The sequence below is a fragment of the Pristiophorus japonicus genome, chromosome 6, assembly GCF_044704955.1.
Source record: "Pristiophorus japonicus isolate sPriJap1 chromosome 6, sPriJap1.hap1, whole genome shotgun sequence".
Taxonomy (NCBI): Eukaryota; Metazoa; Chordata; class Chondrichthyes; family Pristiophoridae; genus Pristiophorus; species Pristiophorus japonicus.
The window spans coordinates 7,993,636-8,566,865 of NC_091982.1; the positions used below are offsets into that span (position 1 = coordinate 7,993,636).

The window sequence follows — 573,230 nt, forward strand, 5'->3', positions numbered from 1 at the left end:
TCAGTCTGGTGAACCTTCGCTGCACTCCCTCAATAGCAAGAATGTCCTTCCTCAGATTAGGAGACCAAAACTGAACACAATATTTCAGATGAGGCCTCACCAAGGCCCTGTACAACTGCAGTAAGACCTCCCTGCTCCTCTACTCAAATCCCCTAACTATTAAAGCCAACATACCATTTGCCTTCTTCACCACCTGCTGTACCTGCATGCCAACTTTCAATGGCTAATGTACCATAACACCCAGGTCTCATTGCACCTCCCCTTTTCCTAATCTGCCGCCATTCAGATAATATTCTGCCTTTGTGTTTTTGCCCCCAAAATGGATAACCTCACATTTATCCACATTATACTGCATCTGCCATGCGTTTACCCACTCACCTAACCTGTCCAAGTTACCCTGCAGCCTCATAGCATCCTCCTCGCAGCTCACATTGCCACCCGACTTAGTGTCATCCGCAAATTTGGAGATATTACACTCAATTCCTTCATCTAAACCATTAATGTATATTGTAAATAGCTGGGGTCCCAGCACTGAGCCCTGCGGCACTCCACTAGTCACTGCCTGCCATTCTGAAAAGGACCCTTTTATCCCGACTCTCTGCTTCCTGTCTGCCAACCAGTTCTCTATCCACGTCAGTACGTTACCCCCAATACCATGTGCTTTGATTTTGCACACCAATCTCTTGTGTGGGACCTTGTCAAAAGCCTTTTGAACGTCCAAATACACCACATCCACTGGTTCTCCCTTGTCCACTCTATTAGTTACATCCACAAAAAATTCCAGAAGATTTGTCAAGCATGATTTCCCTTTCATAAATCCATGCTGACTTGGACCGATCCTGTCACTGCTTTCCAAATGTGCTGCTATTTCATCTTTAATAATTGGTTCCAACATTTTCCCCATTACTGATGTCAGGCTAACCGATCTATAGTTACCCATTTTCTCTCTTCCTCTTTTCTTAAAAAGTGGTGTCACATTAACTACCCTCCAGTCCATAGGAACTGATCCAGAGTCGATAGACTGTTGGAAAATGATCACCAATGCATCCATTATTTCTAGGGCCACTTCCTTAAATACTCTGCGATGCAGACTATCAGACCCCGGGGATTTATCGGTCTTCAATCCCATCAATTACCCTAACACAATTTCCCGCCTCATAAGGATATCCTTCAGTTCTTCCTTCTCACTGGACCCTCGTTCCCCTTGTATTTCTGGAAGGTTACTTGTGTCGTCCTTCGTGAAGACAGAACCAAAGTATTTGTTCAACCATCTGCCATTTCTTTGTTCCCCATTATAAATTCATCTGAATCTGACTGCAAGGGACCTACGTTTGTCTTCACTAATCTTTTTCTCTTCACATATCTATAGAAGCATTTGCAGTCAGTTTTTATGTTCCCAGCAAGCTTCCTCTCATACTCTATTTTCCTCCTCCTTATTAAACCCTTAGTCCTCCTCTACTGAATTATAAATTTCTCCCAGTTCTCAGCTTTGCTGCTTTTTCTGGCCAATTTATATGCCTCTTCCTTGGATTTAACACTATCCTTAATTTCCCTTGTTAGCCACGGTTGAGCCACCGCCCCATTTTATTTTTACTCCAGACAGGGATGTACAATTGTTGAAGTTCATCCATGTGATCTTTAAATGTTTGCCATTGCCTATCCACCGTCAACCCTTTAATTATCATTCGCCAGTCTATTCTAGCCAATTCACGTCTTATACCATCGAAGTTACCGTTCCTTAAGTTCAGGACCCTAGTCTCTGAATTAACTGTGTCACTCTCCATCTGAATAAAGAATCCTACCATATTATGGTCACTCTTCCCCAAGAGGCCTCGTACAACAAGATTGCTAATTAGTTCTTTCTCATTACACATCACCCAGTCTAGGATGGCCATCCCTCTATAGTTGATTTCTCGACATATTGGTCACGAAAACCATCCCTAATACACTCCAGGAAATCCTCCTCCACCGTATTGCTACCAGTTTGGTTAGCCCAATCAATATGTAGATTATAGTCGCCCATGATAACTGCTGCACCTTTATTGCACACATCCCTAATTTCTTGTTTGATGCTGTCCCTAACCTCACTACTACTGTTTGGTGGTTTGTACACAACTCCCACTAGCGTTTTCTGCCCTTTGGTATTCTGTAACTCCACCCATACCGATTCCACATCATCCAAACTAATGTCCTTCCTTACTATTGCGTTAATTTCCTCCTTAACCAGCAATGCCAGCCCAACTCCTTTTTCTTTCTGTCTATCCTTCCTGAATGTTGAATACCCCTTGATGTTGAGTTCCCAGCCTTGGTCACCCTGGAGCCATGTCTCCGTGATGCCAATTACATCATATCCGTTAACAGCTTTCTGCGCAGTTAATTCATCCACCTTATTACGAATACTCCTCGCTTTGAGGCACAGAGCCTTCTGGCTTGTCTTTTTAACACATTTTGTCCCTTTAGAATTTTGCTGTAATGTGGCCCTTTTCGCTTTTTGCCTTGGGTTTCTCTGCCCTCCACTTTTACTTTTCTTCTTTCTATCTTTTGCTTCTGCCCCCATTCTACTTCCCTCTGTCTCCCTGCATAGGTTCCCATCCCCCTGCCATATTAGTTTCACCACTCCGCAACAGCACTAGCAAACACTCCCCCTAGGACATTGGTTTTGGTCCTGCCCAGGTGCAGACCGTCCGGTTTGTACTGGTCCCACCTCCCCCAGAACCGGTTCCAATGTCCCAGGAATTTGAATCCCTCCCTTCTGCACCATTCCTCAAGCCATGTATTCATCTGAGCTATCCTGTGATTCCTACTCTGACTAGCACGTGGCACTGGTAGCAATCCTGAGGTTGATGCGTCCCAGGAAGGCTGGCGCAATTGTGGCTGATCTTCTACAAGCAAAGAAACACATACGTGTGCTTAGCTGCAGTAAGGGGACAGGGTGACATAAGGAACGTGGCAAAGTACATGTTTATTTGAAGGTCCCCCGTCACTTCATTAAACATCTCAGTGCAGTCTCTTCAGGCGCCCTATCCATTTACATACCCTCACTACCCAAAGGGGGCTCAGTATCACCCCTGGCAACTGCCTGAGCTGCTTCTCCAAAGAGGGCCGACTCCCATTCCTTGACATCAGTAAGTTGTAGTATTTGAGGCAGTGCCCCACCTGTACGCAGCTGCTCCCTCCTGTTGTGGGAGTGCGTCAATTGCAAAGAGAAAAATAGGGAGGGTTCAGAAAGGGTTACTCTCCTGTTGTGGCACATATGCCTACCATAGTACAATAGGTGATACTGCGTGAATGTTCTAGTTCCACTCCAGCGGGGAGCTTGTTGACTGTGAGGTGGAGCATGGCAGTGAGGAAGATTGAGAAGAGGGTTGGGGCGATGACGCAGCCCTGTTTGACCCCGGTCCAGACGTGGATTGGGTCTGTAACGGATTCGTTGATAAGGATCACGGCCTGCATGTCGTCGTGGAGTAGGCAGAGGATGTTAACGAACTTTTGGGAAAACCAGGCCAACATCCCCAGCATTGAAGCACTGACCACAGTTGATCAGCTCCGCTGGGCAGGCCACATTGTTCACATGCCAGACACTCCCAAAGCAAGTGCTCTACTCGGAGCTCCTTCATGGCAAACGAGCCAAAGGTGGGCAGCGGAAACGCTACAAGGACACCCTCAAAGCCTCCCTCATAAAGTGCAACATCCCCACTGACATCTGGGAGTCCCTGGCCCAAGACCGCCCAAAGTGGAGGAAGTGCATCCGAGAGGGTGCTGAGCACCTTGAGTTTCAACGCCGAGAGCGTGCAGAAATCAAGCGCAGACAGCGGAAAGAGCGTGCGGCAAACCAGTCCCACCCTCCCTTACCCTCAACGACTATCTGTCCCACCTGTGACAGGGATTGTGGCTCTCGTATTGGACTGTTCTGCCACCTAAGGACTCATTTTAAGAATGGCAGCAATTCTTCCTCGATTCCGAGGGACTGCTTATGATGATGATATGATGATGCTCTAGTGGCTTCCATTCAATCTGTGTGGATGTTGCATGAGCTTTGTGAGCAATTGTTTGGAGGTTAGAGGGATGTAACATAGGGGCTGCGGGTGATCGTTCTGAAAGCCATAGCAACAGTGGGAGTGTATTGCGAGGAAGGATGTAAATTATTGAATTTATGTGCATTGATCATTATAGGGCAATGGGTGCAGAAGTAAGTCTACATCTTTCTTATGCATTGTGAAACCCACCCCACAGACAGCAAAACTTTTGAGAGCGACCATAAGCATTAAAGACTTCACATAGTGTGTGAGATTCATGTTCGAAGAAAGGGAGGCATACATGTGAATGGTACTCATACTGATGGATCTGGTAAGGTTGTTGAACTTTTTTCGACACTGTGTGGCTGTTCAGGGCACAGTGTTTGCAGCAGAGACGTCCTGTGCTATATCCCTTCACAGCCTTTTAAATACAGGTGGGAGTGGTCTGGCTGCCCCAGCAAGATGGAGTGAGGACCACCTCTCTCTCCACTGCGCGGACTAAGGCCTCACTCGGCTCATTACAGAAGGGCCTGGCAACGCTGCCTTCCTTCCTGCTCCTCCACCCCTGCAGAAGTGGGGCAGTTTATACGCGCTCGCATAGAAGTCATGCAGGAAGCTACTGTGCCCTGCATTAGCGTTTGCGCACGGGAAATTTTTTTTTTTTAACTGCGCATGCGCGAAATAGCCCCCTCCTTTAACGATGCAAGTTTCAGCTCGGGCACACAAAGTCCGTTGTGCAACACCTGACTTAACGCCAATGCTCCTCCAACTTACATTTTCGCTGAAACTTGCAGTCGAAGGCGCAAACTATTTTCAGGCACTAACTTTAATGCCCCGAAATTCAAAAATCCCCAAATCCAGTCCCATGTATTTGTTTTTATTTGAATTGCTTTTCCCCCATTCTGCTGTTCTGGGTTTTTTCAATATTCTGTTGTTGATGACTTTGAGATTTCTCAGGTTTATTATTGATACAAAGTCTTATTGTGACATTCCACTAGTGTTCCTGATTCAATTAAAAAAACAAATACAAGAGCAAAATACTGCGGACACTGGAAATCTGAAATAAAAACAGCAATTTCTGTTTTTATTTCAATTTTAAAAAAAAACATTGTTCTGCTCTGTTATTTTATTGCTGCTTTCATAGGACTCAATTTTGCCCAAGCCCATTTTTTGGCATATTGCCAGAGTTATTTATCCATAGTTTCCCAATTGTATTTTTCAAATTTGGCACCGCCATGTCTGGCCAGTCGCCTCGGGGCGTGGAGCCTGCTTGCTGTGCCAAAAAAAACGATGCCACACCTTCTGCGCATGTGCAAAAAAAAAAAGAACGTTTTTGATGTGATCCCTATAGGCGTGCATGCGCAGTACGGACCTGGGTCTGCAATCGGTCATTTTTAAAGAGCCAGTTGTGTGTGTGAGAACATTGAGTGCTGTGTGAGAGCATTGGAAAAATCGGAGCTGCAATACAAGATGCAACCGATACAAGGGCCAAGAATTTCTTACAAGATGAAATGGCGGCACTAGTTACTGTGATTGAGAACAGATGGCACGAGCTGGACACCAACAGAGGTCACATTAAAGTTCCACCCAAAGAAATGAAGAAACGCTGGAACAAAGTTGCAGAAGATTACTGTATAATGGTGACCACCACAAGATCTGGAGGCTAGTGTAAAAAGAAGTGGCAGGACCTTGGTCAAGTCACTAGTGTAAGTAATATTTTCATTTATTCAATGGAATTGCAATTGTAAGTATGACCGGCTGTGTATGTCTCTCTAAAAAGTTGCATTTTCTTCATCTTTGCAGAGGAAGGTGGCACATAACAAAAGGAAAAGAACTCGAACAGGAGGAGGCCCAGCAAACCTGCACCCACTGACACTCATGGAAGAGAGGGTCGCTGCTTTGTTGGGTCCTGCCTGGAGAGAAGCAACTACCACTGCACAATTTGGGCCCACACTCGAGGGAGAGGGTAAGTCCTGCAAATTCCACAGTCTGGTTTTGTTAATGTTAAGTACTGCGCGGGCTAGCCGTGCTTTGGTTCCTGGGGATGTCTCCGTCAGCTACGCTTCAGTTGGTGCAATGTGCTATCATTCATCGTGGTCCTTCAAATCAGCCTGCTGCCTGCGCTGTGTGAGCCTACTCATGCCACCCACCCTGCCCCCCTCTTCTGCTGCTAACCATTTGTCTGTCTGTTATATGTTGCAGAGCTTGAGGCCAACCCTGACCATGCAGGAGAAGATTCAGATGAGGACGAACCTGAAGAGGAGAACATCTTCGAATCCCACCCTCCAGACCAAGAGTATGAGAGGGGGAGGGGGAGGGGGAGGGGGAGGGAGCGGGGATGGAGATGGATGAAGCCCCCACTGTTTTACTGACTTTGGAGGAGGTGCAGGTTCCACCTATTGAGGTGCCAGCCCCTTCAGTGACTAGTGGTTTGAGCATTGGTGGGATATTCCATGGTTTCCTACCGTTCGAGACTGCGGGTCCCAGTGGTGTGGTGCAGCGAGGCACACCAAGGGTGAGGAGGGGAAGGAGAGCTCTACAGCGCTCTCCTGAGGTGTAGGATCTAACAGATGTGGTTCAGATGATGGCAATGAGAGCGGAGAGCATTGACCTTACCCGATCACCCCTGGACACCATCAGTGATATAGCGGGACTATCGATAGAAGTAACAGCAATCTCATGAGAATTGGGAACGATGTTCGAGACCATGAGTGAGGGAATATCTCAGACAGCTGAAACCATGTCAGTGACCATGAGGGAGGGAATGTCACAGGTAGTGCATACACTATCAGTGAACATTAGGGAAGGAATGTTGCAGGTCATTGAGACACTGTCAGGGCGCATGAGGGATGACATGTTGGAGTTAGCTGCTGCAACAAGGGAACACGCCCAGACCCCGCGCCCATTGACAGAATCAACTGCCACTCCCACTCCAATCCCCGCACCAGCTCTGAAGAACCCCAAGCCGGGCCCTTTACATTGCCGTCTGGGCCCACCACATTGCCACCTCCCCACCCCACCCCCCCCCCCCCCCCCCATACAGGTGCACACTCCCCGAGATCTTAGAAAGAATAAGCTTGGTACCAACCCCAGAAACACTGTGCCACCGCCTGCGGGCAGGGGTGGAGTCACCAAGAACAAGCGCAGTGGGCAGTCTTAGAATAAGGTGGAGGAAAGATGGGTGCAGCCTTTCTTTGCTGCTGCTGCTGCTCTGGTTATTATTATTGTTGCTGTTGTAACTGTTGTTCTCAAATTTAAAGTTTTTTGTAAGTTATGTAAATTTACAAGTTTAAAAGTTAGTAAGTGATCTTAAAGTTTGCAAGTGATCGTAACTGAAAACTTTAAAGTTTGATACAAGAATAATTTTATTAAAGTTAAGTTACGTACAAAGAACTGTTTGCTAAACTTTTGAATAAAATATATTTTATATTAAAACTGAATCATTTACATTATTTGTTCCATTATTAACACAACTTTTGGAACTCAAGCAGAATCATTTCCATTTGAACAAAAATTCCGACGTTCCGGGCCCGTACGAAGTTTCTACGGACCCGGGAAGACATCGGAAAAGCCGGTTTTCAGCACACAATGCACATGCTGAAAACCGGCTTTTCCGATCTGTCAAGCTCCAGCTTGACAGATCGTAGCCAGATCGGGAGCGAGGACAGTTGTACGTGCAAGTTTGGGCTATTTACCCATATCTTGCACGGCAAATGTCCTCAAACTCTTGCACCTGAAAAAGCAGGCGCATAGCCTACTTTTACATGCGTAAAAGTTCAAAAACCTATAAAAAACGTGATTAAAATTAAAATTTTTTGAAACATATTTATGTTAAAACCCTGTTCACTCAGATAATGTTATTTTAAACCCTAACCCTAACTTTAATTAAAAATCGGCAATTTTTTTCTTTAAAATACATGTATAACATCTTTAATTTCTATTAGTTTATTGTGTGGGGTGTGTTTAAATGTTTTATGTATTTTTTGTGAGTTTTGGTGTTTTTCTCATTCATTGTAATAGGAGTTTCATAACTTACAAAACTCCTATTACAATGAATGAGAAAATACTTACCTGTGATTGGGTGTCCAGGCACACGTGACTCCTGCGCACGTCCCTACGAGCATGCGCTGCCCGTCGCAGGGAGAGGAGGCCTGTGGATCGGGAGTTCAAGCGGGCTCAGCAGCTTCAGGTAAGTGCGCATTTTATTTCAATTCATTATTGATTTGCCCGTGGGATGTCCTCCTCGGAATTTCTGCCCCATTTGTTCAATTATTAACACAACTTTAGAAGTAAACAAGAATCAGTTCCATTAACACAACACAACATTACTGAACAGGTCCAAACAGTAAACATGGTCCATGTGGAATAGTTGTCGCTGAGCCCTCAGGCAGCCGTAAAGTGTTCACGGATGAGCTGCTGGCACAAGGCTCAAGCAATCGTTAAAGGGGCACGACGGCCCGCCCTCCTCTGTCGTCGTGCTCCGGGTTCAGGTAGTTGCATGGCTTCCTTGTCCTCGTCCTCCTCCTCCTACTCGTCATCTGCATCTTCATCATCATCATCAGCCACTCTCACCTCAGGTGGGTCTTCTAATACCAGCTGCTGCTGCCTCATGATGGCGAAGTTATGCAGCATGCAGTATACAACAGTGAACTGACCAACAATCTCAGGGGAGTATTGCAAGTAGCCTCCAGAATGATCCAGGCATCAGAAATACTGTTTCAAGATGCCAATGGTCCACTCTATGATGCTGTGCGTCGCAATGTATATTGTATTCCCGGTCAGCTTCTGTCCGGGTTACGCATAGGGGCGTCATGAACCAGGTGGCAAGGCCGTACCCTTTGTCTTCCAGTAGCCAGCTCTGCCCTTCTGGCTGCTGCTGAAACATAGCTGATACAACGCTCTCGCAAAGGATGAACGCATCATGGGTGCTCCCAGGGTATCTTACATTGACTGACATGATGCGATGCATGTCATCACACACGAGCTGTACATTAATGGAGTGGAAGACTTTTCTGTTCGTGCACATCTCGGAATCCTCCAAAGGTGCTCGCAAGGCGATGTGGGTACAATCAATGCAGCCTTGTACCTTTGGGAAACCAGCAATCCTGGAGAAGCCCACAGCCCTGTCATGCATTGTCTGGGCGGTCATGGGGAACTTTATGTCGTCATTCCTCTGGGCATATAGTGCAGCTGTCACCTGCCGAATGCAGACATGTGTTGCATGTTGAGAAATGGTGCACACATCCCCAGTTGTAGCTTGAAACGATCCAGAGGCATAGAATGAACGTGCATCTGTAACCTTCACTTCAACTGACAAAGCAGTCCTCCTGACACTTCTAGGTTGCAGGTCTGCTTTCACCAACTCACAGATCTCAGTTACAACTTCTTTGTGGAAACGCAACCTTCTGACACAGTCTGCATCACTCAGGTGCAGGTACGAATGTCTGTTTCGATATACCCGAGGTGGGTAAGGCCTCTTCCTCAGCACCCTACAGTCTCTGAGGTCCCTCATGCGATGACGTTGAATCATTTGTCTCCTCCGTAACACTATGATGCAGAAGGCCCACACAAGGAACGGCATTGTCAGAATTGCCCCCATAGTTAAATTTGACCTTTGCAAGAAGCTCAAAATGGTAGGAGGACAGGCAGGACAGTTTCTTTGTAGTCTCTCCCCATGTTCTGTATGGACCACACCCAGGTCTCAGAGATCTTGTGACTTCCACCCCCCAGGCTCATTGCAGTCTTGTGACTTCTCCTCCCCCCCCCCCCCCCGGGCTCATTTGTTGCCTAATACAGTCTTCCGATCACCCCCAGGCTTGTTTTGTAGCTGAGCCCCGAGCCACTGTGTCCGGGTGCGGGACCGATTCTGCCAGCCATCACTGCAACCCTCCAGCACTATTTGAAGACGTGTGGTGGCGTGTGAGTAGAAAAAATGAAAACTTCAGAATTCCGTGAAACTTCCATGTACTCCATTGCTAGATAAAAAAAATGTTATCTTTATTATGGATATTTAAATTGTTCTTGACTCCCTCCAAAAACTTTGATGAAAAAGAATGGCGTCTTTCAGTGCCGATTTCTCAATGTGTGCTGCTTTCTGTTAACTCACCAGAGGGTTTTCAGGAGTGGCCAGATACGCCGACCTTGCAGAAAATGTTTTGGGGCAAACTGTGAAAAATCATCAAAACTGGCGCAGACATGACGTCAAAAAAACCAAATGTAAAAAAATCGTAACTAACTCAGTTACGCCGGCGCAGGTTCCTGCGGGAAACTTTGATTTAAATACTTAGGCCAAAAAAAACGGCGCATGCCAAAAAAACGGTGCAAATGACCCGGGAAAATTGAGCCCATGATCATTCATCTTGTGTTTGTTTTGAACCTTGCTGCCTGGACTGATATTTTCTTATTTCTGCATGCAGTAAAGCCTTGTGCTGTAAACACAGCAGTGTGTCTTTCATTTCCTCTACTGTATGAATGTTGTGCTTTTCAAGGTGAAGGATGTTAATGGTGAGAAATAGGGCACTTTCCACTGAAGGCACCTTTTGTCTGTGTCAATCACTGGGAGGTCAAATATGATCCATTGGATGTAAAGTATTCCGTCTATTCTTTCCCAACAATATGTTTCCATTTTAACCTCAGAAGACTATCCCTTGCTGCATCAATGTGACATTTTTGCCTTTCCTCCACCCTGTGGCTTATCTAAGTGAGACTGACAATTAGTGCTGATTTGGGGGCAGATTTGTAATGTGCACTCACCAAGGAGGAACTGGATTGAGATACTCTGCCTGTGGGACCTGATTAACTGGGACCTGATTAATTTATAATTATAGAGTAGCTGTGTGCTGTGTACGTGCTCACTAACAATGGAAAAGGTTGCAGCGTGGTTGGGGCCAAAGCACAGTCACCGGGTTAAGCGCTGTTCCGGCCAGATAACAGGAACATGCTGCGAAACAGTGAACGGCAGGAGGAAGGGGCATGATGTGGTAATCGCATCATGACCAAGGCGATTGCTATCTGCAATGGACAGCTGGGTCATAACCAGCGGCCAGTCCGGAGTCAACAAACTGACCCCAGTAACAGCAGGGGGGCCAATCAGGGAATGGGAAGACCCCACGTTCACAACTGTAACTGAAGCTGTAACACGCGGGAGAGCGCGCTTTGTTCTTAGTAACTGCAAGATGTAGCTGAATGTAACTGAGCCAATAAAGTTTGCCTGGATACTACCACCAGACTCGAGTCTCATCAACTGCTCAGAATAAAAGAGAACCTACACTGCCCAAATTTATTTTGCATAAATCCTTAAAGCCAGCAGAGGAAACTTTTATCCCATCAGTCTGGGCTGGAATTGAGAGAATTGAGAGATGGTGGGTTATTGTCTTAACCTATTGTAAATCACAGATTTGTAAAATTAATTTTACTTGTGCATGGATTTACAGAAGGAATAGCAACAGGAGCAGAGAGCAGGATTAACAGCTTATACCTGCAGGCTTCTGCAATCACCTTCGAGTACTTCTGCAGTTGCAGTGTTTTGATAGTCACAGCAGCAGAAGAGGCTGCATTTCACTCTGGATGTAAACAACTTTTGCTACTATGAGCTGCTTCTCAGCATCAGAATGAGTTTTACCCAAATCAGTATTCTGAGCTTAACCTTCTATCCTTCAGTACATTTGTGGGGTGGAACAAACTCATCTAACGGCAAAATCTCAATGTGCCAGGAATGTTTGAAGCCCCCGGCATTATTTCATTCATCATGATGCCACAGTTATGCTTCAACGTTATACACCACAAGATACAATGGCAAACTCCAATATTGCTCATGAATATTTAATGTTTGTGTTTAGAATTCTGCAATTGATCTTGAAGAATAAATTTTGCAAGGCAAGACCTCCAGCACAGATCCTTACTTTATTTCTCTGTACCTGAATCACGGCGCTCTTGAGTAATTTTAATAACTGGAAAATTGGGAACATCGTGTGTTGAGGGCACTATCTACCACACGAACTCTCCAATCCACTCTCCTGCTGAGCAAAGGCTCAATGCCAGGAATGGAGACTCTGTGGGCTAGACTTTCCACTTCACATTGCCCATTTATGGCCCATATAATCGCCCAAAATGGACCTCTAGCGCCCATTTTGAGGAAAAAGTGGAAACTAGGCCAGAAAGATCGCCGGAAAAATAACCCCCAAAGTTTTGTCTCACTTCACCAAACTGATCGCCGAGCTGATCGCCCACACAAGGTCCATAAGAACATAAGAGCATAAGATATAGGAGCAAGAGTAGGCCATACGGCTCCTTGAGCCTGCTCCGCCATTCAATAAAATCATGATTGATCTGATCATGGACTCAGCTCCACTTCCCCACCCGCTCCCCATAACCCCTTATTCCCTTATCGTTTAAGAAACTGTCTATTTCTGTCTTAAATTTATTCAATGTTCCAGCTTCCACAGCTCTCTGAGGCAGCAAATTCCACGGATTAACAAGCCTCTGAAAGAATAAATTTCTCCTCAACTCAGTTTTAATGGGCAGCCCCCTATTCTAAGATCACGCCCTCTAGTCCTAATCTCCCTCATCAGTGGAAACATCCTCTCTGCATCCACCTTGTCAAGCCCCCTCATAATCTTATATGTTTCAATAAGATCATCTCTCATTCTTCTGAATTCCAATGAGTAGAGGCCCAACCTACTCAACCTTTCCTCATAAGTCAACCCCCTAATCCCCGGAATCAACCTAGTGAACCTTCTCTGAACTGCCTCCAAAGCAAGTATATCCTTTCGTAAATATGGAAACCAAAACTGCACGCAGTATTCCAGGTGTGGCCTCAGTAATACCTTATATAGCTGCAGCAAGACTTCCCTGCTTTTATGCTCCATCCCCTTTGCAATAAAGGCCAAGATACCATTGGCCTTCCTGATCACTTGCTGTACCTGCATACTATCCTTTTGTGTTTCATGCACAAGTACCTCCAGGTCCCGCTGTACTGCGGCACTTTGCAATCTTTCTCCATTCAAATAATAACTTGCTCTATGAATTTTTTGTGCCAAAGTGCATGACCTCACACTTTCTAACATTATACTCCATCTGCCAAATGTTTGCCCACTCACTTAGCTTGTCTATGTCCTTTTGCAGATTTTTTGTGTCCTCCTCACACATTGCTTTTCCTCCCATCTTTGTATCATCAGCAAACTTGGCTACGTTACACTCAGTCCCTTCTTCCAAGTCATTAATATAGCTTGTAAATAGTTGGGGTCCCAGCACTGATCCCCACGGCACCCCACTAGTTACGGTTTGCCAACCAGAGAATGAACCATTTATCCTGACTCTATGTTTTCTGTTAGCCAATCCTCTATCCATGCTAATATATTACCCCCAATCCCGTGAACTTTTATCTTGTGCAGTAACCTTTTATGTGGCACCTTGTCAAATGCCTTATGGAAGTCCAAATGCACCACATCCACTGGTTCCCCTTTATCCACCCTGTTCGTTACATCCTCAAAGAACTCCAGCAAATTTGTCAAACATGACTTCCCCTTCATAAATCCATGCTCACTCTGCCTGAACGAATTTTGCTTTTCCAAATGTCCTGCTACTGCTTCTTTAATAATGGACTCCAACATTTTCCCAACCACAGATGTTGGGCTAACTGGTCTATAGTTTCCTGCTTTTTGTCTGCCTCCTTTTTTAAATAGGGGCGTTACATTTTCAGTTTTCCAATCTGCTGGGACCTCCCCCAGAATCCAGGGAATTTTGGTAAATTACAACCAATGCATCCACAATCCCTGCCGCTACTTCTCTTAAGACCCTAGGATGCAAGCCATCAGGTCCAGGGGATTTATCTGCCTTTAATCCCATTATCTTACTGAGTACCACCTCCTTAGTGATTGTGATTGTGTTAAGTTCCTCCCCCCCTATAGCCCCTTGACTATCAACTGTCGGAATATTGTTAGTGTCCTCTTCCGTAAAGACTGATACAAAATATTTGTTCAGAGTTTTTGCCATCTCCATGTTCCCCATTACTAATTCCCCGGTCTCGTCCTCTAAGGGACCAACATTTACTTTAGCCACCCTTTTCCTTTTTATATACCTATAGAAACTCTTGCTATCTGTTTTTATATTTTGTGCTAGTTTACTTTCATAGTCTATCTACCCTTTCTTAATCATTTTTTTAGTCATTCTTTGCACATCGCCATCACAAGGCCGGGCTGATCGCTCGGCAAGAACAAGGCTGGGTAATAGTTGCTTTTTCCGGGCCTTACTGAATAGCCTACGGACGCTATTTTGAAGATCAGAGGAAGGGTGGAGACAGTTAAAAAATTGTGCTAAAATAGTTGTGAGTTATGTAACGGTCCTGTATAGATAGATCTACTCAGATTATTAATGATATTTAATTTTACTAACAGTAGTCTAGTGGATTAGGCATTTTTTCATGAAAAGTGCATTTATACCAAGTAAAAATAAATATAGAAAGCGATGGGGCCTTTTAAGTGTTAGACTGGGGCTGTAATAGAGAAGAGAATATTAGACTGAGATTGTTATACAGTGTTAGACTGGGGCTTGTATAGAGAGAGTAGTTTAATAGATTAACATTCTTTAGTGAAAAGTGCATTTATAGCAAGTGAAAATAATTATTGATAATGATGGGGCCTATGCTTTCTGCACCATTACTCGTAACTGCTCACAAGCTGGTTCCTGAAAGGATCAATCGAAGAGGTGGCAGAGTAATGCATAGACAGAGGCAGAGGAGACAGAGGAGGCGAGCTCATCAAGGGGGATCTGCAGCCTTCCAGCACCATCAGAACCGCACTGTCCGTTGAGGTGAAGGTCACTGCTGCCCTAGCCTTCTACACATCGGGATCCTTTCAGGCTTCAGCTGGCGACATCTGTCGTATCTCTCAGCACGCCACACACTGCTGCATTTGGTAGGTGACTGAAGCCCTTTACACTCACAGAATGAACTTTATAAGCTTCCCGATGACCAAGGAGGCACAGACCGGCAGGGCTTTGGGTTTCTCCAGAATAGTTTATTGTGGTGTGCTGTATGCTACATAAGCTAGCAGTAAGGAGAGGACGGCAAATGCCTGATGGGGCTGCAGGCCCACCTCCAGAAGGACATGAGATGGAAGAGCCAGCCGGCAAGGAGCAAGAGGAGAAGGAGGAGGTGGAAGTGAGATGGAAAAGGAGGCTGTTGAGGACCTTGGGGAGGACCAGCCTGGCGATGTAGCCATGGTCCATGCACCAGCCCCCACCCCCTCCCCCATGAGAACAGAACCCCGTGGGAGTTACGCGGCTGCAAAGATGTTGCGTCGGCAGCTCATAAATGAACGCTTTGCATGAACTTACATTGTGGATAGTCACAGTTATGCTTAAACAAAAGTTGCATTTGCGTTGAGTTTCATTTGAGTTACGTTTTAGCCTTGCCTGCACTGGCCTGGCCATTGTAGTCCAACATTTGCATTAATGCTTAACTTAAGTAATGTGATTACAAGAGAATGAAGAACACATGTTAAATTTTCCAAAATGCCTAAGGTAACTAGCCTTACTAATGCACAACAATTGTTAAAATCAATAAAAAAATTTATTGCCAACAAACATTGTAATAAAATATGTTTAGACACCCTACTCCCCACCCACCCGCCCCCAACACCCCCACCCACCCGCCCCCACCACCCCCAACAATGAACAAACATTAACAGTAACATCAACTTTCAAAAACAAACCCTCCCTTCCTTACCTGCGGTCACATTTCCCTCCAGGTCGTTTACCCACCCCCCCCCCCTCCGTGTATTTGCACCACCCGCCCGTCTTGGTCCCCGCAATCCGAGATCCGAGACAAAGCTGGTGTGCAACGGGCGACGGAAAGACTCCCTGCCGCTGTGGGGGTGTTGGCGTGGGAGACAAAGCCGGTTGATAACACGATACCTTAGGGTGCAGCACCATGTTCCGCCAGCAGCACAGAGCTGAGGGCATTTGTTGCAGCGGGCTGTTCCCACACTCCTTTAAGAGTCTGCCGTGCTACCTCCAGTAGCTCAACTTGCACTGCAAACACCTTGGAGAAGTCTTGCGCGAATCGAGTGAACCACTGGATCAGCTCGCGACCGGTCGCGACCGCCTCCAAACACAGGGACATCAGGCCCACCAACTGATCACCCTGGGGAGGCGTTTGCTGGCCTTGCTGACCCGACCTCTGTTGGGTCGGTGTGCGCAATACCTTGCGCCTTGGCATTGCCGGCTGCACACCACTTGGTCCCGGTGCACCCTCCATCTCAATAGAGATGACCGCAGGTTTATCCCCCCCCATGCGCAATTAACGACACCTGCTGGAGCTCGAGCTCGTCATCCTCCTCCTCCTCCTCTTCTTCCTCGAGGTGATGAAAGAGCTCCTCTTCCTCCTGCTCCTCCTCCTCTTCCTCCATAGAGGATGACATTGCAGGTGCTGGTGCTGGTGTTGTTTATGCCTGCATGAGCATCTCAGGTTGACCTTAAAAACACATATGACCTTTTTACAGAGCTTATTAGAACATAACAGTAAACATTAACAAAATACGTTAAATATCAAAAGTTTTCACTACCCTAGAAAGTTGTAGCGGCTGCATCCCCTACTTCTTACGCACAAGGGCTACATACACATGTCATGACATGACATCATTAGTATATCATAAGTACATTACAAGTATATTGCATATTGCATTATAATTACGGGACATTACATTAGTTACATAGTTAAGTTTTTAATACCGTTTTTAATACTGTTTGACACATTACACATTACTCACAAGGCGTATGGCTAGACTCCGCCAGACCGCGGGTGGTGGCTGAATGGCGCTCAGGGCCAACTAACGCGGCCGCACGCTCCTCAATTTCTGTCAGGGGCTGAAGATGAGCAGAGCCGCCCCCTGTCCGCCTTTGCTCGGCCCGGTTGATAGATATCTTTTTCTGCAAATGAAAAATGGGCATAGCATAGCATAAGGTAATTGACTAGGTAGAATTATGGTCACAATGCTGCTGGTTCAGAGCACTGTCCATATCTTAACATGGTTTACGTAATAGATTTATGAATGACAAACTTAAATCCAAACCCGGAGATTCATTGTTATGATAAAAATTAGCATCAGTAAAATAGAAAATGCAACTTACTCTTGCTGCTGCTACCAAGCTATTCCAGCGTTTTCGGCACTGGTCAGATCCCCTCTCCTCGTGGGATGCCGAGGACATCACTGCAGCGATCTCCGCCCAGATTTTGCGGTAAACATGGGGTGGGGGTTCCAGTGCACACCCCGAGTCAATTCGCTCCACCGGGAATGCACCTCATTTACCGGGGCCTCATTGACCTCGTCGCTGAAAGGCTTCACCCTTTTCCTCTCTCTTTCTAGTTCCATAGATATTTTTAGTATTATATTGTATTATAATATTATGATTTATATGAATTAAATGATCTATAAGCTCTTTTATTCGATTCCCTGGTTTCCACCTCTCTCTCGATCTCTTCTCTCTCTCACTCTCTCTCTCTTCCACCCTGTAACTTCTGAGCATGTGTGATGACCCCTGACCTCCCGAAACACGGTTAACCCAGTCAGCCAGAAAAAAAAATCTCACACATGCGCACAAGGCCGTTGCTCGAGAAGCTTTTGATTTCCTCGTTCAGTGGGCAAACGTGACTTCGTCGAAAAATCAGATTGCCCATTTCACATTGCCGGCCTAAGGCCGAGTGGAAAATCGCCCCCAAAAAATGGGCCATGTTCCAGCGATCAGTAAGGCTGAGATGTCCATTTTGGGGGGCGATGACCACAAAGGAAAGTCTAGCCCACAATATTTACCTTATACTGCAATGTACAATGCAAAACAGTAAAATTGCAAAGTTTGAGAAAATGTCATAAACCATGAACAACAACAACTTGCATTTATATAACGCCTTTATCATGGAAACATCCAAAGGCATTTTGCAGAAGCGTAATCAAACAAAAATTTAACACCGTGCCAAAGATGGAGCTATTAGGAAAGGTGATCAAAAGCTTCATCAAAGAGGTGACTTTTAAGGAAGATCTTAAAGCGGGAGCAGGAAGTGCAGAGATAGAGAGGAGATTTTGGCTGTGTTTTCTAATTGGTGATTTTTGTACTCATTAAGATGATAGTTATTTGAATATCTATTCCAGGCACCCAGGGAAACAATTGGACTGAGTCACACCCATTTTCAGGCGAAAATTGAATGTTGAATGGATGAATTTTAGGTCACGATCGCCCATGCACAATCTCCTCTGGAAGTTCGGTGGCCACCATATTGTGAATGGTGGTGGTTAAATAAGCAACTAATGTAAGAAGTGATTGCATGAATGTCCTCATTCTTAATGATGGTGCAGCCCTACACATGACTGCAAAAAAAACATTTGCAACCATCTTCAGCCAGAAATACTCAGTGGATGATAGTTCTTGGTCTCCTTCTGAGATCCCCACCATCACAGATGACAGTCTTCAGCCAATTTGATTCACTCCTCATGACATCAAGAAATGGCAGAGTGCACTGGACACAGCAAAGGCTACAGGCCCCGACAAGATCCCAGCTGTAGTGATGAAGACCTGTGCTTCAGAACTAGCCACCCCTCTAGCCAAGCTATCCCAGTACAGCTACAACATTGATATCTATCCAACAATTGCCTGGGTGTATCCTGTCCACAAATCCAATGCAGAAAATTATTGCCTACTCCCAATCATCAGCAAAGTGATGTATAAAGTCATCAACAGCTCTATCAAGCAGCGCTTACTCGCCAATAACCTGCTCACTGATGCTTAGTTTAGTTTCTGCCATGCCCACTCATCCCCAGACCTCATTACAGCCTTGGTCTGAACATAGACACAAGACTTGAATTCCAGAGATGAGATTAGAGTGACTGCACTTGACATCAAGGCAGCATTTGACAACTGTGGCACCGAGGAGCCAAGTTAATTTGGATCAGGGGTAAACTCTCCAGTGGCTGGAGTCACACCTGGCACAAAGGAAGATGATTGTGGTTGCTGGAGGCCAATCATCTCAATCCCTGGACATCACTGCAGGAGTTTCTCAGGGCAGTGCCCTGGGCCTAACTATTGTAGTTGCTTCATCAATGACCTTCCCTCCATCATAACATCAGAAGTAAGACTGTTCCTGATGATTGCACAATATTCAACTCTATTTGCAATTCCTCAGATAATGAAGCAGTCCGTGTCCACATGCAACAATACCTAAACAACGTCCAGGGTTGGGCTGATAAGTCCCAAGTAACATGAGCATGACACAAATGTCAGGAAATTACCATCTCCATCAAGAAGGAGCCTAATCACCTCCTCTTGACATTCAATGGCACTACCATTGTTGAGACCAATGTTCCCGTTAATCTGCATAGCCGTGCAGTAGTCTGGAGGTCCCATGCAGGCCGCACACTGGCTTTCAAATGGAAATACCGCGCATGTGCGGAAATTTGAATGGACCGCACAGCTCATTAAAGGGGCCATGCATCCAAAAATAATTAGAGGGAACATTGGTTGGGATCCCCACCATCAACATCCAGAGGGTCACCAGTGACCAGAAACTCAACTGGACCAGCCACACAAATGCCATGGCTACTTGAACAGGTCACAGGCTGGGGATTTTGAGGTGAGTGACTTACCTCCCTGACTCCCCAAAGCCTCTCCATCACTTACAAAACAAAAGTCAGGAGTGTGATAGAATACTCTCCACTTGCCTTGATAGGCGCAGTACCAACTGCACTAAAAAAACTCAAAAACATCCAGGACATAGCAGTCCATTTGATCGGCTCTTCATCAACTAGACTAAACATCCAGCCCCTCCACCACCACATAATGTGGCTGCTGTGTGTACAACCGCCAATGCTTCTTTAGCATCATCTCTCAAAACCACGACATCCATCACCTAGAAGGGCAAGAACAGCAGAAGGATGGGAGCACCATCAACTTCAAGTTCCCCTCCAAGCCCTGACTTTGAAATATATTTCCATTCCTTTAACTTTGTTGGGTCAACATCCTGGAACTCCCTACTTCACAGCACTGTGTGAGCACGATGTGAGTTTTTGGAGCACCAGCATTGTCTATGCATTGCTTTCAGCTCCTTATTGTTGAAGATGTTTCTGCTGCTGGGTCTGCCGTTGGGGCTGGGGGAGGATAAGGAGGAGCAGCAAGAAAGACAGCAGAGACCTGCAGCTACTGACACAAGTGAGCAAAGGAGGGTAGAGCTCGGGAAACCTTACACCACACCGTTTTTCTGCAACAGAATGTTCTAACTCAACTACAGTGAGTCCAATGGCTCTATTTTACTAGGGAGACCATGACTAAGCAATGTGACCTGTATCCCAGCACCAGGTCACAAACAACAATTAAAGCCACGTCCCAACCAGAGCCCTGATAGAGCAAACCTGATAGAGCATTCTAATACAGGTGTCCGCTGCCTGGACAAGTCTTCAGTACATCCCTGAGAGGGTCTCTAGAATTGTCGTCGTCTGCTGTATTCTCCACAACTTTACCCTGCTAAGGGAACAACCTCAGGAGGAAGACGTGGAGGAACAAGATGAAGCGGATGACCAGGAAGCAGAAGATGAACAGGAAGTGCAACAGGAATCAGTACTGCCAGCTGCCAGAGCTGTGTGTCAGCAGATTATCAATGAACGGTTCCACTAAATCATCCCTCCACACCGCCCCCCCCCCCCAACCCCCCCCGGCACAAATGCACCAACAATCTCTCTTGCCATCACACCCATCCTTTATACCCATCTGATGAATGCCCTCATATTCAACTCAAACAGCAGCCCAAAGAAACTGCTGCACAAGAGCAAACTGGTTGAGAATAGTTAATTTCATGGTTCTTTACAGTGCAGTTTGAAAACTAAACATCACCCTCATGCAAATCCTTAACGCCTGTCCTCATTTTCCTATTATGGGGATCCAACTTGGCTTCCACAGTGGCAACAACATGGGACATGGGATGTGGAAGGCTGCAGAACTTCCACTGAGGGCACGAGATGGCCATGGTGGGCAATGTGAAGCTCAGGCTCTGGCGGGAGTGCAGGGATGCTATTATCCTGAGGAAGAATAGCATCAGCCTCTCCCTTGCCACTGTCATGGGGCTGTGCCTCAGCATTCGCACTGCTCTACATGAGAGCAGAGTCCAGGAATGAGATGACGCTATGTAAGCCCTTATCCATGGTCTTCTTCGTGCTTTGAAAACCAGAGGTAATGTTGGAACCCAGAACCAAGATGGCAGCAATTTGAGCTGTCACCAGAGATTCCAATAATGCGGGCCCTGAGCAGTGTTCATACAGTTGGCCACATGCTTCATGGTTGACTGTATTGTCTCTGAGCCCCACTGGAGTACCGCACAAAAGTTGGAGCTGAACTTTTCCATGCTCTTTGATGGTGTGCGCAGGCTCGCTGGCGTGCAGTCCAGTGCACTAAATAGTTTTTCATGCATAGCAATCAGTCTTCTTCTCTATGTTGGGCTTTTGCAGTCATCGTCTGTGCTCTCTGCAGCAAGGCCAGTATCCAGGATGCAAATGGCGAGCTGGTTCCTGGGCTGTTCTGTTCCTCTGCTCTTGCTCCTGCGCACTGGGCTGACCTCTGTTAAGTGAATCTCCCAGTGCAGACCCTACTAGTTGATCCTCTATATTACACGGGGTGCCAATTTCTGAGCAGTGCCTGCAAGAGTCAGGTTGAGTGCTGGTCTGCATTCTAGAAGGTTTTCCTCTTCCTTTGCAATGGAGCAGGACCGGGAAGAGAAGGACAAGGGTTAGCAAGGGTAGGCAGATGAGACCGATGAGTGTCAGCTCAAAGCACCATCAGTTTGACATTTAGAGTGTATCTAGGGAGAGATTTCAGTGAGAAGAGAAAAAGAGGGGAAAAAATTCCCAACACCCTGCAGAATTGATCCTCCAGCCTCACCAGTCACAATCCTGATGCGCCCCCCTAGCCATAATATCCATGGTGATCTCTTCAAAGAGGTAGAGGATGTGGATCAATGATGTCCCTCCTCCTGTCCATGCCTGCTCCCTGTTGTTATGTACCAGCTTCTCCTGCAAGAAGACAAAGAGCATGTTCCTGAGTGTGCTGGTGAAAAGTTGTGAGGATGTGACTTTCAGGGTAGAATAGTGTTGCTCGTGTGTTAAAGATGGCACAGGTGTGAGGAAGTGAGAGGCAAGGGGAGTAATTGTGAGGCCAAAAGCAGCACTGCTCGGATTTCTCAGGATCAAGCAATCCTAAATCAGGTACCGCACAGTAGAAACAGTAAAGCTCCCTGTACTCTCGCCCAGCAATGGGGGAAGGGTAGCTCTGGTTATTACATGTCGTGGTGTCATAACTTCATTGAGGAATATTTTCTCTGCTCAGTATTTCTATATAAATTGCAAACACTTTGTCCCGGAAATTTCCGTTGGCGGCGTAGCTTTGGAGTACACCACCGACCTGCAAAAAGAACACAAACTTACCTGATGGGGGTCCTCCTTTCATGAACTTGCTCCCTGACGCTGTGTACGGGAGGGCAGCATAAAGGCCGACGGATCCCAGGAGTGAAGCGTGTGCAGCAGCGTAACAGGGATCACGTGGGCCTGGTATACCAAAGCGAAAGTGTCTACCTCCAAAACGGGCAACTTTCTTTAAGTTGCATTTCACCCGATGTATTTTCAGAATAATTATAAGGACTAGGGAAAAAAAAATATTTGGGAATTAATTCTTAAATCTAATTTAGGAATTAAAGTTCTGATAAATTGTTGAAGCTCTGTGAAATTTCACATAAAATAACATGAACAGGTGATACAAACATAAATACAATAGGGCCCAAACAAAGATCTGAAAAATCTGTACATTAATCATTGGAAGTGTTTCGGACAGTTTTACAACAGAATGAGTAACTGTTTCTATCAATCCCCTTATGCTGATGCAAACAGACCCTGTGCCGGTTTGCATCAACTGTAAAATTTTCCTACATAATTGCTGGGTAGTTGGTGGGCAATTAGCCTAACTCTGCGTCAGCAATTGGGATTTCCAAAGCAGTGCAGATCCTCTGTCAAGGCATACATTGGCAGATCGCAAGTTCGGGACGTAGCATACGCGGAAATCCCGAGCATGCGGGCAATTTCAAAGGTGCCGTCATGCCAACCGCAAAATCTGCCCCATTAAAATGGAACACTTAAGGGCTGAAATTGTCCCTTCCAATAAGGACTCTGACCGCCTGAAAGCGGTGGCCATGGAGGTGACGCGGAATGGCCGCCAACGCTCCGAGGAGGGACCGCCATTTTTTAAATTGCCCTTCCTCAGGAGCGGAGCAGTATCCAGGACCCTGCGCCGGCCCCTTACCATCTGGCGGGGACCCTCTTGCGAAATTTCCCTACGAAAATTGCCCCTGACCAGAAATTATCCCGCAGGAGCGGCCCTGCTACTGGTCAGTGCACTCCGTGTGAAATGGCAGCATGGCCACCCTTACAGGGGAGGTGGCGCTGCTATCAGAGAGAGATGTAGTGCATGGAGAAAGAGTCAGACTGAACACTGTGAGCTCCAAGTAAAGGGTGACCTCAGTCTTTTATTGCAGGTCTCCAGAGTGCCTCTCCAACCTGTGAGGCCTCCTTAAATACCTGTGCTCCCAAGGGATTATGGGATCCCTTGGGACTCCAGGGGATGAGCCCTCAGGTGGCTGTACAGGATAAATGCAAGTATACATATATAACAACACTCCCCTCCACCACCCCCCCCACAAAGTCAATAGTGTAACTATTTACAATGTGAGTCAATCTGGGGCCCTTCTTGCCCTGGTTGATCTTCTCGGTGTGAAAGCTGGTGTTGTTGAACCATTTGTTGGGCCCTCGCTGGGCTGCTGTGCAGCTGGCCTTGCTGGGCTGCCTGGTGTGTTGGGCCCTGCAGTGCTGCTGTGGATGATGGGTTCTGCTTCGTGGTCAACCGTGGTGCTGGGTGCCACTGGTGTGTATGTTGGGGGGTCAAAAAAGGTAGGGTCCAAGATGGGTTGCTCAGGATAGTCCGTGAATCGGAGTTTGATTTGGTCCAAGTGTTTCCAGTGAATGAGTCCATTTGAAAGTTTGATCCGAAACACCCTGCTCCCCTCTTTGGCCACGACAGTGCCGGGAAGCCACTTGGGACCTTGTCCATAATTTAAGACAGATACAGGATCATTGATTTCAATCTCACGTGACACATTTGCGCTATCATGGTATGCACTTTGTTGAAGCCGCCTGCTCTCTACCTGTTCATGTAGATCAGGGTGAACTAACGAGAGCCTTGTCTTCAGTGCTCTTTTCATGAGTAGTTCAGCAGATGGGATTCCAGTGAGAGAGTGGGGTCTTGTGCAGTAGCTAAGCAGGACTCGGGATAGGCAAGTCTGCAGTGAGCCTTCAGTTACCCTCTTCAAGCCTTGCTTGAGGGTTTGCACTGTTCTCTTTGCCTGACCATTGGACGCTGGTTTAAACGGGGCAGATGTGACATGTTTGATCACGTTGTGGGTCATGAATTCTTTGAACTCAGCATTCGTGAAACATGGCCCGTTGTTGCTCACCAGGACATCGGGTAGGCCGTGTGTGGCAAACATGGCCCGCAGGCTTTCAGTAGTGGCAGCGGACGTGCTAGCCGACATTATCTCACATTCAATCCACTTGCAGTACGCGTCTGCAACCACAAGGAACATTTTACCCAAGAATGGACCTGCATAGTCGATGTGTATCCTAGGCCACGGTTTGGAGGGCCAAGACCATAAATTTAGCAGCGCCTCCCTGGGTACATTGCTTAACTGCAAGCATGTATTACATCTGTGAACGTAGGACTCTGAGTCCGCATCGATACCGGGCCACCACACGTGGGATCTGACTATCGCTTTCATCATTACGATGCCTGGGTGGGTACTGTGGAGGTCATTGATGAAGGTGTCTCTGCCCTTCTTGAGGACCACTGCTTGATTTCCCCACAGAAGGCAGTCTGCCTGCATAGACATTTCATCTTTGCGCCGCTGGAACGGCTTTATCTCTTCCTGCATTTCCACTGGGACACTGGACCAGCTTCTAGTTTAATCTCCAGCTTTTGACTAGAGATAATAAGGAGTCCTGGCTTGTCTAGGTTTTGATCTGCCGGACAGTGACTAGTGATTGTTCACTCTCAAATGCTTCCATAACCATGGCTAGATCTGCGGGCTGCGCCATTTCCACCCCCGTGGTGGGCAATGGCGGCCTGCTGAGAGCATCAGCGCAGTTTTCTGTGCCTGGCCTGTGGCGGATGACATAGTTGTATGTGGACAACATGAGCGCCCATTCCTGGATGTGGGCCGATGCGTTGGTATTGATTCCTTTACTCTCGGAAAACAGGGATATAAGTGGCTTCCGGTCAGTTTCCAATTAGAATTTTAGCCCAAACAGGTATTGAGGCATTTTCTTTACCCCATAGACACACGCTAACGCTTCTTTTTAAATCATGCTGTAGGCTCTCTCAACCTTGGACAGACTCCTGGATGCATAAGCAACTGGTTGCAGTTTCCCAAAATCATTAGCTTGTTGCAATACATACCCGACGCCATATGACGACGCAACACATGCTCGTACCAAATGCTCACATGGATCGTACAACACAAGCAATTTGTTTGAGCATAACAACTTTCTCACTTTTACAAAGGCATTTTCTTGGCTTTTGTCCCAAACCCATTTGCCCCCTTTTCGTAGTAAGACATGCAGTGGTTCTAGCAGGGTGCTGAGACCCGGTAAGAAGTTACCAAAGTAGTTCAAGAGTCCCCGAAACGACCGCAGCTCTGTTTCGTTCTGTGGCCTCGGTGCGTTCTCGATTGCCTCCGTCTTCGCATTGATGGGCCTGAGGCAGTCCGCCGCAATCCTCCTTCCCAAGAGTTCCACTTCAGGCACCAGGAAAATGCACTTCGAGCATTTTAACCTGAGCCCCACGCAGTTGAGTCGACTAAGAAACTCATCCAGGTTCTGCAGATGCTCAGCTGTGTTCCGACCTGTGACCAAGATGTCGAAAGTCTTTTTGCCCATGATGGACTGGCTCGCACCCGTGTCCAGCTCCATTGACACCGGGAGTCCATTTAGTTCAACATTCAGCATTATCGGGGGAGAATTCGTGGTGAATGTGTGCACTCCATGTGCCTCTGCCTCCTCTATTTGAGGCTCTGGTTCGTAGTGATCCTCCGTGGATCTGTCCTCCTCTGCAATGTGGTGATTTGCAGGTTTAACAGGCTTAGCAGCACGCCTGCACACTCGTTGGAGGTGTCCTATTGTTCCACAGCCCTTGCAAACGTATCCTTTGAATCGGCATGAATGGAAACGATGATCACCCCTACAGCGCCAACAAGGTGTTAATGGCCTTGCATTCATCACCCTCGATGGTGGACTCTGAGACTTCTGCGGACATGTAGCTGCAGGCATGTGTGACTTGCCCTGTATGTTACGATTCGAAAACAACATCACTTTGTTCACAGTACTTGTAGCAGCACTTGTGTGCTGAGAGATTTGCTTCGTATTGTCACTGGTGGCAATGAATGCCTGGGCTATCGCTATGGCCTTACTCAGGGTTGGGGTCTCTACAGTCAAAAGTTTGCGAAGTATGGTTTCGTGGCCAATGCCAAGTACAAAAAAGTCTCTGAGCAAGTGCACCAAATGTCCTTCAAATTCGCAATGTCCTGCAAGGCGTCTCAGCTGGACGACATAACTCGCCACTTTCTGGCCTTCAGACCTTTTGTGGGTGAAGAACCGGTACCTCGCCATCAGAACGCTTTCCTTCAGGTTCAAATGCTCTCGGACCAGTGTGCACAAATCGTCGTACGATTTCTCCGTGGTTTCACTGGAGTGAGCAGATTCTTCATGAGGCCATATGTTGGTGCCCCACAGATGGTGAGGAGGATCGCCCTGCGTTTGGCAGCGCTCTCTTCCCCATCTAGCTCGTTGGCCACGAAGTATTGGTCGAGTCGCTCCACAAAAGTTTCCCAATCATCTCCCTCCGAGAATTTCTCCAGGATGCCCACTGTTCTCTGCATCTTTGGGTTCGTTATCTGTATCTCGTCGCCAGTTATTGTGTATGGAGAAAGAGTCAGACTGAACACTGTGAGCTCAAAGTAAAGTGTGACCTTAGTCTTTTATTGCAGGTCTCCAAATTGCCTCTCCAACCTATGAAGCCTCTTTATATACCTGTGCTCCCAAGGGATTATGGGATCCCTTGGGACTCCAGGAGATGAGCCCTCTGGTGGCTGTACAGAGTAAATGCAAGTATACATATACAACAGATGACGTGTTTTTTTTTGTCGGCCGACTGCCAGGTTGGGCCGACAATTATGGCCGTGAGTTTGGCCGGGCCGCCAACAGGCAGTCTGGCACCCCCTCTTGGGTGCCAGGCCACTGGCCTGTCCAAAACCCTTCCTGGTGGCCCAGTGGACCTAACTAAAATGAATGCAGAGTTCGCAGTGGCCCTGCCCTTTAACTGAAGGGAAGAGACGTCGTGACGCGCCAGTACGATGATGTCATCAGCCCGGCGCTGATGACTGACAGCGGTGGACATTCCGCCCCGCCCCCCACTTCCGCCCAGCTACTGACAGCCACTCCGCCCCACCCCCACTTCCACCCCCATGATGATCCACTTCCGCCCCGCTGGAAACAACCCCGAGGAGCTGAATTTCGACGGATGGGCCGTCGTATCCAATGCGGCGACCAGATCACTTCAAAAACAGTAGGTCCACCCCGTTTCGGGCAGAGGTGAATTTCTCCCCCTTAGTGCCTTGACCAGTTCATACCCAATAGGTCCCAGCTGCAACCTCAGAAGAGTAACTTCTTACTGCGATAATGTGTCATTTTCCATTTCCCACAGTTGGCAGTTATTGTGGTCCCTCTTAGTGAGATTGTTAATTAGTGCTGCATGCTTACATCCACAGCTGGTTTAAAGCTCGATGTCAATTTACTCGCTATTTGTTTCCTAAATATGAGTGGGTTCAGTGCTGAATTTTGCTGATCAGGGCAGACAGAACAATTACTGTTTTGTTTGCAGTCATGGCTCCAAATTATCACCAATTGATCCCAATTTTAACTGTGGGACAGTTTTAGACCAATGGATAGCATGTGAGTTAGAAACATGAGTTATAAATGATGTCTGGGGTATTTTCACTCCCAGGCCTTATTTAAATCCCTCCAGCTGGATGCCTGCCCTTTATGGGCAAAAGGTGACACATTAGCTGCTGGTACTGAGGGGGGAGCAGTGGAAGTCTATGGCTGGGGAGGCCTCAGCTTCCCCTGTGGTGTGTGGGAATAATCCTGCTCCTCCTGGCCCCAGAAAGAAAGTTTTTTAAAAAAACTTTTGGGCCTCTTCTGGCTCCTATCCACTCTCTGCTACACCCACATGCATATGTAAAAAAGGAACCCGCCAACTTTGGGTGGAGGTTTTTGCCATCTGCTCAACTGAGCAAGTTAAAAATCCCAACCTGTCAGCTCCCGACAGTTCCAGAGTGGCAACATAAACTACCAGGCAGGTAGGATTAATATTGCAGCCCATAATTTTCCAGGAAAGTTAAATTCAGACAGAGGATTGTGCTCAGCAAATAAACAGGCAGAGACTACAGGATAAATCAACATTTACTATCCAATGCATCAAACAGTAACCTCATTAATAACCAGCGCTTACCCTGTTCCATCTGTACTGTCCATAAAGTGGCAGTGTCACCATCATTAATTTTAACTCAATCACAACATAGACACACTCTCAGTGGACTTGTGAAAAATTGCAACTTGTCACTTTGTGTTAGCTGCTGAAAATTAATAAGGGGTTTTACAAGGGCTTGTTGGTCATGAATCAGAGTGCTCGTGTTACTGTTAGGTTTGCTGTTAGGAGCTACTCCTGTCACCTTTTACCGAGTACAAAACTGTATGAGGCTGAGATGGAGGCAAGGTTCAGGATAGGTGGCGAAGTATTTGAACACTGCTTATCCTCTCTTCCCTTTTCTGTCTTTTTAAGGATTTCTCTTTTGGTCTTGGAGCTAACACCAGATACATTTGAAGTCGTGGAAACCCCATTCTCCCTTATAAAAAGAGGACTGAACCTAGTATATAATGGGCTTATCTGTCATAAAGTCAGTGAACAATTTTAAACCTGTGGACTGGTAACAATGAAAGGAGGCTCATTTCTCTGATGAAGTGCTTCACTTCTTTGATTTATTCACCATCCACAAGTTGGCTCCATTTCTATTTTCTCCTCATCGTTCGCGGGACAGAATGAGAACACTACATATGGCACTATCCCAGCATCCATAGCAGTAATGAAAGCTTTCTATTAAAACTGCCAGGCCTTTATCTCCAGTGAGTGAAGGCAAGAGAAATGCTGTAAAATAATTCCACATGCAGCTGTGAGATAATGATCCTGGGGCAAATAGGTTGGAAGGTTGCAATCTTAATTGTGAAACTCCCATTGTAGGCAAAAGTATTGAGAGGGCAGGTACAAGGTAAGGATGGATCACTAAAGGTTAAAGTTATATATTGATTGAAAGTATGGAGATTCCACCGGGTACTTTCACTCACTACCTCTCGTCTGCTTGGCACTTTAATAGGTTTCGGTCACAATAGTTCAATGCACTGCTTTAACAGTTGGCCACTTACCCCAATGGTACTGCCAGGAACTAAAAAGATGATACTCACCAGCATTACTGTCACCTGGAGTTCCCCTAGAGTGAAACAATATCAAACTCGTGGATAGAAACATAGAAAATAGGTGCAGGAGTAGGCCATTCGGCCCTTCTAGCCTGCACCGCCATTCAATGAGTTCATGGCTGAACATGCAACTTCAGTACCCCATTCCTGCTTTCTCGCCATACCCCTTGATCCCCCCCTAGTAGTAAGGACTACATCTAACTCCTTTTTGAATGTATTTAGTGAATTGGCCTCAACAACTTTAATCTAAAATTAGTTTTGTGAAAATCAAAACCTTCACATTTATCTACACCTCTCAGCTCTATCCTGTTGTACTCAATTTGCTACCAGAGATAGTCTTGGAGCTTCACAGCCCATTGAGCCATTTGAGATGTGACTGATAGGCTTGTTATCAACTGTCTCATACTTGGGCAGTTTATACCTTCCAGCCTGAAGATTAGAATTTATCGATAATGAACCTTGAGGGAGAAATTGGGCTACTTTGCGCCTCTCCTTAGCGCCCCTAGGGCAAACAAGTTTGCGACCGGACGCGACGAGAACAGCATCTCCCGCCAAATTCGGTGGGAGTTTTGTGGCAGCAGCGGCGGTAACATGTAGCGCCCCGCTCTGCTGCACATGGCGATACAGACGGTATCACCGTATACAGCGCCCCGGTAGCGCCCCTGAATAAAAATTGGCCCACGTCCCCTGGCTGCACTTAAGCAAGGACCTGATCACCAAGCTCTGCCACCTCCTGCAACCAGACTTTGAGCCTTCGATCAGGTGTGAACAGCTCTCTCAGTGGCAGTCAAGGTCACCATCGCACTCAATTTCTACACCAGTGGATCCTTCCAGTGTGCGACAGGAGACAGCTCCAACATCTCCCAATTTGCCATCAATTGCTACACCTGAACCTCGGTTCTGCCCCCTGCAGCATCGCCGGTGAACAACACCGACAGTTGCAGGAGGCATTATTCGGGAGGCTGGATGGTCTGGAGAGCTGTTTAAAGGGGATGATGGTTACGGGGGGGGAAAATTTGTTATCATGCCCAATGTTCATTTTTCAGGATTTTCTTGGGCCGCGACGGAACAGCCCTGCACTCTGCTAGAGTGATTGGGCTGATCATCGCAGATCGCGTCTGCCGTCCGCAACAAATGACCTCTTTTCGTTGCAGAGCCTGCAGCGATGGCCCTTCCCTTTAAGGGAGGGAAGGAACCTCCCATTGCCAGCAGCGCAGCCCTCGACATTGGGCAGCGCTGCTCCACTACTGCCGCTCCTGCCCTCCCAAGGGAAGTGGTAGCGCTTGATTTAGCGCTCCACTTCCTTCATAGAGCATTAAACTGGAAGTTTGAGTTGGAGTCCCTCGCGTAGCGCCCAGCGATACGTTTGCGCTAGCGCAAAAGTTATCGCTGCTAACGGGACGCTATGCAATTTCTCCCCCATACAATTCCAAATCGTAGGCGGCGATTTTGCTGACCTTGGTGGGTCCAGGCCGGGCGATGCAGTGGTGAATCCCGATCTCGTTGTTGGCTCCATCCCACTCTGTGAAATGAATTTCCCCTGATGGGGCTTGTTAAGCTGGCCCAGCGTGTTTCACGGCCAATTAGAGGAAGCGGGTCTGATGATGTCATTTGATGATGCGTCATCAGCTGGTTTCCTCAAAGGGACCATGTTCAAATGTATTTTGGCATTTGTACTGTCAGTGTTCTACAGCATTGAGGTGCTGCAAACACTGACACGCATTGCACAAAGGTGCAGAGCTGCACCCAGGCCCTCCATATGCTTATGGAGGAAGTCACAGCATTCAGGGAGGTCCTCTTCCCTTCTCATGGGCAGAAGAGACCTCCCCAGGACACCAACGCAGCCTGGTTGCACATTGCGGATGAGGGCACAAGCAGGGATGTGGTCAGAAGGCCCTGGGTACAGTGGTGCAAACCTAGCAATGATTCATTAGATCAGGTAACGTGAGTACAAAGCTACACTCAACCTCATCCTGCTGTACCTCTCATCACATCCCCATCACTCTGCCTTCCCTACCCTACTCCTGCACATTCTTACTCACATCAACTTACCTTGCACCTCCACCCATCCCTCTCTCTGTATTATCATATCCCCATCTCACTAGCCACTCCTCACACTCACCCTCATCCTAGTGCAATTATACCAACTAACAGCATACAAGGGTATGAACTTGAGTGTTTTATGTAATGTTAATGTAAAGTTTCTGTTAATGTGTTGTCAAACATTGAAAGCTTTATTTTCAACACTTTGCGTCCTTGGACAAATTTGTGTGCACCTTTGGAAGTGGCTTAATAAGTTGCAGTGAATGGTGAGACATAACAGTACCCCCTGCAATGGTGATGAGTGTGAAAGGAATGGCGTGGGCATTGTAGGGATGCTTTGTGGTGTTGGTGTGGGGTGGTACCAATGTGGCGCATCATGTGGCAGCCAGGGTGTACAGCGTCACGTGAAGTAAATCTGGCCATGGTGAGGCCATCCCTGGCGTCCCGGGCAGCAATGTGGTCGGGTGCTGATACCCTGTGTCCTGTGCAGCATCAATTGATTGAGGAGAAGGTTGGTTTTGTTGTTGGTCCTGCTGGTGTTGGGGCTAATCGTGGTGGGATTCTGAGGACCAAAATGGGAGAGTATAAAGGGCACCCATGCTGATGGAATAGATCGCAGTTGAAGTTGAGATAACAGAAGCAATCTGTCAATGGTGAGAGAGCTTGCTGCAATGAGATGACACTGGCTGGAAAGTTTGCATCAAACATTTGCAACCTGCATGAGGCTCAATCTGAGTTCCAAAGGGAGAAACCAACAGCCGCTGTGCTTGGAAAGTGAACAGGTGTGAAGTAGAAGCTTTTATAGTGCAACTCTTTTTGAGTAAACAAAACAAACATTAGATCAAGTGCCCCCCCGATCTGGGGAACACTACAAACATTTCACAAGGCCCTTTTCTTTTTTGGGGGTTTTTTTTTGTTTTTTTTGGGGTGATTTTTTGTGTTTTTTGGGGGGTTTTTTGGGCACTAAAATCAGTTTTTTTTCCAAGTGCCCCCTATAAAAGGGGAGGGGGACACTAAAAACCCCGGCAATTAAAACAAATTAAACTTTAAAACATAAAATCAAATTAAAATTTGGTTGCCGGGCGTGATGATGCACTCCAGTCCCTCCGGTGCCCACCTCTCGCGGAAGGCCGCGAGCGTACCGGTGGACACCGCGTGCTCCATCTCCAAGGACACCCTGGACCGGATGTAAGAGCGGAAGAGAGGCAGGCAGTCAGGTTGAACGACCCCCTCGACCGCCCGCTGCCTGGACCGGCTGATGGCACCCTTGGCCGTGCCCAGGAGCAGTCCTACGAGGAGGCCTTCGGACCTACCCGCTCCCCTCCGCACAGGGTGCCCAAAGATCAGGAGAGTGGGACTGAAGTGCAGCCAGAATTTCAGGAGCAGCCCCTTCAAATAATGGAACAGGGGCTGCAACCTTGTGCACTCAATAAAAACATGGAACACGGACTCCTCCAGACCGCAGAAATTGCAGGCGGCCTGGGAGTCCGTGAACCGGCTTAAAAATTTGTTGCACGGCACTGCTCCGTGCACCACCCTCCAGGCCAAGTCCCCGGCGAATAGTGGGAGGACCCCTGCGTAGAGTGCCCTCCATCGGGGACCCCCGCCTCCTCCGGACGGCAAGATGGTACGCCATGGCGTGTCCGGACAGCAGGCGAGGATGGCAAAGTTGAGAGTGTGCAGGAGCAGCCCGTACAAGAAACCCCTCCGCGCGGAACTGAAAGGCACGGAGGGGATTTCCCCGAGGCGGCTCAAGTTGTGAGGCGCCGGCCCCCGAGGGAGGTTCCGGGGTTTGGCGCTGATGAGGAATTCCGTCCGGACGGGGGTCAGTTCGGACGGGATCTCCCCACGTGCTTGAGCCTCCTCGATGCACCTAACGAAGTCAGGGCCCAGAGCTGTTTTTAGCGACTCGATGGCATCGGCCGCGTGGCGGACGTTGGCAGAATTTAGGCGCCGCGCCAGCGTGTCTGGCGCCATCCAGCCCGCTCCTCCGCCATCGAGCAGGTCCCTGACCCTGGTCACCTCACCAGCCACAGCCCTCTCTTCCGACCGCCACATAAAACCTCGGTCGTGGAGGTACAGATTCCCGAGCAGCGGCTCCTGCAGGACGGCCGCCACTCCAGCCGGCGGAGAGCTGCGCTTGGTGGAGACTTTGTTCCAGACCCTGATGAGTTCCCTGTAAAAGACAGGCAGCTCCCGGAGGGCGGTCCTAGCACCCCCCAAGTTCACAAACAGGAGCTGCGTGTCATAATTGAGGTCGCGCTGCTGGCGGAAGAAATACCTCGCCAGAGCGCACCACCTAGGAGGGGGCTCGACGTAAAGGTATCTCTGCAGGGTCTGAAGACGGAAAGTTGCGAGCTGGGCGCTGACGCACACCAACGACTGACCGCCCTCCTCAAGCGGGAGACTCAAGACCGCAGCAGAGACCCAGTGCTTCCTGTTGTTCCAGAAGAAGTCCACCAGCTTCTTCTGTATCTTGGCGACAAACGCAGGGGGCGGGGTCAAAGTGACCAGCCGGTACCACAACATTGCGGCCACCAGCTGGTTTATGACTAGCGCTCGACCCCTGTAGGACAGCACTCGGAGCAGTCCTGTCCAGCGCCCTAGGCGAGCAGCGACCTTGGCCTCCAGCTCCTGCCAGTTCGCCGGCCAGGCTCCCTCGTCGGGGCTAAGGTAGAGTCCCAGATAGAGGAGATGGGTCGTGCTCCAGGCAAAAGGCCTGAGCTCCTCCGGCAGGGAGTCCACCCGCCACTGACCCACCAGGAGTCCGGAACATTTCTCCCAGTTGATCCTGGCGGAGGACGCGGCCGAGTAAATCTCCTGGCACTCACGCATCCTCCGCAGGTCAGCGGGATCCTCTACCGCGAGGAGCACGTCATCGGCGTAAGCCGAGAGGACGACCTCCACGCCCGGCCCTTGCAGAGCCAGTCCCGTCAACCTCGTCCGCAAGAGGCGCAGGAAAGGCTCCACGCAAACGGCGTATAACTGGCCGGACATGGGGCATCCCTGGCGCACCCCTCTCCTAAAGCGAAGGGGCGCCGTCAAGGACCCATTAACCTTAATCAGACACTCCGCGGCGGCGTACAAAAGTCGGATCCGGGCGACGAAATGCGTCCCGAACCCGAAAGCGCTCAGAGTTCCGAGCAGATAGTCGTGATCCACCCTGTCGAACGCCTTCTCTTGGTCGAGGGATAGGAAGGCAACTGACAGACCAGCCTCCTGGGAACAATGGATGAGGTCCCAGACCAGATGGATGTTATCGTGGATTGTCCGGCCCGGGACCGTGTAGGACTGGTCGGGGTGGATCATGTGGTCCAGCACGGCACCAAGGCGAGCAGACATCGCCCTGGCGAAAATTTTGTAGTCCGTGCTGAGGAGGGAGACCGGGCGCCAGTTCTTAAGGAGGCGGAGATCGCCCTTCTTAGGCAGCAGGACGATGACTGCCCTGCGCCAAGAGAGGGGCATCTCCCCGGTCGCCAGACTTTCCCCCAGGACCCGCGCGTAGTCGCCCCCCAGGACGTCCCAGAACGCCCTGTGGAACTCCACGGTCAGCCCGTCCAGCCCTGGGGATTTTCCCCTCGAGAGCCGGTCGAGGGCACCGGTCAGCTCCGCCAGGCTTAGCGGAGCTTCCAGGTTTGGTGACTGAAGAATCCTGAGCCAGACCCAATGCCTGCCCCATTCATCAGTCACAAATTTCTTGTTAGGCTCCTTCAATAAGTATCAGTCTACTCTCAATCATCAGCAAATTGATGGAAGGTGTCATCAATAGTGCTAACAAGCGGCACTTACTCACCAATAACGATGCTCAGTTTGGATTCCGCAAGGACCACTCGGCTCCAGACCTCATTACAGCCTTGGTCCCATCATGGACAAAAGAGCTGAATTCCAGAGGTGAGGTGAGAGTGACTGCCCTTGACATCAAGGCAGCATTTGATTGAGTGTAGCATCAAGGAGCCCTAGCAAAACTGAAGTCAATGGGAATCGGGGAAAGCTCTCCACTGGCTGGAGTCATACCTAACACAAAGGAAGATGGCTGTGGTTGTTCGAGGTCAGTCATCACAGAGCCAGGGCATTGCTGCAGGAGTTTCTCCAGGCAGTGTCCTAGGCCCAACCATCTTCAGCTGCTTCATCAATGACCTTCCCTCTATCATAAGGTCAGAAGTGGGGAAGTTCACTGATGACTGTACAGTGCTCAGTGCCATTCACAACTCCTTGGATAATGGAGCAGCCCATGCCCGCATGCAGCAAGACATTCAGGCTTGGGCTGGTAAGTGACAAGTAATACAAGTGCCACACATGTGCCAGGCAATGACTATCTCCAACAAGTGAGAGTCTAACCACCACCCCTTGACATTCAATGGCATTACCATCACTGAATCCCCCACCAGCAACTTTCTGGGGATCACTACTGACCAGAAACTTAACTGGACCAGCCACATAAATGATTCTATGATAAATACTGTGGCAACACGAGCAGGTCAGAGGCTGGGTATTCTGTGGCGAGTGTCTCACCTCCTGACTCCTCAAAGCCTTTCCACCATCTATAAGGCACAAGTCATGAATACCCTACACTTGCCTGGATGAGGTCAGCTCCAACAACACTCAAGAAGCTCGACACCATCTAGAAAACAAAGCAACCCGCTTGATTAGCACCCCATCCACCATGCTAAACATTCACTCCCTCCACCACCGGCGCACCGTGACAGCAGTGTGTACCATCTACAAGGTACCACCTAGAAGGACAAGGGCAGCAGGTGCATGGGAACACCATCACCTCCACATTCCCCTCCAAATCACACACCATACTGACTTGGAAGTATATCGCCGTTCCTTCGTCGTCGCTGGTGAAAATCCTGGAACTCCCACCCTAACAGCACTGTGGGAGTACCTTCACCACACGGACTGCAGCAGTTCCAGAAGGTGTCTCACCACCATCTTCTCAAGGGCAATTAGGGATAGGCAATGAATGCTGGCCTTGGCAGTGATGCCCACATCCCATGAGCGATTAAAAAAACTATGCATGATCTTCCTATGGTTGCAGACCAGCTGCACATTGAGGGAGTGTAGGCCCTTGTGGTTCACAAACACTCCTGGGTGATGATGGGGTGCCCTGATGACCACATGTGTGCAGTCGATGAAGCCCTGCACTTGTGGGAAGCCAGCCAGAGCAGCAAAGCTGAGCGCCTGCTCAGTAATACTGCCAGTTGATGTAATTGGCTGACTTATCAAACAGGTCATCTGTGGGTGGCTGACTGCGAAATGCCGCAAATGTCTGCTGCACATACCTAGAAGGAGCCTGAGACGAAGAAGTTGAGGGTGGCGGTGACTTTGACAGCCACTGGTAAGGAGTGTCCAGCAGGACCTATGGGCAGCCGGACTTTCTCCAGCAAGGTGCAAATGTCTGCGACGGCCTAGCATAATCACCTGAGCCTCCTTTGGCACTGCTGCTCAGTCATGTGGAAGCTCATCTTCTGCCTGTATACCCTGTGTTGGGGGGTATCGCCTCTGGTGCGGTGCAGCCCTGGGCAGATGCCATCTATCCTGTGTAGCATCAGGTTATTGTGGAGAGGGTTGGTGGTACTGTTGTTGCTGCTACTAGTGTTCCTGGTGCTGCTGGTGTTAGGGGTCATTGTGGTCCAATTCTGAGGACCAAGGTGAAACAGTATAAACAGCACCCATGCTGATGTAATAGATGGCAGGTCAAGTAAGCATTAGAAAATTAATGGTGTGATAGGTAGGAGCAAAATTTGCAGAAAAGACTTGCAAACCCGAGAGACCTAATCTGCTGAAAATGCACTTAGCAACAACATTTCCATTAGGAAAGTAAGCAGGTGTCAGGTGTCAGTATTTATTGTGCTTTCCACGCTCTACATTAATGACCTCGATCAATGGCCACTGAACTTCCACCTCAGCTTGACAGACGTGGTTCCCAAGCTGCCTGATTCCCGTAGAAATTCAAAAGGTTTGGTTAAAAAGGCGGTTACGGGTTTGACAACAAGCTGATAATGATCTAAATTAGGTCACCTGCCTCTGCCAGTTGTGATATGTCCTTACTATACAGTACAAATGCACACGAGGCCCATACTTGAGAGAAGGTCACTCTGTGACTAGTTACCTTTATTCCAGCACTGAAGTGATGAAGGTGGGTGGAGCTTCCCCTTTCATACCTGAAAGTCCAGGTTAGGAGTGTCTCCCACAAGTCACAAGTTCACCACCTAGTGGTCAGTGTTCTCACGGTGTACAACTTAGGTAGGTTGAGACATGGATTACAATGTCAGTTGAATACATGACATCTTGGGTCTCTGCTGTGCTGGCAAACATGCTCCAGTTAAATGCGCGAGGAGGCGGGATAAGGACACGTCTCCGACTCACCTCCAATCCCGCACTCATGGAAGAATGAAAATTCCGGCCTTTGAAGCAGTGACCTGAACCAAGCAAAATATAAGGGGTGGAGGAGGAAGATCGGGAAAGCAATAGTAATAGGAGATTCAATCGTTAGGGGAACAGACAGGCGTTTCTGCAGCCGCAGACGTGATTCCAGGATGGTGTGTTGCCCCCCTGCTGCCAGAATTAAGGATGTCACTAAGCGGCTGCAGAACATTCTAAGAGGGAGAAGGTGAACAGCAGAGGTCATGGTCCATATCAGTATCAATGACTTAGCTAGAAAGAGGGATGAGGTCCTGCAAGCAGATATTAGGGAGCTAAGAGAGAGATTAAAAAACAGGACCTCAAAGACAGTAATCTCTGGATTACTCCCAGTGCTACGAGCGAGTGAGTATAGAAACAGGAGGATAGAGCAGATGAATGCGTGGCTGGAGAAATGGTGGAGGAGGGAGGGCTTTAGGCTCCTGGGATATTGGGACTAGTTCTGGGGGAGGTGGGCCCTGTACAGTCCGGACAGCTTGCACCTCAACAGAGCTGGGGCCAATGTCCTCGCGGGGAGTTTTGCTATTGCTGTTGGGGCGAGTTTAAACGAAATTGGTAGGTGGGTGTGCACCAGGATGTGGCATTGGAAAGGAGAAACAAGGTGCACAAAGGATTGGGAGAGAAAGATAGCACTAGAGTAAGAAATAGTACGGTATTAAGTGGAGTCAGACTAAGAGGGAACAAGTCGGTCTAAGATAGCTTTACAGTACTCGTGTGTAAATGCATGAAATGTAGTAAATAAGGTTGGTAAGATGCAGGCACAAATAGCCACATGGGAACATGATGTCGTGACCTGGCTCAAAAAAGGGCAGGATTGGGTACTAAATATTCCTGGATATAAGGTGTTCAGGAAGATAGGGAAGGAAAGAAAGGAGGTAGAGTGGCAGTATTGATTATGGAGAATATTACAGTGCTGGAGAGAGAGGATGCCCTGGAGCGGCCAGTGCCATAATCTATTTGGTCAGAGTTAAGAAACAATAGAGGTGTGTCATTACACTACTAGGTGGATTCTATAGGCCACCAACTAGTGGGAAAGATATAGAGGAGTAAATTGGCAGGGAAATTACAGAGAGGTGCAATAACTATAGAGTTGTGAAAATGGAGGACTTCAATATCCTAATATAGAATGGGATAGTGAAAGTGTAAAGGGCAGAGAGGGTGAAGAATTTCTGAAGTGTGTTCAGGAGAGCTTTCTTGATAGGACTTTTCCAGCCCAATGAGGAAGGAGGTGTTGCTGGATCTGATTCTGGGGAATGAGGTGGGGCAAGTGAAGCAAGTGTCAGTAGGGCAACATTTAGGGAACAGTGATCATAATGGTTTAGATTAGCTATGGAAAAGGGCAAGGAGCAATCGAGAATAAAAAATACTTAATTGGAGGAAGGCGAATGGATCTGGCCCGGGTAAATTGGAATCAAAAATTGGCACAAAAAAATGTCATCGAACAAAGGGCTGCCTTTAAAGAGGAGATGATTTGGGTACAGTCAAGGTACATTCCCACGATGGGGATAGATAGGGCAACCAAAGTTAGAGCTCACTGGATGATGAAAGAGATCGAGAGTAAAATGAAGCAGAAAAAGGGGGCTTATGACAGATGTCAAGTTGAGAATACAAGTGAGAACCTGGCTCAATATAGAAAGGTCGGAGTGAAAGTGAAAAAGGAAATAAGAGGGGCAAAGAGAGATTATGAGAATAGATTGCCAGCTAACATAAAAGGAAATCCAAACTCTTCTATAGGCATATAAATAGTAAATGGGTAACAAGAGGAGGGGTGGGGCCAATTAGGGACCAAAATGGAGACCTACACATGGAGGCAGAGAGCATGGCTCAGGTACTAAATGAATACTTTGCATCTGTCTTTACCAAGGAAGAAGATGCTGCCAAAGTCATAATGAAAGAGGAGATTTAATGTATTTGCTTCATAGGTTCTTTGCTTAAGAATTCATGGCAACACATTGCTATTAAGAATTAGTTGGTTTATTAACAAAGATTTAACAATCACACTACACATTACCAGTTCATCCATTAAGCTCACAACTGCATGCTTCACCATTGGTGACCTAGACCCAACTGACTGAGGTCTTTGAGTCTTGTGAACATCACATGACTGGCTAAGCCACTCACAATGCAACAGCTGTCCAAACCTGTGAGCATACTCACAGGTGCATACATTACAAGAGGTAGTTAAGATACCGGATGGGATTAAAATTGATAAAGAGGAGGTACTAGAAAGGCTTGGAAGAGCTGTGACATATGGAATGGATTCCTTCTAGAGGACTGCACATTACAACCTGAAGGATCAAACCTTCCTCGCCAACAGTGGACACCATCAACCACCTCAGAACCGGTCATGGTTGAAGCTACTACCTTCTCCATAGGTGGAAGATTAAAGCATCCCATCATGTGACTGTGGAGCTCCTGATCAGACCCTGGAGCACATCACTGAGCACTGCCCTCAGGGGGAATCTGCAGGCAGCCTGCAGGCTATTACACCGGAAGCTTTGGCCTGGATATCCAACTTAGATATTGACATTTGATTTGCTTTGCTACAACCATACGAAAGAAGAAGACTAGAAAGGCTGGCTGTACTTAAAATTGATAAAGAGGAGGTACTAGAAAGGCTTGGAAGAGCTGCTACATATGGATGCTGAGGGAAGTAAAGGTGGAAATTGCGGAGGTACTGGCCATAATCTTCCAATCCTCCTTAGAAACGGGAGTAGTGTCAGAGGACTGGAGAATTGCAAATGTTACACCCTTGCTCAAAAAAGGGTGTAAGGATAAACCCTCGGTAGCAGGGAAGCTTTTAGAAATGATAATCTGGGACAAAATTAACAGTCACTTGGACAAGTGTGGATTAATTAAGGAAAGCCAGCACAGATTTGTTAAAGGCAAATCGTGTTTAACTAACTTGATTGAGTTTTTGATAAGGTAACAGAGAGGGTTGATGAGGACAAAGTGATGCACATTAACTTCCTAAAGACATTTGTTAAGGTGCCACATAATAGGTTTGCCAGCAAAGCTGAAGCCTATGGAATAAAGGGCATTTGCAGCATAGATACAAAATTAGCGAAGTGACAGGAAACAGAGAGTAGTGGTGAACAGTTGTTTACCGGACTGGAGGAAGGTGTACAGTGGTGTTCCCCAGGAGTTGGTACTAGGACCACTGTTTTTCTTGAAATATATTAATGACTTGGACCTGGGTGTACAGGGCAAAATTTCAAAATTTGCAGATGACACCAAACATGGAAGTATAGTGAACAGTGAGGAGGACAGTGATAGACTTCAAAAGGACATGGACAGGCTGGTGGAGTGGGGGGAACCTGTGGCAGACGCAATTTAACACAGGAAAGTGCAAAGTGATACATTCTGGTAGGAAGAATGAGGAGAGATAATATAAACTAAAGGATATAATTCTAAAGGGGGTGCATGAACATAGAGACCTGGGGGTATATGTGCACAAATCATTAAAGGTGGCAGAGCAGGTTGAGAAAGCGGTTAATAAAGTATTAGGGATCCTGGGCTTGAAAATAGAGGCATAGAGTACAAAAGCAAGGAAGTTTTGATGACCCTTTATAAATCACTGGTTTGGCCTCAAACTAGAGTATTGTGTCCAATTCTAGGGCTCGCACCTTAGGAAGGATGTGAAGGCCTTAGAGAGGGTGCAGAAAAGATTTACAAGAATGGTTCCAGGGATGAGGGACTTCAGTTATGTGCATAGTCTGGAGAAGCTGGGGTCGTTCTTCTTAGAGCAGAGAAGATTGAGAGGAGATTTGATAAAGGTATTCAAAATCATGAGGTGTCTGGACAGAGTAGAGAGAGAGAAACTGTTCCCATTGGCAGAAGGGTCGAAAACCAGAGGACACAGATTTAAGGTGATTGGCAGAAGAACCAAAGACGACATGAGGGAAAAACTTTTTTACGCAGCGAGTGGTTAGGATCTGGAAAGCACTGCCTGAAAGGGTGGTGGAGTTAGATTCAATCGTGGCTTTCAAAAGGGAACTGGATAAGTATCTGAAGGAAAAACATTTGCAGGGCTAGGGGAAAGGACGGGGGGGTGTGGGACTAGCTGAAGTGATCTTGCAGCGAGCCGTCACAGGCTTGACAGGCTGAATGGTCTCCTGTGCTGTAACTAATCTATGATTCTAGTTGTTCAGTCTCTGTGAACACAACTACACCCTCAGTGCTCCGGCTGGAATAGTCAACATCAAACCAATGATCTAATTGATACAATGTCAGATACTGATTATCTAACTTACAAACTCTCATTGATATGAAGCTTTGACATTTACTAAAGTAAAAATAAAATTACCTAATTAATCACGCTGCATGATTATAGCTACCATCTAGTGCATTACAGTATGGATGAGGAGTCAGTCAATGAGATAAGGAGGAGATGCAGCAGGGAAGCAGACAATGAATGATTAAAGATGGAGGAGGTAAATGGACTGAAGCTACTGAGAAACAAATAATTTGCTTTTTATTGTGTATAATTTTCCATTTCTGTCGTGCTGCTGATCTCTTACTGTGACACTGGGGGTTAGATGTTAGGCTGTTTAAAGGAACATTCACCCTGTACATACAATAGGTATAATTATAGGAAAGCTTTTCCTCATGTGTGATGCTAGTTATTTGTGCTGCAACTTGTCATTGTGTTTTGAAAATGTTCGTTCTCTATAATGACTCATTTAGGATCTCTCCCTCCCCTAAACAGGGAAAAATAAATCTCTAAAACTTGCTGGGAGGTTCGTTGTGATAATAAAATGGGCCATTGTTCAAATTTTCATTTTATTGCACAATATTTCTGAATTGTCCAATACATTCATGTAACTTTCATAAAAGACTCAAGTAATTCACAGCTAAATCCATGCATTCTAAAACAAATTGAGTCCATCTGTCATTTTTCTGCTGACTGATTTGTCACTGTTTCCTGTGATCTGAGTGGTCTGCGATCTTAAAAACAATACTGAAGCCCTATAAATCTGTTAATAAACAGAAACGTCAAAATTACTGCCAGCCAAGTGGTCATGGAAATGCTTATGCTGCTCGCATCTAATTCCTCTAATTAAAAGGAGGTGTCAACAGTTGAGAATAAAATGTGTTTTATTCAGAGCCACATTGCACTGTTAAAGCCAAACCTGAGAGGATTAATAATTATGAAGAGTGATATAATGTTATTGCCTTTGAGCATCTCACCCTATCCCACCTCTCTCACTCTCATTTAAAATTCTCCTTCTCCACCGCTCACTCAAGTACCATCAAAATGTTACCGATATTTCTTCACTACTTTCCTCCCTCCGCCTTTGCACCGAACAACTTCTCATCCTCTGTGATTTCAGTCTCCATCTCAATTCATCATGCTCTCTCTCCACTGAGTTCACTAGCCTCCTATCCTCCCTTAATCTCTCCCTCCATGTAAACTCCCCAACCCATATTCACGGCCAGCCCCTCGACCTTGCCATTTCTCGTGGCCTCACTACTCCCATCGTGTCAATCGCAGATATGGCCATCTCTGACCACTTCCTCGTATCGCTCTCCGCCCACATCCCCTTTCCACCCCCCCCCCCCTCCACACACACACTCCTCCCCACAACCCTACCTCCTTCCGCCCTTGGAATAAACTCTCTCCCGACTCTCTTACAACGGCACTTATCAACTCCCAACTGTCCAGCCTTTGGCCCTCCATTCAACATGACATTCTGCAGCTATTGATCTGCTGATCTGCTTAATCACACCCTCACCACCACCTTTGATGCTCTAATCTCTATTTAAACAATTACTCTCTATCACACCTGCCATTCCCCTTCGTACAACCCTGATCTTCACTCCCTTAAGTCCAACAGACGCAGACTTGAACGGATGTGGCGGACAGCGGGTTTACCCATTCACCGCCCGATTTGGCTGGATCACATAAAGCATTATCGGGTCTTGCTCTCGTCTGCCAAAACTGCTCGCTGTTCCAGAATCATTCTGGAATGTAAAGATAAACCCTGACTTCTATTCTCCACTGCTAATCGTCTTTTTAAAACCCCTCTCCCCAGTCTCCACCCTCACCTCCGACAACAAGTGTGAGGAGCTCATGGACTTCTTTGTCTCTAAGATTGAGACCATCCGTTTGGCCGCCTCTGCCTCTTCCCTTCCTTCCCCTAGCCCACTGGGCCAAACTTCCTCCAAGGAAGCCCCCTGCCCTAGCAGTGACCTCACATCTTTCTCCAGTTTCTCTCCGATCTCCCCTTATGAACTTTCCAAGCTCATCCTGCCCTTGAAACCCACTTCCTGCTCCCTGCACCCTATTCCCACTGAACTTCTGACCACCCCGCGTCCTTTTCTGGCTCGCATTTTAGCCGACATTGTTAACGGTTCTCCTCAGGTACTGTCCCCCACTCCCTCAAATCTGCCGTCATCACCCCTCTCAAAAAAACAACCCTCAGTCATTCCGTCCTTGCAAACTACCACCCCATCTCCAACCTCCCTTTCCTCTCCAAGGTACTTGAACGTGTTGTCGTCTCCCAAATCCGGGCCCATCTTTCCCGCAATTCCATGTTTGAATCCCGCCAATCCGGTTTCTGTCCCGGCCACAGTACCGAAACGGATCTCATCAAAGTCACAAATGACATCCTTTGTGACTGTGACAAAGGCAAACTATCCCTCCTTGTCTTTCTTAACTTGACTGTAGCCTTTGACACGGTTGACCACTGCATCCTTCTCCAACGCCTCTCCACTGCGTCCAGCTGGGTGGGACTGCCCTCGCCTGGTTCCATTCTTATCTATCTATTCGTAGCCAGAGAATTATCTGCATCGGCTTCTCTTCCCACCCCCACACCGTTACCTCTGGTGTTCCCCAAGGATCTCTCCTTAGTCCCCTCCTATTTCTCATCTACATGTTACCCCTTGGCTACATCATCCAAAAACACGTCAGTTTCCACATGTACGTTGATGACACCCAGCTCTACCTCACTACCTCGTCTCTCGACTCATCCACGGGTTCTAAATTGTTAGACTGTTTGTCCGACATCCAGTTCTGGATGAGCAGAAATTTTCTCCAGTTGAATATTGGGAAGACCGAAGTAATTGTTATCGGTTCCCATCACAAACTCCATTCCCTAGCCACTGACTCCATCTCTCTTCCCAACTTCGGTCTGAGGCTGGAACAGACTGTTCACAACCTTGGTGTCATATTTGAACCTGAAATGAGCTTTTGACCGCACATCCACAGCATAACTAAGACCGCCTATTTCCACCTCCGTAACATCGCCCGTCTCCGCCCTTGCCTCAGCTTATCCGCTGCTGAAGCCCTCATCCATACCTTTGTTACCTCTAGACTTGACTATTCCTGGCCGGACTCCCACATTCTACCCTATGTAAACTAGAGGTGATCCAAAACGCGGCTGACCGTGTCCTAACTCGCACCAAGTCCCAATTACCCATCACCCCTGGGCTTGCTGACCTATATTGGCTTCCGGTTAAGCAACACCTCGATTTCAAAATTCGCATCCTTATTTTCAAATCCCTCCATGGCCTCGCCCCTCACTATCTCTGTAACCTCCTCCAGCGCAACAACCTGCCAAGATGTCTGTGCTCTTCTAATTCTGCCCTCTTGAGCATCCCTGATTATAATCACTCAACCATCGGTGGCTGTACCTTCTGTTGCCTCGGCCACAAACTCTGAAACTCCCTGCCTAAACCTCTCCGCCTCTCTACCTCTCTTTCCTCCTTCAAGATGCTCCTTAAAACATACCTCTTTGACCAAGCTTTTGGTCACCTGCGTTAACTTCTACTTATGCGGCTCGGTGTCACATTTTTTTTATCTCATACTACTCCTGTGAAGTGCCGTGGGCATTTCATTAGGTTAAAGGTGCTATATAAATACAAGTTGTTGTTGTCTGTTAATTCCATGACCTGACTCTGCCCCAGCCCTTACCTCAGCTGTCTCCACCCTCGCACTATCAATTAGTTATAGCAAACGGACTAGCGGCTAATAAACTGGCCAATGTCTGTGCTAATGCTTCACTGGAAGATCTGAAGGAGCTGATTTTAAGTACCGGCACAGTAAGGCCAGCAGGAGGAGCACTCCTGCCACCCACTCCTTGCCAGCAGGAGGCCCAAGGCAATTCCATTCAGCTGGCGAGCTCCTGGCCCCGCGGCACCTCCGGCAGTGCGGGAATTTGGCTGGCTCCCACGCTGAGCCAACGGTTAGTTGGAGCCTCGGAGGATAGGTGATCCTGGGGGAGAGAGGGTGGGCTTGGACAAGCTGGCAGTGGCCCTGAGTTTATTTGTGGACCCAGAAGAATCACTGATACACTTCCTGGCCCCACCAACAAAAATATTAGATATTTCTAGAATGTATTTGGGATAGTTTTCCTCGAACAATATAATTTTGAATCGACACTCGAGCACACCATATTTGATTTAGTAGTGAGAAACAAAAGAGAATTCGTTAATAATCTGACAGTAAGGGAACATCTTAGGAATCGTGAATTGAATTTGATATTAGGTTTGAGAGGAGAAGGGAGAGTCACAAACAAGGTTTTAAATTTAAGTAAAGCAAACTTTGAAAGGATGAGAGATAAACTGGCTGTCTTAAACTGGGCTGAACTGTTAATGCCTACACATACAGACAACAGTGGGAAGTATTCAAATACATATTTAGTAGCTTGAAAATAACAATTACACTCCCGTAATATAATCTGTAATAAACAAATAATTTCACTTTTCAATCATTGTAAAGCATTGTTCCTCATAATGTACTCTATGGATATAATTTTCACTTTTGGCAGTATGTGGATAACTGATTAAAGGTAACGGGAAATTAAGCGGGCTGTATAACGAGTGGTCAAGCCACTACGGCAGTTCTCTGCCACCATAAAAAGTGAAAATTTGCCCCTATGTTATGGGATGGCAGGACTGACTTATTAAGAAAGACTGGATCGATTAGGCTTATATTCACTGGAGTTCAGAAGAATGAGAGGGGATCTCATAGAAACATTTAAAATTCTGACGGGTTTAGACAGGTTAGATGCAGGAAGAATGTTCCCAATGTTGGGGAAGTCCAGAACCAGGGGTCACAGTCTAAGGATAAGGGGTAAGCCATCTAGGACCGAGATGAGGAGAAACTTCTTCACCCAGAGAATTGTGAACCTGTGGAATTCTTTACCACAGAAAGTTGTTGAGTCCAGTTCGTTGGATAAATTCAAGAGGGAGTTAGATGTGGCCCTTACGGCTAAAGGGATCAAGGGGTATGGAGAGAAAGCAGGAGTGGGGTACTGGAGTTGCATGATCAGCCATGATCCTATTGAATGGTGGTACAGACTCGAATGGCCTACTCCTGCATCTATTTTCTATGATTCTATGTTTCTATGTTTATATAGGATAAGATAGTGCATCTACTAACTTACCGTGAACAACACTATTAGAGATGTAATAACTTACAGACAATGTAGGCATATCTTTTAAATAAGACACTGAACCAAAGCCCCATCTGCCTATTCAGATGGATGTAAAAAATTCCATGGCACTGTTCAAGGATTGAAGAGCTCTCCTGGTGCCCTGGTCAACATTTATCCCTCCACCAATACCACTAAAAACAGATTATCTGGTCGTTCATTCATTCATTCACTATTGGTGGGATCTTGCTGGGTGCAAATGGATAGGGCAGTGTAGTATTTATTGTACTGGACTAGCAGCCTGAAGCTTGCGAGTTAAAATCTCACCTAGGCAAGCCTGCCAGCACTTTTTCATCAGGGCAACAAAACATCAGCTATGACCTTTAAAGAAAATCAGCTGATTGACTAGCGCTTATGTTTTGGCCAGCGATAAAAGTTAAAATTACCCCCAAGGGATGTTAACAATGGTGTATCCCATGGATCAGTGTTGGATCTATTGTTCTTCCCATTATATAGAATTGATCTGGGCTTATGTACAGGAGGTACAATATCAAAATTACTATACAACACATAATTAGGGAGTGTAGTTAACTGTGAAGAGGACTGTAAATAATTTCAGATGACATAGGTTAGTAGATTGAGCAGATAGATGTGAGTTGAAATGATGCAGAGAAATGTGAAATATACATTTTGGGAGAAAGACTAAAGAGAGGAGATATACACTAAGTGGTAAAAAATTCAAAAGGAGTAGAGGAACAGAAATGAGAGGTTCAGGTGCACAAATCTTTAAAAGTTGGAGGACAAGTTGATAAAGCTGTAAAAAGAAATGGGATACCAGGTTTCATAAATGGTGTCATAGGCTACGAAATTTGAAGATGTGACGGCCAGTTTTCTTGAAAAAAATGGCAGCTGCCTCGCTTCTGCCTGCTGCCAGAGCAGAACACAGCGGCCGCCGGTTTGGGGAGGTTGTTAGTGCTGCTGTGGCCTGCACTCACCTCCCACAAGTAAATATGCAGATTGTAATGTCAATCAGTGTGCAACACTTGAATTGACGCATGACTATGATTTTGGACGTCGCCACTCTGGATACCACTCTCTTCAAACCACTCACAGAAGAACATGTGTGCAGCAGTACTACTGTTTCAAGTAAGTTTAGATTTTAGCTTTTTGACTTTTTTTTACATTTTATTGGAGTAGTGGCTTGATGCAATACACTTAAACAGTTGTTAAAGTGTGCAAGGAATGCTGCTAGAAGTTTGCAAGGCTTTGAATGTTAAAGGAAGGCCTCTCAGAACATTACTTGCTCCCAGTCCTGTGGGCTTTAACTGCAGTCCCCCTTGGGTTGCAACATCACATGGAGATGAAGTAGAGGCAGCAAAGGGGTCAAGCTGCTCACAAAGGGAAGAGAAAATAGCAGAAGGGGAAGGAAGGAGACAACAGAGGCAGCCCCTTTCTGGACGGATTATGTGGTATCAAATCACCGCCTGCGGTACCAGTGAACAAAACCCCAATTCTCCTTTCAACATTTGTCCTGTATCTTACCTACCCTCTGTGACTGACCATCACAGCGTCCTCTTGGCCACAATGCTGAAATAAAAGCCACTACAAAGCAAACTTTCCAATCCAATGTTATCCATACATGCATCCAATATTACATCAAAAAATCAACTAATCGCCCTTGTGAATTACCTTAGTGAGTGTCTTGCATGTGCCTTTGTTTATCCAAGTGATGTTACACAGTGCTACCCCAGTGGCTGCAGCATGGCTGGTGGAATGCTGCTGACTTTCAGTGGGTGGCACTGTACATTGCCTTGCAGGACGACCTCAAGGAGCTGGTGCTAGAATGTAAAATCAAGTGACAGTGTTTGTTCGTCTACTTCTTTGCTGTCTTCTCCCTCTTCTTGGTCAACCACTTGCTGGGCAGACTGGATTTCTTGGGTGTCTGAAATGAGGAAGGTGCAAAAGTAGGGCTATGGTGAGGGGAGAGGGGTAAAGCAGTAGGTGCATGCTTACACCATGTGCAGCTTATACATCAGAAGAAATTGTGAGATGAGGGGGAAGTGGGATGTGAGAAGGAGGATAATGTTTGCGAATACATGCATCTTGTATTCTTTGAGCCCTATCACTGGCCAAGTGTGCAGCATGCCGTTGCCAAGAATGGCCAGCAGCGTCTTCTCCAAGGGGGTGAGATGAAGCTAGGAATGTGAGGTGTGCCTCGTTTTTGGTAGAGATTGATGGTAGGTAAGTGATGGGGGCGGGGGGGGAGCAGTCCTGCGTTGAGCAGTGTGTAAGGCTAGCGGTGCAGTTGGTATGAGACAGCTTATGAAGATGCATTCGCTGACCTTGATCACTCATCTGAGGTCATGATCGGGGGGGCAACACTGCTGTCAGTGATGGCCTCGGCAATCTGGTCCCACATCATTATTTCTGGAGGGACTCCTTGCTCCCTGTCAGTAGAGGACCTCTCTTCTACTGTTAACCCCCTGCACCAAAACTCGACTGCTGTGTCCGAGACCCTAGATGCCCTGCTGATCCATTTGTTAGTGTTGATTCACTTTCACCATTTTTTTATGTGCAGAAGGCAGTTCAGCTTTGAGGGCTAGAGGCTGTCTTGAAAACTAGCAGCCTAGCTTAAAGAAAAGGCAACCTCGCTCCAGCGACGCGAACTTGGGCAGCCTGCTGAGCGCACACCCTGTAAGCAACGCGATAGTCGCTGGGCTGTGCGCTAAAATCACTTAAATTAGCCAGCAGCATCAAATTGACATGCTGCCTGTGTTTTTTGAACGACCGCGAGCAAATCTCACATGGTGGTGCCCGTTTGAATATAAAGGGGCTGCAGGAGGGGTCAAAACTAAAAATCATGGTTTAAGAACTAGTATTAAAACACCCTACCTAAACGCACGTAACATTCGAAATAAAGTAAATGAGTTGACGGCACAAATCATTACAAATGGGTATGATTTGGTGGCCATTACAGAAGCGTGGTTGCAGGGTGGCCAAGACTGGGAATTAAACATACAGGGGTATCTGACAATTCGGAAAGATAGACAAGAAGGGAAAGGAGGTGGGGTGGCTCTGTTAATAAAGGATGATATCAGGGCAGTTGTGAGAGATGATATTGGCTCTAATGAACAAAATATTGAATCATTGTGGGTTGAGATTAGAGATAGTAAGGGGAAAAAGTCACTGGTGGGCATAGTTTATAAGCCCCCAAATAATAACTTCATGGTGGGGCGGGCAATAATCAAGGGAATAATGGAGGCATGTGAAAAAGGAACGGCAGTAGTCATGGGGGATTTTAACCTACATGTCGATTGGTCAAACAAAATTGCACGGGGTAGCCTGGAGGAGGAATTCATAGAATGCATACGGGATTGTTTCTTAGAACAGTATGTTACAGAACCTACAAGGGAGCAAGCTATCTTAGATCTGGTCCTGTGTAATGAGACAGGAGTAATAAACGATCTCCGAGTAAAAGATCCTCTCGGAATGAGTGATCACAGTATGGTTGAATTTGTAATACAGATTGAGGGTGAGGAAGTAGTGTCTCAAACGAGCGTACTATGCTTAAACAAAGGGGACTACAGTGGGATGAGGGCAGAGTTGGCTAAAGTAGACTGGAAACACAGACTAAACGGTGGCACAATTGAGGAACAGTGGAGAACGTTGAAGGAGCTCTTTCATAGTGCTCAACAAAAATATATTCCAGTGAAAAAGAAGGGCGGTAAGAGAAGGGATAACCAACCGTGGATAACCAAGGAAATAAAGGAGAGTATCAAATTAAAAACCAATGTGTATAAGGTGGCCAAGGTTAGTGGGAAACTAGCAGAATGGGAAAATTTTAAACGACAGCAAAGAATGACTAAGAAAGCAATAAAGAAAGGAAAGATAGATTACGAAAGTAAACTTTCGCAAAACATAAAAACAGATAGTAAAAGCTTTTACCGATATATAAAACGGAAAAGAATGACTAAAGTAAATGTTGGTCCCTTAGAAGATGAGAAGGGGGATTTAATAATGGGAAATGGGGAAATGGCTGAGACCTTAAACAATTATTTTGCTTCGGTCTTCACAGTGGAAGACACAAAAACCATGCCAGAAATTGCTAGTCATGGGAATGTGGGAAGGGAAGACTTTGAGATAATCACTATCACTAGGGGGATAGTGCTGGACAGTCTAATGGGACTCAAGGTAGACAAGTCTCCTGGTCCTGATGAAATGCATCCCAGGGTATTAAAAGAGATGGCGGAAGTTATAGCAGATGCATTCGTTATAATCTACCAAAATTCTCTGGACTCTGGGGAGGTACCAGTGGATTGGAAAGCAGCTAATGTAACGCCTCTGTTTAAAAAAGGGGGCAGACAAAAGGCAGGTAACTATAGGCTGGTTAGTTTAACATCTCTAGTGGGGAAAATGCTTGAAGCTATCATTAAGGAAGAAATAGCGGGACACCTAGATAGGAATAATGCAATCAAGCAGACGCAACATGGATTCATGAAGGGGAAATCATGTTTTAACTAATTTACTGGAATTCTTTGAGGATATAACGAGCATGGTGGATAGAGGTGTACCGATGGATGTGGTGTATTTAGATTTCCAAAAGGCATTCGATAAGGTGCCACACAAAAAGTTACTGCAGAAGATAAAGATACACGGAGTCAGAGGAAATGTATTAGCATGGATATTGAATTGGCTAGCTAACATAAAGCAGCGAGTCGGGATAAATGGGTCCTTTTCGGGTTGGAAATCGGTTGTTAGTGGTGTGCCACAGGGATTGGTGCTGGGACCACAACTGTTTACAATATACATAGATGACCTGGAAGAGGGGACAGAGTGCAGTGTAACAAAATTTGCAGATGACACAAAGATTACTGGGAAAGCAGGTTGTGTAGAGGACACAGAGAGGCTGCAAAGAGATTTAGATAGGTTAAGCGAATGGGCTAAGGTTTGGCAGATGGAATACAATGTTGGAAAATGTGAGGTCATCCACCTTGGAAAAAAAACAGTAAAAGGGAATATTATTTGAATGGGGAGAATTACAACATGCTGCGGTGCAGAGGAACCTTGGGGTCCTTGTGTATGAATCCCAAAAAGTTAGTTTGCAGGTGCAGCAGGTAATCAGGAAGGCGAATGGAATGTTGGCCTTCATTGCGACTGGGATGGAGTACAAAAGCAGGGAGGTCCTGCTGCAACTGTCTAGGGCATTGGTGAGGCCGCACCTGGAGTACTGCGTGCAGTTTTGGTCACCTTTCTTAAGGAAGGATATACTAACTTTGGAGGGGGTACAGAGACGATTCACTAGGCTGATTCCGGAGATGAGGGGGTTACCTTATGATGATAGATTGAGTAGACTGGGTCTTTACTCGTTGGAGTTCAGAAGGATGAGGGGTGATCTTATAGAAACATTTAAAATCATGAAAGGGATAGACAAGATAGAGGCAGAGAGGTTGTTTCCACTGGCCGGGGAGACTAGAACTAGGGGGCACAGCCTCAAAATACGGGGGAGCCAATTTAAAACTGAGTTGAGAAGGAATTTCTTCTCCCAGAGGGTTGTGAATCTGTGGAATTCTCTGCCCAAGGAAGCAGTTGAGGCTAGCTCATTGAATGTATTCAAGTCACAGATGGATAGATTTTTAACCAATAAGGGAATTAAGGGTTATGGGGAGCGGGCTGGTAAGTGGAGCTGAGTCCACGGCCAGATCAGCCATGATCTTGTTGAATGGCGGAGCAGGCTCGAGGGGCTAGATGGCCTACTCCTGTTCCTAATTATTATGTTCTTATGTTCTACTCGTGCCCGTCTTTTTTTCCGTTATTGAAATTCGTGGCCTTCGAGTACAGAAGCAAAAATGTAATGCTAATCCTAACCAATTCAATCATTAGGATGCAGTTAGAATACTGTTTCTAGTCTGTACACCTTACTTTTTGAAGGACATTATGGCCATGGACAGCATCAGAATAAGATTATACAAGTGGCTTTTGCTATAAGGAAAAGCTAGAGAAATTGGGGCTCTGTTCTTTAGAACAAAATAAGTTTAAGCAAGGTGTTCAAATTACAAAAGGATTTTCATAATGTAAATAGGGGTAAATTAATTTCTACTGGTCAGTGAGTTGATAATTAATAAGCATAAATGTAAGACCATTGCCAACAGAATAAAGGGAGAGGTTCGGAGACACTTTTTTTACACAGAGGATTGTTAGGACACGGAATACCCTGCTCGAAACATTGGAGGAAACAGAATCCATGATGGTTTTTAAAAGGAAAATGGATAAATATTTGAAGAAGTACATTTTTAAATGAAATGGGCAGGGGACTGGGTTTAAGTGGGTAGCTCTTTGATTGAACCAGTTCAGGTATGATGGGATGAATAGCCTCCTTCTCTGCTGTATGATTCTAAAAATATTATCAAAAGCAGAACACACTGAAATGGGAAGAATAGGAGGAATGAACAGAGAATTGCTTATGTTTTAAGCATTTTGCTCTATATTTTTGCAATTGATACCATTTTGTGTGAGAAAATATTGAACTTTCCCCATCCTTCAGATGGCTCAGTGACTAACTTCACTGTGTACATAATGTGGTGCAGAGCTATAAGACCAGTAGATCTCAGGGCAGTTGATCTTAGCTGAGATGTATTGGGCATTATAGTTGACTTCACAGACTCTAGATTAGGGAGGGGAAATCACCTCTGCTTCCAAATATGCAGTGATTCCTCAGAGAACTGTATATGTTGGGTGAGAACAGTTGGTTCAGCTTTGACACACCATAGTTGAACAGCCTGGTGTGACTGACTGTTCAGATTCAACCCGAAGAATGTTCTCTGAGGTAAGGAATTAAGGACACCTATGGAACTAGGCCCAGCACGAGCAACTGCCTTTAGGGCAGCAGTTGTAAAGATAGAAAACTGAAGGAAAAATGATCTGATTTACCTTGTTGTGCTCTTTTGACCCTGCCAGTTGAATGGGAGTCGCTCATTCAGAAATACTTTTGTGCAATATGTTCTCATCCTCACTGAATGGTTCACTATGTTCTGTTCCTTACTTTATGGATCAATAGTAATTTGTTAATGTGTGAATCAATATGCTTGAAGAGTTCTGTAATTATATAAAGGACTGTGAGTTTGCTGTTTCTTTCATTTAATACAAAAGTACTGCCAAAATTTTCAATGACAAATTATCTTGGACTTTGAGTTGAACATGATAGAAGTGTTCTCTGGTACTAACTTGCTGGCACTTTCAAATCCAGGCTTTGTCGACCAACAAGTACTATATTAGATATTCTTCAAGGGCAGTTTTGTGCAGCAACTTCTGTTCTGGCGATTTGCCTGTCATTCAGACTTGCCAATCTTCCCAATGCAACGTTAACCAGTTCAGGGCTGAGTTTTTAGTTGTTGCATTACATGACAAGAGAGGCTTTTATATTGAGAATGGTTAAGTGAGAGGATCAGTCTGCCCCACCCAAAAAGGCCATCTGCTGTAAGTCACTCGAGGTCTGACATTGACTATGACTCCAATGGTATCCACTAAGCTTAAATAAAGGAGACTTTGAAGGTATGAGGGCAGAGTTGGGTAAAGTGGACTGGGAAAATAGTTTAAAGTGTAGGATAGTTGAAGAACAGTGGTGTACATTTAAGGGAATATTTCACAACTCTCAAGAAAAATATATTCCACTGAGGAGGAAAGGGTGTAAGAGAAAAGATAGCCATCTGTGGCTAATTAAAGAAATAAAGGACAGTATCCAATTAAAAACAAGGGCATACAAAGTGGCCAAAACTAGTGGGTGGACAGAAGACTGGGAAGCTTTTAAAAGCCAGCAAAGAATGACTAAAAACATGGTTAAGAAAGGGAAGAGAGACTATGAAAGCAAACTAGCACAAAATATTAAAAAAAGATAGCAAGAGTTTCTATAGGTATATAAAAAGGAAAAGGGTGGCTAAAGTTGAGACTGGGAAATTATTAATGGGGAACATGGAAATGGCAGAAACTCTGAACAAATATTTTGTATCAGTCTTTACGGTAGAGGACATTAACACTATTCCGACAGTTGATAGGGGCTATAGTGGGGGAGGAACTTAACACAATCACAATCACTAAGGAGGTGGTACTCAGTAAGATCATGGGACTACAGGCAGATAAATTCCCTTGGACCTGATGGCTTGCATCCTAGGGTCTTAAGAGAAGTAGCGGCAGGGATAGTGGATGCATTGGCTGTTGTTGTGTATGGAGAAAGAGTCAGACTGAACACTGTGAGCTCAAAGTAAAGTGTGACCTTAGTCTTTTATTGCAGGTCTCCAGAGTGCCTCTCCAACCTGTGAAGCCTCCTTAAATACCTGTGCTCCCAAGGGATTATGGGATCCCTTGGGACTCCAGGGGATGAGCCCTCTGGTACCTGTACAGAGTAAATACAAGTATACATATAAAACAACACATCCCCCCGCAAAAGTGTAACTATTTACAATGTGAGTCGATCTGGGGCCCTTCTTGCCCTGGTTGATCGTCTCGGTGTGAAAACTGGTGCTGTTGAATCATTTGTTGGGCCCTCGCTGGGCTTCTGTGCAGCTGGCCTTGCTGGTCTGCCTGGTGTGTTGGGCTCTGCTGGGCTGCTGTCGATGATGGGTTCTGCTTCGTGGTCAACCGTGGTGCCGGTTGCCACTGGTGTATATGTTGGGGGATCAAAAAAGGAAGTCCGTGAATCTGAGTTTGATTTGGTCCAAGTGTTTCCGGTCAATGAGTCCATTTGAAAGTTTGACCCGAAACACCCTGCTCCCCTCTTTGGCCACGACAGTGTTGGGAAGCCACTTGAGACCTTGTCCATAATTTAATACAAATACAGGATCATTGATTTCAATTTCGCGTGACACATTTGCGCTATCATGGTATGTACTTTGTTGAAGCCGTCTGCTCTCTACCTGTTCATGTAGATCAGGGTGAACTAATGAGAGCCTTGTCTTAAGTGCTCTTTTCATGAGTAGTTCAGCAGGTGGGATCCCAGTGAGAGAGTGGGGTATTGTGTGGTATCTAAGTAGGACTTGGGATAGGCGAGTCTGCAGTGAGCCTTCAGTTACCTTCTTCAAGCCTTGCTTGATGGTTTGCACTGCTCTCTCTGCCTGATCATTGGACGCTGGTTTAAATGGGGCAGATGTGACATGTTTGATCCTGTTACGAGTCATGAATTCTTTAAACTCAGCACTGGTAAAACATGGTCCGTTGTCGCTCACCAGGACATCGGGTAGGCCGTGTGTGGCAAACATGGTCCGCAGGCTTTCAGTAGTGGCAGCAGACGTGCTAGCCGACATTATCTCACATTCAATCCACTTGGAGTACGTGTCTACAACCACAAGGAACATTTTATCCAAGAATGGGCCTGCATAGTCGACGTATACCCTAGACCACGGTTTGTAGGGCCAAGACCATAAACTTAGCGGCGCCTCCCTGAGTGCATTGCTTAACTGCGAGCATGTATTACATCTGTGAACGCAGGACTCTAAGTCCGCAACGATACCAGGCCACCACACGTGGGATCTGGTTCTCGCTTTCATCATTATGATGCCTGGGTGGATACTGTGGAGGTCATTGATGAAGGTGTCTCTGCCCTTCTTGGGGACCACTACAGAAGGCAGTCTGCCTGTGTAGACATTTCATCTTTGCGTCGCTGGAACGGCTTTATCTCTTCCTGCATTTCCACTGGGACACTGGACCAGCTCCCGTGAAGCACACAGCTTTTGACTAGAGATAATAAGGGGTCCTGGTTTTGATCTGCCGGATAGTGGCGGGTGATTGCTCACTCTCAAATGCTTCCATAACCATGGCTAGATCTGCGGGCTGCGCCATTTCCACACCCGTGGTGGGCAATGGCAACCCACTGAGAGCATCGGCACAGTTTTCTGTGCCTGGCCTGTGGCGGATGGCGTAGTTGTATGTGGGCAACGTGAGCGCCCATCTCTGGATGAGGGCCAATGCGTTGGTATTTATCCCTTTACTCTCGGAGAACAGGGATATAAGTGGTTTATGGTCAGTTTCCAATTCGAATTTTAGCCCAAACAGGTATTGATGCATTTTCTTTACCCCATAGACAAACGCTAACGCTTCTTTCTCAATCATGCTGTCGGCTCTCTCAGCCTTAGATAGAATCCTGGATGTATAAGCGACCAGTTGCAGTTTCCCAAAATCATTAGCTTGTTGCAATACACACCCGACGCTATATGACGACGCATCACATGTTAGTACCAAACGCTGACATGGATCATACAACACAAGCAATTTGTTTGAGCATAACAATTTTCTCACTTTAACAAAGGCATTTTCTTGGCTTTTGCCCCAAACCCATTCGTCCCCTTTTTGTGGTAAGACATGCAGTGGTTCTAGCAGGGTGCTGAGACCTGGTAAGAAGTTACCAAAGTAGTTCAGCAGTCCCCGAAACGACCGCAGCTCCGTCACGTTACATAAGAACATAAGAACATAAGAATTAGGAACAGGAGTAGGCCATCTAGCCCCTCGAGCCTGCTCCGCCATTCAACAAGATCATGGCTGATCTGGCCGTGGACTCAGCTCCACTTACCCGCCCGCTCCCCGTAACCCTTAATTCCCTTATTGGTTAAAAATCTATCCATCTGTGACTTGAATACATTCAATGAGCTAGCCTCAACTGCTTCCTTGGGCAGAGAATTCCACAGATTCACAACCCTCTGGGAGAAGAAATTCCTCGGCCTCAGTGCATTCTCGATTGCTTACGTCTTCGCGTTGGTGGACCTGATGCCATCCACCGCAATCCTCCTTCCCAGGAACTCCACTTCAGGTGCCAGGAAAACGCACTTCGAGCGTTTTAACCTGAGCCCCACGCGGTTGAGTCCACTAAGAACCTCCTCCAAGTTCTGCAGGTGCTCGACTGTGTTCCGACCTGTGACAAAAATGTCGTCCTGGAAGACCACGGTGTGCAGGATCGACTTCAGTAAGCTTTCCATGTTTCTCTGGAACATCGCCGCCGCCGATCGGATTCCCAACGGGCATCTGTTATAAACAAAAAGACCTTTGTGCATGTTGATGCAGTTCAAGGCCTTCGATGATTCCTTCAGTTCCTTCAGTCATGTAGGCTGAAGTCAGATCCAGCTTCGTGAACGTCTTTCCTCCCGCCAGCGTTGCAAACAAGTCATCGGCCTTTGGTAGTGGGTATTGGTCCTGCAGGGAGAAATGATTGATAGTTACTTTGTAATCTCCACAGATGATGACGGTGCCGTCTCCCTTGAGGACTGGGATAATAGGACTGGCCCACTCATTGAACTCGATCGGAGAATTGATACCCTCTCATTGCAGCCGGTCTAGCTCAAACTCCACCCTCTCTCTCATCATGTACGGTACTGCTTTCGCCTTGTGATGGATGGGTCACGCCCCCAGAATTAGGTGGATCTGCACTTTTGCTCCTTGGAATTTCCCGATGCCTGGTTTGAACAGCGAAGGAAATTTGTTTAAGACCTGGGTACACGAATTTTCGTCAGCGGACGATAGCGCTCGGACGTCGTCCCAGTTCCAGGGTATCTTTCCCAGCCAGCTCCTGCCGAGCAGCGTGGGACCATCGCCCGGTCCCACCCAGAGTGGTAGCTTGTGCACCGCTCCATCGTGAAAGACCTTTCGGTAGCACTGCCGATTACAGCAATCAATTCTTTCGTGTAAGTTCTTAGTTTCGTGTGAACTGGAGTTAAGACTGGCCTTGAGACCTTGTTGCACCACAACCTTTCGAAAGTCTTTTTGCCCATGATGGACTGGCTCGCGCCCGTGTCCACCTCCATTGACACCGGGAGTCCATTTAGTTGAACGTTCAGCATTATCGGGGGACAATGTGTGGTGAATGTGTGCACCCCATGTACCTCTGCCTCCTCGATCCGAGGTTCTGGTTCATCGTGATCCTCCGTGGATCTATCCTCCTCTGCAACGTGGTGGTTTGCAGGTTTAACAGGCTTTGCAGCTCACCTGCACACTCGTTTCAGGTGTCCCATTGTTCTACAGCCCTTGCAAACGTACTCTTTGAATCGGCATGAATGGAAACAATGATCACCCCCGCAGCGCCAACAAGGTGCTAATGGCATTGCATTCATCACCCTTGATAGTGGACTCCGAGACATCTGCGGACGTGTAGCTGCAGGTATGTGAGACCTGCCCTGTATGTTACGATTTGAAAACAGCGTTACTTTATTCACCGTACTTGTAGCAGTACTTGTGTGCTGAGAGATTTGCTTCGTATTGTCACTGGTGGCAATGAACACCTGGGCTATCGCTATGGCCTTACTCAAGGTTGGGGTCTCTACAGTCAAAAGTTTGCGAAGTATGGTTTTGTGTCCAATGCCAAGTACCAAAAAGTCTCTGATCATGTGCTCCAAATGTCCTTCAAATTCGCAATGTCCTGCAAGGCATCTTAGCTCGGCGACATAACTCGCCACTTCCTGGCCTTCAGATCTTTTGTAGGTGTAGAACCGGTACCTCGCCATCAGAACGCTTTCCTTCGGGTTCAAATGCTCTCGGACCAGTATGCACAAATCGTCGTATGATTTCTCTGTGGGTTTCGCTGGAGTGAGCAGATTCTTCATGAGGCCATACGTTGGTGCCCCACAGACGGTGAGGAGGATCGCCCTTCATTTGGCAGCGCTCTCTTCCCCATCTAGTTCGTTGGCCACGAAGTATTGGTCGAGTTGCTCCACAAAAGTTTCCCAATCATCTCCCTCCGAGAATTTCTCGAGGATGCCCACTGTTCTCTGTATCGTTGGGTTCGCTATCTGTATCTCGTCGCCAGTTATTGTGTATGGAGAAAGAGTCAAACTGAACACTGTGAGCTCAAAGTAAAGTGTGACCTTAGTCTTTTATTGCATGTCTCCAGAGTGCCTCTCCAACCTGTGAAGCCTCCTTAAATACCTGTGCTCCCAAGGGATTATGGGATCCCTTGGAACTCCAGGGGATGAGCTCTCTGGTGGCTGTACAGAGTAAATACAAGTATACATATATAACAGTTGTAATTTACCAAAATTCCCTGGACTCTGGGGAGGTCCCAGCAGATTGGAAAACTGAAAATGTAACGCCCCTATTTAAAAAAGGAGGCAGACAAAAAGAAGGAAACTATAGACAGTTACCCTAACATCTGTGGTTGGGAAAATGTTGGTGTCCATTATCAAAGATGCAGTCGCAGCACATTTAGAAAAGCAAAATTGGTCAGGCAGAGTCAGCATGGATTTATGAAGGGGAAATAATGTTTGACAAATTTGCTGGAGTTCTTTGAAGATGTAACGAACAGGGTGGATAAAGTGGGACCAGTGGATGTGATGTGTTTGGACTTCCAGAAGGCATTTGACAAGGTGCCACATAATAGGTTACTGCACAAGATAAATGTTCACGGGGTTTGGGGTAATATATTAACATGGATAGGGGATTGGCTAGCTAACAGAAAACAGAGAGTCGGGAAAAATGGTTCATTCTCTGGTTGGCAACCAGTAACTAGTGGAGTGCTGCAGGGATCAGTGCTGGGACCGCAACTATTTACAATCTATATAAATGACTTGGAAGAAGGGACTGAGTGTAACGTAGCCAAGTTTGCTGACAATAAAAGATGGGAGGAAAAGCAATGTGTGAGGTGGACACAAAAAATCTGCAAAAGGACATAGACAGGCTCAGTGAGTGGGCAAAAATTTGGCAGATGGAAGGTAATGTTGGAAAGTGTGAGGTCATGCACTTTGGCAGAAAAAATCAAAGAGCAAGTTATTATTTAAATGGAGAAATATTGCAAAGTGCCGCAGTACAGCGGAACCTGGGGGTACTTGTGCATGAAACACTAAAGGATTGTATGCAGGTACAGCAAGTGATCAGGAAGGCCAATGGTATCTTGGCCTTTATTGTAAAGGGGATGGAATATAAAAGCAGGGAAGTCTTACTACAGCTGTATAAGGTATTGGTGAGGCCATACCTGGAATACTGCGTGCAGTTTTGGTTTCCATATTTATGTAAGGATATACTGGAGGCAGTTCAGAGAAGGTTCACTGGGTTGATTCTGGAGATGAGGGGGTTGACTTATGAGGAAAGGTTAAGTAGGTTGGGCCTCTACACATTGGAATTCAGAAGAATGAGAGGTGATCTTATCGAAACATATAAGATTATGAGGGGGCTTGACAAAGTGGATGCAGAGAGGATGTTTCCATTGATGGGAGAGACTAGAACTAGAGGGCATGATCTTAGAATAAGGGGCCGCGCATTAAAACTGAGATGAGGAGAAATTTCTTCTCTCAGAAGGTTGTTAATCTGTGGAATTCACTGCCTCAGAGAGCTGTGGAAGCTGGGACATTGAATAAATTTAAGACAGAAATAGACAGTTTCTTAAATGATAAGGGTATAAGGGGTGTTGGGGAGCGGGTGGGGAAATTGAGTTGAGTCCATGATCGGATCAGCCATGATCTTATTAAATGGTGGAGCAGGCTCGAGGGCCCATATGGCCTACTCCTGCTCCTATTTCTTATGTTCTTACGTTCTTAAATATATTATACGCACACAAACTGTCAATTTCACCTCTGCTGTTTCTGAACGTTCGAATTATGAATTACTTACCTACAACTGCTGTGTCTGTGGTTATCATTGCTGCATTAACACGATCCAGCTTCAGATTGTATCCTTTTACAGACAGTTAGCATCATTTTCAACCCTCAGACAGTCAGCTGGTAGCATGTCCCTTTCTGTTAAACCCCTCACAAAGTCACTTTCACCAAGCCCTCCAACCAAGTCCTCACAAATCCAACTGTTGGACCCACACTTAGCGCCTTTTCTCATAAATTAAAATACCATCAAGTTATATCAACAAAAATATAACAAACCTAACAATAGATACAGAATAAAAAGAAATCACTCTCTGGGATCCAGGCCTCATTTACAGGCAACATCGCTTCAGATTCCCTTGCATTTAAGTAGATATTTCATAACTCTCTACAAAAATATATTCCAGTGAGAAAGAAAGATTTTAAGAGAAGGGCGAACCATCCCTTATGTATTAATGCTTGGGGGTCACCAAACACCAGAGGGCGTCATCGGGCTGTACACATGTGGCATGTGTGCTTGGTCACCTGTATATAAGCTGGGTGTCTTTGTCATGCAGGCACTCTTGGGCTGGAATAAAGAAGAATCAGGTTGCACCTGAGTGAGTTTACAGTAACCAGACTCTTACGTCATTACAATTGGCGACGAGGTAATTTAAGAACCTTCGCATGCACAATGGGCACGGTTGGAATCCTGGAGAGATTCATGGAAGGCGAGGATTGGACGGATTTTGTCGACTGCCTGGAACAATATTTTGTGGCCAACAGCATGGAGGCAGAGGCCTACGCAGTTAAGTGCAGGGCAGTTCTCCTCACTGTTTGTGGTCCGAAAATTTACGGCCTCATGAAGAATCTTCTCTCGCCTGTAGATCCGGCGGGAAAAAGGGTACGAGGAATTGTGTACGTTGGTGGTTAACCATCTGAAGCCACAAGAGGGGATATCACGCAGCATATCACACTACCATTTCTACACGCATGTTCGTGCTGAGGGCCAGGATGTGTCAGGATTTGCTGCCGACCTGCGACGTCTTGCTGAGCCGTAAAAGTTCGGGAACATACTGGAAGACATGCTGCGTGATCTTTTCATGATAGGTATCAGCAATGATGCGATCCTCAGGAAGCTGTTGACTGCAGAGATGCTGGATTTGAAAAAGGCCATCGCGACTGCCCAGGCTTGCATGACAATGGATGATAATTTGAGGCAGATATGATTGACAGTCGGAGTTCCACGGCAAGTACTGTAAACAAGATGGCGTCGTCTTCGGGCAAAGCTGCCTACATGAAACCTGCCGCTGTTCAGAGCCCGCCAACTGGTTCGAACCAGATTTCACGCTGTTGGTGTTGTGGGGGCAATCATTGGCCTCATCAGTGTTGGTTGAGACAATACTCGTGCAATGAATGTTCAAAAGTGGGGCATCTTCACAGGATGTGTCCACAACAGAGCAAGCGTGGTACGGCTCACCACATGGTTGATGAGGACCAGTTCAGTGATGGCCCGGATACGCAACCCAAGGAGGAAGTGAATGAAGTGATAGGTTAGGTGAGTGGGCAAATGCATGGCAGATGAAATATAATGCGAATAAATGTGAGGTTATCCACTTTGGTGGTAAAAACAGAGAGACAGACTATTATCTGAATGGTGACAGATTAGGAAAAGGGGAGGTGCAACGAGACCTGGGTGTCATGGTACATCAGTCATTGAAGGTTGGCATGCAGGTACAGCAGGTGGTTAAGAAAGCAAATGGCATATTGGCCTTCATAGAGAGGGGATTTGAGTACAGGGGCAGGGAGGTGTTACTACAGTTGTACAGGACCTTGGTGAGGCCACACCTGGAGTATTGTGTATAGTTTTGGTCTCCTAACTTGAGGAAGGACATTCTTGCTATTGAGGGAGTGCAGCGATTCCCGGGATGGTGGGACTGACATATCAAGAAAGATTGGATCAACTGGGCTTGTATTCACTGGAGTTCAGAAGAATGAGAGGGGATCTCATAGAAACGTTTAAAATTCTGATGGGGTTAGACAGGTTAGATGCAGGAAGAATGTTCCCAATGTTGGGGAAGTCTAGAACCAGGGGTCACAGTCGAAGGATAAGGGGTAAGCCATTTAGGACTGAGATGAGGAGAAACTTCTTCACCCAGAGAGTGGTGAACCTGTGGAATTCTCTACTACAGAAAGTTGTTGAGGCTAATTCGCTAAATATATTCAAAAAGGAGTTAGATGTAGTCCTTACTACTAGGGGGATCAAGGGGTATGGCGAGAAAGCAGGAATGGGGTACTGAAGTTGCATGTTCAGCCATGAACTCATTGAATGGCGGTGCAGGCCATTCGGCGTACTCCTGCACCTATTTTCTATGTTTCTATGTTTCTAAAAGGTCCATTACCAATCGATCGTCTCTGACTGTCTCTGTAACTGTCCTTAAATGCACCATTGACAGGTGTTGATGGCCCCATTATTGGCCGCATTGTCCCTTGCGATGGCATGAATCGCCATTCAGCTAGCCATTGTCTCTGTTGAATTCCCCCTTTGGGTTCGACTACATGCTCGGGCATGTCTGATTGTCCCTGTCTGCCTGGAGAACTGTGTGCTGCGTTAACAATGTTGACTCCCTGAACATTTGCTGCATTTAAACCAAGATTTTTGTCAAACATTATTCTGGTCCCATCCTCCCCTGAGATAAATGTCTGGGCCATCAAAGCCGCCGTTTCCAGGGTCAAGTCTTTGGTCTCAATCAGTTTCTTGAAAACCCCAGCGTGCCCGATGCCCTCAATAAAAAAGTCTCGCAGCATCTCCGCTCTGCATGCATCTGGGAACTTACATAGGCTCGCCAGTCGCCGGAGGTCTGCCACGAAGTCTGGAACGCTTTGCCCTTTTCGCCGCCGGTGCGTGTAAAACCGGTGTCTCGCCATGTGCATGCTGCTCGCCGGTTTAAGGTGTTCCCCGATCAACTTACTGAGCTCCTCAAAAGTCTTGTCTGTCGGCTTCTCTGGCGTTAGAGAGTACGTCCTGGATCCACAAACCGTCAGGAGATGAGCCCTGCGTTTGTCGGCCGAATCCTGTCCCAACCGTTCCCTAGTGATGAAACTTTGCTGTAGTCTCTCAATAAAATCGTCCCAATCATCACCAACACAGTACCTCTCGTCTGTGCAGCTAGTGATCATGCTCGCGTGGTTTAAATCCCAGTTTCTCGTCACCAATAATATGTCCTTACTATACAGTACAAATGCACACAAGGCCCATACTAGAGAGAAGGTCACTCTGTGACCAGTAACCTTTATTTGCCAGCACTGAAGTGATGAAGGTGGATGGAGCTTTCCCTTTTATACCTGAAAGTCCAGGTTAGGAGTGTCTCCCACAAGTTCACCACCCAGTGGTCAGTGTTCTCACAGTGTACAACTTAGGTCAGTTTATACATGGATTACAATGACAGTTGAATACATGACAAGCCAAGGTGCAGATTCACCTGGACTCCAATGCAAGGCCTGTCAATCACAAAGCTCGGTCTGTTCCGTACATGATGAGGGAGATGGTTGAAATTGAGCTTGACAGACTCCAGCATGAAGAGGTCATATCACCGGTCATGCTTAACGAGTGAGCTAGTCCCATTGTGTCGAAGAGTGATGGCGCTGTCAGGATTTGTGGAGACTGCAAGGTTACGATTAACCGATTTTCGCAACAGGATCAGTATCTGTTACCGAGGACTGATGACCCGTTCGCCATGCTAGCTGGTGGAAAGTCATTCACGAAACTGGACCTGATGTCAGCCTATCTGACCCAAGAGCTTGTTGACATTTTGAAGAAACTCACCTGCATCAACACCCATAAAGGACTGTTCGTCTACAACAGGTGTCCTTTTGGAATTTGTTCGGCTGCAGCCATATTTCAGAGGAATATGGAGAGTTTACTGAAGTCCGTTCCTAGAACTGACGTGTTTCAAGATGACATTCTGGTCACAGGTCGTGACACTGCTGAACATCTGAACAATCTTGAAGTCCTACAGCGTCTGGACACAGTGGGACTCGGGCTGAAACGCTCGAAGTGCGTATTCATGGCATCTAAAGTTGAATTCCTCAGGAGGAAGATTGCTGATGATGGCATCAGGCCCACTGATTCGAAAACCGAGGCCATCAAAAATACACCCAGGCCTCAGAATGTGATGGAGCTGCATTCATTCCTTGGGCTACTCAACTACTTTGGTAATTTCTCACCCAGATTGAGCACTTTACTAGAGCCACTGCATGTGTTACTAAGAAAAGACGACAACTGGTCAGGGGTGCGTCTCAAGATAGAGCCTTTGAGAAAGCCAAATATCTGCTATGTTCAAACAAGTTGCTTGTTCATTATGATCCGTGTAAGCGTCTGTGACGCTTCATCATATAGGGCAGCTGCGTACTCCAACAAGCAAATGAATTGGGCAAGCTACAAACTGTTGCGTATACTTCAAGAAGTCTGTCTAAAACAGAAAGAGCTTACAGTATGGTAGAGAAAGAAGCTTTGGTCTGTGTGTATGGGGTAAAAAAAAATGCACCAGTACCTGTTTGGTCTTCGTTTTGAACCAGAAACGGATTACAAGCCACTCATTTCATTGTTTGCGGAAAACAAAGGTATGAATACCAATGCATCATCCTGTATTCAAAAGTGAGCACTGACATAGAAACATAGAAACATAGAAAATAGGTGCAGGAGTAGGCCATTCGGCCCTTCTAGCCTGCACCGCCATTCAATGAGTTCATGGCTGAACATTCAACTTCAGTACCCCATTCCTGCTTTCTCACCATACCCCTTGATTCCCCTAGTAGTAAGGACTTCATCTAACTCCTTTTTGAATATACTGGTACTGAGAATTGTGCCGATGCACTGAGTCGTCTGCCCTTACCCACAACTGAGGTAGGTAGAGACGTCGCAACCTGCAGATCTACTGTTAGTAATGGATGCTTTTGAGAGTGAAGGAACCCCTGTCACTGCTCAACAAGTTAGGATCTGGACCAGCCATGACTCTATTTTATGGGTTGTGAAATGGTGTGTACTAAGTGGTGATTGGTCTGCCATAGCTATGGAGATGTGTGAGGAGACCAACCTTACAACCGTCGCAAGGATGAGCTGTCCATTCAGTCAGACTGTTTACTGTGGGGTAATCGTGTAATCATGCATAAGAAAGGTAGAGAAAAATTTTTACCTGAACTTCATAGCACTCATCTTGATATTGTCATGATGAAGTCCATTGCTAGGTCTCATGTATGGTGGCCTGGAATTGATTCTGATCTGGAATCATGTGTGCATCAGTGTAATACTTACATGCAGCTAAGTAAAGTACCAGTGGAATCTCCACTGAGTCTTTGGTCATGGCCATCCAAACCATGGTCGAGGATTCACATTGATTTTGCGGGCCCGTTCATAGGAAAGATGTTTTTTGTCGTAGTAGATGCATATTCTAAGTGGATAGAGTGTGATATTATATCATCCAGCACATCTACAGCTACCATTGAGGGCCTTCGTATCATGTTTGCTACTTATGGTTTGCCTGACATTGTTGTGAGCGACAACGGATCTTGCTTCACAAGTCTTGAGTTCCAGGAGTTCATGAAAGTCAATGGCATCAGACATGTGAGATCAGCTCCATTCAAGCCTGCTTCTAATGGCCAAGCAGAGCATGCCATTCAAACGATCAAGCAAAGTATGAAACATGTAACTCAGGGCTCACTGCAGAGACGGTTGTCATGTATATTGCTCAGTTACAGGTCAAGACTTCATACGCTTACTGGGGTTCCTCCTGCTGAACTACGCATGAAGAGAAATCTCAAGACCAGGCTTTCTCTTGTTCATCCTGATTTGAATGATCGTGTTGAAAACAGACGTCAAAGTCAGCAATGGTGTCATGATCGTGTTGCCGTGTCATGTGACGTCTCGGTCAACGATCCGGTTTCTGTACTGAATTATGGTCAAGGTCCAAAGTGAATCGCCGGCACTGTTACAGCCAAGGAGGGTAACAGAGTGTTTATTGTCGTGCTCAAGAATGGGCAAACATGCAGGAAACACCTTGACCAGGTTAAACTGCGGCACACGGATGAACTGGAACCGAGTGAGGAAGATGCAGTCAGTGACCAACCAACCATTGTTCACTCATCAGAGGACTCTGCTGACATTACTGACTCTGAACCTTCAGTCTCTGATGTGGTCATGACCACTCCCATCAGATCGGCTACTCAGCCCTCAGTCTCAACAGACTCAGAACCCTCGCCCAGAGCCAAAGTTGAACTGAGACGGTCAACGCATGAGAGGAAAGCCTCAGACCATCTTAATTTGTAAAAAGACTGTTGTTAAGATTTTGAAAGGAGGATGTTGTTATGTATTAATGCTTCGGGGGCACTAGACACCAGAGGGCGCCACGGTTGGAGGTCATCAGACTGTACGCATGTGACATGTGTGCTTGGTCATCTGTATATAAGCTGGGTGTTTTTGTCATGCAGGTACTCTTGGGCTGGAATAAAGATGGATCAGGTTGCACCTGAGTGAGTTTACAGTAACCAGAATCTTGAGTCATTACACATGGCTAACTAAGGAAGTAAAGGATGGTATCAAATTAATAACAATGGCATACAATGTTGCCAAGATTAGTGGGAGGCCAGAGGATTGGGAAATTAAAAAAAAAACAGCAAAGGACAACTAAAAAAATAATAAAGAGAGAGAAGATGGATTATGAGAATAAACAAGCAAGAAATATAAAAACAGATAGCAAAAGTTTCTACAGGTATATAAAAAGGAAGAGAGTAGCTAAAGTAAATTTGCTCCCTTAGAGGATGAGACTGGGGAATTAATAATGGGGAACAGGGAAATGGAAGAGACTTTGAACAAATATTTTGTATCGGTCTTCACGGTAGAACACACAAAAAACATCCCAATAATAGATTATCAAAGGCCTATTGGGAGGGGTGAACTTAAAACAATCATTATCACTAAAGAAAAACTATTTGGTAAAATAATGGGACTAAAGGTGGATAAGTCTCCTGGACCTGATGGCCTGCATCCTAGGGTCTTAAAAGAAGTGGCTGCAGAGATAGTGGATGCATTGGTTGTAATCTACCAACATTTCTGGATTCTGGAGAGGTCCCAGCAGATTGGAAAACTGCAAATGTAACATTCCTATTTAAAAAAAGAGGGAGGCAGAAAGCAGGAAATTTTGGTCAGTTAGCCTAACATCTGTTGTTGGGAAAATGCTGGAGTCCATTATTAAGGAAGCAGTAGCAGGACATTTGGAAAAGCATAATACAATCAAGCAGAGTCAGCATGGTTTTATGAAAGCGAAGTCATGTTTGATAAATCTGCTGGAGTTCTTTGAGGATGTAACAAGCAGGGTGGATAAGGGGGAACTAGTGGATGTGGTGTATTTGAATTTTCAAAAGGCATTCGATAAGGTGCCATATAAAAGGTCACTGTGCAAGATAAGAGCTTACGGGGTTAGAGGTAATATATTAGCATGGATAGAGGATTGGCTAACTAACAGAATACAGTGGGTCGGGATAAATGGGTCATTTTCTGGTTGGCAAACAGTAACTAGTTGGATACCACAGGGACCACTGGGTCCTCAACTATTTACAATCTATTTAATGACTTGATGAAGGGACTGAGTGTAATGTAGCCATGTTTGCTGATGATATAAAGATGGGTGGGATAGTAAGTTTTGAGGAGGACACAAAGAATCTGCAAAGGAGATATAGACCAGGTTAATGAGTGGGCAAACATTTGGCAGTCGGAGTATAATGTGTGAAAGTGTGAGGTTATCCACTTTGGCAGGAAAAATAAAAGAGCTAATTATTATTTAGAGATTACAAAATTCTGCAGTACAGAGGGACCTGGAGGTCCTTGTGCATGAAACACAAAGGGCCGGATTTTCGGCAGGTTTGCGACCGGGTTTTCGCCGCGATTTGACCCTCAGGTACTTCTTTGCAGCGGCTCTTCCAAGTACTGCCGGGGAGAGGTGCACCAACACGCAACGATGCAGAATATGTTTGTGTCACACTTTCGGCATCCTCCCAACCCATTCGCTGCACCCGGAATACCAACAGCCCTCCCAGCAACGGTAAGTATGAAAACCTGCAAAAATAGGTAAGTTCAAATTTTCATTTTTAAATTATTTTTTAGCGATTTAGTAGCTATGGGTTTTGTGAATGTTTTGTGAATGTTTTTTGGCTTTTTTTTCTCTCTTCCCCCCCCACCCCCCCCCCCACACCTCCCAAGGCCTTTCTCGCAGCATTCCCGGCCCCAGACTAAAGTTGCCGAAACTCGCGGTTTGCACCGCGAATCGTCATGCAACGCTTCCTGTACCTATACACCCCTAAAGGCCAAAAGTTCGGCCTAAAAACGGTAGCGCAGTGTAAAACTACCATTTTTGCCGAAAATCAAAAATCTAGCCCAAAAAGTTAGTATGCAAGTACAGCAAGTAATCAGGAAGGCAAATGGGAATGTTGCAAGGGGGATAGAGTTTAAAAGCAGGAAATTCTGCTACAAGTGAACAGGGTATTCTTGAGACCACACCTACAGTACTGTGTACAGTTTTGATCTCCTTATTTGAGGAGGGATATACTTGCATTGGAGGCAGTTCAGAGAAGATTCACTCGGTTGATTCCTGAGATGAAGGGGTTGAGTAGGTTGGGCCTATACTCATTGGAATTTAGAAGAATGAGAGATGATCTTATTGAAATATGAGATACTGAGGGGGCTTGACAAGGTAGATGCAGGGAGGATGGTTCCACTCATGACATAATCTAGAACTAGGGGGCATAGTTTAAGAATAAGGGATCACCCATTTAGAACTGAGATGAGGAGAAATTTCTTCTCTCAGAGGGTCGTAAATCTGTGGAATTCTCTGCCCCAGAGAGCTGTAGAGGCTGGGTCAATGAATATATTTAAGGTGGAGATAGACAGATTTTTGAACGACAAGGGAGTGAAGGGTTGTGGGGAGCAGGCGGGGAAGTGGAGCTGAGCCCGGGATCAGATCAGCCATGATCTTATTTAATGGCGGAGCAGGCTCGAGAAACCAAATGGCCTACTCCTGCTCTTATTTCTTATGTTCTTATCACGGAGTTTTACCTATAGCCACAGTCCAATTTGTCCCCTGCAGTAATCAATCCTTTCTTCTTCAAATGATTTACATTTGACAGTACAATGATTAAAAAAAACACAGGGCACAGTTTGTTGAGCACTCCTCAACACTACTCCACATCATTGAATCATAAAAGTTAATAGCAGAGAAACATGCTTTAGACCTATCAAGTCTGTGCTAGTGTTTTTCTCCATGGAGCTATGTAGTCGAATTCTCCCACTCACTCCGCGAACCCTTAATATTCCTTTCTTCAAGAAACAAATTCGCTTTTAAAACATTTTGTGGACTCCGCTTCAATAGTGGTCTGCAGAGAATTCCACACGCTAACTTCAAATTCTAACCAGCATGTGTATCAGGAAACCGTTTTTAACCTCTCCTTTATTTCAACTTTACCTCTCTCGACCCCTGCACTGTCTCTAAATCACCAGACTGCTTGTCCAATATCCATTACTGGATAAGCAGAAATATCCTCCAACTAAATATTGGGAAGACTGAAGCCATTGTCTTTGGTCCCTGCACAAACTCTGTTCCATAGCCATCGACTGCATCTGTCTCCTCAGCAACTGTCTGAGGCTGAACCAGACTTCGCAACCTTGGTGTCATATTTGACTCTGAGATGAGCTTCTGACTACATATCCGTGCCATCACTAAGACCGCCTATTTCCACCTCGGTAACATTGCCCGACTCTGCCCCTGCCTCAGCTCATCTGCTGCTGAAAACCTCATCCATGCCTTTGTTAGTTCTAGACTTGACTATTCAAATGCACAGCTGGCCAGCCTCTCACGTTCTACCCTCCATAAACTTGAGGTCATCCAAAACTTTGCTGCCCGTATCCTAATTCGCACTAAATCCCGTTCACCCATCACCCCTGTGCTCGCTGACCTTCATTGGCTCCCAGTTAAGCAACGCCTCAATTTTAAAAATATTATCTTGTTTTCAAATCCCCTCATGACCCCGCCTTTCACTATCTCTATAACCTCCTCCAGCCCTGCAACCCTCCAAGATACCTGCGTTGCTCCAATTCTGACCTCTTGCACATCCCCAATGTTGCCTTCAGCTGCCAAGGCCCTAAGCTCTGGAATTCTCTCCCTAAACCACTCTGCCTCACTTTCCTCTTTAAGATGCTTTTTAAAACCTACTTCTTTGATCAAGCTTTTGATTACCTGCCCTAATATCTCCTTATGTGGTTCGATGTCAAATTGTTTTATTACATTCCTGTGGAATACCTTGGGACGTTTTACTATGTTAAAGGCGCTATATAAATACAAGTTGTTGTTGGTGTTATAAACCTATTGCACATCCGCATAATGGGTCCCATCATGAAACAAGTGAAAGGGTGAGTTGGCACTCGGGATGTTAATCAATAAATTTGATGTGGCATTATAAAAATAGGGAACTTAACAACACAACATTTTGTCAAACACCCATGTGCATATCCTTGATGAATTACAATTTCTTGAATTCGGACTTCCTACTGCTTCTACCTGGTACATCCCTGACCTCACTGCTTAGATGTTTTTGACCGACACCCACTGGGTTTTGGAGCTCCTGAGGGCCCTGCCAAAGAATGCTCCTTCTGCACCCATGCAGGGGTAGACTTGGCCATCGGGACACAAGGCAGCATGTTGGGTACTGGCTGAGGAAAGGTCGGGTGGCAGCAAATGGTGAGAAGTGGGAACGCTTTGAGTGGAATTCCCACTTCCATGTCCCCTTCTGCCCTTATCCCTCTCCTGGGCCAGCACCACATCACTCCTACCACCCTGCCGCAGACCAGCTTGGTGGAGATCAGTGATGTGTTATAAGGCCACAGGTAAGGTATCTGTCATCCTGTTTAAGGCAGAAGACATTTCCTACACAGCCATGGGCATGGCCTACAAGGACTCATTTGAGAGCCGAGCTTGAAGCTCCTTGGAGGCGGCCATTCTCTCTGTGGCATTCTCTCAATCTCCTGCACCATCACTCCACGAGTGATCGAATTGGACTCCTCCATCCTCTCTGCTCTAAAGCAGAGTGTGCATGGCACGTTTGTCAGTATCTGGCTAAGTTGCTAATGCACCAATAACATTCTCCTTCTCAAAGACATGGGGATTCGACATCTGTGTCCAGCTGAGCATCGCTTGGTGAGGATTGCCCACTGACGTGGTTTCTCCATAGCTGTCCCTGCCACCAGTGTCTGCTTATGCTCACTTGTGAAGTGTGAATCGCCAAGTGAAAGCCCAACTAACTCTCTCAGTGGACCTATTGAAATGCAAGTATTTGCGCTGGTGCAGGGCTGCACGTCTTGTAACAGCACACCCTCTGAGGAATCGTCCTCGTGGATGTCAAACGACACTTGCTGTATGCATGAAGGCCCTGAAAGACAAAAAAGTGAATATGATTTAGGTGTGGCAAAGTCACAATCTTGACAATTGCCATACTCAGTCTTCTCATAGTTCAGTGATGTGGAATATTACAAAGATACTTGACACAAGTCTGTTTTGGAGAAAAGAATCGTTTATTAAGAACTCGATTGAGGGAGAGACAGCTTCTACACGAGTTCAGTAACTCGGTGACCCAAACCAGCTGTTCTCGCCGAACAATCGCTGGGTTACTGTTTTTATACAGTCAAAATACATACAAAATCATGAAGTTCCATGTGGAGGCTTTCCATTTGTTGTTTCCCTGCCTCATCACAAAATTTTCGCCTACCTACGATGATTAATTGGTTAATACAATTATATTGACAGCAAGCTTTGTTAACTCCCCTGTGCATCTTTTATCTGATAAGTTATGTGCTACATCATTCCCAGGTCTGCAAACTCTTCTCCTCTTGGCCTAACTGCTTTCAACTAGTTCAATCGTCTTTTGGTTTCCCATAATCTCTTACCATCCCATGTGACCTAGCCTTGGAGTGTATTTTTCCCAACTGTCTGCTTTATACTGTGATAAGATGATCTATCTTCCTGAGAGTCCTAATTTTATCATTTTCCCTGCGTTTGATGCACGTATTTTTCTTTTTTCTCACAGCCTTGCTTTTGGTTTTTAATTTGACTTACGTAGCTCCCCTTTGATTAATTAGTTTCCCTCTAGTTAATTTTTTTTTTCCTACATTCAGTCATTGATGAAATAAAGTCAGCGTATGTGTGTCTGGGTGATGAGGGTTGCCTGCTACTCCCATGACTCATCACCCTGCCTCATAGGACCAGCATTGCTGCACAGGAGCACCACAGTGAAACACATATGAAGACAAGTATAAGAATTGAGCAAGCCATTGCGATGCTAAAAAGACAGTTCTCATGTCTATAAAGTTTCAGGGGTGTCTTGCAGTATACAGCTGGCACTCTTGCAATTTGTGTGCTTCACAACTTAGCAATCAGGAAAAGACTGATGGTAGATTTCCCAGAGGATGCTGAACAGTCTGATGATGACACTGCTGGTGCTGTAGATTCAGCCCATGAAGAACGGGAAGCTGATGCACTGTCAACAGCAGCTAGATAGCTGAGAGACAAACTCATTCAGCAAAATTTCACAGATGAGTAGAGCACTGTTATTTGAAAGTCTCAGCTCATCAAAGATCTGTCTTCTCTCACCAACCTCTCCATGATCTAAGTAAAATCTTTGCTCCAAACAGCTAGCCATCGCATTTTAATCCTGAACCCATATCTCAGCATATTATCTGTTCCCCATTGTCCTACAAGAGAACAAACAACCCAGCAATTCTTACATCAAAAATTCCAGTGATTTATTACAACTTGTTGCAAAAACATTACTCAGTTTATAACCATGCACACACCTTCTGATCCTGTCAGCTTTTCTTTGTCATAGACTAACCAACAACCTGCATTTATATAGCACCTTTAAGTTAAAAAAAATGTCACAAGGTGCTTCAGAGGCGTAATCAGACAAAAATGAATGTTGAGCCAGAGAACGAAGGCTTGGTCAATTAGCTGGTTTTATGGAGGGTCTTAAAGGGGGAGGCGGAGAAGAAAAGGGGTTTAGGAAAGGTACTTCCCAGCTTGTGAGGCCTCGACAGTTTGAGGGCATGGCTGCCAATGGTGGGTCGATGGAGGAGAATGCACAAGAGGTCCCAGCTGGAAGAATGGCGAGGGTTGAAGAGCTGGAGGAAGTTACAGAAATGGGGGGACAAGGCCACAAAGGGATTTAAACACGAGGATGAGAATTTTAAATTGGAGGTATGAGAGACCAAGAGCCAGCATTGGTGAGCAAGGACAGGCGTAGTGCATGAGCAGTACTTGGTGCAGGATAGAGTAGAGGCAACAGGGTGGTGAATGAGCTGAAGTTTAGAGAGGGTGAAGCATGGGAGGCTGGCCAGGGCAGCATTGAAATAGTCAAGTCTGGAGGTGACAACGGTATGAATGAGAGCTCCAGCAAGAGATGAAGGCAGAGAATCTCCCACAAATCCATCGTTATCTCCAACTCCAACTGCCAGGCCAGAGTGGAAGCCAATTCTGCCTTCGCTTCCTCTTATCATGTCAAATCAGGGATGTAAACAGCCAGCGCATGGTGTGCTGTCTCTGGGGAGCCACGGAACAGGGGAAGAACATTCTGCGGGGAAGGCGAACAGCCGGAAGTCATGGTCCACATTGGAACCAATGACCTTGGAAGGAAAAGGGCTGAGGTCTTCTTTTCAGAGTTTCAGGAGCTAGGCAGGTTGTTAAAGAACAGGACCTCAAAGGTGGCATCCTCTGGATTACTCCGTGTACCACGTGCTAGTGACTATAGGAGCAGCTTAATGTGTTGCTAGAGAAATGTCGCAGGAGGGAGGGCTTCAGAGTTCTGGGGCACTGGGACCTGTCCTGGGACAGGGCTGGGATGTGTGTCCTGGCAGGGAGGTTAACTAGTGTTGTGGGGAAGGGATTAATCTAATTTAACAGGGGGACGTACACCAGGACGAAGCATTAGATAGGAGAAACAAGGTGCACAGCAGACTGGGAGAGACAAACAGCATTATAATAACGAGCAGTTCAGAAAAAGAAGGGATTGGATAATGGGAAATGCATGGCAGTCTAAGATGGATTTGGAGTACATGTGTAGAAATGCACAGAGCGTGGTAAATAAGGTTGGTGAACTGCAGGCATAAATTGCCCCATGGGTTTATGATATAGTGGCAATAATGGAGACCTGGCTCACACTAACAGAGGATTGGGAGTTACGGGGTGAAATTCCCTTGCTGTGCACCTCCCCTTCGCGCCTCCGGAAAGCACTAGTGGGCGCGGAATTGTTTCCACCCGGCAGTGGGTGGACGGGGGGGGTCGCGACCGACTCTCGTGAAATTGCGCGGGAGTTAGTAAAGACGTGAAACCCCTAGCGCCGCAACCCCACTGGTAGCACCCCGGGCCACTGCGCCTCTGGCGATTACGTCATCGCTCTGCGCGGCAACTCGTTTTCGGCCCGCGGTGGCCTGTTTTTGTCCCATGGCAGAAATTGGGCAGTGCCCCGTGAGGCTGCCACAGGCGATGTCAGCGCCAGCCTTGTGGGTCGCGAACCGGGCCGCACTCCGCTCGTAGGGCGAGATTTAAAAGGGAGGTGCGCGCCGCCATTTTGTGCTGCCCTGCGACTTGCCAGTCCAGTTCCACTGTTGATTTTCCCAGGGTCCGTGCTGCCTTCTGGTGCGGGGCTATGACCATGCCACCCCGCATCCCCAGTGGCCTAGTGTAGAACCCTGAGAACCCTGCAGAGCTCGCAGAATGCCCTCCCCTTTAACAGAAGAGGAGGGCCCTCGGAACGCGTCAGCACTACGCGGAGAGTCTGCAGACGCTTCAACTTTCACCACGGAGCCGCCCCAAGCCAGCCCCGACAGGAAGTGGAGCTCCCGACATTGTGCTCCTCTCCCTCTCATGGCCGGTAAGCCCAATTTCGCTTCCAGAGTGGGACTTCTGCGCCGGGCGCAGAATGTCCGGCCTCACAAAGACGTGATACACAATTTCGCACACTTCATATTCCTGGCTACAAGGTATTCAGGAAAGATAGGGATGGAAAATAATGAGGGGGGACTGTGGCACTCTTGGTCAAAGATACTGTTACAGCTCTGGAAAGGATGATGTACTTGAGGGTTCAAAGAAAGAATCTGTTTGGCTAGAATTCAGGATCAATCAAGGAGCTAATAGCTGCTGAGTGTATATAATAGGCCGCCAAATAGTGGTAGGGAGGTAGAGGAGCAAATCTCAGTAAGATGCAAGAACTATAGAGTAGTGATAATGGAGGACTTCAATTATCCTAATATGGACTAGGAAAATAATAGAGTTCAAGGCAAAGAGAGGGAGGAATTCCTGAAGTGTGTCCAAGAGAACTTTCTTGATCGGTATCTTTCCAGCTCAACGAGGAAGGAAGCAGGCCTGGATCTGATTCTGGAGAATGAAGTTGGTGAAGTGGATTAAGGAGGGAGCATTTGGGAAGCAGTGATCACAATGCCATTTAGGTTTAGAGTAGTTATGGAAAAGGTCAAGGAGCAATCTAACGTGAAAATACTCAACTGGTGGATGGCTAATTTCAGTGAGTTGAAAGGGGACCAGGCCCAAGTAGATTGGAATCAAAGATTGTCCAGTAAAACAGTAAATGAGCAATGGGAGGCCATCAAATGGAGATAGTTTGGGTACAGACCAGACAGGTTCCCAGGGGGAAAGGAGGAGCATCGAAAGCCAGAGCTCTCTGGATGACTAGAGATATAGGTCTGATCTTGACTGCGGTGGGTTTTGTAAGCGGAGGGGGGGAGTGGGGGTTGGAGTTTTGACTACAAGCCTGCGTCTTTTTTTCAAGCAGGCTCCCCACCCAGAAGACAGCCTGATTGATAGGCTTGGCTCACTGTCGGGCGGGGACTGCTCCGGAGGAGGCCGTAGGCCAGGAACAGGCCGTAGGCAAGGAACCTGTAGATGGGTTAGTGGGAGTATGCGGTCCAGATCTTGGGGGTGATGTTCGCTGACCCCCTGGGGAGAGGGGTGCTCATCGATCCCAGGGAGTGAGAGTGGATGCCAATCCCTGGGAGTGGGGATCCAATCTCTGACCCCTGGGGAGCTCTGATCCTGGAGATCACCACACAGCCTCGTTATAATATTTAAAGACCAACCCGCTTGCTGGGAGTGGATTGGACACCTGCTCCCACACCACCGCCCCATCCCGCCTCTGTTAAAACCGCAAGTAGACTGATTGGGGTTGGGTTTGAGACTTTTAAAATTTTAATATCCCACCTATTTTTTGTGGTTAATATTACCTGTTATGTCTTGGATAAGGAGTCAGACTAGATACTGCAAACTCAAAGTAAGCGTGACCATAGTCCTTTACTCCAGATCTCAGAGAGCCTCTCCAACCTGTGAGGCCTCCTTACATACAGGTGCTCCCAAGGGATTGTGGGATCCCTTGGGACGTCAGGGAATAAGCCCTCTGGTGGTTAGACATGGTAATTACAGGTTTACATCCACAACATTACCCATTTAGAGATTAAATTGAAATAGAAAAAAGAGGCTTATGATAAATGTTAGGTTCATAATACTGTAAAGAACCAAGCTGAATACAAAAAGTACAGAGGAGAACTGAAGAAGGAAGTAGGACAAGTACAGAGAGTGTATGAGGATCGATTAGATGGTAATATTAAAGGGAACCACAAAATCTTTTATGAACATATAAATAATCAAAGGAAGGGTGGGGCTAATTTGGGACAAAAAAGGAAATCTTCTTGAAGAGGCAGAGGGCATGGACGAGGTACTAAATGAGTACTTTGCATTTATCTTCACTAAGCAAGAGGATGCTGCCAATGTCACAGTAAAGGAGGAGATAATGGAGAAATCGGATAGGGTAAACATCGAGATACTTAAAAGTTTTGCAATGCTCAAAGTAGGAAAGTCATCTGGTCTGGATGGAATGCATCCAAGGGTACTGAGGGAAGTAAGGGTGGAGATAGGGAAGGCTTTGGCCACAATCTTCCAAACCTCCTTATATATGGTGCCAGACGATTGGAGGATTGCAAATGTTGGACACCGGTTCAAAAAAAGGGAAAGGGATAAACCCAGTCAGCCTAACATTGGTGGTGGGGGAACTTTGAGACAATAATTAATTGTCACTTGGAAAATTAAGGGTTAATAAATGACAGCCAGCATGGATTTGTTAAAGGCAAATCATGTTTGACTGACTTGATTGAGTTATTTGATGAAGTAACGAAGAGGGTGGATGGGGATAGTGTGGCTGATGTTGTGTATATGGACTTTCAAGGCCTTGGAGAAGGTACAGATGAGATTTACTTAACGGAGATAAAAGACCACGTAATATACATGAGCAAAATTGAAGCCCATGGAATTAAAGGGGCAGTGGCAGCATGGATACGAAATCGGCTAAAAGGCAGAAAGCACAAAATTGCACTAAGTGAATGTTTTTCAGACTGAACGGAATTGGTTTCCCCCAGTGGTATAAGGACCACTGCTCTATTTTATATAACTTTGGTATGCAGGGCATAATTTCAAAGTTTGCAGAGACATGAAAATAATGAAAGGGATAGACAAGATAGAGGCAGAGAGGTTGTTTCCATTGGTCGGGGAGACTAGAACTAGGGGGCACAGCTTCAAAATACGGGGGAGACAATTTAAAACCGAGTTGAGAAAGAATTTCTTCTCCCAGAGGGTTGTGAATCTGTGGACTTCTCTGCCCAGGGAAGCAGATGAGGCTAGCTCATTGAATGTATTCAAATCACAGATAGATGGATTTTTAGCCAATAAGGGAATTAAGGGTTACGGGGAGTGGGCAGGTAAGTGGAGCTGAGTCCACGGCCAGATCAGCCATGTTGAATGGCGGAGCAGGCTCGAGGGGCTAGATGGCCTACTCCTGTTCCTAATTCTTATGTTCTTATGTTCTTATGAAACTCAGAAATTAGTAAACAGTGAGGACGCTAGTAACGGACTTAAAAGGACATAGACAAACTTGTGAAATGGGCAGACACATGGCAGATGAAATTTAATACAGAGAAGTGTGAAGTGATTCATTTTGGCGGGAAGAATGAGGAGAGGCAATATGAACTAAATGGTACAATTTTAAAGGGGCTACAGGAACAGAGAGACCTGTGGACTGTACATGCACAAATCTTTGACGGTGGCAGGACAAGTTGAGAAGGCTGTTAAAAGGCATACGGTATCTGTTGTGTTCAGAATAACTCCACAAGACTGTGTGCTGTAAGCTCAAAGTGATGTGACCTTAGTCTCTTTAATCAAACTCCAGAGTGAAGAATCAGTAAGGGAGACAACCTTTTATACTCGCTTGCACGAGGTGTGGTGACCCTTGGGTCTTCAACAGTTGCTCCCCTGGTGGCAAGTCTTACACTATTAGAAGGTTTACATACATAACATCATTCCCCGCCAAAGTCTTATGAACAAGTTATTTACAAGTTGAGGCGATCAGGGGCTCTTCGTTCCTGGGTTGATCGCCTGAGTTGAAGTCCTGTCATGGGTGAGTCGGTCGGATCAGTGCTGCACTGCGGTGTGGCTGGTCTGATCGGACTGTCGGGCATGGTGGGTTCATCCTTGTGATTGACCGCGAGGTCGATTGCTGGTTGGGTGTGTGTTGGTGAATCAGTGATGGTAATGTCCTCTTCAAACTGTTCTTGGTTGTCAGTGAATCACAGTTTGGTCTGATCCAAATGCTTTCTGCACGTTTGTCCATTCAGAAGTTTGACAACAAATACACTATTCTCCTCCTTGACTAACACAGTGTCAGCAACCCATTTGGGACCATGACCGTAATTAAGAGCAAACACAGGGTCATTAACCTCAATGTCACGCGATACAGCCGCGCGATCGTGGTACATGTTATACCGGTGACGCCCGGTTTCTACATGATCATTGAGATCCGGGTGTTACATTGATATACGCATGACTCCAATTCCAAGTCAATGCCAGGCCACCAAACTTGCGACCGAGCGATAGCCTTCATCATGACTATGCCTGGGTGGGTACTGTGTAGGTCGCGTATAAATGTTTCCCTGCCTTTTTTCGGCAAAACCACGCGATTCCCCCATAGGAGACAATCCGATTGGATGGACAATTCGTCCTTGCGTTAGTTAATTTCATCTTGCATTTCCCCGGGAACCGACGACCAGCTCCCATTAAGGACGCAGTTTTTTACTAGTGATCGCACAGGGTCCTGACTAGTCCAGGTCCTGATCTGGCGAGCTGTGATGGGTGATCCCTGGCTCTCAAAAGCATCCATTACAAGAAGCAAGTCTGCGGGTTGCACCATTTCCACCCCCGGTGGTGGGCAGTGGTAGCCGACTGAGGGCATCAGCACAGTTCTCAGTGCCTGGTCTATGGCGGATTACATAGTCATATGCAGATAATGTTAGTGCCCATCTTTGGATGCGTGATGAAGCATTGGTGTCAATACCTCTGCTTTCTGAAAACAGCAAAGTGAGCGGTTTGTGGTTGGTTTCGAGCTCGAACCGGAGTCCAAATAGATATTGGTGCATTTTCTTAACCCTGTATACGCATGCTAATGCTTCTTTCTCAACCATACTGTAGGCTCTTTCAGCCTTAGATAAACTTCTGGATGCATATGCAACCAGTTGCAGTTTGCCTGACACATTGGCTTGTTGTAACACACAACCGACCCCGTACGAAGATGCATCACAAGCTAGTACTAAACGTTTACAGGGATCATACAATACAAGCAACTTGTTAGAACATAGCAGGTTTCTGGCCTTCTCAAAGGCTGTCTCTTAAGATTTACCCCAAACCCAGTCGTCGCCCTTACATAGCAATGAATGCAAAGGTTCCAGCAAAGTGCTCAATCTGGGTAGAAAGTTACCAAAATAGTTGAGGAGTACCAGGAACGAACGCAGCTCCATCACATTCTGTGGTCTGGGTGCATTCTTGATCGCCTCCGTCTTAGAGTCCATGGGTCTGATGCCATCTGCCGCAATCTTTCTCCCCAAAAATTCGACCTATGGTGCGTTTCAGCCTGAGTCCCATTCTGTCCAGTCGCTTTAGAACCTCTTCCAGGTTGTGCAAGTGTTCAGTGGTGTCACGACCAGTGATCAGGATGTTGTCTTGGAACACAACGGTGCGCGGAACCGATTTCAGCAGACTCTCCATGTTCCTCTGGAAGATGGCAGCAGCCGAACGAATCCCAAAAGGGCATCTGTGGTATATGGACAGTCCTTTGTGCGTGTTGATGCACATCAATCTTTTTGAAGATTCAGCCAGCATCTGTGTCATGTAAGCAGAGGTTAGATCCAGCTTGGTGAACGACTTCCCTCTTGCTAACGTTGCGAATAGGTCCTCCGTTTTGGGTAGTGGGTATTGGTCCTGTAACGAGACTCGGTTGATCGTTACTTTGTAGTCTCCATAGATTCTGACCGTGCCATCGCTTTTCAACACCGGAACAATTGGACTGGCCCACTCATTGAACTCGACTAGCAATATGATTCCCTCTCGTTGAAGTCTGTCCAGTTCGATCTCGACTTTCTCCCTCATCATATATGGAACCGCTCGGGCCTTGTGATGAACTGGCCTTGCATCAGGGACTAGATGGATCTGCACCTTGGCGCCTGTGAAGTTGCCGATGCCTGGTTCAAATAGCAACGGAAACTTGCTCAGCACTTGGGTGCACGAGGCATCATCCACTGAAGATAGTGCTTTGATGTCGTCCCAGTTCCATCGAATCTTTCCCAGCCAGTTTCTGCCAAATAGCGTTGGGCCATCGCCTGGTACAATCCACAGTGATAAATTATGCACAGCTCCATCATACGATACCTTAACTGCCGCACTGCCAATGACTGGTATGGGCTCTTTGGTGTAGGTGCGCAGCTTTGTCTGAATCGGGCTCAGTTTGGGCCTTTGTGCCTTGTTGCCCCACCATTTCTCAAAAGCCTTCTGGCTCATAATTGACTGACTCGCCCCTGTATCCAATTCCATGGAAACTGAAATGCCATTTAATTTGACTTTCAACATTATCGGAGGGCTTTTGGTGGTGAAGGTGTGTATCCCATACACTTCCTCTTCAGCCTGGGGTTGAGTTTGCCTCTCTTACTCGTTCAGCATGATCCGGGCCGGATCGGTCATCATCTGCCGACTCTGCCACGTGGTGAGTCGCAGCACGTCTGCACATTCGCTGGAGGTGCCCCATTGTTCCACAGCCCTTGCACACGTAGTGCTTGAATCGACATTGATGGGCTCTATGATTAGTCCTGCAGCGCCAACATGGTACTAATGGATTCGCATTCACGCCCCACGGCGGGCTCGGAGTCATCCTAGGTCTGGCCTCTGCGGGCGTGTAGACCCTGCCATGTACAGTTCTGCCTACTGAAGGCGTTATTTTATGCATAGTACTTGCCGGTGAGCTTCAATGCTGAGAAAATATCTGCTTAGTGTTATCGTTCATGGACATGAAAGCCTGGGCTACCGTGATGGTCTTGCTCAGATCTGGGGATTCAGCAGACAGCAGTTTGCGAAGAATGACCTCGTGGCCGATTCCAAGCACGAAAATGTCCCGCAACATTTCCCCCAAAAATCCGGCAAATTCACACGTGTTAGGTCGGCGACATAGCTCACCACGTCCTGGCCCTCAGAGCGATGGTGCGTATAAAAGCGATACCTGGCCATTAAGATGCTCTCCTTTGGCTTGAGGTGTTCCCGAACCAGCGTACACAACTCTGCATATGTCTTGTCCATTGGTTTCGTCGGTGCTAGCAGATTTTTGATGAGGCCGTATATCGTGGACCCACAAACAGTGAGGAGAATCGCCCTGCGCTTGACCGCGTTACTGTCCGTATCCAGCTCGTTGGCTATGAAATACTGGTCAAGGCACTCAACGAAGGCTTCCCTATCATCACCCTCAACAAATCTCTGAAAAATAACAACGGCAGCCATAACCGCGTGAAAGTTCGTGATCTGTTACTCATCACCAATTGTTATGTTCAGAATAACTCCACAAGACTGTATTCTGTAAGCTCAAACTGATGTGACCTTAGTCTCTTTAATCAAACTCCAGTGTGAAGAATCAGCATGAGAGACAACCTTTTATACTTGCTTGCACAAGGTGTGCAGGGGACCCTTGGGTCTCCAACAGGTGCTTCCCCCTGGTGGCAAGTCTTACACTATTATAAAGTTTACATACATAACAGTATCCTTGGCTTTATAAATGGAGGCATGGAGTACAAAAAGGATGTTAGGCTACACCATTATAAATCACTAGATTGGGCACAGCTGGAATATTGTGTCTAATCCTGGGCACCACACTTTAGGAAGGATGTCAAAGCCTTCAGAGAGGGTGCAGATGAGATTTACTCGAATGGTACCTGGGATGAGCGACTTCAGTTACATGGAGAGACTGGAGAAGCTGGGGTTGTTCTCCTTAAAGTAGAGAAGGCAGGACAAGTTGAGAAGAGCTTTATATGAATTAATAGCGGTGTTCAAATCATGAAGGGTTTTGATAGAGTTAATAAGGAGAAACTGTTTCTAGTGGCAGAAGGGTCGGTAACCAAAGGACACAGATTGAAAATCTTTGACAAAAGAGCCAGTGGTAAGATGAGGAGAAATTTGTTTACGTCGCGAGTTTTATGAGCAAGAATGCACTGGCTTAAAGTATAGTGGAAGCAGATTCAATCGTAACTTTCAAAGGGGAATGGGATAAATACTTGAAGTGGGAAAATTTGCAGGGCGGTGAGGGAGCAACAGGGGGATGGGACTAATTTGCTGGCTCTTTCAAACAGCCAGCACAGGCATGATAGACTGAATGGTCTCCTTCTGTACTGTATCATTCTATGATTCTAATGTGATTTGTGGTAAAGATCAATGACAACCTGACTCCAAAAGGATTAAATTCAGATTCACTGCAGCAACAATTCAAAGAAATCAATGAACAATTATTACAAGCAAAATTGAGCGGATGAGTTCAACAGAGGGCACAAAGTTTCTGTACAGTAAAGAAAAAAAATGATTAAACAATCTCTATTGCATCCCACATACTGGGAAGAGATTATTTTTTCCATGATCAGCGAGTTGACCCCTCTGCTAAGGGAAATAGGTCCTTTTTATCCACTCTAATTAGGCCCCTCATAATTTTATACACCTCAATAAGGTCTCCCCTCAGCCTCCTCTGTTCCAAAGAAAACAACCCAAGGCTATCCAATCTTTCCTCATAGCTAAAATTATCCAGTCCAGGCAACATCCTTGTAAATCTCCTCTGTACCCTCTCTAGTGCAATCATATCTTTCCTGTAATGTGGTGACCAAAACTGCACACAGTACTCTAGCTGTGGCCTAACTATTGTTTTATACAGTTCAAGCATAACCTCCCTGCTCTTGTATTCTATGCCTCGGCTAATAAAGGCAAATATTCCGTATGCCTTCTTAACCACCTTATCTACCTGGCCTGCTACCTTCAGGGATCTGTGAACATGCACTCCAAGGTCCCTTTGTTGCTCTGCACTTCTCAATATCCTACCATTTATTGTGTAGTCCCCTGCTTTGTTAGCCCTCGCCAAATGCATTACCTCAGACTTCTCCGGAGTGAAATCCATTTGCCACTGTTCTGCCCACCTGACCAGTTCATTGATATTATCCTGCAGTCTGCAGCTTGCTTCATTATCAACCACAGAGCCAATTCTTGTATCATCTGCAAACGTCTTAATCATAACCCCTATAATCAAGTCTAAATCGTTGATTATATACCACAAAAAGCAAGGAACCCAGTACTGAGCCCTGCAGAACCCCACTGGAAACAGCCTTCCAGTCACAAAGACGTCCATCAACCATTACCGTTTGCTTCCTTCTTCTGAGCCAATTTGGGCTCCAACTTGCCACTTTGCATTGGATTCCATGGGCTTTTACTTTCGTGATCACTAGTTAAACTTGCAGTCAGGGCCCCATGAGGTCATGGGACCCCGATGGTCTCAGACAGGTGTACCTACCATCTGTTCAGGAGAGCAGGTTAAGCTGGATGACAGCGGGAAGGGAGTGGAATTTTGGCGGGTGAATCTCCAGGGTCAATCTTAACCCAGGTTCCACCAGATGGACAGGGTCAAAATCGGCCAGTACGTCTTTGTGTGATGGTTCATCTCTGACCCTGAGCCCCTGAGATTCAAATGACTCTATAGCCACATTCTAGTTTGAAGCGGGACTTGGCTGGATGGCTGTCAAGGCATGTCCCCGATCAACTTAGCCTGTCGAGACATGTCCCCGATCAGCTTCCCACCCAAATCTGGCGGGAGGCGTTACCTGGCTGGTGGGCAGAAAAGCAGCATCGGGGGGGGGGGGGTGTAGGAGTCCTCTGCCGGGGACCAAAGGAATAGGCTCGCCACTCAGTTAAGTCACAGCGATGGGGTTTCAGGAGGGCCTCCCGATTGGGGAAGGGGGCCCAGGACAAGAGTATCTTCTGGCCCTGGCTCCTCTTCCTGCTAGGGTGACTGGGCGAGGAAGCCACAACCACTTCCCTGCTCAGGCCCATAGTTTAAAAATAATCATTGTAACCCAACCTGCATACTTAGAGAAGGACCATGCCAGTTTCCAGCAGATGCCCACCTCGCTTATCCAGAAGAGCAGGTTAAAAATTAATCCTGTGAGAAGAGAGTAGGTGGGTGAGCCCCCGAGGTGATTTTAGCTGCCCAGCCGCCCAGTTTCCTCCCGGTGAGCAGGGTTAAAATTGGTCTTCATTCGTCTTAATTCACCCAGGCAATTTAAAAAAAAAATTTATTGAGAAATCAAGGTAAGGGGACAGGTCCAAGTTGAAAAGGATTACCAAAAAGAAAAAAATGGGTAAATCAGGAAATAATTATTTAAGTATTCAAGTTTGACTTTTAAAAGTGTGAAGTTTGTGAATGGAAGGCAAAACTGAGGAAAATTTTGAAAAAAAATCAGACGTTAGAGGTTTTGGAAGTTCCAGTTTTGAAGGTCCTGATTGGCCAGGAATTGGCAACACTCACATCACTGAGGCAAGTGGACTTGAAGAGAAGGCAGCCCTTGGGTTTAAATCTGTTTTGCAGCAGAAGTTCCATGTTCTCTGTTCCAGGGCTGCCCTCTGTAGGAGAGCTTCATGATATTTCATGTTGACTTTTGGGTAAAGTCTTAAAACTGTAAAGAACACAACTGATGGATCTTCATTTGTTTTAATAAACCTTAAGTACAAGTGGTGCAGTAATTTTCTTAAACAAATTTCAGTCCCAGAGCAAGGCAAGTGCTAAATGTGACCAGGTGCAAATTGAACTTCTACAGAACTTCTACAGATTACAGAAATTTGGATAACATTTTAGATACTTATTGTTGTGTTTGCATGCCTGTTTACTGTGTGATGTCTGTAACACTGTTATGCCACATTGAATGTACTCTTATACTGTACACACCCTACCGGTACACCAGAGGGTGCTGCTGCTGGAGACCTAGGGGTTGCCTGCACACGGCAGGTAACCCAGTATAAAAGGGAACTCACGGCTTGTTGTCGTCACTCAGGAGCTGCAAATAAAGGACTGCAGGTCTGCACAGTTTAAGTATCATACCCTGTCTCGTGGAGTCATTACGAAAGGTGCCTACATATACTACAACTGGCGATGGGGTCATGCTCAACTCACGAGGTCACGCTCAACATGTCTAACCTCAGCAACTTTCAGCAATTTACAGAGGGGGAAGATTGGGATGTTTTTGTGGAAAGATTGGAACACTTCTTCATAGCCAACGACCTGTCTGGGGATACACCGGCTACACTACCGAACAAACGCAGGGCCATCCTGCTTAGCAGTTGTGGGCCCACCATCTACGGTCTCGTCAGGGACTTACTAGCCCTGGAGAAGACAACCACCAAGAGCTATGAGCAACTTGTAACAATCATACAGGAACAACTAAAACCGAAAGAAAGCATCCTCACAGCCAGGCACCGGTTCTACACTGACCGGCGACCTGAGGGCCAAGAAATTGCCAAGTATGCTGCACACTTAAGAAGACAAGCTGCACCGTGTGATTTTGGCGACCACCTTAATGAAGCACTAAGGGACATGTTTGTCATCGGAATCAACCACGAAGGCCTCCTACACAAATTGCTCTTGGCTGACATCACGGTTACCCTGCAGAAAGCAATTCAAGTGAGCCAGGCCTACATGGTTTCGGCCAGCGATCCCAGGCGAATACTGACCCAGGACTAAACCGGCGAGCACAGTGCACCGCATGGATACTTCTCAAGGCAGAAATGCTGCCCCGAGTCCCACAACCCTGAGTCCGCCACATGGGGCAAACCGGATGGCCCCGTGCTGGCGCTGTGGAGGAAACCACAGGGCCCACCAGTGCCACTACAAAGACTATGCATGCAAAGGCTGCAAAGACAAAGGGCACCTTCAGAGAGTGTGCAGAAAAGGCTGTACTCACTGTGTCTCTGATGAGTTGGCTGATCACCGGGGCTCCGACACAGATGAAGATGAAGCTGCTCAAACCCTGGAAGAAGATTATGGAATCTTTACCTGCTCCACCGGAAGTTCTCCATGGATGATGGAAGTGGACATCGACGGGGTCCCAGTCTCCATGGAGATTGACACAGGGGCAAGCCAGTCTGTGATGAGCCAAATGACCTTTGAAAAAATTTGGATGAATCCTGCCACTCGACCAAAACTGCTTACCTATACCAAAGGTAAAATCCAAATCATTGGCAGTAGACGTCCAGGTCGCCCAGGGCGGCGTGTTGCACAAACTCCCCCTGTGGATTGTAGCTGGTGACGGTCCCACGCTGCTGGGCAGGAATTGGATGAACCGGGTCCACATCAGGCGAAGTGGTCCTGTGAAAGAAAAGAGCACCACAGCCTCCCTGCAGCAAGACCAGAAAATGGTTGCCGCACCACAAGCAGCAGAACCTGTAATCAAAACGGCCTCCGCCATGCCACGAGTGAACATGGAGGAGCATCATGTGACATCAAGCGGCCAATTGGATTTGAAGGCTCCCTTAAAGGAGACCGGTAACCAAAAGAATTTAAAGGGGAAGTTTCAACTATTTGAGTACACGGACTTTAAAGCTAAAGATGCAATTAAAGGGTGCAAGTGTGAAAATGTATGCAATGTTACCATGAATTGTGATGCTGGTTTAACTAATGTGACTAATGAGATGAATGCAGGTGTCGGTAAGGTTAAGAACAAGTTTATTATGCTTAACAATAATGATAGAGAATGTGAAATGCCTAATGTAACCATGTCTGTTGAAACCAGGACACCCAAAAGTGACGCAAATGCTAGAATGTATAATGCAGGCTCGACTATGTGTGATCGGAGCCAAGGTGTCATGTATACCAGTAGGACACTGCCAAAGGACATCGGGTCCTACAGGGACCATGCTGATGCCAATGGAATCTGCCTGTGGGAGACCCCCAGGTCCAGCAGGCTACCTGATCATGTAGCCTGGACCCTTGGAATGAATGTGATGCCCCTTGCAGGACACACACACAGGCAGCGGGAGCAGACCCACTACAGGGACAGTGGTCAATGGGCAGCCCAGCCACCACCAATGGCAACCTGCACCAGACCAGCCCTGGCCACCAGGGCCAACACCAGAAGCATGCGACCAATACCCTCCAGCTTCCCTGGCAAATCCTGGGATGACCTGATCCTCATCCCAATTGGTGGACAAGGAGTCCACCCAGCCTTGTGGCCCGGCCCACCACCCCACAACTACCCACATCACAGTGTATACACACCACCCACTGCTGCCGTGGCTACCTCCCCGAGGGAATCCCACAACAGTGACACCCACATGGTTTGTGGGTGAGGGGGGGGAAATGTACGAGGCCAGCCTCAAGCACAGGGGCCACACCTGGCAACCACACACCCCTCACCACAAACCCCCATAGCCCACCACTGATCACCTCCCCTGGTCATGACTATAAGAATATGAAAAATGCTCAGGGGGGAGTATTGTTGTGTATGAATGCCTGTTTCCTGTGTGATGTCTGTAACACTGCTATGCCACATTGAATGTACCCTTATACTGCACACACCCTACCGGTACACCAGAGGGTGCTGCTGCTGGAGACCTAGGGGTTGCCTGCACACGGCAGGTAACCCAGTATAAAAGGGAACTCACGGCTTGTTGTCGTCACTCAGGAGCTGCAAATAATGCCTGCAGGTCTGCACAGTTTAAGTATCATACCCTGCCTCGTGGAGTCATTACTAAAGGTGCCTACATATACTACACTTATCCCTTTAGATAAAATATCAGCACATGAGGTTGGAGAATCTGTTCTCCTTCAGGCCTTGCCAATAAGTGATTCCTTTTGGGAATGTGTTTGAACTTTATTCAATGAAGATGGCGACCTAATGGCTGTGCATTAGCGAGAATGGTGCTGGGCCATATGGTGATGATACAGCTATCTGTTTCCTGTTTAGTGTGTGTTGTGGTAGATATGTGTCAATCTTATTATTGTTACCGTTTTATTACTGTTGCTTAATTAGGAATGGCTTATTTGAGTTACAATTCCAGGTATGGTCAAACTTTTGGATAAATTTAGACTTTAGCCGGTGTTACAAGTTTAGAGTCTGCCATGGATACCTTTCTGCATTCAGTGGCATCAATTACTTCCCGAAGCAGCTCCCACATCCTTTATGTTGTGGAATTGACTCACATTGCGCTATACCTACTTATACAATAAAGTAACTTGTACGATGTAACAATGCTTTCGCCTTGACATTCAAACTGGATATCATAAATTTACACGGGCCCCGCATGTACTTCTCCAATCATTCAAATAGTAAGCGAGTAGTCAAAGGAAAGGTGGGGCCAATTAGGGACAAAACAGGAGATATTCCTGTGGAGGCAGAGAGCATGACTGGGGTATTAAATGAGTACTTTGCATCTGTCTTCACTAGAGAAGAGACTGTCAATGTAGTGGTAAAGGAGGAACAAGTAGTGATATTGGAAAGGATAAAAATAAATAAAGAGGAAGAGGAGGTACTGAATAGGATTCTACTTTCTAAAAGTAGAAAAGCCACCCAGTTCGCATGGAATACATCCTAGGTTACTGAGGGAAGTAAGGGCGGAAATTGCAGAGGCTTCCTTGGATATGGGGATAGTGCCAGAGGACTGGAGGATGGCAAATGTTACATCCCTGCTTAAAAAAGGGGAGAGGGACAGATGCTAAATCAGTTAGTTGGCTGTACAAAGATGAATCAGCAAGCGATGGAAGCCTTGGTTGCAAGGGATAACATGTTCACCGCGTTTTCTGTGGAAAGAAGGTATCAGCTTGACAGAGTATTTTGCTGGTGTCAGGGCTCCAAGGAGTGCAGAGCTTGATAGAATGCGTCGATATACTGTGCAAACCATCGAGCCTGGCTCAAACCTCTCGACAGGCAAGCTACACTGCTGTCTCTGGGGTGAATGCTCTGAAGTGCCAGACAGGACAACCCTCCTGACACTCACCTCATGCAGCATCACATCTAACATGCCAGCCCTCAATCAGAGGATGCCACCCACTTGTCCCCAGACTCTGTTTTATATATTCACATTAGGTTTTCTGTCAGTTTATTCTTATCTGGCACTTCTCTTTCCCCATTCCACCCCCCTCACCCTGCCTTAGCAAATGCTGACACATATTGAACATTCATAACCCTGTTCAAAAAAGGGGAGAGGGATAAACCCAGTAGCTACAGGCCAGTCAGCTTAACGTCAGTGGTGGGAAAAGTATTAGAGACAATAACCTGGGACCAAGTTAATTGACATTTGGAAAAATATGAGCTAATAAATGTAAGTCAACAAGGAATTGTTGAAGGTAAATTGTTTTTACGAACGTGGTGGAGATCTTTGATGAAGTAACGGAGGGGGTTGATGAGGGTAATGCAGTTGATGTGTATATGGACTTTCAAAAGGCGGTTGACAAAGTACCACATAATAGATTTGTTAGCAAAATTAAAGCCCATGAGATTAAAGAGACAATGGCAGTATGGATACAAAACTGACTAAGGGACAGAATGCAGAGAGTAGTGGTGATTGGTTGTTTTTCAGCGGTCGGTATTAGGACCACTTTTCTTTTTGATATATGTTAGTGACCTGGTATTGGGTATACAGGGCATAATTTCAAAGTTTGCAACTAATAGAAAACTCAGAAGTGCAGTAAACAATGAGAAGGATAATAACAGACTTCAGGAGGTCATAGACTGGTAAAATGGGCAGACACATGGCGGATAATATTTAACGCAGAAAAGTGTGAAGTGATACATGTTGGTAGGAAGACTGAGGAGAGGCAATCTGAACTAAATGGTATCCTTTTAAAGAGGGTGCAGGAACAGAGAGACCTGGGGGTGTATGTACACAAATCTTTGAAGGTGACAGGACAATTTGAGAAGGCTGTTAGAAAAGAATATGCGATCCTTGGCTTTATTCTGATTATAATCGCGTAACTATTGGTGGCTGTGCCTCCTGTTGCTTAGGCCCCAAGCTCTGGAATTCCCTGCCTAAACCTCTTCGCCTCTCTACCTCTCTTTCCTCCTTTAAGACGCTCCTCAAAACCTACCTCTTTGACCAAGCTTTTGACCACCTGCCCTAATTTCTCCTTGTGTAGCTCGGTATCAGCTTTTTCTTGTCTCACAATACTCCTGTAAAGCGCCTTGGGATGTTTCACTACGTTAAAGGCGCTATATAAATACAAGTTGTTATTAATAGAGGGATACAGTACAAAAGCAGAGAAGTTATGCTAAACCTTTATGAAACACCGGTTCGGCCTCAGCTGAAGAATTGTGTTCAATTCTGGGCACCACATTTTAAGTCAAGGCCTCGGAGAGGGCGCAGAAGAGATTTACTAGAATGGTACCAGGGATGAGGGACTTCAGGGACTGAAGAAGCTGGGGTTGTTCTCGTTAGTGCAGAGAAGGTTAAGAGGAGATTTGATAGAGGTGTTCAAAGTCACGAATGGTTTTGATAGAGTAAATTAGGAGAAACTGATTCCAGTGGCAGAAGGATCGATAACTAGAGGGCATAGATTTAAGGTCATTGGCAAAAGAACCAGAGGCGACATGAGAAAATCTTTTTTTACACAGTTGTTGTGATCTGGAATTCACAGCCTGAAAGGGCGGTGGAAGTAGATTCAATAGTAACATTCAAAGGAGAATTGGATAAATACTTGAAGAGAAAAAATTTACAGTGCACGGGGAAAGAGCGGGGGAGTGGGATTAATTGGATAGCGGAAAGAGCCAGCACAGGCACGATGGGCTGAATAGCCTCCTTCTGTTGGGCTGCATCATTTTATGAATCTATGATGAATACTCCAGTAACATAAGGTCAATGACAAATGACAATGAAGAAGTTGTGGGGTTTTTTTGCAGAATACACATAACTGAGCAAAAGTAGCAATGCCAGAGTTCTCCTACAGCATTTACCAAAACAATACAACAACAAAACATGCTACCTTATCCCAAATAGTGGGTGGATATTCAGATATTAATTTTGTTTTCTTTCGAGTCAGCTTCTAGCTGGGCAAATTTGACATTCAATGAATTGAATATTTCACCCGCTTGTTAACCAATTATGCTAAATCACTTAGGATGTTTGTGAACACGTCCTTTCTCAGCTATCCAGTAGGTCACGGATCTACATTGGCTCCCAGTCATGCAACACCTTGATTTTAAAATTCTCATTCTTGTTTTCAAATCCCTTCATGGCCTCACCCTTCTCTATCTCTGTAACCTCCTCCAGTCCTACAGCCTTCCGAGATCTCTGCGGTCCTCCAATTCTGACCTCTTATGCATCGACAAGTTTTTATTGTTTCAACATTGGCGGCCGTGCCTTCAGCTGTCTAGGACCTAAACCCTGGAATTCCCTACTTAAACCTCTCCACCTCTCTGCACCTCTCTCCTCCTTTAAGCTGCTCCTTAAAACCTACCTCTTTGACCAAGCTTTTGGTTATCTGTGCTAATATCTCCTTATGTGGCTCGTGGTCTAATTTTGTTTGATAACCCTCCTATGAAGTGCCTTGGGACATTTTATTACATTTAAGGTGCGATATAAATACACGTTTGCATAGTTGTTTTGCTGAATATGAGGAGATTGCAAGAAAAATTAAACCAGAGAAATAATCTGAAAATAAGATGAAAGTAAATGATCAGCTTGTCCAATCCAGGCAGGTCTGTATCTTGTCCATTAAGTCCACCTGCCAACTCCTCAGAATTTTATTCTTTATCATTTCAGCTTCCTTTTCTGGATCTCAGGGATACTTTTTTAAAAATCTGCTTTCCAGCTGGAAAGACTGAAAGGAAAATCAGTCCAGCTGACCGTTAATTTTACTCAAGCACAATAAAATCAAATGTACTTGCATAAGCACTACATTTTCATCCTCTTTAAGAATGTATATAGATTATACAGGACTGACCAATCCCTGATGCTATTCTCTATGTCTTACTCAGAATCACTTTTTACCCAAAAAACCAAACAACTCCTTTTTGAATTTACAAAAACGTAGGGGCCGAAATTGCCACTTTTTTAAAGTGCCGTTAACACCTCAAAGAGGCAGAAAGGAACCACCGCTCACTCGGGGCAGAGGGGCCGACAATCGGTACATTGCTCTCGTCCCTTTTTCTGGTGGAGAAGGTTACCGCTCCATCGTGTTCCCGGCCCGTCGGTCACGCGCTGACCCCTTACCATCTGGTGGCGACCACTTTCCGCCCCGCGAGGGAAATTGCCCCACAGGAACGGAGCGGCCACCAGTCGGTGCTCCCAACAGCTTTCCCCGGTGGGAAGCTGCCAGTGGCTGGGCGACGCATCCGCTCTTAAAGGGGAGGGCGCTCCACCACGGCTGCCATTAATTGTTGGCCAACTTTGAAGTCAGCCCGACAATGGCAGCCATGGGTGTGGCTGGGCTACCAACAGGCAGCACACGCTCTTGGGTGCTGGACCGCTGGCCCAGCTGAAGCCCTCCCTGGAGCTCGCAGCAGCCCTCTCCTTTAACTGAAGGGGAGGGAGGTTGACTGTTATATCTTCAGTACAACTCACAAACACACACACAACCTTAAGATGGCAGAACACTCCGGAACTCTAGTCAGGTGACCTGTTCCCTCTTTATTTGTACACAGCACTGGCTGCAGTGCCACAGTAGTCCACAGGTGGAGCTATATATAATTACTTATCTCCCTCCTTAATGAAGAAGTAATTATAACAAAATAATCATCATACATAACTTGTATGGTTATACATAACAAAAGATATGGACTTATTTTGCCATATTTACAAATCAAGCTTAACCACTTGTTTTCTGTTTCGAAGAGGATACCTTCGCTCTCGAACAGAATCTTCCAAACATGGTGTCGAATTTAAACTCATTTGAGGCTGATCCTGAGGAAAGTTTTCCTCCAAGGGATGCCCTTGATTTCCATTTGAACTCTCTCTATTTTACTCTACTTCTACGTCTACGATGGCATATGGCATCAAGTGTGTATTGCAACAAGCTAATGATTTCGGGAAACTGCAACCGATGGCTTATGCATCCAGGAGTCTGTCTAAGGCTGAGAGAGCCTACAGCATGATTGAGAAAGAAGCGTTAGCATGTGTCTATGGGGTAAAGAAAATGCATCAATACCTGTTTGGGCTAAAATTCGAATTGGAAACTGACCATAAGCCATTTATATCCCTGTTCTCCGAGAGTAAAGGGATAAATATCAACGCATCGACCCGCATCCAGGGATGGGCGCTCACATTGTCCTCATACAACTACACCATCCGCCACAGGCCAGGCACAGAAAACTGCGCCGATGCTCTCAGTAGGCTGCCATTGCCCACCACGGGTGTGGAAATGGTGCAGCCCGCAGATCTAGCCATGGTTATGGAAGCATTTGAAAGTGAGCAATCACCCGTCACTGCCCGGCAGATCAAAACCTGGACAGGCCAGGACCCCTTATTATCTCTAGTCAAAAGCTGTGTGCTTCACGAGAGCTGGTCCAGTGTCCCAGTGGAAATGCAGGAAGAGATAAAGCCGTTCCAGTGGCGCAAAGATGAAAAGTCTATACAGGCAGACTGCCTTCTGTGGGGCAATCGAGTAGCGGTCCCCAAGAAGGGCAGAGACACCTTCATCAATGACCTCCACAGTACCCACCCAGGCATCGTAATGATGAAAGCGATAGCCAGATCCCACGTGTGGTGGCCCGGTATCGATGCAGACTTAGAGTCCTGCGTTCACAGATCTAATACAAGCGAGGATCCAACAAATGATTCAACAACACCAGCTTTCACTCCGAGACGATCAAGCAGGGCAAGAAGGGCCCCAGATCGACTCACATTGTAAATAGTTACACTATTGACTTTGGGGAGGGGGGCTGGGGGTGTGTTGTTATATATGTATACTTCTATTTACTCTGTACAGTCACCAGAGAGCTCATCACCTGGAATACCAAGGAATCCCATAATCCCTTGGGAGCACAGATATTTAAGGAGGCTTCACAGATTGGAGAGGCACTCTGGAGACCTGCAATAAAAGACTAAAGTCACACTTTACTTTGAGCTCATAGTGTTCAGTCTGACTCTTTCTCCATACACAACAAAAGCAATAGCCAGATCCCACGTGTGGTGGCCCAGTATCAATGCGGACTTAGAGTCCTGCGTTCACAGATTTAATACATGCTCGCAGTTAAGCAATGTACCCAGGGAGGCGCCGCTAAGTTTATGTTCTTGGCCCTCCAAGCCATGGTCTAGGGTACACGTCGACTATGCAGGCCCGTTCTTGGGTAAAATGTTCCTTGTGGTTGTAGACGCATACTCCAAGTGGATTGAATGTAAGATAATGTCGGCTAGCACGTCCGCTGCCACTACTGAAAGCCTGCGGGCGATGTTTGCAACACACGGCCTGCACGATGTCCTGGTGAGCAACAACGGGCCATGTTTTACCAGTGCTGAGTTCAAAGAATTCATGACCCGTAACGGGATCAAACATGTCACATCTGCCCCGTTTAAACTAGCGTCCAATGGTCAGGCAGAGAGAGCAGTGCAAATCATCAAGTAAGGCTTGAAGAGGGTAACTGAAGGCTCACTGCAGACTCGCCTATCCCGAGTCCTGCTTAGCGACCGCACGAGACCCCACTCACTCAGTGGGATCCCACCTGCTGAACTGCTCATGAAAAGAGCACTAAGACAAGGCTCTCGTTAGTTCACCCTGATCTACATGAACAGGTAGAGAGCAGGCAGCTTCAACAAAGTACATACCATGATAGCGCAAATGTGTCAAGCGAGATTGAAATCACTGATCCTGTATTTGTATTAAATTATGGACAAGGTCCCAAGTGGCTTCCCGGCACGTTCATGGCCAAAGAAGGGAGCAAGGTGTTTCGGGACAAACTTTCAAATGGACTCATTCACCGGAAACACTTGGTCCAAATCAAACTCAGATTCACGGACTATCGAGAGCAACCCACCTTGGACCCTAACTTTTTTGATCCCCCAACATACACAACAGTGGCAACCGACACCACGGTTGACCATGAAGCGGAACCCATCATCCACAGCAGCCCAGCAAGGCCAGCTGCACAGAAGCCCAGCGAGGGCCCAACAATTGATTCAACAACACCAGCTTTCACATCGAGACGATCAACCAGGGCAAGAAGGGCCCCAGATCGACTCACATTGTAAATAGTTATACTATTGACTTTGGGGAGGGAGGGTGGGGGTGTGTTGTTATATAGGTTAAGCGAATGGGCTAAGGTTTGACAGATGGAATACAATGTCGGAAAGTGTGAGATCATCCACCTTGGGAAAAAAAACAGTAAAAGGGAATATTATTTGAATGGGGAGAAATTACAACATGCTGAGGTGCAGAGGGACCTGGGGGTCCTTGTGCATGAATCCCAAAAAGTTAGTTTGCAGGTGCAGCAGGTAATCAGGAAGGCGAATGGAATGTTGGCCTTCATTGCGAGAGGGATGGAGCACAAAAGCAGGGAGGTCCTGCTGCAACTGTATAGGGTATTGGTAAGGCCACACCTGGAGTACTGCGTGCAGTTTTGGTCACCTTACTTAAGGAAGGATATACTGGCTTTGGAGTGGGTACAGAGACGATTCACTAGGCTGATTCTGGAGATGAGGGGGTTACCTTATGATGATAGATTGAGTAGACTGGGTCTTTACTCATTGGAGTTCAGAAGGATAAGGGGTGATCTTATAGAAACATTTAAAATCATGAAAAGGATAGACAAGATAGAGCAGAGAGGTTGTTTCCACTGGTAGGGGAGACTAGAACTAGGGGGCACAGCCTCAAAATATGGGGGAGCCAATTTAAAACCGAATTGAGAAGGAATTTCTTCTCCCAGAGGGTTGTGAATCTGTGGAATTCTCTGCCCAAGGAAGCAGTTGAGGCTAGCTCATTGAATGTATTCAAGTCACAGATATATAGATTTTTAACCAAAAAGGGAATTAAGGGTTACGGGGAGAGAGCGGGTAAGTGGAGCTGAGTCCACGGCCAGATCAGCCATGATCTTATTGAATGGCGGAGCAGGCTCGAGGGCCTAGATGGCCTACTCCTGTTCCTAATTCTTATGTTCTTATGTTCTTATATGTATACTTCTATTTACTCTGTACAGCCACCAGAGGGCTCATCCCCTGGAATCCCAAGGGATCCCATAATCCCTTGGGAGCACAGATATTTAAGGAGGCTTCCCAGACTAAGATCACACTTTACTTTGAGCTCACATTGTTCAGTCTGGCTCCTTCTCCATATACAACAGTTAGTATGCAGGTACTGCTGGTGATCAGGAAGGCCAATAAAATCTTGTCCTTTATTGCAAAGGGGATGGAGTATAAAAGCAGGGAAGTCTTGCTGCAGTTGTACAGGGTATTGCTGAGGCCACACCTGGAATACTGCGTGCAGTTTTAGTTTCCATATTAATGAAAGGATATACTTGCTTTGGAGGCAGTTCAGAGAAGGTTCACAAGGTTGATTCCAGGGATGAGGGGATTGAGTAATGAGGAAAGGTTGAGTAGTTTGGGCCTCTACCCATTGGAATTCAGAAGAATGAGAGGTGATCTATTGAAACATATAAGATTATGAAGGGGCTTAACAAGGTGGATGCAGAGAGGATGTTTCCACTGATCGGGGAGACTAGAACACGAGGGCATAATAGAATAAGGGGCCGCCCATTTAAAACTGAAACTCTCAGAAGTTGTGGATCTGTGGAATTCGCTGCCTCAGAGAGCTGTGGAAGCTGGGACATTGAATAAATTTAAGACAGAAATAGACCGTTTCTTAAACGATAAGGGAATAAGGGGTTATGGAGAGCAGGCAGGGAAGTGGACCTGAGTCCATGGTCGGATCAGCCATGATCGTATTAAATGGCGGAGCAGGCTCGAGGGGCCGTATGGCCTTCTCCTGCTCCTATTTCTTATGTTCTTATGTTCTTATAACTGGGTCACGTTTGGTTGCTCTACCAATCTCTTCAGCTGTGTATGAAAAATAGAACACTTCTTTCCTATCCGGTGTAACTTGTGATGGGGAAGGCAATCGAGACATAGCATCAGCATTACTGTGATCAGCTGATCGTCTGTATTCAATATCATATGTATATGCTGACAAAAATCAAAGCCCATTTCTGCATTCAGGCTGCAGCTAATATTGGAACTGGGGACTTTGGATGGAGGCTTGTTGTCAGGGGCTTATGGTCCGTAATGATGGTAAACTTATGACTATACAAGTATTTGTGGAACTTCTTGACCCCAAAAATTAATGCCAAAGCTTCCCTTTCGATTTGCGCATAATTATGCTCACTGGCACTGAGAGTGCGTGAAATAAAAGCAATTGGTCTCTGCTCCCCACTATGTAGTACTTGAGAGATTACTGCCCCAAATCCATATGGAGAGGCATCACATGCTAGCTTGATCTCCTTCAATACGTCATAGTGAACTGACATGGTGCTCTCTAACAATTTGCTTTTACACTCCTTGAATGCTGTATCGCATTCTTTTGACCACTTCCAATGGACCTGTTTTTTCAATAGTTAATTCAGTGGATGTAATACTGTAGCCAAGTTTGGTAGGAACTTCCCATAATAGTTCAAAAGACCCAAAAATGATCAAAGTTCAGTGAGATTCGTGGGAGTGGGTGCATTTCTGATTGCATGCAGCTTTCCCTTGGTTGGATGTAAACCATCTTTGTCTACTCTGTACCCTAAGTACTCCACTGAGTTTTGAAATAACTCACACTTGCGAGCAGGCACTCGTACTCTGTGCTTCTCTAGCTATTTGGGGACTTTATTCAATATGTTATTATGAATTTGCTTATTTGGTGCTGAAATTAGTATGTCATCTAAATAACATACTACCCCTTCAATACCTTGCAAAATCTGGTTCATCACCCATTGGAATATGGCAGGGGCAGAAGACACTCCAAATGGTAGCCTATTAAATTGATGTAGGTTTAGATGAGTATTTATAGTCAAGCATGACTTGGACTCCTCATCTAGTTCAAGTTGTAAGTAGGCATTTGTAGGATCCAACTTTGAGAAGATCTGACCTGTTAGTGTTGTGAACAAATCTTCTATATTCAGCAATGTATTGGGGACATTACCCTCTAGAACCTGGTTACTTTATAATCACCACACAATCTTACCTTACCATCGGACTTAGGTACAACTAGAATGGGTGTAGGCCAATTACATCAATCTATCTTAGAAATAATGTTCTCAGTCTCTAGTCTTTTGAGTTCTTGCTCAACTTTCTCCTTCAGTGCATCTGGTACGGGACATGGATTGCAGTAAACCGGTCTAGTGTTCTTCTGTACCCTGACACTCACCTTGAAGCCTTAGATCGAACTGCCTGTTTCGCAGAGCTCCTTCAGATAATTCTTGATGACATCATGCTTTGATGCAAATCTCGTTTCAACATGAAAAACTTTGAAAGCTGGTTTACCCTTCAGTCAGCACGCCTTCGCAAGATGCCCAGTTTTCCTGCAGATAAAACACTCTGTCTTCACATATGGACAACTTTTGAGCAGTATGTTGACCCAGGCACCGATAGTAGGACTTCAATGCTCTGTTACCATTGCCAGTTTCTGAGACCTTGGAGCCCAATTGCCTTTTACTTTTAACCTGCAGGCGATTCACCGCGGTTGTCTGACGACTGGAAATAGTATAAAATTCTCGGGAATATTGGTCGGCCATGTCCATTGACATAGCTGTCTGAAAGCTAAATCAAAAGTCAAGTTAGGAGTTGTCAATAACTTTTTTCTGATCGCATCATTTTTCATCCCACAAACAAAGCGGTCACACAATGCTCGGTCCTGAAAGTTTCTGAAATTACAGGAATAGATAGCTTTTTTAATGCTACAATGTACTCACTGATATTTTCTTTGGTTAACTGATCTCCTATTCTGAAACAATAACTTTCAGCAATTTCCAGGGGCTCAGGATTGTAGTGCTGAATCTGCTTAAGAGATGCGTCCTTTGACTTGACAGGCACAAACAAATTTTTCAGGGTTTCATACACCTCGGGCCCTGCTTCAGTTAAGAAAATAGCCCTTTGTCTTTTCAACACCACCCGGTTAAGGTTTTCATCATTGGGGACTTCAATGTTATTATTTGCGGTGAAAAACATTTCTAGCCTCTCAACATGCACTCCGAAACTTTCACGGTCATGTTGAAACTCCCCCAAACGCGCTATTATTCCCATAAGCATGGCCATCTGGACTCTGGCAGTTCAGACAAGTGTGCTTGTAATTTACCTTGGATTTGTAGCTGTCAAGCTCTCAAAGTCTCTCCGTCGGTTGGCTGAATCTTCCACCAACAAAAATTGCAATTTTGTTTTCCCGATCATCCCATTTTCATCGCCATTGTTATATCTTCAGTACAACTCAAAAACACACGCACACTACCTTAAGATGGAAGAACACTCCGGAACTCTAGTCAGATGACCTGTTCCCTCTTTATTTGTACACAGCACTGGCAGCAGTGACACAGTAGTCCACAGGTGGAGCTATGAGCAGCTGCCGGTCGGTGCCCTCGACAACTTTCCCTGGTGGGTCGCTGCCAGTGGCTGGGCGATGCATCCGCTCTTAAAGTGGAGGGCACTCCACCGTGGCTGCCATTAATTGTTGGCCGACTCTGAAGTCAGCCCGACAATGGCAACCATGGGTTCGGCCGGGCTACCAACAGATAGCCCAGCACCCCCTCTTGGGTGTTGGACCGCTGGCCGGCTGAAGCCCTTCCTGGAGCTCGCAATGGCCCTCCTCTTCAACTGAAGGGGAGGGAGGTTGACATCATCAGCATTGCGCTGATGTGCTCGGCGCAGCTCTGATGACACCGCCTGCCATCCACCTCGTTCCTGACCCACTTCTGCCCCACTGCCGGCCGAAACACTGCACCAACGGAATCGCTCCAAAAATAGAGGGCAAAATTGCAATAATCACCGCCCCATCGATTGGGGTGGTAAATCAACAACTGAATTATTAAGTGCGCCCCATTTGGGGTGGAGGGTAATTTCAGCACCTTCCTGATTTATTTTGCAAGTTAACAGTACTGGCATCGCATTGTCATGTACATTACCAACCATCATAGTGATTTGAAAATTGGGTTGGAAGTAACAGTCAAAAGCTAGTTTTGAAGTTTAGTTATTCAACCGTTCTATATTATTTCTGATCCTTGTTGCATATAATAAATAATCAAGTACAGTAAATTGCTAATTTCATTTCCATCTGCAAAGTCCTGTTTAATAAAATGATACACCTACCAAGGTTTGCATGATGCCATCAATGTGGAAACATTGCATTCTTGTCAAAATACTCATACAAGATTGATACCAATCAGCTTATTCCTGCAATCTACTTTATTGTAAGCATTCACTGAAACTAGAAACTTGGTCAGCACATTCCCTTTCTACCTGTTTGGCCTTGAGTTCAGCTTTCAAATTCCACATCGAGTCCATTAGTAACACTGTCTTTTCCCTGCTTGCAGGATAACAGCCTTTGCCTCTGCCTCCATCTCGAATCAGTGAAACTCTCATCCACACCTTTTTCATCTCAAAGCTTCACTTCTCCAGCCTGTACGTCTCCACCATACACAAATTGCAACTCATCAAGAACTCTGAGGTCCATATGCTGTGCACAAAGTCCTGCACAATAAACAACCTATCCTTGCTAACCTCCACTGATATTCTGTCCCACAACATTGCAGTTTCCAAATTCCCCACAGTATCACCTTACTATCTCCGCAATATTCTCTACCCCTATGTCCTCGTATGCAGTCACCACTCTTCTGAGCTTACCTACTGATTGCTTGTCCTCCTCCACCATTGATAGTAGGACTTTCAGCCACAATGGCTCAACACTGTAATTTTCTTCAAAAACTAATTTTGTGTTGCTACCTCTCACCCCAGTTTCAAAAGCGAATTCAGACCTTACCTCTTTGACTGTGCTTTTGGTCACCTCTCCTAACTTCTTTCCCACTTCCTGTTTCATGTTTACCACTCCTCCTTTAAAGCTCCTTGAGAATGTTCTGCTACATGTTATAGAAATGTAAAATGTTGTTGTTGTTGTTGAACCTCTGGGATGTGGGTTCAAACACAGCCCAAAGTAGTGGGATGAAATTATCTTTATTGGCCTTGAATCTGCGGTAGTACTGGCAGCAACGTCTGGCGTACACACATGCGCAGATAAATGCAGAAATCCGGAAATTGTATCAGAAATACTTTGCTCCTCCACAGAGTGCACTGTTGCAGTCTTCACAAATGGAATCAAAATAGAAATCACTGATTTGTCATGAACGCAAACTATTTACCCATTATTCTCACAGTAAGGACCAATGAAAAAATTATGCCTTGTTCAACAGAGTTTTTAATGGCGTACTAAATCATAATTATGGGTGAACAACTTCTCTGGCCCTGAAAAGCTAATTTTACAAATGTGGAGTCTCGTTCCCTCAGAAGAACATTTAAAAATTGCTGATTTTTTAAAAAGTTAAAGTTTGTGTTCTGATATTTGCATTTCTCCCTTAATCCCATGTTTATTGTCCCAATTTTTATTTTGCTTTCTGTACAATGATTTAAATGTGATTTAATTTCCATGCTTTTTACTTCCTGCTTTGCCATCTGTGAGAATTCTTCAATCTGATTGGCTGATCAGCTTACTGCCTGTCTGTGTCCTTCATAGAGCACAGCACACACAGCTTCCTAAGATGGCAGGCTACTCTCTTGGAACTCTCCGGAAAGTGCCTGTTCTGTTTAATGATTAACTATACAGTTGCAGTACACAATACGTCCACATCCACAGTGTGGAGTTACAAGCATTACAAGCTTACAGACATTACACTTCTCCCTCCTTAATGAAAAAGCCATCATAGCAAACATCATAAATAACTTTCATTTTTATATATATTTACAAATTTAACTTTACCACTTGTTTTCTGTTTCGAAGAGGATACCTTCGCTCTCGAACAGAACCTTCCAAACATGGTGTTGATTTCACACTCATTTGAGGCTCATCCTGAAGAACATTTTCCTCCATGGAATTTCCTTGATTTTCATTTGCACTCACTCTAACTTCAAGCTCTTTGTTTTCCCTGACTCGGGCTCAGACTTTCATTCTGATTCTCTCCTGGATTTGTTTCCAGTACATTGGATTTAGGATTTGCTACTAGTATATCAAAACTATCTGAAAAGTCAGAAATAATTGAATCATTCCCTTCTTCAACTCCTTCCATGTCTGTAGGTAAAATATGATCAATATGGACAAACCTAACCTGTCCATTATCAAACATCTTTACCAAATATGTGCGAGGACCACATATCTTCACCACTCTTCCGGGTAACCACTTTAACCAGTTATGGTGATGGTTCTTCACTCTCACCTTCTGGTTTAATTTCACTCTTCTCTCTTTTACTCTACCTTTATCAAGACCTGGCCACCATAAATAACTGCGTGCAAAACTCTTGGTCAAACACATTCCCAGGTGCTGGTCATGGAGGTCTCCTAATAATTTGGACCTGAATTTATTTGGTATAACCACTCTTGCACCCCACATGATACAATCTTTATCGACTGATAATTCATTCCTACGAATGAAGAATGGATGTGTATCTTTGTCTGTTACCTGGTTTGGCCATCCATTTGCAATATAATCATACACCTTTGACATCACTGGGTCACGTTTGGTTGCTCTACCAATCTCTTCAGCTGTGACTGGCAGTTCATCAATGTATGAAAAATAAAACACTTCTTCCCTGTCGGATGTAACTTGTGATGGGGAAGGCAATATAGACATTACATCAGCATTACTGTGATCAGCTGATCGTCTGTATTCAATATCATATGTGTATGCTGACAAAATCAAAGCCCATCTCTGCATTCGGGCTGCAGCTAATGTTGGAACTGGGGACTTTGGATGGAGGATTGCTGTTAGGGGCTTATGGTCCGTAACAATGGTAAACTTACGAACATACAAGTATTTGTGAAACTTCTTGACCCCAAAAATTAATGCCCTTTCAATTTGAGCATAATCGCTCTCACGGGCACTGAGAGTGCGTGAAGCAAAAGCAATTGGTCTCTCCTCCCCAACTACTTAATACATGAGAGATCACTGCCCCAACTCCATACGGAGAGGCATCACATGCTAGTTTAATCTCCTTAGATATGTCATAGTGAACTAACATGGTGCTCTCTAACAATTTGCTTTTACATTCCTTGAATGCTGTATCGCATTCTTTTGACCACTTGCACTGGACCTGCTTTTTCAAAAGTTCATTCAGTGGATGTAATACTGTAGCCAAATTTGGTAGGAACTTCCCATAATAGTTCAAAAGACCCAAGAATGAACGAAGTTCAGTGACATTCCTGGGAGTGGGTGCATTTCTAATTGCATCCAATTTTTCCATGGTTAGATATAAACCACCTTTGTCTACTCTGTACCCTAAGTACTCCACTGAGTTTTTAAATAACTCACACTTACGAGCAGACACTCGTACTCTGTGCTTCTCTAGCCATTTGAGGACTTCATTCAATATTTTATTATGAATTTGCCTATTTGGTGCTGAAATTAGTATGTCATCCAAATAACATACTACCCCTTCAATACCTTGCAAAATCTGGTTCATCACCCCTTGGAATATGGCAGGGGTGGAAGACACTCCAAACGGTAGCCTATTAAATTGATATAGGCCTAGATGAGTATTTATAGTCAAACATAACTTGGACTCCTCATCTAGTTCAAGCTGCAAATAGGCATTCGTAACATCCGGACTTGAGAAGATCTGACCACCTGTCAGTGTTGTGAACAAATCTTCTATATTCGGCAATGTATTGGGTACATTACCCTCTAGAACCTGGTTTACGGTTACCTTATAATCACCACACAATCTTACTTTACCATCAGACTTTGGTACAACAACAATGGGTGTAGCCCAATTACATCGATCTATCTTACAAATAATGGTCTCGGTCTCGAGTCTTTTGAGTTCTTGCTCAACTTTCTCCTTGAGTGCATATGGTACTGAACGTGGCTTGCAGTAAACCGATCTAGCATCCTTCTGTACCCTGACACTTGCCTTGAAGCCTTGGATCGGACTGCCCGTTTCACAGAACACCTTCAGATAATGCTTGATAACTTCATCTGTTGATGAAAATCTCGCTTCCACAGAGAAAATCTTACTCCAATCCAGCTTCAGTGAGCTCAACCAATTTCTTCCTTGTAAGGCTCCTTTCACTACTATTAGAGGCAAGTTCTGAAATTGATCTTTATATTTCACCGGTACGGTGATTCGGCCTACTAAAGGAATTTTCTCTCCCGAGTAACCTTGCAGCTCTATCTTGGATTTCTCCAGTTGGAAATCACGCAATTTGTCACGGTACAGCGACTCCGGTACTACACTCACGGAGGCACCCGTGTCAATTTCCATTGGCATCTTCAATCCCGCAACATCTATGTGGATTTTGATGCTTTCCGAATCGTTATCCGTTAACCTCGTGCTCCTGATGACGTGTAACTCTTAACATCTCCTTGTCCTGTTGTTGTTCTTCCATGCTATGAAGTCTCTTTGGATTTCGACTCCTAGCTTTGAATGCTGGACTCATAGCTTTAAAAACTGGTTTACCCTTCAGTCGGCATGCCCTCACAAGATGCCCAGTCTTTCTGCAGAAGAAACACTCTGCCTTCACGTATGAACAACTTTGAGCAATGTGTTGTCCCAGGCACCTATAGCACAACTTCGACGCTCTGGTAGAATTTCCAGTTTCTGAGACTTTCGGCCCTGGCCGTCTTTTACTTTGAACCTGCAGGTGATTTACCTCGGTTGACTGACGACCGTAATCATTATTTAATTCTCGGGAATATTGTTCAGTCATGCTCATCGACCTCGCTGTCTGACAAGCAATCTCAAAAGTTAAGTCATCCGTCATCAATAACTTCCTTCTGATCGCATCATTTTTTACCCCACAAACAAAACGATCCCGTAATGCTCGGTTTTGAAAGTTTCCAAAATTACAGTGCGTCGATAGCTTTTTTAATGCTATGATGTAATCAGCAATACTTTCATCAATCTTTTGATTCCGAATCCCAAAACGATAGCTTTCAGCAATTTCTAATGGTTTGGGGTTATAGTGCTGCTCCAGCTTCGTTAAAATCTCTTTAAGCGTTGTGTCCTTTGGCTCGTCAGGCACAAGCAGATTTACAAGGGTTTCATATAATGCTGGACCTGCCACTGATAAGTAGATCGCTTTCTCACGTTCCAACACAGCCTGTTTCTGGACTGCATTGTCTGGAACTTCAATTATGTTATTTGCAGTGAAATACAATTCTAGCCGATCCACATATGCTTTAAACGTTGTGGTCGTGTCTATGTTCTCCCAAATGTCCGATTACACCTGCCAGTTTAACCTCTAGCTGTTCACACCGTGTGCTGCATTTTACCTTGGATTTTGTAGCTTTTTTTCAAAGAAAGAAACTTCCAAAGTCTTCTGTCGGCTGGCTGAATCCTTCACCAACAAAATTTAAGCTTTAAACATCCGAAAAATCCCATCTTCCGTCGCCAACTGTGATATCTTCACAGAGCACAGCACACACAGCTTCCGAAGATGGCAGGCTGCTCTCTCGGAATTCTCCAGAAAGTGCCTGTTCTGTTTAATGATTAACTTTCCAGTTGCAGTACACAATACATCCACATCCACAGTGTGGAGCTACAAGCGTTACAAGCTTACAGACATTACACCGTCCTGTTGCTGGATGCCACAATCCACTGTAGAAGGTGCCAAATTGAAACTGACATTGGAATAGAGGAAGTCTGAAAGAAAAGAAAGAAAGACTTGCATTAGATAGCGTCTTTCATGACCATCGGTGTCTCAAAGCACTTTACAGTCAATGAAGTACTTTTGGAATGTAGTCACTGTTGTAATGTGGGAAATGCGGCAGCCACACACAGCAATGTGATAATGACCAGATAATCTATTTTTATGTTGATTGAGGGATAAATATTGGCTAGGACACCATGGATAACTCCCCTGCTCTTCTTCAAAATAATGCCATGGGATGTTTATGTCTCATCCAAAAGACACTTCTGGTCTTGAACAAAAGCAACTTCTGGTCACCAGTGAGCCATTGAACTTTGAACAAATTGATACATGTCCCTATTATGAAAATAGTACAAGAAAAATTTGCAAGTAGGCCATTTTTGTTCACCAATCTGAGCTATGTTCCTGGCATAAAACCAATGTGGCTAATTAGAGATGGTCCCATTCAAAACAGCCCCATTATCTCAACCCAAGATGTGTTAAGTCCTTTAAAATTACTCCAGCCTATGTGTGCTTGAGCATATATACCTATTGGTAGAGATGGTGGGTGTTTTCTGCATTCTTTTGGCAGGTAGCATTTATGGTGGACAGCACTCTACTGCAATTGAACCATTTAATTTAGTAAACACTAACATTTACCCAATTTCAATTATTTATTGAACGTCAATAAAAAAACTTGAACTATCACCTGTGGAAATTTTTCAGTGAACAAGTTCTATAACTCTGGAGATTTAACAACTTGCAAGTAATTGTACACGGCCTTCAGTTTAAGCATTTTATAAAATGAGGAATACAGATGATGTCTTGGGATATCCAAAAGATTTCAATTTTGTTTGAGAATAAAACTTGGTAGAACCTGCAGAAATCCACAATTGTTCTTATACAAATATGATTTATTGCAAATACGTTTTCAGGTTTGTGAGAAGAATTACATATGAAAAGTATAATAGTTTGCCGCATGTTGACAGGAACGATGCTGCCCTCCGTTGATTGGGCAGCCAGAACATATACATTCACTGCATAAAATAACAAAGAAATCTGAGTAAGGAGCTTCCTCATGCAGTTTCCCTCTCATACTTGCAAACAGAAACCACATAATTGAAGGAAAGAGCGGTGCGATCTCTCGGTCTCTCTCCTCCCCACTGCCTCACCCCCCCCCCCCCACACCCCACTCACTCCATACCTCCTTGGTCTCTCTCCCCCCAACCACACCACACCTCCTCGGTCTCGCTCCTCTCCCCCCTCCCCCCCCCCCCCACTCACCCCATACCTCTCTCTACCCCCATCCCACCTCCTCAGTCTCTCTCCCTCCCCCACCCCCACCCCACCCCCATGCTGAACTTTGTGGGCAACTTTTCTCAAGGTCAACGATAAACGCTGTTCCTTCGCCGCTGGCCACAGAATCCAGGCCATTGTGTTAGAATCATCAACAAGTAATGTCTGGGTGGCCCCAGCTGAGTTCCAATGGGACCAGTGAGTGTGGGTCCTTACTGCAAAAACTGTCACTACTTTGGCATGAACTGAATTGGCAATCGTTCTCAGAGAGGCCACAAGAATGGCTGGGATGGAAAATTGAAATCCATACTGGAGCAATGTCGAATGTTATTTTCTGAGTTTGCAGAGTAGGGAGAGCTCTACTCTGTATCTAATGAGGTATCACAGGAAGATTGAGTACTTTGGCTTTCCATTATGAATCTGACCAGTTCTAATGGATAATCTGCATTGTATTTCTGCATTCATTTCCTTTCCTTCCTCTGCAGTTTCTCTCTATCTCAATTAAGTATAGGTGTCAGTCGAGTGTGGTTAGAAACAGCTTTTGTTCACCCCAGAACTGATTTCATCAAGTTAGCCGTGCCCTTTATCTGAATGTACGCAGAATTCGTAACAAAATAGATGAGTTGATGGCACAAATAAATATAAATGGGTATGATTGATAGTCATTTCAAAGACGTGGTTGCAAGATGACCAAGGCTGGGAACTAAATATTCAGGGGTATTTGACAATTTGGAAGGAGAGACAGAAAGGAAAAGGAGGTGGGGGAGCTCTGTTAATAAAGCTGAGATCAGTGTAGTAATGAGAAATGATATTGGCTCAGAAGATCATGATGTAAAATCAGTTTGGATTAAGGAATAATAAGGGGAAGAAGTCACCAGTGGGCGTAGTCTATAGGCCCCCTAACAGTAGCTACAGTAACAGTAGTTGGACGGAGTATAAATCAAGAAATAATGGAGGCTTGTAAAATAGGAACGGCAATAATCATGGGCGATTTTAAACTTCGTATTGATTGGACAAATCAAATTGGCCAAGGTAGTCTTGAGGAAGAGTTCACAGTGTGTATCCGGGATAGTTTCCTTGAACAGTACAATGCAGAACCAACCAGGGTGCAGGCTAACTTAGGTTTGCTACTGTGTAATGAGCCAGGATTAATAAATGATCTCCTAGTAAAGGATCCTCTAGGAAAGACTGATCATACCATGGCTGAATTTCAAATTCAGTTGGAGGGTGAGAGAGTTGGATCTCAAACCAGAGTCCTAAGCTTAAATAAAGGAGAGTACAAAGGTATGAAAGGCAGAGTTGGCTAAAGTGAACTGGGAAAATAGATTAAAGTGTAAGATGGTTGACGGTTAAGAAGATATTTCATAACTCTCCACAAAAATATATTCCAATGAGAAGGAAAGACTTTAAGAGAAGGGATAACCATCCGTGGCTAACTAAGGAAATAAAGGATGGTATCAAATTGAAAACAATGGCATACAAAATGGCAAAGACAAATGGAAGGCCTGAGGATTGGGAAACTTTTAAAAACCAGCAAAAAAATAATAAAGCGAGAGAAGATAGATTATGAAAGAAAACTAGCAAAAAATATAAAAACTGATAGTAAGAGTTTCTGCAGGAATATAGGGCCCAATTTTGGCCATGACTTGCTCCAATTTTTTTGGAGTAAGTTGGTTTTTCTGGCGTAAGTTGAAAAACGCCATTTTTCCCAATAAACTTGCTCCAGAGTAACTTAGTTAGGTACGATTTTTTTTAGTTCAGTTTTTTTTTCAAAAGGGAGCGTTCCCAGCCACTTACGTCAGTTTTGGCCATTTCTGCCACTTTGGCCAGCTAAAACTTACACCAAATCGACTTAGGTCAGCGTATGTGGCCAGCTCTGAAAAACATTGAGGCCAGCGAAGAATGCGGCGCACATTAGTACATCAGCAGACATTAGGGCAGGGATAGGGAAGGGAAGGGAACCGGAGAGGACCTCAAACTAAACAACCAAACACTAAACATTGCTAGGAAAAGCACAAACAAGTAACATGCGAATAGAAATGAAGTAAATTCTACCTTAATCTTTAAAGTCGGCCCGGGAAGTCAGGGGGCCGGCCTGTGCATGAGGCCATTCGGCCTGGGATAGGGAAGGGAACACGTGCACCGGGAGTCCAGTCGTCCCGGGCTAGGGCTGCAAATGAACGCGGGGATGGGGAGGTGCGGAAGCAGAGCGACCGAACGCAGCATCGGTAGGTGGGGCCAGGGTGGGGTGGTAACGAGAGAGAGAGGGATACTGGCCTCTATATCAGCGGGGAGGCTGGGAGGGGTGGGAGTGGGGAGAGGAGGGAGGCAGGACCCAGGTGGGGGGGGCGGAGGGAGAGGTCACAAGACCCAAGGGGGGGGCGGTGGGGTGGAGAGGAGAGGACAAAAGGACTTTTGGGTGTGGTCCATCTGGAGAGAGAGAGAGAACTGCAAACCTGTGCTGTGCTGCCTGCTTTGACCTTCTTTGAAAGTTTAACTTTGAGTTTGGGGGGAATACTCACAATGCCATACCTTTTGCGAGCGTTCTGCATCATTGTGCTACGTAGGAGACAATTGATTAGAGCTCATCACATCAGGAACATCAGAGCCCATTGGCTACTGGGCAGGAGGGCTTACCCAGCTCGGCAATTTCGAGTGAGGCGTTCTTACCTGCACCTGAGTGATGCAGAGTGTGTCAGAAGGCTGCGTTTCCAAACAGAAGTTATCCGTGAGATCTGTGACTTGCTGAGACCAGACCTACAGCCGAGAAGCAACAGGTGGACTGCTTTGTCAGTTGAAGTGAAGGTTACAGCTGCACTTTCATTCTATGCCTCCGGATCGTTTCAAGCTACAACTGGAGATGTGTGCGCCATTTCTCAACATGCAATACATGTCTCCATTCACCAAGTCTCGGCTGCACTGTATGCATGGAGGAATGACTTCATCAAGTTCCCAATGACCACCCAAGCAATGTATGAGCAGACTGTGGGGTTCTCAAGGATTGCTGGCTTCCCAAAGGTACAGGGCTGCATTGATTGTACCCACGTCACCTTGCGAGCACCTTTGGAGGATGCCGAGATGTACAGGAAGAGAAAAGGCCTCCACTCCATTAATGTGCAGTTCGTGTGTGACGAAATGCATTGCATCATGTCAGTCGATGCAAGATACCCTGGCAGCACCCATGATGCTTTCATCCTACGCGACAGCATTGTATCTGAAATGTTTGAGCAGCAGTCATAAGGGAAGAACTGGCTACTGGGAGACAAAGGGTACGGCCTGGCCACCTGGCTCATGACACCCCTACGTGTAACCTGGACGGAAGCTGACCATCAATACAACATGTCGCACATTGCGACGCGCAGCATCATAGAGAGGACCATTGTAATGTTGCCTGGACCATTCCAGAGGCTACTTGCAATACTCCCCTGAGATTGTCGGTCAGTTCACTATTATGTGCTGAATGCTGCATAACTTAGCCATCATGAGGCAGCAGCACCTGTAGTGGAAGACCCACCTGAGGTGAGAGTGGCTCATGATGATGTGGAAGATGCAGGGGGCGAGCTGGAGGGTGATGATGAGGATGTGGATGAGGACGAGGATGATGATGACGAGGATGAGGAAACCATGCAAGTGTCTGAGGCAGGAGCAGGACGTCGGAGGCGGGCGAGCCGTCGTGCCCCCTTAACGATTGCTTGAGCCTTGCGCCAGCAGCTCATCCGTGAACGCTTTACTGATGACAGGGCTCAGCGACAACTATTCCGCATGGACATGTTTATTTTTAGGAGCTGTTCCTAATCTTGTGTTGTGTTAATGGAACATGATTCAGATTTAATGTAAAATATATTTTATTCTAAACTTTTCAATGTACTTAACTTTAGTGTAATAAAACTATTCTTGTATCAAACTTTACTCTTTAAGATCACTTAAACGTTAAGATCACTTATAAACTTGTAACGTTACATAACTTATAAGAAAAATCCAATGTGAGAACATTTATACTGTAAGATCACTTAATCGTTAAGATCACTTATAAACTTGTAAAGTTACATAAGTTACAAGAAAAATCCAATGTGAGAACATTTATACTGTAAGATCACTTAATCGTTAAGATCACTTATAAACTTGTAAAGTTACATAAGTTACAAAAAACATCCAATGTGAGAACAGTTAGTGAAGTGACATAAACAACAAAAAGAAAAACAACAGCAGCAAAGAAAGGCTGCACCTATCTCTCATCCCCCTTCGTCTAAGGCCGCCCGCTGCACTAGGTCTTGAGCTCTCCACCACCCCTGCCCGCAGGCGGTGGCGCAGTGTTTCTGGGGTACACACCAAGATTCTTCTTTCTAACATCTCGGCCACTGGGCACCTCTTGAGGGTGGGGGGCATCAACGTCACGTGGAAAGTTGGAGGGCCCAGGCGGCAAGTTGGAGGGCGCGGCCTTGGCCTGTTCAGAGCTTGGTGCGGGGATTGGAGTAGGAGTGGCAGTTGATTCTGTCAATGGGTGCGGGGTCTGGGTGTGTTCCCTTATTGCAGCAGCTAATTCACACATGCCCTCCCTCATGCACCCTGACATTGTCTCAGCGGTCTGAAACATTCCCTCCCTTGGTCATTGTAACTGTCGTCCTTTCCACGACCTCTGACATTCCATCCCTCATAGCCACCATTCCCTCACTGATGTTAGCGGACATGGTTCCCATTTCCCATGCCATTGCTCTCCTCCCGGCAGTCCCGCTACCTCCTCACTCACCCCAGTTATAGTATCCAGGAGGGATCGGGTAAGGTCAACGCTCATCCCACCCAATGCCATGATCTGAACCACATCTGTTGCATCCTGCATCTCAGGAGAGCGTGGTCCATGTCTCCTTCCCCTCCCCCCTGGATCTGGCTCGCGGCATCCCACTGGGAGGCGCAGGCTGGGACCTTGGGACCCTGGGTGTTCCCTGCTGATTTGCACCAGTACCACCACCACCGCCACCACCACCACTGCTGGGACCTGTAACCTCGGAAGGTGAGGCCACGGGTGTGCAATGCTGCGGCACAACACCACCACCGCCACCACTGGAACCCACACCCTCGGAGAGTGGGAAACCATAGCATGTCGAACCACTAATCACGGAAGAGCCTGGCAAGTGAGATATGTTGACCTCCTCAAGATTCAGTAGAACACTCCTGTCATCGAACCCCTCCCGCATCCACTCAAAGTGCCCCTCGCGCCCATGTTGTCCTGGAGGGTTGATCTCCTCTTCAGGCTCGTCCACGTCTGAATCTTGATTTGGATCATCAGGAGGATTGTCCTCAAGTTCTGCAACATAGAACAGAACAGTCAAATGGTCAGCAGCAGAGGAGGGGGCAGGATGGCTGGCATGACTAGGCTCACACAGCGCAGGCCAGGCAGCAGGTTGATTTGAAGGGCCACCATGACTTTTCATGACTAATCCACTCCCTCACCTGCGGGCCCAGCTTGTGCAGTACTGATGGTTTTTCTCCAGGCAGGACCCATCAAAGCAGCGACCCTCTCTTCCGAGGGTGTCAGTGGGTGCAGATTTGCCGGCCCTCCTCCTGTTCGAGTTCTTTCCCTTTTGTTGTGGGACAGTTTCTTCTGCAAAGATTAAAATGCAACTTTTGAGAGAGGGTGTCTTTCTGCTGGGTGGGACACATACAGATGGTCACATTTACAATTGAAATTACATTGAATAAATGGAAATATTACTGACACTAACTACTTGACCAAGGTCCTGCCACTTCTTTTTACACTGCCTTCCAGATCTCTTGGTGTTCACCAATCCGCAGAATTCTTCTGCAACTTGGTTCCAGCGTTTCTGCATCTCTTTGGTTGGCACTTTTGTGTGACCTCTGCTGGTATCCAGGTGCTGCCATCTGTTCTCAATGACAGTAACTAGTGACTCGACTTTGTCATGCAAGAAATTCTTTGTTCTTGGTGGGCATTGCTGCATTATTGCTGCAGTTGCTCGGAGACACTAACAGCAGTTTAGCAATGCTCTGAGACACTTGTCCACTGCACTTAGTCAAACTGTGATTTACAAAACACACTGTCCTCTGAGACACTAACAGCACTTTTGCAATGCTCTGAGACACTTAACAGCGCTTTTGCAATGATCCCAAACACAGTCCTTAATTTGCATACAAACAGCACCTCTGTCACTTTTCCAGGCATGCAGCAGTTAATTTCAGGAAACAACACAGGCAGGACACTGCTGCTTGTATTCAGCAGTTAATTCAGTTCAGAGCTCTCCTTCTGGCACGAAACCAAAAGCAGCTGCGATGAACTGAAAAAATGGCCGATTGTCACGTTTCGGTGCTACTGAGCATGAGCGCACATCGGACCCGACACCACTGCGCATGCACACAGCTGCCGGCACTGGTTTCTGCGCTGGGCTGTTGCTCCGCCCCCCCATTGCACAATAAGAACATAAGAACAGAAGAATTAGGAACAGGAGTAGGCCATCTAGCCCCTCGAGCCTGCTCCGCCATTCAACAAGATCATGGCTGATCTGGCCGTGGACTCAGCTCCACTTACCCGCCCGCTCCCCGTAACCCCTAATTCCCTTATTGGTTAAAAATCTATCTATCTGTGATTTGAATACATTCAATGAGCTAGCCTCAACTGCTTCCTTGGGCAGAGAATTCCACAGATTCACAACCCTCTGGGAGAAGAAATTCCTTCTCAACTCAGTATTAAATTGGCTCCCCCGTATTTTGAGGCTGTGCCCCCGAGTTCTAGAGACCCCAACCAGTGGAAACAACCTCTCTGCCTCTATCTTGTCTATCCCTTTCATTATTTTAAATGTTTCTATAAGATCACCCCCCATCCTTCTGAACTCCAACGAGTAAAGACCCAGTCTACTCAATCTATCATCATAAGGTAACCCCCTCATCTCCAGAATCAGCCTAGTGAATCACCTCTGTACCCCATCCAAAGCTCGTATATCCTTCCTTAAGTAAGGTGACCAAAACTGCACGCAGTACTCCAGGTACGGCATCACCAATACCCTATACAGTTGCAGCAAGACCTCCCTGCTTTTGTATTCCATCCCTCTCGCAATGAAGGCCAACATTTCATTCGCCTTCCTGATTACCTGCTGCACCTGCAAACTAACTTTTTGGGATTCATGCACAAGGACCCCCAGGTCCCTCTGCACCGCAGCATGTTATAATTTCTCCCCATTCAAATAATAGTCCCTTTTACTGTTTTTTTTTCCAAGGTGGATGACCTCACATTTTCCGACATTGTATTCCATCTGCCAAAACTTAGCCCATTCGCTTAACCTATCTAAATCTCTTTGCAGTCTCTCTGTGTCCTCGACACAACCCGCTTTCCCACTAATCTTTGTGTCATCTGCAAATGTTGTTACACTACACTCTGTCCCCTCTTCCAGGTCATCTATGTATATTGTAAACAGTTGTGGTCCCAGCACCGATCCCTGTGGCACACCACTAACCACCGATTTCCAACCCGAAAAGGACCCATTTATCCCGACTCTCTGCTTTCTGTTAGCCAGCCAATTCTTTATCCATGCTAATACATTTCCTCTGACTCCGCGTACCTTTATCTTCTGCAGTAACCTTTTGTGTGGCACCTTATCGAATGCCTTTTGGAAATCTAAATACACCACATCCATCGGTACACCTCTATCCACCATGCTCGTTATATCCTCAAAGAATTCCAGTAAATTAGTTAAACATGATTTCCCCTTCATGAATCCATGTTGTGTCTGCTTGATTGCACTATTCCTATCTAGATGTCCCGCTATTTCTACCTTAATGATAGCTTCAAGCATTTTCCCCAATACAGATGCTAAACTAACCGGCCTATAGTTACCTGCCTTTTGTCTACCCCCTTTTTTAAACAGAGGCGTTACATTAGCTGCTTTCCAATCCGCTGGTACCTCCCCAGAGTCCAGAGAATTTTGGTAGATTATAACGAATGAATCTGCTATAACTTCCACCATCTCTTTTAATACCCTGGGATGCATTTCATCAGGACCAGGCGACTTGTCTACCTTGAGTCCCATTAGCCTGTCCAGCACTACCCCGCTAGTGATAGTGATTATCTCAAGGTCCTCCCTTCCCACATTCCCGTGACCAGCAATTTTTGGCATGGTTTTTGTGTCTTCCACTGTGAAGACCGAAGCAAAATAATTGTTTAAGGTCTCAGCCATTTCCACATTTCCCATTATTAAATCCCCCTTCTCATCTTCTAAGGGACCAACATTTACTTTAGTCACTCTTTTCCGGTTTATATATCGGTAAAAGCTTTTACTATCTGTTTTTATGTTTTGCGCAAGTTTACTTTCGTAATCTATCTTTCCTTTCTTTATTGCTTTCTTAGTCATTCTTTGCTGTCGTTTAAAATTTTCCCAATCTTCTAGTTTCCCACTAACCTTGGCCACCTTATACGCATTGGTTTTTAATTTGATACTCTCCTTTATTTCCTTGGTTATCCACGGCTGGTTATCCCTTCTCTTACCGCCCTTCTTTTTCACTGGAATATATTTTTGTTGAGCACTATGAAAGAGCTCCTTAAAAGTCCTCCACTGTTCCTCAATTGTGCCACTATTTAGTCTGTGTTTCCAGTCTACTTTAGCCAATTCTGTCCTCATCCCACTGTAGTCCCCTTTATTTAAGCATAGTATGCTCGTTTGAGACACTACTTCCTCAGCCTCAATCTGTATTACAAATTCAACCATACTGTGATCACTCATTCCGAGAGGATCTTTTACTAGGAGATCATTTATTATTCCTGTCTCATTACACAGGACCAGATCTAAGATAGCTTGCTCCCTTGTAGGTTCTGTAACATACTGTTCTAAGAAACAATCCCGTATGCATTCTATGAATTCCTCCTCAAGGCTACCCCATGCGATTTGATTTGACCAATCGATATGTAGGTTAAAATCCCCCATGATTACTGCCATTCCTTTTTCACATGCCTCCATTATTCCCTTGATTATTGCCCGCCGCACCGTGAAGTTATTCTTTGGGGGCCTATAAACTACGCCCACCAATGACTTTTTCCCCTTACTATCTCTAATCTCCACCCACAATGATTCAACATTTTGTTCATTAGAGCCAATATCGTCTCTCACAACTGCCCTGATATCATCCTTTATTATCCCTTGTCTATCTTTCCGAATTGTCAGATACCCCTGTATGTTTAATTCCCAGTCTTGGCCACCCTGCAACCACGTTTCTGTAATGGCCACCAAATCATACCCATTTGTAATGATTTGTGCCGTCAACTCATTTACTTTATTTTGAATGCTGCGTGCGTTTAGGTAGAGTGTTTTAGTACTAGTTTTTAAACCAAGATTTTCAGTTTTGACCCCTCCTGCAGCTCCTTTATATTCATACATATTGTCCCTTCCTATCACCTTGTGGTTTACCCTTACCCCAGTGCTACTCTGCTCTGTTGCCTCCTGCCTTTTGCATTCTTTCTTGGGGTCCTGTTCATCTGAGCTCTCACCCACTCTAACTAGCTCAGAGCCCTCTCCTGGGTTCTGAATACTCCTTGCATTGAGGCACCGAGCTTTCAGGCTTGCCTTTTTATTACACTTTGACCCTTTAGAATTTTGCTGTACAGTGGCCCTTTTTGTTTTTTGCCTTGGGTTTCTCTGCCCTCCACTTTTACTCATCTCCTTTCTGTCTTTTGCTTCTGTCTCCCTGCATTGGTTCCCATCCCCCTGCCATATTAGTTTAACTCCTCCCCAACAGCACTAGCAAGCACTCCCCCTAGGACATTGTTTCCAGTCCTGCCCAGGTGCAGACCGTCCGGTTTGTACTGGTCCCACCTCCCCCAGAACCGGTTCCAATGCCCCAGGAATTTGAATCCCTCCCTGCTGCACCACTACTCAAGCAATGTATTCATCTGAGTATCCTGCGATTCCTAATCTGACTAGCATGTGGCACTGGTAGCAATCCCGAGATTACTACTTTTGAGGTCCTACGTTTTAATTTAGCTCCTAGCTCCTTAAATTCGTCTCATAGGACCTCATCCCTTTTTTTTACCTATATTGTTGGTACCAATGTGCACCACGACAACTGGCTGTTCTCCCTCCCTTTTCAGAATGTCCTGCACCTGCTCTGAGACATCCTTGACCCTTGCACCAGGGAGGCAACATACCATCCCGGAGTCTCGGTTGCGGCCGCAGAAACGCCTATCTATTCCCCTTACAATTGAATCCCCTATCACTATCACTCTCCCACTCTTTTTCCTGTCCTCCTGTGCAGCAGAGCCAGCCACGGTGCCATGAACTTGGCTGCTGCTGCACTCCCCTGATGAGCCATCCCCCTCAACAGTACTCAAAGCGGTGTATCTGTTTTGCAGGGGGATGACCGCAGGGGACCCCTGCACTACCTTCCTTGCATTGCTCTTCCTGCTGGTCTTCCATTCCCTATCTGGCTGTGGACCCTTCACCTGAAGTAAGACCAACTTGCTACACATGGTACCCACATCATTCTCAGCATCATGGATGCTCCAGAGTAAATCCACCCTCAGCTCCAATTCCGCAACGCGGACCGTCAGGAGCTGGAGGCAGATACACTCACGTAGTCGTCCGGTGTCCCTGAGTTCCCACATGGTACAGGAGGAGCATATCACGTGACCGAGCTCTCCTGCCATGACTTAACCCTTAGATGCACTTAAATTGGCAACAACAATGCTAAAGTTTCTCACTGTTATAGAAGAGAAAAAAGAAAACTACTCACCAATCACCAGCTATTCACTTACCCCCTTGGCTGTGACGTCACCTTTCTGTTTCTTTCTACTTCTTTTTTGCCTTCTCCCTGTAGCTGCACAAGCTCCGCCTTTATAGGCCTCTCGCCGACCCCGAACCAGAGTGAGTGAGGGAGAGAAGGGGGAAGGGGAAGGTAATCCTAGACACTGAGACATTGTGGTGGGAGGGGCAGGTGAGACCGCAGTCACTCGGCGGGGGGAAGGTCAGGTGTGACCTCAGTCACTGGGGGAGGGGTCAGGTGTGACCTCAGTCACTGGGGAGGGGTCATGTGTGACCTCAGTCACTGGGGAGTGGTCAGGTGTGACCTCAGTCACTGGGGCAGGGCCAGGTGTGACCTCAGTCACTGGGGAGGGGTCAGGTGTGACCTCAGTCACTGGGGAGGGGTCAGGTGTGACCTCAGTCACTGGGGCAGGGCCAGGTGTGACCTCAGTCACTGGGGGAGGGGTCAAGTGTGACCTCAGTCACTGGGGAGGGGTCAGGTGTGACCTCAGTCACTGGGGGAGGGGTCAGGTGTGACCTCAGTCACTGGGGGAGGGGTCAGGTGTGACCTCAGTCACTGGGGAGGGGTCAGGTGTGACTTCAGTCACTGGGGAGGGGTCAGGTGTGATCTCAGTCACTGGGGGAGGGGTCAGATGTGATTTCAGTCACTGGGGGAGGGGTCAGCTGTGACCTCAGTCACTGGGGGAGGGGTCAGCTGTGACCTCAGACACTGGGGGAGGGGTCAGGTGTGACCTCAGTCACTGGGGAAGGGTCAGGTGTGACCTCAGTCACTGGGCGAGGGGTCAGATGTGATTTCAGTCACTGGGGGAGGGGTCAGCTGTGACCTCAGACACTGGGGGAGGGGCCAGGTGTGACCTCAGTCACTGGAGGGGGAGGGACAGTTGTCTGAATGCGCTTCAATAGTGTGATATCTCATCCGCAGTGATTGTTTTGCATCTGTAGTGTATATGTACAACTGTTGCACTGTAGGCTGCTAAAAAGAATTGTCTCGCTACGCTGCACTACCTACATTTTCCATCCTGCCTACTTTGCTGTGCTCCCCAGATTCGGTTTAAAAGATGTGGTCACCCTAATTTAGTTATAAATACTCTGTACACCAATTGTCCTGAAGATAAACATTTTTCTGTTAAATACGGTCCATTAATGGTTTGTCAGGTCGTTTTTTTAAATCTATTTTTGGAAATGCTTTTAAGTCTTTCAATTGAAACAATTCCAAACACATCCATTAGCTAAAATTGATTTTTTTTTGGCAGTTAAAAATGCTCACAGTTTCATTTAAAATTTAAGGAATAATTGGAAATGAAGCATTATATTTTATAACCTCTCAGGGTCTATAACGGCTTTGCTAATGGACCCAGTTCTGCGCAAGTGGTATTGTACCGTGTGCATATTTAGCAGAAAAGCAAATAGGCAGCTACAGGTATACTTGCCACTGATACTGCTTTTAAGTGGGGAAGGCAGAACCTCATGGGCTGCATTTTCGGTTCTGCTCATTTCGGGGCGGTAAAGTTTTCGCCCGGGAACAGTTTGCGCCTCAATCAGCAAAATTCGGCAGCTGGGCCCTGAGTGCGGGGCGGAGCCCTAAGGGAGGCCCTCTCTTAGGGCACCAGGCCGGTTGAGCAAGTGAAAATCCCAATCTATACAGCCAGCCTCGGAGCACTCTAGGAGAGGCCTGGGGAGGGGGGGATAAAAACCTGGAAAAAAAACATTCCCAATAAATAACTCACGGCATCATAACATAAATCACAAAAAGAAAATGTTTTAAAACAATCACACAAACCTGAGGTGGACATTACTTATCTCACTGCAACCGCTACAGCTTGAACAGCCCACTTTCACAGGCGATCCCCGCACAGCGCTCTACGGACCGCTATGGATCGGGCAAGAGCCAAAAATCGAGCCGGTGTCACAACCAGGGGCACAGCGGTTCACCTCTTCCGGGCGGTAATGCTCCGCGGCACGCCAGAAACAGCAGCGAAAATCCCAGCAGGGCACGGGAAGCTGGTCCTCTATCTGGAAAAGCTTACCATTGCATTTGCCGCCCCTCTTGGGGTGAAAACAAAGGCAGCGTCAAGCCAAAAATCCAGCCCCATATGTGTGTCCACTGAAACACATAGAAACATAGAAAATAGGTGCAGGAGTAGGCCATTCGGCCCTTCTAGCCTGCACCGCCATTCAATGAGTTCATGGCTGAACGTGCAACTTCAGTACCCCATTCCTGCTTTCTCACCATACCCCTTGATCCCCCGAGTAGTAAGGACTACATCGAGCTCCTTTTTGAATATATTTAGTGAATGCATGGAATTCTATTTACTGGCCTGATTGTTGATGACATTTCGAATGATGGACAGGAGTTGGTACAGGGGGAAGAGTTAACTATCAATCAGAGTTGACAGGGGTGTTACAGTGGGTAGGCCATGGCCTAGAAATTTGGGCGTGACCTGGTGAGGCGTAGGGTTCATTCCCTGTGCCTGAATGGTGAGGCCGAGGATCCCCGTTATTGGGCCTCAGGTAAGTGAGGAAGGGGGTGTGACCGGGGGTGGGAGGGGAGATTGGGTAGCTGGAACGGCGGTGGCTTGATTTCTTTTAATGTGGGGTTGGGAGGAGCACTCCTGCTCCTCCCTGCTTGACATAGTTTAAAAGCTAACTTTGTTGGTTTCGACATAACAAGGAGTTTATCAGGGCCAAGCAATCTTGTAGTGGGGACTGAAACATATGCAAAACATTTTTTGGCCTTTATCAATATGGCGGCCGGCACACGTTTGGCTCACAATCAGTGTGCACTTCCTGCATGCCATATTAGAGGCTTAAGAGGCCCTTTAGTGCCCGAAAATCAATTTTTTTTCACTGTCTCTATCACTGAAACACAGTCAATGAAAAACCAGCACCCATCAAAAAAGCAATGTATGAAATTGTTACTTCCCCATGAGCCCTAGTATCAAAACTTGAAAATTAAATTTGTAACAAATTCATTAAAAGAAACACATAATTCTGGTGGGATAACTGCTAAACTTAGCCATAAATATATCAATTGCCAGTCAGAAATGTTGGCAGTAACTTTCCTTTTCACAGGCCTGTCCTTCTTACTGGGGCTTGAGTTCTGCTTCATTCCCAGAGATTTCATCATTAACCTGAAGCTTCCTTGCCGACTGACTCAGGCGTGGGAGTCACTACCCCTTTTGAGCCCTTTCTGCCTGCTTAGAAACATAGAAACATAGAAAGTAAGTGCAGGAGTAGGCCATTTGGCCCTTCGAGCCTGCACCAACATTCAATAGGATCATGGCTGATCATGCAACTTCAGTACCCCATTCCTGCTTTCTCTCCATACCCTTTGATCCCTTTAGCCGTAAGGGTCACATCTAACTCCCTTTTGAATATATCTAACGAACTGGTCTCGACAACCTTCTGTGGTAGAGAATTCCACAGGTTCACAATTCTCTGAGTGAAGAAATTTATCCTCATCTCGGTCCTAAATGGCTTACCCCTTATCCTTAGACTGTGACCCCTGGTTCTGGAACATCGGGAACATTCTTCCTGCATCTAACCTGTCAATCCCATCAGAATTTTATATGTTTCTATGAGATCCCCTCTCATTCTTCTAAATTCCAGTGAATATAAGTCCAGTCGATCCAATCTTTCTTCATATGTCAGTCCTGCCATCCTGGGAATCAGTCTGGTGAACCTTCGCTGCACTCCCTCAATAGCAAGAATGTCCTTCTTCAGATTAGGAGACCAAAACTGGACACAATACTCAAGGTGTGGTCTCACCAAGGCCCTGTACAATTGCAGTAAGACCTCTCTACTCCTATACTCAAATCCCCTCACTATGAAGGATAGCATGCCATTTGCCTTCTTTACTGCCTGCTGTACCTGCAAGACTACCTTCAATGACTGATGTACTCAGATCTCGTTGCAACTCCCCTTTTACTAATCTGTCACCATTCAGATAATAATCTGTCTTCCTGTTTTTGCAACTAAAGTGGATAACCTCACACTTATCCACATTATACTGCATCTGCCATGCATTTGCCCACTCCCCTAACCTGTCCAAGTCACCCTGCAGCCTCTTAGCATCCTCCTCACAGCTCACACTGCCACCCAGCTTAGTGTCATCTGAAAACTTGGAGATATTACATTCAATTCCTTCATCTAAATCATTAATGTATATTGTAAATAGCTGGGGTCCCAGCACTGAACTCTGCGGCACCCCACTAGTCACTGCCTGCTATTCTGAAAAGGACCCATTTATTCCCACTCTTTGCTTCCTGTCTGCCAACCAGTTCTCTATCCACATCAGTACATTACCCCCAATACCATGTACTTTAATTTTGCACACCAATCTCTTGTGTGGGACCTTGTCAAAAGCCTTTTGAAAGTCCAAATACACCACATCCACTGGTTCCCCCTTGTCCACTCTACTAGGCTTAGGACATTCCCTCAGTGGCGGACTGTGGATGCATGGCCTCAGCTCTCTTCTGTGCTCCTTATACCTGACATAGCTACCCTTCAATAGTGCATTGCATTTACAGCTTCTTTTCCAGCACTTTGAACGTGACTAACAGGAGATGAGACAAGTCATAAGACACCAGCCACACTCAGCCCCAAAGATACAGAATGAGAACACTATCGAAGAAAGAAGAAGTGATGCACAGGAAACAAATAAATAGTAGGTACTCAAACCGGGAATAAAAACACAGTAGATAAGGCCAAGATAAAAACTAAAGGGCAGTAAGGACATGAGAATGATAAAGAGGGGGTGGGGGGGCGGTGGGGGGGGCGGTGGGGGAGAGCTTGTGAAAAGGATAAGGAAGGATAAAGCAACCAGGAGAAAGGGAAAAATCTTTAAGACAAAACAAAAAGTGGAAGGCAACATTTTTATTAAAAAGGAACTGTATGGGCGATAGCATGTGCCTGTGATGCATCCTCCATCTGACTTCACTGAGTACCAAACAGTGAATGTATTGACACATTCTACATGTGCGATAAGTGGTAAAAAACTGTGTCAATGGGTCTGTGTGGACTCAACCCAACTAAATGCTACTTGAAAGGAAGGGGAGGATTTGGGTACAAACATATTGTCACCAAATAAAAAGTAATAATGAGGAAGATTTGCATTAACTTTCTCGAACAGACCTGGAGATGTGACAGCTTATATCTGAGTATGATATAGGTTAACTACTGGATTCAGTGCTTGAAGTCTGTTTTTACTGGCTGCTATTTTGTCCTGTTAAAAAAAATTTATTGATTTTTGTTTACCTCCTCGGGCATTCACAAATCAGTTTGTAAAACTGAACCATATATTTCATTTATTCGAAACTTCAAGAGCTCAGGATCGTTGTACTGGTCAGTAATTGTGATATCTCTTCTGTCGATTCATTTCCGTAATGTAATATAGAGAAAACCATTATCTCAAATGCTTGGAGCTATTGCAACTGACTTTGTCGTGGTACAGCGATTCCTACAACTGTCTGTGTTTGCTGTGCAAAAGCTTTATTACAGATTGTGCATTTTATATGGAAACTATAAATAACAGAAGCCACAACCTGTCAAAGTGTGCTATACTGAGAGAAGGATACAGTGAGGGAGTTTTATGCAGATTGTTTATTAATAAATAAGGCCTAAACTATAGGAGTCATGACAAAGGTCATGGTACATTAGAACCACACTTTATAAAGAATGTTTTTTTTTCTATAAACATGAGGCTTTGAATAAATTTGAACTTAAATTTCAAAGGATATCTGAAATTTGTGCTCTCAGAAATCCACCTTCTCAATTTAAAATACCCCTAGTGTACAAATAGGAAGACTATCAAGTGTAAAGTACCTTGAGATTACCAGGGAGTCAGAGATGAAGCCATTATGAAGTCATCATGGACTGGATGCAGATTCATGGCTAATCAGGTAATAAGATGTTCAACCATGACTTAACACCCTAGGAGTTGACAATACACATTGAACTATCACAAAAATAACTTAAAACGGAAGACTACTGTGATAAATTGGCCCTGAAATTCCGATGTCCCGGGTCCGGAGGAACTTCTTACGGAAGGCATCGGAAAAGCCTGTTTCCAGCACACAATGCACATGCGCTGGCAACCGACATTTCCGATCTGTCAGGTTTTTGGTCTTGACAAGTGGCCACATCTCGGGAGTGAGGACACTTGCAGGGTAAGATTTCCGATATTTACGAATATCTTCCTCTGCAAATGTCCTTTAAAATCCTGTGCCTGAAAAAGCAGGCGTATAGCCTACTTTTACAGGCGCAAGTGGTTAAAAATACACATACAAATAAAAAATAAAGTTATAAAAGCACTTTTTATGTTTAACAACCCTCCCCACTACGGTAAGTTTATTTTAAGTGTTAATAAAGAAAAATGTTTTAAAAGTCGGAAAACTATTTTTTTAATAACAACTTTAATTTAAATGCATGTTGATTGTGTACTTTATTTTCTATTTTTTATTGGTTTTTAAGTATTTGGGGGCGGTGGGGAGGTTCTCATTCATAGCAATAGGAGTTCCGTACTTACGAGACTCCTATTGCGATGAATGAGAAACTATACTGTACCTGATTGGCTGCTGTCACTAGATCCCTGCCTGCGCACGTCTCTACGTGCACGAGTTGCGCACGCAGTCACCTCTGGGCCTCAGGCTCAATATTTACGACATCACAAATACACACATACTAAATGGCTCTACAGGAACTTGTCAGGTAACCTTGTCACGATGCTTTTATAATATTTATATGAGTAGCTATGTTACCACAGTAGTCCACTAGGTGGAGCAGTAGTCCACTAGGTGGAGCTCTATATTACACTTCTCCATCCTAATGAAGAAGTAATCATAACAAATAATCATCATTCATAACTTGTATGGTTATACACAACAAAAGATAATGGATTTATTTTGCCATATTTACAAATCAAACTTAACTACTGGTTTTCTGTTTTGAAGAGGATACCTTCGCTCTCAAACAGAATCTTCCAAACAAGGTGTCGAACATAGACTTATTCTAGGCTGAGCCTGAGGAGAGTTTTTCTCCAAGGGCAATCCTTGATCTACATTTGCACTTTCTATAGCTTCAGACGGTTTGTCTGCCTGACTCGGACTCAGACTTAAATTCTGACATTCACTTGGACTTGTTTCTAGTACATCTATAATGGGGTACTGAAGTTGCATGTTCAGCCATGAACTCATTGAATGGCGTTGCAGGCTCGAAGGGCCGAATGGCCTACTCCTGCACCTATTTTCTATGTTTCTATGTTTCTATCTGATGTAGGATGTGTTACTGGCAGTCTACTTGTAACAAGACTATCTGATGAGTCAGAAATAATCAAATCATTCCTACTTTCAACTCCTTCCGCATCTGTAGGTAAAATATGATCAATGTGAACAAACCTAACCATTCCATGATCAAACATCGTGACCAAATATGTGCGAGGACCACATATCTTCACTACTCTTCCTGGTAACCACTAATCGTTTATGGTGATGGTTCTTCACTCTCACCTTCTGATTCAATTTCACATTTTTCTCTCTTACTCTACCTTTATCATGATTCTCTTTCTGTTTTAATTGTCTCTCTTCTACTGACTATGCCAAGTTTGGCTTTAGCAATGAGAACCTGGTTCATAGCTGTCATGGCTCCCAAGGAAGAATGCAAAAGGCAGGAGGCAACAGAGCAGAGTAGCACTGGGGTAAGTGTAAACCACAAGGTGATAGGAAGGGTACAATATGTATGAATATAAAGGGGCTGCAGGAGGGGTCAAAACTAAAAATCATGGTTTAAAAACTAGTATTAAAACACTCTACCTGAAGGCACACAGTTGACTGCACAAATCATTACAAATGGGTATGATTTGGTGGCCATTACAGAAACGTGGTTGAAGGGTGGCCAAGACTGGGAATTAAACATACAGGGGTATCTGACAATTTGGAAGGATAGACAAGAAGGGAAAGGAGGTGGGGTAGCTCTGTTAATAAAGGATGATATCAGGACAGTTGTGAAAGATGATATTGGCTCGAATGAACAAAATGTTGAATCATTGTGGGTGGAGATTAGAGATACTAAGTGGAAAAAGTCACTGGTGGGCGTAGTTTATAGGCCCCCAAATAATAACTTCACGGTGGGGCGGGCAATAATCAAGGGAATAATGGAGGCATGTGAAAAAAGAATGGCAGTAATCATGGGGGATTTTAACCTACATATCGATTGGTCAAATCAAATTGCACAGGATAGCCTGGAGGAGGAATTCATACGGGATTGTTTCTTAGAACAGTATGTTACAGAACCTACAAGGGAGCAAGCTATCTTAGATCTGGTCCTGTGTAGTGAGACAGGAATAATAAATGATTATAATAAACGAATAAATAATAGTAAAAGATCCTCTCAGAATGAGTGATCACAGTATGGTTGAATTTGTAATACAGATTGAGGCTGAGGAAGTAGTGTCTCAAACGAGCATACTATGCTTAAACAAAGGAGACTACAGTGGGATGAGGGCAGAGTTAGCTAAAGTAGACTGGAAACACAGACTAAACGGTGGCACAATTGAGGAACAGTGGAGGACTTTTAAGGAGCTCTTTCATAGTGCTCAACAAAAATATATTCCAGTGAAAAAGAAGGGCGGTAAGAGAAGGGATAACCAGCCGTGGATAACCAAGGAAATAAAGGAGAGTATCAAATTAAAAACCAATGCGTATAAGGTGGCCAAGGTTAGTGGGAAACTAGAAGATTGGGAACATTTTAAACAAGAGCAAAGAATGACTAAGAAACCAATAAATAAAGGAAAGATAGATTACGAAAGTAAACTTGTGCAAAACATAAAAACAGATAGTAAAAGCTTTTACCGATATATAAAACAGAAGAGAGTGACTAAAGTAAATGTTGGTCCCTTAGAAGATAAGAAGGGGGATTTAATAATGGGAAATGTGGAAATGGCTGAGACCTTAAACAATTATTTTGCTTCGGTCTTCACAGTGGAAGACACAAAAACCATGCCAAAAATTGCTGGTCACGGGAATGTGGGAAGGGAGGACCTTGAGACAATCACTATCACTAGGGAGGTAATGCTGGACAGGCTAATGGGACTCAAGGTAGACAAGTCCCCTGGTCCTGATGAAATGCATCCCAGGGTATTAAAAGAGATGGCGGAAGTTATAGCAGATGCATTCGTTATAATCTACCAAAATTCTCTGGGGAGGTACCAGCGGATTGGAAAGCAGCTAATGTAACGCCTCTGTTTAAAAAAGGGGGCCGACAAAAGGCAGGTAACTATAGGCTGGTTAGTTTAACATCTGTAGTGGAGAAAATGCTTGAAGCTATCATTAAGGTAGAAATAGCGGGACATCTAGATAGGAACAGTGCAATCAAGCAGACGCAACATGGATTCATGAAGGGGAAATCATGTTTCAGTAATTTACTGGAATTCTTTGAGGATATAACGAGCATGGTGGATAGAGATGTTCCGATGGATGTGCTGTATTTAGATTTCCAAAAGGCATTCAATAAGGTGCCATACAAAAGGTTACTGCAGAAGATAAAGATACGCGGAGTCAGAGGAAATGTATTAGCATGGATCGATAATTGGCTGGCTAACAGAAAGCAGAGAGTCGGGATAAATGGGTCCTTTTCAGGTTAGTGGTGTGCCACAGGGATCGGTGCTGGGACCACAACTGTTTACAATATACATAGATGACCTGGAAGAGGGGACAGAGTGTAGTGTAACAAAATTTGCAGATGACACAAAGATTAGTGGGAAAGCGGGTTGTGTAGAGGACACAGCGAGGCTGCAAAGAGATTTAGATAGATTAAGCGAATGGGCTAAGGTTTGGCAGATGGAATACAATGTCGGAAAATGTGAGGTCGTCCACCTTGGAAAAAAACAGTAAAAGGGAATATTATTTGAATGGGGAGAAATTACAACATGCTGCGATGCAGAGAGACCTGGGGGTCCTTGTGCATGAATCACAAAAGGTTAGTTTGCAGGTGCAGCAGGTAATCAGGAAGGTGAACGGAATGTTGGCCTTCATTGCGAGAGGGATGGAATACAAAAGCAGGGAGGTCCTGCTCCAACTGTATAGGGTATTGGTGAGGCCGTACCTGGAGTACTGCGTGCAGTTTTGGTCACCTTACTTAAGGAAGAATATACTAGCTTTGGAGGGGGTGCAGAGACGATTCACCAGGCTGATTCCGGAGATGAGGAGGTTACCTTATGATGATAGATTGAGTAGACTGGGTCTTTACTCGTTGGAGTTCAGAAGGATGAGGGGTGATCTTATAGAAACATTTAAAATCATGAAAGGGATAGACAAGATAGAGGCCGAGAAGTTGTTTCCACTGGTCGGGGAGACTAGAACTAGGGGGCACAGCCTCAAAATACGGGGGAGCCAATTTAAAACCGAGTTGAGAAGGAATTTCTTCTCCCAGAGGGTTGTGAATCTGTGGAATTCTCTGCCCAAGGAAGCAGTTGAGGCTAGCTCATTGAATGTATTCAAGTCACAGATAGATAGATTTTTAACCAATAAGGGAATTAAGGGTTATGGGGAGCGGGCGGGTAAGTGGAGCTGAGTCCATGGCCAGATCAGCCATGATCTTGTTGAATGGCGGAGCAGGCTCGAGGGGCTAGATGGCCTACTCCTGTTCCTAATCCTGATGTTCTTATGTATTTGAGAAACAACTCTGCTGGTGTTCTACCAGTCGTTGTATGAGGAGTATTATGATAAGTAATCAGAAAATTTGCTAATTTCTGGTCCAACGACAACTGCCATTTCTTTGGATTTGAATCCAACATTTGCTTGATGAGGGCACGATTTACAATTTGTACTGTGCACTCTGCTGTACCATTTGAAGCAGGGTGGTACTGTGGGACGTTGGTATGTTTCACACCATTTCTGCTCATGAAATGTACAAATTCTTCTGAACAAAATTGGGGCCCATTATCAGACGCAATTTCTTCTGGGAGGCCATATGAAGAAAATGATCTTCTCAAATTTTCTTGTGTTTTACTTGTTATTTTCCGCATCGGAAACATCTGTACCCACTTCGAATGGCTATCAATCACAATGAACAATTGCTGTCCTTCTAGCTCAGCAAAATCTGCATGTAACCTTTGCCACACCCTGGGAGGCTATTTCCATGGCTGTAATGGTACTGATGGTGATTTCTTGCTTACCGATTGACATGTTGTACACTGACTAACAATGTACTCTATACCTTGATCTAAACCTGGTTTCGCAGCCATTTGCTATGTAATCATACACCTGTGATATAACTGGGTCACATTTGATTGCTCTACTAATCTCTTCAGCTGTGACTGGCAGTTCATCAATGTATGAAAAATAGAACATTTTTCCCTATTAGGTGTAACTAGTGATGGGGATGGCAACCTGGACATAGCATCAGCATTACTATGATCAGCTGATCATCTGTACTCAATGTCATATGTATATGCTGACAAAATCAAAGCCCATCTCTGCATTTGGGCTGCAGCTAAGGTTGGAACTAGGGACTTTGAATGGAGGATTGCTGCTAGGGGCTTATGGTCAGTAACAATGGTGAACTTACGACCATACAAGTATTTGTCGAACTTCTTGACCCCAAAAATGAATGCCAAAGCTTCTTCGTCGATCTGCGCATAATTACACTCACTGGCACTGAGAGCACGTGAAGCAAAAGCTATTGGTCTCTCCTCCCCACTATGTAGTACATGAAATATCACTGCCCCAACTCTAAATGGAGAGGTGCCACATGCTAGCTTGATCTCCTTAATACATCATAGTGAACGGACATGTTACTCTCTACCAATTGGCTTTTACACTCCTTGAATGCTGTGTCGCATTCTTCTGATCACTTCCAATGGACCTGGATGTAACACTGTAGCCAAATTTGGTCGGAACTTCCCACAATAGTTCAAAAGACCCAATAATAATCGAAGTTCAGTGACATTCTTGGGAGTGGGTGCATTTCTGATTGCATCCAGCTTTCCTTTGGTTGGATGTAAACCATCTTTGTCTACTCTGTACCCTAAATATTCCACTGAGTTTTGAAATAACTCACACTTGGGAACAGTCACTTGTACTTTGTTCTTCTCTAACCATTTGAGCATTTCATTCAATACGTTATAATGAATTTGCCTATTTGGTGCTGAAATTAGTATGTCATCTAAATAACATACTATCCCTTCAATGCCTTGAAAAATCCAGTTCATCACCCTTTGGAATATGACGGAAGTGGAAAACACTCCAAATAGTAGCCTATTAAATTGATATCGGCCTAGATGAGTATTTATAGTCAAGCATGACTCGGGCTCCTCATCTAGTTCATGTTGTAAGTAGGCATTTGGCAGATCTAACTTTGAGAAGATCAGATCACCTGTCAGTGTTATGAACAAATCTTCTACATTTGGCAATGTATTGGGTTACGATGTACACTCTTGAACTTCGTTTACGATTACTTTATAATCATCTCACAACCTTACCATCTGACTTAGGTACAACAACAATGGTACAACAGGTACAACGACAATGCGTCAAGGATGTCTGAGAGTGGCTGCAGAGCATTCTGGAGGGGGAGGGGGAACAGCCAGCTGTCATGGTGCATATAGGTACCAACGATACAGGTAAAAAAATGGGATGAGGTCCTACAAGCTGAATTTAGGGAAATAAATTAAAAAGTAGGACCTCAAAAGTAGTAATCTCAGGATTGCTACCAGTGCCACGTGCTAGTCAGAGTAGGAATTGCAGGATAGTTCAGATGAATACGTGGCTTGAGGAATGGTGCAAGGAGGAGGGATTCAAATTCCTGGGGCATTGGAACCGGTTCTGGGGGAGGTGGGACCAGTACAAAATGGATGGTCTGTACCTAGGCATGACCGGAACCAATGTCCTGGGTGGACTGTTTGCTAGTACTGTTGGGGAGGGGTTAAACTAATACGGCAGGGGGGTGGGAACCTATGCAGGGAGACAGAGGGAAGTAAAAAGGGGGCAGAAGCAAAAGGTAGGAAGGAAAAAAGCAAAAGTGGAGGGCAGAGAAATCAAGGGCAAAAATTAAAAAGGGCCACATTACAATATAATTCTAAAAGGACAAAGAGTGTTAAAAAAACAAGCCTGAAGGCTCTGAGTCTCAATGCGAGGAGCATTTGTAATAAGGTGGATGAATTAACTGCGCAGATAGCTGTTAACGGATATGATGTAATTGGGATTACGGAGATATGGCTCCAGGGCAACCAAGGCTGGGAACTCAACATCCAGAGGTATTCAATATTCAGGAAGGATAGACAGAAAGGAAAAGAAGGTGGGGTAGTGTTAATGGTTAAAGAGGAGGTTAACGCAATAATAAGGAAGGACATTCTTGGATGATGTGGAATCTATATGGGTAGAGCTGCGAAACACCAAAGGGCAGAAAACATTAGTTGGCGTTGTGTACAGACCACCAAACAGTAGTGGGGAGGTTGGGGATGGCATCAAACAGGAAATTAGGGACGTGTGCAATAAGGGTACGGCAGTTATCATGGGTGACTTTAATCTACATATTGATTGGACTAACCAAACTGGTAGCAGTACTGTGGAGGAGGATTTCCTGGAATGTATAAGGGATGGTTTTCTAGACCAATATGTCGAGGAACCAACTAGAAAGCAGGCCATCCTAGACTGGGTCTTGTGTAATGAGAGAGGAATAATTAGCAATCTGGTCATGCGTGGCCCCTTGGGGAAGAGTGACCATAATATGGTAGAATTCTTCATTACAATGGAGAGCATCACAGTTAACTCAGAGACCAGGGTGCTGAATTTAAAGAAAGGAAACTTCGATGGTATGAGACGTGATTTGGCTAGGACTGGCAAATGATACTTAAAGGGTTGACGGTGGATAGGCAATGGCAAACATTTAAAGATCACATGGATGAATTGCAACCCTGTCTGGTGTAAAAATAAAACAGGAAAGGAGGTTCAACCGTGGCTAACAAGGGAAATTAGGGATAGTGTTAAATACAAGGAAGAGGCATATAAATTGGTCAGAAAAAGCAGCAAACCTGAGGACTGGGAGAAATTTAGAATTCAGCAGAGGAGGACTAAGGGTCTAATTAGGAGGGGGAAAATAGAATATGAGAGGAAGCTTGCAGGGAACATAAAAACTGACTGCAAAAGCTTCTATAGATATGTGAAGAGAAAAAGATTAGTGAAGACTAATATAGACGCCTTGCAGTCAGAATCAGATGAATTCATAATGGGGAACAAGGAAATGGCAGACCAATTGAACAAATACTTTGGTTCTGTCTTCACTAAGGAAGACACGAATAACCTCCTGAAAGTACCAGGGATCGAGGGTCTAGCGGGAAGGAGGAACTGAGGGAAATCCTTATTAGTCAGGAAATGGTGTTAGGGAAACTGATGGGACTGAAGGCCGATAAATCCCCAGGGCCTGATAGTCTACATCCCAGAATACTTAAGGAAGTGACCCTAGAAATAGTAGATACAATGGTGGTCATTTTCCAACATTCCATGGACTCTGGATCAGTACCTATGGATTAGAGGGTAGCTAATGTAACCCAACTTCTTAAAAAAGGAGGGAGAGAGAAAACAAGTAATTATCAACTGGTTAGCCTGACATCGGTGATGGGGAAAATGCTGGAATCAATTATTAAAGATGCAATAGCAGAGCATTTGGAAAGCAGTGACAGGATTGGTCCAAGTCAGCATGGATTTATGAAAGGGAAATCATGTTTGACAAATCTTATAGAGTTTTTTGAGGATGTAACTAGTAGAGTGGATAAGGGAGAACCAGCGGATATGGTGTATTTGGACTTTGAAAAGGCTTTTGACAAGGTCCCACACAAGAGATTAGTGTGCAAAATTAAGGCACATGGTATTGAGAGTAATGTACTGACGTGGATAGAGAACTGGTTGACAGACAGGAAGCAAAGAGTGGGAATAAATGGGACCTTTGCAGAATGGCAGGCACTAACTAGTGTAGTGCCACAAGGTTCAGTGCTGGGACCCCAGTTATTTACAATATGCATTAATGATTTACACGAAGGAATTGAAGGTAATTATTGTGTTCCTAACACAGATGAGACTGCACACAGGGAGGTTAAAGTAACAGTGACCTCAGTCTTTAATAAGACACTCCAGAGTGAGGAACAAGCCTTAGGGGCCGGCTTATATACAGTGCTCCCAAGGGATGCTGGGATCCCTTTGGACTTCAGGGGATGAGCTCCCTGGTGGCAGAACATGGGAGTGCATGCTTTACAGATACACAACATCACTCCCCCCCCCCCCCCCGCCCCAAAGTCAAAGTGAAAACTATTTACAAGGTGAGGCGGTCGGGAGCCTTTCTTTCCCTGGTGGACTGCCTCGGTACAAATGTCTGTTCTGGTGCGTTGGCTGTGCCCTCGCTGGGCTGGCGTGTTGTTGGCCCTGCATGGCAGCTAGGTGAGCCTGGCCTTGCTGGGCTGTTGGGCGTGATGGGTTCGATTTCCTGGCCTGGCGTGGTGTCGTTGATCCTTTGGGTGTGTGTTGTGAATTCAAAAAAGGTGGTGTCTGCTGTGGGTTGTTCAGGGCAGTCTGTGAACCGCAGCCTCGTTTGGTCCAGGTGCTTTCTGCAAATTTGCCCATTGTCTAGTTTGACTACAAACACCCTACTCCCATCTTTAGCTATCACCGTGCCCGCGATCCACTTGGGACCATATCCATAGTTTAGCACATACACAGGGTCATTCAGATCAATTTCCCGTGACACAGTGGCACGAACATCGTTTACATTTTGTTGCTGCCGCCTGTTCTCTACCTGATCATGCAGGTTGGGGTGAACCAGCGAGAGTCTGGTTTTAAGTGTCCTTTTCATGAGTAGCTCAGCCGGGGGCACCCCTGTGAGCGAGAGAGCTCTCGTGCAGTAGCTGAGCAGTACTCGGGACAGGCGGGTTTGGAGTGAACCTTCTGTGACTCATTTAAGGCTCTGTTTGATGGTTTTTACTGCCCGCTCTGCCTGCCCATTGGAGACTGGTTTAAACGGGGCCGAGGTGACATGTTTGAACCCTTCGCGGGTCATGAATTCTTTAAATTAGGCACTGGTGAACCATGGTCCGTTGTCACTGACCAGTATGTCAGGCAGGCCGTGGGTGGCAAACTGGCCCTCAGGTGGCAGTGGCAGTGCTTCCCAACATTATTTCACATTCAATCCATTTTGAAAAAGCATCCACCACCACCAGAAACATTTTACTGAGAAACGGGCCCGCCTAGTCGACATGGATCCTCGACCATGGTCTGGAGGGCCAGGACCACAAACTTAGTGGTGCCTCTCTGGGCGTGTTGCTCAACTGAGCACATACACTGCATTGCCGTACACAGGACTCTAAGTCAGAGCCGATACCGGGCTACCACATGTGGGATTTGGCTATCGCTTTCATCGTTACTATACCTAGGTGTGTGCTGTGGAGATCCGAGATAAAAGTCTCCCTGCCTTTTTTTGGTTACACTACATAGTTACCCCACAACAGGCAGTCTGCCTGAATGGACAGCTGATCCTTTCACCACTGGAATGGCTTGATTAGCTCTTGCATTTCAACAGGGATGCTGGCCCAGCTCCCATGCAGTACACAGTTTTTTACTCGGGACAGCAGAGGATCTTGGCTGGTCCAAGTCCTAATCTGGTGGGCCGTGACAGGTGATTTATCATTTTCAAACGCTTCCATGACCATCAACAAGTCTGCGGGCTGCGCCACCATCAACAAGTTTGCAGGCTGCGCCATTTCCACCCCCTTGGTGGGCAATGGTAGCCGACTGGGAGCATCCGCACAGTTCTCGGTGCCTGGCCTGTGGCGGATGGTATAGTTATACGCTGATAGTGCGAGTGCCCACCTTTGTATGCGGGCTGAGGCATTAGTATTTATCCCCTTGTTTTCAACGAACAAGGATGTGAGTGGCTTGTGATCGGTTTCCAGCTCAAATTTGAGGCCAAACTGGTACTGATGCATTTTCTTTACCCCAAACACACACGCTAATGCCTCTTTCTCAATCATGCTGTAGGCCCTCTCGGCCTTAGACAAGCTCCTGGAAGCATAGGTGACAGGTTGCAACTTCCCCGCAATGTTAGCTTGTTGTAATACACACCCGACTCTGTACGACGATGCATCACATGCTAGCACAAGTCTTTTACACGGGTTATACAATACAAGCAGCTTGTTGGAGTATAAAATGTTTCTGGCTTTCTCAAAAGCAATTACTTGGTTTTTTCCCCATACCCAGTTCTCACCTTTACGCAATAACACATGTAGGGGCTCTAAGAGGGTACTTAACCCTGGTAGGAAGTTACCAAAATAGTTGAGGAGTCCCAGGAATGACCGCAGCTCCATGATGTTCTGTGGCCTGGGCACGTTCCTGATAGCCTCTGTCTTGGCGTCTGTGGGCGGAATGCCGTCCGCCGCGATCTTTCTCCACAAAAACTTCACTTCTGTTGCCATGAAGACGCATTTCCACCTCTTCAGCTGCAGCCCTACGCGTTCCAGTGGCTGGAGGACCTCCTCCAGGTTTTGTAGGTGCTCGGCCGTGTCCCGACCTGTGACCAAAATGTCATCCTCAAAGACCACCGTGCGTGGTACCGACTTGAGTAGGCTTTCCATGTTTCTCTGAAAGATCGCTGCAGCCGACCGAATTCCAAACGGGCATCTGTTGTAGATGAACAGTCCCTTGTGCGTGTTGATGCAGGTGGGGCCCTTCGAAGACTCCTCCAGCTCCTGCATCATGTAGGCCGAAGTCAGGTCGAGCTTGGTGAACGTCTTGCCTCCTGCCAGCGTCGCAAAAACGTTGTTTGCCTTTGGTAGCGGGTATTGGTCCTGTCGCGAGAAACGATTAATAGTTACTTTATAATCGCCGCAAATCCTGACCGTGTCATCACTTTTGAGTACTGGAACAATCGGGCTGGCCCACTCGCTGAATTCCACTGGGGAGATGATGCCCTCGCGTTGCAGCCTGTCCAGCTCGATTTCCACTCTCTCCCTCATCATGTGAGGTACCGCTCGCGCCTTGTGGTGAATGGGTCGTGCCTCTGGGACCAAGTGGATTCGCACCTTTGCCCCGGAAAAGTTTCCAAAGTTTCCAAAATGGGAAAGAAATTTGTTCAGAACCTGGGTACGTGAGGCCTCATCGACATGTGATAGTGCTCGGATGTCATCCCAGTTCCAGCGGATTTTGCCCAGCCAGCTCCTTCCAAGCAGTGTGGGGCCATCGCCCGGGACAATCCAGAGTGGCAGTTCGTGCCCTCGTAGGTGACCTTGACCATGGCGCTGCCCAGGACAGTGATGAGCTCTTTGATGTTTGTTCTCAGTTTCATGTGGATGGAGCTCAGGGCTGGTCTGAATGCCTTGTTGCACCACAGTCTCTCAAACATCTTTTTACTCATGGTGGATTGGCTAGCGCCAGTGTCCAGTTCCATGGCTGCGGGTAAGCCATTCAATTTTACGCTTAGCATTATAGGTGGGCATTTCGTCGAAAATGTGTACACCCAGTGTACTTCAGCATCTGCCTCCTCTCTCTGAGTCTCGAAATTGCTTTGATCCACCATGGACCGATCTTCCTCTGCCACGTGGTGGTTGGCAGGTTTTGCAGAGCTTGCAGCTCGTTTGCAAGCTCGTTGGAGGTGCCCCATTGTTCCACAGCTCTTGCAAACATACCCTTTGAAGCGGCATGAATAGGCTGAATGGAAGCCTCCACAACGCCAACAAGGTGTGAATTGCCTTGCATTCATCCTTTGTTGGGGACTTTGGGTCACCTGAGGCCTGCTGGCAGTTGCAGACTCATGGTTTCTGCCCTGCAAACAGAGTTCCAGTTAATTTATGAACATTGCTAGCACTTGTGTGCTGAGAGATTTGTTTGGTGTTATCACTGGTGGACATAAACGCATGTGCTATCACAATGGCCTTACTGCGGGTCGGTGTCTCTACAGTCAAAGGTTTTCGTAGAATGGTCTCGTGGCCAATGCCCAGTACAAAAAAGTCTCTGAGCATTTGCTCCAGGTAGCCATCAAACTCACATTGTCCTGCAAGTCGCCTTAGCTCGGCGACATAGCTCGCCACTTCCTGACCTTCAGAACGCTGGCACGTGTAGAACCGATAACCTGCCATCAGCACGCTCTCCCTCGAACCAATGTACACAGCTCCTCATACGACTTATCTATGGGTTTCACCAGAGCCAGAGATTCTTCATGAGGCTGTCGGTCGGTCGGTGACTCGCAGACCGTAAGGAGGACCGCTCTCCTTTTTGCAGCGCTTCCTTCTCCATCCAGCTCGTTGGCTACAAAGTACTGGTCTAGCCATTCGACATAGGCTTCCCAGTCCTCACCCTCCGAGAACTTCTCCAGGATGCCCACAGTTTGCTGCATCATTGCATTGGATTCGTATTCTCGTCGCCAGTTATTGTGTTCCTAACACAGATGAGGCTGCACACAGGGAGGTTAAAGTAACAGTGACCTCAGTCTTTAATAAGACACCAAAGTGAGGAACAGGCCTTAGAGGCCGGCTTATATATAGTGCTCCCAAGGGATGCTGGGATTCCTTGGGACTTCAGGGGATGAGCTCCCTGGTGGCGGAACATGGGAGTGCATGCTTTACAGATACACAACAGTAATATCTCCAAGTTTGCAGATGACACTAAGCTGGGCGGCAGTGTGAGCTGTAAGAAGGATGCTAAGAGGCTGCAGGGTGACTTGGACAGGTTAGGTGAATGGGTAAATGCATGGCAGATGCAGTATAATGTGGATAAATGTGAGGTTATCCACTTTGGTGGCAAAAACATGAAGACAGATTATTATCTGAATGGTGACAGATTAGTAAAAGGGGGGGATGCAAAGTGACTTGGGTTTCATGGTACATCAGTCACTGAAGGTAGGCATGCAGGTACAGCAGGCAGTAAAGAAAGCAAATGGCAAGCTGGCCTTCATAGTGAGAGGATTTGAGTAAAAGGAGCAGGGAGATCTTACTGCAATTGTACAGGGTCTTGGTGAGACCACGCCTTGAGTATTGTGTGCAGTTTTGGTCTTCTTATCTGAGGAAGGACATGCTTGCTATTGAGGGAGTGCTTGCTATTGAGGTTCACCAGACTAATTCCCGGGATGGCAGGACTGACATATGAAGAAAGATTGGATCGGCTAGGCTTATACGCACTGGAATTTCGAAGAATGAGAGGGGATCTCATAGAAACGTATACAATTCTGACAGGATTGGACAGGTTAGATGCAGGAGAAGTCCAGATTCAGGGGTCACAGTCTAAGGATAAGAGGTAAGCCATAAAAGACCGAGATGAGGAGAAACTTTTTCACCAAGAGAGTGATGAACCTGTGGAATTGTCTGCCACAGAAAGTTGTGGAGTCTAGTTCGTTGGATATATTCAAGAGGTAGTTAGATGTGGCCCTTATGGCTAAGGGGATCAGGGGGTATGGAGAGAAAGCGGGAGTGGGGTACTGAAGTTGCATGATCAGCCATGATCATATTGAATGGTGGTGCAGGCTCAAAGGACCGAATGGCCTGCTCCTGCAACTATTTTCTATGTTTTCTATGTTTCTATGTGTAGCTCAATTACTTAGATCTATCTTAGAGATAATCTTCTCAGTTTCTAGTCTTTTGAATTCTTGCTCAACTTTCTCCTTGAGTGTGTATGGTATGGGACGTGGCTTCTAATAAACTGGTCTAGCGTCTTCTGTACCCTGACACTCATCTTGAAGCCTTGGATTTGACTGCCTGTTTCACGGGAGGCAGAGAGGTTGTTTCCACTGGTCGGGGAGACTAGAACTAGGGGGCACAGCCTCAAAATATGGGGGAGTCAATTTAAAACCGAGTTGAGAAGGAATTTCTTCTCCCAGAGGGTTGTGAATCTGTGGAATTCTCTGCCCAAGGAAACAGTTGAGTCTAGCTCATTGAATGTATTCAAATCACAGATAGATAGATTTTTAACCAATAAGGGAATTAAGGGTTACGGGGAGCGGGCAGGTAAGTGGAGCTGAGTCCACGGCCAGATCAGCCATGATCTTTTTGAATGGTGGAGCAGGCTCGAGGGGCTAGATGGCCTACTCCTGTTCCTAATTCTTATGTTCTTATGTTCTTATGGGATACCTTTGAATACTGTTTGATGACATCATCCTTCAATGCAAATCTCATTTCAACACGAAAAATCTCATTCCAATCCAGCTTCAGTGATCCCAAACAATTTTTACCTATTAAGGCTGGCTTGTCGCCTGGCGTTACTAAGAGAGGCAAGCACTGAAACTGATCCTTGTGTTTCACTGGTACGGTGATTTGTCCTACCACAGGGATTTGCTCTCTTGAGTAGCCTCTCAGCTCTAACTTTGACTTCTCCATCAGAAAATTCACGCAACTTGTCGAGATATAGCAATTCCGGTACTATGCTCACTGATGTACTAGTGTCAATTTCCATGGGTGTCCTGGTTCCTGCAACGTCTACTTAGATGACGATACATCGTGAATTGTTGTTAGGTACCCTTGTGCTCCTGATGCTGTATATCACCAGAACCTCCTTGTTCTGTTGTTTCTCTTCAATGCTATGTAGTCTCTGGTGATTTCTACTATAGGTTTACCCTTCAGTCGGCATGCCTTCGCAAGATGCCCTGTTTTCTTGCAGAAGAAACACTCTGCCTTCACATATGGACAGCTTTGAGCAATGTGTTGACCCAGGCACCGATAGCGTGACTTCAATGTATTGTTACCTTGGCCAGTTGCTGAGACCTTGGGGCCCAACTGCCATTTACTTTTAACCTGCAGACGATTCACCTCAGTTGTCTGATGACTGGAAATGGTGCAAAATTCTCAGGAGTATTGGTTGGCCATATCCATCGACATAGCAGTCTGACAAGCTAAATCAAAAGTCAAGTTAGGGGTTGTCAAAAACTTTCTTCTGATTGCTTCATTTTTCATCCCACAAACAAAGCGGTCACACAATACTTGGTCCTGAAAGTTTCCAAAATTACAGTGAATGCATAGCTTTTTTAATGCTACAATGTACTCACTGATATTCTCGTCATTTAACTGTTCTCATATTCCAAAACGATAACTTTCAGCAATTTCCAGGGGCTCAGGACTGTAATGCAGAATCACCGTGAGTGATGTATCCTTTGGCTTGAAAGGAACAAGCAAATTTTTCAGGGTTTCATACACCTCGGGGCCTGCTTCAGTCAGGGAAATGTCTGATTTCTTTCTAACACCACCCGGTTATGGTTTTCATCATTGGTGACTTCGACGATATTATTTGTGGTGAAAAACATTTCCAGCCACTCCACATGCGCTCCAAAAGTCCCTCGGTTGCAATGGAACTCACCCAAACACCCTATTATTCCCATAGGCGTGGCTATCTGGACTATTCAGTTCTGCCAAGTGTACTTGAAATTTACCTTGGATTTTTAGCTGTTCTGCAAAACAAATAACCTCTCACCATCTCTCTGTTGGTTGGTTGTATCATCCACCAACAAAAATTTCAGCTAAGGAATCCAATTACCTTATCCTCATTCACCAATGTGATATATTCATTACGATATCACAAACACACACATACAAGATGGCTCTACAGTAACTTGTCAGGTGACTTTGTCACATGATGCTTTTAATGTATTTTCATCAGTAGTTGCATTACATAGTAGTCCACTAGGTGGAGCAATAGTCCACTAGATGGAGCTCTATATTACAACTACCCACTTGATCCTGCCAATAGCCTATAGTAGTGGCAATTCAGAAAAAACTTATACTTTGTATGTATGCTTATTTTAAGGGACACCACTCTCCTTATGCATCCTCCTTCAACATCCTGCTCCAACGCTTCCTCCTCAGGAAGCATCAAGGCAACTCCCCTTGGCATTGCAAGATTGTGGAGTATGCAGAAAACAATAATGAAACTTGTGGCTCACTCTGGACTTTACTGGGGCTCTGATGATAGCTACACATCTGATGCCTTAGCATTTTCACAAAGCTTTTCTTGTTAAAAGCCTTCAGTCTCAATTCATAAGAATTCACAGGATATACGGCACAGAAACAATCCATGCCAGCATTTATGCTCCACTTGAGCCTCCTCCCGTCTTTCCTTATCTAAATCTATCGACATAACCCTCTATTCCCTTCTCCCTCACATGCTTGTCTAGCCTCACCTTAAATGCATCAATACTATTCGCTTCAACTACTCCCTGTGGCAGCGAGTTCCACATTCTCACCAATGTTTGGGTAAAGAAGTTTCTTCTGAATTCCCCATTGGATTTCTTGGTGACTATCTTATATTGATGGCCTCTAGTTATGCTCTTCCCCACAAGTGGAAACATTCTCTCTATCCACTCTATCAAAACCTTTCATAAAATATATAAGACCTCTATTAGGTCACCCTTCGGCCTTTATTCAAAAGAAAAAAGACCCAGCCTGTTCATCCTTTCATGATTATGTATACCCTCACATTTCTGGTATCATCCTTGTAAATCTTCTCTGCACCCTCTCGAGTGCCTCTATATCCTTTTTAGAATATGGCGACCAGAACAGTACTGAGTACTTCCGCTCTCCCAATGGGCTCTGCTGCACTGCCGCCGAGTTCCTGCGCTGTTTAAAAATAATTCTGATCAAGAAGGAGTTAATCAATACAGCATGAATTAATTTTGTTAGGAGTTTTGTTTACTATTCTATGGGGAAAAAACCGTTAATCTGTAGACTCGCTTGCTGCTTGTTAGCTCTATCCTTATACGTTCGAGACTTTGTATCCACAGCATGAAACACAAGAAGTTTGTATGCAGGTACAGCAAGTAATCAGGAAGGCCAATGGAATCTTGGCCTTTATTGCAAGGGGTAGAGAGTATAAAAGCAGAGAAGTCCTGCTATAACTGTACAGGGTATTGGTGAGGCCACACCTAGAGTACTGCATACAGTTTTGGTCTCCGTATTTAAGGAAGGATATACTTGCATTGGAAGTTGTTCAGAGAAGGTTCACTAGGTTGATTCCTGAGATGAGGAGGTTGACTTATGAAGATAGGTTGAGTGGTTTGGGCCTATACACATTGGAGTTCAGAAGAATGAGAGGTGATCTTATCGAAACATATAACATAATGAGGGGGCTCGACAAGGTGGATGCAGAAAAGATATTTCCACTCATAGCAGAAACTAAAACTAGGGAACATAGTCTCAGAGTAAGGGGCCGCCTATTTAAAACTGAGATGAGGAGGAATTTCTTCTCTCAGAGGGTTATAAATCTATGGAATTCTCTGCCCCAGAGAGCTGTGGAGGTTGGGTCATTGAATATATTTAAGGTGGAGGTAGACAGATTTTTGAGCGATAGGGGAGTACACGGTTATGGGGAGTGGGCAGGGAAGTGGAGATGAGTCCATGATCAGATCAGCCATGATCTTATTAAATGACGGAGCAGGCTCGAGGGGCCTAATGGCCTAATCCTGCTCCTATTTCTTATGTTCTTATGTCCAAGTTAAATAGCCTGTTTGCATTTACATTATCAATTTTCTGCTATTTTTCTGTTGGAGAATCATAAGCTGAGTTTGATGTAAGAAAAGCAGTGGTACTATAAATTACAGTCAGTTATAGTGAGGCTCCTGTGTAAGAACATTTTAGACGAATGGGAACTGCACACTCTTGAATTGTTGCATATGGAGATATCTGGATACCTAAAGGTGTCTCTGTCAACCTACTGTTGATGCCTCCAAATAGGCAAGCTGCTAATGAAAAGCATGAAAAGTGCTGGTAGCCTGCCTATTTTGTTTAAATTAATGAGGGGGATAAATTTGGAGCCTGCTTTGCAACCACATGATTGGGCAAACGGTTCAAGCACAGTGCGCATTCTGCGCATGAAGAAGCACTAAAAGCAAAACCTACCCCTCGGTGTAGGTACTCTGAGATATGCATTGAAACATATTGAAAACGTTATATGTGTACCTCAGCTTTGTTTGTAATTCACCAGACTTTGCTCTATTATAGCTATCTTAATGTCTGTTTAAATCCTGGTTTTAGTGTACTTTTTGTAAAATTGTTTGTGAACTGTTAAAACACTAGCATCTTCCATAGAAACAAAATACCAAGGATGCTGGAATCTGAAATAAAAATAGAAAATGCTGGAAATCTCAGCGGGCAGTGACCCGCTAAGATTTCCAGCATTTTCAGCATCTTCTACAATTGCTTTTTGAGGTAAAATTGGTACTTTAAAATAAATAAGGTGTTGACAAAAAATTGCTCTGCTGTAATCAGTCGTGGGTGTCCCTGTTCTATAACCGTAATCTTGAATTATTCGACCTAGATTTTCCAATTATTTTAACATGGGTGATACCCCATTCGGCTTAATAGTAGATAAAGTAATATTGTTATGGAAAATCAAGGCTTTTTTGTAATATTTCAATAATGGAAGTGCCACAAGGGATGTGGGGCTAGACTTTCCATTTATACCATTACCCGCCCGTATCTCAGCAGTATTCGGGTTGTATGCACTTCTTGACTTTTCAATACCGCCCGAATACTGCTAAGATCCAAAGCCGCTAGTTTGGGCTTTTTTCCCCCGGCAGTAGCGGTAGCGGGCGGGAGCGGTATTTTTTCCTCATGTATGGCCAGCGTCCTTGGCAACGGCCTTACTGCGCATGCGCGCTTTTTTTTCCTTCTTTTTCCCGCACATGCGCAGATGAGGAAGGGAGCGGGAGAGAGAGGAAGAAAAAATTGTCTTGTTTGAAAATCTTATATTTGCAGTTCTTGTGTGCCTATATCTTTGATTCTATACAATACCGTACTATACTATACGTACTATTACACATAAAAAATATTATTATTATCAAAAAATATTATAAAGTGGATATTGAAGATCAGTTGATGGTCGAGGCAAAGGTAGGAGGGAGGAAGAGGGCAAAGAGATTTACCACGGACATGCAAGCTGCCTTGGTCCACAAAGTGGAGGCACGGTGGGACCAGTTGACCTGGGGTGGTCGTGGAAAACCCACCCTGCCTGTGTACCAGCGAATATAGGCAGAGATTGCCGAGGTGGTGTCCTCAGTTGGCCAGCTCCATCGGGGGCCAGTCTAGTGCTATAAGTGCTGGAACGACCTTGTTTCGGCTGCAAGAGTAAGTAATAACTTTAATAACTTTAATCATGCACTGACTCATTACTTAAAATGTAAAACTGCCATATTGTGATTTTGGTAATCTTGGTAAACTTGGTGTTACACATTTTAACTATCAACGATGTTATTATTTTGTTTTCCTGTAATTAATAAAGATGTGTTCATCATGCATCACTTGCATGCTAACGGTGCATTAATGGGACAGTGTTGAAAGGCATTGGGGGTGGGTTATTGTGGCTGTCTATCAGTGTGCTGCACACTAGTACCTGGGCAATTATCTTATACCATGCTATCGTCATCTTTTCAGAAAAAAATCTCTTTCAATCGCGATGAGCGTCGGCACACTGGAGGAGAGCCGGCAGAGCTGGAAGAGCTCACGGATCTGGAAGAGCAGACTGCAGCCCTCACATGATCGCTCGGCCACCCATGGGGGTGCAGATCCAGTGTTGGCATCATGTAAGTCATGCATAATCCCTGGTCCGTGCGGCATTCATGCAATATAGGCATGTGAACATAATGTATAAATGATGCCAAGTGATGTAATGTAATGCTAGAACCATGAAATCTTATTATAATGGCATGCAGTCTCTGTAAATCCTGTTCGTGTTCATTGCATGTAATGTCTCTTGGTGATATATAATGCAGTAATGTTGCTCCTCTACAAATGTCTGCGCAACGTAAGTGTTAAAATGTCACCCTGACCCTCCCTCTCTTCTCCTTCTGCTTACCTCTTCTGTTATGTTTTCTAGCTGACCAGGAGCATCAGCATGTAGAGCCGATTGTAAAGCAACTACTTTTGACCGGAGAGGACACCGAAGAGGAGGAGGAGATTGATGGTGACAAAACCATCTGACTTTCCGAGCCCCCCTAAGATGCACCGTTGGATGTTGAAGAAGGGGAGGCGGCAGCAACTGAAGGGTCCGTAATACCTGCGATCGCTTCTTTCTCAGCCGAATCCACATTTCATGGATTCGGCCCCCAAGGGAGTGGCGGGACCAAGCGCTGTGCAGCCCCCTGATTCGGCAAGGGAGGCGTGCTCGAAGACAGGCAGACGTTGACCTGGACGTGGTTGCACGCGTCGAGGGCGAGCGTTGACATTGGTCGAGAACTCCTCCAGGCTATTGGTGGACGAGCTGGAAACATTGCAACGCAGTCAGCGCGCCAATCGGAGGACACGGTGGCGCTGATTGCGGAGATGCGGCGAACCGCCGATTCTGTTGATGCCATGCGGCAGATGCTGGAATCGGTCTCCGACACTGAACCCCCAAGGTGTCGTACCACCACTGCCGACAGCACATGGGAGTCAGGAGCATGGCAATACTTCTGACTCCGAAGACAGATCGCCCTCTTCTCCAGATTCCCCACACATGGGGCTTCTACCCCCCCCCCCCACACACAGCAGCAGCGCTCGAAGCGCCCTGCTGCACAACGCACTGGCCCCAAATCGGACAGGGGCAGGGGTAGGGGTGATGCCAAAAACTAATTGGGGGTGAGGTGGAGAGGGGGGGAGGGGAGAGACGGTGGGAATGGTGGTCGCAAGTAGATTTGTTGGCAGGTTGGGAGGAGCGGATCTTTATTCAAAAAATGTTAACTTTCAATGAAAAATTCTTTAGTGTTTGGGGTGGGGCATTGTGGGCGTTGTGGGTTTAATGTTTAAAGTTTAATGTTTAATTTTTTCATTTTTGTTGCTTTGTTTACATTTTGTTGCAAATTTACTTGAAAAAGATTTATTTATTCTTTATTAATTTATCTCACAAAAATCATTTTTCATAATTTATAAAATTTTATTCAACTTCACAATTATTGTACAGTGTCTCACTCACTTTTACAAAACGAGGGGTTAACAATCAATACATGGGTTGCAAACAATGGCCAGGCAAGGTTTAAACGTAACTCTCACCGTTCAAGCAAGGCATTCATTAATGAGCTGCTGACGTAACAGTTTTGCTGCTGCGTTATTACCACGGGGCTTCTCCTGCGGTGTAGGGGTGGGTGGTGTCATGGGTTCATCGCCAGACTCCTCCTCATCCTCCTCAACCTCCTCTTCCTCCCCTTCCTCTGCCTCGTCCTCTCTGTCCAGAGGTGGTCCTGCAGTCACCCCGTGGCAATTCCTGATTGATAAGTTGTGCAACATGCAACACACCACAATGAACTCCACGACCTGCTCAGGGTGGTATGATAGGCTGCCTCCAGAGTGGTCCAGGCATCTGAAGCGCTGCTTCAGCACTCCAATTGCCTGTCCAACGCAATTGCCTGTCCAACGCAATTGTGTGTGAATATGTGGCTGTTATTCTATTGATGCTTGACATCTGTCTGAGGCTTATGGAAGGGGGTCAAGAGCCAGGTGGCGAGGCCGTATCCTTTGTCACCAAGCGTCCAGCATTGACCTTGTGGCTGACTTTTAAAAAGATCAGAGAAAGTGCTCTCACGCAAGATGTGCGCATCATGAATGCTCCCTGGAAAATTGGCATTTACTGCCATGATTATTTGTGGTCGACAACGAGCTGCACGTTCAGGGAGTGGAATCCCTTTGGTTCTGAAACACCTCTGCATCCTCTAAAGGTGCACGCAGGATGATGTGCGTACAGTCTATTGCACCCTGGACCTTATGGAAGTTCGCTATTCTCCAGAAACCCAAAGCACTCTCACTCTGTGCCCCCCTGGTCATTGGGAAGTTTATAAAGTCAAACCTTCGTGCGTAAACATAGAACCATAGAAACATAGAAAATAGTTGCAGGAGTAGGCCATTCGACCCTTCAAGCCTGCACCACCATTCAATAAGATCATGGCTGATCATTCCCTCAGTGCCCCTTTCCTGGTTTCTCTCCATACTCCTTGATCCCTTCAGCCGTAAGGGCCATATCTAACTCTCTCTTGAATATAACAATGAACTGGCATCAACAACTCTTTGCGGTAGAGAATTCCACAGGTTAACAACTCTCTGAGTGAAGAAGTTGCTTCTCATCTCAGTCCTAAATGGCCTACCCTTATCCTAAGATTGTGTCCCCTGGTTCTGGACTTCCCCAACATTGGGAACATTCTTCCCGCATCTAACCTGTCCAGTCCTCTCAGAATCTTATATGTTTCTATGAGATCCCCTCTCATCCTTCTAAACGCCAGTGAATACAGGCCCAGTCAATCCAGTCACTCCTCATATGTCAGTCCTGCCATCCCGGGAATCAGTCTGGTGAATCTTCGCTGCACTCCCTCAATAGCAAGAACGTCCTTCCTCAGATTAGGAGACCAAAACTGAACACAATATTCCAGGTGATACCTCACCAAGGCCCTGTACAACGGCAGTAAGACCTCCCTGCTCCTATACTCAAATCCCCTAGCTATGAAGGGCAACATACCATTTGCCTTCTTCACTGCCTGCTGTACCTGCATGCCAACTTTCAATGACTGATGAACCATGACACCCAGGTCTCCTTGCACTTCCTCTTTTCCTAATCTGCCACCATTCAGATAATATTCTGCCTTTGTGTTTTTGCCACCAAAGTGGATAACCTCACATTTATCCACATTATACTGCATCTGCCATGCATTTGCCCACTCACCTAACCTGTCCAAGTCACCCTGCAGCCTCATAGCATCCTCCTCACGGCTCACACCACCACCCAGTTTAGTGTCATCTGCAAACTTGGAGATATTACACTCAATTCCTTCATCTAAATCATTGATGTATATTGTAAATAGCTGGGATCCCAGCACTGAGCCCTGCGGCACCCCACTAGTCACTGCCTGCCATTCTGAAAAGGACCCGTTTATCTCGACTCTCTGCATCCTGCCTGCCAACCAGTTCTCTATCCACGTCAGTACATTACCCCCAATACCATGTGCTTTAATTTTGCACACCAATCTCTTGTGTGGGACCTTGTCAAAAGCCTTTTCAAAGTCCAAATCCACCACATCCACTGGTTCTCCCTTGTCCACTCTACTAGTTACATCCTCAAAAAATTCTAGACGATTTATCAAGCATGATTTCCCTTTCATAAATCCATGGTGACTTGGACCGATCCTGTCACTGCTTTCCAAATGCGTTGTTATTTCATCTTTAATAATTGATTCTAACATTTTCCCCACTACTGATGTCAGGCTAACCGGTTTATAATTGCCCCTTTTCTCTCTCCCTCCTTTTTTAAAAAGTGGTGTTACATTAGCTGCCCTCCAGTCCGTAGGAACTGATCTAGAGTCGATAGACTGTTGGAAAATGATCACCAATGCATCCACTACTTCTATTGCTACTTCCTTAAGTACTCTGGAATGCAGACTATCAGGCCCCAGGGATTTATCGGCCTTCAATCCCATCAATTTCCCTAACACAATTTCCCGCCTAATAAGGATATCCTTCAGTTCCTCCTTCTCACTAGACCCTCGGTCCCCTCGTACTTCCGGAAGGTTATTTGTGTCTTTCTTTGTGAAGACAGAACCAAAGTATTTGTTCAACTATTTGTCATTTCTTTGTTCCCCATTATAAATTCACCTGAATCTGACTGCAAAGGACCTTCTCTAACCTTTTTCTCTTCACATATCTATAGAAGCTTTTGCAGTCAGTCTTTATGTTCCCAGCAAGCTTCCTCTCATATTCTATTTTCCCCCTCCTAATTAAACCCTTTGTTCTCCTCTGCTGAATTCTAAATTTCTCCGAGTCCTCAGGATTGCTGCTTTTTCTGGCCAATTTATATGCCTCTTCCTTGGATTTAACACTATCCTTAATTTCCCTTGTTAGCCACGGTTGAGCCACCTTCCCCGTTTTATTTTGACTCCAGACAGGGATGTACAAGTTCATCCATGTGATCTTTAACTGTCTGCCATTGCCTATCCACCGTCAACCCTCTAAGTATCATTTGCCAGTCTATTCTAGCCAATTCACATCTCATACCATCAAAGTTACCTTTTCTTAAGTTCAGGACCCTAGTCTCTGAATTAACTGTGTCACTCTCCATCTTAATAAAGAATTCTACCATATTATGGTCACTCTTCCCCAAGGCACCTCGCACAACAAGATTGCTAATTAGTCCTTTCTCATTACACATCACCAAGTCTAGGATGGCCATCCCTCTAGTTGGTTCCTCGACATATTGGTCAAGAAAACCATCCCTAATACACTCCAGGAAATCCTCCTCCACCGTATTGCTACCAGTTTTTTTTGCCCAATCTATATGTAGATTAAAGTCGCCCATGATAACTGCTGTACCTTTATTGCACGCATCCCTAATTTTTTGTTTGGTGCTGTCCCCAACCTCATTACTACTGTTTGGTGATCTGTACACAACTCCCACTAGCGTTTCCTGCCCTTTGGTGTTCCGCAGCTCCACCCATACAGATTCCATATCATCCAAGCTAATGTCCTTCCTTACTATTGCATTAATTTCCTCTTTAACCAGCAACGCTACCCCACTTCCTGCTTCTTTCTATCTATTCTTCCTGAATGTTGAATACGCCTGGATGTTGAGTCCCAGCCTTGGTCACCCTGGAGCCATGTCTCCGTGATGCCAATTATATCATATTCAATAATTGCCGCCTGTGCAGTTAATTCGTCCACGTTATTACGAATACTCCTCGCATTGAGGCACAGAGCCTTCAGGCTTGTCTTTTTAACACACTTTGCCCTTTTGGAATTTTGCTTGTGGCCCTTTTTGATGTTTGCCTTGGGTTTTTCTGCCCTCCACTTTTACTTTTCTTCTTTCTATCTTTTACTTCTGTTGCCATTCTACTTCCTTCTGTCTCCCTGCATAGGTTCCCACCCCCCTGACATATTAGTTTAACTCCTCCCCAACAACACTAGCAAACACTCCCCCTAGGACATTGGTTCCGGTCCTGCCCAGGTGCAGACCGTCCGGTTTGTACTGGTCCCACCTCCCCCAGAACCGGTTCCAATGTCCCAGGAATTTGAATCCCTCCCTTCTGCACCACTCCTCAAACCACGTATTCATCTGAGCTATCCTGCGATTCCTACTCTGACTAGCACGTGGCATTGGTAGCAATCCTGAGATTACTACCTTTGAGGACCTACTTTTTAATTTAACTCCTAGCTCCCTAAATTCATCGTGTTGGACCTCATCCCATTTTTTACCTATATCATTAGTACCTATATGCACCACGACAACTGGCTGTTCACCCTCCCACTCCAAAATGTCCGGCAACTGCTCCGAGACATCCTTGACCCTTGCACCAAGGAGGCAACATACCATCCTGGAGTCTCGATTGCGGCCGCAGAAATGTCTATCAATTCCCCTTACAATAGAATCCCTTCTGTCACCTGCCAAATGCAACAATGTGTGGCATGCTGAGAGATGCAGCAAATGTTGCCAGTTGATGCCTGAAAGTAGCCCGATGCATAGAATGAAAGTGCCGCAGTCACCTTAACCTCAACGGGTAGTGCTGTCCTGATGGTGCTGGTAGGCTGCAGGTCTTCCTTAATGAGCTGGCATATCTCACTGATGACCTCCTTTCGGAAGCGCAGCCTTCTGACGCACGCTTTATCAGAAAGGTCCAGGTATGACCGCTTATCCTTGTAAATGCGTTGGGGGTAAGATCTCCTCCTCCTCAGCAGTCTGCCACCTCTTTGATTAGGCACATAATGCTCTTCAATGAACCTTCTTCCAGCTCTATTCCGCAATTAGTTAGTAATATTGGCAGAGAAATTGCAGGCCCCATTCCAGTAAACTGTCAAAAATTATTCAATTTTCCTTAAGCAACCAAAAAATTAATCCAGATAGATTACTATACCATTAGATTCTGAATATTGATTTCAAACATCCTTAAAATCCACTCACACATGATTTTAATGCTCCCTTCAACTTGAAGCAGCCTTTTCTTCAAGTTCATCTATTTTAAAATATGGCGTCCATACCATTGGGTTAAGGTCAGGTAATTGCAGCATTTTCAGGGTGCTACATTATGCCGGCGGTAATTTGGGTGGTATTTGGGCGAATTGCCGAATTTAGTGCCTGGCGATAATCTCGGCGATATTTGGGCAGTGCACGTTGAAGTGCTGGGAAAATCACCGAAAACAGATTGGCGAGCAGTTCCATTTACCACCGGCGGTAATAGACTGCCGAAATTTACCGACGGCGCTATATGGGCAGTAAGTGGGCGCTAGTTTCCACTTTAAGCAATTAATGGGCGGTAATGGCTTACAAAACGGAAAATGGCTGGTAATGTGGGTGGTAAATGGGTGGAATGTTGCCAAAAGTTTAGCCCCATGGTAGCATAATGGATCTGTTACTGGACTAGTAATGCAGAAGACTGGACTAATGATCCAGAGGAATGAGTTCAAATTCCACCATGGCAGCTGGGGAATTTAAATTCAGTTAATTAAATAAATCTGAAATAAAAAGCTAATGTGGTTATGGTGACCATGAAACTACTGGATTGTCATAAAAACCCATCTGGTTCACTAATGTCCTTTAGGGAAGGAAATTTGCCCTCCTTACCTGGTCTGATCTATATGTGACTCCAGACCCACAGTGGTTGACTTTTAACTGCCCTCTACAGTTCGAGAAGGTGGCTCACCACCACCATCTCGAGGGCAATTAGGGATGTGCAATAAATGCTGGCCTTGCCACCGACGTCCACACCTCATGAACAAATCTTTTTTAATGCACGGCAGGATTCCTGCCACCAAGAGGAAACCCAGCAAAGCCACTGAGGAAACTTCAACAGCACCATTGCAGCAGCACAAGAGGTGATAAGGGATCTTGGAGAGTCCCAAAGATCTCAGTGGAAATCAAGGCCTGCAGAGTGTGGTCCAAATTGGAAGGACAGGAGGGCTCAGATAGACTCATTCCCTCTGCTGCACACTGGGGCCATTACTTCAGTCCTACCACCACTTTCTACCAGGGGGAGAGGGAAATTAGTTGAAAGGCTGAGCTCTGCACCGCTACCGACAGACATGTCAATGCAACAGGTGGGGAAGGGACAGCCAGGGGGATGGGTGGAGGCAAATTGAGGTTGAGCTGCAGAGGTGATAGCGAGGCCCACTGTCCCATTTTCCCACCTTTTCCATTGCTATCCCATCACAACATGGACAAGAGACTGAATGCACAAACACAAGCATGTTATTAGAAAGATGGATGTGTTGGAGACTTCTTCCCATAGTTTTGTAGAATGCAAGACAGCTGTCGACCCCTGCCATGATCCACAACTAATTTCCTTTGATAAATGCTGCCAAGTAACCCCAGGAAATAGCCTGTCGGGATTACTATGTGACAAGCCATGTTTGGCATCTAGGGTTTTATGATGCATTCAAGAAATGCCGGTTGAATAAGGCAAGGTCAGAGATTACCTCAGAACCATTTGTAGGTATTTGTAACAGAATTAATCCAGAGATAATTTGTAGTCGAAAAGCACAAGAGTATTGAAATGGCATAAATCAACAGAAATAAGGATTAACTGCAGAGCATGCCAAGGAAGTTTAAATATTTCATTGATTTTTTTTTTCCTTGTGATACACTAAATTGTCAAGAATGGATGGGCATAACAGATTGAGTAGCTAAGAATGAATAATTATGCACTATGTTTTTCTAAATCTTGCTCTCAGAACCAGAATGCTTCCATCAGATGATTGTAACAGTGCAAACTTCCAGCTCTTGTTATCAAACACGCTCAGGCTGGTCATGTTCTTGTTTTCTAAAACTCAGTGCAATTTAAAAGGGAAATGCCTTCATGAGAAAAAGTATTTTGGCAACCATTTCTTCACACAACGCAGAGACATAAATCACATTGAAATAGGTCATTGCCAATCATTCTAATTTGCATACAATGAGTATGATGCACAACTTTTCTGGCTCTTTGTCCTGTTGAAACAAAACCAAACTAGAAATTATTGTTGTCAATATTAGCCGTTCATCTGTCTGCGACTTTGATGGAGGTTTTAATCTATTTAATTTAAACAGATTTAGCATTCATCTACTAATATCGACAGAATCCTTTCTAACCTGAAACATATTTTGATGATAGTGCTACTACTTTAAATTATAGCTTTCAGGCGTCATGGTCTCTCAAGTACTGATATAAACCACTGACTAAATGATCTATGGCCATTATAACTAGAAATATTTACATCTGTAAAGGAAGACTTAGGAATTTAATTTTTTGTTGTGCATTGAGTTTTATTCATGTTTAGGGAATTTCCTTTTGATACCCTTTGTCGTGTTAGCTTGCGTGCTGGGCTTGTTTGCACTAATATCTTCTCCCTGCCTTCCATTACTGGTAGTGCGCGATCAATGTACAGGTGTGGATCCATGGGGCATGAGGGCTTTTTCCTTTGCCTTTCATCATCATCATAGGCAGTCCCTCGGAATCGAGGAAGATTTGCTTCCACTCTTAAAAATGAGTCCTTACGTGGCTGACCAGTCCAATACAAGAACCACAGTCCCTGTCACAGGTGGGGCAGATAGTCGTTGAGGGAAGGGGTGGGTGGGACAGGTTTGCCCCTCACTCTTTCCGCTGCCTGCGCTTGATTTCTGCATGCTCTCGGCAATGAGACTCGAGGTGCTCGGCGCCCTCCCGGATGCACTTCCTCCACTTAGGGCGGTCTTTGGCCAGGGACTCCCAGGTGTCGGTGGGGATGTTGCACTTTATCAGGGAGGCTTTGAGGGTGTTCCTGTAACGATTCCTCTGCCCACCTTTGGCTTGTTTGCCGTGAAAGAGTTCCAAGTGTAGCACTTGCTTTGGGAGTCTCGTGTCTGGCATGCGAACGATGTGGTCTGCCCAGCGGAGCTGATCAAGTGTGGTCAGTGCTTCAATGCTGGGGATGTTGGCCTGGTCGAGGACGCTAATGTTGGTGCGTCTGTCCTCCCAAAGAATTTTTAGGATCTTGCGGAGGCATCGTTGGTGGTATTTCACCAGCGACTTGAGGTGTCTACTGTACATGTTCCATGTCTCTGAGCCATACAGGAGGCCTTTGCCTCTAGAAAAGATAAGGACCCAGAAATTCCTGTTTCTTCTTCCCACGGGCGTTCGACTAGAAGTAAGAGAAAAGATGCGCACTTACCTTTTGGCCGAATGCCCGCCCGAGATCCCACACTTGAGGCCACCTCTTCTTGTGCAACGGAGCGCGTTCACATTGGGACTTCCGCAGGAGTCACGTGGGCCTGGACACCCAATCACAGGTAAGTATTTTCTCATTCATAGTAATGGGAGTTTTGTAAATCTGAAACTCCTATTACTATGAATGAGAAACACCCCCAAACACACAAACACTACATAAAACATTAAAAAAACACCTCACATGAATGCACTAATAGAAATTAAAGTTGTTAGAAATGTTCTTTAAAGAAAAAAAATTTGACGATTTTGTTTTACATTTTAATTATGGTTAAAAATAAATGTAACCTATTGGGCAGGGTTTTTAAAAATAATGTGTTTTTTTACCTTAATTTATTTATATTTTTGTATGTTTTTAAACTCTTATGCTTGTAAAAGTAGACTATGCGCCTGCTTTTATCAGGCGCAAGAGTTTTGAGGACATTTGCTGGACAAGATATGCATAAATACCGCAATCTTGCCTCGCAAAATGTCCTCGCTCCCGAGATACAGAGGATCTGTCAAGCCAGAAACTTGACAGATCGGAAAAGCCGGTTTTCAGCACATGCGCATTGCACGTTGAAAACCGGCTTTTCCGATGCCTTCCCGGGTCCGTAGGCACACTGTACGGACCTGGGAGGCAGGAATTTCTGGGCCATTATGGTCCTTTATCTACAGTATGAGGTACTCTACATTCAACTGGCCAACTCTACTCTGATCTTCAATGTTCTTTCCATGTTTTGAGAGTGACTTTATATTCTGAAATACCATGATTCCTGTGTTGCTAGGACAATGGGAATCCCATCCATGAAATAATCGACGAATGTAGATTGTAAGGATTGATATCCTGGCATTGAGTAAGAGATGTGAGATATAGCTGGAAAATGCTGAGTTCATAAAGGTGAGAAATTTTAGAAAGAAAGATGGGAGAGACTATTGTATGTTGACATTTTGGTCTGTAATTATATTGGGCATTTTGCATCACCCATCGTCAAATAATGATTCAGTTTGAATGTACGTAGTGATATAGAATCATGATGCATGTGACAAATGAACGTACATTTGTTGTGGTTCAGAGAGGAGACTTCTAAACTGACTTGTTTAAAATTACTTCGGGACCAAAATTCAGGGTCTGGATAAGGCCCGTTACCACCATTTGGCAATGGCCGTGCGGCGGAATTGAATGGACACCGCAGCGCAGTCAACTGGCCGCCACAATCCAAATTCACCTCGGGGATTTATTGGCCTATCTCCACGCCGCAAGCGCGTCATCAAAGCGTGCACCGCCAATCTCCCGCACCTACATCCCACTCCGCACGAAATTTACCTGAAAAAATCCACGATCCGCCGCGTGGTGCCCCTTCAAGGGGAGGGCGCATTGCCATGGCCGCCACGATTTTTTTTTTTGCCAGCCGACTTCCTGATCGGCCGGACAATTATTGCCCCGGGTTCGGCCGGGCCGCCAACAGGCTGCCTGGCACCCCCTCTTGGGTGCCAGGCCGCTGGCCCAACCAAAGCCCTCCCTGATGGCCCAGCGGCTGAACCTACAAAATCGCAGCTTCTCTCCCCTTTAAATGAGGGGAGGGACTTGGTGACGCACACACCCACTGACCTCACCACCGCTCCATCGCTAAGGTCCCGCCCTAACTTCCGCCTCTCACCAGCACTTGCCGCTGCACTTCTGCCCCTATTGTGACCAACTTCCAGTCTAGTCGAAAAAAAAGGACAAAGACCTGAATATCGATCAAGAGTCAACCACTTCCCATACGGCGTAAGAACAGATAAAAAATTGGAGGTGCACCAGGTTTCTGGCGGGCCTGAATTTCGGCCCCTTCAACTCCTAACCTAATTGTTCATATAAGTTGATTATTGTTGAATTTTCTTTTTGTCTTCCATTATAATGGTTTTGTTGTGTATATAATGAGACATTAAGCTTTCTTGTCTGCCCAGAGGCCAATTCCCATGTTGAGAGTAAATGCCAACACAGATTGGCTGGGTGGAATGGCCTGTTTCCATGTTCTAACTTCGAGGTATTTCCAGGTATAATTCACAATTTTAACTTATGTACCTGGGGGTCAGGTGCCTCTCCACATCAAGCTCGTCTAAAAACTAGTTCCAAAGAGTCACTGACATCGAGAGCAGGGAATTGCAAACCCGAATCAGAGGAGGTACAGGAAGTGGGGGAACCGGGACAGGAGAAAGGAAGGTATATAACATTATCTGAATAAGTCACAAATGGAAGGTAATTGCACAGCCCATATGTAAGCTGATTAAATAATGGTGTGATAACGAAGTCAAATGCCAACATTGAAAAGCAGAGCTACATAATGTACTTTATTTTAAAGCATTTTTGCTTCCGAGTTGCTTTATTAAAAAAAATGCACAAACATGATACAAATATTGCTGCAGTGGCATTTTTTCCTTTGGATACTTAATTTGACATAAGAACATAAGAATTAGGAACAGGAGTAGGCCATCTAGCCCCTCGAGCCTGCTCCGCCATTCAAAAAGATCATGGCTGATCTGGCCGTGGACTCAGCTCCACTTACCCGCCCGCTCCCCGTAACCCTTAATTCCCTTATTGGTTAAAAATCTGTCTATCTGTGATTTGAATACATTCAATGAGCTAGCCTCAACTGCTTCCTTGGGCAGAGAATTCCACAGATTCACAATCCTCTGGGTGAAGAAATTCCTTCTCAACTCGGTTTTAAATTTGGCTCCCCAGTATTTTGAGGTTGTGCCCCCTAGTTCTAGTCTCCACGACCAGTGGAAACAACCTCTCTGCCTCTATCTTGTCTATCCCTTTCATTATTTTAAATGTTTCTATAAGACCACTCCTCATCCTTCTGAACTCCAAGTAAAGACCCAGTCTACTCAATCTATCATCATAAGGTAACCCCCTCATCTCCGGAATCAGCCTAGTGAATCGTCTCTGTACCCCCTCCAAAGCCAGTATATCCTTCCTTAAGTAAGGTGACCAAAACTGCACGCAGTACTCCAGGTGCGGCCTCACCAATACCCTGTACAGTTGCAGCAGGACCTCCCTGCTTTTGTACTCCATCCTTCTCGCAATGAAGACCAGCATTCCATTCGCCTTCCTGATTACCTGCTGCACCTGCAAACTAACTTTTTGGGATTCATGCACAAGGACTCCCAGGTCCCTCTGCATCGCAGCATGTTGTAATTTCTCCCCATTCAAATAATATTCCCTTTTACTGTTTTTTATTCCAAGGTGGATGACCTCACACTTTCCGACATTGTATTCCATCTGCCAAACCTTAGCCCATTCGCTTAACCTATCTAAATCTCTTTGCAGCCTCTCTGTGTCCTCTACACAACACGCTTTCCCACTAATCTTTGTGTCATCTGCAAATTTTGTTACACTACACTCTGTCCCCTCTTCCAGGTCATCGATGTATATTGTAAACAGTTGTGGTCCCAGCACCGATCCCTGTGGCACACCACTAACCACCGATTTCCAACCCGAAAAGGACCCATTTATCCCGACTCGCTGCTTTCTGTTCGCCAGCCAATTCTCGATCCATGCTAATACATTTCCTCTGATTCCACGTACCTTTATCTTCTGCAGTAACCTTTTGTGTGGCACGTTATCGAATGTCTTTTGGAAATCTAAATACACCACATCCATCGGTACACCTCTATCCACCATGCTCAATATCCTCAAAGAATTCTAGTAAATTAGTTAAACATGATTTCCCCTTCATGAATCCATGTTGCATCTGCTTGATTGCACTATTCCTATCTAGATGTCCCGCTATTTCTTCCTTAATGATAGCTTCAAGCATTTTCCCCACTACAGATGTTAAACTAACCGGCCTATAGTTACCTGCCTTTTGTCTGCCCCCTTTTTTAAACAGAGGCGTTACATTAGCTGCTTTCCAATCCACTGGTACCTCCCCAGAGTCCAGACAATTTTGGTAGATTATAACGAATGCATCTGCTATAACTTCCGCCATCTCTTTTAATACCCTGGGATGCATTTCATCAGGACCAGGGGACTTGTCTACCTTGAGTCCCATTAGCCTATCCAGCACTACCCCCCGAGTGATAGTGATTGTCTCAAGGACCTCCCTTCCCACATTCCCGTGACCAGCAATTTTTGGCATGGTTTTTGTGTCTTCCACTGTGAAGACCGAAGCAAAATAATTGTTTAAGGTCTCGGCCATTTCCACATTTCCCATTACTAAATCCCCCTTCTGATCTTCTAAAGGACCAACATTTACTTTAGTCACTCTTTTCCGTTTTATATATCGGTAAAAGTTTTTACTATCTGTTTTTATGTTTTGCGCAAGTTTACTTTCGTAATCTATCTTTCCTTTCTTTATTGCTTTCTTAGTCATTCTTTGCTGTCGTTTAAAATTTTCCCAATCTTCTAGTTTCCCACTCACCTTGGCCACCTTATACGCATTGGTTTTTAATTTGATACTCTCCTTTATTTCCATGGTTATCTACAGCTGGTTATCCCTTCTCTTACCGCCCTTCTTTTTCACTGGAATATATTTTTGTTGAGCACTATGAAAGAGCTCCTTAAAAGTCCTCCACTGTTCCTCAATTGTGCCACCGTTTAGTCTGTGTTCCCAGTCTACTTTAACTAACTCTGCTCTCATCCCACTGTAGTCCCCTTTGTTTAAGCATAGTATGCTCGTTTGAGACACTACTTCCTCACCCATACAAATTCAACCATACTGTGATCACTCATTCCGAGAGGATCTTTTACTCGGAGATCGTTTATTATTCCTGTCTCATTACACAGGACCAGATCTAAGATAGCTTGCTCCCTTGTAGGTTCTGTAACATACTGTTCTAAGAAACAATCCCGTATGCATTCTATGAATTCCTCCTCCAGGCTACCCCGTGCGATTTGATTTGACCAATCGATATGTCGGTTAAAATCCTCCATGATCACGGCCATTCCTTTTTCACATGCCTCTATTATTCTCTTGATTATTGCCCGCCCCACCGTGAAGTTATTATTTGGGGCCTATAAACTACGCCCACCAGTGACTTTTTCCCCTTACTATCTCTAATCTCCACCCATAATGATTCAACATTTTGTTCATTAGAGCCAATATCGTCTCTCACAACTGCCCTGATATCATCCTTTATTAACAGAGCTACCCCACCTCCTTTCCCTTCTTGTCTATCCTTCCGAATTGTCCGATACCCCTGTATGTTTAATTCCCAGTCTTGGCCACCCTGCAACCACGTTTCTGTAATGGCCACCAAATCATACCCATTTGTAATGATTTGTGCCGTCAACTCATTTACTTTATTTCGAATGCTGCGTACATTTAGGTAGAATGTTTTAATACTAGCTTTTAAACCATGATTTTTAGTTTTGACCCCTCCTGCAGCCCCTTTATCTTCATACATATTGTCCCTTCCTATCACCTTGTGGTTTACACTTACCCCAGTGCTACTCTGCTCTGTTGCCTCCTGCCTTTTGCATTCTTTCTTGGGGTCCAGTTCATCTGCGCTCTCACCCACTCTAACTAGCTCAGAGCCCTCTCCTGGGTTCCGAATACTTCTCGCATTGAGGCACCGAGCTTTCAGGCTTGTCTTTTTATTACACTTTGACCCTTTAGAATTTTGCTGTACATTGGCCCTTTTTGTTTTTTGCCTTGGGTTTCTCTGCCCTCCACTTTTACTCATCTCCTTTCTGTCTTTTGCTTCTGTCTCCATTTTGTTTCCCTCTGTCTCTCTGCATTGGTTCCCATCCCCCTGCCATATTAGTTTAACATGATTGTATTAAAAGGCCTGCAGCCTTGAAACTGACATTGGCGTTAAGCCGAATGCTGTGACACTTGTGCAATAGTAATCGATTGTCAGAACTGTCGCACAGCACTCGCTGACAAGTTGTTCCTGTGCAAAGAATTTTTGGGTTGTGCAAATATGGGCCTCTTCACTATTTAATGACCAAGTTACTTAATTGGCCTTTCACACGAAGGCGAATTGGAAGCAGATTCAATAGTATCTTTCAAAAGGGAATTGGATATACATTTGAAAAGGAAACATCTGTACTGCTATGGGGAAAAGAGCAGATGATTGGGAGTAATTAGCTGACACTGGCTCGATGGGCTGAATGACTTCCTTCTATGTTGTATAATTCTATGATTCTATGACTGATGTATACTTCCATTGTTCCATATTCCTTGATACCTTTAGCTAATATAAATCTAAGGATCTTAGTCTTGAAAATTTCAATTGACCTAGCTTCCATAGCTTTATGGGCAGCGAGTTCCAGATTTCCACTACCCTTTGTGTGAATAAGTGCTTTCTGATTTCACTCCTAAATGACCTCGCTCTAATTTTAAGATTATGCCCCCTTGTTCATTTTAAATACCGTAATTATAGAGAGGTTTAGGCAGGGAATTCCAGAGCTTAGGGCCTAGGCAATAGAAGGCATGGCCACCAATGGTTGAGCGATTATAATCAGGGATGTTCAAGAGGGCAGAATTAGATGGGTGCAGATATTTCGGGGGGGGGAGGCGGTGGTGGAGCTGAAGGAGGTTACAGAGATAGGGAGGGGCGAGGCCATGGAGGGATTTGAAAACAAGGATGAACATTTTGAAATCGAGGCGTTGCTTAACCGGGAACCAATGTAGGTCAGCGAACACAGAGGTGATTGTGCAAGTTAGGACACGGGCAGCCGAGTTTTGGATGACCTCAAGTTTACATAGGGTAGAATGTAGGAGGTCAGTCAAGAGAGTGTTGGAATAGTCAAGTCTAGAGGTAACGAAGGCATGGATGAGGGCTTCAACAGTGGATGAGCTGAGGCAAGGGCGGAGAAGGGTGATGTTACAGGGGTGGAAACAGCCGGTCTTGGTTATGCTGCGGATATGTGGTCAATAGCTCATTGCAGGGTCAAATATGACACCAAGGTTGCGAAAAGTGCGGTTCAGCATCAGACAGAAGTTGAGCAGAGGGTTGGAGTCAGTGGCTAGGGAATGGAGTTTGTGTAACACATACCTCCTGGATTTGGGTCATTGCCTTACTCAGCCCCTGTGATCGGAGACCCCCAACAAGAGGCAGCTGATCCACTCAGGGCTGTGATCCTCCCACGAGGCCTGCCCACAGTCCTCCAGCCCCCCACCCCTCCCCACCCCAAAGCCTCCCCCTCTAATGGCCTCCGATTGCCCCCCCCCCCCACCCCTGCCCAACGAGGCCTTTCCCCGCCCAGGCCTCCGGTCCATTCCCACCCCGTGCTCTTCCGACCACCACCCCTCCCTTCCAATCCCTGATCCTCTTCCAACTACCAGCGTTTCCCCCCCCCCCCCCACCATGCTCCTCCGGCCCCAACACACCCCCCACCCCCCACCCAGACCTCACGCGATCCCTCCTATCTGCGGCATATTATAGTAGGTCTACCTGCTGAGAGCCAGCCAGCTTCTCAATCTGGCTGGCTGCGCATGGGAAACAGAGGCTTCCCATGCAAATCAGGCCCTTACAGATTTCCCAACCATTTCCGAGCCACCCCACCATCCCATTCCCAACCCGTCTTCCAGATAAAATTCAGCCCTCTATCTCTGATGATAGATTCCAGTAACTTCCCCAAAATTAATCCTAAATCTTCAGGTTTATAGTTCCCTAGTTTCTCGTTCCCTCCCTTCCTCAATAATGGAGTGACATTTGCAGTTATCTAATTCAAAGGCACAATTTCTGAATCTAGAGAGCTTTGTAAAATTATGATTAATGTATCTGCAATTTCCTCACCTACCTTAGGTCCTGGAAATGTATCTGTATCTTAAGTCCCATTATTTTCTACGTTACCATATTTTTTGCTTTGGCCCAGAAATCCCGGTCGGCTGCTTCCCGCGGGCGATCGGGTAAAAAACTTTAAAAAGAAGCGCACTTACCTGAAGCTGCTGCACCCACACGAATTCCCGGACCTAAGGCCTCCACTGACTGTGTGTCGTAGCGCGTGCACATCAGGACGTGCGCAGGGCTGGAGTTGCAGTCACATGGCTCTGCGCAGCCAATCAGGTAAAGTATGTTCTCATTCATAATAATGAAAACTCCGTTAGAGTTCCCATTATTATGAATGAGAACCCCCCAAACCTACAAAACATTAATAAAAAATAGAAAAAATAGACATTAATTTAAATTAAACTTATGTATTATTAAAAATATATATTTTTCTGATTTTTAAAAAAGTTTTTTTAATTATGCTTTAAAATAAATTTAATGTAGTGGGCAGGGTTTTTAAAAATAAAATGTGTTTTTTTAATTTTATTTTTTATGTTTTAAGTGCGTTTTAAAACTCTTGCACCTGTAAAAGTAGGCTATGCGCTTGCTTTTATCAGGCGCAAAAGTTTTCAATCAGTTGCTGGGCAAGATATGGGTAAATACCGCAATCTTGCCCATGCAAATGTCCTGGCTACCGAGATATGGAAGATCTATCAAGCTCCAGCCTGACAGATCGGAAAAGCCGGCTTTCAGCTCATGCGCATTGTGCGCTGAAAACCAGTTTTTGCGATGCCTTCCCGGGTCCGTACACACTCAGTATGGACCCGGCAGGCTGGAATTTCAGACCCTTTATTAAATCTACTAAATTACTCCCTATGACTTATTTTTAGGATCCCCTGTACCACTTGTAGCCTGTCCTCTTCCTCCACTGTGGAAAAAAATACCAAGTACTCATTGAACATGTGTCATTACTGGGCTTCAATCTTATGGGAGGAATTTTAACCCCTCCCTCCCATCCCTAGGACAGGTGAGAGATGGCAGGGCTGGGACTAGATTCTTAAAAATGGGAAACCTGACTCCAACCCATCGTGAATACGCCCACTTCTGGTTTGACCTTCTCAGTGATCTCCAGACCCATGCCACACAATGTCATCTCCACCCCGCGATCTCCAGATCCCCAGACCCCCGCAATCTCCAAACCACCCCCCGCGATCTTTTCCCCTCCCTGCTATCATTTCCTCTCCCCGTGATCTCCAAACCCCTCCCTGTGATTTCTTCGCTTCCCCGTAACCTGTTACCTTCCCCGCTTCCTCATCCCTTCCCCACGACCTCTGTCCCTCTCCAAGACCTCTTTCCCCCGCCACTACCTCTTTCCCCCGCTGTGACCTCTTGCCCTCATCGCGATCTCCTGACCCCCTCCCCGTGATCTTCAGACCCCCTCCCTGCTATCTCTTCCCCCCCAGCGATCTCTACCATTACGATTTTCTTTTACTTTATTAAACCTACTAAATTGCTCTCCGTTACTTATTTTTAGGTTCCCCTCTACCACTTGTATTTTGTCCTCTTCCTCCATTTTGAAAATTAATACAAAGTACTCATTGAACATGTGTCATTACTGGTATTCTATTCTATAGGATGATTTCTGGTTTGACCTTCCTCGCGATCTCCAGACCCAAGCCCCACAATCGCTTCCCCTCCCCGCAATCTCCATACCCCTCCCGTGATCTTCCCCCCCCCCCCCCCACCGTGATCTCTTCTCCCTCACTTTGTTCCAACCCCTCACTAGTTGCATTGCTTACATCGATTGTACTTCACTCCTTAATCCTGCTGCTTTCTGCAGCCAGCTTTAGAAAGGGACCACGATAAAAATTGTAAACATCCTTTAGATCCCATATTAATGCAGAACAAAGCCACAGGAGATTAGCTAAGGATTATTAAGTTTGCAAACACATGCATAGTTGTTTAAATTGTACTTAGTGTCCAGGTTAATATTGAGCTAAAGCAGCATAAATAAAATATATTTAGCTCAATAAAAGGCAAAATGCGCCCCCCCTCCACCCCCCCCCCCCATTCACTCATGTGGCAGTTTCTGTCGCTAAGGTGTATAATTTCGTACTTGGAACACATAATGCTTGTTCAGTCAGCAAAGAATCTGCTACGTCTCACTTTTGCAAAAGCACTAAAATGTTCTCCTTAATAGTTTATCTCATCATCTAATTATTCACTGCTATAACTCCCGCATCACTATAATGTCATCGCTCTGAGCACTTCCAGCTGCCTTCGACTGCCCTACTGCTGACAATCTGCAACAGCAATTTTCCAGATGGATTGATTTTTGTACCTCCATACTTGTTGCATCTTTTTTTTCTGCATTTATACTCCATCACTCTTCCACTCATGAAAGCACTGACTCCTTGATGGGTAGAGTTCACAGGCTATTGCATTTTGAGCTGTGCATTTTTTTTTTAATGACAGAAATCAAATACCACAATCAGAATCATTTGGTCTCTGGTCACATCTGCATTGTTCTTCACCGAGTATTTATCTTAGAAGTAATTTTAACCTTACCTGCATGTTGGGAAACTGACAGGATCGGTTTGCATGCCCTGTCTGATTTTACTTTCCATTGAAGTCAAGCTATTGTTCGTTTCTCTCTGGACAAGTTAGATTAAAATGACCCCAATTGATTTCAGTCAGCTAGATGTCGATTGGCATAAAACCCATCTCTTCTTCTTCTTAGGCAGTCCCCCGGAGTTGAGGATGACTTGCTGCCACACTAATATGAGTTCTAAGGTGACTGATGAGACAATGCGGGATCTGCAGTCTCTGTCACAGGTGGGGCAGGTGGTGGTTGAAGGGACGGGTAGGTGGGGTGCTTGATTTGTCGTACGCTCCTTCCGCTATTTGTACTTGGCTTCCATGTCCTCCCTATGAAGAGACTCAAAGTGTTCGGCGCCTTCTCGGATGCTTCTCCTCCACTTTGAGCGGTCTTGGAGTCAGTGGAGATGTTACATTTTGTTCAAGAATGCTTTGAAGGTGTCCTTGAAGCGTTTTCTCTGCCCACCTGGAACTCACTTGCCGTGACGTAGCTCGGAGTAAAGTGCTTGTTTCGGGACTCTAGTGTTGGGCATGCAGACAATGTGGCCAGTCCATCGGAGCTGATCGAGCCTGGTCAATGCTGGAGATGTTGGCCTGAGAGAGAACACTGATGTTGGTGCACCTATCCTGCCAATGAATTTGCAGGATTTTACAGAGGCAGTGTTGGTGGTACTTCTTCAGTGCTTTGAGCTGCCTACTGTACATAGTCCATATCTCTGAAGCATATAGGAGGGCGGGTATCACTACTGCTCTGTAGACCATGAGCTTAGTGCCGAGTTTGAGATCCTGGTCATAAAACCTTCTGAGAAATCTACATGTAGAATTTCTGCTTTCCTCATATGGTATGCACATTCACTCCCCATAGGAACCCATCCCACTGACCTAAATCCAGAAGGTTTAGGATTTGTTTGGTACAGCCAAGACTTCGGGTTCTCCAAGTGCAAGCAAGGTCACTGCTGGAGGTTAACCACCTAAAACCCCACAGCTTACAAGTAGAGTATTGGTAAATTCCTCTCTGTTCAACTAGGACCACCGTACCCTTTAGGGCTATCTAGAGCTGAATGGAAAGTATCCCAACTCCTCACAACCAATCTATCCATTCAATTTTCACTGGTGAGCCGGGCTGGCTGGTCAATCATCAACGATAACCTATAAGAACATAAGAACAGAAGAATTAGGAACAGGAGTAGGCCATCTAGCCCCTCGAGCCTGCTCCGCCATTCAACAAGATCATGGCTGATCTGGCCGTGGACTGAGCTCCACTTACCCGCCCGCTCCCCATAATTCCCTTATTGGTTAAAAATCTATCTATCTGTGACTTGAATACATTCAATGAGCTAGCCTCAACTGCTTCCTTGGGCAGAGAATTCCACAGATTCACAACCCTCTGGGAGAAGAAATTCCTTCTCAACTCAGTTTTAAATTGGCTCCCCCGTATTTTGAGACTGTGCCCCCTAGTTCTCGTCTCCCCGACCAGTGGAAACAACCTCTCTGCCTCTATCTTGTCTATCCCTTTCATTATTTTAAATGTTTCTATAAGATCACCCCTCATCCTTCTGAACTCCAACGAGTAAAGACCCAGTCTACTCAATCTATCATCATAAGGTAACCCCCTCATCTCCGGAATCAGCCTAGTGAATCGTCTCTGTACCCCCTCCAAAGCTATTATACCCTTCCTTAAGAAAGGTGACCAAAACTGCACACAGTACTCCAGGTGCGGCCTCACCAATACCCTATACAGTTGCAGCAGGACCTCCCTGTTTTTGTACTCCATCCATCTCGCAATGAAGGCCAACATTCCATTCGCCTTCCTGATTACCTACTGCACCTGCAAACTAACTTTTTGGGATTCATGCACAAGTACCCCCAGGTCCCTCTGCACCGCAGCATGTTGTAATTTCTCCCCATTCAAATAATATTCCCTTTTACTGTTTTTTTTTCCAAGGTGGATGAGCTCACATTTTCCAACATTGTATTCCATCTGCCAAACCTTAGCCCATTCGCTTAACCTATCCAAATCTCTTTGCAGCCTCTCTGTGTCCTCTACACAACCCGCTTTCCCCCTAATCTTTGTGTCATCTGCAAATTTTGTTACACTACACTCTGTCCTCTCTTCCAGGTTATCTATGTATGTTGTAAACAGTTGTGGTCCCAGCACCGATCCCTGTGGCACACCACTAACCACCGATTTCCAACCCGAAAAGGACCCATTTATTCCGACTCTCTGCTTTCTGTTAGCCAGCCAATTCTCTATCCATGCTAATACATTTCCTCTGACTCCGCGTACCTTTATCTTCTGCAGTAACCTTTTGTGTGGCACTTAATCGAATGCCTTTTGGAAATCTAAATACACCACATCCATCGGTACACCTCTATCCACCATGCTCGTTATATCCTCAAAGAATTCCAGTAAATTAGTTAAACATGATTTCCCCTTCATGAATCCATGTTGCGTCTGCTTGATTGCACTATTCCTATCTAGATGTCCCGCTATTTCTTCCTTAATGATAGTTTCAAGCATTATCCCCACTACAGATGTTAAACTAACCGGCCTGTAGTTACCTGCCTTTTGTCTGCCCTCTTTTTTAAACAGAGGCATTACATTAGCTGCTTTCCAATCCACTGGTACCTCCCCAGAGTCCAGACAATTTTGGTAGATTATAACGAATGCATCTGCTATAACTTCCGCCATCTCTTTTAATACCCTGGGATGCATTTCATCAGGACCAGGGGACTTGTCTACCTTGAGTCCCATTAGCCTGTCCAGCACTACCCCCCTAGTGATAGTGATTAACTCAAGGTCCTCCCTTCCCATATTCCCGTGACCAGCAACCTAGAGTATTACAAATCTTCCTGGTTTAGGTATTGGGTTAGAGTCAACCATAGCAGATTGATTAGTTCCAAACCTCCATTGTTAAACATGTAATCCTGGAGTCACCTTACTTCTAAAACATAGGAACAGCAATTCAGCCCCTCAAGCCTATTCCGCCATTCAATGAGATCATGGCTGATCTGCGATCTAACTCGATATATCCGCCCCTTTGGCCCATATGCCTTAACACCTTTGGTTAACAAAAATCTATCAACAATCTTGAAAGGTCTGGCTCTAATTTTTAGACTATGCCCCCTAGACCGAGAATCCCCCAACCAGCGGAAATAGTTTCTCTCTATCTATCCTATCTGTTCCCCTTAATATTCTGAAAACTTCAATCAGATCACCCCTTAACCTTAATTTGTGTAGTCTCTCCTCATAACTTAACCCTTGAAGTCCATTCATTCTGTTAAACCTATGCTGCACTCCCTCCAAGGCCAACATATCTGTCCTAGCATGTGGTGCCCAGAACTGTTCACAGTACTCCAGGTGTGGTCCAAACAGCTACAACATAACTTCTACCCCCTTGTATTCTAGTCCTCTAGATATAAAGACCAGCATTCCATTAGCCTTTTTGATTATGTTCTGTACCTGTTCATGATATTTATTGATTCATGTACCTGAATCCCCAAGCCTCTTTGGACCTCCACTGTTTTTAGGCTTTCACCATTTAGAAAGTATCCTGTTCTCTCCTTTTTAGGTCCAAAGTGCTTATATTTGAAATCCATTTGCCACAGCTTTGCCCAATCACTTAATCTATCAATATCCCTTTGTTATTTTATGCTTTCATCTACTCTGCCTACAATGCCGCCTATCTTTGTGTCATCGGCAAATTTGGATCTGTGGCTTTCTATGCATCTAAGTCGTTAATAAATACTGCGAATAGTTGAGGCCCCAACACACATCCCTGTGGGACACCAGTAGTCATATCCTGCTAATTTCAGAACCTATGCATTATCCCTACTCTCTGATATCAGTAAAAAAAAATTCAATTCCCTCTCCCACAAACAAGATATTGTCACCAATTGGTGATTTGATCGCTGATATGTGCGTATATTAAAATGCTTCTCTTTGCTTTTTGCATGGTAATTTATTCCTAATAGTAAGTTAAGCCATCAGACAAAACTTGTTTTAATAAGTATTTTAATTAAATGAACTAGCCAGAAATCATGACTTTGATCTCTTCAGTTTACAGATGGTACCAGCAGCAGAATAATAGTTCACAAAATGCCATTTTTCGCTGACAAATTAGCTAAAACTAATGAAGAATTGGTTTGAATTTACAGTTTACTAGTAGTTACGTTACTGAACTAATAATCCACAGAATGTGAGTTCACACCTACCATGGCAGTTTGAGAGTTTGAATTCAGTTACAAAAAATGGAAATAAAAAGCTGATATCAGTAAAAAAAAAGTGTCCATGAAGCTGTCAGATTGTTGTAAAAACCCAACTGGTTCACTAATGTCCATTATGGAAGGAAACCTGCAAACCTTACCTAGTGCGGCCTATATGTGACTCCAGTCCCACACCAACCTGTTTGAAACATAGAAACATAGAACCATAGAAAATAGCTGCAGGAGCAGGCCATTCGACCCTTCAAGCCTGCACCGCCATTCAATATGATCATGGTTGATCATTCAACGTCAATACCCCACCCCAGCCTTCTCTCCATATCCCCGATCCCTTTAGCCATAAGGGCCACATCTAATTTCCTTTTGAATATGTCCAACGAACTAGACTCAACAACTTTCTGTGGCAGAGAATTCCACAGGTTTACAATTCTCTGGGTGAAAAAGTTTCTCCTCATCTCGGTCCTATATGGCGTACCCCTTATCCTTAGACTGTGTCCCCTGGTTCTGGACTTCCCCAACATCGGGAACATTCTTCCTGCATCTAACCTGTCCAGTCCCGTCAGAATTTTATACGTTTCTATAAGATCTTCTCTCATTCTTCTAAATTCCAGTGAGTATAAGCCTAGCTGATCCAGTCTTTCCACATATGTCAGGCGTGCGATCCCGGAAATCAGTCTGGTGAACCTTCGCTGTACTCCCTCAATAGCAAGCACGTCCTTCCTCAGATTAGGAGACCAAAACTGCACACAATACTCAAGGTGTGGTCTCACCAAGGCCCTGTATAACTGCAGCAAAATCTCCCTGCTCCTATACTCAAATCCCATCGCTATGAAGGCCAGCATGCCATTTGCTTTCTTTACTGCCTGCTGTACCTGCATGCCTACCTTCAATGACTGATGTACCATGACACCCAGGTCTCGTTGCACCTCCCCTTTTACTAACCTGCCGCCATTCAGATAATATTCTGTCTTTGTGTTTTTGCCACCAAAGTGGATAAGCTCACATTTATCCACATTATACTGCATCTGCCATGCATTTGCCCACTCACCTAACCTGTCCAAGTCCCCCTGCAGCCTCTTAGCATCCTCCTCACAGCTCACACCGCCACCCAGCTTAGTGTCACTGAACCCTGCGGCACCTCACTAGTCACTGCCTGCCATTCTGAAAAGGACCCGTTTATTCCCACTCTTTGCTTCCTGTCTGCAAACCATTTATCTATCAATGTCAATACATTACCCCCAATACCATGTGCCTTAATTTTGCACACCAATCTCTTGTGTGGGACCTTGTCAAAAGTCTTTTGAAAGTCCAAATACATCACATCTACTGGTTCTCCCTTATCCACTCTACTAGTTACATCCTCAAAAAACTCTAGATGATTTGTCAAGCATGATTTCCCTTTCATAAATCCATGCTGACTTGGACCGATCCTGACACTGCTTTCCAAATGCACTGCTATTACATCTTTAATAATTGACTCCAGCATTTTCCCCACCACAGATGTCAGGCTAACCGGTCTATAATTCGCTGTTTTCTCTCTCCCTCCTTTTTTAAAAAGTGGAGTGTAGCTACCCTCTAATCCATAGGAACTGATCCAGGGTCCATGGAATGTTGGAAAATGACCATCAATGCATCTACTATTTCTATGGCCACTTCCTTAAGTACTCTGGGATGCAGACTATCAGGCCCTGGGGATTTAGCGGCCTTCAGTCCCTTCAATTTCCCTAACACCATTTACTGACTAATAAGAATTTCCCTCAGTTCCCCCTTCTCGCTAAACCCTCGGTCCCCTAGTATTTTCGGGAGGTTATTCGTGTCTTCCTTAATGAAGACAGAACCAAAGTATTTGTTCAATTGGTCTGCCATTTCCTTGTTCCCCATTATGAATTCACCTGATTCTGACTGCAAGGGACCGACATTAGTCTTCACTAATCTTTTTTTCTTCACATATCTATAGAAGCTTTTGCAGTCAGTTTTTATGTTCCCTGCAAACTTACTCTCATACTCTATTTTCCCACTCCTAATTTAATCCTTAGTCCTCCTCTGCTGAATTCTAAATTTCTCCCAGTCCTCAGGTTTGCTGCTTTTTCTGGCCAATTTATATGCCTCTTCCTTAGATTTAACACTTTCCCTAATTTCCCTTGTTAGCCACAGTTGAGTCACCTTCCCTTTTTTATTTTTACACCACACAGGGATATACAATTGTTGTAGTTCATCCATGTGATCTTTAAATGTCTGCCATTGCCTATCCACCATCAACCCTTTAAGTATCATTCGCCAGTCTATCCTAGTCAATTCACGTTTCATACCATCGAAGTTTCCTTTCTTTAAGTTCAGGACCCTAGTCTGTTAATTAACTGTGTCACTCTCCATCTGAAAGAAGAATTCTACCATATTATGGTCACTCTTCCCCAAGGGGCCTCGCATGACCAGATTGCTAATTAACCCTCTCTCGTTACACAAGACCTAGTCTAGGATGGCCTGCTCTCTATTTGGTTCCTCGACATATTGGTCTAGAAAACCATCCCTTATACATTCCAGGAACTCTTCCTCCACAATATTGCTACCAGTTTGGTTAGCCCAATCAATATGTAGATTAAAGTCACCTATGATAACTGCTGTACCCTTATTGCACGCGTCCCTAATTTCCTGTTTGATGCCATCCCCAACCTCACTACTACTGTTTGATGGTCTGTACACAACTCCTACTAATGTTTTCTGCCCTTTCGTGTTTCACAGCTCTACCCATATAGATTCCACATCATCCATGCTAATGTCCTTCCTTACTATTGCATTAATTTCCTCTTTAACCAACAACGCCTCCCCGCCTCCTTTTCCTCTCTGTCTATCCTTCCTAAATATTGAATACCTCTGGATGTTGAGTTCCCAGGCTTGGTCACCCTGGAGCCATGTCTCCGTAATCCCAATTACATTATATCCGTTAACAGCTATCTGCGCAGTGAATTCATCCACCTTATTACGAATGCTCCTCGCATTGAGACTCAGAGCCTTCAGGCTTGTTTTTTTAACACTCTTTGTCCTTTTAGAATTTTGTTCTAATGTGGCCCTTTTTGATTTTTGCCCTTGATTTCTCTGCTCTCCACTCTTGTTTTTCTCCTTCCTACCTTTTGCTTCTGCCACCTTTTTACTTCCCTCTGCCTCCCTGCATTGTTCCCATCCCCCTGCCGTATTAGTTTAAACCCTCCCCAACAGCACTAGCAAACACTCTGAACTCTTAACTGCCCTCTGAAGTGACCGAGCAAACCACTCAGTCGTATAAAACCACTACAAAGAATAGCAAGAATAAAACCATGTGGCACTTGCACCACACGGACTGCAGTCGTTCCAGAAGTTAGTCCATCAGCACTTTCTCAGAGCTAGTAGCAATGGACAATAAATATCAGTCTTGCCAGTGATGCCCGCATCCCGAGGATTAATTTTTAAAACGCCATTGATGAGTAAGTATTCAATCTTTAGTACTGCTATCAGTTCACCAAAACCTATTTCTTGTAGATTGGCCTGAGAAGAGGAGAAAAGTCACTGAACCCAATCTCTTACAATAAAAAAAAGCTTACTGGATGTCTGAAAGCAATTCAGTGATATCAAGAAGTTTGTGCTCAAGCATTGAGCTCATAATACTTTTCACATTCTAAGACCCCTGAAACCCAGGGTGGCAGAACATTTAGCAAAAAATTCTTCAAAGAAAGTTGGTGGGTTTAAGTTGTTGATAACAGCACTGTGCCTGTTCGCAACCTAGGTGTCATATTTAACCTGAAATGAGCTTCCGGCCACATATCCACAGCATAACTAAAACCGCCATTTTCCATCTCCGTAACATTGCGGTCTCCGGCCCTACCTCAGCTCACCTGCTGCTGAAACCCTCATCCATGCCTTTGTTACCTCTAGACTTGAGTACTCAAATGCACTCCTGGCTGGCCTCCCCCATTCTGCCCTATGTAAACTTAAGGTCACCCAAAACTCGGCAATCCATGTCCTAACTCGCACCAAGGTCCACTCACCCATCACCCCTGTGCTCGCTGACCTACATCGGCTCCTGGTTAAGCAACACCTCGATTTCAAGATTCTCATCCTTGTTTACAAATCCCTGCATGGCCTCGCCCCTCCCTATCTCTGCAATCTCCTCCAGCCTCACAACTCCCCCCCCAAGATGTCTGCGCTCCTCTAACTCTGCCCTCTTGAGCATCCCTGATTATAATCGCTCAACCATTGTTGGCCGTGCCTTCTGTTTCCTAAGCCCCAAGCTCTGGAACTCCCTGCCTAAACCTCTCTGACTCTCTCCCTCTCTTTCCTCCTTCAAGACGATCCTTAAAACACATCTCTTTGACCAAGCTTTTGCTCACCTGTGCTAATTTCTACTTATGTGGCTCGGTGTCAAATTTTTTATCCAACAATACTCCTGTGAAGCGCCTTGGGACATTTTACTCTGTTAAAGGCACTATATAAACATAAGTTGTAGTTGTTGTTTTCTGGTAACCTATCGTATTATAATATTAAAACATGCATTGAGCTTTCTTAAATAGAGGAACTAAATGAAGAGCCATCGGCTGTAGTGCTGGATACTAACAAGTTTGAAGGGAATGTGAGACAAGACTAGATACATTAAAGAATTAGTAATTAAAGGGATATTTTAGGAACCGGAAAATGCCATTCAGCCCCTCGTGCTGATCTGTACCTCAACTCCATTTACCCGCTTTTGATCCTTATCCGTTGATGCCTTTCCTTACCTAACAAAAATCTATCGATCTCAGCCTTGAAAATTCCAATTGACCCCCCCAGCATGCACAGCCTTTTGGATGAGAGTGATGCAGATTTCCGCTACCCATTGTATGAGAAAGTGCCTCCAGATCTCACTCCTGAATGACTTAGCTCTCATTTTAAGATTCTGCCCCCTTGTTCTAGATTTTCTTACCAGAGGAAACAGTTGCTCTCTCTCTCAAATCTGTTAGTCGTTGTAAACACCTGGATTAGAGACCCCCTCAAGCTTCTATAGTCGGGAATAAAAGCCAAGTTTATGCAACCTGTCCTCATAATTTATACCTTTAAGCACCGGTTTTCTTCTGCATGTTAATTGTAACAAAACGCTAGGTTGTGAGTAATCAGAGTGCATGGCGGGTAGCCAGCAGCAACAGTTTTTGTTTGTCTGTACATTGTACTTTGCTCCCACCTTAAAATATGGAAGAGAACATTATCTTAAAAAGTTGCTTGTTAATGAGTTTTCAAAGGGAAATCAAAAGCAAATTTGTGCAGAATTCTGCGAGAAAGAATGTAAATATGAAGTGAGTCCTGAATTTCATTTGAGAACATATATTAGTCAGCTAAATGAATGGGAAGCATTCCAATTATCATCACACAATTCTCTACAATCTTATGCTAAACATCTGCAGCATAATTTATCATTTTGGTTAGATGGTATGAATATGGATGTATATATAAATCTGTCTTCAACTCAGTTAGCTATCAGTAATTTTGTTGTGTAAAAAGATAGATTGGATGCATGCAATAGGAAAAGGGAATTTGGGCTGGTCATGCTGCAAGTGGAATGGAAGAAATGACCTTTGCAATTTATCACAGTAGTCTGTGACATGAGCTGACAGTTGGTATGTAGACATTTGTTCAGACTGATTAGATAGTTCAGGCTTAGATTTGTTTCTTTGTGGAAGGAATGAACTGCTTAGAAGAAATGAACAAAAGCTAAACATTCATGGCAAGAGGAAAAATTCCAATTTATTTTGATTGTGAAATAATTAAAGTGACAGCTGGGGAGAGTGGGAAAGATAAGCTTGAAGAATGGGAATGGGAATCTTAAAATAAACAGGGATGAGGAGAAAAATGAAATATTAAGGGCCTGAACTTGGTCAGAGTTCCGCCCACAGCCGCTGAATTCCGCCCGGAAAAACCATTTCGCTCAGATTCCTCGTGTGTTGCCCATCTGTTGCCCAGGTCCCGCCCGGCGGGAGATTCCTCGGTGAAGTACCGCTGGCGCAGCTTTCTGCCACCCGCCCATGCCGGAGGCTCAAAAACAAGGATTTTCCTCGCGCACGATCCTCCAAGATCATGCTGCCGCCCGCCAGAAGGACCGCTGGCAAAAAGGTGGTGTGAGCTGGCCTGCAAATCGGGCGGCAGGGAGAATCGCTCAGAGTGCTGCAGCGCTGCACGTCCCAGGGAGCGTTCTCCTGCTGCACCATTATCAGAGGCTCAGAATTAGTTATCTGGTCGGCCTTAAGCTGCACAGAGTGAGCTCAGACCTGTAAATGAAAAGTAATCCGTTGAAGGGAAGGTGTGGTGGAGGAAGCAGCAATGAGTTCCAAAAGATGATAAAGGCTCAGTGGAGATGCCCTACCGAGAGTTTGTAGACCATTGCAGGCAGAACAGAGTTATTGACAGAATGTATGCACAAATGGTATGAGTTTCTGTCAGAGTAAATAGACCAAAATGAGAACATGTAATGCTCTGGCAGGTCGCAGCATGTGATAGTGAGAACAGCATGACCTGAAGTATAGGAGACGGAAAAAGAGATATAATGGGCTGCAGGGTCACTGAGGAACATATATCAGGAGTGGGACTCCGCGATGGTGGACCGAAGAAAAGAGTGCACTGAAGTTCAAGCCTTAATGTGTGCCCTGCAAGTAGTGCAACTGTCTCTCATTGAATGGCAACCTTCCTGCATTGGTGACCCTTGCTTGTCGTATCGCAATCACCTGGTGACAGGACCCATTAAACAGTCGCATCAAATGTGGAGGGCAAGAGATTCCTCATACAGCAGTACACCTGAAGGAGATTTGTCTTTTTCTCAGAAAGCACTTCAGATAATGTAAAATGAGACATTGACCAAGAGTGGGTGAACGATGTGACTGTATTGAATAGTGCAGCATGCCAAAGCGGCAGAACATGCAAACAATTGAATCCAACATATGTACAGTTGTTCTGAGACCAGTCAAGTGACATTGACAACGACCCATGTGAAACAACAGCCACAACTTAATGAGGAGTAAAGAACATATCCACCACCAACACCCAACCCTCTACCCCTTACCACCACCTCTCTCCCTACCCCCCCCCCACCCCTCGATGTGAGGCCCATCATGGGTCCACCTTCACCACAGCGAGCCGCAGCCCTGCCCCTCACCACCTCTGGTCCATGATGTGCAGGAGGGCAGCCAGAGCGCTACTGACGTATTCATCTTGGAAAGAATGTAGGGGATGTGATAGAAGGCGCCGGCATCTCCGGCTCCTCGGAATCTGTCGGCCTCCATGGTGTGGGCCCGGTGGGGGGGGGGGGTTGCATAACATGGCCAGAAGCCATCGCTTGCCTCATCGCCTCAACAGAGTCGGTGTTGCACTCCACCGCACTAATGAGCCACTCCATACTGGCAGTATGTTGCTGAGCAAAGGTGGCGATGCTGGCAGCTATGCCAGCCATGGTCTACAGCACATCTCGAGCTAGGTCCACGCTCGTCCTCGACAGCTGGACCATTTCTTCAATTGCTGCGTCCTCCATCCTCATTGGATTGTTGCATCGTTCTGGGTGCATGCGGCTTGGTGGATTTTCCACTCAACAGGTCTCCGAATTCATTGTCGCGTGTTGCATGCTGCCATCATGAGGGGCTGGGCATTGCCACGGGTATTGCAGGACCACCTCAGGAGGAGGAGGAGGACGAGGAAGATGAGCCTGGCGAGGAACCCATTGCAGAGCCACCACAAACGCACAGGAGGCAGCTTGGAGATGCGTCCGCAGCAAGAGCCTTACGTCGCCAACTCATCGTTGAGCGGTTTGCTTGGATGGCGAAGGTGGGGATGCAGCTTTGACCCGCGACTCTGTGCCATCATAAAGGCTCATCTATATTGAATTCTGCAATGAGGCACAAGACACCAATGGCAACGGTCAAAGAAACATTTTTATAAAGATTAATAATAATATATACCCAACAACCCCAAATGATACAATGATGAAACAAAACCTAACTAAACATAAAACTGCTTCCTACAGCAAGTCAATGCAAAAGCTGTCATTTGTTCACATACAACTATTTACACTTTTAATCATTCAACAGAAATGCCCCAACACAACCTTGTGTCACCCTTTAATGGCTCTTAGCCGCACTGCCGCCCCCCCCACCCCCTTCCCTTCATCCCCCTCCCTTGCCTGCTGCTCATCCTCAATTCAATGTGGCCTCAGGGCGTACAGCAAAGCTGCTGGAGGGCTGCTGTGTTGGGGGCGGGGGGGACGGGGTATGAGAACACCCTGGACCAGCTCTTGGCCTGGAAGGCCCGGCTGCGGACTGCTGTGCCTCATCATCGGCAGAAGCAGTCACTGGTGGCTCGATGTGAACCGTGTATGGTGCATGGTTGGCGAATCAGTGGTGGGAGCCGGAATGCTGTCATCCTGAAGAAGGAAAGCACCTCTCATTTCCTGGGAGTCACTGACTCTCCGATAGGGCTGGGCCTCAGCATCCGAAGCACGACGTGTCTCCACAACTTGCTGGTCTATTTTGGCACCGTCACTTCCCCGTTGGACAGTGAGGAACGCAGAGAGGAAGGCAGCAGTCATCGAATGCATCACATCACCAAGCTGCAGTGTAGCTTGTGCCTGCGATGTGCCCGAGGCTGCGATGTGATCAATGGCACACATCACACACTCTGCAACACCACTGTTGCTGCCCGAGGCCACCAGCGCCTCGCTGGAGTCCCGAGTTGCAACGACAATCCGTGACGTTGTCTCCGCAACAGTCGCAAAAAGCTTGTTGATGTTCTCGGGGATCCGCCCCAGTGCATCCATAAGCTCAAGGTGCATGCCTGAGCTTTCCGTGGACATTTCCACCCTGCAGTTCCATGTCTGCCTGTCGTTGAGCAGACCGACTTTGCCGACCCACCCTCCAGAGAGCTGGCCTGTGAGATTCCCCTGTCGCACTGCGTTGCTATAGGCGACTGGGGCCAGGAGCCTCCGAAGACTCAAACTCCGCAAAATTGTCTGTCGCCAGATGTGGTCTCTTGAGTCGGGGCAACTGGTGGGCTCTGCGGCTCAGTCATCGGTGTTGTGTCCACAGCCTCGTCATCACCGCCATGGCCAGAGGTGGAGGCGTCCCGGGAAGGCTGCTGTCATTGTGGCTGTTCTTCTGCAATCACAAAAACCATATGTGTGGTTAGCAGCAGGGGAGGGGGCAGGGTGACGGGAGGAAGATGGCATTGCACATGTTCATTTGAAAGCCCGTTGCCACTTCATTATACGTCTCAATGCAGTCTCTTCAGTCGTCCTATCCATTTACATACCCTCACTACCTGAAGGGGGCTCAGCATCGCCCCCGGCAATTGCCCAAGCTGGTATTCCAATGAGTACCGACACCCGTTCCTCTATATCCATTAAGTGATATAGTTGAGGCAGAACCCCAGCTGCGCACAGCTGTTCCCTCCTGTTGTGAGAGTGCTTTGACTGCAAAGAGAAAAATAGGAAGATTTCAGAAAGGATTTATCTCCTGTTGTGCCACATATGCCTACCGTACTACAATAGGTGAGACTGTGTGGATGTTCTAATTGCTTGTTCAATCTGTGTGGATGTTGCATGAGCTTTGTGAGCGATTGTTAGGAGTTGAGAGGGATGTAACATAGAGGCTGCAGGTGATTTTTATGAAACCCATAGCAGCAGTGGGAGTGTATTGTGAGGAAGGATCTAAATGATTGAGTTCATGTGCATCGATCATTAGGAGGCAATGGGTAGACAAATCATCCGTCATCTTTCTTGTAAATTGTGGAAGCCACCCCACAGGCTGCTTTTGAGAGGGACCATATGCATGAAAGACTTCACATAGTATCTGAGATTCATGTTAGAAGGATAGGAGGCATACATAAATGCGAATAGTATTCACCCTGATGATGCTGGTAAGGTCATTGAACTTTTTTCTACATTGTGTCCCAGTTCTGGGCACGGTGTCTGCAGCAGAGACCTCCTGTGCAATCTCCCTCCACAGCCTCTTAAATACAGGTGGGAGTGGTCTCCTTCCCCCAGCAAGATAGAGTGAGGACCACCTCCTCTCCACTGCGTGGAGTAATGTCTCACTTGACTCATTAGGGAAGTGCTGACACGCTGCCTTCCATTCTGCTCCTCCATCTCTGCAGAAGTGGCTAAAGGGGGGTGGTTTATATGCGCATGCACGCAGGAAGCTGCCATGCCCTGAATTAGCGTTTGCATTCAGGAAAAAAAAATTGACTGCGCATGTGCAAAATGGCCGCCTCCTTCTCCATCTCCAGTTTCAGCACGGGTGCACAAAGTCTGTTGTGCAACGCCTGAGTTAACGTCAACGCATCTCCAACTTACATTTTTGCCGAAACTTACAGTCGAAGGCGCTAACTATTTAACACATTAACGTCCCGAAATCGCAAAAGTCCAAATTCCAGCTCTTAACATTGTCTGACACACTGATCTTGCAACCATGGCAGACCTAGATAAATGTGCAGGGCACTCAACCTGACAACCCTGTGATGGCAAAATTAGAGTTGAGGGTTAATATGTGTTAATACGATGTGGATCTTACAAAATCCTACAATCTGCTTTTACAATAATTATTTAAACTATTTATGAATAAGAACATGGATGTGTTTTTTAGGGGGCAGGGAGTAGAAAAGATAAAAATATTTTGTTATTTCTTTTCATTACTGATCAGTTCTGAGGTAAAATAAGAATTCTGGTGTGTATTATTTTATCTTGTTACATATATTTTCTTCTGTGTCCAGTTTTTGTTTCTATGCGCTCTCTCTCTGGGTACTCTGATGGGGAAACAAATGGTACAGAGAGTATAACAGGCAGCAGATCTATTATTACCTGTTTTGTCCCTAACCCCGCCAATGAAATTGAAATTAGGGGTACTGAAGTTGCATGTTCAGCCATGAACTCATTGAATGGTGGTGCAGGCTTGAAGGGCCGAATGGCCTACTCCTGCACCTATTTTCTATGTTTCTATGAATTTCACCCCCAAGAATCTGAATTGAGGCATAGTAAAGGTAATAACAAAGAGCTCATAGAAGCCATTGAATTAATAACAAAACTGCTTCAGCAAAACAATTGAGACTTTTTTTACCATTTATTCCCACCTTGAATTTATCCCTAAGATATCCTCACTTCTTTCTTCCCTCTGTACTGAGCCACACCTCATCCCAAGTGATTTCAATCTGCATCTCAGGTCCCCTTGATCCCTCTCCTCTGAAATCAATGTCCTCCTTTCTAAACATATCGCTCCTTATTTGCTCTCCGACCTATATTCTCAACCATACCACCTCTCCTGGCTCCTTCATTACTGTAGATTTGATCGCTGATCAGGCTGTCTCCGACCACTTTCTTGTATCCGTCACTACTCATATCCTTGTACTCTCCTTCAACAACACGGCATCTCTCCCAGGAAACAACTGTCCCACAAGTCTGTTAGCACCATACTGTTAAACGCTATGCTGTCTACTCTTTGGCCCTCCATTTGCTCAACCATTCCTCCACCTGCATCTTTGATGCCTTTGTCTTGAAATCCAGACCATGCAGTTATCCATCGATGTGAGTGATAAGCTCTATGAACACTAGATTGGGACCCAGAATAACGGAGCCTCCGGTGGCAGCTCTGACAGTTTTGATAGAATCCCAGACTGCTGCCATCCTGTCTCTAGACTCCAGCATGTCCTCCGGCTTGCAAAGCACGATTGAGGCTTTGAGAGTGTCTCATCACTCCTGAACTCTGTTCTCGCACAGAGCAATAGGACTGCTCAGGCGCAGTCCCATAAGAGTGACATTGGTTCCAAGGGAGGGGCAAATGCTGCCTTCTCTCATGAAGATTGTATGCCTGCATCCCCTGCACACTCTCAACCAATGCCCTTGTTGGTGCCAGAAAGCCAGCTGGGTCTGACTGGCCTGGCCACCAGCAAGATACTGCAGTCTGGAGCTGGGCCCTTTACGACCCGAATTAACATAAGAACATAATAATTAGGAGCAGGAGTAGGCTATATGGCCCATCGAGCCTGCTCCGCCATTCAACAAGATTATGGCTGGCTTCCACCTGAACAACACCTTCCCACACTATCCCCATATCCCTTGATTCCCTTAGTGCACAAAAATCTATCAATATACTCATCGACGGAGCATCCACAACCCTCTGGGATAGAGAATTTCAAAGATTCACAACCCACTGAGTGAAGAAATTTCTCCTCATCTCAATCCTAAATGGCCGATCCCTTATCCTATGACCCCTAGTTCTAGACAATCCAGCCAGGGGAACAGGCTATTAGCATCTACCCTGTCAAGCCCTCTAAGAATGTTATATATTTCAATGAGATTACCTCTCATTCTCCTTAATTCCAGAGAATATAGGCCCATTCTACTCAATCTCTCCTGATATGATAGCCCTCTCATCCCAGGAATCAGTCTAGTGAACCTTTGTTGCACTCCCTCCAAGGCAAGTATATCCTTAAGGAGACCAAAATTGTACACAGTTCTCTGGCTGTGGTCTCACCAAAGCCTTAGATAATTGCAGCAAAAAGTCCTTACTCTTATACTCCAACCCCCTTGCAATAAAGGCTATTCATATCATTTACCTTCCTAATTGTGCCAGTGGTTAACTTTCTGTGATTCGTGTGCAAGGATCCCCAAATCCCTCTGAATACCAACATTTGCTAGTGTCTGACCTTTTAAAACATATTCTACTTTTCCATTCTTCATACCAAAGTCGATAATTTCAAACTTCCCCACATTATATTCCATCTGCCACCTTCTTGCCCAATCACTTCACTGGTCTATATCCCTTTGCAGCCTCTCTGCATCCTTCTCACAGTTTACTTTTCCACCTAGCTTTGTATCGTCAGCAAACTTGGCTATATTACACTTAATCCCATCATCCAAAAATGACCCGTTTATTCCTAATCTCTGTTTTCTGTCCGTTAACCAATCCTCAATCCATGCAAATATATTACCCCCAATCCCATGATCCATGTTCCTGTGTAACAACCTCTTGTGTGGCACCTTATCGAATGCCTTCTGAAAATCCAAATATACTACATCCAACTTATCTACCGTGCTAGTTACACTCACAAAAACTCAAAATTAGATTTGTCAAACACAATTTCCATTTCATAAAACCATGTTGACTCTGCCTAATCATATTGTGATTTCCCAAGTGCCCTGTTACCATGTCCTTAATAATAGATTCTAGTATTTTCCCTACTACTGACGTCAGGCTAACTGGCCTATAGTTCCCTATTTTCTCTCTCCCTCCTTTCTTGAAGATCAGGGTTACATTTGCTACCTTCCAATCCACGGGGACTGTTTTAGAATCCAGGGAATCTAGATCAAAACCAATGCAACCACTATCTCTACAACCACCTGATTTAAAAGCCTAGGATGTAAGCCATCAGGTCCAGGGGATTTATTGGCTTTTAGTCCTATTAATTTCTCCAGTACTTCTTTACTAATATTAATTACTTTAGGTTCCTCTCTCTCATTAGTCCCTCAGTTCCCCACAATTTCCAGTATGTTCTTTGCGTCTCCTACAGTGAAGACAGACACAAAATATGTGTTTAATGTCTCTGCCATTTACTTATTCCCCATTATAATTTCTCATGTCTCTGCCTCCAAGCGATCCATGATACTTTTGATACTCACTTCCTTTTTACATACTTGTAAAAGCCCTTACAATCTGTTTTTATATTTCTTGCTAGTTTAATCTGATATTCTATTTTCTCCATCTTCATCAATTTTTTGGTCATCCTTTGCTGATTTTTAAAACCCTCCCAATCCTAAGCCTTACTGCTCTTTTTTATTAACATTGTAGGGCTCTTTTAATCAAATACTATCCTTAAGATCTGTAGTTAGCCATGGCTGTGCTACTTTACCAGTGGAGTTTTTATTTCTAAAGGGAATGTATATTCATTGAGTATCATAAATTGTTTCTTTAAATGTTTGTCATTGCTAATCTACCATCATATCTTTGAATATAATTTCCCAATCTACCTCAGCCAACTCGCCCCTCGTACATCCATAATTGGCTTTGTTTAAATTTAAAATCCCAGTTGCAGACTTAACCACATCACTCACAAACTCACTATGAAATTCTATCATAATGGCCCAGAAATCCTGGTCGGCTGCTTCCCGCGGGCAATCGGGTAAAAAACTTAAAAAAGAAGCGCACTTACCTGAAGCTGCTGCACCCACACGAATTCCCGGTCCTGAGGCCTCCACTGGCTGTGGATCGCAGCGCGTGCACATCAGGACGTGCGCAGTCATATGCCAATCAGGTAAAGTATGTTCTCATTCATAATAATGGGAACTCCGTAAGTTGGAGTTCCCATTATTATGAATGAGAAACCCCCCCAAAACACACAAAACATTAATAAAAAAATAGAAAAAATACACTACCTATTTAACATTAATTTAAATTAAAGTTATGTATTATTAAAAAATATATTTTTCTGATTTTTTAAAAAAGTTTTTTAATTATGCTTTAAAATAAATTTAACATACTGGGCAGGGTTTTAAAAAATAAAATGTGTTTTTTTAATTTTATTTTTTATGTTTTAAGTGTGTTTTAAAACTCTTACACCTGTAAAAGTAGGCTATGCGCTTGCTTTTATCAGGCGCAAAAGTTTTCAGGACATTTGCTGGGCAAGATATGGGTAAATATGGGTAAATACCGCAATCTTGCCCATGCAAATGTCCTGGCTGCCGAGATACGGAAGATCTGTCAAGCTCCAGCTTGACAGATCGGAAAAGCCATTTTTTGCGATGCCTTCCCAGGTCCGTACACACTCAGTCCAGACCTGGGAGGCCGAATTTCTGCCTCATTATGATCACTTTTCCCTAAAGGATCCTTAACTATAAGATTACTAATTAACCCTGTCTCATTACACAATACTAGATCTGAAATTGCCTGTCCCCTGGTTGGTCGCTTAAGATATTGTTCTAATTGTTCTTATGTTGCCCACCATGACCATCTCAGGAGTCTTCAATAGGCATCCAGCTCCCTTGTAGCATGTTGGAGCACTTGAATAGGTAAGCAAGTATACAAGACAAGCTCTAGGGCTTTGCTCAAGGATGATTTCTAGTTCTTTATGTTCAGTATAAGCAATTGTCAAATGAAGAGTGATGAAGTATTTTTGTAAAGAAAACATTTTTTTCTTGATATTCTTAGTCCTGCAAGGGCAACACCCATGAAGTCGGACTGCATGAGGGCATTCAGATGGTAATAGTGAGGACTGGGTTAGGTGGATGGAGGGTCAATTAGTGCATTGGGGAGGGGAGGAGAGGGGAGCGAACATTCAGCAGTTAGTGGCTGAGAAGACTGGCAGCACTGCTGGACCTTGCTCTTCCTCTAAAGCGTGAACTTCCTGAACCCCTTCTCCCTCTTCCTCCTCAACTTCTTCCTCCTTTCGCGGCTGCAACACTTGGCTGCCTTCCAAGGCGATGTTATGCAGCATGCAGCACACAACAAATCTTGACACTCGCCTCAAGGCTATAATTGATGCTGCCTCCAGATCTGTTGAGGCATTGTAACCTTTGCTTGAGGAACTGGATGGTCTGATTCATGAGATCCCTGGTTCTGGCATGACTCTCACTGTATGCATGCCCAGGTTACTAATGAATCAGGTGATCAGGAGATAGCTCTTAGTCCCCAAGCACCCATCCTGGCACCCAACTGTCTGCATGGTAGACTGGGGGTATTGAGGACTGTCACAGAATGAAGGCATCATGACTACTGCCAGGAATGGAATCTCTTCCTGTAGTTATAGAGGGTTTGGTCTTGTAAGAGAGCACACAGGGTCATGTGAGTGCAGTCGATGACCCCTGCTCCCGAGGAAATCAAGCAACCCTTGCAAAGCGCACCACGCTCTCCTCCTGCTTGACAGCCTCAATTGGGAAGATGATGAATTCATGGTACCTTGCAAATGGCGCTTCTGTGGCCTCCTTCATTGTAGTGTGCATAGCAAACTGAGAGAAGTTACTTATGTCACCAGCTGGATGTTGGAAGGAGCCACAGTGACATTCACAACCGCAGGCAATGCGGTGGATGCCCTGGTGCTGAGCTGAAATTCTTGGTTGAGCAGGTGGCAGAGCTCAGTTGTTGCCTTATTAGTTTTTAGGCTCACTAAGATCTACCATTTTTTGTGGATAGGAACCACAGCTATGCTTTGGAATACCAAGGTTAGACATGTCTCAGATAGAGTCCTGTTCACTATCCTCAGAAGGGTAACTCCAAGGCGGGTTGACAGTTCTCCAATACCATTGCCATTTCACCTCCTCCTTACATCCTCTCTTCCTGTTTGGAGCAACTTTAAAAAATTCACCATAACTACCATCCACACCAGCTGTTGTACTGTTAGTTAGTTGGTGCAGTACAGTCTAATTCCTCCCATCAAACTGTTTCCTTAAGGCCATTGATCTGTGCAACACACTCCACCACCTTATCCAACCTCCATGCAGACGCATCATTATTACAACCTGTGTCCTGACCAATATTTATCCCTCAATCAACATAACAAAGAAACTGGTCATTATCACATTGCTGTTTGTGGGAGCTTGCTTGTGCGCAAATTGGCTGTCATGGTTTCTACATTACAACAGTGACTACACTCCAAAAATAATTCATTGGCTGTAAAGTGCTTTGAGACATACGGTGGTCGTGAAAGGCACTATATAAATTCAAGTCTTTCTTTCTTTCTGCTGAGTCAGATGTCAAGCGTTCTCCTCAGATACCAAGAATGCACCCAAGGATCTGTTGGAAAGCACTGGACTCATCAGACGTTGGCACTAGACTACAGGGAAACTGTGCCTGAATGTGGATAGACTGTAGCCAATGGAAAAATTATCCAGAATAATTTTTATTTAATTACACAACCTTATGCATTAAAAAACCTGCTGTTCTCATTTCATATCTGCGATAGCCCTCCTGGCCTCACAATGTGCTGCATCATAATCTATTTTGCATCAGTTCCTGATTGCTATTAACAGGATCTAAGAACCACTTTCAAGGTATTCTGTTTTTACATAGCAGCTCTCCTTTCATTTATAGTTATCTCGGCAGAAACTTGCATAATGATGAGAAGCTAGCACGCTTGGGTGTTACATTGCTTGTGACTTCACCTGCTGAGCTAAAGAAAAGCTAGATTTTTCTCCTGCACATTAGCCTTAAACTCACAATCCTGTATTCTGTACACATGCTTGGTGTTGACCATACACACATGCATAACATTACATTTATCTATATTAAATGGCATCTGCCAGACAAGGGCCCATTCTCCCATTATATTTAGATCTACCTATAATCTATATTTCTCTTCTAAGTTCCTAATAACTTGACAAATATTTGTACCATCTTTCAACTTTCGAACAATTCTCCCGATGCATTGATCCAGATAATTGATAAAGGGCATGAAGAGCAACGGTCCTAACACTAATCCCTGAAGGACTCCACTAGTAACTAATCCCTACTCAAAACAATTAGCATTAATATCAACCTTCTGTCTATAAGAATGTTACCAATTCCTGATCCAACATAATATCTGCCCACTAATCCCACACAACTCTGTTTTATTACATAGCCTATTGTGTGGTACTTTATGCACACTTTCATTTTCCAACAGTCTATCGACTCGGGATCATTTTCCAACAGTCTATCGACTCGGGATCAGTTCCTATGGACTGGAGGGTAGCTAATGTAGCACCACTTTTTAAAAAGGGAGGGAGCGAGAAAGTGGGTAATTATAGAGCGGTTAGCCTGACATCAGTAGTGGGGAAAATGTTGGAATCAATTATTAAGGATGAAATAGCAGCACATTTGGAAAGTAGTGACAGGATCGGTCCAAGTCACCATGGATTTATGAAGGGGAAATCAGGCTTGACAAATCTGGAATTTTTTGAGGATGTAACTAGTAGAGTGGACAAGGGTGAACCAGTGGATGTGGTGGATTTGGACTTTCAAAAGGCTTTTGACAAGGTCCCACACAAGAGATTGGTGTGCAAAATCAAAGCACATGGTATTGGGGGTAATATACTGACGTGGATAGAGAACTGGTTGGCAGACAGGAAGCAGAGAGTCGGGATAAACGGGTCCTTTTCAGAATGGCAGACAGTGACTAGTGGAGTGCCGCAGGGCTCAATGCTGGGACCCCAGCTCTTTACAATATACATCAATGATTTGGATGAAGGAATTGAGTGTAATATCTCCAAGTTTGCAGATGACACTAAACTGGGTGGTGGTGTGAGCTGTGAGGGGGACGCTAAGAGGCTGCAGGGTGACTTAGGCAGGTTAGGTGAGTGGGCAAATGCATGGCAGATGCAGTATAATGTGGATAAATGTGAGGTTATCCACTTTGGGGGCAAAAACGTGAAGACAGAATATTATCTGAATGGTGACAGATTAGAGAAAGGGGAGGTGCAATGAGACCTGGGTGTCATGGTACATCAGTCATTGAAAGTTGGCATGCAGGTACAGCAGGCGGTAAAGAAGGCAAATGGTATGTTGTCCTTCATAGCTAGGGGATTTGAGTACAGGAGCAGGGAGGTCTTACTGCAGTTGTACAGGGCCTTGGTGAGGCCACACCTGGAATATTGTGTTCAATTTTAGTCTCCTAATCTGAGGAAGGACATTCTTGCTATTGAGGGAGTGCAGTGAAGGTTCACCAGACTGATTCCCGGGATGGCAGGACTGACATATGAGGAGAGACTGGATCAACTGGGCTTTTATACATTGGAGTTTAGAAGGATGAGAGGGGATCTCATAGAAACATACAAGATTCTGACGGGACGGGACAGGTTAGATGCGGGTAGATTGTTCCCGATGTTGGGGAAGTCCAGAACCAGGGGACACAGTCTTAGGATAAGGGGTAGGCCATTTAGGACTGAGATGAGGAGAAACTTCTTCACTCAGAGAGTTGTTAACCTGTGGAATTCCCTGCCGCAGAGAATTGTTGATGCCAGTTCATTGGATATATTCAAGAGGGAGTTAGATATGGCCCTTATGGCTAAAGGGATCAAGGGGTATGGAGAAAAAGCAGGAAAGGGGTACTGAGGGAATGATCGGCCATGATCTTATCGAATGATGGTGCAGGCTCGAAGGGCCGATGGCCTACTCCTGCACCTATTTTCTATGTTTCTATGTTTTTCAAAGGCTTTTTGAAAATCAAAGTTGACAATGTCGACTCGATTACCAACCTATAACTTCCTCAGAAAATCTAACCAGGTTGGTGAGACATGATATTCTTTCTCAGAAGCCACATTGAAACTCCCCAATAACCCCTTTCTGCAAGATTATCATACCTTTAATGATTCTTTCTAGCAACTTGCCTATAACTGAAGTCAAGCTAATGACCCTATAATTTCCTGATTCTGACTTATTGCCTTTTAAAATATTGGCACCACATGAGCCAAATGCCAATCCATGGGAACAATCCCAGACCCCAGTGAGCTGTTAAATATATGGGGAAGGGGAATTGAGCACATTGTCATTTATTTGAGCACCTTCGAATGATGCCAGCAGCTCAATCTTTTTTGAGATCCTTTATTCTAGCCAAGATTATATCTGCACCATTTTGACAGTTACAACTTTAACATCAATCCTGTAATGTATTATTGGTAACTCTGCGGTGAAGATTGACATGAAGTAGACATTGACAACCTCAACCATATCCTGGATCTTCCCTGAGGATTATTCAATGATTATATACAATCCTTGATGATCCACTGACTCCAAAGGTAGCTGAAAAATACCTTGCTATTGCTACCACAGTTATCTACTATCTTCTTCAATGTCCTTTTGGCTGTTCTTATAGTAGCTTTTCTAGCCTTAACTGTGATCAATAACCATCCCTGTTCTCCTGAGAAGTATTTCTGCTTAAGTCCAATTTTTTCTTGAACATGACATTCTAGCTAAGTTGGCTTTTATTTACCATGTGCCCGTTTAACATATATGGCTTGCAGTATCTATTGTTATCCAAGAAAACATGGCAACCATTTTGCACGCAACAATGAAATGAATAACCAGTGGTGGTGTTGGTTAATGGCGGAATGTTGGCCAGGACATCAGGAAATTCCCTGCTCTTCAACTAATACCATGGGATGTTTAACATCCATCTGAGCCACTGAAACTGGCAGATAGAGCTTTTGTCTTGTATCTCATTACAAGGATGGCACATCTAACAATGTAGTGCTGCCTTAGTACTGTACTGGAGTGCTATTTTAGATTATAAACTCAGATCATGACCAAGAGTGGGGCTTAAAACCACAACCTCTACCTCTGCAGCAAGACTGCTACCGATTTGGCACAATAAACCGTACAAGCTTATCGGAAAATGTAAGCAACAGTGAGTGGAAATTTCCAATTTACTGATAAATGAAAAACATACTTTAAATTTAAAGTAAACCTTGCATTTGGCTTCTTATTACATTTGTTAAACTTCATTCCCTGTCAGTTTTACAGCTGCCTCGAGGAATAAAGAAAGACCAACACAGCATATATAATACAGTTGTTTATCAACATCTTCATTGCAATCTGACATACATCAAAGGTTTAGAACAATGATGAAAATAGTTAACGTTCACTTTCTATCCTCTTTGGGGAACATTCCTGATAAATAAATAACATTTTATAACAAATAAATCAATCAGAGAACAGAAATTGACAATGAAAGGAATTATGTGATGAGGTTGGCGTTTGCTGTCCAGGTCTAATTTGTGATCACTTTAAAATAAGGTCTCAACAAGCTAACACAATAGCATTGAAACTCTTTTAGTACCCAGGTAGAGAAATGTTGCTTGGTGACCATTACCAAGCCATTTGAACTCTGGCCCTCCGTGAAAAGGGTTTGAAATTGCATCTCCAGTCTTGCAATGCAAGTGCCTGAGGGACAGATGATAGTTTAATTTTGTATCAAGACTTATTAATGAAGATGCATGAGTTGTAGCAGAGTGCATGTAAGCAGATCTAAATGAGGTGCGAATATTGTTGTGCTGTCAACTTGACATTTTTGTTAATATGACATAAACTGTGGTATTTGACAAGACGCATGTTGAAAGTAATTGTCCGCGACAGATGATGCTGAATGTTGCTATACGACAGAAAGAATTGTTTCTTCCAGTTTCTGTTGCACTCCAGCATATCTGTTCCATAGTATAAGATTGAGAGCTTATGTACCAGTCTTCATTATGCAGTCTGAACCATGAGCTGCTTTCTGGAGTACGTGGCTCTCTGCCGTCCCTGCTCCTCTCTGCATCGATGTCAGTGTGAGAGAAGCTTGCAAGGATTGTAGCAAGTTAATATATGGCATTATAAAAGGTCAGTGAAGCTTTGAATGTGACTCTTTGTCCAAAACGATATCACAAATCATTTTGGGATACTGAACGTGGAACATCAAAGCTGTGGAACTAGTGAATTGACGAGTGTGGAGGTACCTTAGATTGGGGCAGGAATTCGTCAGTGAAGGTCACAGAACCTGATGCTTGTGAGGTTAGTTGCATAGCTTGCATACTATTTTTATCATAAATTCAGTATTTCCAGAGTCTTCATCGTCACCATTTTGTGTCAGTTTTGAAGCATTTCATCATCGAGAAATTATACAATATTGGAAGTTTGAATGAGGGATAGCATCTGTCAGTTTTATTTTGCAGCCTGTTACCTGATAATCATCACTTTGTTTTTAGCTAACCTGACAGTATGTTGGTGGTAGTGCTATTGTGATCTGCTCTGTAATTTGCTGTAATATTAACCTCTTCAGGCCCAAGCCTTTAACCTCTTTTTACACTTCCTTCTCCTGCTTTTTCTCTTTCCCTCAATGATCAATATCTAACCTGTTGTAAAATTGTTGTGAAGCACCTTGGGACATTTTACTACATTAAAGGTACTATGTAAATAAAAGTTATTATTATTATTATCTTACAGAACTCATCCCTTGCTCAGCATTGAATATTTTTCTCTATGTATCGTTACTGAGTTTGCATCAATATAGTTAGCCAATGGCTTGCCTAAATTTCACATCATCAGTATTTGAAACTAGTAACCCATACTTAGAATTCACAAAATATTTTATTCACTAACTGAGCAGCAACTACATATTTTGGAAGAACCCCCGAGTTGATGACTATTTCCACTGTTAGCAGCCAGCCAGGAAAGCAGCTTACAGCATTTGGTAGCCTGGCAACACTTCCACCGGCTTGAGCGAAATGTAACCTTTCAGTCCCACACCTCTTAATGCCTATGGTATCGTGTTCAGGAATGCTTTTACTTTCCATTTCTTTCCTGAAGTCAAAGCCTTATGCTGGGTACAGTTCCATGCGCACTGACCACACTTGGTAAGTGGCCAGTCTTCACATGTAAACATAGATGGCAAGTGTGCATGAGTTATTGAACCATGAGGAGCATCATAAGCCAGGCCTGATGTTGTCCTCACCATATATTCATACATATGCATTTTTTACCGGATTCATTGAATAACAAATAGAAACCCTCGTAGATTATTTTCTTTTCCAAGTCCCAAGGACAATGAGGCCAATTGTGACATTTCTATTGCTGTCACTGCTTGGGATAAGCTAACTCAGCACAGACTGGGAATCAAACCTAGGACTTTTCTTACTTTGTATGGCTCCGCTCAGCACATTTACCCACTGAGCAATAGTGCTGATTTTTTAACATGCTTGTATTGGGAGAAGGAGAAGGTAACACAAGGGGCTGAATTTTCCGTGGTGGTAGCGGGCATAATCGATGGTGAGTCAGGTGGGAAAGTTGTTTTTTTTTTAAACAGCAGGTTGGGAACCTGCTGTCAACTCACTCCCACACACCTTTCCCACAGGTGCATCTGTCATCGCGAAGCCGACCCAACCTACAGTGTCAGGGAACCCAATTGAAATCACTATGAGAGACTTTACAGGCCTTTTCTCCCTTACCTTTTTAATTTCCCTGCATGGCCACAGGATTCACACAGCTCGGGAACCACATCTGTCAACCTGAAGCATGAGTTCCATGGCCATTGCTCCAGCTGATTACTTGACAGCTTGAAAAACAAACCAAAATAAAAATGTGTTGATTACATCAACTAACAGATTGGTGGAGATTCTGTACTACTTGAAAAGTTACTGGTACATATTAATTCAGAAATTCCTGAAGGGATTTAAATGGTGAGGGAAATATATTTTTCACTAGCCATTCTCGGCTGTTGCCTTCCAGTAATTGCAGTGAATTGATCTGCACTATAAAAAGTGGTTTATACCATTTAATGGTGTTTCTGGTCAGGTTTTTCTCAAAGTAGACTGTGATTGCTCAGTTACACATGAAATCAAGTCATCAATCGTAACAGTTTCGTTCTCATCACTCATTTCACTGGTTCATTTTGCTTTCAGTCCCTGAATATGATTAATTTAATTTTTCAGTCTGAGACTTTAGGGTGAATTTCTGAGGAGGTTCTCTCACTTGTCCATTGTTAACTTCAACGGAAGAACTGCAGAAATCCCAGAAACACATTGTAAGCATCATTTACACTGTTTGTCAGGTATTCCGCAGCTCTTCTGCTGAACTTGCATAAGTTTGTAAATCCACCCCTTGACAATAACATTTAAAATCTGCTTAATTTTATACATTACCTATACACGCACATCTTTTATTTTTACCAGTTACTGATACAAAAGTCTATAGATTTGTGACTACAGCACCAATGACTTCCCAATGAATGTACTTTTTAAATTATGTTCTTGATCATATTTGTAGATGTTACTTAATGATATTATTTAAATATTTCATTGTCACTCATATTATATTGTACAGTAACGATTCAGCACCCATTATGTTAGATTAAACTTAAAATGTAATGTGACCATGGTCCATTTAAGGATCCTGACTTAAAACACGTTATGAATGATGTCACTAGACCCACTTCATCTAATTAAGAACATAAGAACATAAGAAATAGGAGCAGGATTTGGCCCCTCGAGCCTGCTCCATCATTCAATAAGATCATGGCTGATCTGATCATGGACTCAGCTCCACTTTCCTGCCCGTTCCCCATAACCCTTTAACTCCCTTATCATTCAAAAATCTATCTATCTCCACCTTAAATATATTCAGTGACCCAGCCTCCGCACCTCTCTGGGGCAGAGAATTCCATAGAATTACAACCCTCCGATAGAAGAAATTCCTCCTCATCTAAGTTTTAAATGTTCCCTCGTTTTAGTTTCCCCTATGAGTGGAAATAGCCTCTCTGCATCCGCCTTGTCGAGCCCCCTCATAATCTTATATGTTTCAATAAGATCACCTCTCATTCTTCTGAACTCCAATGTGTATAGGACCAACCTACTCAACCTATCTTCATAAGTCAACCCCCTCATCTCCGGAATCAACCTAGTGAACCTTCTCTGCACAGCCTCCAATGCAAGTATATCCTTCCTTAAATACGGAGACCCAAACTAATTGGGCCGGGTTACAAGCTGGCGGGCTTAAGAGGCCCCATTAAGGTAAGTTCATTTTCTACAGCAGGATGGAGCCAGCAGCAGGGTCGCGACCCGCCACGGACATCGGCTGCACCGGACCTGCCAAGGTAAGGAAAATTCCGGCGAATACTGCCAGTGATAATTAAAGGTAAAGTATTATCAAATTTAAGTACTTAACCGAAGATGACGACTATGAGTTACTGCTGAGTATTTGCCAGTGTAATTTTACGATTGAGTGCAAGTATAACCAGAAGTGGAATGTGAGAATCGCACTGACTCAACAATCATGCATTGAGCCTGGACATATTTCTGGGATCAGTGTAATTTGAATAATGTTGGTGAGTTCCAGACATGCAAATTCACTGAGATTGGGAGCTCATTTATTAGTAGATAAATTGTATGCTGCAGTAGGATTTGAAGACCTTCAGCAGCGTCAAGGCGCAGGCTTCATGATTTATCAAATTTGGACAACAGTATCAAGAAAATATCTTATGTGGAAGAAGTCCCCCAGAGCAGAGTGCCCCATTTTCATGATGGAGCCATAAACGTTCTCTTGGAGGAATTCTCATGGTGAAACTCATTGTGGCACTATTGCAGCTATTGGCAAAAATAGTTGTGTCACAACACGATCAAAGGCTCCTGAAAACCTCTGTGACAACAGCAACAAAGAAACAATGATTGAGAAAAAGAGCTTCCATGTATATCTCAGTCCCTAGCAACCCTGTAGTTATTGGGTTATCATAGTATAGGGCATCCTCTTGATTTACATTACCTCACCACAACTGCTTTGCATTTTTGGCACCCATATAACTGTCTTTAAAAGTGAAGGACATAATGAATGAGAAATCAGGCCAGAAATACTCTTGCAAAAATGTACCAATGGTCAAAATTTTAAATAGAATTATGAAGAAACTAATGCGAAGGTTCAAAGCCCACAGTGGTGGACAGTGCGATGGTTGAAGAGAGTAAACTAGAAGATGAGGCAAATCAGAAATCTGTCTTTCAATGACATCATGCTTCGGTTTTAAAAGCCTGAAGATTATGCTGGAGGAAAGTAAGGAGTTCTACCGCTTTGGTGTCTGGGAAAGAGTTAATTAAGAGCAGAAAACTGTAAAATGAACCTTAATTTCAACTTAAACAGTGAAGATATACGAGTAATTCATACAAGACCTGGATGATTGTGAACTCAAGTAAATCCTATTCAAAGACTTGAAAAAAAAAGGCTGGGAATTACTGTTTGCAATATTAGTGTAGGGATTTAATACGTTATTGACATTCTTCTATTTCCTATTACAATGGAGACACCCCATTTATTTTGAATAGATTAGCATCTCCAAAGTAACACGATCACCAACAGTAGCCTCATGTTTTATGGGGTCGATTTTAAGTCCCGGGTGGAAACGAGGCCTAGGGAGCAGCAGCTGGAAGGCCCAGGCAATTTTAACAGCCAGGCCTCATTAGCATACCAATGGCTGTCTTCCTGATAAAAATGGTCTGAAAGTTGGTGGGAAGGAGCCGTAAATAGGGCAGCAGAAAGCAACCACCAGGGACCAGAAGGAATGGTCCCCAACACATGGTAAGTGATCAAATGTGGGTTTCAATAGGGATCACATTTGGGACAGAAAGGAGGGAAGCCTGGGGCAGTGGAGGCTTCAGGTTAAGATTGCAGTTGGTCCCTGATAACATAATTGGGGCCCGATCTGCATATTTAAACAGGCAACTTGCTCCTTATTTGCATATGCAAAGGGACGAATACCTGCTTCAGGAGTGGGTAAAGGACACATTTATTTTTGTCCTTGCCTGATATGGCAGACAACTCACTTCCAGCCAGAAATGTGCACACTAGCTGCTTTTATTTCCAAACCCTTTGGAGTATTCTCATCAAAGAATAACAAAAGCAATACAAGAGGGACCTTGGTGTGTAATTGCTACAATGTGGTTACTCCCATTAGGGGGCCATCTGGTGTTCAGTTAACAATATGCAAGTACCATACATATCATTTTGTCTAGCCTGAGGTATGTTTGCACACTGGCTTCCACATTTAATGTTGGAGGAAAACTAAACAGTTTGTTCATCAGTGGCAATGCCTTACTTGAGCTAATGACCGGTTCATGTGAATCACTGTTATTCTGCTCACTTTCCTCCTTTCAATCCACTCTGCAGTGACAGCATGCATGATTTCTGTATCTATAACTTCAGTACACATTACAATATCATCATCCACGTTTACATACCTGTCAAAGTCAAATGTTTACTGCAATAACTCCCCAGAGTATTATGTCTTAATTTCTGTGGGAGTGTTAAAAAAATGGAGTTTTGGTGTTATTCAACAGAAGATTGGAGCTGTTCCATTTTTAGTTTTGGTAGATGTTTTGCTGTGGAAGCATTATAAGGATCAATTACTGTATCGATCGACTGCCTTTGATGTATCAAATGATAACATGGCATGTGACCTACCACCAATGCCTATCCCACCTAAGGAAGTAACTGTTACAGTTCCTCAGAAATCATTGGATGTTTGACCTATTCCCGTGGGTAACGAACCAAATGCCTCCCAAGACGTGGTTCATGCTCTTGATTCTGGTGCATACTCTCCAGGATGGTCTCACAAAGAATGTTGTGAAATCCGAGTGTTAAAACCAAACTTGAGCAGTTACCATCTTCTACTCCTGTTATTAGTCCTAGTGTGCCCATTGCCAATCTTACTCTAAGATATCCATAAAATTCAAGGAAACCTCCAAATCATTTGGACTTGTAGATAATTCTGAGGGTAGTGGTTCTACTTTATGGTTCTACTGTTAGCATAATCCATCTTTCCTGCTTGGGAGAGTGCTAGGGTTTATTTTTAATCATCTTATTGTGAAATATTGGCCACGTTTTCACCTACCAAGGTGGGTTCGGTGTGGCCGGGGTCAGTAGCACAGTCCTAACCCGCTGCTGGCTCTATCCCTAGCTGTTGAAGTGATTTTACATTTGTTGGGCTTGTATAACCCATCCAGCAAGGTTCCCATCCAATTAAAAGAAAGCGAGTCTGATTATATTATTTGATGACGTATCATCAGTCGGTTTCCTTAAAGGGACCTTGTCCAAATTGATTTTGACAGTTGTTCTGTCAGTGTTCTACAGCATTGAGGTGCTGTAAGCACTGACAAGCACTGCACAGAGGTGCATGGCTGCACCCAGGCTCTCCCATGACTCCCTCCATATGCGGAAGAGACCTCCCCAGGAGACCAACGCAGCCTGGTTGCACTTTGCACAGGAGGACACAAGCAGAAATGTCATTAGGAAGGCCTGACTGCAGTGGCACAAACGTTTCAATGATCTCAGTAGATCACGAAACGTTACTGCAAAGCCACACTCAACCTCATCCTGCTGTGCCACTCATCACATCCCCATCACTCTGCCTTCCCTACCCTACTCCTACACATCCTTACTCACACCAACTTACCTTGTGTCTCCACCCATCCCTCACTATCTACTTGATCACTTCCCCATCTCACTAGCCATTCTTCACCCTCATCCTTATCCTAGTCCAATCATACTGACTAACAACACACAAGGGTCGGCACTTGGGTGTTTTAACCAATGCTCATGTAAAGTTTCTGTTACTGTATTGTCAAACATTGAAATTGAAATCTTTATTTTCAACACTTTGCCTTCTTGGACAAATTTGTGTGCACCTTTGGAAGTGGCTTAGTGAGTTGTTGGGAATGGTGAGACATGAGTTTGAAAGAAATGGCTTGGTCATTGTAGGGATGCGTTATGATGTTGGTGTGGTGCGGTGCCAACCTAGCACATCATGTGGAAGCCAGGGTGTACAGTATCAAGTGAAGTAAATCTGGCCATGGTGAGGTCACCCTAATGTTCTGGGTAGCAATGTGGTCGGATGCTGATACCCTCTGTCCTGTGCAGCATCAGTTGATTGTTAGCGAAGGTTGGTGTTGTTGTTGGTGCTGCTGGTGTGCCTGGTGCCACTGGTGTTGGGGCTGATCGTGGTGGGATTCTGAAGATCAAGATGAGATAGTTTGAAGGACACCGGTGCTGATATCCAGAACAAGGGGACATAACCTCAAAATGAGAGCTAGGCTGTTCAGGGTGATGTGGGAAAGCATTTCTTCACAAAAAAGAAGTCTGGAACTCTCTCTCACAAAAGGCTGTAGATGCTAGGTTAATTGAAAATGTCAAAACTGTGATGTAATTGAATGGTGGAACAGGCTCAAGGAGCTGAATGGCCCAGTCCTGTTCTTATAATGTATCTTAGCATATTCAATACAAAGAAGTTTACTGGAAAATATTTGTTTGTGAAAAGTTTGATCCAGACCCATTGTGAAAAAAGGCTGTTAGCAGGCTCCACTTGCATGGTTTTCGTTCTTAAAACTGCCAGTTCCAGACAGTAGGAGGATGATGAGAAGCTCCAGGCTAGAGCATATCCGACAGTTCCAATTTGCACAAGTTGAATGTGGCGTGACAAAACCTCACTGAAGCATCCCAAATTAAACTGAAAAGAAATACAATATGAACATTGACAAGCTTGGCATTTCAGTTCTGGTGTTGTATTTTATATTTACTGAATGTAAATAGATTGTTAAGTGAGGCATTGAGGTATTGTAAGAAGATGTATATATACATGCAGGTGGAAGATGCAGTCACTATTATCTCCACCCTAACTTTTTATTCTCCGTGTGACACTACTCATAAGTGACCTGGAGGAAATTGCATCATGTAATATTATAAAAGTTATAAGACTAGGTAACAAATATAAGAGAGATAAATAGCAAATGGAATACAATGTGGGGAAGTGTGACGTTATCCATTGGTAGGAAAAACAACAAAACTGAATATTTGTTGATGATGACAGACTAGGAAATGTTTGCATTCAGGAGGGGCCTGTGTGTCCGAGTCAATGAATCACTAAAAGTTAACATGCAGGTTCAGCAAGCAATTAGGAAAGCAAATGGTATGTTAGCTTTTGTTACAAAGGGATTAGATTATAAGAGTAAGTCTTACTACAATTACAAAGGGCGTTGGTGAGGCCACACCTGGAATACTGTGTACAGTTCTGGTCTCTTTACCTAAGGAAAGGCATAATTGCCTCAGAGGGAGTGCAACGAAGGTTCACTAGACTGGTTCCCGGGATGAGGGGATTGCCCTATGAGGAAATATTGAGGGGACTAAGGGGTAAAAATGTATCTCTGCCTGAAACGGGGTGCACCTTCCATTTTTTAAAGTTTTTTTCTGCGGCATGGGTTGCAGCGGAGGTGCCATCGATATTCGGCACTTGGATGGTTTTTTTTGCTCAGGGTGGATGTAGTTGCAGCTGAGGGGCGGAAGTGCCCTTGCAATGGATCACCCGCCCTGATCACTCACCAGCGCTGTGATAATGACCTCAGCACAACGCGGACGTGCTGCATCACGCTGATGCTTCACAACGTCCCTCGCCTCCAGTTAAAGGGGAGAGACGCTGCGAGTTCTGCATGTGGATGTTTAAGTTAGGTCCACTGGACCCCCAGGGAGGGTTTCGGCATCCAAGAGGGGGTGCCAGGCTGCCTGATGGCGGCCCAGCCGAACCCGCGGGCATAATTGTCGGGCCGACCTGACAGTCGGCCAACAGCAAAAAATAAAATGGTGTCATCAGCAGCGCCACCCCCTCCCCCCTTTAAGGGCGGCCGTGCTGCCAACCAATAAGGACCGACAAGGAGTGCAATGATACAAAAAGCTGGTGCTGCTCGCCGGGGCAATTCCTCAAAAGGGGTATTTCCCGCGGGGCAATTTCGGGAAGCAGGTGCCGCTGGTCGGCAAGGGGTCGGCACGGCGAGAAAATGGGCGGAACGGTCCCCTACAATGCTCCGCCCCCGAATGAAGGGCAATTTGCAAAATGGCAGCCCCTCCGCAGAGAGTCGGCGGCCATTCTGCGCCCCCTCATGGCCACCACTTTCAGGTGGCCAGAGGCCTTATCGGGAGGGGTAATTTTGGCTCCGAAGCCTATATTCCACAGAGTTTAGAAGAATGAGAGATGACCTAATTGAAACATATAAAATTCTTAAGGGGCTTGAAAGGGTTAATGCAGAGAAAATGTTTTCCCTGGCTGGGGAGTCTAGAACACGGGCTCACAGTCTCAGAATAAGGGGTCGGCCATTTAGGACTGAGATGAGGAGAAATTTCTTCACTCAGAGGGTTGTGAATCTTTGGAATTCTCTGCCCTCGAGAACTGTCGATGCTCAGTCGTTGAGTATATTCAAGACAGAGGTCGATACATTTTTTGGGAACTAAGGGAATTAAAGGATCTGGGAATAGTGAAGGAAGGTGAAGTTAAGATAGAAGATCAGCCATGATCTTGTTGAATGGTGGAGCAGGTTCGAAGGGCCAAATGGCCTACTCCTGCTCCTATTTCTTATGTTCTTATATTAAAGACCTGGACCAATTAAACAAATGGGTGTATTTTTATGTAAATAAATGTAAAGCAATGCACTGGAACAGCAAACAGCAAATGTGTATATCATGAAGGAATCTTATTTTGGGATAGACCAGTTTACACAGTAATAAAGTGACCATTGATTATTAACTGAGCGTATCCACTCAGTGTAAAGCAGCTAACACCAAAGCTGCTAAAATTCCAAGATCTGCCTCAAGAGCATTTGATTTTAAGTCAAAGAGAGAGCATTTTCAGAATATTATGCGCATTCTAACCTCTAGATGACATTGATGTTTCGGGGGGTCTCAGAGAAGAGAAGAAGGAATCTCTGACTCGTCGATCTCACAGGTAGTGAAGACCAAGAACAGTATTCAGGATTTGAGGGGATAATTGAACCAAGACAGGGGATTGGCTCCAGTGCACAATCCAAGAACCGTGACTGAAATCAAATATAATAAGGCACATGCCTCTTCAAGATTGCAAATCAGGGTCCTATGCAGGTTGTAGGACCCCTATGCAAAATGTAGTTTCACTTTTTAATGTTCAGAAACAGTCCTTTAAATCTGATGTCGTTCCAGATATCCTACACCCATGACAACCATGTAATACGCAGAGGGCTCAATTCATGCAGGGAACGCAGACTTTATAATTAGTGGATCTAACATTGAGTCCATCCTATACGATTTCCCTGTGAAATGGACATGTTTATCAGCAATGCTGGTGCCACTGCAGGAGAACCCAGAAAAATATAGCCTCACATTATTTAGAGCTTGAGTGGTTGGGATAGTGCACTTCTTCCTTGTGTGAATTGCAGCATGATGTACATTGGGAATCAACAGCTTTCGTCTGGTAAGGCAGCAATCTCACTTCACAATCTATAGATCGGCATTTGAAGTGCCAGGATTGCCTTTTGCATCAATCTATTGAGCTTCAGCATTTCTCAGCCATCATCAGGGTGCAGCACCTTGGCAACATTGGAGGGCAGCCTCACACTGCTACAGATAGCTCTGGAGTAGAATTTTCATTGCCCACCAGGTTATGATTGGCCAGGGCCACCATGCCATCCCAGTATTACTGTATCATTTATTAATGAGGTGTTTAAGTAATAAATTCTGTATGTGTTTCTGCAATATGGATAGCTTTTTGGACAACGGGGACAGGCAGGTAAAAAGCCAATCATCACCAGTACACATCCAAAGCTGTTTCAGAGAGCTATTGGCACCAGGCGTGTTTGGCACTTGTCTGCATGTTATTAGGATTTCGGTGTATGTGATACTTCTTCTCATTCAGTCTCAGGTCCATGTCTGTCAGCTGTGGGGGTCTACCCAGAACTCCAAAGGCCTTTGAGAACTTTCCATACTGGTGATGGCACAAGATCAAGATGGACACAAACAACAAGACAGGTACGATGAAAGAGTGTTAATGGATCAAGAATCATGAACTGATAAAGAAATACCAAGGAGTGCTAATTGATACTGGAGGACTATCTGATCAAGGAGTACTAACTGACTAAGGATTACTAATTGTCAAAAGAGCACAAACTTATAAAGAGGTTATGACAGTAAAATCAGATAAAGTATACTAAGTGACAAAGCAATTCTAACTAATAAAGCAAAGTCAATTGATAAAGCAACACTACCTAACGCAGGGGTACTAACTGGGAAAAGACTTAAGTTATAAAGGAGTACCATCTATTAAAAGTGCACCACATGATAAAGAAATATTAAACAATGAAGCAGTCTCATGTTAAACAAGTATCAACTGTTAAATGATTCTAACTGATAAAGGATTGTTAACGTAAAGGAATGATGATTGATGAAATAGTAATAAGTACTAATAGATCAAGTAACAAATAAACAACGATGGACAGGCAAAGGCCTGTTGGTCCATGCAGCCTGTCCTACACAATTGTGATACCTTATATACACACTCTGCCCCACCCAAAAACGATCTGATCTCCAGAGAAAGGTGAAAAAACCGAGGACAATTTGGGAGGGGGGAAATCTGGAAAATTCCTTTCCGACCCCCTGCCCCCCCAGCGATTGAAATTAGTCCAGGAGATTATTCTGGCCCTGATAATTCCCTGCAGTAAAAGGTGATCTCCGCCCCAGCCAGAAACAGATCCAGCTCTTGCTTGAAGCAATTCAGCGAATCGCCATCCACCGCACGTGCCAGTAGTCTGTTCCAGAGGGCCACTATTCTCTGAGAAAAGAACCATCTTACATAAGAACATAAGAACATAAGAAATAGGAGTAGGCCATTTGGCCCCTCGAGCCTGCTCCGCCATTTGATAAGATCATGGCTGATCTGATCATGGACTCAGCTCCACTTCCCTGCCCGCTCCCCAGAACCCTTTACTCCCTTATCGCTCAAAAATCTGTCGATCTCCGTCTTAAATATATTCAATGTCCCAGCCTCCACAGCTCTCTGGGGCAGAGAATTCCGCAGATTTACAATCCTCTGCGAGCAGAAATTTCTCCTCATCTCAGTTTTAAATGGATGGCTCCTTATTCTAAGACTATGTCCCCTAAGTTTTAGTTTCCCCTCTGAGTGGAAATATCCTCTCTGCATCCACCTTGTCGAACCCCCTCATTATCTTATAAGTTTCATGACCTTCTGATATCTAACCGAGATCTGGCCTTGTACCACTTTAAATTGTGACCCTGCTCCTCCCTAACCTATGTAATTGGACCAACTATCAACTGGAATATAATCTGTTCCCTTCATCTTATAAACCTCGATCAGATCATCCCTAAATCTATGCTTTTCTAAAATGCAGAATCCCAGCTCTTTTAGCCTGTCTTGATAACTAAGATGCTTTAAGCTGGGAATGAATCTATTGGCTCTCCTCGGCATCTGTTCTAAAGCCTCAGTATCACCCACCATGTGGGGAGACAATAACTGGATACAGTATTCCAAGGCTAGAGCAAAATACTGCAGCTGCTGGAGCTCTGAAATAAAAACAGAAAATGCTGGAAATACTCAGCAGGTCGGGCAGAATCTGTGGAGAGAGAAACAAAGTTACTGGGCCAGAAATTGCGGTTGGAGGTTTCCTGCGGGCGGAAGCCTCTGACCGAAATTTTTTTAACGAAAGTACCTGGTGGTCCCGAACGAACACTTCCACTCTGAAGCCTTGATGCGCAGCCCAACGCAGAGGCCCATGCATCCCTCGATCGCACGTGCATTAAAATTAATTGAATTTGAATTACGTTAAGTGTTGTAGAAAAAAGGTTATTTTTTTTTGTAAAATGTTTAAATATGTTTTAATAGGATTAAAAATAAACTTACCTTAATGGACAGGATTTTTAATATAAAACTTAGTCAAATTTAATTTTTCTATCTTTTAAAACTCTTATGCGCATGAGTTTTAAGGACTTGGTTGGGCAGGAGTTGGGCAAATAGTCCAAATCTCCGCCCGTGAAGGCCCTACTCCCAGAGATGCGTGAGATCTGTCTAAAGAAATTTTGACAGATCACAAGTGCCTCAAGGGGCCTTTTCGGGCGCGTGCGCACATCGTACTCACCCGGAGAGGCTGCAATTTACAGCCCAATGTTTCAGGTTGATGACCTTTCATCAGAACTGCACTGTGCATCACAGAGACCACCTGAAATCTGCTCTTGTTAATTGCCCAACAACCAAATAGTGACTATTCTTGTTAGCTCAAAGTGGCACCAAGATGACACACCGATTATGGAAGTTTGTAACCAAGTCACTTCCCTGAGGCAGATGTATACTAATTTAGGGCACTGTTGATAATTGATCAATCAATCTGATTCATTAATGGAACCTAGATGGGTAGACCTGCCACACGGAGAAGGAATTCTTCACACTCTGGTCTAAGTAACACTGAAGCCAATGCACTGAGGGGTAAGGTAACGATGGAAAGCTTACTAGTGCTGAATGATGGTAAGCTGCACGGTAAACGGGCACACATTTGAGATCATTAAGCCTTGGCTCTGCCAACATGCACCTAAACTCTCTAAACGTAGATAAGTTTGGTGATGTGCCCTATGGGGACAGTGTGCACTCTATACTGGGCACATCACCAACTACACCTGTGCAGATTTCAACTTACAGTTCTGTGCCGCCTTAAGAGGCGTAGCAAGGCGATTTGCTAGGTTAAAGCAGCAAGCTTGGTTTGGGACCCTTCAGAGTACAGGCTATGTATATACAAGAATCAATACGGCACCAGTACCTGTGGAAGCTAGAGCACAGTAAGTGATTCAGCGGGCAGTGGTTTTGAAATTAAGTCCTTGGGTTGAAATTGCGTAACGCCCTGTTTGGGGCGATACCTTTTGCGGGAGCGCAAAAATATCGCCGAGCGCTGCCAAATTCCAGCAGACGCGAACTTCCGCTTTAGCGATCCAGGAGGGAAACTGAGCACTAAATCAAGCGCCCTTGGAGCACTAAACAGAGCAAAGGGGACAGTAGCGGTACAGCACAGCACACTGTCCCGTGCAGCGCTGCCGGAATCACAGCCTCCTTCCCTTCCTTAAAGGGAAGGGCCATTGCTGGCGTGCTTTGAAGGTAAGCCTGGGAGTGGTGGGCGACCGGACCTTCGATCCACGAAGAGAAGCCCCAAGCACTGTAAGAGAGTGCAGGGCTGCCTCAGCGCGCCATGGGAAACAGTCAAAAAGCAACACAGAGGGCTCAGAATTAAACTTTGGCCTATCTGGCCACCAATGTCTTTAAGTACCGCTCCCCAAGCAGCCGGTCAAGCTCACAACGCCTCCTGCAGCTGCTGTTGTTGATGCCCGGCGATGCTGCAGAGGGTGGAAGAGAATTAAGAATCTGGGCCAGTAACGGGGCGCTGTGCACCGGATGACGTCACGATCTCCGGGCCAGAGGAGATCGTGGCATTAAGGTTTGCCAGCGCTAAGCTACAAGGGAAGTTCGTGGGCGTCGGTACTTTCGCCACATCCTGTCGGAAAGCCGTTAACACCCCATTGTCACCTCCTGGAGGTGCTAACTGGAGGCGTAAAGGAGGCCAAATTCTCCCCCTTCGATTTCTTGATCCCTTAATGAGCCAGAGTTGTAAAACAAAAGAGAATTTTTCAACTAATGTTGAAAGTTACATCATTTTGAATGTCTTTATTCATAGCTTAAGAATAAGTTTTAGCCAAATACAACATTTAAAATGCTCAGCTGCCTGCTATGAAAGTACAGAAATGTAGCAGTGATAGTACAGAAATTCACAGCTGGCCAATCACAACTCAAAGTGCCTTACCATATGATGCCTACTAACTGATCCAAAATATAATTATTGGGTGATCTGCCAAAACTCTATACAATACATTGCTTCACTCAGTAACACAACATGTGGGTCAGACAAATCTTTACCTATTTCTTCTCTCAGAATGATGAAAACTCTCTGATAGCCAGTAACTAAGATGGTGGAATGCAACACTGATATGTGTCAAAAATGCTGAGGCTGGACTGCATTAAATAACTTCAAACTGCTTTATAAGCAAGTCGGCCTCCACATCCATTCAGATCTTTGTGCCAATTATTAGCTCATAAACTGTCATTTGCAGGCAACTCACTTAAACCTTTTTTTTACAAGTCTTGCTCCTTTAATCAATGCACAAACAATACATCAGTTTTTTTGAAATGCTGTGTCAAAATGTATATGGTTAAGCAGCCAGTATTCAATGAGCAAAAGAGGCACTGACTTGAGTCAAAATAGCTGAAGTCTTAATCGTAATCATTCCGCATTGATTGCAATAAATTAACAAAATAAAATGGGGTGACGTTTCTGGCTTTTAATCAGTCAGAATCTGCCCAAAAAATGCATTATGATGGTTGCCGTATTTCACTGGAGAAAATGAAACTTGATTGAGAATTCCCAGAGGTGATTTAACATTGTTGTGCTTATTTCTACTGATTAATTCTTCCAGTCCTGAAAGTACTCTGTAGCTTCAAAATGTTGTTCACACCTAGAAAACAAAATGTGTTTTTTTTTCCAATTCAGTCGGGCCATTCAGAGAGCACGTATTCCTCACCATTTGACCCTTTCCTTGTTTGTAATGTTTTTAACACTTGGGGCATAGTGACTGGGGCATATACATGATCAAGGGAAAAATCAGTGAAAATGTTTCACCCTCCTCAAGCATTTAGACTTAGAAGATTATACTCACCAGAGTTTCTTATTGTGATAAAGAATACACTCACAAATTATGGCTCAGATTTTGCTGCCAAATTAATGGCAAGTTTAATCGAGCTGGCCATTATTAACGTGTAAATCGTCTAGGAAGAGATACCTTGTGAATTGTGAATCACCACAAGTTGCTGGACGATTTGCACTGCATCCGCCGTTAGCTTCGCGAAAACGACAGCTCGCTTTTAACCTCCCCGTGGGTTTCATGAGGTTGCTGTATTTGCACATTCATTTCCCATTAAACTCGCTGCAGAAAGTTAGGGCTGATAATTAACAGTATAAGTACTTTTTTAATGAGGTGATGCCAATCAACCTCTCCGGCCCAATAAGGGAACAATTTAAACTGTGAAGTCTCATTCCTAAAGGTTTTAAATTGTTAGAGATTTTTTTACATTTAAAATTTTACATTTTAATTTTTTTTTCTTACTTCTTTCTGTCTCTTTTTTTTCTCTCTGTTTTGACTCTAATTCACCCTCTTTCTCCATCTTTTTCTTTTTCAACCTTTAAATCTGATTGGTTAAGTAGATTATACTGTTGGTCCCGTCAGTCACTCAGGCCCCAGGTGCCCTGTAGCCCTTGCCATGCCGTTCACGGTTCGCACCTCCAGCAATTTACAGGAGCAAAACATTTGAGCTGAAGGGTGAGGGAAAAAATATAACAGGGCATGCCGTGAGATGCCTCGCCCCAGCAAGGTCTGGGCCAATAAATGTCAAAGTGTATTACTTATGTTAAGATCTCTCTGGAACTTCAATGGCTAGGCTACAGCTCACAATGTGGAAGTAAGAATAGTTCTAAATTCCTGCATTGATAATTGTAGTTTCCACAACTTTCCATCAATTAATTTCCCATAAAGCACCCCGATGCTAGCCACAGAAGATAAATATAATCTAGTCATTAATGCTCTCAAAAGTCCAATTAGTCCTTTATATATTTTTTCAGAAGTAATGTTCTTCTGCTTTTCTAACAAGAACTATTCCACTGGATGATGTAAGTTAATAAGTTAAGAAAGACCTTAGGATTCAATTTACATTATCACTCGAAGGGATCACTGATACCAGAGAATCAATAACATTCAAGGTTTATCATTTATTTTTATTGACTTTTGAAGTTCTATATGTTAGCCCTTTTCTTGCCTGAATTTTAACTTATTGATAACTATTTGAATTGAAATTTCACTTAAACATAGTAAAACGTTCCAAGGCGCTTCACAAGAGTATTATGAGCAAAAACATTTGACATCGAGCCACATAAGGAGAAATTAGGGCAGGTGATCAAAAGCTTGGTCAAAGAGGTAGGTTTTAAGGAGCGTCTTTGTGATGTATGTAATAACTCGATAGGCTGAATACTGTAAACTAACACAGGTACAAACCTGGCTCTGCTTTATTAGGACCCAAAGTGATCACATTACATGATGGCTTGCCTTTTATACCTGGGCCGCACACACGTGGGTACAGCCCAATGACCTCCGACAGTGGCGCCACCTGGTGGCTAATAACCCCAAGCATACATCCCCCTTTAAGATATTAGTAACACTCTTTTTAAAAGTTGAGACGCTCCGGGGTTTTCCACTCCCGAGTTGATCGTCTCAGTTCAACTCCTGCTTTGGGTGAGCGTTCTGAGTCTGTTATGACTGGGGGCTGGGTAGCCGATCTGATGGGAGTGGCAATGACCACGTCAGGGATTGAAAGACCAGATTCACTGATGACAGCGGAGTCCTCTGATGACTGAGGGTAGGTTGGTTGGTCACTGATTGTGTCTTCCTCAGACTGTTCCGGTTCATCCGTGTGTCGCAGCTTTATCTGATCAACATGTTTCCTGCATGTTTTCCCATTCTTGAGCTTGACGATGAACATTCTGTTACCCTCCTTGGACGTAACAGTACCAGCGATCCACTTGGGACCTTGACCATAATTCAGTACATACCCAGGATCGTTAACAGAAATGTCGTGTGACACAGCAGCGCGATCATGATACCACTGCTGACTTTGACGTCTGTATTCAACATAATCGTTTAAGTCAGGGTGGACAAGAGAGAGTTTGGTCTTGAGACCTCTCTTCATCAATAGTTCAGCAGGGGAGACCCCGGTAAGCGTGTGAGGTCTTGTCCTATAACTAAGCAATATGCCTGACAAGCTAGTCTGCAGTGAACCTTGAGTTACTCATTTCATACTCTCCTTGGTGGTTTGGACAGCACACTCTGCTGGACCATTAGATGCAGGTTTGAATGGTGCTGACCTCACATGTTTGATACCATTGAGTTTCATGAACTCTTGAAACTCCAGACTAGTGAAGCAAGGTCCGTTGTCGCTTACAACGATGTCGGGCAGACCATGAGTGGCAAACCTGACACAAAGGCTCACAATGGTAGCTGTGGATATACTGGATGACATGATTATACATTCTATCCACTTGGAATATGCATCCACCGCAGCTAAAAACATCTTTCCCAGGAAGGGACCTGCGAAGTCGATGTGGATCCTGGACCATGGTTTAGATGGCCACGACCACAGACTCACTGGCGATTCTGCTGGTGCTTTACTTAGCTGCATGCAAGTGTTGCACTGATGCACGCATGATTCCAGATCAGAGTCAATTCCAGGCCACCATACATGAGACCTGGCAATGGCTTTCATCATGACAACACTGGGATGAGTGCTCTGTAGATCACATACAAATTTCTCTCTGCCTTTCTTAGGCACAACAATACGATTATCCCACAGTAAACAATCTGACTGAATGGATAGTTCCTCTTTGCGACGGTTGTAAGGTTTGGTCTCATCACTCATTTGCTTGGGTATGGCAGACCAATCACCACTAAGGACACAACGTTGCACAATTGATAATATCGGGTCCTAGCTGGTCCAGGTCTTAACTTGTTGAGCCATGACAGGGGTTCCTTCACTTTCAAAAGCATCCATAACTAACAGTAGGTCTGCAGGTTGTGGCGTCTCCACCTCAGTGCATCGGCACAATTCTCGATGTCAGGTCTACGGCGAATGACATAATCATAGGCAGATAATGTCAGCCCCCAGCTCTGGATGTGGGACTAAGCATTGGTATTTATAACTTTGTTTTCCGAAAACAATAAAATGAGTGCCTTGTGATCTGTTTCCAGTTCAAACCGAAGACCAAACAGGTACTGATGCATCTTTTTAACCCCATACACACAGGCTAATGCTTCTTTTTCTACCATGCTGTAGGCTCCTTCCGCTTTTGACAAACTTATGGAAGCATACGCAACAGGTTGTAGTTTACCCCTCTCATTAGCTGGTTGGAGCACGCAACCAACTCCATATGACGAAGCATCACAGGCCAATACTAGACGCTTACATGGATCATAATGTACCAGCAGCTTGTTAGAGCAAAGCAGATTAGTAGCTTTTTCAAAAGCTCTATCTTGAGATGCACCCCAAACCCAGTTGTTGCCTTTTCTGAGCAGCATGTTCAGTGGCTCTAATAAAGTGCTCAATCTGGGTAGGAAGTTACCGAAGTAGTTGAGTAGACCAAGAAACGAACGCAGCTGCGTCACATTCTGAGGCTTGGGTGCATTTTTGATGGCCTTGGTTTTCGAGTCCATAGGCTGGATGCCGTCAGCAGCAATTTTCAGCCCCAGGAATTGGACTTCCTGTGCCATGAAGACGCACTTCGAACGTTTCAGTCTGAGTCCCACTTTGTCCAGACAATGTAGAACCTCTTCCAGGTTGTTCAGATGTTCGGCAGTGTCACGACCTGTGACCAGGACATCATCTTGGAACACTACAGTTCTCGGGACAGACTTCAGTAGACTCTCCATGTTCCTCTGAAATATGGCTGCAGCCAAGCGAATTCCGAAAGGACACCTGCTGTAGATAAACAACACTTTGAGTGTTGATGCACGTATGTTTCTTCAACGTCTCGACCAGTTCCTGTGTCATGTAGGTCAATGACTTCCCCCTGGCTAGCGTTGCAAACAGGTCATCAGCCTTCGGTAATGGGTATTGATCCTGTTTTGAAACTTGGTTAATCGTAACCTTGTAGTCTCCACAAATCCTGACAGTGCCATCAACACAGGAAAAATGGGGCTGGCCCATTCATTAAATTCGACCGGTGATATGACCCATTCAGGCTGGAGTCTGCCCAGTTCGATTTCGACCTTCTCCCTCATCATGTACGGAACTGCCCAAGCTTTATGATGGATAGGTCTTGCATCTGAGTCCACATGGATCTGCACGTTGACTCCCATGACACATTGCCGATGCCTGGTTCAAACAGTGAGGGAAAGTTACTCAGCACTTGAGCACATGGAGTATCATCCTCCGACAACAACACTTTGATATCGTTCCAATACCATTTGATTTTTTTCGAGCCAATTCTGCCGAACAGCATTGGACCATTGCCTGGAACAATCCATAAATGGTAAATCATGAACCGCGCCATCATACGACACCTTGGCTACTGCACTGCCAATCACCGTTATGAGTCCTTTAGTGTATGTACGCAACTTGGCATTGACTAGACTCAGCTTAGGCCTCACAGCCTTAGTATCCCACAGCTTGTCGAATGTCCTCTGGCTCATTATTGATTGACTTGTACCCGTGTCCAATTCCATCGATACCAGCACACCGTTAAGTTTCACATTAATCATTATCGGTTGGCTCTCTGTTAGGAACGATTACAGTCCATACACTTCCTCCTCTGGTATCTCGGATTGCATATCCGGATCCGCGTTATACTGGTCATCATCCTCCATGTGATGTGTCGCAGCACGCTTGCTCAGTTGCGGACACATGCGCTGGAGATGCACCAGTCGCGAACAGCCTTTACAAATGTACTGCTTAAACTGACACTGATGAGGCCGATGATTGCCCCCACAACGCCAACACAATGAAATCAGATTCATTCCCGTTGGTGGACTTTGGACAGCCACAGATTTTGCATATGCAGTCGAGTAGGCCCTGCCATATGTAGCTCTGCCAAACGACGATACAATCTTGTTTACAGTACTTGCCGAGTTCCGATTTTTCAATGATATCTGCTTTAAGTTTTTGCCCATCAGCATGCATGCCTGGGCAATCGTGATGGCCTTGCTCAAATTCAGCATCTCCACCGCCAGTAGCTTACGCAGATCACCACGTGGTTGATGCCGATTACAAAAAGTCCCACAGTATGTCTCCCAACGCATTTTCGAACTTACATGGTCCAGCTAGAAGTCTTAGATCGGCAATGAATTCTGACACATCCTGGCACTCAGAACTAACGTGCGTGTAGAATCGATATCGTGAGATGATGATGCCTTCTTTTGGTTTGAGATGGTCACATACCAGAGCACACAATTACTCATAGTCCTTGTCCGTTGGACTTGAAGGCGAGAAAAGGTTCTTTATGAGTCCATAGATTTTCGGACCACAAACCGTGAGGAAGACCGCCCTGCGCCTAACTGCGTCAGTGGGTTCCTCCATTTTTTTGGCCACGAAGTACTGGTCCAGGTGAGCTACAAAATCTGCCCAGTCCTCTCCCTCCACGAATCTCTCCAGAATTCCAATTGTGCTCATTTTTGCATTTTAACTTACCTTGTCGCCAAATGTTATGTATGTAATAACTCGATAGACTGAATACTGTAAACTAACACAGGTACAAACCTGGCTCTGCTTTATTAGGGCCCAAAGTGATTACATTACATGATGGCTTGCTTTTTATACCTGGGCCGCACACACGTGCGTACAGCCCAATGACCTCCGACAGTGGCGCTACCTGGTGGCTAGTAACCCCAAGCATACATACATGACAGTCTTAAAGGAGGAAAGAGAGGCAGGGAGGTGTAGGCTGGGAATTCCAGAGCTTAGGGCCTAGGCAGCAGAAGGCACGGCCACCAATGTTTGAATGATTATAATCAGGGATGCTCAAGAGGGCAGAATTAGAGGAGTGCAGATATCTCAGACGAGGGGGGCGGGGCGGATTGTGGGGCTGAAGGAGATCACAGAGATAGGGAGGGGCAAGGCCATGGAGGGGTTTGAAAACAAAGATGAGAATTTTGAAATCGAGGTGTTGCTTAACCAGGAGCCAATGTAAGTCAGCGAGCACAGGGGTGATGGGTGAGCGGGACTTGGTGCAAATACTTCTACTTTTAAATTAACAGAGGCAGGTAGATCTCATTGACTGATTGATTTTAAAGTAATAAAACTAGCCTGAAATCAGTATGTGTAATACCTACAAATGAATCCTGCCATATTGAAGACAATCATGCCAATCTGTATTAAAGAAAACTCCAGTTTGAATTGATTTTTGTTCAGTACAGACAGAGCATTCAGGTTTATTCATGATTTTAGCCATCTAAAATTCAGCACATCTAATTTCAAACTTGTCAGAAATTAATGCTCGATGATCAGAGAAAGTCTCCTAGATCACCATTGGAAATATTACTCCTCTGGAGCACAAGGGAACAAGGGGTGTAGACCCTCTCAGAAATTGGAGATGTAGACCCGCTAGACATGGTAGCAGTAAATTGTTTACTGGAGAATATGTCGGATGCAAATTGAGATGACAGAAAATATCACACCATTAAACAACTCCGTGCAGTGTCCTAGGCCCAACCATCTTCAGCTGCTTCATCAATGACCTTCCCTCCACCATAATGTCAGAAGTGGGGATGTTCGCTGATAACTGCACAGTGTGCAGTGCAATTCACTACTCCTCAGATAATGAAGCAGTCCATGCCCACATGCAGCAAGACCTGGATGACATTCAGGCTTAGCTGATAAGTGGCAAGTAACATTCGCGCCACACTTGCACAAATGACTATCTCCAACAAGCACCACCACTTGACAGTATCATCGCTGAATCTCCCATCATCAACATCTTGGGGGTCACCATTGACCAGAAACTCAACTGGACCAGCAACATAAATACAGTGGCAACAAGAGCAGATCAGAGGCTGGGTATTCTGCAGCAAGTGTCTCACCTCCTGACTCCTCAAAGTCTTTCCACTATCTACAAGGCACTAGTCAGGAGTGTGATGGAATACTCTCCACTTGCCTGGACGAGTGCAGCTCCAACAACACTCACGAAGCTCAACACCATCCAGGACAAAGCAGCCCGCTTGATTGGCTCTCCATCCACCACCTTCAACATTCACTCCCTCCAACACCGGCGCACCGTGGCTGCAGTGTGTACCATCTACAAGATGCACTGCAGCAACTCGCCAAGGCTTCTTCATCAGCACTTTTCAAACCCGCGACCTCTACCACCTAGAAGGTCAAGGGCAGCAGACACATGGGAACACCATCACCTGCAATTCCCCTCCAAGTCACACATCATCCTGACTTGTAAGTGTATCGCTGTTCCTTCTTCGTCGCTGGGTCAAAATCCTAGAACTCCCTCCGTAACAGCACTGTGAGAGTACCTTCACCACACGGACTGTGGCGGTTTAAGAAGGCAGCTCACCACCACCTTATCAAGGGCAATTAGGGATGGGCAATAAATGCTAATACAAAAGCAAAATACTTGCCTGCGACGCCCACATCCTAGGAACAAATACATTTTACAAAATGTTATAGTGGCTAAACTATTGTAAAATTTAGTAACAACTAAACATAATTAGCAGAAGAAAAAGCAAAGGCTAAATATTAAATTGAATAATAATTGGACCAGACCATGAGAGATTAATATCCCTTTTTCAGAATGCTGTTTCCAGCATTCTTTACAATCTCTTAGAAAAGAATAGCTTCTTTTGATGAATCATATGAGATTTTTCTCACTCCTCTGTAAATAGTATGCAGCCTTTAAGTGTACCTACTACTCACCTAAACTGCCTACTACATCCAAGATCACCCCTGGGACTCAAGGATTACCCAAGGCTTCTTTTGTCTATGACTAACCATCTCCTTAAATCCCTTTTCCAACTCCTTCCATTACCAAGTAGGAAGGACTGATAATTTTCTTCATCTCTACGATTGAGACCATATGTGTAGTTGACTGTGCTGTTACCTCCCCTTTTCTTTCCCCTCGCTCCCAGAAGCCCCCCAACTCTTTCAATCACTCGAGATCTGATTCCCCATCCTGCATCTCCGCACCGTGCACTTTCCAGGCTCATCTCTTCCATAAAATTCACATCCTGACCCATTGATCCACTCACCTTCTGAACACGTAGGCTGGAATCTTTATCTTGGAGTCAGGTCGGGTGCATGCGGGCCCCATAGTGGGTCACTATCCTGAAGATTTCAACAACGTGTTCTGCATGGCTTGTTTTACTCAATTGCACCACTTGAAAGAGTCTTGCGTGTTTCCCGGCCCAATTAAATGGAGAGGGTCTGATGTCATCACCGATGACTCATTTTCAGCGCAGATATTTAAAGCAACCTTGCACAATCTTATTTGAAGGTTGCCGTAGGAGTGTTCAAGGCGATTTCAAGAGCTCAAAATGACTGAATAACAAATGACAACTCCTTGAGTCATGGAGACACAGTGCCAAGATTCCCAGATGTCTCCCTGGAAGTGCTGGTCCAGGGAGTAAGAGCATGCAGGGAGGTCCTCTCCCCTGCAGATGGCAGAAAAAGACCAGGCAAAGAAACTAAGAGGGCATGGCTAGAGATCGCAGAGGAGGTCAGCAGCAGGGATGTGGTGAGGCGAACTTGGATCCAGTGCTGCAAAAGATTCAATGATTGCATGAGGTCAGGAAAGGTGCGTACAATGCCACATTCACCTACATCCTGATGTGCCTGTCGTCTTCTTCTTCTTCACAGGCAATCCCTCATATTGAGGATGACTTGCGTCCATGCCAAAAAGGGGTGAGTTCACAGGTGTTTCTGTTATGTATGTAACCCTCATGTAGCTGTAACCTTCATAACAACACTGCATACTGTATACACCTAAGAAATGCACACCTTGACCACAGGCGGTGAACTTGTGGGAGACACTCCTCACCTGGTCATCCAGGTATATAAAGGGAGGTCCCACGCAGGGTCATCACTTCTTGGTCCTGTGAATAAAGGTTCAGGTCACAGAGTGACCTTGTCTGCAGAATGTGCCTCGTGTGAATTTATAGTAGTGTGTAAGGACATTACATTTGGCGACGAGAAACGGGAATCAACGGCTCACGAGAATGGCCACCGGTAGCACAGAGGAACGGTACTGTGCTGGTGAGGACTGGGACGATTTCATTGAGAGGCCTCAGCAAAGCTTTGTCGCGAAGGACTGGCTGGGAGATGTAGCGGCTGAAAAGCGAAGGGCGCATCTACTGACCAGCTGTGGACCTAAGACATACGCGCTGATGAAAGACCTGCTCACATCCGAGAAACCGGCGGACAAAACCTTTGAAGAGCTCAGCAAACTGATCGGTGCGCACCTCAAACCGGCGAGCAGTATATACATGACCCAACACCGATTCTATACACACCGACGTCGGGAAGGACAGAGCATACCGGACTTCGTTGCGGACCTTCGGTGCTTGGCCAGCCTCTATAAGTTCACAGACGCCTGCAGGAGGGAGATGTTAAAGAATTTCTTTTTTGAGGGCATTGGTCATGCCGGGATTTTCACAAAGCTAATTAGGACCAAGGACTTGACCTTGGAAGTGGCGGCATTGATGGCTCAGACCTTCATGGCAGGGGAGGAGGAAACCAAGATAATATACGCACGCAACTCTGCTTCCAACGTGGCGATAGATCAGGGAGTTAACATTGTAAACGCGACTCAGAACCCCGCAGGCAGGCAAGGGCAATTCGACACCACCCAGCAGCAACAGACTCTAGAGTGGGTCCTCAACAGAGACAATGGCAGGTTAAACGGACATTTACGCCATCACGGTGGACAATGCATCCCGGGATGGGGCCATTGACACCCATTAACAGAGTGCTCAAGAGTAATCAAAGAGACAATCAGAGAGGAATGCCTGGTAACAGCCCTTTTGTTCACAATGATCTCAGCTCATGCTGGAGGTGCGGGGGCAGACATGCTGCAAAAACCTGTAGGTTTCAACAATTTATCTGTAGAAATTGTAACTTCAGTGGACATTTAGCCAGAATGTGCAGGAAGCCCACAGCGAGGCTAATTTACGAGGCAGATGAACCACAAGAGGGGTCTTCAAGGCAGGTTGATGCTTGGGGCAAAGCAATGGATGCTGAAGTTCAGCGGGTTCATGTGGCAAACATCCACAGCTCATATACCAAAACGCCACCTATGATGATGAAAGTCCTATTAAACGGCATCCCGGTACGCATGGAGCTGGACACAGGGGCCAGCCAGTCACTTATGAGTGTCCAACAATTCGAGAAACTATGGCCACTCAGAGCTAGCAGACCCAAACTAGAACGCATTGACACGCAACTACGGACGTACACCAAAGAGATCATCCCAGTGCTAGGCAGTGCAATGTTGGTGGTCACACATAATGGATCAGAGAACTGGCTGCCACTCTGGATTGTCCCGGGAAATGGTCCCGCACTTTTGGGGAGGAGCTGACTCGCCGAGATGTACTGGAAATGGGGGGATGTGCACGCCATTTCATCTGTGGAGCAGAGTTCATGCTCATAGGTCCTACAGAAATTTGAGTCACTATTTCAACCTGGTGTCGGGACTTTCAAAGGTATCAAAGTAGTGATACGGATCACCCCGGACACCAGACCAGTGCACCACAAAGCCAGAGCTGTGCCATATGTGATGCGGGAGAAAATTGAGAGTGAGTTGGACAGGCTGCTAAGAGAGGGCATAATTTCAGCCGTTGAATTCAGCGACTGGGCAAGCCTCATCGTCCCTGCCCTAAAACGGATGGATCGGTCAAGATCTGTGGCGACTACAAGGCCACTATCAACCGAGTGTCAATACAAGACCGATACCCGCTTCCGAGAGTGGAGGATCTTTTTGCCACGCTGGCAGGCGGCAAGCTGTTCACCAAGTTGGACCTCACTTCAGCCGACATGACCCAGGAACAGGCCGAAGAATCCAAGCTACTGACCACCATCACCACGCACAAGGGGCTGTTTGTCTACAACAGGTGTCCATTTGGCATTCGTTCAGCAGCCGCTATCTTTCAGAGGAACATGGAAAACCTGCTCAAATCCATCCCTGGAACAATTGTATTTCAGGACGACATCCTTATCACGGGTCGAGACACCGAGGAACACCTCCACAACCTGGAGGAGGTGCTACGCCGACTGGACCGGGTAGGCCTGCGACTAAAGAAGTCCAAGTGTGTGTTTTTGGCCCCAGAGGTCGAGTTTTTGGGCAGGAGGGTTGCCACAGATGGGATCCGGCCTACCGAATCCAAAACGGAGGCGATCCGCCGGGCGCCCAGGCCCGGCAACACATCGGAGTTGCGTTCATTTCTGGGACTCATGAACTATTTCGGGAACTTTCTGCCAAACTTAAGCACATTGTTGGAGCCGTCACACGTGCTCCTGCGTAAGGATTGCGATTGGTTTTGGGGGGACTGTCAAGAACGGGCTTTCAATCGGGCGCGGAATCTGCTTTGTTCTAATAAGTTGTGCAACCCCTGTAAGAAATTGGTTTTGACATGTGATGCATCATCCTATGGGGTTGGGTGCGTGTTGCAGCAGAGTAATGATGAGGGCCAACTCCAACCTGTGGCTTATGCCTCCAGGTCACTCTCCCAAGCAGAACGGGGAGATGGGATGGTTGAAAAGGAAGCATTCGCATGTGTCTACGGGGTGAAAAAGATGCACCAGTACTTTTTGGCAGAAGGTTCGAGTTAGAAACGGACCACAAGCTGTTAACATCCCTGTTGTCAGACAGCAAAGCTGTCAATACCAATGTGTCAGCTCACATACAGCGATGGGCTCTCACGCTGGCTGCGTATGACTACATCATACGGCATCGGCCAGGCACCGAAAATTGCGCTGACGCGCTCAGCAGGCTTCCACTGGCCACCACTGAGGGGGCAGCGGAGCAAAGCGCTGAGGTGGTCATGGCCGTTGAAGCCTTTGACACCGCAGGCTCCCCCATCACAGCCCACCAGATCAAAATCTGGACCAACAGAGATCCCCTCCTATCCTTGATTAAGAAATGTGTCCTGACTGGGGATTGAGCGCCCGCACACGGAGCATGCCCCGAGGAGGTCAGACCGTTTCACAGACGGATGGACGAACTCTCCATCCAAGCCGACTGCCTACTATGGGACAGCCGGGTAGTCATGCCCCAGAAGGGAAGGGAAGCATTCATCAGGGAACGCCACAGTGAGCACCCAGGCATCGTACTAATGAAGGCCATTGCCCGGTCACATGTGTGGTGGCCGGGAATTGACTCAGACCTGGAACACTGTGTTCGCAGGTGCACGACGTGTGCCCAGCTGGGCAATACCCCCGGGGAGGCCCCACTCAGCCCATGGTCCTGGCCCACCAGACTATGGTCACGTATTCATGTAGACTACGCGGGCCCATTCATGAGAAAAATGTTCCTCATTGTTGTTGATGCGTACTCGAAATGGATCGAGTGCATCATATTGAATTCATGCACGACATCCACCACCGTGGAGAGTCTGCGTGCGGTCTATGCGACCCACGGCTTGCCGGACATCCTGGTTAGCGACAATGGCCCATGTTTCACTAGCTATGAATTCCGGGAGTTCATGTCGGGTAATGGCATCAAACATGTCAGGACAGCACCGTTCAAGCCGGCTTCCAATGGCCAGGCGGAACGTGCGGTCCAAATCATAAAGCAAGGCATGCTCCAGATTCAAGGACCCTCCCTTCAATGCCGCCTATGGCGCCTCCTGCTGGCCTACAGGTCCCGACCGCATTCGCTCAAGGGAGTCCCGCCCGCGGAACTACTCATGAAACGTACACTTAAAACTCGGCTATCTCTCATTCATCCTGTCCTGTCAGACATTGTTGAGGGCAAGCGCCAGTCCCAAAATGAGTGCCACGACCGTAACTCAAAGGGGAGATGTATAGAAATCGATGACCCTGTATTTGTTCTTAATCACGCTGTGGGGCCCAAGTGGCTCGAGGGTACTGTAATTGGCAAAGAGGGGAATAGGGTCATAGTGGTCAGACTTAACAATGGACAGATATGTCGCAAGCATCTGGACCAAGTAAAAAAAAGGTTCAGCATGGACACTGAGGAACCTGAGGAAGATCATGAGATGGTGCTCACACCACCACCAGTGAACGAGCAACAAGAACATTCAGCAGCATGCACAGTCCCTGTGGTCAGCCCGGACAGGCCGGAATCACCACAGGTGATAGACACGCATACCAAGGCTCAATAACCAGAGCCCCAACTACAGCGCTCCACGAGAGAGTGTCGACCGCCTGAAAGACTTAATCTTTGACCCCATAGGATGTTGAGGGGAAGGTGATGTCATGTATGGAACCTTCATGTAACTGTAACCTTCATAACAACACTGCATACTGTATACACCTAAGAAATGCACACCTTGACCACAGGGGGTGAACTTGTGGGAGACACTCCTCACCTGGTCATCCAGGTATATAAAGGGAGGTCCCACGCAGGGTCATCACTTCTTGGTCCTGTGAATAAAGGTTCAGGTCACAGAGTGACCTTGTCTGCAGAATGTGCCTCGTGTGAATTTATTGTAGTGTGTAAGAACATTACAGTTTCAATGAAGGACCTGATATTCCAGGTCCCGAACTACATAGTGAAGGGTGGAAGATGCCTGTGCGTGGATTTTTTTCAGGTGTGGTGGCCATTGCACACCAGCCACCACATGGGCTTATTCACCCCAACACCATCAATCAATCTTCTCAGGCCTACTCCTACGCATCACTCCTCACTCCAACCTACCTTGCATGGGCACCCATCCCTCTCTCTCTGCACCTGCTCACATCCCCATCTGACTAACCACTGCTGCCACTCACCCTTATCCGAATGCAATCATAACAAGTAACACCACAGAAGCAGGCCATTTGTCAATGTCACGCCACTCCCTCATAGACACCCTCTACAGATGTCGCTCATCCATTCCTTACACTCATTCCATCACTCTCTTCTTTCCCTCCTTGCAGGAGAAGAGAACCCACAACAACAGAGAGAGGCAGAGAACCGCAGGTGGCCCTCCAATCTGCACACATTTGACTCCAGCAGAGGAGAAAGCCCTCGAAATCTCTGGAGTTGCAGAGTTGCTGGTGGTGGCAGTCAGAGAGAGGGGGACCTTCCAGCAACCCGATGACAGAATTAAATCTCATACAGCCACATGGCATATAGTGACTCATATGGTGACTGATGTCAGCAGCCAGTGAAATGTCACCATGTGCATAATAGTAATTCCTCAGAGGAAGTTCCAGTCTGTGAGAATGCAGCAGCAACAGGCCCATGTTCAGCCAGCCAGGGCCGGATTCAGGGCCTGATGGGCCAGGGGCAAACTGATCCAAATGGGCCTATAGTTATGTTTGTTCATGTTCATTACATTACGTATATGATTCTGAGTATGAAAACATAAGCCAGTATATTCAACAATGAAAACATATATTCTGTATCAAGTAGGTATATATTCTGGTTTTGGTAACATTGCAATAATAGATTCCTATATATATATGCAAATTTCTCTCAATAATATGTGAAATAAACAGGCTAGTACATATTCTGTTCTGCATATGGGTACATTGGTGGATTTAGGCACTTCCGTATATAGGTATAAACAAGTCAATCTAGCCTGTATAAGAAAGTATATATCCTGTAGATACTTTACAAAATAACATTGCGATATTTTTTTCCTACATTTATTTGGTGGGCCTATGTTCTTTGGTGGACCTGAGATACACACACCTCGGTGAGAGATAGGGTAGTGTTGTCACCTAGTGTTTCACACATCACAAATGAGCAAGAGCAGAGACCTCAGTGGATACTCCTCGCCGAAGGACGGAGGACGCTCCAAGTTCTCCTGAGCTGAACCTCGAGGGCCATCGAGAAAGAGGATGATCGTGGAGGGGCAGCAACAATTGCATGAGGCTCTGGCCACTTTCGCAACCATGATGTCTACAAATGTACAGAGAATGGAGGAATTCATCACCAACGTGAACACCACCATCTCGCAGGCGATGGCGATGATGTGCTTTTCCATGGAAAGGATGAGGGCCTGCATGGAGCAACAGATTGCTGTGAACAACAGATTGCAGACACTCATTGACCTCATCTTGAGAAGGGTTATTAATGTAGTTTTGGGTGTTCATCGCCTCACTGATGTGCAACAAGGTGCTCTCCTGCTCCTTACTAGCAGGGAAGAACTGCTGGGCCATGGTGTGATGATGATGAGAGGTGATATGGAAGTGGGGTCTCTTCTCAAAGCACTCCCACTTTCCCCCCGTTGCCTCTCCCCCACCCCCCCCCGACCCAGTCAGAGCCTCACATGCTTCCTCGGATCCCAATGGCCGAGTCTGCACCTGCACAGTTGGAGGATGAACAGTTTTTCACTGGGCCCTCAGAGGCTCCAAAACCCAGAGGACGTTTACCAAAGGTATCTAAAAAGTCAGAGCAGGGAAGTGAGCAGCCTGCCTCTATCGCCACAGGGTTAATGAGGCACATAAATGTATTTCTTTGCGCAACTTTCCCGTCTTGTCCATTTTTGCCTGCTAGCTGGGAAGTGGGTTTGTCCCTTGGAATGAATGGTAAGACATGGGGGTTTGGATGACAGGGTTTGGCTTGGTCATTGTAGAACTGCTTTGTGGTATTGTTGGGCAGAGGGGCGGGGGGGGGGACATGTTAATACAGCAACTGGCAAGCATATGGGTGCACTGGTGCAAGTTAAGTAAATCTGGCCATTATGAGGCTATCTTGAGCCTCTCAGGCAGCAATGTGCGCCATCTCCACCTCGGATTCCTCCTCCTCCTTCTCCAAAGAGACTGTGTGCTTTGCGCCTTGCACCCCCTGCAGCTCCAATCCTCACTGCTGCACTACATTGTGCAGTGCGCGCAGCAGACGACAATTATTCTGGAGACCCTAGTTGGTGCGCACTGAAGTGCTCCTACAGATCTGTCACGTGCATCTTCTTCATGCCGATTGCTTGACACATTGATGACACATCTGGTGGACATGTGACTATCATATTTATAGTTAAGAGCCACAGACATGATGGCATATGAAGAGTTGAACGGTGCTGGTAGGTGGGCTCAGGCTGAGTAAGGAGCTAGAAGGTGAGAGACGCTTGGATGGGCAGGGCATGTCTGGTGAGGCGATGGAGAAGTCTCAGGCAGGCTTCAGCAAGGAGGAGCATGACCTGGTACACATAGTGCAAAGTCTTCACATTGTGTGAGACAGTGAGATTCACATGAAGGCATTGGAAGAGGAATGGAAATGCGTGCAGTTTTGGTCACCTTACTTAAGGAAGGATATACTAGCATTGGAGGGGGTACAGAGATGATTCACGAGGCTGATTCCGGAGATGAGAGGGTTACCTTATGATGATAGATTGAGTAGGCTGGGTCTTTACTCGTTGGAGTTCAGAAGGATGAGGGGTGATCTTATAGAAACATTTAAAATAATGAAAGGGATAGACAAGATAGAGGCGGAGAGGTTGTTTTCACTGGTCGGGGAGACTAGAACTAGGGGGCACAGCCTCAAAATACGGGGGAGCCAATTTAAAACCGAGTTGAGAAGGAATTTCTTCTCCCAGAGGGTTGTGAATCTGTGGAATTCTCTGCCCAAGGAAGCAGTTGAGGCTAGCTCATTGAATGTATTCAAATCACAGGTAGATAGATTTTTAACCAATAAGGGAATTAAGGGTTACGGGGAGAGGGCGGGTAAGTGGAGCTGAGTCCACGGCCAGATCAGCCATGATCTTGTTGAATGGCGGAGCAGGCTCGAGGGGCTACTCCTGTTCCTAATTCTTATGTTCTTATATCACTCCTTGGCCTCATTACTTGGCCTCCTCAAGGATGCCACAAGCCACGTCTTCAGTGGCTAGCCCTTGTCTCCAAGCAGCCAGCTGCTGAGTCTGTTTGGACGAGCGAAGAGCTGAGGGAGGGTGGACTGGTGCAGCACGAAAGAGTCATGACAGCTGTCAGGGAATCTGGCGCACACGTGCATGATCCTTTTATGGTTACAGCCGAGTTACACATTGAGAGAGTGGAAGTCCTGAGTGATGTGGGGTTGCCTTGATGGCCACATGTGTACAGTCGATGATGCCCTGCAGCTGTGGGAAGCCAGCCAGAGCGGCAAAGACGAGCGCCCGCTCAGTAACATCGACTTCATCAGTGACAAAGTTTACATAATAGACTGACTTGTGAAACATGGCATTGGTCACCTGGGTGATTGCATCTGTGGGCGGCCAACTGCAAGATCCCGCAAATGTCTGATGCAGATCCCTGGAAGGAGCCTGAGCCCAAGAAGCTGAGGGTGGTGATGACTTTGACAGCCACTGGTAAGGTATGCCCACCCGATCCTCTGGGCAGCGGGTTTTGTTCCAGCAATCTGCAAATGTCTGCGATGACCTGGTGCGATAGCCTGAGCCTCCTGAAGCACTGCTGCTCAGTCATGTCCAGGAAGCTAATCCTCCGCCTGTATACTGTGTTGGGGCCTCCGGCACGGTACACCCCTGTGCTGACCCCTTCTCTCCTGTGGACCATCAGGTCGTTGAGGAGAAGGCTGCTGTTGTGGTTGCTGCTGCTCATGTCATCGGTGTTATTGATGGTGGGGCTCATCTTGATCTAATTCTGAGGTCCAAGGTGAGACAGCGTAAGGGGCTGATCAAATATACGACAGGTAAAGTGGCGATCAGAGGCACAGTTCCCCAATGTTCTGATAGTGACGAGCAAAGTGGTGAGAGTGGCTTCCAAGGTTGCAGAAATGAGTTGCAAATTCCTGACAGCTAAATCTCTGCACAAAATGGAGTCAGCAAGAGCCTTTCCATTAGGCAAGGAAGCAGGTGTGATGTGGGAGTATTTCAATGTTTTTTCCAGCCGTCACTTAATGTACTCACACAATGGCCACTGAACTTCCGCCTCCCCTTCACAGGCGAGATTTCCGAGGTGCATGAATCCCGTGCACAACAAGTTAAAGCCAAAACCTGATGTTAAAAAGTCTCTCAACAAGTAATTATTGACTTTAATGAGGCCACCTGCCTCTCCCGAGTGGGTCCGTGGCAGGCCTCGAAACACGCCCCAGTTAAATGTGGAAGTCGGTGGGATGACGGCAGGTTCTCGATGCGCTGTCTTTTTCTGTGATTTTAACTGCAGACCCGCTCCCAAACCCGCACGCACGCCACTGGGAAAATTCCGTCTTCAATTTCTCCTCCAGCCCTAGTTAAATTTGCTCATGGATCTTTTTCCTCAGACACCATCCATCTCCCTTTCAACATCACCTCCTCAAAAAACCCATCCATCTCACCTCAAAAAACCCATCTACCTTCTTCAATTACTGCACAATCTCTAACTTTTCCTCTCTAAGGTCCTTGAACATGCTGTCATAAGAATTGTGTCATATGTCATCTGCCAGTTCCATGCCCATCTCAGCCTTTGGCGATTCTCACAACACCAATAGTCCTGGCCCAAGTCATAAACGACACTCGGTGACTGTGACCATACTGTATTGTCCTCTTCGATCTCTTTGCACAAGGCACTTGAACATGTCATGTTCCTCTGCTCTTCAGTTGTTCAGCTCCATGGCACTACCCTTGCTTGGTTGCACTCCAATCTGTCTGAATGTAGCCAGCACATGTACTGCAATGTCTTCTCTTCCTGACCATACACCATCACCTGCAGAGTCTATCCCTGGCCACACACCATCACCTGCAGAGTCTATCCCTGGCCACCTCCTCTTACTTGTTTACATGCTGTCTCTCAGTGATATCATCCACAGAATCGAATTCCATATGTATGATGATGACATTCGGCTGTACCTCTTTACCACTTCCTTTGGCCCCACAATCTCCCCCATGCTGTCAGATTAACTGGTCAAAATCAAGTCATGGATGAGTAACAACTCCTTCCAACTTAACATTAGGGAGACTGAAGCCATCACTTTTGGCCCCTGGCATAAACTCTGCTTGTTTACCACTCACTCTATGGATTTGAGCTAGAGACCAGCCATGTTCTAATTTAATAGCAGAACAAGCGAGAGGGCCTGAATGACCTACTCCTGTTCCTATGTGCCAATCCCACCCTGACCACATGCTAGGGCTGAATCACAGCATCCATAACCTTGCCATTCTGTACCGAGAGCTGAGGTTAGACCCGACATTTTATCCATCACCAGGATTGCTTATTTCTACTTCCACAATCTCTACACCGCTCTCAGCCCCCCAACTACTGAAATCCTCATTCAATTTGTTTCTCACCTCTAGACTCATTCCAACATGCTTCCTACCAGTCTCCAATTTTTCATTTGTTCTAATTTTTCCAAACCTTATTTGTATCTGGCCAGACAATGAAATGTTCACAGGTTCCTCTGGGGTTTTCCATTATAAATGTTTACATCAGCATTTTAATGTTAAATATTGGCATAAAATGTGACTCAAAATCATGACTTGAAAGTAGGAAGTAGGTTATGTGGTCAGGAAGAGTATACCATACACAAGATTTTTAATACTCGTTAATCTCCCATCTCATTGCACACCGAAAGTCTTTTAGGGAAGCGGCCTTAGAGGGCAGCGTATAGTTGGTCAAGGGCATATGGATGTAATTCATCCCCCATTTTAAAGTCATACATTCTGTCATTATTTTTATGTAATATTTTTATTTTATGTTATTATTTAAGGTTAAACAGCAAAACTTCAGAAATTTTGGAAGCAGAGAATTCAAATTGCTTGGGGCATTGCAATTATTCTGCACTACAGACTGAGGAGCTTGGAGATAAGAACATAAGAACATAAGAACATAAATAGGTGCAGGAGTAGGCCATTTGGCCCCTCGAGCCTGCTCCCCCATTCAATAAGATCATGGCTGATCTTCTACCTCAACTCCACTTTCCTGCACTATCCCCATATCCCTTGATTCCCTTAATTTTCAAAAATCTGTCTTGAATATACTCAAAATTGATACAAGATTGAGGCTCTTCAGCACTACCACTCCTGGGACGCTGTAATTATAATGTGACACATTTGCATAAGCAGTTTCCATTATAAATGTGGATATAAAGTTGACAACAAGGTGTGCACACAGATCAGGATTTTTAACATGTTAGAGAAAAATCAATTTCAGCCTTTATAAGGGCTATCTGTGCAATAAAAATGCATAGCAAAACTATATGGATGCCACAATGAAAGAGGGGGTAAAAATAGGGTTTGTAGCGAAATGATAAAGTGGCACATCACACCAAACCTGACTGATAGCTGATGAAGTTGAGATGGTGGCGAATGAACTGGTAACAAGGCTTGCCATACCAGCATACCTTCGCAGGACAGTTTTATCATGCTTGAAGTTGAAGAAAAGAACTTTAGGGTAAAGCTGACTATTATGTTACTGGTAGTGTCAACCGCTGCAGTCCTTGCAACAGATGGTATAGTTTTATAACTGACCCTGAGATTGTATATCCAGTTCTGCATAATCATTGTCAATTAGATGTGGCTCTCCCTGTAAATGTAGTTGGGAGAATACTGACAAGTGGTTCAGTCTGTCTCTGTTGCAGCTTCTATTGTTTATCCTCCTCTTCCTTCAAAAAGCATAAGTGAAAATGGTAGTCTGAACAACCAAGTGGACACAGGAAACAAACAAAATAAATAGCAAGCAACAATTCAGAAATAGTATGAAGATGCTGCTATAAATCTTACTGTGGAATTCTTTAAATACATTTCCATTAACTGCAGACCCTAACAGCCCTAGTCCTTGAGCAGGTTGATGACTTGTACTAGCATGAAGATTGTGTGAAAATTTGATTAGTCATCAGTGCCTAATATTAATATAATTAATTGCAAACCAGTGGCCGCTTCTGTCTCCAGTACAAAACCCAATTGAAAAATTGGAAGTGGTACTAAATAGATGGATTCTCCACCAATGTTTCTGATTGGTTACAGCCATTAATCAGGTGCAACCATTTGGAAAAATCTACTCTAAATATTCAAAATTGAGTGAAGTTTAGAAAACATGAAACCTGAAAAACAGGCGCAGCGCCATCACATTTCATGGCCATTATGCCTGCTCCTTTCACAAACCTAATACGTTTGCCTTACCATAGCATCTCAACCAATATGACATCACGCACATAGCCATTGGTGTTCTCTTGCAAGACGTCGTATTGCAAAATTGAACTTCATGCCGACCGTTTCAGGCCCAATAAACGGGTGAAACATATACTAATTTCTACCCCAGAGATTCTCTTTGAATTCCAGGCCTCCATCCCGGCCCAGACCCCGAGGTGGGCTCCACTTCTGCCACTGGTCAGCTAAGATGGCAAAGGAAGATTGAAAAAGATGATTTTTCTCCAAGTTTCAAAGACTGATAGAGCACAGAAGGAGGCCATTTGGCCCACCGTCTCTGTGCCAGCTCTTTGAAAGAGTTATCCAATTAGTCCCATTCCCATACCCTTTCCCCATAGCCGTGCAAATTTTTTCCCTTCAAGTATTTATCCAATTTCCTTTTGTAAGTTATTATTGAATCTGCCTCCACCACCCTGTCAGGCAGTGCATTCCAGATCATAACTCACTGGCATATAAAAAAAAAATTCTCCTCATCTCATCTCTGGTTCTTTTGTGAATTACCTTAAATCTGTGTCCTCTGGTTACCGACTCTTCTGCCACCGGGAACAGTTTCTCCTTATTTACTCTATCAAATCCCTTCATGAAGCCACACGATTGCAATTCAATACAAATTAAATATCTGTCTCCTAATTGCCTTTAAATAATGTATTTAGTCCAGGGTATGTAAATAAACCATTTTTAAAAGGAGCCTGGAACCAAAAAGTGGAAATTAATTTCACAAGGAAGTACTTCTAAAGCTGCCGCCTGTTCTGAGGATTAAATGGTGGCATAAAGCATTATTGACCTTTAACCTCTTCGTTTGCAGTTATGTGATGCATGCAGTATCTTTCAATGACATGGAATGTGGCCACCTATCTGCCTTAGCCACTCGACAAGTGAAGATTAAACGGGACCCTGTCTACGGTTTTGGGTTTGTGGCTGGTAGCGAGAAACCTGTGATAGTGCGAGCTGTGTCACCAGGTGAGACATGAAACGTTTTGACGGAATTCTTTATTATATTCACATTTTTTATCAATCTGTGTCTGCTCTACATCCTTAGCTAATAATGAGGACTAACTTGTTCCTCTCCTCATTGAGTCAAACCGTGTTAAAAGACCGAACAGTTATTCTTATAATATGTTTGTCCCTCCTCTCCCAAATGCCCTGGCTTCATCCTCTCCCTAACATTCCCATTGATGGGTTTAAGTTAATCAGGTTTGAGATACTTTGCAGTGTATAATTGAACTTGATCAAGTTTCGACAGTAAGTTCTACTTGATGAGACAAATGTTGTACTCCTGTTGGGCTTTATAAATCATACCTTGGGTCCATGGTGAGAAATTACTCATATGTGAAATTAAATAATGGCTGCACAGAAGCTGAGACTTTGATATATTTCAACAGCTGTTCTTTTTTGTCAGCAGCTTCCTCCATCATTTTTTGTCCATCCCTGCTGGCCTGAGGTATTGATTCCTTGCTGGAGTACAGTTGCACAGGTGCCTTACTCCAGTACCAACATGTAACTATTCATGTCTGAGCCTTGGCAGTGAACGTTGCCGGGCCATTTTATCACAAGGGTCATAACAGCGGAGTCCAACCCTGACTGCATATGACATCCATACGCATGCAATTACAACAGGAGTCACTGAATAGGAATCAGAAGCAGGAATCCTGATCAATTTGCTCCTTTCCAATCTGGGACACTCAGACCAATTATAGCACCTTTATTGCTGCCAAGACTGAAATAAACTAACTCAAGCCTGATTGAGCTTGAGATCATCATGGCTCAATTAAACACTAGATAAACATGGTGAGCATATTGGGAAAGCTCTGGGTGGTTCCTGTTCAAGCAGCTTTGGAAAATTAAAACACTGAGTGCAGATTAAAAATTGGCTATGCTTTCTTTCAAATTCATCAATGTGTTTCCTTAATGACTCCATTACTGATTACATTACCTAATGTGGAACTGAGCCATATAGGCAAGGACAGATCCAAGGTTTGAATCTCGGTCTGTGCTGAGATGGCTGATCTCAGCCAAGAAAGCAGTTAGCCCAAATAATTGACCTCAGTACCCCTTAGCTAGGTAGTGGGCAGAATGAGCCAGTGTTCCCTACCCTGATGGCTTTTTCTGCTGAAAACTCTGTGCTTAAAAGCAGGATCTGGCTCAGCTGTAATGATCCCCGCAGTAAATTAACCCGATGAATGAAGAATGGTGACTTAGGAGAGGTGGTAGAGAACTGCCTGTGGTACCATAGCCCAGCATGAGTTAGGACCTTGAGACAAGGAGGGGAGGAAATTGAAGGGAAAAAATCTAGTGTGGTTGACTTTCATGCAGGTTTATATATTTTTTAATTAATTTTGTTTGAAACACTTTGCTGCAGTTGTGTTTGTAATGTTCCCAGGTCTGAACTGGTATTTTGACTGGTTGCATGCAGGAAACATAATGAATCCTGGTACAAATAGAGCCAACATGTTCCTCTTGTAGATGGCCCTGCTTCTCTGTAACCACCAGCTCCCTAGTGTTGCCACTAATAATAAGTGAAAATATTGCTTCCCCAATGCCAGGCCTACAAATACAAAACCACCACTATCAAACCTCTCTAATACATGAAAAAGGCAATAGTTCTAGAAATAGATAGCTACCATTTACTTTTCCACATAAATTACATTTTATTTATGTTTTAATTTGTATTAACTGTATATAGACTCCATAGGATGATTTTATTGAAATTTTATTCGTAATGTAAAGTCTCACCTGGCAAGAGTACAAATCAAGAATTAGGCACTTAATAGATGGTAAGTTGTGGGAAGGTCGTAATTCATAATATACACTATAGGTGGGCAAGACTCCATGCTGGGAGCATGGTCACTGTAGATCAAACTATTTACAGGTAGAAATTATGAGAGGCCTCACAGAGATCAGACCTAGATCTCCGCAGGTGGTGAGCAATACTGATATATTAGCCAGTGGCAACACATGCTTTACATTATACCCTCTCTACCCTGCCCCACTGCTGTTAACTTAGCAATAGGTTTGGCTGAGCTACCTTTGTTTATACTTGGTGCATTTTCTTTGGTTTTCAATCATATCCAATACGATGGCACACATTTCCAACTACGACCCATCAGGGCCATTAGAGTCCAGTCAGAGCTGAATGAAATAATTTCATGAATTTTAAATAGTACATATTGTGGAACATTGCCAATGCCATGGAATATTGCAAGGTTGCAATCTGATCTTGAGGTTCAAATGACAGTTGGTCTTGTGATTTATGACGTTACTTTGCAATTAATTTCCTTCCTTGGAATCACTCCTGAATCTCTACTATCCATTATATAATGCAAAACAGGAGCACAATTAACAATCGGTTTAACTCTCGAGTAAATCCCTGATTAGAAAATCCTGCTGTTACAACAAGCTTCGTATCACACTTTCCTAAGCAACGGAAGGAAAATATTTTCAACAAAAAATGAAAGAAAAAAATGTTGCTCTTCTAATAGTAATTGATAAATGAAGTGAGGTGGTGATGTATTATTCAAACCTAAAAGGTCATGGTTTCAGTCCCCTGCCTATGGTGAGTTTGCTAATCTCAGCTGGGGCAGCAGTTGAGGTGCTATAATTGACTTCCGTGTCCCTGTGTTAAGGAGGGGACAGCTTAGACAGAGTTCACACTCTTGATAGTTGTCCAGTGATTCCTACTGGAAATTGTACATGTACAGCTGTAGGATAAAGATAGGAACAGGCGCAGATGCAATGCCTCCTGTGGTCAAATAGTCTGACTGTCTAGATCCTTCTGGAGAATGACCACTTTATCAAGCTTTCAGAGGCTGGCTAGACCTCTACCTCAACAGGAATCAGCACCTTTGGAAGACGACAGAAGAGAGAGAATTGAAGAGGGGGAAAAAGTGCAAACTTCAACAAGAGAGCTGGTGAATTGGAAAACTGCAGATTATAATCAAATCAAAATAGTTTTCAAAGCATTAGAAGACTGATAGTGTATTATAATCTGTCGCTGCATTGTAGATGGGAAGCATATTACAGGCTTTTAATGCATTAAAGATAGTAGTGTATAACAGGCAGGCAGTGTATTGCAGGGCTGCAACATAATCTGGCAGCTCGGACAACACTTCTAAAGCTCTTGGACAGTCCTGCACTCACAGCCACCACTTATTCTCCGGAACAAGCTGAAGCATATTTCTTCATGGTAATTACAATTTTGAACTATATAAGAAAAAGTTTAATATATCATTCTGGTGCAAAAATGCTAAGCCATTTGTCAAAGAATTAACGTCACTTGGGTAGATTGTCAACTTACCACCTGAGTGTAATACAGGTTGAACCTCTCTTATCCGGGACTCCCTTATCCGGCACCATCCCTCGTTCGGCACCATTCCCAACTGCTGGGTGGCGCATGCGCAGACACTTCTCGTGGCCTGCCAATCCGCCAACACTTCTCGGGGCCTGCCAATCCGCCGACACTTCTCGGGGCCTGCCGATCCGCCGACACTTCTCGGGGCCTGCCAATCCGCCAACACTTCTCGGGGCCTGCCAATCCGCCAACACTTCTCGTGGCCTGCCAATCCGCCAACACTTCTCGGGACCTGCCAATCCGCCAACACTTCTCGGGGCCTGCCAATCCGCCAACACTTCTCGGGGCCTGCCAATCCGCCAACACTTCTCGGGGCCTGCCAATCCGCCAACACTTCTCTGGGCCTGCCAATCCGCCAACACTTCTCGGGGCCTGCCAATCCGCCAACACTTCTCGGGGCCCGTCAATCCGCCGACACTTCTCGGGGCCCGTCAATCCGCCAACACTTCTCGGGGCCTGCCGATCCGCCAACACTTCTCGTGGCCCGTCAATCCGCCAACACTTCTCGGGGCCCGCCGATCCGCCAACACTTCTCGTGGCCTGCCAATCCGCCAACACTTCTCGTGGCCTGCCAATCCGTCAACACTTCTCGGGGCCCGTCAATCCGCCAACACTTCTCGGGGCCTGCCGATCCGCCAACACTTCTCGTGGCCTGCCAATCCGCCAACACTTCTCGGGGCCCGTCAATCCGCCAACACTTCTCGGGGCCCGTCAATCCGCCAACACTTCTCGGGGCCCGTCAATCCGCCAACACTTCTCGGGGCCTGCCAATCCGCCAACACTTCTCGGGGTCTGCCGATCCGCCAACACTTCTCGTGGCCTGCCGATCCGCCAACACTTCTCGGGGCCTGCCAATCCGCCAACACTTCTCGGGGCCTGTCAATCCGCCAACACTTCTCGGGGCCTGCCGATCCGCCGACACTTCTCGGGGCCTACCAATCCGCCAACACTTCTCGGGGCCCGTCAATCCGCCAACACTTCTCGGGGCCTACCAATCCGCCAACACTTCTCGGGGCCTGCCAATCCGCCAACACTTCTCGGGGCCTGCCAATCCGCCGACACTTCTCGGGGCCCGTCAATCCGCCAACACTTCTCGGGGCCTGCCGATCCGCCGACACTTCTCGGGGCCCGTCAATCCGCCAACACTTCTCGGGGCCTGCCAATCCGCCAACACTTCTCGGGGCCTGCCGATCCGCCGACACTTCTCGGGGCCTGCCAATCCGCCGACACTTCTCGGGGCCCGTCAATCCGCCAACACTTCTCGGGGCCTGCCGATCCGCCAACACTTCTCGGGGCCTGCCGATCCGCCGACACTTCTCGGGGCCCGTCAATCCGCCAACACTTCTCGGGGCCTGCCAATCCGCCAACACTTCTCGGGGCCTGCCGATCCGCCGACACTTCTCGGGGCCTGCCAATCCGCCAACACTTCTCGGGGCCCGTCAATCCGCCAACACTTCTCGGGGCCTGCCAATCCGCCAACACTTCTCGGGGCCTACCAATCCGCCAACACTTCTCGGGGCCTGCCAATCCGCCAACACTTCTCGGGGCCTGCCAATCCGCCAACACTTCTCGGGGCCTACCAATCCGCCAACACTTCTCGGGGCCTGCCAATCCGCCAACACTTCTCGGGGCCTGCTGATCCGCCGACACTTCTCGGGGCCTGCCAATCCGCCGACACTTCTCGGGGCCTGCCAATCCGCCAACACTTCTCGGGGCCTACCAATCCGCCAACACTTCTCGGGGCCAGCTGATCCGCCGACACTTCTCGGGGCCTGCCGATCCGTCGACACTTCTCGGAAGTCGTTCCATTGGAAGTAAAAATTGTGTCGTTTCTTTATCTGATGCTGACCTGCAAAGCTAGTTTTACACTTGGGCAACAAGTTGAAAATCTACCCCAGTGTTTCTTAGCAAAAGCGATTTGTTAGATTTGCAGGGGTGGGCAATTATTTGGGCTGAAGGGCCACTTAACAAATTTCGGTGACTGTTGAGGACCACATACATAAAATGAATTATGTTACCAACAGCTACCTTTAAAATTTGTTCTGGCATTTATTGTACAACGAACCCTTCATGTCGCTTCCACACTTAATAAACATAACACTTATTAACATGCTAACAAGCATGATAAAGGCTTACGAGTCACATTGAAAAGTGCACGGTCTGTTTACTCCAAATGATCTAAATTCATTTTTATAGTGGAAAATAAGAGAGCAATCCTGCTTCCACTTGCAATTATAAACAAGGTATAAGGCACAATCAAGGATAAAATCATTTATACTACCTTTAAAAATTACACATAAAAGTACTTCTTTAACGACTTTGAAACCTCGCTAAGAAAAAATTCGATGACTTGGAAAATGATTTGCGCAGCAAATTGCACCCCAGATCAGTCATCAAATTGGGCTTGTTCATTGTCAAAGAACTATCGCTCCTGAGAAAAGCCAAGAATTTGTGGACTTTCACTTGAGAATGGGCACCTTTATAATACACATTTCTTCCCCGAATAGTATTGTTACTGGGACTGGCCAACAACATAAACCCTCTTCCAGTCATGAAATAAACTTACATTTTTCATAGTAAGGGGAAAAAGGACCTAAATTAAAAACAGTCAATGTAATGTCCAATATACCCAGGTCCATTTAGTTTTGCCTCCGTTATGCTAACTAAGTGGGATAATATTAAAACAAGTGAATAATTGTGCAATAACTAATAACCCCACTAACAGTCATTGGTAAGAGCAAATTGGTAAATTGTTAAATTTGAAACAGGCCAACTCATTGTGTTGATTATCACTCCCACTTCTACCCTCCCAATAATTTATAAACATAAATTCAGATAATAGTCAGATACTATCTTAACTACACAAAATGTAGTGTAAAATAGTAAAATCTCCTGTTACTCAATGAATGAAATGATTGATTGATTGATTATGGCAGGTGGAAGGGGTATCAGTGGGAAAGCATTTTGGTGCCAGTGATCATAATTCAGTTAGATTTAGGGTATTATGAAAAGGGCAAAGATAGACCAGGAATAAAAGTTCTCAATTGGGGAAAAGCCAATTTTACAAAACTGTGATGTGATTTAGCCAAAACGGACTGGAAACATCTACTTGAAGGTAAACCAGTGACAGAGCAGTGGAAGGCATTCAAGGAGGAGATCCTGAGGGTTCAGAGCAAGTATGTTCCCTTAAAAGAAAAGGGTGGGACTAACACATCCAGAGCCCCCTGGATGTGAATGGGGCATACAGGATGGTTAAAGAAAAAAAAGGGAGGTTCATGACAGATGGCAAGGGCCCAATACTGCAGAAAGCCTTCAGGCGCAGGACGAGGGCGCCAAAATTTGGGGGTCCCAAAAAATGGCGTTGATCAGATCTTGCGGAACAGTTTACTTTGTAGCTTCATGGGTTGTTGCACCAAACAACTCAGGAGAACAATTCATCTGAAACTAAACGGTTGCTTCCAACACAAGTTGCACTTTTAAAATAACAATACAGGGCGTTGAGCTTTGAATGGTTAGCTGTATTAATTAAATAGTTTATTTTAACTGAATGTCTTGGTCGGTGGAGACGGCAGCATTTTAATCGACAGTGCGTATCCTAAATGGTTCTAGCCCTGGAGAAGCTGTTTAAGCCTGGCTGAAGTTTCACAGGCTAACGGGAAACTGACTCAGCAGAGAGAAGGATGACGAGGGCAGACCATCTCATGTCCCTCCTCCTCCTGCATCTCTTCATTTCCACGTAACTCACCCATGATGTCAGTTTCTTCTCCTGCGGATGACGCCCCCGGAGTTGACGCCTGCTGCTGCCCTTCAGGACCACCGACAGTTCAGAAATAGCACAAAAAAAACAACGTGGCTTCTTCTCATATCATATTGTTATTGATTTTTATTATTAGACCAATTACTTTTTCACAACGGCGGTCCCACACAACCAACGCCATTTTGGGACCATGCTTTGATCAGGCATGAATCATGACTCCTTTAATATAAAATCAAATGCAAAAACAAGTCTCTATTTACACCAGCTGCATTTCTCCAAATTCTCGAGATACACCACTGTTTACTCCCGATAGGGCCATCATTAAATGGCCCAAGAATGTTCTGCTTGAACCAAGATTACACTTGAATCCGGATTTCTATGCACGGCAGATAACATGGATAACTTCCAAATCTTGACTGAATTATCCATTATGTAACAGGATCTTAAGGAGATTTTTTTCTCACACAAAATCTATCACACTTTTCAAATACTTGTTGTTTTAGGTTAAGTTGACGACAATCGCAACTTGGGACAAGGAACTCATTAAAATAGGGGCAATGGGTTGACAGTATTCTGAAATCAGATTATGAGTAATTATGTACATTATCTTGGGGACCATTCCCGAATGTCTGCAGCCACCCCAAGGTGCTTCTGTTGTTTAACTTGCTGGGTTCTTCTGTGTGGTTTCTGAGCGTTAACTTTACTGGGTTATTCGGGCAGGTGTTTATCTGCGATCCAAAGCTGGGTTGTTTCCATTCCCCGCAGTTACTCCAGTTAAAGGGTAATCGTTGATATCGCATCGCTTCTGGGGCTCTGTTTCACTCCTGTACGATTTCGTATTTGCCTTTCTTTCAGTCGTAATGACATGACAGGGAATTAAAAGATCACATGTTTGGAGGAATCATGTGATAGATTGGTGAAGCTGCGGTACATCACATCGGTACCACGTACTTGAATTTTAAACAGTCTAATAGCGCAGTCTTGTGCCTAGTAATCAGGGTGCTCAGTGTAACGAGCCGCTTGTCCTTGTTGTCTATGCTTTTATAGAGGAACTTTTGAGGATAGCCCGAAACTCAAAAGCAAGCCATTAAAAGAGACGCAATAGTGAGCGCACATTAAAACATATACACAAAAAATAAAACGGAAAGAAAACATACTTATTGTGATCCATTGTTAAAATGTCAAATGTCAAGCTACCCTGATTAATTTGGCCAAAAAGGTAGCTAACCCAGGCACCCTGTGAGATTGGGAATGGGGTTTTATGTTGAGTGGGGGGAAGGAGTGGATGTAGAAATTTGTGCACAACACGGTTTGATATTTCTGTAAGAAAGTCCCCGTTGATGGTCTTTCACTCAGTTTGTCCCCACCCCTCTCTCCTTCGGATTCACCTGACTTAATCCCCCTTCAGCAGGTTATTTAATTCCCGCCTTTCGCGCATTTTGGTACAAATATGAAGATGAGCTCAGCCAGTTGTCTAGCAGAGGCTCTCCCTTATAAAAAGCCATCAGAAAATACCTGCCCTTAAAATAAATCAATAAACAGGCACCCTAATGTGGTGGTGGCTGGGGTCCCACTGGGAGTGGTTAGAGAGGAAAGGGGACCCGGGGGGAGGCAATGCTCTCCAGCAATCACATCCAGTCCAACTAGGTGGGCATCCCACCCAGATCCATCCAGGATCCGCCAAGCCCATTCGTTCCAACCCCATCAGCATCTCTCCACTGTCACCAGCAGGCTTTGATGCAGACTCCACTGCTTTTGGGCACCCAATCGCAACCTTTATGAACAGATCGCTCAGTGAAAAGCATTTCCCCCTGTAAAGTCCTGTCCCTGCAGTACAGACTCACACGAGGCAAATGCTGAAGTCAAGGTCACTCAGGACCTGCACCTTTATTACACAGCACTCGAATGCCACACTTGCCTGAGACCTGTCCTTGTATACCTGTCTGGGACAGGTATCCAGTGTCTCCTGCAACTGCACCCCTGGTGGTAAGGTAAGCTTGTGGTTACAGGTCATCTCTAGTTACAGTCATGTATAGCATGGTAAGATACAGTTATGTACAGTAGTATGAGATGCATGACATCACCCTCCCCCAAGGTCTTATTGTCTTTATAGGTTCAGTCCCTCAGGTGGTCTACGCTATCGCGTGGAGTGTCTTAGTTGTGGTTCAGTTGTTTGCCTCAGTGCCTGTTTTTCTTTCGGTGTGATTGCTGGTATCTCGCCTGGGCTGTCTGTTTCGTTCAGTATGATTGTTGGTGTCTTGCCTGGGCTGTCTGTTGGGATTGCCCTTTCCTCAGGTTGTTTCCTCTGTCTGCCCACCAGGTGTGGTGTGAGTTCCACATTGTAGTCTGCTTCTGGTTCCGCAATGTTGTTGGTAAATCTACTTTTGACTTGGTCTACATGCCTCCGGCAGGTTTGCCCATTGTCCATTTGTACCACCAGTAGCCTGTGTCCTTCCTTGCCTGTTACTGTCCCTGCAAGCCATTTGGGACCCCTGCCATAGTTTAGCACAAACACTTTGTCCCCTATCTCATTCCACCTCCCCCTCGAATTTCGGTCATGGTACTCAGTCAGCTTACGGCGCTTTGCCTCAACGACTTCATGCATGTCTGGGAGGATTAATGAGAGCCTTGTCTTTAAGGTCCATTTCATCAATAGTTGCACGGGAGGAACTCCAGTCAATGAATGCGGACGAGATCTGTATGCCAGCAGCAGTCTCGACAGGCGGCCCTGCAGCATGGAACCTTGGACTTTGAGCATGCCTTGTTTAATGATCTGCACTGCTCGCTCCGCCTGGCCATTGGAGGCCGGCTTGAACGGTGCCGTCTTAACGTGATTTATGCCGTGGTCACTTATAAAATCTTGGAATTCTGCGCTAGTGAAGCACGGACCGTTATCACTGACCAATATGTCAGGAATGCCGTGCATTGCGAACATGGTTCCAAGGCTCTCCACAGTGGTGGAGGTGGTGCTCGAGTTTAAAATGGTGCATTCGATCCACTTTGAAAATGCATCTACAACTATGAGGAACATGTTGCCCATGAATGGGCCCGCATAGTCTATTTGCACCCGCGATCACGGTTTGGTGGGTCAGGGCCAGGGGCTCAGTGGAGCTTCCCTGGGGGCATTACTGAGTTGGGCGCAAATGGTGCACCGCCGGACGCAGAGCTCCAAGTCCGCGTCAATGCCAGGCCACCAGACGTGGGATCTGGCTATGGCCTTCATGAGAACGATCCCTGAGTGCATGTGGTGGAGTTCCCGGACAAATGCCTCTCTGCCTCGCAGAGGCATGACTACTCGACTGCCCCACATCAGGCAGTCTGCTTGTAGTGATAGCTCATGCATGCGCCTATGGAAAGGTTTGATCTCCTCGGGGCAGGTATCGCGAGTCTCTGCCCAGTCACCAGTTGGGACACATCTTTTTACTAGGGATAACGTGGGGTCGCTGGTCGTCCAGGCTCTGATTTGGCGAGCCGTCATGGGCAAACCTGTGGATTCAAAGGCATTGATTGCCATGACTATCTCACAGTCCTGTTTGTCAGACCCTTCCGTGGTCGCCAGGTGTAGCCTGCTAAGCGCGTCGGCACAGTTGTCTGTGCCTGGTCGGTGCCTTATGGTATAGTCGTAGGACGCCAGCATGAGTGCCCACCGTTGAATTCGCGCCGAGGCGTTGGCGTTTATTGCCTTGCTCTCAGATAGCAGGGACATGAGGGGCTTGTGGTTGGTTTCTAATGCGAACTTGGCCCATAAAAGGTATTGGTGCATCTTTTTGACACCGTACATGCACACGAGCGCCTCCTTCTCCACCATTCCGTACCCGTGCTCCGCCCGCGAAAGTGACCTGGAGGCATAAGCTATGGGTTGTAATTTACCTGCACTATTGACATGTTGTAAAACGCACCCGACCCTGTATCCTGATGCATCACATGTAAGAACTAACTTTTTACCTGGATCAAAGAAAGCCAAAACACTGTTGGAACACAGAAGGTTGCGTGCCTTATTGAAGGCGCGTTCCTGGGCGTCCCCCCAAAACCAATCGCACCACTTTTTGAGTAGTACATGGAGAGGCTCCAGCAGCATGCTAAAGTTCTGCATAAAGTTCCCAAAGCAATTGAGTAGCCCGAGAAAGGCACGCAGTTCTGAGACATTCCGGGGCCTGGATGCCAGGCGAATTGCTTCTGTTTTGGACTCTGTTGGGCGGATTCCATCAGCAGCAATCCTTCTGCCCAAAAATTCAACCTCGGGCGCAAGAAACAGGCACTTGGATTTCTTAACTTTTAGGCCTACCTGATCCAACCGCTTTAGTACTTCCTCCAAATTACGGAGATGGGAGTCGGTGTCCCTGCCCGTGATAAGTATGTCGTCTTGAAATAAAACCGTCCCCGGGATGCACTTGAGCAGACTCTCCATGTTGTGCTGGAATATGGCAGCTGCCGACCTGATGCCGAATGGGCATCAATTGTACGTGAAAAGGCCTCGAAGTGTGTTGATGGTGGTGAGTAGCTTGGATTCCTCGGTCAATTCTTGCGTCTTATACGCAGATGTGAGATCTAGTTTTGAGAAAAGTTTACCTCCAGCCAATGTGGCAAATAAGTCCTCCGCTCTGGGCAGCGGGTACTGGTCCTGTAGGGAGACTCTGTTTATGGTAGATTTGTAGTCCCCACAGATTCGTACGGGTCCATCAGGCTTCATGACTGGGACGATGGGACTTGCCCAGTCGCTAAATTCCACAGGTGATTATAATGCCTTCCCGCAGAAGCCTGTCCAGTTCATGTTCAATCTTTTCCCTCATCACATAGGGTACAGCTCTGGCCTTGTATGGACCGGTCTAGCATCCTGTGTGATGTAGATTTTGACTTTGGCCCCTTTGAAAGTGCCCACACCTGGCTGAAAGAGATGTTCAAATTGCTTTATAACTGTTGAGCAGGAGGTCCGTTCCTCTAATGACATGGCATGGACATCATCCCATTTCTAGTTTAGTTTTGCCAGCCAGCTTCTCCCCAGCAGTGCTGGGAGATCTCCGGGGACAATCCACAGGAAGTCGGTTCACTGTCCATTTGTATGTGACTGAGAGCATGGCGCTGCCAAGGACTGGGACGATTTATTTGGTATAGGTCCTTAGTTTGATGTCGACCCTTGTGAGTTTTGGTCTGTCTCTTTTGTGCGGCCATAGCTGTTCAAATTGTTGAGAGCTCATGAGAGATTGACTCGCTCCCATATCCAGCTCCATGTTGACGGGCATCCCGTTGAGTGGGACCCTCATCATTATTGGAGGCATCTTGTTGTAAAAGCAGTGGCCATTGATCGTGTTGACCCGCTGTACCTCGGTGTCCCGGGTACTGTCCCCACCGTCTTCTGGTCCGCTTTCCGACCCTTCCGATTCGTATACCAGCCGAGCTGCCGTTTTTCTGCACATGCGGGCCAGATGCCCTGTATAGTCACAGTTTCTGCAAACAGCATGCTGAAATCGACACCCTCTTGATGACTGCCTTCCCCCACATCTCCAGCACAGACCGCTTCCATTGTTTCCAAAGGATGAGCTGCGCCTGGCTGATCTCTCTTGAGCTTCTCTCAGTTTGTAGTTGATTGCTCGCATTGTGGGTTGATGAGGTGTGAATGGCCGTTCATGTGGCCCTTGATGGCTACTGGCGCCACTGCCTGCTGTTGAGGGCCTGCTCTCCTGCCTTTGTCTGTGTGGGGGTAGCGACTTGTTTCACCATGTGAACCCCTTGTTCCGATGTTTCGTTAGTTGTCGTACCCGCAGTGTAGATCAACCTCGTTTCTTCTTCGTCTGCCAAGAATGTCTGTGCAACAAGTGCTGCTGCCTCTAGGGTCAAGTTCTTGGTCTCTATGAGCTTTCGAAATATGTCTGCGTGGCCTATTCCTTCAATAAAAAAGTCTCTCGGAGAACTCACGTAAGCTAACCAACCTCCGAAGTTCAGCCACAAAGTCGGGTATGCTCTGGCCCACTCAGTGTCTGTAGTTGTAGAACCTGTGTCTGGCCATGTGTAGGCTGCTCGCTGGCTTCAGGTGGTCTCTTACCAGTGTGCTCAACTCTTCAAATGACTTGCTTGCTGGTTTCTCGGGTGCCAGCAGGCCCTTCATTAAGGCATATGTTTTCGAGCCACAGCTGGTCAAGAGATGGGCTCTTCTCTTGTCTGCCTTATCGTCGCCTAACAAGTCTTTGGTTACGAAGCTTTGCTGGAGCCTTTTTATAAAGTCCTCCCAATTATCTCCAGCATTGTATTTTTCATCTGAGCCGTTGGTCGCCATTCTGTGGATTCTGTAATCCCGTAACTCGTCGCCACTGTAGAGTCCTGTCCCTGTAGTACAGACTCACACGAGGCATATGCTGAAGTCTAGGTCACTCAGGACCAGCACCTTTATTACACAACTCTTGAATGCCACACTTGCCTGAGACTTGTCCTTATATACCTGTCTGGGACAGGTATCCAGTGTCTCCTGCAAATGCACCCCTGGTGGTAAGGTAAGCTTGTGGTTACAGGTCATCTCTAGTTACAGTCATATATAGCATGGTAAGATACAGTTATGTACAGTAGTGTGAGATACATGATACCCCACCCAGACCGTGCTGTTTTGACTGGGGCCACTTAGGTTGGTTAGGACTTGCGCAGAGTTAGGTTGTAGGGATCCTGATCCCGGTGATCGAGAAGCTTGCTTTGCCTGACGCCTCCGAGAAAGCCATCGACGAGGATCAGTACATCTCGCATAACTTGAGTTGAGGTGGAGGGGATTGGCGGGGCGCCAGGTGAACAGTTTGTCTAATGCGCCAGTTACCCTTGCGCCTGCCCTGCCTACAGGAGTGTAGAAATTACAAAAGCAAAGAGAGAGCATGAAAAAATGTTGTCAAGTAAAATCAAGGAAAACCCAAAGATGTTTTATAAATACATTAAGAGCAAGAGGATAAGGAGTAGGGCCTATTAGAGACCATAAAGGTAATCTGTGTGTGGAGGCAGGAGACATGTGTATGGTTCTTAATTAATATTTTGCGTCTGTTTTCACAAAAGAGAGGGATGATACAGAAATGTATTCCAGGCTGTTAAGAGAAGTAAACGAGGAAATAGCAGAGGCTCTGACCATCATTTTCCAATCCTCTCTGGCTACAGATGCGGTGCCAGAGAACTGGAGGACTGCTAAAGTTGTACCTTTGTTTAAAAGGGAGAAAGGGATAGACCGAGTAATTATAAGCCAGTCAGCCTAACCTCGGTGGTGAGAAAATTATTGGAGAAAATTCTGAGGGTCAGGATAAATCTTCATTTAGAAAGACACGGATTAATAAAGGACAGTCAGCGTAGATTTGTTAAGGGAAGGTCGCGTCTGACTAACTTAATTGAACTTTTTGAGGAGGTAACAAGGAGGGTCGATGAGAGCAGTGCGTTTGATGTTGTGTATATGGATTTGATAAGATCCCACATGGCATACTGGTCACGAAAGTAAAAGCCGATGGATTCCAAGGCAAAGTGGCAAGTTGAATCCAAAATCGGCTTGGAGGCAGGAAGCAAAACGTAATGGTTAATGAGTGTTTTTGTGACCAGAAGGCTGTTTCCAGTGGGGTTCCACACAGCTCAGTACTAGGTCCCTTGCTTTTTCTGGTATATATCAATGACTTAGACTTGAATGTAGAGGGTATGATTAAGAAGGTTGCAGATGATACAAAAGTGACTGTGTGGTTGATAATGAAGAAGAAAGCTGAAGACAGCAGGAAGATATCAATGTTTCTATTATATTCAAAATGGAGTTAGAGGAAGTCCTTACTACTAGTGGGATCAAGGGGTATGGCGAGAAAGCAGGAAGGGGGTACTGAAGTTGCATGTTCAGCCATGAACTCATTGAATGGCGGTGCAGGCTAGATGGGCTGAATGGCCTACTCCTGCACCTATTTTTCTATGTTTCTTTCTAACTGGTCAGGTGGGCAGAACACTGACAAATGAAATTCAATCTGGATAAGTGTGAGGTAATGCATTTGGGGAGGGCTAACAAGGCAAGGAAATACACAATGAATGGTAGGACACTGAGAAGTGTAGAGAAACAAAGAGACTTTGGAGTGCATGTCCACAGATCCCTCAAGGTAGCAGGCCAGTTAAATAAGGTGGTTAAGAAGGCATACAAAATATTTGCCTTTATTAGCCAAGGCATAGAATACAAGAGCAAAGAGGCTATGCTTGAACTGTATAAAACATTAGTTAGGCTACAGCTAGAGTACCGCATGCAATTCTGGTCACCACATTACAGGAAAAATGTGTTTGCACTAGAGAGGGTACAGAGGAGATTTACGAGGATGTTGCCTAGACTGGAAAATTTTAGCTATGAGGAAAGATTGGATAGGCTGGGTTTGTTTTATTTCAAACAGAAGAGGCTGAGGGCAGATCTTATTGAGGTGTATAAAATTATGAGGGGCCTAGATAGAGTGGATAGGAAGGACCTATTTCCCTTAGCAGAGGGGTCAACAGCCAGCGGGCATAGATTTAAAGTTATTGGTAAGATGTTTAGAGGGAATTTGAGGGGAAATTCTTTCACCCAGAGTGTGGTGGGGGTTTGGAACTGAAATGGTTTTGGAGGCAGAAACCTTCATCACATTTAAAAAGTACTTGGATGTGCACTTGAAATGCCGTAACCTACAGGGCTACAGACCAGGAGCTGTAAAGTAGGATTAGGCTGGATAGCTCTTTGTCAGCCGGTGCGGACACAATGGGCTGAAATGGCATCCTTCGGTGCTTTAAATTTCTATGATTCTACAATTATATGTTGTACTGAAAGTCTACATGGCTATTTGGCATTGCAGCTTGAGTCTGCGGGGCCTACAACACGAGAGGTTTTCCTTTTTTAGTGTGGTGGGTACGGGAGCCCGAGGCTTCGCAAGGCCTGAGCAACAATCGCATGTCATTATCTGGAGTCCTTGTGCTCCGGGATGCACATCCGTGTCTAAGACGACGATGAGCACCTCCCTGCCAAAAGACTGATTCTGCGATTGAGCACACCCATTGAGAAGTGGTGTTCACAGGGAGTGCCCCAGGCTTGCGATTTCCCAACCTGCATGCCATGTCAGCAACACTCCTCACTAGGAGCACTCAATTACAGGATCAGCTCTCAAATGTCTTCCCATTCACTCACAATTTAAGAATTTCCTATTCTCTCCCATTGAATGGAATGGCAAACGAGCCAAAGGTGGGCAGCGGGAACATTACAAGAACACCCGCAAAGCCTCCCTGGTAAAGTGCAACATGACAACTGACACCTGGGAGTCCCTGGCCGAAGACTGCCCCAGGTGGAGAAAGTGCATCCGGGAGGGCGTTGAGCTCTTCGAGTCTCAATGCCGAGAGCGTGAAGAGGTCAAATGCAGGCAGCGGAAGGAGTGTGTGGCAAACCAGTCCCACCCACCCCTTCCCTCGACGAATGTCTGTCCCACCTGTGACAGGGTCTGTGGCTCTCGTATTGGACTGTTCAGCCACCAAAGAACTCACTTCAGGAGTGGAAGCAAGTCTTCCTTGATTCCGAGGGACTGCCTATGATGATGATGATGAGTACTTGTATAACTTATTAACAAGGTTTCCATTACGGTAACATTTAAAGTAATTTAAATTACCTTTGTAACTTAAGGTGTTAGCCTTGGCTCAATGGTAGCACACTTGCCTCTGAATCAGACAATTTTGAGTTCAAGCCCTATTCCACAGAATTGAGTACGTGATCTAGACTGACAGGAGGGAGTGCTGCCTGTTGGAAGTGTTGTCCAGAATTTTCACACTGCGGAGAGTTTGGTGTCGGCAGTTAAAAGCGCTGAAATGGACTGCGTTGGGAACCCGCCCTCATCCTGACAACTTCCGCATTTAACTGGGGCGCATTTCGAAGCGTGCCACAGACCCACTCAGGAAAGGTGGGTAACCACATTGAAGTAGTTAGCAGCTTGTTGAGACCCTTAAGAGGCTCAACAGGTTTCAACTTTTACTGCTTGTGCACAGGATTCACTGACTTCCTGAAGCTCGCCTGTGAAGGCAAGGCGGGAGCTCAGTGGCCCTTGTGCTAGGTTATTAAGTGACAGATGGAAAAAGCACATAAATATATACACCTTATACCTGCTTCCTTGCGGAAGGGAATTGCTCTTGCTGACACCATTTAGTGCAGAAATTTTGATTTCAAGTGTTTGCAGGTGATTTCTGCAACCTCGCAAGCCACTCTCACCACATTGCAAATCACTCTCACTACATTGGAGGGTTGTGCCTCTGATCTCCACTTTACCTGGCATCTATCAGATCAACATGGGTGCCACTTATGCTGTTTGACCTCGAACCTCAGATTTGGACCAAGCTGTGCTCCAACACCAACAGCACCAGCCACACCAGCAACAACACCAGCAGGAACCACAACAGCCTTCTCTTCACCGACTTGATGCTCCACAGGAGAGAGGGGCTCAGCTCAAGGCTGCACTATGCCAGAGGCGATACCCCCAACACAGGGTATACAGGCAGAGGATCAGTTTCCTGGACATGACTGAACAGCAGTGTTTCAGGAGGATCAGGCTATCGCATCAGGTCGTGCCGACAATTGTAGCTTGCTGGATAAAGTTCTGCTGCCGAGAGGACCTGGTGGACACGCCTTACCAATGGCTGTCAATGTCACCAGCGCCCTCAACTTCTTCACCTCAGGCTCCTTCCAGGGATCTGCAGCAGACATTTGCAGCATCTCGCAGTCAGCCGCCCACAGATACATCACCCAGGTGACCGATGCCATGTTTCACAAGTCAGCCGCTTATGTATGGCTTTGCCACTGATGAAACCAACCTGACTGAGCAGGTGCTCAGCTTTGTGGCTCTGGCTGGCTTCCCACAGGTGCAGGGTCTCACTGTGGAGAGTAAAGACATGAATTAGAACTCCTATGATAAGAATGTGTAATGTTACGATTATGCACACCATGATATTTCACTGGCTGCTGACACCAGTCACCAGGAGTGACTGTTGTATGCCATGTGGGATATTTAATTCTGTCACCAGGTTGCTGAGAGGTTCACCTTTCTCTGTCTCCCACCACCAGCAGCTCTGCCACTCCACTTAATTCCAGCACCTCCTCTGCTGGCATCAAAGTCATGTATATTGGAGGGCCACCTCCGGTTCTTTGCCTCTCTCTCTGTTGTTCTGCACTCTCTTCTCCTGCAAGGAGGGAAAGAAGAGAACTTTGAGTGAGTGTGATGGAATAAGTGTAAGGGATGGATGGGCTACATCTGTCACAAGGGTGACTATGAGGGAGAGGCATGACATTGTCAAATGGCCTCCTTCTGTGGCGATACTTGCTATGATTGTATTAGGCTGAGGGTGAGTGTCAGTGGTGGTTAGTCTGATGGGGAAGTGAGCAGGTGCATAGACAGTGAGCGATTGGTGGACCTGCAAGGTAGGTTGGTGTGAGGAGTGACATGCAAGAGTAGGCTTCGGAAGGCAGAGTGATGGGGTTGGGGTGGCACGCACATCAGAATGTAGTTGAATGCGGCATTGTACTCGTGAGATTAGTAAATCTCTTCCGACACTGTATCCAGGAGCGGCTCACTAAACCCCTGCTGCTGACTTCTTGGGCGATCTCCAGCCATGCCTTCTTGGTATCACTGGCTGGTCTCTTCCTACCGTTACCAGAGAATTGGATCCCCCTCCCTGCTCTGACTCCCTGGAGCAGGACTTCCCGGGAGGAATCTGAAAACCTGGGCACAGCCTTCTGCCCTGCGACTGCATCCTTCATTGCACCCTCACCAGTAAGTGTCTTGGATGGATAAGCATCGGCACCTCTCCCAACCACCTCCTACAACAACCTACAATTGTGATGTGTGCAAGGCTCCTTTAAATATCTGAGCTGAAGGCGAGTCATCGGCCATCATCAGACCCGTTCCAGTTAATTGACTGAGGAAACCGCATGACTCATTCAGTTGATCTAATTCAGTTAAGCGCACATTGGAGACCGTGCTGATGAAAGGTTTGTGATGGCAACCCACTGTGCGTCGCTCTCCCCCTTCCCCCCTGCCCCGGACCCGGTAAAAATTACGGCCGTCGTCTTTTGAAAGCGACTTTAAGCCAAGGCACTATCTGTCCTCTCAGATGGATCCGCAAGATCTCATGACACTATTCGAAGAATAGCTGCAGAGTTCTCCAGGTATCCCTCAACCAACATTACTAAAACTGATCATCTGGTCATTATCTCATTGCTGTTTGTGGGACTTTGATGTACACAGATTGGCCGCCACATTTCTCTTCATCTCTCTTCATGACTACACGTCAAAAAAAATGTCCTCAGATTGTGAAAGGTGCTATATAAATGCAAGTTCTTTCTTTATTTTATCCTTGACATTTAGTAATGTCTTTTGTACAAGGGCATCATTTTCCAAAGCCCTAATCATTCCAGAATTCAAATGTACAAAATTACTTTCTGTTAACTGCCATTATCCAAACCTCCAAGCAAATCACATCCCAAATACAAGGATAAAAATTCCCCCTTTATAAGAATTCATTTATGTGTTGTCGCCCCCCAAATCTATGCCCATCTTTCCTGCACCTCCATATGTCAATCTCGCCATGCAAGTTTCCACACCTGCCACAGCACCAAACAGCCCTAATTAAAGTCACAATTGACACCCTCGGTGACCATGGTGCACTATCTCTCCTCAACAGCCTTTAACACAGTCAACCCCTCCATCCCTCCACCTCCGTTTCTCCCTTTAAGATCCTCCTTAAAACTCACCTCCTAATATCTCCTCCTTTCACTCAGTGACCATTTATTTCTGATTGCACCTCCGTGAAACGCCTTGGGATGTTTTTCTACGTTAACGATGCTATATAAATGCAAGTTGCAGTTGTTGTTTATGTTTGAATGCACATTCTACTGACTGATGAGAGCCAAACACATATACAGTCAAGTTTAACACTTCAGGGTATATTTCCTTCCATTCATTAATATTAGTAAAAAGGGTAACACAAATATAAAAAAGATTTTCTTGCTTTGTGCTCATGGCAATTTTTTTTGTTAATGTTAGTGAAGAAAGAAATATATCCATAGTGATTAAATATCTGACCAAAAAGTCTATCTATTAATATGAAAATTCAGGCAGCTAAAGGTTTAGGAACATCCATCACATGTCAGACATAGCATTCCAGGCATCGAACTCCAGACACAGCGGGGGTCATTTTCATCTGCTAAGCGCCCGTTTCCCGCCTGATAAATGGGTGCTCAGCAGAGGAAAATCGGGCAGTAAGGAATCTCGACTGCCCTGTGGACACCCAAAATCTGCTTGATGTAATTTTCAGATGGGCCTATAAATGGGCGAGCAGCATGCCCGCGTGTTTTTGGGCTGGAGGCTGTTAAAATAAGCAAATCAGGGTCTTACCCAAGCCGGATTGCAATTTTGATGTACAAATGGATAGGGTATGCGTCAGGCACAGTCTGCTCAACTGTGCCAGGAGGTGAGTGGCCTAACCAGTCGTCTTTAAATGGATCGTTTGTGGACGTTCCGCAAAAGGGTCCCAAACCTTTTTTCCTTCTTTTTTTGGTGGGACCAGTAGGAATACAATTACTCCTCCTGGATCCACAAGAAGACGGCAGCCCGCAACCAGCCCAAGCTCACTCTTTCTGGGATTGGTTCCATTTCCTCAGGCCCGATCTGCTAGTCGGTTCAGCATAGGATCTAGCTGAATCCCCGCTCTCCCATAAACTGCGAGCTGCAGCGGGGCACCTGTTTGGCACCCATAGTGTGCCAGCTGCATTGACATGATTGTCCAAACCTGGAAATGGTTTTGACCTCCTGGCTTCAGGCCAGCTTCACGCCCGGTTTGGGCAGATGTCAAAAATTCCCCACCCCATACACACAAAGAATTTTGTAGAATTTACAGCACAGAAACAGGTCATTCGTTCCAGCTGGTCAATGCCAGCGTTTAAACGCCACACAAGCCACCTGCCACTCTAATTATCTCTTCCCACCCTGCCCCCATATCCCTCTATTCCATTGTCCCTCATGTATGCATCAAGCCTCCTCCCAAATGTGTTAATACTATTTGCTTCAACCATTCCATATAGTAGCAAGTTCCACATTTTCATCACTCCCTGTGTAATAACATCTCTACTAAATTCTTTATTGAATCTGTTGGTAGCTATCTTATATTTTTATCGCTCACAAGTGGAAACCGTTTCTCCACGTCCACCCTATCAAACCCCTTCTTAATTTTAGAGACCTCTATCAGGCCTCCTCTTTTCCAGAGAAAAGAGCCCCATTTTGCTTAATCTTTCCCAACAGTCGCATTCTCTCTGTTCTGGTTATCGCTGTGTAGATCTTTCCTGCACTTTCTCCAGTGCTTCTACATCCTAATATGGAGACCACAACTGCACACAGTACTCCAAGTGTGATCCAATCAAGGTTCGATATACATTTAACATTATCTCCCTGCTTTTGTCTTCTGTTCCTCTAAAATTGAACCCCAGTACTTTGTTTGCACTCTTTATGCTGATACTTTTAGTGATTTATGTATCTGTATTCCCAGATCTCTTTGCTCTCCTACCCCATGTAGTTTCTTAGCTTCCAAGGAAAAAAGTGGTCTCTTTATTCCATCTATCAAAATGAATCACCTCACACTTGGTTATATTGAATATTATTTGCTCTTCATCCATCTACTCTGCAAGCCTGTTTATGTCTGTATCTTGGTACAATCCTCAACATTGTTAGCTATACCCTCCAATTTAGTATCATTTGCAAATTCCAGTATCTTGCCTCCAAGTGCTGAATTAAATCATTTATACATATGGTGAACAATACATATGCGGTCTGAGCACAGATCACAGCGGGACAATACTTCCAACTTTCTGCGAGTAAGAACAACATTTCTTAACTCTTGCCCTCTATTTTCTATTTTGTAGACATTTTTCAATCCATTCTGCAACTGGCCCCAGATTCCACCTCTGACCTCTGCCATGAATCCTTATGTGGCACCTTTGCGAAGATTTTCTGAACATCCTGTACCACTTCTATTGCATTCCTCGTCTATTTCTTGTCTGTTACTTTTCAAATAATTTAATATGGTTGGTTAAGCAGATATTTATAGGGTGTGGGGAGGCCATAATGGGCCAAAGAATCCAGCAAATTATCAAAGAGGGGGAAAGACTGTGACCGGGGCTGCGATATGGAGGGATGGGGGGAGGCTGTGAATGGAGCCCCGATTGGGAAGCAGGAGGGAGTTGTGAATGGGGTTACGATCGAGGTGGCTGTGAATGGGGCCCCGATTGAAGGGAGGAGAGCTGTGAACTGGGATCTGATCGGGATGGAGGAGGCTGTGATCAGGGCGGTGGGGGGAGAGAGGCTGTGAATGGGGCACGGGAGAGGCTGTGATCAGGGTGGCGCGGGGGGGGGCGGTGTTGGCTGTGGACTGGGCCGCGATTGTGGGGAGGTGGAGCCAGTAACCGGGACAGGAGGAGGTTGTAATCCGGGCTGTGATTGGCAGGGCAGGGCTGTGAACAATGAGAAGGAAGTGGGTTTGATGGGGGTAATTGACACCAATGTTCCATATAAGCTGTGTGCATATGCATGGCCATGCAGTAATCTACAAGGTACTGCGCAGGCCACTCATAAACTTTTCCATTTGAAATACTGCGCATGTGCAGAAATTTTAGGACACATTAGTTTGCAACATCTGAAGCTCTGATTGGGTTCCCTTGATAACAAAACCTGATTTCTGATTGGTCCCCTTGGAGGATAAGACATACCCAGCAGTTTCTCTGGAACGTGTAATTAGAACCGCCTTGCCTATGTAATCAGTGACTTTGCAAAGTGTAATTCGAGCCATTCTGACTGCCGACAGAACAAAGCTCAGACAGACAGGGCTCACTCTCATGGGTTCAGACATTCACTCACCACGCAAACAAGTTACTGCGCCCACTGCCCAAGTTCGTGACCTCTTCCCCCCAGCCCATGTCCCTGACCGACTCCACACCCCCCGCCCAAGTTCCTGACCTCCTCCCCTAAATTCCTGCTCCCACGTTTCAAGTTTTTGTCATTCTCCCCCACCCAAGACCTTTCCCGGCCCCGAACCCGAGTTCCCGACCTAATCCCCTTGCCCAAATTCCTGACCTCTTCCCCCCACTGCCCCCTCCCCTCGGATTCCTGACCTGCTCCCGCTGCCCAAGTTCCTCACCCGCGGATTCATGACCTTCTCCCCTCAACAAGTTCCTGATCTCTGCCCCCACTCGCCCCCCCCCCCCCCCCGCCTCACCATAGATGGGGCATCGTGTGTGGGTCACGGATAGTTAACAGGTTTATTGGATATAAAGTGTCGTGACTTCCGGATTTCGTCCAGTCTTACCATCAGGATCACATTCTCGCTCTTAACCCTCCCTTTAGATCTGGATCACATTCTTCCCCACCCCACTGTACTCTCTGTACTCTTTACCTCCCTCCTCCCACAGCCCCCACTGAGTTCCTGACCCCCCCCCCCCATTCCCCCTCTCTCTCCGAACTTCCCCCTCTCTCTCTCAGGTCTTCCCCTCTCTTTCTATCACTCCGATCTCTCCCCCTCTCTCTGATCTCCCCCCCCTCTCTCTATCGCTCCGAACATCCCCCTCTCTATCTCCCTCTATCTCTCTCGCCAGGCGCAGAATGTCCGGCCCCGGAGAGGATACTACCTCCCGTCACTCCCGTCTCTCCGATCTCTCCCCCCCCCACCCCCGCCCCCCCCACTCTCTCTCCAATCTCTCCCCCTCTCTCCGATCTCCTCCTCCCTCTCCCTCTCTCCAATCTCTCCCCTCTCTCTCATCGATCTCTCTCCCCTCTCTCTCCGATCTCTCCCCCTCCGATCTCCCCCTCCCTCTCCCTCTCTCCAATCTCTCCCCTCTCTCTCATCGATCCCTCTCCCCTCTCCCCCTCTCTCTCATCGATCTCTCCCCTTCTCTCTCTCTCCGGTCTCCCCCCCACCACCCCCACCTCTCTCTCTCCCTCCGATCTCTCCCTCTCCCTTTTTGACCCTATCTCTCGCTGTTCTCCGCCCCTCCCGCCCACCCTCTCTCTCCGATCTCTCTGCTCTCTTTATCTCCAATCTCTCCCCCCTCTCTCTCATCAATCTCCCCCTCCCTCTCTCTCTCTCCCTCTCCAATCTCTTCCCCTCTCTCTGTCTCTGATCTCTCCCTTAATCTCTACCCCCCTCCTTCCGATCTCTCCCTCCCTCTCTCTCGAATCTCTCCCCCCCTCCTCCACTGTCTCTCTCCGATCTCTCCCCTCTCTTTATCTACAATCTCTTCCCCTCTCTCTCACCAATCTGCCCCTCGCTCTCTCTCTGATCTCTCTCCCTCTCTCTGTGTCTGATCTCTTCCCCCTCTCTTCGATCTCTCCCCCCCTCTCCAATCTCTCCCCATTTCGCCTTCTCTCTCTCTGATCTCTACCCCTCTCTCCTATCTCCCCCACCCTGTCTCCGATCTCTCTCCCTCTCTCTCATCGATCTCTCCCCCTCTCTCTCCGATCTCTCCCCCCTCTCTCTCTCTCCGGTCCCCCCCTCCACCTCCCCCAGCTCTCTCTCTCTCTCCCTCCAATCTCTCCCTCTCCCTTTTCGATCCAATCTTCTCCTGAGCCTTGAGCCACGAAGCTGAAGAAAGCGTGGTCCTCTCTGTACTGAGCCACATCCATGGGGCATCGCCCATGCGCGCCCGAATCTCGGTGACCCGTGCATGCGCAGAAGAGGATCGGGCACGCATGCACATAAAGGGATAGGGCCGAATGTGCACATGCGCAGGATATGAAAATGTTCGTGCATATAATCATTCCGGAAATTTAAAGGGACCCGCAATGAAATAAAAAGACCATGCACAACAAAGACAATTTAGAGAGATCATTGATTGATACTCGTTATTTTAACTGCAACCCTCCACACACAGCCCCGCACCGCCCCACTCCTCCAAACATGGTTTCCACTCGGTCGTGATCGTTAAAAATCCATGCTGACTATTTTTTATTATATTCTCTCGGGCCAAAATTCCCCTATTGTGCACCTGCCGTTAGCACCGTGGTGTTTTTGTCTGGCGGGGGTGGAGCGGGGCCAGCTCCCACAAAATTGTGCTGGTGAGCGGCGATGATGACGTCATCGGTGTGCACGGTGACCCCTTTTCGCCCCGCGGTGGAAATTGCCAGCGCCCAATGAGGCCACCACAGGAGTTGCCCACACCAGCCTCACGCAGGGCAATAGTTAAAGGAGATGTGCACTATGCAACACTGTCACGGAGTCCGCGCCGTGATCGTGCGTCCCAACATTCCGTTTCGGTGCCGGGCTCCGGCCACAGCACCCCTTCGCCCTGGTGGCCCAGTGGGGACCACCAACAGGCCTGCAGAACTCACAGCATCCCTCCCCTTTAATGGAAGGGGAAGGGCGTTGAAACGCATCAGTGCTACGCGGAGAGGCCGTGTAGCGCTCCGCGATGCATTTGCGTAGCGCCCCCGATCCCACTACAAAAGCAAGTGGAATGTGTGACATTACGTTCCTCTTCCTGTGAGGGACGGTAACCACAATTTCGCTTCCGGGTCGGGACTTTTGCGCCAGCCGCAGAATATCCAGCCCAGGAGAGGTTACAACCCCCAACCGGGGTGATAGCCAATTTCAACCCCTCTGTCTCAAAATGTTTTATCTCATCTTTTAGCAAAGATTCTCGTATCTTTCCTGCCACTGATATTGAGCAACCTGATCTATAGGTCGAAACTCGCCAAGGCTTCTTCGGCAGCACCTCCCAAACCCGCGACCTCTACCATCTAGAAGGACAAGGGCAGCGGGCGCATGGGAACACCACCACCTGCAAGTTCCCCTCCAAGTCACACACCATCCTTACTTGGCAGTATATCGTCGTTTCTTCATCGTCGCTGGGTCAAAATCCCTAACAGCTCTGTGGGAAAACCTTCACCACAAGGACTAGAGCGGTTCAAGAAGGCGGCTCATCACCATCGTCTCAGGGGCAATTAGAGATGGGCAATAAATGCTGGCCTTGCCAGCGACGCCCACATCCCAGGAATGAACTTTTAAAAAATAGTACTCTGGATTAGTTCTATCTCCCTTCTTGAAGATAGGAATTATATTTGCTGTCTGCCAGTCATCTGGCACTATTCCTTTTTCTATTAAACTTTTATATATGGATACTAATGCCTCTGCTAGCTCCTCATTAATTTCTTTGAGTATCCATGGGTGCAATCCAGCTGACCCCGTGTTTTGTCCTCCTTACGTTGGCTAGTTTATCTAGTATCTCCTTTCTTTCTATCTTGATGGTTGTAATATCCCTCGTGACCTCTAGTATTGTAAATTGAAGCAAAGTATCTGTTCTGTATCCCTGCTATTTCAATATCATCTCCTGTGAGTTTATCTTGTTCATCCCTTAGTCATCCTAGCCCCATCTTAATTCTCCTGTTGTTACTTATGTGCCTCTCAAGTTATTGACTGTTTCTTTTCATATTCTTTGATATTTATAATCTCATGTTTGCTCTTTGCCTTCCTAATTATCTTCAATGGAAATAAAAATCAGGAGAGATGTAAAATGGGCTGCTCATTTGCTATCGTCCATTATACATTATCGCACAAAATCAAAGTTACCCCATTAGGCGTGACCCTAAAATCGCACAATGGAATTTCAAAACCTATGTCATTTGATTATAGCGTAATATTTCAAGGCAAGAATCCTCGCAGGATCATAGGAGCCTGTACATTTTTTTTGTTAGAAAGCGCCTTTACTTATTTAACTATTTTCATCAGGGATCAACCCAATTTCTGTTTGGAGTAAATGTCTGTATTTCTCTGTTAGGCGGTCCATCGGAGGGCAGACTCATACCAGGCGATCAGATTCTAGCCATAAATGATGAGGGCGTCAGCACTGCCCCGAGGGAAAGAGTCATAGACCTTGTAAGGTAATCATTTGTTTGTTCAGCCAGTTAACAACAACAACCACTTGCATTTATATAAATCAACTTTTACCTCCAATAATCGGATCTCTGGGAATAGGGGCTAAACTATCTAACCTCACACAATATTTTATGTAATTTTTTTGAAAGACATTGATGATTTTAAACTGGACTGTTAAACCTTTGAGATCTTCAGTAGCATTTATGCACCAAGAGAAAAAAATAAATTTGTTTTCAGTAAATCATAAAACAAATGGCTGTTTATCAATTGGGTGTTAAAGTTGGCGACCATGGAATAGTGTGCTAAACAGTGTGGAAAACCAGGTAAAGTGTAGCAGCAGAGTCTGATGATGGTATTAAAGTTATCTTGTTTTGTGCCATTTTCCAATACTGAGTATAAACGCTAATGAAAATGTAAATAAACATTTGCGTGTTAAGGCCTTGTTAATTATACCACACAAAAAAGCCATGCATTTTTCTGCTGAGTGGTGATAATTAGGTAGGAATTAGCTCTCACTCTGAGCTTGAGTTAATTTAACAACGGAACTGAAACAGTAGCAGGTACCAGCAGATTTTTGAAAATTGTCACGGCTGCCTCAGTGAGTCACTGGCTTGGGGTAGTTTGTGTTCTATGTGATTAGTTTCCCAACAAATCTGCACTGCCCCAGGGATCATGACAAAAGCAGCTTCCTTGATCTCACAGAGAAACAGTGTGTGATGAGGCTCAGATTCACAAGGGTTGATGTGACAGAGTTGTGCCAAATGGTGCAACAAAATCTGTTTGCAGGGTCAATCAGCCATTAGCACTGCAGTTGTGTTACAATGAAGATCACTACCTCTGGCATCTATAGGAGATTACACAGGTCATCTGCTATGTCATTCACATTAGGATGTCTTTGATGTACAATTTCCCCATGCATAAAGAGCTATCAAGTTCAGCAATGACCAATAGTCTTGGGCTTGAAAGACAATATTATTTTTTTTTTTTAGAAGTGCTGTCTTTCCCAAGGTATAAGGTATAATTGACTGCACCCATGCACTCATTTGTGCACTGACCAGCAACCTTAGAATATACCAGAATAAGAAAGGCTTCTATTTCATCAATGTGTAAATGGTATGTGATCACCAGCAAAATGTTATGCCCATCACTGCATGCTTCCCAGCTAGCATGCATGACATTTACATTTAAAGGCAGTCCAATATCACTGAACGCTCCAATAGATAAGGCTACTTAGCAATATTAGAAAATTGTAGGGAAAATCATGAACAATTCAAACACCTGAAACACTGAATGGACACTGCAAGCATTTCCTCAGTGAGCATCCTTGTTTGCATAAGGACATTATTGTATTTGTTTTTGGAAATGTGAAAACTTGGCTTGTGACATGCACACCCTATACAATGTGCACCAGTGCAAATGCAATGATGGAAATATCTGAACTAAGATACACTTTAAGCAAACATTTGGAATGCTCAGGCAGTGCTTCCACTGTCTGGATTGATCAGAGAATAGCTTATAATATGCTATAAGTGAAATATGCTGCACACGATTAGTATAGACAAAGGGTTCAGTGTGTACTTGAGTGAAGAGCAACTATGAACCATGGAAGAACAAGAAAACCAAGAACCAAAACAGCAGTGGATGACAAATGGACAGGTAGAGGCATCAGGAGTTCACCCACAGTATCTTACAGGGCACTCCACGTTGAGACATATGGCTTGAATAGAACATATACAAAGTTGATTATAGTATCTCTACATTCAAACAAAACAGGATTGAATCACAAAACTATCCTTGTGGCAAACTGGTGCTACCTTTTGTGCTTAAATAAAGAAGTGATAGCTTTATGATATCTGAAAGATCAAATAAATTTATTGTGTTCATAACTGCAGCATTGTATCTGAGCCAATCATTTTCAATGCGTCTCCAATACTGTGATTCACTGGTCTCTGTTTAACCCCATCCCCACCCGTGACGGACAGGAAAGGATTGGGCGAGGGGGTAACTTTATCAATCTCAGTTTTACATTTTTCAATTGACCTAGCCTCAACAGCTTTTTGGGGAGAGAGTTCCAGATTCCCACTACTCTTTGTATGAAGAAATGCTTTCTGACAAAACCCCTAACAACCAAGTTCTAATTTTAAGGTTATGCCCCCTTGTTCTAGACTCCACCGCCAGAGAAAATAGCTTCTCCCTATCTACTCTATCAACTCCTTTAACCATAAACAATTCATGTAGATCGCCCCGTAATCTTCCATATTTAAGTGAATACTAATCTATGTAACCTGCCCTCATAATTTAACTCTTTTAGCCCCAGTATCATTCTGCACTTCCTTCAAGGCCAATATATCCAATAATAGGATTGGGCAGAGACAACACGGATTTAATTTGACAAATCTGTTCGAGTGTTTTGAGGTTGTAACTAGTAGAATAGATAAGGGGAGACCAGTGGATGTGCTGTATTTGGATTTTCAGAGGGCATTCAATAACAAGAGGTTATTAAACAAAATTAGGGCTCATGGGATTAGTGGTAATATACTACCATGGATTGAGGATTGGTGAACGGGAAAAAAAGTCATTTCCGTGTTGGCAGGCTGTAACTAGTGAGGGGGGTGGGGTACTGCAAGGATCGGTGCTTGGGCCCCAGCTGTTCACAATCTATATCAATGATTTGGATGAGGCGACCAAATGTAATATATACAAGTTTGCTGATGATACAAAGCTAGGTGGGAATGTAAGTTGTGAGGAGGATGCAAAGAGGCATCAAGGGGATATAGACAGGCTAAGTGAGTGGGCAAGAACATGGCAAATAGAATATAAATACAGAGAAATGTGAAGTTATCCACTTTGGTAGGAAAAATAGAAAAGCAGAATATTTTTTAAATGGTGACAGATTAGGAAATGTTGGTGTCTTTGTACACGAATCACTGAAAGTTAACATGCAGGTACAGCAAGCATTTAAGAAAGCAAATGGTATTTTGGCCTTTATTACAAGAGAATTTGAGTATAAAGAGTAAAAACATCTGATTGCAATTATATAGGGTCCGGTGAGACCATGAGCCCTAATTTTGGTCTCCTTAAGAACATAAGAACATAAGAAATAGGAGCAGGATTAGGCCATTCAATAAGATCATAGCTGACCGAAGGAAGGATATACTTGCCATAGAGGGTGTCATGTATTCCACTGTCATTGTAACCCATGTAGAAACTGACCTAAGTTGTACACCGTGAGAACACTGACCACTAGATGGTGAACTTGTGGGAGACACTCCTAACCTGGACTTACAGGTATAAAAGGGGAAACTCCACCCACCTTCATCACTTCAGTGCTGGCGAATAAAGGACTGGTCACAGAGTGACCTTCTCTCAAGTATGGGCCTCGTGTGCATTTGTACTGTATAGTAAGGACATATTATTGGCGACAAAAAACTGGGATTTAAACCACGCGAGCATGGCCACTAGCAGCACAGACGAGAGGTACTGTGTTGGTGATGATTGGGACGATTTTATTGAGAGACCACAACAAAGTTTCATCACGGAGGAATGGCTGGGACAGGATTCGGCCGACAAACGCAGGGTTCATCTCCTGACGGTTTGTGGATCCAGGACGTACTCCCTGATGAAGGACCTTCTAGCGCCAGAGAAGCCGGCGGACAAGATTTTTGAAGAGCTCGGTAAGTTGATCGGGGAACACTTTAAATCGGTGAGCAACATGCACATGGCGAGACACCGGTTTTACACGCACCGGCGGTGAGAAGCGCAAAGCGTTCCAGACTTCGTGGCAGACCTCCGGCGACTGGCGAGCCTATGTAAGTTCCCAGATGCATGCAGTGCGGAGATGCTGCGAGATTTTTTTATTGAGGGCATCGGGCACGCTGGGGTTTTCAGGAAACTGATTGAGACCAAAGACTTGACCCTGGAAACGGCGGCTTTGATGGCCCAGACATTTATCTCAGGGGAGGAAGAGACCAGAATGATGTTTGACAAAAATCTTGGTTTAAATGCAGCAAATGGACAGGGAGTCAACATTATTAATGCGGCACACAGTTCTCCAGGCAGACAGGGGCAATCGGACATGCCCGAGCATGTAGTCGAACCCAAAGAGGGAATTCAACAGAGACAATGGCTAGCTGAACGGCGATTCATGCCATCGCAAGGTACAATGTGGCCAGTAATGGGGCCATCAACACCTGTCAATGGTGCGCTTAAGGACAGTTAGAGAGACAGTCAGAGATGATTGACTGGTAATGGACCTTTTGTTTCCAACAACGGCTCATGTTGGAGGTGTGGAGGCAAACACACAGCCAGAGCTTGCAGGTATCAGCATTATACCTACAGAAACTGCAACATCAGCGGTCACTTGGCGCGTATGTGCAGGAAGCCTGCAGCCAGGTTGATGTACGAGGAGGACGGGCCCGATGTAAGCCCTACGAGGCCAAATGGACACTGGGGGAAATCGCTGGAAGCTGAAGTTCAGCGAGTTCATGTGGAGCACATATACAGTTCATACACCAGGACGCCACCGATAATGATGAAAGTGCTCCTCAATGGCATCCCAGTATCAATAGAGCTAGACGCGGGGGCCAGCCAGTCCCTGATGAGTATCAAACAGTTCGACAAGTTGTGGGCGTCCAAGGCCAGGAGGCCAAAATTATTGCCGACTGACGCACAGCTACCGACATATACAAGGGAGATCATTCCAATGCTAGGCAGCGCCATGGTAGTGGTGACCCACAAAGATTCGGAGAACAGGTTGCCACTCTGGATTGTCCCGGGGGACGGTCCCGCACTAATGGGGAGGAGTTGGCTTGCTGTCATGAACTGGAAATGGGGTGATATTAATGCAATTTCTTCTGTGGAGCGAATATCATGCTCACAGGTCCTGGACAAATTTGACTCACAATTTCAACCCGGCATTGGCACTTCCATGGGGACCAAGGTAGTGATTCACATAAACCCGGACGCCAGGCCAGTACACCACAAGGCCAGAGCGGTGCCGTACGTGATGCGGGAAAAGATAGAAGGCGAATTGGACCGCCTGCTGAGGGAAGGCATCATCTCGCCAGTCGAATTCAGTGACTGGGCGAGCCCGATTGTGCCGGTGCTCAAGGCAGATGGGTCGGTCAGGATATGTGGTAATTACAAGGCCACCATCAATCGGATGTCACTCCGAAGAGCGGAAGATCTCTTTGCTATCCGGTGGCAAACTTTTTTCAAAATTGGACCTGACCTCAGCTTACATGACCCAGGAGCTAGCGAGCGAGTAGAAGAAGCTGACCACCATCACGACACACAAGGGATTGTTTGAGTACAACAGATTCGCTCGGCCGCCGCGATCTTTCAACGAAACATGGAAAGCCTCCTCAAGTCGATTCCAGGGACGGTGGTTTTTCAAGACGACAACCTTATCACGGGTTGTGATACTGAAGAACACCTCCACAACCTGGAGGAGGTGCTACGCAGACTGGACCGGGTAGGGCTGCGACTGAAAAAGGCGAAGTGCGTCTTCCTACCTCCAGAGGTAGAATTCCTGGGGATGAGGGTAGCAGCAGACAGGATCAGCCCTACTGCGTCCAAAACGGAAACGAACCAGAGAGCACCCAGACCCCGTAACACGACGGAGCTGCGTTCGTTCATGGGGCTCCTGAACTATTTTGGGAACTTTCTTCCCAAATTGAGCACGCTGCTAGAGCCACTACACATGCTCCTACGCAAAGGTCGTGAATGGGTCTGGGGGGACAGCCAGGAAAGGGCTTTTGATAGAGCATTCAATTTGTTATGTTCCAACAATCTGTTAACGCTGTATGACCCATGTAAGAAACTTGTTTTAACGTGCGATGAGTCGTCCTATGGTGTCGGGTGTGTGTTGCAGCATGTCAATGCCAATGGTCAGTTACAGCCGGTAGCTTATGCCTCCAGAAGTCTGTCCCAGGCAGAAAGGGGCTACGGGATGATAGAAAAGGAAGCGCTTGCATTTGTATATGCAGTAAAAAAAATGCACCAGTACCTCTTTGGCAGGAAATTTGAGCTGGAAACAGATCACAAACCCCAAAAGTCCCTTTTGGCCAACAACAAGGCCATAAATGCAAATGCGTCGGCCCGCATACAGTGGTGGGCACTCACGTTAGCCGCCTATGACTATACAATTCGGCACAGACCGGGCACTGAAAACTGCGCCGATTCACTCAGCAGGCTCCCACTAGCCACCACCGAGGGGGCAACCGAGCATGCTGCTGAGATGGTCATGGCTGTTGAAACTTTTGAAAGCGAAGGCTCACCCGTGACAGCCCGTCAGATCAAAGTCTGGACAACTAGAGACCCACTACTGTCTTTAGTCAAGAAATGTGTCCTGAATGGGGACTGGGCAGCCATGTACGGGGCATGCCCTGAGGAATTTAAACCGTTTCACAGGCGCAAGGATGAACTCTCGATTCAGGCCGATTGCCTACTATGGGGAAACTGAGTAGTCATGCCCCAGATGGGCAGAGAAGTGTTCATCAGAGAACTTCACAATGAGCACCCGGGCATTGTCATGATGTAGGCAATTGCCAGGTCACACATTTGGTGGCCAGGGATAGATGCAGACCTGGAACTTTGTGTTTGCAGGTGCAACACGTATGCCCAGCTGGGCAATGCACCCAGGGAAGCTCCCCTTAGCCCCTGGTCCTGGCTCGCCAAGCCATGGTCACGCATCCATGTAGACTACACAGGTCCTTTCATGGGAAAAATGTTTTTGGTTGTAGTAGACGCCTAATCCAAATGGATTAAGTGTGACATTCTCAATTCAAGCACATCCTCTGCCACGGTAGAAAGTCTACGGGCAATGTTCGCCACCCATGGTCTACCGGATGTCTTGGTCAGCGACAATGGCCCGTGCTTTACAAACATTGAATTCCAGGACTTCATGGTAGGAAATGGTATCAACCATGTCAGAATGGCACTGTTCAAGCCGGCCTCAAACGGCTAGGCAGCACGAGCAGTGCAGATAATCAAACAGGGTATGCTCAGAATCCAAGGGGGCTCCCTACAAAGCCGCTTATCACGCCTCCTGTTGGCCAATAGATCCCGACCACACTCGCTCACAGGGGTTCCACCCGCAGAGCTGCTAATGAAAAGGACGCTCAAAACCAGGTTATCCCTTATACACCCCACCGTGAAAGAAATTGTTGAGAGCAGGCACCGGTCACAATGTGACTACCATGACAGGAATGCGAGGGCGCGATGTATTGATGACAATGACCCTCTCTTTGTCCTAAACTACGCTGCAGGGCCCAATGGCTCACAAGCACTGTGATTGCCAAAGAGGGGAATAGGATTCTAGTAGTTAAACTTACCAATGGACAAATCTGCCGCAAACATGTGGATCAAACAAAAAGGAGGTTCAGCAACCCCATAGAAGAAGCAGAGGAAGAACACGATGTAGAGTTCACTCCACCACAGGTGACCGAACACCGGAATCAAGTGGAGGAGAGCCCAGTCACTGTGGGCAGTCCGGACAGGCCTGAGGCACCGCAAACCGCAGACACTAAGGCCAGCGTCCAACAACTGGAGCCCCAACTCAGGCGCTCTACAAGGGAGCGTAAACCACCAGAGAGACTTAACCTGTGATCCCAATAAGATTTTGGGGGGGGAGGTGATGTCATGTATTCCACTGTCATTGTAACCCATGTATAAACTGACCTAAGTTGTACACCTTGAGAACATTGACCACATGGTGGTGAACTTGTGGGAGACACTCCTAACCTGGACTTTCAGGTATAAAAGGGGAAGCTCCACCCACCTTCTTCACTTCAGTGCTGGCGAATAAAGGACTGGTCACAGATTGACCTTCTCTCAAGTACGGGCCTCGTGTGCATTTGTACTGTATAGTAAGGACATATTAGAGGGAATGCAACGAAGGTTCACCAGACTGATTCCTGTAATGGGGAGATTGTTCTATGAGGAGAGATTTAGCAGACTAGGCCTATATTTTCTAGAGTTTAGAAGGGTGAGAGGTGATTTCATTGCAACATACAAAATTCTTACAGTGCTAGACAGGGTAGATGCAGGGAGGATGTTTCCCTTGGCTGAGGAGTCTGAAGTAGCCAGGGGTCACAGTCTCAGAATAAGGGGCCTGCCATTTCGGACTGAGATGAGGAGAAACTTCTTCACCCAGAGAGTGGTGAACCTGTGGAATTCTCTACAACAGAAAGTAGTTGAGGCCAATTCACTAAATATATTCAAAAGGGAGTTAGATGAAGTCCTTACTACTCGGGGGATCAAGGGGTATGGCGAGAAAGCAGGAATGGGGTACTGAAGTTGCATGTTCAGCCATGAACTCATTGAATGGCGGTGCAGGCTAGAAGGGCTGAATGGCCTGCTCCTGCACCTATTTTCTATGTTTCTATGTTTCTAGAAGGATGAGAGGTGATTTCAATGCAACATACAAAATTCTTACAGTGCTGGACAGGGTAGATGCAGGGAGGATGTTTCCCTTGGCTGAGGAGTCTGAAGTAGCCAGGGGTCACAGTCTCAGAATAAGGGGCCTGCCATTTCGGACTGAGATGAGGAGAAATATCTTCACTCAGAGGGTGGTGAATCTTTGTTGTCCTCTACCCCAGAGGGCTGTGGAGGCTCAGTATTTGAGTATATTCAAGGCAGAGATCGATAGATTTTTTGAATATCAAGGGATCATGATATATGGGGACAGTACAGGAAAGTGGAGTTGAGGCAGAAGAGCAGCGATGATCTTATTGATTGGCGGAACAGGCTCGAGGGGGCGAATGGCCTACTCCTGCTCCTAATTCTTAATTTCTTATCCTTCCAGAGATGTGTTGTCCAGAACTGGATGCAGTTCTCCAGGTGGGGTCTAACCAGAGCTATATACAGCTGTATCATAGGCCAGAATTTTAAACTGGAGGCCGGTCCGGGAGCAAGGGCGGGGGGGAACGGTAGGAAGCAGTCGGGAAACCCAGGAGAATGGTTTTCCTGCAGTCCCTGGCCGAATATAATGGCAGTGCCTGATTAGTATTTGAAAGCTATTTTTCCCACCTGCAGTCAGCCAGATGACCACAGAGAGGAGGGGGAGGGAGGGATCGGGGGGGGGGGGGGGTGGGGAGCGTGGGTGGAGTGGAGTGAGGATGTTTGGGACTCGGGAGCTAGAGAAGCATTGAGGGTATTTGTGGGCCGGGAGCATCGGGACTGGAGGAGAGAGGCCGGGAAGGTGATCATGAGCCAGAGGGTGGATCGGAGACCTTGAGGAGTGGGCGAGGTCAGGGGAAGATCGGAGGCCTCGGGGGTGGGGGGGGGGGCCGCGGGGGATGGGGATTGGAGGCCTGGAGGTTATCGGAGGACTGTAGGAGGGAATCGGAGGATTCGGTGGTGGATTGAAGACCTTTAGGGGGATCATTTGCCTTTTGCGGGGGGAGGGGGGGGCGTTGGAGGTCTCGGGTGTGGGCAGGGGTGAAGCACTTACCTTCTGGATCCAGCAGCCCTCGCCTTCCTTCAGCTGATGGGTTCCCCGAAGCCCAGGAAATCCGACCAGCCACAGTTAAATTTGAAATGGTGGTTCACCATGAGACACACCAGCCTCAATATAATATTTAAATGAGCGACTGTAACTGCACCACATTGCAGGAAAGTTGTGATTGTACGAGAGAGGATATAGAGGAGATTTACAAGGATGTTGCCTGGACTGAAGAATTTTAGCGATGGGGAAAGATTGGATAGGCTGGGGTTGTTTTCTTTGGAACAGAGGAGGTTGAGTGGAGACTTTATTGAGGTGTATAAAATTATGTATTACTTACTTTCTGGACCCAGCAGTCCTCGCCTTCCTTTAGCTGATGGGTTGGACACTACGGGCTTGATTTTCAAAAGTTTGCACCTCGGCAGGGCGGAAAAAAAGTGTTTCTGGGCGTTAAATGGGACGTCCAAGAGTTAGTGCCCGGGCGGAAGTTTTGGCAATGGTTTTGCAACGGCGCAAAAACATACCGCCCAGACCTCCATTTTGACCTTCAGGGTGAGGTCAATCATCGAGCAATGCTGCGCTAGCGCCCTGGGTGGAACTTTCAGCGATAACGCCTGATTTAGTACCCGCCCCAGGACCTGACCAAAAAAAACAGACCGTCCCAGAGTGCAGCGGGCAGAATTGGCATCGTATTTAAAGGGATGCTCGATAATCTCATGTCACAGTTGTCAGTGACTGCCACGGTTGCACGCAGAACGCTGCGTGAGTGGACACTTTAAAGCGGCACTTTGACGACATTTAACCCTTTGTTCTCAAGGTCGGCAAGATAGTTCAATAGGGGCAATGCTATTTTGGCAGCAAATCATGCTGGTTGCTATTGGCAGGTGGTTTCAAGCTGGAAAAAGGCTCATTGTCCTTGGTCTGCAACGCAATCGAAGAGGTCACAGACGTTTGAGTTAAAGGGGAGGGCCACTGCGAGCTCTGCATGTAGTTTAGTTCGGCCCACTCGGCCACCAGGGAGGGTTTCGGCCGAGCCAGCAGCCTGGCACCCAAGAGGGGATGCCGGGCTGCTTGTTGCTGGCCCGGCCGAACCCGTGTCCACCATTGTCGGGCCGACCTCGGAATCGGCCGACAGATAAAATAAAATGGAGGTGCTGGCAGTGCGCCCTCCCCTTTAAGGGCAGAAGCACCACCCAGGCACACACAGCTTCCCGCAGAGGGTAAGCTGTCAGGGGCACTAACTGGCGGCCACTCCGCTCCCGCGGGGCATTTTCCCGTGGGGCAATTGCTCACAGGGGTCAGAAAGGAGGTCCCGCCGGTCAGTGGGAACACGGGCGGTGCAGTGACGATCACCCGTCGGGAAAATCAGGTAGGGCAATTTATTAAATGTTGCTGGATTCTGCACTGACGAGGCGGAGAGTCCTTACCGACCTATGGCCACCTCTTTTGAGGCGGTCATGGCTCTTAAAGAAAGGGGCAACTTCGGCCCCATCCACTTTGGTAGGAAAAACAAAAAAGCTGAATATTTGTTGCTTGGTGAGAGACTGGGAAATGTTTGAATTCCGAGGGGCCTGGGTGTCCTTGTACATGAATCACAGGAAGTTAACCTGCAGGTACAGCAAGCATTTCAAAGGGTTTAGAGTATAAGAGTAAAGAAGTCTTACTACAATTATACAGGGCAATGGTGAGGCCACATCTGGAGTACTGTGCAGATCTAGTCTCCTTACCTTAGCAAAGGCGTACTTGCCTGGAGGGAGTGCAAGGAAGGTTCACTAAACTGGTACACTTGATATAAACATCAAAGGTGGACAAAGAATTTCGTCAACAGATGAAGCGGCAGCTTTCGACAAACTTGACAGCAACACCAAGATCATCAACGATGTTTGATCCATTCACTTTGGACGAACTAAACACAGCCCTGTCGACAACCACATCTGGAAAAGCTGCTGGTCCAGCTGGTTGTTTATCCAGAATTCATAAAAACACTGGGACCCAAAGCAAAGAGATGGTTTACCTCCTTCTTCTCTGAGGTATTGACAACTGATAAAATTCCACCTATTTGGAAGGAGACTAAAATATTTGCCCTCTTGAAGCAGGGGAAGAATGCTTGTGAAGCCTCCAGCTATCGCCCGATCTCCTTATTTTGCACTTGTTATAAAGTGCTGGAGAGGCTACTACTCCACAGATTAGCCCCCATCATCGAGCCAACCATCCCTAAGGAGCAAGCGGGCTTCCGGAGCGGCCGTAATTGCTGCACCCAAGTGGTAGCTTTAACAACGCACATCGCAGCAGGCTTCCAGCGACAGCTCATAGCCGTAGGACTCGTGGACCTGTCAGCGGCGTATGACACAGTATGGAAGCACGGACGGCTTTTCAAGCTCTCCACCATTTTACCCTGCAGAATAACGATCCATCTTCTCAACACCATGCCTAGCTAACGACGCTTCCGTGTGTACTCTGGCACCCAGAAGAGCAGGTATAGGACATTGAACAATGGACTCTCACAGGGTTCTCTCCTGGCACCCATGTTATTCAACGTTTACACCAGTGAACTGCCCGAAATAGAGTCGCACAAGTTCATATACGCTGATGACATTGCCTTGGCCACGCAAAACACAAATCTGTCCATCACCAAAGAGACCCTGACCAGTGATTTATAGAGGATGGAGACCTACTTTCGCTGATGGCGACTATGGCCCAACCCGCAAAAGACCGTCACTTCGACATTCCATCTCATCACCCATCAAGCAAACCAAGCTTTGAAAGGCTCCTTCTGCAGCGCAGAGGTAAACCATGCCGAAAAACCCTTCTATTTAGGAGTCACACTTGATCACACCCTGTCATATAGACAACATCTCCAGAAACTTAGGAAGAAACTAAAGAGTAGGGTCAACTTGATCCAGAAACGCGTCGGATCCACGTGGGGAGCACTCACCCTGGTGTACTCTACAGCGGAGTACTCCTCTCCAGCATGGCTATCAAGTCCACATGTCAAACCCATTGGTGTCCAGCTGAACTCTACTATGAGATTTATCACCAGTACGCTTTTATCGACACCATCACCTTGGCTCCCCGTGATTGCAAGCAGCGCACTACCACACACACTCCGCGAATATGCAGTCTCCAGAGAGTACAATCGCTACACCAACAAAGACATGCTGATCCAGGCCGGCTTGAACAACCTACCACCAACCCGTCTCAAATCCAGAAGGCCATTTTGGACTATCACCGAAGCCCTTCAGCGATCTCCCCTCAGCCTTGATGCCGAAGGCGAAATGCTTGAAAGAACTGCAACATACGGAACGGGTTCATTATAGAGGACCCAGCAGTACAATCTGAAGTATGAAACCTTCCTCGCAAACAGATGTCAACTATCAACTGCCTCAGAACTGGTCATGGTAGATGCTGCCACCTTTTCCATTGGTAGAAGATTCAAGCCTTCCCATAATGCGACTGTGGAACTCCTAATCTGAGCTTTGACCTGGATATCCAACTTGGATATTGACGTTTGATTTGCTTTGCTCCTACCTTACTGAAGAAGAAGACTAGCCTGGTTCCTGGGATGAGGGGAGTGCCCTCTAAGGAGAAATTGAGTAGACTAGGCCTAATAGGCTCAAATTTCCCCAGAAGTTGCGCCGCTTTTTTTTGGAGCAAGTAGCTTTTTTTGGAGTAACTTAAAAATCGCAAATTTCCCCATTTAACTTGCTCCAGTGTAGGTCAGTTAGTTAGGTTTTTTTTTTAGTTTCGTTTCTTTTCTCCAAAATGGAGCGTGACCAGCCACTTACGCCTGTTTTGGCCAGAGAAGCAAATTTGGCCAACTAAAAGTTACTCCAAATTAACTTAGGTCAGTGTATGTGACCACTTTTGTAGGCACAGATAAACCTTACCTACATTTAAAAAATCAGCATAGATAGCCAGAGATAGGGGAGGGGAGCGGGGGGGGGGGCGAAGGTGAGTTAGGGGATTCTAAACCACTAAACACCTTCACAGCATCAGCACAACATCTTCACGACATCATCAAAAATAAATGAAAGATAATTCAGCTCCTGAAAATAGAGCAGTCCTGCCTTGCCGACGGCAGAATGTACCTGCTAGCCCTTCGGCCAGGGCTAGGGATGGCAGGCACGCATGACTGTAGGGGTGAGGGATGTTTTTTTTATTGTTGTTCCTAAATGTTGTGTGGTGATAATGGAACACGATTCAGTTTTAATGCAAAAAATCTTTTGTTGGAAACTTTACAATGCACTTCCACAACAACAAGAACAACAACAAGAACAACAGCAAAGAAAGGCTGCACCCATTACTCACCCACATATCGGGGAATGTGCACTTCCTCATAGCGGCAGTGATGGTGGTGGGGGGGGGGGGCTGGGGGCCCAGCTTGGGTCTCAACAGAGGCTGGTGTGGGGATTGCAGTGGGAGTGGCATTTGATTGTCAGGCCTTTGTGCCCTTATTGCAGCAGCTAGTTCCTTCATGGCCTCTGCCATCATTTGCACTCCCTCTGACATGTCCGTCCTCAGTTCCCGTCTCAGTGCTGATATTTCTCCCGACAGTGTCGCAACCTCATCATGCACCCCACTGACGGTGGCCACGAGTGATTGGGTAAGGGCATTGGTCTCCTCGCCCAATGGCATAACCTGATGTACATCTGATGAAGGCTGCATCTCAGGAGAGACTGGTCAGCTTCTCCTTCCCCTCGCCGTGGGTCTGCCTAGCGGCACCCGTCCAGTGCGAGGCACAGGCTGGGACGGTGGGGCCCTGGGTGTTCCAACCTGCATTCCACCACTGCCACTGGGACCCGCAACTAAAGGAGAAAATAGAAGAACGTCTAGAAACCAAAAATATAATAACGAATAGTCAGCATGGATTCCAAAAGGAAAAGTCTTGCTTGACCAACCTCATTGAATTTTTTGAAGAGGTAACAGAGAGAGTAGACAATGGTAATGCAGTAGATGTAATTTATCTAGATTTTCAAAAGACCTTCGATAAGGTACCCCATAATAGACTGATGAACAAGGTCAGAGAATGCAGAGGGGACAAGTAGCAGAATGGATAGCTAGCTTCGGGACAGAAAGCAGAGAGTAGGGATAAAGGGATCTCGGATTGGCAGAAGGTGGATAGTGGTGTTCCACAAGGATCAGTGCTGGGACCACTGTTGTTCACAATTTATATTAACGATTTAGACTTTGGAATCAAAAACACAATTTTTGTGGATGACACTAAATTGGGGGGGATAGTCAATACTGAGGAGGACTGGAACAAATTACAGGAGGACATTAATAAACTTACAGAATGGGCATATAATTGGCAAACGAAGTTCAACACAGATAAATGTGAGATATTACATTTTGGTAGGAAGAATAGGGAGGTCACTTATTACTTGGAGGGTGAGAGTCTAGGTGGGATAAAGGGATCTCGGAGTACAAATACACAAATCACTAAAAGTTACGACACAGGTTAGCAAGGCCATAAAACAAACCAAACCAAGCACTAGGGTCTATTTCTTGAGGTATAGAATTGAAAAGTAGGGAGGTTATGATAAACCTGTATCGAACCTTGGTTAGACCACACTTAGAGTACTGCGTACAGTTCTGGTTGGCATATTATAAAAAGGATATAGAGACACTGGAGAGGGTGCAAAGAAGATTTACAAGGATGATTTGGCAGAATGGCAGGCAGTGACTAGTGGGATACCGCAAGGTTCTGTGCTGGGGCCCCAGCTGTTTACACTGTACATTAATGATTTAGACGAGGGGATTAAATGTAGTATCTCCAAATTTGCGGATGACACTAAGTTGGGTGGCAGTGTGAGCTGCGAGGAGGATGCTATGAGGCTGCAGAGTGACTTGGATAGGTTAGGTGAGTGGGCAAATGCATGGCAGATGAAGTATAATGTGGATAAATGTGAGGTTATCCACTTTGGTGGTAAAAACAGAGAGACAGACTATTATCTGAATGGTGACAGATTAGGAAAAGGGGAGGTGCAACGAGACCTGGGTGTCATGGTACATCAGTCATTGAAGGTTGGCATGCAGGTACAGCAGGCGGTTAAGAAAGCAAATGGCATGTTGGCCTTCATAGCGAGGGGATTTGAGTACAGGGGCAGGGAGGTGTTGCTACAGTTGTACAGGGCCTTGGTGAGGCCACACCTGGAGTATTGTGTACAGTTTTGGTCTCCTAACTTGCAAAAAGGTCATTTTCTTTTTGCGCACATGCATAGAAGGGGCAGCATCATTTTTTCGGCGCAACCATTAGGCCCCAGCCCCCAAGGTTACACAACAGGCTGCACAGCGCCAATTTCAAAAAGTAGAACGGGGAAACTGGCTACTTTTTTTTGGAGTAGTTGGGGCCAAGAAAAATGGGCATAACTCTGGCAATACGCCAAAAAAATGCATTGGGGAAAATTGAGTCCAAAGAAAGGGAAGATAAATTATGAGAGTAAACTAGCAAGCAATATAAAAACAGATAGTAAGAGTTTCTGCAGGTATATAAAAAGGAAGAGAGTAGCTAAAATAAATGTTGGTCCCTTGGAGGATGAGACCAGGGAAGTAATAATGGGGAACAGGGAAATGGCAGAGACATTAAACAAATATTTTGTATCGGTAGAAGATACTAAAAACATCCCAATAATGGATAAGCAAGGGGCTATAGGGAGGGAGGAACTTTAAAAAATCACTAGCACTAAAGAAAAAGTAATCAGTAAAATAATGGGAGTAAAGGTGGACAAGTCCCCTGGACCTGATGGCCTGCATTCCAGGGTCTTAAAAGAAGTGGCTGCAGAGATAGTGGATGCACTAGTTGTAATGTACCAAAATTCCCTGGATTCTGGAAAGTTCCCAGTGGATTGGAAAACCGCAAAATGTAACGTTCCTATTTAAAAAAGGAGGCAGACAGAAAGCAGGAATCTATAGACCAGTTAGCCTAACATCTGTCGTTGGGAAAATGCTGGAGTCCATATTAAGGAATTAGCAGGACATTTAGAAAAGCATAATACATTCAAGCAGAGTCAGCATGGTTTTATGAAAGGGAAATCATGTTTGATAAATTTGCTGGAGTTCTTTGAGGATGTAATGAACAGGGTGAATAAGGGGGAACCAGTGGATGTGGTCTATTTGGATTTCCAGACGGCATTCGATAAGATGCCACATAAAAGGTTACTGCACAAGATAAAAGCTCACGGGGTTGGGGGTAATATATTAGCATGGATAGCAGATTGGCTAACTAACAGAAAACAGAGTGTCAGGATAAATGGGTTATTTTCCAGTTGGCACAGGGATCAGAGCTGGGACCTCAACTATTTACAATCTATATTAATGACTTGGATGAAGGGACTGCGTGAAATGTAGTCAAGTTTGCTGATAATACAAAGATAGGTGGGAAAGCAAATTGTGAGGAGGACATAAAAAATCTGCAAAGAGATATAGGCCCCAATTTTGCCCATCACTGGGTGTCGTTTTTTCGGCGCCCAGTGAATATTTTAGCGCCAAAGCTCAGTCCAAAGATTCCCCAATGTTGGGGCGCCGGCGTCTATTACCAGCGCCAGAATATTTAGCGCCAAACATTCTGGCGCTGGAGTACCTGTAAAAGAAGGTTCTGCACCATTTCTTTACACAAGGCAAACTTTCCCCACCAACAAAATGTTTAAAACCGATGCAGAGACCCTAGAAGCACCATAGGAAAAACCCTTACCTGCAGTTAGAGAATCCGTACTGGCATGGATCACTGACCCAGAACAAGGTAGGATCCATGAACACCTTAGTACTGGAACCTGCCCCTGTATCATATAAACCAATAGGTTGCAAGGGGTGAGGCCATTTTACATTTTGAGTCTATCCTTTGGTTATCCTGTAATATTTATTAGTGCAGCATTAAAAAATGAAGTGCAGGAGTCAGGTTAAAAGCCCAAAATTAAAATGTTTATTAAACATTTGTACAGCACAGTTGTAAATAGCTTGACTTTACTTATGTTTAAACCTTCATAACTTTAAAAACTTTTTTCAAAACAATGGCAAACTTTACAAAGAAAAATCAACTAAAGCAACCAAAAAACAAACAAGACATCTATCCTCTTCCTTAGCACTGTGCACCAATCCTGCCCCAGTAGATGTTGCTAACCCTGCGCTTGCCCATAGTTTCAGACTTCTGCTTCCTTGCACCCCCCCATACCCCCAGGTGTAATTAATGATTTAGATGAGGGGATTAAATGTAGTGTCTCCAAATTTGCGGATGACACTAAGTTGGGTGGCAGTGGGAGCTGCGAGGAGGATGCTATGAGGCTGCAGAGTGACTTGGATAGGTTAGGTGAGTGGGCAAATGCTTGGCAGATGAAGTATAATGTGGATAAATGTGAGATTATCCACTTTGGTGGTAAAAACAGAGAGACAGACTATAATCTGAATGGTGACAGATTAGGAAAAGGGGAGGTGCAACGAGACCTGGGTGTCATGGTACATCAGTCATTGAAGGTTGGCATGCAGGTACAGCAGGCGGTTAAGAAAGCAAATGGCATGTTGGCCTTCATAGCGAGGGGATTTGAGTACAGGGACAGGGAGGTGTTACTACAGTTGTACAGGGCCTTGGTGAGGCCACACCTGGAGTATTGTGTACAGTTTTGGTCTCCTAACTTGAGGAAGGACTTTCTTGCTATTGAGGGAGTGCAGCGAAGGTTCACCAGATTCTCGGGATGGTGGGGCTGACCTATCAAGAAAGACTGGATCAACTGGGCTTGTATTCACTGGAGTTCAGAAGAATGAAAGGGGACCTCATAGAAACGTTTAAAATTCTGACGGGTTTAGACAGGTTAGATGCAGGAAGAATGTTCCCAATGTTGGGGAAGTCCAGAACCAGGGGTCACAGTCTAAGGATAAGGGCTAAGCCATTTAGGACCGAGATGAGGAGAAACTTCTTCACCCAGAGAGTGGTGAACCTGTGGAATTCTCTACCACAGAAAGTTGTTGAGGCCAATTCATCAAATATATTCAAAAGGGAGTTAGATGAAGTCCTTACTACTAGGGGGATCAAGGGGTATGGCGAGAAAGCAGGAAGGGGGTACTGAAGTTGCATGTTCAGCCATGAACTCATTGAATGGCGGTGCAGGCTAGAAGGGCCAAATGGCCTACTCCTGCACCTATTTTCTATGTTTCTATGTTTCTATGTTTCTATGTTTCTATGTTTCTTTTCCGGCGCAACGTTTCTTGATGCTGTTCTACAACAGGGATAGAGCCAAAATGTGTCATAGTGGACTGCCCGGGTTCCGCGTTATAATCAACCTCATCCTCAGGATCAATCCTTGAATTTGATGTTCAATGGGAAGTGCTCCTCGCATTAAGGACAGCTGGGTGAGCCCCCCTATTGCCGATACTACCTCGTTCAACCGTCCTGAAAGTCTTTCAACCTGTAATGACAGTCCCCCCAACACTGTCCTCACCCCACCAAAGGCTTCCAGCAGCAATTGGGATTGTTGGATGTTCTCCCCGCTGATCCCCACAAGATGCCCTATGTTCTCCGAATCCAGTGTTTCTGCATCAGGCCTAGCATTCGCCCTCCTATGACGTCTCGCAGGTGTGGCTTGCTATGACACACTTGTACCCACAGCCTCAGACGTCACACCTAGAAAAGTCCTCTCGCTTGATTCACTCATGAAAGGGCTTGGAATTCTCGAGGGGTTCAGGACCTCCAAATCCAGGGTAACCGTCTCGTCGCCTATGACTTCTTGCTGCCCATCACTATCTGGCGAGGTGTTTTCTTGAACATTCTCTCCTTCAACTTCAGGTGCACCTTCTGTCTCCTCCTGATGCTCAACCTCTGCGAAACAAAAGATAGATGCTTGGTTAGTAGTATTGAGGAAGGAGAAGCGTAGGAAGCACATGCTGACATAACATTTAGCCAACCCAGACTATGCAATTTGCAGGGCGTACCGTCTAATGGAAAACTGGGCCCAGCTTCCGAATTGATTGTTGGTCTTCTCCTGTGACATTTAATCATTGATGCTATCCTCTGTTCCACGGCTGTTAGTGGCAGCCGACTTGGCGGACCTCCTCCAGTTTGTAACTGTTCTCGTTTGATCTGTGACACCATCTTCTGCAAAGATGCAAATGGAACTTTTTAAGAGAGGGTCTTTCTGAACATACGCGCGCACACACACGCACATGGATCACATTTACAGATGTTATTGCAGCGCATAAATATACATATATTTTAAAGCCCAAATAAATGTAAGTTTAACGTATTACTTACAGTCACTGCTTGTCCGAGGTCCCGACACTTCTTTTTCAGCTGCACACCAGTTCTTGGGGTCATGAACATTCCATTGAACTCGACTGTGACCTGGTCCCAAACTTTTGCGAGTGCAGACGGTTTCAGCTTATTTTTACTGCAGCTCCCCTTGTTCTCAAGAACACCCCATCTACTCTTTATTCTACACAATTTCTTCTACACAAAACCTCTTCGTCCTTACGATTTCCCTTTCTCCACCCCTGGCCCTTTGACCTTCTCTGCGCCCTTCCATTGCAGCCATCTCGTGAACGAAGCTGTATTTCCTATCTGCGAATTAACCTCTGACACCATGGATTCTCAATGGTGATCCACACAGACCCCACACGTGCTGTTTTCTTTATACTTTCTACTGCGCATGTGCAAAAGGGTCTTTTTTTGTGCGCATGTGCAATGCGCATGCACAGCGAGTTAAAAATGTTTTTCATCGCATGTGTTGTGCAGTTTCAGCGCACATTGGAGGCTCCGCCCTGTCGAGTTGGTACGGGTAGCGCCAGTACCAGAGGGTGCGCATATGGTGAGGAAACTATGTATTTTTATTTTCAGCACTGAGGGGCCAAAGAAAAACGGATATCCAGGTAAGTTAACGCCATTTTTATTCTTTAGGGAAACTTGGGCCCAAAGACAGGCTAAGTGAGTGGACAAACATTTGGCAGATGGAGCATAATGTGGGAAAGTGTGAGGTTATCCACTTTGGCAGGAAAAATAAAAAAACAAATTATTATTTAAATGGAGAGAAATTACAAAATGGTGCAGTACAGAGGGACCTGGGGGTCCTTGTGCATGAAACACAAAACGTTAGTATGCAGGTACAGCAAGTAATCAGTAAGGCAAATGGAATGTTGGCCTTTATTGCAAAGGAATGGAGTATAAAAGCTGGGTATTGGTGAGGCCACACCTAGAGTACTGCGTACAGTTTTGGTCTCCTTATTTTAGGAGGGATATACATGCATTGGAGGCAGTTCAGAGGAGGTTCACTCGGTTGATTCCTGAGATGAAGGGGTTGAATTATGAAGAAATGTTACATAGAAACATAGAAAATAGGTGCAGGAGTAGGCCATTCGGCCCTTCTAGCCTGCACCGCCATTCAATGAGTTCATGACTGAACATGCAACTTCAGTACCCCATTCCTGCTTTCTCACCATACCCCTTGATCCCCCTAGTAGTAAGGACTACATCTAACTCCTTTTTGAATATATTTAGTGAATTGGCCTCAACAACTTTCTGTGGTAGAGAATTCCACAGATTCACCACTCTCTAGGTGAAGAAGTTTCTCCTCATCTCGGTCCTAAATGGCTTAGCCCTTATCCTTAGACTGTGACCCCTGGTTCTGGACTTCCCCAACATTGGGAGCATTCTTCCTGCATCTAACCTGTCGAAACCCGTCAGAATTTTAAACGTTTCTATGAGATACCCTCTCATTCCTCTGAACTCCAGTGAATACAAGCCCAGTTGATCTAGTCTTTCTTGATATGTCAGTTAAGCCATCCCAGGAATCAGTCTGATGAACCTTTGCTGCACTCTCTCAATAGCAAGAATGTCCTTCCTCAAGTTAGGAGGCCAAAACTGTACATGATACTCCAGGTGTGGCCTCACCAAGGCTCTGTACAACTGTAGCAACACCTCCCTGCCCCTGTACTCAAATCCCCTCGCTATGAAGGCCAACATGCCATTTGCTTTCTTAACCGCCTGCTGTACCTGCATGCCAACCTTCAATGACTGATGTACCATGACACCCAGGTTTCATTGCACCTCCCCTTTTCCTAATCTGTCACCATTCAGATAATAGTCTGTCTCTCTGTTTTTACCACCAAAGTGGATAACCTCACATTTATCCACACTATACTTCATCTGCCATGCATTTGCTCACTCATCTAACCTATCCAAGTCACTCTGCAGCCTCAGAGCATCCTCCTCGCAGCTCACACTGCCACCCAACTTAGTGTCATCCGCAAATTTGGAGATACTACATTTAATCCCCTCATCTAACTCATTAATGTACAATGTAAACAGCTGGGGCCCCAGCACAGAACCTTGCGGTACCCCACTAGTCACTGCCTGCCATTCTGAAAAGTCACCATTTACTCCTACTCTTTGCTTCCTGTCTGCCAACCAGTTCTCAATCCACGTCAGCACACTACCCCCAATCCCATGAGCTTTAACTTTGCACATTAATCTCTTGTGTGGGACCTTGTCAAATGCCTTCTGAAAGTCCACATCAACTGGTTCTCCCTTGTCCAGTCTACCGGAAACATCCTCAAAAAATTCCAGAAGATTTGTCAAGCATGATTTCCCTTTCACAAATCCATGCTGACTTGGACCTATCATGTCACCTCTTTCCAAATGTGCTGCTATGACATCCTTAACAATTGATTCTATCATTTTACCCACTACCGATGTCAGGCTGACCGGTCTATAATTCCCTGTTTTCTTTCTTCCTCCTTTTTTAAAAAGTGGGGTTACATTGGCTACCCTCCACTCCATAGGAACTGATCCAGAATCTATGGAATGTTGGAAAATGACTGTCAATGCATCCGCTATTTCCAAGGCTACCTCCTTAACTACTCTGGGATGCAGACCATCAGGCCCTGGGGACTTATCGGCCTTCAATCCCATCAATTTCCCCAACACAATTTCCCGACTAATAAGGATTTCCCTCAGTTCCTCCTTCTTACGCGACCCTCTGACCCCTTTTATATCCGGAAGGTTGTTTGTGTCCTCCTTAGTGAATACCGAACCAAAGTACTTGTTCAATTGGTCTGCTATTTCTTTGTTCTCCGTTATGACTTCCCCTGATTCTGACTGCAGGGGACCTACGTTTGTCTTTACTAACCTTGAGTAGGTTGGGCCTATACTCATTGGAGTTTAGAAGAATGAGAGGTGATCTTATTGAAATATATAAGATACTGAGGGTGCTTGACAAGGTGGATGCAGAAAGGATGTTTTCCCTTGTGGGGGAAACTAGAACTAGGGGGCATCGTTTCAGAATAAGGGATCGCCCATTTAAAACTGAGATGAGGAAGAATTTCTTCTCTCAGAGGATTGTAAATCAGTGGAATTCTCTACCCCAGAGAGCTGTGGAGGCTGGGTCATTGAATATACTTAAGGTGGAGATAAACAGATTTTTGAGCGATAAAGGAGTGACGGGTTATGGGGAGTAGGCAGGGAAGTAGAGCTGAGCCCAAGATCTGATCAGCCATGATCTTATTAAATGGCGGAGCAGGCTCGAAGGGCCAAATGGCCTACTCCTACTCCTATTTCTTATGTTCTTATGTTCTTAAGTAATAGAGGTCTTTAAAATTATGAAAGGTTTTGATAGAGTGGATACAGAGAGAATGTTTCCACTTGTGGGGAAGAGCAAAACTAGAGGCCATCAATCTAAGATAGTCACCAAGAAATCCAATAGGGAATTCAGAAGAAACTTCTTTATCCAAAGAGTGGTGAGAATCTGGAACTCACTGCCTCAGGGAGTGGTTGAAGCGAATAGTATAGATGCATTTAAGGGGAGGCTAGACAAGCATGTGAGGGAGAAGGGAATAGAGGATTATGTCGATAGATTTAGATGAGGAAAGACGGGAGGAGGCTCAAGTGGAGCATAAACGCCGACATGAACTGGTTGGGTCGAATGGCCAGTTTCTGTGCTGTATATCCCGTGTAATACTATATAATCTTATGAAACATATAAAATTCTTAAGGGGCTTGACAGGGTTAATGCTGAGAAGATGTTTCCCCTGGCTGGGGAATCTAGAACACGGGCTCACAGTCTCAGAATAAGGGGTAGGCCATTTAGGACTGAGACGAGGAGAAATTTCTTCACTCGAAGGGTTGTGAATCTTTGGAAATCTCTACTCCAGAGGGCTGTGGATCCTCAGTCATTGACTATATTCAAGACAGAGGTCGATACATTTTCAGGAACCAAGGGAATCCAGAGATATGTGGATGTGGCGTTGAGGTTGTAGATCAGCCATGATCTTAGAAACATAGAAACATAGAAAAATAGGTGCAAGAGCAGGCCATTCGGCCCTTCGAGCCTGCACCGCCATTCAATGAGTTCATGGCTGAACATGCAACTTCAGTACCCCATTCCTGCTTTCTCGCCATACCCCTTGATCCCCCTAGTAGTAAGGACTATATCTAACTCCTTTTTGAATATATTTAGTGAATTGGCCTCAACAACTTTCTGTGGTAGAGAATTCCACAGGTTCACCACTCTCTGGGTGAAGAAGTTTCTCCTCATCTCAGTGCTAAATGGCTTACCCCTTATCCTTAGACTGTGACCCCTGGTTCTGGACTTCCCCAACATTGGGAACATTCTTCCTGCACCTAACCTGTCTAAACCCGTCAGAATTTTAAACGTTTCTATGAGATCCCCTCTCACTCTTCTGAACTCCAGTGAATACAAGCCCAGTTGATCCAGTCTTTCTCGATATGTCAATCCCGCCATCCCGGGAATCAGTCTGGTGAACCTTCGCTGCACTCCCTCAATAGTAAGAATGTCCTTCCTCAAGTTAGGAGACCAAAAAAAATCTTGTTAATGGAAGAGCAGGTTTGAAGGGCCAAATGGCCTACTCCAGCTCCTATTTCTTATGTTCTTATTATAGGTTGTGTAATTGCGCCATTGTGGATAATGATACAGTGATTAGGTGGCCACCAAGCCACTTCAGATGTACTATTGAAGCTATTGAAGCGTGGCAACTTTGGCCATGGTTGTTACAATAACAACAAGTTGCATTTTGTAGTGCTATAACATAGAAAAATATTACAAGGCCCTTTTCCCCCAAGGTGTAATCAAAACGTTAATAGAGTTTTCTTTTATTATTAATATGGGTCTCAGTTTTGCTGACAACCTGATAGATGTGTGAAGAGATTTGCCAAGAGAAAAACAAAGAAAACTGCTTATTGAAGGCTTGTTAAGACTGCGAAAGCCTTTATTCAGAAACCTGCAATTTTGCAGAGAGGATTGAAATAAAAGATATCCTGAACTTACATTTAGAGCAGTGATTAGACTTATGAAAGAAGGACAAGATCTTCGCAGATAACAGTTATTGTTGAAAAATAATCATTGCTGGATTGTTGTGGTGCAGGGATTGCTGCTTCATCACCCGTATTAACTTGCACTCCCAATGTCAGCCTTCCTCAACTGGCCCAGCTTCTGTCAGTCTTCCTCACACAACCTCACTTTTGATGTCAGCCCCACTCTCTCAACCCAATACTTGATGTCAGCTGTCTTCATCCAGCCTGACTTTCAATGGCAGCACCTCTCATCAGATGCAGTTCTCAATGTCAGTCCTCCACACTCAACCTGACTCTCGTTATCAGTTTACAAACTTAAATAAACTAACTTACAGCTCACAAGTGCACCACTCTTAATATGAAGAAGCTTTGCCCTACATGGAAGCTGACATAACATGTATCAGCACTTTTCAATGCAAATCAAATGAATTAAGTTCTCTTAGACCTCAACAACTGAACTTACAGTTAAAATATACTGGCACTTATATCTTAATTTCCCATATCAAGGCTCCATATGTTAAAAGCAGCACACTTGCCGCTGTAAGTTGATTTAATTGAATGTGCCATCAGAGAATGTGTCTGGTCAGGAACACTGAGATCAGGAGCTGTGTCCAGTCAGGAATGCTGGGATCAAGAGATGTGTCCATCAGGAGGGCTGGGATCAGGAGATGTGTCCATCAGGAACGCTGGGATCAAGAGATGTGTCCATCAGGAGGGCTGGGATCAGGAGGTGTGTCCAGTCAAGAACGCTGGGATCAAGAGATGTGTCCATCAGGAGGGCTGAGATCAGGAGATGTGTCCATCAGGAGGGCTGGGATCAGGAGATGTGTCCAGTCAGGAGGGCTGGGATCAGGAGCTGTGTCAGGTGTGAAGGGGCATTAGGTCAGGCAAAATCTTTGTTGGTTAATTCAACTAAGTTTTGATTACTCCACAATTAAATAAAGTATCTGCCTCAGTTTTACCAATTAAATGTCAATTTAGATGCTGGAAAAATGTGAAAACAGCATTAAAAGTGGGCCGTGATTTCCACTTTTCTGCTGGTATTGCTTTTGATATTATGAATTCACTGGAAGTGAAATGACTGCTGCCTGTCATTTTTGGTCCCAGATATTTAAATATTGTAATCATCACATAAGAACACTTTTCCTTGGAAAAGAGGGAAATATACCCCAAAATTTTGCTGAATTAAATATATTTCTTTGATTATATTATGCATTTGAAAATGTACAGAATCATTCTATATGTGTATGGAACTGATGTTTGTTTCCTATTCAATGTCTCTTTTGAGTTGAAATGTAAGAAAGCTTGAATGTCTCCTCTGTCTCTTTGCTAAAGAGTGCTCTGAATTTTAAACCGTCACTTCTGCAGGCAACAAATCTAGCAGGGGAATTTTAAACAAAAAAAATGGATTCAGACAAAAAGCACCACACTCACTGCAAAAGACAGAACCCAACACATCAAATAATGAGAAGTCGTTGTTATCATACCAGAGCAGATAGCCTATCACTCAGTGCTGACACTTGTCTGATATAAGAGACAGTTTTTGGATTGATGTGTGATGGCTGTGAATGACCTTCAGAAGTGAAATGATTGGAGATGTCGCTGCGAAGCAGTGTATTTTTATAAACAAATTTAAGGGGGCAGTCAGCAATAATTAGTGGAATTGGTAGCACGGTAATGTAGTGGTTATGTTACTGGACCAATAATCCAAACCATGGTGGTTTCAATTCTCACCATGGTAGCTGAAGAACTCAGTTATTTAAAAAGCTGATATCAGTAAAAGTGTCCATGTAGCTGTTGGATTGTCATAAAAACACAACTTGTTCACCAGTGGCCTTTAGGGATGAAAACCTGTCGTTGTTACCTGGTCTGGACTTACTGTGACTCCTGTCGCACACCAATGAGGTTGACGCTTAACTTCTATATGAAGTGGCCTAGCAAGCCACTTGACTAATAAGGTACAGTTGTATCACACTACTACAAAGAATTGCAGCAGTTCAGGAAGAAGGCCCAGCAAGGCACTCAGGATGGGCAATAAATGTCGGCCTTGCTAGTAACACCCACATTCCGAGAGTGAATTTAAAAAAAATAGAAATCTGATTTTATTTTTAATTACTTTCTTCCTGTTGATTTTAGACACTCTTTCACAATCACTGTCATACCATTTTTAAAAAGACATTTTCATAAAGGTCCCTTGATGGGTAACGGTAGCGCTCAGTGTTCCTTTAAATCATAAGAACTAGAAGCTCCCAAGTTCCAGCAAGTTCTGAGGTGAATCAGAAGATCAGCAGTTGTCTCTACAGTTCTCAGTGTCCCTGTTCTACAGAGAAGAAAAATCAGCCAGGGTTTCTGCTCCTTATTTCTATCTAGTGAAACCTGCTGGAAATGGTGCAGGTGTAGATATCACGTGAAGAATGAAACAGGCTAGGCTTTGATGGCCCATCACAGTCAGGTTTTCCACCAATGCGTACTCTCCAGGCTGTCACTTGAAGAATGGCTCTTGAGTGAGATACAGAAAGCCTGCCAACCACCTTTGAAATGTACTCAGTATAAGAACATTGAAACATAGAACCATAGAAAATGGGTGCAGGAGTAGGCCATTCGGCCCTTCGAGCCTGCACCACCATTCAATAAGATCATGGCTGATCATACACCTCAGTACCCCTTTCCTGCTTTCTCTCCATACCCCTTGATCCCTTTAGCAGTAAGGGCCATATCTAACTCCCTCTTGAATATATCCAATGAACTGGCGTCAACAACTCTCTGCGGTAGGGAATTCCACAGGTTCACCACTCTCTGGGTGAAGAGGTTTCTCCTCATCTCGGTCCTAAATGGCTTATCCCTTATCCTTAGACTGTGACCTCTGGTTCTGGACTTCCCCAACATCGGGAACATTCTTCCTGCATCTAACCTGTCCAGTTCCGTCAGAATTTTATATGTTTCCATGAGATCCCCTATCATCCTTCTAAACTCCAGAGAATACAGGCCCAGTCAATCCAATCTCTCCTCATATGTCAGTCCTGCCATCCCAGGAATCAATCTGGTGAACCTTTGCTACACTGCCTCAATAGCAAGAATGTCCTTCCTCAGATTAGGAGACCAAAACGGAACACAATATTCCAGGTGAGGCCTCGCCAAGGCCTTGTACAACTGCAGTAAGACCTCCCTGCTCCTATACTCAAATCCCCTAGCTATGAAGGCCAACATACCATTTGCCTTCTTCACTGCCTGCTGTACCTGCATGCCAACTTTCAATGACTGATGTACCATGACACCCAGGTCTCGTTGTACCTCCCCTTTTTTTAATCTGCCGCCAGATAATAGTCTGCCTTCGTGTTTTTGCCCCCAAAGTGGATAACCTCACATTTATCCACATTATACTGCATCTGCCATGCATTTGCCCACTTACCTGACCTGTCCAAGTCACCCTGCAGCCTCTTAGCATCCTCCTCACAGCTCACACCGCCACCCAGCTTAATGTCATCTGCAAACTTGGAGATATTACACTCAATTCCTTCATCTAAATCATTAATGTATATTGTAAATAGCTGGGGCCCCACGAGTCACTGCCTGCCATTCTAAAAAGGACCCATTTATCCCGACTTTCTGCTTCCTGTCTGCCAACCAGTTCTCTATCCACGTCAGTACATTACCCCCAATACCATGTGCTTTAATTTTGCACACCAATCTCTTGTGTGGGACCTTGTCAAAAGCCTTTTGAAAGTCCAAATCCACCACATCCACTGGTTCTCCCTTGTCCACTCTACTAGTTACATCCTCAAAAAATTCTCGAAGATTTATCAAGCATGATTTCCCTTTCATAAATCCATGCTGACTTGGACCGATCCTGTCACTGCTTTCCAAATGCGCTGCTATTTCATCTTTAATAATTGATTCCAACATTTTCCCCACTAGTGATGTCAGGCTAACCGGTCTATAATTACCCGTTTTCTCTCTCCCTCCTCTTTTTAAAAGTGATGTTACATTAACTACCCTCCAGTCCATAGGAACTGATCCAGAGTCGATAGATACAGCAAAATTCTAAAGGGGCAAAGTGTGTTAAAAAGCCAAGCCTGAAGACCCTGTGCCTCAATGCGAGGAGTATTCATAATAAGGTGGACAAATTAACTGCACAGGCAGCAATTAACAAATATGATATAATTGCATCACAGAGATATGGCTCCAGGGTGACCAAGGCTGGGAACTCAACATCCAGGGGTATTCAACATTCAGGAAGGATGGACAGAAAGGAAAAGGAGGTGGGGTAGCATTGCTGGTTAAAGAGGAAATTAACGCAATAGTAAGGAAGGACATTAACTTGGATGATGTGGAATCTGTATGGGTAGAGCTGCGGAATACCAAAGGGCAGAAAACACTAGTGGGAGCTGTGCACAGACCACCAAACAGTAGTAGTGAGGTTGGGGACAGCATCAAACAAGAAATTAGGGATGCTGCAATAAAGATACAGCAGTTATCATGGGCGACTTTAATCTACATATAGATTGGGCTAACCCAATACGGTGGAGGAGGATTTCCTGGAATGTATTAAGGATGGTTTTCTGGACCAATATGTTGAGGAACCAACTAGAGGACTGGCCATCCTAGACTGGGTGATGTGTAATGAGAAAGGATTAATTAGCAATCTTGTTGTGCGAGACCTCTTGGGGAAGAGTGACCATAATATGGTAGAATTCTTTATTAAGATGGAGAATGACACATTTAATTCAGAGACTAGGGTCCTGAACTTAAGGAAAGGTAACTTTGATGGTATGAGACGTGAATTGGCTTGAATAGACTGGCGAATGATACTTAAAGGGTTGACGGTGGATAGGCAATGGCAAACATTTAAAGATCGCATCGATGAACTTCAACAATTGTACATCCCTGCCTGGAGTAAAATTAAAACAGGGAAGGTGGCTCAACCGAGGCTAACAAGGGAAATTAAGGATAGTGTTAAATCCAAGGAAGAGACATATAAATTGGTCAGAAAAAGCAGCAAACCCGAGGACTGGGAGAAATTTAGAATTCAGCAGAGGAGAACGAAGGGTTTAATTAGGAGGGGGAAAATAGAGTATGAGAGGAAGCTTGCTGGGAACATAAAAACTGACTGCAAAAGCTTCTATGGATACATGAAGAGAAAAATATTAGTGAAGACAAACGTAGGTCTCTTGCGGTCAACATAAGAACATAAGAAATAAGAGCAGGAGTAGGCCATACGGCCCTCAAGCCTGCTCCACCAGTTAATACGATCATGGCTGATCCGATCATGGACTCAGGTCCACTTCCCTGCCTGCTCCCCATAACCCCTTATCCCCTTATCATTTAAGAAACTGTCTATTTCTGTCTTAAATTTATTCAATGACCCAGCTTCCACAGCTCTCTGAGGCAGCAAATTCCACAGATTTAGAACCCTCTGAGAGAAGAAATTTCTCCTCATCTCAGTTTTAAATGGGCGGCCCCTAACTCTAAGCTCATGCTCTCTAGTTCTAGTCTCCCCCATCAGTGGAAACATCCTCTCTGCATCCACCTTGTCAAGCTCCCTCATAATCTTATAAGTTTCGATAAGATCACCTCTCATTCTTCTGAATTCCAATGTGTAGAGGCCCAACCTACTCAACCTTTCCTCATAAGTCAACCCCCTCGTGAACCTTCTCTGAACTGCCTCCAAAGCAAGTATATCCTTTCGTAAATATGGAAACCAAAACTGCATGCAGTATTCCAGGTGTGACCTCACCAATATCCTGTATAACTGTAGCAAGACTTCCCTGCTTTTATAATCCATCCCCTTTGCAATAAAGGCCAAGATTCCATTGGCCTTCATGATCACTTGCTGCACCTGCATACTATCCTTTTGTGTTTCATGCACAAGTACCCCCAGGTCCCGCTGTACTGCGGCACTTTGAACCATTCCCTCAAAGAACAAACAGGTAAAGGGAGAAAATGGGGGGAAAGTTGAAGGAAAAAAAGTAAACACTTTTAATACTACATTGTATCGCTAAGTTATCCCTTGTGTTCCTTTTTTCCTTCATTTAGGATTTTATCGTTATTGAAAAGAATATACTTGCTCTTTAAATTAGCTTACCTCAGTCAGGTTTAGTAATACTGTACTGTAGGTCTGTGGCATCCTCATTCAACTGACACCCCTGCACAGTAAAAGTGACCTTGGAGAAAGCAATAGCTGTAGCTTAGCTAGGAAGATAGCAAGAGTGTGAAGATTGGTTAGCAATGGAACATTCATGAAATGTCTTTCAGTCTGCTGGGATCAAAAGGGAACAGAATGTGAAGGGACTGCATCTGGGTTATAAAAGGAGGGAGATCGTCAGTTTGATGACATTGGTGTTGGATGTTGCTACAAGTTATATTTCGTGGGTTTCAGTTAAAACAAAGGCAATTCCATATTCAGTTCAGGATGGCTGAGTTATATCATGAATTTATAAATGTAGGCTACCTCCATCAGCACTTAGAACAGGAGAAAAGTGAATGGAAAATAGTTTAGTGTTGTGCTATTATGTGAATGTGATATAAGTTGTAGGGTTATATACTGTAGTATGCAATGCACAGAATTATTGACAAAGTACAGTGCTTTACACACAAAATCTATTATCTGAAGAGGATAGCTCACAAAGTGTGGTGTATTATATGTAGCGTAATACATGGGATGCATGCATTAATTGGCTCTTATCATCTATCTATCTGTAAACTTGTCCTCCAAGGTGATCCCTTATGCTGAAGTGTACTACAGCAAAGAAGGACACTAGAGGGAATTTTACCCCCAGAAAACAGGTGGGTTGGGGTCGGGTGGGAGGTTAAAAGTGTTAAAAAAACCGAATCCCGACCGCAACCCACCTCCAACCCACCAACTTCTGGTTTTAACGGAGGCGGGACGGGGGAACCAAACTTCACCCAGCAGGCGGGTCGCCCATTTAAATATTATAATGAGGCTGGTGTGCCTCATTTAACCAGCATTTCAAATGTAACTGTGGCTGGTCGGGTTTCTCAGGCCTTGGGGAACCCGCCAGCTAAAGTAAGGCGAGGACTGCTAGATCCAGGAGGTAGGTGTATTACACTTACCTCCTGCACCCAGTGACCCTGTTCACATACTGCCCCCCCCCTCCCCCGATGCTCCGATCCAGAACCTCTCTCCCTCCGTCCCCCCCTTCCCCCCACCTCCCGATACTCTGGCCCCAATCCTCTCACCCACCCCCTCCCCTGATACGCTAGCCACGATCCTCTCCCCCACCCACTCCCCCAATACTCTGGCCATGATCCTCTCCCCCCCTCCCCTCCCCAGATATTCTGGAACGATCCTCTCTCTTCCCCCCGCCCCCCCCCCCCTGATGCTCTGGCCCTGATCCTCACTCCCTCCACCCCCCACAATTCCCCCTCTCCCCCGATACTCTGGCCGTGATCCTCTTCCCCTTCCCTCCCCTCCCCCGATACTCTGGCCCCGATCCTCACTCCCTCCCCTTCCCTCCCCAAATGCTGCGGCCCAGATCGTCTCCCCCCGCTGCCTCCCCCTCCCCCCCCCCGCCTCATCCCACCCCCCGATGCTCCGGCCCCAATCCTCTCTCCTCCTTCCCCGATGTTCTGGTCCCGATCCTCTCTTCCCCTCCTGCGCACCCCACCGCCCCCCACCACCCCCCCCCCGCCCCCCGCCAATGCTCTGACAGGTTTGAAATGCAAATCAGGCCCTGCCGTTAAAGTCGGCAGGGCCTGCGGGAAACCCGTTCTCCCAGGTTTCCAGACCGCTTCCCAGCCCCTGTGCTCCCAACCTGTCTCCCGATTAAAATTCCGCCCATTGGTTCAATTCTCCCTGCATTCTGCTCAATTCCTGATAAGGGCTGCATCAATTGAAGCCCACAGATTTTCTCCATCAAAAACATGGGAATAAATTAGACAGGGATATCTAGCAGCCAAACATGGATGCACTGCAAAGAACTCTGGACAGCAGAAGTGCGAGTCCTGAAAGATCTAAATCATTGCAGTAAAGTAATGCAAAGAAAACAAAGTCCAAATTACTGCAGAAACAGGGAGATTTAACCATACAGAAAAGTATCAGATTTGTGTTCTACAAGTGAAATATTTCCCTGTACTATACAGTCCCATTAAGATTTTCACTGAATATCAATAATAAATCACTTGAACACCCTGACAAACACCAGCTCATTGGAAGGCTGGTCGATGACAACAATAGCCTTCCTGTCTATTTATTGCAGCTGTATTTAGATTCAGACAGGACAGTACTTCTCAAAGATTCTTCACTTGAATGTTGTCTATTGCTGCTCGGTTGCTAGGTGATCTCAATTTTCATTTGAGGGTCAGTGCAGACAGACTTAAGAGCAGCTTCTCCTGACTACTAATGGAAGTAGGTCTGTTACATAAGGAACACGAAGAGGAAACAGCACAGACAAACAAGAGAGGGAGAGAAAGACAGAGAGAGAGAGAGAGAGAGAGACAGGCACACATACCAATGTGGAAAGGCGAATTGAGCATTTCGACTGAAACAGGTAAAAGAAAACATTTTCAGTAACTATTATTCAATTAGCCCTAATTGGTTTAACCTAAGAATGATTATCTTTCTGTAATAACCATGTATTGTTGCATACAACTCTCACATTGTTTTGACTGCTTGCTGGTTGTTGAGACCTGAGTACACATGGGGGCTGAAATTGCCCCACGCTGGGTTTAGAGCGCATAATTATAATTAGCTGTTTTTAGCGCCATCGCAGGAAGCGCAGGCACTGGTGCGATGGTGCTAAAAACATGCTCAGCGCTGCGCTCAGCACATCAGCGCAACGCGGACATGCCGTGTCACTCAGATGCCTCACAATGTCCCTCCCCTTCTTTTAAAGAGGAGGTCCACTGCAAACTCTTTCGTGGCACCCACTGGGCCACCAGGGAGGGTGCCGTGCTGGCCAGCGGCCTGGCACCCAAGAGGGGGTGCCGGGCTGCATGTCGGCAGCCCCGGCCACACCAGTGGCCGCCATTGTCGGGCCGGCTCAAAAGTCGGCTGACAGAAAATAAATGGAGGCCCCTGCACTACCACCTCCCCTTTAAGGGCGGCCGGGGCGCCACTGCGACCACAGCTTCTCATCCCACGCCAACCTCGCATCCCACGGGATAATTTCCCCCGAGGAGCACAAAGGGGTCGGTGCGCGGGGCGCGGCGCAAACCACTTTTCGCCAGCGGAGCCCCGGGGGCAAATCGGCACGGGTCGATGTGGGAGCCGCGTACGCACACTAACTCATTAACGCACACTAACTCATTAACGCACACTAACTCATTACTCATTAACGCGCACTAACTCATTAACGCACAATAACGCACACTAACTCATTAACGCACACTAACTCATTAACGCACAATAACGCACACTAACTCATTAACGCACACTAACTCATTAACGCACAATAACGCACACTAACTCATTAACGCACACTAACTCATTAACGCACACTAACTCATTAACGCACAATAACGCACACTAACTCATTAACGCACAATAACGCACACTAACTCATTAACGCACAATAACGCACACTAACTCATTAACGCACAATAACGCACACTAATTCATTACTCATTAACGCGCACTAACTCATTAACGCACAATAACGCACACTAACTCATTAACGCACACTAACTCATTAACGCACAATAACGCACACTAACTCATTAACACACACTAACTCATTAACGCACACTAACTCATTAACGCACACTAACTCATTAACGCACAATAACGCACACTAACTCATTAACGCACACTAACTCATTAACGCACAATAATGCATACTAACTCATTAACGCACACTAACGCATACTAACTCATTAAAGCACACTAACTCATTAACGCACACTAACTCATTAACGCACACTAACTCATTACTCATTAACGCACACTAACTCATTAACGCACAATAACGCACACTAACTCATTAACGCACAATAACGCACACTAACGCGGGAGTCGAGAGAGGCAGCGGCCTATAAAAGGCTCAGCAGTCCGGGGAGCGTCGAGAGAGGCGGGAGTCGAGAGAGGCATCGGCCTATAAAAGGCTCAGCAGTCCGGGGAGCGTCGAGAGAGGCGGGAGTCGAGAGAGGCATCGGCCTATAAAAGGCTCAGCAGTCCGGGGAGTGTCGAGAGAGGCAGCGGCCAATAAAAGGCTCAGCAGTCCGGGGAGCGTCGAGAGAGGCGGGAGTCGAGAGAGGCATCGGCCTATAAAAGGCTCAGCAGTCCGGGGAGCGTCGAGAGAGGCAGCGGCCTATAAAAGGCTCAGCAGTCCGGGGAGCGTCGAGAGAGGCAGCGGCCTATAAAAGGCTCAGCAGTCCGGGGAGCGTCGAGAAAGGCGGGAGTCGAGAGAGGCAGCGGCCTATAAAAGGCTCAGCAGTCCGGGGAGCGTCGAGAGAGGCGGGAGTCGAGAGTCGAGAGAGGCAGCGGCCTATAAAAGGCTCAGCAGTCCGGGGAGCGTCGAGAGAGGCGGGAGTCGAGAGAGGCAGCGGCCTATAAAAGGCTCAGCAGTCCGGGGAGCGTCGAGAGAGGCAGCGGCCTATAAAAGGCTCAGCAGTCCGGGGAGAGTCGAGAGAGGCGGGAGTCGAGAGAGGCAGCGGCCTATAAAAGGCTCAGCAGTCCGGGGAGCGTCGAGAGAGGCGGGAGTCGAGAGAGGCAGCGGCCTATAAAAGGCTCAGCAGTCCGGGGAGCGTTGAGAGAGGCGGGAGTCGAGAGAGGCAGCGGCCTATAAAAGGCTCAGCAGTCCGGAGAGCGTCGAGAGAGGCGGGAGTCGAGAGAGGCAGCGGCCTATAAAAGGCTCAGCAGTCCGGGGAGCGTCGAGAGAGGCGGGAGTCAAGAGAGGCAGCGGCCTATAAAAGGCTCAGCAGTCCGGGGAGCGTCGAGAGAGGCGGGAGTCGAGAGAGGCAGCGGCCTATAAAAGGCTCAGCAGTCCGGGGAGCATCGAGAGAGGCGGGAGTCGAGAGAGGCAGCGGCCTATAAAAGGCTCAGCAGTCCGGGGAGCGTCGAGAGAGGCGGGAGTCGAGAGAGGCAGCGGCCTATAAAAGGCTCAGCAGTCCGGGGAGCGTCGAGAGAGGCGGGAGTCGAGAGAGGCAGCGGCCTATAAAAGGCTCAGCAGTCCGGGGAGCTTCGAGAGAGGCGGGAGTCGAGAGAGGCAGCGGCCTATAAAAGGCTCAGCAGTCCGGGGAGCGTCGAGAGAGGCAGCGGCCTATAAAAGGCTCAGCAGTCCAGGGAGCGTCGAGAGAGGTGGGAGTCGAGAGAGGCAGCGGCCTATAAAAGGCTCAGCAGTCCGGGGAGCGTCGAGAGAGGCGGGAGTCGAGAGAGGCAGCAGCCTATAAAAGGCTCAGCAGTCCGGGGAGCGTCGAGAGAGGCGGGAGTCGAGAGAGGCAGCGGCCTATAAAAGACTCAGCAGTCCGGGGAGCGTCGAGAGAGGCGGGAGTCGAGAGAGGCGTACTTGTGCAGCTCCAGCTGAGAGAAGTCAAAAAAGAAGTAGAAAGAAATCAAAAGGTGACGTCACAGCCAACGTGGTAAGTGATTGGCTGCTGATTGGTGAATAGTTTTTCTTTTTCTTTATTAGTCAGTAACTTTTAACATTGTTGTCGGCAATTTAAGTGTATCTAAGGGTTAAGTCATGGCAGGACAGCTCGGTCACGTGATATGCTCCTCCTGTACCATGTGGGAACACGGGGACAACACCAGTGTCCCTGACGACTACATGTGCGGGAAGTGTGTCCACCTCCGGCTACTGACGGTCCCCGTTGCGGAGTTGGAGCTGAAGGTGGATTCACTCTGGAGCATCCACGATGCTGAGAATGACGTGAGTATCACGTGTAGCGAGTTGGTCTTACCACAGGAGAAGGGTCCACAGCCAGCGAGGGAATGGAAGACCAGCAGGAAGAGTAGTGCAAGGAAGGTAGTGCAGGGGTCCCCTGTGGTCATCCCACTGCAAAACAGATACACTGCTTTGAGTGCTGTTGAGGGGGATGACTCATCAGGAGCGGGCAGCAGCAGCCAAGTTCATGGCACCGTGGCTGGCTCTGTTGCACAGGAGGGCAGGAAAAAGAGTGGGTGAGAGATAGTGATAGGGGATTCAATTGTAAGGGGAATAGATAGGCGTTTCTGCGGCCGCAACCGAGACTCCAGGATGGTATGTTGCCTCCCTGGTGCAAGGGTCAAGGATGTCTCGGAGCGGGTGCAGGACATTCTAAAAAGGGAGGGAGAACAGCCAGTTGTCGTGGTGCACGTTGGTACCAATGACATAGGTAAAAAAAGGGATGAGTTCCTACGAAATGAATTTAAGGAGCTAGGAGCTAAATTAAAAAGTAGGACCTCAAAAGTAGTAATCTCGGGATTGCTACCAGTGCCACATGCTAGTCAGAGTAGGAATCGCAGGATAGCTCAGATGAATATGTGGCTTGAGCAATGGTGCAGCAGGGAGGGATTCAAATTCCTGGGGCATTGGAACCAGTTCTGGGGGAGGTGGGACCAGTACAAACCGGACGGTCTGCACCTGGGCAGAATCGGAACCAATGTCCTCGGGGGAGTGTTTGCTAGTGCTGTTGGGGAGGAGTTAAACTAATATGGCAGGGGGATGGGAACCAATGCAGGGAGATAGAGGGAAACAAAAAGGAGACAAAAGCAAAAGACAGAAAGGAGATGAGGAAAAGTGGAGGGCAGAGAAACCCAAGGCAAAGAACAAAAAGGGCCATTGTACAGCAAAATTCTAAAAGGACAGAGGGTGTTAAAAAAACAAGCCTAAAGGCTTTGTGTCTTAATGCAAGGAGTATCCGCAATAAGGTGGATGAATTAACTGTGCAAATAGATGTTAACAAATATGATGTGATTGGGATTACGGAGACGTGGCTCCAGGATGATCAGGGCTGGGAACTCAACATCCAGGGGTATTCAACATTCAGGAAGGATAGAATAAAAGGAAAAGGAGGTGGGGTAGCATTGCTGGTTAAGGAGGAGATTAAGGCAATAGTTAGGAAGGACATTAGCTTGGATGATGTGGAATCTATATGGGTAGAGCTGCAGAACACCAAAGGGCAAAAAACGTTAGTGGGAGTTGTGTACAGACCTCCAAACAGTAGTAGTGATGTTGGGGAGGGCATCAAACAGGAAATTAGGGGTGCATGCAATAAAGGTGCAGCAGTTATAATGGGTGACTTTAATATGCACATAGATTGGGCTAACCAAACTGGAAGCAATACGGTGGAGGAGGATTTTCTGGAGTGCATAAGGGATGGTTTTTTAGACCAATATGTCGAGGAACCAACTAGGGGGGAGGCCATCTTAGACTGGGTGTTATGTAATGAGAGAGGATTAATTAGCAATCTCGTTGTGCGAGGCCCCTTGGGGAAGAGTGACCATAATATGGTGGAATTCTGCATTGGGATGAAGAATGAAACAGTTAATTCAGAGACCATGGTCCAGAACTTAAAGAAGGCTAACTTTGAAGGTATGAGGCATGAATTGGCTGGGATGGATTGGCGAATGATACTTAAGGGGTTGACTGTGGATGGGCAATGGCAGACATTTAGAGACCGCATGGATGAACTACAACATTTGTACATTCCTGTCTGGCATAAAAATAAAAAAGGGAAGGTGGCTCAACCGTGGCTATCAAGGGAAATCAGGGATAGTATTAAAGCCAAGGAAGTGGCATACAAATTGGCCAGAAATAGCAGCGAACCTGAGGACTGGGAGAAATTTAGAACTCAGCAGAGGAGGACAAAGGGTTTGATTAGGGCAGGGAAAATGGAGTATGAGAAGAAGCTTGCAGGGAACATTAAGACGGATTGCAAAAGTTTCTATAGATATGTAAAGAGAAAAAGGTTAGTAAAGACAAACGTAGGTCCTCTGCAGTCAGAATCAGGGGAAGTCATAACGGGGAACAAAGAAATGGCGGACCAATTGAACAAGTACTTTGGTTCGGTATTCACGAAGGAGGACACGAACAACTTCCGGTTATAAAAGGGGTCGGGGGGTCTAGTAAGGAGGAGGAACTGAGGGAAATCCTTATTAGCCGGGAAATTGTGTTGGGGAAATTGATGGGATTGAAGGCCGATAAATCCCCAGGGCCTGATGGACTGCATCCCAGAGTACTTAAGGAGGTGGCCTTGGAAATAGTGGATGCATTGACAGTCATTTTCCAACATTCCATTGACTCTGGATCAGTTCCTATGGAGTGGAGGGTAGCCAATGTAACCCCACTTTTTAAAAAAGGAGGGAGAGAGAAAACAGGGAATTATAGCCTGACATCGGTAGTGGGTAAAATGATGGAATCAATTATTAAGGATGTCATAGCAGTGCATTTGGAAAGAGGTGACATGATAGGTCCAAGTCAGCATGGATTTGTGAAAGGGAAATCATGCTTGACAAATCTTCTGGAATTTTTTGAGGATGTTTCCAGTAGAGTGGATAAGGGAGAACCAGTTGATGTGGTATATTTGGACTTTCAGAAGGCGTTCGACAAGGTCCCACACAAGAGATTGATGTGCAAAGTTAGAGCACATGGGATTGGGGGTAGTGTACTGACATGGATTGAGAACTGGTTGTCAGACAGGAAGCAAAGAGTAGGAGTAAATGGGTACTTTTCAGAATGGCAGGCAGTGACTAGTGGGGTACCGCAAGGTTCTGTGCTGGGGCCCCAGCTGTTTACACTGTACATTAATGATTTAGATGAGGAGATTAAATGTAGTATCTCCAAATTTGCGGCTATCACTAAGTTGGGTGGCAGTGTGAGCTGCGAGGAGGATGCTGTGAGGCTGCAGAGCGACTTGGTTAGGTTAGGTGAGTGGGCAAATGCATGGCAGATGAAGTATAATGTGGATAAATGTGAGGTTATCCACTTTGGTGGTAAAAACAGAGAGACAGACTATTATCTGAATGGTGACAGATTAGGAAAAGGGGAGGTGCAAAGAGACCTGGGTGTCATGGTACATCAGTCATTGAAGGTTGGCATGCAGGTGCAGCAGGCGGTTAAGAAAGCAAATGGCATGTTGGCCTTCATAGCAAGGGGATTTGAGTACAGGGGCAGGGAGGTGTTGCTACAGTTGTACAGGGCATTGGTGAGGCCACACCTGGAGTATTGTATATAGTTTTGGTCTCCTAACCTGAGGAAGGACATTCTTGCTATTGAGGGAGTGCAGCGAAGGTTCACCAGACTGATTCCCGGGATGGCGGGACTGACCTATCAAGAAAGACTGGATCAACTGGGCTTGTATTCACTGGAGTTCAGAAGAATGAGAGGGGACCTCATAGAAACATTTAAAATTCTGACGGGGTTAGACAGGTTAGATGCAGGAAGAATGTTCCCAATGTTGGGGAAGTCCAGAACCAGAGGTCACAGTCTAAGGATAAGGGGTAAGCCATTTAGGACCGAGATGCGGAGGAACTTCTTCACCCAGAGAGTGGTGAACCTGTGGAATTCTCTACCACAGAAAGTTGTTGAGGCCAATTCACTAAATATATTCAAAAAGGAGTTAGATGAGGTCCTTACTACTAGGGGGATCAAGAGGTATGGCGAGAAAGCAGGAATGGGGTACTGAAGTTGAATGTTCAGCCATGAACTCATTGAATGGCGGTGCAGGCTAGAAGGGCCGAATGGCCTACTCCTGCACCTATTTTCTATGTTTCTATGTTTCTAACTCATTAACGCGCACTAACTCATTGCCAGCCAGGGCCGCTAACTGGCACTACGCAAAGGGGCAATTTCAGCCTCATGATCTTTTTTGTACAAATCAATCCAGCGACAAAAATATGGTTGAAATCAAAGAACAGGATATAATCAAGAAGAGTAATTCATGAGATATGAGAATGCTTTTAGCGGAGCTGCCTCCCCTGTGATATTGTGCTCCTGTGCATCCATCGCTGCTTGTTATATACAGAGCAAGAGCATCATCTTCTCCTCAATTTCTTCTCCTCATTCTCTCAATAAGGTCATAATTTGTGAACCTTATTTGTGCCAAAATGCTATGTTACTCTTTAGGAAGTTAAACCATACAAAATCAATTCTGCTAAAGCTCCAAGGATGCCGTTTCCTGGGTTTAGCAGCCACTTCGCACCTATGATTTGGGTGCTATCCCACAAGGCTAATTTAGTGTGTTGGGCCTGGCCTGCAACATCTTCTCCTCAATTTCTGAGGTGGATGTGGCTTAGCTCGTGGCCGCCGCCAAAATGGTATAGAAAAATCTTTATTTTAGGTTTGATGTGGAGCCAGGAGATGGAATGCCCACACCAACCCTTACCTGAGGGCCGCTGCATGTAAGGCAGATAGCCTGAAATTTGGTCCCTTGACATGGGCATTGTCATGTATGTATGCTTGGGGTTACTAGCCACCAGGTAGCGCCACTGTCGGAGGTCATTGGGCTGTACGCACGTGTGTGCGGCCCTGGTATAAAAGGCAAGCCATCATGTAATGTAATCACTTTGGGCCTAATAAAGCAGAGCCAGGTGTGTACCTGCGTTAGTCTACAGTATTCAGTCTATCGAGTTATTACATACATAATATTTGGCGACGAGGTCACTTAAGACCCTTTGCGTGCAAAAATGAGCACAATTGGAATTCTGGAGAGATTTGTGGAGGGAGAGGACTGGGCAGATTTTGTAGCTCGCCTGGACCAGTACTTTGTGGCCAACAAAATGGAGGGACCCACTGACGCAGTTAGGCGCAGGGCGGTCTTCCTCACGGTTTGCGGTCCGAAAATCTATGGACTCATAAAAAATCTTCTCTCGCCTGCAAGTCCAATGGACAAGGACTATGAAGAATTATATGCACTGGTACGTGACCATCTCAAACCAGAAAAAGGCATCATCATCTCACAATATTGATTCTATAGGCACGTTCGTTCTGAGGGCCAGGCTGTTTTGGAATTCGTTGCTGACCTAACGCATCGAGCTGGACCGTGTAAATTCGAAAACACGTTGGGAGACATGCTGCGGGACTTCTTTGTAATCAGCATCAACCATGTGGTGATCTTGCATAAGCTGCTGGCGGCGGAGACGTTGGATTTGAGCAAGGCCATCACGATTGCCCAGGCATGCATGACGACAGGCAAAAACTTAAAGCAGATATCATTGAAAAATCAGAACTCGGCAAGTAAACAAGATTGTATTGTCGTTTGGCAGAGCTGCATATGGCAGGGCCTACTCGACTGCATATGCGAAACCTGTGGCTGCCCAAAGTCCGCCAACGGGAATGAATCTGATTTCACCGTGTTGGCGTTGTGGGGGCAATCATCGGCCTCATCAGTGTCAGTTTAAACAGTACATTTGTAAAGGCTGTTCAAGACTGGTGCATCTCCAGCGCATGTGTCTGCAACTGAGCAAGCGTGCTGCGACACACCACGTGGAGGATGATGACCAGTATAGCCCGGATCTGGATATGCAATCTGAGATACCAGAGGAGGAAGTGTATGGAATGTATTCGTTCCTATCAAAGTGCAGTAGTCAAGGAGCAGGCAATGGTCCAATGCTGTTCAGCAGGAATTGGCTAGAAAAAATCAAATGGAATTGGAACAATATCAAAGCGTTGTCATCAGAGGATGATACTCCATGTGCTCAAGTGCTGAGCAAGTTCCCCTCGCTGTTTGAACTAGGCATCGGCAACTTCACGGGAGCCAAGGTGCAGATCCACGTGGACTCGGATGCAAGACCCGTCCATCATAAAGCTCGGGTGGTTCCGCACATGATGAGGGAGAAGGTCGAAATCGAACTGGAAGACTCCAGCGTGAAGGGATCATATCACCGGTCGAATTTAATGAATGGGCCAGCCCCATTGTTCCTGTGTTGAAGAGTGATGGCACTGTCAGGATTTGTGGAGACTACAAGGTTACGATCAACCGAGTTTCAAAACAGGATCAATACCCGTTACCGAAGGCTGATGACCTATTTGCAACGCTAGCCGGGGGGGGGGGAGTCGTTCACTAAACTGGATCTGATGTCGGCCTACATGACACAGGAGCTGGTCAAGACGTCGAAGAAACGAACATGCATCAACACTCATAAAAGACTGTTTATCTACAACAGGTGTCCTTTCGGAATTCGCTCGGCTGCAGCCATATTTCAGAGGAACATGGAGGGTCGACTGAAGTCCGTCCCTAGAACAATCATGTTCCAAGATGACATCCTGGTCACAGGTGGTGACACTGCCGAACATCTGAACAACCTGGAAGAGGTTCTACATCGTCTGGATAAAGTGGGACTCAGACTGAAACATTCGAAGTGCATCTTCATGGCACCGGAAGTCATATTCCTGGGGAGGAAAATTGCTGCTGACGGCATCAGGCCTACGGACTCGAAAACCAAGGCCATCAAAAATGCACCCAAGCCTCAGAATTGATGGAGCTGCGTTCGTTCCTTGGTCGACTCAACTACTTCGGTAATTTCCTACCCAGATTGAGCACTTCATTAGAGCCACTGAACTTGCTGCTAAGAAAAGGCGACAACTGGGTTTGGGATGCGTCTCAAGATAGAGCTTTTGAGAAAGCTACTAATCTACTTTGCTCTAACAAGCTGCTGGTACATTATAATCAGTGTAAGCGTCTAGTATTGGCCTGTGATGCTTCGTCATATGGAGTTGGTTGCGTGCTCCAACCAGCTAATGAGAGGGGTAAACTACAATCTGTTGTGTATGCTTCTAAAAGTTTGTCAAAGGCAGAAAGAGCATACAGCATTGGAGAAAAATAAGCATTAGCCTGTGTGAGTTTAAAAAGATGGGTTTAAAAAGTACCTGTTTGGTCTTCGGTTTGAACTGGAAACAGATCACAAGCCACTCATTTCATTGTTTTCGAAAAACAAAGGGAAAATACCAATGCATCGTCCCACATCCAGAGGTGGGCGCTGACATTATCTGCCTATGATTATGTCATTCACTATAGACCTGGCATCGAGAATTGTGCCGATGCACTGAGCCATCTGCCATTGCCCACACCAGAGGTGGAGACATCACAACCTGCAGACCTACTGTTAGTTATGGATGCTTTTGAAATTGAAGGAACCCCTGTCATGGCTCAACAAGTTAAGACCTGGACCAGCCAGGACCCGATATTATCAGTTGTGAAACGTTGTGTCCTTAGTGGTAATTGGTCTGCCATACCCAAGCAAATGGGTGATGAGACAAAACCTTACAACCGTCGCAAAGATGAACTATCCATTCAGTCAGATTGTTTACTGTGGGGTAACTGCACTGTTATGCCTAAGAAAGGCAGAGAGAAATTTGTACATGATTTACATAGCACTCATCCCGGCATTATCATGATGAAAGCCATTGCCAGGTCTCATGTATGATGGCCTGGAATTGACTCTGATCTGGAGTCATGTCTGCATCAGTGCAACACTTGCATGCAGCTAAGTAAAGCACCAGTGGGATCGCCGTTGAGTCTGTGGTCGTGGCTGTTGTGTATCTGTAAAGCATGCACTTCCATGTTCCGCCATCAGGGAGCTCATCCCCTGAAGTCCCAAGGGATCCCAGCCGGCCCCCAAGGCCTGTTCCTCACTCTGGAGTGTCTTATTAAAGACTGAGGTCACTGTTACTTTAACCTCCCTGTGTGCGGCCTCATCTGTGTTAGGAACACAATAACTGGCGACGAGAATATGAATCCAATGCAGATGCAGCAAACTGTGGGCATCCTGGAGAAGTTCTCGGAGGGTGAGGACTGGGAAGTCTATGTCAAACAGCTAGACCAGTACCTTGTAGCCAACGAGCTGGACGGAGAAGGAAGCGCTGCAAAAAGAAGAGCGCTCCTCCTCACAGTCTGCGGGGCACCGACCCACAGCCTCATGAAGAATCTTCTGGCTCCGGTGAAACCCACAGATAAGTCGTATGAGGATCTGTGTACACTGGTTCGGGAGCATCTTAACCCGAGGGAGAGTGTGCTGATGGTGAGGTATCGGTTCCACACGTGCCAGCGATCTGAAGATCAGGAAGTGGCGAGCTACATCACTGAGCTAAGGCGACTTGCAGGACAATGTGAGTTTGATGGCTACCTGGAGCAAATGCTCAGAGACTTTTTTGTACTGGGCATTGGCCACGAGACCATCCTATGAAAACTTTTGAATGTAGAGACACCGACCCTCAGTAAGGCCATTGCGATAGCACAGGCGTTTATGTCCATCAGTGATAACACCAAACAAATCTCTCAGCACACAAGTGCTAGCAATGTTCATAAATTAACTGGAACTGTGTTTGCGAGCAGAAATGTACAGGGCAGAACCCACGAGTCTGCAACTGCCAGCAAGCCTCAGGTGACCCAGATGACTCAGAGTCCCCAACAAAGGATGAATGCAAGGCAATTCACACCTTGTTGGCGTTGTGGAGGCTTCCATTCAGCCTATTCATGCTGCTTCAAAGGGTATGTTTGCAAGAGCTGTGGAACAATGGGGCACCTCCAACGAGCTTGCAAACGAGCTGCAAGCTCTGCAAAACCTGCTAACCATCACGTGGCGGAGGAAGATCGGTCCATGGTGGATCAAAGCAATTTCGAATCTCAGAGAGAGGAGGCAGATGCTGAAGTACACGGGGCGCACACATTTTCACCTGTAATGCTAAACGTAAAATTGAATGGCTTACCCGCAGCCATGGAACTGGACACAGGCGCTAGCCAATCCATCAAGAGTAAAATGGTGTTTGAGAGACTGTGGTGCAACAAGGCATTCAGACCAGCCCTGAGCCCCATCCACATGAAACTGAGAATGTACACCAAATAGCTTATCACTGTCCTGGGCAGCGCCATGGTCAAGGTTACCTATGAGGGCACAGTGCACAAACTGCCACTCTGGATTGTCCCGGGCAATGGCCCCACACTGTTTGGAAGGAGCTGGCTGCTCAAAATCCATTGGAACTGGGATGACATCCGAGCGCTATCACATGTCGATGAGGCCTCATGTACCCAGGTTCTGAACAAATTTCCTTCCCTTTTTGAGCCAGGCATTGGAAACTTTTCCGGGGCGAAGGTGTGGATCCACTTGGTCCCAGAGGCACGACCCATTCACCACAAGGCACGAGCGATACCTCACATGATGAGGGAGAGAGTGGAAATCGAGCTGGACAGGCTGCAACGCGAGGGCATCATCTCCCCAGTGGAATTCAGCGAGTGGGCCAGCCCGATTGTTCCAGTACTCAAAAGTGATGGCACAGTCAGGCTTTGCGGCAATTATAAAGTAACTATTAATCGTTTCTTGCTATAGGACCAATACCCGCTACCAAAGGCAGACGACCTATTTGCGTCGCTGGCAGGAGGCAAGACGTTCACCAAGCTCGACCTGACTTCGGCCTACATGATGCAGGAGCTGGAGGAGTCTTCAAAGGGCCCCACCTGCATCAACACGCACAAGGGACTGTTCATCAACAACAGATGCCCGTTTGGAATTCGGTCGGCTGCAGCAATCTTCCAGAGAAACATGGAGAGCCTACTCAAGTCGGTACCACGCACGGTGGTCTTTGAGGACGACATATTGGTCACGGGTCGGGACACTGCTGAGCAGCTACAAAACCTGGAGGAGGTCCTCCAGCGACTGGATCGCGTAGGGCTGCGGCTGAAGAGGTCGAAATGCATCTTCATGGCAACAGAAGTGGAGTTTTTGGGGAGAAAGATCGCGGCGGACGGCATTCGGCCCACAGATGCCAAGACAGAGGCTATCAGGAACGTGCCCAGGCCACAGAACATCACGGAGCTGCGGTCATTCCTGGGACTCCTCAACTATTTTGGTAACTTCCTACTGGGGTTGAGCACCCTTTTAAAGCCCCTACCTGTGTTATTGCGCAAAGGTAAGAACTAGGTATAGGGAAGAAACCAAGTAATTGCTGTTGAGAAAGTCAGAAACATTTAATGCTCCAACAAGCTGCTTGTATTGTATAACCCGTGTAAAAGACTTGTGCTAGCATGTGACGCATCGTCGTACGGAGTCGGGTGTGTATTACAACAAGCTAACGTTGCAGGGAAGTTGTCACCTGTCGCTTATGCTTCCAGGAGCTTGTCTAAGGCCGAGAGGGCCTACAACATGATTGAGAAAGAGGCATTAGTGTGTGTGTTTGGGGTAAAGAAAATGCATCAGTACTTTTTTGACCTCAAATTAGAGCTGGAAACCGATCACAAGCCCCCACATCCCTGTTCGCTGAAAACAAGGGGATAAATACTAATGCCTCAGCCCGCATACAAAGGTGGGCACTCGCGCTATCAGCGTATAACTATACCATTCGCCACAGGCCAGGCACCGAGAACTGTGCGGATGCTCTCAGTCGGCTACCATTGCCCACCACGGGGGTGGAAATGGCGCAGCCTGCAAACTTGTTGATGGTGGCGCAGCCCGCAGACTTGTTGATGGTCATGGAAGCGTTTGAAAATGATAAATCACCAGTCACGGCCCGCCAGATTAGGACATGGACTAGCCAAGATCCTCTGCTGTCCCCAGTAAAAAAAATTGTGTACTGCATGGGAGCTGGGCCAGCATCCCCGTTGAAATGCAAGAGCTTATCAAGCTAATACATTGTACATTAATGATTTGGATGAGGGGATTAAATGTAGTATCTTCAAATTTGCGGATGACACTAAGTTGGGTGGCAGTGTGAGCTGCGAGGAGGATGCAATGAGGCTGGAGAGTGACTTGGATAGGTTAGGTGAGTGGGCAAATGCATGGCAGATGAAGTATAATGTGGATAAATGTGAGGTTATCCACTTTGGTGGTAAAAACAGAGAGACAGACTATTATCTGAATGGTGACAGATTAGGAAAAGGGGAGGTGCAACGAGACCTGGGTGTCATGGTACATCAGTCATTGAAGGTTGGCATGCAGGTACAGCAGGCAGTTAAGAAAGCAAATGGCATGTTGGCCTTCATAGCGAGGGGATTTGAGTACAGGGGCAGGGAGGTGTTGCTACAGTTATACAGGGTCTTGGTGAGGCCACACCTTGAGTATTGTGTACAGTTTTGGTCTCCTAACTTGAGGAAGGACATTCTTGCTATTGAGGGAGTGCAGCGAAGGTTCACCAGACTGATTCCCGGAATGGCGGGACTGACATATCAAGAAAGACTGGATCAACTGGGCTTGTATTCACTGGAGTTCAGAAGAATGAGAGGGGATCTCATAGAAACGTTTAAAATTCTGACGGGTTTAGACAGGTTAGATGCAGGAAGAATGTTCCCAATGTTGGGGAAGTCCAGAACCAGGGGTCACAGTCTAAGGATAAGGGGTAAGCCATTTAGGACCGAGATGAGGAGAAACTTCTTCACCCAGAGAGTGGTGAACCTGTGGAATTCTCTACCACAGAAAGTTGTTGAGGCCAATTCACTAAATATATTCAAAAAGGAGTTAGATGTAGTCCTTACTACTCGGGGGATCAAGGAGTATGGCGAGAAAGCAGGAATGGGGTACTGAAGTTGCATGTTCAGCCATGAACTCATTGAATGGAGGTGCAGGCTCGAAGGGCCAAATGGCCCACTCCTGCACCTATTTTCTATGTTTCTATGTTTCTATGTTCCAGCGACGAAAGGACGAACTGTCCATTCAGGCAGACTGCCTGTTGTGGGGTAACCGCGTAGTGCTGCCAAAAAAGGGCAGTAAGAGGTTCATCTTGGATCTCCACAGCACACACCTGGGTATAGTAATGATGAAAGCGATAGCCAGATCCCACGTGTGGTGGCCCAGTATCGACTCTGACTTAGAGTCCTGTGTACGGCAATGCAGCATATGTGCTCAGTTGAGCAACGCGCCCAGAGAGGCATCACTAAGTTCGTGGTCCTGGCCCTCCAGACCATGGTCAAGGATTCATGTCGATTATGTGGGCCCGTTTCTCGGTAAAATGTTCCTGGTGGTGGTGGATGCTTTTTCAAAATGGATTGAATGTGAAATAATGTCAGGAAGCACCGCCACCGCCACCATTGAAAGCCTGAGGGCCATGTTTGCCACCCACGGCCTGCTTGACATACTGGTCAGTGACAACGGGCCATGTTTCACCAGTGCCGAATTTAAAGAATTCATGACCCGCAAAGGGATCAAACATGTCACCTCGGCCCCGTTTAAACCAGTCTCCAATGGGCAGGCAGAGCAGGCAGTACAAACCATCAAACAGAGCCTTAAACGAGTCACAGAAGGCTCACTCCAAACCCGCCTGTCCCGAGTACTGCTCAGCTACCGCACGAGACCCCACTCGCTCACAGGGGTACCCCCGGCTGAGCTACTCATGAAAAGGACACTTAAAACCAGACTCTCGCTGGTTCACCCCAACCTGTATGATCAGGTAGAGAGCAGGTGGCAGCAACAAAATGTAAACAATGGTCGCGCCACTGTGTCACGGGAAATTGATCTGAATGGCCCTGTGTATGTGCTAAACTATGGACATGGTCCCAAGTGGATCATGGGCACGGTGATAGCTAAAGAAGGGAATAGGGTGTTTGTTGTCAAACTAGACAATGGACAAATTTGCAGAAAGCACCTGGACCAAACGAGGCTGCGGTTCACAGACTGCCCTGAACAACCCACAGCAGACACCATCTTTTTCGAGCCCACAACACACACCCAAAGGATCAACGACACCACGCCGGACCAGGAAATCGTATCCATCACGCCCAACAGCCCAGCAAGGCCAGGCTCACCCAGCAGCCCTGCAGGGCCAACAACACGCCAGCCCAGCGAGGGCACAGCCAACATACCAGAACAGACATTTGTACCGAGGCGGTCCACCAGGGAAAGAAAGGCTCCCGACCGCCTTACCTTGTAAATAGTTTTCAATTTGACTTTGGGGGGGTGGGGGTGTGATGTTGTGTATCTGTAAAGCATGCACTCCCATGTTCCGCCACCAGGGAGCTCATCCCCTGAAGTCCCAAGGGATCCCAGCATCCCTTGGGAGCACTGTCTATAAGGCAGCCTCTAAGGCCTGTTCCTCACTCTGGAGTGTCTTATTAAAGACTGAGGTCACTGTTACTTTAATCTCCGTGTGCAGTCTCATCTGTGTTAGGAACACAATAGTGGCTATCTAAACCATGGTCCAGGATCAACATCGACTTTGCAGGTCCCTTCCTGGGAAAGATGTTTTTAGTTGTGGTGAATGCATATTCCAAGTGGATAGAGTGTATCGTCTTGTCATCCAGTATATCCACAGCTATCATTGAGTGCCTACGTGTCATGTTTGCCACTCATGGTCTGCCCGACATCGTTGTAAGCGACAACAGACCTTGCTTCACTAGGCTGGAGTTTCAAGAGTTCATGAAACTCAATGGTATCAAACATGTGAGGTCAGCACCATTCAAACCCACATCTAATGAGCGTGCTGTCTAAACCATCAAGCAGAGTATGAAACGTGTAACTCAAGGTTCACTGCAGACTCGCTTGTCATGCATATTGCTTAGTTATAGGACAAGACCCCATACCCTTACCGGGGTCTCCCCTGCTGAACTATTGATGAAGAGAGGTCTCAAGACCAGGCTCTCTCTTATCCACCCTGACTTGAACGATCATGTTGAATACAGATGTCAAAGTCAGCTGCTGTGTCATGTGACATTTCTGTTAACGATCCAGGGTATGTACTAAATTATGGTCAAGGTCCCAAGTGGATCGCCGGTCCTGTTACGTCCAAGGAGGGTAACAGAGTGTTTATCGTCAAGCTCAAGAATGGGCAAACATGCAGGAAACATGTTGATCAGATAAAGCTGCGACACATGGATGAACCGGAACAGTCTGAGGAAGACACAATCAGTGACCAACCAACCTACCCTCAGTCATCAGAGGACTCCGCTGTCATCAATGAATCTGGTCTTTCAATCCCTGACATGGTCATTGCCACTCCCATCAGATCGGCTACCCAGCCCCCAGTCATAACAGACTCAGAACACTCGCCCAAGACAGGAGTTGAACTGAGAGGATCAACTCGGGAGTGGAAAACCCCGGACCGTTTCAATGTGTAAAAAGACTATTACTAATATCTTAAAGGGGGATATTGTCATGTATGTATGCTTGGGGTTACTAGCCACCAGGTGGCGCCACTGTCGGAGGTCATTGGGCTTTCCGCACATGTGTGCAGCCCAGGTATAAAAGGCAAGCCATCATGTAATGTGATCACTTTGGGCCCTAATAAAGCAGAGCCAGCTTTGTACCTGTGTTAGTTTACAGTATTCAGTCTATCGAGTTATTACATACGTAACAGGCGAGCTGTCCTTGAAGACATGCATGACAGGTGCTGACATCTCGCCCAAAATATTGTGATGTGGCTGGGAACCAATTTTGGGTGGTATTCGGGCCAGCATCGTCTGGCCCATGTACCATGTGTGCCACACAGTTTGATGGGGAAGATGGCTCAATCCATCGTCAAATCCAATCAACACCCTGAAGCCAAAGGTTATGCTTTTCAGAGTAGCTCTTTATGTTTGCTACCAACAGGATGTGATGTTAGATGCCAGGACAGTAAGACAACATCAGAGAAGGAAGTGCCATATTTATCTATATTCATATAACCACATCTAAAGACAGTAGAGGACAGGTGAACAGTGAACATAGATTGAGGTTTTCCAGGGAAGTGGCAAGTGAAATTTATGTCTTCCTGAGGGAAGGCCTGTAGCCATGGTGCAGAGTTCGCGAGTTCTCACTGTCACAGCCCAACGCTTTCATCCACTAGGAAATTTTCAAAGGCGAACAGGGACAAAGAGGTGCACCATTGTATAGCCCAAGTAATGGCTGTTGTACTCCAAGGGGTACAAAAATCATCACACCTAATACTGACCTGCCCCCACCCCCTCCCGTCCACAAAGCTATAGCCCCGTCTGCTTAAATCCCACCAATGATCATAACATAACAAAACAGAAGCATGAGAAAGATCACAAAGAACTACCATTTGCAGTGCTTCAGTACTCTTTATTGACCTTATCTGTTTTCCTATCTCTAATCCTTTTCCCCACCATACCCATAGGTGTTTGTGGTATTCTACTTCCGAACCTTGAGCTTCTGCCTGGTATGACTCCATGATAAGGGCAGAGTCAGAGGCTTCCCACTGACTCTCTGATTATGGCTCTTGGGATCTGCATGTGCTTGTAACCAGAGGTCTCAGCCTCAGGCTGCATTTCTTGCTTGGGGAGGGCAGCAGTCTGGCCCAGCATGCTCTCCGCTCAGCAGCAATCGATGGTGTGGGGGGGAATGGACTCAGTGGTGGTGAAGCAAGCCCGGGAACCTGTGGCATACACTAATGAAGACATCATTTTGTTCCTGGTTGTGGCCTCAATGCTGCTATACGAACTCTACATTGTGAGAACTGATCCAACAGCATTGGCGATGCTCCCGAAGCCAGTGCTCATACGATTTACAGAGAAAGGCACACTGCAGTCCAGTGTCTAGATTGCAGCAGCCTGGGCATGCAGGAGAGATGGCCAGACTGGTATCATGGCATCAGTTGATAAGGGCTGCACCAGAGACTAACCAGGTGTTGTCACTAACTCCAACTCAATCTGAAAGACCTGTATTACCTGCAGCAGAATCCCATATGTTCAGCCAGTGTGGAATAGCAGCCAGATGTTAGAAAGTGTTAGGTACATCCTCAAAGACTGCAGCAATTTCTTGTGCCCTGCATTTAAAAACAGGGCTCCATTAATCAGGATCACAACTTCTGGCAAGAGAGCTGCGTCACTCTTTAACAAGACGTCGCCTCCTCCTCTTCCACCCGCACACGGGTTCCAAGTGATGAATCCATTGTGCTCCCCTGAGCTTCCTTTTCGAATTCCTCTGGGGTGGATGCACTTGAGGTGATGCTCAAGTCTTTGAGAGGGTGTAACAGAGTGGACGGTGATATGCTTCAACTATATCTTCATTATGGTATTTTCTTTGAAAGGTGTAACACGATGGACACTGCACATCTCCACTGAAGGAATTTGAAAAGAAGTTTGTAAGAGAACCCCCTCAGAAACAGTGGAGTAAGTGTTTTTTGATCGGTTGCTGGAAAATAAATACGGGCTAGAATTTCCGCACGGTTACATCAGTAATAATAGCTCAATCCGGCTGGAAATCGGCCAAACCAACGCAAAGGATCTTTTAAATATAAGAGAGTTATCCCTAAAACCACTTGTCTTTGTGTGTTCCGCAATTTTTTACGCTGGTTCAAGATTCAATTCGCCCGGTTCAGCCCCGCCCCCCCAGGTCAGAATTGCGCGATTCCTCCAAGTGCGTTGGTTCAGGAATGCTCTTCAAATTGCGCTCATTTTCTGAGGTGCGCAGGCACACATAGGCTTGTTTTGAAAGTTTTTTCACATCAAAAAATATTAAACTTCTGAAGAAACTGACTAGTGTACTCCAATGAAACTATTAAATGGTCCAGTATACTTTTTTTTAAGTCATTTTCAGTGATTTTAAATCAGGTTACTCACAGATGGAGGACTGGACATGCTTATTAAAAATGCTTATTTTTTTATGATAAACCCATTTTCAGCCGTATTAATAAAACTGAATCAGGTTACCACTCCTAAACACGTCAAGGAATATTTTTTAATGGAAAAAAAAAATAAACAATTAGGTTTTATTACGCTGCCCAATTGCGCTGGTTCATTGAAGATTTTATGTTTATTATTATGCAAATGAATTTCATTGGAATCTTGAAGCCTGACCTAACCAGTGCAATTTTGAGCGCATTTGGGGGCGCAATTTCCCGTTTGCGCCCAAAAGAGAAACACTACCCCAATAGTGTTTTCCTTAGCTAATGTAGATAAAAGATAAATTTGTTCCCCTAACATAATTCACTAAATATATTCAAAAAGGAGTTGGACAATTTACTAATGTATTCAAAAAGGAGTTAGATATAGTCATTACTACTAGGGGGATCAAGGGGTATGGTGAGAAAGCAGGAAGGGGGTACTGAAGTTGCATGTTCAGCCATGAACTCATTGAATGGCGGTGCAGGCTAGAAGGGCCGAATGGCCTACTCCTGCACCTATTTTCTATGTTTCTATGTCTATGTTTCAATAACACAGTGACACAAATAAATCTCTGCACGTAACATGGGAAGCAGATCTTTACCTTATTGTCCATCTGTCTAGGATGTGGGCTTTTCTTCGTGAAGGCCAAAAAATATATAAAATTAAAATATTAAACTAATCTACATCATTCTTTCTTTACTCTGCAACAGTACTTAATGTTCCCAATTTTATTTAAATTTACATGTTTAAGTTCCTGAAGTTTTTCAGAGCTTCCCTCCAAACTTGAATAATAGTACAGGTACACTTCTTTCAGAATCTGCCGCTTATAATAACTGTTGTTTTTGGATTTTTTTTTAAATTCAGCTGCTGTAATCATTTAGAATATGGTTTGGATTTTAACTGACAGTGGATGTCTGGCAGAATGAGATCCAGTCAATTTAAATGGCTGGGCCTCATTTAAATCCCACCAGCCGACTTCCCACCAGTTACTTGTCAGAAGCAGCAGAAATTGCATGGCCCAGAGGCCACATGCCAACAGCAGGTAAGTGGCCGGATCGGCTGCTGGGCTGTCTCTCGGGCTCCCACGGGAGACGTATGCTTTCTTTGTGGAGCTTGGAGCAGCACTACTGCTCCTCCTGGCTCCACAAGGAAACAAAAACCTTACCTTTGTGAATTGTCAACAACCACAGCGTGCATTTCTCTAGACATACATAGGACCCTGATTGCCATTTTAGGACACTATTGGGCAGCGACGTGTACACTCAGCACAGTATCAGCTGGCGGTCCAGCTGAAGAGGAGCCCAGCAGGAAAGTCTTTACATTTATTTTTGTGGGGCCAGTAGGAACAATGGTGCTCCGCCAGGCGCCACAAAAACAACCTGGGATGCTGCCCCTCCATATCCATCCCCCCCCCCCCCCCCCCAACCCAAAATGCACACCCCACACACAAGCCTACCTTCTTCCAGCCTGGAGGCCGGATATTGCCACGACCCAGAGCCGGTGGGCTGCCCGAGGCATTTGCTTTCTGGGCAGCCCCACAGGCTCCCTCGCCCATCGTCCACTCGGTGAAATATTACCACAACGAGTGGAATCAGCTTGAGGCTTCCACGAACCATTGTACGGGTTCAAACCAAATTTTAATTTGACCATTTAATGTTTTATTTGTTAATTTGTCAGTTCTGGAGAGGCGGTTGGATCCAGGACCTGCTAAAAGGAAAATTAGCTGATTGAGGTTGTCCAGTGGAACGAGAAGATCGAAGGGAAGCAGAGAGTTGACCAGGAACCATCAGAGCTCGAGCCTGGATTGCGGTGGAGATGTGTTGTATCCTCAGCTGTTAGCATTGTGCATCAGTGGATCCGGTAGATCAGCAGAGGAGCAAGAAACAGTGGGAGTCAAACCCGAGGCCTAAGAGCAGAGAACAACACAGAGCCATGGGAGGGTGAAGGGGAAATTCCTGAAATCACCGGAGCTGGCCTACGTTACAGCTGTAGGGCAGCGAGGAGCACACATGCTCAAGAGCAGCGACTGAAGCTTGAAGATTCTGTCCAACCCAAAAATGAGGGAAAATGGAGCGGAATGGTGGACCACACCCAACTGACCCCATTTAAATGCAGCAGCATGGACAGGCATTATTGGGGAATAATACTTTTCCTTGAGGACAATTCTGGTGCAAGTCTTTACTGGTAGAGTTGAGGCTCCCCAAAACTACCCGAAAACAGGCAGCGAATCAGGGGCAAAGCCAGCACGAGGAGTCCAGAAAATGAAATGTGAGCAGAGTTCCAGTTCTCAAAAAGAGCACAAGTGAAAACACAAAACAAACAGGTCACTGTGCTCTGTATGAGTAACCTTCATTTGTAGGTTAAACTTGTAGATTGAGCTAAAATATACCCACTAATCAGAGCTGGGGATTTTAAGCAACAGGGAGAAAGGACTGGGAGGGGTTGGAGAAAGTTTGGGCGTGGATGGCATTGTAAAGAGAGGAACTCAGTATAAAGCTGCTAGCCCAGGAGCCATTTTCCTTCTGCCAGTCTTGCCATCAATCTTGTATAAAATGATCAGTTTTAAGCACAGATGCATGCTGGAAATTGTATCTTCTTCTGCTGACCATTGGTTAATGTGCAGAAAGCAGAGAGTAGGGATTAGCAGGTCTTTTTCAGGCTGTAACTAGTGAGGTGCCACAAGGATCAACACTGGGGCCTCAGCTATTTACAATCTATATTAATGACCTAGATGAAAGGACTGAGCGTAATGTATCCAAGTTTGCTGACGATACAAAGCTAGGTGTGACGGTAAGCTGTGAGGGGAACACATAGGGCTGGATTTTCCGGTCTTTGGCGCTCCAGGAAGTGCGATTGTTTTTTGTTTTAAATTTTTGTGCGATTTGTGTTGCGGTGGCAAGGGCAATTTGTTAGTGTCGTGTCCTTGGATGCTCTAATAATGACTCTACAAGGCAATGTTGTACTTGAACTGTAGTGACCTCAGTCCGTTATTTGTTAACTCCAGAGTGAGGATCACACCTGGTGGCCTGCCTTTTATACTAGGCCAGGTACACCTGTACAGGTAACCTACAAGTCTCCCACTGCTGTGCCCTCTGGTAGAAACATAGAAACAAAGAAAATAGGTGCAGGAGTAGGCCATTCGGCCCTTCGAGCCTGCACCTCCATTCAATGAGTTCATGGCTGAACATGCAACTTCAGTACCCCATTCCTGCTTTCTCACCATACCCCTTCATCCCCCTAGTAGTAATGACTACATCTAACTCCTTTTTGAATATATTTAGTGAATTGGCCTCAACAACTTTCTGTGGTAGAGAATTCCACAGGTTCACCACTCTCTGGGTGAAGAAGTTTCTCCTCATCTCGGTCCTAAATGGCTTACCCCTTATCCTTAGACTGTGACCCCTGGTTCTGGACTTCCCCAACATCGGGAACATTCTTCCTGCATCTAACCTGTCTAAACCCATCAGAATTTTAAACGTTTCTATGAGATCCCCTCTCATTCTTCTGAACTCCAGTGAATACAAGCCCAGTTGATCCAGTCTTTCTTGATATGTCAGTCCCGCCATCCCGGGAATCAGTCTGGTGAACCTTCGCTGCACTCCCTCAATAGCAAGAATGTCCTTTCTCAAGTTAGGAGACCAAAACTGTACACAATACTCCAGGTGAGGCCTCACCAAGGCCCTGTACAACTGTAGTAACACCTCCCTGCCCCTGTACTCAAATCCCCTCGCTATGAAGGCCAACATGCCATTTGCTTTCTTAACCGCCTGTTGTACCTGCATGCCAACCTTCAATGACTGATGTACCATGACACCCAGGCCTCGTTGCACCTCCCCTTTCCCTAATCTGTCACCATTTAGATAATAGTCTGTCTCTCTGTTTTTACCACCAAAGTGGATAACCTCACATTTATCCACATTATACTTCATCTGCCATGCATTTGCCCACTCACCAGCTCACACTGCCACCTAACTTAGTGGCACACCTTGTGATAGTACCAACAGTAGCCATGTAGGATACATGACATCACTCTCCCCCAAGCCTTTAGTGCAAATAGCCTCTGCACTGACTGTGCTCTGGGCTTAGCTCCAGCTGGTTGACCCTTGGCGGGTCGTTTCAAGCTTGGGTGAGTGGTTGGTGCAGTAGAATGCTGGTGGTTGCTGTTTGTGTGTGTGTGCCCCTGACCACTCCATTCTCCCCCCACCCCCCCACATATAGATTATGCCGGAGGCTCATTGCATTCATATACATTCAAGTTCAGAAAAACAAGTTTGCATTACCTTTGTGGTTCCGTTGTGAGACAAGTACGTTAGACCGGTGAGATACATTATCGATGCGGTAACTGGTGCTTAAGGATGAACTAGTTCCAGAACTGCTGGATAGTGTCCCTGCAGTCTGATGGCAGTGCGGTACCCAGTGCTGGCAGTGGGAACCCGGTTGGCTCAAGTTGCCTGCTCTTGGGGCTGTTGCCATGATTCCTAGCGTCGGGCAGGTTCACAGATGCCTGTGACCTCCCTGTCCTTCCTTTGCGCCCTGGGTCATTGCTGCTCCCTGAGGAACTATTGTCTAGCAATGCACAGAGGACTGCTGACTCGCTGGCCTGGGCGACGTTTGGTTTGGGATCCTGGCTGGTCCCGGTCCCCTTTGAGGGGACTGTAGCGGGTGACCCTTAGTTTCTGGGTATGGCCTTGGTGACGATGGGGTCTGGGGGCTGCGCCTTAGCACAGTCTGCTCCTTCAGGCTCGTGGCGGTCGGTGCCATCGGGTGCCTGAGAGGTGGAGCCGATCAGGGGCATGATATCGATACCGGAGCCATTGCCCTCCTAAGATCGCTTGCTCTGCAGCTCGTGTGTGTTGGCTGCTTGTGGCCACACTCCATGGTGCATAACTCTGGTCCCCGGGATGCAGGCTACAGCATTGAGTAGCTCGCTGGACCTGTGTGCTCCCGATGGCTGTTTGCCCGCTACATTGGCTGCGTGCAGTTGAAATCCTATATCGCACAACTTTTCATTACTTTTGTGGATACTCTGTAGCTCCGATCGCGATCAGGTGACTTTTCCTCGCTGGTTGCATGTACACAATTCTGATCATCAATTACACATTTTACATGATAGCGCGACTTTTTCTTGCTCATTGCATGTACACAACTCTGATCGTCAGTTACATATTTTATCTCTAACTTACAGTTGCTATTACATTGCTCGAGTGTGTGGAACTGTCCCTTTAAGTGTGGTGGGTTGCAGGTCTCCTTTAAGAGAACCTTGCTATCTTTACCCCAATCCTCTTCTCCGTTTGGTGCCACGTGTTGCTCCATCAGCGCTGCACCTCGTGGTCTGGCCGCCGCCATCTTTTTCTTCAGTGCATCACCTCGTGGTTTGGGCGCCATCTTTCCTCCATCCACGATGTCGACTGTGGTGATCCTCTTCTCCCCGGGTTCTGCCTCCGAAGCTGGGAAGTCGCCTTTGGATCTGATTTTCTTCCCCCGGAGTCCTGCCACTGGAGCCTGGAAGGTGTGTTTGGGTCGTCTCAGCTGGATCACCTCCCCGCAGTGGTGCTGGGCGGTCTGTGCCTCGGGTGCTGTGCTGGTCTGCTCCCTGGTGCCGGGTCCACCCTCAAGTGAGGGCTTGCTGTGCCTCCGAATGCGGAGGACGTCAATCGCTGGAGGGTTGAAGTCTTCCCACTTCCAATGGATCTTCTCCATCCACCTTCTGCCGAGCAGCATTGGTCCATCACCTGCAACAGGTAACTTGTGCACCGCGCCATCATGGAATACCTTTACATTCGCGCTACCAACGACTGGGATAAGTTCATCGGTGTAGGTGCGCAGCTTTGCCTGAGCCGGGACCAACTTGGGTCGTTCAGCTTGATTGTCCCATAGCCTCAAAGGCTTCTTGATTCATTACTGACTGGCTCGCCCCTGTGTCCACTTCCATGAAGACGGGAACGCCATCTATCTCGACTTCCATCCTCAACGGGGAACACTCGGTGGTGCAGGTAAACATGTTATATACCTCGTCGTGGGGCTGAGCTGCCTCTCTGCCTGTCGTTTCATAATCCGAGCTGGATTCACGGCCATCTGCAGATTCTTCATCGACACCATGAGTCATATTTCTCTTACACATTCGCTGGAGGTGGCCTTTTATGCTGCAGCTCTTGCATACATAGTCTTTAAAGTATCACTGGTGAGTCCTGTGATTCCTTCCACAATACCAGCATGGAGCTACTCGATTAATCCCCCCCTCGGCGGACTCTGAATTAAGGGACTCGGGGACCTGTTTTCTCTCCTCTGAGAGGGTTCGCGTTCTACAGTCCAGCCTCTAAACGGCACCACTCTGTACACAGTACCTGCTGGGTTTGAGTCCTGAGGGTGAGTCATCTGCCTAGAGCCGTAGGTCGAGGTCATGAATGACTGGCTCACGGAAATGGCCTTCTGCAGTGTGACTGTGGTATCTGCTGACAGTAACTTGTGAAGAAGGCCCTCATGGCCAATTCCAATGACAAAAATGTCCCGCAGCGCTTCGTGGATGTGGTTGCCGAACTCGCACGGTGCCACCAGCCTCCTGAGGTCTGCGGCGTACTTCGCGATTTCCTGGCCTTCAGGCCGTCGGTGGGTATAGAACCAGTGTCTGGCTGTGAGGATGGTCTCCTTGGGCTTGAGTTGCTCATGGATCAGGGTTACGAGCTCCTTGTATGTCTTGATCATTGTCTTCGCTGGTGCCAGCAAGTCCCTGACGAGGCCATAGACAGTGGGCCCACAACTGGTTAGCAGGATAGCTCTGCGCTTATCAGCCAGTGCGGCCGGGTCGTCTCCTGCCAGGTCGTTTGCTGTGAAGAAATGTTCGAGCCTCTCCACAAAGGCGTCCCAATCATCACCATCGGCGAACTGCTGCAACGCACCCAGGGTAGCCATTTCCGCGTGAATGTTTGTAATCTCATCGCTAATTGTTGTGTCCTTAGATGCTCTGGTAATGACTCCACGAGACAATGTGTTGTACTTGAACTGTAGTGACCTTAGTCCTTTATTTGTTAACTCCAGAGTGAGGATCACACCTGGTGGCCTGCCTTTTCTACTAGGCCAGGCACACCTGTACAGGTAACCTACAAGTCTCCCACTGCTGTGCCCTCTGGTGGCACACCTTGTGATAGTACCAACAATAGCCATGTAGGATACATGACAGTTAGGAATGTTTTGTAGGTTTTTTTTTAGGTTCCCCTCCCCCCTCAACACCCCAGGCCTCTCTCGGAGTGCTCAAGGCCAGGCTTTTGCACTCCGGGATTTGCCCCAGAGCGGTGTGAAAGGTGGAGTTGAAGTCTCCAGCGCCCGCCGCGATACACTGAGCAGCACCGGCGCAAGTTTTGAGACTTGCCCAACCCAGCCGCCCGGAAGTGTGTCCGCAATGACCGCCTGGGAATCAGAGCAGTCCAGCCAATGCCGGCAGCGGAGAGGAGAGTAAAGTGCTGCAAAAGTGCCAGTGTTTTTTGTTTTAAATTTCCGTGCAATTTGTGTTGCAGTGGCGTGGGCAATTTGTTCGGAATGTTTTTGAGGGTTTTTTTAGGTTCCCCCCCCCCCCGCCCCACCCCCAACACCCCAGGCCTCTCCTTGCACCAAGAGAGGTGTACAATGCCTCCCTTCGTGCTGCGCCCCCTGACACACGGCCCAGATGCCAAAACTTACCATACTAAAGCGCAAACTATTCCCGGCCGCTAACTTTCCCGCTCCACTGCCATTATCAACCCGAAAATAGAGAAGCTGAAAACACAGTCTGCAAAGGAATATAGATAGACTAAGTAAGTGGGCATTAAGGTGGCACTTGGAGTATAATGTGAGGAAATGTGAGGTTATTCACTTTGGTAGAAAGAATAGAAAAACAGAATATTTTTTAAATGGTGAAAAACTTTTAAATGTTGACGTTCAGAGAGATTTGGGTGTCCTTGTTCGAGAAACATAGAAAGCTAGCATGCAGGTACAACAAGCAATAAGGAAGGCAAATGGCATGTTATCCTTTATTGCAAAGGGGTTGGAGTATAAATGTAAGGAAGTCTTGCTACAATTGTACAGGGCCTTGGTGAGACCGCACCTGGAGTACTGGGCACAGTTTTGGTCTCCTTATCTAAGGAAGGATATACTTGCCTTGGAGGCGGTACATTGGAAGTTCACCAGATTGATTCCTGGGTTGAGAGGGCTGTCTTGTGATGAGAGATTATGTAGAATGGGCCTATACTCTCTGGAGTTTAGAAGAATGAGAGGCGATCTCATTGAAACCTACAAGATTCTGAAGAATCAGGTGAATTTATAATGGGGAACAAAGAAATGGCAGATCAGTTGAACAAATACTTTGGTTTTGTCCTCATGAAGGAAGACACAAATAACCTTCCGGAAGTACTAGAGGACAGAAGGTCTGGTGAGAAGGAGGAACTGAAGGAAATCCTTATTAGGCGGGAAATTGTGTTACGGAAATTGTTGGGATTGAAGGCCGATAAATCCCCGGGGCCTGATAGTCTGCTTCCCAGAGTACTTAAGGAAGTGACTCTAGAAAAAGTGGATGCATAGGTGATCATTTTCCAACAGTTTATCGACTCTGGATCAGTTCCTATGGACTAGAGGGTAGCTAATGTAACACCACTTTTTAAAAAAGGAGGGAGAGAGAAAACAGGTAATTATAGACCGGTTAGCCTGACATCAGTAGTGGGGAAAATGTTGGAATCATTATTAAAGATGAAATAACAACGCATTTGGAAAGCAGTGACAGGATCGGTCCAAGTCAGCAAGGATTTATGAAAGGGAAATCATGCTTGACAAATCTTCTGGAATTTTTTGAGGATGTAACTAGTAGAGTGGACAAGGGAGAACCAGTGAATGTGGTGTATTTGGACTTTCAAAAGGCTTTTGACAAGGTCCCACACAAGAGATTGGTGTGCAAAATTAAAGTACATGGTATTGGGGGTAATGTGCTGATGTGGATAGAGAACTGGTTGGCAGAAAGCAGAGAGTCGGGATAAACGGGTCCTTTTCAGAATAGCAGGCAGTGACTAGTGGGGTGCTGCAGGGCTCAGCGCTGGGACCCCAGCTATTTACAATATACATTAATGATTTAGATGAAGGAATTGAGTGTAATATCTCCAAATTTGCAGATGACACGAAACTGGGTGGTGGTGTGAGCTGTGAGGAGGATGCTAAGAGGCTGCAGGGTGACTTGGACAGGTTAGATGAGTGGGCAAATGCATGGCAGACGCAATATAATGTGGATAAATGTGAGGTTATCCACTTTGGGGGCAAAAACACGAAGGCAGAATATTATCTGAATGGTGGCAGATTAGGAAAAGGGGAGGTACAGCAGGCAGTGAAGAAGGCAAATGGTATGTTGGCCTTCATAGCGAGAGGATTTGAGTATAGGAGCAGAGAGGTCTTACTGCAGTTGTACAGGGCCTTGGTGAGGCCTCACCTGGAATATTGTGTTCCATTTTGGTCTCCTAATCTGAGGAAGGACATTCTTGCTATTGAGGGAGTGCAGCGAAGGTTCACCAGACTGATTCCCGGGATGGCAGGACTGACATATGAGGAGAGACTGGATCGATTGGGCCTTTATTCACTGGAGTTTAAAAGGATGATAGGGGATCTCATAGAAACATATAAAAATCTAATGGGTCTGGACAGGTTAGATACAGGAAGAATGTTCCCAATATTGGGGAAGTCCAGAACCAGGGGACACAGTCTAAGGATAAGGGGTAAGCCATTTAGGACAGAGATGAGGAGAAACTTCTTCACTCAGAGAGTTGTTAACCTGTGGAATTCCCTACTGCAGAGAGTTGTTGATGCCAGTTCGTTGGATATATTCAAGAGGGAGTTAGATGTGGCCCTTACGGCTAAAGGGATCAAGGGGTATGGAGAGAAAGCAGCAAAGGGGTACTGAGGTGAATGATCAGTCATGATCTTATTGAATGGTGGTGCAGGCTCGAAGGGCCAAATGGCCTACTCCACCTATTTTCTATGTTTCTATGTTTCTATGAAGGGGATTGACAGGGTAGATGCTGAGAGGTTGTTTCCCCTGGCTGAAGTGTCTAGAACTAGGGGGCATAGTCTCAGGATAAGGGGTCGGCCTTTTTAGACAGAGATGAAGAGGAATTTCTTAACTCAGAGAGTTGTGAATCTTAGAAAATTCTGTGCCCCAGAGGGCTGTGGATGCTGAGTCTCTGAATATATTCACTGCTGAGATAGATAGATTTTTGGAGTCTCGGGGAATCAAGTGATATGTAGATCGGGCGAAAAAGTGGCATTGAGGTTGATGATCTGCCATGATCTTATTGAATGGTGGAGCGGGCTCGAGTTGCCATATGTTCTTATGTTCTTATAATGCTCTGGGAAGTCAGCTGCATGAATTCAAGCTTTATGCAGAGTTACAAGCCCAATAGAATATTGGTTATCACACATTAAACACGGGAAATGCTACTGTAAAAGTAAAGTTAGCAAGATTTTTGTAAATTTAGCATTTTTGTGTCTTTATTATTTCTCAGATCTTATTTCAGTAATAACTTTTCCCAATTTGGTAAGAGTCGAAGGTGGTGGCTGAAAGGATTTTTGAAAAATATTTGGAGTGATTTCATTGGTTTGCCTTTTTTTAATTGCTCATTGTTGATTCGTTGTTTTTATGGGCCCAAGTTTCCACATGATTTGCGCCTGATTTTTAGGAGCAACTGGTGGAGAACGGACTATCTTAGAAATCGCAATTCTCCACATTTTTTTTTCTGCAGTTCTAGTCAGGTAGAACAGTTCTACTTTGGAACAGAATTTTTTCTTCAAAAGGGGGCGTGTCCGGCCACCGACGCCTGATTTCAAAGTTTCCACAGTGAAAAGGTACTCCAAACTAAAGTAGAATGGAGCAAGTGAAGATTTTTGTCGAACTGAAAAAACCTGTTCTACACATTAAAAAATCAGGCGCAGGTTACAAATTAGGCGTCCAGAACGAGGTGGGGGGAGGGGAAGGGAACTCATTAAATTCTACAATAAATCCTTATTTATACTTCTACAAATATTATACAAATAAATCCAACCTGAATAAACATTTATAAGCAAAGAAAAGATTAAATAAACCATCTTCCTACTTGTGTGAAAGTGCTTCAGGCAGGGAGAATTCTGCAGTCAGCCTGAGGTGTCCGTTCTTCCCGCAGCGGGGGAGAGGAGGCGCCCGTTCTTTCCCGTGGAGGGAAGGGAGGGGAAGGAGACAGCGGTTTGCCGCCGCGGAGGGGAGGGAGGGGAAGGAGACAGCGGTTTGCCGCCGCGGAGGGGAGGGAGGGGAAGGAGACAGCGGTTTGCCGCCGCGGAGGGGAGGGAGGGGAAGGAGACAGTGAGAAGGCTGCAAGTGCTGATGTGCTGATGTGCTGATGGCAATGTGCTTTTATTAAAAAAATGTTCAAAAATTAAACAGCTACAAAGAACTACAAAAATCGTCGAGTGCCAATGTTTTTTTCACACTGAGCATGCGCGAACGCTCCAACGCGCACGCGCAGCGTTGCCGGCAGGAAAAAAACTAATTTAAATAGTACCCGCCCCCTCCCACTTACAAAATCGGCGCGAGTGTAGGCTCCGCCCCCCTGGGCGCCGCGCCAAACAGACAAGGAGCTGCAAAGCGCTCGAGAATAGTGCGTTTTTTTTCTGGTGCCGTTTTAGGCGCGAAAAACGGGCGCCCAGCTCGGAGGGGCGCCCGTTTTTTATCCTGTGGAAACTTGGGCCCTGTATATGGTCAATGTGACAGACAGATTGAGTGCAAGACACAGGGGCCTAGATATTCATCTCAGGTGGTATCGGATTGGCCAGCCCTTGTACACAGTGCCTGATATTCAGTTCAATTAACTGCAATGGAGCTGCATATGAGGCTCTGCGTAAATGGGCAGCCGGTCTGATACCGCCCATTTCGGGCCACCGCCCGAGTCAAATTTCTACCCCAAGACTTTTAGTATATTACTAGCTGCTCTCCCATGGCATTGTTGACAGTGATTAGCTACGATCTCAAATTTTATTTCTTAATTTTTCTCAAGCCGAATATACACAGCAAGGTGGCAGGCAAAATATAGCAGATTGGAGATAGGTGCCTATTGTTTTAGGAGTTTGAGGCGATCTTGGCACTGGTGGAAGGATCTGAAGTTTAACAGGAAGGTGGAAGGGTTGTGTGCATCAGCAGGATTACGCAACTAGTCCTGGGGTTTAGTAGCATGAGGGTAGTAGTTCTGTGATTTGGTAATGCTGGGGTTTTGAATAACCCATGGGAATTCCTGGTATTTTGAAGCGTTGTAAAAAGTGAATTAGGCCTTCAGCAAAACTGAGGGAGCGCCACATATCTTCTCGTACCATAAGCCTGATTTTTTTCAAACAAGCCTCTTGTGAAATACCTTATCAAACACCTTCTGATCATCCATATACATTACATCTACTGCATTCCCTTTTTTCTATCCAATTATTTTAATAAAATAACCTTATTATATTTGTCAAATAGTTTCTTTATTTACCATGTTATAGTGATCTTTTAGGCTTGAAGTCATGAATATGTTCAAATTTCCATATAATATGACCGATTCCCCAATGTGGTACTTGGGGAATGGCTTATTAGATGAGGCAATGCACAGAATCAAGCATGTAGGGTGGATCACTGGCTCTACCGTTCTCTCAGTTCAATGAGACAGTTAATTTTTGTTTGCTTTTGAGAGTATGCTGACATTGTGCTTGTAATTCTATGGTAATTAATGTAAATTAATCCCTCAGCAAATGTCCCATCTTTTCTGGTCTCTGAACTCTGTGGGCCCAAAATTGCCCACTGCCCAAAACGAGGTGCCCCTGCTGCTTTTTGCCACGCATTACTGCCGCAATGGATACGGCGGCCAATAGAGCAAAATTCAATATTTTTGCTGAAAAAAAGGAGCAGTGCGATATTGGTGGCGGAAATGGGCTGTTTGAAGCGGAGTGCGGAGGGAATGGCCGGTTAAGCAGCGAAATTCAGCTGATGCCCATTTACTGATAACGAGGCAGCTGCTCCCTGGCCTTCTGAAAGGGCAGGTTTTGCAGCTCAGCCCTGAGCACTGAGTTTGTCTCTGCTGCTTGTGAAGGTGTGGCTAATGCAAGAGGTTAAAGGAGTGCCAGCTGCTTCTCGGATGCAGAACTTGAGACCCTGGTCCTGGAGGGAAGGGGGCATGTACTGTATCCGGACACAGGAAGATACAGTCGTGCCGTCTTTGTCAGTGAGTGGAGAGAGAGATCGCTGTGGAGGTGTCGGGGACCTCCATTCATGACCGCACTGCCGCCCAATGCAACAAAAGGCTGAATGACATCATTTGACTGATGAAAGTGAGTACATGTTCAACCAACTCCTCACCTTCCATCTGTTGAGCCTCTCCTTCACCTCTTATTTCCCACATTCACTATATAGTCAGTGAAGCAATATTTGATTTCTGAGGCATGTATATCGATGTGTGCATATTCACAATGGAGGGTCCCTTTCATGTGAGAGTTACACCTGCATATAATGGACCCACACTTGCACTAATTGCCGAGGTCACATGACACTGCGACTCAGCAACCCTCCTTTGCTTTGCAGGCCAAGGTCTCGCACAAGCGTTTGGAGCAACAGAGGACCGGTGGGGGCGAGGCCGATATCCAGCTGCTGAGTGACATGGAAGAGAGGGTGCAGTGGCTAGTGGGCCCACATGTTGCCATCCCTGTGGCCGCCGGTCATGTGGTCCCATTGGGGGCAGCATCGGTAAGTGAAGACCTTCCTTTAATGCCATCTCTCCCTGAAAGTCCAAACACCTGCCAGTCAATTGCTTATGATTGTGTGCAAATAGCTTGATGGATGGTGCAATGCCCTACCTCACCCTGACAGAACCCCTTGTGCCATTTATGATTGCAGATGAGACCCCGAGTGTGAGCCAGAGCCAGGACGAGACCCTTGAGCCGAGTACAGACATTGGCGGCATGTCTGATGAGGGCGAGGAAGAGGGGGATACAGCTGGCAGCACCGTGTCACTGCTTCCTACACTTGCACGCGCCAGCTCAGATACTGGGAGTACGCGGTCGGGTCAGTTAGATTTAGCAGAGCGGTCTCCACTGGGTGATGCACTGGGGCCTAGCGGTCTGCAGCGTGGTCAAGGGGAACTCGGGTGCCATCTCTCTGGGGGTCGATTTCACATGTGAGTTCTGCTGCAGAGGACTCCGATAAGCCCATCGATGTGGCAGCTTTTGAAACAAGGGTGGAGGCCATGCATTTGCAGATCTTGGGGGCAATGGCAAGGGTGCCCGAGAGCCTGCCACAAGTGGTCAGCAGCTCCTGCGTTGTGGACAGCTCTGTGCACACCATGGAGCCCATCATTGTCAGTGTGCAGATGATGGCAGACTCCCAGAGTGGCCGTGCAGATCCAGTTGTGGTGCCGCACCTCGTGGGCGATGCGGCAGCTGCCATTACAGCACAGCCGCAAGGGATCGAGCGTCTGAGTTCTGCTTTGGAGAGGATGGCCGCTGGCCTGGAAGCTCAGAATGCTCCCATGCACTCTGGGCAACAGGCCGCGGAGCGTCTGGTGGCATCAAGACTGTGTCTGCTCTTATGCAGTCTCAGCTGGATGCCACGCGAGATCTGACTGCTGCCATCATGGCAGGGTCCACCGGGGGCTTTCTGGTGACGCACCACCCCACCCCACATGTGCTCCAGCAGATTGGTGGCGACGGTGAGGTGCTGCCCTGGGGGAGTGGCGCAGGCTCCTCAGACCAGGATCTTGATGTGCTCTCTCAGGATCACAGCAGTCCTGAGCCCAGACCGGCCACTCTGCCATTGCTGTCAATCATGGATTCGGCCCAGCCAATTCCGATTGAAATCGCCGAGGAGGATGCGGCCAGCCCTTCCAGGTCAAGGGTGTCCTCGAAGGACACCTGTAGCTTCTACACCTGAAAGACAGCAGCCTTCCCAGAGACATGATGCAGCCACAGGGGAGACACTGCGACGTAGTTCCTGAATAGCTATGCCTAAGAGGGATTATAAGGAAATGCACAACGGTAAGAATTGATAATGTGTATGTTTTGTGGATCCATTATTTATGGTCTAATAAATCTATTTTGGGTTTGAATATCTGTGCAAGTCTCTCATTTCACTGTGGAGAATGCTGTGTGAAAGGGCTCATTGGTTTGCCCATGGAGATGCACAGATGAAGGCTCAAGTGTGGATGAACTCAGTGGAAACAAGCAGCAATGAGACGGTTTTGCACTTCCCCGGCAGGGTCTGGATGGCGACGCCACCTCCTGCCTGGCCGCCGACCCATATCCTGGTCCTCCTCCGGAGCCTCCTCCTCCTCCTCCTCCTGCGTGTCATGCTCCTGAGCCTCCTCCTCCTGGTCCTCCTCCTCCTCAGATGGTACTGCTGCCTGGTCCTCCAATGCTTGCACCCTCATGATTGCCAGGTTGTACGGCATGCCTCAGACGACCACGAAGAGGGAGCCCCACTTAGGCGAGTACTGCCGCACTCCTCCTGAGTGATCCAGGCAACAGAACCTCTGTTTAAGGATTCCGATGGTCTGCTCAATGAAGCACCTGGTGGCTGAATGCGAGTCATTGTACGATTGCTGTGCAGCAGTTCTGGGGTTGCGAAGGGAAGTCAGCAGCCAAGTGCAGAGTGGGTAGTCTCCAAGGAGCCAGCTGCAATCTTGGTTTGGCCCAGCAAAGATGCCTGGCACACCGGTCTGTCGCAGGATGAAAGCATCGTGGCTGCTGCCAGGATACCGGGCATCAACTGCCATGATTTTGCGGTTGTGGTCGCACACCCAGCTGGACATTGAGGGAGTGGAACCCCTTGCAGTTACGAAGATCTCGGGATTGTTCCGTGGCGCTCTCCATGCCACGTGGGTGCAGTCTATGGCGCCCTGAGCCCTGGGGGAGCCCGCAATCCTCACGAATCCGGTCTGCCGCTCCAACTGCATCGCCCTGTTCATCGGGAAGGATGTGTAGTCCCTCCTTCTCTTATGGAGAGCATCTATCACCTCCAGGATGGAGCTATGCACGGCAAACTTGCCGATGTTCGAGATGTCTGCCATTGCAGCTTGAAACGATCTAGTGGCATAGAAATTGAGGCCAATGGTGACCTTTGATGCGATGGTTAGAGCTGTCCTCAACCTTGTTTGAGGCTGCAGTTCTGGCTGCAGGAGATTGCACAGCTCCGTCACGATGGCCTTGCGGAATCGCAATCTCCGGAAACACTGGTCATCCGTCAGGTCTGTGTATGAGAGCTGCTGTCTGTAGACCCTTTGACGTGAGGGCCTTCTGCCACCACGTCTATGTAGGCGTCTTTCTCTGACAGCTGCCTCACTGCCTTCTCCCTCCTGCTCTTGTTGGTCCTTACCCTCTGCAGCCTGCTGCAGGCAAGCAGCTGCCTCCTGTGCCTGCTGCCTGCTCTCCATCTGCCCCCCTCTGTGGTGCAGGGGGTCTGCGTACCTGACCCTCCTCCTGACGGCAGGTCCTTCCTGAGGTCCTTCCTGCTACACCTCTCTGGGTTCAGCTCTTTCGCCATCTCCATGGCCTTCTGCATGTCCCTCAGCCAGGTGAGCTGCGTCCCTTGCCTGCTGCCTCTCCAGCCGTTGGAGCTGGTGCAGCCTTCTCCTGCGTGGTGCACCTGCCACACACAATGTGCAGGAGGCGCTCTGCTGCTAGAACTGACCTCATTTATTTCTCCTCTGCAAGCCCAGCCTCCTCAATCATGGCTCTCTGTTGTAGAGATTGAAGAGCCTGGGCCACTATAACTCAATTTCATTATCAACAAAGCTACTCGCAATGGTTTGAAAAGTCTGAAAAACAACTCCCAACAAGAATGCTGCTGGACGTAACACGCCTTCAAATGCCATTAGCAGTCTTGAGCAAGCAGTGTGTACTGACCCAAAAACCTGTTGTTGGCAATGCACTGACAGGCGGCCGGAAGAGGATTTGAGCTGAACTTAGCTTCCGGGGCAGGTTCGAGGCGGTGCGCGATCAGATGACGTCGTTAATGACGCATCTGCGGAAGCGGTGTGGAAGAGGGGAGAGCGGGGCAGATATCCACACCGCTGGAAAAACCCAACAGGGAAATGCCGCGAACGTCGGCCAGTCCACCGAGACTCGGCAAACATTCCGCACCAACCCGTGGCTACCGCATTCAGGTGGCCAGAGGCCTTATAGAAAGGGGCAATTTCGGCCCATGTGTGTGCTGCTCACTTGTAACGCTCCCATGGTATTCCCTTTGGAGCTTTTGTTCTTAAAACTGGGGCTGACTATTTTTGGGAATAGTGTTTCTTGCTTCTTTATTGGACTTATCAAACTGCTGTTTCTGCTTTTGCAATAGATTTTTCTGTTGAATTTTTACAACATAGGTCTTCTGTTGCACAGAGCTCCAGCCACACCACTGGAGTCGGTATCAACTGCCCACCTCAGTTCTAAGGACACTTCATGCCATGAGCATTTCAATGGATCTGCCAATCGCTGCCCCACAGCCATCAGAAGATGGTTGATGAATTTGGAGGAGGAAGAGAAGTTCAGACAGGGAGAAAAAAGGCAGGCCACTTGTACCTCAGACATGTGGCACCAACCTATACTTGATCAGTTCTTTGACCAGTGGTACTTGACCATGTCTGAGGAAATCTTGCATTTGCCATCTCCGCATTAGCAGGTAAACTGTGACCAAGTTGCGTTGCCTACTGGACTTGAAGGGCAAACAAGATCTCACATAGTGACAACCATCACAGTATTGAACTATTACAATACTGGATCCTTTTAAGCCCCCACTGAGATTTCCACATTAGTCGATTTTCTGTCCACCGATGCATCAAGCAGGTTGCAGAAACTTTGTTTTCTGGGTGAATATTTTTGTCACTTTCCCCATGGAAAGCAGGTGCAGCACTATTACTAGGTGGCAGAAGGGCACACATGTAACCTTCAAGGTCCCTTATAACAACCCCATAAAATATATGAATAGTAATGGTTGTCATTCCATCAACATCGCACCACACAAGTGCCAGGCAATAACTATCTCCAACAAGAAAGCATCGAGCCACTGCCCCTTGGCATTCAATGGCATTACCATCACTGAATCCCCCAACATCAATATCCTGGGGGTCACCATTGACCAGAAACTTAACTGGACCAGCCTCATAAATACTATGCCTACAAGAGCAGGTCAGAGGCTGGGTATTCTGCGGCAAGTGTCTCACCTCCTGACTCCCCAAAATCTTTCCACTGTCTACATAAGGAGTGTAATGGAGTACTCTCCACTTGCTTGGATGAGTGCAGCTCCAACGATATATTTCCAAGTCAGGATGGAGTATGAGTTGGAGGGGAACTTGGAGGTGATGGTGTTCCCATGCGCCTGCTGCCCATGTCCTTCTAGGTGGTAGAGGTTGTGGGTTTGGGAGGTACTGCCGAAGAAGCCTTGGTAAGTTGCTGCAGTGCATCTTGTAGATGGTACACCGGTGGTGGAGGGAGTGAATGGTGAAGGTGGTAGATGGGGTGCAAATCAAGCAGGTTGCTTCTTCCTGGATGGTGTCGAGCTTCTTGAGTGTTATTGTTCACTAATGTCCCACAGAGGTGGCAACCTGCCACCCTTGGTCTAGCTTATATGTGACCCTAGTCCCATACTGTGCAGTTGATTCTTAATGCCCTCTCAAGTGGCCTCAGTCATTACACACATCCTGAGAACAAGTTAAAAGAAAGAGTACTTGCCCAGTTAGGCTGCCACAAAGCCAACCAAGCCCTCCCTTGCCCACACCATCATGGCTTACACTCTAACGATTTAGACAAAGAGTTCCTTATGGCGATTAAGGTGCATCAACACAGATGCATTCAACAATTGGATGTATCATGAGGGGCACTAATTGAACATTTATGAATATAAAGCATGCAAGTAGTTAGAGCAACCATGAAAGAATTATGTGAGGCAATGGAAAATTTTCCCTTAGAAATTTGGAGCTGCAGGTATGTCAGATGTGATGAATGGAACCTGTGCTTTTGAGGCTGTGCTAATGGCCCCAATACTGTTGGCTCAACGCCTGGTGCATGCAAAATGTGAAAACCTTTTCATGTACCGTACCTTGGAACTCTGCCTCAATCCAAAGAATTTTGTCTTCATTTGACCGATGGATGTGAGAGACTGCATCAGCTCTTGGCCAACTTCTTCGTGCTTGCTGGACAGTGACTCTGTTTTGAGGGCAACTTTCCTCTACTGCATTTACTCCAACAACACCTTTATGCTTAATTCTGTGAAGGGATAGTTCTGATAGTCCCTGCAAATATCAGGTTACACGTAAAACAAGACAGCAGCCCTGTAAAATCCGTCGAACACCTCCATTCTCTGGCACTCACTGTGTACCTGAGAAACACAATGGGAACATATCAAAATATGTAAATGAAGTGACCCTGCGAAATCCAGTGAGGTTGAGAAGTCCGTCTACTTGTGAGGGAAAACATGGAGCTGAACAAATTGCTTGTTTTTCCCCATGTTGCCGCTCATATACAAATGATCTAAATCCTTCAATTAGATCCTACACCTCATTCGATGATTATGATTATTTGTTCAGTTTTATTTATACTTTGCTCAAGCAATATACTACAGTGTAACAGGGAATCAATGGTTTCATATAGATTTGGGTGTAGTTAATTACCAAAATTTATTTCATATTATAAATGTGCCGTGTTCAACTCCAGGGTGATTTTTATAACACAGTAGGGAAAAAAAAAATTCTAGTTTGTATTTTTGGAGGTTCTCAAATACTGTCAGTGGTTACATTTCCAAACTATGAAATCTGTACCCAATAATAACTGATAATTTATCTTTTCTAATAGGAATGGCAAGGATTCCATTATTCTGACTGTCCTTCAGCCTCATCAAGTGAGTGTGCTCCTTAAATCTGTTTTGTACCTGCACGTATGTGGTCTAAGAAGAGATGGTTTAAAATCCTCAGAAGCATCGGTTGGTTGATGCACCTCTGAGTACAGAAATAGTATGGGTTTGATTCCTGATTATACTGAATTAGCTCATTTCAGCACAGCAGCAATTTGGGTGCTTCAATTAAATTATTATCAGCTTAGATTTCTACTCCTAATTTTTATCAAGTGGCTTTTGCTGGGAAGTATCTATATATTGGATGAAGATAGGATTGTCAACTGCTTTGATTATCTTCATGATTGAATACTTTGCCAACACTTTATTGGCCGTCGGGATGGTTTACCATCTATCTCATCACTCACCGGCCCACCTCCTGTCCAAGTTAAAATTGGGCCTATATGTTGCAAAAATGCAGAAGTACTAGGGCAAAGAAGCAGGACATGAAGGATAGAAAGAGAGCAAGACAGAGAAACTGTGATTGACAGTCGCACTGGAAGCCAACGGCTCCGTTAGAGTGCGACGGCAGTTCCGGGGCCGCCATCAGTCCGGCCTCTCTCTGTCCAGCTCCACAGCCCAAAGCGGAGGAGAACCGGTGGCAGTTCAGGGACCCCGATCGGCGGTAGTGGCCTGGCGTTCCGGGAAAACTGGTCCTGGGAGCGCGCGTGCCCGCTAGCCAGGGAGCGCGAAGAGGGGTCAGGCGGGAACACACAGCAGAGACTGGACGGAGCGCGCGGGTGGAGGATGAGCAGATCATTGACGTGGCAGCCCCAACCTGCGATAGACCATCAGCAGCAGGTCGGGGCCATAAAAGGAGCGGCGGCCATGGTAACATGGGGGCCCTGACCTGCGAGAGACCATCAGCAGCGGGTAGGGGTCATAAAAGGAGCGGCGGCCATGGCAACATGGGGGCCCTGACCTGCGAGAGACCATCAGCAGCGGGTCGGGGTCATAAAAGGAGCGGCGAGCGGCCATGGGCAGTGTGGCGGCGTACCACTTCAAGGTACAGCGCGAACTGGTGCAGGAGGGCAAAGGCAGCGAAGAGGGCGACTGGGCAGGTACAGCAGGAGCGGCAAGGTTGGGTCAAAGGAACGGCGTGAGGTCGTGGAGCGACGTGATCGGGGCCCAAGAAAAGTGTGAGTTCGGGGCCAGAAGAGGCGAGGGCCCAGGGGTAGCACGGGCCAGCCCACACTGCGATTGTGTGCGCACTAGGTCCGTGCAGCAAAACAGGTCCCCAATCATCTTGGTTAATCCTTGCCACTGGACCACGACCTCGCTCTGTCAAGCCCGTGTGGTGGCTGATGTGCAACGGCCACCACACGTTAAAAAAACTCCACGCACAGGCATCTTCCACCCTTCAACATGTAGTTCAGGACCTGGAATATTAGGTCCTTTATTGAAACACCTGTGAACTCATCCTTTTTTGGCGTGGAAGCAAGTCATCCTCGTTTCGAGGGGCCGCCTATGACGATGAGGAAGCCAACAAGAACTCTGCAGTAGAAACTCTTTATCATTTTAGTAATATCAAATAAACAAGTATTTATTCTGAAAAAGGGGTTTGAATAATTGAATTGAAATAACTGTGCATGACAGGCTTAGCTACAAGGTGGCTGGATGTGTCCCTGTATTAAGTCATTCCGTACCTAGGAAATGAGTCACTTATGGGCTCACATTCTGCCTTTTCCCTTACTTTCCGACATGGTCAGCATTAAATTTTGCCTGCCACATGTATGATGATTTTTTTCCCCATTATACTGTCTATCATATTGATCTAGTAATTCAAGATGGCAAGTCTGGGATTTGAATTACGTATTCTGGTCATTGGAATTTCATTTCTTTCTAATCCATTAGGCATTAGGCATTTACAATTTGAACTCTCCAATTGAACTGCTATTTTGTTAGAGTGCAGGGAAGGTCTATCTTCCTCATTGTTCCTCAAAAGCAGGATATCTCTCAGTAAAATTCAGTGTGATTATCCAGTTAAATAGGAAATGGAGAAGAAGAGAAATATATATGTCTATCCTGTAACAAATGCCTTACTGAGAACTTGAACTAGCGGATACATTCAATTATAGTGGACTGTGCTTTATGAAAGATTGAAGTCACTTGTGCTTTAACCTTGAATTTATTGTCAACACTAAAAACAAATTAGACAGCTTAAAAGATACATAACTAAATATTACTAACATTATGGGGTCAATAATGCAATGTCCAGTACCTATTTTATTTTGTACAGAGGCCTGAGTGCTTAGAACACCCCAATGCAGCTAACCAATTTAGGAGCATGCACACAAATGGTCCAGCTCGTTCAAAAAGGCTCAACAATTATGCCAGTTAGGGTGTTTCCCCATAATGCAACTGAGGCTCTTGATGGAACACCATCCATTTGGAATGGGTATGAAAGGGAAGCCAGCAGAAAGACTTTGTTTGTGGTTCCAACATGCCCCCTGCTAATAGTAAGCCAACCTTGTTTCCTCCAATGGCTGAAGTAAGGAGTCATTGTGACTCAGAGAAGTTACATTGGTCAAAAAATGGTGGTGCTTCACAGGCAGCCTGCAGCCTTTCATTAGCTACTGATACTCAATTTCCCGCCCCCAATCCGTACACTGCTCCCAGTGCATCATGCTGTATGTGCGGGGGTAAAGCAGCGGAACTCACATTATGGGATGAAGACAGCTCATTTGGGTGCAAATGTGGCCAGAGCCTCAGGGGTATCTGTGCTGGTGACAGACTCCGGGACCACATTATCTGAATCAACATGTAACCTATTTACCACGTTGCAAAACATTCTTAGTCAGGTTCAAATGTAGCAATAATTTCTAAATTAATTTCAGTTAAACTATTAATCTAATAACTAACAATATAGATAATTACATCGATATCTTCCTTAAAAAAAAGTTTGTCCTTTTCCTCTTACTCTTCAGCAGGATACATTTCTACCTTCTCTAAATTTTTGTAGCGTTCGACCGTGAATTTCTGTCCATTCACTTTAATGGGTTGACAATCACAGGGTGCCAACTGCAGAAGCAGAAATCCTTGACTAGTATCTCCCAATTATTTCGAGTAATGAATAAAATGAAAATTAAACATTGTGAGATACATGTGTCTGACATATGTAATTAATGGCCAGCAGGTAGTGGTGGGTGAGGAAAGCTTGCTTCTCGGAGAGCTTTTTCTATGCTGGTTTACTTCTCACTTATTTCATTAATTGATTAAGCACTAGGAATAAATATATTTCTGTTTTAGCAGTAATTGCTCCTGCTATTTTTCTAAGTCTTCTATTTTAAGAATGGGCTGCAACTTGGAAAATTAAAAGATTGTCTTACGTAATTGTAAATATGTTGATAAAGAACTCATTTAAGATTTTTCTATAAAAAGCAGAGAGGACATGTTCTCCCTCCCTAGATCAAACAGCCTAACCTCAGAGTGTGAAGTCATAAAGTAATGGGATGAAGTGACAAACTAGAAGGTCTATTGAGAGAACAAGCACATATTTGTTGCTATTAACTATTCCCATTGCATATAGAAATGTCAGGGAAAGTCTTCTGGCAAAATCACCTACATGGCCCTTTAGGAATTGTTTCTGATTATGTTAGCAATAGCAAGTAGAAGGAGGTTAAGAACTAATTTCTGTGGGGCAAAAAATAAAGTGCAGATCATCAAAAGAGATTTTGTTTTGGAGAAGGAAATATGGACTGATTTTCTCAGGAGCTTTTTAAGATTTTGCAAATTGATCTTTTACCAAAAATGTAGCATTGGCCTTGCTAAGCATGTGATGGATTGTGACTATCGGATAACACAGGTTGTTGTTGACAAGTGCTTAGGTTCTTCACAGACTCCCATCATAACATCACAATGTATCTCACTGTGTCTTATTAAAATTCCAATCACATTGCGGTTCTAAATTGGATGGGCATTTTCTTGCTAAATCTGCAGAAAGCTCGAGGCTGTTCTTTAGAACTGAGATTAATAGTTATTCATTCCATTTGTTCAGCAAAATATTGTGAAATGAGGAACTTAAGGGAAAAAGATGAATAGTGGCAGTGAGTTCCCAACATCCTTTAAGTCTGTCAGAATTTATAGGCCTTTCAGACTGATGACAGCACATAAGGCATACACTTACTGCCTCTGGCAAGAGATCAACTTCATGGACAATATAGCACAAGTATAAAATATTACCTCTTAACAGTTGGAGTTCATGTTACACGAAGTGCACACTGATATTAAAATGCATATTTAAAGGATTGACCGACCCAATAGCATACTTGTTGCAATCAATTCACAGGGTAATTTAGGAGCAATCTCAAATGAATATTGCAAGTTGATAAAAACATTGTTTTCTTTTTCCAGTATCAAAGATAAATCTTTCTGGACATGTACATGTTAGTACTCATTTAGTTAGAGATGCAAAGTGAGCAAAATGCAAAATAGAGCTTTTCACATTGAACATAAGTTATACGATGTTAAAAGAAAATCCTCCACCCCTTCACACACATACTCGACTGAGAAAAAGAAGAAAAGCAAAATACAACCATTTATGGGCCCATAAGCCTTCTAGGACCTAAAATTCACAAGGAATTTGGCAATTTCTGAAGCAATCCAGCCGGTAACATGATATGCCCCTTTCATTATCATCATAGGCGGTCCCTCGAATGAGGATGACTTGCAGCCCCGATCACCTCTGCAAGGTCAATCAGACAGCACCCTGTACTGTGGCAGCATGGAGGCTATACTGAGGTAGGATGCAAAGTGAGCACTTTTCCTCCCACTGCTGGAAGCAGCAGAGCCGGTGAAACAACATTAATTATTTTCTGACCATGAGTGAGCTGAGTGTTTGGCTTGACTATACAGACCAGCAGTGTAGTTTCTTTGTTATTCACCTGTATGGATCTCCCTCGTCCATCAAAGATACATATGCAACAACATTTTTGAGTTGTTTTTGTGTTACTGCCAGTGCTCTGGGATCCTCTCGAAAAGAGGCTCTCTCCCAACTCTCAGTGATCAGCAGTATAGCAGCATCGACAAAGGTTTGACCACAGACCTGCAGCTTGTCTTCATAGTTGAGGCTAGAGTCCATCATAGGGGATAATAACAAAAATTTCACCAAGAAGCAATAATTTGGCTGGACAGGCAACAAATAAAATTATTTAAACAAAAAAACAAAGTTTAGGTCAGAGAATTAAGTACAGAAAGCACCTGAAGAAAACATAGGACTCAAGTTACTTATTGTACTCCATTGCTTCCTTTTCAAAAGTACTCAAAAACTTGCTTGTCACTGTTAATTTGACAAGGTGTTAGGTTAGAACTAGGATACTACTTTAACATTGACATAACTGAGGTGTTGTTTGTTCTCTTTCAGTCTCCAAAATCTGCCTTTATTAGTGCAGCCAAGAAAGCACAGCTTAGGACGAATCCAGTCAAAGTGCGATTTTCTGAAGAGGTCACAATCAACGGAAACAGTTCTGTGAGTCCTTACAACTTCTGTGTCAGACACTTAAAGGGGAAATTTTAACCCCTCCGCCTGGTGGGAGTGGTGCAGGTGGGAGTTAAGATGGCGGGAGGAGTTTGCGTTGCAACTATAGACCAGTTAGCCTAACATCTGTCGTTGGGAAAATGCTGGAGTCCATTATTAAGGAAGCAGTAGCGGGACATTTGGAAAAGCATGATTCAACCAAGCAGTGTCAGCATGGTTTTATGAAAGGGAAATCATGTTTGACAAATTTGCTGGATGGATAAGGGGGAACCAGTGGATGTGGTGTATTTGGATTTCCAGAAGGCATTCGATAAGGTGCCACATAAGAGGTTACTGCACAAGATAAAAGTTCACGGGGTTGGAGGTAATATATTAGCATGGATAGAGGATTGGCTAACTAACAGAAAACAGAGAGTCTGGATAAATGGGTCATTTTCCAGTTGGCAAACAGTGACTAGTGGGGCGCTGCAGGGATCAGTGCTGGGTCCTCAACTATTTACATTCTATATTAATGACTTGGATGAGGGGACCGAGTGTAATGTAGCCAAGTTTGCTGATGATACAAAGATGGGTGGGAAAGCAAAGTGTGAGGAGGACACAAAAAATCTGCAAAAGGATACAGACAGGCTAAGTGAGTGGGCAAAAATTTGGCAGATGGAGTATAATGTGGGAAAATGTGAGGTTATCCACTTTGGCAGAAATAATAGAAAAACAAATCATAATTTAAATGGAGAAAAATTGCAAAGTGCTACAGTGCAGAGGGACCTGGGGTCCTTGTGCATGAAACACAAGAAGTTAATATGCAGGTACAGCAAGTAATCAGGAAGACAAATGCAATGTTGGCCTTTACTGCAAGGGGGATAGAGTATAAAAGCAGGGAAGTCCTGCTGCAACTGTACAGGGTATTGGTGAGGCCACACCTACAGTACTGTGTACAATTTTGATCTCTGTATTTAAGGAAGGATATACTTGCATTGGAGGCTGTTCAGAGAAGGTTCATGAGGTTGATTCCGGAGATGAGGGGGTTGACTTATGAGGAGAGGTGGAGTAGGTTGGGCCAATACACATTGGAGTTCAGAAGAATAAGAGGTGATCTTATTGAAACTTATAAAATAATGAGGGGGCTCGACAAGATGGATGCAGAGAGGATATTTCCATATCGGGGAAACTAAAACTAGGGGACATAGTCTTAGAATAAGAGGCGACCCATTTAAAACTGAGATGAGGAGAAATTTCTTCTCTGAGAGTTTTAAATCTGTGGAATTCTCTGCCCCAGAGAGCTGTGGAGGCTGGGTCATTGAATATATTTAAGGTGGAGGTAGACAGATTTTTGAGTGATATGGGAATAAAGGGTTATGGGGTGCGGGCAGGGAAGGGGGTGCGGGCAGGGAAGTGGAGCTGAGTCCATGATCAGATCAGTCATGATCTTATTGAATGGTGGAGCAGGCTTGAGGGGTTCAAATGACCTACTCCTGCTCCTATTTCTTATGTTCTTATTTTCTTATTCCCAACCCCTCAATCATAACTAGCCTGAAATCAGGCACTGGAAGGCTCCTTGCAAGCCAAGAGGTGCACGGGTGGCCTGGCCCCATAAGAATACATGGGACCTCAACTGCCCCTGGTTGACACCACCCACCCCGCCCCCCTCCCAATTGAGGACTTTCCTCGGCTTGGGAGGTGGGAAAAAAATCAGTTAGGATTCTTGCTCCTGGTCCCTAACTAGTGACCCTGCTGGAAGTGCGAGTATGTAAATTTTAAGGGTAACAAGATTAGGGCTAGCTTCTTGTAATGTATTTGCTTCATGGGTTCTTTACTGAAGCATTCATAGCAACACATTGCTATTAAGAACTAGTGGGTTTATTACCAAAGGTTTAACCATCACACTACACATTGCCAGTTCATCCACTAGGCTCACAAATGCATACCTCATCGTGGATGGCCTAGACCCAACCGATTGGGGTTTTATTGAGTCTTGTGGACATCACTTGACTGGCTAAGCCACTCACAATGCAACAGCTCTACAAACCTGTGAGCTACTCACAGGTACATACATTATACTTCTAACTCCAGCCAAAAGAGAAACTCATGCAGATAGCCAACTATTCATTGTGACGTTAAGTTAAAAAGTAATAGCTTGCAAACTTTCATTTATATATGAAGTGTAGTCCCTGTTATTTTTGTTGCAAATTGTCCACTGTGTTTGCCAAACATCAAGGATCCACAAACAGTAAATGGGTTAAGCGACCAGTTAATCTGTTTTTGATGGTGTTAGCCAGGACCCCAGGATAGTGCCATGGGAGCTTTTATGGCCACAATTTAATATTTAATCCAAAGGATTCCGGCTCCGATATTGCAGTATTCTTTCAATACTCATTTCATCCTGGATTACGTGCTCAAATCTTGGAGTGGGGCTTAAAGCCACAATCTTCTGGCACATGCCAGCACAAATCAGTAGGACAGTAACAACATAAATATGATCTACCAGTCAACCCAGTGGAGTGAACTTTCTTTTACATATTGGGTAAAATCTGAAGGATATTCACAGGAGAGTATTGGAATAAAATCAACTTATTTTTGTCCCCATCAGGACCCTATGAAAGAGGAAACTCTCATGTTGATCTCAAACGTGCTGAATGTGTACCTGGAAAACGGTCAGATGAAATCGTTCACCTTTGACAGCAGAACAACCGTGAGGGTAAGACCATTTCAGAAGAGCAAAGGAAACTTAAATTCACAATCAACTTTAACCAGTAAATACAGAGTAGTGAGTGCCTACATCTGAAAAGCTAACTGCACAAAGCATGGGAGCTTAGTAATTTGATCACGCCTTGCCTATTTTTCAGGCGTAAAACAGGTGCCTAAGGGTTCAATATGTAGGTGTGCACCTATCCTGTACCGGAAGTGCGGCACCCACCATATTGGATCAGGTTAATTCATAGGTGTCCGGGGTACACATTAGAACAATTCAGGAAGCTCCGTATATGCTTGGTGTAGGTTTCTTTTGTGAAATTTGCCTGTCCCAACACCTGACTTTCCATGTGATAAACATTGCCCAGCAACTCGTGGTGCTAACAGTCAGCAAGAACCCTGCAGCAGCATTATTTAAAGGGATGATTCCCTCCATACAGGTTAGTTGCTGGTTTGTCCTCTTAACTTAGTTAACTTCTGGCCCTTTTTTTTGGCTATTTTCTGTGTTCCATAAGTCAATTCTGACTTCTGGGAACAAGTGCTAGACTGCTTGGTCCCAATATTTACTCGGAGCCAGGAAGGTGGGGAAGGTTTTCGGACGGGAAACCCGGAACTAAGGGTTCCCCTCGCGCCCTGCCAAAATTAACTGCAGGGCGTCTTTTAAAATTTTTTTCAACAGGTTTCCCATCCGACAGCCAGCCAGGTTGACAGGCTGGCTGCCAGTTGGGTAGGAAAGGAGCCGAGGAACGGATGTCGGGTAAGTCGGACATCGCGGGGAGGGTCGGTCATCGCGGGGGAGGGTCGGTCATCGCGGGGGAGGGTCGGTCATCGCGGGGAGGGTCGGTCATCGCGGGGGAGGGTCGGTCATCGCGGGGGAGGGTCGGTCATCGCGGGGAGGGTCGGTCATCGCGGGGGAGGGTCGGTCATCGCGGGGGAGGGTCGGTCATCGCGGGGGAGGGTCGGTCATCGCGGAGAGGGTCGGTCATCGCGGGGGAGGGTCGGCCATCGCGGGGGAGGGTCGGTCATCGCGGGGGAGGGTCGGTCATCGCGGGGGAGGGTCGGTCATCGCGGGGGAGGGTCGGTCATCGCGGGGGAGGGTCGGTCATCGCGGGGGAGGGTCGGTCATCGCGGGGGAGGGTCTGTCATCGCGGGGGAGGGTCTGTCATCGCGGGGGAGGGTCAGTCATCGCGGGGAGGGTCAGTCATCGCGGGGAGGGTCGGTCATCGCGGGGAGGGTCGGTCATCGCGGGGAGGGTCGGTCATCGCGGGGAGGGTCGGTCATCGCGGGGAGGGTAGGTCATCGCGGGGGAGGGTCGGTCATCGCGGGGAGGGTCGGTCATCGCGGGGGAGGGTCGGCCATCGCGGGGGAGGGTCGGTCATCGCGGGGGAGGGTCGGTCATCGCGGGGGAGGGTCGGTCATCGCGGGGGAGGGTCGGTCATCGCGGGGGAGGGTCGGTCATCGCGGGGGAGGGTCTGTCATCGCGGGGGAGGGTCAGTCATCGCGGGGAGGGTCAGTCATTGCGGGGAGGGTCAGTCATCGTGGGGGAGGGTCGGTCATCGCGGGGAGGGTCGGTCATCGCGGGGAGGGTTGGTCATCGCGGGGGAGGGTCGGTCATCGCGGGGAGGGTCAGTCATCGCGGGGGAGGGTCGGTCATCGCGGGGGAGTCCGACATCGTGGGGAAAGTCGGGCATCGGGGTGGGGGATTAGCCATGGCGTGGGGAATTGGACACAAATAGGAGGGGGGTCGGAATTGGCAGAGGGGTTGGACATCGTGGGATAGGGAGGCGAATCAGGCATCGCGGGGGTGAGACCATTGGCAGGGATCCACTAATGTGGAAATAAGTTTGTTGGGCCTGTCGGAAAGGCTCCTGCTCCTCTTGGCCCACAAGCAGTGCAATAAAGGCACCTGCTCCTTCTCTTTGTGAAGACTATAAACACAAGTTGTTGTTGTTGAAGATTTTTTTTTCAGTCGTGTCTGGGCTGGTGGATCTGCTTTAGGGACTGGAGGAGCAGAAGGTGCTGTAAAAGAGTGAGAAGGAGGGCACTGTACAGAAATCCATACCCACAACCGGTCTACAAAGAGCACTTCTCCCAACAACACCACTCTCCTGGGGCTGTGCCTCGGCACTCGTATTTTTGTCTTAAAAAATTAATTTGCAGTAGACACCGAAATTCTGGAAAAATCACCAAATAACATGACAAAATAAATGTTTTCTGTGGAGCGGCATCATCACTACCACAATTTGCATCTGGCCACCTCCATCTCAGTTCACACGTTCAGAAACTGTCTAAATGTAATTGTAAAACTGCGGGGGGGAGAGAGAGAGAGAGAGAGAGAGCGACTAGGGGGAAAGAGAGTGACTCAGGGAGAGAGAAAGAGACTGGGGAGAGAGAGAGAGACACAGACTGGGGGAGAGGGTTAGATTGCAGGAGAGAGAGAGAGAGCGATTGAAGGGAGAGTGAGACTGGTGGTGGGGGAGGGGAAGAGAGAGAGAGAGAGAGTGGGGGAGAGAGAGACAGACTGGGAAAAGAGAGAGATTGGGGAGGGGGAAGAGAGAGAGTGGGGCGGGGAGAGAGATACTGGGAGAGGGAGAGGGGACGTGGGAGAGGGGATCAGAGGGGAGAGAGGGAACTCAGGAAAAACGGATCACGTGCTTCCAACCTCACCCCCTTTACACCCATACCCGATTTCTCAGAACGCTCGGTGCATGTGTGACAAGGGACATCATTGGAGTGGATGAAATGCGGAAGTCACCACAGTGTCACTATTCACTTCATACTCAATAAACCTGATAACAATCCGTGACCCCACACAATGCCCCATCTATGGTGCGCTGGGCGGGTAAGGGCAGGAACTTGGGCTGGGGATGTCAAGAACTTGGGCTAGGACGGGTTAGGAACTTGCGCTGGGGGGGGGGCAGCAACTTGGGCTGGGAGGGGTTAGGAACTTGCGCTGGGGGGGGGGGGCAGCAACTTGGGCTGGGAGGGGTTAGGAACTTGCGCTGGGGGGGGGCAGCAACTTGGGCTGGGAGGGGTTAGGAACTTGGGCAGAACTTGGGCTGGGGGGGGCGGGGTTAGAAACTTGGGCTGGGGGTGTCAGGAACTTGGGCTGGGGGGGTTAGAAACTTGGGCTGGGGGGTCAGGAACTTGGGCTGGGGGAGGTCATGAACCTGGGCTGGGGGGGGGTTAGAAACTTGGGCTGCGGGGGGGTTAGGAACTTGGGCTGGGGGCAGAACTTGGGCTGGGAGGGGTCAAGAACCTGGGCTGGAGGGGGGGGTTAGAAATTTGGGCTGGGGGTGTCAGGAACTTGGGCTGGGGGGGGGTTAGGAACTTGGGCTGGGGGCAGAACTTGGGCTGGGAGGGGTCAAGAACCTGGGCTGGAGAGGGGGGTTAGAAACTTGGGCTGGGGGTGTCAGGAACTTGGGCTGGGGGGGGTTAGGAACTTGGGCTGGGGGCAGCACTTGGGCTGGGAGGGGTCAAGAACCTGGGCTGGAGGTGGGTGGTTAGAAACTTGGGCTGGGGGTGTCAGGAACTTGGGCTGGGGGGGTTAGGAACTTGGGCTGGGGGCAGCACTTGGACTGGGAGGGGTCAAGAACCTGGGCTGGAGGGGGGGGGATTAGAAACTTGGGCTGGGGGTGTCAGGAACTTGGGCTGGGTTGTTTTTGTGGCCTGTGGTCTTTTTAAACAAATTATTTCTGTGGCAGTAGATTGCTCTTGGAGCTTGCATTGTAGTGCAAGTGCTTAAGTAAGGCAGCAAATATCTGAATCTGATGTAGTGTGAAATTTGAGAAGATCACTGATTCAACTCCCTATTGATCCTATGTTAACACTAGTGCATGTGGTGACAGTGACACAATTTGTTCAGTGCACTGGTATACAAGGTCTCAGCATTTACACTATTGCATAACAAGGACCTTCTACAATACTTGCACCATTCTCGTACTAATTCGCAGGAATGAGTTTTCATGGGTGACAAGGGGAGATGAGGGAGTTACCGAGCAAACTTACTTTCGAGTGTAGTCCATACCTGCTGCACAAAGCTGGTAGTTTAAATAATTTTAACAGTTCCTTAAAGTAACAAAAATAATACAATTAATTATGGAACTGTAAGTCAATGGAGTTAATATTCTGGGATTTCTCTAAGGTTTCCACAGTTCTTCCGCCAAAATTAAAGCAGACGAACAAGAGAACCTCATCCAGAAATTCTACCCCTATATCTTTCTACAACAGCTTAACACCCCTATTTTAATATTTAATAATATTGACTGTGGCAAAAACACGAAGGCAGAATATTATCTGAATGGCGGCAGATTAGGAAAAGGGGAGGTGCAACGAGACCTGGGTGTCATGGTACATCAGTCATTGAAAGTTGGCATGCAGGTACAGCAGGCGGTGAAGAAGGCAAATGGTATGTTGGCCTTCATAGCGAGGGGATTCGAGTATAGGAGCAGGGAGGTCTTACTGCAGTTGTACAGGACCTTGGTGAGGCCTCACTTGGAATACTGTGTTCAGTTTTGGTCTCCTAATCTGAGGAAGGACATTTTTGCTATTGAGGGAGTGCAGCGAAGGTTCACCAGACTGATTCCCGGGATGGCAGGACTGACATATGAGGAGAGACTGGATCGACTGGGCTTGTATTCACTGGAGTTTAGAAGAATGAGAGGTGATTTCATAGAAACATATAAAATTCTGACGGGACTGGACAGGTTAGATGCAGGAAGAATGTTGCTGATGTTGGGGAAGTCCAGAACCAGAGGCCACAGTCTAAGGATTAAGGGGTAAGCCATTTTGGACCGAGATGAGGAGAAATTTCTTCACTCAGAGAGTTGTTAACCTATGGAATTCCCTGCCACAGAGAGTTGTTGATGCCAGTTCATTGGATATATTCAAGAGGGAGTTAGATATGGCCCTTACGGCTAAAGGGATCAAGGGGTATGGAGAGAAAGGAGGAAAGGGGTACTGAGGTGAATGATCAGCCATGATCTTTTGAATGGCGGTGCAGGCTCGAAGGGCCGAATAGCCTACCCCTGCACCTATTTTCTATGTTTCTATGTTTCCATGTTTCCATGTTTCTATGTTTCCCTTGTGAATACCGTAATAGAAGTTCTCAACTTCTGACTTATACAGTGTTATGTGTTTGTAGGACGTGATTCTCACGCTGCAGGACAGGCTGTCTATCAGGTGCATAGAACACTTTGCCCTGGTACTGGAGGTGGGCAATGAAGGGCCAGAGAAGAAACTCCTTCTGCTTCATGAGGCAGAGACTCTGATACAGGTCGGTACAGCCTACCATTAACACTATTCTGACATTCCTGTTTAAGCAGCTCTTTCTTTAAATTTTTCTCCTGATTTCCCGCCAATCTCTTTTCTCCATACAGTAGTAACATATGATAGAATATAATTCTCTAGGTGTGAGTGGCCCTCTGATCCTCGAAGATGTTTCCTTCATGTATTAGCTTGGATATGAATATCAACAGACAATTTGAGTGGGAGTCGCATGGCATTCGTATCTGATGCGCTCCTTACCTGATTGATGCCTGCACACTTTTAGCAGGGGTGTTAGATAATGGCCCGTAATTTGCAGTCAGTGGCAAAGCAAAGGCTGGCCCCGAAGTATGCTTCCCACAAAGATCCCGCAATCTCTGTGGCAAGAAGTTCTGCTTTTCCGACGTGCAATTAAAATCAATGCAAGTTAATAGGGAATCCCTAACGCGAGCTGCTGTGACATCAACACGCTGTCTAAGCAGCCAATCAAAATGCAGAATTCTCACAGACCGAGAGCTAAGAAGTGAATAAGCTCATTTGATTCTAAATTTTTTTTAAATATTAGACAAAACAAAGATTGGGGCTCTCACTCGGAGAAAAGGCAAACCTGAAATAAAGATGAACAAACTGAAAATAATATATACTTTTTTAATTTTATTTTTACAGTGGAAGATGTAGCAGGAGAAACCAGAGGTCAAATTTGAGATATAGAGCTAGATTACTCCAAAGGGCTGATTTTAACCCTGCGGAACCTGGGTGGGTAAGCAGTTAACATGGACTAAGCAACCCACCCGCACCAATTCCACTCGCTTCCTGCAGATTGCGAGCTTTACCTGCTATTCTGAGCAGGCTCGAGGGAGAGTGGAAGGCAGCAGGGTCCTTCTATAAATATGCAGATTGGGCCTCAGTGATTTCAGTCACTGTAATTTCAACTGGAGGCCTGCAAGGGGAATCCGTTGTGGCTTCCCCACCAGGCCAAAGAGGAGCCAGGGCCAAAATAGGCCTAGAATGGTAAGTGATTTTTTTTTTTAGATTCTTTGTGAGCCCAAAAGAAAAGGAATGTTGCTCAGGACCCCATAATGAGGCATAGCATATAAGAGCAGGGAGGTTATGCTAGAACTGTGCAAAACACTGGTTAGGCCACAGCCAGAGTACTGCGTAAAGTTCTGCTCACCACATTACAGGAATTATGTGATTGGACCAGAAAGGGTACAGAGGAGATTTACGAGGATGTTGCCAGGACTGGATAATTTTAGCTATGAAGAAAAATTGGATCGGCTGGGGTTATTATTTTTGGAACAGAGGAGGCTGAGGGGAGACCTAATTGAGGTATATAAAATTATGAGGGGCCTGGATAGAGTGGATAGGAAGGACCTACTTTTCCTTAGCAGAGAGGTCAATAACCAGGGGCATAGATTTAAAATAATTGGTAGAAGGGAGTTGAGGAGAACTTTTTTCACCCCAAGGGTGGTAGGGGTCTGGAACTCACGGCCTGAAAGGGTGGTGGAGGCAGAAACCCTCATCGCATTTAAAAAGTACTTGGATATGCACTTAAAGTGCCGTAACCTACAGGACTATGGATCAAGAACTGGAAAGTGAGATTAGGCTGGATAGCTCTTTTTCAGCTGGCACAGACACAATGGGCCTCCTTCTATGCTGTAAATTTCTACGATTCCATGATTCTATGAATGAAACCTGGAGCCTTTCATGCTCCAGGCTTTCCCTCACCTGATCACCAGGGCTTCATGACCCTCCTTCCAAGTTCCAACCACGTACCTGAGTGCCATGGACCATTCCTTTGGATCCTCAGTGGGAGCCTGTTGCACTGAAATCCCACTCCCACCCACTGGCCAGCTATTGCTTCCCGCCATATTCTAAAGTTATCTGCCAGACCTCACACTGCAGGAGGGCCCCACCCACATGACACTCGGCAGGAGTTAAACCAGCCCTCAAATTCATTTACCTTCTGAGTAAAGAATTTGCTTCCATCCTCAGTTTTCAATATAATCTTTGCTAGTATTAAGCTTATGTTCTTATGTTCCACTGGGCTGATTAACCCTGAAGTAATATTCTGGGGCCACCTGGTCTAGGCTATTTAATACCAGTTGATCTCCCATATTAATACACATAGAGGTTAGAAACAGAAGATAATTGCACCAGGACCAGGTGAGAACTTTGATGGTGAATACCAGAAGAGGCCTGTGGAAGAAGGTGGATGAGGAAGCAAGGCCATGGGCCATGGCGGGGTGGGGGCGGTGGGGGGGAGATAGGAGGAAAGTAGAGAAATGTTAGAGGCAGGGGGATAGAGAAGGATTAGAGTTCAGTGAGTACAATGGGAACATTGCAGCATGGTTCAAGTGTAGGAGGAGATAGGTAGAGCAAGATGGGGCTTGCAGTAGAGTACAGTTAGAGTGCGGAGAGGGAGGGCAGAGCAGGGTTAAAAGCCGGGGAGAAGGGGTAAGTAGATGGTACTGCAGGTAAGTGTGGACAATTTTATGATGGACTTTCCCATTGCAGAATTTTCAATACAACACATACTCAATGTGCCGGATTTAATATATAATAGATCTTGCAGAGGGCTGCTCACATTTTGCTTCATAGTTCATCCCTTTTACACATTGAGCATTCTTGTTGCTCTTCTCTGTATAGTCACCAATGCAGTAATTTCCCTTTTGAATTCTTAGTTTATGTGGCTCGGTACCATAATATATGTGTATTTACCCCCTGAAGCATTGCAGCCATATTTTTTAAAGGTTGCATCGACCCAATTTTTTTTAGAAGAAAACAGACCTTACTTTTCAGTTTTATTTCTTCTCCCCTTTTTATCTTCTCCCTAGTCATCTCAGGCCAAGCACCAAGCACCAAGCACCTGACCAGGCTGGTGACCAATGGCACTTTCTGAGTCGGGTGCTGAGAAGTATAATAGAGGGCCAGTGATGACTGTATGTTCAGTGTTTAATCCTTTTTGTGGAGAAGGTCATGTTCTCCACTCAATGCCTTGCCATGACAGCACAGCTCAGATTGGGAACTGAGTCACATGGGAGAATCACGAGTACAAACTCCTGCCCTCGTGTTCGTGACACTGGTACTCCAAGTTGCATTAATTTTATACTTTTCGATGCTTTTCAAAATAAAATACATCTTTATCAGTCATGAGCAAAACCTTCTACTAAATGTCCTGAAACATGTGCCATTGTGTTGTACCGAAACCTACCCATTAAGACCTACACTACCAGGTAGGAGCCATTATGTGTTTTTATTGCAGTTCACTCTGGCTAAGGTGATACCACTGTGACCTTCTTGTGCTCAATAACTGTGCTGTATGATTTTCCATAGATAGAATTTGTGCTCAAAACTATAAGTAGCTTTTTTATGTTTGGAATAGCTGATTTGTGGTTTTATATGCTCGTCAATGGACATCGAAGTGAAAGCTGTCAGTTACATCTTGGGGGTAATTTCAACGTTGCCACCTTGGCAAAGCGGATTGTCCACCCTCTGTGGAACCGCCTCATTTTCATTCCATTAAAATCAATAGAATGAAAATTGTCTGGGCATTATAACGGATGGGAGATCTGCTCTGTCAGTTTACCAGACAGGTGTCCACCGTCCGGAGCCCCCCCCCCCCCCGCCATTCCGTCTCCAGTGTCGGTATCAAGCACTCCCAGCTCAGGCATAACATGAGTTAGATGCAGAGTAAAGCTAGGCTCTGACTACCCTCTCAGTTGGACGTAAAAGATCCCATGACACTATTTCGAAGAAGAGCAGGGGAGTTATCCCCGCTGTCCTGGCCAATATTTATCCTTCAATCAACATAACAAAAACAGATTATCTGGTCAGTATCACAAACTATTTGTGGAAGATTGTTGATTGCAAATCTTCTGCCGTGTTTCCTACATTACAACAGTGACTACACTTCAAAAAGTACTTCGTTGGCTGTAAAATGCTTTGAGAAGTCCGGTGGTTGTGAAAAGCGCTATATAAATGCAATTCTTTCTTTCTTCTGCACTGCTCCATCAGACAATCTCAGATCACGGTTATGTGCAGAATAAAGCTACTCTACTCTGCCCTAACAACGTGCCGTAACCCATCAGAAAAGTATTCCCATTTTGCACCTCTATGACTTTTCACTTTCTTACACTAGCCGCCTTAGTGGCCTTTTTGAGTATAATTCTGAAATTACTGCCAACTTCGTACCAATTTATGCTGAATTATGAGCAGTTTTCTGTTTCTGTTCAGTTGAAACTAGTTGTACCTATTTCATGTAAGTCTATTACAGCTGGCAGTGAGGAGAAGTTTAACAAGAGATGGTTTGGAGCTATTGTGGCAGTGTTGAAAGAGCAGTATGTAACCCATTGAATCATTGAATAGTCTCCAAATATTTATTCTAATTTTCAGCCAAAATTTAACATGAATGTCATTACACACCTGCAAACTGATGTTGTCTCATGTAAAATGCACTTTTAAAGTTTGATGTATTTATAAGTAATTGTTTTAATTTGCCATTTTATGAATTGGCAAACTTCCCTTTCATTATACAGTGTGAATTGGCTTTAACATTTTTAATAAGATTCAAATGTGCTTATCCTGCATTCAGTTTTTGTTTTGAATCTCCTTTACTCTAGGTTGTGCAGCGTAGTCACTTTAATACCATGAAATGCATCCTCAGAATTACCTTCTTTCCAAAGGACCCAGTGGACCTTCTGAGAAGAGACCCTGTGGCATTTGACTACCTGTATGCTCAGGTGAGCTCAGTCGGGTAGTGGTACGTGTGCAGAGATTTTGCGGGGGGGAGGTATGAGCTGAACTGAAGACCACAGAGCATGCATTGAGAGCAGAAGTACATAAAGCTTGGGTTGAGAAAAATCCATGTGGATAATCAAGTTTAGACTTTCTACAAACCATATCTATTATAGATTCTACCCGGCCCATTTAATCTCCTGAAGAATGGTTTCTACAGTTTCCACCTGTTCTCAAAGTTAAATAAGACAATATTCCTGAAAATCTAATTTTACATCATTCCACAGGCGTAGGAAAGGAAAAATAGGAAAGTAGTAAAAAACAGATCAGAAAGAATGATAAACAGGAAAAAAGGGGGTGATGAAGCAGTATTAATAAAGAGTTCTATCACAGCACTAGAATGTAAGAAATCTAAGGAATGTAATCTCAAATGTTGTTGCACCAAGACAGACTCATATGGATAAAACTAAGGAATAGGAAGGGAAATGATGCAATTCTTACAGTTGCCTTACAGGTCACCAAATGGAGATCAGAGAGAGGGGAACATTCGTAAAGAATTCAGCGAGATATATAAGAACAACAGGACTATAACAATGGGAGATTTTAGTTATCATAAGACAATCATCGGCAAAGGTTATGGGCCATGATTTGCTGTCGCGGCTAATGGCTCTCGCTGTTATTTATGCACAAATGGTACAGCAACTTCAGGCAAGGGCAGATGTGTGGTTAAAAGTGGAAATCCAAAAGTTTCCGTCCGAAATGCCGTTAGCTTCATAAAAACGGCATCTCGCTGTCTGGCTTACCATTGAAATGCATTGAATAGCATGTAGCTTCTGTATTTGCGCAGTAGATACAAACTCGTCACAGAAAGTTAGAGCAGGCTGCAAAGAACATGTCTCGGAGCCATTTAAGGTCCGCGCATATTTAATGATAAGAATTATAATTTCAAAAGAACATAAGAATTAGGAGCAGCAGTAGGCTATACAGCTCCGCCATTCAATAAAGATCAAGGCTGGTCTTTCACCTCCATTCCACTTTCCCGCCCAATCTCCATCTCCCTTGATTCCCCTACAGTTCAAAAATCTATCTCTCTCAGCCTTGAATATACTCAGCAATTCAGTATCCACAGCCCTTTGGGGTAGAGAATTCCAAAGATTCACAAGCCTCTGAGTGAAGAAATTCCTTCTCATCTCAGTCTCAAATGGCTGACCCTTTATCCTGAGACTATGCCCCCTAGTTCTAGACTCTCCAGCCCAGGGAGAAACAACCACTCAGCAGCTACCCTGTCAATCCCCCTCAGAAATCTTATATGTTTCAATGAGATCACCTCACATTCTTCTAAACCCCAGAGAGTATAGACCCAATCTGCTCAATCTCTCCTCATAGGACAACCCTCTCATCCCAGGAAACAATCTAATGAACCTTTGTTGCTCTGCCTCTAAGGCAAGTAGATACGTCCTGCAATAAGGAGACCAAAACTGTGTACAGTACTCCAGGTCGGGTCTCACCAAAGCTCTGTACAATCGTAGCAATACTTCCTTTCTCTTGTACAGGTACTCCAACCCCCTTGCAATAAAGGACAACATGCCATTTGCTTTCCGAATTGCTTGCGGTACCTGCAGGCTAACTCTCCGTGATTCCTGTACAAGAACACCTAAATCTCTCTAAACACCAACATTTAATAGTTTCTCACCAGTTAAAACATATTCTGTCTTTCTGTTGTTCCTATCAAAGTGACTAACATCACATTTCCCCACATTATACTCCATCTGCCAACTTATTGCCCACTCACTTAACCTGTCTATATCCCTTTGGAGGCTCTTTGGGCTGGATTTTGGGTTTTGATGCTCAGGACCCTGCTGCCAACCCATCCGCTGCCACTTCCTTTTCCAATGTCGGGTCTGTCAGCGCTGAGCAGACCCGACAGGCAGCGGCGGGGGACCGAATTAATCTCATTAACATCTAGTTGACAGATCATTAACATGCTTTTTTAACTTACCTTTTCACTTTAACTTCATGGCCACAGGAACTACACTGTTTGGGGTCCACAGCTGTCAACCTGAGGCGGGAGTTCAGCGGCTATTGCTCCAGCTGATTACTTGACAGCTTCAAATGTACAGTAAAATTCCCACCTGACAGATCATCACATTCCTCAGCCACAAGCTGTTTCTCAGTCCATTTCCAGCACAGATTCTGCAGGCTTTCCACTTTCCACTCTCCATCTAGTATCACTTGATTGGAAGAACTCTCTCACCATTGACAGAATGCTTCTGTCATCTCTACTTCACCTGCCATCTATTCCATCAACATGAGTCCTCTTTATGCTGTCTCACCTTGGTCCTCAGAATCTGACCACGATCAGCCCCAACACCAGCAGCACCAGGCACACCAGGTGCACCAACAACAACACCAATCTTCTCCTCAATCAACTGATGCTGTACAGGACACCGGGCATCAACACCCGACTACATTGATGCCCGGGAGGCCAGGGATGGCCTCACCATGACCAGATTTACTTCACTTGACACTGTACACTTTGGCTGCCACATGATGCACCAGGTTTTAACCATCCCACACCAACACCATGATGCATCCCGACAATGTCCAAGCCATTCCTTTCACACCCATCGCCATTGCAAGGGGTAACGTTGTGCTTCACCATTCACTCACTTAGCCACTTCCAAAAGTGCACACAAATCCATCCAAGAACGCAAAGTGTTGAAAAAAAAGCTTTCAGTTTTTGGCACCACATTAACAGAAACTTTGCATGAAAATTGGATAAAACACCCTTGTGTGTTGTTAGTTGGTATGATTGCACGAGGACGAGGATGAGTGTGTGGGGTGGCTGTGATAATGTAGATAGAGCGAGTGGATGGGTGGAGGTGCAAGGTAAGTTGAATGTGCAGGGGTAGTCTAGGGAAGACAGAGCGATGGGGATGTGATGGGAGGCACAGCAGGATGAAGGTGAGTGTGGCTTTGTGCTAACGTTACCTGATCTAATGAAATCATTGAAAGGTTTGTACTACTGCATCCAGGTCCTCCTGACGACTTCCCTGCTTGTGCCCTCCTCTGCAATGGTGCAACCAGGCTGTGTTGGTCTCCTGGGGAGGTGTCTTTTGCATGGGAAGGGTAGAGAAGCCCCCTGCATTCTGTGACTCCTTCCATAACCATAAGCACACTGTACATTAATGATTTAGACGAGGGGATTAACTGTAGTATCTCCAAATTTGCAGATGACACTAAGTTGGGTGGCAGTGTGAGCTGCAAGGAGGATGCTATGAGGCTGCAGAGTGACTTGGATAGGTTAGGTGAGTGGGAAAATGCATGGCAGATGAAGTATAATGTGGATAAATGTGAGTTTATCCACTTTGGTTGTAAAAACAGAGAGACAGACTATTATCTGAATGGTGACAGATTAGGAAAAGGGGAGGTGCAAAGAGACCTGGGTGTCATGGTACATCAGTCATTGAAGGTTGGCATGCAGGTACAGCAGGCGGTTAAGAAGGCAAATGGCATGTTGGCCCTCATAGTGAGGGGATTTGAGTACAGGGACAGGGAGGTGTTAGTACAGTTGTACAGGGCCTTGGTGAGGCCACACCTGGAGTATTGTGTACAGTTTTGGTCTCCTAACTTGAGGAAGGACATTCTTGCTATTGAGGGAGTGCAACGAAGGTTCACCAGACTGATTCCCGGGATGGCGGGACTGACATATAAAGAAAGACTGGATCAACTGGGCTTGTATTCACTGGAGTTCAGAAGAATGAGAGGGGATCTCATAGAAACGTTTAAAATTCTGACAGGTTTAGACAGGTTAGATGCAGGAAGAATGTTCCCAATGTTGGGAAAGTCCAGAACCAGGGGTCACAGTCTAAGGATAAGGGGTAAGCCATTTAGGACCGAGATGAGGAGAAATGTCTTCACCCAGAGAGTGGTGAACCTGTGGAATTCTCTACCACAGAAAGTTGTTGAGGCCAATTCACTAAATATATTCAAAAAGGAGTTAGATGTAGTCCTTACTACTAGGGGGATCAAGGGGTATGGTGAAAAAGCAGGAATGGGGTACTGAAATTGCATGTTCAGCCATGGACTCATTGAATGGTGGTGCAGGCCCGAAGGGCCGAATGGCCTACTCCTGCACCTAGTTTCTATGTTTCTATGGAGGGAGTCATGGGAGAAGCTATGTGCAGCCCTCTGCCTCTGTGCAGTGATGGTCAGTGTTTGAAGCATCTCAAAGCTGTCGAACACTGACACCACTAATGTCAAAATAAAGTTGGCCATGGTACCTTTAAGGAAACCGGCTGATGATGTGTCATGAAATGGCATGTGGTGCTGGCAGCGAGATATCCAGGCCCACCTCTGTTCATGGCATTATTTGTCATGAGCAGTGGATTGGTCTCCAGCACCTTCTCTCGTTCCACCTTCTGTGCTTTCAAACGGCTAATATTATGGATGATGCAGTAAGCCACGACAATTCTGGAAACCCTTGCTGTACTACACTACAGAACTCCCTCTGACCTGCCTAGGGACTAAAAATGGGACTTCAGCATCCCAGTGGTCTGCTCCACATGATCCTGGTCGTGCCCAAGAACCCATTGAACATTTTTTCAGCCTCTATACTTGGATTCTAAAGAAAAAGTTGCATCAGGTATCCAGATATCCTATCACCCACCCTGTCACGTTGCTGTAATTGAGCACTGCAGATAACCTGGATTGCCTGAGAATAAATGCATTTTGGTTACTCTACGGGTCGTGTGTAATGAGATGCACAATAAGGTGGCTTGCATCATTCATTATCTGGACATTCAGGGAATGAATCCCTTCCTGTTATGAAGTTGATGAAGCTTAGAGATGGGGCCTTTATAGCCTCTTGGGTGACATGAATGGCACCTCACACTTGAGGGAATACATTCACTGAGAAGAGGTAGAAGGCTCTCTCTTTCAGTAAATTCTCAAAAAGTAATGGAAGTTGTCCCAGCCAATACAGCATTGCAGAACTGCCCTCCTGATCTCTTCTCACCTACCATACAGCACCATCGCCGCCTTCATAGTAACAATAATTACCTGGTGTAAGTGGGTGTAAGTGCAAGAAAATCTTAAGGGGACTATCACATCCTTTAAGTACAGCTGGGCACACTTCCAGCAAACAGATCAGGGACACAGTGGAGTCAGAGGAGGGAAATGGTGGTGGTGATTTTGGGGGTAGAGTTTTGGTGGAGGGCCTCTCTGCTCCATTTTATTTGTAAGACCACCTCTACACTGCCTGAAAGTGGGTGGTGTTTGAAGAAAAATCCAGGCTGAACATCAGCAGATCATATCTAAAATTAAAACAGAAAAGGTTGGCAAACCAAAGTAGGTAGGCCAGTCCCAAATAGCAGTCCCTTGTTATGCCTTAACTCAAACCATGTCACTCGTGCCCTGGAACATCCTTACACTCTAGCGCTGTGATAGAATCCTTTATTAATAATACCACCACACCCCTCTTTTTCTCCCTCCTATCAGACTGCTACTACTTTGAGTAGTGCCAGCCATTGCATACTGAAGGTAGAAATTCCTGTTCTTGCAGGAATTCCCACCCACAGTACGCAGTGGTTGGGATCACATCCATTAGCAGCAGGATTTAAGAAGGAGTATTGTTAAGAGAGAGGTCTTGGTCTGCACTTATTTTTGGCAGCAAATTCTGACAAGTTGACCAGGCCGTTAAAACAGTGACAGTCAGCGTGAAACCAAGATGGTTAACCTATGTGTCTTTCTGGTCTGTAAGGTCACATTTATTTGCTTAAATATTGATTAGGGCAAAGTGCTTACTCTCTCTCTTGTTGAGGTGACAGCTTGACTGTATGTGATAACAAAGGTGCTGCAGAGGCAGCTTTACAAAGAGAAGGTATGCTTTCACTTTAATGTATCACACTTCAGTGGCTATAAGCAGATAGTCATATCGAGACTGTACAAGAGATGCATTTACAAGTTATCTGTTCGTGTTCCATTGGACAGGGCTCCTGCACTCCGAATACGTAAATATCTTGGTAGCATACTCTAAAATTGTGAATGATCAGTGCATTTACTGCCACACTCAGCTCCCACATTGTGGTAACTACCTCCGCAGCCTACATAGATGTAGCACTGTCCATAAAATGATGCATCTCTTCCAGGTCTGAACAATCAACCTCGTACAATATTTCCAGGAGATCCGTCTACATTTGCAGTATACCATTTTTAATTCTTGAGATTACTACCAATTAATTAATACCTTTGAGTGATATAATAGATGTCTCTGATGAAAATTAAATTATTTGTCCTTTTTTAGGCACATCTCTCTTGAAATACTCCTGAAATTATGCTGTGTGATATTAGCGCATGAATATGTAGCAAGTTTGATTTTGAGTTGTTTGCTATTTTAATGGACACATTAACACAAATAAATAGGACTAAAATTTATTTAACTAACATTTTTCAGATAATGTTGGCATTTGTAGTTATACATAAACAGTTAGCTTGCTGCTGTCTCTCCATGCAAAGCTAGAACATAAAACTTCCCAATTTACTCTGTTGAAATAGTAATTGATTATTTCCTATCTACAAAGATTTTCAGACTCAAAGTCATTCATTCATGATCTGCAGCACCTCACCCCACCACCCCCCCCCCCCGCCCCAAGACCTTTCTCTCCATATGGTAGATTCATCCTGAGATACAGTTCCATAGATACTGCCATCCTATTGGCATTCCAACAAGTGACAGTCTTCATGTGTGAACCTAGATAATGGGACCTAGAAATTCAAGCATTCCAGAAACTGACGCACAAGGGATAATCTCTGTGCCTGATGGATAGATCCATGGTGCACATAATATTGGGTGTGAGGCTTCATTGTCATCAAACCGGCGAGCTACGGACAATTAATTGGTATCCCCAGACAGCTTGCTGGAGAGGTGGACTCAAAGATCAGGCCACATCATCGTCAGCAAGCAGCCCTTATGTAGATCATTAAAGGAGCCCAGGAGGGGGTGGGGGGGAACCAGGAAAGGGGCGTCAGTACTGATTGGGAGAGGGTCACTGAGCAATTAAGGAAAGCAGAGTAACTATGTGATTATATAACATATATCTGGTGTCAACAACACCAAATATACTAACACAGGAGAACATCAACCTGACAATAGACATGAAATCAGATGATTGGTATCATTATGATCTTTCTTCAATGGTGGAGTGGAAAAATGCACCATCCGATATGGCACTAGGCCTTGCAAGCCAGGAAGGTCCCAAGTTCTGTGGTGAGTTAGGCAACATCAAATTGGACAGTGGTATAGTTGGCAACGGTTCATCTCAGTGGCTCCAGGCTAGTGATTGGAAAATTAGCTAATGTTCCTGCTCCTATTTGCTATCCTGCTAGGAAATACATGTGTGTGTGTGTGTGTGTGTGTGTCCAGTGAGGATAGGATTTAGGTACCCTTCCCCCCACCCCTCCCTTTGGTTAAGCAGACAGGTAACACTCACTGTCTGGGTTCACATATGAAAAATGCTAATTGAGAAAGGTACCAGAAGGCAACCATATCCAGCAAGAATCAACGTCTTCATCCGGGGAGACCAGAAAATTGGAAGCATAAAAAATGTATGGCTCCACAGAGCTCTTCTCTGGTCCTAATATTTACTGGATAACTTCAAAAGTCGTTGCTTTCCTTCTGTAGAGCTGCAGCGACGTGATGAAAGAACGATTCAGTGGTGATCTAGCGGATAATATAATGCTGCAATTGACTGCGCTGCACATCTACATCACAGTCTCCAATGCAAGGACCAATCAGAAAATCACCCTCAGGAATGTTGAGTAAGTGATCTGCTTGACAGTAAGATGCAATTACTTGAACATAATTCATTGAGCATGAAGCAACTGAGGATTCGGAGGAGACAGATCCTTTAGGCCACGTTTATTCTGCAAAGTTTGATTTTTTTCATCGTTTCTGCTTTTATCATAGTGAAGCTGTCTAATATTTTACGCTAAAATCTTCTAGAATTACCAGGAAACAGAATATTCGGCAGGAATAAAGGCATAAAAGACTAATTAAATCCTGATATATGTATGCCCTTCTTCTCAAAGTTACAAAGATTGTAACTGGAAGATATTGGAGTAATATGCTCATAATCAGAGTGATCTTGCTTTTCCAAGAGAAACCAAGCAAAGGACCTCACCAGTCAGACTATATCTGGGCGAAGGAATCCCCAGAACCCAAGAGAAGCCAGATGAGGGAGAGCACAGTCTGAGGGTACCTGATTAAAGGTGTCCCTACAACCTGAAGGAAATCGGGTGAGGAAGTGGAGCCTGAGTGAAAGACCACAGTTTCAGGGAAAATAGGCAAGGTAATGTGTAGCCTAAAAGAAAGCATATGAGGGAACCAGCAGCTTCTGTGTTAGAAAGAAATGAGGAGAGATAGTGTGTAGCTGAAAAAAAATTGATCCACAGAATTTCTGGTCAAGGCAACCAGTCCTAAGCAGCCATGGACAAAGAAATGAGAAGGTTAGTTGAGATCTTGTACTTTATAAGAAGTACTTTATAAGAAGATCTTGACCTTGTATAAGAATTGGCGCACGATTAGACCATTTGGCCCCTCAAGTCTGCTCCGCCATTCAATAAAATCATGGCTGATCTAATCTTAGCCTGAACTCCACTTTCCTGCCTGTTCCCCATAACCCTTGACTCCCTGTAGTTCAAAAATCTGTCTATCTCCGCCTTGAGTTTATTCAATGCCTCAGCCTCCACAGCTCTCTGGGGTAGAGAATTTCAAAGATTCATGGCCCTGAGAAAAGAAATTGCTCCTTATCTCCGTCTTAAATGGGCTACCTCTTATTCTGAAACTATGCCCCCTAGTTCTAGATTGCTCCACGAGGGGAAACATCCTCTCAGCATCTACCCTGTCAAGCCCCCTTAGAATCTTATATGTTTCAATAATAAGATCACCACTCATTCTTCTAAACTCCAGTGAGTACAAGCCCAACACGCTCAACCTTTCCTCATAAGACAACCCTTTCATCTCAGGAATCAACCGAGTGAACATTCTCTGAACTGCCTCCAATGCAAATATATCCCTCCTTAAATAAGGAGACCAAAATGTATGAGGTACTCGTATGAGCCCCACCTATCCCAGGGCGTTAAGTGGTTCATATATGTCACTGGGATCACGTAAGCCGGCCCAGCCTATCAAACTGGAGGTATTCCCATTCATACTTTTGGGAATAAAAACAGAAAATGCTGGAAATCTCAGCGGGTCAGGCAGCATCTGTGGAGAGGAAAAACAGAGTTAGTTTCAGGTCGATGACCTTTCGTCAGAACTGGCGAATGTTTGAAAAGAAAAGATTCTTAAGGAGCACTGAAAGGGGGAGGGGAGGAAAGAACAAAAGAGAAGGTCTGTGATAGGGTGGAAGGGAGGAGAGATTAGAGAAACAAAAAGGATGATGGGCCGAATTGAAATGGTAATGGCAGAAGTTAGAAAATGGTTCGTCTAGATACTTTTGGGAAGTTCCGTTTCTACAGAGCTGCCATATGTATGAATGGGAATACCCCAAAAACACACAAACACATTAATACATGTTAAAAACACATTACATATTTAAAATTAATTAAAATGCAATTTAATTAAATATTTTATGCAAAAAGTTTTCTTTTTGAAAACATTTGAAATATGTTTTAACAGGGTTAAAAACAAACTTACCTTAATGGACAGGGTTTTTAATATATAAATTCGTGATAACATTTTATTTTTCTATTTTTTTTTAAACTCTTACTCTGGTAAAAGCAGGCCTTACACCTGCATTTACCAGGCATAAGAATTTGAAGGACATTCGCTAGGCAGGAGGTGGGCAAATGGCCCAACTCTCCACCCGCGGAGGCCCTTTTCCTTCGAATGCAGTGGATATGTCAAGAGGATTTTTGATAGATCGCAAGTTCCAGGTTTCATACAATCATAGAAATTTACAGTACGGAAGGAGGCCATTTCAGCCCATCGTGTCCGTGCCGGCTGACAAACAGCTATCCAACCGAATCCCACTTTCCAGCTCTTGATCCGTAGCCTTGTAGGTTACGGCACTTCAGGTGCACATCCAAGTACTTTTTAAATGTGGTGAGGGCTTCTGCCTCTACCACCCTTTCAGGCAGTGAGTTCCAGACCCCATCATCATCATCACCATAGGCAGTTCCTCAGAATCGAGGAAGACTTGCTTCCACTCCTAAAGTGAGTTTTTTGGTGGCTGAACAGTCCAACACGAGAGCCACTGACCCTGTCACAGGTGGGACAGATATTCATTGGGGGAAGGGGGGGACTGATTTACCACACACTCCTTCCGCTGCCTGCGACTGATCTCTTCACGCTCGCGGCGTTGAGATTCGAAGAGCTCAACGCCCTCTCGGATGCACTTTCTCCACCGAGGGCGGTCTTCGGCCAGGGACTCCCAGGTGTCAGTGGTGATGTCGCACTTCATCAAGGAGGCTTTGAGGGTGTCCTTGTAACGTTTCCGCTGCCCACCTTTGGCTCATTTGCCATGAAGGAGCTCCGCATAGAACAGTTGCTTAGGGAGTCTCATGTCTGGCATGCGGACCCAGCGAAGCTGATCGAGTGTGGTTAGTGCTTCAATGCTGGTGATGTTAGCCTGGGCAAGGACACTGATGTTGGTGCGCCTGTCCTCCCAGGGGATTTGCAGAATCTTGCGGAGACATCGCTGATATACCTCCAGTGACTTGATGTGTCTTCTGTAAGTCATCCATGCCTCTGATCCATACAGGAGGGTGGGTATTACTACAGCACTGTAGACCATAAGTTTGGTGGTAGATTTGAGGACCTTCTCTTCAAACACTCTTTTCCTCAGACGGCCGAAGGCTGCACTGGCGCACTGGAGGCGATGTTGAATCTCCGCATCAATGTCTGCCTTTGTTGACAGGAGGCTCCCGAGGTATGGGAAGTGGTCCACGTTGCCGAGGGCCGCACCGTGAATCTTGATGACTGGGGGGCAGTGCAGTGCGGCGGGGACAGGCTGGTGGAGGACTTTTGTCTTACGGATGTTAAGCGTAAGGCCCATGCTTTCATATGCCTCGGTGAATACATTGACTACATCCCTGGAGTTCAGTCTCCGAATTTGCGCAGACGCAGGCGTCGTCCGCATACTGCAGCTCAACGACAGAGGTTTGGGTGATCTTGGACCTGGCCTGGAGACAGCGTAGGTTAAACAGCTTCCCACTGGTTCTGTAGTTTAGTTCCAGTCCAGCGGGGAGCTTGTTGACAGTGAGGTGGAGCATGCCAGCGAGGAAGATTGAGAAGAGGGTTGGAGCAATGATGAAGCCCTGTTTGACCCCGGTTCGGACATGGAATGGGTCTGTAATGGATCCGCTGGTAAGGATCACGGCCTGCATGTTGTCGTGGAGCAGGCGAAGGCTGTTGGCAAACATTTGGGGGCACCCAAAACGGAGGAGGACGCTCCAAAAGCCCTCATGGTCGACAATGTCAAAGGCCTTTGTAAGATCGAAAAAGGCCATGTATACGGGCTGGCACTGCTCCCTGCATTTTTTCTGCAGTTGTCAGGTTGTCATGCTGCAAAGATCATGTCCGTTGTTCCCTGTAGGGGATGAAATCCGCACTGTGACTCCGGGAGGAGCTCCTCGACCAAAGGGAGAAGATGGTTGAGGAGAACACTAGCGACAACCTTCCCAGTGGTTGACAGCAGGGAGATTCCCCTGTAGTTGCCACAGTCGGATTTGTTCCCCTTTTTAAAAATGGACGCGATCACTGCATCTCTGAGATCACCCGGCATGTTCTCCTCCCTCCAAATGAGAAAGATGAGGTCATGTATCCGCGCCAACAGCGGCTCTCCGCCATATTTTAGCGCCTCAGCAGGAATTCCATCCGCACCCGTAGCCTTGTTATTCTTGAGCTGTATTATGGCTTTGCCTACCTCTTGCAGCATTGGAGTTTCACTGAGGTGATGGCGGGTTGCATGCTGTGGGACGGAGTTGAGAACACTCGAGTCAAAGGCAGAGTCTCGATTGAGGAGATCTTCAAACTGCTCCTTCCATCGTGCCCTGACAGCCTCGGTGTGCTTGATGAGTGTTTCCCTGTTCTTTGCCAGGAGTAGGGTGGGGCCTTGGGAGTTTGGACCGTAGGTGGCCTTGACTGCGGTGAAGAATACTCACATATCGTGGCTGAACCCCACCACCCTCTGGGTGAAAGCATTTCCCATCAAATCTCTCTAAACCTCCTACCAATTACTTTAAATCTATGCTCCCTGGTTGTTGATCCCTTTGCGAAGGGAAATAGGTCCTTCCTCTACACTCTATCTAGGCCCCTCATAATTTTGGACACCTCAATAAGGTCTCCCCTCAGCCTCCTCTGTTGAAAGAAAACAAACCCAGCCTATCCAATCTTTCCTCATAGCTAAAATTCTCCAGCCGAAGCACCCATCCTTGTAAATCTCCTCTGTATCCTCTCTTGTGCAATTATATCTTTCCTGTAATATGGTGACCAGAACGGAATGCAGTGTTCTCATCATCATAGGCAGACTCTCATCATCATAGGCAGTCCCTCAAAATCGAGGATGACTTGCTTCCACTCTAAAAGTGAGTTCTCAGGTGACTGTACAGACCAATAGGGGAATTACAGTCTCTGTCACAGGTGGGACAGACAGTCGTTGAAGGAAAGGGTGGGTGGGGAGTCTGGTTTGCCGCACGCTCCTTCCGCTGCCTGCACTTGTTTTCTGCATATTCCCGGTGGTGAGACTCGAGGTGCTCAGCTCCCTCCCGGATACTCTACCTCCACTTAGGGCGGTCTTTGGCCAGGGATTCCCAGGTGTCGGTGGAGATGTTGCACTTTATTAAGGAGCTTTTGAGAGTGTCCTTGAAACGCTTCCTCTGCCCACCTGGGGCTCGCTTGCCATGTAGGAGTTCCGAGTAGAGCGCTTGCTTTGGGAGTTTTGTGCTGGGCATGTGAACAATGTGGCCTGCCCAATGGAGCTGGTCGAGTGTGGTCAGTGCTTCGATGCTGGAGATGTTGGCCTGATCGAGAACACCGACGTTGGTGCGACTATCCTCCCAGGGGATTTGCAGGATCTTGCGGAGACATCGTTGGTGGTATTTCTCCAGCGATTTGAGGTGTCTGTTATATATGGTCACGTCTCTGAGCCATACAGGAGGGTGGGCATCACTACAGCCCTTTTGACCATAAGCTTGGTGCCAGATTTGAGGGCCTGATCCTCGAACACTCTCTTCCTCAGGTGACCGAAGGCTGTGCTGGCGCATTGGAGGCAGTGTGGGACCTCATCGTCGATATCTGCCCTTGCTGATAATAGGCTCCCGAGGTATGGAAAGTGTTCCACATTTTCCAAGGCCACGCCATGGATTTTAATGACCGGGGGGCAGTGATGTGTGTTGGGATCAGGTTGCTGGAGGACCTTTGTCTTATGGATGTTTAGTGTAAGGCCCAAGCTTTCGTACGCTTCAGTGAAGGTGTTGACGATGGCTTGGAGTTCAGCCTCTGAATGTGCGCAGACGCAAGCGTCGTCCGCGTACTGTAGTTCAGTGACAGAGGATGGGCCGATCTTGCATCTAGACTGGAGGTGACAAAGGTTGAACAGGTTCCCATTGGCTCTATAGTTTAGTTCCACTCCAGCAGGGAGCTTGTTGAGTGTGAGATGGAACATTGCAGCGAGGAAGATCGAGAAGAGGATTGGCGCAATGATTCAGCCCTGCTTGACTCCAGTCTGGATGTGGATTGGATCTGTGGTGGATCTGTTGGATCAGGATCATGGCTTGCTTGTCCTCATGGCATAACTAGTGTTTTATACAGTTCAAGCATAACCTCCTGCTCTTGTATTCTATGCCTCGGCTAATAAAGGCAAGTATTCCGTATGCCTTCTTAACCACCTTATCTACCTGGCCTGCTACCTTCATGGATCTGTGGACATGCACTCCCAGGTCCCTTTGTTCCTCTGCACTTCTCCTTGCCTTTGTAGGACGATGGTTTTGTCCAGGATTAATTTGTAGTGGGCAAGAACAATTAGTTAACACTACTGGCTACTTCTCAGAGTTCGACACTGGAAAATAATGACAAGACACCAATATGTATAGTTCCCACTGTGCGTGGCTGTCTTTACTGAGTCTGATCAATCTGTTAGTAACATTACACCTATCAATCTGTCCCTTGAGCTGCTAAGCTACATCATAGTTACCTGTTCCTCAGTTTCCTGCGTGCTCACGATCATCCCAGTGGTCCACTGACTTGTTGTAATGCGCATCTTCTGATGAAGGGGTTTAACAGCTTTGAAAGTGGATAAATCCCCAGACCCAGATGAAATGTATCCCAGGCTGCTAAGTGAAGCAAAAGAGGAAATGACGATCATTTTCCAATCCTCTCTAGCTTCAGGTGTGGTGCCAAAGGAGGGCTGCTAATGTGGTATCTTTGTTTAAGAAAGGAGAAAGGGATAGACCGAGTAATTACAGGCCTGTCAGCCTAACCTCAGTTGTGGGAACATTTCTGGAAAAAATCCTGAAAGACAGGATAAATCTTCACTTAGAAAGACACGGATTAATCAAGGACAGTCAGCACGGATTTGTTAAGGGAAGGTTGTGTCTGACAAACTTGATTGAATTTTTCGAGGAGGTAACCAGGAGAGTCGATGAAGGCAAAGTGTATGATGTAGTGTATATGGATTTTAGCAAAGCTTTTGATTAGGTTCCACATGGCAGACTGGTCACAAAAGTAAAAGCCCATGGAATCCAGGGCAAAGTGGCAAGTTAGAACTAAAATTGGCTCAGAGGCAGGAAGCAAAGGGTAATGATTAATGGGTGTTTTTGCGACTGTAAGATGTTTCCAGTGGGGTTCCGCAGGGCTCAGTACTAGGTCCCTTGCTTTTTGTGATATACATCAATGATCTAGACTTGAATATGGGGGTATAATTAAGAAGTTTGCAGATGATACTAAAATCGGCTGTGTGGTTGATAATGAAGAAGAAAGCTGCGGACTGCAGGAAGATATCAATCTACTGGTCAGGTGGGCAGAACACTGGCAAATGGAATTTAATCCAGAGAAGTATGAGGTAATGCATTTGGGGAGAGCTAACATGAAAAGGGAATACAGGTACACATTAAATGGTAGGATACTGAGAAGTGTAGAGGAACAAAGGGGCCTTGGAGTGCATGTCCAAAGATCCCTGAAAGTAGCAGGCCAGGTAGATAAGGTGGTTAAGAAGACATAAGGAATGCTTGCCTTTGTTAGCCGAGGCATAGAATACAAGAACAGGGGGGTTATGCTTGAACTGTATAAAATACTGGTTAGGCCACAGCTGGAGTACTGCGTGCAATTCTGATCACCGCATTACAGGAAGGGCGTGATTGCGTTGGAGAGGGTAAAGAGGAGATTTACAAGGATGTTGCCGGGAGTGGAGAATCTAAGCTATGAGGACAGATTAGATAGGTTGGATTTGTTTTCATTGGAACAGAGGAGGCTGAGAGGAGACCTCATTGAGATGTATAAAATTATGTGGTGCCTAGATATAGTGGATAGAAAGGGCCTATTTCCCTTAGCAGAAGGGTCACCAACCAGGGGGCATAAATGTAAAGTAATTGGTAGAAGGTTTTGAAGAGATTTGAGGGGAAATTTCTTCACGTAGAGGATTGTGGGTGTCTTGAACTCACTGCCTGAAAGGGTGGTAGAGGCAGAAACCCTCACCACACTTAAAAAGTACTTGGATGTGCACTTGAAGTGTCGTAAACTGCAGGGTTACGGACCTAGAGCTGGAAAGTGGGATTAGGCTGAATAGCCTCTTGTTGGCTGGCATGGATGAGAGGGGATCTCATAGAAACATATAAAATTCTGACAGGATTGGACAGGTTAGATGCAGGAAGAATGTTCCCGATGTTGGGGAAGTCCAGAACCAGGGGTCACAGTCTAAGGATAAGGGGTAAGTCATTTAGGACCGAGATGAGGAGAAACTTCTTCACTGGGAGTTGTGAGCAAGTGGAATTCTCTACCACAGAAAGTTGTTGAGGCCAGTTCGTTAGATATATTCAAAAGGGAGTTAGATGTGGCCCTTACGGCGAAAGGGATTAAGGGATATGGAGAGAAAGCAGGAATGGGGTACTGAAGTGCATGATCATATTGAATGGTGGTGCAGGCTCGAAGGGCCGAATGGCCTACTCCTGCACCTATTTTCTATGTTTCTATGGACACGATGGTCCAACTGGCCTCCTTCCGTGCTGTAAACTTCTATGATTCTATTCGTCTTTACTGATTCTCTGCCTCAGTTTCCCTGCGCATTTACGATCAACCCGGTGATCTGATGGGTTCATGGAGCACAACCTCTGATGACTGACCATGTCATCTTTCTCTGATGGCTGCAGGCTGCTGTCCTGTCATCTGTGTGTTTGTCCCTGCCTTTTCTCAGGTGTTTCCACGGCTACCGAACCCTCATCGCATCCTTCCTTTGATCCATCAATGATCTATCTTCTTTGTGAGCACGCACTTATCACTTCAGAAGCTGGCCTATTGTCTAATCTAGTGCTATGGTGAACCTCACTGTGTTCAGTATCGGTGTTTACATTTCTACACAGGTGGGATGGACACCTCCTGTAATTCCCGTATTGGACTGTTCCGTCACCTGAGAACTCACTTTTAGAGTGAATACAAGTCTTCCTCGATTTCGAGGGACTGCCTATGATGATGATGATTTCTACGAAGGTTTGGTTGGTATCGGTGTTTACATGTCTACAAAAAGTTTCTCAACAGTTAGTATCGTTTCCATTGTGTTGGAGTTTCTCTTCTGATAAAATGTTTGTGTGGTTTTACATTTCCACAAAAGGTTTCTTATAGTCCTATTGTGTTGGGGTTTCTCTACAGATTAACATTAAGCATTTTAAACAGGAGTCTCCAAGAGTTCTTACATCTTACAGGAAGTCAGTATTTACAGCTTTCGTATTTTAAGCATTTTATACAAAATGTTTAAAAAGGTTTATCACAGAGTTCAGTTTCCTGGGCCTTACGCTGGGTTTTCAAGCCCTATACCTTGTTAGCCCTCCCCACATGCATTATCTCACACTTCTCTGGATTGAATTCCATTTGCCACTGCTCAACTGCCCAGTTCATTGATATCTTTCTGCAGTCTGCAGCTTTCTTCCTCATTATCAACCATACAGGCAATTTTTGTATCATCTGCAAACTTCTTAATCATACCCCCCTACATTCAAGTCTAAATCATTGATATATATCACAGAAGGCAAGGGACCCAGTACTGAACCCTGCAGAACCCCACTAGATACATCCTTCCAGTTACAAAAACCACCCATCAACCATTACCCTTTGCTTCCTGTCTCTGAGCCAATTTTGGAACTTGCCACTTTGCCTTGGATCCCATGGGCTTTTACTTTCGTGTCCAGTCTGCCATGTGGGACCTTATCAAAAGCTTTGCTAAAATCCATATACACTACATCAAATGCACTACCCTCATCAATCCTCCTTGTTACTTCCTCAAAAAATTCAATCAAGTTAGTCAGACACGACCTTCCCTTAACAAATCCGTGCTTATTGTCTCTGATTAATCCGTGTCTTTCTAAATGAAGATTTATCCTGTCCCTCGGAATTTTTTCCAATAATTTTCCCATCACCAAGGTTGGACTGAATGGACTGTAATTACTCGGTCTTTCTTCCTTTTTAAACAAAGGTACAACATTAGCAGTGCTCCAGTCCTCAGGCACCACACCTGTAGCCAGAGAGGATTGGAAAATGTTGGTCAGAGCCTCTGCAATTTCCTCTTTTGCTTCTCTTAACCGCCTGGGATACATTTCATCAGTTTAGGCGCATACACTTTGCATAACTAAACCCGAAACTTGCGGGACCCCATGGGCGCCTGCGCACTTCGTACGCGCCCGTAGGGGCCGAAAATTCAAGTCTATTAAATATTTTTTTAGAGGAGCTATGTTGGATTGGGGGAAAGTATGGAGTGGAGTGCCTCAGGTCTTGATGCTGAGACCACGACTGTTTCCAATTGACATAAATGACCAAGATTCAGAAACTGCAGATGATACCAAACTAGGTGGTGCAGTGAATCAGAAGTCGACATTCAGAAATTACCAAAAAAGTTAGATAAAATAAGAAAGTAGACAGAACAATGGCAAATGAAATTTAATGCAGACAAGTGTAAAGTGTTACACATAGGAAGAGTAAACAGACGACAAGCGTACTTTATGAACAATGTTAAAATAGCTAAGAAGGAATGAGATAGAGAGCTCGGAATTCACATAGAATGGAGGCTGAACAAGTCCAACCAATGCAGAACAGCAATCAACAAAACCAATAGGATGATGAACTACAGTAGAATTTAAGTCAGAGGAGGTAATGATCAAACCATATAGTGCACTGGTCAGACCACAGCTTGAACACCGCATCCAGTTCTGGTCATTAAGAAATTCAAGAGACATTCAAGTGCTTTAGGCAGTGCAGAAAGCAGTCACAAGACTAATCCCTAGTGTCAGGGGTCTGAATTATGAAGAAAGACTGGAGAAACATAAACTTTTCAGACTGGAACGGAGGTGTCTGAGAGGTGATTCTATAGAGATATCATAGAATCATAGAAATTTACAGCATGGAAGGAGGCCATTTCGGCCCATCGAGTCCATGCCAGCCGACCAAGAGCTATCCACCCTAATCCCGCTTTCCAGCTCTTGGTCCGTAGTCCTGTGGTTGCGGCACTTTAAGTGCACATCCAAGTATTTTTTAAATGTGGTGAGGGTTTCTGCCTCTACCACCCTTTCAGTCAGTGAGTTCCAGACCCCCACCATCCTCTGGGTGAAGAAATTTCCCCTCATATCTCCTCTTAAACTCCCCCAATTACTTTAAATCTATATTCCCTGGTTGTTGACCCTGCTGGCAAGAGAAACAGGTCCTTCCTATCCACCCTATCCAGGCCCCTCATAATTTTATACACCTCAATCAAGTCTCCCCTCAGCCTCCTCTGTTCCAAAGAAAACAGACCCAGCATCTCCAATCTTTCCTCATAGCCAAAATTCTCCAGGCAACATTCTTGTAAACCTCCTCTGCACCCTCTCTCGTGCAATCACATCTTTCCTGTAATGTGGTGACCAGAACTGCACGCAGTACTCCAGCTGCAGCCTAACCAGTGGTTTATACATCCTTGCTCTTGTATTCCATGCCTCGACTAATAAAGGCAAGTTTTCCATATGCCTTCTTAACCACCTTATCTACCTGGCCTGCTACCTTTAGGGATCTGTGGACCTGTACTCCAAGGTCCCTTTGTTTCTCTACACGTTTCAGTGTCATACCATTTAATGTGTATTCCCTTGCCGTGTTAGACCTCCCCAAATGCATTATCTCACACTTATCCGGATTGAATTCCATTTGCCATTGTTCCACCCAACTTGACCCGTACATTGATATTGTACTGCAATCCGTGGCTTTCCTCTTCATTATCAACCACACAGCCTAGTTTTGTATCATCTGCAAACTTCTTAATCATACCCCCAACATTCCATAAAAAGCAAGGGACCCAGCACTGAGCCCTGCGGAACCCCACTGCATACAGCCTTCCAGTCACAAAAACACCCATCAACCACTACTCTTTGCTTCCTGCCACTGAGCCAATTTTGGATCCAACTTGCCACTGTGTCCTGGATCCCATGGGCTTTTACTTTCGTGATCAGTCTGCCTTGTGGGATCTTGTAAAAATCTTTGCTGAAATCCATATACACTACATCATACGCACTGTCCTCATCAACCCTCCTGGTTACCTCCTCTCAAAATTCAATCAAGTTCATCAGACACGACCTTCCCTTAACAAATCCATGCTGACTGTCCTTGATTAATCCCTGTAAGATTGTTAATGGTGTAGAAAAAGCTAAGCTGGAATAATACTTTAAATGAAACCGCAGGAATAGAACTCGGAGACACATTCAAACTAGTAAAAGAACATTTTAGGGTTAATGTCAGAAATTCTTCTTCACACAAAGGCCTAGAAATTTGGACGCGCCCATACCTGAATGGTGAGTCCTGAGGTGCGCCCGATATTGGGTGTCAGGAAGAAGGTGGGGCACTGCTAGTGTCACAGCGGCACTCAAGTACGTGAAACTGGGAGGGGAGGATTGGAGGCTGAGGGTGAGGGTCGCAGAGAGGCCTGGGGGTCGGGATTAGATGCCAACGGTCCCCGGGGCCGGGGATCGGGATCTGAGGCCGGTGATCGGGAGTGAAGGCCGGAGGTCAGGATCAAAGGCAGGGATTGGGAACGTAGACCAAGGGTCATAATCGGCTGGGGAAGAATAGGAGGACGGGAGTTGAGAGCGGCGGTGATCTGCGGGGCTGGGAGCTGTGTAAGGCTTTCTTTAAATGTGCCATCGGGCATACAGCGTAACTCTTTATAACATTAAAGCACTATGTGACTTTACAGCATTCACAAAGAGGCAGAGAAAAAAGGTATTGAGGACCTGAGGATAGATGTGTTCTCGATTTTGAGGGTGCTGCTGCTCACCACTACGAGGAGAAGAAGAAGCAATGGCAGAGGGAGGAGCCAGAGGCGGCAGCAGCCTACTTTATTCATGAGAAGTCCCGAGGAGCCCGCCTGCTCTTGCTGGCCCCTAAAAATAATTTTAGAATTACTTTTTAATGGGTTCTCTTCCTCTTGACTGCCAGGTTAAACTGCACAGAGCGTGCGCGGTGTGCATTACACCCAGTAGGACTTTGATTAGCATAGATTAATGATTCATGTAGTGCCTGGGTCACTCAGCAGAAAGCCCACGTTAAAATAGCAACAAAGTCGGAATGTGAGACAACCATTTCAATAATGCTCCACTTCTGCCAGGCAGAGGGCCCTTCTCTGTCTCTCTTCAGCCAAGAGTTTATATTTACACTGTTCATTTGTTGGAAAGTACTAAAATACTCCTGAATCGATATTTCACAGCGGGAGATATATCTGAAGTGATTCGCTCTGACCTACCTACAGCATTCAGGTCGAGAACTGCAACTTGAACGCCCTCATGAGAAGCATATTTCCAAAATGAATCTCACTGGGAACCATAACTCCATTTGTTACAAATCTTAACGAAAAGCTTCCTTTTGAAATGTGGTATAATGTATTTTGAATATATCAACATTGTGGCCTAGAAATTTGGGTCTTTTGCGCCTCCTGTTAGTGCACCCGGGGCCACTAACTGAGCGCAAACGACTTTTCGACCGGGCGACACCGCTAACGACTCCCGCTAAATTCCAAGGCAGTTTACCAGCAGCGGTAACCTGTAGTGCCCTGCTCCGCCAGCGATGATGACCTCATCACCGTGTGCGGTGACCCATTTTTACCCCGGAACAAAAGTTGGGCAGCATCCCCTGAAGCTGCGCCGGCAATACATAAGAACATAAGAACATAAGAATTAGGAACAGGAGTAGGCCATCTAGCCCCTCGAGCCTGCTCCGCCATTCAACAAGATCATGGCTGATCTGGCCGTGGACTCAGCTCCACTTACCCGCCCGCTCCCCATAACCCTTAATTCCCTTATTGGTTAAAAATCTATCGATCTGTGATTTGAATACATTCAATGAGCTAGCCTCAACTGCTTCCTTGGGCAGAGAATTCCACAGATTCACAACCTTCTGGGAGAAGAAATTCCTTCTCAATCCGGTTTTAAATTGGCTCCCCCATATTTTGAGGCGGTGCCCACTAGTTCTAGTCTCCCCGACCAGTGGAAACAACCTCTCTGCCTCTATCTTGTTTATCCCTTTCATTATTTTAAATGTTTTTATAAGATTAACCCCTCATCCTTCTGAACTCCAACGAGTAAAGACCCAGTCTAATCAATCTATCATCATAAGGTAACCCCCTCATCTCCGGAATCTGCCTGGTGAATCATCTCTGTACCCGCTCCAAAGCCAGTATATCCTTCCTTAAGTAAGGTGACCAAACAGCAACAGCTTCACGGGACATGAACCGGGTGCAGGCCCCTCGCAGGGAGCTACTTAAAGGGGAGGTGGCGGCCATGTTAAAATTAAAATGTGGCTCTTTTCTTCGGCACCCCATTGGCGCCTCGATCGTGGGGTCCGTGCCAGAATCGTTCAGACCGGCACTCTGCTTGAGTGCTGGGCTGTTGGCACAGCAACCCCGCTCCCCGGTGGTCCATGGAGGCCCGTTTCATTCCTCCAGAGTTTGCAGCTTGAGCCCTTCCCTTTTAGTGAAGGAAAGGAAGTGGGGTGCGTTATTTTTCGGGGCGGTAACCCGAATCTTTTGAGCGGGGTGGGACTTGCACGCCTGTCACAGAGTGTCCCGCCTCCCGGATGTTAACTGCCCCCAAACGGGGCGCATCACAATTTCACCCCCTGTATTTTCAAACTGCAAAGAATTTCATCAGGCAAGGTAACATGTCGTAGGTCATCGCCTGAAGATTAGACTCAAACCATTCAAAGCACAAGGATAACAATAATCTAACAGAGCTTGCGTATTTGTAATTACAATATAAATGTCATGTGGCCAAAAGTCCATTGAAGACATTTTAGATTGGACCTGGAATTGGACAGAATGCTCACTTTGTGCGTTGCTGACACCATCTGACTCGGCCTATTTGCATAGATCAGGCAGATATCTTCCACATTAACAGTGTAACTGGAGCACCTGACTCAGGTTGTAGGAAGGAAACGTTGTGGTGCTGAGCCAAAGATATTTTTTTTAATTGCTGTTTCGTTTGCTGTGATCAATTGCAATAAGGAATCCCTGGCCTTTTCATTTTTCAATGCTTCTGCTGCCCTGGGCAAAAGGGACCTAAAGGTATCCCTTGCACCAGCATGGCTAATAGTGCTAGTGCTTGATTGCATCATACAACATCATTCTCACAGATGTGGGTGGGAATATTATGCACCTGCCACAACATGGGCCAGAAATTCTGATGGACAGCACGAAGGGCAGGGAGTGGGCAGGTATTGAATCCTGCCTAAAGTCCACCTGCTCCCACCCAGATAACACCCCAGATGTGCTGAAAACATCATTCATTTTCAAGCTTAAGTCCATTGCACTGGGAGAAAGGGAAGCTTTATGAGCAAAGGAGCTTATCAATTGCTTCTGTATATTCTTTGATTTCCCTGGTATTGATATGCTGAGGTAGGTTCCAAGCACATCCTCATGATTTAGTCAAATTGTGTTGAGGTGGTGGAAGACTACAATGTCCAAAATCCAGGAGCAGAAGAGAGTTGAGGCACAAGGCATTGGTGTACCAAAACCTATGTCCTTATTCTCCTCACTCTTCTGATGACCCTGCCAGAATATAGTTGCTTGCACAGCTTCCCAGATCACATTTCTTTCTTATTTAACTATGAAGAATATAGTACTTCAGTTTGTTTCTCTGTTGAATCTTCTAGGAAGGAATGGGGCCTAGAGATGTTCTTGCCATCATCTCTCCTGCTGTACATGAAGGAAAAGCATACGCGGAAAATCCTTGCGCATCATCTCAAAGCAACTCAAGCCCCAGGTGCTTCAGGCAAAAAGGTAAAACAAAGAAAAGCTAGGACCTTAGCAGGGCACTCCAAACAAAGCAACATTTATTTTAGCTTTACTGGATATGTGTATTCATTGTTAAATAACAAATCTGAGGGTTAACTGCGACAGGAGACCAGGTGTGCAATAGGCGCAGAGGAAACGTTGAATTGGGAGAGCAGACTGTGCAACAATTTTTCTCTGGGTTGCAATTCAGAGTCTTCTGCATCTCGTGAGCTGAAGTACTGCAACCCAATAAGACTCCAGATTTGATACAAAAATATTTAAATGATGAACTAGCAAAATTCAGCAGTGTTTGTGCCAGGTGTCCCCATTTGAATGGGAGCAAGGCAGGCTTTATAGAATCGTAGAATCATAGAATGGTTACAGCACAGCAGGAGGCCATTCGGCCGGTCGAGCCAGTGCCGGCTCTCTGCAAGAGCGCTTCAGCTAGTCCCCTCCCCGGCCCTTTCCCCGTAGCCCTGCAATTTTTTTTTTCCTTAAGCTGCTTATCCAGTTCCCTTTTGAAAGCCACGATTGAGTCTGCCTCCACCACCCTTTCAGGCCGTGCATTCCAGATCATAAACATTCACTGCGTAAAAAAGTTTTTCCTCATGTTGCCTTTGGTTCTTCTGCCAATCACCTTGAATCTGTGTCCTCTGGTTCTCGACCCTTAGAACATAAGAATTAGGAACAGGAGTAGGCCATCTAGCCCCTCGAGCCTGCTCCGCCATTCAACAAGGTCATTGCTGATCTGGCCGTGGACTTAGCTCCACTTACCCGCCCGCTCCCCGTAACCCTTAATTCCCTTATTGGTTATAAGAACATAAGAATTAATTCCGCCAATGGGAACAGTTTCTCTCTATCTACTCTGTCTAGACCCCTCCTGATTTTGAATACCTTTATCAAATCTCCTCTTAACCTTCTCTGCTCTAAGGAGAACAACCCCAGCTTCTCCAGTCTGCCCACATAACTGAAGTCCCTCATCCCTGGAACCATTCTTGTAAATCTTTTCTGCACCGTCTCAAAGGCCTTCACATCCTTCCTAAATTGTGGTGCCCAGAATTGGACACAATACTCCAAACCAGTGTTTTATAAAGGTTCATCATAACTTCCTTGCTTTTGTACTATTGGGCCCAAATTTCCCCATGAGTTGCACGGTTTTTTCTGGTGTAACTTGATTTTTCTGGTGTATCTTTTAAGTTGCAAATATGGCCATTTAATTTGCGCCAGAGTAAGTGAGTTAGTTAGGTTTTTTGTTGGGTCAGTTTTTTTTTTCCAAAAGGGGGCGTTCCCAGCCACTTACACCATTTATGCCAATTTGGCCAGAAAAAGGTTGTACTAAACTAACTTAGGGCAGCGTATGTGTCCACTTTTGTCTGCACAGAAAGACCTTACTTACAGTGCAAGTAACTACATTTAAAGCACCACCAAGCACAAAACGAAGCACAAAAAGTAATAAGCAATTAATGAACAAATAAAATAAAATACAGTTGTACAGGGCCTTGGTGAGGCCACACCTGGAGTATTGTGTACAGTTTTGATCAACTGGGCTTGTATTCACTGGAGTTCAGAAGAATGAGAGGGGACCTCATAGAAACGTTTAAAATTCTGATGGGTTTAGACAGGTTAGATGCAGGAAGAACGTTCCCAATGTTGGGGAAGTCCAGAACCAGGGGTCACAGTCTAAGGATAAGGGGTAAGCCATTTAGGACCGAGATGAGGAGAAACTTCTTCACCCAGAGAGTGGTGAACCTGTGGAATTCTCTACCACAGAAAGTTGTTGAGGCCAATTCACTAAATATATTCAAAAAGGAGTTAGATGTAGTCCTTACTACTAGGGGGATCAAGGGTTATGGCGAGAAAGCAGGAATTGGGTACTGAAGTTGCATGTTCAGCCATGAACTCATTGAATGGCGGTGCAGGCTCGAAGGGCCGAATGGCCTACTCCTGCACCTATTTTCTATGTTTCTATGTTTCTATGTCAGATGTCAGTGGGCAAAAAGGGAAAAAGGGAAAATGGGCTAAAAGGGAAAAAATTTCCGCCCAAAAAGGGTTGAAAGTCGGTGCAGCAGTTGCGTTCTCCCTCCCCATCCCAGGCCGAAGGTAGGATTTACATCAGCTCTTTATTTGTTAATTTAATTATTTACCTCAGTTCTTCCCAACATTGGGAACATTCTTCCTGCATCTAACCTGTCTAAACCCGTCAGAATTTTAAACGTTTCTATGAGATCCCCTCTCATTCTTCTGAACTCCAGTGAATACAAGCCCAGTTGATCCAGTCTTTCTTGATAGGTCAGTCCCGCCATCCCGGGAATCAGTCTGGTGAACCTTCGCTGCACTCCCTCAATAGCAAGAATGTCCTTCCTCAGGTTAGGAGACCAAAACTGTACACAATACTCCAGGTGTGGCCTCACCAAGGCCCTGTACAATTGTAGCAACACCTCCCTGTCCCTGTACTCAAATCCCCTCACTATGAAGGCCAACATGCCATTTGCTTTTTTAACCGCCTGCTGTACCTGCATGCCAACCTTCAATGACTGATGTACCATGACACCCAGGTCTCGTTGCACCTCCCCTTTTCCTAATCTGTCACCATTCAGATAATAGTCTGTCTCTCTGTTTTTACCACCAAAGTGGATAACCTCACATTTATCCACATTATATTTCATCTGCCATGCATTTGCCCACTCACCTAACCTATCCAAGTCGCTCTGCAGCCTCATAGCATCCTCCTCACAGCGCACACTGCCACCCAACTTAGTGTCATCCGCAAATTTGGAGATACTACATTTAATCCCCTCGTCTAAATCATTAATGTACAGTGTAAACAGCTGGGGCCCCACACAGAACCTTGCGGTACCCCACTAGTCACTGCCTGCCATTCTGAAAAGTCCCCATTTACTCCTACTCTTTGCTTCCTGTCTGATAACCAGTTCTCAATCCATGTCAGCACACTACCCCCAATCCCATGTGCTTTAACTTTGCACATTAATCTCTTGTGTGGGACCTTGTCGAAAGCCTTCTGAAAGTCCAAATATACCACATCAACTGGTCCTCCCTTGTCCACTCTACTGGAAACATCCTCAAAAAATTCCAGAAGATTTGTCAAGCATGATTTCCCTTTCACAAATCCATGCTGACTTGGACCTATCATGTCACCTCTTTCCAAATGCGCTGCTATGACATCCTTAATAATTGATTCCATCATTTTACCCACTACCGATGTCAGGCTGACCGGTCTATGATTCCCTGTTTTCTCTCTCCCTCCTTTTTTAAAAAGTGGGGTTACATTGGCTACCCTCCACTCGATAGGAACTGATCCAGAGTCAATGGAATGTTGGAAAATGACTGTCAATGCATCCGCTATTTCCAAGGCCACCTCCTTAAGTACTCTGGGATACAGTCCATCAGGCCCTGGGGATTTATTGGCCTTCAATCCCATCAATTTCCCCAACACAATTTCCCGACTAATAAGGATTTCCCTCAGTTCCTCCTTCTTACTAGACCCTCTGACCCTTTTTATATCCGGAAGGTTGTTTGTGTCCTCCTTAGTAAATACCGAACCAAAGTACTTGTTCCCCGTTATGACTTCCCCTGATTTTGACTGCAGGGGACCTATGTTTGTCTTTACTAACCTTTTTCTCTTTACATATCTATAGAAACTTTTGCAATCCGTCTTAATGATTCCTGCAAGCTTCTTCTCGTACTCCATTTTCCCTGCCCTAATCAAACCCTTTGTCCTCCTCTGCTGAGTTCTAAATTTCTCCCAGTCCCCGGGTTCGCTGCTATTTCTGGCCAATTTGTATGCCACTTCCTTGGCTTTAATACTATCCCTGATTTCCCTTGATAGCTACGGTTGAGCCACCTTCCCTTTTTTATTTTTACGCCAGACAGGAATGTACAATTGTTGTAGTTCATCCATGCGGTCTCTAAATGTCTGCCATTGCCCATCCACAGTCAACCCCTTAAGTATCATTCGCCAATCTATCCTAGCCAATTCACGCCTCATACCTTCAAAGTTACCCTTCTTTAAGTTCTGGACCATGGTCTCTGAATTAACTGTTTCATTCTCCATCCTAATGCAGAATTCCACCATATTATAGTCACTCTTCCCCAAAGGGCCTCGCACAACGAGATTGCTAATTAATCCTCTCTCATTACACAACACCCAGTCTAAGATGGCCTCCCTCCTAGTTGGTTCCTCAACATATTGGTCTAGAAAACCATCCCTTATGCACTCCAGGAAATCCTCCTCCACCGTATTGCTTCCAGTTTGGTTAGCCCAATCTATGTGCATATTAAAGTCACTCATTATAACTGCTGTACCTTTATTGCATGCACCCCTAATTTCCTGTTTGATGCCCTCCCCAACATCACTACTACTGTTTGGAGATCTGTACACAACTCCCACTAACGTTTTTTGCCCTTTGGTGTTCTGCAGCTCTACCCATATAGATTCCACATCATCCAAGCTAATGTCCTTCCTAACTATTGCATTAATCTCCTCCTTAACCAGCAATGCTACCCCACCTCCTTTTCCTTTTATTCTATCCTTCCTGAATGTTGAATACCCCTGGATGTTGAGTTCCCAGCCCTGATTATCCTGGAGCCACATCTCTGTAATCCCAATCACATCATATTTGTTAACATCTATTTGCACAGTTAATTCATCCACCTTATTATGGATACTCCTTGCATTAAGACACAAAGCCTTCAGGCTTGTTTTTTTAACACCCTTTGTCCTTTTAGAATTTTGCTGTACAGTGGCCCTTTTTGTTCTTTGCCTTGGGTTTCTCTGCCCTCCACTTTTCCTCATCTCCTTTCTGTCTTTTGCTTTTGTCTCCTTTTTGTTTCCCTCTGTCTCCCTGCATTGGTTTCCATCCCCCTGCCATATTAGTTTAACTCCTCCCCAACAACACTAGCAAACACTCCCCCGAGGACATTGGTTCCGGTCCTTCAAAGAGCTTCATACATAAATTATTTGCAATACAACCTAACTGCATGTTGCTGGTTATTTATTGATACACAGGATGGGATGTAGGTTAAGCACATGGCTGTTACTGTATATGTGCTTCTTTAACATGACTAGACCACCACCCAAACAAACAAATGCAAAGCCAGCCCAGCATGGCAAGCGACGTTGCTACACGACAAGCTATTCTCGGTCCAAACCACTGGACTGCAGCCAAAGACGACCAACCTCTCCCCCCCTCTCTCGCCCCGACCAAAACTCAGTCGCACCAACCTGTTTCTTGCAGCCCTCAGCAGCCGGCCTGTGTGGCAGGCCATTCGGCCTGGGATAGGGGCTGGACGCGTTCTGCAGGCATCATCATCACAATCATGGGACGTACCTACTGCACATGCGCGACCGCTCTACTGCGCACGCACACAGCTGCCAGCACTGTTTTCGGCGCGGGACGGTAGCTCCGCCCCCCTCACTCCATGAGGAGCACCGCAGAGCGGCCAGAATCGGGAGAAAGTTTTTCAGCGCCGTTTCCAGCGCACAAAGTTGCCGCATCTCCGGGGAGTGCGCCGAAAAAAGTGGTTGGGGAAATTTGGGCCCATTGTCTGTATTTATAAAACCCAGGATCCCGTAATCTTTTTTTAACCACTTTCTGAACCTGCCGTGACAGCTTCAACGATTTGTGCACATGTATCCCCAGGTCTCTCTGTTTTTGCACTCCCTTTAGGATTGTACCCTTTAGCTTCTCTTGCCTCTACTCATTCTTCCTGCCAAAATGTGTCACTTCGCACTTTTCTGCATTAAATTTCATCTGCCAGATGTCTGCCAATTCGACCGGCCTTTCTGTCATCTTGAAGTCTAATCACTATCCTCCTCACAAACCACTATACTTCCAACTTTTGTGTCATCTGCAAATTTTGAAATTGTGTGTTGTACACACAAGTCCAAGTCATTAATATATATCAAGAGAAGCAGTGGTCCCAGTACCAACCCCTGAGGAAAAGAGCTTTTAAATTGCTCCTGTAAGTTTATGAAGGACGCTTTATTTTAACTCCTTGAAGTAAGTTTATTTTTAAAGTGCCTTTAACACATGTGAGACCTATTTGCAAATATTGTTGCAAGTTGTGTCTAAAAGGTTAACAGCTATTACTAAACCCCCCTGAATGGTAATTGAGCGCAAAAAATCTAGGCTGACACTCCAGTGCTGCCCTATCGGAGGTGCCATCTTTCGGATGAGACGTTAAACCGAGGCCCCGTCTGCTCTCTCCTGTGGATGTAAAAGATCCCATGGCACTATTTTGAAGGAGAACAGGAGAGTTACCCCAGCTGTCCTGGCCAATATTTATCCATCAATCAACATAACAGAAAAACAGATTACCTGATCATTATTACATTGCTGTTTGTGGTGTGCAAATTGGCTACCACGTTTCCCACAATACAACAGTGACTACACTCCAAAAAGTACTTCATTGGCTGTAAAGCGCTTTGAGATGTCCAGTGGTAGTGAAAGGCACTATATAAATGTAAGTCTTTCTTTTCTTTCTTTATTTTTCAGAGTATACACTTTTGTTCTGGATCCCCCCACCAGAGGAAATAATTTCTCTGCATCTACTCTGTCAAATCCCTTTATCATTTTGAATACCTTGATTAGGTCCCCCTCAACCTTTTAAACTCAAGAAAATACAAGTCAAGTTATGCAACCTGTCCTAATTTAATTCTGGTGAACCTGCACTGTACCCCCCCTCCAAGGTCAATATATCTTTCCCAATATTTAGTGGCCAAAACTGAATGCAGTACTCCAGACGGGGCCAACTTCATCTTAGATATTATAAGTTGATGGTGCCCATACACAGTGACAAACATATATGTCAGTAAGTGACATGTATATCATACAGCTAGTCTAACAATGATTATATGCATGAAGGTCTTTGAAGGTGTTAGTGTGCCAAGGGTTTCAGCTTGAATGTGGGCCCCATTGCAGTGTGGTTGTGTGTGTGTGTGTGTGGTTGTGTGTGTGTGTGTGGGGAGGGGGGGCTTGGCATGGGCCAGCACTAAACTTGCAACAGGTTGGCAAGCGAAACAGGGTCTTGGTGAGACCACACTTTGACTAGTGTGTGCAGTTTTGGTCTCCTAATCTGTGGAAGGACGCGCTTGCTATTGAGGGAGTGCAGCAAAGGTTCACCAGACTAATTCCCGGGATGACAGGACTGACATATGAAGAAAGACTGGATCGGCTAGGCTTATACTCACTGGAATTTAGAAGAATGAGAGGGGATCTCATAGAAACATATAAAATTATGACGGGACTGGACAGGTTAGATGCAGGAAGAATGTTCCCGATGTTGGGGAAGTCCAGAACCAGGGGTCACAGTCTGAGGATAAGGGGTAAGTTATTTAGGACCAAGATGAGGAGAAACTTCTTCACCCAGAGAGTGGTGAACCTGTGGAATTCTCTACCACAGAAAATTGTTGAGTCCAGTTCGTTGGATATATTCAAGAGGGAGTTAGATGTGGCCCTTACGGCTAAGGGGATCAGCGGGTATGGAGAGAAAGCAGGGGTGGGGTACTGAGGTTGCATGATCAGCCATGATCATATTGAATGGTGGTGCTGGTTTGATGGGCCGAATGGCCTGCTCCTGCACCTATTTTCTATGTTTCTATGTTTTTAATACTTTGTGGCTTATATACTTAGGCCATCACGTTGATAAATGGTAGCATTGAGTCATCTTCTCTCTCACCTTGGGAATGTTGGTAGGTAGGTAATGTACACAGATAAACTGCACTGCTGTCCTCTAGAAATGATGCAGAAATGGCTTGAAAATGGCCCACTAAATCTTATTATGTACTGTAAGTGAATTTCTGTATAGAGCTCATTTCCTAGTAACTTTATATGTAAGGTATCAGCCTTGGCTCAGTGGCAGTGCACTTGTGTCTCTGACTCAGAAGAGTGTGGGTAACGTTTCTGTTCGCAGCGGTCTGAAGGTCCCATGCAGGCTGCTCACCTGCTTTTAAATGGAAAAAAACACGCACGCGTGAGAATTTGAACGGGCCACGGAGCCACTAAAAGGGGCCGTCCACCCCAAAAAAAAATTCAAGGGAACATTGGGAGTGGGTTCAAGCTCCAGTCCAAAGACTAGGGCTGACATGTCAGAGCGGTACTATGTATGTGCTGCACTGTCGGAGGTGCTGCCTTTCTGGAAGGGCGTTAAACCGAGACCCTGTCTGCCGCCATCTCTGGTGAATGTAAAAGATCGCATAGCACTATTGGAAGAAGAGCAGGGGAGTTAGTCCCAGTGTCCTGGTCAATATTTATCCCTCAGCCAACATCACCAAAAAAGATTATCTGGTCACTTATCATTTGTTATTTGTGTAACCTTGCTATGAGCAAATTGACTGCCGTATTTTCCTACAATACAACAGTACTTCAAAAGTACTTTATTGGCTGTAAAGTGCTTTGGGATATATTGAGGTTGGGAAAGGTGTTATATAAATGCAAGTTCTTTCTTATATGGATGTGAAGATGACCCAGCATCCAGCAGATATAAAAATCAGGATATAGCATTCAAGAAGAAATTATAACACACCCTGAGCTTTAATATTGCAACAAAGCTCCCACTTGTTTCAGTACAAAGTGGGCAGAGATTCAATGCAACAGATCTTCAACAAGACACATCTAATCAAAAAAGCTATACGTAGATCTCCAAGCCATGAACCAACCACTTTACCGTCCCTCTAGCACAGTGTCTTTAGTTTTGCATTGTCAAAAGGAGGCCACCATACAAGCTCCTACTATCTAACTTTATTTAAAGATGGTGTTGCATGCCAGAAGAATAATTTTTTGCAAACATTTTCCAAGAATATTTTTTGTGAAGTAAGTTTTTTAAATTGTTAAGAGTTTAATTTGCATTAATTAATCACAGATTGATTGACATAAAGTTTAGAGCTTTTATACAGTTGATACAAATTCTGATTCAATCACAAATAACTCTGCAAATGGCTGATTGGTTTAGCATGGATTTATTTAGATATCATTCATTTTCTGATGCAGGTGATATTTTGCTGAACACATTGTATGTTTCATACAGATCTCTGCAACACAAGCCAAGCTGCAGTACCTGCGGATCCTGAACGAGCTCCCATTGTATCCAGGAGGACTCTTTAACTCCGTTGTGCTGGTAATGTTACCAATAAACCATCTATTGATCTGTTAATTCCCAACAGCAAGTAACACAAACTAGAAACATACTCCACCCCAGCTCTCCTGATAGCTGAGCTGGTTGAAGCAGTTTAGTCGTAGCTGAGCTTTACAGACCAAGAAGGTCCCCTTGCTTGATCAAAGTTTGTGCTGAGTTAGCAGTTCTCAGTTGGAGCTATTAGAGAGGTGTTACAAATGGTCTCAGCGCTACTAGGTTAAGTAGATCAAAATCTTGCTTCTGATGACAGCCCAGAAGCTGGACATGAACATCCAGGGTGAAAATAGGAACAGGTTCATTGTAAAATAACCTGTCCATATTTACTACCTCGGCATACACAGGAATAATGATGGAATTCATAGGCAGTCCCTCGGAATCGAGGAAGACTTGCTTCCACTCCCTAAGTGAGTTCTTTTGATGGCTGAACAGTCCGATATGAGAGCCACAGACCCTGTTACAGGTGGGACAGACATTTGTCGAGGGAAGGGGTCGGTGGGGCTGGTTTGCTGCAAGCTCCTTCCGCTGCCTGTGCTTGGCCTCATCATGCTCTTTGCTTTCGAACTCGAAGAGCTCGATGCCCTCCCGGGTGTACTTTCTCCTTCTAGGGTGGTCTTCGGCCAGGGTCTCCCAGGTGTCAGTGGTGATGTCGCACTTTACCAGGGAGGCTTTGAGGGTGTCCTTATAATGTTTCCGCTGCCCACCTTTGGCTCGTTTACCATGACAGAGCTCCGCATAAAGCATTTGCTTAGGGAGTCTCGTATCTGGCATGCGAACTAAGTGGCCTGGCCAGCGAAGCTGATCAAGTGTGGTCAGTGCTTCAATACTGGGGATGTTAGCCTGGTCGAGGTCACTGATGTTGGTGCGCATGTCCTCCCAGGGGATTTGCAGGATCTTGCGGAGACATCGTTGGTGATATATCTCCAGCGACTTGAGGTGCCTTCTATACATCGCCCGTGCCTCAGATCCATACAGGAGGGCGGGTATTACTACAGCCCTGTAGACCATGAGTTTGGTGGTAGATTTCAGGGCCTGGTCTTCAAACACTCTTTTCCTCAGACGGCCGAAGGCTGCACTGGTGCACTGGAGGCGATGCTGAATCTCCGCATCAATGTCTGCCTTTGTTGATAAGAGGCTCCCGAAATATGGGAAATGGTCCACGGTGTCCAGGGCCGCGCCGTAGATCTTGATGATTGGAAGGCAGTGCTGAGCGACAAGCTGGTGGAGGACCTTTGTCTTACAGATGTTAAGCGTAAGGCCCATGCTTTCATATGCCTCAGTGAATACATTGACTATATCTTGGAGTTCAGCCTCTGAATGTGCACAGACGCAGGCATCGTCCGCGTCCTGCAGCTCAACGACAGAGGTTGGGGTGATCTTGGACCTGGCCTGGAGGCGGCGAAGGTTAAACAGCTTCCCACTGGTTCTGTAGTTTAGTTCCACTCCATCGGGGAGCTTGTTGATTGTGAGGTGGAGCATGGCAGCGAGGAAGATTGAGAAGAGGGTTGGAGCGATGACGCAGCCCTGTTTGACCCTGGTCCGGACGTGGATTAGGTCTGTAATGGATCCGTTAATAAGGATCACGGCCTGCATGTCGTCGTGAAGCAGGCGAAGAATATTGACAAACTTTTGGAGGCATCCGAAACAGAGGAGGACGTTCCATAGACCCTCACAGTTGACAGTGTCAAAGGACTTTGTAAGATCGAAAAAGGCCATGTATAAGGGCTAGCACTGCTCCCTGCATTTTTCCTGCGACTGGCGCGCTGCAAAGATCATGTCTGTTGTGCCCCGTAGGGGATGAAAACCGCACTGTGACTCCGGGAGGAGCTCCTCGGCCACAGGGAGAAGACGATTGAGGAGGACTCTAGCGACAACTTTCCCAGTGGCTGATAGCAGGGAGACTCCCCTGTAGTTGCCGCAGTCAGACTTGTCCCCCTTTTTAAAAAATGGTCACAATCACTGCATCTCTGAGATCTCCTGACATGCTCTCCTCCCTCCTGATGAGAGAGATGAGGTCATGTATCCGCGCCAACAGCGCCTCTCCGCCATACTTTAGCGCCTCAGCAGGGATTCCATCCGCACCCGTAGCCTTGTTATTCTTGAGCTGTTTTATGGCTTTGCCTACCTCTTGCAACGTTGGAGTTTCACTGGGTTGGTGGCGGGTCACGTGCTGCGGGATGGAGTCGAGAACCACAGAGGGATAAACCCGGTAACTGCAGGGCATCCGTGATGGGGACACTTTTAGAGATCATAGAACATTTTGGAAAAATATGGGTTACTTAATGACAGCCAAATATAGATTTGTTAAATAAAAACAAAGTGCTAGAAATCTCAGCGGGTCAGGCAGCATCTGTGGAGAGACAGTTCTGACGAAGGATCATCTACCTGAAACGTTAACTCTGTTTCTCTCCACAGATGCTGCCTGACCCGCTGAGATTTCCGGCACTTTATTTTTTATTTCAGATTCCAGCATCTGCAGTATTTTGCTTTTGGATTTGTTAAAGGCAATTTGTGTCTGATAAACTTGACTGAGTTTTTAGATGAGATAACGGAGAGGGTTAATGATGGTAGGGTAGTTGATGTTGTGTATATGGACTTTCAAAAGGCGTTTGATAAAGTGCCACACTTTGAGACATGAGGACTTGTTAGCACAATTGAAGCCCATGGGATTAAATGGGAAGTGGCTGTGTGGATATACAATTGGTTAAGAGATAGAAAGCAGGAAGTAGTAGTCAATGGCTTTTTTTCAAATGAGGGAAGTATATAGTAGTGTCCCCCAGGGATCAGTATTGGGACTACTGCTCTTTTTGACATAATAATGACTTGGACTTGGCTATTGGGAGTGCATTTTCAAAGTTTGCAGATAACACAAAACTTGGAAATGTCGGAAACAATGAAGAGGACAGTAGCAGACTTCACGAAGGCAAATGGAATGTTGGCCTTTATTGCAAGGATTATAAAAGCAGAGCAGTCCTGCTACAACTGTACAGGGTATTGGTGAGGCCACACCTGGGGTACTGCGTACAGTTTTGGTCTCCGTATTTAAGAAAGGATATACTTGCATAGGAGGCTGTTCAGGGAAGGTTCACTAGGTTGATTCCGGAGATGAGAGGGTTGACTTATGAAGATAGGTTGAGTAGGTTGGGTGTATACACATTGGAGTTCAGAAGAATGAGAGGTGATCTTATCGAAACATATAAGATAATGAGGGGGCTCGACAAGGTGGATGCAGAGAGGATATTTCCACTCGTAGGGGAAACTAAAACTAGGGGACATATGCCCCTATTTTCCCCATCATTAGGTGCCAATTTTTTGGTGCCCAGTGACTTTTTTTTGGCATTTCTAATTTTCCCCAATGTTTGGGCGCCATCGCTAATATCAGCGCCAGAGTATTTGGCGCCATATATTTTGGCGCTGGTGCATGTTAAACAGGTGATTGTGCGCCATTTCTGGCCATTAAGGCCATTTTCCCCATCACCGATTTTTCTTTTAAAACGCCGCACAGAGACATCAGAGACCGTTTGGAAAAACCCTACCTTCACTTTATGAAATCGACGCTGGACCACTCCTATCCCTGGCCGAAGGTCCTCCATGCCTTTCGGAGCAAATAACTGGAGGCTAGAAGTAAACCAGGAGAAGTAAACCAGGCTGCGCCTTGTCCATGGATGAGCAAACTGCAGGCACATTGAAAACAAACCTTCCAGAGCGGCCTTTTCCCCCGAAGTTCCAACTCCAGCCAAATTTCCAAAGATACTTCCAGGCACATCACAAAAAATGCAGAGTAGCCTCTTCTCTCGAAGACCAAACTGTAGGCACATCACCACATCAAGAAAAGCCCTCAGAAAACGTTCAGGATAGCCTTTTCCTTCCGAGAGAAACTTTTCAACGCAGCCGACCCGGCCCACTGCTATCCCTGGCCGATAGTCCTTCACACACGCAGCCCGCTGCTATCCCTGGCCGATAGTCCTTCACACACGCGGCCCACTGCTATCCCTGGCCGATAGTCCTTCACACACGTGGCCCACTGCTATCCCTGGCCGATAGTCCTTCACACACGCGGCCCGCTGCTATCCCTGGCCGATAGTCCTTCACACACGCGGCCCGCTGCTATCCCTGGCCGATAGTCCTTCACACACGCAGCCCGCTGCTATCCCTGGCCGATGGTCTACAGTGCATGCGCAGTGAGTGGTTTGTATTTAAAGCGCATGCGCAGTGAATTTTCGCAACACACTGTAAGCTCCACCCCCCCGAAATGGACGGGTAACATGGCGCTAAATATAGCTTTCAGTTCGGGGAAACTGCCGGGTTTTTTTTGCCACTGACGGTGGGGAGAAAAACGTATGTAAAGGTAAGTGGACGCCAGAAATCTTTATTGGAGAAAATAGGAGCCAAAGTCTCAGAATAAGGGGCCGCCCATTTAAAACTGAGATGAGGAGGAATTTCTTCTCTTAGAGGGTTGTAAATCTGTGGAATTCTCTGCCCCAGAGAGCTGTGGAGGCTGGGACATTGAATATATTTACGGCAGAGATAGACAGATTTTTGAGCGATAAGGGAGTAAAGGGTTATGGGGAAGTGGAGCTGATTCCATGATCAGATCAGCCATGATCTTATTAAATGGCGGAACAGGCTCGAGAGGCCAGGTGGCCTACTCCTGCTCTTACTTCTTATCTTCTTATATACAAGGTCATAGACAGACTGGTGAAATGGGCAGATGCATGTCAGATGAAATTTAATGCAGAGAAGTATGAAGTGATGCATTTAGGTAGGTATATGGTACAAATTTAAAGGGAGTGCAGGAAAGCGAGACACTGGGGGTGTGTGTACACAAACCTTTGAAGATGATAAAAGCATATGGGAACCGTAGCTTTATAAATAGAGGTAGAGGGGCCGAAATTGCCCCCCGCCCGAAACAGGGTGCACGCACCCCGTTTCTATGGTTTTTGCCGCCGTGGTGGTTGAGGTCACCACTTGAGCGAAATTCCGCTCTTTGTTTTTTTTTCACTCGGATCCGGAAGTCGCTCTTAATGGGGGCGATATGCGGGCGGTGACAAGACTAGAGGGGCGGAAGTTAGGGGGGTTGTAGAGCAGCCACCGCAAGGACAGTATCATGGCGCCGCGTCACCATGTAGGTTTAAAGAGCCTACATGATCTTTAAACTTCCGTCCACTGGGCCACCAGGGAGGGCTTTGGCCGGGCCAGCGGCCTGGCACCCAAGAGGGGCTGCCTGTTGGCGGCCCAGCCAAACCTGGGGGCATAATTGTCGGGCCGACATGGCAGTCGGTGACAAAACAAAACATGGCAGCAGCGGCAGTAGGTCCTCCCCTTTACGGGGAGCTGCACCGCCATGACAGAAGGCCTCAGCCTTGCTGGACCGCTTGTTTTGGCACCGTCGGGCTAGCCGAAGGTTTGCACGGCGGAATTTCAACATCCGGGGGGTGGGGTGGGGGGGGAGTTAGATCGGCGGTGTGCACTGTGATGACACACTTAGCACAGATCAGCAGCAGCGGAGTGGTGAGTGGGGAGCAGGTCACCACCAGGATAACACAGGAGCGGAATTTTGATAATGGCGGCCATTACACGAAAAGTCGTCAACCATTGCGTTCCGCAGCGTGGCCGCCGCTTTCAGGTGTTAAGAGGCCTTCAGGAAAGGGGCAATTTTGGCCTCATAGAGTACAAAAACAAGGAAGTTATGCTAAACCTTTATAAATCACTGGCTAGGCCTCAACTGTGTCCAATTCTGGGGGCCACACTTTACGATGGATGTCAAGGCCTTGGAGAGGGTGCAGAGGAAATTTACCAGAATTATACCAGGGGATGAGGAACTTCTGTTATGTAGCGAGACTAGAGACGCTGGGATTGTTCTCCTTAGAGCAGAGAAGATTAAGGGGAGATTTAATAGAGGAGTTAAAAATTATGAGGGGTTTGAGAAACTATTTCTACTGGTGAGTGGGTTGAGAAACAGAGGACTCAAATTTAAGATAATTGGCTTACGAACCAGAGTGAAAATAAAGAGAATTTGTTTACGCTCCGAGTTGTTATGATCTGGAATGCACGGCCTGGAAAGGTGGTGAAAGCAGAATTCAGTATTAGCTTTCAAAAGGGAATTGGATATATATTTGAAAAGGAAAAAAGCTGCAGAGCTATGGGAAAAGAGTGGGGGAGCAGGATAGCTCTTTCAAAGAGCCAGCACAGGCATGATGGACTGAATGGGCCCCATCTGTGCTGTAAGATTTATCATCACATTTAAAATATGCTTGGATGTGCACTTGAAGTATCGTAACTTACAAGGCTACAGACCAAGAGCTGGAAAGTGGGAATCGGCTGAATAGCACTTTTTTGGCTGGCACAGACACAATGGGTCGAATGGCCTCCTCCTGTGCTGTAAATTTCTATGATTCTATGAAGATTCTGTGAGGAAATTTTGCTTTTTTCTTAACAGAAGTCCTTACTCATGAAATGGAATGGATACCTGATTAAAAGTATTTACAGAGCAGCTCGGAATTCTACAAACTCAGCAGGGTCATTGCCAAATTAGGTTGGTAGATTCCATTCTTGGATGGGGATAGGCAATTTGACTAAAAGCTGCCACTGGAGTCAGATTGACAGAGAAAAGCTGACTGAAGACTGCAGGGAGAGGAGGAGGCATGGCTTTGGTGTTAAAGGTAGACTGTGTTACACAGAAGAGAAGACTTCCATGATAAGATCTGCTCTGATGCCCCTTGCGGTAGTCACCGATTGCAGGTCATTATGATGCTCTCCTCCACGTAGTTCTGGCTCAAATGGAGCCATGTCTCCTCACCAGCAATGTCAAAGTCAAGCCCTTTTTGAATGGTGAAGTTGTAAAGTGCACAGCAGGATACACAGCCTGGAGTATACTGCAGAGTCCCTACCGACATGTTTCAGCAGCAAAAGTGTTGCCTTAAACCCCTGATGGTCCTGTCGATGGCCAATCTAGCAGAGGCATGTTCCTAGTGCTCCTGCTACAGTTTGGGGCACAGTTAGCGGGTTCATTATCTACAGGAATAGACAGTATGCTTTGTCATGCAGAAACTATCTGTTGACCTGAAGAGGACAGGGAGGGCGAATTTCAAAGGATAGATGCTTTATAATAACCTCCAGCGTATCTGTCATATGTGTCGGATCCTTTGCATGTTGTCACACACAATCTGTACATTCAGGAAGTGGAAGCCCATCCTGTTGTAGTAGTTTAGGGGGTGTTCTCTGGGAGCATGCAAAGCCATGTGGGTTCCATCTATTGCACCCTGGACCTTGGGAATGCCAGAAACCCCATAAAACTGAAAAGTCCTATCTTGTTGCCTTGCTGTGATGCTAAAGGTGATGAATTCCTCAACTGTCCTGTAGAATACGTTCGTCATCTGACAAATATATGCCCGTACTGCAGCCTGGCTGATATTACCAGTATTGCCTGAAATGAGCCTGTGCAATAAAGGTTGAGTGTGGTGGTCACCTTCATAAGTATAGAGTAGTGCAGGCTGATGAGCATGGCTGCAGGTCCTTGTGCAGTAGGTGACAGAGCTACCCTATTGCCTCTTTGGTGAAGCACATTCTTCTTATACACATCTCCTCACGAAGGCCCTGGAACAAGCCTGTGGCTTAGTAGTAGCATTTTCGCTTCTAAGTCACAAGATCCAAGGTTTGAACCCTGCTCCAGGTAGTCGAGTGAAGACGAGAGCTTCAGCCTTGAATTCTGGGTTGACATGTAGCGGGATACTTGAGCCCGGTAGGTGTGGGTGTTTCCCCTTTTATCATATGAGTTGTGAAAGCCCACAAAACCCTCCCACTGTACAGGACTAACCGCCCTGTCGGCTGGCATAAAGATGGTTACGTCTATGGAAAGAGTGCCCTGTCAGACTGTAAATCAGCCCATGAATCCTTCCATTACTTCGCACTATTCTCCAAAGAAAGAGTGTGGAAATACGAAAACAACAACTAAGGCCCTCATATAATCCGTGCTGTCTGTATATTCTATGGAGAATAGTATCTAGTGAGGGGCATCCTCCTCAAATGCTGAAGATTTTCCTTTGCTCCTCCCTGTGCTGCTCCTCTTCCTCCTGCTCTGTGCTAATGGCACATAAGGATGTGCCCATCGCAAATTCAATACCTTCTCCTGAAAAACCTTTATTGCTAGTAAAGGCTCATGAGGTGGTGGGGAGGGGGGCAAAAATCTGCCGGTGGTCAACTCTATCTGAAGCAGTGTGCAGCAAGTCCAGCTGTCTCTCGGCAGAATTGCAAAAGAATCACTAAAATAAGCTGTTTCCCAGCTTTAGGAATCGTTAGTCAAACTCTCCAGACTCTTCAGGCTCTGAAGCTCTTCACTTCCACATGCCTCTTGGCTGATCCTGGCAAAAGCTGTGCCTTATATTCTGAGTATATTGTGATTGTGAAAGCTGGAAACTCGGAGCTGTGGAACCATTCGCCCTCATTACCACATATTTAAATTAGGACACTGGAGACCACGTCAAGTGCCAAAAAGCAACAAGGGAATTGGAGAACGTTAATGGCAGCACATTGGTGGAAAAAGCTCCTGCCTGATTCTTTTTGCCACAAAAATTAATTTCTTCGATTATTCGCCAGAAAATCGCTGATAACGGCAAGGAAATTCACCACCTTTATCCTTATGGCCAGCTGCCAAATTTGAAAAGCCAGGACATGGAGGTGATAGATGAAGATGTTCTTGAAAAAATAAATAATCCTTTTAGGGTCACAGCCAGTCAGCCACTATACAGCAGAGACAAAAAGTGTGGCTAGACATCAGAGACCAGGTGAACTTGGAATGTCGAACAAGGCAGACACGACAGGAAGTGAAGAAGTTGCTCCACAACACCACAAAGGTAAAACCACAACTTTACTATCTGGTATCACCAAAGAATAGATATTGATATGAGGGACATATATAGGCACCAGGACCTGAAATTATATTCCATTGCACTGGTAGCACAGGGTTTTGATCCCTCTGCCTGTTCTGTGCCAGCGTCAGTTTTGTGCTGGGTCTGTGCTGGGATAAAGTCTCATTGTAATATGTATATTAGGGGTGTTTGAGGGGGCCCATATCCGTGGTGTGCTGGAAATTTCAGTGCTTTGTGCTCTTGGCACAGTGTCATTCTTGTGCACCAAAAAAAAACTGGAACAGAGGGAAAGTCTGCCAGAGTAGCAAGCCAGCATCCCCTTGATCTTTTTAGAGTTTTCCTAATTGCCTTTGTATCTGACTTTGCTGAGTTTATTGCTTGTTTTTTGACATGCCAGTTTATTTTTTTGCTTTTTTTTAAATTTATGGGAGTCAATGAGGATCATTTTTTTTTATTTGTGGTGAAAGAGCAGCAATTTGTTTGCTAACTTGCCTTCTCCACCCCAGAACATGCAGCCACCTTTCCTGGCCGAGGCAACCTGATCCACATCTTGAGCATTCCTTTCAGGTTTCTGACAGCTATTCTCGAGATGGAGGATGAGGAGGAAATGGGCCAGAAACAGAGGTAGAGGATCAGAGATGAGCCAGAACTAGAGGCACAGCACATGGGCTTGCCCCATCCTTTGAGCAGCAACATGCTCATGACTTAAGGCCGAGATTAATCCCAGCCCACTTCATTTAAAAGGTCAATGTCTCCTACAGAAACACTCCCAGCTGAGGTTCTCCTTGGCCAGCCAAAAAAACACAAGTGATAGTGAGTCCCTTCTATCCCTCATCCACCGTCACCGCACAGCCAGGCATATACTGCAGCAAAAGGGCAATGCCCCCTCAGGAAACACAAATATCAATATTCCTAGCAATCCAGTTTCTTACATTTCTTATGTGGTGTGGCCTATTTTCTCTTTCCCCAGTACGTCAAGTGGCAACGTTAGATATTGAGTATCTCTTGATATGTAATTTATTGCTGCTTCTATATGCTACCCCAGTGGGAGAAGGAAGTGAGGTTATTGGCTGATGGATGTCACCAAGAGGCTCTCGGATGGGGCTGGCTCGGCAGGATCATCAGCAATTTCCAGAGTTAGGCCCTCAAGGCGTATCAACGTCTGAAGGTTTGTGGACCTCCTCCAATTTGCAGCCTTTATCTTCCGCTCTGTGCTTCCTTGGCCTTTACTAAGGTGACAGTAATGAATGACTGATGTTTTCTGAGGCCCATCAGGAGAAGGCAATTGGGCATTATGGCCCAGACTTACACTGCTGTTGTGCCTCTCGAGGGAGAAACACAGGATATTTTGGGTTTGCTCATTTTTCAAACATTACTATCTTTCACCCCACCCCCGTGCTTCACTTGACAAGAGTGTAGAACAGAAAGTATGTAAAAGTGCTCCAAACGCGTCTTCAATGGATGTACCCATCAGTGAAAGGATTCCAGGCAAGCGATGTGTCAAGATAAGAAAGCACTCCACGTAAGTATACAACTGATTAAGGTGAAAGTATATGTGTGTGTCGCAGGCATGGCATTATAGACTGCTAAAAACAGCTAAGTAGAGGACTCGCATACCATGGAAAACTTCTTGATGGTATTTCATCCTACTCATTTAGAAGGCATTTTTTTGCAGAGACTGCATTTACCTGCTCCACCACCTACTTTCCATACAGCCATCACTACATAGTTAAGGGAGGTGCTCTTCATATCCTAAAATAGCATGCCTCTTTGTCTACCTCTTCATTAACATCTCACTAAAGGCAGGAGTCCTGCTTGCAACATTGCAATTGCCTAACTTTAAACTTTTTACCAACACTTGTTGCAATACTGTTCCCTCCATAGTGCCAAACAGGAAGTCCACGTAAAGCTTTCACATGCAGAACCTGCACTTTTAAGGCTTTGTGTCATAAATCCCACCCCTTCCTCTCCCCCTCCACTCCCACTAACTTCTGTGCTTCCAGTATGTCAAGCAGTATGTTGGAGCATATCACCAAGATGCTAATGAAGGGACCTCACCAAATCCACAGATTCCCTCGGTGCACCAGTGGCACAAAGTGCCTCTGCACTGACAATGAGCCGGGGCTACAATTTTAGGCCTCTAGTTGTTCCTGAATGAATATCAATTCTTGCCTTAATTCATGCTATTTTTTTTATGGACAAATTTTGCACATAACAGAGGGAATGAATGCATCAGATGACACAACCACACTAGAAAAAACATTACTTCTTTATAAAAGATGTATTTTAATAAGAAGGAAGACTCACTGATGTTAGCCTTGATGAGATTGAAGAGAATTATGAATGGGCATAGACCAAGTTGGTATATACCACATTAATTATATTTTTATATAATTAAAAGCCTTGTCGTTTGAGCACCACACATTGGGGTATAATTCCCTTTAAAATCATGAACGTTACCCAAACATTACTCTCTAAGATATTCTATGGGCTAGAACATCCACTTTTTTTGCAGGCTTAACGCCCACTTAATGGCCATTTTACTGCTGAAATGACTTATAACGCCCAGATCTCGCCCATTTTGGCACAAAATGGAAACTGATGGGCATTTTTCTGAAACTTATTGCCGAGCGTTACTTTCCCCATGTGCTTAACGTCGGGAAAATATATTACTGCCCGCCCACTATTTTTGGGCGGAATCATCAGAGTGGGCGAAATCAACGGCCATAATATCGCCCAGCGTTACTTTCCGCACTGATTTAACGCCGAGATTCAATATTAACGCCCGCCCACTTTTTTTGTCGTAAAGAGCATATTTGCCCAAACTAGCGACCAGGAGATCGCCCAGCGTCACTTTCACCACCTCGCACACATATCGCCCACAATATCGCTCGCCCAAAAAACCGCCCTGAAAAAGTGGAACTGACCGGAACTAATCACAGCGTTATGGACGCTATGTTCCACATCGCATGTCGCGTCCTTTAAACGGCTGCTGTGCTTCAACCTCGGGGGAGTTCGGATGTACTCTGCAGGTCGTTGAAGTTGATGTGAACATTTCTACAAACATCTTGACCATACAGTGACCAACTGAAATTTAATAGGTGTCTTTGTTGGGACATTCCTTGTTTGTGACCAAATGATGGAAAATAGAGAGCTACTGCAATGGGGCCTGTCCTTTCTCACCCTCTCTTGATGATCAATTACATGCAGCAGACTTGACATCGCCGAAGGTACGCACCACAGCATTATGTGCCCAATGTAAGACATGCCACACTGATGAGGAGAACCAGACGTTACACCCCCGCAAGTACAGGGAGAAGCATTCTTACCTCAACTTGCCCGACACCACCTGCCTTCGGAGACTGCGCTTCCACAAAGAGGTTATCACTGAGGTATGCCAGCTGATAAGGGGAGATCTGCAGTCTGCCAGCACCATCAGTACTGCACTGTCCGTCCAGGTCAAAGTCACCGCGGCACTGTCGTTCTATGCCTCTGGTTCTTTTCAGGCCACAGCTGGCGACATTTGTGGACTTTCTCAGCATGCCACACATCGCTGCATTAGACAGGTCACTGAAACCCTGTACGCACACAGGAGGGACTTGATCAGCTTCCCTATGACCAGGAAGGCACAGAGTGAGAGGGCTCTAGGATTCTCTAGAATTGCAAACTTCCCCAAGGTGCAGGGTGCAATAGACTGTACGCACATCGCGATGCGGGCACCTTTTCAGGATGCAGAGGTTTTCAGGAAGCACAAGGGATTCCACTCCCTGCATGTCCAACTCGTTGTCGACCACCATCAAATTATACTGGCAATGAATGCTCAATTTCTGGGCAGCATCCATGATGCTCACATCCTGTGTGAGAGCACTGTATCTGACTTGTTTACCAATCAGCCACAAGGTCAATGCTGGATGCTTGCTGACAAAGGATATGGCCTCGCCACCTGGCTGATGGCCCTCCTGCGTGACACCCACACCGAAGCCAAGAGGCGATACAATGAAAGCCACAGAGCCACTCGCAATATCGTGGAAAAAACCATTGGAGTGCTTAAGCAGCGCTTTAGATGCCTGGACCACTCAGGAGGTGAGGTCCAATACCACCCTGAGCAGGTAGCTCCATTTGTGGTGGTGTGCTCCATGCTGTACAACTTGGCTATCAGGAGGGGACAAGAATTGCCTGATGAGTCTGACAGTCCACCTCACCAGAGAGAGGAAGAGGAGGACAAGGAGGCGGACGCTGACATCGGCCCAGACAATCAGGCTGATGCTGAAGCCATGCCCCCGCCCCCCTGTAGACCGCATGAAAGGGCCCGTGTTGGCATGATAGCTGCAAGAGCCTTACATCAGGAGCTCATCAATGATCGCTTTGCCTGAAAGTATGTTGGTGTTATTTACAAGCCTGAGACACTGCTGGGTGTGCAGGTCAAACATCAATGGTGGGCATTACCTTGGTGACAGTTAAAGTTTAAGTTGATTGAAGTTAAGTGTCATTATACCCTTTGATGTTAAGGAATCACCAGCGTGTAACGGTGCAGCTATCTGAGCCAATGTGCAACAAGGTTTTGTTAAATAAAAAACATTTAAAGCGAACATTTATCTGAAATCATCAGTATTTCTGTAAAAAAAAACCCTCCCCCACCCCCCCACTCCCGCTTCTCCTCCCCATCTCTACCCCTTCCCCTTCCCCTCCTGACTCCAAGCCGCCTGGCCGAGGAGCTCCTCAGGCGATGCTTCATTGGGGGGGAGGGATGTCGGCCGAACCGCTGCTTGGACGGATCCGGGAGAGGACGGTCCTAAGGTGGGGACGTGCTCCGAGCCATAAGCGAGATGTTGCTCCTGGCTCTCATGTTGTTGCCAATGAGGGTGCGGCACCTTGGGGTGCAGTGCCGCACTCCGGGACCACTGGGAGCCCTCTGCCACCAGTGTTCCTGGCTACCAGCTCCAGGGCCTCCTCCATCCCTTCCATGTTATATATTATTTTTTGAACAAAAACTCGGTGCCAACTATGTTCTTGGTGCTTAGTAGGCTTTTTGCTGCTGGTGAATCTCCCTCAACAGCCAGACAAGCACACACCACAGCCACACAAGCCTTCAGTCCCTCTCAGCTCCCTCTCTCTCTGTCTCCTCTTCTGCGCATGTCATGATGATCCTTGACCTCCTGAATCGCGGGGATCGAGCGTTTCCATGCCGTTGCTAAGGACAGCGACACTTTACGGCAGAAGGTCAGTGAGATTTAACGCTACCGCCCATTTCATATCACTCGCGGTAAACCCATTTAAAAAAATGGAGACTAGGTGCTTTGAGAATGGGCGAGAAGCCGGCGATCTGAAAACCCCTTTTTACCGCCCACACCAGAAATAACGGCCACTTTTGGACGATAAGCACAAAAGTAGAAAATCTAGCCCTATCTACACTGCTGCTTTTATTCAGAGGTCTACTTGAAAAGCTCTTTTCCACCTTGTCTGCCACCTCATATGTTCCCTTGGCCCTTGTTTCCCGTTTCTTTGCCTTACAGATACGTCCCATCCTGCTCACACTATTCACCTCCACTTTAGGCAACATCTATGTATGTGTGCATCTGTTAGTTAATAACATTTCAAATTCAATCCAGCCATGCATGGATGATTGTTACCGCCTTTCATACATGCGCACTCCTGTTCTTTCCACCCATGAGCAATGCCACAGGGGATAGATTAGTTTTACGTATATTACATCATAATGTCCATACAGATTGATTGGGTGCAACTACTTAATGGCTTATGTAATGACAATGCAATACAAAATGGATAAGTATGCCTATGTACTCACAGTAATGTTACCTCTGCTCTCTTCACAGAGAAGGAGAATTAAGTGGTTTGCATCAATCAACAGCACAAGAGTGGTCAGCACAGTAACATCAATCACCACTAACACTTGCAATAAGCACCTTCTCAGCTACAAGCACCTCACAACATTTAAGTGGTGATGCATGTGAGGATCCATAAAACACAAACACTGGTGATGAATGGGCATAAAAGGACAGTGAATGATAAGGATGAACAGATGTACAGTGGATTTCTAGCAGACTCCCTGGGACCCTGACCCTGTTCAGTTGTCTCAGAATATAAATCTCATTGGCTTGCTTTTCCATACAGGCCAGTAGAACACATGACAATACTGAGCCTCCACGCAACCTCTACCTTTGGCAGTGGAAAATTGTATAAATAGGTTGCCTCAAGTGGTCAAGGCTCTTTTCAAATTCACTCAGAAAATGCTTACATATAGCCATAGAGTGTAACCAACAAGGGAATTAAGGGTTACGGGGAGAGGGCGGGTAAGTGGAGCTGAGTCCACGGCCAGATCAGCCATGATCTTATTGAATGGCGGAGCAGGCTCAAGGGGCTAGATGGCCTACTCCTGGTCCTAATTCTTATGTTCTTATAATCTGACCACTCACAGCTGCACACTATCCTACGCACAGAGAGATCAGTAGGCTTCAGGAGGAATACCCTCAAACAATGCTATGGGTGAAAAAGCACAGGAGCAAGGTGCAGTTCTGTGCCGTTGCTTAGCTCTATGACCATGGGCACTGCATCCAGAAATACAGATCTCTCAGCACAATTTAGGCAGAAAACATCTGCTGAATCTCGTGCAGCTGTCCAATAAACTGAACGGACACTCACCACTTTGAGCCTCTCAGACAGGGAGCACCTAGGATTGTGGCACCTGGGAAGTGACACAAAGAAGTGTATGACTGAAAAGCAGGAATAGCACCAGAAAAACACATTGACTTCGATTTTCCATTCAGCTATCATGCCAATGGAAGTGCAACATGCCCCACTGACCCCAGACAATTTTACTGAATCCATTTATTAAAATATTGTTAGGTGGGCTCACACCAGAATCTTGGCAGGAACTGGAATTGTGTACCAGGAGGAAGCAGAAAATCTTGTGCTCCTGCAGGCTGAAACTTAGGTTAAAGGACCAGGCCGCACGAGAGAAAGTAAATATGGAGCAAAGGCTCCTTCTGGGCATTAGACAGCCAATTTCCATGTTTGTGTGTTTTAAACATAATTACCTATGGTCTCCACTGCAGCCCAGCTTAGAGCTGCCATATACTCCAGAGTGGCTTGACAGTGCTGTGAAGCCATCCCTAATGGCATTGCACATGCTAGCTATGGACTTCTGGTGTTGCCCAAAAAGCTCACAAGATCCTGCTGTCTCTCCCAATAGCAGGTCAAGTGTGGCCTCCACTTCGTCACTGCAGATGCCTGCACAAGTGTCAACATGACCAGGCGGCCAGGGAGCAGTACTGGAGCTGCAGCCTGCAACTGGTCCTTCTCAGAGCATAGGGGACAGCAAAGTAAGACCACTGCAGTACCAAAAGGCTCAAAGAGAAAGTCAACAGCCAGGCAATTAACATGCTCCAGATTCTCAGCGAGCCCCTAGGAGGAGCACCAAATTAGGTATAGGTAGAAGAGCACACATTGGCATCAAAGAGAAACAAAGTGGTCATAAGCTATCATAATTATCACAGCTACTAACCGGTGCAAGAAGAAACTTATTCCATGTTCCTGAAGTTGATGTTTATGTTTCATTTTTTTACAACAGACTGGAAGAATCTGTGGTGATGTGATGAATGAGAGTTATGTGTTTGGATGAAGATTGTGAGCATAGTGAACTCTACGCACTAGACAGGAAGCCAATGTTGACTGGACTGTTTATATGGTGGAAAGAGCTGGGACCAAAACTCTATAGCCCTTCTGGCGCAATCCTACCGCCACACTGACAGGAATGCTCCAGAAAAGTTGGATGTTGGACCAGGAGCCAGATACACTGGGGCCGAAATTGCCCCTTTCTATAGGCCCGTGGCCAGCTGAAAGCAGTGGCCATGGGTCGGTGCGGAATGGCCCCCGAGTCTCCACATTCTAAAGGTTGCCCTTCCTCAGGTTTGGAGCGGTGTGGGGGACCGCTCCACCCGTTTTCCCGCTGCGGACCCCTTACCAACCGACAGCGATCCCTTCCCGAAATTGTCCTGCGGGAAATTGCCCCTTTCCTGGAAATGCCCCGCTGCCGGTCGATGCCCCCGACAGCTCTTGCTGTCAGTACCCTTTGTGTGGCTTGGCAGCACAGCCGCCCTTAAAGGGGAGGTGGTGGTGCCAGCGACGGCGTGTTATTTTTTTTGCCGGCGACTGCCAGGTCGGGCCGACAATTACGGTTGCGGATTCGGCCGGGGCACCTGGCACTCCCTCTTGGATGCCAGGCAGCTGGCCCGGCCGAAACCCTACCTGCTGGCCCAGTGTTTGCCACTAAGGTGGCTGCAGAGTTCACAGCGGCCCTCCCCTTTAACTGATGGCGCCAGCGTGATGACATCATCAGCGCGCACTGACGACTTCAAGCGTCGGCTACTGCGACCCACCCCCATTTCCACCCCGCTAGGGTCGGTCATTCTGGCCCCGTTCCAAAAAAAAGCACAAAGCACAAACACTTCAAGAGCAGTAGGTGCGACTCTTTTCGGGTGGTGGGTAATTTTGGCCCCAGTGGTTCTTAGACTTGTATTGGTGAATTTGTGGGTCCTGGATGGACTGAGCCTCTCTCCACTCCTTAAAGGCCAGCAGCATAGGAGGGGGCATGGCAGAGGGCAAGGATTCTCAACACTAGGAATTCCAATGTCCCTGGATTTCAGCGAAACCTGACAGTACTGCTGGTAAGACCAGGTGTTCTGGCCAGCCAAATGGCAACAGAATTGTGGCCTGAACTGCTGAAAAAAAAAGCAATAAAAAAAATTATTTAAATGTGACTCCTCCGCACAGAACCAGTAAGTTACACTATTAATTGCAGCCTGTGGAAGCAGGCCGGTGGCCTGGCCCAGAGGTGCTCCTAGTGGCAAAGGCTCCCACTATTTCTATGCTAACGGATGAAACTCCCGCTCTCCCGTGAACTTTAGCAGGGTCAGTGGCAAATGTCCCAGAAGAGCACATCCTAGCACTTACCCCACAAACTTTAGTCCCCGATGCACAGGAGAATGTTTCCGGGAGAGATTATTCTTCGTAAGAAACTTCTGCCAGGCAAAGCTAGGAAAGGTGTTGTTTGTACTTAAAAGCACTTCCATCTTGACTGCTGCAGACACTTGTGGCAGAGAAGCGCGCAGGTGTTAAGATGGTGGGGAGACAGTAGAATGGAACCCCAACCCATTACCTGCCTCAGCCAGCTCACAACTGCCTATTTTAATCAGCGTACATATAGTGGAAAATCTAGGCTGTTGAGAACACTGAAAGACAACATGCACTCAAACAGCATATATATTGAAAGGCAATAAAATTATATTATTTGAATATATCTTGCAGTTGTCATTCGATTAATGTGCTGAAATGGAAAAAACAAAAACATATTCTGTTCTGCACAAATAAAAGGAAGTGTTAGTAACAGCTCTTCCATTGAAAACATGTGCGTGATTGTCCTCTGTCCTCCTTCCGCCTGTCCTCAGGTGGAGTCCATCCAATGTACACCTTGCCTGACTTGACCTGAACCTACCTGTAACTCTAGGTTCAGGTCATTTGAGTAGGCCCAGTTTTCCCCAGCAAAGGCCCATCCATCCCTTGGGAAACAGGGAAAGACAGTCAACAGCAGTAATCGCCACCTTCTGGGCCTTTTGGCTGCTGTCCAGCCCCGATCTTGGTCCAGCTTTATCTGTCGTGTCCCCTCTGGGTGCTTAAAAAGTACCTGTGGTATAAAATTTGAGAGCAGTCCAACTTTTACTGCCACTGGTAAAACAGCCTGCAAACCTTCCTTGACCAGGTGGAAAATGAACAGTAAATTGTGTGGTTGCATGCTTGAATTCTTGGAGAAAGGGTGGCAGAACAGATAAAGGGCAAAAGAGAATAACAAAGAGAAACTAATATATGAATGGTTCTTTGGCCATCCCATGCGACCCTTGTAACTGGTGAGGTTTGCTGTTTGTAGCCATGTTTATATTTCTCGTTAAAATGGACACTTGGTATACAGCTCGTAGCAGAAAATCCCACAACTCCGACTTTTCAATAACTAACAGCACTGAGTATAAATACCAGTACACCAGCGCAAGACTTCAGTAATGTTAAGCAGTTGGATATTCACTGACAATATCACTTCAAGAAGCAACTGACAGACACATACCAAATATGTCAGACTTGTGTAAATATGTATGTATATTAGTCACAAAGCAGTCCTGAATAGCACACTGGTATAAAGTGTACCAAAACAGTCTGTACCAGCACAGTGAGGCTGTCTGTACCAGCCAGCACCGTGCAGCAATCTGTACCAGCAAGATGGAACGATGTATATTAGTACAGTAGGGTAGTGTGTGTCACAGAGCAGGATGATACAGTTTGATGTTCCAAATTATCTGTGTGATGGGTTTTTCTACTACCATTAATGTCATAGCATTCACTCGGAACAAAATAAAACATTAGTTAAGCTCAAAGCTGTGAGGATTCAGGGTAAATCTTGGGAATAGATAAGAAATTGGCTGAAGGGTAGAAAACAGTGGGTGCTTGTTAGAGGTATTATATTGGCGTGGGCAAGAACTGAGTGCGGTGTCCAAGGGATCGTGCTGGGCTCAATGCTGTTTCACGGACTCCCCGAATGGTGTTGAAATTGCTGAGGGTAAAACTTAGGAATATTGCTGGACTCAATACTCAACATGTACAACAAATACAGATTAATTTTCAACAAAACCAATAGAATGATAAAATACATACCAACAAGTCTGTTGGTGTACCGATGGGACGGGTTCCACCTGAACCAGAATGGGACCCGTGTCCTGGTGGAAAGGGTAACTAGGGAGGTGGCAAAGGCTTTAAACTGGTAAGATGGGAAGAGGGATCTACAGGAAACATAACCAACCTAAATATAAACAAAACAGGAAAAGAGAGAATAGGACAGAATAAAGTAAGGGATGACATTGAAGGAAAGGGAATAAATAGAGTTATAGAAGAGGAGTCTAAGAAGGTGGTTAAACATAAAGAGCTGGATTTTGGCTTTGATGATTTCGGGGCGGTAATGGCAGCAGGACGGTAAAGTTTGCGCCTCAGTCAGCAAAATTGAGCAGCTGGGCCCTGAGTCTGGGGCGCAGTGCTAAGGGAGGCATTGTACACCTCTCTTAGAGCGCCAGCGTGGGAAAATCCCGAGCTAAAAAGCCTGCCAGGGAGCGCTCCGAGAGATGTCTGGGGACAAAAGAAAACCTTAAAAAAAACCACACAAACGTTCCCAATACATTGCCCATGCCACCACAACATAAATCGCAAAAGAAATTAAAAGAGAAACAATCGCGTTTACCTTAGGACGGCATTACTTACCTGTCTGCAGTCGGTATAGGTTGGACCGCCCGTTTTCCCAGGCGGTCACTGCGAGGCACGCCACGGGGCGTACGGGTCGGGCGGGAGTCAAAAAGCGCACCGGTGTCGCAACCAGGGGCGTTGCACACCGGTGCAGCTTTTCCGAGCAGTGCTGCTCCACACCGGCACAAAACCGGCGGCGAAAACCCCACAAAACCCAGGCTGACTGCCCACCCAAAAGACCATTCCCGCCACTCCGGGGTGAAAAACGGAGTGCAAAATACTGGAAAATCCGCCCCAAAGTGAGAGGAAATCCTATTAAAAATGAGTTAAACTGTCTGTACAGCAATGCACACAGTGTACGTAATAGAACAGGGGCGCTGAAGGCAATCATGCGTTGGAAGGAACCAGATGTAGTGGGGATTATTGAGAAATGGCTACAGAAAAAATCAGGACTGGCAATTAAACACGGCAGGGTATAACATATTTAGAAAAGATAGAGAGGGGAAAAAGGGGAGGTGGAGTAGCTGTACTTATTAGGGATAACATAATGGCAGTAGAAAAAAGTGATGCCACTATCAGCAAGACAATAATAGAATCCAGATGGATAGAGATAAAAGATAATAAAGGATCAATCACACTAATAGGTGTAGTCTACAGACCATCTAATAGTGGAAGGAAGATGGAGGAAGTAATATGCAGACAAATTAGGGAAATGAGTAAAAAACATAGAATAATAATCATGGGGGATTTCAACTATCCCGATATTAATTGGACAGAAGAGGTAGGTAAAGGGGATAAGGGAATGGAGTTCCTACAATGTGTACAGGACTCCTTTCTAACCCAATACGTAAAAAGGCCAACAAGAGAGCTGTACTGGATCTAGTAATGGGGAATGAACCAGAGCAGATAAGAGAAGTAAAAGTAGGGGAACATCTAGACAATAGTGACCATAATATAATACGCTTTAAGATGATAATTGAGAAGGATATAAGTATGACGAAAACCAGGGTATTAGATTGGAGAAAAGCTGATATTGAGGGACTGAGAATAGAATGGAAGAAAGCTGCTTGCAAATGCCCAGCCTTTATAAAAGGGCTGAAAAGTCAAATTAAAGTGTTTCACCTCTTCAGGGGGTCCAAGCCATGTCCCAGGCCTGGTCTCGCAGGTAGTGCCCACAACTGCCATTTTATTGACCAATATGCCTGCTTACACTCAGCATTCTGGTAGCAAATGCATCATTTGGCAGATCCCAAGCCAGGGCCGAGGAAACTCATAGCTTGGGTGTTCCCCCTCCAACAGGGCAGCAACGGTCCATTTTACGCCCACGCCCAAACTGAAAATGACCCCCTTAATGTTTTTGTTTGATATTCTGGTTTGTTATTTCAGTATTAGCATTAGGCCATTTAAAATAAATTAGCTCATGATTAAGTTAACATAGCAAACAGAGACATTTCATACAAATCTTTAAATGTTCATCATCATCAGAAATTGCCATGCTAATGTTGTCAAACATTAAACCAAAAATGTGTTTTCATGAAATTGTTTTACTGAAAGCTTTTTGCATTAAACAGTAAAATGAACTGCGAGGAGTACTGAATCATCGAGGTGAAATGTCTAATTCGCTGCCTTTTTATTTTCCTGGAACCAGGATTCAAAGCAGTCAGAAATGACTCTGCTAGTTGGACCACAGCACGGCATCAGCCATGTTATAGACCTGAAAACAAATCTCACCACCATTCTGGCAGAGTTTGGGCGCGTGCACCGAGTCCAGTTGTTCAGAGAGAAGGAGAACGTAACTCGGGTTGAGCTAACCATATCAGAAGCTAAGGTATGAGATTGCATATCACATTTTTACCATTAAGATCACAACCAGGATGTAGAATTTATATGTAAATAATGGGGCCAATACTGCGGGGTTGGCACTGTCTGAACATGCAGAGCTATGAGCTTACCTCACACTGTGATATGAGATCAGCGTGTTTGCATAATACCGCAGTACCTGTACTCCCAGCACCAAGAGCATGATGCAATTCGTAAAGGGCTGTTCGTCATCACAAAGGTAAATTTTAACTGACGGGAAAAATACCTGCAGCAAGACCAGTGTGACAAATGGCAGCCTTCCAGGAGGCAGATTTGGATGTCCTCCAGCAGAAGGTGCATGCGAGAAGGACTTTTTGGAGCAGAGGACACCCATCTCTGAAGAAGAGCACGAAAGCATGCCATTTGCCTTCTTCACCACCCACTGTACCTGCATGCCAACTTTCAGTGACTGATGAACCATGACACCCAGGTCTCGTTGCACCTCCCCTTTTCCTAGTCTGCCGCCATTCAGATAATATTCTGCCTTCGTGTTTTTGCCCCCAAAATGGATAACCTCATATTTATCCACATTATACTGCATCTGCCATGCATTTGCCCACTCACCTAACCTGTCCAAGTCACCCTGCAGCCTCTTAGCGTCCTGCTCACAGCTCACTCTGCCACCCAGTTTAGTGTCATCTGCAAACTTGGAGATATTACACTCTATTCCTTCATCCAAATCGTTGATGTATATTGTAAATAGCTGGGGTCCCAGTACTGAGCCCTGCGGCACTCCACTAGTCACTGCCTACCATTCTGAAAAGGACCCGTTTATCCCGACTCTCTGCTTCCTGTCTGCCAACCAGTTCCCTATTCACATCAGTATATTACCCCCAATACCATGTGCTTTGATTTTGCACAACAATCTCTTATGCGGGACCTTGTCAAAAGCCTTCTGAAAGTCCAAATACACCACATCCACTGGTTCTCCCTTGTCCACTCTACTAGTTAAATCCTCAAAAAATTCTAGATGATTTGTCAAGCATGATTTCCCTTTCATAAATCCACGCTGACTTGATCCAATCCTGTCACCGTTTGCCAAATGTGCTGCTATTTCGTCCTTCATGATCGATTCCAACATTTTCCCCACTACTGATGTCAGGCTAACCGGTCTATAATTACCCATTTTCTCTCTCCCTCCTTTTTTAAAAAGTGGTGTTACATTAGCTACCCTCCAGTCCATGGGAACTGATCCAGAGTCGATAGACTGTTGGAAAATGATCACCAATGCATCCACTATTTCTAGGACCACTTCCTTGAGCACTCTGGGATGCAGACTATCAGACCCCGGGGATTTATCGGCCTTCAATCCCATCAATTTCCCGAACACAATTTCCCACCTAATAAGGATATCCTTCAGTTCCTCCTTCTCACGAGAGCCACTGTCCCCTAGTACCTTCGGAAGGTCATTTGTATCTTCCTTTGTGAAGACAGAACCAAAATATTGGTTCAATTGGTCTGCTATTTCTTTGTTCCCCATTATAATTTCACCTGAATCCGACTGCAAGGGACCTACGTTTGTCTTTACTAATCTTTTTCTCTTCACATATTTATAGAAGCTTTTGCAGTCAGTTTTTATATTCCCTGCAAGCTTCCTCTCGTACTCTATTTTCTCCCTCTTAATTAAACCCTTAGTCATCCTCTGTTGAATTCTAAATTTTTCCTAGTCCTCAGGTTTGTTGCTTTTTCTAACCAATTTATATGCCTCTTCCTTGACTTTAACACTATCCTTAATTTCCTTTGTTAGCCATGGTTGAGCCACCTTCCCAGTTTTATTTTTACTCCAGACAGGGATGTACATTTGCTGAAGTTCATCCATGTTATCTTTAAATGTTTGCCATTGCTTATCCACCGTCAACCCTTTTAGTATCGTTTGCCAGTCAATTCTAGCCAATTCACACCTCATACCGTCGAAGTTACCCTTCCTTAAGTTCAGGACCCGAGTTTCCGAATTAACTTTGTCACTCTCCATCTTATTAAGGAATTCTACCATATTATGGTCACTTTTCCCCAAAGGGTCTCGCACAACAAGATTGCTAATTAGTCCCTTCTCATTATATATCACCCAGTCTAGGATGGCCAGCTCCCTGGTTGGTTCCTCGACATATTGATCTGGAAAACCATCCCTAATACACTCCAGGAAATCCTCCTCCACCGCATTGCTACCAGTTTGGTTAGCCCAATCAATGTGTAGATTAAAGTCGGCCATGATTACTGCTGTACCTTTATTGCACACATCCCTTATTTCTTGGTTGATGCTGTTCCCAACCTCACTACTACTATTTGGTGGTCTATACACAACACCCACTAGCGTTTTCTGCCCTTTGAAATTCCACAGCTCCACCCATACCGATACCACATCATTCAGGCTAATGTCCTTCCTTACAATTGCATTGATTTCATCTTTAACCAAAAAGGCCAGCCAGCCTCCTTTTCCTTTCTGTCTATCCTTCCTGAATATTGAATACCCCTGGATGTTGAGTTCCCAGCCTTGGTCACCCTGGAGCCATGTCTCTGTAATGCCAATTATATCATGTTTGTTAAAAGCTGCCTGCGCAATTAATTCGTCCACCTTATTACAAATACTCCTCGCATTGAGGCACAGAGCCTTCAGGCTTGCCTTTTTAACACACTTTGCCCCTTTAGAATTTTACTGTAATGTGGCCCTTTTTGATTTTTGCCTTGGGTTTCTCTGCCCTCCACTTTTACCTTTCTTCTTTCTATCTTTTGCTTCTACCCCCATTCTACTTGCCTCTGTCTCCCTGCATAGGTTCCCATCCCCCTGCCATATTAGTTTAACCCCTCCCCAACAGAACTAGCAAACATTCCCCCAGGACATTGGTTCCGGTCCTGCCCAGGTGCAGACCATCCGGTTTGTACTGGTCCTACCTCCCCCAGAACTGGTTCCAATGTCCAAGGAATTTGAATCCCTCCCTTCTGCACCACTCCTCAAGCCACGTATTCATCTGAATTATCCTGCGATTCCTACTCTGACAAGCACGTGGCACTGGTAGCAACCCTGAGATTACTACTATTGAGGTCCTACTTTTTAATTTAGCTCCTCGCTCCCTAAATTCACCTCGTAGGACCTCATCTCGTTTTTTACCTATGTCATTGGTACCTATATGCACCACGACAACTGGCTGTTCACCCTCCCTTTTCAGAATGTCCTGCACCCACTCCGAGACATCCTTGATCCTTGCACCAGGGAGGTAACATACCGTCCTGGAGTCTCGGTTGCGGCCGCAGAAACGTCTATCTATTTCCCTTACAATTGAATCCCCTATCACTATCGCTCTCCCACTCTTTTTCCTGCCCTCCTGTGCAGCAGAGCCAGCCATGGTGTCATGAACTTGGCTGCTGCTGCTCTCCCCTGATGAGTCATCCCCCTCAATAGTACTCAAAGCGGTGTTTCTGGGATGATTTCATTGGTGTAGCAGTTTTGCCAGAACCGGGGCCATAAGAACATAAGAACATAAGAATTAGGAACAGGAGTCGGCCATTTAGCCCCTCGAGTCCTGCTCCGCCATTCAACTAGATCATGGCTGATCTGGCCGTGGACTCAGCTCCACTTACCCGCCTGCTCCCCATAAGCCTTAATTCCCTTATTGGTTAAAAATCTATCTATCTGTGATTTGAATACATTCAATGAGCTAGCCTCAACTGCTTCCTTGGGCAGAGAATTCCACAGATTCACAACCCTCTGGGAGAAGAAATTCCTTCTCAACTCGGTTTTAAATTGGCTCCCCCGTATTTTGAGGCTGTGCCTCCTAGTTCTAGTCTCCCCGATCAGTGGAAACAACCTCTCTGCCTCTATCTTGTCTATCCCTTTCATTATTTTAAATGTTTCTATAAGATTACCCCTCATCCTTCTGAACTCCGAGTAAAGACCCAGTCTACTCAATCTATCATCATAAGGTAACCCCCTTATCTCTGGAATCAGTCTAGTGAATTGTCTCTGTACCCCCTCCAAAGCTAGTATATCCTTCCTTAAGTAAGGTGACCAAAACTGCACGTAGTACTCCAGGTGCGGCCTCACCAATACCCTGTACAGTTGCAGCAGGACCTCCCTGCTTTTGTACTCCATCCCTCTCGCAATGAAGGCCAACATTCCATTCGCCTTCCTGATTACCTGCTGCACCTGCAAACTAACTTTTTGGGATTCATGCACAAGGACCCCCAGGTCCCTCTGCACCTCAGCATGTTGTAATTTCTCCCCATTCAAATAATATTCCCTTTTACTGTTTTTTTTCCCCAAGATGGATGACCTCACACTTTCTGACATTGTATTCCATCTGCCAAACCTTAGCCCATTCGCTTGACCTATCCAAATCTCTTTGCAGCCTCTCTGTGTCCTCTACACAACCCGCTTTCCCACTAATCTTAGTGTCATCTGCAAATTTTGTTACACTACACTCTGTCCCCTCTTCCAGGTCACCTATGTATATTGTAAACAGTTGTGGTCCCAGCACTGATTCCTGTGGCACACCACTAACCACCAATTTCCAACCCGAAAAGGACCCATTTATCCCGACTCTCTGCTTTCTGTTAGCCAGCCAATTCTCGATCCATGCTAATACATAGCCTCTGACTTCACGTACCTTTATCTTCTGCAGTAACCTTTTGTGTGGCATCTTATTGAATGCCTTTTGGAAATCTAAATACACCACATCCATCGGTACACCTCTATCCACCATGCTCATTATATCCTCAAAGAATTTCAGTAAATTAGTTAAACATGATTTCCCCTTCATGAATCCATGTTGCATCTGCTTGATTGCACTATTATTATCGAGATGTCCCGCTATTTCTTCCTTATTGATAGCTTCAAGCATTTTCCCCACTACAGATGTTAAACTAACCAGCTTATAGTTACCTGCCTTTTGTCTGTCCCCCTTTTTAAACAGAGGCATTACATTAGCTGCTTTCCAATCCGCTGGTACCTCCCCAGAGTCCAGAGAATTTTGGTAGATTATAACGAATGCATCTGCTATAACTTCCGCCATCTCTTTTAATACCCTGGGATGCATTTCATCAGGACCAGGGGACTTGTCTACCTTGAGTCCCATTAGCCTGTCCAGCACTACCCCGCTAGTGATAGTGATTATCTCAAGGTCCTCCCTTCCCACATTCCTATGACCAGCAATTTTTGGCGTGGTGTTTGTGTCTTCCACTGTGAAGACCAAAGCAAAATAATTGTTTAAGGTCTCAGCCATTTCCACATTTCCTGTCATTAAATCCCCCTTCTCATCTTCTAAGGGACCAACATTTACTTTAGTCACTCTTTTCCGTTTTATATATCGGTAAAAGCTTTTACTATCTGTTTTTATATTTTGCGCAAGTTTACTTTCGTAATCTATCTTTCCTTTCTTTATTTCTTTCTTAGTCACTCTTTGCTGTCGCTTAAAATTTTTCCAATCTTCTAGTTTCCCACTAACCTTGGCCACCTTATACGCATTGGTTTTTAATTTGATACTCTCCTTTATTTCCTTGGTTATCCACGGCTGGTTATCCCTTCTCTTACTGCCCTTCTTTTTCACTGGAATATATTTTTGTTGAGCACTATGAAAGAGCTCCTTAAAAGTCCTCCACTGTTACTCAATTGTGCCACCGTTTAGTCTGTGTTCCCAGTCTACTTTAGCCAACTCTTCCCTCATCCCACTGTAGTCCCCTTTGTTTAAGCATAGTACCCTCATTTGAGACACTACTTCCTCACCCTCAATCTGTATTACAAATTCAACCATACTGTGATCACTCATTCCGAGAGGATCTTTTACTAGGAGATCGTTTATTATTCCTGTCTCATTACATAGGACCAGATCAAAGATAGCTTGCTCCCTTGTAGGTTCTGTAACATACTGTTCTAAGCATCAATCCTGTATGATTCTATGAATTCCTCCTCAAGGCTACCCCGTGCGATTTGATTTGACCAATCGATATGTAGGTTAAAATTCCCCATGATTACTGCCGTTCCTTATTCACATGCCTCCATTATTCCCTTGATTATTGCCCGCCCCACCATGAAGTTCTTATTTGGGGGCCTATAAACTACGCCCACCAGTGACTTTTTCCCCTTTCTATCTCTAATCTCCACCCACAATGATTCAACATTTTGTTCATTAGAGCCAATATCGTCTCTCACAACTGTCCTGATATCATCCTTTAGTAACAGAGCTACCCCACCTCCTTTCCCTTCTTGTCTATCTTTCCGAATTGTCAGATACCCCTGTATGTTTAATTCCCAGTCTTGACCACCCTGCAACACGTTTCTGTAATGGCCACCAAATCATACCCATTTGTAATGATTTGTGCCATCAACTCATTTACTTTGTTTCGAATGCTGCGTGCGTTTAGGTAAAGTGTTATAATAATAGTTTTTAAACCATGATTTTTAGTTTTGACCCCTCCTGCAGCCGCTTTATATTCATACATATAGTCCCTTCCTATCACCTTGTGGATTACACTTACCCCAGTGCTACTCTGCTCTGTTGCCTCCTGCCTTTTGCATTCTTTCTTGGGGTCCTGTTCATCTGAGCTCTCACCCACTAACTAGCTCAGAGCCCTCTCCTGGGTTCCCATCCCCCTGCCAAGCTAGTTTAAAGCCCTCCCAACTGTACTATCAAAACCACCCACGAGAACATTGGTCCCGTCTCTGTTGAGGTGTAACCTGTCCAACTTGCACAGGTCCCACCTACTCCAGAAGCGGTCCCAATTGTTCAGGAAACTAAAGCCCTCCCTCCTACACCAATGCCCCAGCCACATATTTATCTGAGTAGCCTTCCTGTTTCTACCCTCACGAGTACGTGGCACTGGCAGTAATCCCGAGATTACCACCTTTGAGGTCCTGGCTTTCAATCTTACTCCTAGCTCCCTAAACTCAGCGTTCAGGACCTCACCCCTCTTTCTACCTATGTCGTTGGTACCAATGTGGACCACAACCACTGGCTGTTCCCCTTCCCTCCCCAGAATGCCCTGCAGTCGCTCAGTGACATCATTGACCCTTGCACCAGGGAGGCAACACACCTTCCTGGTGTCACTTTTGCTGCCGCAGAAGCGCCTATCTGCTCCCCTAACTATTGAATCTCCTATCACTATAGCCCTTCCCGTCTTCTTCCTCCCCCCCCCCACCCCCGTGCAGCTGAGCCACCCACAGTGCTGTGGACTTGGCCCTGCCTGCACTCCCCAGAGGCATCACCGCCCTCGCCAGTAGTCAGAATAGAGTACCGGTTGGAGAGCGGGATAGCCTCAGGGGACTCCTGCACTACCTGCCTCGCCATACACTTGTGTGCGACGGTCACCCATTCCCTATCCTCCTGTACCCTTTTAATCTGTGGAGGTGACCAACGCCTGAAACCAGCTATCCACGTACCTCTCGTTCTCTCGGATGCTCCTCAGTGCCTCCAGTCCTCGCTTAAGCTCCGAGACTCGGCCCTCGAGTTGGAGGAGCTGGAGACACTTCCTGCACATGTGGTCATCCCCTTTGCGGGAAGCATCCAGGAATTCCCACATGGCACAGGTATTGCATTCCGTTTGAATGAGCTGCCCTGCCATCCCACTAGTTACCCTTAAATTACCCAGCAAAAACACTGACTCCCACTACACACACTAAACAGCTATTTAGTCATTTATCTTCTTATCTATTAGAACACAAAAATCAAAGAGATATACTCACCAGCCGATCAGCCAACCACTTACCAGCATGGCTGTGACGTCACTTTTTGATTTTTTGTCCCTCCTCCCCGCACTGCTCACTCACCGACTGCCGCTGGGCCTTTGTAGACCCCAGACCCCGGACTGCCGCTGGGCCTTTGTAGGTCACTGACCCCGGACTGCCGCGGGGCCTTTGTAGGCCCCAGACCCCGGACTGCCGCTGGGCCTTTGTAGGTCACTGACCCCGGACTGCCGCTGGGCCTTTGTAGGCCCCAGACCCCGGACTGCCGCTGGGCCTTTGTAGGTCACTGACCCCGGACTGCCGCTGGGCCTTTGTAGGCCGCTGACCCCGGACTGCCGCTGGGCCTTTGTTGGTCACTGACCCCGGACTGCCGCTGGGCCTTTGTAGGCCACTGACCCCGGACTGCCGCTGGGCCTTTGTAGGCCCCAGACCCCGGACTGCCGCTGGGCCTTTGTAGGCCGCTGACCCTGGACTGCCGCGGGGCCTTTGTAGGCCCCAGACCCCTGACTGCCGCGGGGCCTTTGTAGGCCGCTGACCCCGGACTGCCGTTGGGCCTTTGTAGGTCACTGACCCCGGACTGCCGCGGGGCCTTTGTAGGTCGCTGACCCCGGACTGCCGCTGGGCCTTTGTAGACCGCTGACCCCGGACTGCCGCTGAGCCTTTGTAGACCGCTGACCCCGGACTGCCGCTGAGCCTTTGTAGGCCGCTGACCCCGGACTGCCGCTGGGCCTTTGTAGGCCCCAGACCCCGGACTGCCGCTGGGCCTTTGTAGGCCGCTGACCCCGGACTGCCGCTGGGCCTTTGTAGGCTGCTGACCCCGGACTGCCGCTGGGCCTTTGTAGGTCGCTGACCCCGGACTGCCGCTGGGCCTTTGTAGGTCGCTGACCCTGGACTGCCGCTGGGCCTTTGTAGGTCGCTGACCCCGGACTGCCGCTGGGCCTTTGTAGGTCGCTGACCCTGGACTGCCGCTGGGCCTTTGTCGGCCGCTGACCCTGGACTGCCGCGGGGCCTTTGTAGGTCGCTGACCCTGGACTACCGCTGGGCCTTTGTAGGCCCCAGACCCCGGACTGCCGCTGGGCCTTTGTAGGTTGCTGACCCCAGACTGCCACTGACGCTGCTCCTCCCCGCCAACATGGGTCGTTCCGCTGGATTGTCCCATAGTCTCTCAAAGGCTCCCTGACTGGCTCGCCCCCGTGTCCACTTCCATGAAGACTGAACGTCCCTCTAACTCGACTTCCATCTTCAGCGGGGAGCACTCGGTGGTGCAGGTAAACATTCTATGTACCTCCCCGTGGGGTGGGCTGCCTCTCTGTCTAACGATTCGTAATCCGCGCTGGATTCATGGCCATCTGCAGACTCCTCATCGACACTAGTGGGGTACCGCAAGGTTCTGTGCTGGGGCCCCAGCTGTTTACACTGTACATTAATGATTTAGATGAGGGGATTAAATGTAGTATCTCCAAATTTGCGGATGACACTAAGTTGGGTGGCAGTGTGAGCTGCGAGGAGGATGCTGTGAGGCTGCAGAGTGACTTGGATAGGTTAGGTGAGTGGGCAAATGCATGGCAGATGAAGTATAATGTGGATAAATGTGAGGTTATCCACTTTGGTGGTAAAAACAGAGAGACAGACTATTATCTGAATGGTGACAGATTAGGAAAAGGGGAGGTGCAAAGAGACCTGGGTGTCATGGTACATCAGTCATTGAAGGTTGGCATGCAGGTACAGCAGGCGGTTAAGAAAGCAAATGGCATGTTGGCCTTCATAGCAAGGGGATTTGAGTACAGGGGCAGGGAGGTGTTGCTACAGTTGTACAGGGCATTGGTGAGGCCACACCTGGAGTATTGTGTACAGTTTTGGTCTCCTAACCTGAGGAAGGACATTCTTGCTATTGAGGGAGTGCAGCGAAGGTTCACCAGACTGATTCCCGGGATGGCGGGACTGACCTATCAAGAAAGACTGGATCAACTGGGCTTGTATTCACTGGAGTTCAGAAGAATGAGAGGGGACCTCATAGAAACATTTAAAATTCTGACGGGGTTAGACAGGTTAGATGCAGGAAGAATGTTCCCAATGTTGGGGAAGTCCAGAACCAGAGGTCACAGTCTAAGGATAAAGGGTAAGCCATTTAGGACCGAGATGCGGAGGAACTTCTTCACCCAGAGAGTGGTGAACCTGTGGAATTCTCTACCACAGAAAGTTGTTGAGGCCAATTCACTAAATATATTCAAAAAGGAGTTAGATGAGGTCCTTACTACTAGGGGGATCAAGGGGTATGGCAAGAAAGCAGGAATGGGGTACTGAAGTTGAATGTTCAGCCATGAACTCATTGAATGGCGGTGCAGGCTAGAAGGGCCAAATGGCCTACTCCTGCACCTATTTTCTATGTTTCTATGTTTCTATGACACAGTGAGTCCTATTTCTCTTACACATTCGCTGGAGGTAGCACTTTGTGCCGCAGCCTTTGCATACATAATCTTTAAAACAGCATTGGTGAGCCCTGTGATTCCCTCCGCAACGCCATCATGGTGCTACTCGATTAACCCCCCTCGGGGACCTGTTCTCTCTCCCCTGAAAGGGTTCACGTTCTACAGTCCAGCCTCTAAATGGCATCACTCGGTGCACAGTACCTGCTGGGTTTGAGTCCTGAGGGTGAGACATCTGCCTAGAGCCGCAGGTCGAGGTCATGAATGACTGGCTCACAGAGATGGCCTTCTGCAGTGTGACTGTGGTCTCCGCCGACAGTAGCTTGTGAAGAAGGCCCTCATGGCCAATTCCAATGACAAAAATGTCCCGCAGCGCTTCGTTGAGGTGGTTGCTGAACTCGCACGGCGCTGCCAGCCTCCTGAGGTCTGCGGCGTACTTCGCGACTTCCTGGCCTTCGGGCCGTCGGTGGGTGTAGAACCGGTGTCTGGCTGTGAGGATGTTCTCCTTGGGCTTGAGTTGCTCCTGGATCAGGGTTACGAGCTCCTTGTACGACTTGGTCGTTGTTTTCTCTGGTGCCAGCAAGTCCCTGACGAGGCCATAGACATTGGGCCCACAACTGGTCAGTAGGATAGCTCTGCGCTTATCAGCCAGTGTGGCCGGGTCGTCTCCTGCCAGGTCGTTTGCTGTAAAAAAGTGTTCTAGCCTCACCACAAAGGTGTCCCAATCATCACCATTCGCGAACTGCTGCAACGTACCAAGGGTAGCCATTTTCGCGTGAAAGTTCATATTCTTGTCGCCAGTTGTTGTGTCCTTAGATACTCTAACAATGACTCCACGAGGCAGTGTGTTGCACTTGAACTGTAGTGACCTTAATCCTTTATTAGTTAACTCCAGAGTGAGGATCACACCTGTTGGCCTGCCTTTTTTACTACACCAGACACACCTATACAGGTAACCTACGAGTCTCCCACTGCTGTGCCCTCTGGTGGCACACCTTGATATAGTACCAACAGTGGCCATGTAAGATACATGACAGGAGGCAGCTTTAAAAACATGTAAATATCTGCAGTACTGGAACCCAAGGACATGAAATAAACAAATAAATCACTAAATAAACATGCAGATACTTAATAGAGCAACCAAGCAGCTCCCTTTGGCTAACAGGCCAAAGTTATTTTCTTTGCGACTTTAATGAGAACAACGCATACATGATGCACAAGTCTTCAGTGTCACAGGAACGTTGCCTCTGCATCATCTACGTACTATGCACCGACAGGTACACAGCAAGCCCAGCATAACTGGGTTCTGTCCCAAATTCCTGGCTTTCCCAGTCCTAAGAATTTGGGGGCCATAAATTTATATACTTTCAAAAATGTAATAGTTCAATTCCCCAGCGCCCCGATTGGGGGGGGCGGTAACCGACTCGGGGCGGACTTCCTGCGCCCATCACGGAAGTCCCGCTCCAGCTGCAAAATTGTGTTACCGCCTATCACAGGAAGTGGGGCATAATCTCACATGCTCCACTTCCTCTTGGGACGGGTTCCGGGGCACTACTGGGGCGCATTCATCAGCGCTACGTGTCTGCTCCTGTTAAAGGGGAGGGCTGCTGTGCACTCTGCCGGGCCTCTGATGGCCTCCAGGATGGCTCGGCACCCAAAACAGAGCGCCGGGTTGCACGAAGACGGCCCGGACCACACAAGGGGGGCAGAAGTCGGGCTGACCGGCGCTTTGGCCAAACAGATAAGATGGCGGCATGGGGTGTTCCCGACCTCCCCTTTAACTTCTGCCCCGGGAGGCTGGTGGTGACACCGCTCGCAGTAGCCTCACGGGGTGCAGGGCAATATCTGCCGGGGGGGGCGGAAAGGGGTCGGCGGGCGGAACTAAGGGGTTACCGGAGCCGCTAACGGGGGTCGCTAAACAGGGCAATTTTGACCCCACTGTCTTGAGTCCCCGTGACAAACTGTACATGCTTGCCACAGATTCCATCCCCTTTCACCAGCCACTGTCTCAGGTTGAACCAGACTGTTTGAAACTTCAGTGTCCTATGTGACCCAGAGCTGAGCTTGCAACCCCATATCCTCTCCATCACAAAAACTGTCTACTTCTACTGCCGTAGCATTGCCCATCTCCACTCCGTCTCAGCCCATCTGTTACCCAACCCCTCATCCGTGCCTTTGGCACCTCCATATTCGACTAGTGCAATGTTCTCCTGGCCAGCATCCATCCTACACCCTCCATCCTCAGCTCATCCAAAACTCGACCACTTGTATCTTATCCCGCATTCAAGTCACTCATTGCCCCTTTGCTGCTGACCTATTCCCAGTCCCCCAATGGCTCATGTATAAAGTCTCAACCTCACGTTTCAGTGCTTCTATGGTCTTGTCCCTTCCTATCTGTGTCATTATTCCAGCCCGATAGCCCTTTGAGAACTGTGTTCCTTCAACTCTGGCCACTTGTGCATCTTAAAATCCGTTCTCCCTAGCATCTGTCTGAGGCTGAACCAGACTGTTCGCAACCGAGGTGTCATATTTAACCCTGAAATGAGCTTCCGACCATATATCCGCGGCATAACCAAAAACTGCCTATTTCCACCTCCGTAACATCGCTCATCTCCGACTTTGCCTCAGCTCATCTGCTGCTGAAACCCTCATCCATGCCTTTGTTACGTCTAGACTTGACTACTTGACTACTCCAACACATGCCTGGCTGGCCTCCCACATTCTACCCTACATAAATTTGAGGTCATCCAAAACTCGGCAGCCTGTGTCCTAACTCGCACCAAGTCCCGCTCGTCCATCACCCCTGTGCTCGCTGGCCTACATTGGCACCCAGTAAAGCAACGCCTCGATTTCAAAATTCTAATCCTTGTTTCAAATTCCTCCATGGCCTCGTCCCTCCTTATCTCTATAATCTCCTTCAGCCTCACAACCCCCCCCTCCCGAGATGTCTGCGCTCCTTAAATCCTCTTGAGCATCCCTGATTATAACTGCTCAACCATTGGTGGCCCCAAGCTCTGGAACTCCCTGCCTAAACCTCTCCACTTCTCTACCTCTCTTTCCTCCTTTAAGACGCTCCTTAAAACCTACCTCTCATCTGCCATAGTTTCTTCTTTTGTGGCTCAGTGTCAAATTTATTTGTTTTGTCTTAAAACACTCCTGTGAAGCACCTTGGGACGTTTTACTACCTTAAAGGCGCTATATAAATACAAGTGTTGTTGTTGTTGTTCGTCCCCACCGTTGCAGTCATGCCTTTAGGCATCTAGCTCCTAAGATCTGTAATTGTCCCCTAAACCTATCTGCCTCTCTACCTCCCTCTCCTCCTTTAAAACCCTCCTTAAAACTCACTTCTTTGCCTAATCTTTGTCATCGCTCCTAATAGCTCCTTCTTCATCTCAGTGTCAAATTGTGTATCATTCTGTGAAGTTCCTTAAGATGTTCTTCTCCGTTAAAAGTTTTTTTTGTTGTGCCCTGTATTTGCGTACAAAACAGTGACTACACTTCAAATATAATTTGTTCAATAAGCATATGGAACGCTGTGCTATGGAACAATTGTCACACATTTATTAAATAATTATTCTGTATTTAACTATCACACATTAGTATTTTTTGGTAAGTCAATCTGAATAGCTGACATTAGTAGATTTTTTTCTCCATTTTTTTCTGTTTTTATGATGTGGAGACATTATTTAATAAGTTTTCAATTAATTCTGATCATCAGTAAAGCAAAACCGGAATTCAATCAATGGCTGCACCCCTATCTCACCCTTATCCTGCTGTAAGTCTGGTTTTTCCTTGGCAAAAAGGGAGCAACTTATTACACTTGGTTGATAGATTTTCAGAAGCATCAGCATATTTATAAATTGGAGTGAAATGCATTTGTAACAAAATGTCTATTAAATCAAATCTGGGCCAAAGGAAGAATGCATTTATAGCAATTTAATGTTCCATCTTTTCTACAGCATCTATAATGCTTATAAATTCTATTTTCTGTGATGATCCAGTAATGGCATTTCTGGGCAATGCTACAGTGCCTCCTTGTTGCTATCTGTAGCGTTATTACAGTTTTGAATTATTGTGCTGTTATAGCCCTTTAAGGCATCTTCAGAAAAGGTTAATCTGTATTGGTGGGAGGGGGATTTGGATTGTGCTGAATGTTGGCTTTTGACATATTGCTGAGCCCACAGTAAGAGCAGCTGGGACCAAGGCACTTCTTCAGAGCTTCTGTGCAATGCCGAGCTTGTGCAAACGTCATTACATTGAACTAGAAATGGAATTGTCTTGGATCTACCACTGCTACCTCTATTCTGCTAAAATCCCAGCTCTGAACTATACTTTCAAACAGGCCAGAGTAGATAAGGTGGCTAAGAAGGCATACGGAATGCTTGCCGCAAATATCCCCACTGACACCTGGGAGTCCCTGGCCAAAGACCGCCCTAAGTGGAGGAAGTGCATCCGGGAGGGCGCTGAGCACCTCGAGTCTCATCGCCGAGAGCATGCAGAAACCAAACACAGGCAGTGGAAAGAGCGTGTGGCAAACCTGTCCCACCCTCCCTTACCCTCAACGACTACCTGTCCCACCTATGACAGGGACTATAGTTTTCGTATTAGACTGTTTAGTCACCTAAGGACTCATTTTAAGAGTGGAAGCAAGTCTTCCTCGATTCCGAGGGACTGCCTACAATGATGATGATGATGATATTACAGGAGCAGGGAGGTTATGCTTGAACTGTATAAAACACTTGTTAGCCCACAGCTGGAGTATTGCATGTAATTCTGGTCACTGTATTACAGGAAGGACGTGATTGCACTGGAGAGGGTACAGAGGAGATTTACGAGGATGTTGCCGGGAGTGGAGAATCTAAGCTATGAGGACAGATTAGATAGGTTGGATTTGTTTTCATTGGAACAGAGGAGGCTGAGGGGAGACCTCATTGAGGTGTATAAAATTATGAGGGGCCTAGATAGAGTGGATAGAAAGGGCCTATTTCCCTTAGCAGAGGGGTCAACAACCAGGGGGCATAAATTTAAAGTAATTGGTAGACAGTTTAGAAGAGATTTGAGGGGAAATTTTTTCATGCAGAGTGTTTTGGGGGTCTAGAACTCACTGCCTGAAAGGGTGGTAGAGGCAGAAACCCTCACCACATTTAAAAAGTACTTGAATGTGCACCTGAAGTGCCGCAACCTGCAGGGTTACGGACCTAGAGCTGGAAAGTGGGATTAGGCCGGATAGCCTCTTGTTGGCCAGCATGGACACGATGGGCCAAAATGGCCTCCTTCCGTGCTGTAAACTTCTATGATTCTATGGGCCTGAAATTCGTCGCACTACCGCCCACAACCGCCGAGCTACTGTCCAAAAGGTAGTGGGAGTGCGTAGAGGTTGGATGTTGGTGATGTTTGTATATATTGTTCATGTTGTTGGTGTTTAAGATGTTGCCTTTTGATGCTAAGTTTACTGTTTTTGAAAATGGTGTAAAATAATTTGCTTGACATGTTTGAATCTTCTGCCACTTTTGAATGTTGTACAATTCAATACAGATATTTTTTTTTAACCACTCTTGATCAGTGTCTAACTTTGAGATAATGAGGGGTATGTGCTGAGAAACACACAAATGTCCTTTAAATGTAGTGCAGTGTGCTAAAATTGTCAAAATCCCCGCCAGCTCCCTATTAATTGTGCTACTAAGCCACTGTTGAGCTCTCAATCTTTCCCGAGTCCAGGAGCCTACACCTGCCGCCGACTCCCACTACTGCCTGCTGCTCCCGTCGAGAAAACCGGGATAATCTCGTGGCTAATCAGCCCCAGCTGTAGTGGGCGGTAAAAACACAAGGAGCGCCCAGGTAACGGCAGGAGCGGCAGTTGAAGAATTTCGGGGCCTATGATTCAATGATTCTATCCGTGCAATGCTCCCAATGCATAGATGGTGATCGGAAAGTTAATGTGTTACAGATACTTTTTTCAGTTGAGACTTATTGCAGCCAGATTGCTCTCCAGTACTGAAGGAATTATACAACTCTCAGATTAATAAAACCATAAAATAAGCTCTTTGAAAACTATTATTTGAACACTTATTGCGTCAAAATAAAACGGCCAATGCATCTCTTAAAATAGCAGAGTTATGAGGCTGTGGAATTCCCTCTCAGGGTGAGTTGTTGATGCAGAAACAATGGCCCTAATTTCTCCAGACTCTCTGTCGCTACGCCACTGTTATTCAGTTGGAGCTGCGGCAGCATCGTTCAATATTAGATTGGATAGGTGGATGAAAGAAAAGGGGATGAAAGGACATGGGGACAAGGCTGTGATTAGGACCACTTGCTCGCTGGAGCGTAAACGCCAACATGGACTTGTTGGGCTGAATGGCCTGTTTCTGTGTTGTAACCTATATATTTCATGCTTTCTGTTGGGACCAGAATTTCATTGGTGGCGGTACATGACCAAGTGTGCTGGGCCGCTGAATGGCAGTAGTGGGCCGCTGAATGGCAGTAGTGGGCCGCTGAATGGCAGTAGTGGGCCGCTGAATGGCAGTAGTGGGCCGCTGAATGGCAGTAGTGGGCCGCTGAATGGCAGTAGTGGGCCGCTGAATGGCAGTAGTGGGCCACAGCTGGAGTTCAGGTCAGGAACATGGTTTGGACCGCCACAGAAAATATATATTTTTTAATTATTTCAATGTTAGAAAGGGGACCACTGGGGGAATTGCCAAGTTATTTCTGGGGTGGAGGCCTGTACCTCCCTGGACTAGCAATTTGTGGCCCCCAGGTGAAGGCAAATTCCCTAGCTGTGCCCAGAGTGGTATGGGCATTAAAATAAAGTAACTTCTTCTTACATGCCTGCTGGCAGATGGGGAATTTTGGTAGTCATGTTGCCTTGTTGCAACACGGCTGAATGGGATGGTCTTGATAGAAACATAGAAACGTAGAAAATAGGTGCAGGAGTAGGCCATTCGGCCCTTCTAGCCTGCACCACCATCCAATGAGTTCATGGCTGAACATGCAACTTCAGTACCCCATTCCTGCTTTCTCGCCATACCAGCTGGTCTTTTTCTATCCATCTTATTCATATGTTCTTGATCCCACAAACATTGGTGAGGTTAGCAGCAGTGATCCTAGATCCCTTCCTCTAGATTCTCGGCCCTAGTATGTCTGTCACAAAGTAGCCCAGTGGGCCACTAATCCATTAAGATACTTTACCTTCTCTCTTTCCCCATCGTGCCATCCAGTATTTCATCTAAGCGGACATTCTCCATATGTGAGCACAGACAGTGGCAAGCTATTCAAATGATGAGATGGCAGGCAGTATGTATCATAGCCAAGCTTAATCATGTAATCATGACATAATGTCCAGACACACACATATTTTGCAGCTGGATAGCCCTCAACGGCAGTAACATTGGCTAATGTTTTTTCTTATTAACTCGGGCAATATGGTCAATTGTAGATCGCCTTCTGCTGCCTGCCTGAGCTGTGCTAACCCAGTACAAGCCAGTAACTGAATCTCACACCTTCCTGATCGTTATAGCTCAGTCCTGCACCAGGCATTGCAATTATCCATGCAGTATTCAGTGGGAACCTAAAATACCTTCTGATGCCTTTGTTGAGTATAGTCAAGACAGAGATAGATAGATTTTTTTGAATATTAAGGGAATCAAGGGATATTGGGATAGTGCAGGAAAGTGAGGTTGAGGTAGAAGATCAGCCATGATCTTATTGAATGATGGAGCAGGCTCGAGGGGCCGAATTACTTCCTCTTGTTCCTAGTTCTTATGTTCTTATACTGTGCTGACAACAGGGCCACCCTCATTAACTCCATCAATACATGCCTGACAACATGCAACTTTAACCTTGATACTTTTTTTTCAGCCTATCGTGTTGCTGATGGAATCAACAGAAGCTGTAAACTTCGCTTGTTTGATAGCAGGTTATTACCGGTTATTCATTGATGCAAAAAAGATGATATTCTGCAGTGCCAACGTTCAGCCTCAAGTGAATAAGGCAGGTATGGTTGGTACAATTTCAATACTGAAGTTCCTTTGCAGCTAACAAGTCACATCTACGGATGAGGGTTACAATGAGCATATGTGTGTAGAAAGCTTTAACGTAACTCTAGCGGACTGATCATGTAGCTCGCAATGCCTGAAGCACCATAGAGTATCGGTATCTGATCCCCATATTACTGGGCGCAGAAGGTTCAGGCTACTCTGCAACTAATGGGCTGAGCACAGGCAAATGCAGGCGGGAAGCATGTAAGGCATGGGAGTCTGCGCATCAACTATATGCAAGGCTCACAAAGGCCTCAAATTTCATTCAAATTAGGAGCCTCACCATAATGCAGCTGAAATACCTGAACACACTCCAGCTACCTAATGCCCATTTTTAACAGGAGGCACACTTCAAATATTTGAATTTTCAGTCTAGGATGGATCTCTCTTTTGTATAGTGCTACCTTTAATTTGCAGCTCGCCTTTCAGGATACCCAGATAAACAAATTCTTTAATGAAAACTTTAATCACCCACTACATTAAAAAAAACAAAAAATGGCAGCACTTCAATGGCACCCATCATCCCTTTGCTGCCTGCTGGACCCGACCCACATGGCACTCCCATCAACTCATTTTCCCTCTGTTCTTCCCTTCTGGAGCCTTCAAGCTGCTGTACAAAAATAGAAGCCAAAGAATGTTCCCACTGGACCTGGAACAAAGATGACACTTAAACCTTTTTCGGCCATCATGGACTTTCTGGTTGGAAGCCAGGGTGGGCAGTTAAAATCATCTGGGAAAGGTACACTTCAATGCTCTCTTCCTGCTGACTTCAATCTAACCTGCTCTCCTGCATTGCTGCTGTTTCTGTCAGAAGTCATCAGGCCTCCATTCCACTGGCAGTTAATGCTACAATGGGCCTACAATGAGGTAGTTCAACAATTTCCTGTCCTTTGGAACAAGCACCAGTTCCCACCGAGTACTCAGCAAAGACACTTAAAACAGCTGAACCTTGAAAAGCAGATGAGTTCAGGCAAGGTCAAATCAGGCGCTTGCATAAAGTGCAAGGGAGAAAAGTTAGCTCCAGCAAGTCCCAGCATGGATAAAGGGGCTGGAGTGGGTGTGGGTGGGTGGGTTAAATGGGCAGAAATTCTGAGCGCGTCGGGAAGCCGACTCCAGCCCGTCGACTTCCGTGTTTTACTGAGGCGGGACAAAGAGTGGGCAGTCAGGCCACTCCCAGGAGGTGAGGCATTTTAAATATGTTAACGAGGCTCGAAGCCTCAGATTCAATCTGCGTTGCAGATTTTACAGTGGTCAGCAGGGTTTCCAGGGCCTTGGGAAACCCGTCAGCTTCAGTGACGGTGGCTCTTGGAACCGCAGAAAGAGTCTGTATCTGAATTTGATTTGCCTGTTATGTTAAAATGCTAATCTCGAGGAGCACACCTTGTGGGCCAGGAGGAGCAGAAGTGCTTTCTCCCCGCCCCCCAAGCTCCCTCACCATCAGACAACACCCCTTCCCCCTACAAACCCCTTCCCCCACGGTCAGGGACCAGACTCCACTTCGGGATCAGATCTCGCCGCCCCCCAGGTCGGACCTACTTGGTCCTGCGGCCTCTTCTGGTGTGTTTCCCAGCCGTCTGGAAGCCAAGCTTGTCAATCAGGCTGACTTCTGGGTGGGGAACCTGTCAGGGCCAAATGTCACTATGCGGGGATATCAAGACTTGCAGGTTTCCCATCCAAAACTCTGCCCCCACCCCCCCACCCCTCCACGCCTATGCAACCCGCCCCAGTAAATATCCAGCCCAATGATACCACCTCAGCATTAGAGATTCAGAAACCGCTTTGCTTACAAAAGGACAATGATGTTCATCAGGTTTGAGTTGGTAAGCTTTGTTTTAACATATTTATCCCGCCAGAAACGAGTCACACCCATCATTTTTGTTGTGTTTTGGCCGCTGCAATTGTTGTGGCGGCTCATCCTGCGAAATTCAGCATTTTTTTGAGCGGGGCGGAAGTCGGTCATAATGGGGGCAGAAGTGGGTGCAGGACGGAGTGACCATCACTAGCCGGGCGGAAGTGGGGGCAGGACGGAGTGACCGTCACTAGCCGGGCGGAAGTGGGGGCAGGACAGAGTGACCGTCACTAGCCGGGCGGAAGTGGGGGCAGGACGGAGTGACCGTCACTCGCCGGGCGGAAGTGGGGGCAGGACAGAGTGACCATCACTAGCCGGGCGGAAGTGGGGGCAGGACAGAGTGACCGTCACTAGCCGGGCGGAAGTGGGGGCAGGACGGAGTGACCGTCACTCGCCGGGCGGAAGTGGGGGCAGGACAGAGTGACCGTCACTAGCCGGGCGGAAGTGGGGGCAGGACAGAGTGACCGTCACTAGCCGGGCGGAAGTGGGGGCAGGACGGAGTGACCGTCACTCGCCGGGCGGAAGTGGGGGCAGGACAGAGTGACCGTCACTAGCCAGGCGGAAGTGGGGGCAGGACGGAGTGACCGTCACTCGCCGGGCGGAAGTGGGGGCAGGACAGAGTGACCGTCACTAGCCAGGCGGAAGTGGGGGCAGGACAGAGTGACCATCACTAGCCGGGCAGAAGTGGGGGCAGGACAGAGTGACCATCACTAGCCGGGCAGAAGTGGGGGCAGGACGGAGTGACCGTCACTAGCCGGGCAGAAGTGGGGGCAGGACGGAGTGACCATCACTAGCCGGGCGGAAGTGGGGGCAGGAACGGAGTCTCCGCCGCTGTTAGTCATCAGCGCCAGGCTGACGACATCATCGCACTGGCACATCACCACGTCTCTCCCCTTCAGTTAAAGGGGAGGGCTGCTGCGAACTCTGCAATTGGTTTAGTTCGGTCCACTGGGTCACCAGGGAGGGTTTTGGCCGGTCCAGCAGCCTCGCACACAAGAGGTGCTGCCTATTGGCAGCCCGGCCGAACCCGGGGGCATAATTGTAGGGCCGACCTGGCAGTTGGCCGACAAAAAAAAATAAGATGGGGTCCGCGGCAGTGCGCCCTCCCCTTTAATGGTGGCCGCACTGCCATTTCACACACCGTGCACCGACAGAAAAAGCTGTCAGGGGCACCAGCCAGCGGCTGGAAGACTTTTCCAGCTGAATTTTGCTCCGGGGCGGTGTGTGCTTTGATGACACATTTAGGAGGCTTCGGCAGCGTGGTGGAAGTGGAGGGAGCGGGACGGATATGGTCACTGCCGGAAACAATCCTGAAGAGAATTTTGCAAGCGTCGGTCAGTCTGCCGTAAGTCGGTGGCCATTCGACCCCGCCCTGTGGCCGCTGCTTTCCGACAGCCAGAGGCCTTATCGGGAGGCTGAATTTTGTCCCCTTAAAATTTTACTTTAAACCAATAAACCTGACAGCTCAGCTCATATTGCTTTCCTTTGTTATGCCTTGGCTAATCACTTATCGGGGTTTATATCATATAAATATTTAAATGATACAAATTCACAAATTGTGACAATTATCTATCTACAATATATTTTAAATCTGTGCACATTTCCTGTCAATTTTTTCCAATAAAAATTCTGATGTATGTATTTAAAATGGAAGCTGCCTACAGTAAACGTGTTACTCTGTAATTACGTCCTCCTGACAGTGGTTTACAGAGGCAGTTTCCAATATAAATTTTAGTCATCAACGGAAAAAATGGCAGACAATTATTTGAATGTGTTTCGAGTGACTCACTTTTGTTCAGTCAATGGAGAAAAAGTGCAAATTTACAAACATTTGGGAGAAGTTATACACACATGAGTGAGCCTGTGAGGTGAATCACTTGCATGCTATAGTATTCTTTCCATCAAATTGTTTTAAGTGGCTTACAGTAATAGTGCACCATTGTTAATGATTTCCTGGCAATAAGATCATTACATTTCAGCCAATCACTTGACAATATTATCAATTGTGTACGAGTCAGTAATCTCATCAAAGTTAACTGCAAAAGCAGACATTAAAAGAAATAAAAAGGAATCAACAACTAAGATTTTGTCACAGAGGAAAATATCTTCTGAAAAGCATCTTATTTCAGAAGGGGTTCTGCAAAACTACTAGTCAGTACTAGTGCAATTTTGAAGAGACGTTTAAAATCACTAAAAGGCTATCCCTACTGGACAAAAACAATCTGCCATTTTGATTCCGTACTGCAGGAGTGGCCAACCTTTCCAGTTCAAGAGTAATGAAAATAAATTTTATACCGACAAAACTTTAAAAATACATTATGTTGATATGCTCACTGATATTTGACACTGGGCCCATCTGACATGCTGCCCCCTCTCATTGGCGAGCCTCTCCTTTATTTCGGAAAACTTGTAGGCAGCTCGTCTGTTGTAGGCAAATGAGACTTGACCTTCAAAATGGTTCGAATCGGGGCAGACATTTTTCATCGGGGGACGGTCGTCCTGCACTTCAGTACCAAATTTCCACACACGTTAAAAATCCACCCAATATAGTCACCAAACTATGGGCTAGAACCTCCACGTTTGAGCTTATCGCCCAAAAATGGGCGTTATTTCCGGCGTGGGCGGTAAAAAAGGCTTTTCAGATCGCCGGCTTCTCGCCTATTCTCAAAACACTTCATTTACATTTTTGAAAATGGGCGTAACCGTGAGCGATATCAAATGGGCGGTAGCGTTAAATTTTTTTGACCTTCTGCCGTAAAGTGTGGCCATCCTTAGCAACGGCATGGCAAAGCTCGATTCCCGCGATTCAGGAGGTCGAGAGTCATCATGACATGCGCAGAAGAGGAGACAGAGAGAAAGGGAGCTCAGAGGGATTGAAGGCGTGTCTGGGTGTGGCGTGGCTGCTCTGGGAGGAAGGAGGGAGACTTTAGAGCTTCACAGCAGGTAGGCAAACAAAAAGTAGGTGTTACCAGCCACATATTTGATCGAATTTGCCCTATAATGGAGGGAGAGAAAGAGGCATCACAGCACGCTTTGGAGACTGATGCTGGAGAGAGCAGTGAGGTGGGAGAGGCCACAAAAAAGCCAGGAGGTTCTCGTATGAGGCAAATGCCTCCCTCCTGCAGGAGGTTGAGTCACGCTGGGGTGATGTGACACAGGGAGGGCGTAGGAAGCCCACCCCAAAGGCCGACCAGAGGATATGGACCGAGATAGCAGAGGTGGTCTCGTCGGCAACTAACGAGGTGCATGAGGGCAACCAATGCCGCAAACGATGGAACGACCTTGTGGGATCCGCAAGAGTAAGTATTACATTTATTTACATGTACTTATGTATTTATATAATTTGATTTGTAACAGTCATGAGTGACTATCAGCAGATGTGAGGTCTTGCACTTTTACCGGGAATGTTTTACTCAAAGCCTGCGGTCATGGTGTACGTCTTTAGGTAAGAATGATAATAATCATAATAATCATGATTACATCTGTCGGTTATGTGTTGTATCAATGTCTGTGACAGTACCTAGCAATGATCTCATGCCATGTCGTCCTTCACCTTTTACAGAAGAAGTTATCGACGATGAGGTCCATGCAGAGGCGAACGGGTGGGGGGCCACCAGTCCCCAGTGACATCACTGACATGGAGGAGCGGGTGCTCGCACTCGTGGGGAAGCACCCCCGGACAGTCACGGAAGTATCTGCAGACCCTGAAGTGATGCCACGTGAGTAAAGCTTACACCATTGCATGATGTAAAGTCAGTAGATGCCACACCCACTCATATCCGACCAATCATATGTGATAGATAATTTCTAAAAGTGTCATCGAAATAATGCTGGCCTAATGAAAATCATTGCAATCCACAATGTGTCGATGGTCATGAAATGTGGTGTCTGCGATAATTTTGAGAGCGGTGGTGCTTTTGTCGGCATATGTTGTGTGTAGCGCTGGACTCACCTTGTCACCCTAGCACCCCCTTTTCCTCTAACAACCTCATTTGTGTCTTGCAGCTCAGCCAGCAGCACGGCCCCAGGCAAGACCACAGAGGCCAGAAGGTGGGGGCGTGGGGCAGGAGTCGGCGGATGATCCCACTACATCTAGTGCTGAGGAACTCCGATTCTCGCCCGTCAATCCGCTGGGTCTATTCTCGACAGATGAGAGCGTGGACTTCGAAGAACCTGCATCGCCATGCTCCAGAACCCATTCCACCCCAAGGCCATCTATTGGTCCTCCGGTCATTCCCCTCCACTCTGGAAGTGCCGACCCCAAGCACCTCTCCACAAGGCACCCCATTTGTCCCCAGGACAGCGCCGACCCCGCGGAGGCCTTGTGGAAGCGGCAGGTCTGTTCCACGAGCGCGACATGACAGCGGAGAGATGATTCAGTTGTCCAGGAGGACTGTAGACACCGATGACCAGCTCATCGAAACTTTGCGGGGCATATTCCGACAGCTGACCACCATGTCCGAGTACATTCCACGCATGGCAGAATCCCTGGATGCAATAGCCACAGCTCTCCCAGTGGTCCCAGAGCAAGGCACTCCACCCCTGGGCTCTGCACTACCTCTGCGAACGACAGATGCGAGCAAGGACCAAGATCCTACTTCTGCATCAGAGAATGTTGCCCCCTTGACACCCCCCACTCCTGTACCCGTCCAACCAATGCATCTGCCTACATCCCCACCAATGAGGCACCGCCTGAGGAGCTCCTCGGCCAGGCGCCGTGGAGCGAGGAAGGGAAGGGATAGAGGTGGGGAGAAAAAAGAGGGGGTGAAGGAAAGTGAGGCGCATGTGCGCAGGTGATGGCTGTGTCATATCTCCATCTGGGTGTATGCAATTTGTTGCAATGTATGGGGGCTGGGGACCACGCTCCTGCTTTGCCTTTGTATTCTGTGTTGCTGGACATGTTGAACATGTGATTGATGTCAATGGTGGAAAAAGTGGGATGTGGGTGGGAGTTGGGTGTTATTGGCTGTGATACTTACGATTTCAGACCAATGTTGGTATTAAATATTTGTTATTGAACGTAACCTTGTTGCGCATTGTCTCAGATAGCTGGACCGTTACACACTGGTGATTCCTTACCGTGAAAGAGTTAAATACAACTTAACATCAATCAACGTAAGCTTTGCCTGGCACCAAGGTGATGGGCACCATTGATGTCTGAGCTGCACACACACAGCAGTGTGTCAGCCTTGTCACTCACACCAGCGCTCTTTCAGGCAAATCTTTCCGATATCAGCTCCTCACGTAAGAGTGGGATTTAACAAATGCCTGCTACACCGCTGGCGCCCGTCCCGGTCAGTTCCACTTTTTGTGGGCGTTTTTTTGAGAGGGTGATATTGTGGGCGATATGTGTGCGAGGTGGTGAAATTGACAGTGGGCGATCTCCATGGCTGCTAGTTTGGGTAAAAATGCTCTTTACGAGCAAAAACAGTCGTCGAGCGTTATTATTGAATCTCGGCGTTAAGTCCGTGAGGAAAGTAACGCTGGCCAATAATAGGGGTGTTGAAATCGTCCATTCTGCTGATTCCGCCCAAAAAAGAGGATTCCGCCCAAGAAGAGGAATGGTGTCATATCAACCTAGTAACTGGATTGACTGGAAAGCCAACCAACTCTATCAACTGTGCTCAATCCAAATGACTAATATTTTTTCTCGGCATTAAGAACATGGGGAAAGTAACGCTCGGCAATAAGCCGCGTAAAAAAGCTTGTCAGTTTCCATTTTGTGCCAAAATGGGCGATATCTGGGCGTTATACGTCATTTCAGCGGTTAAATAGGCGTTAAGTGGGCGTTAAGCAAGCAAAAAAAGTGGAGGTTCTAGCCCATAATATTAGGCATTTGGATTGAGCACAGTTGATAGAGTTGGTTGGCTTTCCAGTCAATCCAGTTACTAGGTTGATATGACACCATTCCTCTTCTTCCATGAAACTCCAAGAAGTTGCAATAAAAGTTTGCTTGTAGGTTCCTTGCTATGGGAGGGGAGGGGTGGGGGGGCAACATCCAGTTCTTCTGTGGATTAAGTGATCCCCAATCCAGAGTTCTACCTGTGGAAGACCAGTCAGGTGATGGGTTCTTCCAAAGCTTGATAGCCATTACTTTGTAATCTGATTCTTTTGGAACTCAGATCATGGTAAACTATTGTACCTTGCTGCTACAGTATTCTTTTTAAAATATATTATTTACATTGATATTTGTTAAAGTAGTGACCAGAACTTCTATGAAATTGCAAATTTTGTAGGAAAAAGGAAAAATATAAAAAATATTTGGCAATCATACACAGAGGCCAGCAAGCTATTTGTTATATATATAAACTTGTATTTACTCTGTACAGCCACCAGAGGGCTCATCCCCTGGAGTCTCAAGGGATCCCATAATCCCTTGGGAGCACAGGTATTTAAGGAGGCCTCACAGGTTCGAAAGGCACTCTGGAGACCTGCAATAAAAGACTAAGGTCACACCTTACTTGGAGCTCACAGTGTTCAGTCTGACTCTTTCTCCATATATAACAACTGGCGATGAGATACAGATAGCGAACCCAAAGATGCAGAGAACAGTGGGCATCCTGGAGAAATTCTCGGAGGGAGATGATTGGGAAAATTTTGTGGAGTGACTCGACCAATACTTCATGGCCAAGGAGCTAGATGGGGAAGAGAACGCTGCCAAATGAAGGGCGATCCTCCTCACCGTCTGTGGGGCAACAACGTATGGCCTCATGAAGAATCTGCTCACTCGATCGAAACCCACGGAGAAATCATACAATGATTTGTGCACACTGGTCCGAGAGCATTTAAACCCGAAGGAAAGTGTTCTGATGGCGAGGTATCGGTTCTACACCTACAATAGGTCTGAAGGCCAGGAAGTAGCGAGTTATGCCGAGCTAAAATTCCTTGCAGGATATTGCGAATTTGAAGGACATTTGGAGCACATGCTCAGAGCCTTTTTCATACTTGGCATTGGCCATGGAACCATACTTTGCAAACTTTTGACTGTAGAGACCCCAACCTTGAGTAAGGCCATAGCGATAGCCCAGGCGTTCATTGCCACCAGTGACAATACAAAGCAAATCTCTCAGCACACAAGTGCTGCTACAAGTACTGTGAACAAAGTGATGTTGTTTTTGAATCGCAATGTACAGGGCAGGTCACACATGCCTGCAGCTGCACGTCCATAGATATCTCAGAGTCCACCATCAAGGGTGATGAATGCAAGGCCATTAACATCTTGTTAGCGCTACAGGGATGATCATCGTTTTCATTCATGCCGATTCAAAGGATATGTTTGCAAGGGCTGTGGAACAATGGGACACCTCCAACGAGTGTGCAGGTGAGCTGCAAATCCTGTTAAACCTGAAAACCACCATATTGCAGAGGAGGACAGATCCACGGAGGATCACGACGAACCAGAGCCTCAGACCAAGGAGGCAGAGGTACATGGGGTGCACACATTCACCATGAATTGTCCCCTGATAATGCTGAATGTTGAACGAAATGGATTCCCGGTGCCAATGGAGCTGGACACGGCACAAGCCAGTCCATCATGGGCAAAAAGACTTTCGAAAGATTGTGGTGCAACAAGGTCTCAAGGCCAGTCTTAACTCCAATTCGTACAAAATTAAGAACTCACACGAAAGAACTGATTCCCGTAATCGGCTGTGCTACCGTAAAGGTCTCTCACAATGGAGCGATGCAAACGCTACCACTCTGGGTGGTACCAGGCGATGGTCCCACGCTGCTTGGCAGGAGCTGGCTGGAAAAGATATGCTGGAACTGGGACGACGTCCGAGCGCTATCGCCCACTGACGAAACTTCGTGTACCCAGATCTTAAACAAGTTCCCTTCATTGTTTAAACCAGGCATCGGGAAATTCCAAGGAGCAAAAGTGCAGATCCACCTAATTCCGGGTGTGTGACCCATCCATCACAAGGCGAGAGCAGTGCCGTACATGTTGAGAGAAAGGGTAGAGATCGAGCTAGGCTGGCTGCAATGAGAGGGCATCATTTCCCCGATCGAGTTCAATGAGTGGGCCAGTCCTATCATCCCAGTCCTCAAGGGAGATGGCACCGTCATCATTTGTGGAGATTACAAAGTAACTATCAATCATTTCTCACTGCAGGACCAATACCCACTACCAAAAACCGACGACCTCTTTGCAATGCTGGCGGGAGGAAAGACGTTCATGAAACTGGATTTGACTTCAGCCTACATGACGCAAGAACTGGAGGAATCATCGAAGGGTCTCACCTGCATCAACACGCACAAAGGTCTTTTCATGTCTAACAGGTGCTCATTTGGAATTCAGTCAGCGGCGGCAATATTCCAGAGAAACATGGAAAGCTAACTGAAGTCAGTCCCACACACACCGTGGTTTTCCAGGACAACATCTTGGTCACAGGTCGGGACACAGTCGAGCACCTGCAGAACCTGGAGGAGGTTCTTAGTCGACTCAACCGCGTGGGGCTCAGGTTAAAACGCTCGAAGTGCGTTTTCCTGGCGCCTAAAGTGGAGTTCTTGGGGCGGAGGATCGCGACAGATGGCATCAGGCCCACCAATTCGAAGACGGAGGCAATCGAGAACGCACCAAGGCCACAGAACGTGACGGAGCTGCGGTAGTTTCTGGGACTCTTGAACTACTTTAGTAACTTCTTACCGGGTCTCAGCATCCTGTTAGAACCATTCCATGTCTTACAATGGAAAGGGTACAAATGGGTTTGGGACAAAAGCCAAGAAAATGCCTTTGTAAAAGCGAGAAAGTTGTTATGCTCAAACAAATTGCTTGTGTTGTATAATCCATGTAAACGTTTGGTACGAGCATGTGATGCGTCGTCATATGGCATCGGGTGTGTATTGCAACAAGCTAATGATTTTGGGAAACATCAACCGGTTGCTGATGCATCCAGGAGTCTGTCTAAGGCTGAGAGAGCCTACAGCATGATTGAGAAAGAAGCGTTAGCGTGTGTCTATGGGGTAAAGAAAATGCATCAATACCTGTTTGGGCTAAAATTCAAATTGAAAACTGACCATAAGCCACTTATATCCGTTTGCCGAGAGTAAAGGGATAAATACCAACGCATCGGCCCGCATCCAGAGATGGGCGCTCATGTTGTCCGCATACAACTACGCCATCCGCCACAGGCCAGGCACAGAAAACTGCGCCGATGCTCTCAGTAGGCTGCCATTGCCCACCACGGGGATGGAAATGGCACAGCCCGCAGATCTAGCCATGATTATGGAAGCATTTGAGAGTGAGCAATCACACGTCACTGCCCGGCAGATCAAAACCTGAATGAGCCAGAACCCCTTATTGTCCCGAGTCAAAAACTGTGTGCTTCACCGGAGCTGGTCCAGTGTCCTAGTGGAAATGCAGGAAGAGATAAAGCCGTTCTAGCGGCGCAAAGATGAAATGTCTATACAGGCAGACTGCCTTCTGTGGGGCAATCGAGTAGTGGTTCCCAAGAAGGGGAGAGACACCTTCATCAATGACCTCCACAGTACACACCCAAGTATCATAATGATGAAAGCGATAGCCAGATCCCACGTGTGGCGGCCCGGTATCGATGCGGACTTAGAGTCCTGCATGCACAGATGTAATACATGCTCGCAGTTAAACAATGTACCCAGGGAGGCACCGCTAAGTTTATGATCTTGGCCCTCCAAACCGTGGTCTAGGGTACACATCGACTATGCAGGCCTGTTCTTGGGTAAAATTTTCCTTATGGATGTAGATGCATACTCCAAGTGGATTGAATGTGAGCTAATGTCGGCTAGCACGTCCGCTGCCACTACTGAAAGCCTGTGGGCCATGTTAGCCAGACACGGCCTACTCGATGTCCTGGTGAGTGACAACGGGCCATGTTTTACCAGTGCTGAGTTCAAAGAATTCATGACCCGTAACGGGATCAAACATGTCACATCTGCCCCGTCAGGCAGAGAGAGCAGTGCAAACCATCAAGCAGGGCTTGAAGAGGGTAACTGAAGGCTCATTGCAGACTCGCCTATCCCGAGTCCTGCTTAGCTATCGCACAAGGCCCCACTCGCTCACTGGGATCCCATCTGCTGAACTGCTCATGAAAAGAGCACTTAAGACAAGGCTCTCATTAGTTCACCCTGATCTACATGAACAGGTAGAGAGCAGGCAGCTTCAACAAAGTACACACCATGATAGCGCAAATGTGTCACGCGAGATTGAAGTCAATGATCCTGTATTTGTATTGAATTATGGACAAGGTCCCAAGTGGTTTCCCAGCACTGTCGTGGCCAAAGAAGGGAGCAGCATGTTTCGGGTCAAACTTTCAAATGGACTCATTTACCGGAAACACTTGGACCAAATCAAACTCAGATTCACGGACTATCCTGAGCAACCCACTTTGGACCCTACCTTCTTTGACCCCCCAACATACACACCAGTAGCAACCGACACCGCGGTTGACCACGAAGCAGAACCCATCATCCACAGCAGCCCAGTAGGACCCAACACACAAGGCAGCCCAGCAAGGCCAGCGTCACAGCAGCCCAACGAGGGCCCAACAAATGATTCAACAACACCAGCTTTCACACCGAGACAATCAACCAGGGCCCCAGATCGACTCACATTGTAAATAGTTACACTATTGACTTTGTGGAGGTGAGGGACGGGGCGGAGGGGAGTGTTGTTATATATGTAAACTTGTATTTACTCTGTACAACCACCAGAGGGCTCATTCCCTGGAGTCCCAAAGGATCCCATAATCCTTTGGGAGCACAGGTATTTAAGGAGGCCTCACAGGTTGGAGAGGCACTCTGGAGACCTGCAATAAAAGACTAAGGTCACACTTTACTTTGAGCTCATAGTGTTCAGTCTGACTCTTTCTCCATACATAACAATATTGTTTTGTTAAACTGAAAGAAATTGAAATCATAATTATTTACAAATACAGTATCTAGATAAGTGCATGTCGCAACAGTGACACGTATAGTGATTTTTAATTACAACATTTATTTTACCTGCAATTTTTATCTTACCCTTGAAGTAAAGAGATTTATTTTTCTAATTTCTGTCCTGAGTGACATCTTTACCCTTAATGCCAGTTTTTCAAACCCTTATCATATGTAGATTTGAAAATTTCAGCATTCTTAAATGTTCAATCACTTGTGGTGCTTTTTTATCCTGTACATCTGGTTATCTTAATATATTCATGTAGAGTATGGCTGGAACTGTGCCATTAATGATTGAGAAATTATTCACATAAATATTTTACGGGCATCCATATTCAGTGTGTCAGTTCAGAATTATAAACTAATATAATGCAAAGTGAAGTGAGTTTGTTACACCTAATATGCTGCTCATTGATGTGGGAGAACCACAAATGAATACATGATGCCTCAACATACATTAGTATGCTACACATGTATTTTATAATGTCAATTTCTCTGATATTGCAAGGTTTGGTCCAAGTGTAACTTACGGTACTGGTGAAATATGTCATGTAACTATTTAGAAATATATATCAATATGTATACATTGATATATATTTAGATATATTTTTAATGAAATGTGCAGTATTCAGTATTCCTCCTGAATTGAGCTGCTTCTTAACACTACCAATCATATCTGGGATGTTCCCCTCACCCTCAGTGGGACAGTGTTCCAATAGAAACATGACATGCAGGGCAATCCAAGGGCATTGTAATGATCCAGTGGACAAAGGCCCCCAAAAATTTTATAGGATCTAATCCTGAAAGTTACGCCAGAATTGTACCCTCTACTGCTGACCTCGCCAAGGTTTGTAAGGTAATGGGAAAGCAACTCAATTGCATGGGGCCAATGGGCACCCACACTGTTACAGACACATCTTGGCTGCCCAGAACTTGCTGTCAGAAACTTTCATTTTGAAAGAGAGGTGTGCAGGCTTTCCCCTAAGGCTCCATTTAATCTCCCTTTGTCTCCCTATGTAAAAGGGCTGAGCCAAAATGTTCTGGGGGCAAAAATCCCTATTTTTGGAGATCCAGACCACTTCCCTAGCCTGGAACCTCCTCCTCCTTTTTGGTGCCAACTTCGACCCGATGAGGCAAAGCCAATACACCTCATTTCACTCATTGTATCAATCTCCAGTCTTACATCAGGTCCCTTATGGGTGGGGAAGCAGGAACTCTCAGTGTCAGGAGCTCCTGTACTAGCCCTGTCCCCTCTCACATGTGTGACCTAGTAAAGGAGAGGCGAAAGCTCCACCTATTACAAGGCTGACCGGGATTCCCAGGCTAAGGTCAGGACCCAGTGTATCCAAGCGATTCAGTCAAACTCCTGCCTAAGTCACGACAGAGGTGGTGGTGAAATTGCCAAGGAAAGTCATCCAGTGGATTTTAACTGCTTATCTGCCTGGTTTCTGCCAGGTGGATAGGGTTAAAATCTTTTCCCTTCTTCCTTCTCAAACAGAAGAAGACAAGGATAATAGAATTTATTATTGAAGATGATGATATTTTTCCTTTTCGTTAACAGACTACAGAAATATACCGAACATTCTGCAACCAGAATGGACTATTTCATCATCGGGTCCGATACTAAAAACCGACGGCAGAGGTACAAGTTGTCCTCACAATCTCCTGCACCACAATGAGTCTCAGACTGCATGCAATCTGATGGCAAACTCCCCAGAGTCCAATCTGGTAAAATTTCACTTTTTACAAATGCAAGAAAGAAGAAAGGAATTTGAAAATCAAATCGATATTAATGAAAACCTCATCTTCTTTGAGGAGTCAAGACCAAGGACAAAGTCTGACCCCACACCAAATACTTCAAAGGCAGAGCAAAGAAATTCTGACATCAGGAGTGTTTCTGGGCAGCAAGGATTTCTGAGCAGGGGGAGAGCAAACACACTGGACAACCAGATGAAAATGGCAACTGCTTACACCACAGACCACCATAGCTGTATCTGTCCCAAAATCCCAGTGCAGCTATCCAGAGTGAATAGCGCTAAGATCCTTCCCATAGTTATCAAGGAAAATGATGACTTGCTTTGTGATGCTTGTAAGGTCAAAATGAAAGGTAATATTATTCCCAAAGGAAACAGTACAGAAAAATTCTTAAACTCTTGCAGCTACTGGGATGACGTGGTTGACCTGACAACTCTCCCTCTGCCAGGAAGCGATGAGGAACATGAAGAAGATGAATGCCATTCTCTACTTCCTACGTTGGCTGCTCCGCCCCCAGGCTTCAGGGATAATAGTTCAGATGAAGACGACTCCAAGCGAAGGAACGCTCAAAGCCTAGCATCCAGTCGACAGCCTTGTGAGATCCTCTTCAATGATATCCCAGTGTCACTAATCGACGGTGTTCAAACAAGGACTGTCAGGCACCGTGCCCAGGAACTGGATGATGCTCTGGTTTCCACACTCCAGGCCCTGGAAGCTTTAGCTGCAGCTGAAGAATGTCCACATAGTCAACCGCAAGAAGGTTCAGGTAACACCATTCTCAGATTATGGGTGAATTTTTCAGAGCTTTCAGTCCAAAAATTGAAATTCAGTCAGATCCCAATTCATTGGCCCGGCAATTCTGGTCAGAGGCTTCTTTCGGACGAACGCGTTCGACCAGAGAATTTTTTGCGAATTTACCTGGTGGCCCCGGTGGAGCGTGGAATTTCAATGGGGAGGCCTTTGCTTCCCGCGCTCCGAAGCGCGCTCCCGTCCTCCAGGTTCCCACGCAGAAGGTGCAGTCATGTGTGACTGCTCAGCCAATCAGATACAGTATTCCACAGCTTTCTCATTAATAGCAATCTACAAGTTCTCATTGCTATTAATGAGAAAAAAAAAACCCACAATAAACACCATAATAAAAAATAAAAAACACACCTCACATAATTAAAATTAATTGAAATTAAAGTTAACAAGTGTCTTATTATAGTTTAAAATAAACTTACCATAGTGGGCAGAGTTTTTAAACAATAAAATGTGTTTTTTAAATTTTATTTTATTATGTTTTTGTATGTTTTAAAACTCTTACACCTGTAAATGTAGGCTATGCGCCTGCTTTTATCAGATGCAAGAGTTTTGAGGACATTTGCTGGGCAAGACATGGGTAAATATCGCAGTCTTGCCCTTGCAAATATCCTCGCTCCCGAGATACGGAGGATCTGTCAAGCTGGAGCGTGACAGATCGGAAAAGCCGGTTTTCAGCGCATGCGCATTGTGCGTTGAAAACTGTTTTTTGCGATTCCTTCCCGGGTCCTTACACACTCCGTATGGACCCGGGGAGGCCGGGATTTCCAGGTCAATATTTAGCCAACATTTTTAACAAAATTGACAGTAAGTATTAAAGTAACTGTTCTGATACTTTGTCAAGCATCAGAATTGTTATGTCAAAGTGTTAATGTGCTTCAGGATTTAATTATAGCCATCCTTACAAAATGTGTTTACAGGTGACAGTTACAAAGGAAAGAAAGTTGAGGGACAGTACTATTTTTTTCAAAATGTTCTCTTTTTTTAATATAAGAAAATAATGGACTGACTATAAATTTATTTTACTATTTAAAACTCAATTTTATCATCAGCATACGAGAGTTTCTCTCCCTGCTAGGCCATTCTGGTGATGTCTATTACGGGGAGCATCTTCATAATAAAACCCCATTTCAGCAGTGGGGGTTGGAACTTCAAACCGACCTCAGCATCACTCTGGAACTGTTCGATCCCAGGAAACAATGCTGCAAGCACTATTCGATAACTGGGTTTTAATGGCATTTGAATTTTTCAGTGAATTCATCACGTCAGCGTAACATCACTCTCTACGTAAACGTTTTCTGCTGAATTTGCTAATGGTCTATATGAATCTTTGTGAGCATTCACAGCATTGGTGAGTACCATTGGTGAACCCCACAACATGCTGGGGTTTCCTTGGATCTGTGATAGATCTGCCGCTTCCCATCTCCCCTTGACAAAGAATTTCAGCTCGTGCTACACAGAATCAATGTTTTTTTGCTTGGTTAAAGGCAGAAATAGTATGTTAATTGGAAGTGACATTTTTAGCGCCTTCGCAGGAATGCACAATTTTATTAGACGCTTGAATACATAAAGTTGCAATAAAAGGAACTTTTAAATGTGTGCCACTTCAGATGAATGTTGCTGAACGAGCTAACTAGCTAGCAAACTAGGCTGCGAAATTCGGTAACTTAGCCCCGGTAGTTATGGCCATTTTTAAAATTAAAATGGCGGCCGCCTCACTCCGCCCACTTCCGGTTCGCTATATTGGAGAGGGCAGTACATGCGTGCGCTGGTAATATGCAGAATAGGCAGATCGTGACATCAGTCAGCCTATAACACTGATTTGATTGCCGACCTGCCATTTTTCACATCTGCATTCCATTCACCGCCCTCTCCTAAACATGCACAGCTGAACTTGCATTCAGCTACATGAGGGGACTTCAAAAGCACTATTTAAAGGGATACATCCAACTTGCAGGTAAGTTGATTATTACTTTTGTACTAGCTCTTGCAGAGTTTGTAGGAGTACTGGGTTGCTGGAAGACATTTTAAAAAGTTGTTACAGTGTGCAGGGAGTGCTACTCGACATTGGGAAGGCATTGACTGCTACTAGAAGGCCTCTGAGTACATCACTTACTCCCATTCATTGGGACTCCAGCTGCAGTTCTTCTCGGACTGCAGCATGACAGGGAGATGGAGCAGAGGCAGCAAAGAAGACGAACTGCTGCAGAGGGAGGGAGAGGAGGCTCTCAGCAGAAGGACTTATCTGTCATGTATGTAAACTCTATGTAACACCATTGCAATACTGTATATACTTAAGTAATGCACACCTTGACCACAGGGGATGAATTTGTGGGAGACACTCCTTACATGGTCATCCAGGTACATAAAGGGAGGTCCCACGCAGGGTCATCACGTTTCTTGGTCCTGTGAATAAAGGTTCAGGTCACAGAGCGACCTTGTCCATAGAATGTGCCTCGTGTGGGTTTTGTGCCATTGAGTAAGGACCTTGCATTGGCGACGAGAAACAGGAATCAACAACCCACGAGAATGGCCACCGGTAGCACAGAGGAACGGTACTGTGTTGGTGAGGACTAGGACGATTTCATTGAGAGGCTCCAGCAAAGCTTTGTCACGAAAGAATGGCTGGGAGATGCAGCGGCCGACAAGTGAAGAGCCCATCTGCTGACCAGCTGCGGACCGAAGACTTACGCGCTCATGAAGGACTTACTAGCACCCGAGAAACCGGCGGACAAAATCTTTGAAGAGCTCAGCAAACTAATCGGTGAGCACCTCAAACCGGTGAGCAGCATACACATGGCCCGACACAGATTCTATACACACCGACGTCGTGAAGGACAGAGCATGCCGGACTTCGTTGCAGACCTCCGGCGTTTGGCCAGCCTCTGTAAGTTCACAGACGCCTGCAGGGGGGAGATGTTAAGGGATTTCTTTATTGATGGCATCGGTCATGCAGGGATTTTCTGAAAGTTAATTGAGACCAAAGACTTGACCTTGGAAGTGGCGGCGTTGATGGCTCAGACTTTCATGGCGGGGGAGGAGGAAACTAAAATAATATACGTGCGCAATTCTGCCTCCAACACAGCGGGAGATCAGGGAGTCAATATCATAAACGCGACTCAGAGCCCCGCAGGCAGGCAAGGGCAGTTCGACACACCCCAGGCAGCAATAGACCCCAGAGTAGGTTTTCAACAGAGACAATGGCAGGCTGAACGGACATTTACGCCATCACAGTGGACAATGCGGTCCGGGATGGGGCCATTGACACCCACTAACAGGGTACTCAAGAGCAGTCAAAGGGACAATCAGCGAGGAATGCCGGATCATAGCTCCTTTGTTCACAACAATGGGAATCTCAACTCATGCTGGAGGTGTAGGGGCAAACACTCTGCCAGGACTTGCAGGTTTCAACAATTTGTCTGCAGAAATTGCAACCTCAGTGGTCATTTAGCTCGAATGTGCAGGTAAAAACAGAGAGACAGACTATTATCTGAATGGTGACAGTTTAGGAAAAGGGGAGATGCAACGAGACCTGGGTGTCATGGTGCATCAGTCATTGAAGGTTGGCATGCAGGTACAGCAGGCGGTTAAGAAAGCAAATGGCATGTTGGCCTTCAGAGCGAGGGGATTTGAGTACAGGGGCAGGGAGGTGTTGCTACAGTTGTACAGGGCCTTGGTGAGGCCACACCTGGAGTATTGTGTGCAGATTTGGTCTCCTAACTTGAGGAAGGACATTCTTGCTATTGAGGGAGTGCAGCGAAGGTTCACCAGACTGATTCCCGGGATGGCGGGACTGACATATCAAGAAAGACTGAATCAACTGGGCTTGTATTCACTGGAGTTCAGAAGAATGAGAGGGGATCTCATAGAAACGTTTAAAATTCTGACGGGTTTAGACAGGTTAGATGTAGGAAGAATGTTCCCAATGTTGGGGAAGTCCAGAACCAGGGGACACAGTCTAAGGATAAGGGGTAAGCCATTTAGGACCGAGATGAGGAGAAACTTCTGCACCCAGAGAGTGGTGAACCTGTGGAATTCTCTACCACAGAAAGTTGTTGAGGCCAATTCACTAAATATATTCAAAAGGGAGTTAGATGAAGTCCTTACTACTAGGGGGATCAAGGGATATGGTGAGAAAGCAGGAATGGGGTACTGAAGTTGCATGTTCAGCCATGAACTCATTGAATGGCGGTGCAGGCTCGAAGGGCCAAATGGCCTACTCCTGCACCTATTTTCTATGTTTCTATGAAGCCTGTAACCAGGCTAAATTATGAGGCAGATGGACCAGAAGAGGGTTCTGTGAGGCAGGATGACTCTTGGGGCAAATCAATGGATGCTGAAGTTCAGCAGGTTCATGTGGCAAATATTCACAGCTCATATACCAAAATACCACCCATGATGATGAAAGTTTTATTAAACGGCATCCCAGTATGCATGGAGCTGGACACGGGGGCCAGCCAGTCACTCATGAGCGTTCAACAATTCGGAAAGCTATGGCCACTCAAAGCTAGTAGACCCAGACTAGAACACATTGAGACACAACTACGGACGTATACCAAAGAAATCATTCCAGTACTAGGCAGTGCAATGTTGACGGTCACACACAATGGATCAGTGAACCGGTTGCCGCTCTGGATTATTCCGGGTAATGGTCCCGCACTATTGGGGAGGAGCTAATTAGCTGAAATGAACTGGAAATGGGGGGATGTGCACGCAATGTCATCTGTGGAGCGAAGTTCATGCTCTCAAGTCCTACAACAATTTGAGTCACTATTCCAACCTGGCGTCGGGACGTTCAAAGCCACTAAAGTAGTGATACGCATCACCCCAGACCAGACCAGTGCACCACAAAGCCAGCGTGGTGCCGTATGTGATGCGGGAGAAAATTGAGAGTGAACTGGACCGTTTGCTGAGAGAGGGCATCATCTCGCCCGTTGAATTCAGCGACTGGGCGAGCCCCATCGTTCCCGTCCTAAAAGCAGATGGTTCTGTCAGGATCTGTGGCGACTATAAGGCCACTATCAATTGGGTGTCCCGACAAGACCAATACCCACTCCCGAGAGTGGAGGATCTTTTTGCCACGCTGGCAGGCTGCAAGCTGTTTACCAAGTTGGGTCTCACTTCAGCCGACATGACCCAAGAACTGGCCGACGAATCTAAACGACTGACCACCATCACCACGCACAAGGGACTGTTTGTTTATAACAGGTGTCCGTTTGGCACTCGATCAGTGGCCACGATTTTTCAAAGAAACATGGAAAGCCTGCTCAAATCCATTCCTGGAACAATCGTATTTCAGGACGACATCCTCATCATGGGTCGTGACACCGAGGAACACCTCCACAACCTGGAGGAGGTGCTACGCCGACTGGACCGGGTAGGCCTGCGACTCAAGAAGTCTAAAAGTGTATTTTTGGCTCCTGAGGTTGAGTTCCTGGGCAGGAGGGTTGCTGCAGACGGGATTCGGCCCACCGAATCCAAAACGGAGGTGATTCGATGAGCGCCCAGGCCCTGCAACACATCGGAGTTGTGTTCATTTCTGGGACTCTTGAACAATTCGGGAACTTTCTGGCGAACTTAAGCACATTGTTGGAGCTGCTTCACGTGCTCCTGCATAAGGGTTGTGATTGGTTTTGGGGGGACTGTCAAGAACGGGATTTCAATCTGGCGCGGAACCTACTTTGTTCAAATAAATGATTGACCCTGTACGACCCCTGTAAGAAATTGGTTCTGACATGTGATGCATCGTTCTATGGGGTTGGGTGCGTGTTGCAGCAGGGCAATGCTGAGGGTCAACTACAACCTGTGGCTTATGCCTCCAGGTCGCTCTCTCAAGCTGAACGGGGATATGGGATGGTTGAGAAGGAGGCACTCGCATGCGTCTATGGTGTAAAAAAAATGCATCAGTACCTTTTTGGCAGGAGGTTCGAATTAGAAACGGACCACAAACCATTAAAATCCCTGCTGTCAGACAGCAAGGCTGTCAATGCAAACGCGTCAGTTCGCATACAGCGATGGGCTCTCACGCTGGCTGCTTATGACTACTCCATCCGGCACCGGCCTGGCACCGAATATTGCGCTGACGCGCTCAGCAGGCTTCCACTGACCACCACTGAGGGGGCAGCGGAGCAAAGCGCTGAGATGGTCATGACTGTCGATGCCTTTGACAGTGCAGGCTCCCCCATCACAGCCCGCCAGATCAAAATCTGGACAAACAGAGATCCACTCCTATCTCTGATTAAAAAATGTGTCCTGACTGGGGATTGGGCGCCCGCACACGGAGCATGCCCTGAGGAGGTCAGACCGTTTCACAGGCGGATGGATGAGCTCTCCATCCAAGCTGACTGCCTACTATGGGGCAGCTGGGTAGTCATGCCCCAGAGGGGCAGGGAGGCATTCATCAGGGAACTCCACAGCGAGCATCCAGGCATCGTGCTGATGAGGGCCATTGCCCGGTCACATGTTTGGTGGCCGGGAATTGATTCAGACCTGGAACACTGTGTTCACAGGTGCACGACATGTGCCCAGCTGGATAATGCCCCCAGGGAGGTCCCACTCAGCCCGTGGCCCTGGCCCACCAGGCCATGGTCACGTATTCACGTAGACTACGTGGGCCCGTTCATGGGAAAATTGTTTCTCATTGTGGTAGATGCATACTCGAAATGGATCGAGTGCATCATATTGAATTCGTGCATGACATCCACCACCGTGGAGAGTCTACGTGCGGTCTTTGCAACCCACGGCTTGCCGGACATCCTTGTTAGCGATAATGGCCCATGTTTCATGAGCTACAAATTCCCGGAGTTCATGTCGGGTAATGGCAGCAACCATGTCAGGACAGCACCATTCAAGCCGGCCTCCAATGGCCAGACGGAATGTGCGGTGCAAATCATTAAACAAGGCATGCTCAGGATTCAAGGACCCTACCTTCAATGCCACCTATCGCGTCTCCTGCTGGCCTATATGTCCCGACCGCACTCGCTCATGGGGGTCCCGCCCGCTGAGCTACTTATGAAACGAACGCTCAAAACTTGGTTGTCCCTCATTCACCCAGTCCTGACCGACATTGTTGAGGGCAAGCGCCAGTCCCAAAACGAGTACCATGACCGAAACTCAAGGGGGAGATGTATAGAAATAAATGATCCTGTATTTGTTCTCAATCCCGCTTTGGGACCCAAATGGCTTGAGGGTACTGTAATAGACAAAGAGGAGAATAGGGTCATAGTGGTTAAACTTAACAATGGGCAGATATGCCGCAAGCATCTGGACCAAGTAAAAAAAAGGTTCAGCATGGACACTGAGGAACCTGAGGAAGATCATGAGATGGTGCTCACACCACCGCCAGTGAACAAGCAACAAGAACATTCAGCAGCATGCACAGTTCCTGCGGTCAGTCCGGACAGGCCGGAATCACCACAGGTGACAGACACGCATACCAAGGCTCAACAACCAGAGCCCCAACTGCGGCACTCCACGAGAGAGCGCAGACCACCTGAAAGACTTAACCTATGATCCCAATAAGACTTTGGGGGGGGAGATGATGTCATGTATGTAACCTCTATGTAACACCACTGTAATACTGTATATACTTAAGCAATGCACACCTTGACCACAGGGGGTGAACTTGTGGGAGACACTCCTCACCTGGTCATCCAGGTATATAAAGGGAGGTCCCACGCAGAGTCATCACTTCTTGGTCCTGTGAATAAAGGTTCAGGTCATGGAGTGACCTTGTCCATAGAATGTGCCTCGTGTGGGGTTTGTGCCATTGAGTAAGGACATTACATTATCCACCTAGAGTCTTCAGGCAGCACTTCTTCTACCTGCAATTAAGCCAGGAGCAGTGGGTTTGTCAGCTCTGCTTCACCAAGGAGATGGTCACAGAATTCTGTCACCCCTTGGAACTAAACCTGCAGCCTCAGAGCAGGGTGACAACAGCTCTGCCCGTGGCCCTCAAGGTGAACGTAGTCCTGAATATTTTCACCAGTAGATTCTTCCAGGCAGGAACAGGCACCATAGCTAACATTTCGCAGTTCAGTGTTCATTGCTGCATTCAGGAGGTCACTGAGGCTATGTGATACGTCCTTACTATACAGTATAAATGCACACGAGGCCCATGCTTGAGAGAAGGTCAGTCTGTGACCTATTCTTTATTCCATAGCACTCAAGTGATGGAAATGGGTGGAGCTTCCTCTTTTATATCTGAAAGTCCATGTTGGGAGTGTCTCCCACAAGTTCACCACCTAGTGGTCATTGTTCTCACGGTGTACAACTTAGGTCAGTTTATACATGGGTTGCAATGCTGGTTGAATACATGACATCACCTCCCCCCCAAAGTCTTATTGGGATCACAGGTTGAGTCTCTCTGATGGTTTACGCTCTCTTGTAGAGCGCCTGAGTTGGGCGCTGGCCTGAGTGTCTGCTGTTTGCGGTGCCTCAGGCCTGTCCAGCCTGCCCACAGTGACTGGGCTCTCCTCCACTTGGTTCCGGTGTTCGGTCACCTGTGGTGGAGTAAACTCTACGTCATGTTCTTCCTCTGCTTCTTCTATGGGGTTGCTTTTTGTTTGATCCACATGTTTGCGGCAGATTTGTCCATTGGTAAGTTTAACTACCAGAATCCTATTTCCCTTTTTGGCAACCACAGTGCCTGCGAGCCATTTGGGCCCTGCAGCGTAGTTGAGGACAAAAACAGGGTAATTTACATCAATACATCGCGCCCTCGCATTCCTGTCATGGTATTCATATTGTGACTGGCGCCTGCTCTCGACAATTTCTTTCATGGTGGGGTGTATAAGGGATAACCGGGTTTTGAGCATTCTTTTCATTAGCAGCTCTGCGGGTGGATCCCCTGTGAGCGAGTGTGGTCGGGATCTGTAGGCCAACAGGAGGCATGATAAGCGGCATTGTAGGGAACCCCCTTGGATTCTGAGCATCCCCTGTTTGATTATCTGCACTGCTCGTTCTGCCTGGCCGTTTGAGGCCGGCTTGAACAGTGCCGTTCTGACATGGTTAATTCCATTGCCTGCCATGAAGTCCTGGAATTCGGTGCTTGTGAAGCACAGGCCATTGTCGCTGACCAAGATGTCCAGTAGACCGTGGGTGGCGAACATTGCCCATAGACTTTCTACCGTGGCAGAGGATGTGCTTGAATTTAAAATGTCACACTCGATCCATTTGGAGTAGGCGTCTACTACAACCAAAAACATTTTTCCCATGAAAGGACCTGCGTAGTCCACATGGATGCGTGACCAAGGCTTGGCGAGCCATGGCCAGGGGCTAAGGGGGGCTTCCCTGGGCGCATGGCCCAGCTGAGTGACGTGTTGCACCTGCGAACACAAAGTTCCAGATCTGCGTCTATCCCTGGCCACCAAACGTGTGACCTGGCAATTGCCTTCATCGTGACAATGCCCGGGTGCTCCTTGTGGAGTTCTCTGATGAACACCTCTCTGCCCATCTGGGGCATGACTACACGGTTTCTCCACAGTAGGCAATCGGCCTGAAATGAGAGTTCATCCTTGCGCCTGTGAAATGGTTTAAATTTCTCAGGGCATGCCCTGTACGTGGCTGCCCAGTCCCCATTCAGGACACATTTCTTGACTAGAGACAATAGCGGGTCTCTATTTGTCCAGACTTTAATCTGACGGGCTGTCATGGGTGAGCCTTCGCTTCCGAAAGCTTCAACAGCCATGACCATCTCAGCAGCATGCTCGGTAGCCCCTTCAGTGGTGGCTAGTGGGAGCCTGCTGAGTGCATCGGCGCAGTTTTCAGTGCCCGGTCTGTGCCAAATTGTGTAGTCATAGGCGGCGAACGTGAGTGCTCACCTCTGTATGCAGGCCGATGCGTTTGCATTTATGGCTTTGTTGTCGGCCAAAAGGGATGTTAGGGGTTTGTGATCTGTCTCCAGCTCAAATTTGCTGCCAAACAGATACTGGTGCATTTTCTTTACCGCATATACACATGCGAGCACCTCCTTTTCTACCATCCCGTAGCCCCTTTCTGCCTGGGACAGACTTCTGGAGGCATAAGCTACCGGCTGTAACTGACCCTTGGCATTGACATGCTGCAACACACACCCGACACCATAGGACGACGCATCGCACGTTAACACAAGTTTCTTACATGGGTCATATAGCGTTAACAGATTGTTGGAACATAACAAATTTCGTGCTCTATTAAAAGCCCTTTCCTGGCTGTCCCCCCAGACCCATTCGCAACCTTTGCGTAGGAGCACGTGTAGCGGCTCTAGCAGCGTGCTCAATTTGGGAAGAAAGTTACCAAAATAGTTCAGGAGCCCCAGGAATGAACGCAGCTCCATCGTGTTAGGGGGTCTGGGTGCTCTCTGGATCACTTCCATCTTGGACGCAGTAGGGCTGATCCCGTCTGCTGCTACCCTCATCCCCAGGAATTCTACCTCCGGAGCTAGGAAGACGCACTTTGCCTTTTTCAGTCGCAGATCTACCCGGTCCAGTCTGCGTAACACCTCCTCCAGGTTGTGCAGGTGTTCTTCAGTATCGTAACCCGTGATGAGGATGTTATCCTGAAAAACCACCGTTCCTGGAATCGACTTGAGAAGGCTTTCCATATTTCGTTGGAAGATCGCGGCGGCCGAGTGAATCCTGAACGGACATCTGTTGTACTCAAACAACCCCTTGTGTGTCGTGATGGTGGTCAGCTTCTTCGACTCACTCGCCAGCTCCTGGGTTATGTAAGCTGAGGTCAGGTCCAATTTTGAAAAAAGTTTGCCACCGAATAGCGTCGCAAGGAGGTCCTCCGCTCTCGGTAGCGGGTACATGTCTTGGAGTGACACCCGATTGATGGTGGCCTTGTAATCACCACATATCCTGACCGACCCATCCGCCTTGAGCACCGGCACAATCGGGCTCGCCCAGTCACTGAATTCGACTGGCGAGATGATGCCTTCCGTCAGCAGGCGAGCAAATCACCTTCTATCTTTTCCCACATCACATACGGCACCGCTCTGGCCTTGTGGTGTACTGGCCTGGCGTCCGGGTTTATGTGAATCACTACCTTGGCTCCCATGAAAGTGCCGATGTCGGGTTGAAATAATGAGTCAAATTTGTCCAGGATCTGTGAGCATGATACTCGCTCCACAGAGGAAATTGCATTGACATCGGCCCATTTCCAGTTCATGACAGCAAGCCAATTCCTCCCCAGTAGTACGGGACTGTCCCCCGGGACAATCCAGAGTGGTAACCTGTTCTCCGAATCTTTGTGGGTCACGACTACCGTGGCGCTGCCTCGCACCGGAATGATCTGCTTTGTGTATGTCCGTAGCTGTGCGTCAATCGGCGATAATTTTGGCCTTCTGGCCTTGGACTCCCACAACTTTTCGAACTGTTTGATACCCATCAGGGACTGGCTGGCCCCTGTGTCTAGCTCCATTGATACTGGGATGCCATTGAGGAGCACTTTCATCATTATCGGTGGGGTCCTGGTGTATGAACTGTATACGTGCTCCACATGAACTCGCTGAACTTCAGCTTCCAGCGATTTCCCCCAGCGTTCATTTCTGCAATTTCTGCAGGTATTTTGCTCACCTCTGCAAACTCCGGCTGAGTGTATGCCTCCACGCCCCCAGCATGAGTTGCGGTTTGAAACAAAAGGTCCCTTGCCAGTCGATCGTCCCTGACTGCCCCTGTTATTGTCCTTGAGTGCGCCATTAACAGGTGTTGATGGCCCCATTACTGGCCGCATTGTCCCTTGCAATGGTGTGAATCGCCGTTCAGCTAGCCATTGTCTCTGTCGAACTCCCCCTCTGGGTTCGACTACATGTTGGGGCATGCCCGACTGCCCTTGTCTGCCTGGAGAACTGTGTGCTGCTTTAACAATGTTGAATCTCTGTCCCAACCATTCCTTAACACAGTACCTCTCGTCTGTTCTGCTCGTGGCCATGTTCGCGTGGTTTAAATCCCAGTTTCTCGTCACCATTGATACGTCCTTACTATACAGTATAAATGCACATGAGGCCCATGCTTGAGAGAAGGTCAGTCTGTGACCTGTCCTTTATTCCATAGCACTCAAGTGATGGAAGTGGGTGGAGCTTCCCCTTTTATATCTGAAGGTCCAGGTTAGGAGTGCCTCCCACAAGTTCACCACCTAGTGGTCAGTGTTCTCACAGTGTACAACTTAGGTCAGATTATACATGGATTACAATGCTGGTTGAATACATGACACTATGTATATTAGGAGAGGAGACTTCATTGTCTTCTGCCTGAACTGAGAGGAACAGGAGGAGCACGCACATGGCTTTGCCAGGATATCGGGCTTCCCCATGGTGCAGGGCTCCATCGACTGAACACATGTGGTTTTGCGGGCGCCGCATCTCAATGGTGAGATGTTCCGTAACCACAAAGGGTTACTTAATGTACAGTTGGTGTGCGACCACACCTAGCACATCATAATGATGAATGCCCACTCTCCTGGCAGCAGTCATTATGTCTTCATCGTGTGCCAGTCTGCTGTGCCAGCAATCTTCCAGATATCACATTGAACCCAAGTGTGGCTGCTAGGTGATATGGGCTATCCGTTCTATACCTGGCTGATGACTCATCTCCGCAACCCCATCACTCATGGCCAGCGCTCAGATAATGACAGCCATGCAGTAACGAGGAATGTCATCGAGCAGACCATCAAGCAACGGTTCTGCTGCCCTGACCGCCAGTATCCACTGGAGCAGGTGTCCTAATTCATGGTGGTCTGCTGCATCCTTCACAACATGGCCATCATGAGGATGCATCCCTTGCCACCACAGGTTCTGCAACCACCTCAGGAGGAGGAGGAAGAGTAGGAAGAGAAGGAAGGGAGGAGGCAGCCTTCAAATTGCTGTTCAGGACGGACTGTCTGTGAATGCAGCATCAGTTCCCCTGAATGAAACCCCGGACCCCCATTGCTCAACACTTCTTACCATCCCTCTGTCATGGAACATCATATTGTCCTCTTGGCCACAATGCTGAAATGAAAGCCACCACAAAACAAACATTCCAAACAAAATTTATAAATCATTCAATCCGATACTACTTTACAGAGTCACCCTTGCGTATTCCCTTATTTTTTTTTTTGCCTGGCCTAATGCTCCTCCGAAGTTCCACCCCAGTGTCTGCAACATGGCTGGTGGAAGGCTGCTGACTTTCAGTGGGGGAGACTGCAGATTGTCAAACCCCAGAACTATACATCTTACGGCATGTCACAGTTCCCTTCTACAGAGTCAAAACATAAGAAAACGATTTCTTCACACATAAGTGATAAGCCCTTACGATACAGTATAAATGCACACAAAGCCCATACTTGAGAGAAGGTCACTCTGTGTCCAGTTACCTTTATTACCAAGACCTCAAGTGATGAAGGTGGGTGGAGCTTCCCCTTTTATACCTGAAAGCCCAGGTTAGGAGTGTCTCCCACAAGTTCACCACCTAGTGGTCAATGTTCTCACAGTATACAACTTAGGTCAGCTTATACATGGGTTACAATAATAGTTGAATACATGACATCACCTCCCCCACAAAGTCTTATTGGGATCACAGGTTAAGTCTCTCTGGTGGTTTACGCTCCCTTGTAGAGCGCCTGAGTTAGGGCTCCGGTTGTTGGGCGCTGGCCTGAGTGTCTGCTGTTTGCGGTGCCTCAGGCCTGTCCGGACTGCCCACAGTGACTGGGCTCTCCTCCACTTGGTTCCGGTGTTCGGTCACCTGTGGTGGAGTAAACTCTACGTCACGTTCTTCCTCTGCTTCTTCTATGGGGTTGCTGAACCTCCTTTTAGTTTGATCCACGTGTTTGCAACTGATTTGTCCATTGGTAAGTTTAACTACCAAATCCCTATTCCCCTCTTTGGCAATCACAGTGCCTGCAAGCCATTTGGGCCATGCAGCGTAATTAACGACAAAAACAGGGTCATTGACATCAATACATCGCGCCCTCGCATTCCTGTCATGGTAGTCACATTGTGACTGACGCCTGCTCTCAACAATTTCTTTCATAGTAGGGTGTATAAGGGATAACCTGGTTTTGAGCATCCTTTTCATTAGTAGCTCTGCGGGTGGAGCCCCTGTGAGCAAGTGTGGTCGGGATCTATTGACCAACAGGAGGCGTGATAAGCGGCTTTGTAGGGAACCCCCTTGGATTCTGAGCATCCCCTGTTTGATTATCTGCACTGCTCGTTCTGCCTGGCCGTTTGAGACCGGCTTGAACGGTGCCGTTCTGACATGGTTGATTCCATTGCCTGCCATGAAGTCATGGAATTCAGTGCTTGTGAAGCACGGGCCATTGTCGCTGACCAAGACATCCGGTAGACCATGGGCGGTGAACATTGCCTGTAGACTTTCTACCGTGGCAGAGGATGTGCTTGAATTTAAAATGGCACACTCAATTCATTTGGAGTAGGCACCTACTACAACCAAAAACATTTTTCCCATGAAAAGACCTGCGTAGTCCACATGGATGCGTGACCATGGCTTCACGGGCCAGGACCAGAGGCTAAAGGGGGCTTCCCTGGGTGCGTTGCCCAGCTGAGCACACGTGTTGCACCTGCGAACACAAAGTTCCAGGTTTGCATCTATCCCTGGCCACCAAACATGTGACCTGGCAATTGCCTTCATCATGACAATGCCCTGGTGCTCATTGTGAAGTTCTCTGATAAACACTTCTCTGCCCATCTGGGGCATGACTACTCGGTTTCCCCATAGTAGGCAATCGGCCTGAATCAAGAGTTCATTCTTGTGCCTATGAAACAGTTTAAATTCCTCAGGGCATGCCCCGTACGTGGCTACCCAGTCCCCATTCAGGACACATTTCTTAACTAAAGACAGTAGCGGGTCTTTAGTTGTCCAGACTTTAATCTGACGGGCTGTCACAGGTGAGCCTTCGCTTTCGAAAGCTTCAACAGCCATGACCATCTCAGCATCATGCTCAGTTGCGTCCTCAGTGGTGGCGAGTGGGAGCCTGTTGAGTGCATCGGCGCAGTTTTCAGTGCCCGGTCTGTGCTGAATTGTGTAGTCATAGGCGGCTAACGTAAGTGCCCACCTCTGTATGCGGGCCGATGCATTCACATTTATGGCCTTGTTGTCGGCCAAAAGGGACGTTAGGGGTTTGTGATCTGTCTCCAGCTCAAATTTCCTGCCAAACAGGTACTGGTGTATTTTTTTTACTGTATATACACATGCTAGCGCTTCCTTTTATACCATCCTGTAGCCCCTTTCTGTCAAGGACAGACTTCTGGAGGCATAAGCTACCGGCTGTAACTGACCATTGGCATTCACATGCTGCAACACACACCCGGCCCCATAGGACGACGCACCGCACATTAAAACAAGTTTCTTACACGGGTCATATAACGTTAACAGTTTGTTGGTGCATAACAAATTGCATGCTCTATCAAAAGCCCTTTCCTGGCTGTCCCCCCAGACCCATTCGCGACCTTTGCGTAGGAGCACGTGTAGCGGCTCTAACAGCGTGCTCAATTTGGGAAGAAAGTTACCAAAATAGTTCAGGAGCCCCATGAACGAACGCAGCTCCATCGTGTTACGGGGTCTGGGTGCTCTCTGGATCGCTTCCGTTTTGGAAGCAGTCGGTCTGATCCCGTCTGCTGCTACCCTCCTCCCCAGGAATTCTACCTCTGGAGCTAGGAAGACGCACTTCGCCTTTTTCAGTCGCAGCCCTACCCGGTCCAGTCTGCGTAGCACCTCCTCCAGGTTGTGGAGGTGTTCTTCAGTATCGCGACCCGTGATGAGGATGTCGTCTTGAAAAACCACCGTCCTTGGAATCGACTTGAGGAGGCTTTCCATATTTCGCTGAAAGATCGCGGCGGCCGAACGAATCCCAAACGGACATCTGTTATACTCTAACAACCCCTTGTGTGTCATGATGGTGGTCAGCTTCTTTGACTCACTTGCCAGCTCCTGGGTCATGTAAGCCGAGGTCAGGTCCAATTTTGAAAAAAGTTTGCCACCGGATAGCGTCGAAAAGAGGTCCTCCGCTCTCGGTAGTGGGTACTGGTCTTGGAGTGACACCCGATTGATGGTAGCCTTGTAATCGCCACATATCCTGACCGACTCATCCGCCTTGAGCACCGGCACAATCGGGTTCGCCCAGTCACTGAATTCGACTGGCGAGATAATGCCTTCCCTCAGCAGGCAGTCCAATTCGCCTTCTATCTTTTCCTACATCACGTACGGCACCGCTCTGGCCTTGTGGTGTACTGGCCTGGCATCTGGGTTTATGTGAATCACTACCTTGGCCCCCATGAAGGTGCCGATGCTGGGTTGAAATAATGAGTCAAATTTGTCCAGGACCTATGAGCATGATATTCGTTCCACAAAAGAAATTGCATTGACATCGCCCCAGTTCCAGTTCATGACAGGAAGCCAACTCCACCCCAGTAGTGCGGGACCGACTCCCAGGACAATCCAGAGTCGCAACCTGTTCTCCAAATCTTTGTGGGTCACAACTACCGTGGCGCTGCCTAGCACCGGAATGATCTCCTTTGTATATGTCCGTAGCAGTGCGTCAATCGGCAATAATTTTGGCCTCCTGGCTTTGGACACCCACAACCTTTCGAACTGTTTGATACTCATCAGGGACTGGCTGGCCCCCGTGTCTAGCTTCATTAATACTGGGATGCCATTGAGGAGCACTTTCATTATTAGCGGTGGCGTCCTGGTGTATGAACTATATATGTGCTCCACATGAACTCGCTGAACTTTAGCTTCAAGCTATTTCCCCCAGTATTCATTTGGCCTCGTAGGGCTTACATCGGGCCCGTCCTCCTCGTACATCAACCTGGCTGCAGGCTTCCTGCACATACACGCCAAGTGACCGCTGACGTTGCAGTTTCTGCAGGCATATTGCTGATACCTGCAAGCTCTGGCTGGGTGTTAGCCTCCACACCTCCAGCATGAGCTGGAGGCCCCGTTGTTGGAAACAAAAGGTCCATTACCAGTCGATCGTCTCTGACTGTCTCTGTAACTGTCCTTAAGCGCACCATTAACAGGTGTTGATGGCCCCATTATGGCCCGCATTGTCCATTGCGATGGCACGAATCGCCATTCAGCTAGCCATTGTCTCTGTTGAATTCCCCCTTTGGGTTCGACTACATGCTGGGGCATGTCCGATTGCCCTTGTCTGCCTAGAGAACTGTGTGCCGCGTTAATAATGTTGACTCCCTGGTCGTTTGCCGCATTTGAACCAAGATTTTTGTCATACATCATTCTGGTCTCTTCCTCCCCTGAGATAAATGTCTGGGCTATCAGAGCCGCCACTTCCAAGGTTAAGCCTTTGGTCTCAATCAGTTTCCTGAAAACCCCAGCGTGCCCGATACCCTCAATAAAAAAGTCTCACAGCATCTCCGCTCTGCATGCATCTGGGAACTTACATAGGCTCGCCAGTCGCCGGAGGTCTGCCACGAAGTCAGGAACGCTTTGCCCTTCTCGCCGCCGGTGCGTGTAAAACCGGTGTCTCGCCATTTGCATGCTGCTTGCTGGCTTAAGGTGTTCGCCGATCAATTTACTGAGCTCTTCGAACGTCTTGTCTGCTGGCTTCTCTGGCACGAGATGGTCCTTCATCAGGGAGTACGTTCTGGATCCACATACCGTCAGGAGATGAGCCCTGCGTTTGTCGGCCGAATCCTGTCCCAACCATTCCTTAGTGACAAAACTTTGCTGTAGTCTCTCAATAAAGTCGTCCCAATCATCACGAACACAGTACTTCTCTTCTGTGCTGCTAGTGGCCATGCTCACGTGGTTTAAATCCCAGTTTCTCGTCGCCAATGATATGTCCTTACAATATAGTACAAATGCACACGAGGCCCATACTTGAGAGAAGGTCACTCTGAGACCAGTTACCTTTATTACCAAGACCTCAAGTGATGAAGGTGGGTGGAGTTTCCCCTTTTATACCTGAAAGTCCAGGTTAGGAGTGTCTCCCACAAGTTCACCCCCTTGTGGTCAATGTTCTCAAGGTGTACAACTTAGTTCAGCTTATACATGGGTTACAATGATAGTTGAATACATGACAATAAGATCCACAAGACGTTACCAAACAAATAATAATAATCACCACGCACATCACACAGTACAGCATTGACACATTACAAAAACTACAACAGCGCACATCGCGCAATACAGAGTGTGCAACTATAACCAGAATATAATACACTTGCTTACAGAACTTTGGTACATTACAAGTTTTGGCAGGAAGAAACCATCATCAACAATTACACCTCTCCAAGTCGATCTAACATCCCTTGCCACTGCGTTCGGAGGATCTGGCTCCGTCGCCTGCAGCTGGTGTACAACAAATAGCTTACAAGTAATAATTGTATGATGACTAATGCATGGGAACAGGCACGGATCCAGGGGGGAATCTCTACATTCAGACCGATGTCCTACCACGGGGTGTCGAGACAATCCCCTTGATCTTCTCCCCCACTTCCACTGTCTTTTGCTCTAAAGTGTAAAAATGTTTCTCGGAGAGCTCAGCAGCCTTTATTAACTCAGTGAGGTGTTCCGGCAGAAAAGGAATCGGGTACCCAAAATACTCCACATAGTCCTGGAGATGCGTGAAGGTGTTGTTCACAGTGACGTGAATGGTCGAGGGTTCAGGGATGGGAATAATTTGCTCTTGTGCTACTTGAACCTCAGCCCTGGGTTTGAAACAAAAACTGCTCTCGCTCACCAGACACCACACTATTCCCAACATTCAGATCATAAAGCTGTTCTTTATCTGCATTTCCATAATCCAGTTCATAAAACTCCTGAAACATCACTTTTAACAGAGCTTCACAAAGTTTCTCCGTCTTCTTCGGACACCACACAGGCAGATGGACTTCAGTCAGGTTCAGGATCACAGATGCCACGGAGTAGTGCACATTCTGAAACAAAACTTTGTCAGTGGGGATTAACACCAGCCCATTCCCTGGACCCCTGGTGGTGGTGGGACACCTATCTACAGTTGTCTGTACCGTCAGGGCTCTGGGCGGGGGCTTCCTGGTGTACGAGATGAGCTCTAAGGCATTGATGGTGTTCGGGGGATTTGGGATCACACAGGAGTCCACACTCCGATCCCAACCGATCCCACCCCCAGCGTCCTGCGTTCGCCTGCTAAACGCGACTGACACACCAGTTGGGCAGATCTTTTCCGACCCCCACATACACATATAAAATCCTTCCTCGGATTCCCACCACTTATCCCAACACACATTCACCCTCCCTGAGAACCCGTCATTGTCCGGTACGTGTCGTTACTTAGACTTTCCCAGTCAGCAGTCAGGTACCCTGTGTCCGAGTTCAGTTTCCTGAGCCACCACCACCTTCCCAGTGGAATGTGTCCCCTACAGCTAAGGCACACCCGCCTACCCTCCGTTACCCTAACCCGGGAGGTGGTGACCCCTATTCTCGGACATGGGATGGACGCTTCACCATAGATGAACTTGTCATGGCTGGAATACTGGGTGGAATTCGACCCAGCCATCCCGGCCATCTCCCCTCGTGGAGATAGACGCTTGCCCCGTCCTTCGAGCTCCCTCCAGTGGTCACGGTCGGTCCATCTCCGCCGGTGCAGCCAAAGATAACCGATTCCTCGGTGTCGTCCCTGCGACTCGTGCTGGCTTCGATCATGACGATCAGGATTAATATGACTGACTTCATCCTGCTCTTAGGTTTTCCCTGAAAACACACAGAAGACAACGTTGTCCTTGGGGTGATGCCTCACCTTTCCAGACGCAGGTACACATGATTACCTTTGGTAACCGGAATATACAGACAAGCTGAGGCAACAGACAGGAGAGAAAGAAGTTATGTACAGTGCCACCCGTCTCTGGGTGGCCACACTAGGTCTCCTTGACCCTGGACCTCTTACGAGTCCGGCTTCCTTCATTCACCGGTGTGTAGGCAGCGTCCACAGCGGCCTGGGCCGTGGGATCCTGGCACTCCTCCTCACTCCTGCCCCCACAGGTGGAACGGTTAGTCCCTCTGTGGGCTCCTCACAGTCCCAGATTATGGGCTGGAGACCCACACCAGTAGCGCAGCTCACCACTCCCTGCTGTTTCCTCCTCTTGTCAGCTCTTTCCCCAGGGTTGTAAAGCTTGCACTGATTGATGTGGAACCACTTAGTGCGTCGGGCATTTTCACCGCCTATACGATCGGACTTGCCTTATCCACGATACTGTACGGTCCCATGTATAGCAGTTCAACAGTCCCTACCCTGGAGAAGTTTCTGGCCATTACTTGATCTCCGACCTTCCACTCGTGGTGCCTCTGAGGCTCAAGCAATAAACGATTTCTACGATGTTGCTTCCCCATGTTACTGGCAGCCTGCCAATGGATCTGTTTGAGATGCTCAAACAGATTCTTAACAAACCTTCCCCGATTCACCTCTCTCAGCTGACCTTCCGTGAGAAGCGGTGCCAGTACATGGCTGGGCGTTCTCATCACCCTGACAGTCACAAGCTCATGCAGGGAATACCCTGTGCTTCTAGACGGGTTGGCTCAGACCCCCATCAGAACTAACAGCAAGATCCCCACCCATTTTCTAGTCGAGTCTCCCGTTTCCTTTTGTAACCTTTCCTTGATGGTCCTATTCATTCACTCCACAATCCCGGATGACTGCGGGTTGTGGGCGATGTGCCATTTACCCTCTACACCTAGCATCTTCAGAGTCGCCTGCATGACTGCCCCGGTGAAGTGACTCCCCAGATTGATCTCCACATACTGTGGTAGCCCCCATCGAGAGAACACTTCTCTCACTAGAATCCTTGCGGTCCGCAAAGCTGTGGCTGTTCGGCATGGGAAGGCTTCTACCCATTTAGAGAACACACCTACCAGGACCAGGCAGTACTTGTAATGCCCCTGCGCGGTGGGCAGCGGTCCGATATAATCGACCTGTATGGACTGCCACAGTCCCCCCACTCTCCTAATGTGTCCCATGGATACCTTCCTTTTCTGGGGGTCAGGGTTGTTTGCAGCACACACCAAGCAATTTGCGCAGAAGTCGCAGATGTCCTCCCTCAGTTGCAGCCATCACCCTGCCTGTTCCACCCATTGCCAGGTGGTCGCCGGCCTGGGATGCCCCGCTCCTGGACCCTCGTGGGCCAACTGAAGCATAGAAACATAGAAAATAGGTGCAGGAGTAGGCCATTCGGCCCTTCTAGCCTGCACCGCCATTCAATGAGTTCATGGCTGAACATGCAACTTCAGTACCCCATTCCTGCTTTCTCGCCATACCCCTTGATCCCCCGAGTAGTAAGGACTTCATCTAACTCCTTTTTGAATATATTTAGTGAATTGGCCTCAACAACTTTCTGTGGTAGAGAATTCCACAGGTTCACCACTCTCTGGGTGAAGAAGTTTCTCCTCATCTCGGTCCTAAATGGCTTACCCCTTATCCTTAGACTGTGACCCCTGGTTCTGGACTTCCCCAACATTGGGAACATTCTTCCTGCATCTAACCTGTCTAAACCCGTCAGAATTTTAAACGTTTCTATGAGATCCACTCTCATTCTTCTGAACTCCAGTGAATACAAGCCCAGTTGATCCAGTCTTTCTTGATATGTCAGTCCCGCCATCCCGGGAATCAGTCTGGTGAACCTTCGCTGCACTCCCTCAATAGCAAGAATGTCCTTCCTCAGGTTAGGAGACCAAAACTGTACACAATACTCCAGGTGTGGCCTCACCAAGGCCCTGTACAACTGTAGCAACACCTCCCTGCCCTTGTACTCAAATCTCCTCGCTATGAAGGCCAACATGCCATTTGCTTTCTTAACCGCCTGCGGTACCTGCATGCCAACCTTCAATGACTGATGTACCATGACACCCAGGTCTCGTTGCACCTCCCCTTTTCCTAATCTGTCACCATTCAGATAATAGTCTGTCTCTCTGTTTTTACCACCAAAGTGGATAACCTCACATTTATCCACATTATACTTCATCTGCCATGCATTTGCCCACTCACCTAACCTATCCAAGTCACTCTGCAGCCTCACAGCATCCTCCGCGCAGCTCACACTGCCACCCAACTTAGTGTCATCCGCAAATTTGGAGATACTACATTTAATCCCCTCGTCTAAATCATTAATGTACAGTGTAAACAGCTGGGGCCCCAGCACAGAACCTTGCGGTACCCCACTAGTCACTGCCTGCCATTCTGAAAAGTCCCCATTTACTCCTACTCTTTGCTTCCTGTCTGACAACCAGTTCTCAATCCACGTCAGCACACTACCCCCAATCCCATGTGCTTTAACTTTGCACATTAATCTCTTGTGTGGGACCTTGTCGAAAGCCTTCTGAAAGTCCAAATACACCACATCAACTGGTTCCCCCTTGAAGGAATTCTCTCCGGTGCTGCTGTGGGACTATCCACTGTTCCCCTCTGAAAACCATCCCTTCCTTTACCGTAATGCCTGCCACTCCATATGGACCTTATCTCCCTTAGCCAGCGTCTCCAGAACAGTCTTTAGGATGGGATCCTGTGTCTGCATCATCTTTAGGTCTGGGGCCAATGCTACCCCTGCGCTCACTTGTGTCCCACATCTGTCTCTGATCACTGCTACCTGACTCGACCCATAAGGATCCCAAAACGTACCTGTTCGAGCACTTTCCTTGGCCAATACGTTGGCCTGCTGATTGCCCTCCACATGGGGTTCTGTCTTAGAATGGGCCTTGACTTTGTGGATATAGAAATCCCCCTGGGTTCCTATCGATGTTATGATCTGTTGCAACAATGGCTTGGTTGCCAGGGGTTTCCCGTCTGCAGATGTGAACCCACGACGAGACCAAATGGCTAAATATTCTGTACACGAATTGCAAGTGAACATGCTGTTCGAGTAAATCGTGTCGGGTGTAGGGAACTCTCCGAGGCGGGTAACTACACACAACACCACCGACAGTTGAGCGTGCTGGGCGCTTATGGTGCTCGGGAGTTTAATGGCCTTGGCAACGCCTGCCTTCGGGTCAAAAATCCTGCATCCAGTGAGTCGCTCCCCTGCCACCACTGTACTGGACCCGTCTACATAGATCTCGCAGACCGTGGGAAGGATCTCTGCCCGAAACCCAATGCCTACGTCCCGTAATCCTTCAACAGAACATTTGTGAGCCATCCCTGCGTAGATCAAATTTGCGGCGAGCTTGGGCTCACAGAGGCCTTTCACACTCAAATTCATCTGCGAGAGCAATAAAGTCCAGCGAGCAATGCGTGCACTGCTCACCGTGCCGTCCTTTATCCTCCCATCCAGAATCATCTGAGTGGGTGTATGATGGCTTAGGAGAGTTATCGGGGACACCCCCGTGAAGATTTGTGATCTCTTCACGGCCCAATGAGTGGCGAGCAGGTGCCTCTCACAACTGGAGTACCCTCTCTCTACATCTGATGAGTATACCACAGGCCTCAGCTTGCCATGCTGTTCCTGGAGCAGCAGTGCGCTTAAACTGTCCCCTGTGGCAGCTACCTCCAAAAAGAACTGCTCTCCCCCATCAATTGCTCCTAAAGCCAGTGCGGTCTGCAGATCTCTCTTCAGACGACTAAAAGCTGCCCTGCAGTCCTCGTTCCACTACCAGCCCACTCCCTTGTGGAGGAGCCGGAGTAGAGGAGCTGCCATAGTGGTACAATCCTCTATGAAATCCCTGCAGTATCCTGTGAGTCCCAGGAAGGATCTTACCCCATTACCGTGGTCAGGGCAGGTAGCTCCTCTAGTGTCCTTACACCTTACTATAGAATCACACGAGGCACATACTGCAGACAAAGTCACTACGTGACCTGAGCCTTTATTCACAGGACCAAGAAGTGATGACCCTGCGTGGGACCTCCCTTTATATACCTGGATGACCAGGTGAGGAGTGTCTCCCGCAAGTTCACCCCCCGTGGTCAAGGTGTGCATTACTCAGGTGTACACAGTGTACAGTGTTGTTACATAAAGGTTACAGTTATGTGAAGGTTACAAACATGACATCACCTCCCCCCCAACGTCTTTGGGTCAAAGATTGAGTCTTTCAGGCGGGCGACACTCTCTCGTGGAGCGCCGCAGTTGGGGCTCTGGTTGTTGAGCCTTGGTATGCGTGACTGCCACCTGTGGTGATTCCGGCCTGTCCGGGCTGACCGCAGGGACTGTGCATGCTGCTGAATGTTCTTGTTGCTCGTTCACTGGCGGTGGTGTGAGCACCATCTCATGATCTTCCTCAGGTTCCTCAGTGTCCATGCTGAACCTTTTCTTTACTTGGTCCAGATGTTTGCGGCATATCTGCCCATTGTTAAGTCTGACCACTATGACCCTGTTCCCCTCTTTGTCAATTACAGTACCCTCGAGCCACATTCATCAGTACCCAAAGCATGATTGAGAACGAATACAGGGTCATCGAATTTTATGCATCTCCCCTTTTAGTTACGGTCATGGCACTCGATTTGGGACTGGCGCTTGCCCTCAATAATGTCTGACAGGGCTGGATGAATGAGGGACAGCCGCATTTTAAACGTGCGTTTCATGAGTAGTTCCACGGGCGGAACTCCCATGAGCGAATGCGGGCGGGACCTATAGGCCAGCAGGAAGCGCTATAGGCAGTACTGAAGGGAGGGTCCTTGAATCCGGAGCATGCCCTGTTTTATGATTTGAACCGCACGTTCCACCTGGCCATTGGAAGCCGGCTTGAACGGTGCTGTCCTGACGTGTTTGATACCATTACCGGACATAAACTCCTGGAATTCATAGCTAGTGAAACACGAGACATTGTCGCTAACCAGGATGTCCGGCAAGCCGTGGGTCGCAAAGACCGCACGCAGACTCTCCACGGTGGTGGATGTCGTGCACGAATTCAATATGATGCACTCGATCCATTTCGAGTACGCATCGACAACAATCAGGAACATTTTTCCCATGAACGGGCCCGCGTAGTCTACGTGAATACGTGACCATGGCCTGGTGGGCCAGGGCCACGGGCTGAGTGGGGCCTCCCTGGGGGCATTACCCAGCTGGACACACGTCGTGCACCTGCGAACACAGTGTTCCAGGTCTGAGTCAATTCCCGGCCACCATACATGTGACCGGGCAATGGCCTTCATTAGTACGATGCCAGGGTGCTCGCTGTGGAGTTCCCTGATGAACGCTTCCCTTCCTTTCTGGGGCATGACTGCCCGGCTGCCCCAAAGGAGGCAGTCGGCTTGGATGGAGAGTTCGTCCATCCATCTGTGAAACGGCCTGACCTCCTCGGGGCACGCCCTGTGTTCGGGCGCCCAATCCCCAGTCAGGACACATTTCTTTATCAGAGATAGGAGGGGATCTCTGTTGGTCCAGATTTTGATCTGGTGGGCTGTGATGGGAGACCCTGCGGTGTCGAAAGCCTCAACGACCATGACCATCTCCGCGCTTTGCTCCGACGCCCCCTCGGTGGTCACCAGTGGGAGTCTGCTGAGTGCGTCAGCACAATTTTCGGTGCCTGGCCGGTGCCGTATGGTGTAGTCATACGCAGCCAGCGTGAGGGCCCATCGCTGTATGCGAGCTGGCGCATTGGCATTGACAGCCTTGCTGTCGGACAACAGGGATGTTAAAGGTTTGTGGTCTGTTTCTAACTTGAACCTTCTGCCGAAAAGATACTGGTGCATATTTTTCACCCCGCAGACACATGCGAGTGCTTCCTTCTCAACCATCCCATATCCCCGTTCTGCCTGGGAGAGCGACCTGGAGGCATAAGCCACAGGTTGGAGTTGGCCCTCATCATTACTCTGCTGCAACACGCAACCAACCCCATAGGATGATGCATCACACATTAAAACCAGTTTCTTACAGGGGTTGTTCAAGGTCAACAGCTTGTTAGAACAGAGCAGATTCCGCGCCCGATTGAAAGCCCGTTCTTGACAGTCCCCCCAAAACCATTCACAACCCTTACGCAGGAGCACATCCAGCGGCTCCAACAGTGTGCTTAAGTTCGACAGAAAGTTCCCGAAGTAGTTCAATAGTCCCAGAAATGACCGCAACTCCGATGTGTTGCCAGGCCTGGGCGCACGACGGATCGCCTCCGTTTTGGATTCAGTGGGCCGGATCCCGTCTGCGGCAACCCTCCTGCCCAAAAACTCGACCTCTGGGGCCAAAAACACACACTTGGACTTCTTTAGTCGCAGGCCTACCCGGTCCAGTCGGCGTAGCACCTCCTCCAGGTTGTGGAGGTGTTCCTTGGTGTCTCGACCCGTGATTAGGATGTCATCTTGGAATACGATTGTTCCAGGGATGGATTTAAGCAAGCTTTCCATGTTCCTCTCGAAGATAGCGGCCGCTGAACGAATGCCAAATGGACACCTGTTGTAAACGAATAGCCCCTTGTGCGTTGTGATGGTGGTCAGAATCTTGTATTCTTCAGCCAGTTCCTGAGTCATGTCGGCTGAAGTGAGGTCCAACTTGGTGAACAGCTTGCCACCTGCCAGCGTGGCAAAAAGATCCTCCGCTCTCGGAAGCGGGTATTGGTCTTGTAGTGACACTCGGTTGATGGTGGCCTTGTAGTCGCCACAAATCCTGACAGAGTCATCCGCTTTAAGGACAGGAACAATGGGGCTTGCCCAATCACTGAATTCAACAGGCGAAATTATGCCCTCTCTGAGCAGCCTGTCCAACTCACTCTCAATTCTCTCACGCATCACATACGGCACGGCTCTGGCTTTGTGGTGCACTGATCTGGCGTCCGGGGTGATGCGTATCACTACTTTGGTGCCCTTAAAAGTCCTGACACCTGGTTGAAAAAGTGGCTCGAATTTCTGTAGGACCTGTGAGCATGAACTTCGCTCCACAGATGAAATGGCATGCACATCCCCCCCATTTCCAGTTCATCTCGGCTAACCAGCTCCTCCCCAAGAGCGTGGGACCATTCCCCGTGACAATCCAGAGTGGCAGCCAGTTCTCCGATCCATTGTGTGTGACCACCAAGTTTGCACTGCCTAGTACTGGGATGATCTCTCTGGTGTACGTCTGTAACTGCATGTCAATGCGTTCCAGTTTGGGCCTGTTAGCTTTGAGTGGCCATAGTTTTTCAAATTGTTGGGCACTCATAAGTGACTGGCTGGCTCCTGTGTCCAGCTCCATGTGTACCGGGATGCCATTTAATAGAACTTTCATCATCATAGGTGGCGTTTTGGTATACGAGCTGTGGACATCTGCCACATGAACCTGCTGGACTTCAGCATCCATAGCTTTGCCCCAAGCATCACCCTGCCTTGCAGACCCCTCGTCTGGTTCCTCTGCCTCGTAAACCAGCCTCGCTACGGGCTTTCTGCACATTCTGGCCAGATGGCCACTGAAGTTACAGTTTCTGCAGATAAGTTGCTGAAACCTACAGGTTCTTGCAGCATGTTTGCCACCGCACCTCCAGCATGAGCTGAGATTGTTGTGAACAAAGGATCTGTTACCAGGCATTCCTCTCTGATTGTCTCTTTGATTACTCCTGAGCACTCTGTTGCTGAGTGTCAATGGTCCCATCCCGGGACACATTGTCCCTTGTGATGGCGTGAATTGCCGATCCCCCTGCCATTGTCTCTGTTGCTGGCCCAGCCTAGAGTCTGTTGCTGCCTGGGCGGTGTCGAATTGCCCTTGCCTGCCTGCGGGGTTCTGAATCTCATTTACAATGTTAACTCCCTGGTCCATCGCTATGTTGGGACCAGGGCTGTGCACGTAAATTATCTTGGTCTCCTCTTCCCCTGCTATGAAGGTCTGAGCTATCAACGTTGCCCTTTCCAAAGTCAAGTCCATGGTCTCAATAAGCTTCCTGAAAATCCCGGCATGACCAATGCCCTCAATTAAAAAATCCCTTAACATCTCCCCCCTGCAGGCGTCTGTAAACTTACAGAGGCTGGCCAAACGCCAAAGGTCCGCAACGAAGTCCGATATGCTTTGTCCCTCCCGACGCCGGTGTGTGTAGAACCGGTGCCGGGCCATGTGTATACTGCTCGCCGGTTTGAGGTGCTCACCGATCAGAGTGCTGAGCTCTTCAAAAGACTTGTCCGCCGGCTTCTCGGGTGCGAGCAGGTCTTTCATCAGCGCATACGTCTTGGATCCACAGCTGGTCAGTAGATGCGCTCTCCGTTTGCCAGCTGCTTCCTCTCCCAGCCAATCCTTCGTGACGAAGCTCTGCTGGAGCCTCTCAACGAAATCGTCCCAGTCCTCACCAACACAGTACCGTTCCTCTGTGCTGCCGGTGGCCATCCTCGTGGGTCGTTGATTCCCGTTTCTCGTCGCCAAATATGGTGTCCTTACACCTTACTATAGAATCACACGAGGCATGTACTGCAGACAAAGTCACTACGTGACCTGAGCCTTTATTCACAGGACCAAGAAGTGCTGACCCTGCGTGGGACCTCCCTTTATATACCTGGATGACCAGGTGAGGAGTGTCTCCCACAAGTTCACATCCTGTGGTCAAGGTGTGCATTACTCAGGTGTATACAGTGTACAGTGTTGTTACATACGGGTTACAGTTATGTGAAGGTTACAAACATGACAGCTCCTGTACCGCCTTCCGCCTCACCTCATCGATCTCCCTCTCCACAGCACGCAAGGTCAGCCCGAGGAATTTTACTGGCCAATCTGTGCTTTCCTGGTATTAACCTCGAACCCAGCTTCCTTTAACTGACTCAGCAGCTCAGCCAGCAGTGGGCCATGCTCCTCCCCCTTGTTGGAGAACAAAAGCAGATTATCCACGTACTGCACAAGCTGCTGTGGTCTGCTGAACCCTTTTAAACAGTTGGCCATACATTGGTGTAAAATAAAAGGACTGTTATGAAACCCTTGGGGAAGGCAGGTCCATGTGTACTGCTGAAGCTTGAAAGTGAATGCGAACTTACACTGGTGCTCCCTTTTGAGAGGGATCGACCAGAATCGAAATGTCCAGCACCGCGGATGCTGGGATACTCCAGATCAAGTCAGCTACGGCTGCGACGGTGGGGGGCACAGGCTGGGATGTTCTTCTTAAGAACCCGATAGTCCACAGTGGCTCTCCACGAATTGTTCGGTTTCCTAGCCGGCCAAATCGGAGAGTTCACATGGGTCGCTATGGGTCTCAACCAGTGATACCAATGCCGTCTCTACATCTGCCTCTGCCTCTCTGGGGAAGTTGTACTGTTTCTGTGGTCGGGCCATGGGGTCTCCTTCTACTCTGACCTCCACCCCTGCTACCCTCCCGCAGTCGTGCTCGTGTGTAGTGAATGCCTCGAGGTTGGCTCGCACATCCGCTCTGTATTCCGCCGGGGTAGCAGTGACCAAACGTTCAAGGTCATGACTACCCTGGGCTTCATTGTACACACAGTTCCCTTGCCTTGCTTCCCTGGTCTAACTCCTCCTTTCCCATGCACACTGCCCCCCATAGACAGTGATTCCGGAAATCCACCAATATCTTGTAGGCCAGTATGAAGTCTGTCCCCAAAATGCCTATTCCCTCCCGCTCCCACCGCATCAGGACACATTTCCACTCCATATGGAGTGTACCCAGATCGATGGCTAGCGGGATGAAGAAAGACCCCGTTCGTTCCCGGTGAACCCTGCTAAGTTATATGGGACCCCATTCGATAGAGGTGATGTGGCCAGGTTATCGGCATAGACAATAATGCTTGAAGCTCCAGTGTCCAGCAGATAGGTCCCTTGCACCTTCTCCACCCCCATCTTCACGCAAGATCTTTTCCAAGCGTCATAACTTAGTGGGCACAGGTAAACGGGCTGAGAAGTCCCTAGTCATGGGTCGGGATTGTTCGGGGCGGATGGGAGTACGCTGCCTGCTGCCACGTCCACCCTACCCTTGCCCTGCCGGAAAGACTGCGCGGAGAGCAGCCACTAACACCACAAATGGTTCACCTCTCTTCTGTGGTCTGGGGATCCCTGGAATCGAACCACCCCTCTGCTTTGGCCTTGAGCCTGCGCAAGCTCTTCGCCACCAGGGTCCTCAGCCAGCGAGCCCCAGGCTCCCCCTGCAGCTGCGCCTGGTCGGGCACTCCCCGCGCAGGCACTCCGGTAGACGGGCCAAAGCCTGTCCGCGAAAGCCTGCAGTACCTCCCCAGCTAACTGCAGTGTCCTTTCCACTCGGGAGAAGGGACTTCCATCACTGAGGCCCATAGCCTCTAGGATGTCATCCTTTATCCCCTCTAACGTACCCTGCCCCCTCTTGCTACCCGCTGAGAGCGACTGGTACAACCTACTATCCAGGGAAAACAAAAGTAATTTGGCTGACTCAGCTTTGTTGCAATTATTGATCCCCCCACGACCTGCTCCACATCCGTAAAATGGACAAGTGGGTCCCCTTCACCGATCAGTTTGGTCAGTTATTGACCATTGCCTGCAGCTGGGAGGTGGTATACGGGACCACGAAGTCACTCTGCAGTGGGCCTTGCTCTTGACCACCTACAGGCACACCGTATTTCCGCTGCCAGACAGGGCACATGGGTCCTGGTCTCGGCCCTTCGGGCGGTGGCCGAGCGTCCTCCTCTGCCTCACAGTCCTCCTTATCTTTCCCCTGCTCTTCCTCATCTACCCGGGCCATTCCCGGAGTTACCAAGCAGACCATCCCTATGGCCTTAGATAGAGCATCGGTTAAATTCCGGGTTTGCTCCTGGCAACGACCATGATTACCCATATCAAACCCTCCAGTGCTGGCGACTCTGTATGCCACCTGAATATCCTTCAACTGCTCTTCCAGCGCCTTTACCTCACTCGACAAGCGAGCGTTCTCCTCCCTAACCGCCCTCTTGTTCCCCTTTGCCTCAGTTACCTGGCATTGCAGGAACTCCTTATGGTTACGGAAGGTTTTCTCCTGGTTTATTCTTCCCCCCTTCTCATCCCTTAGCTGCGTGCATAACCTGCTCCCTTCTACAGCCCTTGCAATTCCCTGAGCTCTGCCTCGAACTTACCAACCTGCTCATCTAGCAGTTGGACTTGTCTTTGTAGACGGATGAGCCATATCGCCTTTTCAATACTGTGCCTATGCTCCTTGCCCTCCTTCCATTCTGCAGCTGTGTCCGTTGGACGCTCAGCATGCAACAAGCCTAGCGTCTTAGTGATGTTAACCTTCTTAAATACATATGAAAAAATCCCTTCCTCCATTTGGGATTTTTTGCCAGAAGCTCTGTCCATGACTGATTTACACTCTTTTAACCCAGGTCCCTTCGTGGTCGCCATGAGGTGTAAGCGGTTTTGATCCTAGCCCAATTGCTAGACGGACGGTTCGAATCATCCCCGCCTTATGAAAGTTCTATACCCGGGGATTATTATTCAGAGTGTAAATGGAATAAGTCACAGACAGGAATGCTTCGGTGAAAAATCGTACTTATTTATTTGGTCTAACGTACACTGGCTAAAACATGCACTACTAAACAAAATCACTGTCTCTGTGGAGAATAAGATTCAGATTAAAACAACATACAGTATAACACGGAGGACTGGTGACATGCAGTAATTTCCTTGTTGCTATAACTCCCCCCTAACAGCGAATTACCCAGTCACATGAAGCTCCCTCCCCAGAATAGCCCGAAAAAAAAGCTTCACTTCCAAGAAAACTCTGAGCCCTTTACACCCCACACAGCTCGCCTGGCGCTCTGGTTACCGGCTTGGGACACTCGTGACCATGCTCATCAGTTGGTCTCGATCGCTCAGCTGGTCATTCTTCTTGTCACGTCGGTCTTGGTGGAGCAAGAGAGAGCGGGGAATACTCGAACGCTGGAGAACACTCCAGAACGCTAGAGAATGGTGGAAAAGAGTCTATCTTTAAAGCAGTCCTCCCACCAATTTTTGAAATCCTTTTGCTTTTAAGTACTCTGGTGCTTAGTCGGGGATGGGCCATCAGACCCATGTGTATTGGACTGATGGCCCTGGTCTGGGACATCTCTCGGCTTTTGTGTAGGGAAGAACTGGCCCCTCTTGGTCTGGCCAGGCTAGTGGGTCCATTGTTCTGCTTCTCTTCTGAGATGGAGGTGAGAAATGCCTTTGTATATTAGAGTGGTTTTCCGATAGTTTATGCATGCCTCAGATAGCTGAGCCCCTTTCCTTTTGCTAGGGCCAACCCGTACATTCTGGATGACTGACAGTTCTTTGTCACAGCCAACTACCATGCGGTCTCTGGAGTTTTAACAAACCAGCCTTTTTACGTATCTGCACAGGGTGTCCCCATCACAGGGAAAGTACCCTCAGAGAGAAAAAATCCATAAAGTCCACAAAATATTCTCGACTGAATCCATTCTTTAAACAGAGACTTTGCGATCTCTTCAAATGGTTGGCACTCAGTTGGGCAGTGCCATGCAGCAAGAGTTTCCTGCGGTGCCGACTGCAGTTAAGCAGCTTGTAGCATCTACAACGGAAACCTCAGGCACAAAGTTGACAAGTGCAGTTGCAGCATCTCTCAAAATGCTGTCAAGTTATTGTGGTCCACAGAATAAAGGCCATTTTGACAGATCTGGTAATTAAATAGGGAGGAATTTGCAGACCTCATTAAAGTCTTTGCTCAGGAGCATGTTAATTGGCATGCAGATTCAGCTTACAGCACCTGGACAGATGCACAGGTCAGGCAGTGCCTCCCAAGTTGTTGCCAGTCCTCTGTCTGCACCTGCCTCTAAACAAATTATAGGAAAAGCTCTCAACAGCAAACAAATTCCAACAACCCCTCACCCCCACAGCTAAAATATGATAGGCTATTTCCTTCACAGGCAGGACTGCCAGGATCAGCAACATGTAGGTACGTGGTCAGCTAAAATTGACTAGCATCTATATAATCAAAAGTCTTACAATTAGAACTTGTCTGTCACATCACGTTTTTAAAGGTGTCATTTCAGGGTGTCACTGTGCACAGCATGACATGCCAGGAGAGCAAAAATTAGTGAGTGGCTGGATTGTGTTCCTAACACAGATGAGGCTGCACACAGGGAGGTTAAAGTAACAGTGACCTCAGTCTTTATTAAGACACTCCAGAGGGGCCGGCTTCTATACAGTGCTCCCAAGGGATGCTGGGATCCCTTGGGACTTCAGGGGATGCGCTCCCTGGTGGCGGAACATGGGAGTGCGTGCTTTACAGATACACAACATCACTCCCCCTCAAAGTCAAAGTGAAAACTATACAAGGTGAGGCGGTCGGGAGCCTTTCTTTCCCTGGTGGACCGCCTCGGTACAAATGGCTGTTCTGGTGTGTTGGCTGTGCCCTCGCTGGGCTGCCGTGTTGTTGGCCCTGCAGGGCTGCTGGGTGAGCCTGGTCTTGCTGGGCTGTTGGGCGTGATGGGTTCGATTTCCTGGTCCGGTGTGGTGTCGTTGATCCTTTGGGTGTGTGTTGTGGGCTCGAAAAAGGTGGTTTCTGCTGTGGGTTGTTCAGGGCAGTCTGTGAACTGCAGCCTCATTTGGTCCAGGTGCTTTCTGCAAATTTGTCCATTGTCTAGTTTGACAACAAACACCCTATTCCCTTCTTTAACTATCACCGTGCCCACGATCCACTTGGACCATGTCCATAGTTTAGCACATACACAGGGTCATTCAGATCAATTTCCCGTGACACAGCGACGCGACCATCGTTTACATTTTGTTGCTGCCGCCTGCTCTCTACCTGATCATGCAGGTTGGGGTGAACCAGTGAGAGTCTGGTTTAAAGTGTCCTTTTCATGAGTAGCTCAGCCGGGGGCTCCCCTGTGAGCGAAAGGGCTCTCGTGCGGTAGCTGAGCAGTACTCGGGACAGGTGGGTTTGGAGTGAGCCTTCTGTGACTCGTTTAAGGCTCTGTTTGATGGTTTTTACTGCCCGCTCTGCCTGCCTATTGGAGGCTGGTTTAAACGGGGCCGAGGTGACATGTTTGATCCCATTGCGGGTCATGAATTCTTTAAATTCGGCACTGGTGAAACATGGCCCGTTGTCACTGACCAGTATGTCAGGCAGGCCATGGGTGGCAAACATGGCCCTCAAGCTTTCAATGGTGGTGGTGGCGGTGCTTCCCGACATTATTTCACATTCAATCCATTTTGAAAAAGCATCCACCACCACCAGGAACATTTTACCGAGAGCCCGCATAGTCGAAATGGATCCTTGACCATGGTCTGGAGGGCCAGGACCACAAACTTAGTGGTACCTCACTGGGCACGTTGCCCAACTGAGCATGCACGCTGCATTGCCGTACACAGGACTCTAAGTCAGAGTCGATACCGGGCCACCACACGAGGGGCCTAGCTATCGCTTTCATCATTACTATACCCGGGTGTGTGCTGTGAATATCCAAGATGAACCTCTCCCTGCCCTTTTTGGGTAGCACTACGCGGTTACCCCACAACAGGCAGTCTGCCTGAATGGACAGCTCGTCCTTTCGCCGCTGGAACGGCTTGATTAGCTCTTGCATTTTAACGGGGATGCTGGCCCAGCTCCCATGCAGTACACAGTTTTTTACTAGGGACAGCAGAGGATCTTGGCTGGTCCAAGTCCTAATCTGGCGGGCCATGACAGGTGATTTATCATTTTCAAACGCTTCCATGACCATCAACAAGTCTGCGGGCTGCGCCACCATCAACAAGTTTGAGGCTACGCCATTTCCACCCCCGTGGTGGGCAATGGTAGCCGACTGAGAGCATCCGCACAGTTCTCGGTGCCTGGCCTGTGGCGGATGGTATAGTTATACACTGATAGCACGAGTGCCCACCTTTGTATGCGGGCTGAGGCATTAGTATTTATCCCCTTGTTTTCAGCGAACAGGGATATGAGGGGCTTGTGATCGGTTTCCTGCTCAAATTTGAGGTACTGATGCATTTTCTTTACACTGAACACACACGCTAATGCCTCTTTCTCAATCAATCTGTAGGCCCTCTCGGCCTTAGACAAGCTCCTGGAAGCATAGGCGACAGGTTGCAACTTCCCCGCAACGTTAGCTTGTTGTAATACACACCCGACTCCGTACGACCGATGCATCGCATGTTAGCACAAGTCTTTTACACGGCTTATACAATACAAGCAGCTTGTTGGAGCATAAAATGTTTCTGGCTTTCTCAAAAGCAATTACTTAGTTTTTTCCCCATAACCAGTTCTCACCTTTACGCAATAACACATGTAGGGGCTCTAAGAGGGTGCTTAACCCTGGTAGGAAGTTACCAAAATAGTTGAGGAGTCCCAGGAATGACCGCAGCTCCGTGACGTTCTGTGGCCTGGGCGCGTTCCTGATAGCCTCTGTCTTGGCGTCTGTGGGCCAAATGCCGTCCGCCGCAATCTTTCTCCCCAAAAACTCTACTTCTGTTGCCAAGAAGACGCATTTCGACCTCTTCCGCCGCAGCCCGATGTGATCCAGTCGCTGGAAGACCTCCTCCAGGTTTTGTAGGTGCTCGGCGGTGTCCCGACCCGTAACCAATATGTTATCCTGAAAAACCACCGTGCGTGGTACCGACTTGAGTCGGCTCTCCATGTTTCTCTGGAAGATCGCTGCAGCCGACCGAAATCCAAACGGGCATCTGTTGTAGATGAACAGTCCCTTGTGAGTGTTGATGCAGGTGAGGCCCTTCGAAGACTCCTCCAACTCCTGCGTCATGTAGGCCAAAGTCAGGTCGAGCTTGGTGACTGTCTTGCCTCCTGCCAGCATCGCAAATAGGTCGTATGCCTTAAGTAGCGGGTATTGGTCCTGTAGCAAGAAACGATTAATGGTTACTTTATAATAGCCGCAAATCCTGACCGTGCCATCACTTTTGAGTACTGGAACAATCGGGCTGGCCCACTCGCTGAATTCCACTGGGGAGATGATGCCCTCGCGTTGCAGCCTGTCCAGCTCGATTTCCACTCTCTCCCTCATCATGTGAGGTACTGCTCGCGCCTTGTGGTGAATGGGTCATGCCTCTGGGACCAAGTGGATCCGCACATTTGCCCCGGAAAAGTTTCCAATGCCTGGCTCAAAAAGGGAAGGAAATTTGTTGAGAGCCTGGGTACATGAGGCCTCATCGACATGTGATAGCACTCAGATGTCATCCCAGTTCCAGCGGATTTTGCCCAGCCAGCTCCTTCCAAGCAGTGTGGGACCATCGCCCGGGACAATCCAGAGTGGCAGTTCATGCACCGTGCCCTCGTAGGTGACCTTGACCATGGCACTGCCCAGGACAGTGATGAGCTCTTTAGTGTACATTCTCAGTTTCGTGTGGATGGGGCTCAGGGTTGGTCTGAATGCCTTGTTGCACCACAGTCTCTCAACATCTTTTTACTCATGATGGATTGGCTAGCACCAGTGTCCAGTTCCATGGCTACGGGTAAGCCATTCAATTTTACTTTTAGCATTATAGGTGGACATTTCATCGAAAATGTGTGCACCCCGTGTACTTCAGCATTTGCCTCCTCTCTCTGAGGCTCAAAATTGCTTTGATCCACATTGGACCGATCTTCCTCTGCCATGTGGTGGTTAGCAGGTTTTGCAGAGCTTGCAGCTCGTCTGCAAGCTCGCTGGAGGTGCCCCATTGTTCCACAGTCTTGCAAACATACCATTTGAAGCGGCATGAATAGGCTGAATGGAAGCCTCCACAACACCAACAAGGTGTGAATTGCCTTGTATTTATCCTTTGTTGCAGACTCTGAGTCATCTGGGTCACCTGAGGCCTACTGGCAGTTGCAGACTCGTGGTTTCTGCCCTGTACATTTCTGCTCACAAACACAGTTCCAGTTAATTTATGAACATTGCTAGCACTTGTGTGCTGAGGATCGGTGTCTCTACAATCAAAAGTTTTCGTAGGATGGTCTCGTGGCCAATGCCCAGTACAAAAAAATTTCTGAGCATTTGCTCCAGGTAGCCATCAAACTCACATTGTCCTGCAAGTCGCCTTAGTTCGGCGACGTAGCTCGCCACTTCCTGACCTTCAGATCGCTGGCACGTGTGGAACCGATACCTCGCCATCAGCACCCTCTCCCTCGGGTTAAGATGCTCCCGAACCAGTGTACACAGCTCCTCATACGACTTATCTGTGGGTTTCACCGGAGCCAGAAGATTCTTCATGAGGCTGTAGGTCGGTGCCCCGCAGACCGTGAGGAGGAGCGCTCTTCTTTTTGCAGCGCTTCCTTCTCCGTCCAGCTCGTTGGCTACAAGGTACTGGTCTAGCCGTTTGACATAGACTTCCCAGTCCTCACCCTCCGAGAACTTCTCCAGGATGCCCACAGTTTGCTGCACCTTTGCGTTGGATTCGTGTACTCGTCACCAGTTATTGTGTTCCTAACACAGATGAGGCTGCACACAGGGAGGTTAAAGTAACAGTGACCTCAGTCTTTAGAGTGAGGAATAGGCCTTAGGGGGCCGGCTTATATACAGTGCTCCCAAGGGATGCTGGGATCCCTTGGGACGTCAGGGGATGCGCTCCCTGGTGGCGGAACATGAGAGTGCATGCTTTACAGATACACAACAGGCTGAAATTAGGCATATCTGTTATATTACTAATCCAATTGAATAAACATGAATACATCTAAAGCATTGATTCAGTCAATTAGCAGCAAAGAGGAATGAGTGTGTGCTTGAAAACTAAGTAAATCTCTGAGAAATGTTTTCTGCATCAGGAGAAAGAAAAGAAAGCCATGCATTTGTATAGCATGTTTAACTAAAGAGCGTTAGAACCAATGAAGTACTTTTTGATGGCAGTCACTGTTGTAATGTAGGAAACACAGCAGCCAATTTGTGCACAGCAAGGTCCCACAAACAGCAATGACCAGATAATCTGGTTGTTAGTGATGTTGCTTGAGCAATAAATATTGGCCAGGACACTGGGGAGAATTCCTCTGCTCTTCTTCAAAATAGTGCCATGGGATCTTTTACATCCACCTGAGAGAGCAGACAGGACCTCGGTTTAATGTCTCATCTGAAAAACAGCATCTCCCACAGAATTGCACTGGAGTGTCAGTTTAGATCTTGTGTTCAAGTCTCTGGTGTGGGACATGAATTCACAACCTTCTGAATCAGAAGTGAGAGTGCTACCACTGAGCTATGGCTGAGACCTATAATAAGTCATGATGAACCAACATAAGAGTACACAGGAACATATAAAAAAGACAGGAAAAGATCAGCTGGTTCATTGAGCTGTCCCAAATAATCCTGTTGCAATTAAGTATTGGGCCGAAAAACGGCCTCACTGGGTGCATACGAAATGCGCATGGACCCGGCGAGGCCTTGCAAAAGCCAGTTTTCGGGGCGCAATGCGTATGCGCCGAGAACCAGCTTTTCTGATCTGTCAAGATCCTCCGCATCCCTGGGAGAAGGACATTTGCGCAGGAGAAACTGGGCTATTTGCCCAACTCATGCCCAGCGAATGTCCTTCAAATTTTTATGACTGGTAAAAGCAGGCGCATAGCTTACTTTTACCAACGTAAGAGTTCTAAAGCATATAAAAATTAAATTTAAACATTCATTTTTATATTAAAAGCCCTGTCCATTAAGGTAAGTTTATTTCTAACACTATTAAAACACAGAAAGAAAAATTCCAAAAAATAAATTTTTTTCGAAAACATTTAATTACATTTAATTTCAAATAATTTAAAATATATATGGTGGTTTATTTATTTATTATGCTGTGTTTTGGTGTTTTAGGAGTTTTTCTCATTGATAGTAATGGGAGTCCGTACAAACAGAGTTCCCATTTTTATCAATGAGAATACTGCATAGTGATTGGTGGTCCAGGCCCAAGTGACTCCAGCTTGTACGTACGTACCTGAAACGCATCTCCCCATGCACTGCGCGGTGAATCTAGGCCTCAGACCGGGATCTCCATGTTCCTCCGAAACCACCAGGTACTTTCGTAGATTTTTTTCGAGTCGGAGGCGTTTGTACGAAGGAAGCCTCCGAGCGCAATTTTCCCCCCATTATGTATTATGACTCCCTTTGCTCCCACCCATCAGCATCCTGGGAGAGGCAAAAAATCAAGATTTTAAAAAAATAGGCTCATTCAGGTAAAAGAAGAATTTTGGTAAATTCCTTTCTGACCTTTAAAGGCAATCAAAACAAGTTCCAGGAGATCACAGTGATCATGAGCCATATCACTCAACATCCCTCCTACCTTTACACACAGTGATATCAGCCTCAGCCAGGAACTAAATCCACATCCTCTTTGAACATTTACAGTGAATCCATACTCACTGCACAAGCCAGCAACAAGCCAGACATTCTGTGAAAGGAAAAACCTGCTGACATCTAACCTAGTTCTATTCTTATGTAACATGCATGTATGTACCCTGTTCACCTATCTAATTCAAATAGTCTATCCACAGTTTAGTCCCTTCAACATTGTAAATACCTCAGTCAAATGTATTTCTTAAGTGGTTGAGGTTTAATTTCAACAGGGGAAATATTGCCAACAATTACCATTTCTTCAACTAATATGTTCTACACTTGCCATAAGATTTTTTTTCTATTGTGATCCACAGGTTTGATTGTATTGGCAGCTATGACCCCTGAGTCATCGCTGGATTCTGGCCATGAAACAAACTCTTCGGAAATGACAGACATCTCTGAAATGGTCTCAGCAATCAAACAGCACCATTTACTTGCTTATCAAGGAAACAAAACTGGTCTAATTATGAAAAAAGATATTCCCTTGAGTGCTGTTAGATGCTGTGCACAAGCTGCCTTCAGAGGAGTTCCTTGTCCAAAGAGACATTATGAAGAAGCAAACAATTCCTCTGCAGTTGTTTCATCGAAACAGAGTCCCTTGTCTAATTCCATTAGACTCAAACCTGGACCTGTGACAGGATATTGCACAGTTCACATGAGACCTCAGGTATTCACTCATTCTAATGAAACTATAAATAGGCCAGATAATGTTATTTTAAAGCCTGCGTTACAACAGAATTGTCCTAGTTGTCCAAAAATAGTGGAAGAAAAGATGTCCAAACAGCAAACTGTTCAACCAAAAGAAGACTTTTCCAAGAAGCTAACTTGTCCCGAAGAGGTAACAATTCAGAGTGAAAACAAATCAGTTCTTCATGGGGGAGATGACAGAACATGTATCAAACAGTTGCTGAATGGAAGGAACTCTGGAAATAGCCCCAGAATTTCAAGGCCTGAAACCCACCAAGAAAATTCATTAAACTATGGCTCAACAAATAATACTCCTTCTCCAATTTCCTGGTGCACAGATAGCTGTGCTGAATGTGATACTTCAAAAAGTAAGTGTTTTTTGGAATATGAAGGAAGCTCCAGACCATGTGAGTGTCATTTGCTGAAGACTGAGGCACCTGTGCAAAGAAAAGTAGACTTTCAGGACCACAGAGCAACTGTCTTCCATACTTGCACACCAAAGAACAATGAAGTAGCATATGTCAAAGTGAGCAATAGGAAGTATCAGCCAGCAACAGGTAAGGAAATCTCAGCATTATTCACTGATGATCTTATAGATTTTGTGAATGTACCAACTGGTCAAAAGAATGATTACACCAAAACAGAAACGGAAAGTCAACCCAAACGAACTGGTTCCCCAAGTCGAGAATGTTATCTCAGTCCTTATAGGTACCCTATTGCCACGTTGGGACCAGATGACAACACAGCACAGCAAGATAGTGCTGAAATGATGAAACGTCAGAGCCAAACATGTTCTTGTAAAACAAATATTAATTCAGAGAAAACTGTTGGCATCCCAATGTGTTCCAAGTCTTCCAGTCTGAGTGGTGTTACTTTGCCACATGTCACATCATCTCCAGCATCAGAAAACGTCTTTGATGCTAAACAGCACACATCTCTTATTCCTGATAAAGCTAAGTCACAGAAAGGCTCCTTGCTGAATTTTAAAAATCTTTTCTCAGCAACTTTTCCAGCAAGATTTAAGAAAGAAAGTGATGAGAGGCAGGAGCAACTTCAAAAAGTGAAACAATATGAACTTGAATTTCTTGAAGAATTACTCAAGCCCAAAACCAAAGTTGACGTGTTTGCAGAAGATTACGTATATCGCAAAGCATCCGGACGTTGCCCTTGTCAAATTAAAAGCAGCCCAGTTGGAAACATTCCAGGATTATCCCGAGAACAACGTCGGAGCTGCGACTGTAAACGTCGCGGATTGGCTTGTGACTCAATGTGCTTTCCATCAACCCCTAATACTATAGAATTACAAAGAGCAGAGAGAGCCAAAGGGTCTTGTGTTCACAAGCAGCCTAATATCAGCACCAAACAAAAAGCAATTCGGAGGCGGACCTCAAGTCTGGAGTCCAGTGACTATAGATCTGAACAGCAGCCTGGTGTGTTTTGCATGATGGCACGAGGTGAATGCCTGAAAGTGCCCCATGGCAGGAAACTGGAGCGACACCATAGCGCCACCAACATAGTCTCTGAGACAGAAATAAGTGAAATAGTATCACAATGTTCAGAGAACAGTACAAATATGACCATATCCAAGGCAGGAGAATCTAGGAATCTGGAAAAAGAGAGCGAATTTATAAGAAAAGTCCTTAAAAACCAGTGCCAGGAGCCAGCTCAGTGTGATGACCCGTCTTGCGTACAAATTTCCAATACAGACAAAAGACAAAGGTCTCCAGCAATTTTCTCAATTCAGGGAGAATTCAAACCATCGAGGTCAGTGCCACTTCTCAAAGGAGACATGGCCAGCAACAACAGATGCTGCTCTTTTAGGTACTGTTTTTATTATAGAAATTGTGATGTTGCCGATGACAGCAGTGATAAGGACGAACTTTCATATTCAATACCAATGCAACTTCTTCCAGACCTGAGGTCTGACAGTTCAGTGACACTCAGTGAAACGTTAGCTAAAACTTATCAAATGTCAGACAGAAATGTTTCCAATGGCAGTGGAGACAATGTACAGCAGGAAGCAGTATTGGGCGATGTGGCACTTGATAGCAACATAACAAGAATTAATGCTCTGCGGGATAGAGTCTATGTGTTACCTGATGGTTTTACTACTGCACAGCAGGACACTAGTGAACTGCTATCCATCTTAAGGCAATGCACAGCAGACCGTGGAAACCATGATCCTAAACTTTACATGACGCACCTGGATGAGTACAAACAGACACTCACACTGAAGTTTAAAGAGCTGCGAACTGCATGTAGGAGAGTGGCAGCAGTAGACAAAAGCCCATCACGCATGCTTTCAGCTATCTCAACTAGCTTTCAGGTGCTGTGCAGCCTCATTGAGACCTTTGTGCACTTGGTTTATATTGTGCGATCAGAAAGGCAGTGCAGGGAGCTCCTCTCAAAGGTGGAGGAAGTGGTGATCAACTACACGTTTTTACTCCGAGCAGCAGAGGAATCATCAAGTAAGACATCTGCCCATCATTTAACAAAGCAGTCAACGTCGGTAGCTACAGTAGTGAGCACATTTACTCGTTCAATTAAAACATTAATGAACAAATAACTTCATGAAGCTATGCGCCCATCTTTTGTGTACAAATGACAAAAAAACTGTTTAAACACACTCCAGTGTCCTGTGCTAAGTAGTCATTTATATGAACAGTATCTATCCTGTTTCCCTCCTGCTTTATTCTCACTTTATCTGTTCTTGTATGCAGTAAACCCAACTAAATCTGTCTGTCCATCTTACTGCTACACAGGACAACCTTGCCTTTCATTTTTGACCTTAACCTACTCATCCCCATTCTTATGTCAAAATTATCTATTACTGAACAGTTGAAGGAAACCTTCCAGTTCAGGAGTAAGAAGGGAGAAGGATTTAATAGGAAGAGAAAAATTTAGTTGGGTTAGATGCAAGAGGAGTTTGTTGGGTTGTTCAGAACTACCAAGACTCAAGACTGTTTAAGCCAGAGTCACAGGGTAAGGACGTCATAATCAAAACATTTTCACTTCCTAGTAAAATGTTAAAATGTAAAATGATTTTATTTCCATTTTAATTTATTACAATAAACTATGTGGAATAAAATGATTAGCGCCTGGTAGAGAGCTCACATTCCATGTTGCCTATAGAAATCTAGTCATGGTTAGAGATTCTATCACCCAAATGTTTAGGCTTTCACATGAAAGATGTAGAATTCCCTCTTTGGCCCTTACGGCTAAAGGGATCAAGGGGTATGGAGAGAAAGCAGGAATGGGGTACTGAAGTTGCATGTTCAGCCATGATCTTATTGAATGGTGGAGCAGGCTCGAAGGGCCGAATGGCCGGCTCCTGCACCTATTTTCTATGTTTCTATGTTTCTAAGTATTCTATGAAACAAAAGGGGGGATTTTAACTCTCTCCACTCAGTTGAAACTAGGCTGAATGGGAGTTAAAATCAAGCCGCTGGTACACCTGGATTAGTAATGTGTTTATCTGACATCAACCAAACAATGGAGAAATGCCAGTACTGCATCAGTAAGTGACCATGCAACATGCAAGTAGATTGTTTTACAATGATTTGATGTGTGATTGTGTCTTGGAAATGTGACTGTGGAAAAGCTTGAATGTGTACCATGCTGAGATATGGGTATGTATGAAACGCAATGACAGAGCTGTAAGGTTGTGTGAGGTTGATATGTGTGAGCATTAAATGTGAAACAGCTTTATAGATAAAACAGTCTGGCATGGAATCTTAAGTCATCTACCTGGTACATATGTTATTGCTCATTGGTCTTACCTTGTCAGATCCCTTAAAGTGTGCTATCTTCTCTTCAATTTGTTTTCTATTGTCGAAGTGTTGAGCCTAGCTGCCACTTCTTGCCAGGCATCGTTTACTATCATTCCTCTGGCGAAGGTCTTATGGAGTTCCGAACAGGACAACCCACCTCACATCCATTTCAAAGCCATCAAGCAGGGAGCCGAGAGCAGTACGATCCTGAGATATTCTCATGGGCTCCATTTCATCCATGCACATTGCATTTTCTGTCCTTACATTTTCAGCCATCGCTTCTTTGGCCGTAAAGCCTTTGTAAAGGATGCAAATGTGTCAAAAGCATTATGAGCCTTAGAAAAAGCTCCAATATGTTTTTACTCCCACAAGCAGCCACTTTTTAAATGATCAGATCGAGTTAATTTTAATCAGTGGCTCTTTAAGCACTGATTGTTCATGTAATTTGCTGTCCACTTCCTACATAGTCATTCTCTCTGCCAGGCACAAGTGGTGCAGAGAGCTTTATTAAATAATATTCATAAGCCGGGATCGTAACATATACAACTTTACACCGCAAAAGGGCCATGCAAGAAAAGACAGACAGGTAGCTGAAACCAGAAGAAGGAGGCATCACTGGCTATGAGGCAGCAAAATTGTCTGCACAAGGAACCAGTCACTCAGCAAGAATCATACCAAATACATAGAGGTCACTTTGGCCTTGAAAATCCATGGGGGCCACATCCCAGCGTAGGTGCCGAGATGCGCCCACCTGGGACCTCTGCCACTGACCCCGCCAAAGTTTGCTGGGTCGGGGAAGGTCCATAATTTCCATGGGAATGGTAGGTACCCACACTACTAGAGGCATATCTCAGGTGCCCACCAGCCCATCCGTTCGAGTGGCTGGGGATGTCAGGATACCCCCCCGAGAAACAGAAGATTACTACCTCTTGGTAAGGGGGATGCTTTAAAGTAATTTAAAAATTAAAAATTCTCTTCAGCAGGTCCAGGTGGGTTCAACTTACATTGGTTATCTATTCACAAATATTCTTTTCTCATCTCTTCAGTGCATCAGGCTTGATCTGTTGTTAATTTCCACTCTACAATGACAAAACAATTGGAATCTAGCACTATTAAGATATATCTTACAGAAACACAATAATCCAGGGAAAGGACTAAACAAATACTGTTGCATGAAGTTGAATGACAGCTTGGTGGAACTATTTGTCTTCATAATTATAATGTATGCATCATTTGGTCCAAAAGGCTTGCTGAGTTGCACTTTTGAATTCACCACACATCACAAATTGAGAGCACAAATGGCTCTTTCCAGCAAATTACTTTAATATTTTCATGAACCAGTTGAAGTAACATATTTTCTTTCAAACTGTGTACGTCGCAATATAAACAACAATTAATAACCTGAAAACAAATGTGATTCGCCAAACATTTTACAGAAACAAATTACACAGTAGTCAACCATAAGATGCCAAAAAGTACATACATTGGTTGGGAATTGAAGGACACTTGGTAAGGTAGAAGCAGAAGGGCAGACAGTGGTTGAGTGTGATGTGTAGAGAAGGTTTGGCTGTCAAATTAATCTATTTTAAAAAGTACTAGATGATCTCCCGTGGTGTTGCACATAAGAACTGAAGGCCAAGTGTAGGCTTCAGGTGAAGCTGAATTAGACAGCAGGGGATAACTGGACTAGGCGCATTGACGGAAGATTTTTAATTTTATGTACACCCTATTTAGAGTCATACATTCTGTACTTATTTTTACATACTACTTTAATTTGATATTATTTATAGTTAAACAACAAAATTTATGGCAATCTGGGAAGCAGAGAAGTAGAGTTGGTTGGAGCATAGCAGTCTCTCTTCAGCACATGCCGAGAAGGTAGGAGACACAAAACTGAGGTGCTACAGCACTACGGCCCCAAGTTTACACATGATTTGCTCCTGATTTTTAGGAGCAACTGGTGGAGAATGGAGTATCTTAGAAATCGCAATTCTCCACATTTAAGTTTTCTGCAGTTCTAGTCATGTAGAACAGTTTCACTTTGGAACAGAATTTTTTTTTCAAAAGGGGGCGTGTCCAGCCACTGACACCTGATTTGAAAGTTTCCACAGTGAAAACTTACTCTAAACTAACTTAGAATGGAGCAAGTGAAGATTTTTGTAGGCCTGAAAAAACCTTGTCTACACATTAAAAAATCAGACGCAGGTTACAAATTAGGCGTCCGGAACGAGGTGGGGGGGGAGGGGGTGAAGGGAAGTCATTACATTCTACAATAAATCCTTAGTTATACTTATACAAATATTATACAAATAATTCCAACCTGAATAAAAATTTATAAGCAAAGAAAAGATTAAATAAACCATGTTCCTACCTGTGTGAAAGTGCTTCAGGCCGGGAGAAGGCAAGTTGAGGCAGCCGTTCCCGACGGCAGGGAGTGGGGGGAGGCAGTAAGGGCCCGACCGACCCGTTCCTGACGGCAAGGGGGGGGGAGGCAGTGAGGAGGCAGCCGTTCCCGACGGCGGGGGGGGGGGGGGGAGAGGCAGTAAGGACCCGACCAACCAGTTCCCGATGGCAAGGGGGGGGCAGGCAGTGAGAAGGCAGCCGTTCCCGACGGCGGGGGGGGGGAGGCAGTGAGAAGGCAGCCGTTCCCGACGGCGGGGGGGGGGAGGCAGTGAGAAGGCAGCCGTTCCCGACGGCGGGGGGGGGGAGGCAGTGAGAAGGCAGCCGTTCCCGACGGCGGGGGGGGGGGGGGAGGCAGTAAGGACCCGACCAACCAGTTCCCGACGGCGGGGGGGGGGAGGCAGTGAGAAGGCAGCCGTTCCCGACGGCGGGGGGGGGGGGGGAGGCAGTAAGGACCCGACCAACCAGTTCCCGACGGCGGGGGGGGGGGGGGGAGGCAGTAAGGACCCGACCAACCAGTTCCCGACGGCGGGGGGGGGGGGGGAGGGGGAGGCCCCCCTGCCATCGGTCGGGCCCGTCGGGAAACGGCTGCCTCAACTTCTGAGGCTTCCTGCAGCCTTCTCACTGCTGCAAGAAGCCTCAGTGCTGATGTGCTGATGGCAATGTGCTTTTATTAAAAAATGTTAAAAATTTAACAGCTGCAAAGAACTATAAAAATGGCCGAGTGCCAATGTTTCCTTCACACTGCGCGTGCGCGAATGCTCCAACGCGCACGCGCAGGGTTGCCGGCACGAAAAAAACTCATTTAAATGGTACCCGCCCCCTCCTACTTACAAAATCGGTGCGAGTGGTAGGCTCCGCCCCTTGGGCGCCGCGCCAAGCTGACATCGAGCTGCAAAGCGCTCGAGAATAGCGCGTTTTTTTTCATGCGCCATTTTAGGTGCGAAAAACGGGCGCCCAGCTCGGAGGGGCGCCTGTTTTGCCGCGTGTGGAAACTTGGGGCCTACCAGTGGGTGGATTACAACATTACAAGTACATAAATCTACACACAGGAATTTAAAATGGAAATGTATGATAAAACATAACAGGAAGTATGGTTGTATATAGTGTACGTGCATGCAATCATGGATTTTTTATATATATATAAATATATACATTTTAAGATTTGCCCAAGAGATTGTGAGCAGAACTAAAATTCCAATATAACTATCACTGATTTAGAGAAAGAGAGAACTATGATACCTTTGCAGTTTTGTCATTCGTGCATATTCCTCTCAAACAGATGAAGTCATTCAGGCGGGGCGTAAAATGCATGTCGGGCATGAATTTGCCTTGTTCCTGCTGGGCAGGTTATGGTAAAATTGCGCCCCAAGTTTCTGAGAAATCTATATAGCTAGAGGTTCCGTTTGCCCAATATGGAGTGCGCCCTCTTTCATCATACAGACAAGTCGCACTTATTTAAGTCCAGATAGTTTAGGCACATGTTGGTCCTAGTTCAAGTGTGAATGAGGAAACTGCCGGAGTTTAACAAACTAAAACTGTCCAGCTCACTAGAAGAGAGCACTGGTAAGCTTCTACAGCGAGAACTACCTTAACATTAGGACATTACTTTGCAGAATAATCTAGAACTATTTAGGTAGAATCTTGGCCCCAAGTGAGATATCTACTCCTCCGGGTCCTCTTAGTGAGACGGGCTGGTCAGTCAACTATCAACAATGTCCTACAGTACTACAGACTGCAAACTACAGGTATATGATTACCGGTTCTGATACACTCACCTCTTCTGAAAGAGGGATAATTATTAGCTGGTCATTAGATAACTGGTAAGAGTGGATTTGACACTTTACTAGGTGACCAACAAGTACCAAGTGCTCTCTAGTTGTAACAACGTGAACAGTACAACTCGCCATAAAATATGAATAGCTTCAGGGCTAAAGAAGGTCCAATTATTTGAAGCAGGTCTTCATCTACAAGTTACATAGAATTTACAGCAAGTAACAGGCCATTCGGCCCAACAGGTCTATGCTCCTCCCACCTTACTTCATCTAACCTTATCAGCATATCCTTCTATTCCTTTCTCCTTCATGCACTTACCTAGCTTATCCTTAACTGCATCTATACCATTCGCCTCAACCACTCCCTGTGGTAGCGAGTTCCACATTCCTACCACTCTCTAAGTAAAGTTGTAAAATTAGCTAGTGACTTTGGTGAAAAAGCAAAATATATCAAAAATCAAATTAGCATGTAAAGGATTAAATCAAGTAAAAGACTAACTAACTGTTAAGATTTGTTTCTTGCTTTTCAGTAAGAATACATTTATATTTTAGAAATATACACACTAATAGATAATATAAAAATGAATACTGCCGTGGTTTTCAAACTTTTCTGCGTGGGGGTCTTCCTGCAAATATTGGAAATCCTTGTCCTGACACTGTCGGCAACTCAAAGAAACGCAGTGCTATTATTGCACAAAACGTTTTTCATTAATACACAGATATAGAGAGAATGTGCTCATAAGTCAACTCGTAAAGACAAACACTTGAGACTCCAGTTTGAAAATCTACAACTTAAAAGTATACAATATCTATCAATATTTAAACAGTATGATCGACAGTGATTTTGAAGAACAACAAGTTTATATAAGCTTGCAGCAAGTTTGCAACGTGTAGTCCTTGCAGCAAGTTTACCCACCATCAACTAGTGTTATCTTACAACGGTTTTGCAAGTTTGTTTTTTCTAACTGATAAATCTAGGTGAAAGGCTAAAGCCTGCATTACAATACAGGAAACCACCAAGGTTATAGAATAAGAGAGAATGCAAGATTACCCATTAGAAATGCCGTATTTAAGTTTTAAAAGTCTTTAGGTTATAGCAAGAAAGGCAGACTGAAGGATGTAAGGAGCTCCACAGCATCGAGTCCCTAAAAATTAAAATCCATTTAGATTTAAACACAGTGATGAAGCAGGGAAGAGCAAATGTGTAGAATGGTATGTATGGAGCTTAGGAGGAATAAGGAATGAAAATTCAAATGTATAATGACTAGCCTCAATAAAATAGAGGAAGAGCTCATGTACCCACATAAACAGGTCACTATTACTGTCAGCTTTCTTGGAATTTTCAAGTTTGCATCCAACCAGTATCATTTGCAAGCTTACCATAGCAGGTTTTGCCTATCAAGGAGTTTATAATCTTTCGTTTAGCTAATCTTCTCATACTTATATTACCATACACATCTATTGCAAGCTTATTATCAGCCAAAGTTGTCTTGCATGGAAATTTTATAAATTCATTCTAAAACCCACTATCCAAAAAGGCCACAATTAAATTGCTGTCTCGTTATGAGCTTTTGATGAAGTAACTGTTCAAAATGGTACATAAATGACTACAGTTGGCACTGGATAAACACATACCCCCTTTTTTGTAATAAATAGAATATTTATTTCATGAGGAGAATCATTACAACTCTAAACAGGAAAAGTCAAACATTTAACAATAATCAATATATAAATTTTTTTTAAATACATTAACATTGTACACCAGTTTACCAATTTGCATCATTTTTATTCATTTTTAACCATATTTATAGGAAGATGCATTGATGGCATAGTTTACATAATTGTACAGTAATTTTATAAACCTCAGACTTTAGGCAGCCATAGTCGGACAAGCAGTCTGTATCCAACTTTCTGGCAATCCACAAAAATCCACCTCATTAAGTCCTGAACACACATTTACACAGGTAGGGCAAGCTGATGCCAAACACAAAATGGAAGCACACCACCCAGCTGCCAAGAACAGTGACCCAACCCAACAACATCTCAGAGAAACGCCCTTGCCTGCCCAAATCCTGAAATGCGTAGAATTACCAAACACATGCCTAATTTATGCAGATAGACCAATCTACTTCCCATTTATTCTCATTGTAAACCATTCCATTATCTAACTAAGGTTACAATATTTTGCATAGTGCAAACTTGTAGCTGGCATTGTACTTCCAAAACGCAACTATGCTTTTGTACAAGTGAGCAGTAGTTTCCATGTTACAAAGCTGCATACTATCGATACATAGTTTCCTGCACACACTTATTCAACACCATGAAGATCTGTAGCTTTGCTGATTCTGGTATAATTTATACTTATTTTTAATTTTCCTAGCGTGACAAAGCATGTAAGGATCCTGAACCAAACCATATCATACAATGCACAGTGTGAATCCATACAGAGAACAGACATTCTAAATAGGGATTTCCAGATTTATTAAACTAGACCTCTGATTTAACTTGGGGCGTGAATCAAGGGCCGAAACAGGTGGTGATCTGTCTGGCTCTCTGGAGCGGGAGGCCCAGAGGATTTTAGCTCCCGGTCTTCATTAACACGCTCCGATACCAACTCTAACATGGCTGGTGGGAATGACACCGCCAGCGGACGGGAGTTGAAAATCATGTGGGAGGTGTCAGCCTGCCACCAGTGACCCACAGAAACACTCTGTGGCAAGGTGAGGAGGGGAGTGTTCGGTTAAATCTGTGATCAGAAAAGGGTGTAGCCCAGGGCAGGAGAGGCACAAGATATCCTTGTGGGGTAAGTGAAAAATAATTAATTTATTTGGGCCTCCTGTGGCCAGGATCATTGCTGCCACCAACTTTCGCTGGCGGGTTCGAGACTGTGTGGGCGTTTGTCAACCCCAAAGTTAAAGTGTCATGCTTGTCCCAATGACATCATCTGGGGTGGTCGACCTTCCAGTGCCTGAATTGAAGCAAGTTCCCACCGGGCCAGGGGCTAAAATCAAGCCTTAGGAGATCTTGCTTCTGCAAAGGAATTCCCATGGATTATATCCAATCTGTTATAAAACATACCAGCAATAGAGTTCAATACAATATGACAGTTTCATAAACTCCAGGTTTAATTAGCATTGACACAGTGTCAAAGTATGATGGACACTGTGCCCGCATGAACCTTTCTTTTTCAAAGTCATTCATTCATTATTAGATTTTTGAGTAATGTCCAAAGATGACAAAATGTGTCAGTTTGAATGATTTTTAAAGGACTTGAAAATCCTCATTGAGAAACAGGAAAATTCCTCTTTTAAGGATACCATTTAGAGATTCAAGGGAGATTTTCAACTGCTAGCCACCCGAGTTGGCCACCCCATTAACACCTAAGACCTGCCTAATAACAGTTTTCAAGCGGGCCTGTAAATGGGCGAGCAGCCTGCCTCCCTGAAATAGTTGCGAGAATGCTTAAATATGCAAATCAGAGTCCTATGCTGGTCGTAGGACCCCGATTGCAATATTCAGGTAAAATGGGCAGAGCATGCACCACGCAAGCTTGGTCCATCTATACCAGGCGATGAGTGGCCTAACCAGTGATCCTTAAAGGGACAGCTGGAGGCCACTCACAAAACTGTCCAAGAAACGTGTACTTTTTTTTGGTGTTGGGCCCATGCTCCTTCATCTCATTATCGGCTGTTTTGTTGTATTACTAATGGTCAGTTACCAAAATCACATCCCCAGAAAAGGGACATTTCAAAGTGACACATAGAAACATAGACACTTTTCTGCAATTGCAAATTGTACTGAGATACTTCAGTGTTTTGGTAAAAGAGGAATTTCAGGCCAATCTGGAGTGTCGATCAGATCATCCAGAGCTTTCACAGGATCTGTCTGATACTTACCGTTTCTTATTCAACATTACCACTTCTACATTGCAGTCACTGCATGATTACATTGTACCACTGCATTACTGTCATGACTCATACCAGGTGTTGTGTCAATTCGGGCTGGTTCACTCCCAACAGGGACCATCCTATCCGTAAAGTACTTGGGAAAGGCTTGAGCCCTGTCTACATTGGTCCTAGTGGCAAGATGAAATCCTCCTCCCTTCTGTGATATCAGCTGTAATGTATAATATGTAATGAGAGGCTGACATAGAAATGTATTCATGTATTAATGTAGCAGAGTTTTCTGTAAATAAATGACAAAAGATCTGTATTAAATATTACTTTATTTCGATTAGAAAGTAGTGGTCTCTTATCCTTGTTGTTCATTACTGCAGGCAATGAATCATTAAATATCATGTTGCCTTACATATTTCTGAAAAACCCATTTTAAAGGGCCATCAACTGTCTTATAGAAGTTTCTAGGCAGGTTTAGTTCTTGAAGTAGCCTGCTCTCAAACTTTCAACTCGGAGCCATAATATTAGTGCCAGAAAGGTTTGTATGCAGCTGCAGTGAATGTTTGCTGTATGGTGAATTTATGCAACACGATTTCTACAGGCTGTTAATAAATTATTGATTTGTTTTCCCCATGAGAGCTATTCAGAGATGCAAATGATGTTGTATCACAGAAAATATTATCTACATTGTGTCGCAGTGATGCTTCTATAAATATCATCTGGTGCTGTGAAGTTAACAAAGGATCAAAGACTTCTGTCTCTGGTAGAATATTGCTCATTAAAGCTGGCATCAATACCCTGAAAAAGATTTTAGGATCCCTTTTGAAACTGATACGTACTGTTTCTTATGCAAAATCAGCACCTGTATATATAGTCACTGCAAGATCACATAGCACTACTACACTACTGTAATAGCACATACCATGTTTAGTGTTAATTCAGTTTTTGTTCAACCGCAAGTGGATATGTTTCAACAACTCTCCAGTAGTCCTCATTTCAATTGAGCCATCGAGAGGGTTTTCCACCCATCCATTTAAATTCATGGAAACTTGAGAGCTGACGAGCACAGAGGTGTAAAAAGCACGGGACAGTCTGGAATGGTCTCTTGCACAACTCAGAATGGCCTCCTGTTAGTGGCCAGGGAGCTTGCACCTTCCCGCTTAACTGCAAAATATTGCCTTGGGAAAGGAAGTAAAATGAAACTAAAAGACAATCAAAAACATTAAGGGGCCAAAATTGCGCCCCCCCCCCCGCCCAAAATGAGTCACACCTGCCGCTTTTCAAGTGTTCCGTTCGCCCCAATGCATGGAGAAATTCAGCTTTTTGATTGATGTTTCCAGTCGATGTAGGGAGAGGGGCGGAAGTGCGGTCAGGTTGGAGTAGCCGCCACGAGCAAAGCGAAAGTGGGGGCGGGTCGGAGTGGCCAACGTCCAAGTCATCAGCACTGGCGCATCACAGCATCCCTCCCCTTCGGTTAAAGGAGACGGCCACTGCAAACTCTGCAGCAACTTTAGTGGTAAACACTGGGCCACCAGGGAGGGTTTTGGCCAACAGGCTGTTGGCAACCCAGCCGAACCTGCGGGCATAATTGTCAGCCCAATCTGGCAGTCGGCCGACAAAAAATAACATGCAGTCGCCACCTCCCCTTTAAGAGCAGCCGGGCCACCAAGCCACAGAAAGGGTACTGACAGCAAAAAGCTGTCGGGGGCATCGACCGGCAACAGAGCCATTCCAGCGGGGCAATTTCGGAAAGGGGTTGCCACCAGTCGGTAAGGGGTTGGCGTGTGCACGCCGGGGCGGCAAAACAGGTGGAGCGGTCCCCTATACCGCTCCAAAAGTAAAGGAGGACAATATCAAAACTGGCAGCCCCTCCACGGTGACTCAGCTGCCATTCCACACCAACCCATGGCCGTCAGTTTCAGGCGTCCTTGGGCCTTATACAAAGGGACAATTTCGGCCCCGAAGGCTTTTTACCCCATTTTACAAATTACTCTGTATTCTTAACCTTGTTCATCATTTTAAATGCAGTCTTTACCTTAATACATCTTTTAAAAATTAAAGTCTTCTTAGCTTCATCGCTTCAGAGTTGAAAGTGTCTTGCTCGCAGAACAATGAGAAGCCCGAGGGATTCACGGAGAGCTGCATTTCTCAGTCTGGCTATAATATTCAGCACTTTTAAATTTTTCCGAAACCATTATTTTACAAGCATTAATGCAATGATATAAATCATGTCAGAATCAATCCTCACATCATTTACATCATGTAAGGCCATCCTGACAAAAATGGCACATTGCTCTTCTCCTTTGTCATGCAAAAAATAAATATACCCAAACACAGTCTAATAGTTCATCTAATAGAGAGTGCTTCATTAAATTTACATAAATTCATTTTATATATTATAATATGAATTATACTTCCAATTAGACTTGCACTTATATAGCGCCTTTCACGACCTCAGGACATCCCAAAGTGCTTTACAGCCAACTGAGTACTTTTGAAGTGTAGTCACTGTTGAAAACGTGGCAGCCAATTTGTGCACAGCAAGCTCCCACAAACAGCAATGTGATAATGACCAGATCATCTGTTTTTGTGGTGTTGATTGAGAGGTAAATATTGGTCAGGACACCAGAGATAAGTCTCCTGCTCGTCTTCAAAATAGTGCTATAGGATTTTTCTACGTCCACCTGAGAGAGCAGACAGGGACTCGGTTTAACATCTCATCAGAAAGCCGGAACCTCTGACAGTGCAGCACTCCCTCAGTACTGCACTGGAGTGTCAGTCTAGATTTTGGTGCTCAAGTCTCTCTAGAGTGGGACTTGAACCCACAACCTTCTGACTCAGAGGCGAGAGGGCTGAAAGATTTTGTGATGCAATATTACCCACAACCATAGAATTATCTATCGCTGTAGCCTCTTCACTCTACATTTCTCTGAGGCTGTATTCATAATCTGCCCCATTGTTACATAAGTGGGGATTAAGTACTGTTCCCTTTCCATTTCTTGCTTTCCACCAAAAGAAGGCAATGGAATGTTATTAGGAACCAGGATTTTCTCAGTTTCCACACAGAGGGTAAATTTTAATTTCTATTGCCTGACATTGACAAGGTGGTGATGGCCTCAAAATGGGGCTGGTACCATTACCGCCGCATTAACAAGGACAAAGACTTTGAAAGGGTTCTACTGCTGGGTGCCCGCTTGGCTCAGGTGGTAGGCTTCTTTAAATATGCAAATCGGGGTCCCAGGACCCTGTTTATCATTTTAGGTTGGAACTGCTCAGAGAGTGCACCATGCACACTCCAGCCAGCTCCACAGGCAATGGAGCCGAAGAGGCCTAGCCAAGGTAAGTTTAGAATTACATTTATGGGCCTGGTGGATCCGCTGAGTCCCAGAAAAATAAATTGGTCTGCTGCCGCAGTGGCACCAATACCCTTCACGATCAGGATCCCAATCCCCCCCTGCACATACCTTGCTGGTGGAAAAGGTGGCCCAATACTGGGAGGCTGCATCAGGACATCCATTTGGCAGTGCGCAACTCGCCAGCCCGATTTAATAAGGCCGGTACCTCAAAATTGCATCCGCCTCCTCGAATGGTGATCAGCCGGTGCATTCCGCCTGTCAGTCGCCCAAAGGCTAAAATCGACACTGGAGAGTCAAACAGCTTCCTCAAATAGGACTATTAGTCTGATCGATTTTACTCTTCCTTGGGGAAGTAACTTGATTTTGCAATCGCCAACAATGGCACGAATAAAAACAGGAGCTCAGTGTAGGGGAATCACAACGCAAACCCACACTGCAACACTTCATGCTTTTAATCAATGTTCTTGAAAGTATCCGTCAAGAAAGACATTGGTAAGGATGTGATCTTTGTCAGAAATTCAGTAAACATAGTTTACAACAATTTCAGTTGAGTGCTCTCTTTCCAGCTTTTTTAAATATATTTTTGTGAAAATGCAAGCCCACACCCATCAAAAATGTTATTCAAATATCCTGAATCATACCCCAGTCATAGCTCAGGCCAGCGGGCAACCTGCTCCCAGTGTTGCTCTAATCTAGCTGTTAGAAATATGTTTGTGATAACCATCCCTCCTTTCTGATTTTCTATTCATTCAGCAGAGATGCCCTGGCCTCTGCTCACTACTTCATCACATTGATGGTGTGTAGAACTTACCAATATTTCGCAAAGATTCCATGTACCTTTCCCCTGCAGAGGAGAAGAATCCCTTTTTGGACTTTTAAAATGGAAGGAAAAACTTCGGGACACAAATGAGTTTAAAGGGGCAGACGAGGCCTGCAGGGGATAAAAGGGGATGCATTCATGGAGACCCCTCCAGTGTTTGGACTCACAGGAAAGGGAATTTAATTTGGAACTCGATGAACATTTTGGTATCCTAGGAAAAACTCTGAGGAAGATACCTTAGAGCTTTACAAGTTTAAGATCTCTAAAGGAACATGTTGGAACAGACTGCCAGAACAGAGGGTGGGACTTCACTCAGGAATTGGGTATTGGAGCTAATTCAATCTGTCTGGGAGAATGAGTCAATCAATAACTAACAAGAACTGTGAGGCATAAAAATTCTCTCCCTAGGACATAAACACATCAAGAACTATCAGGCTAATCACCGGAGACTATTATTAGCATGCATGTGCAAATAGGCCTATAGAAATCACGGGCCCAGCCAAACGGCCCAAGAGTTTAAACACTGCTTCAACAATGCCAATTGGTGATTTTCCACATTACCATATCATAATCAAATTACTGCTGAACGAGCCCGCCAAATTCTGACAAAGAAGAGAGCTCAAAACTAATGAGCAGCTCCCTTGAAACAAAGAGCTGGGCCAGATTTGGTGGGAGATAAGGAAGCTTTTTTGGGATATATCTATTCCCAGTTTTACAAGGGAAAAAAAGCAGCAGGAGGTGGGGAGTGAAGAAATGGAGTAGTAGAGAAAACTACAAGAAACCATCAAGGATCGACCGAGCATGCCAACAGCAAGAGGCCCATGAAACGGAAGGTTGTCAGCAACCAAATTGACAACCCGGGCCACCACAACCAGCAAAACAACCAACCGAAACTAACTCAGCAAAAACCGAAGAATCGACATTTATTTCCACTCTACAATCTACTTCTGAATGACCAACGGGTGAGAAATTACCTACAAGGATTAACTAAAACTATTCCTAACCAAAGAAAGTGGGTACTTACCCCATACATCCAAAATGCGCTTACCGCATCAGCGGACTCACCCCAACTGAAGACTACGCAGTCCGAAGTCCTCTCCTCCGTCCGGGGTACGGCTCACCTAGAAGGCAAAGTGCAGCAAACCCTGAAACACGATTCACCGGCAACTGTCAAAAGGGATTGGTGAGCATAGCCCCTGAACCCCCAGAGCTATAACTTAGTTAGTTTGGGGAATTGGGAGGGGGAGGCTGGGATAACTTGTGTAAATGTATCTGCATTCTCCTCTTTACCCCATTTAGAGTTTAAGCTGTATTCTTTTCCCCACAGGCTATATTTTGACAATTTATTCAATGTGTTGTACCCCTCAGTGTGTATTGGTATTACTATTCTGTGTGTGTTATTAAAGGTGTGCCTTTTACTTCTTTTTAAACACAATAAAGCCATACCTGCTTCCTACCTTGAAACCAACTGTCTGTCCAAGTCTGTCACAGTCCCTTCATAATTCCCGAGTCTAGAACCAAGGGTGTGGGAGCGATTCGAAACCGCTCATATAAGGTCAGAAGGGAAAGCTGACCTCCTGAAAACCACCCCTTACAGGTGGTTAGCATCAAGATGTCAGTGGTTTGGGAATACAAAACGTCAACCCACCATGCCACCAACATTTTGCAGATTTCTATAATGCCTGTTAATACTGCAGGGCTTGTCATTGAATCCAACATACATTCAGTTCCTGTGTAATAAAGTCACAAAAATCTTTTATCTTACAACTAGCAGCATTACTTCATCTAAAGATGGCATCAGGCAGTGCCGCATTAAAGACAAACACGACAATATAAGGGTAAGAATAAGCTATTTTAAATAAAAGTGTATGACAGGTAACATGAATGAATCTGATCATAAGTTTCAAATCACAAACATAGTTAAGGAAAGTAAAACTCTAGCAAGTTGCAAAATAATCCACTCCTTGATAAACTTACTGCCTGGTAATCACTTAAGGTATCCATTATTCTCTATATAATGCCATATATTTGATAGCTCAACAGGAACCTGAAACATATACATCAATAAAACAAGAATTTACTGCATATTGTAATATATGTGGGCAGAACATCTGAAGGACAGAGACACGATGAGTTGCTAGTCAATGTGCTTGTTTATTAGGCCAGAGCGAACTGAGCATGCTCATACTAACCCATGTGACAAACCATGTGATAATACATTACTATGCTTTCCCCCTTAAAAAATATGTATTGCATTCTCAAATACAACAAAACTATGGCCCCACCATTCCCAACCTATGTACCGTATAACAAAAATTCCAGGCTTTTTTCTTTTAAATGAACTACAAATTCAGTTTAAATAACAGGTTTGCGGAACCTTCTTGATCTCCTTAAAGAAGGTTTTGGTGTTGAACCAATTTTCGGGATCTTTTGTTTTGGTTCCAAACTCAAAGATGATCCTGTTTCTATCTCAAACATGTCTGAACCTGGTACACCAGTTACTGAAGTCTGAACTGAGTCAAACACATGTATGTGCTCATGTATGGGTTCATGATCAAGTGGTTCATGATTGTGTCTTGATTCATTTCGAGCAGAGATCATTTGATCCACGTGAACACTCAGATTGTGTCTCCAATTTCAACCAAATACCTCTTGGTTCCACCAACCTCTACAATGGTTACTACATCCTACTGTGTGAACTCGACTTGCCAGGAGGACTGAGAATACGAACACACTTGTTTTGTTTGAAACAGCATTCTTTCTAATTGCTGTCATAATAATGTTTCTGACTCAACTGTTTCTGTTCAACTCTTGAAGCCAAATTTGGTTGAACAAGACTCAATCGTGTTCTCAAGCTCCTCTTCATCAAGAATTCTGCTGGGCTATGTCCAGTTGTAGTTTACGAAGTAGTTCTGTACTTCAGCAAGAAATTTGTCAAACGTTGCTTCATGCTGAGTCCCGAACAACCCTGCAACAGCTTCTTTCACTATTCTGACTGACTTTTCAGCTGCTTTATTTGAAGTTGATGATATGGTGGAATGAGAGTGTGTTTGTTACCGTTCCATTCTATAAACTCTTGGAATAGAGCAGAACAGAACTGAGGGCCATTGTCAGAAACAAGCTCTTCAGGTAAGCCATGACATGCAAAGATAGACCTCAACTCATCTATGGCACGTTCAGTTGTAGTATTTGAACCCATGTGCTTCACTTCAATCCACTTTGAATGACTATCTACAAGTACCAGGAAATAATCATTTGTTTTCTCACAGAAGACTACATGTATTGCTGAAGTTGTTGTGGAGTTTTAGGTGGTTTGCTTCTGCAATTTTGGCAAACGTTGCATTTGCTGACAAGTGATTCAAGATCACTGTACAAGACAGGCCAGTAAGCAAAGCTTCTTGCAATTAATTTCATCCCTGGATATTTAGTATGAAGTTCGGCCAGAAGTCTATATCACAAAGAAGGTACCACTGCACTATTTCTCGACTTGATACAACCTTGCTCACAAGACAATTCAGTATGGTGGTTATGTAATGGTTTCAATTCTGTGTCCATACTCTGATCAGTCCGTCCATTCAAGGGGGCCAAGTTTCGGCCTGAGTTGCTCCTGTTTTTTTGGAGCAACTGGTTTAGAATGGAGTATCTTAGAAATTTGAATTCTCGGCATTTAGTTTGCTCCAGTCAGTTAGAACAGTTTCAGTTTGGAACAGAATTTTTTTTCAAAAGGGGGCGTGTCCGGCCACTTACGCCTGTTTTCAAAGTTTAGGCAGTGAAAAATTACTCCAAACTAACTTAGAATGGAGTAAGTGAAGATTTTTGTACGTTCGAAAAAACCTTGTCTACACTTTAGAAAATCAGGCGTAGGTTACAAATCAGGCGTATGGAATGGGGGGGGGGGGGGTTTAAAGGGAAGTTTACAAACATTAAACACTTCAGTTTTACAAATAAAGAGCCATCATCAATAATAAATGATAAATACATCAATAAATCAACCAATAAATCAATCAAAAAAAATTAATAAAAAATGTAAAAAATTAAAAAATCAATAAATAAAAACATTTCTACTCACCGACTACATAGAAACATAGAAACATAGAAAATAGGTGCAGGAGTAGGCCATTCGGCCCTTCTAGCCTGCACCGCCATTCAATGAGTTCATGGCTGAACATTCAACTTCAGTACCCCATTCCTGCTTTCTCGCCATACCCCTTGATCCCCCTAGCAGTAAGGACCTCATCTAACTCCTTTTTGAATATATTTAGTGAATTGGCCTCAACAACTTTCTGTGGTAGAGAATTCCACAGGTTCACCACTCTCTGGGTGAAGAAGTTCCTCCGCATCTCGGTCCTAAATGGCTTACCCCTTATCCTTAGACTGTGACCCCTGGTTCTGGACTTCCCCAACATTGGGAACATTCTTCCTGCATCTAACCTGTCTAACCCCGTCAGAATTTTATATGTTTCTATGAGGTCCCCTCTCATTCTTCTGAACTCCAGTGAATACAAGCCCAGTTGATCCAGTCTTTCTTGATAGGTCAGTCCCGCCATCCCGGGAATCAGTCTGGTGAACCTTCGCTGCACTCCCTCAATAGCAAGAATGTCCTTCCTCAGGTTAGGAGACCAAAACTGTACACAATACTCCAGGTGTGGCCTCACCAATGCCCTGTACAACTGTAGCAACACCTCCCTGCCCCTATACTCAAATCCCCTTGCTATGAAGGCCAACATGCCATTTGCTTTCTTAACCGCCTGCTGCACCTGCATGCCAACCTTCAATGACTGATGTACCATGACACCCAGGTCTCTTTGCACCTCCCCTTTTCCTAATCTGTCACCATTCAGATAATAGTCTGTCTCTCTGTTTTTACCACCAAAGTGGATAACCTCACATTTATCCACATTATACTTCATCTGCCATGCATTTGCCCACTCACCTAACCTATCCAAGTCGCTCTGCAGCCTCACAGCATCCTCCTCGCAGCTCACACTGCCACCCAACTTAGTGTCATCCGCAAACTTGGAGATACTACACTCAATCCCCTCATCTAAATCATTAATGTACAGTGTAAACAGCTGGGGCCCCAGCACAGAACCCTGCGGTACCCCACTAGTCACTGCCTGCCATTCTGAAAAGTACCCATTTACTCCTACTCTTTGCTTCCTGTCTGACAACCAGTTCTCAATCCATGTCAGTACACTACCCCCAATCCCATGTGCTCTAACTTTGCACATCAATCTCTTGTGTGGGACCTTGTCGAACGCCTTCTGAAAGTCCAACACAGTACAGCACAGGGAGCCCTCCAACAGCGTACTGGGACGGGCCCCCCCCAGTGTGTGTCTCTCTCTGTCTGTCTGTGTGTCTCTCTCTCACTCTCTGTCTGTCAGTGTCAGTGTCTCTCTCTCTGTCTGCCAATGTCTATGTGTTTCTGACAGCGAGGGGAGGGGGGAGGGGAGGAGGAGGGGAGAGGGGGGAGGAAGGAGGAGGAGGGAGGAGGAGAAGGGGGGAGGGGGGAGGAAGGAGGAGGAGGGAGGAGGAGGAGGGGGGAGGGGGAGGAAGGGGGAGGGGGGGAGGAAGGGGGAGGGGGGAGGAGGAGGAGGGGGTGGGGAGAGGGAGAGGGGGGTGGGGAGAGGGAGAGGGAGGAGGAGGTGGGGAGAGGAGGAGGGGGTGGGGAGAGGGAGAGGGAGGAGGGGGTGGAGAGAGGAGGAGGGGGTGGGGAGAGGGAGAGGGAGGGGGGAGAGGGAGGGAGAGGGGGGAGAGGGTGGGGGGAGGGGAGGGGGAATGGGAGAGGGAGGGGGAGGAGAGGGATGGAGGGTGAGGGGGGAGGAGAGGGATGGAGGGGGAGAGGGAGGGAGGGAGAGGGTGGGGGGAGAGGAGAGGGAGGGCGGGGGGAGAGGAGGGAGGGAGGTGAGAGGAGAGGGAGGGAGCGGGGAGGAGAGGGAGGGAGGGGGTAGGAGAGGGAGGAGTTAGGAGAGGGAGGGAGGGGGGAGAGGAGGGAGGGGAGGGGGGGAGGGAGGGGGAGGAGAGGGAGGGAGGGAGGGGGTAGGAGAGGGAGGGAGGGGGGAGAGGAGAGTGAGGGAGGGGTGGGGGGGAGGGAGGGGGGGAGGAGAGGGAGGGAGGGGGGAGGGGAGGGGGGAGGGGGGAGGAGAGGAGAGGGAGGGGGAAAGGAAAGGGAGGGAGGGGAGAGGAGAGGGAGGGAGGGGTGAGGAGAGGGGGGGAGGGAGGGAGGGGGAGAGGAGAGGGAGGAGGCTGAACGGGCCCGGCTGACGTGAAGAAGCCGGGCTCAAGACTTCGGGCGGGGCCCGCACCCTGCAAGATGCCAGGCGGGCAAGAAGGAAGAGGGAGCGGAGCGGACCGGAGTTAAAGGTAGGTGGCCGGGAGAAGCCGGAGCTGTGGAGTGGTCATCGGAGCCGGAGCCGGAGCTGGAGCAGGAGCTGGACGGTGGTTGGGGGGGCGGGGGTCATCGGAGCGGGAGCTGGGGTGTCCAGGGGGAGCAGAATGGGAGCTGGGGGAGGGGGGTTGGAGCGGGAGCTGGGGGGGGGGGTGTCCGGGGGGTAACGGAGCGGGAGCTGGGGTGGGGGGTCGGAGCAGGAGTTGGGGGGGGTTGTGGGGGGTTGAGAGAGCCAGCTGAACAGGGGAGGAAGCTGGAGCCAGAGCAGGAGCTGGGCGTGGGAGTTGCAGCCTGATCCACGCAGCCCCAGTGAGCCCATTGGGCCAGGGCTAGGGGCTGCGTGCTTCGGGCCCCTCCCACACAGTTTTGGGCGCCTGGAGCTACTGCACTTGCGCGCCCACTGTAGCACGCCTGTGCAGAGGTCCCGGCACTGATTTCAGCGCAGGGACCTGGCTCCGCCTCCCGCAGCTGTGCCGAGCTCCAAAGGACCTGCAAGGAGCCGGAGAATCTGCAGGTATTTTTTAGGCGCATTTTCGGGCGCGAAAAACGGACGTCCAAGTCGAGGCTGCGCCGTTCTAGGCGTGGCCCGAAACATGGGCCCAAGGTGTTTTCATACACCTCTTTTCTGTACTGAGTCCTTTTGAGTCTCATCTGCCATCTCAGTTACATTCACGGGAGCAGTAGCATAATGGCTATGTTACTGAACTAGTAATCCAGAGGCCTGGACTAATGATCCAGAGATATGAGTTCAAATCCCACCACAGCAGCTGGGGCATTTAAATTCTGGAATAAAAAAGCTAGTATTGTAAAAACCCATCTGGTTCACTAATGTCCAGATGATGAAGCAGTCCATGCTTGCATGCAATAAGCCCTGGACGATAGTCAGGCTTGGGCTGATAAGTGGCAAGTAATATTCGCGCCACACATGTGCCAGGCAATGACTATCTCCAACAAGCAAGTGCCTAACCACCGCTCCTTCAAGTGTTAGCTGTGGCTTAGTGGATAGCACACTCACCTCTGAGGTTGTGGGCTCAAATCTCACTCCAGGGACTTGAGTACATAAATCGAGGCTGACACTCCAGTGTAGTGCTGAGGGAGTGCTGCACTTTCGGAGGTGCCATCTTTCGGATGAGCTGTTAAACCTCAGGTGGATGTAAAGGATCCCATGGCATGATTTTGAAGAAGAGCAGGGGAGTTAATCCTGCTGTTCTGATCAACATTTATCCCTCAATCAACATAACAAAAACAGATTATCTGGTCATTATCACATTGCTGTTTGTGGGAGCTTGCAGTACGCAAATTGGCTGCCGCGTTTCTCACATTACAACAATGACTACACTCCAAAAGTACTTAATTGGCTGTAAAGTACTTTGAGATGTCCGATGATTGTGAAAGGTGCTATATAAATGTAAGTATTTCTTTTCTTTCAACAGTATTACCATCGCCGAATCTCCCACAATCAACATCCTGGGGGTCACCATTGACCAGAAACTTAACTGGACCAGCCTCATAAATACTGTGGCAACAAGAGCAGGTCAAAGGCTGGTATTCGGCAGTGAGTGTCTCACCTCCCGACTCCCAAAAACCTTTCCACCATCCACAAGGCACAAGTCAAGAGTGTGATGGAATACTCTCCACTTGCCTGGATGAGTGAAGCTCCAACAACACTCAAGAAGCTCGACACCATCCAGGACAAAGCAGCCCGCTTGATTGGCACCTCATCCACCACCTTAAACATTCACTCCCTCCACCACCGGCGCACCGTGGCTGCAGTGTGTACCATTTACAAGATGCACTGCAGCAACTCGCCAAGACTTCTTTGACAGCGCCTCCCAAACCCATGACCTCTACCACCTAGAAGGACAAGGGCAGCAGGCGCATGGGAACACCACCACCTCCAAGTTACCCTCCAAGTCACACACCATCCTGACTTGGAAATATATCACCGTTCCTTCATCGTCACTGAGTCAAAATCCTGGAAATCCCTAACAGCACTGTGGGAGTTACTTCACCACTAGGACTGCAACGGTTCAAGAAGGCGGCTCACCACCACCTTCTCAAGGTCAATTAGGGATGGGCAATAAATGCTGGCCTTGCCAGCGATGCCCACATCCTATGAATGAATTTTTAAAAATTGCACCTAGCATGAAAATCTCACCTTCACTCCCAGCATACTTCATGTGGCAACCTGAACAAGGCATCTATGATTGTGTCCTGCTTTGAAGCGTGCTATTCAATCGTATAGTCATATTATGGCAATAACACTTGTGAAAGTTGCATTCTTGATGTGACCATTGCAGGGATGGCAGATTTGGGCCCCAATATTGCTAGGAGCGGTTTGTGATCACTTATCCGGGTAAACTTTCAACCGATCAGGAACTGTTGGCATTCCTTGATTCCAAGTACAATGGCGAGTGCTTCCTTTTCAATTTACCCGTAGTTTCTTTCGCTCTTTCTATGAGCGTTCATGATGCGAATGCGATTGGTTTCTCTTGGGCCGTCATCCATTATGTGGATAATGACAGCTCCTACACCATAGCTGGAAGCAGCACACGCTAATTTAAGCTCACGTTCTGTGTCGTATGGACAAGTAGAGCATCGCTAGAGAGATTTCTCTTAGAAGTGTTGTGAGCTTCCTGTTGTGCTTTCATCCACTTCCACTGGACATCTTTCTTGAGGAGCTCATGCAATGGAGCTAACATGGTCGCTAACTTAGGTCAGAAATGTGTGCAGTACTGGACCATTCCAAGGGAAGATCTTAACTCAGACAGCATCAACCCTTTCCTTCACTGCTTGCAAGCCATTTCAGACTAAGTTACACAACCTAGGACTGCACAAAAGCATATTTGCTCCTTTTCAATTTGACATTGTGGGCATTCAACTTTAAAGCGCTATATCTAACACTTAGAGGGGGTGAAATTCATTATCGCCCCGTTTGGGGGCGGTAACACTTGGGAGGCGCGAAATTTACAGCCAGGCACTAAGGTTTTGCTCCTCTCAAAAAATTCGGGTTACCGGCCCCCGGAAGGAAGTGGAGCACTTCCTTCTTGGTGGGCTAATGGGGCGGATGTCTCAGCAGCGCTGCACACTGGGCCGTGCAGTGCTGCTGCGTTCGAGGGGCCCTTCCCTCACTTAAAGGGAAGGACCCACACTGCAGACTCTGCGAATTAAAAAGGGTCCTACCTGGACCACCATGGAGCAGGGTGGCTGAGTAATCGCGGTCAGGACCCCGTGAAGAAAACAGCAAAAAGCAAGGTAAGTCTTTATTTATTTTCTGTCTGCCACCTCCGGTTTAATTTCCGCCCCGGTAGCGACCGGCTGCCGAATCCACGCCTCCTGCAGCTTTCGGTATTTTCACCTGGCGCTGCTGCAGGGGGCAAAAGTGATTTTCGGGGCCAGGGCACTAACGGGGCGAAACACATGCCGGTGACATCACGATCCCTGGGCGCAGGAGTTTGGGATGCAAAGCCGTAGTGCTGCCTCTAAACTCCTGCCCAGTATAAGGCATTTGCACCCCATTAGCTCCTCCCGTGCATTGAATTTCTAAACCCTAGATTTTCTACCTCGCTGCTTGTTGTGATCAGCACATCCTCTTGATTGCATAAGCAATTTGGAACTCCTTGCAAAAGCTTATCCATCGTAGCCTGGAAGATTTTGAGCAGCTTGGTGTCTGAGTACAGTCCCTTGTGTGTGTGTGTGTTGATGGTGAGATACTGTTGACTCTCTTTGTCAACATTCAGCTGAGCGTAAGCGTGTGATAGGTCAAGCTTGGAGATACCTTTGACCCAGAGAGTGCTGCATACAAATCTTGCCATGTAGGTAATGGGTACTGCTCATCGTCAACTGTTTGGTTGATAGTAACTTTGTAGTCACCGTACAAGCGTACAGTTTTGTCTGCTTTGGGCACTACCACAATCGGGGTAGCCAATTCACTTTTGTCAGTTTTTACCAGCACTCTGTTCTTTCTGAGTTTTGCTAGCTCTTCCTCCACCTGACTTTTCAACGCATGGGGGACCGGCCTTGCCTTACAATAGACAGGCTTCACGTTGGACTGGATGCAGATATGCACGTCACACCCAGTGAAGTCCTCATAACTGTGAACATGCTGTCGTACTTGTTCAGCATTGTGTTGAAGCTCTTCTTTGAAGCATCTACACTGAAGATGTTTTTTCCAGTCTAGCTTTAACTTTTTCAACCAATCTTTGCCCAGGAGGGTTGGCTTGTTGTTGTAGCTCGTTACAATAGTAGACAGCTTTACTGACTGGCCATTGTGTTGAACTGTACATTCCATTTGTCCACCTGTCTCTAGGATTTCTCCAGAGTAGGTTTTTAACTCTACGGTACTCTTTGTAAGTGGTACTTGATTAAATTTACTCTCATATGTGTCCTTACTCATGATAGAGCAGTCTGCCGCCGTGTCGATACACATATCAATATCTTGCTCGTTGATCAAACGTTTTGTACGGGAGTCTTTCTCACGACTGCTAGCATTGCCGCTAGCGGAACAGATACTGTAGATGCCCAGTTCTTCAACATCAAGTGTGCTCACTTCAATATTGTGAACTCCTCCCTTTTGTTGTCGCTGCTTTGCATTGCCACTAGAACGATTCTTACTTCCTGTTTTAAATCTAGCTCTGCAAGCTGCTGAAATATCACCTTGCTTCTGGCAATGAAAACGCTTCGAGGGAGAAGTTCGCCTGGTTTGCGGGGCACGAAGTGCTTACCGACCAGGCGTGGTGAATTCACCAATGCCCACGAACTTCTCTGGCTTGTTTGCACTGGCGCTATCACTTACCGCCTCGCTCTCTTGCGCCCTGTAGATCATGACGTCATCTGGTGCGCAGTGCTCCGTTAGTGCCCCGGATGTGATATTCGCTCCTGGCATCAACAACAGCAGCTGCAGGAGGCTTTGTTACCTCAGCTGGCGGCTTGGGGAGCGATATTTAAAGACAGTGGTGGTCATGTAGGGTAAACTTTATTAGTCTCCCCAGTCTGGTGCCTTCTGATTTCTTTTGACCCTGCGATTCCTCAGCCCTGCATTCTCTTAGAGTGCTTGGGGCTGCTATGCACATAGCGCAGGTCCCATGGCTCAACAGACAGAGCATGAAGATTGATTGAAACCATCATTGACCTTTACCTTTAAGTGAAGGAAGGAGCCTCTAAAGACGGCAGTGCTGCACTGAACATTGTTCAGCGCTCTGCTGCTACTGCCCCTCTGGCACACTTTAGCGCTCTAAGTGGTAGAGCTTGATTTAGTGCTCCACTTCCCTCTTGGAGCGCTAAAGCTGAAGTTCCCGGGACCAGCAAATCGTTTTCGCCTGCCGCTAATTTTGTGCTCCTTCAAAAGTTATCGCCCCAAACGGGGCGCTACGCAATTTCTAGCCCTTCGCATTTGTGTATTGGCAGGACTGTGGTGAGTGGTTTCCATTGCAGCGATAACAATTCACTGAACTGCTCTCACCAACATGCTTTTGACTCGGTCTCACAGCTTTAGGTTTAGCGGTGGCTTGGTGACTGTAGAACTCAGCTGCACTAGTCACTTGAGTTGGACAGAGCCCTGGAGGCAAATCTGTGCACGTATTAGTGCTCTGGTCGCGCTGGCTGACAGCGCTAGCTGGCCCTGCGCAAAGAGCCAATTTCAGCCCTAAACTTTTTGTGACTAATCTTGCAATCACTCAACTGGAATACTAAAAAGGAGACTAGGAAATCAAAGTTAATATTTAAGTTATAAAGTTAAGAATTTCAAAATTGTAAGACAAAAGAATCGAGATGGTTCCCAGGATAGCATACACTCAGATGCACGATGATGTGTTTGGCATTCACATCAGCTGCACAGTAAGGGAGTGAAACCTTTGCCTGCAGATAGTTATCGTATTTTATAACAGTGCATGTATGGTGATGTGCACCATTGATGGACACTTGGACCTCAGGAAATCCAGCCTCTCTGTAAAACTGTATCACCCTTTCCCAGTGATGTGCTCAGACCACAATGAAATGATAAACAGGGTAGCTCTCCAAAACAGGGCATCTGTAACCTGCTTTTTTTTGCAGCTGTGGGCTACCAGTTGATTAATGTGACACATATCCACCAATACTGTCTGAAAGAAACCTGTGAAGTAGAAATTGAGTGTCACTGTGATTTGGGTTGAGATAGGCTCCAGGCCAGGCAGCCAGCACAACTCTTTTATGGCTTCCCACAACATGTGCAGCTTCTGAAGCATTGTGTCTTGCTTGATTTAGGTAGAAGTGTCGATGTCAGTGACACAGTGGAGTAGGTATCTGTGGGTGGGTGCTAACCAGTTCTATGGTGCTTGGCTGCTCTGGCCTTCCTCAGTTCTTCCTCCTGATCCTCCTCCTCTTCCTTGTCAAAACAATGGTAAGGGGGATTGCCACAGGGAAAGGGTATTGTGGGAAAATGTAAACTACCTGTAGGGCTTCTGGCATGTCCCAGGAGTTACTACATACTCCACGGAGGACTGCAGTGTAGCAAAGCCATCCAGTAGTGAACTCTTCCACCTGCAGCACAGATTAGCAAAGATAATAATGTCAATACCAAGACTAAATACTCAGAAAGCATCCTTCTTTTCAAAGCAGGACCTGTGAGATCAAGAACCGCAGGCTCATTAACTGAGACACAACACAATGTGACTTCCAGACACCAAGTTCTTCCTCCTCCTCATATGCCTCTCACTTCGCTCATCTTTAGGTCACTCTCTAAATCCCCCCTGCCTCTGTGGTGGTGCTTGTGAGGGGTTGGGTGCGTGACAGGTGTGCACTGTGAAGTGCTGGCAGAGCTGGATTTCCTTGTACCTGATTCCTTTCCTCAGGCAAAGAATGCAGGAAAATAGATTATAATGGTGTTCTGATCACGAGACTCCAATTCTAAAATAAATGGAAGCAATGATGTGCGGTTAAGCAACACCTCAATTTTAAAATTCTTATCCTTGTTTTCAAATCCCTCCATGACCTCGCCTCTCCCTACCTTTGTCGTCTCCTCCAGACCGCCGAGGTATCTATGCTTCTGCAATTCTGGCCTCTTGAGCATCCCCAATTTTAATTGCTCCGTCCTTGGCAACTGTGCATTCAGCTGCATAGGCCCTAAGCACTGGAATTCCCTCCCTAAACCACTCCACCTCTCTACCTCTCCTACTTTAAGACGCTCCCTGAAACCTACCTCATCTGCCCTAATACTTTGTTTGTGGCTCAGTGTCAAATCTTGTTTAATAACGCTCTGTAAAGGACCTTGGGACATTTTACTACATTAAAGGCACTATATAAATACAAGTTGTTGTTGGTGCCTCCTATATGGCTCAGAGACGTGGATTATATAGAGCAGACACCTCAAAGCGCTGGAGAACTACCACCAGCATTGCCTCCGCAAGATCCTGCAAATCCACTGGGAGGATAGACACACCAACGTCAATGTTCTTGCTCAGGCCAACATGCCCAGCATCGAAGCACTGACCACCATCGACCAGCTCCGTTGGGCAGGGCCATATCGCCCGCATGCCCGACACGAGACTCCCAAAGCAAGCACTCTACTCGAAGCCCCTACACGGCAAGCGTGCCCTAGGTGAGCAGGGGAAACATTACAAGGACACCCTCAAAGCCTCATTGATAAAGTGCAACATCCCCACTGGCACCTGGGAATCCCTGGCCCAAGACCGCCCTAAGTGGAGGAAGAGCATCCGGAAGGGCGCTGGGCACCTCGAGTCTCATTGCCGAGAGCATCATAGACCGTCCCTCGAAATCGAGGAAGACTTGCTTCCACTCTAAAAGTGAGTTCTCGGGTGACTGTACAGTCCAATACGGGAACTACAGTCTCTGTCACAGGTGGGACAGGCGGTGGTTGAAGGAAAAGGTGGGTGGGGAGTCTGGTTTGCCGCACGCTCCTTCCGCTGCCTGCGCTAGTTTTCTGCATGCTCTCGGAGGTGGGCCCACTGTCAAAATAGCCCTGATTGACAGCTAGTCGGGATCCTGTTCTGAACTTGCGTTCAAAAAACAGACCCGACAGCAAGCGGCGGACAGGTAATTAACATCATTAAAAGGTACTTAAATGCTAGTTAAGAGGCTTAAAAGCAGGCACTCACAATTTTACCAACCTTTTGATGGCTTTGCCATCCCTCGGGTTTCACACCTGGTCAGTGGCTCAGTGACTCTCTATTGCTTTGGCTAGTTGACAGCTGCAGAAGTGGTATAAAAGCTACCATTTCACAGCTGTTCACTTTCCAATGTCAGAAGCTGAGGCCTTCAGGCTTTGGAAGAGATTTGTGAGCTGTATGCACTTTGGAAGTGTTTGCAGTGAACTCTCTATTCACTGTCACCTCCTTGGAGCAACCTCTCTCACCACTGACAGGGCGCTTCTGTCATCTCAACCTCACCCGCCATCGATTCCAGCAGCATCGGTGCCCTTGAAAAAAATCTCACCTTGGTCCTTAGAATCACACCACAATCAGCCCCAACACCAACATTACTAAACACACCAGTATCACCACCAACAACACCAACCTTCTCCACAATCACCTGCTGCTGCACAGTACATCAGCACCCAACCACACTGCTGCCCGGGAGGCCAGGGATGACCTCATCATGGCCACATTTACTTCACTTGATGCTGTACCCCCTGACTGCCACATGAGGCGCCAGGTTAGCACCACCCCACACCAGCTCCATAAAGCATCCCTGCAATGTCCAACCCATTCCTTTCACTCATCACCATTGTGGGGGGACCCTTATGTCCCACCATTCACTACAACTCACTAAGCCACTTCCAAAGATGCTCACAAATCTATCCAAGAACGCAAAGCCCTGAAAATAATAATTTAAATGATTGACAACACATCAACATTAACTATACATGAAGGTTGGCTAAAGAACCCAAGTGCCTACCCTTGTGTGTTGTTAGTTGGTATGATTGGACAAGGATGAAGATGTGTGTGAGGGGTGGCTAGTGAAATGGGGAACTGATACAGTAGAGAGAGAGAGAGAGGGATGGGTGAAGGTGCAAGGTAAGTTGGTGTGAGTAAGGATGTGCAGGGGTAGAGTGGGGAAGGCAGAGTGATGCAGGTATGATGAGTGGCACAGCAGGATGAGGTTGAGGGTGGCTTTGCAGTAACGTTTCGTGATTTACTGAGATCATTGAAAGGTTTGCCCCATTGCAGCCAGCTCCTCCAGATGACATTCCTACTTGTGCCCCCCTGTACAATGTGTAACCAGGCTGTGTTGATCTCCTGGGGAGGTCTCTTCCATCCATCCATTGGAATGGAAGAGAACCTCCCTGCGTGCTGTAACACCCTCTATAAGCATCTGGAGGGAGTCATGGGAGAGCCTGGTTGCAGCCCTGCACCTTTGTGCAGTGTTTGTCAGTGTTTGCAGTAGCTCAATGCTGCAAAAGAGTGACAGAAGAACTGTCAGAAAAAAGTTGGGCATGATCCCTTTAAGTAAACCAGCTGATGACGTGTCATCAGATGATGTCATCAGACCCGCTTCCAGTTAATTGGCCGGGAAACCCGCAGGGCGGGCTTAACAAGCCCCAGCCACGGAAGATTAAAACGAGAGGGCAGGCTGCATTTCGGAGCGTGCTTCCCACGCTACACCAATACCGTCCGCGACGAACTCGCCTCTGTTGGCAAAATCCCGGCCACGCAGTTTATCTATATCCCTTTGCAGACTCTTTGTATTCTCCTCACAGCTTAATGTCCCACCTAGCTTTGTATCATCAGCAAATTTGGATACATTACACGTGGTCCCTTCATCTAGGTCATTAATATAGATTGTAATCTCATCGTCAATGCCTGCTCTTGTTGATAAGAGGCTCCCAAGGTATGGGAAATGGTCCACGTTGTCCAGGGCCGTGCCGTGGATCTTGATGACTGGGGGGGCGGTGTTGTGTGGCGAGGGCAGGCTGGTGGAGGACCTTATTCACATACCCGACACAAGGCTCCCAAAGCAAGCGCTCTACTCGGAACTCCTTCACGGCAAATGAACCAAAGGTGGGCAGAGGAAACATTACAAGGACACCCTCAAAGCCTCCCTGATAAAGTGCAACATCCCCACTGACACCTGGGAGTCCCTGGCCAGAGACCGTCCTAAGTGGAGGAAGTACATCCGGGAGGGCGCTGAGCACCTCGAGTCTCATCAACGAAATCATGCAGAAAACAAGCGGAGGCAGCGGAAAGAGCATGCAGCAAACCAGTCCCACCCACCCCTTCCCTCAATGACTATCTGCCCCACCTGTGACAGAGTCTGTGGTTGTCATATTGGACTGTTCAGCCACTTAAGAACTCATGTTAAGAGCGGAAGCAAGTCCTCCTCAATTCCGAGGGACTGCCTATAATGATGATGATGATAGATTGTAAATCGCTGAAGCCCCAGCACTAGTCTTTGCGACACCCCACTAGTTACAACCTGCCAACCTGAAAAAGGCCAATTTATCCCTAATCTCTGTTTTCTGTCCGTTAACTAATTCTCTAACCATGCTACCATATTATCCCCAACCCCATGAGCCCTTATCTTATGTAATAACCTTTTATTGGGCCACTTATCGAATGCCTTTTGGAAATCCAAATATACTACATCCACCCTGCTAGTTACGTCCTCAAAAAATTCAATAAATGAGTCAAGCATGATTTCCTTTTCATAAAACCATGTTGACTCTGCCAAATCACGATATGATTTTCTAAGTGCCCTGATACCACTTCCTTAACAATGGATCCAGCACTTTCCCGACGACTGATGCCAGGCTAACAGGCCTGTAATTTTCTGTTTTCTCTCTCCCTCCTTTCTTGAATAGCGGTGTTACATTTGCTACCTTCCAATCCGCTGGGACCATTCTAGAAGCTAGGGAATTTTGGAAGATCAAAACCAATGCATCCACAATCTCTGCAGCCACTTCTTTTAGAACCCAGGATGTAGGCCGTCAGGTCCAGGGGATTTGTCAGCTTATAGTCCCATTAATTTCTCTACTATTTTTTCTCTACTTATATTCATTATGTTAAGTTCCTCACCCTCATTAGATCCTTGGTTCCCCACCATTCTTGGTATGCTTTTTGTGTCTTCGACTGTGAAGAACAGATACAAAATATTTGTTGAACATTTCTACCATTTCCTTAATCCCCAATATAATTTCTCCTGTCTCAGCCTCTAAGGGACAAACCATTATTTTTGCTACTCCCTTTTTACATATTTGTAAAAGCTCTTACAATCTGTTTTTATATTTCTTGCTAGCTGTCTTTCATATTCTATTTTTTCCCTTTTTATAAATTTTTTGGTCAATCTTTGCTGACGTTTTCGATGTGATGAAGTTTGGTTTGGTGAAGCCTGGATCACAGCTATTTGGACCCTGATAGTGAAAGGCTAACTTTAGCCCCGCTGCCCAATGGGAACGGTGCAGGCAAGGGTGGATTAAAGTCGCATCTGTGGCTGCCCCGCACCTTTCAGGCCCCCACCATTTTAACTTGTCAGTTTGTGGTGGCATGTCAGTTGCACACCCCCTGCAGACGGGGTCCTAATTCAAAGGTCAAAGTCACGCTCCCATGATGTCATACCCACCCCCACTACATTTTAACTCAAATTTGTGATGCTCAGACTGTAAAGTCCTTACACAATACCACAAATCCACACGAGGCACATTCTATGGACAAGGTCACTCCGTGACCTGAACCTTTATTCACAGGACCAAGAAATGATGACCCTGCGTGGGACCACCCTTTATAGTGTCTCCCACAAGTTCACCCCCCTGTGGTCAAGGTGTGCATTTCTTACGTATATACAGTATTGCAGTGTTGTTACATACAGGTCATATACATGACATCACCTCCCCCTCAACATCTTATTGGGATCATAGGTTAAGTCTCTCGGGTGGTCTGCGCTCACTCGTGGAGCGCCGCAGTTGGGGCTCTGGTTGTTGAGCCTTGGTATGCGTGTCTGTCACCTGTGGTGATTCCGGCCTGTCCGGGCTGACCGCAGGGACTGTGCATGCTGCTGAATGTTCTCAGTGGTGGCCAGTGGAAGCCTGCTGAGAGCGTCAGCGCAGTTTCCGGTACCGGGCCGGTGCCGTATGGCATAGTCATACGCAGCGAGCATGAGAGCCCATCGCTGTATGCGAGCTGACACGTTGGCATTGACAGCCTTGCTGTCTGACAGCAGGGATGTTAACAGCTTGTGGTCCGTTTCTAATTCGAACCTCCTGCCAAAAAGGTACTGATGCATCTTTTTCACCCCATAGACACATGCGAGTGCTTCCTTCTCAACCATCCCATATCCCCGTTCAGCTTGAGAGAGCGACCTGGAGGCAAAAGCCACAGGTTGTAGTTGGCCCTCAGTGTTAGCCTGCTGCAACACACACCCAACCCCATATGGCGATGCATCACATGTCAGAACCAATTTCTTACGGGGGTCGTACAGTGTCAAAAACTTATTTGCGCCCGATTGAAAGCCCGTTCCTGACAGTCAGCCTAAAACCAATCGCAACCCTTACACAGGAGCACGTGTAGCAGCTCCAACAATGTGCTTAAGTTCAGCAGAAAGTTTCCGAAATAGTTCCAGACTCCCAGAAATGAACGGAACTCCGATGTGTTACCGGGCCTGTGCACTCATCAAATCGCCTCCGTTTTGGATTCGGTAGGCCGGATCCCGTCTGCGGCAATCCTCCTGCCCAGAAACTCGACCTTGGGGGCCAAAAACACACACTTAGACTTCTTGAGTCGCAGGCCTACCCGGTCCAGTCGGCGTAGCATCTCCTCCAGGTTGTGGAGGTGTTCCTCGGTGTCACGACCGGTGATGAGGATGTCGTCCTGAAATACAATCGTTCCGGGAATGGATTTGAGCAGGCTTTCCATGTTTCTTTGAAAAATCGCGGCCGCTGACCAAATGCCAAACAGACACCTGTTGTAAACGAACAGTCCCTTGTGCGTGGTGATGGTGGTCAGTCGTTTAGATTCATCGGCCAGTTCTTGGGTCATGTAGGTTGAAGTGAGGTCTAACTTGGTGAGCAGCTTGCCGCCTGCCAGCGTGGCAAAAAGATCCTCCACTCTCAGGAGCGGGTATTGGTCTTGTAGGGACACCCAGTTGATAGTGGCCTTGTAGTCGCCACAGATCCTGACCGAGCCATCCGCTTTTAGGACGGGAACGATGGGGCTCGCCCAGTCACTGAATTCAATGGGCGAGATGATGCTCTCTCTCAGCAACCGGCCCAACTCGCTCTGAATTTTCTCTCGCATCACATACGGCACCACTCAGGCTTTGTGGTGCACTGGTCTGGCGTCCGGGGTGATGCGTATCACTACTTTGGTATCTTTGAACGTCCCGACGCCAGGTTGAAACAGTGACTCAAATTGCTGTGAGCATGAACTTCACTCTACAGATAACATGGCGTGCACATCCCCCCATTTCCAGTTCATCTCAGCTAACCAGCTCCTCCCCAACAGTGCGAGACCATTGCCCGGTACAATCCAGAGCGGCAGCAGGTTCACTGATCCATTGTGTGTGACCGCCAACATTGCACTGCCTAGCACTGGAATGATTTCTTTGGTGTACATCCATAATTGCGTCTCAATGCGTTATAGTTTGGGTCTGCTGGCTTTGAGTGGCCACAGCTTTTCAAATTGTTGAACGCTCATGAGTGACTGGCTGGCCCCCGTGTCCAGCTCCATGCGTACAGGGGTGCCGTTTAATAGGACTTTCATCATCATAGGTGGTGTTTTGGTATATGAGCTGTGAATGTTTGCCACATGAACCCGCTGAACTTCAGCATCCATTGATTTGCCCCAAGCGTCATCCTGCCTCGCAGACCCCTCATCTGGTTCATCTGCCTCGTATATTAGCCTGGTTACAGGTTTTCTGCACATTCTGGCTAAACGGCCACTTAGGTTACAATTTCTGCAGACGAACTGTTGAAACCTGCAAGTCCTGGCAGTATGTCTGCCCCCACACCTCCAGCATGAACTGAGATTCCCATTGTTGTGAACAAAAGAACAAAAGAGCTATTACAAGGCATTCCTCTCTGATTGTCCCTTTGACTGCTCTTGAGCACCCTGTTAGTGGGTGTCAATGGCCCCATCCCGGTCCGCATTGTCCACTGGGGGGGCGTAAATGTTCGTTCAGCCTGCCATTGTCTCGGTTGGAGACTTACTCTTGGGTCTATTGCTGCCTGGGGTGTGTCGAACTGCCCTTGCCTGCCTGCGGGACTCTGTGTCGCATTTATGATATTGACTCCCTGATCCATCGCCACGTTGGAGGTAGAATTGCGCGCGTATATTATCTTGGTTTCCTCCTCCCCCACCATAAAAGTCTGAGCATTCAACGCCGCCGCTTCCAAGGTCAAGTCCTTGGTCTCAATTAGCTTTCAGAAAATCCCAGCATGACCGATGCCCTCAATAAAGAAATCCCATAGCATCTCCCCACTGCAGGCGTCTGTGAACTTACAGAGGCTGGCCAAGCGCTGCAGGTCCACAACGGAATCCGGTATGCTCTGTCCTTCCCGACGTCGGTGTGTATAGAATCTGTGTCGGGCCATGTGTATGCTGCTCGCCGGTTTGAGGTGCTCACCAATTAGTTTGCTGAGCTCTTCAAAGATTTTGTCCACCGGCTTCTCGGGTGCCAGCAGGTCTTTCATGAGCGCGTAAGTCTTAGGTCCACAGCTGGTCAGCAGATGAGCCCTTCGCTTGTCAGCCGCTGTGTCTCCCAGCCAGTCCTTTGTGACAAAACTCTGCTGGAGCCTCTCAATGAAATTGTCCCAGTCCTCACCAACACAGTACCGTTCATCTGTGCTGCCGGTGGCCATTCTCATGGGTCGTTGATTCCCATTTCTCATCGCCAATGTAAAGTCCTGACACAATACCACAAATCCACACGAGACACATTCTATGGACAAGGTCACTCCATGACCTGAAACTTTATTCACAGGACCAAGAAGTGATGACCCTGCGTGGGACCTCCCTTTATATACCTGGATGACCAGGTGAGGAGTGTCTCCCACAAGTTCACCCCCTGTGGTCAAGGTGTGCATTTCTTAAGTATATACAGTATTGCAGTGTTGTTACATAAAGGTTATATATATGACACAGACATGCCAGCAAAACCTAACAGGATTGGTATTTGAGACCTCCTGAAGCCTTTGAAGTGTAGTCACTGTTATAATGTAGGAAATGCAGCAGCCAAAGTGTGCATAAACAAGCTCCCACAAACAGCAATGCGATAATGACCAGATAATCAGTTTTTTTTGTTATGTTGATTGAGGGATAAATATTGGGGAGGACACGGGGATAACTCCCCTGCTCTACTTCGAAATAGTACCATGGGATCTTTTCATCCACTTGAGAGAGCAGATGAGACCTCAGTTTTTGGCACCTCCAACAGTGCAATGCTCCCTCAGCACTGCACTGGATTGTCAGCCTAGATATTTTTTTCCTCTACTCAAATCCCTGGCTCAAATTCTGACTCAGAGGTGAGGATGCTACCCACTTAGCCACAACTGACACAGGGACATCAGCTGCATTGAGCAGGTGACCATTGCATTGTTTCACCATTGACCTCAGAGGTCAAGAGAGTTTGTGACTGGCTATCCTTGCATGCAGGGTGTGATTGACTACACACTTGGCCATTCCAGCACTAGGAACATGAGCCAGCAACATTCGTGAACAGAAATCAACACTCCATCAATGTACAGCTAGTGACTGATCACAGGAACAATATCATTCAGGTCTGTGCGAGATACCCAGAGAGCTATCAGAACATAAGAACATAAGAATTAGGAACAGGAGTAGGCCATCTAGCCCCTCGAGCCTGCTCCGCCATTCAAAAAGATCATGGCTGATCTGGCCGTGGACTCAGCTCCATTTACCCGCCCTCTCCCCATAACCCTTAATTACCTTATTGGTTAAAAATTTATCTATCTGTGATTTAAATACATTCAATGAGCTAGCCTCAACTGCTTCCCTGGGCAGAGAATTCCACAGAATCACAACCCTCTGGGAGAAGAAATTCCTTCTCAACTCGGTTTTAAATTGGCTCCCCCGTATTTTGAGGCTGTGCCCCCTAGTTCTAGTCTCCCCGACCAGTGGAAACAACCTCTCTGCCTCTGTCTTGTCTATGCCTTTCATTATTTTAAATGTTTCGATAAGATCACCCCTCATCCTTCTGAACTCCAACGAGTAAAGACCCAGTCTACTCAATCTATCATCATAAGGTAACCCCCTCATCTCCGGAATCAGCCTAGTGAATCGTCTCTGTACCCCCTCCAAAGCCAGTATATCCTTCCTTAAGTAAGGTGACCAAAACTGCACGCAGTACTCCAGGTGCGGCCTCACCAATACCCTGTACAGTTGCAGCAAGACCTCCCTGCTTTTGTACTCCATCCCTCTTGCAATGAAGGCTAACATTCCATTCGCCTTCCTGATTACCTGCTGTACCTGCAAACTAACTTTTTGGGATTCATGCACAAGGACCCCCAGGTCCCTCTGCACCGCAGCATGTTGTAATTTCTCCCCATTCAAATAATATTCCCTTTTATTGTTTTTTTTTCCAAGATGGATGACCTCACATTTTCCTACATTGTATTCCATCTGCCAAACCTTAGCCCATTCGCCTAACCTATCTAAATCTCTTTGCAGCCTCTCTGTGTCCTCTACACAACCCACTTCCCCACTAATCTTTGTGTCATCTGCAAATGTTGTTACACTACACTCTGTCCCCTCTTCCAGGTCATCTATGTATATTGTAAACAGTTGTGGTCCCAGCACCGATCCCTGTGGCACACCACTAACCACCGATTTCCAACCCAAAAAGGACCCATTTATCCCAACTCTCTGCTTTCTGTTAGTCAGCCAATTCTCTATCCATGCTAATACATTTCCGCTGACTCCGCCTACCTTTATCTTCTGCAGTAACCTTTTGTGTGGCACCTTATCGAATGCATTTTAGAAATCTAAATACACCACATCCATCGGTGCACCTCTATCCACCATGCTCATTATATCTTCAAAAAATTCCAGTAAATTAGTTAAACATGATTTCCCCTTCATGAATCCATGTTGCGTCTGCTTGATTACACTATTCCTATCTAGATGTCCCGCTATTTCTTCCTTAATGATAGCTTCAAGCATTTTCCCCACTACAGATGTTAAACTAACCGGCCTATAGTTACCTGCCTTTTGTCTGCCCCCTTTTTTAAACAGAGGCGTTACATTAGCTGCTTTCCAATCCACTGGTACCTCCCCAGAGTCCAGAGAATTTTGGTAAATTATAACCAATGCATCTGCTATAACTTCCGCCATCTCTTTTAATACCCTAGGATGCATTTCATCAGGACCAGGGGACTTGTCTACCTTGAGTCCCATTAGCCTGTTCAGCACTACTCCCCTAGTGATAGTGATTGTCTCAAGGTCCTCTCTTCCCACATTCCCGTGACCAGCAATTTCTGGCATGGTTTTTGTGTCTTCCACTGTGAAGACCGAAGCAAACTAATTGTTTAAGGTCTCAGCCATTTCCACATTTCCCATTATTAAATCCCCCTTCTCATCTTCTAAAGGACCAACATTTACTTTAGTCACTCTTTTCCTTTTTATATATCGGTAAAAGCTTTTACTATCTGTTTTTATGTTTTGCGCAAGTTTACTTTCGTAATCTATCTTTCCTTTCTTTATTGCTTTCTTAGTCATACTTTGCTGTCCTTTAAAATTTTCCCAATCTTCTAAATTCCCACTAACCTTGGCCACCTTATACGCATTGGTTTTTAATTTGATTCTCTCCTTTATTTCCTTGGTTATCCACGGCTGGTTATCCCTTCTCTTACCGCCCTTCTTTTTCACTGGAATATATTTTTGTTGCGCACTATGAAAGAGCTCCTTAAAAGTCCTCCACTGTTCCTCAATTGTGCCACCGTTTAGTCTATGTTCCCAGTCTACTTTAGCTAACTCTGCCCTCATCCCACTGTAGTCCCCTTTGTTTCAGCATAGTACGCTTGTTTGAGACACTACTTCCTCACCCTCAATCTGTATTACAAATTCAACCATACTGTGATCACTCATTCAGAGAGGATCTTTTATCAGGAGATTGTTTATTATTCCTGTCTCATTACACAGGACCAGATCTAAGATAGCTTGCTCCCTTGTAGGTTCTGTAACATACTGTTCTAAGAAACAATCCTGTATGCATTCTATGAATTCCTCCTCCAGGCTACCCCGTGCGATTTGATTTGACCAATCGATATGTAGGTTAAAATCCCCCATGATTACTGCCATTCCTTTTTCATGTGCCTCTATTATTTCCTTGATTATTGCCCGCCCCACCGTGAAGTTATTATTTGGGGGCCTATAAACTACGCCCACCAGTGACTTTTTCCCCTTACTATCTCTAATCTCCACCATATAATGATTCAACATTTTGTTCATTAGAGCCAATATCATTTCTCACAACTGCCCTGATCTCATCCTTTATTAACAGAGCTACCCCACCTCCTTTCCCTTCTTGTCTATCCTTCCGAATTGTCAGATACCCCTGTATGTTTAATTCCCAATCTTGGCCACCGTGCAACACGTTTCTGTAATGGCCACCAAATCATACCCATTTGTAATGATTTGTGCCGTCAACTCATTTCCTTTATTTCGAATGCTGCATGTGTTTAGGTAGAGTGTTTTCATACTAGCTTTTAAACCATGATTTTTAGTTTTGACCCCTCCTGTTGCCCCTTTATCTTCATACATATTGTCCCTTCCTATCACCTTGTGGTTTACACTTACCCCAGTGCTACTCTGCTCTGTTGCCTCCTGCCTTTTGCATTCTTTCTTGGGGTCCTGTTCATCTGCGCTCTCACCCACTCTAACTAGCTCAGAGCCCTCTCCTGGGTTCCGAATACTCCTCGCATTGAGGCACCGAGCTTTCAGGCTTGCCTTTTTATTATACTTTGACCCTTTAGAATTGTGCTGTACATTGGCTCTTTTTGTTTTTTGCCTTGGGTGTCTCTGCCCTCCACTTTTACTCATCTCCTTTCTGTCCTTTGCTTCTGTCTCCATTTTGTTTCCCTCTGTCTCCCTGCATTGGTTCCCATCCCCCTGCCATATTAGTTTAACTCCTCCCCAACAGCACTAGCAAGCACTCCCCCTAGGACATTGGTACCGGTCCTGCCCAGGTGCAGACCGTCCGGTTTGTACTGGTCCCACCTCCCCCAGAACCGGTTTCAATGCCCCAGGAATTTGAATCCCTCCCTGCTGCACCACTGCTCAAGCCACGTATTCATCTGCGCTATCATGCGATTCCTACTCTGACTAGCTCGTGGCACTGGTAGCAATCCCGAGATTACTACTTTTGAGGTCCTACTTTTTAATTTAGCTCCTAGCTCATTAAATTCGTCTCGTAGGACCTCATTCCTTTTTTTACCTATGTCGTTGGTACCAATGTGCACCACGACAACTATTTTCCCTCCCTTTTTAGAATGTCCTGCACCCGCTCCGAGACATCCTTAACCCTTGCACCAGGGAGGCAACATACCATCCTGGAGTCTCGGTTGCGGCCGCAGAAACGCCTATCTATTCCCCTTACAATTGAATCCCCTATCACTATCGCTCTCCCACTCTTTTTCCTGCCCTCCTGTGCAACAGAGCCAGCCATGGTGCCATGAACTTGGCTGCTGCTGCCCTCCCCTGATGAGTCATCCCCCTCAACAGTACTCAAAGCAGTGTATCTGTTTTGCAGGGGGATGACCACAGGGGACCTCTGCATTACCTTCCTGCTGCCGCAATGTTTTTATTCTTAGATAATCTCCCACCTCCCACTATTTGAACCGGATGGGTGCTGCGGAACACGATGTGGCTGGTGACACCTCTGCACAACCCTACCACGCCCAAGCAGCACAGATAAAATCGAAGCCAAGGAACACCCACGATCATTATAAGCAGAGGTTCAGATGTCTGGACTGCTCGGGGGGCTCCCTGCAATATGCCCCAGATAGATTGGCACACACTGTCAAGGTCTGTTGCATATTGCACAACATTGCACTGCAGATGTGCCATTTTGCAAAAGCCCTGTTGCAAATGGACTTGACGCAACAAAACCTTGCATTTATATCATCTTTAACATAATAAAACATCAAACAAAATTTGACACCAAGCCACATAAGGAGAAAATACATCAGATGACCAAAAGCTTGGTCAAAGAGGTAGGTTTTAAGAAGGAGCATCATAAAGGAAGAGGAGAGCGGTACTGAGATGGAGAGGTTTAGGGAGAGAATTCCAGTGCTTAAGGTCTAGACAACTTAAGGCATGACCACCAATGGTGTATTAATTAAAATTGGGGATGTGTAAGAGGCCAGAATTAGAGGAGCGCAGAGATTTTGGAGGTTTGTAGGGCTGGAGGAGGTTACAGAGATAAGGAGGGACAAGGCTATGGAGGGATTTGAAAAGAAGGATGAGAATTTTTAAATTGAGACATTGCCAGACTGGGAGCCAATGTAGGTCAGCGAGCACAATTGGTGGTGGATGCACAGGACTTGGTACGAATTAGGATATGAGTTTTGGAAATCTCAAATTTATGGAGGGTGGGAGATGGGAGGTCGGCCAGGGGAGCAATGGAATATTAATGTCTAGAACTAACAAATGCATGGATGAGGGTTTCAGCAGCAGATAAGCTGAGACGGGGCGGAGATGGGCGATGTCACACCTAGTGTAACATATCTTCAGTGGGGATTCTTAAAAGGCCATGACATAGGCTTATTATTGGGCTTGTTCTTGAGATAACAGCAAAGGAACTTGCACTGATATCATGCCTTTCACGATCTAAGAACATCCCTAAATGCTTTACAGTCAATTAAGTACTTTTGAAGTGTAGTCACCATTGTACTGTAGGAAACGTGGAAGCTAATTTGCACAGAGCAAGCTCGCACAAACAGCAATGAAATAAATGACCAGATCATCTGTTTTAGAAATTGGTTGAGGGATAAATATTGGCCACCAAGAGAACTCCCCTGCTCTTCTGCAAATAGTGACATGGGATCTTTTACGTTCACCTGAGAAGGTAGAGAGAGCATCACTTTAACATCTTATCCAAAAGACAGAACCTACAACAGTGCAGCACTCCCTCAGTACTGCACTGGTCAGCCTGGATTATGTGCTCAACTTTCCGGGTGGGTCTTGAACCCACATCATTCTGACAGAAGTGTGAGTGCTACCTCTGAGCTTTGGGGAAGCTGTTAGGCAGCTTTTGCTAGTTTCTATGTCAGCAATTGTGATTTCGGTATTGGCACCCTAACCTGCTACAGAGGGCTCATCCTAGAGAAGGATTACGTGGTATTTGAGGCTTTCCTCAACGGGTCGACAACACGGGGACTGAAGTGTATACTGGACACTCGAAATAATGTTCTCCCCGAATTTGCGGTAGTAATAATGGTGAGGCTGTCACACGCGCTATTATTGCTACTGTAATGTCTGTAAGCTTGTAATGTCTGTAGCTCCACACTGTGGATGTGGATGTATTGTGTTACTGCAACTAAAGAGAATAAACAGTCAGTCTACAAGAACCAGGAAGTTCCGGAGACTTCTGAAGCTGCATCCATTTTCGGAAGCTGTGTATGCATATGGTCTGTGAATATATCACAACTAGGTAAAACTGACAGCAACTTTTGCCATCCGCACATGCGCAGTTAAACGTAAAAATCCGGAAGTTGCTATCGGAGATACCCTGCTCCTCCACAAGGTGCCATGTTGCAGTCTTTGCCACTGGAATCAACACAGAATCACTGATTTGGTATGAACTTAAACTATTTACCCACTACTCCCACTGTAAAGACCAATAAAAGATTTAAGCCTTGTTCAATCAGGAAGAACTGAGTTTTTAATGGCGTATTAAGTCATAATTACCGCTGAACAACCTCTCTAGCCCTGAAAAATTAATTTTACAAGTATAGAGTCTCATTGCCTCAGAAGAAAATTTAAATGCTGCAGATTTTTGAGATAATAAAAAAAAATGTTAAGTTTGTATTTCCCTATTCAAGTTTCTCTCTTAATCCCATGTGTATATCCAAATTTTTATTTTGTTTTCTGTGCAATGATTTAAATGTAATTTATATATCCTGCTTTGCTGTCTGAGAATTCTTCAAAGTGATTGGTTGATCAGCCTCCCTGCTGCCTGCCCTATTCACAGACCTCACTGATTCCTGTAGAAGGTGACAAATTCAAAGTGACCTCGGAAAAGAGGAGGACTGTGCTCTAAAGCTCACTGAAACTTTGTGAGTAGCTGTTTTCAAGGTGAACGGCAAGCGCTGTTTTTATGCCATTGCCTGAAAACTCCAGGCCAAAATTATTTAAATTTATCAGTTTCCTTTGTTTTTTTTAATGCTTTCGTTCTTTACTAGTTGTGTCGTTCTAACATCTTTTGCTTCGTTTTTGTTGCGGCTCAGCGGGTATCGCATTCGCCTCTGAGTTAGAAGGTTGTGGGTTCAAGTCCCACTCCAGGAACTTGAACACATAAATCTAGGCTGACACTCCAGTGCTGAAGGAGTGCTGCACAGTTGGAGGTGCCAACTTTCAGATGTTAAACCGAGATGTTAAACCGAGGTTCCATCTGCCCTCTCAGGTGGAGATAAACGATCTCATTGCACTATTTTGAAGAAGAGCAGGGGAATTATCACCGGTATCCTGACCAATATTTATCCCTCACTCAGCATAACAAAAACAGATGGTGGGAACATTTTTGGAAAAAGTCCTGAGGGATAGAATGAATCTTCATTTCGTAAGACATGGATTAATCAAGGACAATCAGCATGGATTTGTTATGGGAAGGTCGTGTCTGATTAACTTGATTGAATTTTTCGAGGAGGTAACCAGCAGGGTCAATGAGGGCAGTGCGTATTATGTAGTGTATATGGTTTTTAGCAACGCTTTTGATAAGGTCCCACATTGCAGACTGGTCACGAAAGTAAAAGCGAATGGGATCCAGGACAAAGTGGCAAGTTGGATCCAAAATTGGCTCAGAGTAATGGTTAATGGGTGTATTTGTGACTGGAAGGCTGTATCCTGTGGGGTTCCGCAGGGCTCAGTGCTAGTAGGTCTTTTTGTAGTATATATCAATGAGTTGGACTTGAATGTTGGGGATAAGATTAAGAAGTTTGCAGATGACAATAAAATAGGCTGTGTGGTTGATAATGAAGTTGCGGATTGCAGGAAGATATCAATGTACTGGTCAAGTGGGTGGAACAGTGGTAAATGGAATTCAATCCAGATAAGTGTGAGGTAATGCATTTGGGGGGGTCTAACAAGGCAAGGGAATACACAATAAATGGTACAACACTGAAAAGTGTAGAGGATCAAAGTGACCTTAGAGTGTAGGTACACAGATCGCTAGCAGGTCAAGTAGATAAGTTTGTTAAGAAGGCATATGGAATAATTGCCTTTATTAGTCGAGGCATGGAATACAAGAGCAAGGAGGTTATGCTTGAACTGTATAAAACACTGGTTAGGCTGCAGCTGGAGTACTGTGTGCAGTTCTGGTCACCACATTACACGATTGCACTGGAAAGGATTCAGAGGGATTTACAAGGATGTTGCTTGGACTGGAGAATTTTGCATATGAGGAAAGATTGCAGATGCTGGGTCTGTTTTCTTTGGAACTGAGGCTGAGGGGAGATCTGATTGAGGTGTATAAAATAATGAGGGGTCTGGATAGAGTGGATAGGAAGGACCTGTTTCCCTTGGCAGAGGGGTCAACAACCAGGGGACATAGATTTAAAATAATTGGGGGGAGGTTTAGAGGAAATATGAGGGGAAATGTCTTCACCCAGAAGGTGGTGGGGGTCTGGAACTCACTGCCTGAAAGGGTGGTAGAGGCAGAAACCCTCACCACATTTAAAAAATACTTGGATGTGCACTTAAAGTTGTCATGTTTGTAACTACAATGTAACACCACTGTATTACTGTATACACTAAACTTAGATGCACACCTTGACCACAGGGGGTGAACTTGTGGGAGACACTCCTTACCTGATCACACAGGTATATAAAGGGAGGTCCCACGCAGGGTCATCACTTCTGGAGTCTTGTAATAAAGAGTTAAGGTCACAGAGTGGCCTTGTCCCTGGAATGTGCCTCATGTAGTTTCGTGCTGTAGAGTAACATTGGCGACGAGAAACGGGAATTCACGACCCACGAGATTGGCCACCGGTAGCAGAGAGGAACGGTACTGTGTTGGGGAAGACTGGGACAATTTTGTTGAGAGGCTTCAGCAAAGCTTCGTTATGAAAGACTGGCTGGGGGATGCAGCGGCCGACAAGCGAAGGGCTCATCTCCTGACCAGCTGCGGGCCAAAGACTTATGCGCTCATGAAGGACTTACTGGCACCCGAAAAGCCATCGGACAAAACCTTTGAAGAGCTTAGCAAACTAATCGGGGAGCACCTCAAACCGGCGAGCAGCATACACATGGCTCGACACAGATTCTACACCCACCGACGTCGTGAAGGACAGAGCATACCGGACTTTGTAGCGGACCTCCGGCGTTTGGCCAGCCTCTGTAAGTTCACAGACGCCTGTAGGGGGGAGATGCTAAGGGACTTCTTTATCGAGGGTATCGGTTATGCGGGAATTTTTCGCAAGTTAATTGAGACCAAGGATTTGACCTTGGAAGCAGCAGCGTTGTTAGCTCAAACTTTCATGGCGGGGGAGGAAGAGACGAAAATGATTTTCGCGCGCAATTCTGCCTCTAAAGCGGTGATGGATCAGGGAGTCAACATCATCAATGCTACTCAGAGCCCCGCAGGCAGGCAGGGGCAGTCCGACATTTACCAGGCAGCAATAGATCCCAGAGCAGGATCTCAACAGAGACAATGGCAGGCTGAACGGACGTTCGCACCATCACAGTGGACAATGCGGCCCGGGATGGGGCCATTGACACCCACTAATCGGGTACTTAAGAGCAGTCAAAGGGACAGTCAGCGCGGAATTCCTGGCCATAGTCCCTTTGTCCCCAACAATGGAAACTTTAACTCATGCTGGAGGTGTGGGGGAAAACACTCAGCCAGATCTTGCAGATTCCAACAATTTGTCTGCAGAAACTGCAATCTCAGTGGCCATTTAGCTCGAATGTGCAGAAAACCTGCATCCAGACTAATATATGAGGCAGGTGGACAAGAGGAGGGTTCTGTGAGGCAGGATGACTTTTGGGGCAAATCGATGGACGCCGAGGTTCAGCGGGTCCATGCGGCGAATATTCATAGTTCATACACCAAAACGCCACCAATGACGATGAGGATTTTGTTGAACGGTATCCCAGTACACATGGAGCTGGACACTGGGGCCAGCCAGTCACTCATGGGCATTCAGCAATTTGAGAAGCTATGGCCACTCAAAGCCAAAAGACCCAAATTAGAATGTATTGAGGCACAATTACGGACTTACACCAAAGAAATCATTCTGGTGCTAGGCAGTGCAATGATGGCTGTCACATACAATGGGGTTGTGAACCGGCTGCCACTCTGGATTGTCCCGGGCAATGGTCCCGCTCTGTTGGGGGGGAGCTGGTTAGCCAAGATGAACTGGAAATGGGGGGATGTTCACGCAATGTCCTCGGTGGAGCAAAGTTCGTGCTCACAAGTCCTACAACAATTCGAGTCACTATTCCAACCGGGCGTCGGGACTTTCAAAGGCACTAAAGTAGTGATACACATCACCCCAGACGCCAGGCCAGTGCACCACAAAGCCAGAGCGTTGCTGTATGTGATGCAGGAAAAAATCGAGAGCGAATTGGACCGGCTGTTGCGAGAGGGCATCACCTTGCCTGTTGAATTCAGCGACTGGGTGAGCCCCATCGTTCCCGTCCTAAAAGCGAATGGCTCTGTCAGGATCTGTGGTGACTACAAGGCCACTATCAATCGTGTGTCCCTACAAGACCAATATCCGCTCCCAAGAGCAGAGGACCTCTTCACCACGCTGGCAGGCGGCAAGCTGTTCACCAAGTTGAACCTCACTTCAGCCTATATGACCCAGGAACTGGCCAACGAATCCAAACTACTGACCACCATCACCACGCACAAGGGACTGTTTGAGTATAACAGGTGCCCGTTTGGCATTCGATCAGCGGCCGCGATTTTTCAATGTAACATGGAAAGCCTGCTTAAATCCATTCCGGGAACGATCGTATTCCAGGACGACATCCTCATCACGGGTCGAGACACCGAGGAACACCTCCACAACCTGGAGGAGGTGCTACTCAAGAAGTCTAAATACATGTTCTTAGCTCCTGAGGTTGAGTTTCTGGGCAGGAGGGTTGCTGTAGATAGGATTCGGCCCACCGAATCCAAAACAGAAGCGATTCGACGAGCACCCAGGCCCTGCAACACATCGGAGCTGCTTTCATTCCTGGGACTGTTGAGCTATTTCGGGAACTTTCTGCCGAACTTGAACACGTTGTTGGAGCCGCTACACGTGCTCCTGCGTAAGGGTTGCGATTGGTTTTGGGGGCACTGTCAGGAACGTGCTTTTGATCGGGCACGAAACCTACTTTGTTCAAACAAGTTGTTGACCCTTTACGACCCCTGTAAATGTTTAGTTCTGACTTGTGATGCATCGTCCTATGGGGTTGGGTGCGTGTTGCAGCAGGGTAATGCTGAGGGTCAGCTACAACCCGTGGCTTACGCCTCCAGGTTGTTCTCTCAAGCAGAACGGGGCTATGGGATGGTTGAGAAGGAAGCGCTTGCTTGTGTCTATGGTGTAAAAAAAATGCATCAGTACCTCTTCAGTAGGAAGTTTGAATTAGAGACGGACCACAAGCCACTCACATCCCTGTTGTCAGACAGCAAAGCTGTCAATGCCAACGCATCAGCTCGCATACAGCGGTGGGCTCTCACGCTAGCTGCCTATAACTACTCCATCCGGCACTGGCCCGGCACTGAAAACTGCGGTGATGCACTCAGCAGGCCCCCACTGGCCACCACCGAGGGGGCAGCGGAGCAAAGCGCTGAGATGGTCATGGCTGTCGATGCCTTTGACAGTGCAGGCTCCCCCATCAAAACCCGCCAGATCAAAATCTGGACAAACAGAGATCCCCTCCTATCCTTGATTAAGAAATGTGTCCTGACTGGGGATTGGATGCCCGCACATGGAGCATGCCCTGAGGAGGTCAGACTGTTCCACAGGTGGATGGATGAGCTCTCCATCCAAGCCGACTGCCTACTGTGGGGCAGGCGGGTAATCATGCCCCAGAGTTGCAGGGAGACATTCATCAGGGAACTCCACAGCGAGTACCCAGGCATTGTGATGATGAAGGCCATTGCCCGGTCACACGTTTGGTGGCCTGGAATTGATTCAGACCTGGAACACTGCCCAGCTGAGTAATGCCCCCTGGGAGGCTCTGCTCAGCCCGTGGCCCTGGCCCACCAAGCCATGGTCACGCATTCACGTTGACTACGCGGGCCCGTTCATGGGGAAGATGTTCCTTATTGTAGTAGATGCATATTCGAAATGGATCGAGTGCATCATCCTGAATTCATGCACGTCATCCACCACCGTGGAAAGCCTACGTGCGATCTTTGCAACACATGGCTTGCCGGACATCCTGGTTAGTGATAATGGCCCATGTTTCACGAGCTATGAATTCCGGGAGTTTATGTCGGGTAATGGCATCAACCACGTCAGGACTGCGCCATTCAAGCCGGCCTCCAATGACCAGGCGGAACGTGCGGTCCAAATCATTAAGCAAGGTACGCTCAGGATTCAAGGACCCTCCCTACAATACCGCCTATCGCGCCTCCTGCTGGCCTATATATCCCGCCCGCACTCGCTCACGGGGGTCCCGCCTGCAGAGCTACTCATGAAACGGACACTCAAAACTCGGTTGTCCCTCATCCACCCAGTCCTGACCAACATAGTTGAGGGCAAGCGCAAGTCACAAAACGAGTACCATGACCATAATTCAAGGGGGAGATGTATAGAAATAAATGATCCTGTATTCGTCCTCAATCACGCCATGGGGCCCAAATGGCTTGAGGGTACTGTAATTGACAAAGAGGGGAATAGGGTCATCGTGGTAAAACTCAACAATGGTCAGATACGCCGTAAGCATCTGGACCAAGTAAAAAAAAGGTTCAGCATGGACACGGAGGAACCTGAAGAAGACCATGAGATGGAGCTCACACTACCACCAGCAAACGTGCAACAAGGCAATCAGAAGAATGCACAGTCCCTGAGGTCAGCCCGGACAGGCCGGAATCACCACAGGTGACAGACACTCACGTCAGTGTCCAATAACCAGAGCCCCAACTGCGGCACTCCACGAGGGAGCGTAGACCACCTGAAAAACTAAACCTATGATCCCAGTAAGATTTTTGGGGGGGGAAGGTGATGTCATGTTTGTAACTACAATGTAACACCACTATATTACTGTATACACTAAACTTAGATGCACACCTTGACCACAGGGGGTGAACTTGTGGGAGACACTCCTTACCTGATCACACAGGTATATAAAGGGAGGTCCCACGCAGGGTCATCACTTCTGGAGTCCTGTAATAAAGAGTTAAGGTCACAGAGTGGCCTTGTCCCTGGAATGCTCCTCATGCTGTAGAGTAAGGGCTTTACAAAAGTGCCGCAACCTACAGAGCTACGGACCAAGAGCTGGAAAATGGGATAAGGCTGGATAGCTCTTGGTCGGCCGGCACAGACACGATGGGCCGAAATGGCCTCCTTCTGTAAGTTTCTATGATTCCATGATTATCTGGTCATTATCACATTGCTGTTTGTGAGAATGTGTTGTGTGCAAGTTGGCTGCCACATTTCCCACATTACAACAGTGACTACTCTCCAAAAGTACTTCATTGGCTGTTAAAGCATTTTGTCTTGCCGTCCAGAGGAGTCGGGATCTCCAATGGAGTGCTCTTTATGCGGGAGTCCTCCCTTTATTAATTGGGGACTTGGCCTGGAGGGTGTTGCACGGAGCAGTCCTGTGCAATCGGTTTTTAAGTCGTTTCATGGGCTCCCAGGTCGTCTGTAATTTCTGCGGTCTGGAAGAGTCCGTGTTCCATGTTTATGTGGAGTGTGTCAGGTTGCAGCCCCTGTTCCATTATTTGAAGGGACTGCTCCTCAAATTCTGCTGGCATTTCAGCCCCACGCGCCTGATCTTTGGGCATCCTGTGCGGAGGGGAGTGAGCAAGTCGGAAGGCCTCCTCGTAGGATTACTTCTGCGCATTGCCAAGGTGGCCATTAACCGGTCTAGGCAGCAGGCGGTCGAGGAGGTCATTCAGCCTGACTGCCTGCCTCTCTTCCATGGTTCCATTCGAGCCAGGGTGTCCCCGGAGATGGAGTACGCTCGCGGCCTTCCGCGAGAGGTGGGCACTGGAAGGACAGGAGTGCATCATCACCCCCGGCAACCGAATTTTAATTTGAACCATTAATGTAAAAGTTACTTTGTTTAATTTGTTGGTTATGGTGCCCCTCTAGTAGGGGGGGGCACTTGATTTATTGTTTTACAAAAATAGTTGTAAAGCGCTTTGAGATGTGCGGTGGTCATGAAAGACGCTATATAAATGCAAGTCTTTCTTTTTTATTTGTTTGTGTCTCCTTATTGATTTATTTAGAAATGCTACAGTATACACATGTGTCAGCTATGGCTCAGTTGGTAGCACCCATGCCCCTGAGTCAGAAGGTTGTGGGTTCAAGTCCCACTCCTGGGACTTTTGTGCTCAAGTTCCACTCCAGGGACTTAAGCACAACAATCTAGGTTGACACTCCAGTGCAGTACTGAGGGAGTCCAGCACTGTCAGAGGTATTGTCTTTTGGATGAGACGTTAAAATGAGGTCCCTCCTGCTCTCTCAGGAGAAGGTAAAAGACCTTATGGCACTATTTCGAAGAACAACAAGGGAGTTATACCCAGTGTCCTAGACAATATATATCCCTCAATCAACATCACTAAAACATATTATCTTGTCATTATCACATTGCTGTTTGTAGGAGCTTGCTGTGTGTAAATTGGCTGCTGTGTTTCCTACATTACAGGTAGATAAGGTGGTTAAGAAGGCGTACAGAACACTTGCTTTTATTAGCCGAGGGATAGAATACAAGAGCATGGAGGTTATGAATGAACTGTATAAAACTCTAGTTAGGCCACAGCTAGAGTACTACGTGCAGTTCTGGTCACCACATTACATCATCTCATAGGCAGTCCCTCAGAATCGAGGAAGACTTGCTTCCACTCTTAAAATGAGTTCTTAGGTGACTGAACAGTCCAATACGGGAATTACAATCTCTATCACAGATGGGACAGATAGTCGTTGGGGGTAAGGGAGGGTGAGACAGGTTTGCCGCACACTCTTTCTGCTGCGCTTGATTTCTGCATGCTCTCGCCGATGAGACGCGAGGTGCTCAGCGCCCTCCCGGATGCACTTCCTCCACTTCGGGCAGTCTTTGGCCAGGGACTCTCAGGTGTCGGTGGGGATGTTGCAGTTTATCAGGGAGGCTTTAAGGGTGGTCCCTTGTAACGTTTCCTCTGCCCACCTTTGGTTCGTTTGCCGTGAAGGAGTTCCGAGTAGAGCGCTTGCTTTGGGAGTCTCGTGTCTGGCATGCAGACAATGTGGCCTGCCCAGCGGAGCTGATCAAATGTGGTCAGTGCTTCGTTACAGGAAAGATGTGATTGCATTAGAGAGGGTACAGAGGAGATTTATGAGGATGTTACCTGGACTGGAGAATTTTAGCCATGAGGAAAGATTGGATAGGTTGGAGTTGTTTTCTTTGGAACAGAAGAGGCTGAGGGGAGACCTTATTGAGGTATTTCAAATTATGAACGGCCTAGATAGGGTGGATAGGAAGGACCCATTTCCCTTAGTAGAGAGGTCAACAACCAGGGGGGCATAGATTTAAAGTGAGCGGTAGGAGGTTTTGAGGGTACTTGAGGGGAATATTTTTCACCCAGAGGGTGGTGGGGGTCTGGAACTCACTACCTGAAAGGGTGGTGGAGGCAGAAACCCTCACCACATTTAAAAAGGATGTGCACTTGAAATCCCGTAACCTACAAGGCTACGGAGCAAGAGCTGGAAAGTGAGATTAGGCTGGATAGTTCTTTGTCGGCCGGACACAATGGGCCGAAATGGCCTTCTTCGTGCTGTAAATTTCTATGATTCTATGATCACAACAGTGACTGCACTTCAAAACGTACTTCATTGGCTGTAAAGTGCTTTGGGCCGTCCGGTGGTCATGAAAGGCGTTATATAATTTTTTTTTTTTATTTCAAAATATACTTTATTCATATAAAAATTTGTACAGTACATTCAAAAGCCGTTCAGTACATTTAGCTGCGGTCAGCAATCCCATACACTACCATTTGGGCAGTTCCGTTCGATACATTTCCCGGCTTTTCAGTTCAAGTACAATTCGGTACAATACGGGATACATTGTCGTACATTCAACAAATTACATGTAATTATAAAGGCGGTATACACATGCAAGTCTTGCTTTCGAGTCCCCATTGCCAAGTGTTCTTGAGGAAGGACATTCTTGCTATTGAGAGAGTGCAGCGAAGGTTCACCAGGCTGATTCCCGGGATGACGGGACTGACCTATCAAGAAAGACTGGATCAACTGGGCTTGTATTCACTGAAGTTCAGAAGAATGAGAGGGGATCTCATTGGAAACGTTTAAAATTCTGACGGGTTTAGACAGGTTAGATGCAGGAAGAATGTTCCCGATGTTGGGGAAGTCCAGAACCAGGGGTCACAGTCTTAAGGATAACGGGTAAGCCATTTAGGACCGAGATGAGGAGGAACTTCTTCACCCAGAGAGTGGTGAACCTGTGGAATTCTGTAGCACAGAAAGTTGTTGAGGCCAATTCACTAAATATATTCAAAAAGGAGTTCGATGTCGTCCTTACTACTGGGGGGATCAAGGGGTATGGCGCGAAAGCAGGAATGGGGTACTGAAGTTGCATGTTCAGCCACGAACTCATTGAATGGCGGTGCAGGCTCGAAGGGCCGAATGGCCTGCTCCTGCACCTATTTTCTACGTTTCTATGTTCAAGTGCATCATCCTGGAAGCAACTTGGAAGCACTCGTCGCCTTCCACCACCTCAAGAAGCGTAATCAGCAATTGGCCCTCATCGCCCAGCTCCCAATGGACTGACCAGTGACAAGTCCCGGTCGCGTGTGAAGCTCGGGACGGCGCCATCAATTGCACAGCCCGAACTGACCAATCGGGAACGCGGCGAGCTGTGATTGACAGGCACGGGGACCAATCAGCAGCCCACCGACGGCGGCAGTGTCGCCATGATGAATGAATCACGCGCGCTGCGTACCCTCGCTCCAAAGCTGGTGGCGTAGGGTCGGGTTTCTGTTTTAAAACCCCATCAATTTGTACATTACAATCTTTAAAAGGAACACGCCGTTTTTAATTTATTGTAAGTTATTTTAATAGCAACAAATTGGAAGTATGCCGAATATCAAAATTTTCAGCGGCAGCTCCCACCAGGATTTATCGCAGAAGATCGCCGATCGGCTGGGGCTCGAGCTCGGCAAAGTGGTCACGAAGAAATTTAGTAATCAGGAGACGTGGTGAGTGCCTGTGGGGGGTGGTGGGGGGGGGGGGGGAAATAGTCATTTTAATTGTGACTGATCCGTCCCCGTTAATTCTCGGCTGTTTCAATTCCGGCAGCTCGGGTGTTGCGGCCTTGCGGTGGAGGCGCGGGCGGGCGGGCGGTCGCGTAGCACGTCGGGATTTGTAGTTCTTCCCGCCGCGTCACTTGCCGCTGTCGGGCCGGGCGATTCGTCTTCCACAAACTACAATTCCCAGCAGGCCGCGTCCTGGCGGCAAGGAGCACGCTGCCACCGTCTTCAGCGGTTGAGAGAAATAACTGGAAAGCATGAAGGAGTGAAGGGAGGGTGGGGGGTGTCTGCTTTAATAATTTTACTCTTAGAATTCTTGCCCGAGGTGATCGTACTCTTCACTTCCCAGTGACACTTTGTGGCAAATGTAATCTTTCTCAGTTTTAATGCAGACGTCACCATCAGTAGATTTGTAATCTCAACAACAACAACAACAACTTGTATTTATATTGCGCCTTTAAACGTAGTAAAACGTCCCAAGGTGCTGCACAGGAGTGTTCTAAAACAAAAATAAATGCAGTCGACACTGAGCCACATAAGAAATTATGGCAGATGACCAAAGCTTGGTCAAAGAGGTGGGTTTTTAAGGACTGTCTTAAAGGAGAATAGAGAGGCGGATAAGTTTTTAGGGAGGGAGCTCCAGAGCTTGGGACCCAGAAGGCATAGTTGCCAATGGTTGAGCAGTTATAATCAGGGATGCTCAAAAGGGCAGAGTTTGAGGAGCGCAAGTATCTCGGGGTTGTGAGTCTGAAGGAGCTTATAGAGCTAGGGCCTTGGAGCAATTTGTAAACCAGGATGGACATTTTGAAATCGAGGTGTTGCTTAAACGTGAGCTAATGTAGGTCAGCAAGCACTGGGGTGATGGGTGAATGGGACTTGGTGCGAGTTAGGACAAGGACTGCCGAGTTTTGGATTCCCTTAATTTTACGTTGGGTAGAATGTGGGAAGCATTGAGAGAGTCAAGTCTAGAGGTAACAAAAGCATGGATGAGGGTTTCAGCAGCAGATAAGGGAATAAGGGGTTATGGGCAGCAGGCAGGGAAGTGGACCTGAGTCCATGATTGGATCAGCCATGATCGTATTAAATGGCGGAGCAGGCTCGAGTGGCCGTATGGCCTACTCCTGCTATTTTTTTATGTTCTTATGAACTGAGGCAGGGGCGGAGACGGGCAATGTGGGAGACGGAGGTGGAAATGGGTGGTTTTACTTATGCTGCGGATATGTTGCCGGTAGCTAATTTCAGGGTCAAGTATGACAGCTAGGTTGCAAACAGTCTGGTTTAGCCTCAGACAATTGCTCGGGAGAGGGATGGAGTAGGTGGCTAGGGAACACAATTTGTGGCTTCGGTCAAGACCATGGCTTCGGTCTTCCAATATTTAATTGGAGAACCTTTCCGCTCATCCAATTGTTGGACAAGCAGTCTGACAATTTAGAGACCATGAAGGGGTCGAGAGAAGTGGTGGTGAGGTAGAGCTGGGTGTCATTAGCATACATGTGGAAACTGACGTCGTGTTTTCAGATGGTATCACCAAGGTGCAGCATATAGATGAGAAATAGAAGGGGGCAAAGGATAGATCCTTGGGGGAACACCAGAGGTAATGATGCTGGAGTGGGAAGAGAAGCCATTGCAGGTGATTTTCTGGCTATGATTAGATAAGAATGGAACCAGGCGAGTGGAGTCCCACCCAGCTGGACGATGGTGGAGAGGTGTTGGATGAGGATGGAGTGGTCAACCGTGTCAAAGGCTGCAGACATGTCGAGAAGGGAATTTAACTGTTGCAAGTGGGTGTAACCTTAGTAATGCTGGGTATTGAGTTATTCAGTGGTTGCGCCCAGAAAGTTTGTAGCATAATGCTTGACGCCTGTATCCTGAATTCAATTTGTGTGGAATAATTCAAATAATATAATTGAGAGTGGCATTGTCAATCTTGCCTCAATGACTGCACTCTCGCCTCTTGAGTCAGAAGGTTGTGGTTTCAAGCCCCATTCTAGAGATTTTAGTGCAAAATCTCGGCTGACACTTCACAGAGAGAGAGTGCTGCACTGTCGGATGTTACAACATTAAAGTGAGGCCCCATCTGCCATATTCATAGAATCATAGAAATTTACAGCATGGAAGGATGCCCTGCCCGTCAAAGAGCTACCCACTTTCCAGCTCTTGGTCCGTAGCCTTGTAGGTTACACAACTTCAGGTGCACATCCAAGTACTTTTAAAATGTGGTGAGAGTTTCTGCCTCTACCACCCTTTCAGGCAGTGAGTTCCAGACCCCCACCACCCTCTGCGTAAATACATTTCCCCTTTAAAATCCCCTCTAAACCTCCTACCAATTAATTTAAATCTATGGCCCCTGGTTGTTGACCTCTCTGTTAAGGGCAATAGGTCCTTTCTATCCACCCTATCTAGGCCCCTCATAATTTTATATACTGCAGTAAGGTCTCCCCTCAGCCTCCTCTGTTCCAAAGAAAACAACCCCAGCCTTATCCTATCTCTCCTCATAGCTAAAATTCTCCAGTCCAGGCAAAATCCTCTGTACCCTCTCAAATGCAATCACATCTTTCCTGTAATGTGGTGACTAAAACTGTACGCAGTATTCAAGCTGTGGCCTAACGAGTGTTTTATACAGTTTAAGCATAATCTCCCTGCTCTTGTATTCTATGCCTTGGCTAATAAAGGCAAGTATTCCGTATGCCTTCTTAATCACCTTATCTATCTGTCCTGCTACCTGCTTCCAAAGTCCCTCTGTTCGTCTGTACTTCTCAGTGTCCTACCATTCATTGTGTATTTCCTTGCCTTGTTAGCCCTCCCCAAATGCATGATTTCACACTTCTCAGGATTGAATTCCACTGCCCACCTGACCAGTTCATTGATATCTTCCTGCAGTCTACAGCTTTCTTCTTCATTATCAACCACATGGCCAATTCTTGTATCATCTGCAAACTTCTTAATCATACCCCCCTACACTCAAGTCTAACTCATTGATTAGCAAGGGACTGAGTACTGAGCCCTGCGGATCACCACTGGAAGCATCCTTCCAATGACAAAAACACCCATCAACCATTACCATTTGCTTCCTGCCTCTGAGCCAATTTTGGATCCGACTTGCCACTTTGCCCTGGATCCCATGGGCTTTTACTTTTGTGACCAGTCTGCCAAGTGGGACCTTATCCAAAGCCTTGCTAAAATCCATATATACTACATTAAACGCACTACCCTCATCGGCCCTCCTTGTTACCTATTCAAAAAATTCGACCTTCTCTTAACAAATCCATGCTAACTGTCCTTGATTTCTAAAATGAAGATTTATCCTGTCCCTCAGAATTTTTTCCAATAATTTTTCCACCACCAAGGTTAAGCTGACTAGCCTGTAATTACTCAGTCTATCCCTTTCTCCCTTTTTTAAACAACGGTACAACGTTGTTCTGGTGAACCTAAAAGATACCATAGCACTATTGGAAGGCGACCAGGGCCTGTTGAAGTAATTGGCTCGGTTCTAGTGTGTTGGTCAACATTTATCCCCAACCAACACCCTGAAAACCCCGAAAAAGATTACCTAGTCGTTTATCTCTGATGTTTGTGAGACCTTGCTGTGTGCATATTGGCTGCAACATTTGCTTGCATTACAACAGTGACTATTAAAAAGTGCCTTGTGATCTCGGATATCCTGAGAAACTGGTAGGTACTATATAAATGCACGTTATCCTTGATGAGTATCCTATTATACAAACTAAGGTTGTATTACACAAAACTAGGGTTATATTCCCTGGAATTTAGAAGGTTGGTGATTTGATCTAAGTTTTCAAGATAATTAAGTGGAACTGATAGAGAAAAGGTTGGGGCGTCTAGGATTAGAGGACATAGCCTAAATAATATAGCCAGATATTTCAGGAGTGAAGTTAGGAAAACTTCTGTATGCAAAGGGTGGGAGAAGTTTGGCACTCTCTTCTGCAAATGACAGTTGATAGTAGGTCAATTGTTAATTTTAAATCTTGAGATTGATAGATTTTTGTTAACCAAAGGTATTAAAGGATATCATCATATGCAGTCCCTCGAAATCGAGGAAGACTTGCTTCCACTCTAAAAATGAGTTCTTGGGTGACTGAACAGTCCAATATGAGAATTACAGTCTCTGTCACAGGTGGGACAGACAGTCGTTGAAGGAACGGGTGGGTGGGACTAGTTTGCCGCACGCTCCTTCTACTGCCTAGGCTCGGTTTCTGCATGCTCTCGGCGATGAGACTATTAAAGGCATTAAAGGATATGGGGCAAAGGCAGCTATATGGAGTTAGGTCACAGATCAACCATCATCATCGGCAGTCCCTTGAACCGAGCATGACTTGCTTCCGCGTCTCAAAATTAACAGATGTTTCAATGATGGACCTAAAATTCCAGTCCGAACTAAATCTTGAAGGGTAGAAGATGCCTGTGCTTGGATTTTTTTTAACGTGTGGTGACCGTTGCACACCAGCCACCACACAGGCTTGACAGAGCTAGATCTTGGTCCAGTAGCAAGGATTAACCAAGACGACTGGAGACGGACATAGTGCGCACACATATCACAGTGTGGGCTGGCCCTTGCTGCCCCTGGGCCCTCGCCTCTTCTGGGCCCCGATCACGTCCCTCTACAGTTTCTCGCCGCTCCTAATGTACCTGCCCACGCTCCAATTACCGACCTGGACCTTGGTGACGTCCCTTTTCACTGCCGTTGCTCTCCTGCTCCAGCACGTGCTGCTCCCTGGAGTGGTATGCCGCCACGCTGCTCCTTCCGTTCCACGGCCTGCTCCGATGGTGCTCGCAGGCCAGGGGCCACACTGACTGCTGGATTAGGCTGCCACGCTGCTCCTTCCGTTCCACGGCCTGCTCCGATGGTGCTCGCAAGCCAGGGGCCACACTGACTGCTGGACTAGGCCGTCACGCTGCTTCTTCCACTCCCCGGCCTGCTCCGATGGTGCTCGCAGGCCGGGGTCGCACAGACTGCTGGGCTACGCTGCCACGCTGCTCCTTCCGCTCCCCAGCCTGACACAGATCAATCATGATCTCATTGAATGGCAGAACAGGCTCGAGGGGCTAAATGGCCCGATCCTGTTCCTATGTTCTTGTGCCAATTAACAATAATTGTGGAACCCAGAGGATTTTGGTCCATTTATAATTCTCTGCTGCTGTCAAATGGTTAAGTTTAATTAAATACTTAAACACAGTACAATATAACCTGAAGCTAGTCTTTGTTTAAAAAAAAAAATCCTCCACTGTTAGCACATCAATATTGCTTGTATACAGAGAGATGTCTAGGAGCACTCTTCAGGACGGTGGAGAAGAGAGTAATGAGCAGGAGCGAGAAAGGGAATTAGGGGGTGAAAGCATGGGCCTGGATTTTGCGGTTGGTGTGATGGCATACTCTGAGTGCATCACCATACCACCTTTGAAATGTACAGCAAGTTTAAGCGCATGTGCTAAATCCCGAACTTATGATCTGTCACGTTCCAACTTGACAAATGATCTGCACCGACATGGAAATCCTAATAACTGGCACAGAGGTAGGCTAACTGCCCAACAATTACATCTGAAAATTTTACAGCTGGTGCAAACAGGTGCAGCAGCCTGTTTGGACAGCATACGAGGATAATCTTTTGGAAATCCAAGCATCTATTTAATTTTAAAAGCTTAAACTACAAGCCAATCTTTCAAACTTACTGTAAGCCCCATCAGAATAGAAAACTCTTCTAAAAAAAATGTTCAATAATGTAAAAAAAATCACATTCCACTGTAGCCTGGCGTACATCCTCATCCTCTTTGTATATTTGAATGTGAATAGAAAGTTGCCACATTTTATTTGAATGTTACAAGCGTCTACATAGAAGTAATTTCCCACAATAAAAAATTTGGTTGCCTTGTGAGACTAGGATGAATGAGAGATCTTCTGTTTCCTGATTGGAAAGCAGTGATGGGACCGGTCCAAGTCAGCATGGATTTATGAAAGGGAAATCATGCTTGACAGATTTTCCAGAATTTTTTGAGGATGTAACTAGTAAAGTGGACAAAGGAGAACCAGTGGATGTGGTGTATTTGGACTTTCAAAAGGCTTTTGACAAGGTCCCACACAAGAGATTGGTGTGCAAAATCAAAGCACATGCTATTGGGGGTAATGTGCTGACGTGGATAGAGAACTGGTTGGCACACAGGAAGCAGAGAGTCGGGATAAACGGATCCTTTTTAGACTGGCAGGCAGCGACTAGTGGGTTGCCGCAGGGCTCAGTGCTGGGACCCCAGCTATTTACAATATACATTAATGACATGGATGAGAGAATTGAGTGTAATATCTCCCAGATGACACTAAACTGGGTGGCAGTGTGAGCTGTGAGGAGGATGCTAAAAGGCTGCAGGGTGACTTGGACAGGTTAGGTGAGTGGGCAAACGCGTGGCAGATGCAGTATAATGTGGATAAATGTGAGGTTATCCACTTTGGCAAAAACACAAAGGCAAAATATTATCTGAATGGTGGCAGATTAGGGAAAGGAGATGTGCAACGAGACCTGGGTGTCATGGTACATCAGTCATTGAAAGTTGGCATGCAGGTACAGAAGGCGGTGAATAAAGCAAATGGTATGTTGGCCTTCATAGCTAGGGCATTTGAGTATAGGAGCAGGGAGGTCTTACTGCAGTTGTACAGGGCCTTGGTGAGGCCTCACCTGGAATATTGTGTTCAGTTTTGGTCTCCTAATATTGTGTTCAGTTTTGGTCTCCTAATCTGAGAAGGATGTTCTTGCTATTGAGGGAGTGCAGCGAAGGTTCACCAGACTGATTCCCGGGATGGCAGGACTGACATATGAGGAGAGACTGGATCGACTGGGCCTATATTCACTGGAGTTTAGAAGGATGAGAGGGGATCTCATAGACACATATAAAATTCTGACGGGACTGGACAGGTTAGATGCAGGAAGAATGTTCCCGATGTTGGGGAAGTCCAGAACCAAGGGACATAGTCTAAGGATAAGGGGTAAGCCATTTAGGATGGAGATGAGGAGAAACTTCTTCACTGAAAGTTGTAACTTGTGGAATTCCCTACCACAGAGTTGTTGATGCTAGTTCATTGGATATATTCAAGAGGGAGTTAGATGTGGCCCTTACGGCTAAAGGGATCAAGGGGTATGGAGAGAAAGCAGGAATGGGGTACTGAAGTGCATGACCAGCCATGATCATATTGAATGGTGATGCAGGCTCGAAGGGACGAATGGCCTACTCCTGCACCTATTTTATATGTTTTTATGTTCTAAAGTGCTTCGTTAACAGTGACAACACTTCAAAATTATTCTATTATGTGGAAAATGTGATGGCCAATTCACACAGCAACGTCCGACAAACAGCAGTGGTTTAAATGAGCAGAAAGGGGGGTAGTGCTGTGTGGCGGGGTCAGGCTGGTGGAAGACTTTTGTCTTATGGATGTTTAGTGTAAGGTCCTTGCTTTCGTAAGCCTCAGTGAAGATGTTGACTATGACTTGGAGTTCAGTCTCTGCGCAGACGCATGCGTCGTCCGCGTACTGTAGTTCGACGACAGAGGTTGGAACGGTCTTGGATCTGGCCTGGAGACGGCGGAGGTTGAACAGATTCCCACTGGTTCTGTAATTTAGTTCCACTCCAGTGGGGAGCTTGTTGAGTGTGAGGTGGAGCATTGTTGCGAGGAAGATAAGCGGGTTGGCGCAATGACTCAGCCCTGCTTGACCCCGGTCCGGACATGGATTGGGTCTGTAATGGATCCGTTGGTCATGATGACGGCTTGCATGTCACACAGCATTAACCCCCCCCCCGTCATCAAGATCCACGGCGTGGCCCTGGACAACGTGGACCACTTTCCATACCTCGGGAGCCTATTATCAACAAGGGCAGACATCGATGACGAGATTCAACACTGCCTCCAGTGCGCCAGCGCAGCCTTCGGCCGCCTGAGGAAAAGAATGTTCGAAGATCAGGCCCTCAAATCTGCCACCAAGCTCATGGTCTACAGAGCTATAGGGATATCCGCCCTCCTGTATGGCTCACAGACATGGTCCATATACAGTAGACACCTCAAATCGCTGGAGAAATACCACCAACGATGTCTCCGCAAGATCCTGCAAATCACCTGGGAGGACAGACGCGCCAATGTTAGCGTCCTCGACCAGGCCAGCATCGAAGCACTGACCACACTCGATCAGCTTCGCTGGGCGGGCCACATTGTTCGCATGCCTGACACAAGACTCCCAAAGCAAGCGCTCTACTCGGAACTCCTACACAGCAAGCGAGCCCCAGGTGGGCAGAGGAAATATTTTAAGGACACCCTCAAAGTCTCCTTGATAAAATGCAACATCCCCACTAACACCTGGGAGTTCCTGGCCAAAGACCGCCCTAAGTGGAGGAAGAGCATCCGGGAGGGCGCTGAACACCTCGAGTCTCGTTGCCGAGAGCATGCCGAAATCAAGCGCAGGCAGCGGAAGGAGCGTGCGGCAAACCAGACTCCCCACCCACCCCTTCCTTCAACCACTGTCTGCCCCACCTGTGCCAGTGACTGTAATTCCTGTATTGGATTGTAGTCACCTAAGAACTCATTTTTAGAGTGAAAGCAAGTCTTCCTCGATTTCGAGGGACTGCCTATGATGATGATGATGAAATGAGCAGATAATTTTTTTTTACTGATGATTGAGGGATAAATGTTGGCTGGGAGAACTCTTCGAATAGTGTCATCGTATATTTTAACATCTCATCCAAAAGACCGCACGTTAACAGTAAAGCACTGCGTGAGTGAGAGCTGTTCTAGGTGTTGATGTTTACCATATGTAAATATTTTGCTGTCGTGGTTGATTAATGGGCCAGTTGAATCACTGAATTGGGGGGTGGGGAGAGTAGTTTTTTTTTCTCTAGCTGAAATTTCTAATGTACAAATAAAAGGGGATTATTTAAATCTAATTCACCCAGCGGGAAAGGGTTAGCCGCCTGCTTTACAACCTGCCCAAGAATACTTTCTATTGAAGTCAATGGGATGTAAAACAGGCAGCCAATCCTTTCCCATCAGGCAAATGTGTTAAAATCACCCCCATAGTCTTAAACAAAACAAGTTGAAAATATATTTCACAATAATTTCACATGGTCAAATTTTTGCATTGAATGATATGAGACATTTAATACTGTCATTTAAAGTATGAACCTGAAGAATTCAGCCTCTCACAAAAGCCTGTGTTTGGGAATTGATAATTTTGACTGTTCGCTGAATGCAAAATTTGTAGTTTGAGTTTGCAGTGTGCACAATTTCCAGGATCCATCAATAGCATTTAGTTAGCCAAGTGATACAATGTTCCTACTGCAACTAAATCTGTTCATTTATCAACGGCTTTGTTTACATAAAGTTTAAAAAAATAATGGTGTGCGTGTGTACATACGTGAGTGAGGGGGAAGCAGGTTTTACTGATACGCAAGTACCTTTTACTGATTTACACATACCTTTTTTGTTGGTGTTCAAATTATATAAACACTCTGAAATTCAGAAAGCAAATTGGGGTGGGGGGTGCTTAGGAGCAGTACTATTCAGAGGATGAAAAACTTGTTCATTGGGACATTTTTTAAGATAGGGTCACAGAAAAATTATCCTTTCCATTTCTCACCCGCCCCCCCCCCCCCCCCAAAAAAAAAAGAACTGTATGCAAGTTTGCAGTGGAAATGCTCAGAGTTTCAAAAAATATATTTTAAATAATGAGTGCAATTTCCTCCATATTAATGCTAATTATTTTGATTAGAAATTCAGAAGCCACATGTCTTTAAAATGGAGCAATGGTTCTTCGTGTTGAATTAGTCTCTCCTTTTTAAATGAATGTTGGTGCACATGTGTGGATGATTTTTGCATGATTGATCAGGGAATGTTTGGATTTTACATTTCCAGTGTACTTGTAAGGAGAGAAGTTTTACTTAAGGAATTGCCAGATTTATCTGCCTATGTGATTTGTTTCAATAATTCATAATTCAGTGGACCTGGAGAATGTGTTGTGTAGTGGGGATAAAGTATGTGCGCGTTGGGGTAGAAACTAAATAAGCTATCGTGCAGTTAGACTTTGTTCCATAATAAAGTGGCTTTGGCCCAGATTGTCCCATTCTTTTTTTTGTAGTGATGACCAAACTGCAACAGGGAAATGCATCTATTTCTCTGACAAGCTGCTTCACATTCTCTCCCCTCACCCATTCTGCGCTTGGCTCACTTTCTCCTCAAATTTGTTATTTTCAAAGATTGAGATTGTCTGCACAGCCATCCCAGATTCCCTCACGACACTTGTCTACTCACCTGTCTTGTGCTCATCCTAACCAACTTTTAATTCCTCCCCAGCACCTTGCAGCATTTCTCCAATCTCCCTCTTCCATCCAAACTCATCTGAGGCTCTTTTAAGAACATAAGAAATAGGAGCAGGAGTGGGCCATTTGGCCCCTCGAGCCTGCTCTGCCATTTAATAAGATCATGGCTGATCATGGACTCGGCTCCACTTCCCTGCCTGCTCCCCATATAACCCTTTATTCCCTTATTGCTCAAAGATTTGTCCATCTCCACCTTAAATATATTCAATGACCCAGCCTCCACAGCTCTCTGGGGCAGAGAATTCCACAGATTTACAATGCTCAGAGAAGAAATTCCTCCTCATAGTTTTAAATGGGCTGCCCCTTATTCTGAGACTGCCCCCTAGCCTACCCTCTTGATCTATTCTCTACCCAACTCCTGACCACTGATGTAGTATCTGCTTCTTTTCTGTGTCCTTTTATGAAACACTCCACACACTTTGGTCCCCCTGAGGTCAACTTTTTTTAAAAAAAATGTAGATTCCACAGTAATACAACTCGTATACCTGTATTAAATAAGTAAAAAATGTGTGTTGTGTAAGAAATTTAGGCAATGGATTGCACTGCCTGAAAAGGTGGTGTAACTCTCGTGGGAGTTTGATATAAACTGGAAAAGATTGCAGGGCTATGAGGAAAGCCGGGGTGTGGACTAATCGGATAGCTCTTTCAAAGATCAGGCACAATGGGATCAAGTTTTGGGCCGTGCCTAGAACGGCGCAGCCCCGACCTGGTCGCCCGTTTTTCCGCACCTAAAAGTGCGACAGAAAAATACCTCTTAATTCTCCGGCTCCTTGCTGGTCCCTGGGAGCGCAGCGCGGGAGGCGGAGCCACAGAGTCTTGCCGATTCTGCAAGTGGATGGGGGCGGGGCCAAGTTAAATGAGGCAACATCGTGCTGGCAGCCATGCGCGTTGGAGTGCGCACGTGCAGTAGCCCAGAAATATTGGCACTCGGCCATTTTTAAAGGGACTTAAAGAAAAATGTTGATTTGTCTCATGGACCCCTGTAAAGGCTTGGGATTGAATGTTGGTGGGTTTTTTTTTGTGTCTGAAGGAGTGCTTTTAGCAGCACTGTTGAATAAATCACCTGGTGTTGACAATGCAGCACCCATTCTGCAAATTTAAGTTTCAATCTGGCTGCCTCTCCATGGCCGAATGACCTCAATTACCCTCGCAGCTCGAAGGCTGCTTGCTGTGTCTTCGGCTGCCGTCAGCCACTGCTGCCGCCCCTATCCCGTGGCCAAATGGCCTCAGCTTCCCTCGCAGCTCGGAGGCTGCTTGCTTGCTGTGTCTTCGGCTGCCATCGAGCCACTGACGCCGGCCCCTGTCTCCTACATGGAAGGAAGGCCTGCCTGAAGCACCGCAGCTCAAAGGCTGCTGTTGCTTCACACAGGTAGGAATATTCAATATTTTGTCTTTGCTTTGTTTATAATTTTTTTTGTCAAGATAGCTCTTTATTTATTTGTATAAGTAAGCCTGTTGAATGCTTGTAGAATTTAATTACTTCCCCCCCCCCTCCCCACCCCCCGTTCCCTACGCCTGATTTGTAAAGTGTAGGCAAGGTTTTTCTGAGCGTACAAAAATCTACACTTAGAATGGAGTAAGTTAGTTTGGAGTAAGTTTTCACTGCCGAAACTTTCAAAACAGGCATAAGTGGCTGGACACGCCCCCTTTTGGAAAATAAATCTGTTCCAAAATGAAACTGTTCTAACTGACTAGAACTGGAGCAAACTAAATGCCGAGAACTGCAATTTCTAAGATACTCCATTCTAAACCAGTTGCTCCAAAAGAATAGGAGCAACTCAGGCCAACTTGACCCCAATGGACTCTCTCTGTGCTGTATGATTCTGTAAAGTAACATGTAGTATAATTATGCAATATTACAGTTGTATAGTTGAAGTTCTTCATCTAACGAGCTATGTCCATAGACTAAATGGATTGATAATTAACGAATCTGGGAAGCACCAGAAGATATTCCACGTTGATTGCAGCTGCCTGCTTTCTCAGCGCACCTGCAAATGAAACCAAAGCAAAATACTGTAATTGCTGGATATTTGCAAAAAAAAAACCCCAGAAAATGCTGGGAGTATTTGGGTCAGGCAACATCTGTTGAAGAGAGAAACAGTTAACATTTCAGATTGTTGACATTTCGTCAGAACTAGCGAAGGTTATCTGGGTTTTAAGCAAGTACAGAGGTGGGGAAAGGGGGGGCGGTGGGGCGGGGGGGGCAGAGGTACAACAAAAGAGAAAGTCTGTGATTGAGTGACGAGGGATGATATGAGCAAACGGGAGTAGTAATGAGACAAGTAAACTTAAAAAAAAAAATAGGTGGGTCTAAAGGAGCTAAAATGGTGACAGAGAATTAAATCTCCGCCCTACTCTGACTTCTACCTCCTGCACTTCTAATGAAGATCTTGAGATCTCTGGCGAGAAGTTTGCCTTTTTTGATACACTCTTAAACCTCAGTTGCACCTAATCCTAATCCTAACTTTTAATGGAATATTTAACAGCGAATTACTGTAGAAATGCCCAAGTTTTCACTAATTTCACAGAGAGAGATCGATCCAGTCGTCATGGTTAATCCTTGCCATTGGAACAAGACAAGCACTGTCATGAACTCATTGAATGGCGGTGCAGGCTCAAAGGGCCGAATGGCCTACTCCTGCACCTATTTTCTATGTCAAGCCCGGCCACCACACACTTTTTAAAAAAAATCCACACACAGGCATTTTCCACCCTTCAATATGCAGTTCAGGACCTGGAATATTAGGTCCTTCATTGAAAGACCTGTGAACTCATCCTTTTTTGGCATGGAAGCAAGTCATCCTTGATTCGAGGGACTGTTGAAGAAGACAGCACAGCCGGTGTCGACAGTGAATGACCCAGACCGCAACTTTAGGATTTCCGCGTTTAGATGTGCACGCGCTAAATCCTGCAGTTGCGGTCAGTTTCAAAGGCACGTTTCCACTGCAAGTTCCGGGCCATTATGTTAAACAATTTCAGATCATAACCACTGCTCCCATTCTTTCAGATTGCAGGTGCTGGTAATGACTCTGCTGTTGCCATTTACAGCTCTTCTATTTTTTTAATTTTCTTTCTTTACTTGTCCTATTAACACTCCCTTTTGATCACACCATCATCCCTTTTGTCTTTTAGTCACTCCTGTCTATCACAGTCCTTCCTTTTTGTTCTTTTACTTCCATTCATCCCCACTTTCCCTGTCTATACTTGCTTAAAACTTGTTACATCTCTAACTTTTGCCAGTTCTGACGACCTGAAACGCTAACTCTGTTTCTCTCTCCACAAATACTGTCTGGCCTAAGTATTTGCATAATTTACTGCAAATTAAATCATTGTGCTGAGCAAGTTACAAACAAATTACCTCCAATGGTAACGTTAGAGGAAGCGTTACAAGGGCTCCCTCAAAGCCTTCCTGATCAAGTGCGACATCCCCACTGACACCTGGGAGTCCCTGGCCATAGACTGCCCTAAGTGGAGGAAGTGCATTCGTGAGGGCGCTGAGCTCCTCGAGTATCTTCGCCGAGAGCATGCAGAAATCAAGCGCAGGCAGAGAAAAGAACGTGCGGCAAACCAGGTTCCCTGCCCACCCTTTCCCTCAACGACTATCTGTCCCACCTGTGACAGAGACTGTGGTTCTCTTATTGGATTGTACAGCCACCTAAGAACTCATGCTAAGAGTGGAAGCAAGTATTCCTCGATTCCGAGGGACTGCCTATGATGATGAGTAGACTAATAAAGACCTTCAGTTTAATTGTATGAATGTTGCCTCCTTATCACCTGACTGCAGTACTCACAGGTGGACTTGTAAGATTGTTTTTGAATAAAGAGTAATTGACCTAAAACATTAACTCTGTGTCTCTCTCCACAGATGCTACCTGACCTGCTGAGTATTTCCAGCATTTTCTGTTTTTATTTCATATTTCCAGTATTTTGCTTTTGTAATTACATAACTAGAGTTGTTTGGTCAGCTCCAGTTCAAGAGTTTTGATCTGCATAGTTTTTTTTATAATCTCAGAATTCTAATGGCCTTTATCTTAAACATGCAAATAAAGTAAAGCAAATCTCTCTGGTGATTGCGTTTTCATTCTAAATCTGATTTACTAACCGCACTCAACTAGCTTTCCTGACATCAGTACATCGTGGCCACCCCGACCTGCGAGAGGACACCACCGCAGCTCAGGAGTATAAGAGCTGGAGCATGCCACTGCAGCTTCCAGCGCGAGCCGACACAAATGTACGACGGCTTTGAGGTGGGCGACTGGTACATCAGGATCCAGGTTGCCGTTTGGAGCGTGGACAGAAGCATCGACAGGGCCCTGGTACAGCGGAGGAGCGGGAAGGTCATGGCGGACTTGCGACGAGTGATCGGGGTGGAGGAGTGATGAGGGGATGCGGCGAATGAGGGTATGGGGCCCAGAAGTGCTGAGGGCCCAGGGGCAGCATAGGCCTGCACACACTGCGATGTGTGTGTGCACTAGGCCCATGCAGCAGAGCAGGTTTCCAGTCGTCCTGGTTAACCCTTGCCACTGGATAAAGACCTAGCTGGTGGCTCATCTGCAACGGTCACCACACGTTAAAAAAATTCACGCACGGGCATCTTCCACCCTTTCAACTGGAGTTCAGGACTGGAGCATCGGGTCCTTCATTGAAACATCTGTGAACTCATGTGGAAGCAAGTCATCCTAATTCCAGGAGACATAGCCTTAGGATAAGGGGTAGGCCATTTAGGACTGAGATGAGGAGAAACTTCTTCACTGAGTTGTTAACCTATGAAATTCCCTGCCGCAGAGTGTTGTTGATGCCATTTCATTGGGTATATTTGAGGGATATAGCCCTTATGGCTAAGGGAATCAAGGGGTATGGAGAAAAAGCAGGAAAGGGGTACTGAAGGAATGATCAGCCATGATCTTATTGAATGGCGGTGCAGGCTCGAAGGACCGAATGGCCTACTCCTGCACCTATTTTCTATGTTCAAGGGACCGCCTATGATGATGACTTGCCATCATCATAGGCAGTCCCTCGGAATCGAGGAAGACTTGCTTCCACTCCTGAAATGAGTTCTTTGGTGGCTGAACAGTCCATACGAGAGCCACAGACTCTCACAGGTGGAATAGATAGTTGTTGAGGGAAGGGGTGGATGGGTCTAGTTTGCCGCAAGTTCTTTCCGCTGCCTGTGCTTTGATTTCTGTATGCTCTCGGCGTTGAGACTTGAGGTGCACAGTGCCCTCTCGGATGCACTTCCTCCACTTAAGGCTGTCTTGGGCCAGGGACTCCATGGTGTCAGTGGGCATGTCGCACTTTATCAGGGAGGCTTTGAGAGTGTCCTTGTAGACTTTGGCTCGTTTGCTGTGAAGGAGCTCCAAGTAGACACTTGCTTTGGGAGTCTCGTGTCTAGCATGCGAACTGTCTGGCCTGCCCAGTGGAGCTAATCGAGTGTGGTCAGTGCTTCAATGCTGGGGATGTTAGCCTGGATGAGGACGCTGATGTTGGTGTGCCTGTCCTCCCAGGGGATTTGTAGGATCTTGCGGAGACATCATTGGTGATATTTCTCCAGCAGCTTGAGGTGTCTGCTGTTCATTATCCATGTCTCTGAGCCATACAGGAGGGCAGATATTACTACAGCCTTATAGACCATGAGCTTGGAGGCAGTTTTGAGGGCCTGGTCTTCAAACATTAATGATCCCCACTCATTCCTTTCACAAATGCCATTATCAGCCAACTTCCAAAAAAGTCCTCCTGTGACCTATCTGGCTCCTTGAATGTGTCATCACCTGCCAGACATCTTTGTTCAAATCCCTTTTGTCCAGTTTCAACCATACCTACAGGATTTGAGTATGTAATCTAGGTTGATGCTCCTGTGCTGTGCTGGGATGATTCTGCATTGTTGTAGGATTCTTTCTTTGATTAAGACTTTAAATTGGGATGCACTCAGAATTCCTTGGCGTTGTTTTAAAAAAAAATAGGAAGTCCTTCCATTGTATTGACCAACATTCCTCCCTCAACCAAGACCACCAGAAGACAGTAGTGGTCATTCTTTTCATCGCTATTTGTGGGACCTTGCTGTGTGAAATATCGTGAATGATGGAATGCAGAAGCCAATTTGTAAAGTAATTAATTGTATGTGAAGAACTTTCAATGTTTTGGAGAGATGTGATTCTTTTATATGGTAGAGGATCAGCTTAGCAAAGTGTACTAATAAAGATAGTGATTCGGCTTTTTGAATGGTTCCTTTTATTTGCTGGCAGTAACTGATGAGTTTATAATGTTGACATTGTCGTCGTCATCATAGGCGGTCCCTTATATTGAGGATGACTTGCTTCCACGCCAAAAAGAGATGAGTTCACAGGTGTTTCGATGAAGGACCTAATATTCCAGGTCCAGAACTACATGTTGAAATGTGGAAGATGCCTGTGTGTGGATTTTTAATTTTAACGTGTGGTCGCCGTTACACATCAGCCACCACACGGGCTTGACAGAGCTAGGTCTTGATCCAATGGCAAGGATTAACCAAGACGACTGGAAACACTGACCTAGTGCGCACACCTATCACAATGTGGGCTGGCCAGTGCTGCCCCAAACTCACGCCTCTTCTGGGCCCCGAACTCACACCTCTCCTACACTCCACGATCTCTCGCTGCTCCTGTGCCCCAAACACGCCGCTCCTGATGTACCGGCCATAAAAGGAGGAGGCGGCGTGCGGCCCTGGGAGCATTGTTGAGGCCCCGACCTGCGAGGAAACGCCAGCGGCAGGATGGGGCCATAAAAGAAAAACTAAACACAAGTGTGAGCTTACAAAGGACAGAGATTCGTTTCTCCTTTCTCAGTCAGTTTAGTAAATACAGAAATCACAGAGTGGTAATGCACCAAGAGCTGTTGAAGCAGTGCATTCAACATGGTTTCAATATTAGAGAGGGAGCTAGAAGCAATGCACACTCTTCATTACAAGTTACAGTTGATCATAGGCTATTGAAAGCTGTTCAAACCAAGCATGAATAGAATAGTCTTTCCACCCGAGTAAACCTGCAAGTACTTGCGTTTTGTTGTTGATTCATAGACACTGTCAACAGTCTGCTTAGTATCATAATTGGAAACTGGATGTGAGCTATTCAAAATGCTAAGAGAAAACCAGTACTGCAACACAACAATTTTCTAATATTCCACCAGATTTGCCCACTGATATTGTCTGATGGGCGAGGGGTGTGTGTGGACAGAATAAACAATGGCTCGTGTTTTCCTTTAGTTACGGCATACTCAGAAAGTCCTCATAAATGAAGAATTGATACCTAAAATATTTGCAAAAGTAGAATTATGGTATTTATTTTAGATTCTGCCACATCATCTTGAATTTTTAGACCACAATTCTCTCATCTAAATGAAATGGATTGTTTAAATTAGACTAATGGTTTTTGCACGTTTTTGTCACAAATAATCTAAGATTTAATCGCATACATTTTTGCTGCACTGTACAGTGAACTAATGTCATTACAGTAATGAGGTCCAGATTGCTTGTGTGGATATTCATCCATTTCCAACATTAAACTAATGCTAAAGTTGTGGAGAATTGCACATTTAGAAAAGTGGTTCATGCACTTGTCAAATTGAAATCTGACAAGTGCATGAATGTCTCACACTTATCCTGGAGAAGAGGTAGATGCTCAGCAGTGAGTCGTGTTACAGCACAGAAGTGGGCCATGCTGTTTATAAAAAAAAATCTGCGCTGTTGTTCATCTCCACTCAAGCCATCTAGTGTAATTCCATGATCTTTTAATGGCACTGAATTCGCAGTCAATGGCGTAGTTACCGATATCTGAACAAAATCTACACTTGCCTTGTGCAAAGCCCCCCTTCGAAAAGTTGCTTTCAAATAATCCAGAGTTGTGCACAGTGTAGTGGCCCACAGATCCACCATTGTGCGTATGCAAAACTGGGATCACATGGGGCGGTGCTCCTTTCATTTCCTGACTCTTACCCACAGGAAACGTAGGAGATTGCTGATTTGCCTGCAACTTACCTTAAATAATGTAGCAGCCTGAAATACTATTTTATTCAATTATGATCATTGCAATAGTATTTAATACACAAAACAAGATTTCAACATTAACAGAATTCAATTAAACACTGAAAAGTCTGGACTTACTTTTTACTGAAGTTGTCCTTTAAAACCATAAAACGCAATTAGGATGCTTTTTATACAAAGCAAACAGCTGAATTATCACCAGCCCTCTAATTCTGGGCCATGACAACATAAACCTATAATTACAATCTTGTAGTCCTATTGAATTCATTTCTCTATTAGACTAACTTTTGATTCATTTAAACTCTCGATTTTAGATTATTTAAATATCTGATAACTTGAGGAAATCATGAAAGTGAATTAAATCCTATCTAAATAGAAGTTGGAAAATAATTAAACCAAAACTACAAAAGGCTTTTGGGCAGCAAAGATGATGACACAAAAAGCCCCTGTTTTCGAATTTGTTCTTTCAAAGTTTGTATCTGCTCAGACACAAACCAGTGTCTCAGTTTATGCTATAGCCCATAACACGAATACAATTTTCTTCTCCCCTTACGCTGTGCAACAGACTCCTGCGCCTGTTTGCACCAGACGTATACATTTTCAAGGTAATTAATGTGCAATAGATGGGCAGTGAGCCCAACTTTTCTCAGCACGTTGATTTGAATCGGTAAGTGAAATGGGCAGTGAAGCCAATGTGCAGTCAGAACTTGACCGTTCACGATTTAACACGTGCAAATCCCGAACTTGCGGTCAATTTTACCATGCTTGCGTGTGCGTGACTAATTGCAGGATACGGTAGCATAAGACTAATGATCACATCTCACTACGGCAGCTGTGGAATTTAAATTCAATTAAATAAATCTGGAATAAGCTAGTATCAGTAATGGTGACCATGAAACTACCAGATTGTCATTTAAAACCCCATCTGGTTCACTACTGCCCTTTAGGGAAGGAAATCTGCCATCCTTATCTGTTTTGGTATATATGTGACTCCAATCCCACAGCAATGTGATTGACTCTTAACGGCCTGTTTCAAGAAGGCAGCTCACCACCACTTTCTCGAGGGCAATTAGCGATGGGCAATAAATGTTGGCCTTGCTGGTAATGCCCACATCCTGTGAATGAATTTAAAAGAATTTATGTACTCTGGGGAATTTTCTGCCAAACTGTTGAAGCAGAGTACAAAAGTGGTGATCAATTACATAGTAGGCTGTGATTATCTAGTCAGATTTTTCTAATCAACTAATATATGCAAACTGACTAAATATTTGAGCTGATCTCCAAAAAGGGACTAACTTGTTGCGTCTAAATGGCTTTTGTGTTATGGCATCAAATGTCAGCCCTGTTTTCTTTTTGAACCAAAGTGGTCTTGTATTCTACAGTGTTGAAATGTACTCGGGTGTGTTTTGACATGTCTGAATTGAATTGACATGCCTAGCATAAGTAGTTTCTACCAGTTAATCCTGTTGTGAACTGCAATTCATTTTGGCCCTCCAGGTGGCAGAAAATTGGTCTTTTCCTTTATATAAAACCCATTATTTCATACTGTTTTATTCTACAGGTCCTGAGTTGGTGTAACCATTTTCTTCCCCCCACCTTAAAAAAACCTAATGTGTAGATGTGGAGTTTTCAATCTTTAGTAGTTTGCAGAATCCATTAATACATTGTCTAATGGTTACAGTTGCATAAGAAATAGGAGCAGGCCATTTGGCCCCTCCTGCTCGGCCTGCTCTGCCATTTAGATCATGGCTGATCTGGTTCTGGCCTCAACTCCACTTTCCCTCCCGCTCCCCATAACCCTTGACTCCCTTATCATTCAAAAATCTGTCTATCTCCACCACAAATATATTCAATGACCCAGCCTCCACAGCTCTCTGGGGTAGAGAATTCCAAAGATTCACAACCCTCTGCGAGAAGAAATTCCTCCTCATTTCTGTTTTAAATGGGTGACAGTAGTTCTAGATTCCCCCATGAGTGGAAACATACTCTCTGCATCTACCTTGTCAAGCCCCCTCAGAATGTTATACGTTTTAATAAGATCACCTCTTAGTCTTCTAAACTCCAAAGAGTATTGGCTCAACCTTTCTTCATATGACACACCCTTCATCTCGGGAATCAACCTAGCGAACTTTCTCTGAACTGCCTCCAATGCAAGTATATTCTTCCTTAAATAAGGAGACCAAAACTATACGTAGTACTCCAGGTGTGCTCTTACCAAAGTCCTGTACAGTTGTAGCAGGACTTCTCTAGTTGTAAGGAGAAGGTTGTGTGCATACCTGGCAATAGGGTGGGCAGTGCATTCTTCCAATCATTTAAAAAAAATTAACGTCAGCCCATCGGTAACACACTCTCACCTCCAACTCTGAGGGACATGGGTTAAAGCTTCAGTACAGAATCTTGAGCATGTAATCTAGACTGACATTTCAGTGCACTAGAGAGCATGCTGCATTCAGAGGTGCTATTTTTTTAGATGAGATATTAACCCAAGAGCAAGGGAGTTTTCCTGGCCAACATTTATCCTATCAGCAGCACCAAAGAGACAGATTTGCTGGTTAATTATCTCATGGCTGTTTGTAGGATTTTCAGAACAACAGTAACTACAGTTCAAAAGTAATTCTTTGGCTGTGAACTGTTGAAATGTCGTGCGGATATGCAAGTTCTTTTCTTAAACGTTTAGACACAAGAGCCATTTAAATTTGATAATTTGTGGGGTTACGAAAGTGCTCAGTGAGTCCAATGGACCACTGCAGTGTAAGACAATCTCTTCAGAAAATCTAACTCTGCTTTGTTCTGGAGACAGATTGGGGCCTCTTGAGTGTGTTTTTAAAAAAAAATCTCTCAATACTCCTGTGAAGCGCCTTGAAACATTTCACTATGTTAAAGGTGCTTTATAAATACAAGTTGTTGTATGTAGTTCATGAGGCACCTAGGTATTCAGTCAAAGGAAACAAAAATTGGGTTGGGCAAGCCGGAATTAATGTTGGCAAGTAATAGAATCATAAGACAGAACTTTGCATACAGTGTCCCATGAGTTAGAAGTATTTGTAGGTAAATCAGCAGAATAACTTCAGAGTGGATAAATGCTGGGAAATCCTGGAATTTTTCCCTATTGGATTTGCTGATTTGTATACAATTGAGATTTGGCAAAAAAAAAATGCAATACTAAATTTGAGAGGCAGTTAGAAAATAATATACTTCAGAATTGAAATGCTGTGAATACAATCAATTTTTTAAAAAAAATGGATTTCCTGAATCTCTACTCGCAGAAGGTTTCCATCTCCTGCAGCAAATCCTTTTCCTCCTACAATTAATTTAATCTTGTCAGTTTACTGCTGGATTGGCTGGCTAGACTGTGACTGTTTTGGTTGAATAGTTGCTGCAGAATTCATTCTTGTAGTGCTCTAATTGAGTTTATTCTGCAGATGTTTGCATGGTTTAGTCAAAATTTCAGATCGGAAGTAGTGTTTTGATGTAATGAACCCTCCTAACATTTTATCTGTTCACTTATGCCTATTCTAACAACCTAAACTTCATCAGAAAGAAATGAAGTAATTTCAAAGATTCTAACCTGCTTTCAAATGACTTTAATGTGCAAGTGATTTAGACGTGGATGCGATTGTCAGCCCTTGAACTTACATGAAAATTTAAGAACATAAGAATTAGGAGCAGGAGTAGGCCATTCGACCCCTCGATTCTGCTCCACCGTTCAATGAGATCATGGCTGATCTTCTACCTCAACTCTACTTTCTTGCGCTGTCCCCATATCCCTTGGGTTCCCTTAATAGCCAAAGATCTATCGATCTCTGTCTTGAGGCTCAGTCTTTGAGTATATTCAACAGCCCTCTGGGGTAGAGAATTCCAAAGATTCACCACCCTCTGAGAGAAGTAGTTTCTCCTCATCTCAGTCCTAAATGGCTGACCCCTTATTCTGAGACTGTGACCCCTGGTTCTAGACTCCCCAGCCAGAGGGAACATCCTCCCTGCATCTACCCTGTCGAGCCCTGTAAGAATTCTGTATGTTTCAATGAGATTACCTCATTCATCTAAACTCCAGAGAATATAGGCCTAGTCTACTCAATCTCTTATAGGACAATACCCCACCCTAGGAATCCGTCTGGTGAACCTTTGTTGCACTCCCTCTATGGTAAGTATATCCTTCTTTGGGTAAGGAGATCAAAACTGCACAATAATCCAGGTGCGGTCTCACCAGGGCTCTATATAATTGCAGTAAGTCATCTTTTCTCTTGTACTCAAATCCTCTTGTAATAAAGGCCAACATACCATTTGCTTCATTCATTGTTTGCTGTACCTACATGTTAACTTTCAATGATACGTGTATAAGGACACTCGGGTCCCTCTGAACACCAACATTTCCCAATCGGTGCCATTTTAAAAAGTACTCTGCTTTTCCTACCAAAGTGGATAACTTCACATTTCTCCACATATTCCATTTACCATGTTCTTGCCCACTCATTTAGCCCGTCTATATCCTCTTTGCATCCTCCCCACAACTCACATTCCCACCTAGCTTTGTATCATCAGCAAACTTGGATAAATTACATTTGGTCCCCTCATTTAAATAATTGATATAGATTGTGAATAGCTGGGGCCCAAGCACCGATCATAAGAACATAACAAACAGGAGCAGGAGTAAGCCATTTGGCCCCTCCGTCATTAAATACGATCATGGCTGATCTGATCCTTGCGGCACCCCACTAGTTACAGCCTGCCAACCTGAAAATGACCCGGTTAGTCCTTCTCTGTTTTCTGTCCGTTAACCAATCCTCAATCCATGCTAGTATGGTACCTCCAATCCCATGATTAGGTTTGATTAGGGCAGGGAAAATGGAGTACGAGAAGAAGCTTGCAGGGAACATTAAGACGGATTGCAAAAATTTCTATAGATATGTAAAGAGAAAAAGGTTAGTAAAGACAAACGTAGGTCCCCTGCAGTCAGAATCAGGGGAAGTCATAACGGGGAACAAAGAAATGGCGGACCAATTGAACAAGTACTTTGGTTCGGTATTCACTGAGGAGGACACAAACAACCTTCCGGATATAAAAGGGGTCGGAGGGTCTAGTAAGGAGGAGGAACTGAGGGAAATCCTTATTAGTCGGGAAATTGTGTTGGGGAAATTGATGGGATTGAAAGCCGATAAATCCCCAGGGCCTGATGGACTGCATCCCAGAGTACTTAAGGAGGTGGCCTTGGAAATAGTGGATGCATTGACAGTCATTTTCCAACATTCCATTGACTCTGGATCAGTTCCTATGGAGTGGAGGGTAGCCAATGTAACCCCACTTTTTAAAAAAGGAGGGAGAGAGAAAACAGGGAATTACAGACCGGTCAGCCTGACATCGGTAGTGGGTAAAATGATGGAATCAATTATTAAGGATGTCATCGCAGTGCATTTGGAAAGAGGTAATATGATAGGTCCAAGTCAGCATGGATTTGTGAAAGGGAAATCATGCTTGACAAATCTTCTGGAATTTTTTGAGGATGTTTCCAGTAGAGTGGACAAGGGAGAACCAGTCGATGTGGTATATTTGGACTTTCAGAAGGCTTTCGACAAGGTCCCACACAAGAGATTAATGTGCAAAGTTAAAGCACATGGGATTGGGGGTAGTGTGCTGACATGGATTGAGAACTGGTTGTCAGACAGGAAGCAAAGAGTAGGAGTAAATGGGGACTTTTCAGAATGGCAGGCAGTGACTAGTGGGGTACCGCAAGGTTCTGTGCTGGGGCCCCAGCTGTTTACACTGTACATTAATGATTTAGACGAGGGGATTAAATGTAGTATCTCCAAATTTGCGGATGACACTAAATTGGTTGGCAGTGTGAGCTGCAAGGAGGATTCTATGAGGCTGCAGAGCGACTTGGATAGGTTAGGTGAGTGGGCAAATGCATGGCAGATGAAGTATAATGTGGATAAATGTGAGGTTATCCACTTTGGTGGTAAAAACAGAGAGACAGACTATTATCTGAATGGTGACAGATTAGGAAAAGGAGAGGTGCAACGAGACCTGGGTGTCATGGTACATCAGTCATTGAAGGTTGGCATGCAGGTACAGCAGGCGGTTAAGAAAGCAAATGGCATGTTGGCCTTCATAGCGAGGGGATTTGAGTACAAGGGCAGGGAGGTGTTGCTACAATTGTACAGGGCCTTGGTGAGGCCACACCTGGAGTATTGTGTACAGTTTTGGTCTCCTAACCTGAGGAAGGACATTCTTGCTATTGAGGGAGTGCAGCGAAGGTTCACGGGATGGCGGGACTGACCTATCAAGAAAGACTGGATCAACTGGGCTTGTATTCACTGGAGTTCAGAAGAATGAGAGGGGACCTCATAGAAACGTTTAAAATTCTGACGGGGTTAGACAGGTTAGATGCAGGAAGAATGTTCCCAATGTTGGGGAAGTCCAGAACCAGGGGACACAGTCTAAGGATAAGGGGGAAGCCATTTAGGACTGAGATGAGGAGGAATTTCTTCACCCAGAGAGTGGTGAACCTGTGGAATTCTCTACCACAGAAAGTTGTTGAGGCCAATTCACTAAATATATTCAAAAAGGAGTTAGATGAAGTCCTTACTACTAGGGGAATCAAGGGGTATGGTGAGAAAGCAGGAATGGGGTACTGAAGTTGCATGTTCAGCCATGAACTCATTGAATGGCGGTGCAGGCTAGAAGGGCCGAATGGCCTACTCCTGCACCTATTTTCTATGTTTCTATGAGCCCTAATTTTGTTCATAAACCTCTTGTGTGGTACTTAATCGAATGCCTTCTGAAAATCCAAATACACCACATCCAGTGGTCCCCCCCCCCCCATTATCTATTCTGCTAGTTACAACCTCAAAAAAAACTCTTAACAGATTTGTCAAATGTGATTTCCCCATCATAAATCCATGTTGACTCTGCCCAATCCTATCATTATTTTCTAAGTGTCCTGTTACCACATCCTTAATAAAAGATTCTAGCATTTTCCCGACTACTGGGATGGCTGGACTGTCGTATGAGGAGAGATTGGGTCGACTAGGTCTGTATTCACTAGAATTTAGAAGAATGTGAGGGGATCTCATTGAAACGTATACAGTACTGACTGGGTTGGATAGACTGGATGTGGGGAGGATGTTTCCCCTGGCTGGGAAGTCTAGAACAAGGGGTCACAGTCTCAGGATATCAAGAAATTTAGGACTGAGATGAGGAGAAATATTTTCACTGAGGATGGTGAACCTGTGGAATTCTCTACCACAGAAGGCTGTGGAGGCCAAGTCATTGAATATATTTAAGAGGGAGATAGATAGATTTCTAGAAACAAAAGGCATCCAGGTGTATGGGGGAAAAGCGGGAATATGGTGTTGAGATAGAGGATCAGCCATGATCATATTGAATGGCGGTGCAGACTCGAATGGCCGCCAACTGTTTTTTCTATGTTTACTGATGTCAGGCTAACTGGTCTGTAGTCCCCCGGTTTCTCTCTCCCTCCTTTCTTAAATAGCGGGGTTACATTAGCTACCTTCCAATCTGCGGGAACCATTCTAGAGTCTGGAATTTTGGAAGATGCATCTACTAGCTCTATGACCACCTCTTTGAAAACCCTAGGATGGAGGCTATCAGGTCCAAGGGATTTATCGGCTTTCAGTACCATTAATTTCTCCAGAACTTTTTTTTTACTAATAATTTTTTTCAGTTCCTCATTCTCCACTATTTCAGAAAGGTTTTTCGTGTCTTCCTTGAGAACAGATACACAGTATGTTTTCAATTTCACTGCCATTTCCTTATTCCCTATTATAATTTCTCCTGTCTCAGCCTGTAGGCGACCCATGTTTACTTTAGCTAATCTTTTCCTTTCTCCAGACCTATTGTCTGTTTTTGTGTCTCTCGTTAGTTTACTCTCATATTCTATTTTCCCTTTATCAATTTCTTGGTCCTCCTTTGCTAAATTCTAAAATCCTCCCAATCCTCAGGCTTACTGCTCTTTTTGGCAACATTATAAGCCTCTTTGATCGAATACTGTCTTTTCTTGTTAGCCACGGTTGGACCACTTTTCCTGTGGAGGTTTTTGTGCCTTAAAGGAATGTATATTTGTTGTAAATTATGTATTAATTCTTTAAATGGTAGCCATTGCTTGTCTACCGTCATACTTTTTAATGTAGTTTCCCAATCTACCTTGGCCAACTCTCCCCTCACATCTGTGTAGTTTCCTTTGTTTAGATTTAAGACCCTAGTTTCAGATTTGACTAAATCCCTTTCAAACGTAATGTAAAATTCTATCATATTATGGTCATACAAGTGTGCTGACTGTGCGCAACCTTTTAATCTAATTTACCCTATTTCAACATTCCTGAGTTCTCTCCTACCATTTTATTCCGGAGTTGATGTACAGGACTGATGTCAGTTGGTGCCTGATTGTTTTTTATTTGCATGGCCAAACCAAGATTTTTAAAATATTGGCTTGTTTTACTCTTGCTAATCTTATCTCCGAATTCTAAATTCAGTTTGTCCATGATTTATTACTGATTTCCACCAATTAAATTCTTGGACTTTTTGGTGATGATTAATCTGTTTTTTAAAAAAGATGTCTGTTGCATTTACAGAGGAAAAAGTAGAATTTTGCATTGTTTTCTTACAAAGACCAGGTCTGTAGATGTGCAAAAGTAGCATCCCGTAACATTGGCATGCACATTGTACATACTAGACGGAGGTCGCTGCATGTGTGGTCTCAATTTTAGCCAGGAGTTGCTCTGGGTTTTTTTGGAGTAGGATGCTTTTTCTGGTGTAACTTAGAAATCCCGAGTTTCCCCAATCAATTTGCACTAGTGTAACTCACTTAGTTACGCTTATTTTTAGGTTAGTTTTTTTTTCTCAAAATGGGGCGTTACCAGCCACCTACGCCAATTCTGCCCATTTAGGCAACTTTGGCCAGCTAATAGGTACTCCATTTCTACTTGGGCCAGCATATGTGGCCACTTCAGAAAACCCTTGCGGAGAGATAAAGAAATCGCGCAGGTAGGTACATCGGAGGCCATTCGGCCTGGGGTGGGAAGCGGAGAGGGCCTGGACCTGAACCAACCAAGCCTTACCCTTAGCAATGTTTGCAAACAAAAACATCTAGCAATTCTATAAGAAATAAAAAATTAAAAGTCCTACCTTCATCTTCAAACTGCAATTCACCTTTCTGCACTCGGCCCAGGAAGGCAGCGGGCCGGTGCGAGAGGCCACTCCGCCTGGGCTAGGGGCGGGAGCGAGCGAACTGGCCAGCATTGGGATTCAACGGAGAGGCTGCAAGCAAATCAGCGGAGAGGGAGGGGGGGTGGCGGGCGAGCGGAGGAGGAAGGAGGAGCTGGCAAGCATCGGGGGCCACAGAGGGAGAGGCTGCAATTCTAGATAATAGCAGTAAACACAGTTGAATAAATCAACAGGGAACTTTGATTCAGTAAAAGTAGAAGTGACTTCATTTCCATTACAGAGCTATAACCGAACATGAACATATGAGTTCTCTCCCCACCTCCTCATACATATCAGGGCCTTTATCTCATAATCACTGTATTTCAGACACTTTTTGTTTTGCAAGGTGTAGTTTACTAAAAATGCAAATTGACCAGAATTCTGAATTATTCGTTTTCTGAGAAATGAGTGAAAACAAAGTTTAGTATCTTCTGTTGGATGAATTACTTATAAGAAGTAACCCCTGAGTGAATTGATGAATAACAAAAGAAAGCAAGATATTCTACCTCAGAAATTCGGTCGCGGAGACACAAGCAGCTCTTTAATGGCCGATTGCCAACTCACAGCGTTACTGCGCATGTGCAGACATCACCATTCTCCACCGCGTATGTGCAGATGTCCCGGCACATTTTCCAGCGCAGAACGCAGGCTCCATCCTCCAAGTCGACTGGCCACACTGCGCGACTGCAGTGAAGAGGCCAGACAGCGGCCAAAGTTGCAACATTTTTTTCCAGCACATCTCTGAACATGCATAAGCGGCACAACTCCAGTAAGTGCGCTGAAAAAAGGGCTCTGCCAGCATTTATTTCCCATCCCTAATTGCCCTTGAGAAGGTGGTGGTGAGCTGCTGCCTTGAACCACTGCAGTCTGTGTGGTGAAGATACTCCCACATTGGTGTTGGATAGGAAGTTACAGGGCTTTGACCCAGCAGTGATGAAGGAACGACAATATAGTTCCAAGTCAGGGAGGTATGTGACTTTCAGGTTGGTGGTGTTCAAATGCACTTGCGGCCCTTGACCACCTCGGTGGTAGAGGTTGCTGGTGAAGAAGCCTTGGTGAGTTGCGCCAGTGGTGGAGGGAGTGAATGAATGTTTAAGGTGATGGATGGGGTGCCAATCAAGCAGGCTGCTTTGTCCTGGATGGTATTGAGCTTCGAGTGTTGTTGAAGCAGCACTAATCCAGGCAAGTGGAGAGTATTCCATCACACTCTTAACTTTTGTCTTGTAGATGGTGGAAAGGCTTTGGGGAGTCATAGAATGGTTACATAAGAACATAAGAAATAGGAACAGGAGTAGGCCATACAGCCCCTCGAGCCTGCTCCGCCATTCAATAAGATCATGGCTGATCTGATCATGGACTCAGCTCCTCTTCCCCGCCCACTCCCCATAACCCCATATCATTTAAGAAACTGTATTTCTGTCTTAAAATTATTCAATGTCCCAGCTTCCACAGCTTTCTGAGGCAGCGAATTCCACAGATTTACAACCCTCAGAAGAAATTTCACCTCAATTCTGTTTTAAATGGGCGGCCCCTTATTCTAAGATCATGTCCTCTAGTTCTAGTCAGTGGAAACATCCTCTCTGCATCCACCTTGTCAAGCCCCCTCATAATCTTATACGTTTTGATAAGATCACACCTCAGTCTTCTGAATTCCAATGAATAGAGGCCCAACATAAGAACATAACATAAGAATTGGGAACAGGAGTAGGCCATCTAGCCCCTCGAGCCTGTTCCGCCATTCAATAAGATCATGGCTGATCTGGCCGTGGACTCGGCTCCACTTACCCGCCCTCTCCCCGTAACCCTTAATTCCCTTACTGCTTAAAGATCTCTCTATCTGTGACTTGAATACATTCAATGAGCTAGCCTCAACTGCTTCCTTGGGCAGAGAATTCCACAGATTCACAACCCTCTGGGAGAAGAAATTCCTTCTCAACTCGGTTTTAAATTGGCTCCCCCGTGTTTTGAGGCTGTGCCCCCTAGTTCTAGTCTCCCCGACCAGTGGAAGCAACCTCTCTGCCTCTATCTTGTCTATCCCTTTCATGATTTTAAATGTTTCTATAAGATCACCCCTCATCCTTCTGAACTCCAACGAGTAAAGACCCAGTCTACTCAATCTATCATCATAAGGTAACCCCCTCATCTCCGGAATCAGTCGAGTGAATCGTCTCTGTACCCCCTCCAAAGCCAGTATATCCTTCCTTAAGTAAGGTGACCAAAACTGCACGCAGTACTCCAGGTGCGGCCTTACCAATACCTTATACAGTTGCAGCAGGGCCTCCCTGCTTTTGTACTCCATCCCTCTCGCAATGAAGGCCAACATTCCATTCGCCTTCCTGATTACCTGCTGCACCTGCAAACTAACTTTTTGGGATTAAGAGTTTCATGCACAAAGACCCCCAGGTCCCTCTGCACCTCAGCATGTTGTAATTTCTCCCCGTTCAAATAATATTCCCTTTTACTGTTTTTTTTTTCCCCAAGGTGGGTGACCTCTCACTTTCTGACATTGTATTCCATCTGCCAAACCTTAGCCCATTCGCTTAACCTATCCAAATCTCTTTGCAGCCTCTCTGTGTCCTCTACACAACCTGCATTCCCACTAATCTTAGTGTCATCTGCAAATTTTGTTACACTACACTCTGTCCCCTCTTCCAGGTCATCTATGTATATTGTAAACAGTTGTGGTCCCAGCACCGATCCCTGTGGCACACCACTAACCACTGATTTCCAACCCGCAAAGGACCCATTTATCCCGACTCTCTGCTTTCTGTTCGCCAGCCAATTCTCTATCCACGCTAATACATTTCCTCTGACTCCGCGTACCTTTATCTTCTGCAGTAACCTTTTGTGTGGCACCTTATCGAATGCCTTTTGGAAATCTAAATACACCACATCCATCGGTACACCTCTATCCACCATGCTCGTTATATCCTCAAAGAATTCCAGTAAATTAGTTAAACATGATTTCCCCTTCATGAATCCATGCTGCGTCTGCTTGATTGCACTATTCCTATCTAGATGTCCCGCTATTTCTTCCTTAATGATAGCTTCAAGCATTTTCCCCACTACAGATGTTAAACTAACCGGCCTATAGTTACCTGCCTTTTGTCTGCCCCCTTTTTTCAACAGAGGCGTTACATTAGCTGCTTTCCAATCCGCTGGTACCTCCCCAGAGTCCAGAGAATTTTGGTAGATTATAACGAATGCATCTGCTATAACTTCCGCCATCTCTTTTAATACCCTGGGATGCATTTCATCAGGACCAGGGGACTTGTCTACCTTGCGTCCCATTAGCCTGTCCAGCACTACCCCCCTAGTGATAGTGATTGTCTCAAGGTCCTCCCTTCCCACATTCCTGTGACCAGCAATTTTTGGCATGGTTTTTGTGTCTTCCACTGTGAAGACCAAAGCAAAATAATTGTTTAAGGTCTCAGCCATTTCCACATTTCCCATTATTAAATCCCCCTTCTCATCTAAGGGACCAACATTTACTTTAGTCACTCTTTTCCATTTTATATATCTGTAAAAGCTTTTACTGTCTGTTTTTATGTTTTGCGCAAGTTTACCTTCGTAATCTATCTTTCCTTTCTTTATTGCTTTTTTAGTCATTCTTTACTGTTGTTTAAAATTTGCCCAATCTTCTAGTTTCCCACTAACCTTGGCCACCTTATATGCATTGGTCTTTGATTTGATACTCTCCTTTATTTCCTTGGTTATCCACGGCTGGTTATCCCTTCTCTTACCGCCCTTCTTTTTCACTCGAATATATTTTTGTTGCGCACTATGAAAGAGCTCCTTAAAAGTCCTCCACTGTTCCTCAATTGTGCCACCGTTTAGTCTGTATTTCCAGTCTACTTTAGCTAACTCTGCCCTCATCCCACTGTAGTCCCCTTTTTTTAAGCATAGTACGCTCGTTTCTGACACAACTTCCTCACCCTCAATCTGTATTACAAATTCAACCTACTCAATCGTTCGTCATAAGTCAACCACCTCATCCCTGGAATCAACCCAGTGAACCTTCTCTGAACTGCCTCCAAAGCAAGTGTATCCTTTCGTAAATCTGGAAACCAAAACTGCACGCAGTATTCCAGCTGTGGCCTCACCAATACCTTGTATAGCTGTAGCAAGACTTCACTGCTTTAATACTCCAGCCCCTTTGCAATAAATGCCAAGGTTCCATTAGCCTTCCTGATCACTTGCTGTACCTGCATACTATCCTTTTGTGTTTCATGCACAAGTACCTACCCCCAAGTCCCGCTGTACTGCGGCACTTTTCAATCTTTCTCCAATTAAATAATAACTTGATCTTTGATTTTTTTTTCTGCCAAAGTGCATGACCTCACACTTTCCGACATTATACTTTTATCTGCCAAATTTTTGCCCACTCACTTAGCCTGTCTATGTCCTTTTGCAGATTTTTTTGTGTCCTCCTCACACATTGCTTTTCCTCCCATCTTTGTATCATCAGCAAACTTAGCTATGTTACACTCAGTCCCTTCTTCCACGTCGTTGATATAGATTGTAAATAGTTGGGGTCCCAGCACTGATCCCCACGGCACCCCACTAGCATGGAAGAAGGTCATTCGGCCCATCGAGCCCGTGCCAGCTCTCGGCTAGTCCCACTCCCCTGCCCTTTCCCTGCAGCCCTGCAATTTTTTTTCCTTCAGATACTTGTCAAACTCCCTTTTGAAAGATAAGATTAAGTCCGCTGCCACTCATCATAGACAGTCCCTCGGAGTCAAGGATGACTTGCTTCCACGTTAAAAATGAGTTCACAGATAACTGAAAAGTCCAATACGGGAACTACAGCCTCTGTCACAGGTTGAACACGCGGTGGTTGAAAGAACGTTGGTTGAAGTGCCAGATTGTTGAAGTGCTTGGGCTGTCATGCGCTGCTTCCGCCGTTTGCTTTGGTCTTCCCTTGCTCCCAGCGGAGAGACTCGGTGTCCGGCACTTTCGCGGATTATTCTCTCCCACTTTGAACGATCTTGCACCAGGGGTTCCCAGGTGTTGGTGGGAATGTTGAACTACTTACTTCAAGGAGGCCTTGAGGCATTTCCTCTGCCCACCTGAGGCTCGTTTGCCATGTCGGACTCCGAGTAGAGCACTTGCTTTGGGAGTCTCTTGTCGGGCATACAGACGATGTGGCATTGGAGCTGATCGAGTTTCGATGTTGAGGATGTGGGCCTGGGCGAGAACACTGACGTTGGTGCGCCTATCCTGCCAATGGATTTGCAGGAACTTCCAGAGACATTGTTGGTGGTACTTCTCCAGTGCTTTGAGGTGCCTGCTGTACATAGTCTGTGTCTCAGAAGCATATGAGGGCAGGCATTACTATTTCTCTGTAGACCATAACCATGACAATCTTCAAGGGGATAATTCCGATTGTGGTGACTACAGAGGAATTTCCCTGCAGTCTACCACGGAAAGTTAGCGCAAGAATCCTCCTCAACTGCCTTCTCCTTGTGGCAAAAGAGCTCCTCCCAGAGTCGCAATGTGGATTCCGCCCACTAAGGGGCACAATGGACATGATCTTTACTGCGTGACAAATTCAAGAGAAATGCAGGGAACAACACCAACCTCTCTACATGGCTGCTTTTGACCTGACAATGGCCTTTGACACTGTCAACCGTGAGGGATTATGGAGCATACTCTTCAAATTCGGCTGCCCTCAAAAATTTGTTGCCATCCTCCGCTTGCTTCATGATGACATGCAAGCCGTGATCCTGACCAACGGGCCAACCACAGATGCAATTCATGTACGAACCGGGGTGAAGCAAGGCTGTGTCATTGCACCAACACTCTTCTCGATCTTCCTTGCTGCAATGCTATACCTCGCCGTCAGTGAGCTTCCCGCTGGAGTGGAGATAATTTATAGAACAAACTTAAAACTGTTCAACCTCCGTCGCCTTCAGACCAGATCCAAGGTCATGCAATCCTCTGATCGAATTACAATATGCAGATGACGCTTGCGTCTGTGTTCACCCGGAGGATGAACTCCAAACCATTGTCAACATGTTCACCGTAGTGTACGAGAGCATGGGTCTTGCACTAAACATCCGTAAAACAAAGGTGCTCTATCAACCTGCCTCCGCCACACATCACTGACCCCTGATTATCAAAATCCATGATGAGGCCTTGGACAACGTGGACCATTTTCCATAACCTTGGAAACCTCCTGTCAACAAGGGCAGACAGCGCAGCCTTTAGTCGCATAAGGAAGTGTTTGAAGACCAGGACCTTAAAACTGCCCCCACTACCCTTTCAGACATTGCATTCCAGAACCTAACCACTCGCTGTGTTTAAAAAAAAAAAAAAAAATTTAAAAATTTCTTGTCGCGTTTGGTTCTTTTGCCAATCACCTTAAATCTGTGTCCTCTATTTCTTGACACTTCTGCCAATGGGAATACTTTATGTACTCTGTCCAGACCCCTCATGATTTTGAACAACGCCATCAAATCTCATCTCTCAATCTTTGCTCCAAGGAGAACACTGGAGCAGCGTTCCCTCTAAGCTGTGCGATCATCTAGCTCTCTGCCGATCCCGCACAGCCCAGCACCGGCTTTTCTAATGTTGAATTTTGCGCATGCGTGAAATTCTGAATGGGTCATGCAACCCCTTAAAGGAGCCACGCAGCCAAAAAAAAATTAGGGAGAACATTGGTCAGGAAGTGAATCACTCGCTGCAGAATACCCAGCCACTCACCTGCTCTTGTAGCTGCATTATTAATGTGGCTGTCCAGTTAAGTTTCAGGTTGATGGTGGATGATTCAACGATGGTAATGCTGTAGAATGTCATGGGGAGGTGGTCATTACCTGGCACTTGTGTGGTGCAAATGTTACTTGCCACTTAACAGCCCAAGCCTGAATGTCATCCAGGTCTTGCTGCATGTGGGCGTTGACTGCTTCATTATTTGAGGAGTTGCGAATAGAACTGAACACTGTCCCAGAATCATCAGCAAACATCCTCACTTCTGACCCTGTGATAGAGGGAAGGTCATTGATGAAGGAGCTGAAGATGCCTAGAAGGAGCCTAGAACGCTGCCCTGAGGAACTCCTGCAGCAATGTCCTGGAGCTGTGGTGATTGACCTCCAAAATCTTCCTTTGTGCTAGGTATGACTCCAGCCAGTGGAGTTTTTTTCCCCTGGTTCCCATCTACTTAACTGGAGCTCCTTGATGCTACAATCTGTCAAATGCTGCCTTGATGTCAGAGCTTCACCTCCTGGAATTCAGCTCTTTTGTCCATAGAAACATAGAAAATAGGTGCAGGAGTAGGCCATTCGGCCCTTCTAGCCTGCACCGCCATTCAATGAGTTCATGGCTGAACATGCAACTTCAGTACCCTATTCCTGCTTTCTCACCATACCCCTTGATCCCCTTAGTAGGACTACATCTAACTCTTTTTTGAATATATTTAGTGAAATGGCCTCAACAACTTTCTGTGGTAGAGAATTCCACAGGTTCACCACTCTCTGGGTGAAGAAGTTCCTCCTCAACTCGGTCCTAAATGGCTTAGCCCTTATCCTTAGACTGTGACCCCTGGTTCTGGACTTCCCCAACATTGGGAACATTCTTCCTGCATCTAATCTGTCTAAACCCATCATAATTTTAAACGTTTCTATGAGGTCCCCTCTCATTCTTCTGAACTCCAGTGAATACTAGCCCAGTTGATCCAGTCTTTCTTGATAGGTCAGTCCCGCCATCCCGTGAACCTTCGCTGCACTCCCTCAATAGCAAGAATGTCCTTCCTCAGGTTAGGAGACCAAAACTGTACACAATACTCCAGGTGTGGCCTCACCAATGCCCTGTACAACTGTAGCAACACCTTCCTGCCCCTGTACTCAAATCCCCTCGCTATGAAGGCCAACATGCCATTTGCTTTCTTAACCGCCTGATGTACCATGACACCCAGGTCTCGTTGCACCTGCCCTTTTCCTAATCTGTCACCATTCAGATAATAGTCTGTCTCTCTGTTTTTACCACCAAAGTGGATAACCTCACATTTATTCACATTATACTTCATCTGCCATGCATTTGCCCACTCACCTAACCTATCCAAGTCGCTCTGCAGCCTCATAGCATCCTCCTCGCAGCTCACACTGCCACCTAACTTAGTGTCATCCGCAAATTTAGAGATACTACATTTATTCCCTTCGTCTAAATCATTAATGTACAGTGTAAACAGCTGGGGCCCCAGCACAGAACCTTGCGGTACCCCACTAGTCACCGCCTGCCATTCTGAAAAGTACCCATTTACTCCTACTCTTTGCTTCCTGTTTGACAACCAGTTCTCAATCCATGTCAGCACACTATCCCCAATCCCATGTGCTTTAACTTTGCACATTAATCTCTTGTGTGGGACCTTGTCGAAAGCCTTCTGAAAGTCCAAATATACCATATCAACTGGTTCTCCCTTGTCCACTCTACTGGAAACATCCTCAAAAAATTCTAGAAGATTTGTCAAGCATGATTTCCCTTTCACAAATCCATGCTGACTTGGACCTATCATGTCATCTCTTTCCAAATGCGCTGCTATGACATCCTTAATAATTGATTCCATCATTTTACCCACTACCGATGTCAGGCTGACCGGTCTATAATTTCCTGTTGGTCTATAATTTCCTGTTTTTTCTCTCCCTCCTTTTTTAAAAAGTGGGGTTACATTGGCTACCCTCCACTCCATAGGAACTGATCCAGAGTCAATGGAATGTTGGAAAATGACTGTCAATGCATCCGCTATTTCCAAGGCCACCTCCTTAAGTACTCTGGGATGCAGTCCATCAGGCCCTGGGGATTTATCGGCCTTCAATCCCATCAATTTCCTCAACACAATTTCCCGACTAATAAGGATTTCCCTCAGTTCCTCCTCCTTATTTAGACCCTCTGACCCCTCTTATATCCGGAAGGTTGTTAGTGTCCTTAGTGAATACCGAACCAAAGTACTTGTTCAGTTGGTGCGCCATTTCTTTGTTCCCCATTATGACTTCCCCTGATTCTGACTGCAGGGGACCTACGTTTGCCTTTACTAACCTTTTTCTCTTTACATATCTATAGAAACTTTTGCAATCCGTCTTAATGTTCCCTGCAAGCTTCTTCTCGTACTCCATTTTCCCTGCCTTTATCAAACCCTTTGTCCTCCTCTGCTGAGTTCTAAATTTCTCCCAGTCTCCGTGTTCACTGCTATTTCTGGCCAATTTGTATGCCACTTCCTTGGCTTTAATACTATCCCTGATTTCCCTTGATAGCCACGGTTGATCCACCTTCTCTTATTTTTACGACAGACAGGAATGTACAATTGTTGTAGTTCATCCATGTGGTCTCTAAATGTCTGCCATTGCCCATCCACAGTCAACCCCTTAAGTATCATTCGCCAATCAATCCTAGCCAATTCACGCCTCATACCTTCAAAGTTACCCTTCTTTAAGTTCTGGACCATGTTTGGACCAAGGCTGTAATGAGGTCTGGAGCCAAGTGATCCTGGCGAGCCCAAACTGAGCATTGGTGAGCAGGTAGATGCCCGTGTTGTAGCTGTACTGGAACAGCAGGGCTAGAGGTGTGGCTAGTTCTGGAGCATAAGTCTCCAGCACTGATGTTGTCGGGGCTGTATTCAGTGTGCTCAGCCTCTCTCGATATCACGTGGAGTGAATGGAATTGGCTGAAGACTGGTATCTGTGATGGTGGGGACTTCAATATTAGGCCAAGATGGATCATCCACTGAGCACTTCCAGCTGTCGATGGTTACAAATGCTTCAGCCTTGTCTTTTTCATTTGCTTGCTGGGCTCCACCATCATTGAGGCTGGGGATATTCATGGAGCAACCTCCTCCTCCCGTTCGTTGTTTAATTGTCCTCCACTATTCATGACTGGATATGGCAGGACTGCAGAGCTTTGATCTGATCCATTGGTTGTGCGATTGCTTAGCTCTATCTATCCATGGTAGTAGTGCTACACAACTCAATGGAGTGTGGAGATGGGACTTCATCTCCATAGGGACTATGCGGTGTTCACTCCTACCAATAGATGCATGTGTGATGGGTAGATTGGCGAGGACGAGGTCAAGTAGTTTTTTCCCCTTTGGTTCTCGCTGCCTGCCGCAGGCCCAGACTGGTAGCCATGTCCTTCAGGAGTCAGCTAGCTCTGTCAGGTAGTGGAGCTACTGGAGAGCCTGAAGACAGTTTTGAGACTGCGCATGCGCCGAGACTCTGGAGAGCCGACTGGAGAGGAAATCTGAAGTGAAGCACGTTGCCTTACTTTGCTACCTGTAGTTTTTTTAAGCCTGACAATATTGATATAACCCACAACACAAAATTGGCAAAAATGTAGAGCAGCGGAACAGTTTGTAAAGATTAACTAAAAGGATAAGGAGTGTTTGATTAGAAAATAATGAGTGAGTTCTTCAACTGATTAATGAACCTCCTGCATTATCATATTACTCAATTGGCCAAATTATAGAAAAATGTGTCGTTATAATTACATATTATGTTGCACGTCAAGATATAATTGAATCAACTACAGTAAATATGGTTAGATTTCACTACTGTTATGAATAGGTGTAAGTGTGTTGTACTTACTTCCAAATTAAACTTTTAAGTAACTGTTAAATCATTAAATTGAATAGTAAGCATGGTATTTGCAATAGAAATTTGTTTACTGGTACTATTTTAGTCCACAGCAATGAATTTGTACAAGTTAATATACTTGAACAAATGTATTTTTAGATTGTCCATTTTTATCTGAATATACCTCTGACTCACCTTTCTACATTAAAGACACTAGATAAATGCACATTTTATGTTGAGATAGAGTGCTAGTTGTCGGGGAGGGGTTTGATTTTTTTTTTTAAAGATACAGTACCTGGGGCAGGAGAGGATAAAAGCAATCACAATGCTAGTTAGCATGGGTCCAAGAAGGGTGGCTAGCAGTTCAGTATGCATGGGCTCAAGGGAGTAGACGGTGAGCCTCAAGGATACATGTATACACAGAGGCTATGGGGAGAGAAACTAGAGATAGGTGGGGGTTCAGGACTAGGTTACAATAGTGGCATAAGAGTGATGGGTGGTTTTGGCAGAGTAGAGTGAAGTCTGGTAGAGCTTGATGTGGTCCAGCTAAATGTGGTGATGGATTGCTACACCAATTATGTGCGAGATGTGCTCTCTTGGACTTGAGGGTGCGGGTGGTTTGGGGGCTTCCAGTTGGACACTCTCTTGACCTGGTTGATTAGTTTCTCTTTCGCCTCCCCCCATAGTGTACCAACATTAGTGCTGCCCAGTGTTTCATGTATGCCGCTTGCTGTCTGATGCACTTTCCTCTGTATAAGCAAAAGAAAAGTTCACTGTTTCTTTTCCTTCTCTCTTTCTCTCTCTCTCTCTCTTTTTCTGCCTTCCCTTCCCCGCCCCAAAGTGTGGAGATTGGCGAGAGTGTTCGAGGTGAAGATGTTTACATTGTACAGAGTGGCTGTGGAGAAATCAATGACAATCTGATGGAGTTACTCATCATGATCAATGCTTGCAAGATTGCTTCAGCCTGCCGCGTCACGGCTGTCATCCCCTGTTTCCCTTATGCCAGGCAAGACAAGAAGGACAAGGTAGGAGCAGTATTCTGATTAAATATCCTGTCAGTCCATGTGAAAAGATTATTTAGTATTAGCAGAGTTGATTGATGTAGTATATGGCATTACAGATTTTAATATTCCACGAAATACCATTCATTCACCAATCACAACAACTTACATTTATATAGCACCTTTATGCTATTGAGGGGTTTTTCTACGATAGTCAGACAAAAATGGATGCCATGCCAAGCCAAAGGAGGAGATATTAGTAATGACCAAAAGCTTGGTCAGAGGTGGGTTTTAAAGAATGAGTGGGAGCTGGAGCACTGGGGGGTTTAAGGAGGGAATTCCAGAGCATGGGGCCTAGACAACGGAAGGCACTTTCGGCAATAGTAGGGTGAAGAGAGGGGAAGTACACGAGGCAATTACAGAGATTGGGAGGAGCGAGTATGAGAATTTTAAATTGGAGGTGTTGGGGGGGTGGGGGGGAGAATGGAGGCAATGTAGAGTCAGCAAGGACAGGTGTAATGGGTGACCATGATCTTGATGCAGGCAGCAGAGTTCAGGGTGAGCCAAAGTTTGTGGAGGGTGGGAGGCTGGGTAGGAGAGTATTGGAATAGTTCAGTCTGACGGTGATAGTTTCTGCAGCAGAAGGGCTGAATGGAAGCAGACAGTCATTGTGATGGGAGAATATTTAGGGTTGGAAGTTCAGCTTTGTGGAATAGGACGCCGAGATTGCTAAATGTCTGGTTCAATCAGAGTCAAAGATCAGTGAGGGAGATGGAATCAGCAAAGGTATGGAGTTTGTGGCAGGGTCAAAGTTACCATGCAGGGTGAGGAGAAGCCATTGGTGGTGATGCTCTGGCTATGATTGGATGGGTAAGAATGGAACCAAGCACAGTTTGTCCTATTGAGCTGTACAACAAAAGAGAGGCATTGGAGGGAGGTTGACCATGTCCAAGGCTGCAGAGGGGACAAGAAAGATGGCTATTCCTTTCTGCAGTAATCCTTCCAGTTTTTTGACCAACAATTCACTAATGGCACATTTCAGTGAGTTTCTAATCAATGTAATATTACCAATAATGACATTTCTAGAGCCGAGTAGAAGACTAAAATCAGTTATTTATAACTGCCGCCTCTGTGAAGAAAATCTTCCTGAAAATACTGCAATGAAATGTACTTTATGCAGTAAGTGCCAAAAAAAATTCTAGAAAGCTTAAAACACTTGTTTTAAATCAACTCTCAACAATGTATGTGTACCATCTTCAGAGATTGGATTATAATGCTGAATTGGTCTTATTTTCAGAGTCGAGCTCCTATTTCAGCAAAATTAGTTGCTAACATGCTGTCTGTGGCTGGGGCGGATCACATCATCACTATGGATCTGCATGCCTCTCAGATACAGGTGAGCGGATGCGTTTTATTGGGAGAATGTACATTGATGGCACCCAGCTCTACCTCACCATCACTTCTCTAAATTGTCAGACTGCTTGTCCGACATCCAGTACTGGATGAGCAGAAGTTTCCTCCAATTAAATAATGGAAAGATCTAAGCCATTGGCTGGAATTTCCCCCAGATAGGCAGTGGGAGGGAGGGGACTTCAAGGCAGATAGAAAACCCGCAGGCCCTCACAATTTAATGGCTGGGCCTAATTTGAATGTATGGCCTCTGATTTCTGCCCGCAGACTGCGAATCGTGGGAGGGGGCCAAGGATTGGGGGGGAGGGGGGGGGGTCATCATATTTGGTGGGGAATGTTGACTTGTATTGGCACCCAGTTTAGCAACGCCTTGATTTTAAAAATTCTCATCCATGTTTTCAAATCCCTCCATGGCCTCGCCCCTCCCTACCTAGATATACAGTCTGGGAGAAGTGTACTTTTGTGCTCCCTCTCTGACTATCAGACCCTGATTCTGAGCAGGCGGGGCCTCGGTTTAACGTCTCATCCAAAGAAATAAAAAAATTTTAATTTAAAAACTGACGGCAAGACCTTTGAAGTTGTGCGAATACTCAGTGTATAAAAAGAGAGTAACATTGGAAGCAAAAATTGGTTATGGCATCCTACACTCAACCTTCCCACAGTATGCACAATGTGAGCACCAGACACGAGGACAGAACCCAAGGAGATCTGCCCAGCACCAATCCACGACAATGATCAATTTAAACCTAAAACTGAATTTTTTCACCGCTGCTTTGCCGATGATTGGCAGTTTGAGACTTTGAATTCAGTTTTGTCGAGCTTTGTCCCGACTAAAAATACTTAAGGATCCAGTGTTGGTAACTGGAAGAACTTTTTTATAGGTCTTCCCACATTTATATGGGAAAGGTTAAATCAAGAACAAGCGGTAAGTCATTTGCCCTACGAAAAGCACAGTCAAAGAGTCCACCGCATTGCTCTGGGTCAGGAGTCACATACAAGCCAGACCAGGGTAAGGACGGCAGGTTTCCTTCCCTATAGGACGTTGGTAAACCAATTGGGCTTTTATGACAATTTGACAGCTTTGTGGTCACTTTTACTGCGACCAGTTTATTTTTTTTTTAATTTCCAGAATTGCTTCTTAAAAAAAAAACTGAATTCAAAGTCTCAAACTGCCATGGTGTGATTCTCTGGATTATTAGTCCAGGCATGTGGAGTGCGAGTCCTGTAACATAACTACTGTACCCTCGAGGTGCATGTGCTGCTGTTGTCCAAGATCACAGGCCAATCATCGGCAAAGCAGCGGTGAAAAAATTCAGCTTTAGGTTTAAATTGATCATTGTCGTGGATCGGTGCTGGGCAGATCTCCTTGGGTTCTGTCCTCGTGTCTGGTGCTCACGTTGTGCATACTGTGGGAAGGTTGAGTGTAGGATGCCATAACCAATTTTTGCTTCCAATGTTACTCTTTTTTTTTTTTTACATTGAGTATTCCCCCCTCTTCCCTCTTCCCTCTTCCCTCTTCCCTCTTCCCTCTTCCCTCTTCCCTCTTCCCTCTTCCCTCCCTCTCCCTCCTCTTCCCTCCCTCCTCTTCCCCCTCCCTCCCTCCCTCTTCCCTCCTCCCTCCCCC

At 46.2% G+C, this 573,230-nt stretch overlaps 2 protein-coding genes across 2 annotated transcripts in view; both read left to right on the top strand.

The window, feature by feature from the left end:
* Positions 1 to 225,935: 225,935 nt before the first annotated feature.
* Positions 225,936 to 478,634, top strand: frmpd3 (FERM and PDZ domain containing 3). Its single transcript, XM_070882527.1, has 18 exons — positions 225,936 to 225,994; positions 229,901 to 230,055; positions 256,996 to 257,098; positions 330,053 to 330,098; positions 335,452 to 335,556; positions 338,153 to 338,260; positions 343,397 to 343,528; positions 348,141 to 348,260; positions 355,937 to 356,073; positions 371,621 to 371,747; positions 380,787 to 380,876; positions 402,702 to 402,881; positions 404,081 to 404,094; positions 413,945 to 413,963; positions 420,866 to 421,001; positions 435,363 to 435,760; positions 435,863 to 436,322; positions 475,696 to 478,634. The coding sequence occupies exons 1-18, from the start codon at positions 225,936 to 225,938 to the stop codon at positions 478,632 to 478,634; spliced, it is 5,328 nt and encodes a 1,775-aa protein (XP_070738628.1).
* A 52,056-nt stretch (positions 478,635 to 530,690) lies between these two features.
* Positions 530,691 to 573,230, top strand: part of prps1b (phosphoribosyl pyrophosphate synthetase 1B) — a 63,677-nt gene continuing 21,137 nt past the window's right edge. Inside the window, exons 1-3 of the mRNA XM_070882582.1 lie at positions 530,691 to 530,984; positions 570,037 to 570,220; positions 571,494 to 571,592. Of these exons, the coding sequence (XP_070738683.1) occupies positions 530,863 to 530,984; positions 570,037 to 570,220; positions 571,494 to 571,592 (405 nt within the window). The 5' untranslated portion in view covers positions 530,691 to 530,862. The remainder of the gene's footprint in view (positions 530,985 to 570,036; positions 570,221 to 571,493; positions 571,593 to 573,230) is intronic.

Coding starts and splice junctions, on each gene's coding strand:
- frmpd3 (XM_070882527.1), top strand. CDS start 225,936: ATGAATCCCGTGCACAACAAGTTAAAGCCAAAACCTGATGTTAAAAAG. Junction 257,099..330,052: donor AGAGTCATAGACCTTGTAAG/GTAATCATTTGT, acceptor CTTTTCTAATAG/GAATGGCAAGGATTCCATTA. Junction 371,748..380,786: donor CAGGTGCTTCAGGCAAAAAG/GTAAAACAAAGA, acceptor TGTTTCATACAG/ATCTCTGCAACACAAGCCAA.